At 35.8% G+C, this 576,716-nt stretch overlaps 2 protein-coding genes across 3 annotated transcripts; one reads left to right on the top strand and one right to left on the bottom strand.

The window, feature by feature from the left end:
- Positions 1–115,185: 115,185 nt before the first annotated feature.
- LUZP2 (leucine zipper protein 2) lies at positions 115,186–477,946 on the bottom strand. 2 transcript variants are annotated; one of them, XM_028515921.2, is made up of 12 exons: positions 477,502–477,946; positions 297,717–297,834; positions 294,129–294,199; positions 288,269–288,350; positions 275,084–275,146; positions 197,919–197,981; positions 191,960–192,022; positions 156,113–156,187; positions 148,399–148,563; positions 127,650–127,742; positions 119,964–120,050; positions 115,186–119,215 (listed from the first exon to the last, which is right to left on the bottom strand). In XM_028515921.2, the coding sequence occupies exons 1-12, from the start codon at positions 477,561–477,563 to the stop codon at positions 119,111–119,113; spliced, it is 1,047 nt and encodes a 348-aa protein (XP_028371722.1). In that variant the 5' UTR covers positions 477,564–477,946; the 3' UTR covers positions 115,186–119,110. The 2 variants fall into 2 exon arrangements, with proteins under 2 accessions (XP_028371722.1, XP_035885046.1); XM_036029153.1 differs by having other exon boundaries at positions 297,717–297,830.
- A 30,181-nt stretch (positions 477,947–508,127) lies between these two features.
- On the top strand, positions 508,128–519,100 carry LOC114498978 (U6 snRNA-associated Sm-like protein LSm5). The gene is made up of 2 exons (XM_036030000.1): positions 508,128–508,251; positions 518,732–519,100. The coding sequence occupies exons 1-2, from the start codon at positions 508,128–508,130 to the stop codon at positions 518,932–518,934; spliced, it is 327 nt and encodes a 108-aa protein (XP_035885893.1). The 3' UTR covers positions 518,935–519,100.
- Positions 519,101–576,716: the final 57,616 nt, after the last annotated feature.

The following is a 576,716-nucleotide window of genomic DNA, read 5'->3' as shown; positions in this document are numbered from 1 at the left end:
GAAAAAAAGTGATTGGAATACTACTTTCTGCATTGTGAGTTTCTAGCAAATAATTTTTTTAAAACTACATAGTTGTGCTTTTTTTAAAGATTTTATTTATTTATTTTTAGCAAGGGAAGGGAAGGGGGGAGAGAGAGAGAGAGAGAGAAAGAGAGAGAGAGATATCGATGTGCGGTTGCTGGGGGTCATGGCCTGCAACCTAGGCATGTGCCCTGACTGGGAATCAAACCTGCAATGCCTTGTTCGCAGCCCGCGCTCAATACACTGAGCTACGCCAGCCAGGGCTCTAGCAAATAACTTCAAATTAATATTTAACTATTATTATTAGTGGGTATTAAGAAAATGATAGATATATTTTATATGATACTACATGAGATACCTATGCATATAGCGCGACAGTGTTTTTTAAGAGATTGGGAAAAAAGCAAACATAAATAATAAGTGCTCAAGCAGTAAGAATTCAATTTCACACCTATATAGTTTAGTTCATAAATACTAAAAAAAAAATGCAGACTTCATCATATAAAACTGATGAAGAACCTCCGTCAGGTTATCAAAATGGCAAAGTAACACTTGCCGGACGATTAAATTTGGTGATTGAGGAGAAGCATTCTCTATGAAAATGAACTTGTAATGAACTTGTCTTGCTACACCTCTAATAAGTCCTAATTCTTCCAAGAAACCTTAAAACATTTCATATATTCTAAAACCTAGGGATGAGGTGGAGGCAGTTCCTGGAAGTAAAAACACGATAGACTGGGGCTTCCTGGGAGAGCCTTGAACTCTCAGGGTGATCTACGATCAGCTCCCAGCAGTTCTGAGTTGTGTGGAAGCGTTCCTACTGATGGCCGGCTTCAGCAGCTTCTGCTTCAGGTGAACTGACCTCTAGTACCTGCATTTGCCTGTCTCACCAGCTTTCAGTGTGGAGGTTTGTCCTGTGATCTCAACACTTTGGTGGATCTTTTAAAAAAGTCCTTGGGTTTTAGTTTGTTCAGCTATTTTTGTTGTTGTGAATCTGGGATGTCCAAACCCTTTACATGTGGGGTTAGAAACCTGACACCCTGACATCTTTTTGAAGTAAAGGTTTAGACTTCAGTATGTTTATCACATATTCATACAAATAATTTTCCCTTCTTCATGCTTGCTAAATAATGTTGTAGTAGCCTGGTAACAGCTAAGAGCTGTGTTCCCGGTGGGTTGCTGTCATAAGAAAAGCTTTATTTGGAGTGGAGGCCTTGGCTGACTGGCTGGTCCTCTTGCAGATAGAGTAGTCTTCTAACCCTAGAGAGCAAGAAATGTTCTTTGCAGATGCTGGTCTTTATTGTTCAATATGTAGCATAGTAATGGAAAAGCAGGCTGGGATGATTTGTCTTCTGATTTTGCACATATTTTTTTGCCCAGGGTGAAAACAGGTCTGTATTTTAAAGGTGTGTAGTGATGGTATTTTATTTTCTGAAACATGAAAAAGGAGCCTTTTAGCACCTGTTCTAAATCTGGCATGATGATTAGAACTCTATAAAAAAGCACAACTTAAAAAGTTTACATGGGTAAGTTCTGAATTAGATGATGAGGAAGAATAATACAAAAAACCTCTTACATTCTTCTCTTCTGTCCAGATCTCACTATTAAAAATAGTTACAATACTAATAAAATATAACCAAACATATAAATCTGAGCTCAAATGAAAGTGACGTCTAGACACCAAAATATTGAGGGACATAAAGAGACTAGGAAAAGAATACTTATGAGTTTAGGAGAAATTTGAATGATTAGTCAGCATCCATTTAGGGAAAGAAGCTGTGGCCTTGGGATAAGAGAGGCATAGAAGAGGATTTTATTTCCTGGGATTAAGTCCCTGTACAAATTAGAACAAAGGTTTGACCCCATTACTGCACCCACTGCATCAGTAAAACCATATGGCTACTGTATCTGCTTGGTAAAATAATGCATCAAGCCAATATAGCCCTGCTTAATATGTGCCAGGTATACACTTCTTAAAACACCCTCAATCATGTCCTTTTTACAAGTCCCCCATTTAAATGACCAGTTCTTGAGGTTGAAACCATGAGATAGGCCATTCTCAGACCCTGGTACTATGTTTTCAAATCATACTCGGCATATGAAAAAATATCTTTAAAAGCAGCTATAATAGAAGCAGCTACTGTGGCTACAATGCATGCATTAGAAATTGAACAGGCATGTCCTTGCTTCTTACTGATTTTGCCTTTCAAGTTGTCTAAGACAGTGTAAGCATCTGATAGAGGGGCAATGACACATGGTAAGGAGAATGCTGAGCAGAATTAAGTAGCACATATGAGTTGACTGTTTTTTTAAGTTAACCATCTTATGTTTGTCACTCCTATAATCATTAATATATTTTAATTTATAAACACATAAAGACAAACTTATTCACTTTGTCTATCTTGTTCAACATTGTACACAGGACTAACTGCATTATTTTCTCAATGAAAGATTTAACATACATAAAACATTATGGCAGTGAAAGAAAGTTATAAGCTATTTTCTGGCAAAGAAACAGAAAATAAAATAGATTGGATTACTGTTTCTATGGGAATCATTTTGGCCGGCCCTTCCTTTTCTCCCATGAGAAGCCAAAAATTCTCATAGTCCGTGTCCAGAGTAAAGTCAAACAGCTGGCACTGAGCAATTTAAACGTGCTCTCCTTTGTGTAATGCGGTGGGATAATGGGGATAGAGTCGGAGTGACAGGGCTCTGACTTGGGCAGCGACCAAAGCCTGAGTGGCTTTGAAATGAAGATGTTGAAAGTTGAGATCGCACAAGAAGCAACAAAGGTTATTATCTGGTTGTCCAAGGACCACATATTCTCTATTCAAGTCTTCGCTCTTCTTACCAAACCACTTACGAAGGTGGATCTGGATGGAACGGGAGAGCATTATGCTGAGTGAAGTAAGCCAAGTGGTGAAAGACAAATATCATATGATCTCATCTGTAGGTAGAAACTAATCAACAAAACAAATGAGCTAGCAAAATAGAACCGGAGACATGGAAATAAAGAACAAACTGACAGTAACTGGAGGGGCAGGAGGAGGGGATAATGGGAAAAAGGAGAATGGTCATCAAGGAACATGTGTAAAGGACACATGGACAAAGCCAAAGGTGGTAAGATTGAGGGTGGGAGTTGGGGATGGGTGGAGCAGGGAGGATTGGTGGAGAGAAATGGAGACAACTGTACTTGAACAACAACTAAAAAAAGGGAAGAAATTGGCTCTGAAACAGTCTTAAAGTATAGTTTGCTTCATTGATCTATATTAATTAATAACAAATTTTTTAAAAATAAGGTATCACTGCACTTCGATGCTGAAAAGTAGCAGCATGTTTTAATTAGGCTTGGCTTCCCAAGCCCCAGCAGGTGGATCCGAGCATTCACTGAACTACATAACTGTGTGGTCATCTTACACTGCTTGGTGTAATTGTTTGGAATCTCCAGGTCACTGGTCCCCTTGAGATTCATTAGAACCAAATTTCACCTGATGATAATATATGCTGTAAACTTGATAGGATATAATTGACCTTGAATCTTATAACACTTTCCAAAGGAGATCTTACATTTTGACCTGCCTGTATTTCCTTATAACCATCCAATAGTTCCTTCCAGCCAGCTTTGTACTTAATATTAAAATGAAGTGCAAATTGTCTGCATAAAAGATCTATATAATCAAACTCCAACACTTCCGTAATATTACCTCTTACTCACACACCATGTACAGACCATTTTATCTTATGTTTCCTTTTCCTCAAATACAACTACCTCATTTTCATCTCAAGGCCTTTGAGCTCCCTGCCTGCAACATTCTTCTTGTGTAATTCATACTCCACATCGTATTTATGTCTCAGAACACATATCATCATGATGATGATCCATGCCTGATCACCCTCGCTTGCTGCATGCCAGCCTATAGGACATTATCTATCATCATATTTCCTTAATTGTTGTCTTACTGAGCTCACCATTATTCTGCATTATCGAAAATATTTATTTACGTGTTTACCATCCAACTTCCTCCCTTAAGCTGTAATTTATTTCAGTGCAAGTACTTTTTTTGTCATGTTTTCTCTCCTTTCAACAATAACTGGCAGATAGAAGGCACTCAGTAAATTAAAAATAAATGTACTTATGTTGTTTTAAAACAGATGCTTATAATTTATCATGCCATTCTGTATTGTAAGTACTATAAACAAAAGTTTAATTTAAATTACAAGAAAAACTGCTGCAGAACAGGTTTGTAAGTTGATATAAATGTATAGTAAATATTATAATCAAATTCAAACTCACATTAAATTCCCTTGTGCTGCAGAGATGTGCATTTTAGAAGACATTAAGTGAAAAATACTTCAAGAACAACTTGTTAGCTAAAAGAGAAATTTTAAAATGGTAGTTTAGGGGAGATAACAGTTTATTTATATTTCGAGTCATGGTAGAAAAATACAATTTTTCTAGAGATAAAGTCAGCCATGACCCTAACTCTTAGTTTTCTAGCAAATGGAAATCAACACATGGCAGAGTGTATTTGTATCTTTAACTATTTACATGATAACAGAGAGTCCCTGCCATGATGTAGGTGCAAACTCAGCCACTGGCCATGGAATGATTGGGGGCAAAAGGCACCAGAAAAGTTGAACTTTACTCATTATTAAAGGAGTTGTGCAGACACTATGAAGTTATTTGACACGATGGCTCTCATTTTTATAAGATCGGTTTGGTCCTTTCCAAATTTAAACAGGACTAACATGTTTATTGCTGTCAATGTATTAGTTCCTGTGTCCTTTTATATATTCAATAATAAATAATTTGGTTCTAGCTGTTCTGTTAAGTAATGGCTGTTGCAGAAAGAGTTACAGTTTCAGAGCTCTCAGGTCCTGGGAGTCTATGTCAGTCACCTCACTTCTTTGTGTTTTAGGTTCATTAGCTCTGTGGCCATGGAGAGGAAAGTCACCTCATGTGAACCCCAAGGAGAAATGTGTCTACTGAAATGGATTCGAAATCCCTAGGGTTAATTGTGCCAACATTCAAAATTAGAGTCTAATGGCTGTTTACTGACAGGGGCCTTTTAAGTACTCTGTATGCCAGGAAGGAAGAACCACAAACTGAACTCTCAGTTTCCCACAGCCTGCACTGTGGTTTACACTGCCCAAATCAACCGCTGCAGGGAAGTTCCTTGTTCCCTCATCACCGTAATGTCACCCCACCAACAGACTGTGACCTGCCTCATCCAATCAGAACTATACCAAAAGGACCCTTATTTGCATTATACTGACAAATCCAAATGAGCAATTTCGAAACCTCATTTACCTGACTCAGACTGACGTGGGAAAGACAGATAGGAAGTTTTCTTAAAAAAACAGCCTGTCCTTTGTCTTTAAGTTTTTATTTCTTTGAATTTCATTTGGTTCATTTTAAATTTCATCAATTTGGACCTTGCAAAAAGTTTTCCTTTTCTTTCAGGGATAAATATAAAGTATTTAGAAGCATAGGTGTCTCAGAGCTGCATGCAATATCCAGCTTTTGTTTCTTTCTGACCAATGAATATAAACACAGGACATGTTTTACCAGACACAGCCCCTTTTTTCTTCTCTTTAACCACTGTTTAATTTAACCGTCTAATGAAGTGTAATGCACATGTAAAGGGCGCACATTACATAAATGAGAAGATTGAGACAGCACCCAGACTTGACACATGTATAATTAGCGCCTAAATTAAGAAAAGAACACTACCCACAAGCCAGAAAGTCTTTTCTCACTCCCTTCCAAATAATGAAGCAGAGACAGGCATAGAGAAGATTTTAATGGTGGAGAAAAAGGAGATTGCTGAGGGATTTAAATGACAGTTTAAAAGTCAGTGGCTTACTTAGTAAAGATCAGGAAGCTTTCCATGTTTTCTAATGTGAAAAGCCTTAAGATTGGATTTAAGATTTAAGAAATGCTGGATGTGAGGAGTTTTCATTGAGGAAACAGAGCAAAAGACAAGGAGTAAACATCTGGCAAAGTCATCCCAGTGCTAGAATGTATGAGGTTCAATAATGGATGAAAAATTGGTGTAAGTGAAGAGGTGCTTACGTGAGGGAGGTAGGCTTGGAAAATAATGGTCATTTCAGAGAATCGTGGAATCGAGACAATAGGCTTGGGCTGGAAACTCAGGGTGCGAGGCTTATATTCAAGTGTAGGTAGTCACATTTCACTTAGAAATAAATGCCTGGAATTCAAAAATAATGATGTGTTGTTAGATGGAAAGTTAATAAATGTGTTATGAAAAGCATAGCAGTTGCTATGTGTATGAATGCGGTCACCAGTGAAGGAGGCACAGGGGAAATCAGAGCAGAGAATATCGTAAAGTTGACAAGTTATACACAAGAGAGCACGTTGAGGAGCCAACGAATAAATAGGTGGACACATAAATGGATCATCAAGGGGGTAAGATATCCCAGGTGGTAAGGAACAGCTGTGTCCACAGTGTGATGGTCAGAAGAAAAGTCCAGGAGAAATATGTGAGAAGAAAATCCTTTCATTTGTCCTCCAAATTTATAATCTTTTATCTTTCTGCCCTTGTCTACATCTAATGTGTTTTTTAAATTGTCAATGTTCCCTGTCAAATTTTAGAAATGGAGCTAGACTTAGTTATGGTTTAAATGCCTAATGCTAACATAAAAAATGTGCTTTGTGAATGCTGTTATGTTATCAGAATAATTTACTAATTCCCTCATTCATCAAATGCTCACTCATTCCTTAATATATAACAATTACTTTTCTGTGCACCAGAGGTGCAATGATAAGGAAGACAATTCTCTTCCTTCACAGAGCTTATGTTACAGTTGAAGATATAAATAATCTGATGTAAATATCAAAAGATAATTTTAGATAACAGTAAGTGCTATGAACGAATAAAGTTGCAGCAGGGACTACGATAGGGAAGATTTAATGAGCATTTTTTCATCCCTCTCTGATGGGAGGCATTTTTTCATCCCTCCCTTTGTACATAATTAAGGATATTTTTTCCACCAAGAGGTAAAGTATATTTCCCCTCTTATTCTTCTTGAAATCAGCCATTTAACTAACACTGGCAAGTGAGATGTCAGCAGACAATGTAAGCAGGCACTTTTAAAGTGCTTATGTTTGGGATTTTGTATATCATTTCTGCATCATTATAAAAACACGTGCCTGAAGAACAAACAGAGGACACTTCCTAGTCAACTTCAAATTGTGATATAAATCTGCCATAAACAAGACAGCATTGGCATTGGTGCAGGTATAGACATATAGATCAATGTAATGGAATAGAGAACCCAGAAATGGGTCCACATAAATAGTCAGCTCATTGTTTAAAAAAGGTGCAACTCAAGACAGTGGAGAATGAATGATCCTCCATCAAATGATGCTGTAACAACTGGACATTCATAAACAGAAAATTCAATCTAGAAACACTCTTTACACCTCTCACATGTATTAATTCAATATAGATCATAGACCTAAATGAAAAATAAGAAATTATAAAACTTCTGGAAGAAAAAGTAGGATAGATTCTCTGTGGCCTTAGGTTTGATAATTAATTTTTGGCTAAAACAGCAAAAACATAATCCATAAAAGAAATTTAAGTTGCAATTTATTTTCATAGCCAGAGAGTAATGAAACACACACACACACACACACACGAATCAAAATGCATATTGCTTTGTGAAAGAAGCTAGTCTGAAGAGGTTACATATTCCATGATTTAGATTACATTAAATTCTGTAACAGACTGCACTACAGAGATGGTAAATAGATGAGTAACTCCTAAGGTTCCAGAGGGAGGGAGATAGAATTGAATAGCTGAGGCACAGAGGAATATTTAAGGAGGTAAAACTATTTGCATGAAATTGTAATGAGGAAATATATGACACTATCCCTTTGTCAAAACCCATAGAACTTTAAGCACAAGAGCGAAACTTAACGTATACAACTTTCTTGAAATTATTTATGACATCTAACAATAATGACATTAAATAAAGAATACAAAAATCAATCTGTGCATTGTAAATGCAAGAAAATTTGTCACTGAAGGAGTAGGAGTAAAAAAGTTTTCCATAAGTCTTTTTGGAAACACAAAATGAAGGATCTGTAAGACTTAAGGCACATAGAACTGTACAGAACCATTGTGCTCTATCTAGTTGACACAGTTGTTTCCCTCAGGGGCAATATTTAAGACTCAAAATACTAGGATTGAAAAATTAAGTACATGGATGGAAGATGGTGGAATGGAAGCCGGTTTCCTTATTTTGGGGGTGAGAATTTACAGATAATCAAGGTGTTTAGAATGATCCAGATAATAATGCACTAGAGTTGGAGACATCAGAATGGATTCATGTTTTGTTTAATATTGATGCATGGGTCACCGGCCAGCAGTGACCATGGAATGCTGTGGATGGCTTGTCGAAACACAAGAAAAACATGCACAGAGACAACCAGGTCCTGTGGGGGAATAGGAACAGCAGGGCCACTCCTCACGTGGGGAGCGCCTTGGCCACCCTCTCTCCTGGAGGGCGCCACTTGGCCACCCTCCCTGGTGGGGAGAGAGCCGTTCCCCCTCCAGAGAGGCTTTTTATTGGTTTCGTTTGAATAAGAATTCAGGTAAAAGCTCATTACCCATTGCTAGGGAGTAAGGATCAAACAATAGATAACAAGGAAGTCTGAGGGCCTATTTTGAGTCAGAGTCAAAGAGCTGTAAAACTTTGAGAAACAAACTTACTTATTCCTTGGACCCTTATCATTCACCTGAGAGCATTCTAAACAAAGCAGGTTTCACAGGATTTTACAAGTTCTTTCTTAGGCCTGATCACTCGGGGAACCCACCCTTTTCAGCACAGAGCTGCACCACCCTCTGTCATTGTTTCAGGCTTAGGTGGAGCAAGGGAACTAAGGCAACCAAGAGATAAGGAGATTTTCTCCCAGATGCTGAGGCCTCAGGCTATGTCAATGCCAAGGAGCAAGGGTCCATCACCCCATTTTTCTGTAGCCCCCAAAGTCCTTTCTTGGGGGCGCCCCACGTGATTGTGCCTGTCTTAGATCATTCCCCCTTGGGGAATCTTACCTGTCATTGGCTAACCAACCAAGCTTTGGGGTTCAGTTATGAATGAAGCAGCAGAAGCAGCGCTCCAGCCAGGGAGATAAGCTTTTGTCTCCTTGCTGGCTTATGGTCCAAGGCCACTCCCTCAGCCTTAGCCTTGGCAGGGGTTACAGCTTCTGATACCAGACAGGGCAGTTCCCAACATAATATATTTACAGATATCTACATAATATATATGTGTGTGGGTGTATCCATTATTAAACACAAATCTTTCCTTTGTTACCTGAGTGGGAATGATGACATCCCAAGAGAAATGACTACTCCTAGTGACTAAATATTAGTTTCTAAAGCCATCCCCTTGTAAGAGGATTAGGGCTACTTGGAGAATAGCTTTTTGATAGGAGTGGGGCAGGAAATATACAAGAGAATTTTACAATAGTCAAAAGTTAAAAAATGTTCCAAAATACCTTACAATAATTGGGGTACATCAAAGGACCAACAGAAACTGAGAATTTTCAATTGCCAAAGTTCAAACAATTTGGACAACAATAGCAAAAATAAATGCAATAGTTTTGCATTTTAACACAAAATATAAAACCAGTAGCCATAAATCCATAGTTATATAAAAATTGTAAGCAAAACTCCTGTGCAGGAAAATTCCAAATAATTTATGAAGATACCCTGTCTTGAAGGAGATAGAATATAACTCTTCACCCCTTAAGGGTCAGCTGCACTTTGCGACTTCTTTCCCAAAAGCACAGACAGAAGTGGGAACCATGTCACTTTATGGTAGACAAATCTCACAAGCACCCTCTGAGCAACGTGATTAAGTTCAATATCAACAGCGATGTCATTATTGACAGAATGTACCTTTGATATTATGAGATGAAAATGATTTTTCCTCTGTGGTCTTCCTCCCCCAAACAGGTAACTCCAGACTGATCATAAGAAAAACATCAGACAAACCCATCTGATATACATTCTAAAACATGCTTGACGAGAACTCCTCAAAACCATCCAGGTTATCAAAACAAAGATAATCTGAGAAACTCATAGGGGAAAACAAGCCTAAGGAGACATAATGACTAAATGTAATGAGGTATATTAGATAGGACACTGAAATAGAGAAAGTATATAAGTTAAAAAAAAGAAAAATGAGTCAAGTATGGGCTTTAATTAATAATAATGTACCAGTGTGTCCAAGGCAACATACTGATATAAAATGTTGATATTGGGAAAACTGGCTGCAGAGTATAGGTGGGAACTGACTCTTACATGTGGCTTCCTGTTGCGGAGATCCAGCCTTCTTGACCTTGTCCACAGTGAATACACAACACTACTTATCAGAATTAACTTGCTCCTCCTCTCTATCTATTAGCATGCTGATTCCTGTGATGGTCATTATTTCTGGGGAGACAGCTGCTGAGTTGTTTGGAGATGAACTTTGGAAAAAGAGAACTAGAGTACAAATACTAACTCTTACCACTTGAGCAATTTTGGCAACTTACTAACCTCTCTATGCCTGAAATCCATCTTTGTAAAATTAGGATAATGACAGAGACCTTTTCATATGATTGTTATGAGAATTAAATTAGTAAGCATTTGTAAAATTACTTAGAATGTTACCTGACCCACAGTAAGTTATACATATTTGATACATAAAACTGATTACAGTTTCTAGTTTTCTTTTACTACTGAGATACCATAAAAAGAGTCAAAATAAGCAATCTAAAAAAGCTTTTGATCTGACAGGGATAAGAAATTCTAACAGGAATAGCAAATGTATTTTTAAAGCTATAGGATCACCAGCTCCTAGGATTTTCACTATTTAAATTGTTCAGGGCCTTCTTGAACCTGGTATAAACCAGTTAATGGGTCTAGGGAGTTGAAATATTACAAAAAGAATTAATCAAGGTTATTACTGGAATTGTGGATAATTTCTCACGTTGTGTTTGATTTTATCTTATTCCAAAAAGAATCATCTGTTTGCATCTTACATTAAAGTCATAAAAACACACATTAAGAGAATGTGTTTCAGAGCCCTGGCTGGTGTAGCTCAGTGGATTGAGTGTGGGCCTGCAAACCAATAGGTTGTCCATTCAATTCCCAGTCAGGGCACATGCCTGTGTTTTGGGCCAGACCCCCAGCTGGGAGTGTGCAACTGGCAACCACAAACTGATGTTCCTCTCCCTCTCTTTCTCCTTCCTTTCCCCTCTCTCTAAAAAATAAATAATTAAAATCATTTTTAAAAAAACTAAAAAAAAGAGAGAGAGAGAACAAGTTTCAGAGTGTTAAACCAACAAAAGTCTCCTGAGGGCCAAGGGGCTTAATTAGTTATATTTGTTTTATTTGTTTAAATGAAGTTAACTGAAAATGCAAAATCTTAGTATGAATTTCTCTGATGTTTATAGATGATAGTATTATGCAACCTATATTATTTCATATGTAAAACTTCAAACACAAATAGAAATCTGGTATGTGAATAGTAGCATACCAGTTCCAGAGAAAACATCCACTATAATATAAAGTTGATCCAGGAGGGGGCAATAAGGATGCAGGTGGAGTGCAGCAGAAAATGACACCAATAATAAGGTGATACTATTCCACCTAGTTGTGTGGCTGTGTTGTACATTTAGTTCCAACCTTCCCTGAAGCATAGTGTGAAGTATAACACAGCCTGTTTTGCAATTATCATTATGAAGGAATAGAAATGACACCAGAAACACAGAAGGAGCGCCACTAGTCCAAGCAATAAGCTCTAAAATAAAATTCACACAAACTAAAGATATAATTCAATTCAAGAAAATTATTCCATGAACAAAGTTAATATAGTGAAAATTCATGGTTATTCTTTTTTTTTTTTTTTTAAAGATTTTATTTATTTATTTTATTTTTAGGGAGGGAGGGAGAGAGAGAGAGAGAAGAGAGAGAGAGAGAGAGAGAGGGAGGGAGAGAGAGAGAAACATCAATGTGAGGTTGCTGGGGGTTATGGCCTGCAACCTAGGAATGTACCCTGGCTGGGAATCGAACCTGGGACACTTTGGTTCCCAGCCCGCGCTCAATCCACTGAGCTACACCAGCCAGGGCGAAAATTCATGGTTATTCTTAAACCAAGGATAAAACTGCAACATTTTAATGATTTTCCTCCTAAAGTGATGTGAGCAGACAGAAACTCTTCTTTACTCCCATTGTATGCAGTCTGTTTCACTCATTCTCACTCAAAGTAGAGGGTACACTAAAACAGAAGCAAAGGAGAATCAATTCTTTACTCTTTAATATGAGAAACTAGAATATTTTCTTCACCACAGCACTCTTAACCACTAGCAGTGTCTGATACATAGTAGATATTTTCATATGAATAAACAATTTAAAATGATGGTTAAAAATTCAATCTTGAGCAAAATTGGGCTAAACTGAGGAGATGTGGGGGCAAGTATGGATCTTTGAAAGCAGTACTTCCTAACTGCTTACACAATTTAACCAATGATGAAATATGGTGGGGAAGTACGAAGCAAAAAAAGCTAAGTATCTGGATGTTCATACTCATATAGATAGCTTATGTCACTGCTTCCTGCTTGGAGAAACAATTTGGGATTATACAATTGCAGGCAAGATCCAGAAGTTCAAGTAGATTTGACTCTCCAAAGATGTAGTTGAAAACAAAAAAATCTTGGTTTACTACAAGCATGTGGATCTCTCCAAAGTCATAATGAAGATATATAAGATATTTCCAAAGTTTACGACTTTTGATGACATACCTATCAGCATCTTTGGTCATAGTATCTTAATTAAGAAACCTTGAAAGACAAAGCTGTGAGGAAAGAATGTGCAACAAATGGTGATTATTTTAAATATTATTAAAATATTTATAACTTCTCAGTGACTTTGGAGCCAATAACAATGTACAAATGTATTTCAAAGTAATGATTAGAACTGTGAGTGATGGGCAATGGCCTCAAAACTGGGTTGTAGTCACCCTGGAGAAACAAAAGATGTGACGTGAAAAAAATTGTTAGACCTCCTTCCTCTCTTCCTCCTCCTTTCTTCCTCCTGTTCTCTTTCTCCTCCTCCTTCTCTTCTTCTTCTTCTTCTTCTTCTTCTTCTTCTCTCTCTCTCTCTCTCTCTCTCATCTTTCTCATTTCTCCATACCCATATAATATACACATATACAGCTTGCCCACACACAGTAAAACACTAAGATTAACTTTGACCTTCAGGTTTTTTGTTGTTATATCTGATCCTATCAAAGATAATATCTTGTGATTAACATTGAAAGAATTGGCCTTGAATCACTAACATATGTGTAAGGAGCCAATTTAGTTCCTAAATTATGCAGAAATAACTTAGCAAAACATCTGGTTACTGCACTATTAAAAGTCAATTTCATTTTAACAAATTAAAGTTATATAATTTTCCTTTGGGAGAAAGAGCAAGCAAATTAAATAATAAAATGTAAGAATTATATGTAATCACTTTTTATTAAAGTGAGGTATAGATGTATGCGATTTTTTGGACATATAAAATATATGAAATCACTTTTTGTAAATGAAATCACTTTTATTAAAGTGAGGTATAGATGTATGCGATTTTTTGGACATATACAATATATAAAATAATGAGTATTTTACTACAATATCCTTTCTATTAATTTATTTCTATCAGTTTATTTCAAGAGAACATAGTTTTGTTTCTATTGGTATTCATTCATTGATTCATCCATTCATTTTTGGAATGTATTGTGGAGAAATGGAGGGATCTGCTCCACCTCTTTTCTCAGTGATGGATTATAGATGAGACTTCCTCATACATACAGTGGAGGCCTGTGATTTCTTAAACTTGTCAACCTCATCTTCTCTTGATAGTTCTCCAATTTTCTGTGGTATTTGTCACATAGTAGATCAATTTTAAATGCCTTGAGGATGAATAATTTGAGACACTGAAGACATCTTTCATGTCTCACCTCCCACTTTTTACTGGGTGGTAGGAGTCTACAGAAAGACTAAAATAAATATAATATAGTGTAAAGAAGGATGAATTTTTCTGTGGAGAGAATGTGTGGCTTTTGTGAGATTCTCAAAGGGACTGAGCATTAGAAAAATAAATAAATGTGATATTTAGGTCAATACTGGGTTTTTCAAAAAGTCATTCCATGAGTGATTCATTTTCTCCAAGTCAGAACTAAGTTGCTGCAGGGCCTAATACACTCACTGAGTATGTTTACTCATTTGTAAAAGGGGTATTTATGATAAGATTTACTTTTAGTGTCCTTTCTAGCTGCCAGAGTCCATGTGTGTTTGAATTCATTTCAAAGCAACAAAGATTTCAACTCTTCAGAAATAAATAAAGTACTCTCAGATGAGAATTTACCAAAACAATAGGCAACTTTGACTTATAAAGTTATTATTGGATACTTATTAATATTTTAATCATTGGTACATATTTAAGCCTTGTCCATGGAATGATGATAAGCAATTCTGTTTATTAACAGACTTTTGGTAAATCCTTGCTTGAATTTTAGCTCTTTTTAGGGAAATTATTCAACAAAAGGGACTGAGAAATGTGATCTCATACCATTCCTTTTAACCTAAAGTATATTCTCTCTTTGAAATAGTATGTATGTATGTATGTACAATAATATGTACATATACACATAATACTGGCAAAATTATGGTTAAATATTGAGAGCATTATTTTAAATGAAATAAGCATACACAAAAGCCTAAAAGTCTATTTCTTATATGATTTTATTTATATCAGCTGCTGGAAAAAGTAAAAACTACAGAGACAGAAGTAACATTAGTGGTTTCCAGGGTTTTAGTGTGGCAGAAGAGGACTAACTACAAAAAGATATAGGAAAATTTGGGGAGAAACAAAGAAACCCTGACCTTATATATTTAACAATAACATGTATTAGTTACTATGACTAGGTTTTTGTAGGTGTGCAATCTGATTTCCTGATGTGTTCACAATAGCTAAGGGAATTGTTCCCCAAACCTTACATACTATTTATTAATTAATTTGAATTTTTGTTTGTTTTTTCTCACAGAAAAGTTATTTCAAAAATATTCATTTTATATTATTAATATTATCCTTGACTATATATTTTAAACTTTTTTATTGTTATTTTATTGTTGTTGTCTAAATTTTCCCCCTTTGCCCTCCTCCACCTATCCAAATCCCCAATCCCACAGTCAATCCCCACACTGTTGTCTGTGGGTCATTACTACGTGCTTTTTGTCAATAATTGATTTGAATTATTAATGCTACACTGGCACATACAGTTATATTTCAGTCTTCCTTATCACAGTTTCTATTTGTCTCTCTACCTGTGTTATTGTTTATTGCTCATTTTTCTCACTAGACAATAAAAATGGCCACTGTTTTAACAACCATTTAAACTACAACAGCAAGAGATGACTAATAAGTAAGACTCTGATGCTGATGCTTGATACTCTAGTATATATTCTCCTACTAAGAAAAAATAAAGGTTCTGTACTGTCTTCCAAAGCTCCTAGAATTTTTGTTTCCAAACTTGTCTTTGTAAGTAGGGACACTCCACCTAGCTGAGAATGCTGGTCATTTGAATTCACTCTTTAACAGACCACTGAAGGCTTCTCTAGGAGGGAGCTATTATGGTTCACCACAGAATTGACCTGACAGGCAATGGTCATACTTCCTTCTACCAAACACAGTAATCAATGGCTCACTAATATTATGAACAACCATGCTGAGTGGCTAGGGATAAAATACATAACAAAATTGTGTAGGTGTCAGAATATGAAGGCAGTGGTAGATATTTTTATAGGTACTTCTATGTAGTTGAGTGTGATTGGATATAATAGTCCTCTCTATATGAGTAAATCCTTCTGGCATGTGAATCCTGGAAGAAGACAATTTTTGGAGCATACTAGTGATAAACTGTAATAGCCACATTGGGTATTTTTCCAAGAATCCCTTGAAAATGACTACTTGAAGCAAAACAATGGTCTCAGGAAAAGCCAGCAGGTAATTACTACGCCATATTAGCTTTTCAATTTCCTCACTATTCTAAAAGTATTTTATATTAATTCATTTTTGATAACTGTAAAGATTTTAAATACATTCTTCTGCCTTGTTGTTCAATGTAAATTATTTATATTGACTCTACAAATGGAGCCAATATATACAGGATCAAACAATCAAAACATAATGCAGAACCGATAAATTTGGATTTTCAAAGACAGTTCAGCTATAGAACATTGTCTTGTGATACACACATTCCTCCCTTCATCAAGCATATGTTAATCCCTTCTATGTTCCAAGCACTGGGACACAAGATAAAGGTAAAAATTCTTTCTACAGGATGTCATGATCTAGTGGAGGAGGCTGGCAGAAAAATCCTAAGCTCTGAGACATGGGCATAAGAGGTGCTTGATCATGAAACCAGTGGGTGCCTGAGCACAAAGTCTGGGTGTGTGAAGACATCAGCCAGATAAGAAGAAATGGACAAAGCAAAGTATGTTCAAAATTGTAAGAATTTTCCTGTGGGTATTACCAGGGGCTGGTGAGACTGTATATGCGGCATAGCAGGGGAGCTGTATAAGGCCCTATATTCAAGATAAAGGGAAATCTTATAAGTATTTACTGGAAATCACATCATTATATTTACACTTTAGAAAGTTCAGTACTCTGGATTCTAATTTATTTATATATCAAATATTATACTTCATGGGGTATCTGGCAGTTCATTTATGCACAGTGTTTATAGGTAGAGAAAAGAATTATTCTGCTTATATTTTGCTTCCTTTGGCCAGGTTCTACTACATTGATTGCAAATATATACCCAATTCCTTCTGTCTCAATATATATCCCTTTTAAAAGATTTCACAAAGCCTCCTAAGGAGAAGAGGAGTCAATTTCTTCACACCTCAAATATGAATTGGTCCTGTGATTTGATTTGGCTGGTAGTAAGGACTAGGAATAATTGTGTGCTATTTCTAAACCTAAGGGTTCATGTCTATTTTTACTCCTGAACTCCAGTACCCTCCCATCCAGGACCATCATCACTATGTGAACATGTACCAGCTAGCATACTGGAATGCTGATGATGAAACCACATTGAGGAGAACCAATTCATCCCAGGTAAAGGCATCTGAACAAGGCAACCCCTCCCAGACTTACCAGCTGATCACGCACTTATGAAGAAATCCAGCTGAGGTCAGTTTCATATAACACAGAAGAAAATATCTATTCATCAGATGCAAATACTTATGGAAATGTGTAAATGTTTATTGTTCTAAGCCCTTGAAGCTTGGTAGATGTAGAATATGTACTATTATAGCAATTGATAACTGAAACATAGGCACTGTGCAGTGTTTTAATATGTTACTTTATTTAATTTTCATATCTACTTTGCAAGGCAAATATTATTCTAGTCTACATTTTGTAGCTAATAAACCTAAGCCTCAGTGAATCTTCTTTCCCCATTGACACTCAGAGGTTAAGTTGCAAAGCTGAAGTTGAAGTTTTGGCTAACTACTGCTAAGGCCCAGGATTTTCTCTGTCAACTATGTGGTCTTTGCAGATTCCTCTCTCTGGAAAAAGGAATGATGTCAAGTCCTTCAGGACCACAGTGTAACTCATGGGTAAATGAGCTGAATCTCAATGAACTCACCTTATGTCCATTGACTTGATCAGTAATAAATGTTCATTCCAAGAAAGCTACAGTTTTCAGCAGATGATACAGTTCCTTGGGAACAGAATATAAGAACTTACACTTCAAAAAGCATCCTTGTTATTAGACAGGGAACCATGAAAAATAAACATGATGTGAAATCTTTATGAACAGTTAATAATTACATCAGAATTACTGTTGTGGATATTCTCACCTCAGTGTAGCAAATTTGGGAGCATAGTGAGGATGCTGTGCTTGAAAACAGATTTCTCTCCCCTCCACCTATGAGAAAAGCAAACTATGGTTTAAATGTGTTCAAGGGCTGAGGGCAATTTTTTTTACATTTCAGAAGTGGTCAATGGAACACTGCTGAATGGAATAAATGCCAACCAAAATTTTGCACAATTCTAAGTAGAGTACTTTGGAAACATCACAAGGAGGGAAGAAGTCTGCCTGCCACTGTCAGCTCATGTGTACCAGAATTGGCCACGCCCACAAGAGACATGTTTTCAAAGAGTATTTTCTGCCTCTTGTCTGCCTGCTGATATTCATGACCCAATGCAGCCTTAGAACCAGCTGTGTATCTTGGGACTCATGAAATCCCTGTATGAATTATCCAGGAGAATTTGGCGAGGCTGACCTTGTCCAGTCCCTCAATTTCAGAAGGAAAGTATTGTACTTTCAAAGTTGCTCACACTAAGATGTCTATTCTTTTGAACTTTCTCCCTTTCTGTCCTTTCCCAGAGCTCATTTCAGATATATGCAGAATTATTACTTTTAAAACATTCATCAATGCACTTACACATTATTTATTAAGCACCTAATATATACCAGACATTCTCCTAGGCACAGAGACTACACTTTTGAGAAGGCCAAATCATATTCCTGCTTAAAGGGAGCTCATATAACAAAATGAAAAATTTATTCAGATATCAGATGTGAATTTTTCTAAGGACTAGGTTATTATTTAGGATAAGCTTTAAAATGCTGATTTCACATACATAAAAGTTGAGGAGGACCCAAGCCTAGCAACAAACAAGAAACAAACAATGTATAATGGGAAAAATCTATTTTTTTTCTGTGATATTTTTATATTATCAAGAGCTTCTCAAATCTGTTTTTATATTACTTATGAGAAAGTACAGAAGTAGCATAGTAACAATAAAATGCTTGATGTTACCTTAAACTTCACATCAAAATTTTTATCATTAATAATTTAAATCACATGATTGCTTTATATCAAGACATTATACTTTTAGAAAGGTTATATTAAGAAATCTTTATATACCAGTATGAGTGTTGTGAAAACTATATCTTTGAAATCCTTTTCTTCTTTCTCAATGTCCTTTATTCTACCCTTAGTACAGCAATTAATTTTACAAAACAATCCTTTCTTCATACCTTTGCCAGCTACTCTAAAAATATTGCCACCAAGTAAGAGGATATCAAATATTTATTAGGTAAAGTCACTATAACTCTCCATAATGTTATTTTATTCACTTAAATATCAAGAGCAGAAATCTATTTTCAATATTCAGTGGAGTGGGAGTTAGGTCAGATCTATTGTTCAGGTATACACCAGTTACATTTTGCAATTTTCTCATCTTTTTTCCTGCTGCCCAAAGTAACCCTTTCATGTATCTTTACACTCTTTTACTTCCAGCAGTTCTACTAGAGAGGTATCTCAAGAGCAGAAGTCCCATTTACTCCATTTGTGTCTACTGGACTATGTGTGTGGATGTGTATTTATGTGTGCTATTTCCATTTGCTAGTTCACTGTGATTATCTCATTCTTAATTTTTGGATAAATAGCTAAAATAAAAAAAATTAGAATAAAAACTACTTTGGGGATGCAACATAAAAGGTTAAGTGCCCAGGAAACCAATGCAGTTCTAATAGCATGAAAATGTTCACTGGAGAATGGAGAAAAGACCCAGAGTCTAGGGAAAACATCTTAAATTTCAGAAAAAGAACAGTGAACTGACATCTGCAGAACATATATTTTGTCTCCTTCAACACCTAATGCAATGAAATATTTAATTGAAATACGGTCACCACCCACAAACAAACAAAACTAAAGGGTATTTGACTTTTGTTTATTAAAGTGCTGACATTAAGATAAGATAGAACAATTCATGTGAAGTTGCCCAGCAAAGCGTCACACACTCACCAGGGATTTGAAGCTGTGTGTTTCTTACTCCCAAAGGGGCTGACTTGCTTTCCCTTTCTACCTGAGTGACATAGGCAGTGGCAATACTTGATCTCTAAAAGTTCAAAATGAGGAAAATCTCTCTAGAAAGTTGGCTATAGGAAGGTTTCATTATATTTTGGTCAACTCACACCTGTAACACACTAAACCACAAGCACAAAATTTCATGCAATATAGTTGTGGTTTTAATTCGTTATGCTTCTGCTATTTTTTATTTTTAAATTATGTATTTATTTATTCTTAGTGAGAGGGGAAGGGAGGGAGAAAGAGAGAGAGAGAAACATCAATTTGTGGTTGCCTCTCACCTGCCCCATACTGGGGACATGACCCGCAACCCAGGTATGTGCCCTGACTGGGAATCAAACCAGCAACCTTTTGGTTTGAGGCTGGCACTCAATCCACTGAGCCATACCAGTCAGGGCTGCTTCTGGCATTTAAAAAAATAATAATAGCTAAAGTTTACTGAACAATTTATACATATATATACATATATGGTTTCTGGTATATAACAGTATAATGGCTCTTGGAATATGTAATGGTATATATTCCATATACTCTTATAGCAGTGTAAAGTTGTTCCTGTGTGTGTGTGTGTGTGTGTGTATCTTCAATCTCAATACATACAGCCCTTCAAGATGCAAGGTAGATATTATCTGTATTTGATACATGAGGGAACCAAGGCTTTGAGAAACTCTTATTCTGTCAAAGCTCCTTTCTAGTGTACTAGATATTTAAATAAGAAAATGAATAAACATTAGCTTTAATGTCTAACAGTTTTTGGTCTAAGTGGAGAAGAAAGTTACACTGTAAGATGAAAAGAACCTGGTTTGATAAATGTACCCAGTACTCTAAAAAAATACAAGGATCCACCCAAACCATAGACACAGAAATGCTAGGGAAAGAGGGGCCATATGAACTTGGATGAAATGTGAGAATTATTTAAAAAAATACTTAGAGAACTCCCAGGAGGTCAATAAAACTGGTTTGTTAACAGACAAGGGCGCAGTGAGAGGCAAGAGGCTAGTCAGGTGAGTGAATGTTCATTTATAAATGGATTTATAAGACAAAGTAATGAGCATATATTTTATTCAGAGAGTAGTGGTATTTAATTTTTTCAAAAATGGCATTGATGGAATAGCTGGAAATGAATTTTAAGAGAAGAGGAATGCTGAAAGGAAGATGATGTATAAAGGTGTTGCAGCAATTTCGCTGAGAAGCTGAAGGTACATGTACCCATTTGAGAGTAACCTCTTGTCTCTCTTAGACGTCATGTTTACGTCTTTAGCTATGTTCACAAAGTAAACATTCTCCAATATGTGTGGAGATCCACTGGGGAGCAGCTGGTGAGTATAAGTAGATAGATCATATTTGTTGATCTATCTAAAATGCTCTTTAGGGGAAAGTAATCACAATCATAAAAGAAACACTAACTTTTAAAAAAGTCATTGATATTATATCAGCTATAATGATTTACAGAATCATCACCATGGGGAGGAGGCAGTTACTACACATGTTAAAGTGAAACTTTATCAATATATTTGCAAACTGAGAAGAATAAATCATTGTCAAATGTCATTTTGTTATTTCATTTCAAAAACTTATATTGCTTTTCTTCCAGTTCCTTTCAAGATATCTTACATATTCTGAAAAAAACCTTGCAACTCTCTGGCAGAGTGATTTACAAAAGGAGAAGGAAACTAATAATTCCTAAGCATCTATCATGTAGAACAAACCACAGGCCCTACAAAACTGCTGTGCTCTGCCTATTTATCCCTTCCTTCCTCCTAACCCCTGGCAACCTCTGATCTTTTTACTGTGGTCATGTCTTCCTTTACCAGAATGACCCATACTCAGAATTATAATTTTTAGCACTTTCAGATTAGTTCCTTTCACTCTGGAATATGCATTAAAATAATTTCTTTTTGTGGTTTTTGTAGTTCTTTTTTTCTTGGGACTGAATAATATTCCACTGACTAGATATACCATCATTCACCTACTGAAAAACATTGGTTGCTCTCAAGTTTTGGTAATGATAAATAAAAGTGTTATAAACATCCATGTGCATGGTTTTGTGTGGACCTACGTTTTCAATTCATTTGGTTTAATGTCAAGGATCACATGGTAGTACCTTCCATTTTGCATTCCTACCAGCAATGAATGAGAGTTTCTATTGCTTCACATCCTTTGCTAACATTTAGTGTTGTTAGTGTTTTGAATTTTGGCCTTTCTAATAGGTATATGTAGTGGCATGTCATTGCTGGTTTAATTTTCAACCCCCTACTTACATATGAGGATAAGCATCTTTTTTCTATTACATGTTTCTCCATTTATTCAATTTATCATATCAACAATAACAAGAATAAGTAGGTTTTTATTTATTTATTTATTTATTTATTTTTAATTGTTGTTCAAGTACAGTTTCCTGTCTTTTACTCCCACCCCAGCCCACCCCTCCAGCCCTCCCCTCCTCGCTCCCATTTCCATTCCCCCAGTTTTTATCCATGTGTCCTTTATACTTGTTCCTGCAAACCTTTCCCTTTTTCCCCTGGAATAAGTGGATTTGTATATAACCTATCTTTATATTCTAGATAAAAACTTAAAATAGATGTATATCTCTTATGCACTTCCATTTATTTTTGCTCATGTATTTCCATTCTACATTCCATGTATTTATGTATGCCTTTTTATGTATAGCCTCCCCTAAAGAGGCTTTCATTTCTGAAGTTTTTAATTTTCTCTTACATTTTCCCAATTTGTAAAGAAATACACCTATTGTACCACTATTTATTTTTTCCAATCATGTATTTTAGATAAATTAAAATAAAAATAATGTTAAAAGTAAAGTACACATAACATATATGGAAATAATTAAAGATGTCTGTATTTTCAGATTAAATGATTGTCAAAATCTTAATCTATGAAATAATCACTAGAAATAGTAAGTAAATAAGATAATATTTAAGAATTTATTTTATTTGCTTATATTAAAATTCTAATTTACTATTAGAAAATAAATTTTCACAATTCACAATTACCATACTAATCAAAAAGTTGGAATTCATTGTAATAAGAACTTCATTAATGTCTAAGACACCTACATTAAAAACTTTGAAACATTACTGATAGAAATTAAACACATAACAAATGGATTAATGGAGTCATGTTTATGAATTGTAAGATTCAATATTTTAGAATGATAAGTAATCTAATAAATATATACACACATTCCACAATCTCACTTAAAACCAGCAAGTTTTTAAAAAGTAAACTAGTAAACTATTTCTAAAGTTTATATGGGAATATAAAAGAGGTGCCCTAAATTTTTAAATAAGTCATTAAGAAAACATTGGAGACTCACACTATCTGATTTTTAAACTATTCTAAAGTTTTAATTATGAAGAGTTTGTGATGTTTGCATTATGATGGGTAGATAAAAGAGTTCACAGAGCTCAGAATAGATGCATATTTTAAAAGGCCAATTGGTGTTTGACAATATGCCAAAGTAATTGAGTACTTGTCAAAATCCACCATTTAGAAAATGAACAAACAATCCATACACTAAGAATAAATATTCACAATTTGTATATATACATTTACACTTCAATATGTTATCACACACATGGCTGTTTATGTGTGTGTTGTGACTTAAGGGAAAGAAACTATCTAATGGAAATATGCTCAAAAAGATTGGACACTTCACAAAAGAAGTTAAATTATTAATAAGCATATTAAATTGTACTCAACATTGTTAATTATCAATGATATGCAAATTATAACACCAGTATTTGAATAGCTTAAGTTAAAAGGATTGACAACACCAAATAATAGTGTGAATGTGGTGCAACAAAAACTATCTTACACTGTTGGTGGGTAAGTGTGTAAATATTACAGTCACTTTAAAAAACTCTGATGGCTTCTTATAAAACTAAATATATAACTTATCAGTGACTCAAACTTGGAAAAATACATATATCCACAAAGAGAAATCCATAGGAATGTTCATAGCTGTTTATTCATGAGAACTGACAGTTTTACAACTCAAAAGTTCAACAAAAGGAGAATACAAAACAAAGCAAAACAAAAACCAACTGTGGTATATTCATAAAAGAAAATATTGCTCAGCAGTAAAATTAGAACAAACCACCAAGATGTGAAAAATTTATAATGTCAAAAAATTCTGCATAGTAAAATAAAACTTTAGAATATACTAAATTAATTTATGACTAAAATGTCATCAGAGTAGTTGTTATATCTCATTGGGGTTGAGAGAAGCATAAATTGACTGGGAAGGGACAGAAATGACTGTTCGGGATGATGGTAGTACTTAATATTTTGGTAGTTATAAATAGATTTGTCAAAATTCATCAAATGGCATGCTTAAGATTGGTGCATTTTACTAATTTTACTCCTACTAAATCAATCTTTTAATAAAAATTTTGGACTCTGGTTAATGATTCAGGCTGGAGAATCAAGAGGTAAAGTGCGCTATGTCTGTAACTAACAATTACATGTGTCCAAAATATGATGGATAGATGAACTGTATCCACAAATAAGACAGATTGAAGAATGGATAGAGAGATGGCTAGAAAGTAGATATATGTTAAAGCAAACATAGCAAGGTTTTTATTATAGATTGTATATGGCATTATTTAGTTCTTTCAAATCTTCTGTAAGGTTAAAGTTCAGTTACAATAAACATTGGTAGTCAGTAGCATGGTAAACTTAGGGTAACATATATATATATATTTCAGGTCCTCCAGCAACCCATAAATTTGGTTAATATACAGTTCTCCCAGAATAACTTTTTAAATAATACTATAAATATTTTAGTCATCAGAATTAGTTTGAACAGGATCTGAAAGAGAGATATAGGGTTTTTTGTATTAAGGAGCAACTCTCTGTGTCTGTTTTGGTAGAACAGTTTAGGATGAAGCTGGTTTTCAGAAAAAAACAGAAACACTTGATCCATTGCACAAGATCACAAGGCTTCTCTCATTTTTCATCTTTAAGCTGAAATGCCCCAAAATATTCAAGGACACGTGATATTTCCTATGCAGAACAGAAGCTACATTATGTGACACAAGAATATTTTTGGAATTATCTTTGCTTGACAATAACTCAATTATTTAAGATAAGATTTATTTTGCTGTCTTTAAGTTTAAACAATAGAAACCTTGAGGACACAGTTTTCTTATTCTAGGAAAAATCATTTCACACATTTAATCTGTGTTTCCAGGAGATTATTAAGTCCAACCTATAAAGATAAGATAAAACCAGCTTCATTCTCTGTTTAGAAATACATGAATATACAATATAAGATCCGGAATATTTTTCAATATCCTAGTTCATTGCTTTTCAAATTGTTTTCCTTGGTTCCTTATCATATATAAAGTGAAGTCCAAGTTTGACCAAGGGAATTGTGGTTCAATTTCAGTTAGAAAAACTTCCTTTTTTTGGGGTCATAGATTTGGGTTTTAAGAGTCTAGGTGAGAAACAAGTACTGGTGCAGAAAATATGCACATCTGAAAAACTATTTATATAATAACTTCATCATTTAGCAGAGTAGGAAATTAAGAATTAGAGAAGCTAGGTTAAAGGTCAAGAGGTAAACAATTAGTTAGTACCAGAACTAAAAATAAAATGCCCTTTTCCTGCTCTGTAATTCAGGGATCTATCTGTCTCCAATACTCATCAAACCCTTGTTATATTGTACTTTCCTTTGTTGGCTTTTTTTCCTAAATAGCATCATATTGTCTGATCACTGGGAGGGATTAAGCTTCTGCAGTGAAAATTTTAAAAAATTTACTTTTTAAGTAGCATCATTTCTATTAAAACAGTGCTGCAATTCTCAAGTCTGGCATGCATTATCATCAGCAAAAAGTTTTTGTTTAAATATAGAGGCCTGGGCTCCCACATTATGAGTTTCTGATGTAAACCAGATTGTTAAACTCGTTTTGTTTTTAGTATGCAGTTTAGTAAATGAGGTTCAGTTGTATGTTGAAGCTATTGATTTAAGAAATATGTTTCTGATGGTTTCATCATCATAAGATCTCACCTATAAGTGGGACCTAATCAATACAACAAACAAGCAAGCAAAATAAAAACAGAGACATTGAAATAAAGAACAAACTGACAGTGACCAGAGGGGAGAGGGAAGGGAGATAATGGGGGAAAGAAGAGGAAGGGCCATAAAAGAACGTGTACAAAGGATCCATGGACAAGGCCAAAGGCTGTAGGATTGAGGGTGGCAGTTGGGGGTGGGTAGGGTGGAGAAAAGTGTTGGCAGGAAAATGGAGACAACTGTACTTGAACAACAACAAAAATGAATAAATGAAAGAAAGAAAGGGAAGGAAGGAAGGAAGGAAGGAAGGAAGGAAGGAAGGAAGGAAGGAAGGAAGGAAAGTCCGGACATGAAGAAATAAGAAAGAAAGAAGAATAAAGAAATCAAGAAAGAAAGAAATAAAAGACAAAAGAAGACAAAACGAAGAAAAAGAAAGAAGAAAAGAAACGAACAGACAGGAGGAAGGAAGATTTTCTTTTCATGAATCTCTAAAATGTGCACAGGAAAATAAGTGAGCTATACATTTGTGATGTCAACTTCTTTGAGATTTCTAAAATTATAAGGGAATTTAGACATCAAACATCAATTTACTTGGATTGCATATATTTACTCTGTGAATGTGCAAAGACATTCTAAGATACCAACCAGATGATCTACAAAAGAGTGGCACTATGGAGGAAGAATCAAGTTTTTTGCATGTTTAAATTTGCTAACTTAATTTTGTAATATTTATGCCTAGTCTATGTAACTATCCATTTAAAACAAGACAGCTCCTGCCCCTCATAACAATATACAAGGTACATTTTATCTATTTTAGAATTAAAACTATCCCTACTAATATTTGGCATTCATAAACACTTTCACTTAAACTCAGTAGATTTTCTAAGTAAAGACAAATTATCTCCAGTCAGTGTGCTAAATCATTAATTTTTAGTGCAACATAGAAATAGGGACTGAAACCTAAATTTTAAGTCATGCCTTTGGAATATTATTTTTCCCTTCTTAACATTTCTATTTACAAAGACCACAAAAGTATTTTTATAAAGAACCATTCACTAACTTTTACCCTCAGAATAAATATCCCCAGAAATGCACATTGCTATATTTGTAGAGAATTTCCAATGATTCATGCTATATCAAAAGACAACAATATTCATAATTGAGGATGTATTTTAGAAAACTGTTTTCTAAAATAGAAATCTGTTAAGTTTTATTTATCATGACTGTGTCTAGTCTTATTTTTAGAGGGAAATTTTGAAAAAATAAAATGTCTTTATAGAATTTCATTGATTCAGCTAGCAAAAGGCATAACGGTGACCTAATTTATGCAAGTCTGCAGGAATATCATTGATAAAAAACATACACATGCTTATTTCTAACTGTGTTTATATTTCAATTATCCAAAATTACTTGAGGAAAGAACTATCATGTGTTGAAGTTTATGTAGCCCAGTCTTATATACAATTTTTATGGCAGTTAAGGATTTACAGAAATAATTCAATCCTAAAAATAGCGGGTAAAGGACGTATAAAAACTTGAGTTTTGATAGTGACAAAATTGAGACTCAGAGAAAATGAGTAAATTGTCCATAGCTACAAGTGAGAAATATTGGATGCAAATCAAGTTTTAAAAAAGGGACTCCAAGTTGTTAAGCCCAAAGGCATTCTTGATTGTGTGTTAAGAGTTGTAAGAAGACCAAGAGGTGAGGAAGAAAGTGTTGGTTAATTAAAAATTTTGACTGAGTGCAACTTTAACCTAGAATATCTTGTCTCAAAAAAATTATAGAATTTTTAGAAATATCTGAGAGCTTGTTTATGATTCAATAAAGTATAAAATATGTCAATGCAATGAATATAATGTTTATGTGATGAACAGTGAATTTACAGTGTTTTAAGTGATACTTTGAGACTAGCAACTCTAAATACTGGCGTGAGGAACCAACCACGGTATTTCTATTTAATTTTTTGTGTATGTATTTAGATTATGTAGAGGCAAACGAATCAACATGACCTTTTAAAAGACTGCCAGAAATGACTATGGGTAATTTTAACCATTTAAGCCAATTTTTATAATAGTTTTTTAGGTCTAATATCAAAAACAAGAAAGTGATGGGTAAAATTATGGTCTTACAGCATAGTGTTTAAAAGCATAGATTCTAGAGCCGGATTCTCTGAATTTTAATACAATCACATACTTAATAGCTACATACTTTTAGGCAACTTAATATTCCTCTCAAGTTCTCTGTCTGTAAAACAGGGTTACAATAGTACCCATCACTTTGTATTTTGGTGAGGGATAAGTAAATTAAATAAGGCTTTCTTTAGAAACATACCTAGGTTTTTTGGGGGGATTGGGAGGGAAGGGAGGGAAAAAGAGATGGAGAGAAACATCGATTGGTTGCCTCCCACATGCACCTGACTGTGGTCCAAACTCACAACTCAAGCATGTGCTCTGACCAGGAATCAAACTGGCGATCCTTCTTTGCTTTACAGAATGATGCCCAACCAACTGAACCACAATGGTCAAGGCATAGAAACATACCTAGGTTCTTATCACCAGTATGCAGACCCAGAGGAAGGTGGTTAATTCAGTTCTGTAACTCCAGGAAATCCCCTCAGTTCACTGACTCTGAGGCAGCTCTTCAAACTGTTTTATTTTATACCAGCCAGAACATAATACCTGGCCAAGCCATGCTTTGGTCTATTTAGAAAAGTCAATGAGTATAAGGACAACTCAGCATTATTTGAGACCTCATTTTTCTCTTTCTCTGTAAAACTGAATGCTTATTACTTAAGAAGTCTGGCCACAGTGACCCCTTGTGAAATATCTGTGCCAGAAGAGAAAATTCATTCCCTAAAAATGCCAGTGGAGGCTGTACAGTGTTATTGTAGGAAGCACAACAGATGTTATGCAGAAAGAAGCAGTGTTCATATCCAGGGAAATTTGTGGAAGACTGCATCAGGCAAATTCAAATAGGTTTCTTTGATAAAATGTTTGTCAGAACCTTTAACACATGCATAGGAATTCTAATACACAGTGTGCCCTGCAATTATGGGAATAGCAAACATCTCACAAATGTGGTCGCACTGTGGAAAATGATTACAGTAACAAGCCATTTGCCTTGTTGGAATCTGTACATTGTGGATTGAAGTTCTGCTTCTATACCTTGTAACCTTGAGCAAAACACTCTCAGCCTCTTCTTGCTCACCTACAAAAAAGAGACATGGAGATATATACCTTTGATGACACAGAACTCTGTGTCATCATTTTCTTTTATATCTCCAATGCAAGTGATTCATTGAGATATTGTTAACATTCAGAATAGACTTATAGAAGTCAGTTTATGAACTTTACTGAACAAATACTACAGCAGTATATGTAGCCTGAAATGAGCTTTTTAAAATTTAACCTAAGCCATCTCTACTGTCTACATTTCTTGATTTGACTCAATTTCTGGCAAAAAGTGATTTTTTTTTCATTTTCACTTCTCTCAGCTGACTCAGAAATTCACATCTAAAACTTTCTTGTGCTATAGGTCTAGTCTTGTATTTCTAGCAGCCTATTCCATATTTCTTCCTGGCATTCATCTAAATCTCTAAATCATTATAATATTTTTATTGAATACTTTACAACTTCCTGTATGTTGTAGTTATTTTCACTATATCATAGCTCCCTGATATTGATTTTTTAACAGTGATTATTTAGTCATTTAAAAAACTATCATAACTGGTATAAATTGCATTAAATAAACTAAAATGATATGAAACAAAATACATGTCCGTATTAAAAGCATAGCTGAATTCTGAAGACATAGAAAGGAATAAATTGATGTAAATAAATTATCATCAATTAGTATGCAAAAATAGTTATTAGTGGTTAATATTTATTAATATGTAATTTCATTAATTACGATTACAGTATTTATATATCCACAAGAATGCTAAAGAACATTGAACAAGGGGATTCTTGATCACAGACAACAATGGTGATTTTGAGGGGGAGGTGAGGAAGGATGGGGCAAAGGGTATGGGGGAAATAGTAATGGAAAATATAATAAACAAAAATGAAAAAAGAAAATTGAGTCTCAAAATTGCAGAAAACTGCTATTGTTACAGAACACACCAAGGGGGGCCTGGGACGATATACTATTATTGAAAGAAGGCCCCAGGTCCATTATGTCCGCCGCCCAAGGAAAGACGTTTCTCAACGCCAGAGATTTGTGAAAAGGAAAGGAAATGTTTATTTAATGCTATACAAACTTAAAGTAGTGACCTGATGTCTTTATCAAAAATCCTCAAGTCCTTAAAAACACCCACAAACACACACAGTCCTTCCTTCCTTCCCCTTTTGCCCAGCCCACAGTACCGTATCTCAGGAAAGGAAATAGAAGTCCATGGCTCAGGCAGTCCTCTGGTTCTTCCCAGTTAGTCCTCCATCTCAACTGGGAGACCTCCCTGGGTTCCCGGAACCCTCAGCTGAGTTGCCGGGATCTCTGCTAAAACCAGGTGGTGGTTCCTCTTCTAAAGCTGTGGGGGTCCCCACTCTGTCCAGGCCACATGGTTCTCCCTTTCTCAGGGCTGCGGGAGTTTTCACTCTGCTAAAGCTGTGTGGCTCTCTCTCCAATGGTCGTGATCCTCTCTGCACCTCCACAGCCACATGGTTCTGTCCTCTATGGCTGAGGTCCTTCCCACTCTGCTAAAGCCGCATGGTTCTCTCCTTCCTCAATGGCCGCCAAGTCTAGGTTTTTAAACCCCACGGCCAATCTTCCTCTGCAGACTCCTCCCACACTCAGCTTCACAAGCCAGAACTCGTATCCTTCCAGCTTTACTGGGCTGCCATCATGAGTCTGGGCAGGTGTGGCCCTATGTCCTGGAGTCAATCATCTCCAAGCTCCCACCCAGGTGCTGTAACTCGGGGGACCTGCCCCCCAGTTATGTCTTGGTGGGGAAGTTACTTCCATTCCCCTGGCCCAGAGCATAGCCACAGCTATTTAACATATCTAAGCAGCCAGCCAAAGGCTATAGATATGTTAAATGACCACGGCAGAGCTTAGCTGTAAGGCTGTTGCTATGCAAAACACCTCTCAATGGCCCTGCTCCATTTGTCCCTTCCCCCAACCCACACCCTGGGGTTGGGGGGAGAGACATCTTAAAATCTCCTGGACACCTTAAGTTCTGGGCCCCATTTCAAATGCCCATTTGGGGTCCCACCTCTTGGCTGCACCCTGTAACACTATGATAAAGGGAAAGTAACTTGGTGTTTGCTGTCCTAAGGTGTGCATTGTGATACTGAATTCATCATGTGAGAGGTATATAATTTTGAACAAGTCATTTCTGATCTCCAGTACTCCATGGTGTCTAACAGAATGATGATGATAGTCATATTTCTTTACTTTAGTCACAAAATTGTTGCTAGTCTAAAATTGTGTAGTGTATATAAAAATACCCTATCAACTATAATAAATTTTAACTATAATTCAAGAAAAAGGAAAGTAAAACATAAAGAAGCTGTGAATGGGCTGTGAATGGTTTAAAGAGCTGGGGTATGGTAATGTTTTTCCTGAAATAGGGGCTATGCATCCTCAGTTTTTACGTGCAGAATTTGGTATTGTGATTAAGAGGTTGTCTGGGTTTTGGAGGCTGACGGCCTGAATTTAAGCCTTAGTAACATCGTTTACATTTTGTGATGATAGGCAAACCAGTATCATCTGTAAAGAAGATTAATAATGATTCAGCACATAGGTTTATCATGTGGAACAAATAAAATATATGTAGAGCATTTAGCAAGACATCTAGGACATAGTAAATAGAAAATAAATGATAGATGTTGATGATAATGCTGAGAGATTTTTCTCCAAGTTCTATGGTAATCAAGTAGTATTTTTTTGTTCAGAGGGCACTATTTCTAACATTTATAAATTCATTAGCCATGTACAAATAATGCTCAGAATATAAAAATATTTCAATATTCTGCCAACTTTCCTCTGTGAATTATGCTCATTTACTTCATCAAGATATGCAAAGTATCTCATCACTGCTAAGCAAAATGCAAACCCCAAAGTTTCAGACTTACGGTCAAGACTAAATGCCTAGGGGCTCAATATGTTAGAATGCACTGTGGCTGACTTTCTAAAGAGATGTCTTATGTATTCATTAAGGAAGATTTTGTGTGTATTAAATCCAGATAGACTTATGTTATTTTGTTTTATTTTTAAATCACAAGGTCAATTTTCCTTCCTCCACGTCTTATTTGCCAGCAAAGTTAATCTAAACTCCCGTTTCCTAAGCAGTAGATTAAGGAAATTAAAATAATGCTAAAAGCATTCACCACATTTTGCACAGAAGTCAAACAAGTTTCAATTCATTAGTCAAATATAATTGGACCTGCCAGCATAGATTATTGTGTTTGAAAATAAATTTGAAATCCTAGAAAAACTGAGAGCCAGGATTAAAGAGATATTTGCTATGGGGATGTGGAAACCACAAGTGAAACAGTGCAGGCATAGAATGAATAAATGGAGGATTAGAGCTTCTCATAACATATTGAATAAATAACTTGAGATCATTCACAAAGACATTCCCTACAAAAGGGTTTTATTTCACAATATTTGTCAATATTAAACTTATTTCCCAAGGAAGCACAGAAAGATGTAGATATATATACCTGATACTGTTTGGTAAATGTACTAATATAAAAATTCTACCAGCAACTTTTACCTTAAGAGATTTTTGTTGTTTGTTTGTTCTGTTTCTTTTTTTAAAATTTTTGTTCTAATAGACTTCATTTTTTAGAGCAGTTTTAGGTTCACAGCAAAATTCAGCAGACAGGACGGAGATTTCTCCTTTTCCATGTACTTCCTGCTTCCCACCCCCACCATCTTCCATTACCAACCTCCTGAGCCAGAGTAATACGTATGTTACCATTGATGAACATACCTTGGTAAGTCATTACCACTCAAAGTCAATAGTTTACTTTAGGGTTCGCTCTTGGTGAAGTGCAAAATTACACACAACTTGCATTTTACCACATACACATGTGGATGCATAGCATGTGTATATATTCCATTCATAGCATAATATTGGAAATGACACAAAACTATCTCAACTTCTAAAACAATTATATTTTGACTTGTAAACATTTCACTTACATGTTCTATCTTCTGATTGCAGATAGGGAAGGAAGGACTGAAAGTAAAAAACAAATACAATGTGCCTAACTTACATTTTCTTCTTATGCTATAATTTTCTGTATAAGAGGTATGTCTTAGTCTGGGCTGTCACAACAAAAATAACGGAGACTATAGGTACACAGCCTGTGTATCAGACATAAGGGTTTATTTATTTTCTGTGCCCTGTGTAAACAATCTTTATTTAAGTTTCTGTGCCTTATATATCACATGTTGCTGCTTCTACTGAAAATTCCTTGTCATTTGTCTTAGAGAGAAAAATCAAGATAAAAGTATTTAAATAATAAATAAAACCTCAGGAACCTGTCAGACAATATCAAAAGTTCTAATATATCAGTAACTGGAATACCAGAAAGGGAAACATGGGAGTATGGGAAAAATATATATACATGTTTGACAACATTGCAGCTCAGAATATGCCCAATATGGAGAAAGAAGTACACTTACAAATGCTAGGAGAACAACAACAAATAAGAAGAATAAATGGAAGGAAACAATGCTTCCTTCATCACAGGAAGCATTGTTCTTTATAATCACAGTCAAACTGCTGAATAACAATGACAATAAGAAAATCTTGAAAGGTAGGCAAGACAAGTTAAAGGTATAAAAACAATTCAAATGAAAAACAATTCAAATGAGCGTGCACTTCTCATTAAAGGGGTCCAGATGACTGTAAAAGGATAACTTTAAAGTGCTTGAAATAACGTTAAACTCAGAATTCTCTACCAAGTAAAAATATCATTTAAAAACAAAGGCAAAATAAAGAAATTTGTGGATTACAATGAACAAATCAAAAAACAAGTGCTGGAGAGGCTGTGGAGAAAAGGGAACCCTGGCACACTGTTGGTGGGAATGCAGACTGGTGCAGCCACTGTGAAAAATATTATGGAATTTCCTCAGAAAACTAAAAATGGAACTGCCTTTTGACCCATCAATTCCACTGCTGGGATTATACCCTAAGAATCCTGAATCACCAATTCAAAAGAACCTATGCACCCCAATGTTCAGAGCAGTGTGATTTATAATAGCAAAGTGCTGGAAACAGCCTAAGTGCCCATCAGTAAATGAGTGGATCAAAAAACTGTGGTATATTTACACAATGAAATACTATGCAACAGAAAGAAAGAGGGAGCTCATACCCTTTGCAATAGCATGGATGGAACTGGAAAGCATTATGCTAAGTGAAAAAAGCCAGTCAGTGAAAGACAAATGCCATATGATCTCACCTATAAGTGGAATGCAATCACAAAACAAACAAGCAAGCAAAATATAACCAGAGACACGGAATAAAAAACAAACTGACAGTAATCAGAAGGGAGGGGGGAGTTGGATAACAAGGAAAAGAAGGGAAAGGGTCATCAAGTAACAAGTTAAAGGACACATGGACAAAGCCAAAGGTGGGTAGAATTGAGGGTGGGAGGGAGCGGTGAATGGGGGGAAAGTGGAGACAACTGTGCTTGAACAACAATAAAAATGCATAAAATTTAATGAAATTTGAAGATTAAATGATCAGTAAGAGAATATGTCAACAGCAAGTCTGCTCTACAAGAAATGATTAGGATAATTTTAAGGCTCAAGAAAAATGGCAAGAGATGAATATATATTTTTTCCTTAAGGAATTAAGAACACTGAAAATGACATGAATATCTGGGTAAATATAAAGTACTCTTTTTTCCTCTTAAACTCTTTAAAATACATACAAATTTCAAAGCAAAAATTTTACTGTTAACTTGTGAGTAATATAATGTCTTAGATATATCACACGAAAACTACAGAATAAAGTGATATGAGAGTAAATAAGCCTTTAGGCAGGCAAATTTTCTACATTTCATATGCAGTGATAGAATATTAACTCTAAGTATGGTGTGAATATTAAAGGATATATAATTTTTATTCACAACAGGAATTAGTAAATAATTTTGAGAAAAGGAAGAACTAAATAGCAAATAGAATAATTATAATTAAATTCTAAAAGTCTTTTAAATAATCTAAAACAATACTCAAAAGTAGAACTGAAGAACAATTTAAAAGGGGTAAACAAAATGAATCAATTAAAAATGGCAGAATTAAATCTAGCCACATAATATAATGGATCAATTTGTGGTCTCCAGAAAAACAGAACTAAAGAAGTTTTACCTGTATCTAATTATGGCTATGCCATTACCTATCTCTATATATTTATATTGATATTGACAATGATATAACTATAGATTAATTTTTTAAAACTGTACCAGGCATTGTTGGATCTTGAAATCCTAAATTTGTAGGGCAGAAATTGATTTGAGAGTTAATGCTGAGGAATATCAGCAGAATTGTTCTTCTATAGAAAACCTCAGCTTTTGTTCTTTTATTTTTATTTTTTGGCTTTTCCTCAGAATTTTTTAAAGGTTTTTCATTTATTTTTATTTTTAGAGAGAAAGGAAGGGAGGGAGAAAGAGAGGGAGCAAAACATCAATATGTGGTTGCCTTTCATGCACCACCTACTGAGGACCTGGCCCTCAACCGAGGCATGTATCTTGACTGGGAATTGAACCAGCGATCCTTTGGTTTGCAAACTGGCACTCAATCCACTGAGCCACACCAGCCAGTGCAGAAAGTTTCTTATCGTTAACATTATTACAGATGTCCCCCATTTTCCTTTTCTTTGCCTCCTGTCCAGCTCATGCTCCTCACCCCCGCCTTCATCACATTCCTGCCTATGTCCATGAGCTATGCCTATATGCATATATGTTCTTTGGCTTATATCTTTCAGTCCTCCCACCCCTATACTCTGAAATCTGTCAGTTTCTGCTTTTATTTTGTTTGTCAGTTTATTTTGTTCATTAGATTCCACATATGAGTAAGATTGTCAACAGCTTGGATAGCCATTCATGTTTTCCATGCCAACTCTTTCATTTAAAGTCAGCTGAATATTAATGTTAGCCACATCTGAAAATACCTCACTACAACATAAATTAGTGTTTGATTAACTGACTGGGTACTATAGGCGAGCCAAGTAGACACATTAAAATTAACTATCAAAAATAATTACAGTAAATGAGATTGGACAGAACATTCCAGTTAAAGGAAGAGATTGTCAATAAATTATTTTTAAAAAGAAAAATTCAACTGCCAATTTATCTAAAAGTTATATAAGAAAATGGTAATAATAGCAATCATTTCAAAATATATTGAAAACCATTTGAGAGTAGATGAAAAATAACACACAAGGAAATATAAATAATTGAAGACTAAAGTGGCACTTTTATGTCCAATGATATAGAACTTGGTGACATGTATTACCAGGTAAAAATACGGCTATTTTGTAATGTGACAATCAACTTATCATAAAAACCATGAAAGTATTTGTTTCTAATAGAAAAGTTTCAAAACACATGGAGCAAAAATATCAGACTTCACAGGGCAATACAACTTCCCAGTAATAGAGATTTTACATGTCTCTCTGCAACTGTTAAACTAGACAAAGGATCAGTAAAGACAACCACCTCAAACTACACGATAGTCATGCAGCTCTGTATTCACTTAACATAGCAGGGTACTCATATTTTCAAGTGTACTAGGTGTGTTCACCTATATACCACAGCTGGCTCACAAAATCAGTCTCATTAAATATAAGAACTTTGAAATCATACAGCGTTTATTTTCTTCTCTCAATAGGATTAAATAAGGAATTTTACATATGTAAAAAAAGAAAAAAACTGTAACTCATGATTTCTATGTACCAATGTGTTAATAACATTTGAATACTTAAGAGAGAGGTTTTTCTTCCTTTTTTTCCCAGAGCTTCCACTTTTGAAGGGCAATGAAGATTATATTGTGAAATCTTGGATAATCTAAGTTATTTTTCCTGTCTCAAAGTTAGCTGATTAGGAAGAAGCTTAATACCATCTGAAATCTTAATTTCTCTTTACTGTGTACATATGACATGTACGTACCATGACATATATACAGGTTTGGGGAATTAGGATGTTGGTGTATTTGAGGGGTCATTATTCTGCCTACCCAAAGTATGCTTGGAGGGACTGTGGGTCCTGAACATTTTTGCCCCAAATGAGACTCCTCTGCGGGCAGTGTTTATGCTAGAGCCCCCCACTGGGGTGGCTGACACTTCCTCTGAGCTGCACCGCATTGTGAGGACAGTGCGAACTGGCCTTTCTTCCTCCCTGATGTCTTGATGTCTTTCACAGCCCTCAGGTCTGCGCTGTTCTCAGAGATCTTCCTCTGCCTGCTCCTGCTTCCTTCTCTGTCTTTCATAGGTGTTACCTCCAAGAACTCTCTCGTATTTCTAAATCCACCTTGGTGTCTGCTTCAAAAAGATTTCAAACCAAGATGAAACCATTTGTTTCCAGTCTGAAAGGAGAATATTAGTTCTTGGCATAGATACTACTTAATAAATCTAATCTGAAGGTACTGACATTCAAAAAATCAGTCACATTAGAAACATAATGAGTTAATCTTGTTTGCACTAAAATATCGTAAAACTTGATTAGCCTTGGTCAATGTAAGGATTAAGTAGTGACTGGCAGATCATATTAAATAGCAAGCAGAATCATCTTGTCTCAAAGATCATTTTTATACATTGGTATAAAAATATACCTACTTTCTCTAAAATAAATCATCCTTACTACTAGAGGCAATATATTAACTATGTTATGCATCCTTATAGACAGTCAGACCTGGCAAATCTGTATTTTCTTTTCCACCTTTGGTTAAGGAAGCTCAGAAGTTAATAATTCACATATATGAGCAACTGTGACCTTCACTTAAAATAGCTACTGGCACACCTGCATATTTCAAGACACACTTTCTGATAGTATTTGAAGGTAATTGCAGTGCTTTTGGTGAACAGAACCGTATTTCTGCTTTCTCTGATTAACTAGCAAGCCATTTATGGTAAAGCAGCCCCCTGGATGAAATACCATTAAAATAGAAGGTGCATACACCTGCGAGTTCAGTGGCGGAGAAATGTAGGCATACCAGCCACAGCTAAAGGGTATTTTATTCCCTGGTGACTCAGTTCTTCTTTTCGAGTACGTAGAAGTCTGAATGTCAATAATGGGCAAGGTCAGGTAGGTTACAGGAAATTTTACAAACAGCAGCTATTTGAGGAGAATAGACTCCTGATCAATTCAATCGATGGAGTCTTTTTATTTTAGACCATAAAGAGGACCATGGCTCAATCTCATTTATTCCGAGGAGAACTGAAAAGCTATTTTCTTGCCATAGACACTTCACACCAGAACTTCAAAGTCAGCTTGTGACCTTGTCACAAGTCCAACCACTACACTATCAACTATGAAAAGAATTGACTGTTGGCAGGAAAATTGAAGTTATCCTCTGGTTAAAATAAAGCAGAGCAAAAGCTCTGTATATAAAATTAAATATTTTGGGGTTAATTGTTGAGAAGCTACTGATATAACTAGTTTCACTAATACTTTTACAATTCCTGCTACTAATAATCAACCACTTAAGTGTGACTAGTACCTTATAGTGTATCAATAATTTTTTAATCAATTAACTAACTGAACATTCACAATAATGTTTTGGAAACAGATGTTCTCATTGTACATTTAAAACTTTAACTTTTATTCAATGGTTTATCAGTTTATCAGTTTTGTTACTGTGCCTCAGTTTGTTAACTGCACTTCATTTATCTCTACAGAGCACATCCAAATTGGATCATCATGAAAGTTAAATAAGTTAGAACTATGGCTGGCACAAAATAATTGCTTAATATATATTACTATTTATTATTTTTCTATTATTTATGAATATAAGAAACAAGGACAAATAATTAGAAGGGATTTTTTTTTTAATTCAAGGAGCTCCATAGAGATGTATGAATCCAAAAAATATTTTACCACTTAGTTTAGAACTCAAAATAATGACAAATATTTCTAAACAGCATAAATTAAGCTGTAGCTAAGTAAATTGCCCACATTTTTCTAGGAACTTTTTTCTTTTTCAAAAGTGGTAATTAAGGATTTTTTATAATTAAACTGTTGAATGTTATGGAGAAAACCCTCAGATCATTAGCTAAGGAATGATTTACTAAATAGCTGTTTGCACTTTTAAACCTAAAGTTTACATATATTGGCATAGTCAGACAAAATATTCCTTCTCTGTATGTTTATTCAACAATTTATCTCCCAGAGAAAGATTTTTTACTACAACATCCAAAAATGCCAAAAATCACACAGCAATTGTTCCTGAAAATAATGAATTACTTACTAATCTTGAGTTACATGGTTTTGATTGAAAATAATTGAGAATGATTAATTTGTCTTTCTGTACACTTCTTTTCACAATCTGTGAGGAAGCTTTTGTGAGAGAAATATAAAACTATGTTTATTTCTTCACAGATATTTTTGCTGACGACTTTTATGCATTTCTGTATCTCTTCCTTAAGGACAATTTTCCATATGGGCATAAACTAAGATTCTTCTTGCCACCAAAGAGACCAATTAGGTTCAATGATATTTTTTACAATGTAGCAAAACTAAAGATAGAAAGATGCATGAAAGTGTTTGGGACCCAAATTAAATATTTTAAAAAATCATTCTAAGTTTGTGCTACAAATCACTAAAAATGATGCTCCTGGTGGCTTCAGTCCTGTTCTTTCCCCACATCTGTCCCACAGGACATGCAGGACCATCAGCCCCACACATTTCCCTGCAGCCGGCCCCTTCCTGTACCATCCCCCCATAGCGGCAGCTCACCACTGTTCAGACCCAAAACTCACTTTAATGTGAAATGTTCTTTATAGCAATTTGTATTTGCTGTGTTGTTTTCATGTCCTTGAGGAGAGAATGGAGCATATGAGCAAGTTTCCTTTCTGGTATAGAAAAGGTGTGGTTTTGGATTTTAGCAAGTCATGTTACATTGAACAGAAAGTTATATATTAAGATAAAAATGTAAGAATACCACTAATAAAATTAAAAATAGAGTATATAACTTTTCAAGAATTAAAGAGAAAATACAAAGTAAACTCAAAGACTCAAAGTGTATTAATCAGAGTTGTCAGGAGAAATAGAACCAATTGGTATATAAAGACACACACCTATATATAAATGCATACATGGTTACACATGTTTGTGTATATATGTATGTGCACACATATGTATATACGTATGTACACATGTATAACCCCCTTTGTATGCGTATGTATGCATATATATACATATATTCTCTTTGTGTGTTTGTGTCTAAATGTATGTACATATACAAAGAGCAAGAGTGGAAGAAAGAAAAAAGACAGAGAAATTGACTACAAGGGGTTGCTTCACATGGATATAGAGTCTGAGAGGTCCCAAGACCTTCAATCAGCACCCTGTAGACTCAGAAAAGATGGTAACATAGTTCCAGTCTGAGTTCAAAGGTCTAAGAACCAGGGGAGCTGATGGTGTAAGCTCTAGTCTGGGTGCAGCTTGAAGACTGTGAGGCCCAGAGGAGGGGGCAAATTCGCCCTTGCCCAGGGTTTGCCCAGGTGAGGCCCACCTGCACTGGGGAGGACTGTCGGCTTTAAACAGTCTACAAATTCAAAGTTCAATCCCACCCAGAAATGCCTTCACAGGCACACCCAGAATAATTTGTAATGAATATCTGGGCACCCTGTGGCCTAATCAAGTTGAAACATAAAATTAACCATCACACAAACAAATACATTGTGTCTTTATTTGGGTGGCAATTACATGATTGTATAGATACATTAAAAATCTACAGGCTATGCATTTAATACTAGTACACTCCACCTTACACATGATACCTTGCTTTTTAAATTAAAGCTGGAAAAGCGAACAGAAAGACTAATGAAAAAACAGAACAAATTAATGTAAATGAAGTAAGATGGTGGTAATAATTCCAAATATGACCCTTAATTTGAAATAGAACTCCCAATTAAAGATATCAATTTTAAATTGGATGAAATTAAAGTCAGCTGTATCTTACATGCAAGAGATACTTAAGACATAAGTTCATAAAGAAAGTTTGTGAACTGAAGAGTGAAAAGAAATGTTGTGTAACACTAACCTGAAGGAAGCTGGTGCTGTGGTTGAGAGCATGGACTTTGGAATCTGACTGTCTGGATTAGGATCTTTGCTGTTATAATTTTATCAAAGTAGTAAAGTTACTTACCTTTCTAATCTGTACTGGAGGGTTTTAACTATCGTGGTACCTACTAGCCAGTATATTGTGAAGATTAAAAAAACAATACATATTAAGAAAACAAAAATGTTTTTTACATAGTAGGTGTTCAAAAATTGTTGGCTATCATTGTGGTTAATATTATTATCAGCAAAATATAAAATAAACTTTGTGTCATCATTGTATATAAAGAGGATGTATATATAATAAATACATTTAAATTCACCAGGAAGATGTACAATTCCAAACAGGCATGGACCTCATATTGTAGTCTCAAAATATAAGAAGCAAACATAGACAGAATTAAACAGAACAATGTAAAAATATGTCTCTAAAGTAATTTCAATGTCCTTGACTTATTAGCTAATCAATAAAAAAACAAAAGAATAAGTGAGGTTATAGGATATTTGGGGAAATTTTATTAATAACTTGATTTAATGACACAGAGGTAACAAATCCAACACTAGAGAATTCATATATTTAATCAAAGCATTCATGGAAGAATTGTATGAATTGACCACCAATTAAGCTAAAGAAATTCTGTATCCACTGTAAAGCATTGTGATTATACAAAGACCATTTTCTGAATCTATACAAACAATAGAAAAAAATAAATAATAAAAAATAATTAGAGAAATAAACATATGCTTAAATCTTAAAGTATTCTAACAACTGAGATTTAAATAAATTATAAAGGAAATAAAAACTTGGTGATACTGAAGATGTTAAATAGTATTTATTAGTCTATGCTATTTCATTCTCTGAAATACAGAGAAAAACACTTATGGGATAATTGAGGAAAAAGTATAATGAGTGCTTGACTTAAGGGATGTGAAGTATTCTTCATCACCCGAGCCCACCTATGAATCACATGGTCCATTTCCCAGTCAGTGACAGTCCTATACCTTCTTTGTCATTTTCCAAGGTTATCATTTTGAAGCCAGCCCAGCTTTTTTACTTTTGGACACTCTCCTCACTTTTACCTCTCTACATCCTTATCTTCACGAGATGTGTTCTGGCACACCAGTTAAAATCACTAATAACTGATATTTGTGCAGTACTTTGAAGTTTATGTATGTAATGTTTATCATTTTGCATCTATTATTTAACTTGATCATATTTTGAATGAAATATGCACCCGATATTGCATAACACAATACTTCAATCAGAGATATTAATACACACACACAAAACTTGTCCGTATCAGAAAAGAAGGAGTCCTAGACTAAGAACATTTGGTTTTCTGCCACCAAACGTTTTGTTTTTGTTTACAAATACCAGTTACTCCAGCTATTTTTTCCATGGCAACTTTTATCCATGGCACAACAATTAGAATGCCCTGTTTTGTTTACTGTTGAGTCATTCTTATGTTAATGCGCTGGTATATCCTATAAACAGTATGAAAAAGCCATATGTTGTTTCCATCACAGTGGTAGAATTCATATAGCCTATTTCTTTTCAAGAGAGCTTTTTCATGGGCAGCATCAAGACTGTGATGGGAGTTTAGAAAAGATCAAGCTGGTGTGAAGAAATACTTAAAACCAAAGAGATTGAGCTGGAATTATATTCGAAAAGGATGAGGAGAAATTTTTGTCTTAATTCAGGAAGAATTAAGAAAGAATGGAAGAATTAGATGGAAGAATTAGAAATTATTTTTTGACAGGAAAGATTTTTTTAACTGATGATTAATGTTTAAAGAAGATATATAATGCCAGAATTTCCCTGATAATTAATCCAGATGAATCTAATTGTGGAGATGTCTCAGTGCCTACCAGAGAAGTTTAGAGATGCAAAGAGTTTGATTTGTACATTTTTATTCCTACTACATCAGGGATCATAGCTTCCTTCTGTTTGTTTACTGCATCTTTTCTGTTTCTTAAGAAAAAATTACTACTACACTCACTCATCTCTATAAAGACTAACCACATATAAGCCTCTTCCATCTTAAAAAAAAAACACAGCAAAAACCATAAACCCTTGACAGCCCCACTTGGATAACATGAAGCATCTTAGATTAAAAAAAAATCAATATTTGAATGCACCCTTCTACCTCATCTTCTTAAACCATTTCTCCTGTTCATTTTTTTCAGTCAGTTTTAGTAAAAAACAACCAGTTGTTCAAACTGGAAATTGAGCACCATGTTTGGACATTTTCTCTCTCCTCCTACTAGTAACCAAATTCTCTGTCTTTCATCTACCGAATATTCATGAAATCTGTCCACTTTTATCCATGTTCACTGCTAGCACATTTGTACAAGCTTCATCATTTCTTACCTGATGGCTGGTAAAATCTCTTGATATATTGCATGCATTTTTGCTTTCTCCTATATTTGCCATATTGCTAGTAGAGTGACATTTTAAAATGCAAACCTTAATTTGGCTTTACTCGTGGGTCCGTGATTCACCCATTTGTTCTTTCAGTGCTTGGAACACTAATTTGTATTTATTTATCTCACCAAGCTAACTCCTATTTATAATGCAGGACTCATTTCACATGTGACATATTCAAGAGAGCAAATTCTACATTTTTATCCTCACTAACAATAGTCATCACTTCTCAATAGCTCAACTTCAAAATCAACCTGGCTGTATGGCCATCCAGCTGCCAGCAAGCAGGAAGACCTGGATATCATTGCACACTTGTAATGTCTACCTGTCCTTCCTTTCCTATCAGCCTGTAAGCTACACAAGGGCAGTGACCTGTTGTATTTTATTCACTGCATGCCTGCATTCAGTGCAATGCATCATAATAGGTTAAACCATAAGCATATATATCTTAGACAAATAAAACAGTATAATATTGCAGTTAACAGAACTGACTCTTATTTCCAAACATAAGCCCATAACTTACCAACTGAGTATCCTTGACCAAATCAGTATGTTGTTGCCTCAGCTTTCATCTATAAAATGGAGAGAATATAGAACCTACTCATCAGGGCTTTCACAATGATACTGTGCTTAAACGAGTATCTGGACCATTATAAGTTTATGTGTGTTAGCCATTCTTATTATTCTTATTTTTAAGTAGAAGCAAAAATCAGTAGTGTGCAAATAAATATTCAAATGTAAACACATACAAATAACTAGTACCAATATTGTCATTGCTATTGGCCACTTTGAAATAATAAATTTACATAGACTATTAAAACTGCTGCAAGCCTAATGTCCTTTTTTAAATGTTGTTCAAGTACAGTTGTCTCCATTTTTACCCCACCATGCCCCCACCCCACCCATCCCCTCCTCCCACTCTCAACACTACCCCCTTTGGCTTTGTCCATGTGTCCTTTATATATGTTGCTTGATAGCCCTTCCCCTATTATCCCTTATCATCCCTCTCCCCCCACCCCTCTGGTTACTGTCAGTTTGTTCCGTATTTCAATGTCTCTGGTTCTATTTCACTCACTTGTTTGTTTTGTTGATTAGGTTCCACTTATAGGTGAGATCATACGGTATTTATCTTTCACTGCCTGCCTTATTTCACTTAGCATAATGCTCTCCAGTTTCATCCATGCTGTCCCAAAAGTAGGAGTTCCTTTCTTTCTGCTGCTTAGTATTCCATTGTGTAAATGTACCACAGTTTTTGATCCACTCATTTACTGATGGGCACTTAGGTCGCTTCCGGCACCTGGCTATTGTAAATTGTGCTGCTATGAATATTGGGGTGCATAGGTTCTTTTGAATTGGTGTTTCAGGATCCTTAGGGTATAATCCCAACAATGGAATTGCTGGAACCAAAGGCAGTTCCATTTTTGTTTTTTTGAGGAAATTCCATATTGTTTTCCACAGTGATACCAGTCTGCATTCCCACCAACAGTGCAGTAAGTTTCTCTTTTCTTCACAACCTCTCCAACCCTTGCTGTTTGTTGATTTGTTGTATATTAGGACACAAAAATCAAAAGAAGAGAATTGATATTCCAATATACCCTCAAGCTAGTAATAATGTGCAAACAAATATCTAAATCCCTTCTCTCTTATTCTGAGTCTTCTTTTTTGGTTAGTTTTGGTAAGTCAAAAATTTTTAAAAATTATCTCTTACTTTAGATTCAATAGCAGCTTAGTTGATATATTTTATCTGCAAATCCACAAATCTGAGCAATTTTAATGCAGAAATATTAAAATGACAAAGAAAAGTACTAAGTAAATTAATATGATTTTGATTTTCAAGTATAAATAAAACAATTTAGTCAATGATACAATGATATTAAAATTTAATTTATATTCAATTTTAACTTAAGCATTCATTTTATTTGTCTTTCCCCAGGAGCATTAAGATACATACAGACTTCTGGCCAAGATGGAGGTACAGGTAGACACATTGAGCCTCCTTGCACAACCAAAAGAAGGACAACAACAATTTAAAAATGAAAAACAACCAGAACAGACAGAAAATCAAAGTCTGACAATCAAGGAGCTAAAGAAGTCTGACAATCAAGGAGTTAAAGAAGACACACTCATCCAGACCTGTAGGAGGGCTGGAGACGGGAGTGTGGAGAGGACTCGCAGTAAGATGGTGGCTGGAGAACTGGGGCAGGCAACGCAGCAGCTGGCTGGCAAGGCTGGGCCAGCAGCTGGTGGAGTGGGCAGTCCCATATTCGTGTGCAGATAAACCAGGAGGAACAACTGGGGAGCGAGAAAGACCCTACCACCCAGGGCCCCAGCGCAAGGAAATAAAGCCTCAAACCACTGACTGAAAACACCTGTGGGGATTTGAGGCAGTGGGAGAAACTCCCAGCCTCACAGGAGAATTCAGTGGAGAGACCCACAGGGTCTTAGAACGTACACAAGCCAACCCACCCAGGAATTAGCACCAGAAGGGCCCAATTTGCTTGTGGGAAGTGGGGAAGTAACTGAAAGCTGGCAGAGAGTGGAGCAAGTGCCATTGTTCCCTCTTGGACCCCTTCCCCACATACAGCATCAGAAAGCAGCGACATAAGTTGCCCCACCTGGGTGAATACGTAAGGCTCCACCCCTCACTATGTAACAGACGAATCAAGACAAAAAAAAATGGCCCCCCAAAAAAGAACAGATCAAAGCTCCAGAAAAAAATATAACTAAGTGACGAAGAGGTAGTCAAACTATCAGATGCACAGGTCAAAATAGTGGTAATCAGGATGCTCACAGAATTGGTTGAATTTGGTCACAAATTAGATGATAAAATGAAGGCTATGCTAAGTGAGATAAAGGAAAATGTACAGGGAACCAATAGTGATGGGAAGGAAACTGGGACGCAAATCAATGGTGTGGACCAGAAAGAAGAAAGAAATATCCAACCAGAAAAGAATGAAGAAACAAGAATTCAAAAAAAAAAAATGAGGAGAGGCTTAGGAACTTCCAGGACATCTTTAAATGTTCCAACATCCAAATTATAGGGATATCAGATGGAGAAGAGGAAGAGCAATAAGAGGAAAAGATATTTGAACAAATAGTAAAGGAGAACTTCCCCAATCTGGCAAAGGAAATAGACTTCCAGGAAGTCCAGGAAGCTCAGAGAGTCCCAAAGAAGTTGGACCCAAGGAGAAACACACCAAGGCATAACATAATTACATTAGCCAGATTAAAATGAAGGAGAGAATCCTAGAAGCAGCAAAAGAAAAGGAGACAATTACCTACAAAGGAGTTCCCATCAGACTGTCAGCTGATTTCTCAAAAGAGACCTTACAGGCAAGAAGGGGCTGGAATGAAGTATTTAAAGTCATGAAAGACAAGAACCTCCATCCAAGATTGCTCTATTCAGCAAAGCTATCATTTAGAATGAAAGGGCAGATAAAGCGCTTCTTAGATAAGGTCAAGTTAAAGGAGTTTATCATCACCATGCCCTTATTTTATGAAATGTTAAGGGGATTTATCTAAGAAAAAGAAGATAAAAAATATGAACAGTAAAATGACAGCAAAATCACAGTTATTAACAACCACACTTAAAAACAAAAACAAACTAAGCAAACAACTAGAATAGGAACAGAACCACAGAAATGGAGATCATATGGAGGGTTATCAACAGGGGAGTGGGAGGGGGAGAGAGAGGGAAAAGGTACAGAGAATAAATAACATAGATGGTAGGTAGAAAATAGACAGGGGGAGGGTAAGAATAGTATGGGAAATGTAGAAGCCAAAGAACTTATATATACAACCCTTGGACATGAACTAAAGGGAAGGAATGTGGGTGGGAGGAGGTGAGCAGGGCGGAGGGGAGTGAATGGGGGAAAATGGGACAACTGTAATAGCATAATCAATAAAATATATTTAAAACACACACACACACACACACACACAGATACATAGAACCCTCTTGGAAATGCCAACTCTCCTAAAAATAGTTTTTAATGATGTTGTTTGTATTCTTTATGAAATTGTATTTTTAAGTTGATTTAGCAAAAAGAGTCACCTGGTGTCCCTTACTGAGCATGCCCTGACTTTAAATTGAACAAAACAAAAATGCTATCATCAACTATTGCTCTTCCTTAGGAGTTTTTTATATCTTACACAATAAAATGACACAGTAACTGTAACAGGGTGCAGCCAAGAGGGTAGCCTCAAATAGGGATCTGTAATAAGATCCAGAAGAGCCTGGAGATAATTGGCTCCACACCACAGGGCCACACCTGCCCGGAATCTGGCAGCTGTAGCCAATTGTGAGAGTGTAACAGGGTGCAGCCAAGAGGGTAGCCTCAAATAGGGATCTGTAATAAGATACAGAAGAGCCTGGAGATAATTGGCTCCACACCACAGGGCCACACCTGCCCAGAATCTGGCAGCTGTAGCCAATTGTGAGAGGAGCCAGAAATGGGGCTTCAGAGGAAGATTGGCGCCGGGATTTAAACCGAGATGCAGCAGCCATTGTGGGGGGAGAGGTATGCGCAGCCCTGCAAGAGAGAACCCCACAGCTTTGGCAGAGTGAAGACTTCCTTGGCCCTGAGAGGAGAAGGAGAAGCACGCGGACTTGACGGAGTGTAGACTCCTGCAGCCCTGAGAAGAGAACCACGCGGCCTGGCAGAATGGGGCCCCCACAGTTTTAGAAGGGGGAACCACCACCTGGTTTTAGCAGAGATCCCGGTGACTCAGCCGAGGGTGCCGGGAACCCAGGGAAGTCTCCCAGTCGAGAGGGAGTACTAACTGAGAAGAACCAGAGGACTACCTAAGCCATGGACCTCTATTTCCTTCCCTGAGATACGGTACTCTGGACTGGGCAAAGGGGGAAGGAAGGAAGGACTGTGTGTTTGTGGGTGTTTTAAGGGACTTTGGGATTTTGGTGAAGACATTTGGTCACTACTTTAAGTTTGTATATAGCATTAAATACACGTTTCCTTTTCACAAATCTCTGGCATTGAGAGACGTCTTTCCTCTGGCGGTGGACATAACGGACCCGGGGCCTTCTTTCAATAATAGTATATCATCCCAGGCCCCCCTTGTTGTGTGTTCTGTAACATAACTTCCAAGTTTTAAAATGGACAAAGCATACTAACAGACAAACAGCTCAGTGAGAATCATTCTGATTTCTTCCACGATGGGGTAATTTATATTCTTCAACTATCAGTGCCCCTCAAGAAGTTCAGCATATCCATACTTTTTACTAATCAGTAGTTATTTTAAAAAGAATACGCAACATTTTCATAATAATTTTCATTCTACTTTATGTTATATCAAATGGACAGCTCAGAATAAAAACACAAGTCATTATATAATTCAGAAGCTCAAACCAGTACTTCAAAAATTTATAACACATTAGAGTCATAGGGTAAGGCCTTAGTTTAACAACAAGAGGAAAAATAACTGGCCACACCTAATTTTCAGTTATGTCATCACATGTGCTTTGTTAATTTCTTAACCTCTTTGTTATATTTGAAAAGACATAAGATAAATTTTCATGGTAACATTCAAGCTGATCACATAAAAAAAGAACTTATAGGAAGTCTAATTTTACCTTTAGATTAGTACTAAAGACTTACCTTTCACCTAGTACTTTTAAATGTAAAAAAAAAAAAAAGCTTTATAAAGGAATAAAGATTAAAAGCACATGACAGCATCATTCCTGGAAGTGCAAGGTCTCCACTTAACTCCCAGTCAGCTCAGGGCACGTACCTGGGTTGTGGGTTTGGTCCCAGGTCAGGGCACATACAAGAGTCAACCAATCAATGTTTCTCTCTCACACTGATATTTCTCCCCTGTCTTTCTCTTTCCCTTCCCCTCTCTCTAAAAATAAATAAACTACTTTTAAAATAAAATAAAATAAAAAATAAAAGCACAAAACATAAATGGAATCAACATTAACTTTGATCGTTGATCTAAAATTATTGGGTGCATGTCATATTACTTGAATTTGCAACAACACAAAAACCTGATATAATTTTGTAATTGTTACTAACGTATTTGAGATTTTATTTTAAAACTGACATAAGTGAAAAGATATGTTAATGGAGCAAAATGTCCAAAATGATGTTTGTTTTATGATACTATCCAGAAGTCATAAAAGTCCACTGGATAAACCCTGAATGATAAAAATCCCTGATAGTTTTTGAGGAGATTTCCATGCAGGGGAAGTAGTGAATGCCAAGGCCTAAGGCAAGGCTGTTTGATATGTATTAGACAGGAAAAGCAGGCCAATGGGGCTGATCTCAGAAGGAGGTGTCAGGTGATGAGAGCTGACAGGTACGCAGGTATCCTATCAGCTAGGGTCTTGTAAACCAAAGTAAAAAATGAAAATGCATTTTAAGCGCAATTGGAAATCATTGTATGGTTTTTAAAAAATCACAGAACATGACAATTTTGATCATTCAGTCTGACATGTTAAAAAATGTGAATTCTAGAAACCTGAGTTGTGTTGTCATAGGCATTACAAACTATAAGAGAATAATTACATATTGCCCTAAACAAACATAACCATGTAAACATGATTTAGTATTACCAATCTGGTGATCAAAGTTATGTTCTTTGTCACAAATCAAAGTGTGTAATTAACCCTGTCCTTTCATCTCTGGCCAAGTTCTCATGACAATTAAACAGCCTGTTTCAGGAATAAGGAATGTTGATGGCATCAGTAATACCTCAGCGGTCCAGCTGAAATACATTGAAAGATGTCATTGGAGCAGAAAGAATGAGACTGAGCCAGAACTGCATGCCACCAGAAATTCCACAGTTCCCCGTTTTCCATGATTCCCCTATATGGTTTAGCTGAAGCGTCTGTGATGTCAAAGTGGGCTTTGGGAAAAGAGTCTACCATCTTCTCAGGTGGCTAACACTTGAATAAACTTCTTTCCTTCTCACAAGTACCTGTCTCTTGAGTTTGGCTTTTGTTATGACAAGCAGCCAAACTAAGGTTCGGTTTCATTCACACACCAGAAATTTTAAGAATAAATGTTAAAGAGACTTAAATCTATTTTACTCAAATTATATCTGTTGGTTTTATTTATGAGCCTAGCAGAATGCCTATTTCAAAATGGTACCAAATATCAACTACATAAAAAAATAAATGTATTTTTTAGAGAGAACGACATTCCCCATGTGTGACACCTGCAGCAGCAGAGATCCTAGTTAGAAACTGCACCTGTGTGGTCCCCTCCCCTCCCAGGGCAGGGGGCTCCAATCCTGCACAAGGTACCAGCAGACACTGGCCGGGAGTGACTTGGGAGGACATACAGAGTTGAGGAAATCCAGGCTACACACACACAGCAAGCAGCACATCCATAGCCATAGTGCCAAATGCCAACTGCGAGAGTGCCAGAGAAAGAGAGGGACTCTATTCTCCAAAGGATCAGGGGCTGCACCGGGATTAGGTTCTACTTATAGTTGAGATCATATGGTATTTGTCTTTCACTGCCTGGCCTATTTCACTTAGCATAAAGCTCTCCAGTTCCATCCATGCTGTTGAAAAGGGTATGAGCTCCTTCTTTCTTTTTGCTGCTTAGTATTCTATTGTGTAAATGTACCACAGTTTTTTGATCCACTCATTTACTGATGGGCACTTAGGTCACTTCCAGCACTTGGCTATTGTAAATTGTGCTGCTATGAACATTGGGCTGCATAGATTCTTTTGGATTGATGTTTCAGGGTTTTTAGGATATAACAACTTGTCCCTAGAACTGTGAGACAATAAATGTTTCTTATTTAAGCCGCCTAGTCTAAAGCATTTTGTTTTTCATGGCAACCTGAGTTGACTAATATAGTGGCCTTGGGAATTATGCTCTGGGCCTTGACATCTTTACATTATGCTTGAATTTGATTTTAGTTTCTAACAGTAAAATGCTAACAGTAAAGTATGGCTTGTTTTTGTGAGGATTAAATAAGAGTATATACTCCCCAGACCATGGTGTATGTTTAGTAGTTGTTAAATTTTTATCAGTCTGGTTATGAACAGTAACTAATGTGGTAGGTAGAAAGGAGACTGGGGCGAAAGTGAAAAATTGGTCCACACTTATGAGGCTAATTGGATGCTATATTTTTTCAGTGAAAAGATCTAGTCTTGCTAATATTTTATTTTCACACACAACCCAGTATGCAAATGTTCAATCAATGTCTTCTCAATGAAAAAATGTTTTGTTCTCCAATGTTAATACATTTTTTCCTATACATAATTTGTTCAATTTCATTAAGAGCAGGGCAAGAGATAAATACCATAATGCTAAGTGTGTTTCATCATTTCTAAGTCATATAAAACCCTCATCAATAATTCAACGTGCCTTTGTGTATTAGGTTTTGTCAGCATTATTAAAGGGTTCACATTTCCTGCCCTGGACTTTACTAGAAAATGCCATGCTGTTTTTGAGGGGGATGTCCAACATTTGTTTGGGGTAATAAGGGACTATAAATTTGTCACTCTAAAGGAATAAAATTAATCAAGTTGTGTCTTTAAAGCAACACTTCTCAAAATCTGTAATATGAAATTGTGCATTATGAATCTCTAAGGAGAAGATGCTGATCATAGCATTTTTCAAATATTTTGTTCACTGTTATCTGTTTAAAATATTCCCCCTTAATGTTGTAAACTGTGGATCACTATTGGTAAAATGCAGCAATAACAGAGGAAACCACTAGTAGAAAATTTAAGGGGGGAATGAATGACCCTAGTTGAAACCGAAATCCTCTAGCATGACTATTGGGTAACTCTTTTGTGAACTATTTAGTTATATTCTCAATATGATAAAGAATATCTGCTCCTCTGGATTGCCAGAAATTTGCCTGGATTTGACTCTCTGAATATACCTAGAATAGGTTTAATTCAAAGCTGCTATTTTAACATTGATCTGAAATATAAAAAGTGAATGTATGTAAAATTCACATTATCTAATGTCTTATCAACTATTACTAGACAGTTGAACAGATATAAATATATAACCATAGCCAGAATAAAAAATAAATTATCTCAGGAGTACAGATTTGCCAGAACTTCAGGCAAGGGCATTGAAATATGTAGGTAATAATAATCTCAACAATGTAACTAAAAGGTGGGAAAAGTAAGCGATAAATAAAACATCTATAAAAATACTACCCCAGAGCTAAACATTAGAATTCCTCTAGTGAAAAGGCAACAGCATGAGCTGATCAGTAGGACAGGCATTGCAGAAGAAATGGTCAGTGACATCACAAAACAGCATAGAAACTATTCAAATTTAAGCTTAAAAAGACTATGAATGAAAAAAGCCACCTGACCTGTGGAAAAATATTAACAACCTAATATACATCTTTTGGAATTTGAAAAAGAGAGGAAATATCACTGTGAATTACAATAATGTGACAAGTTAAATGAAGAAGAAAAATTATTGAGTGAAATTTCAAAACAATTCAAAGGAGAGATTGATATCTATTATAGACATTGAATTTATAATTTAAAACTTTTTCATAAAGCAAATTCTAGACCCAAGAGGCTTCAATGGTAAATTTATGAACTCTTTATAAGTAAAATATAGACTTCTTATAAAACTTCTCAGTAAATAAATTAGGTTGAGTTATCCCCGTGTCATTTCATGTGATTCTCATTACCTTGATACAAAAACTAGACAAAGGCATTAGAAGGAAAAAAAAACATGCAAGCTAATACTCCTCATGAATATAGGCCAATTTTTTTTAATTTTGGTAAATTAATTTATAAATATATAGAGAAAGTATTCTAGCAAGACCAGATCACATTTATCCCTGAAATGCAATGTTATTTTAATATTTGATAAATAACTATTGGAATTATAAAAATATTAACAATTTAGGGCAGACAAATAATATGATCATCTTGATGCAGTATATCAAAAGACAGATGTAAAAACAGTATTTGTTAAAATTTAACACAAATACATGAAAATAAATGTTTAGCAAACTATGTTTGAAAACAAACTTTTTCAACATGATAATGGATATTTATAAAATTATTAACCAAAATAAGATGAAGAACAAAACTAAATAGTTACTTCTTAAGACATTTTCTTAAATTATTTTATTGGAATTTCTAGCCAGTGCACTATAATTAGGAAAATAGATACAATACATTCAGATTGAAATAAAAATCAATCTAAAGATTGAAATTGCAGAGGACTTTCTCTTATTTGTAGAATATTCTAAGGAATACACAGAAAAGCTATTCATCCTACTACCTATATGTAGCAAAGTCATTGTAAACTAAATAATAAATAAATAGTTATAATTATAACATAAATCATAATTCTAAATGCTACCAATGATCAATTGGCAAATGGATGAAAACAGAAAATATAACTTAGTGTAAAATAGCTACATAAATGAAGAAATATATTATAGTCTTATATATGAAACAAATATTTTTAATAATATCAGTTCACTCTAAAATGAATGGTCATCAAGGAACATGTATAAAGGCCACATGGAGAAAGGGGTAGATTTGAGGATGGGAGTTGAGGACGGTTGAGGTGAGAGGCCAAGGTCAAGTGAAAATGGAGACAGCTGTACATGAATAATAATAAAAAATAAAATAAAATGAACTGTAGATTTAATGATTTTTCTACTCAAACCCAGCTATTGGACCAAGATTTATATGTCAACATAATAATCACGATTATTTGGAAATTTGAATTTGGTAATTTCACGTTTGCATCTGTGTGTATTATCTCTGTGCTTTTTTCCTTGTTTCTTATTTCTTGGCAATTCAGGAAATAATTTCATATTGATCTGAAGAGATACCTAAAAATAAAGCTACTCTTGTCTTCCCACTAAGTAGATTATTTGTGCTTTCTAACAAAAAGTTCAATTTAGGATTAATTACTTTAATGCAATATTAACATAAAGCTTTGTTCATGCTTGTTCCAATCTCTGAGAGATGTGGTCTCCAGGGAGACCCTTGGAAACCTGGTTCTCATTTATTCCTGGAATATAACTATCCCAGATCTTAAATGGAAGCCTGAAATATTTGCTATGGACTTTCTTTCTTCATAATACATAAACTCTAATTGTTATCGACTCAAGCTCAGAGACAATGCTTGGTTTCTACTACTTGAAACTTTCAGAGCTGCTTCCCAACCTCTTACATTCTAGTCACATACTGGAAAATTCCATTTGGGTAAAGTAATGCAGAATATTAGGCTTACTTCAGTGTGCTTCTCTTTCATTCAACACGTTTCTCTTTCAAGTACCAGTTAATTGGTTGTTCTGAATTCCAAATGCTATTTCCACCAACATTATGAAAGAACATGCTCTGCTAAGATTCCAATATGTTGGAATTATTTTGTCTTTCTCTTTTTTTTCACATTTTTAAATTTTTGTTCAAGTACAGTTGTCTCCATCCTCCCCTACCACCACTCCCCTCACCTGAGCTGTCCCCATTTCCAACCCTTGATCCTACCCCCTTTTGGTTTTGTCCATGTGTCCTTTATACATGTTCCTGAAAACCCTTCCTCCTTTTCCTCCATTATCCTCTCCCAGTTGTCTTTTTTCTGATTGATTTTGTAGGTTCTCAGCTCCATAGCATTTACAAATTAGCAAATGATTGGAGAAGAAAAGCCAAACAAAGTATTGATTTTACCTCAATGAATATTTTTCTTCTGTGCTCTAGCTTCCTATTAAACATGGCTCTCTTGGAAGCTCTCTGGTGCAAAAGCAACAGCAATCAAACAAGTTAGTTTTGTTTTGTTAATGTATTTTTCCAGCTTTGCCACTGGTCTTTGGAAAAAGCCTGCAGCAAGCTAATCCATGATTACTTATGAAAACAATACACACAATGGGTATTTAAAAATATGCTTCTAGTGGAAATATTTAAGTTAGCCAGTTTATCACAAGTTTTAAAGATACATAATAGAAAAGTTATTTATTTTGATGTGCCAGTCGTGTGAAACATTTACATTAGCTTTACAATTCATCTCCTAGGAAAAATATAACTTGTTTATCAATCCACCTCTGCATTTTTTAAATTACCATAAATGTTTTCTTAAATCAACAGTGTTCATTCAATGAAGGAGAAATGAGGATTTGGGTGTTTCTGAAAATGAGTTTTAATACCAAGCAATCAGCTATTGATGAGAAAGTCATTGGACTGTGCCATGATTTTATTTGAGAACAATTAAAAGCCTTCATGAAATATTACAAGGACTAAAGTAAAATAAAACAGTAGCTTTATACCAAGTTGGACAAAATTCCAAGGTTCCAACGGAGTATATTAAACTTTCAATTTTATCTTAGGAAGAGCCCTGGATTACTGAGTCAGACTTGAGGTTCTTTTTTTTTAACTTTATTTTAATCATTGTTCAAGTACAGTTTTCTCCCACTTACTCCCATTCCAGCCAGCCCACTCAACCCTCCCCTCTTCCCCCCTTTACCCCCACCCCTAGTTTTTGTCCATGTGTCCTCCAAATTTGCTCCTGTAAACCCTACCCATTCCCCCCCTGAAATTCCCTCTTCTCTCCCCTGTGGTCACTGTCAGTCTGTCCCCTATTTCAGTGTCTTTGGTTATATTCTGCTTGAGGTTCTTAAGGTTATAGAGAAGTAGGAAGTGCTCATACTCAAAATTTGCACATGATTTTTAAAATGAAATCCACCATGAAGGTATTCTTATTGCACATTTTGGTAGAGTTAATAAGATAGATGAAAGCCTATTAACAAAAACAAACAGTACCTTGATTAGATGGAAAAGACCCTTGGAAACCTACAGGCTGTGCTTCATGAAGAGCTGCTTACACTGACCTATGATGTATGATAATACATCGCTGCAGAAATAAAAGCATCATATGCCTGACTTCTGATTCAGAAATGAAATAAGGAACCTAGCAAGATGGAAATTGTGGGTACTTGGAAATCATTAAGATTTCACTATAACATATGTTTTCAAAATACCTAGCCTTCATTCATTAAAGACATATATATTGTCCACTATTTGCCAGGAGTGTCTCTAGGCATAGAGAAGACACTTTATTAAGGCACACATTCTAGCTTTATGGAGCGTGTACTCTGGTGAGGAAGATGGTCAGCGGATGAGTATAGAGTGAAATGGCAGTAGTGGTTACCTCTTTAAAGTAAAAGAAACCTGAGTAAGGAGACAGCATCTAAAATGGGGTCAGAGAAGATGTCACATGACGTATCTCCTGATCAGAGACTAGAAGGAAGTGAGCACATGAGCATTAGGAGAATAATTGTTCAAAGTCTATGGTGAAAGAATCTGCCAGAAATATATAAAGGTCCACAAGCCTGAGAGGATTAAGAAAGCAGAATATCATATTGGGCTGTTGTACATGAAAACTGAGCAAAAAAGGAAAAAGGACTCGTTGACATGGACAACAGTGTGGTGATTTCAGGGGGTGGGGGATAACGGTACTAAATGGTAATGAAAAAACACAATAAAATCATTTGAATAAAAGAGAGTAAAATTTGTATTTTTAATTTAGGCTTTTGTTGGGAAGGGAATTAGTTTGAGTAGGAAAATCACATAATCTGATTTATGTATTAAACTGCCGTTATGATTACTGTGTAAATACACTGTGCTGCTAAGAGGAGCTGCAGGGAGATGAATTAGCAGGTTAATGAAGTAGTGGAGGTGGGAGATAATGGCGCATTAGACGTGGTGTTAGCGATGGTTGTGGTGAGATGGATTTGATGATGAAGTATATTTTAAAACTGCAGTTGACAAATGTGCTAATGGAATCACTATGGGGTGTGAAAAAATAAAAAGCTCAAGGATGACTTCAGGTTTACAGCAGCTAACATTTTGAAATGTTTACTACGTGCCAAATCAGTAATTCTAAGAGGTGAGCGTAATGATGATTATCAACCCCATTCTAGAAATGTTTCCAGAGCCTATGCATTTCACCTCTATAGTAGATGGCCTTTCAGCAAAGATAACATTATGAGCTAGTAACTAACCCTCTTAAGAATAGTTGAAAATAGCAATAATTCAATTTGATTTTATCCAATACTTTTGTGTGACAACTAAGCTAAGAGAAAGCATGTTTAACTATATAATATGTTCTCTCCTGAAAAAATTACATTATTTACCTGGGTGAAAAGAAATTACTGAGTAATGTTTTACTTATATAGACTTTTTCTAATTAAAAATTTCAGGCAATTAAAATAAAGACTTTCTTGTAACTATTTATAATGATTTCAAAAATAGATGTATCTGCAATATATTATTAACATTTCTTCAATGACTGATAAGTTGTCCTTTCCTATTTATTGGCACATGATCTTAATAGTGATATTAGACACATCTTGGGCAACACTTTGGATGAAAAAATATCAAATACTAAGTGCACTTACAGAAAATACTCATCACAGTGAACTTCTCAGTTTTCCTTTTATTGATTCAAATTAGTTCAAATCAGCTAATGTAATTGTACTGTTTTACTTTTTTAAACATTGATGAATTTACTAGAACAGAAACACCTAAATAATTCTATTACTAAAATGTACTATAAATTATGCACCCAGTGATGCCATATACTAAATTAAGTCCTTGACATATGCTCTCATAATTTATTCTCATAAATCTACCAAAAGGACATTGTTTATACCAACTTCTCTGACTCTCCAGAATTCCAAAATCCATGCTCTTCATTTATAAGGTTTACTGATTCCACATACTCACCATAGCATTTGCAAGAAATTTATGAATAAATACAAAACTGTTGATTATTTCCTATACTTTCATATAAGTTGAATTCTGATTATCTTATTTAATAATATACCAACATATCTTATTAATATATATGCAAATACATTATATATACACACATACTATTGCATTTTGATATATCAAAATATTGTTCTTTTCTGAAGCTCAGGCTCTTGACACCTCAGACAAGGAGATTCCAGCACTGTGTTCCAGTATTCTGTGCTAGCTTGAACCAGTTTGGTAAATTCCATGGACTCCACTTGGCTCTCATTAAACTATTTTTTTCAAGACTAAACCTTAACTTTCTAAGTAGAAAGATAATATAGAACATAGGAGAATGTAACCAACCTTTTTGGTTGGTTAATTTATGAACAGAATGGCTAGTCCTCCACTTGGTTTCCAGTAAATCCAGACAAAAGCCATTGGAGTCCCATAGCAATGTCCTGAGCAAAGCAGCTCTGCCACACTATGGTATTTTCCACTGTACTGTTGACAATGAGCAATACAGTTGTGTTTCTAGTTCAAGAAATGACAGTTAAGCAGAACTTGAAAAGGGCTAGAACATCAGGGCCTTTGTAGAGCCTTTACCCTTCAGGATCATTCAAGCCATATCTGACTAATCGATCCACTGATCACCATAATAACCATATATATAGTGGCTTTTATCCTCATTTATCAGATGAGAGAAATGGTGTTCACAAGGAAAGATAAAAAACAGTGCATCAGAGTACCAACATCCTGGTTTCTGGGCTAAGGTTAAAAACTTGACCTCACTACTCCTTAGGGAGATCTCAAGATCTTTGCTCTTTGCTTCTCAATTTTCCCAGTGATGAAAGGAAGAGAATAATACTAGCAATCTGTGGAACTTCTGACCTGACTATCTAAGAATAAAATCACTTGGCTCATCACACTCCATTCTGTTTCACTGCTTTCTTTCTTTCATATTTATCACTCACTGAAGTATAATAGTTATTCATGTGTTGTCTTCATTTCCCTCCTTCCTCCACAAAAGATAAGCTTTGTGAATTCAAGAAATCTGTCTTGTTTACCTCTGATTTCCAGCAGTTAAGCTGGTGCCCAGCAATTTTAGACATTCAATGTTGTTATCATGGATAACTAGTTGTCTCTTCTTAGTTTGAAAGGCTTTAGAAACTTTAAGGCTGTTCTTCATTCTATGTTACTTTCATCAAGGCATTAAATCTTCCCTGAGCCTATTTTCTCTTCTGCAAAACCAGGAAAAATATGTCCTTTGATATCTGGGTTGATGCATGTGACAGTGAATGAATAAATGAATAACCAAAGTTTCACTTTATGTATTTCACCTTTCTCAATGCCCCCCTGAATACTATGGCCCTATAATTGAACCATAACATTCACAGCTCTGGAGATATTAACTAATTCACTTCTCTCAGTAACCAGGATATTCACTGTGAGCACCAAGCAATCTTTAGGGTAAGTGTTAATCTCATTAAAATTCAAAATTACATGTTAAAAGTGGTCATGTGCTTTGTTGTGAATGGAGTCCTGCTATTGCCTGCAGTTTGTCTCAACTCTGTCCTTATGTTTTTGCCTAGTTGATATTAAAGCAAATTGTTAGGAAACACGATTTTATTTCTCACAGTGAATAGCTGACTGTCTATTGTTATTAGACTATTTGATGATACAAAGATTACTAAATGAGAATCAAGGCTAAGTAAAAAAACTGCAGATTTAATCACCTGATGAGATTAATTATAATCTTGTCTTAAGCAACTATCATAATGATTGCACCGCTGTCTCCAAATAAACAGAACTGATTAAGAAATCCTGTAAAGTTAACCTTGTTTTATAATATATGCAATTTGTAATCAGTGAAACATAAAATGATAATTAATTAGAGTTAAGAAAGGAGCTATTTGTAGGGTAAAGGGCCAGGACTTTTTTGAGTTTATAAATCTAAGCTTGAATACTGGAGCCTCACTTACTAACCATGATAATGGTTACAGGGATATTGAAGATTATATGAGATAATACTATAAGAGAACCTATCACAAGTTTTTGTATAATAAGTACTAGCTATTATTTTACATTATTAAAACTGAATACAGTAAAACATTGCACTTAAAAACTGAAAGGCTATTTCTTAGATGATTTGATATTAATACACATACAATCTGCATATAAATATGTAGGTTGAAATAACCTCACTGCATATTTATTCTTTTTTTCATTTTTTTTAAATAAAAATGGTGATCTAATACCAGGAAAGATAAACACATGGAAAGACACATAATAAACATAGATTGTTCTTGATGGCATAAGTACTTGCCTATTCAATAATTGTTTGAAGATATGTTTATTGTTCTTATAAATAAAACCCAATATATAAGATATGTTTTCTAAAAAAATCCAAGGAATTTCCCTGGCCAGTGTGGCTCAGTGGACTGAGCACTCTGGCCTGTGAACCAAAGGGTCACTGGTTTGATTCCCAGTCAAGGCACATGCCTGGGTTGCAGGCCAAGTCCCTGGTAGGGGATGCGTAAGAGGCAACCACATATTGGTATTTCTCTCCCTCTCCCTCTCCCTCTCTTCTCCTCTCTCTAAAAATAAATAAATAAAATCTTTTTAAAAATTCAGAGAACTTACTGTGAAGGTTAAATTTATGTATCGACATGAATGGACCCAGAGGTAGCCAGATATTTGGTTTAACATTATTCTGTGTGTGTGTGGGGGTGCTGTTTTAAATAAGATTAACATTTCAATCTGTAGGCTGAGTAGATTAGATTGTCCTTCCTAAAATGGTGGGGCCTCAACCAATCCATTGAAGCCACTAGCAAAACATACAGGCTGACCATAACACCAGTAAGAGAGAATTCTTTTTTCCTGATGGTGTTCCAACTAGAACATTGGCTTTTTTCCTACTTTTGAAATATCAGCTCTCCTGATTTTAAGAATTTTAAACTCAGACTGAAATTAAACTATTGGCTACCTAGGTCTCCACCTTGCCAGTTACTTGGGTCTCCATCTTGCCACTTCACCCTGCAGATCTTGGGACTTGCTGCCTCCAAGAATTAATTCTCTAGTAAATTTCATATACATATAAAACCAGAAGGTATCCAGCTATGTAATATAAAAATAGAGACATTTATTGAAGAAGATGTACACTTCAGTCCCTTCAAAGTAGGCACCTTGGGACCTCACACAGTTCTCCCAATTGCCATCAGCTACCTGGTCATATCTTCCAGAATCTCATCAACAGTCTAAAATCTCTTCCCTTGAAAAGGTGATTTTAGTTTTGGAAAAAGCCAAAAGTCAAATAGGGGCTGTAGGGGGGCTGAGTCACCTGGGTGATGTGATATTTCTCCAAAAATCTCTGCACAAGACATAATGCATGAGTGGGTGCATTGTTGTGATAAAGCTGACAATCACCAATTGCCTACAGATGTGGCATTCTGAATCATCTGCATAGTTTCCACAGAGGGATGTTCAAGCTTAATGCAAAATTTGATGCAGGTTCATTGCTCTACGTATTCAGTTATTTTGAATGTGATGGCTACACAGTACACATGCTCACTCAATGGCATCTACTGCTCCCACTGACTAGAATGATGAAGTTGTCATTGTTACATATGCACACTGCAGTTGATTCTCCTTGGCTTCCAGGCTACATCAGTGTAGCACAATCCATTCTTATTACATTAATAATGGCTGGACTTTTTCTGGACAGGCAATATTTATATTTTATTGCATTTCATTTTATATAATTTAAATGTAGGCACTATTTATTAATTCATCTTTCTTTGGAATGAGGGTCTTACCAACCCTCTTTGTATTCACTTGTGGACTTCTGAGAATACAGGCATTTCTAACTTACTACACTGGCGTGAGCACTGAATTAGCCATTGTTCACCTTCTTTAGAAATATAACTACTATTAATATGGGCTGTACTACCACCATTCTTTATCTTGACTTTTGCTATATATTACATGATTTCCTTTGCCAAAAAATATTTTTGATGCTTATTTTCTATGCAACCACTACTTTATATCATGTGTTCTTATTTTACATTGCATACATCAAAATTGAGTGTTATTGCATTTTTGATTTAATAGAATAAAAAAGAGTAAAATAATGATTATCCATGATTTCTTCAATTGCTTCTGAGAAAGTCAGGATAAGAAATTACTGTCAAGTCTTCCATACATAAAAGCTGAGAGTATTATGCTCTTTTATCAAAAAGGCTTGACAATAGTTTCTTAGGTGAGTGGACAGAAATCAGTGCTTGCCAATTTCAGCTGTTTTTTACTTCCATTTTATTTTAATTCTCTATATTTATGTACATAAAATATCATTCTGAGATGCCTTATTGCCATTGGATACATTTATTATGATGAATAATAATCTATGATATTTACATACCACCTACCCTTTTCAAAGAAGTTTTACCATATTATCTCATATGATAATATGCATAGATTCAGCACACCATTATTGGGGTTTGTGGTTGTAATATGTCTGCCTTTCAGGATCTCAAGTTAGTAAGGAAGACAGAGAGGCTAAAAGGCAATCAAAATAGAGTCTGAGGAGTGCTGTTAACATACAATTATTCAACGGCGAACACAAGTGTCTTCTCATCCTGCCTAGAATAGGAAAAACATAGATTTCTTTGAAGAGACTACATTTAGATCAAAAATTGAAATGTGACTAGGTTTTACAGGGAAGGTTGCAGGGGAAATATCTCATGCAGGGAAAGGACCTTGGCAGAGACATGGATGTGAGATGTGCAGGATGGAAGAGCATTTAAGAATACAGACTCTGGAGCCAGAGCCAGGAGGCACAGTGCCTAGCCTTATGTTGGCTTCTTCCAATGTAAAACTTTGCTTAGGTTATATACCTCCCTGTGGTACACTTACTTTGTAAAATGGAGAAAGTAGTAGTATATATTCCCTAGGATTGTTGAAAGTATTTAGTGAATCAATGTGTGGGGAATGCTTAGAAATGAGCGAGAACACAGGGCTCAGTAAAAGTCATTATCATATCTAGAGGAAGAGGAAGAGTTACAGAAGTGGAGAAACATTCAACTCCCTGCAGGGCAGACTTTTTCTCTCTGTAAACATAAAGAAACTGTGGCAACAAAGTAAGTGATTTCTAATATTTAGGGAATCCTTTCTCTTTTTGATATATAGTATTACTTTTAGTGCTATTACAGGTTACTATTTTACTAAAACATAATTCAGTAAACATTTTTATACCTTAAACTTCTAAGAGGAAACCCCTAGTTAAATAATACTGTAGTTGCAAATAGTAAATGCCATGCATGTTTTCTGTCTACAGCTGTTTGGCAATGGGAAAAAAATAAGTTCAGTTTTTGTTCAAATCTTCTACTCTAGCAGTTAAAGGCAGGTGTGGGCAGATTTGATCATTATTAAAAACTGTTCACTAGTGGACACTCTGGACATTCAACCACTTAAACATGAGGCTTTCCAAATTAGGGCCTCGAGAGAGAGGGCTTGGCTTCATGAATAACATGTTTTCTTGCAAAAGTGGATGCTGTCTTTCATGTAGGATTCCAAAATGACCTAGAAATGTCCCCCCTTTGTTATGATTCTGTCACTGACAGAATATCACCTTTAAATCAGAATAGTTATTATATAATACTTTACCAAATTCTCTCATCTTGCTGTTTCCATGAATAAATATATAACTTTGTGATAAATCCCTCTCAGAATAATTGAAGTTGGATCTAATGTATTTTAATTTCAGATGTCCTAGTTTATCACAACAAAGTAAGTCTGAGAAAGAAGTCATTAATGCTACATTTTTTAGAATACCATGAAATGACCAGAACTGGGTTCCCTATAGTGAAGACAGTGAAGTACACCTACAGTTTAGTTGTAGTTTGTGAAGTTTGGGGGTTGTGATTGGGAAATATCTCTTACCTTTTCCCTTTTGTTGTTCAAAACAGACATGAGGATGTACGAATGTTTAAGACAGAAGTGCACAAGGAAGTTCTTCTGTCAGGACAGTTACACCAGCATGCAGGGCTGTTCTCCCAGTTAAGGTCCCCAGTATGTACTGTTATGTCAGCTCCATCCACAACTACTTGATTGTAACTCAATTACTGCATAGCATGCTTCAATGTTTTGGACTAAATCACTCAGTTATAATTATATTGAGTTATTATTAATGGAATCATTAATTTAATGGATGCATTTACCAACTGGACTAAATTCCGTGGGGTTAGAAATTACAGTGGTCAGATTATCTACCTACCCTTAGTGTTTAGTAAGTTCATGATTCATAATTAGACAATAAGCATCTATTGGAGGAATAGATAAATGAACAAATGAATTTACTTAACCTCCCTTAAATGTGTCTCAGTCCCCTATGCTTCAGAGCCTGGGTACATAACCACTGACTGAGTTTATTTGGTTCAGTTTCCATTATTGCTAACAAAGCACCTTACAAAATACCTGCAGACTTTTGCCATTCATATACTTACCCTAAATTTTTCTATATTTTTGTACATCTTTTTTGCTATTCTTTGTAAGCAGGCTTAAAGTGTGTAGAAGAAAGACAGATCAAAGAACTTGAGCACAATGTAATCTAGAAAGTTTTATATACATGAAATACTTCAGAAAGTCTTTATATGTTTTCACCAAGGGGTATGTTATTATTTGGAAAATTTCTTGTGATAGTTGCACTTCAGGGTTGCAACTCAAGGAATGGGTTTTGAATCATAAATATAATGATCCATATCTACCACAAGAGATTTATTCAGTTAAGGGGAGAATTATCTAATACTGCTGTGCAAAAAAAAAAAAAAAGTAAGTATATCCATCTCCTCACATTTGAATGGAGAACCGAATGAATCACTGAGCATTGTGTTGAACCCAAATGAATTCTTCATTGTTGATTAAAAACAAAGGGCACAGCTGTTTTAACTGCACAGACGGAATGAGATTTTGGAACATAAAGCTAAGAGGACAGAGTCATCACTCAAAAAACAATTGTAACAGATAACATCAAAGTTTAAAAATAGCTCTGCAAAATAAGATTTGTTGGCTAATGTAGGTAAGGGTCCCTGTTCCCCAGATTTTCTTCTGTGCTAAAAGCTGAGACATTTACGATTATCAAAGGTATTACCAATTGTCTTGTTAATAAATCTGCATTCTTCAGAGGGGAAACAATGCCATTAACATATGTGTGTATGTTAACATATGTGTGTGTGTAGAGAGAGAGAGCATAAAATATATTCCACATAGATAATTTCTGTGAGAATGAGAATGATATACTGCCATCTTATCATAACACAGGACATAAAGTTGCTATTTGTTCTCACTCCAAGATTAAAATCAAGCTAAATCATCCTGTGACTTATCCTACTTACTTATGTTAGAGAACACCTCATTTCTTATTTTTCTTTGGAAAGATATCCATACTTGACTTGCTACAATATTGAATTATTTTTCCCCCAATAAGGCCCTTATTCTTAATTCCCAACATCCAGCCTGCATTTTTTCACTCTGAGATCTAGATGAAAGTGATTATTGCCATTGAATAAACAGACTTGGGTTAGGAGTGGCTTGATCTTGCTTTTCCCTCTGAGAGGTCTATCTGGGCAGCCTCCTCCATTTTGTTGTTAATGGAAAAAGTCACAGAAATATTATTATATCTACTCTTTCTTGTTTTCACTGCTAATCTTTCACAAGCTTTTACTTAGCCTTTTTAAAATTTGTGGAAGAGAAATATTAACATACCTCTCCAAAATATTTTTGATGATTAACCCATATATTTATGCTGTTTGGTGCAGTACATTGGTTTGCAACCAGTATCACCCATTAGTATTTGCCAGTCATAGAAGGCATTTCCTCTAGAACCTCATTATGTAGTGTTCTGAGCTTCACCTTCTGGTACTAATTCTCTGTTTGATGTTTAAAACGCAATCAGAAGATAGATATTTCCTTTTCCATATTTTTTCAATTAGAAATAAAATAACACATATGTAAATGTTTAGAACACTTTAAATACTCTAAAATATTAGGGATTGCTCAATAAAAATAAAAAAAATAATTTTGCTTGAATTTTAAAAATGTGTGATATTATTGCAGGGCTTCTAATTCTTACTCTAAGAAAACAGGAAAAAAGGTCAGTGAAAGGTAGCCTATATATAATATACTCTGAGCTTTATTGGCACCTTGCCTGTCACCCAGTATTTATGCTCTGATAAAGGCCTGTTTCTTGACACAGAGAAGGATGAAAGGCAGTCAGTATAGGAGGCAAGTTATATGAAAGTGTTGGGGTTCAGAAGGTGGTCACGCAGAGTATGCTGGGCTCCACTGCCACACTGATGCATTGCGTGTGGGCACCCAAGCCTCTGTGGTGCAGGGGCTCCTTAGGCTGTTGGAGTTTCTACTTTCATGACATAACTTCAGGTTGCTGTAGTGCAAGCTCTGACAGCTCAGTGTTCTTCCACTATTTTTTTGTTTTGTTTTGTTTATTTAATGCAAGTGCCTGACAGTAAGTTTTGATTGCAGAGACATCCACTTCAAAGATGACTCTCTCAACAGACACATTGCCTGCTATGCAACTAAATAAAGAACCGGGCCAGATGCCCTCCACCCACCCCTGGCTCCTTTGCTTTAGAGATCTTGGGTGATTTTAATTATTACTGTCCATCTGGACTCTTTGTGTTTTTTTCTCTTTCTACACTTTACATTTCCACTCTTATGTTTTAAAGTCACCAGTGAAGAGCGAGTCCACAAAACCCTAGGCTTCCTACTTCCATCCCAAAAAAAGCAGAACCCTAGGCTCACACCCTCCTTGTCTCTACCTGTGATCACACACACACACACACACACACACGGATATTATTCCGACTTAAAAAATAAAGAATCTTGTCATTTGGGGAAATGTGGATGAAACCTGAGGGCATTATGCCACATGAAATAAATCAGACAGATAAAGACAAATATTGTATTTGAATTTAATTCAGGGAGACAATTTGGTTATATTGTATTTTGGTGGGTAATCTACTTGCACTTCTTTTTTCTAAATATAGAAAGTGTTTAACAATTGTATGACTATTATGCACAGGGAACGTAACCAACAATTTTTTGTATCATTATTTGGTTACTATGAATAGAAAAGACTCTGTTGTTGATGTTTTCTTTCTGACTATAATGATTCTCTTACTAACATGAAGAACTTGGAGTTTATTCATTTTGGGTTTCTTGGTGTCCATTTTTTAAATAATCATATTAAATCTGGTTTTCCAGTGGTTCAGTACAATCAAAGTTATCAGAGAACTGGTAACCCAGTAATCTAAGGAGTCTTGTGAGAAGAAGGAAAATAATTTTCCAGAGAAACAGAAAACAAAATTAAGTATATCATGTAGAATCTTGGGTAGAGAGATCATACAGCACTTGTGTGGAGTCTCCTCAAACTCATTTACTGTTTGGTTTCCTATAATTCCCAACAACATACCAGCGAAATAATTTTGGGGATAAAAATGATTTGTTTTGAAAGTCTATTCAGAAAAATCATTTTTTAAATGGCCTGGAAGCTAGCAGAATGTCATAGGAATGAAGGGAGCAATTGTAAACTGCATTCGTTAGGGTTGGCTTTAGCTGAACGCAGTAGCGCTCACACTCTAACTCGTAAAAGAACAAGACCCTGCCGTCTCACTGCACCTCTGCCTCACACACAGACAGGCTCCACCGGAGAAATCCCATCTCTGTTCTATGGGGGTGGGATAAAGGCCAAGAGGACTGCCAGCGGGTCTGTTCCAGTTGTTCAGGAAGGCTACATGTCCTGGAAACCCCATTTCATAGTCCGCACTACAGACTATATCTATTAGAAAGGATGGATAGAAAGTGTACACTTTCAGTTGAGCACAAAGCCATTCTATACAAAATTGGAGTTTTGCTAGAAAAAAGGCCTTATTTATATTTGCATGTGTATTGGTGTATGTGTATATATATATGTATGTTTATATACATGCTTTTCCATTTATATGCTTTTGTAAATATGTCAATATTTTATAATTAGAGTAACTAAAAATGTGATTACCTAAGAAGTGGCAAAACATTAAAAGCCTGAAAAGACCTTATAGATGCATCCCTTCCACCAGAAGAAGATAGATCAATACAAAGACAGACATAGATAAATAGATACACAGACAGATAGATGAATATTACATGTATATTATGTATTAGAACATAAGATATTTAAGTAAGTGTTTTGTATTTGTATTCTAGTGATGCTATAACAAAATACAATAAACTTAGTGACTAAGAAGTTTTTTTTAGAAAATGTATGTAATCTGACCTTTCTGTCTTTGTCTTAAAAAGACCCTTCTATCATATTGGATACACCCAGATAATTCAAGATAATCTCAGTTAATATCCTTAACTTAATCATGTGTTAAAGGCCCTTTTGGTAAGGCAGGTAATACTCATAGCTTTTGAGGATAGGATATGGATGTTACTCTGTCTACCACACTTTCCAAACCAACAGAGAATCATTTAACAGTGGTAAGAAGAACTTTGCAAACATTGTTACCTATAGAAAATAAATTAGTCACTACCTTATACCATACACCAAAATAACTTTTACAAAGATAAAGTAGTTTTGAATAAAATTTGAAGTCATAACTATGTGGAAGAAAATATCATCGGCAGCTCACCCCAAGTAGCCCAGAACTTTGCAACGAAAGTGATTACATTAAAAATGGTAGTGAAGGCCCTGGCTGACATAGCTCAGTGGATTGAGCGTGAGCGAACCAAAGTGTCACAGGTTCGATTCCCAGTCAGGGCACATGCCTGGGTTGCAGGCCACGGCCCCAGCAACCACACATTGATGTTTCTCTCTCTCTCTCTATCTCCCTCCCTTCCCTCTCTAAAAATAAATAAATAAAATCTAAAAAAATAAATAAAAATAGCACAATATTTTTAAAAAAGAAAAAAAATGGTAGTGAAAAACTAAAATCTGAACACGTACCATAATCTTTGCATAAATTAAGAAACAGCAATAAAAGTAAATAGTTTCAGCACATATGACTGCTGACTTGTAACTATGTTGGCAGTCAATAGCTATTTGAAAAACAGTGAGCACCTATGGTATGCTCAACACCTAGATCCCTTTTCTTGTCCACATGGAGCTTCTCTTCAACTGGGATGAGAGCTGTAAAACAAATAAACCCTCTGATGCAATAGAGAGCAATAGGTGAAGGTACCTTTAGAGAAAGTGGCTTAAGAAAGTGTATAGAAGTGATATTTAAGTTGAGCTGTGAAGGAAGACATCAAAATAAAAGTGAAATATCCAGACAAGAGCAAGTACAGGGATCCTGAGGCAAGAAATGCCTTGATTTGTTGAGAAGCCAAAGCAGTCCAGGGTGGCTGGAGAAGAGGCAGGAGTGTGGCTTGAGGTAAGGTTAGAGAGGTGAGCAGAAGACACATTGTACAACACCATGATTTATGTTTAAGGTTGTGCATGTTATTCTGAGAGCAGTCGAAATCCACTGAGGGATTAAAGCTAAAATGCTTCAAATATTGCTTATGCTTTATAAGTATTTCTGTGGCTGCTGCATTTAAAATATAATTCACTATAAGGCAATTTGTCAATGCCTACCCTTGTAATTTAACAAATTTCAATCTGTAGAGATAATAACGGTCCTTTATAAAATCTATCTTAAAGAAACACCAGAATTGCAACTTATTAAAGATTACTGCAGATAACTTCTTTCAAATTTTATTCATGAAATCAAAGTAATCAAAATGTCTTTCAATAAAGGAATTAAGAATTTGACATTCAAAAATGCAATATTCTGTAGCCATTAAAGGTCTTTTTCAGGAATACTTAAAAAAAGAAAAGTAACATTTTTCATAAATCAGTGTCACAAAAAGAAAATCAGATCATGGTACTATATGGGTATATGTTGGATTCATTTTCTGAGTATGTTTATGTGAAGGTATGCATGCATAAACATAAATATATATCTGTCAGTCTCTGCATTACATTACCTAGGTTTGACCTTCAGCAGACTGGCCCATTGTTAAGATTGTTTCTGAACTTTGTTAGAACCATTAACCAGCCTTCCAAATGTACATGTATTTGCATAGTTAATGTCTATTGGACATTTCTGCCATTATTCAGAAAACACAGAAGAAATGGTGAGAACAAATGACATATCTTGAGCACTAAATATAGGTCAGTGAAACTACCATCAGATAAAATATAAATAAAAGGAATGAAAATATTACACTTGAAGGGCTACAGTACTTTTTTCCCAGAGGCTAAGATTTTTTATCAGAAGGTTTCTGAAAGAGAACTCTTTTCTTAATCCTCCCAGTAATATCATGCAACATTTTATCTAAATTTTGCAGGTGGAAAGCAAAGGCCATCCAGAAGTATTAAGTTATCCATCAGGACCCACACCACCTGGGATGGTGGTAGATTTGGAATTTAAACTTGTCTAGATCATCTGGAAGGACAACTGAATTCTTACACATCAGTCTTCATTCTGCTTCAACAATGGACACATGCAAAAAACTCCAGAACACAGTCACTTATACTCAGAACTGTTTTTCCCAACTACACACACACACACACACACACACACAAAATGCATTGAAAGTGCTGTTTGGACAGGCCAAGGGACAGAAGAAACACCCTTATCTTGTTAGATGGATGGTAAAAATAGTACAAAGATAGATGCCCTGAGTCCTGAGTACCACAAATCAGCCTTGATGCAGGAAGCGGACTTCACAGGGATGTTTTATCAGCCAGAGCAGGCTGTATGACTCTGGGTGGATTTCCCACTGCTTCAGAACCTTTCTTCAGCACTTATCCATCACCTTCCATTATAAGCACAAGGGGGGGGAGGTGTTCAATTATGGCCAAATAAAAGTATACTGCAGACTACAGTCTGTTCCTGAGAACTCCTAGCCCACCAGGCATGCTATTTTTCAATGTTCATATAATGTTAATCATGTTAAACAACACAATTTAGAAAAACAATCGAAAAGTAAGAATGAATGGCTTCTAATTTCCTTACCAATTTAGAATCTCTCTTCATCATTCTCATGCCATAACTCTGTAATTCTGTTTCTTTTTGTGTGTCTTACCTTGTTGCTCTGGTCTCCTGATTTATGTCTTCCTGTAAACCGTGTAATCAATTATGCCTTAAAGACAATGTCCCTGCTATTTACATTATGTGGTTCAGAAGAATTATAGTCTGTTTTCAAAAACGTGGTTCCAAGGGATAGGTTACCTGTTCAGATCCTTGACATTGCCTTCCAAATGCTCATTCATCACACTTTTTTTCTCTGTAATTTTGTAATTTTGTTTTGCCTGTTAGCCATTTCAAATTCAGTCCGCCTTCGGCAGCTTTAGGAAAAGAGCATCTGGCATCACTGAAGCTGTAAACATGATCTAAGGACTTTTGTTCTCCAACTGTCCCAGCCATCTATTAGCTATCACTCACTATGGCACGATGTGTCATTCACCCTAATGGATGGAACAGTGCTGCAAATGGAAATGCCAAATGAAGCCTTTCTTTCCCCTCCTTAGACTTGCAAGCAATTTATAACTATCAAAAAAAGAAAATGCCTAAATGTAACCTTCCACATATGGGAGTGCAATTTTAAAAGTTACATAAGTGCAAAGAGAAAATTGACACACACGCACAAATAGGAAACATACACAGGGAAAGTTACTGTTGGGAATGATTAAAGAAATGCTTATTAAAATAACCCTCAGGTACTGTTTTTATACTAGCAAAATTATTAGCAAAATCAATTTAAACACACATGGCTAATGTGGTTTCAGTACAAGTGAAGCATAGCTCTTGCATTATTAGTACTCAAATTGGTATAAAGTTCTTAAAAGTACCAAGGTAAAAATTCATAATACTTCAACAGATGTACAGGTGTTAAGATCATGTGATCTGACCCAGGAATTTACTGAGGTTATAACTCAACAAACATAACACATTAAAAAAGGTGTTTATTAATAAATCATCTCTCATTTAAAAAGACCTGATACAAGTGAAATACAAATTCATATTTAAGTGGTATACTAACATCACTGATGTTTATTTGCCTATTAAATGTGTGTATATATATTCACATACATATATGAATTAAGGAGAAAAATGGAGAGATGAAGCTTTTGTGATGTTACATAAATCATAAAATATGATTATAATTGTATAATTATCACATGCACTTACATATATGTTTTCTCAAGGCAAACATATAGTGGGGGCACCTATAAAAAGATAAAAGAGATTTGTGAAAGAGTTTGGTTTTCTGTGTGTGTGCTTTAGAATTTGGGGAGGGAGCAGGATGGGGACTATGTCTGTCATCTGGGTTTTAAGCTCTTAAGTATAAGAGGCTGAGCCTTATTGCGTTAAGAATGCCAAGTGAGTTTAGCAATGTCCCAACTCAAAAGCATTTAGGTCTTCAACAGTTGTCTTATATGAATCTTTTACACATTTAACTCTTTCTCCATTTCTCTCTCCTAGGGTAACAATAACCCTAATTTGCCAGAAAATTGTTTTAGCATTGCAAGTCCCAGGAAAACCTTCAGTCCTAGGAAAACCAGGAAGAATTGATCACCCTAAACTGTTTTTTTCTCTCTTGTTGGAATTCTACTCCTTCTTCTTTGTGTTGCAGGATTCCTGAACCCTTCCTGAGTAGTATGTAACCAGATCCCTGACTCTATCTTCAAAGGGCTTAGTTTCCACCTTTCCCTCTATATATTGTTATGGAAGGTAGTTTGTATCTGTGCCCTGGACTCCTCAGATTTTAGTAGATGGCTGCTAGTAGAGCTGGTAGAGTTTTGGGGAAAAGGGTCAACTTTTAAAAAATTAATAAGGGTCCTTCACCTTCACCTGTTTTGTTTAAAACAATGTAGCTCTAATACTCCAATGATTTATTATTTTCTAGAGCCTTCTCTGAGCTCATATCAAGTACATAGAAGGAAATCACATCTACTTATTGGAGAAAGATTTGCTCTATTTTGACAAAGTCATGTGCTGACCTTATTCTTTCAAGAGATCATCTGCCTATAGAGGGGCTGAATTGTTTCACAAACCTTACCTTTGTTTGCAACTAGAAATAGGTTGAACTTGATCATCTAAGGTCATGGAGAGCTAACTGATTCTTGAAACTTTACGTCATAAAACTATTATCTTACCTTGTTAGATAGTCATGGCTATTTAAATTCTCGGCATATTTTAAGACATATAAACATTTCAAATATCCCAATTATGAATTCCTTGCTAACCACATGTATGGCATCCTTAAACTAATTTAGTATTTTTTCATCCCCTCCCCTTTGTTTCTTCTTTTGTTACATCTAAAACTTCACCTGACATTTCATGTTATACAATATATAAATCAGAGTAGGGGAATAAGTGTTGAAATATGAAAAATAATGATTTATGTTATTATTGAAGTAACACAGATATGATGAATTGCTTTTCCCCTTAAAGTGAACCATTTAAATATCAAACCATCTCAATCCCCTGTTCAGTGATTCAGGTTATGTTTTATGAATACACTCCATGAACACGGTTCTCTAATGCAAGGAACACAGCACTTTAAAAGAACATGCACTTACAATAACCCCCAGCCTTACAGACCAGTTCTGTCATGATGCCATTTATCAATACACAATTCCATCACACTTAATGTACAAGAGAGAAAAAAGTAAATCATGTTTCTTGTAGAACTCAGCATCATTTTTTTCCTTTTTCTTCCTTGGAATTGAAATTTTACTTTCTTCTTCCCAGGTAATAAATTTTGTACTACTTTTTTTAAAATGCCCACAAGCATTACAAACAAATAATTTAAAAGCATGAATATAGGCCTTGCAAATAAGTGTTGAATGATTCCTATTAAGTGTAGTTATTTAATGAATGGCTCATCTTCTAAAAAGTTCATGGATGCAAACTGTCTTCCCTCTTTTTATCTCTCCCGCCTTTTCTGTCCCATCTCTCTCTCTCTCAGCAAATGCAATATCTGAGTGCAGAATTCACATTTGCTCGTATTTGAAAAAACTCTGCCTCCACATATTCTCATGTCTCTATATATGTTTTATTGCAGTTCTAAGGGTTTGATCGAACTTCAAAGTTACAGCAGACTGACTTCAAATTATAGACATGTGTCATGACTAATTTTTTCGCTTTCCAACTGGCTTAATCAGCAGGTCATTAGCAATATTATGTAGGTTAATACTTAAGCCACTCATCACAATGCTCTATGGGACATGCTGATCTCCTTCCTCTGGGTAGCTCCCTTAGGGAAGGTACTTGGTAGCTATCATTCTGTCTCTGGATCCACTAGATGGCCGTTGGACAGGTGGGCAAGTCTTTAAGAGATTTGAATCAGAGATTCAGAAATATCCTGCAACTAAAACTGAGGGGATATAAACCAAGTGTTTTAAATATAGAGAAACAAAGAAGGTCTATCTGTAATGAACCACTGCATTAAAAGGTATCTCTCTGAGAAGTGCAGAGTAAAAAGAAGGCGACAACACTGCCAGTTCCCTGACCACCTTCCCATTTGAGATGTTAGTACTGAGGAAATCCAACTCTCCTCAGGCTCTGAAAGATATTGCTGTACCTGTCCAATAGATTTCTGCTTTTACTTAATTTGTTCAAGTAGGTTTCTGTAACTTTAACAGCATTAAACAGGGCAAATGCTGAGATATACTGGGTATTAATAAGTGTCACTAAAGCTACCATCTGACTCCACAAAAAGACTGTTTTCAAAAAAAATTGTTTTAAAATAAAAACTAATTTCATTACTATTTTTGAAATTGAGATCTGTGTGGAGCATGAAGAGGAGCTAGAACCCAATGAGAATCACTGAGATTGTTACTGCTTCTGACTGTGATATGCTTCCAATAGTGATAATCGCTATTTCCGTCTGCCTTCTTTATCTAACACACTAGTTGCATTTTTGCAGTTTATAATATGGAAATAAACATGGAAAGCAACCAGAGAATATGTAATCTCCAGCATAACAAGTTGATCTAACACTACCCAGAACATTTGTTTATTATAAATTAATGATGGGCAAAATCAATTTGACTAATAAGGTTAAAAAATCAGTCAGTTGGGGTTAAATATTTCTAGTCTAGGTTTACATAGTAATTTCTTTTTTTATTTTTAAAAATTATTTCATTGTTGTTCAATTACAGTTGTCTTCATTTATCCCCCACCACTCCCCCCCACCCCAGCCATCCACACCTTCCTCCCTTGCTTCTATCCCCTCTTGGTTTTATCCATGTGTCCTTTATAGATGTTCCCGAAAACCCTTCCCCCCTTCCCCCCTTCCCCCATTATCCCCTCCCACCTCCCCTCTGGTTATTACCAGTTTGTTCTTAATTTCAATGTCTTTGGTTATATTTTGCTTGCTTGTTAGTTTTGTAGGTTAGGTTCCAGTTAAAGGTGAGATCATATGGTATTTGTCCCTCACCACCTGGCTTATTTCACTTAGTATAATGTTCTCCAGTTCCATCCATGCTGTAGCAAAAGGTAGGAGCTCCTTCTTTTTTTTTGCATAGTATTCCATTGTGTAAATATATCATAGCTTTTTGATCCATTCATGTACTGATTGGCACTTAGTAATTTCTTTACTCAAGTTAACAGTGAGAGAAATTGCAAATGTAAATAGTACTTATTGAACACAACAGAACGTGAATAATTGTACTGGAAAATTTGCACATGTTGTCTCCTTAAAACATTCCCAAAACACATGCAATTAGTTATTGCAAACCCCTTTTTTGATATTTGAAAAGTGAGGCTCTCAGTGCAATGTCTTTCTTGTTCATGCACAGAAGTTAGTTTTGTATGTCTCATACCAAGATTACATAGTCAGGCGACACTTAAATATTTGAAATTTGTACCCTTAGATCTCTAAAACTTTCTTGTCCAAAAAACATTCAAAACAGTGAAATCGTTGCAAACACAACCTTTTATGAAACTCAATGATCTAACATAAACTAAGTTCATCATATAATTAACCACCAGGGACCAAGGACTTTCATTTTATGACAAAAAAAATATTCAGATTATAGAATCAGTCACATTTAAATTTGTAACTGGTTTCTGAAATACACAAGCTGTGTGACTTTGGATAAATTAACCTCTGTATTTTTTGTCTATAACATAGAGAAAATGAGTTTATATAGAATAGTTCACAAATTTATTGGGAGAATTAAAATGACAGTAATGATCTGACTGTGCTCAGCAAATAGTAAACATTAAACAAATACATTACAATTATAATTATAATGAGGAAGTTTTATTTATATAGCATATGCATGCACAACATGAAATATAAAATACGAGGTCTGTCCAAAATGTATCCATCTATGTACTATGAGAAATAAAGACATTTACTGAAGAAGATACCAGAAACCTTGTACTCAGGACAACCATGTTTCAGTCCCCTTCAAAGTAGACATCTTGGAACCTCATACAGTTCTCCCTATTGCCATCAGCTGCCACATTGTATTTTCCTGAATCTCATCGATGGTCTGAAATCTCTTCCCTTTCAAAGATGATTTTCGTTGGGAAAAGCCAGAAGTCGCAGTGCGCCAAACATAGGCTGTAGGGTGGCTGAGTCACCTGGGTGATTTGATTTTTTGCCACAAACTCTGCACAAGATGTGATGAATGAGCAGTTACATTTTTGTAATGAAGTTGCCAATCACCAGTTGTCCATAGCTGTGGCTGTTTTCATTGTATTGTATCTTTCAACTGACTTAGAACTTTGAGGTAGTAGTCCTTATTAATTGTTTGGCCTGGGGGGGGGGCATACTCCTGATTGGACAACACCTTCCCAATCAAAAAACACAGTTAACATGATCTTAATCTTGTTGTGACCTTGCCACACCTTCTTTGGGTGTGGAGAAACAGACAACTTCCATTGGGACAACTGGGCATTTGTTTCCAGATCATAGTCATAGACCCATGATTCATCTCCAATGATGACCTTCTTAAGGGAATCTAGTTAATCAGTAGCAGTTTGAATCAAGTGATCAGCAACTGCAACACGATGTTTCTTCTGTTCTGGTAGCAGAAGCCACAGCACAGATTTTGCCATGACATTTTTCATGCCAAGATTCTGTGTCAAAATCTCAGACACAGCAATTTTTGGAATCCCTAAATCAGCTTCCAGTTCTTGCACTGTCACTTTCCGATCTTTGCTGATTACAGCCTGTATATGTTAAGTATTCTCAGGAGTTCTGCTTGTTGCAGGCTTCTTAGAACATGGATCACTTTCAACAGATTTTTGACCATCTTTGAAGCCTTTGTGCCACAAGTTTATTTGCACTGCAGTCATTGTAGCTTCCCCAAAAGCTTTCTGAATCATCTGAATAGTTTTCATGGAGGAATGTTCAAGCTTAATGCAAAATTTGATGCAGGTTCATTGCTCTACTTGCTCAGTCATTTTGAATGCAACAACCACACAGTACACATGCTCGCTCAATGGTATCCACTGCCCCCACTCTGTGGTACAGTGAAGTCATCATTGTTCACGCATGAGCTTCCAGTTCACTCTCCTTGGCCGCCAGGTTACATCAATATTGTGCAAACTGTTCTCATTATATTAACAATGGCTGGATTTTTCCCAGACATATCTATGTATTTAATAAAATTATTATGTGTGTGTGCATATCCTTTATTTAGCCTAGAGTTAAAAAAGCTTCAGCCATACAGTTAATTCTCAAACACAGTAAACATATGGGCCTAGTTTTCAGAGATAACAACTCCCAAATATTCTCTGTGCATTTTGTTTAGTTTCCATGTTATAAGCCCTATTACCTATGCCTTTTTGTATGTTTTCCCATACTTTTTATTGGGAAGATTTTGTTTAAATTTTCAATAGAGAAACATTGTATGTGACATTTCCATTTCTTAGATAATTTGTAACTTTTACTAGTTGAAAATGTTACCTTAAAATCTAAGTGTTAGCTATCTCCAAAAGTCTGAATCACTCCAAATCCAATGAATTATTTTTCATAAAACTAAGAATAGTTTTCATAAGTCTCTCACTTAGCAGCTTTTAATAATATTTCATCTGTCTTTCTAGATGTCATCCAAGCAAACTGACCATATCATAATTTATACAATCCTGCCAAGAGTCTTTCTTTGAATAAGTTCAACTAAACCCCTAAGATACCCCTGATGATCTATAGTGATGGTGAAAGTTGTTTTTTATTAAACTTAATATCAGACAACATCTAGAAATATTGGTTTAATTCACTATAATCAAAAGCACATGTCTAAAGTTTTCTAGTAAATTGTGCAGAGACCCTTTGTCTTTTAGTGATACAAAAGGATGGAAAACATAGTCATAAAATTTCATGGTTGAGTTCCACAAAACCATTGTGTCTAATGGAGTATTGATTTGAAGCAAGTAGAAATATGGAGAAACAGTCAGAAATATTCCCAGGACATCAGAAAATCTAGATAACATTACATTTAAGAATTTAGCCAAATATGCAGGTAATTCTCTGAAGAGTTGCTGTCGCTTATTTCAAGCTATTCCTAGGGAATTAAAATGATGCCATAAATGTGTGAAAAGAGCACCTGGGAACAGCAGTTCCTCTTGGCTAGACAGAGTCAAGAGAGTACTAAATGGCACTTCGGACAATACTAGTCTTTTCATTTCCCTGCAATTCATGGATGAAATTATGAAATTACCTTTATACTTTCAATTCTTTCTTTGGCATATACACTAAACTGCTATTGTCTTTGATCATAAGCTTATAAACAGCTAATTTTTTTTCATGTCAAATGTGTTAACAAAGACTTCTGTATTACATTAAAATGCAATAGAACAAGAATTAATATGTAACAATACTTAGGTGCTAAGTAATTGATCACAGTTTTATTTAATTTGAATCATGTTAAAAAACTGAACTTGTTCAATAACAAGTACAATAGAGACAGACTTATAGATAAAGAGCAGGCTGACAGCTCTCGGGGGGGAATGCTGTGGTGGTTGAGGGATTGAGTAGAAAAGAAAAAGGACTCATGGACACAGACAGCAGTGTAGTGATTGAGTGGGGGAGGGGAGGGGTAGAGGTGGAAGAGGGTATAAGGAGGATAAATTGAACTAAAGGAGTTCATTGTTTCCAGATGCTATTTTATTTCTCTGTAATTAGTAGTGGAAAAATCAATGCACATAGCCATCAATTCTGCATGCTACACAGAAGATTGAGTTGAGATAGAAGACACCTGAGAAAAGTTTACTTTGTTCTGGAACAATATATTCTAGATCTACATTCACATATAGATACAGTAGCTTCCCCTCACCTCAGTATTTGACAAGCAAAGTGTCCAAAAGAAAGTCACTGAACACAGGGAAAGCTAATGAGCGGAAATATTATCAAAAGCGGTTGCCCTCATGTTTGCAGACCATTTCAAGGTTCATCATTCCTACAGGGCAGAGCTGGACATTGTTTCTCATCACTTCTCTATAATTAATGTATGAACCAAGAGGAAAAGTGAAAAGATGACTTACAGCAAAAACGGCCAGAAAAAAAGAATTTGAGCAGACATTATCTATATGTTAGAATAATTAAAAAAATATAACTATTGGCAATGGCACAAGTGAAAAAAAAACAAAAGATTACAGGTTTATATATTAATCTTCACAATTTGTTTACACTGGCTGTTGTGGACTGCAGAATGTTGATTTCATTGTCAGGGAGATATTGTAAGGGTAGCAGGAGTTAGGATCTACTAAAGGCAAGGAACTCTGTGCTGCTTTGAATTCTCACAGCCACTCTGCAAAGTAAAGTATTATTTTTCCCTCAGTCTGTGAATGAGCAAACGGAAGCTCAGATGAGGTTAGGGGAGAAAAAAAGTTATCCACTTATTCACTTGGCCTATTATAATTCTGAGTACTTACAGAGTGACATACATCATTCTAAGTTCTGGGGATAAAACTGTAAACAAAAACACAGGCATGTATTTGAGGGCATGTGAATGGTGGTGGTGGTGGTGGTGGTGGGAGTATAAATATATGAAATAAATAAAATTTAGTTTGATGTAATGTAAAGAGCAATGGAAAGTTAATGCATATAAAAATAAAATCAGGACGTGTCAGGGTGGCTAGGATAAGCATCTGTTAAAAGATGACAGAGTAAAGAAATGAAAGGGCATGAGAAATAGTAGTAAGAGGTGAAGATAAGAGATAATGGAGTCAGTTCATGTAGTGCCTCTTAGGTCACAATGCCATTATAATGGTCTTAGTCCTCAGTTAAAATTAGTTGATTATTAAGTAGAATGAAAATTATGCATTTAACAAAAACATAATTATTCTGATGAGCAAACAAAAATAATGGCAGGGAATAACTGGTAGGTGATAGACACATAGGTATAAGGATATAGACACTGGCATGAGAAAACTAAATTACAAACTTAATGTCTTAGAAAATTGAAGAAAATGAGAGCAGGAAATTGCACCTTTTATTAAAAGGCTTTAAATCAACGTGGCAAACTCGTAACATGGAAAGGCATGATTCAACTTGAGATGATATACTTTATCTAACGGGGTACATTTATGGGAAAATTCCTTCAGATAAGAATGCACAGCATTGCATGTAGAAATGCATGGTCAGCTTCTTTGCAACTCTCAGAGAGTTCCCTTTGGGGTCCAGAAATCAATTTAATATATAATGGATGTGAAAAAATGGGTAGAAAATAGAGACATGGCCTGGCACTACCACAGACTCACAGGTTAATGTAATGAATCTATGGTTAATGTAATGTCTTCACTCTTCCACATAAGGTCAACACAATCTTGGCCTGTGTTAACGGAGCAAGACTGTGCAGAATGGAGAAAGCAACACTTTCACTGAACTCCGCATTGACCAATGGAGGACAATATTTCAAATTGAGAAATCACAGCTCGGTTCCAAATCATCAAAGCCAAGTTTATATAGACCATCCAACATGGCTGGGGAAATAACTACTTTGTAATATGAGGACAGACTCAATGAACTGGAGAAGAAAAGAGTAAGAAAAATGAACAAGTGATAAATTTAAGTATCTGAAAGGCTAACCTGGATGAAGGAAAAAACTTTATCTTGATTGTCCCTAGAAGAATTTGAACTAATTTGGATGTAAGGAACAAAGAAGCAGATTTTTGCCTTAATATAAGGAAGATCTTCATAATAAGTGGGGTTCTCCAACAATCAAGTAGGATACCCAAGGTATTACTCAGTAACTATAGATACTCAACTTGGAGATGCATTTGGAAGAGGTATAGTTAAGCAGGGTTTCTCAGACTATGATGCACATGCATCAGTGGGTTATTTGTTTAAACAATGATTTTGAAAAAAAAAAAAACATGTGAGGAAGGGGTGTGCAGTATAACCTAAGTAATTCCCATGCTTCTCATTCATTGCTTACCCTTCAAGTAGCAGCTTTTAGAGCAAATAAATGTGTATCACTGTAGTTTGAAATACTTGTTCCAGATTTTATTTAACTCCTTTGATTTCATCCAACATAGTTGAGCATGCTGTGAACAAAACTGTTGTCTGCTTAGGAATTATCTCCTTTTCACTCTGACAGAAGGAGAAAATCTTTTAAGGAGTCTGCTAGGGAACATGAAGTGACTTGTCTAACAAGAAGGATATCCTGAAATTCACCATATCCTAACACATGTGATATATAATTTCTGCCTCCTGTACTGACGTTTATGACAAAAGAAAAGTTAATAGAGTCCTTTTTCCTTCAACATTTTAGTGGTGTTCTTTCATTTTGCATTAGTCCTTCACTGTCTTCCTTAATATTGTTGGAAGTAAAACCTTATTCTGAGATATTTGCATGAGATACACGCTAAATTGTTATATGGAATTTGGCAAATGGCAAGTGGCAGCTCAAATGCTCAATCATTATTGGTATCTGAAATGTTTACTTGTGATTTTTTCGTTGCTGCTGTTGTTTCCTTTTATGGCCCAACTATGATAATGAACAACTTTAGCTTCCCTGGCCTGGCTATGGATGGCAGCTGACTTGAATAAATTTTCTAAACAAGGCTGTCTGAGCACAGTATTTTCACCAAAACACAGAAGATTCTGAACATTAGTTTGCTCATAATTAAATCTTTAAGTTCTCTCAAAAAAGTGTTCGATTTTCCTCTATATGATTGACTTTAGTTGATTTTTTTACCTTCACATAATGAACACCAAGGGATAAAACAGTAGACACTTTAAAATAGTTTCTAAAACCTCATAAAATAGACATTACAATCAATTATTCTTGATTTTCTCTACCCTAAGCCTTCAAATAATAGTGTGTGGGGGGGTATTTCTATAGTATCATTTTTCAACAGCTCATGCTAGTTCAGACCAAGAACTCCAGTATTTTCAAAGAAAAGAAAAACTATACCACCATTTCAGAAAGCAAAAAGAAAATAAATAAAATTCAAGACAAAAGGTTCTAATTCTGACAAATATTTCCAGAGTATCTACTAATTAATAGAAAAATGATAAAGTACATTAATTGGCTTCCTCTCAATTACATACAAATCATGATAAATTGGAGCAAGAAAGTAAGCTTCAGGCTTTGTGATGAGAATAATGGAAGCCATTATACTCATTTTAGAATAATAAAAAGGTTATTTGACTTGGGAGAATTTAGGTGACAGTCAAACTTGATTCACCCGGTTAGTGGAAAATGAAACCATATTTCCTCTGGGTTCAGATGTCAATCAATGAAATACAATCCTGGTAAATAAATAGGGTTGCATTATCTCATCTATTCTTTTGCTTGATTCAGAAAGAGAGTATCGCCACACCATTGCAGAAGATCAATGTGGAGCAGGCTGTGAATCGAAAGCACATAATGGTCTTTCAAAATCAGATGCTGAATCAGAGAGATTTAAGCATTTAGAGCTGGGAAAATATTTCTTAACAGAAACAAGTAGAAAAGGTAGATATTTTTTAAAAATAAAACTAACTTTTCCACATAAATTTATGTATTTTATATTAAAATGTATAATTATGTATTTCTGTATTATTTTAAATATGGTATATAATCTTTATATTTATGTACATATACACATGTACATACATGCATGTATGTATACAGTATATATCCACATATCCACTTATATGTACACTTATGTGTGGCATGTTTTCACATCTAAATGTGTGTATATGTGTATATACTTATATATATACATATCATCTTATGTGTATATATACACATATATGTATACATATCATCTTATATGCATACATACACATATGGGTTTATGTAACTGCATAAAATGACAACAGAAATTTTAATTTGAAAATTTTAACTCAAATGTTTAAAAATCAGAAGACAGAATCAGGCAAACATCACTACCAGATACCACCAGAATCATTCATTGGTAGCACAAACCTTGCTTTAAATCATTTGTATTAGGATCCAAGATAACAATGCCACACTTAAACATGAGTTGTATTCTAAAAAGTCTTCACTTTACAAAAAAATATTACATATAAAATGTTTCACAATTAGCATTAACTTGTAATTAATTCACTTTACTGAAGATGACATCCTTTGTACAGTGTGACTAATCTCTATTTTCCGTTGATTCAGACCAACTAAAGAAGAAAAAGTGTTATTAAAAAGGTGACACTCAGGAGGCCGAATGGCTTGCTTGGAACTATCCCTAACACACAATGTGAAGAGCAAATGCTTCAGCCTTTTACTTGACTCGGCACTGGTGCCAAATACAAGTTAAAGGCCTTTACTGAAGATCTTTGGAAATATGATTTTTAGAATTTGCCATAGGATAAAAAATGTAGACTGATGGCAGTTTCAGGTGACTTTTTTTCTGTTAGTTTTTTTATTCTCCTCTTAAAAAGCACAGAGTTGTCACAAAAGGTCTTAATGGGGCCAGAGTGCAAGATGTGTTAACTGTATAAGCTTTTGTAACTTTTATGTTGTCAGCTCCATGTAGTTTTCTTTTATGAGGTTTGTGCCTCTCTTTTGGAATACCATCTTGTCTCAAGAATACACAATTATATGCATTATTTTCCAACAACGTTTTGATTTTGGATATTTGATTAATGCATAGGCATTTACATTTTATTTACACAAGGTAGTTTATTTCTAAATATATGTCACATAATTGTGTTATTCCAGTCAACTCTCATGCATTAATTTCAGGCACAGAGTTTAATTAAGCTCCTTTTTTCTGTTACACCTTTATTTTCACTCTTATGTTATTTGATACATTTGGATTTAATATTTAGATTATCTTCATATTATTAAGAGATGTATAATTTTTGTCCAGTCATCCTCTTGAATTGCCAGAAAAAAATTTCCAGCTCAACCAAGATAAAATGAACTTTTCCACACTGAGAAACATCCAGGGTCTGTGTGCTCCACTAAATTGCAAATGGAATCCAAGGCAGCACAATAGGTTCAGTGTCTTCCATTTCTTCCAAGCTCAAACCTTTCACTGGATATTTTGAGGGGTAATGATGAGACTATTGGATTTGAAGATATTCTTAATGACCCATCACAAAGTGAACTAATGGGAGAGCCACACCTGATGGTGGAACACAAATGGGGTTTGCTGTAATGCAGAATGCTGATCACGGAAATGGAGGGGCTACATTGTGTTTATATCGTTTTTTTTTACTACAATTGTATGTGCAGAATATTAAAAGTACTGATGCATGAGAAAAAAAGATGTATAATTTGAATTCATTTGCTCTAGGTAGAATTATGTTTGTTTTATTTCTTGGCCAGCATCCATTCACCTCTCTCTTTTAAGAGCATCTTTAGCACATTTATTTTCTTCTAAGTATCCCCCTTCGCCTTCCTAACCCACTAATGCTCTTGGTTTCATTTCCTCTCTCCATGTCTACATCCCTTAGAAATAGATGTGTGTTAGTCCACACAATCAGAATTCTTAACCTAGAAATTTGAATTTGAATTTTCAAGGGTGAAAATAGACTAAAAGCTGAAGGATAATCCCTCTCCACTTGTGGTACCTAGATGTTTTCATTAATTAATCAGGATTTCTGAACTTGTTCCAACATATCTCTCGGATGCCAGAATATTCCATTTTTCCTTTGATTGTCAGGTTGCTTTCATTTCATTTTCTTCCAAGATCCCCCCCTTCAGATAAATTAGTCTTCTTTTGTTGCAAGCAAATAATTCTCCTAAGTATATAACCATGTCTGCTCTTTGTGATTCGGTAATCATGTCTTTCATTCTTATTCTAATTCTTTTCCCAGTGAGGGTAAAGTATATTCCCCTTCATATCCTCACAACTGTTTACAATGCCTTTCTGAGCAATAGAAATCTGGATGTTTAACTAGTCATAAGGACTCAGATACGTAGTCATATGACTGAGTTATAGTTAATAGAATGTAAGTGTCATCAGTATGTGCAGTTATAGATAAGGTACCTTCAAGAGAAAGTATTACCAGCTGAATTGTATCCCTGCCTCCCAAATTTATATGTTGAAGTATTTACTTCAGGTATGTCAGGATGTATGCATATTTGGAAATAAGATATTTAAAGAAATAATTAAGGCAAAATGAGATTTTTAGGGTGAGCCTTAATCCAATATGACTAGTGTCATAAAAAGAGGACGTTAGGACATAGATGCAGAGGGAGGAACATCCATATGAAGACCAGGGAAGACAGCAGCATCTACAAGCCAAGGAGAGAGACCTCAGAAGGAAATCACCCCTGCCAATGCCCTGATTTTGGATTTCTAGCCTCCACTATCATGAGGAAATAAATTTCTCTTGTTGAAGTGAAGTCAACCAGTCTGTGGTACTTTGTTACGGCAAACCTAGCACAGAGGGTTATGTCCTCCTATGTGGCTCTCTCATTTCTATTTGCTGAAATGCAGAAACAATGGCTAGAGTTTGTGCAGGCTTCTTAAATCAAACAGTGGGAGCCACATGAAAAGAATCTATAGGAAAAGAAAATGATGGTATAGCAAACCTCTGTTTATCTATACTTTTTTCATGGTACTAAAATAAGATTAAATGTTGGAGATACTGTTATTTTCTTTTTCTACCCACTGTTGTGATTGACTTAACCTACTGTTAAGTTGAACTGAACATAAATTAATATATAGATACTCATTTCTTCATCTCTAACAGGGAGATAACATCAATCATAAAAATTATAACTTTATAATATGCCTTACACAAAATAGGTATCATTCATTAACCTAGCACTTGAGTAATAAATATTAATATTCTATTGTAATTCTCCTCAAATTCAACACTGTACTATTCTCCAAAGTGTTTATACTATCAGATGTTTCCAAACTACTTTATTGTCCCCAGAAAACACTGGGAAGTTGCAGTGATGATGAAGATGGTAGGAAAGAAGTGTTGAACTGAGGCAATCTCCAGCAAGGTCATTGCTGACTGTCTTTCCATGACTAATTTGTGATGAGAATCAATGCTCCTAAGGGCTCATCTGAGAGCACTCCTCTGTGCACAAGTGTCTGAGACCATGGATAGACTGACTCCGGCTTTCACTTTGAGCTTCTTCAGAAGTGAGACCAGTGGAGAACAAATGGATATCAACTATAGAAGCTTCTGTGTATTTCAAACAGAGCAGATGCTCAAATTTGCAACATGTGAGGGGAGAGAGGACGTTTCTTTTTCTATATTCAGAAATCAGGATTAAGCAGTGCTAAGCTCAGCTGTTTCAATGTTGATTTATCAGCAGCACAGACTCACCTGATAATTATCTTCATTTTATCTTTAAGAATATACAATCACAAATGAACAACTTTGGTTAGTTATTGAGAAGGTAGTGGCAACAGGTTACAGAATGGGAACTAGGAACTTGGGTCGGTCAGTTTTCTGATTCGTGGCAATTCAGATCCACGTTCCAGACTAGGTGTTCTTAACTTTAATGCAGTGCCTAACACCTCTTCCAGCCCTGGAAACTGATTTCAAATAAGATCTGTATCAGAGAGGAGTCCTGTGAAAGTGAACTCAGGAGGCGAAAATCACATCAGAGTTCCTGGAAGAGGAAACTTTTAAAAATACACAGTTCTCAGCTGACTTGCCCTCCCTTTAATTATCATCTCACGGCCTTTATCATACCTAGAGAGGAAAAGTTAAGTATTTAAATGGAGGTATTGGCAAAACCACAAGAAAGGTGTAGGGTTTATAGGTACACATGAAAAAATAGAACTATGGCAAACAAAGCACCCTCCCACTGAGTGTTTCAATCAGCATCAGAAATACATACAGACATACTGCTTACTTACACACTAGCTTATGGGCAAACTATATGAGAGAAAAGAAAAAAATGACTGCATACCATTGATTTTAGAAGCATCACAGACATCTAGGCTAGAGGAAAGTAAAAACAACTAATTATCAAGTCATCTAAGATATAATGCAGATATTATTTATGAACAACGTAAACAGGTAAGTATATTGTCATGGGTGATTTCTCTATTGGTCTGTATTTTCTGTCTGCATGTCTTTTAGATGCAGTATCCCAAAAGACTAGCTTTAGGCGGTCTTCTATCATCACTACTGTGAAATATTCTTTGAAATAAAATGTTCTCTTTCTTTCTCTTTGGGATGGCTGTTGATGATTCCATATTTCCATTCACTCTTCCTTACTTGGTCAAAAGATTCAAGTATCATATTGTGATTATATTAAAAAAAAACAAACTAAGAAAATTAGTTTGCCCAGTGAATAAATTGGAAAAGCCATTTTTTACCCTCTTGTTTCCAAAGACTTTTGTTTCAGCATAATTGGGACTCATATTCCAGGAGGGAATTTATGATTTTATCTTTGCTGTGAGATTACTGGCAGCCAGCACAAGTAATGTGGGAAGTAGCTTTTATTCAACTTGAGAAGTACCATCATCTCTCTGCAAAATAATGATCCTAATACACCATGCACATAAAGTTTTCTGACTAGGCTATTGTCTCAAAATGAGAGGAAATAACCTCATGTTGGAGATGTAGGCTAATAAAAAATTGATATTAGTAATATTATTCAACTTACATTAAATGTTTAATATGTTTTGTGGGTTATGTGTATTACCTCAAGTAATGATCACAACCCTATCAGGTAGGTACTATTAACAACCTCATTTTACATATAAGTGAGGGACAAAGGTAATTGGTGTAAGATTTCACAGCTTATAAGTAGAAAAACCAAAGTCATCTCACTCTATATAGGAGTTTGGACCAAAGTCATCTCACTCTATATAGAAGTTTGCTGTTTTAACCATTATATTATACTGACTCATTCACATAAAATGTTTAATCCTGCTGTTCTTTGTACACTTTTATCTATTTTCATGAAGATATAATACAGAGTAGAGTGGAAATATGTTGAGAAATGAGCACAAGATTATTTTCTGTGTTACATTGTTATTTGGAGGAATTAAAATATGGTAGCCATATTAGCTGGGACATTTTAAATAGAAACTACAGTAAAAACATCTGTACTCAGGAGTTCAACCAGCGTTATTAGAACTATATATCTCACCCCGTTATAGATGCAAGAAGTTTATATTTATCCAAATAAAACATGTTTCCCTTTGTTCACAATCTCGAAGAAATTGAAACTCTGATTTCTCTTCAAATCACGTGCCTGTGCTTTTCATATTTCCTTTCAGCCTTGCGTAGCTTGTCTAAATTACAATGGTGTAATGTCGGTTTTAGGCTGAGGAGTATGTGGAGACATAAAGAGCATGGAAATTTGTTGTTTTTATTGCAAAAACACACAATAGTCTGTGGCCACAGGGCAAGAAGGTGGAGAAGAGTCACTCGTGTAGTACACTCTAGACACTGTTTTGCAGGGTGTTGGATCTGTTCCTCCTCCCCAAACCAACCGCTCAAGAAGGCAGATACTGTATTTCTCTTCCCTGGACGCAGCTAGTTAATTGGGGTTCTTCCAGATCTCACCATCTTATATGACACCCTCAAACTAAAGCCAAGTGGGTTATGTACATTGCTTTAAACCTTTATCAAATGAAGTTAAAACATTTAAATGAATTCCCCTCTCAAAAAAGATGCCTGAAGACATAATTTCTATAAACCAGATATTCTTTAAATACAGTGTGGGGCAAAAGTAGGTTCACAGTCATCCCTATGGAAAATAATATAATCATTAAATGATAATGCAAGAATAAACTCTTTACTGCATACTCATAACTGTAAAGTACTTTGGCCCCACCCTGTATTCACAGACCAGTGTGTAGTTTTGGATTAGCAGGCATCATAACAGCCATATCCTTCTTCAATGCAGGGGCTATTTCATAGGAGAGAGCAGAGAGCTTTGTCATATCAATGTTATTTTAAAAAACAATCTAGTTTGTATTTTTAATATCATACACTAACTATCCCTCCTCAGGTTTTATCAACTACAATTAATTATTCATTAAAACTCTGAGACAGATATTGTTTGGGATATATCATTGGTAATCCAAGAAGTAATATTCAAATCAGAAACTGTGGTGGATTTTACTAATGTAAACTTGGTTAAGATGGAAATTGCACTTCTTAGTGCATACCCCATACCCCATACCCCATAGGTCCTCAGGTTGGTGTTGGCCAGAAGAGATGTTCCCATGAGATCTGTAAGATGCAAATTGAGCAGTGGTGTTTATTCCCAGGTTTTCGCATTCAGATAGGCAGGTGCAGAGGACCCAGAGGAAGGTCATAGCTTATTTTTCCTCTCCTCTGCTCAGATCCTCCTTATCTTCCCCAATGTTTGCCTTGTTGATAAATCATGGCCCTCATTCCATCATCAGACACTTGCCTGTAGCCCCACAGCTAACCAGTCAACAGCACCCTGTCGGCCAATCCACAGGTTGTCCTTCATTGCCCCATTTCTGTGGCTGAGTGTACTTGGCTCCTCAAACTCCCTGGCAACTTTCAATGTGTCCATACAAGCCAGTGCTTTCTCTTTTTCTAAATTTCCAACTTTCTTTTTCAGAACTTTTAAAGTAACTTTGCATGGTACAATTTCTATAAATAAATCCCTTATTACATAACGCTCATGGTGAAGTAAATCCTGCTACCTTGACTGATGCTTGACTAAAACAGTAATTAGCACCAGAAGTGGTTCCCTCAGAAACAGAATCTTAGCATAAGAAATATGGAAGTGGCTTCTTGATTTGACAAGATTAAGAGACATAACAGATTGTAAGGGTGCTAGATCAGGAAAAACATAACCTTAGATCAAGTGATATTACTCATATAAGTACACTAGTCAGAGAGCCTGACTTCAGTGTGTTTGCTCAAGAAGCTGGAGTTGGCTTGGTTGGTTGCCTGAAACATGGTCCCAAATGTAACTAATTCTTAATGAAGTTGAGATGCCAGAACTTCTTTGTTGTACTATAAAGTTGTGACTTCCAATATGACAACATTAGACTCATGGGTTATGAAATTAATATTACACCAAAATATTACAAGTGATCTTTGCATTAAAAATAAATAATTAGAAGTGAATAAATATCATGAAAACCTAAAGAAATAAAAATTGAATGATTATTTTAACAATTATGGCAGTAATTAAATTAAGGCATCAAAACAAACTGAGCTGAGATTCACACTTCATGTAGTTCTATCACAAACAAAAACTATAGGATTGTTTTAAGAAATAATATTCAGTTTGGTCTTTATTTCCATGAGTGGGGAAGACTAATAGGGAGCAAATGGAGACAACTGTAATTGAACAACAATAAAAAAGAAATAATATTCCATAAAAGTGTCCCCAATACAGATATATATATATATATATAAAGTATACATAGTATAAAATGTATTACTATATCAAGTTTATATTAAGAAGCAAAATTATTTAGTTTAATAATAAAATAAATGGTAAAAGAAAAAAGAAAATTGAGAATAATTAGAATTAAAGTCTGGTTTCATGGTTGTTTTAGTCACATTATAAATGTTCAATAGTCAAATGCAGCTAGTGGCTACTGTATTAGATCACACATCTAGACTATCCTCATCACTGTCAAAAGTTCTGTTAGACAGTCCTGCTACAGAAGAAAATATTAAAGACTGGAATGTTGAAGAGGATATATTATATGACATCAGCTTACCCAACCCTCAACTCTGCCTCTTTGAGGAGGATAATCTATTAACCATGGCTGGAAATGTGCATTGGCAGGTGGAACACCAGCATCCTTCATGAGTTTTGCTGGGGTAAGTTTCTACAGCCCAGGAGTGACAGGAAGAACTGTCATCACATCACTTCCCAGAATTTGATGGAGATGATACATGCTGGAGTTGTAGGAAGAATGTGGCTTATGTTTAACTGATAGGGACAAATCGTGTAATGCTTTCTGTAATGGCGAGCAGAATCAAAGAGACCTTTGATAACTGACTAATTTATCCCTGGGACTGAAATAGATGGTCAGCCTATTACATTTTTACTTGCAAGTCCAAAGTCTGGAGAACATTAATCCTTTTTCAAAAGATCAGGGTAGAGCTTCCTGGCTTGTCTATCATTTCTCAGGCTTGAACACATTTTCAAAGCCATAACCCATAGAAAGAAAGCGACGGTGAGTACCCTGGAGGAAGAAGTGCTGTCCTTCTCAGAAGGTGTTCTATAATCTTTGTTCCAGTCTTTCTCCAATGAATCTTCATTTTATGTCAGGGTGGTAGTTCATTAAGGAAAAACAAAACCAGCTTTCATAGGTTATTGAGCACTGACTTTGAACTAACATTAACTTTTGAAGTCAAAAAGTGCAACTGTGCTCCACTACTCAGCAGGGGGTGTAATGGAAGCCACGTGATTGAGGCCCACCTCATATGGATGCAGTGGGACCCCAGCCCCATGCTGCAGTTTCTCCATTCTGACATGCATAATTGAAACAGATACATGTATACCCACGAATTAGCAGAAACTTCACTTTGGTTAACTGACCTGTTGGGTAAGTACAATTATGGTAGAAAAGGACATATGGAAGCTCCTAGATTTGTCTCTAACTACCAAAATAGCGAACCGAAAGCAATGCTGTCTTCCTAAAGGAACTGAGAGACTAGTTTCATCATCACAGACTTGAATTATGCAGGGCTGGTGATTCCAATCACGTTCCAATCCCACTTGCTTATTTTCCTGTGCCAAAGACAAATGGATTTTAGAGAAAGAGTGGGTTATTGTAAACTTAATCGGGTGGTGACTTCAATTTCACCTGCTGCTCTAGATGTAATTTCTTTGCTGGAGCAAATCAACACATCATGGCACCTGATATTCAGGTATTGATCGGGTGAATGCATCTTTTTTTTTTCTCTGCCCGTTAGTAAGGACACCAGAAACAGTTTGCATACAGCGAGCAGATCCAATAATACAGCTTTATTTTCTTACCCCAAAGTAGTATCAGTTATGCCATAATCTAACCATGGGGGCATTGATCCCTTCTCTATTCCATAGACCATGCGTATCTACTGTATTGATGTCATGCACATTGCAGCTAATGAGCCAGATGTAATGACAAGACTAGGTACTTTGATAAGAAATATGTACTGAAGGGTAGGAAATAAATATAGAGAAATTCAATGGCCTTTCACATCTGTAATTCTCTCTCTATATATATATTTAAATACATTAATACATATAAATATGTATTTATTATATTATAGAAATATTTCTTCTAAGATGAATGGCAGCATAATACTTAGTGAACCACTTTGAATTTTGGAGGACTATACATCTTTTGGGGATGTGCTATTCTAAGCCCATTTACCAAATAACCTAAAAGGTTGCCACTTCTGAGAACAACTCAAAGCAAGAAAAGTCATATTAATGGGATTTGGCTTTTGGGTAAGCTACATGGGCCATATGTACTTTGGAGATGATGATTTTTCAAGTCTACATATTGAATAGGAATGCTGTATGGAGCCCTATGGGGTCACCATAGCACAGGGCTTTAGTATTTTAGAATAATGCTATCTTCTCTCTATATGTTATTCTATGGAATAGCAGTTTCTGATTTATATGGTCCCAGAAAAGATCAAAAGCTTTCCATATTCTAGTTATCATGTAACTTAAGACCTCCCTACCCAGATGGTGTCTGATCTACCAAGATATAATGTTGGGCATGCCCAGCAACACTTCATCCAGTGGAAGTGGTATATATAAGATTGGGTCAGGAGTCGCCCTGAAAGCATTAGCAACTGGCTCCATTTCTGATGCTGCTGTTCCTGTTACATTATATTCTCTTTTGTAATTGGTTCCTATAGTACCTGTATGTCTTCCCTGTTTTCAGCTGCAGCTATTGTTAGTTTAAACTAAGTTGCTAATCACATCTGCATAACTGTGAAGAACTCTTACACAGAGATTGAGAGAGAATTACAAAGGAAGTGAAAGGTACTTGCTTGGAATTTACAAAAGAACTATATATTACTAATTTAAAAGATTAGAGTATACAAATACCTATTTCTTTACACAGGACTGGTGTTTCAAAATAGTCAACATATTCTTAATGCTTTATTTTTCTTAAAACACTCACAAAAAAGTAGCCAGTCCTCTCTTCTTATAGTGTCTATCTTCCCCAGCAGCTTTCAAAATATTTTATGTCTATATTATCTAGTAAAGACTAGTATAATATGAGTCAAGCCTTATATCATATAAACACACACACACACACACACACACACACACCTATAGATACATGAAACAAATGTCCCAAGCATAATGGAGCTTGAAATGCAACATATGATAGATTATAGCAAATGATATATGACCTATCTGTCAAAACAAGATACTACTTCATCCATTCTGTGAAAATACAACATCTAACATACTCATTCAAGATGGATAATTCATGAGCAAAGATAAGCAGTGTGCACCATCTTGTGGATGAATTTCTCATTAACCCAGTAGGTTGCACCTCCCTCCCTGACATTCTGAGCCAAGGGTCAGGCTATTTCTACTGAGAAGTAGCCTATATCCTGGACCTTACCTGCCCTCTACCTCTCAGCCACTTATAAGCTCACAGGCCCCATTCCCTCAGAGTTCTCCTTTCTAGTCCAGATATAGTCAATATGCTACAGTTCTCTGGGATAGAGAAAGTGGCTCAAAAGTTTTCTTTAAAGCAATCACCGTGGGGTTACTAAGATACTGGGTACAACCCTGGCACCAAGAGCTTCAGATCCATGCTATAAAGTGAAACAATACAGGTATGGTTTTGACTAAAATTTTAGCTGAGAAATGCTAAGATCAGAGCCCACAGTAATGATGTGGTATCATAGGAGTATGAGGTCAAAAAAATTGGAAAAAGAATTGGAAGTCACATAAATCCCCCAAATACAGGGACTGTTATTAATATGAATACAGAAAGCTCAAATTATATGGAGTAGCTTAGAAACTCCAATTCTGCAGCTGTCAATGATATAAGGAAAATGCCTAGAATTATTACCATTCTGTATTTAATACTTTTTCCTCATAAAACTAACTCACTTCATCCAACATCAATCCTTTAATTTAGACACTATTTTCATTATCCCCATGATATCAGCATGGGGATTACGGCACAGAGAGCCCACCTAACCCACGCAGAGCACACACTCAATAAAGCCTGAGATCTGGATTCCAATGCAAAACGCCAGTTCCACAGCCTGTGCACTTAACCACTCTGTTCTTTCCTGTTTCACTGTATTTTAGTGATGTAAGTGGTAGAAGGCCAATAATACTTTTAGTTTTTCTAATAGATACGAAAAAACTGAGAGAAGATTCCTGGAAGATGAGAAGAGTAATACATGATAGAAAGTGGACAACTCAGGGGCAAACGAGGGCAGAGGATGACACGGAAGGGCTCCCACAGTTGTGACACAGTCACAAGTTAGTGGCTATGTGATTCGACCTTTTTCTCAACAGAGAAATATTACGATGCAACATAGACTTGGCCTCCTTATGGATCTAGACTGAAGTCATAAATACATTTAACTTCTTTAGCATTTTGGGCACCTGAAAATTCTTTTAAACAATTACTTTCATTGTGGCAAAATACACCGAACATAAACCTAGCAAGTCTTGAAAATTATCTTTCTTATTTGCCAAATAAGCACTTACCTTGCTTATTTAAAATAGGGTAAATTCAACTTCAATAAATGATAATTCCTTTTATATTTTCCAAGAATGTTCTAATTGAAATCACTATATAAACATGTCTAATAAGCCATCTCAACACGAGCTCATTTTTATTAACACTCTGAGAAGATGCTAATACAAACATCGAGAGACAAATACATAGAGATGTCACACATCTTTCTAAATTCCACTGTTTTGAAACAAGAACTGGGGATGAAGAGCGGTTTACTTGAACGTGGACTTGGACTGCAGAGAAACAGAGGCAATGAGCATTTTGACTTAGGCAATCAGAGGAAAATTATGGACCCAAACTCTCTATCTATACCAATGGCGATACTGAAGTTCTTCCAGGCCGAAGGAGTACCCAGTGTCTCACTGCTGGGTGGGGACAGAGGTAGGATTTGCACAGGAATCCCTAGGATGCACGTGATGGGAGTGTTTTACCTAAATACTCAGAGTATACACCAGGGGAAAACATCTGCAAAATAAAAACTGTAACAAAGAAAACTGAGAGCTAACAAATAAGCAAACACACAAAAGAGGACAAAAACCAAACCCAAATTTCTTCACAATAGAAGGGTATTTTGAGCGAAGAATTGATAATCTCTGTGGATAACTTTTGCTCCCTGGTACCACAAAATTAAGATCGATGTTATTGATGAATGCCCTACACATGGCTGATGCTTTTTCTATGACACACAATAATAACAACAATAAAATGGAATTATTATAAGAAAATTCACTAAATATGCTGATAAGCAAAGACAATATGCCTCCTTGCATTTATTCCATTTAGTCAGAGGAAGACAGAGAGAAAGGGGGAAGAGAGAGAGATAAAAGGAGAAGGAGAAAGGAAAATTATAAGTTTTACTGAATACTTGCAATTTCAAAAATATACCATCTGTCTCTTCCATCCAAGTACTAACCAGGCCTGACCCTGCTTAGCTTTCGAGGGCAGACAAGATCGGGCACATTCGGGGTGGTATGACCACAGACAAAAGATCGGGCACATTTGGGGTGGTATGACCACAGACAATCTGCTTCTTAACTAAGTCCTTGGTAAACATTATTTCCATTGCTCCTTACCTTTGATGGACTGGGTCTTCAGGAATGCCATATCCTTACTTGATCTATCACAGACACTTTAAAGTGACCTCCTCCAGGTAGGTTTCCCAATTCCTAATGCCTAAATAATCCCTGAAGTTCAGAAGCCTGTTCAATTAATTTTGTCTTCCTACAGCTACAAGCTGACACAGTGTCTAGAAGGCAGTAGGTACAAAAATCACTTTTAACTAAAAAGGACTTTATATAAGCTGAGCTGCATGCTATTAACAAAATCTGGTTAGGGTAAAAAATGGGTATGGATGATGATAATATTGAAGTGACTTTTTTATGTCTCTGAGAGTGCACAAATAATTTATTTGCCAAGTCAGACACACAGAATCAAAGATCTTAGTCAGTCACAATATTTACTCCAATTGCAGCAGCTACAGGTGAGGTAGAGACAGAGGGTAGAGGGTATTGCATTCATACTTTATTTCTTGGCCAATGAAGACATTCTCTGATGCTTATTTAGCAAAAGAAACCTCTGAGAGTCTGTGTGTGTATGCATGTGTGTGTATCTCACATGGAAAGGAAACTTGACCATGGATTAGTGAAATATGCCATTGTTATTCATATATTTAAACACAATGCATACCCCAGATTTCAGGGAATTTTGTTTTTGCTCTTGTTTGTTTGTCCTTACCGCTAGAGCAGTCCTGGCTGAATCGCACACAGCCTGCTAAAACCATCTATGTGGGCCCTTCTGATGGTCTTTACCATCTGTGTCTTTATCAGGAGGTCGGTCATTAGCATTTACAAGAAGAATTGACCAGGTTATTTTTCTTTCTTGAGCATTTTCCAATAATTGAAAGCAATCAATTGCGGGCTGCTAGTTCTTCCCCACCTGCTGTGCATAAAAACCTTAGAAAAATGTCTATATTAGTGTTGTCCTCAAGAACACATAGTGGAAAAACTTAAGACCTCTTTTAAACTGTGCGATAGCATTGAAGGTTTTAGGACAAGCTCTCAGGAGCACAGTCAGCGATCCGCACAGTAACCTTGTGTGAGAGGAGGCTTCGTCATTTTGCAGAAGAGGACTCTGACGCCCAGAGAGGTTAAACGAAGTATCCAAAGGAGGGATATCTTTGAAATGGTTCTTAAATTCACTTGACTGCAAATTCAATATTCTTTTCTTTATTCACACGGACTTCCTGCTGGTTTGCAAATCGAAAATTTGAACACTAGATAAAGAAATGTAAATGTAACATAGTGTATTTATTTGAAGGTTGATTTAGGTATATTTGAAATTAAACAATTACGTGCCTAGTTTTATTTTATTTTAATTGCTCTTTCAAGAGTCAAGAACCTGTGGCTTATTTGTGAACAAAAGAGCTTGCTCATGGCTATTTTTAACTTTCATGAAAACAATGATGAATTTAAAACACATTATGAAAAAGATAAGAAAATATAAAATGGAATTTCATACACTAAGCACTGCATTCTAATGTTTTATTAACCATGTAACTGCAAATTACCTGTGAAATATTTTTAAGTTTTCAACACATCTTCTGAAATTCTTACATAGTTTGTTTTTTTTTAAGAATAACCTCTATGTACCAGTCAATAAAATCCAAATTTACGGAGTTCCACAGTTTTATATATTTTCTCCAAGTGAAATCTTTAGACCAATATAACTGGCAGCAATTTTATGGAAGAAAGAGGACTGAGGCAGCCATCAGCAACTTCTGTGAAAGACAGATTTTCTGTGGTGGTTAGAGTTCTAACAAGAATGTAAAGGGTCAAGTGCTCCTGAAACCAGGTATCCCAGGGCCACGCAGGCAAGACTTCACTCAGCCTCACTGTTCTTGGTTAATGCAGCACACATAGATTTCAAACCAAGGGAGTCTCTTCACGTGAGATCCCCCTCCTCCTTCTTTGTAGGAAAACAGACTTCCTATGCCCTATGTTAGCACACATGTCATCTCCCTCGACACACACACACACACACACACACACTCCTTGCTTTCTAATCAGTCATGCTTGTAGAGAGAGAATGTCTCCCTTTACTATGCAAATAAGTTTTCATTTACAGGGTAAATTCTAAGACAATTTTTGTTTTGTGTTTCTTGGACTACGCTCCATTTATGCAGTAGCTGGACAATGCCTTCAGCTCTGTGCTTGAACCTGAAACTACTGGCAGTAGAAATGGACAAACTACTGGCCATTAGCATTTTCCACTTAATTATATTTTATCCTTTAAAAGAATAGTTGATAGCAAACTAAAATGGCCATAATTAATATAGTAATTACTCCAGAAACCAACAAAACAAGGAAAGAAAAGCAAGAACAAGCAAACTGAACACTCTATAACCACAAGCTGTCAATTAATCTTGAGTGTAAGGATTTTCTTATTTCTTGCTAAGAAATATTCCCATCATGGGGTTCAGAAAAATGCTGCCTCAAAATGTGACACCTTGGCATGTTGAGTATTTCAAGGTTAAGGAATTTGAGAAATGACATCTGCAGAAAGGACTTTCTAACCTTCCCTTGAGGCAATTCATAAAATCTAGAACTTTCTGACCCCCTGAAGCAGGTGGAAATACCCTCATAGGAGAGGTGCCCTCCTTATATTCAAAGGAAAGGAGTATACTTATCTCCAAAGGTAAAAGGACTCAGGGCAAAATCTGAATAATAAAGCCTCGTTAAGTAAATTTTCCCCAGTTTCCCCTTAGCACATATTCTTTGATTCATATCTCTCCACAGCTCTCCACTTTTCATCAAACTTAGCACAAAAGCTCTGAAGATTAAATGTGTCTTTTTATCTTTCTTTCCTTATGAAGGCCCCTGTATCATGTAAAATTTATATGGAATAAATCTGTATGCCTTTCTTTTGATAATCTTTCTTTTGCTACAGGGGTCTTCGTCAAGAACTTTAAAGTGGAAAAAAAACTCTCCTCTTAATCTGCATAGTTTTAGGAACCAGGTTGCTTGATTTAGTAATATTACTAGTCACCATTTATTCTAACCCTGCTTCCCACCCCTCTGCCTGCCTCAGAATTTATAAAAATGATTTATAAAAATTACTCTGAATCCCTTGAATTTAAAGTCTTTCTTTCTGTCTTACTCTTAAAATGAGCCATAGTGAAGGGAAGCAACAGGGCTGCATTGCAATGCCAGGAAACAGGAAGGCAAAGCAGTAAGAGGAGCCTCAGACTCCACACATGGTAGTGAACCATGAGGGTGTGACCGTGAGTCTAACAAACACGGACTTGACATACAAGCAGTCGCAGAGTTTGAGGTCTAGAAGCCACACAGTGCCAACTTCAATGCCAAATGCTCTGTCAGAGGAGCACAATCTACTTAATTTGTGTCTGATTTTTTTTTTAAATGTAGGGTATTTCAATTCATCAATGTGTTTATTTTAATAACTTGTTAGTTAACATCTATAAGGTGATATTTTCCCTTCCTCTACTTCCATAAAATTATAATTAGATTTATCTTCAAGCATTTCTTAATATTCAACCTGTTTCAGTTAATGCTTGGTTTCACATGTCTCATAAATAAACAAATAAATACCTTAATTTAAAACATTTTTGTTAAACAGTCATTTTTAGAATGGAGAAAGTCACAGGATGTTGGTTGTTACTCTGATGATCATCTACTCCTGAAAATAGCAGTAGAAAGCTTAAAAAATTACAGTGGTCGGATTAAGGTGATGTCAATGAGTGTGAAGGAAATGCAGACGAACATAAGATGTGGTTTGTAGGCAGATTTTTTGTGTGTGTTTTGATTCTGTTGCACTGGTCTCCCTTGTTACAGGAGAGCAATATTATTTAAATGCATAAATTATTTATACTTAAGGATGCTTATGCGAGAAAGGAGTTGGGATGGTTTGTGGTTCAAGAAAAACAATATCTGTGACAAAAATGTCACCCGTACACTTTTTTCTGCGCCACTAAAAGATCTTGTTTCTTCAGGGTACGCAGTTACTTGTTCTTGGAATGTGGATAAAGGTCTCACAAATTCTACACTGGCCATTTTTCTTTTTCTAAAACTCAGAAAGTTTATCTCCACTACGGGTCATGCCCCACCCATCCCACCACCTGGAACAGTGGTCTAGGACTACATCTCCCTAGGGTAACCACTTTGTAATCAGGAATCAACTTAAATATTATTTTCCAAGAGAGGCCTTTATCATGCAAAAGAATATTTTCAAAATATATATATTTTCAAAATACACATATTTTCTTTAGCCCATATATGTATGTGTGTGTGTATACACACTAAAAAGAGAAACCTAGTTAGAAACATAGGACTGTGTTAAGAAATACTGTTTTCCAGCTGCAAGACAAGTATACATTTATTAAAGAATTGAGCAGATGAAATATACCGTGGATAATGAGAGTCATGTTTCCAAGTGTTGGAGAAAAGAACTGCAGATAGGAAAAGAAGGAAAGACGGTGAACTCCTTGATGTTGCATTGAAATTGGGAAGGGAAATCATAAAATCAGCCTAGAACATATTCTGAGGCTAGAAATTAAAAAAAAATCAGTGAATATGTCAAAGCGACACAGTAATCAACTTGAAAGAACTTCAATGGCTTGTCTGCATTAAACTGAGCAACAAAATTAATAAAACACACCTCCATACTGTTTTGCAAGGACCCTTCCACTAACATATTCATCAGATATGGATGGGTTATTTCCAATTAATAAGAGTCATTTTACAATTATTTGTTAAGAAAAACATGCCGTTTTGTTAGAAATAGTAGTTCCTAACAAGAAGATTCTTTAGAAGTTTCAGTATTCTTCAAAAACAACTGACCTGATACATTTTTTTATGTAAAATAAATTAGTTGACACCCATGGTTATCTCTTAAAAAGAAATACAATTAATTTATAAAAAGTACTAGTGAAAGTATTTAATTATAAATTTTTTTTCTTTTCTAAAAGGAAGCTGAATGTGATTTTTGTAAGGAAAAATTATTAGACAACATGCAAGAATACAACCGTAAAATCTTTTCTAATAAACAAGATTTACTGGAAGACAGACTACTTGTTACCAGTCTTAAATTAGGTAGTCTTAAGAGTCACAGCACTGCAGAGCTGAAAGGAACTTTGTATGGCACTCCACCCAATGGCTTGGTTATGGAGACAAGAGAAAGCCTCAGGGAGCTTGACTAATTTGCCCAGCTAGACAGCAGAAACTTTGGACTGTCATGTCACATAAAATAATATCTCTAATTATAATGATGCTTCATAATAATGCTTTAATGTGCCCTTGTTCAACTTCTTTATTGGGTGTTTAATCTGCACAGCTTGGGTGAAAACTCATTTTACATGTTTTAAATGATTTTTATAAAAATGAGGTTTAAAATTAAAAGTGACAAATGTTAACTATGGGATTTTTATTTATGCAAGTAACAAAGGGACTAAAGCAGAAAGAGGTAAAATCTTTTTATTCATAAAGGACAACAGTGAGGTTATCTTTCGACATTGACCTTCTTAGATACTCCTCTATTTAAAGTATCTTGTGCTGTTACAGGAATGTGTTTGTAAATTTCAGTTGCTATTCTCTGCTTACACTACCTGAAATCTTTTAATCTGTCAGTCAATATCAAACATATTTTAAGCATCTACTTATGTGCCCAGAAATGTCCTAATTGCTGAAGTTATAACAGAAAGCAAATTAAACATTAGGGAATCAAGCCCTGGCTCGCATACCTCAGTGGACTGAGTGCAGGCTGAGAAACAAAGTATCGCAGGTTCGATTCCCATTCAGAGCACATGCCTGGGTTGCAGGCCACAGTCCCCAGCAACCGCACATTGATGTTTCCCTCTCTCTCTCTCTCTCTTTCTCCCTCCCTTCCCTCTCTAAAAATAAATAAATAAAATCTTAAAAAAAACATTAGGGAATCATAAAAAAACGGAAGACCATTACTACATAGTTTTATTTGCAAGCTGAAATGCAAAAATACATTGTTTAATGTAGCTGAATGGGTGAATGAAGGATGGTTTGATGAGTTAATGTGATAAAATGTTCTGTTATGTTCTGGTATGCTGAATAATTTGCAGATTTTGGCTACATTACATATTGGTATTTGAAATGAGTTAAAAATGAACAAAATAAGATTGGAATAAAAATTATTTTTAAAAAACTGAAAAGAGAAACTAATGATAGGAATAGATCATGCTGCAATCTTCTGATGACATTAGACCATTGATGCATATAATATCTTCTTGAAATGAGACCCATCTGGCTAGTTAATGCAAGAAAACTGACTTTTTGACCATTGATGCTTGCTGAACCCTACATTTAATGCCAGTAAAATTTTTAAAGAATTGAAATATTAATATCTGTCTTAAAATATATTGTGTTATTAAAAGATAATGTGAATGTATGTGTATTCTCTATTGTGTAATGATGATATATACATTTTTAATGTATGACCATTAAAATTGTGGCTTTTGTTGTATATCTCTAATACTTTATATTAAGAATAGGAAGCACTTTTGTACAGTTACATAACTTTTGGATCCAGGCACTATGGCTTTGAACTGAGTAATTGTAAGAATCAAATGAGATCTCTGTAGAATTGCAGATAAAAGTTTAATTCATATAAAAGAAAGGATAAATAGGTATGTAAAAGACAAAACAAGCCAGGAAATTAATTGTATGAAGGCTCTTGCAATACAGTAAGGCCCCTCTATCTGAAGACCAGAGTGCCTGGTGAGGGGGTTCACCTTATACTGAATAGGAAGGAGTACCTGGGTGGTTACAGGTAGAGTAATTTTTAAGAAAAACTTTAGTCTCAGTAAACTGGAGAGAAAATGCTTGCCATTGTGGCTGGTTTTAGGGCATTGACTAATTCAGCTAATCCTTCATGAGACAAAGAACAGGGAGTTGGAGGGTCTGTGCCTGGCCTGACCAACTGTATTGGGCAAAAGGTGAGAGATCTGTGTGTTACCTTGTCACAGGTACGTAGTGGAGCTGCGGCAGGATCTTATGGAAGTCACGAGACAGCATGGGCAGCTACTGTTAGAGGAGGTCATGGAGACATGTGACGGAGGCTGGGCCTGAGCAACTGAAGTTTCCCTGGTCCCTCTTCTGTCCTCAGAATGTTGGCTCTGCTTGCCTTCCCTGCTCTAGAAGCCAAAAAAAGCTTCTGAATAAGCTTATATATAAGTGTTTAAAACGCTGGCAAGCAGGTGTAGAGATCAACTCCCCTAAAGTGCTCACGACCAGTCTCCTCTGTAAGTTCCCTTGCTTATCAGACCTGCCACCTGCCCACTGGGAATGGTCTGCCTCTGTCTTCGGCCTCTCCTTGCAGTCCAGGGTCACTCAGACCTGGTTTTTAATTATGAAGTCATTTTTAAGAACTATAAATATTTTGAGGTTATGTATTTCCTCTTCATCAGCTTTCTAATCATGTTTCTTCTAAGACCCCAAATATCCAGACCATATGTCAGCTGCTACTCATGAATCAGTATACATCTAGAACTCTGGCAGTTTCTCTTTTGAAGTAAAATGAATAATCGCATGCCTTCTGCCTACTAGGAGAGTTTCTCTTCGAGACATTCCTTCAATAATGTCCCGGAAAATCTCAAGTGTGTGCCATGATCCCCCTACAGGGTTCTGTTAAAGGCTCCAAGCAGTACCTCCATCTGTCACTGACATTTCATGCTCCATTAAATCATCTAGACCACATGGCTCAGGGGACAGAGTAGTGGACCCGCTGCAGAGCTTCCCTTGGTTCTGGGTCTCATTCCAAAATAGCAGCTTTATGGATCACTTGTAAATGGCTAGAGTAAGCACGCCAAGATGAGGAATGTGTTCCCTCCAAAATAAAAAAATGCCCCACGAGTTGTGGCACTTTGTTTTTGATTTTCAAAACAACCAAATGAAACAACTTTTCCTTCACCTTATAAGGAATGTACAACACCACAGGATGCCTCGAAATTTCTCTAGAGTAGAAGGTCCCTGAATTTTTGTTGGATTTATTCCTCAGCCTTTGACATGCAAATGTCTTAACAATAAGTCTAGTGTACTTGCTACTGTTTGACCAGTAGGTAAAATAAACAAATAGCAATCAGTTTCATCAATGCAATGTTTCATATTGTGCAACCATCACCACCAAAACTTTTTCCATCTTGCAAAACTGAAACCAAATACCCATAAAAAATAAAACTCCATTCCTCCTGCTAGACACTTGTAACCTCTATTCAGTTTTCTGTCTCTAGGAAGTTGCCTATTTTATAAACCTTATACAAACAGAATCATGAAATTTGTCTTTTATATCTGCCTTATTACACTTAACATAGGCTTGCAAAGTGCATCCATGTTGGAGGATATCAGAATTCCCTTTATTTTTGAAGCTCAATAATAGTTTATTGTACATACATACCACAATTTGTTTATTTATGTATTTGTTAACATTTGGGTAGCATCTAGCTTTTTGTTATTGTGGATAATGTTGTGATGAACATGGGTGTACAAATATTTGTTTGAGATCCTACTTTCATATCTCTTGGCTATATACAAAGTAATACATTTCCTAAATCATATGAGTTATATATTTAACTTTTTGAGGAACCACCAAACTATTTTCCACAGCAGCTATACCATTTTATATTCCCACCAACAGTGAAAAAGATTCAATTTCTCCACATCTTTGTCAAAAGTTATTCTTTTTAATAACCATCTAAATGACTATGAGGTAATATCTCATTGTGGTTTTGATTTGTTCAATGATATTTTGAACTGCCTGTAATTCTCTTCATTTCTGTCTTTTTCTGTTCCATGCATTTTGGAGCTCTGATGTTAAGTAGAAACATGTTTATAATTATCATATTTTCCTGATGGATTTACTCTTATTCTAAAATGTCATTCCTATGTAGTTTTGGTTTGTTTTAGCATCTATTGTGGCTAATAGTCCAGCAATGTAGATTTCTACGGTTGCCATTTGCATGATATAATCTTTTTCATCCTTTTACTTTCAACCTATTGGTCGTTTAAATTAAAGTGCATCCCTAGTAGACAGCATATAGTTGAACCATGATTTACTTTATCCAGTCTTTTAATATCTCTTTTAGAGTGTTTAATCCATTTGCAGTTAATGTAATATTCATAATTACATTGTTATAATTTTTCTTTTTTCCATATTTCTTATTTTTTTGTTTCTCTGTTACTCCATTAGTGCCTCTTTCATGTTAAATAAATATTTTTAATGTGCCATCATAATTCTGGTTTTCTTTTATTATTTTTAAGTTATTTTTCTTAGTGGTTTACCTGGGGATTGCAGTTAACATTTTATTTTATAACAATCTGGATCAAATTAATACCAATTTAATTTCAATAATATACAAAAATCACATAGTTCCATTGTATCTTCCCTGCTTTGTAACATTACTGTATAAAAAAGTACATCTTTATCCATTATTTTCCTATCAACACAGATTTATAATTATTATCCCAGGAAATTGTATTTTAAATTGATAGGCAGGAATAAAGCATTACAAACAAAATGAACAAAAAATTCCATAATTTCTGTTAGTGATGTCTTAAGTTTCTCCAGTGGATTTGAACTACTGTCTACTGCCCTTTTATTTTAGTCTGTATGTCTTCTTGAAATTGCTTGTGGGGCAGGTTTTCTAGCAACAAGTCTCTCAGTTTTGCTTACATGTTAATATCTTAATTTCTCCTTTCATATCCACTTGTGCTGGATATAAAAATCATGGCTGACTGTCTCTTTCAATGCATTGAATATGTCACCAATGGACTTCCTGAATTCAATGATTTTGATGAAAAATAAGTTTTAATGCTACTGGAAATCCCTTAAAAGTGTGGTCACTTTTCTCTTGTTCTCTTTAGATAATCTCATCTTTGGTTTTCCACAGTTTGATTATGAAGTGTCTAGGTCAGAGTTTTAGTTTATTGCTTAGATGCTTACTTTTTTGATCATATTTATAAAGTCTTTATGCTATTCTTTATTCAAATGTTATTTCTTCCCTTTTATCCTCTTTTTGTCATCTGGAACTGCACCCATACCCATATTGATACCAATATATGCATCAATACGTGATACCATTATGTGTATCAATACGTGTAACATACGTGATGTTGTCCCACATGTCTTTAAGACTGTAGGTAGGGAGACTTCCTGGCAGGAAGATCTGCAAGCATCGAGGCTTCATCCAGAAGGAGCTGGAAGTAAACAAGAAGTAGCCAGGAGGACAGCAAATCTGGAGTTCAATGAGCAAAGGAGAGAATGATACAAGAACGGGGCCAGCATGATAGATGTGTTATCTTTGGAATGGAGGTCCCTGAATCTCAGGAGGACTCTAAACTTAGTTTGATGTTCTTCTGTCACTGTCCTAAATCAATAATAATTTTTGGACCTTGACTCCACATTTTCATTCTGCATTGGGTATGTTCTTTATTCTTCATTTTGCATGTGATGTAACTGGTATTATAGAAAAGGACATAGACAAGAGCCAGAACTCAACTCCTACACTGTTATTTATTTTAAGTTAGTTCATCAGACACTGACATGCATTAACCAAGGGAGAGCTGTGGTCTGATTTGTAGACTGGCACAGTGATTAAGAACATCAGCTCTGAAGTCAGACTGCCTGGTCTTAAGTCCAGCTCTGCTGACTAATAGGTACCTTGGATGATTTACTTAGATTCTTTGTGCTTCAGTGTGTCCTCAGGAAAAGAATGGGAAATTGATATTACTTGTTTCACTGACTGGTTGAAGTTTGTGTTAAAATATATGTGTGATGTTGTTAGACTAATTACTGGAACATTATAAGAACTGTACAAGTATTTGCTATTGTGACTAGTAGCGCTAGTAAAATATTCATACTAGGTTTTACAAATATGTTGCCAGCCACTTGCCAGAGAGCAGTGTGAGAAGCAGTGAGTGGCAGGAGATGTGGTTAAATAGAAAATAGCCAGAGGCCAGATCTTGTAGGGCTTTGAGTTACTCAGTGAGAAGTTTGGGCTTTAAGTTAGTGGAAAAATTTAGAATAAAGAGTGAAATGTTCTGATTTGCATTTTTATTATTTTAGTTTTCATCTCCTCATTAAAGACTTAGGCTAGTTTCTTTGCTCAAAGGTTATTCAGAAAATAATAGAGGTAAATTGTGCAATTCTTGCTGCTTCTTGAGGGAGACAAAATTGTAACTTCGCTGAATTCAATGCCAGTCGCTTTCCCTAGTGTTCTTTGAAGGCACGGAAAGGCCCGAGGCCAATACTATACTATATTCAAGAAATGGTCCAAGTTCAGGTTTCTTAATGACCTACCCCCCAGCAAATTTGTTGCAAATTGTCACATTACAATCCCTTGCATAATCATCAATAATGGCCAATTTGTTACAATTTGTTACTATCAATTTTCTGACATAGTTGAGGCAAATTTCTAGCTCCTATAACTTCTCTCTTTGTCTAATTTCCCCTTTCTTGATTATGGTCACAGTTTTTGTTTCTCTATTTTAAGACACCTGAAGGTCTCTGCAATACCTAAAACCCATTGCCAAGTCCCAAAAATAAATAAATAAATCTTATCCTGAGGGGGAAATAAATTCACAGTTGAAAACAGCTTACATAAAAGTAGTAAAGCCAGCAGCATCCAGAAGGGACTGTTGCCACAGAGATCCCATTGCAAACATCCTATGTGGCAGTTCCTTAGATCATTGCTGTTAAAATAATTATTAGTATTGTTGGTTGTCAGTAACCATGTTCAGTGTTTTAATACATCCAAGCAGAAAGAAGAAAGACACTCATCGCGTGCTTGCCCACTTGGTGACATTGTCTGGCAGGCTCATTATGTAAGAAGTAGAAATGGGGACACAAGCAACTTTGCTTCACTATTGGCCAAAAAGCTTTTGTGTCTGGAAGATGGTGGACACATTTTTGTTATGAAAAGCTTGCAAATGTACTGCAAGAAAAAAGCTTAGAACAGGGCAAATTTGTATAACTAAGTAGCTCTCATATAACAAGAAAATGGGAGTGCTCTGGGGTATATAGAATAATAATTATATACATGGCATGTCACACCTACCGCAGTGATTTAAAGATGTGTTTGTACAGGTGTATCTTGAGTGCAAATAGCTATCACTGTATGTATGGTGCCAGTTGCAGTACCGGGGATACCAAGGGGAACACTAGCAGGGGTGCTCAACTTCTCGGCATCTCTGGGCCACACTAGAAGAAGAAGAGTTGTCTTGAGCCACACATTAAATACACAAACACAAGCAAAAACCAATGAGGAAAAAGAAGGTTTTAAGTAAATTTGAGATTTAATGTTGGGCCGCATTCATAGCCATCCTGGGACATATGCAGACTGCGGGCCACGGGTTGGAAACTCCGGGAATTATAAAGTATGTGATTGTGTAACCACCTGAAACCAATACAAAATAAAGTTAAAAGGAAAAAAAAAATCAGAGGTCTCAGTTACAGTGTAAGAAAATCTGTTTCAGTAATTCTAAAGTTGGCCCAGATCTGTTTTTGTAATACTAAAGTACAGTTAGATGCAGGGAATGCACTAAATACTAGTGGATATAGCAACACTGACTACCAAACTTGGATCCCAAATCCGGTTTCGTGTGCTTTGGGAAAGTCAACTAAACTTTTCAATGATCACACTTAAAATCTGACAAGTTACTCTTTGTTCTATTATGAAAACTAAACTTTTGGTGTAGTTGTCTATCCTTGTTACAAATTGTTTTGTAATTCTATTTGGGAAAAGCTATGACTATTGCTTTTTATATCAGATTTAGAGTCAAACTGTTAATGTTTATTTTTTCAGTAAGTAGTTCTGTCAGAGATTTCAGAAAAATTTCAGTGGGGAAGAATAAGTGCCACTGCTCATAACTCCTGAAAATATAAATGATTAAACAACCCCTCTGTTCTTTTAAGTGACTTTCCTAACACCAGCAGACTGATTTTTCAAGTGACAGGGCTGGGACCTGCCTTGAGGGTATATATTTTTCAACTTTCAGAGTAGTCTCACCTCTGCAGTGACAGATGTATCGAAGCCAATGGAGAAAGTGCCTTTTTTCCATGTATTTATTCAACTGGTGTCCATTGGGCACCTCCTTGAGTCACCAGAGACTCTGGAGACAAGAAAATGAAGAAAATGAAAAAAAAGCCCTGCTCACCAAGGATTACATTTTAGAAATAGCAGACCAATGCAACATATTCTAAACATGTAAGTACATACGTAATGTAATGTCATAAGTGATGCATTTTATACAGAGAAGACAAGTAAATTTAGGGGCTATGAAAGGATGGCCACAGAGTGGTGAGCACAGTGGTGTCATTGCAGATAGGAGACCAAGGATAATCCTTCTTATGCCATAAACTTTGATTAGAGAATGAGCTAAATAAATATTTAGAGAATAACCACCCCAGCCTTAGACCAGTGGGTACTAAATACTGAGACAGAAGCTTCTCAGCAAGTTCAAGGCACAGCGAAGAGCCCAGTACAAAATGAGCCAGTGGGCCACGGGGAGAGTAGTGGGAAATGAGGCCAATAGGAGGCCCAGCACCATGAGGCCTAGTAGTCTATGATGGAAAATGTCGTTTTAATATAAATCTCACTGATAGGTGAGACCATTGGATCATTTTATTTTTTCTTGTTGTTTCATTTCAGTTGTCCCAATTTTATGCTGTTACTCTCCCCTGCTTCACCCCCACATCGATGAGAGAAATGTCATGATGTAACATTTCTTTTTTAATAGTCAGTATGAGTATTATGTGACAAATAGATTGTAGGGGAAAAGGCTATACAGAATGACAACTTAAAACACAGAGCAGGTCAGAAATGAGAAAAACCTTATATTTAATGGGTGTGTTGGTTATAAGAATTCCAAAGTTGTCAAGGGGATTTTAGATCTACAGAGGTCTTATCTTAGATCTTAGTTTTCCCTCAAAAGGAATTTCAAGGCACATCGGGAAGGAGTCTGTTCACATCCTTTCCTTTAATAAAAGGAAACATAGGGTAGAGAGGGGGATAAAGAAGTCTACTAGGCTTTGAAGCTTTGAAGTGGGAATGAAAAAAGATTGAAAAAATAAAGTGGATGCTTCTTTTCCCCAAATGAGAATAAGAATCTAGTTTCAAAAATAGTAATGAATGTGTATAGAATCATCTCTACTATGAAAAATGAACTGTGGCTTGGTTTTGATTAATGTTTTATTGGTGTTTTAAAGATCCCAGGAAAACTAGTACTCAGCCTATGAAACTTTAAAACTTAGAAAGCAAAAGAATCTCTTTTTGATTGTATTTGTTCTTTTACTATAAAAATATCATTGGAAATGTAAATATTTTATTCTTGTACCTCCTCACTTAATTTATGAAAAGAACTGTCTCATATTTCTTTGGATTATAGCCTATATTACATCTTCCTAAAAGTATTATGGTTGTAAGTTGGAGTAAATAAACTTTTCATTTTTTCCCAGGCACTATTAATTACCTATTAAGGCAAATAATTTTTAAAAATCTGGAAAATAATTCAAATCAGAAGGATAAAGGAAACAATTACATCCTTATAAAATTTTTATCAAATAAACAGAATCCCTTAATTAGTATTCTGACTCTCAAAAGGACAGAAAAATTATATAACTCCAGGAGAAAAATGTTTGATTATTGTGTTTAAAACACGGAGACGCTTGATGCCACCACCCAGTGGTTTTAAAAGGACGTTCATATCTCAACTCATTCATTTGAATAAATATTAATTCAACAGAGCATTATCTAGACAAATCCAGTCTTTTTCTTCAGATAATCAAAATTAGGAGAGTTTCTCTTTAGGCAAAACCAATCATACCTCCTTCTCACCACACACACACACACACACACACATACATACATACTACACAGAGAGAAAAAGAGAAATGTACTGTGCATGTGTCTGATTCTACATGCATAATAATTTACCTACTGGGGATTTTTGAGTGTATCTATGCATGTATAGATACCTTTATGTTTTGATGTATTTTTCCATTACCATTATTCCCTTTATATACCCTCTGCCTGACAATGTCCATCCTGTTGTCCATGTTTTAAAAAATCAGTGTTTTTAAATGTTTACAGTTTTTCCTATTTATACAATCTCATTTAACACTCAGAGGGAATAGCTATCATTATCATGAGGTATGCTGCCCTAATATGCCCAGGTTACCGGTGAGGACAATGGAACGCACAGAAGTTAGCTAATTGCCTGCAGAGCTGAACAAAGACTTTAACCTTTAACGTGAGCAGCCTGACTCCCAAGTCTTTGCATGTCATAACCATGTGTGACACTTCCAGTGTTATGTGTACACTCCTAAAGGTTTACTCGCGCATGTGTAATAAAGTAACTTTTGGTAAAGCTGACCTAGAAGTAGTGTATTTTGAGACACAAAATTGGGACTCAAGCTCGGGAAGGCTTCTGAGAATTGCCTTACAAATTCAGCACCATCCTGTACCTCCTTACTGCTTGGCCTATGCAAGGCACACAGGGCAACCTTCAGAAAAGAGACTCAGTGAGTTTGCATTGCTTTTTCAAATCTAAGGGAATAAAAAGAGACACTAAACTGTCTGATGTGTTAAAGAAAAATAATTACCTTACCAGGTCACCTGGTGAAGTGGGAGCTCCTAGAAACTGTGGTGTAGGTCGATCACAGAAAAATGTCTTTACATTATCTGAGCAAAGGAAATTATACAAAACACATCAGCTCTTAAATAAAAGCTAATTAACCTTGGCAATTGTACCATGGAGTAATTAGTATTTTACTCTAAAATGATAGTCATTCAATGTATTTTATTTCACCCAAATTTCAAATAAAACACAGAGAAAAGACAAAGTATAATGCATCATTTTATTTAAAAAGAAAAGGGGAAAGACAAAGCCTAAGTGAAGTATTTCCTCCTTAACCAGCCACCGGTTTTCAAAAGTGTAGTAATTGCAAAGTAATCTACATCTGGAACCTTCTTCAGCAAATTCCTGTATAATATCATTCATTCTCTCATTACCGTTTGAGATAAGTAAAATACATCTCCCTAATCTCATGAATTCAGTCTTCTTTCTCTAGCAGTATACCTGTGCTAGAGCAGTCAGAGTGAATCGTATAATTATTAGTGCTGTGTATTCATTGCATTGGACATTCACATATCTATACAGACACAGTTATCTACTGTGCTCATAATCCCTGTGTTAAAATAGCATGAAACGTGTGAATAGGAATGAAATCAGGGGAGAAAAATAAGCATTCAACTGGTATATGAATGTTTTGCTGAATTAATACCCATCAACACATGTATATAGGCATGTACATACAGATGTAAACATATGAGGGTAATCACCTACTAAACGTATGAATCTACAAATTAAAATGCTCATCAACATCAGAAAACACAAATGTGTACAGAAACAGCTAGAATAATGCCTACAATTTTTGAAGTCTGAACACCCATACCAAATAGTATGTATCCATTAATCTTAGTTTAATATTATTTTCTGAGTGAAGATCCTACAAGCCAAGTTGTCTTCACATTCCATCCGCCTCCCCTGCCCCCTGCACAGTATGTGGTAATATACTGTAAAGAGAACCACGGTCTTTCTTTGCAACAGTCATGCATTTATCTGTGTGATTCCTTTATTAATGTTGCCTTTTTTCTGAACTGTAAGCTCCATAAATGCAGGACTGTGGCCTCTGCAGGAGAGCCAGTGTGGTGAACTGGTAAAGCACACAGATTCCAGCAACTCATTTTTCAGATTTATACCCTTCCTTTTCCTCCTATTAGCTGTGTGATCTTGGCAATTCATTAATATTTTTCTAGCTCGATGTCCTCATCTGTGAAATAAGATAATTTCAATGTCTCAAGTAACCCTGAGAATATTTAACAAATATTTTTGTTGAATTTATTGGGGTGGCATTGGTTAATAAAATTCTATAGGTTTCAAGTGTACAATTCTAAAATATGTCATCTGTGTATTGTATCCTGTGTTCACCACCTGACGTCTAGTCTCCTTTGTCTCCATTTACCCCCCTTTACCCTATCCTACCTCCTGCCAACCTCCTTTCCCTCTCATAATCACCATACTGTTCTCTGTGTTAATGTGTTCTTTTTCTTTGCTTAATCTGTTCACCTTATCAAAAACAGTGACTGGCACATATTAAGTGCAATATTGCATATTGATATTCATAATTAATACTTTCAATTCCTTTTGTATCCTCAGTGGAAAAGTGGAATGGCTGGACAACTGGCCATTCATTTGAACAAATAAACAAATGGGGAGAAGGGATCATAGAAATCATCTTATTCAGTGACATTCAAATCACTTTGAAATTGAACTTTGGGCTGTCCTTTCCCATTGGAAGTATATGTGGAATGTGTAAGCCCAACAGATAGATTATAAAAAAGAACAGATACTCTAGAAGAGACTGACAGCTGTCAGAGGGGAGGGGTGGGGGGATGAAAAGTGAAAGGATTCAGCAGCATAAATTGGTAGTTTCAGGATAGCCACAGACATCTGGACTACAGTGTAGGGAATACAGTCAATAATACCAAGACAAATAAGTATGGGGCCAAGTGTGAACCTGAAGCAACAAGGTGACTGCTGGAAAGAACATGGTTTCTTAGCCACTCTGCAGTAGTGCCTCTGAAGCTGATACAAAAGATGATTGAATGTAAAACTGTAATTGACAAACACATTTAAAAGAAAATAATAGATACTCCCATTAAAGGTGAGTGTTTATGGAGGCCACCGCCCCATGCTGTACATGTTCATTCACATCCTCAACAGTCCTTAAGTTGTCTCTGCTAAAAATTCGGGGCTCAGGAGAACAGAGGGGAAAATCTCTGATTCAAGTCTAACTATATAAGGTCCAAGAACTTAGAAGCTAATAATAGAAGAAATTAAGTGACCTGTGGAAGTCCAGGTGAATATCAACTCTCGATTCCAATTAATGACACATACATGCCCTATGAATTAGGTCTGTTACATTGCGCTGTGTCCCCAAATTCTTCAAGCACTGTTATATGCACTCGGCTTTAAGTCACAGTTTCAGGTCCGTACATCGACCTTTCAGAGGAAAAGACAAAGGGGAAAAAAACTAAAAAAAAAAAAACACACACACACAAACAACCACAAAACCCTAAAAGATAGTATTTATGTATCTTCCCCACAGGGGCAGGGGAGAGCGCATACAGGGGAAAGGACCCTTCAACTGGCATTTGCAGTGCATAGGATTTGGGGGCAGAATTTTTAAATGGAGGGCATGTAGAAACTTGCCCCTTTTTCTCTCCCCTAGCTAGCGAGGTCTGGAGTCTGGGACAGGAGCATTCCTGGGCCAGGGGTCTCTGGAGACCATGTGGCCAGGTGATAAGCCCCATGCCTCTTCCTGTGAAAGAAAGGGCAGCAGCACTGTTGACTGGGACTGTGCTGAGTGGCCCTGCTCAGCCAGGCTTATGGAAGCACTGGCGACAGGGGAGCTACAGGGACAAGGCAAAAGCCCTGCCAGAGGACCGTGACCAGAGGAAAGGGCGAACACAATGAGAATGCAATGAATAGGACACCAGCGCACAGGGACTCCACAAGATGCCTGAAGCCCGACTGGGACTGGGAACCAGCTAAGCTGCTTGTGTATCCCAAAAGATGTTGTTTTTTGTTTGTTTGTTTGTTTGTTTTGTTTTGTTTCTAAATCGGAGAAGTGACCTTGAACTGATGTGGCAAAACCTGGAGGGGCTATTTTCCTTAGGGCATTTTAAAAAGAATTGGCTTTGAGGCAGAAACCTGTTATTCTTCCAAAATTATGTAGCTTTTAAATTAAAGACTCCTTTCTTTTTTCACCAAACATCTGCTTCCAGAATTTATGGGCAGCAGACACCACGTGGTTTTATGGGAACAGTTCTACTAAAGGAGACTCCCTTTCTGCTTCCTTTCCTTCTTCCCTTGCAGCTTCGGGTTCAATTAATTCGTTCAGCAAATATTTGAGTACTTTCTATGAGGCAGCTACTTCTAAGCATTTGAGATTCATTTGCAAAAAAAGAAAAAAGACAAAAACTTCTGCCATCATGGAACTCTATTTTTTTTTTAAAAAAAAACACTCCAAATAAAATAAAAGATTTTCAGGACGCTGGTAAAGAGAGATTGAAGAAACTTCCTGGATGACATCTTTAAAAAATTCTTACATCTCGATACCCAGAAGCAAGCACTATTTATAGTGTTAATGTTTGTTTTTTTTATTAGTTTATGTAGAGTAATATACATTGTAGTTTTGGTAGCGAATCTTTACTGAGGGAAAATAGGCCATCTTTCAGTATCCTTTACCCTTCATCACTCGGCCATAAATACTGTGCTACATGGTCCATAAGAACAAAGAGTCTGAGGACGTTTTGGACTGTGCACATGACAGAAAATGCCCCCTCGGTAAACAAGTGCAAGCTTGCATCACTCTCTAGGTCTGGCCAGCTCACCGAGCTCTAAAGAGTCAGTAATATTTCAGCCTCTGCCTCAATTAGTGCTAATTACAGTACCTAAGCTATAAAAGGAAAAGATCTCATTATTCAAAATTCACAGAAATCGTTTTAATCCAGCTGTCCACATTATCAATCTGAAACAGAAAAAGGCCCTTCACATGTTAACTGTCTTAGACTTGTAATCCAGTGTATGTTATGAAAGAGAATTATGTCCAAACTAGCAGTTCATCATTGCTAAATATATAATTAATGAATGAAAAAATAGTTAGCCACTTAATATATTCAGTGTTTAGAGATTTGAGATCACGCAGAAAATCACATCCTGACGAGTTACTGATTTTTTCACTTTTCATCTGAGAATGTTGGCATTGGATAGATACAGTCAGCATTCATTTAGGTCTTACACACTTGAGGCACTAGTTTAATTTACATAGTTAATAAATATAAGTGGAGACACAAAGTCCAAACAAATTGCTAACTTAGAATGAATACATAGCATGATTAGTATTTTTTAAAAAAACTAGAGAGAAATAAATTGATATCATTTGATAATCCCTATATTAAGTCATTCCATCAAAAAGTATGTTTCTCAATAGAAATCAATTTGTCTTCTGCAAAACAAGAAATCTTCCACTGCTTACCATTACAGGTACCTAATAGAACTATGTATCTAAATTCAACATTCAGGCTAATGTGTTCTTTCATGTGAGGGTAGTTAGGCTATGATTAACTCCTCAAAAACAACCATCTATTTATAGAACTATTAATTAAGAGATATAATAAGAAATGGCACCTCTCTGGTAGGCAAAAGCCACATGTGTAAGTAAAGCATTTTAAACCTCTCTGATACTATTGTAAAGCAATTAAAGGATTGAGAGAAATAAAATGAATCCATTAAAGTCATATGACATACTAAAAAAAGTATTACATAATTATTAAAAGGAGCTCTCAGAATATTTCTTTAAAAATATTTATAAAGCTCTTTTGCTACAAATTTTTTTTTTTGTTTTGAAACAATAATGCGATGAATACATCACAGTAAACTCTACAGGACACATAATGCTGTTCATATTTAAAGAAAAAGTATATACATTGTATTCATTTGGAGTAGACTTGAGGATGGCAATAATTAAGAAAAGCAACTTAATTTTATTATCAATACTAGGATAAGCATTTAGAGCATGGAAAAAATAAGCTGTTCAAATCTGATTAATGTTAAGCCAAATTCTCATTGTTCATCATGATGCACTATAAAAATTTTAGAAAATATCAGTCTGATTCTCTTTTTAGTAGTTCCAAAATGCCTTGTAAACGTACTATGCTAAAGTGAAATGGATGATTGAACTTTTTGTAAGATCCACAGAGTCTAGGAGTGAAGTTGGGGCACAGGGTGAGGGGAGGAATGTAAACCTAAATTAAAACAAGACTACCTACTTCCCTTTCAAAAACCTTTGGAGATGGTTAGGGTTTGTGGATATAGTGGGAATAATAGAAGGAAAAGGACTTGAGAAACTAACCAATTCCTTTTGATAGAATTAAATTTTTAGGGCAAGAAATCAGCAGAAACTTCGGACCTTGATCTTTTTTCTGTCGTGGTCACTTCATCTGAAAACTCTGTGGATCATCTATAAAATTAATACTCTTTTATTCTTAGGTAGCCTGTAATCTGAAAAAATGCTGATGACACTGAACGAATCTGTAAGTACAACAGCTACATGAATATATCACAATATTCCATTTAGAGTCAATGAGAATTTGCCATGTCCCCAAATCACTATACTTCTTTGAATATGTCTTTGTGATCAAAGGTGTGCCATCATATCCTAGAATTTAATTGTATCTACTAATCACAAATATATATAAATATATATTTAAATATATTTATATATAAAATTAAGTATTTGTAACACAGCCTGCCAGAATTCAGTGCCTGCCAGAATTCAATGCTGCTTTGCATATTCATTATACAAATTATGCAGTTTCATTAGCTTTCTGCAAATGATCTATATGTATTCAGTGCAGACAAACTATGATTGATCATTTAATCCATTAATTGGAGTCTGGAAGTTTGATGTTATAGTCATCCTATTTGTCAGACAATTACTCAAGTGTCAATTCCTCTTACTTGTGAGCTATGTTCAGATTATTCAGGAGTGAATTTATTTGATCAGTCATATTCCTATATAGAGCCCCAACTTCAAAGATTATCATAGCCATTGATTTGTTTTAATAATACATCTGTTTTCTAGAGGTACAAATCTGGGTTCATTGGCTCTACATGGCTGTTTTATTTTGATCCGATCCCCATTTTTAAAAAGGACATTATCTGCTTTCAAATTTGAATTTTGAAACCTCCTTTCTATCCCACATCCCTCTATCCAAATTTCATATCAAAAATCATGCCAAGCATTTCTAACAACTTGCTTTCTAACTTGGAGTGATTCCAGCAGACAACCATAGGGATGTGTGTATAGAATACAAAAAATATATATAATTGGTTAGATCAGAACTATAGTTGTTCATTTAGATATTTTGTCCATATTATACCATACACAGTTAATGAATAACATGAACTGACTAAATCCCTGACAGACTTGCCTTGCTACTGCTTAGCCATGGTTCAACATAATAAGAACAGCAATAGTCACTCTCAAAAAATATATTCAGCTTGGCACAGATTCCAGCCTTGAACAACGTGACTCCATTCAGCCAGTGTGGACCAAATTCTTCATGATATGATTGAAATTGGATTCTAAGACTGCTGAGGATACAAAATGTTTTATCCTCCAAATGATTTCAAATATAAGATCATAGAAGTACCAGACACCCAAATCAATCATCAGAATCAAATCTTATAATCAAATCTTATATTCCACTTAAGTTCAAAACAAACCAATTTATACTGGGCAATTTACTGATGACAATGACTTGCTGTGATTGTGGATATCCATTCTAATTAGGTTATTTCTTGAGGGTCATAATTGGCCTGAAACCTTTTGGAAAATTTGAAGACTATTTATAAAGAACATAAAATTGTGAAAAAGTTGCATGATTTAAAAATTCAGTATTTCCATTTTAAGCCTGTGGTCTAAAAAGGTTATGAAGACAATAGCAAATAGATGTTTAAACACAGTTTCTTGGTGTCTACAGTATTTTTTCTTCCTTCATTGCTCTTCCTTCAAAGCTGGTGAATTTTTTTTCCTGGGTTTTTTCCACCTCACATTTAGTACAAGGAGACATTTGCAACTTCTGTCAAACAATAAAGAAAGAAAATTAGGAAAGTCAAAACAAAATATACATATTTGGTAAACATTAAAATGCAATATTAATTTAAATGAATAGTAATTTAAATAAATATCTTACAGATAACTAATGCCCAACAAAAAAATAAGTGTAAATATGTCAATACCTCTACTTCATGAAAGTTCATAATATATTGTGTACACAGGGCAAGATATTTCAAAATATTTTGAGAAAACTTTGGCCAAACCTTTCAAATCTGATTAATCTAACCCAAAATTTGAAAAATGTGTTAAGTGAAATGAAAACTAACAATTGCTATGACATAATATTTTAGTCAAATGTAGAACAGTACAAATAGAATTTCGGAATTCACTTCCTGAGTTCTGTTTGTCTATTATGTGTTTCTGGGGGGATATGTACTTTTTGTACCTCCCCTGCTTCTCCAGGTCTTCTTTTTACCTTTTTTCCCCTAAAGAAAAAAAAATGCATGTTTTTCGTTCTCAGATTAGTTTTGTTTTGTTCCTCGGTCGTGGGGGAGGGGAAGGACAACTCCCTCACCCTTGTTTTTCCAAGGGCCTCAACAATAAAATTAAAAGCTTAGTGGCAGGCACAGTGGTCATGGAAATTTCAAAAAACACCATATGGAGGAGTATCTTTTACTCACCATACAACAGCCCTATCTCAGCTACAGCCAGAGAGAAAAATCACAAGAAGTGCTTACTAACATAATCAAAACCAACTAAAAAGTAAATACCTGTGGAGTAGCCTCTGGCTCTGCTGTGCTGTTGTTTGGTGGATTTTCTTTACGCTTCATAGAACATGCCTTGTCCTCCTGTGAAAGCTGCAATTAAAAATAAGTCAAAGAAAGTAAATTACATAATGGAAGGGGATAGAAAAACTCCCTTGAATTCTTTCCATTGAGACACTTCCTTCGCTTTGATACAATCTGAAAGCCCAAACTAGGGACAAAATCATCATGAGTGGGATCCCAAGGAGAGGGTAACCATTCATGGTGGGCTTGGGGGTCTCAGTGGTGCTTGTAGCCGCAGCTACTACAACACAGTTCAATTCCAATGCATGGTTCTTCTTTAATAATACTAAAGAATAATAATGAAAGAATTACAAAACTACTACAGTTGGGATGTGTCTAGCCTTTAGGATATCAGCATGCCAACGGTCTCTATGCCTGCAGGAACGTCAATCTTGCAAGTCAGGAAAAAACTTAAACAATATGATCATCAATCTGTCTAGCAAAAAATCTTCATTCAATCCTTAAAAGTATTACATTTCTGGTATAATATCCTATATTTTATTAACCAGGAAATCTAATCTTCCTTATTAGCCTCAATAGTTTAGAAGAAGTCAGATTGCTGGCAGTGTATCCCAACTGGGCTTCACTTCTATTTAAACCTAGATGAAAATACTGACTTTTCCTCCCTTCCCTTCTCTCCCTCTTCTTTCCCTTCCTACTCTTTTTTCTTTCCTTCTTTGTCTGCCTCTCTTCCATCTTTCTTTCCTTACTACCACTCACCTACCCTCCCCCTTTTTTTTTCTTCCTCTATATTTTGAACACATTTTTTTCTGACACCAGAAGAATTTATTTTTATTAATAAAGAATGACAAATAGAGTTTGGCAGTATGTATCTACTGTATGCATTTTTAAAGTAATGATAAAAAACCATTTAGTGTAATAATATGGGTTATTTTTTAATATTTAATTTCTTTTTATTTTCCACAATCCTTTCCATGTGTAAAACAGAGCTTTTGAGTTCAATAGTTCATGGACACCAGTTGGCTCTGGCCTTGAACAGGCCAGTTTGTTTCCTTGGGGGCAAAAAGGATACTTAAGCTAGTTTTGAACTCTCACATTCTGCAAATTCTACAAGTAGGAGATTTAACCTACTCCAATTCAGATTTTAGAGCAAAGTTATTTTATATGCTCCCCATTCTCGCACTATATTGCTCTTGCTTGACCAAACGCCGTGTCACTTTCTCTCTGTGCCTATGCCTATGGCATCTCCCCATAACAAAAATCTGTCTTCACTGTGACATTCTGAAAACTAGTTACTCTTCTCTCCCTGGAACATCACTGCTACTGCTAACAGACTCAGTAACACTTTCCTGTTCTGAAGGTACAATAAATATAAAAATTTCGGCACTTAACTTTGTTAAGAATGTATAAGCATGTATGACTCCTCAGTATGTAGCAAGTTCCCTAAAGCCAAAGACAACATTTATCGGACCTAAATGGCAACAAGATGTCTGCCAGATAGGAAGTGGCCAATATGTAATCTCTGAATAAATAATAAATGAATAAAACAGAAGTAGGCTATGAAATATTACAATTCCTAGAATTTTAATAAATGTCTGATTTTTTTCATAAGATGAAATTTAGGTATATCTGATGGAGGCTCTAACATGATTACACACAACCCTTTTTCTAAATAAGCATACAGTACAGTGGAAAAGTAGGTTGTAATTATAATAACAGCAACTGGTGGTCAAAACCTTGACTCTCTTATTCCCAAGAATTTTAGGCAGATGTGCAGTAGAACCTAATAGATAAATGTTCACTTTCATATCGCACAGGTTTGAGTTAGAAATCTAATCTAAAATTACTCTGGAAAAATTATTTGATTCTCATTGTGATAATATAATTGGTCTTTGTTTTTATTGTACTTGCATTCAGCCTTTTAAAGGTTAACTAAAGTAAGTATATGAAATCAAGCTCAAAAAACATGGTAAGTGCAGAAAGCAACCTGTATAGTGAAGGATATCCAAAATATATTTTTGAATAATGGAGTTCATAACTCCTATAAGTTTGGAGGAAAAGTTTACTTGAACATTAATCAGTTGTATTGAAAATAGTCCTCTGCACTTTCAACACACACTTTCTTAGAGTTTTGGTCTTGATTGATCTGCCCACATAATTGCTTAAGGTAGTTGTTTAAAAAATAATATCCAGTCCTGTAAATATGGGACTTGCATTTTTAAGCAGCACTCCAGCAATGCAAATGCACATTGGAAATTGAAATCCACTTCATAATGCATAAATGCCTTATAAACCTTTTAGAAAGATATATGATACAAACTATTTTCCAAATATATTTGACCTCAAAAGCGTGTGTGTGTGTGTGTTTGGAGCATCACTTTAGGTGACTGTCCAGGGGAAAATACTAAAGATTTTCAGTGGAGTATGTGCTTCCATTACTGCAAGCATCGCTGACCATTTGAGGCAAGCCTTTGATCATCTGCACAATGAAAACTTATTAAATTTTAACATTAAAGAAAACACTATATGGCTGGAAGACAGCTCAAATCTTTTTAGATGCTTTCATCTTATAATGAACAGCACCTTTAAATGTACTTTTTCTGTGCCTCACTGTGGAAACTTCATGAGATGGGGTTCAAAAAAGCCTTAGTGCTTCTCAGAGAAGCAACAGTTAAAGGGCAACAAAGTTATGGTGTGAGATATTGTGCCTTAAAAGGCATCTCATCAACTTTATAGTCAACTTATTGCAACATTGCTGTTGGTAGAAACTAGGTTCTTCCATGGTATGGCAAGGCAAGCATTCTAAGGGTCCACACATGGGAGATGGTGGGGGGGCAAGATGGTTTACTCATGTTGAAGCCTGTCCCTCAGTTTCCAGTGTCCCATCTTCCCCTGTCTCACCATGGAAAAAGTCCAACCTTGTCCTCAGCAAGGCCAAAGCGAAAGCAGTACCCAGAGTTTCATACTAAAGCTCAGTCCTTTGGAGCCCACAAGCAGCTGCTGAGTGGTCTCAGTCCCCATTCAAGCTGGTTAACTAGTTCTAGGCTACTCCAGTGAGAGTCTATTTGGCTGTTGGCCAGGTAGCTGTTAAGCCCACCTTGTCATGGAAAGGAAAGTCGCATGCACCATGTGAGTGTGTTACCAGGGAGGTGAGGGGAGAGAGAGAGAGAGAGAGAAGGGGAAAGAAATACGAGCCTTTTATTCTCCTGGGATTATATTAGCTTGGGTTTGGCACAGACTAGGTGCTTCTACAAAATGACCTATGAGCTTCCCAAGCTTTCACTGGCTTTGGATGGGTTTACCGCCCAACCAATTCTTTCTTTCCCCAGGCTAGACTAACAGGCCTGTTTGGTCAAGAACCTCCCTCTGCACCATTTCATTACTCTTGCACATGTGCCTGCCTTCCTCTGCTCCCACCTAGCAATCTGGTGTGGGGAGGGGTGGGGGAGAAGTGTTAGCTCCCTTGGCAGGGCAACGCCATGACCCCCTGAAGTGTAAAGCTTCCTAGCTAAGCAATCAGAGGCCTATTCCCACTTTATTAAGCTCAGTGTCTAGTCCCCTCGGTTCCCTTTCTATTAGCCAAATATCAATGGTAACATTTGTACAACCATTAATGGTCAATATCTTTATAACAGGTATTAGCATGCTTATTAGGCTTTTTTCATTTACCAAAATAACAAACATTATTCTTATGATTTCTATACTAATGCTGGTAAAAATATTAAATTTACATTTTTGCATGCTTCAAATTAAGATTTCCATGAGTAAACATGGAAATTTATATCTAATTTGAAAAACAATTCACATTTAAAAGTGTTAAAGACCTTAGGGAACTACCTACCACTCCTACATTATCTGGAGGGATGAATACTTCTTGTAAAATACCACAGTAGCACCATGAGAAATGCCTTGTATGAAGTCAGCCTCCTCAGATGGTCTGATGGAGCATAGTCTGAAATGACCATGGTAGGTGGTAGTCTCAGCCCAATTAAAACAGGGCATGACTTGCCTAGAAAAATTTTTAAACAAGCCTTTGCCAACAACTTATTAGGGCCATCAGATGTCACATAATGAATATTGGATGTAATAAGCAAACTAGAATTTCTTCAAACTGACAAAATTAGTTTCACATGACAAAGTTGGCATCATTTTCTCCTTCCAGCTCCAAGATTTATTTTCTGAACATTTTCTTCTCTCATTTTCCTAAGCAATACTTTTTGTTCTGTTGGATAAACTCCGTTTGGTCAGAAACTCGCAAGCAAATGTAATGGCAAGAAACTGAGCAAGTGCTCACAGTGCTAAACACTTTGTATTTTTGTAAAACATCGTGAGAAATTAAATGTTGCCTACGGCAGTCAGAAACATGGTAAGACAAATTAACACGGAGTAGTAAATCTTAATCTCTAAGTGGAAATTAAAATAAAATGCTCAACGTCTTTAATTTTGGATATGCTCTCAAACACTATGAGGCACATTTACAAACTGCACAAAAGTGGGATGAAGCAGTTACATCCTCTGTGTTCTCCATGTGACTCCAGTATTGTTATTTAAGCAAAGCTGCTTTCGAGTCATTTAAACATATCCCAAACTGATAGCCCCATATGCTGTTAAGCCTTTGGTGATTTCTCTGTCTAAATAAAACAAGAAACACAAAACAAGGGCCAAGGCCTCCAGAGGTCATTTTTCTGCATGACCTTGTCTTACCCGGACTGGGCAAGAAGTAGGAGGTGCATGACCTCCACTCCCATTTGGGACCTGGACCACAGAAGATATTGAGACTTTGCATAAAAACTGCAGAGTAGGTTTTTTAGAATGAATAAAGTAGGATTTAAGAAGGATATAATTGAATACTGTATATTTAATATCTAGTATATAATAATTATATGTAATGATGTTATATGTACTGTTTTATGTGTTTTATCTAAGTTTATAAATATAAATATATATTATATATAATTACAGTATATATCATTATCATGATAAACATGCAAGAAACCAATATAAAATTTCCCCCCAAATTTAATAGGAAATGCTGATAGAAGAAAATCTAGGTGAGTTTATTAAACAATATACATTCCTGGGCTGTCCCCGGAACTGCTGATTAATTTTCTGTGGGAGTGGAGCCTTACTCTAAGCAATTTCATAGGTTGACCTGGTGATCTACAGGTATGCGAAAGTTTAACAACTAATGCTATACATGTCACAGATAAGGGATATGAATGATAAAATAATTTGCTAAGGGGACATGTTAGGAAAGAGCCAATTTGTTCATTAAAACTAGGTTTTATGTAGTTTCCAGGTTTTCTTTTCTATGTTATCTTGTCTCAGGTGTGACCAACAGGAATGAAAATGCATCACCTTTGCTATTTATTCACTGAGATGTTGCCTGTGCTCCCGTCAGCTCAGTGAGGTTGCTGGTGGTCAAAGAGTACTGGTTTGAAAGCGATGCTGACATAACATAATACTTGTTTTCTTTCACTCCCATGTTTCATTCCCTAACTATAATCATAAAAATTGTTTTTCATTTTTCAATCAAATACTGTGTCCTCCAGTAGCTGAGTCTATTTTCATGTATTTTTCATTAAGGTTACTTTTTTATTTGACTGAAATATTCTCCTTATAGCTGTTGCCACAAGCTACATCATGTTCTGCCCTGAGAGTAGCAATTAATAAAACTGGACTCTGTTTAAAATTATAGCTTTTAAGGCTGTCTGTGTCATGTCTTAAGTTCTTTCCTTTGAGAAATTAAAGTATTTAATTCAAAAATATGTATTGAGGTTTCAAGTAACAGGAATAGCTTTGCATAAAGAAACAGAAAGTAATAATTACTGAGGGCTGGTTTTGTGCCAACAATATACCAGACACTAAGCTAGGCTGTGTCATTTGATTGTTGAACAAGCTGTATAAGGGAAGATACATTTATGTCTCTTTTTCAGAAGAGGAAAATGAGCCCTCAGAAGGGCTAAACATTCAGGGTCACACACTGGGTAACTGGCAAAAACCTAAATGAATCTAATCAACGTTACATTCCTGACTTTGCAGCCTTTCATTTCAAGCTGTAGTAGACACACTCCATTTGTCATTGTTGACCTTAGAAGTGCCATATCTAGAATGGATCATGCTTTGTCAGTCAAGACTCTTTAGCAAATTTTATAAAGGATTTATCTTCCTTATTCCGGATGTAGCATCTTAAATACTGGGCATCAACACTGGAATTTCATGTAGTTGTTTGGCCAATCTGATCATATTTTGACCCCAGAGCTCACAGTCACTTAAAACAATTTAATCTGATTCAAGATAAATGTAGAAAAGTTAGTTGCATTTCTATAGCTAGCAATAACAATCTGAAAATGAAATTAGGGAAACAATTCCTTTATAATTCAATTAGAAACATTAATGTACCTAGTAATAAAGAAAGTAAAAGAAGTGCAAGACTTCCTCACTGAATATCTATGAAACATTGCAGAAGGATATTATAAAAGATATAAATAAATGGAAAGGCAACCCATATTTATGGACTGGTTACATAAGTGATGAACTTTTCACTGAATTGAACACAAACATTGGAAAACCTTAACTATATTCCTAATTCAAACCAGGGTCCCTCCACTTAAGTCCCAAATTATCTTTTTGGATAACATATCTCACCTCTTTCTGCACTCCATTTTCTAACCATGTGAGTCTGCTTTCTTCTCCCTGCCCATGTGCTCACACTGTCAGAGACCTATCTGTCCTTCAAGTTGCAACAAAGTATTCCTCCCTACCCCAATATTTTTGATTTCTTCCTCCCTTGGGATTCAATTGCAGAGTATTTAATCTTTACTGCTCACTAATCTTATTAAGTTTGAAATTGTGTGGTTTTAGTACATGTTTAAATACACAAAGATAGGAATGCAACTTGTTGAGAAATTCATGTTTCTAAGTTCACTTTGGCAGCCAATAGAAGAAAAAGAAATGGACTTGGTTAACCTATTTTCTATTTGGACTTATTTTATTGCTATAGCTTGATTTCTTTTCAATCGTGAATAGCGTCAACAGATACTTTGCATTTTGTTACCTAGATTGAAGCCTACCTTGGAACTGACTCAACACAATTGTTGTCGCTTGCTGTTTCTCAACTCCAGACATGATAAATCTGTAACTGTGCCAAAGTTTCAAAGTTAAAATTTCATGACACTTACTATAATTGAAAATCCCGCAGAGTACAAGTTCCATCACTCCTATTGTCATGTGGAGGCTGTGACTATCCCTTCCCCTAATGGAATCTCTCTGTAATGCCAAGTTTATCTGCTTCATGGGGAAAGAACTATAAACACATCCTTTGGGATGGCATTTGTTTGTTTTTGTTTTTAATATTTTAACAGATTTCTTTCATGTGGTTGTCAAAGTAAGCACTCTGTTGAGTGCATGGTTACCTGCCTTACATCTGACAACTCAAGTTCACAGTAACTCCTACCAATCTGGCTATACTGATACTTCCTAATGGAAAACCTATCTGATTCACATCCAAAGAACACCTGCATTTTGAAGTTTTGAAGTGCAATGTTTAGATAGTGAATAGTATACATAAATAGAATGTTTCATGATGGCATGAACTAGGATTGTTAAGATGCTTATGTTCTTGTTTTCATGTTGAATACTCTTAAGACTCTTTTATGTTAACCTTACATTTTCAGGATTGCACTCAGGGACATTCGGATTTTCTTCCTTTGTTGTAACAACTTGTGTGTTCTCGCTGCTTCCAGGAGGGCTTTGTTCAGGCTGCAGACGGAAAGAGAGAACCATAAAAAGAGAAAGACAGAGACTCAGAGCAAGAAATAAGTTTAACAAATAGATTCATAGGACATTGTAAAATATAATACAATGGCAACATTGCAGTCAAAGATGAAGAATAACAGGCAAATTTGTATATATTAGAGATCTTAAAGTGTGTACATTAAAAATTCTTAACTTTAAAATTAAATAAAATAATTTCTACCCTATTTTATATTAGCGATGTCCAATGGGATTATTTTAAGAATCCAAGTTCCTCACAAAAAAATAAATCCTGTATTTTCTCTTTATTTTAACTTCTAGAATATCCGAGAACTATTAAGTACATACCTTATTTTTTCAGTAAGAAAGAAAATGTTTTATAACCTCACTGTAATTTGCTTCACTGCAATGTTAACTAATTAATGGCTGCTATATACCACTGGAAATCTAAAATATCATTCTGAAATTCATCTCTTTAAGAACACTAATTGACAAAATAAAATAAAAAGTCAGTTTTCCAGGTGCTGGCTGGGGAAGGGTATACCATAACTAATGTATATAAATATCTCTATAGGCTGGTCCAAGACTGTGTCCTCAAATGTGTGTTTCTTTCGCAAAGCTGATTCGAATATGCTGCTTTGCCCTTTAATCTGTGAGGGTACAGTTGTGGGATAGGCAAAAACTAAACTTGGTGAGCACTAACTTGCTTGGACCTAAACCTTTCATGTTTGTGGACCACAGGGGAGGAAGGAAAGAAGACGACAAAGACTGGAATGTGGCCTGGTCAGAGCACTGAACCCACTCAAGTTTCCCTGTGATGCACATTAAACAGCACTGGCCTGTTTTTACACAGGGAGTTATATTCTTTAGCAAGGGGATATTCTTACAGAAATAATAATTTTATAAAAATAAAAACAGCCCTGGCTGGTGTAGCTCAGTGAATTGAGCACGGGTTGTGAACCAAAGGGTTGCTGGTTCGATTCCCAGTCTAGGGCACATGCCTGGGTTACGGGCCGGGTCCCTAGTGGGGGCCACATGAGAGGCAACCACACATGTTTCTCTCCCTCTTCTCCCTCCCTTCCTCTCTCTCTTAAAAAAATGAATAAATAAAATCTTTAAAAATTTTAAAAAATAAAAACAAAATAGTCTTAATAAAATTAGTTGAGTACTAAACAAAAACAATAAATGAACTAGTAGCATATTAGATAAACAATAGAAAATAAAACATTTGTTGACAAATACAGTTTCTATATTAAGTCACCTAAATGCTGGGCTTTCTTTGTAATAATGAATAAATAAAGCAAATAAAATTGCTTTTTCTTTTTACTTAAAGAACTTTCACTAAATTTTGTGAGATCTAGAAGGCACCTCTGTCTTACTCCCTCTTTCTCTCCTGGTCTTTCTTATTTAAGTCTCTGTCTTAGAGCACCCCTCTGCGGCTTCCTAGGAATAAGGAAAACGCTTGAACAGGAGAACAAATGTTTTCAAATAAGCCAGCTCTGTGTTACAAGGGGAATATAAAGATGAGGAAGGTGTTGTTTTTGTCTTCATAGAACTTACATAATCTGATTTTAAATCACATAAATAGTTCTAATAGAAAGTAGACTAATAAAAGCAGGCACAAGCAGAGTTGTGTATATTTTGAAAGGAGAAATGTCAATGCCATTTGGGGTGATAAAAGAAGACATGATGAAAAGGGTAATCTTCAAAATGGGCCTTTGAATGCTTAAGGCAAGAATGAGGGGAAGATATTCCAGGTGACAGAAACTCTGCAAGAAAATATATGCAGGAAGAAGAGTCATGTTTTGGTCCTATAGAAGGTATCAATAAAGTAATTATGAGAAAAATGCTATGAGGTAAGGAGGAGAATCCCAAATTCAAACTATAAAGTGTGTGCTTCATTTAGTAGCCAGTGGGGTGTCCGTTGGATATTTCAAAGCAGAGCTATGAGATGGCTAAAGCCCCTGTCAAAATGAAATAGCAGCAGTGTTCAAGAAAAACGGAGCAGAAAAGAACAAGATGAGGAAAACAGGAAAGGAGCCACAAAAAATGACCAAAGAGCTGGTAACAAAGGAGGAACTGAAGCACTGACTTGGACAATCTGAAAGAGATTGGGCAGGGATCACAATGAGAGCAAAGAGTATAACCTACAAAATTGAAAATCTCTATAAAAGTGGAGAAACCTGCAGAAATGACAGATTTATAGAAAGAAGATAACTTTTGCATTATAATAGAGAATTTAAAACACTTGGGAATATTAAATATAAGGGGGGAGCCCCCCAAAACAGAATTCATTTATAAAAAGTTGTGTCTTTATTCTTACATATTCAAACTTCAGTCACTTTCAAAATATTCTCCACTTGATATAGTACATTTATAGAGACTTTTTTCACTGTTCAAAACAGTTCTTAAATGAGTCAATTTTTGTTGGGAACCGCCCTGACTGGTATCAGAAGCTGAAGCCCCCACCTAGGCTAAGGCTAAGGGAACGCCCTTGGAACCGTAAACCAGCAAGGAGACAAAAGCTTATCTCCCTGGCAGGAATGCTGCTTCTGCTGCTTTATTCATAACTGAACCCCCAAAAGCTTGGTCGGTTAGCCAAAGATGGGTAAGATTCCCCACGGGGGGAATGACCTAAGACAGGCACAATCACTTTGGGAGGCCCCCCAAAAGGACTTGGGGGTTGCAGCAAAAGGGGGTGATGGACCCTCGCTCCTCGGCTTTGACATAGCCTGAGTTCTCATCATCTGGGAGAAAATCTCCTTATTGCCTTAGTTCCCTTGCTCCACCTAAGCCTGAAACAATGACAGGGTAGTGCAGCTCTGTGCTGAAAAGGGCGGATTCCCTGGGTGATCAGGCCTAAGAAAGAATATGTAAATTACTGTGAAACCTTCTTTGTTTAGAATGCTCTCAGTTGAATGAGAGGGGTCCAAGGAGGAAGTTAGCTTGTTCCTCAAAGTCTTACAGCTCTTTGACCCTGACTCAATAGACCGGCAGAGTTCCTTGTTTTCTATAGTTCCTTACTTCCCCCTAATGAGTGCTGTACTTTACCTGAATTATTATGCAAAATGAGCACAATAAAAGCAGGTATGGATGGTAAATCAGGGAGCTCCCCACTAGGGGGGGTGGCCATTTCGTCCCTACTTCCCCACAGAAACTAGTTTGTCTCTGTGCATGTTTTTTCTCGCGTGTTTTTCGTCGAGCCATCCACAGCGTTCCATGGTCACTGCTGGCCGGTGACCCACGCCCATCAAATTTTGATGCCTTTTAGTGCTTCTGCTTTTTTGTTTGTTTGTTTGTTTGTTTTCCCTCCTCCACACCAGCAAAATGTTTCCCTCAGAGGACTTTTTTTTTCTAAATCAGGAGAACAAACAAAAGAAAGTTGCTTGGGGCAAGATTGGGTGAATAGGGAGGGTGGGGCATGGTAATCCTGCTGTTTTTGGTCAAAAACTGCCAACCGCTCACCACTGTATGGGCAGGTGCACTTGTAAGTCACCCATCATGAAATGGGCAAAGAGTCTTAAAAAAAAATTTACTGAAGTCATATACAGCCTGTCACAAAAAAGCCAGGTGGTACACTGATACAGATGGGTGCCTAGAACACTCACCAAGAGGGGAATTGTGTACTCCAAGGGGCCTGCCCTCCAGAAGATAATTTTGTTTTTGGAGGTCCCCCTTGTAAATAGGCACTATTGGATAACACTGTTAAAAAAAGACACTTCTCCAAGGGGGACAAAGAGAGGGTGCAGAAACTTATGGAGGTATGCTCAGCATCACTAGCCATCAGAGAGATGCAAATTAAAACCACAATGAGATACCACTTCACGCCAGTGAGAATGGCCATCATAAACAAATCAACAAACAGTAAGTGCTGGTGAGGTTGGGGAAAAAAGGGAAACCTAATGCACTGTTGGTGGGAAAGGAGACTGGTGCAGCCACTAGAAAATAGTACGGAATTTTCTCATAAAACTAAAAATGGAACTGCTTTTTGACCCAGCAATTTCATTGCTGGGATTATACCCTAGGAATCCTGAAACACCATTTCAAAAGAACTCATGCATCCCAATGTTCATAGCAGTGTAATTTACAATAGCCAAGGGCTGGAAGCAGCCTAAGGGCCCATCAGTAAATGAGTGAATCAGAAAGCTGTGGTACATTTACACAGTGGAATTCTATGCAGCAGAAAGAAAGAAGGAGCTCTTACCTTTCATGACAGCATGAATGGGACTGGAGAGCATTATGCTAAGTGAAATAAGCCAGGCTTTGAAAGACAAATCCCATAGGATCTCACCTATAAGTGAAACCTAATCAACAAAACAAACATGCAAGCAAAATAGAACCAGAGACATGGAAATAAAGAACAAACTGACAGTGATCAGAGGGGAGGAAGGGGTGGATAATGGGGCAAAGAAGGGGGAAAAGGTCAAGCCAAGGAACAAGTATAAAGGGCCCATAGACAAAGCCAAAGGAGGTTAGAATTGAATGTGGGAGGTGGGGGTTGGGTAGGCCTGTGGAGAGTAATGGGGGAAAAATGGGGACAACTGTAAGTGAACAAAAACAACAAAAAAAAATGTAAGAATCAAAACACACATTTATTCTTGCTAAAATCTGCTGAACATCAACCATTTTTCTTCTCATAACCTACAAGTTACAGATAGTTTGAGGCAATATGTTAAAAAAGAACAAGAGGAATAAACAATAGCAAAGGAGAGTCACCTTGGCATTCACAATAAGAACCACAACTATAAAAACATAAACAATGGAGTAAATCACATGAATAGGCAAGAAGAATTTTTAGTGTATTTTGTTTCTGTTAAAAAATTGAATTACTGAACAGTTGTCCCAATACACCCTTGTAAATTTAATTGAATGTATAACAACATTAAAGGAAATTGAAATATAAAACTCATCCAGCCCTGGTTGCTGTGGTTCAGTGGACTGAGTGCCAGCCTATGAACCAAAGGTTGCTGGTTTGATTCTCAGTCAGGGCATATGCGTAGGTTCCTGGTCAGGTTCCCTGTGGGGGCCACACAAGAGGCAACCACACATTGCTATTTCTCACCCTCTTTTTCTCCCTCTCTTCCCCTTTAGATAAAAATAAATAAATAAAATATTTTTTAAAAATAATATGAAATAAAACTCATCCATTATTCTAAATATAACTTTTTTCTCAATGTTATCTTCTAGTCCTTGTCCATAGTGACATACATTAATATTCTATGTAGTCACAAATTATAGTGCCTGTGTCATTTTTATTCTGTTTTTAGACATATGACAAATATACTTTATATACCTAAGGATAAATCTCAGGATATATCTATCCTTTAGAGGTTTAAACAATATTTCATAGAAAAAGTTTTCAAAAACTGTATATCGGAGTTTAAAGATTTGATGGCTTTGAACTTTAGGTTATATACATCATATTGTGGAAAACATATTCTTGGTGATATCCTGCACGGCCACTGATATCACACTCGCCATTGGTTTAAATGTCTGCCTCTCCACCAGGGCTGGGAACTCCTGCAGAAGAGGAATTGTGCCTCATCCATCATTGCATTCTTTGAAGCTAGTAAGTATTCGAATAAGTTTTGTTCATTTTTTCATCATTTATTTTAGATATATGTCTTAGGCTAGAAAGCATAAGAATTAAGGATCAGTACTGAAAGAAAAGGAATAGACACGTTTGTGGTCACATAAATCTTTCTAAAATGCGGATGTGAAAGACTTTCAGCAATACTAGTCAAATACTAAATACATAGTTCTTTATCTCAGAGAGCTCTGATTTGTTCTTTATTAACAGTTATTATTTCTTCTACCTTCCTTATTTTATTCTGAAGGGCTCTGTCTCTCTCACAGTATGTTATATCCTAAGTGTTGTTTTATGTATCACATTCCCTGATTTATCCAAAATATAGCATTTGACCCCTGTTAAGTCATTCAAATATCTATTCTTAAAATTTAATATCGACTAGATTAAGTAGGGGCTACAAGTAGACAGGCACTTTGATTCTAGTATGGTGCCCTGCCCAACTTGTTTCTAGAAGAAAGCCCTTGTTATGGTTTATGCTTCTGGGTCTGCTGTAGCAGCCTTTATTTCTGCTCACTCCCGGGCGTATTTCTTTTGTCTTCTCCTGGATATCATGAACTCCTTTTATTGTAACAAAAAAAAACCCTGTTTATTTAATTTACTAAAGGTCAGTGTTGGTTGCATGTAATCACATAAACTTGGATGAAACAAAGAGTCAAATCAATAAACTAAAACAGACAAAACAGCATTAAGGCAGAGATAGAGGTTTATCATGAAAACAGGCAGGAGGGAAACCTAACCAGCTGGGAAGCTCAAAAGAATAATACCAGGCTCATCAATGATTAGTTTTTAGTGTAGTTTTTTATATCTTCCTAAACATATAAATATGTAGCATATTGATAAATTTTAAAGCTTGGTTATTACATTTCTCAGGCAACTATTGTGCATTTATGTAAATGCTCCCTGATTTTGATGGTGAGGATGAGGCAAGGAATATGTCCAGAATAAAAGCTTTTGTATCTATCTGTCTGTCCATCTAAAAAGAGCTTCATTAACTATTATGTTCACAAATAGCATGGGGAAAGATTGACAATGCAGATTTCTGTCTCCGTGAGTTTGCCAGTGGTGACCCCTGTTCTCGTCTATTGAAGAACTCGAATGCCTGGTCTGCAAACTTCTACTGCAATACTGAAGTTATCTCAATTTTTCTGCTGGAAGAAATTTCGTATACTAATTACTTTTAACAACTAAAGAAATTATTCATCACTTCACCAGTATGAGCAATAAAGCATGAAAAGTTAAACTACTCTACATACAAAAATATGGTATTTAATTCAAGAAATGCTCACATTTAAACATAAATACATGTATCGCTCCTTCTGGCTAAGTTCAAGTGCAAACATAATCGTGTAATCCTTAACACAGGCCCTGACTTTTAGTGAGATGGCTCCTTGTGGAAAGAAGGCTTGTTGAGTCTGATGAATTAACACAGAATGGGAACAGACTTCAGAGAAAGATAATGTATTTTTGAGGTGAAGAAACAAGGATTCTGATTCTGGTTTAGTGCATAAAAAAATAAGGGCCTCAGACAATGAATACAATTTTGCAGGACCTCTGTTTTCTGCTGCCCTGATAACTTCAGTCAAGAACACTTAAACCGCAGTACAATCTTCAAAGCGGAGTTAGGGCCCTTTTAGTTTTGTGTTCCTAATTCTACTAAATCCTTGTGTTTTGCTTCAGCAGAAAATGAGCGCACCATTTTTCCTCAGTTACCTCTGGTTTCCACTCTGATGGCATTTACAGACTGACAGGTTTAACTTCAAAGCCCAGAGGCTCCTGGCATTCTGGTTTTCTCTAGTTCTTGGGTCTCGGATTGCTTGCCAAAGTTAGATGGTTGCTCAGAGGGAAAACAAACCTTCTCCTGGGTTCTACATAACAGAGTCATTTTTAAATTAGAAGTAACAAATTATTCCATAGAAATTACATAGCTGACTAGATTCTTAACATGAACAAATCTTAGATTTTGCTCAAATCTCCCTTTGGTCTAATGTGAGCAGAGATTGTGATAAGTAGTAAAAATAATCACTACTACAATGTTTTTTAAAATTGTTTAGGACTTCTCTTTTCAGTGGCCACAGAGAATTCAGTATTTTCTGAACAAGTAACACACTATCCTCTCTGTGGGCTGTTGTTCAATTTGCTCTTTCTATCCCAATTTGCTTTCTTCCCTGACTCAATAATGAGTCCTCCCGAGGCCACTGGGCTCAGCTCAATCACACCTCCCTTCAGAAATACTTCATGAAGATTGAGGCAGGTGTAAATAGTATGTTTGTAGTTCTAAGGGAGTGGAAAGAGATGCAGCAACATTTAACAGCATGTCCAAGAGGGGAGGTAAAGCTATATGCCAATTTTTATATATCTTCATGTCAGAAATGGTAAAATACGAAGAAGAAAACAGGTGTATTTGAGTCTTCATTTTTGCAGAAAACAAAATTGAAACTCAGTCGTGAAATTATTTGTCCAAAGCCATGTTACTAATACAGGTGCAATACCAATGTATTGGTTTCCTCCTGCTGCTGTAATAAATTACAACACACTTAGTGGCATAAAACGATGTAATTTATTATCTTAGAGTTATATTGTCAGATGTTCGACACACAGTCTCAATGGAGGAAAATCGAGGTTTTGCAGGACTATGTTCCTTTCTGGAAGCTCTAGAGAAGATATAATCCTTGGCTTTCCATCTGCTGGTGCCCACTCATTCACAATTCAGCTCACAATTTCTATCTTCAGACTCAGCAATGTTATATCTTTATGTGCCTTCCATAGTAACAATTCCCTTTATCTTTTCTAAGGTCTTTTGTCTTTACTATGGGCTCATTGATACAATCCTGGTTAAAGTCAACTTCTTGGCAACTTCATTTCTATCTGCAGCCTTAGTTCCCCTTTGCCATGTAACCAAATAAAACCCACAATATATTTCTAAACTAAAAATGCATTTATAAATAACTCATACATATAAGAGAAAATCATAATGCATTTTAGTTAAATTTATTGGGGTGGTATTTAGTTAATAAAACTCTATAGGTTTCAAGTGTCCAGGTCCATGATACATCAGCTGTATATGGCGTTGTGTACCCACCACCCAAAGTCACATGTTCTTTCATCACCATGTATTTGATCTCCTTTACCCTCTCCTTCCTCCTCACCCCCTCCTCTCCAGTAACCACCATACTATTGTTTGTTGAGCTTTCATTTGCTTATCTTATTTGTTCATTTGTTACTTTCAGTTTTATAGCTCACATTTAAGTGATATATGGTTATTGACCTTTTTATTTCACTTGCATAACATTCTCAAAATTCATCCATGCTACCATGAATGGCAGTGTTACATCTTTTCTTATGGCTGAGTAGTATTCCACCGCACATATGTACCACACCTTCTTTATCCAATCATGTGTCAAAGGACATTTCAGTTGCTTCCCATGTCTTGGCCAGCATGAATAATGAACAAATATCTGGGGAATATATATATCTATGGGAATGAATCTTTTCAGATTTTCTAGGTAGATATCCAGAGGAGGTGTTGTTGGGTTATATAGTAACTATTCTTAATTTTCTGATGAAACTCCATACTGTTTTCCATAGTGGCTGTTCCAGTTCACATTCCAACCAGAGGTGAATGAAGCTTCCTTTTTACACCACAACTTTTCCAACACTTTCTATTACTTGTCTTATTGATAATATCCATTCAAGTAAGTGTGGGGTGGTACCTCATTACAGTTTTATCTGCATTTCTCTAATAGCTAGTGAAGTTGGGCATTTTTTCATATGTATTATTGGTCATTTGTGTGTCTTCTTGGGAAAAGCTACTCAGGACTCTAGCCTTTTTTTTTTAATTGGATTGTTTGTTTGATGTTGAGTTATATGAGTTCTTTATGTATTTTGGATATTAACTCCTTGTTGGAGGTATTGCTTGCAAATGCTTCCTCCAATGTTTGGTTGCCTTTTTTATTGTTTGTTTTTTTTTTGTTTTTGTTTTTTGGGGTTTTTTTTGCTGTGCAGAAACTTTTTGTGTGATATAGTCCAGTTCATTTACTTTTGTTGTTATTTCCTTTGACTTTGGGGTCAAATTAATAAAATCCTCTGTAAGACCAAGGTCTATAAGTTTAGCATCTATGTTTTCTCCTGTGTAATTTATTGTTGAAGGTGTTATATTTAGGTCTTTGATCCATTTTGATTCAGTTATTTTATGTGGAGACAAACAGAAGTCTAGTTTAATTCTTTTGCATGCAGCTTTCCAATTTTCCCAGCACCATTTATTGAAGAAGTGTTCTTTTTTTCCATTGTATGTTTTTGGATCCTTCATCAAAAGTCATTGGCTGATATAGACATGGGCTTATTTCTGGCTCTCAGTTCTGTTCAATTAGCCTGTGTGTATGTTTCTATGCCGATACCATGCTGTTTTGATTATTGTCACTTTGTAGTATAATTTGAAGTCAGGGAAAGTGGTACCTCCAGGATTGTTCTTTTTTTCTCAGAGTTGTTTTGGTTATTCAAGGTCTCTTGTGGTTCCATACAAATCTGATATATTTTTAATTATTTTCAAATTGTATTTCTAATAAAAATGAAGCATTGGGTGATAGCAGATTCAATGTATTGGTATACATACCAACAACAGGAAAAAAGGAAGATGAAGTTAATAAAACTTAAAAGGATGCATAGTGCTGCAACAAAAATAATTCTTCAAATCAAGAAGAATGAAGTTTTGTTCTAAAAAACACACTCAACTTCAGAAAGTGGAGTCTAAAAATAGTCTGGGTATAGTTGTCTTTTCTGGAAGAAAAATGGTTAATTATAAGTGGGGAAACGAGTGATCATACTGTATGAGGTAATCACCAATGAAAGATTTTCCTTCTTGGATGTTTGATTTAAAAAATTCTCAGAATATGACTTTAAGTCATATTAGACAAAATATGTTGTATTAGACTAAGTAATTTTCCAAAAGTAGAGGTCTTTTGTTATTGTTTCTCATTTATTTTTGCCCAAGAGACTAAGGCTGCTGCAGAACCATTCCCACTTTCACACATAACACTTAGACTTCAGAAAACACAATGCATTTTCAGAAGGCTCTGAAACATTGATCTCATGCTTGCTGCAATTCACAGATGGTATTAACACAGGTGGGACCTATAAACGCGCCCCACCTCCAAATGTTATAAGACTTTAACTAATATTCTATAAAAGCACACTCCAGGATGTGAAACTACCAGATCATTTTTTAATAAAGTAAAGTAAGTGACACTAAATCAAAACAATAAGCCATTCTGCTCATATTTCTGTTTCTGATAGTGGGTGGCCTCAAGAAACCACAGAAGTCAAGCCTTCGTAATGTCAGCCTCAAAGATGGGCCTGACAGAACCTTAGGCATAAAACTCAGAGGGCGATCATTCATTAGGCGATTATTCATCACCCACTGCATCAGTGTAAGGCCCTGTTGAGTGCCGTTGAGTGAGAAAAGAAGGGGGCCACACACAGGAACTACCAGGACATAGCTTTCCAGATTGCATTATGGCAGCTGGTGGACCATGAGACAGATATTTATTTACATGTTACTTGACTGTTTTTTAAGGTGGAAAAATGAAAAATATTCAGAAATAAGGAAATACATGAATCGTTCACAGTATAAATTGATAAGGAAAAGATATATAAAAGAATTCAAATAAAATGTATTTGTTTCAATGAAATGCATTATACTAATCATAAAATATTAGCCAAGCATGTCATCTTTTGTGGATAACTTCATATCTCTGTGCTTCAATGTACTCATATGAATAATGAGGATAAATTCTCTGTTATGGAAGATGCATGTCATTGTACAGTTGTCAAAGCACACGAAATTTACAACACCAAGAGTGAACATCAATGTGAGCTATGAACTTTGGGTGAAATGATGGGTCAGTGCAGGTCATCAGTTGTAACAAATTCATCACTCTGGAAAGGGATGCAGGGAGTATATGAGAACTCTTTGTCCTTTCTGCTCGATTTTACTGTGAATCTAAAACTGCCCTGAAAAGTAAAATAGATTTAAAAGGGAAAATAAATAAATGATGATAGTATTAGATCATAACCTGAAGTCTAAAATATCCATAAGTTCATGCTGATATAAATAAAATATTAAATCAATCAATGAATGAATGAATGAGAGAGAAGAGACAAATATTTCTGACAGAAAAATTCTAAGTAATGTATGTAGACACTCCCTTTCATTAGGTAAAGTTCAAATGCCCTTCCATGGAATGTAGGTTAAACTTAGTGATTCATTTCTAAAGATTAAAGTATGGAAAGGGAAATCCAAAGTTTGTGGAGAAATCTGGCAGACATCATTTCAACCAAGTGATGAGGGTTTAATTAACATCACCAGTCATGTCATATATCCTTGAAATGATAAGAGCACCGCAATTCTGTGGTGTTATTTACAAGATTTACAACCCCAGTCTAAGCATAAAAACCCATCAGACAGACCTACCTTAGGGGATGTTCACAAAATATCTGACTATAACTCTTCAAAAGTGTCAAGGTCACGAAAAGGATAAAAAGATGCAAAACTGTCACAGGCCAGTGGAGACTAAAGAGACTTAATGACTAAATGCAATGTGGTAGCCTGAGGTTGATGCTGAAATGGGAAAAGGACATTAGTAGCAAAACTGGTAAAACCCAAATAAGCTCTATAGTTTGGAAGTAGAATCATACTAATGCTAATTTTTAGTTTTGATAAGTACACCATGGTTGTGTAAGATCTGAACACTAAAGGAAGCTGAGTGAAGGGTATAAAGGAACCCTCTTATTCTGTGTGTAAATATATATATGTGTGTATAGGTATATATAGATACGTGTATATATGTATATATATATATAGTTTAAAATTATTTCAAAAGAAATATTTTGTTTTTTAAAAATAAAGATAATATTTCTTCCTTCTAGAGTTTTGTGAGTTCATATGAGTGTAGTTCAACTCAATACACGCCAGTTAGCATTGCTATTGTTGCTATTAACATTAGTTTCTAAAATTGTTCATAACAAATAAGCATTAGTTTCATAATAAAAAGAACTAATACAATGTTATAGTAGTTAATGTTATAAATGGTCATTGTTATAAATGACCTTATATATAAGAGGATGTAAATATGACAAAGAAGTCACTGCATATATACATGTTTAAAAATATTCGTTTAATCTCAAAGCATTAACAAAGAGCTAAAACTGAAAAGAAAAAACAACTAGGAAATCAGGCATAGTATTATTAAATGTATTTTCACAATATTTTAAGGTTGAAAATTAAAACACTGTATCTATTTTGTGCTAATAAAATAGTAAGCATATAGAGAACACAGAGAAGGTCTATTTTTATGTGGGTCAAGTAAAGGTTGAATGAGGCCAAGGCCAAGCTCCCGACCATCTCAGCAGCAGTGTAATGCAATGTGGGACCTTACTGGGCCATTGCTGGGTCTTGACCAGCATCAGCAGGGTGGCTGAGGTGGAAGGGAGCACTGATACTTCAGGGATATAAGAATACCTTCCCCATTATAAAGACTGGCTGTATGTGGGAGGGGGGAGAAAGGAAGGGGTTTAAAATCAGTTAGATGAAACGCTATCATTATTTAGGTCAGGGACTCATAGGATTACAGGGAATAGGAGGATATTATCTTTTCCTAAGTAAGACACATGGAAAAAATCCATCAGGATTTCTTAAGTGCCCAGCAAAGAAGATTGACATTTATGGAAGGACCCTAAATATAATATTAATGGAAAATTAAATTTCTAATCCATGAAAATAATGCAAGTGCTGATTTTACAAATGTCAAATACATTGGAAGAAGCTAGGAAACTCTGCCTCTTGTCTCTTTGCATAAGCATCCAGGGAACCTCCCTGTTATCCATATCCTTTGATACCAAGGGACCACCAGTGGTGAGAGGGTCCTCCTATGGATGCTTCAGATCTATCAGGAGTGGGTCTGGAGTGGGCCAATGTGCAATGGAAAATTTAGCCATGAAGAAGGAGCAGTGGAGACATTTAAGGTTCTAGGTGACTGTAATCCTTAGTGCATTTTATTTACAAATTCAGATTTGCTTGAATATATATGAATTTACTAGCTTTCTTTTTAATTTATTTTTAATTTAGTTGGTATCACCTGTTAGTAGAATATGCACTTCTATTTTGCTACATTTCATTTGAAGCAATACGTCATTTCATTGGATGCCTTTGGAAGAAAGAAGCCAGCTGGTTAACCAAAACATTAAGGAAGATTCACCTGCAGAAAATAGAGAAACTAACATCCAGGTGAGCCCTGCCTCTGCAGAACAAGGCCAGAAAGAAGCCCTGTCTGATTAACACCACGGACCATCTCATGTTCATGGTCCTTCTCTGCCCTCCCCTCCACAACCCAGAGGGATATTTTTAGCAACTATCTTGTAAATACAAGTTTTTCAGTAGCTCAAGAAAAACTTTTAAAGAGGAAGAGAATCTCACCTCATACCAGATTTAGGTAAATGCTTTTTTTTTAAGAGGTTAACTCCTTTGTGGATTGTCGTTGTTACGATTGGAAAATAGTGGGCTAGTAAATATGGAAGTTTTTGTCTTGGGTGTCAGCTTAATGTTCCATAGGTGGGGAAGTAGTTTTTACGTCTTCAAACACACAGCATACAATGGTAATTTGGGGTCACAGTCATGCATTTAATATGTCTTAAATTTTGAATAACTTCGGCTCTCAAGCTTTTTGTTTAGTAGAATGATTTCTTAAAGGAAGGCACTGCTCGACCTGGCTCTCCTCTCAGAATCCCCTGCGGTCTGTGGCATCTGTGCTAGTGTGGTCCACTCTGCCCAGACACTGTGTCAATGTTCCGTGAAAGACTGGGAATTTGAGCATGTGGTGCGCCTGATATTAAATTGTAAATTAGTGGGTATTATGATATAACAATCTATCAGCTTATCAACATTTAAATACTTGATATTCTCTAAGAAAAATGTGCCTATAAATTTTTGGCTGGGAATTCACTAGAAAAACTATTTAAAAAAGAACCACAACTAAATATCTTTTAAATTTTCAGTATATATATTAAGAATTGTTTCCAAATTGAAAATATCTATGTATTAATCCTCAAAGCAATCAATAACATTTCGATTATATAAAAAAAACCTGGTGGGTATTATTTTATGAAATAAAGAAGATGTTTAATAGTGATGTTTTCTTGAATATCAGTATGAAATTTTAGACTTGTGCCAATAATATTTCCACCAAGAATGTTTTGTTCCTATGGTATTAATTTTAGAAGTTTAAATAAATTATATCCTCATGTTGCTAATAGATGCCTTTCAACGAAGTTCATAGAGATAGCCAACGAGTCAATTTCTATAAGTAATATTCTCTTTATATAGGTATCAAAGATAAAAGATAAAAAATAAATATAAGCTTATAAGGATTTGGTTTCAGACTGTTCCAAGGTATAAATCTTCAAACCAGTAATAAAAATAAAACACCAAAGTGTCTTGTTATTGTAGTTTTACATTTACCAGATTAAATATATATCTTATAATTTATAAGTTTACATTTATGTGTGTATATATGTATATTCATATATATTTTTTAACTTTATCACCAGGTATATATGCCATATCTACTGGGAAATAAACAAGCCATTATGACCTCCTGTGATAAAAAATTAAACTCAAATAAAATTCCTTAGATGTAATATTATATTGATATTTTATAAAAATGTTCAGATATATGCCTTCATTTTTATCCTCACAATAACTGTGGGCATATAAAGATATAAGACATATTTTTGTAGCATGGAAAGATATTATAGCTTAGCTAATGACAAACAACTGGTAGAAAAACAAATCTGTCTATAATTGATCACCTAGGGCCAGTGGAGAAATCTCTTCTAGAAGCAGAAAAGCAGGGGAGAAAGCAGGCTTATTTTTTAGACTCTTTTCCCATTTCTAGAGGAAGGATTTTAAGAGTTTTTAGCCTTGGCTACAAATTAGAATAATCTGGAAGATATGAATAATCAGTCCCCAAAGCCAGCCTGTGTTTCTGCTATATTGTGTCAGAATCGTGAGTGTTGACATTCAGGTGTAAGTGAAGCTCCCAATGGTTAAAAAATAGCCCAGGATGAGACTCTCTGGTCTAGGATGATTCCAGGTGCACTGTTCTGAGAATTCTTGGAAATTACTTTGTAATAGATTTTTGAAGAGAAGAAATACAAATCCATCTTGCTTCATAAACCTCCCGGCACCAAGCAGAATGCAAGTTTCACCTGAATGCCTTTTCCTCCTAAATAGGACCGCAGTTGCCTGCTGAACTTGAATGACTTTGGCATTTCTAACAAACTGGGAAAAAATTAACAAATCATTCTTGTCCAATTAAATACTTACTGCAGTTGTGACCCATATCAATGTAAACTGCAGCTAAGCCCAGGGCAATGAGTGGCATGAAAAGAAAAACAAAGACAGAAAAGGGTGACTGCCAGGGGTGGAGATGAAATGATGGGTTTTCATAACACAATTTCACCTTTTTTTAATCTTCATTGCTTATATGTTTCTCATTTCTGCTGTCTTTTGATTTTCTCCTTTCTTTATGGCATTTACTATTATGCTCACTGACATTAAGTTTATTGTGAGGATTCCTCCATACCTATTGGAAATAAACATAATTCTATGAAAAGTGGCTAACAATCGGTAGGCTGAAAAACAAACCATTTTGGAGGATCCCTTAAAAGTCCCTCTTGCCTTTCCCATCATAGTGAATGAATATAAGCCCTGAGAGTTTTCTTTATTTCCTCCCTTTATTCCTCCCCTTTAATCACTAGGTCATTGCACTTCAATGCCCCAATTGCATCTGGACCCCCTTTTCCTTTTCTGCATCACAAATCAGGCCACTTTCACCTCTGTCATGGGTCATGGAAATCGATTGTCACTAGTTTGCTTGTTTCTATCCTCATTAGTCATTTTATGCAAAAAAGCAAATCAGATCTCCTGGCTCAGGCCTTTGCTCATTACCTCTCTGCGGGAACAGTGTTTTGTATATAATTAATATATAATCTCATAACCAAGACATAAGAAAGATTTCATCTGGTGTGCATTTGGCTCCAACTATCTCCTTAGTCTTTATATTTAAACAAAGCTATCTGGAATATGGAATTCCAAATACAATTTTTTAAAAGTCCTCATTTACAACACGCCCCTTACATTTTTTTTCTTGTTTTCTCTGTACTGAGAATTAGGTGGCAATTCCCAAAAAGTCAGGGTTGTATCATTTTAAATTTACATCCCTGGTGATGAGCACAGATCTGGAATATGGATGGAAAAACAATCTATTTGAATACTAAGTACTTAATGAACACTCAACAATAAGATTTTTTTAACTTCTAAATAAGGAAAATGTCCAAGAAGGTAAGGGACGTAGCTGAGAATTGAATGTGTCCTCCAAAATGCTCATGCTGAAGCCCTATGAGGTTACCCAATGTGATGGTATTAGGAGACGGAAACTTCTGGAAGTAACTAGGTTTAGATTAAGTCCTGATAATGGGGCTTTCATAGTAGGATTAGTGTCCTTATGAAGAAGAAGTGTCCTTATAGAAGAGCCAGAGAGATCTCCATGCACGTACGCATAAGAAGACCATGTAAATACATAGCTACAGGGCATTTGGCTGTCTACTCTTCAGAAAGCGCTCCCTCATCAAACACGGAATCTGTCAGCACCTAGATCTTGGTCGGGCTTGCAACCTCCAGAACTATGAGCAATGAGTGTCTGTTAAGTATTCTTGTCTATGGTATTTGTTAGAGTAGCCCACGCTGACTAAAACAGAAATACAAGTGCCATTTCAAATGAATCCTCTAGATGTATTGCTCTGAACACTAATGTAGAGAAAATCGATGAGCTAAGTACAGTCATTTCCCTTAAGGAGGGAATACAGAGCCATCACTGTATTCAAGTTATGGCCAGGAGCCATGAGGAATAAATACTGTGCTTAGAGCACTGAAAATAGGAAAAGCGATTCTAACTGGGAGGGTAAGAAAACACTTACTTGAATCAGAGAGACTCGGGCATAACTACAGACAACACAGTGATGGAAAGGAGGCTGATAGGCCAGATGGGGAGTTCTCAGCAGTAACTTAACCTATGGTGCTAAATGGGCATGTAACCAGTCTGTTTCAGAATTTTTTTTTAAAGTCAGGGTTATTGACATATAAATTATTTTTTTAAGTTTTCACCAACATGTTGTCATACTAATGAACTCCCCATCTGATGAAGTCTGTGTCTTTTAAAATCCACAGTGGATTTCATATAAAATATTGGTGTGTATGCACATGTGTGTACATATAGATGCTTGTATACACATACATATGCACACTTGAGCCTGATGCAATAAAATCTTGACTGCATCATGCAACCTTCTGAAAGAAAAAAAAATAAATGGACATCTTGGGGTAGGCTGTTTTGCCTTTTCTAGAATGGGTTGAAATTTGCTTGCTTAGATACATGTCACAGATTTCAGGAATAAACAAATACCCTTCTTTTTTTGAAGAAATTTGAAGATTGAAAAACCAAGCAAAAACAGATAAGACCAGCCATATGTCATGGAAAATAAGAATTCTTTTTTCCAAGATCAGACGAGGTCAGGTGCCTTCAGCTCGGTTTCACTGTAGACAAGAATAAATTTTTAATGTTGATGTTACAACAACACTCTCAGATAAGCACTGAGGGAACTGAGGCATAAAGAGGTTAAGTGACGTGATTCCCTCACAGATCTCAGATGGGCACAGCAGATTACTGCATTCGTGATTAGCCAACTCTGAAGACATGCCAGTTAAATATCCTACTGTAAAAGTTACTTTTACTGTATGTAGAAAAAACATTCCATGACTAAAGAGTTTACACACACCTCATGTTACTTTCTATTATTCAGGATTTTGAAATTATCTCAGACATGCCTACATAGAGATAAGCCCAAAGTATATATAAAATGTATAATTTCCACCACTATTGAAAAGATAAAGAACATGGACCAACATAAACCCCAGAGAAGCTTTAAAAGCTAATCTGTAAAATGGAATGCTCGACAGTGCATCAGCTTAGATTTATTGAACTTTATCTTAAACGATTGGATTTTCTGTTATTAGTTTTTGAAAAATGAGAAATTACCAAAGCAGCCTCATCTAAATGCTTTCTATCTTTTTCTGTGATAGTCCAAGAGAAATAATAAATATTTATTATCAATTTCAATGACAGGATATACATTTATTGATGGTAAATCAGTTAAAGTAACAATCAGGGATTTCCTCCACACATTGAGTTATATCCAGACCCTAGTTGCAATAAGGAGCTTAAATATACATATTTGGGTTGGAGACAAGTGTGATGTGCCTATAAAATTACAAAGTGGCTTTGCCCAGAGTCATCAGACGTAAGGCTGAGCCTTTGTTCCCACCTTAAACTAAGTGGAGGCAGTAATGTTTTCCTGGTAGGTGAGTGAGATCATGCAGGTGACTGTGTACTTAACCAGTGACCAGATTCAGTAAATTTACCCAGGGTTTAAGAAATACACGATTATGCCACTTTCCCCTGGATTTGGTTATATAAATAAGCACTTCAGACCTATAGTTTTCAAAGAAAGGGCAGAAAAAAAATAAAAAAAATTCTAAATATTTTGACATACTTCAGTGCATAATACAGCCAAAGAAAATAATAGGATGAGATAGAAATATATATTGGTAAATGATTTTGATAGAGAAATTTGAGATTATACAGACTAAATTATGCAGCCCATAAATAGAGTTACGGATAAAAACTGTACGTTAGAATATGTATTTTGTTTCACTTGTTTTTGAGTTTCCATCCTGAAAAGAGTATTTCCCTAATCTACAATCTGTCCGTTTCCCCTTTAATCCAAAGCTAGGGAATCACAGAAATCAGCAGGAGGAAACAGGCCCCAGATGCACGCACCATTAGGTAACTGCAAAACCAGTTCTCAGTGTTCCTGGGCCCAGCCTGAGAGATTTGCATTGTAAGTGGATCTGGTGTCTATAACACTCCTTTTAACAGGGAGAGATCCTAAGGCAAGTGATAAGAGAGACGGCATTTTCAAATATATACTGTTTGAAACAAAACTCTTTTCTGCAATAACTATTTCAGATTGTCAGGATATATTTAAATGCACAGCCTGCAAATTGCAGGTTAAGACCGTTGAAACTAAAGCAGAAATGCCCTGTGCCCTGTCTGAGGTAGGAGGGTGGGGATTTGAAAGAAGATTTGATTGTCACTTGGTCTCAAAAATCTGGGAAGCTTTTAAAAAATACTAATGACTGGAGTCCAACTGCAAAGAATTTGATTTAATAAGTCTAGGATGAATCCTAAGGTCATGATTTTTTTAACAAGTATCCCAAGTGAGTCTAACATTCAGTCAGTGTTGAGAACTGTGGACTTAATTTCTTTAAAAAAAATGTATCTACTTTTGCCCTGGTTGGCATAGCTCAGTGGATTGTGAGCTGGCTTTGAACCAGGCATCGAGGGTTCGATTCCCAGTCAGGGCACATGCCTGGGTTGCAGGCCATGGCCCCCAGCAACTGCACATTGATGTTTCTCTCTCGCTCTCTTTTTCCTTCCCTTCCCTCTCTAAAAATAAATAAATAAAATCTTTAAAAAACGTATCTACTTTTGTAAAGTTGATAGTTATACCCTAGGAGAAAATATTTCCCATAATAAACTTCCATTTTATATTAGAATATAATATAAGGTATTTTCTCTTAATTAAATGTAAAATAATAATAATTATTTTAGAATAATTTTAGAATGTTATTTTTGAAAAAATAGTTGTTATAGTAATGATACTTATTATTATTATTTTATAATTAGATCATCCTGCTTAAGAATAAGTTGGCCTCTACCTGCTAAAGAATGTTCTCCCTGTGATTTTGGAGACTTTACAAATTGGGTTACTACCTTCCATTTACTTCCTGATCTTTTAATCACTGTTATATTTTATTTGAATCCACAACCATAATCACATAAAATTAGCTATAAAGACAGTACATTATTTGATTTTACTTTTCAAAGCATGAATAAAGCATACCTTGCTTTTTGTCCTTGTATCTAGCATCTTCATATCAACTGTACCAGGTGGAATTGACATCTGAGTGGGATTTGACCTGATTAGACTCAAAGGTGGTGATTGGTCACGGAAAACTGTTGACAGGCAGAGTTGTACAGTCTGTTTCATTGCTTTCAGTTGTGACTCCTAAGGAAAAAAGAGAGAGATCACAATTTATTCATGTAGTTCTGGTTATCAATGATCTGATTGTATTCTCCTTTTTATCCTAATCTACACTCATGCTCCACACAAGTACATATTAGTGTTCCAACATAACTGCCAAGTTTATAAGGCCCATTTTGATAACCTGTTTAAGGTACACTCAGTTAGATTTTAGTAGTTAATATGTCTTATGATATAGTTTGAACACTGAAATTCAGAGACATGTCTTACTTTTTTCCCTTGAATTGGCATGATTTCAATAATGATAGTTTGCAGAATATATTTGCTGAAAAAAAATGTACTCTGGCATCATTCTAAAGTGGCGAATGTCCTTCTTAGAAAGCTGCCATCTTTCTCATAGTATCAGCCTCCTTTATTAAGGATCCCTCCCCTGGCAATGAAGGCCCCTGTAGTCCCCAGATTAGCCTCCATTAGCAACTCAATTTCCCCACATATTGGGAAAAATACATTTGTTTCTGATAAAACTCTTATTTCCTCTGGGCCTTGTTAAGAAGTAGGAGTTAATTTACTTTGACTATAAATGATAATATTAATACCTTCACATATTAGCATAGGATATTACAATATTTCAAGCACTCTCACATGAAATAGTTTTATGCCCTCAAACATCTGTGAAACTGGTACTATTATTATGATTTCACTATGAAGAAAAGAAAGTTCAAAGTTTTCAGACTGATTTATTTTTGATGTACATTACTAGGCAGACTGAACTTTCGTGGACAGCCATCTCTACCTCCCACCTAATCCTCAGGTCCCACTCCTAAAAATATTTTTACATGCTGATCAGTTGAATATTAGTAAATATGTAAAGCTGAGCACAAATAAAAGAGAGACCCCCAGGTGCCAAAATGAAGAGAGACATCCAACCTTTAGGAAATCTCATCAGAGCTTAAGGGTAATTTGGGGCATGGTCACAGGCCCTGATAAGACAATGTCACATAAACAGTGAGTTCAGGACATGAGATAAGGCCTTTTGGCCAAAAGAGATGAAGAGAGAGACTAGTTACTGAGGCCACGATTCTGTGACAAGCTGACACACATGTGGAGTTTACCATTTTGGTGCATTTGTAGATCAATGAAGCAGCATAGTCTGTTTTCGCTGCCTGTCAAAGTCATATACACCCAACAAAACTGTTGCCTCTCGTACACTATGCCAGAAACACACCTTCATAGAGGTCTTGTCCTATTCTTGACTCCCATAAAGTCCTGATGATCAATCTCTTGAGAGTAACGACTATGATTTAAATTCTTCCCAGTGTCTGTCTCTTTGCTTTCTACTCATATGTGGCACATCATAATATTTGTCTCTCAGTTATATGTGAGTGTTAATTGCTAGACTAACAGTTTAAGAAATCTCTCCCTTTGGTCATGGCAAGAGATTTTTAAAAAGCAGCAGTAAGACCTAGAACAAACATGCATTTTCTTCTCATTAATCTTGCCCTATGAAGTTGTCTGAGACAAAATGAGAGTCTGACAAGGACTAGGATGGAGAGGCATTGTTGAGTGGACAGGAAGGGGCTCAGCTGAACAAGAGATCGATCACGGCGTTGAGAGCTGTGTCAGAAGTGAGATATGCCAGGCGACACTGAACAATTTAAATACGTGCACTGCGTTGTAGATTATAATGAGGCAATGGGAACAGAGTTAATGTGACAAGGTCAGACATGCCTTGCAGGGGACTCAAAGCTAACACGTATTTAAAATGTAGAATTTCGTTGCTTAGATCATGCAGGAAGTGATGATGGTTATTGTATTCACTGTGTTCATATCTAGGTTCCTCGTAACATTCTCTACATCTCAGCATTGGATCTGTAACAAAGTTATATGTTTCCATAATAGACAAATTCCAGAGTAGTGGCTGGCATTGGATGCTGAAAATTAATAACAAGCATCCACTTAATTGTTTTTAAACATCAATTTTCAATAAACATCATTTAAGCATGACAGATTTTCCAATAAAGCAGTGATAAATGGGGATGTGTATACATGCCATACTTTTAACTGTCTGAACGTTGATGAAACCCTCTCATCTGTGTCCACTCCTGCCACTGCCTGGGTCATCTCAGGTCAGAGAGGCCACATCACGTGGATGGAACCTCCAACTCTTCAGCATTCATAGCCACAGTGGTAAGCTCTCTTTCTATGTTTCAACCTACTCTTGACCTCTTAGCTTCATATTTTATTCCATTTTTGAGACATAAGCTGACAACTTTGGCCTTTATCTTAGATCTTAGATTCAAGTTCCAGGTTCCAGTCCTTCATTACATCATAGAATTTTATTTTTCTCCCTAGAGACAGCAGATTGCTTTGAGTAACCCTGCCCTAATCTAGTCACCTTTCTGTAAAAAATATATTAAAAAAGCAGCTTTCCATTTAGTCTGGTTAACAGAGCCTGTTGCCACCGACAAGCCTCGGGTTTGGCCTGACCCTGCTGACCCAGTTCCATAAGCAGGACCCAGACAAGGATTTTACACAGCATTATTACATTTTTACTCACACTGCTAGCTGTGGCCTATTTTGAAAGTGCAAGCTACTCTTCACTTTGAAGTTCACTGAAACAAAATGTCAACTAAAAATATGATGTGAATCACGTGATGTATACTTTGCTGTGGATCTTATAATCTATTCCTTCCTAAGTTCAGTCTTGTTTTCGCTCTGCCTTCTCCCCACACCAATTCTTTTTTCCATGCGCGAGTAAATTGCAGTTCCTTAATAAGGACCTACTTGTCACAATGTCCTTCATTTATAGCACATCAAACATTCAAAGATCATTTGCATCTTACAGCATTTATACTTGCTGTTTTCCTCTGCTTGCAGAACCCTTTTTCCAAATAACTGTGTAGGAAACTTCCAATTAAAAATTCATGTCTCTGCTTACACATTATCTTCTTAGAAACACAGTCCCTGATCAGCCTTTCAAGGAACACTCCTTATTTAAAATCCCTCACAGTTCTTAAATTATGTCCTATGTAGATCTGGTTACCATTGCAAATGATCTTATTGTTTATATGTTTATTGTTTTTCTACTTCTATTCTAATGTAAATTTTGAGGACCCATACCATTATTGCAGTGTCACCAGTTTCTAACTTAACAAATGTTTGTTACATGAATAAATAAAGTGAACCTTCCAGAGGATATAAGCAAGTACAATTTTACATGAGAAGATAATGAAATAATTTACACTTGACCATATATAGTATCAATATAAGTATAATTTCAGACATTAAAATATGAGTGCTTGTGCTGTATAATATGTAAAGCTTATAAGAAATTATTGTGTATACATAAGTGACCTTAAGATGATGAAAAATTTAAAAGGCAATTTTTTGTGTATCTATGTGTGAGTACCTTTCCCAGAAAGACAAATGAATTTTTTGCTAGAAACAGTTAAATATGCTTGCAAAGACAACTATTTCATCTCCGAACAAGTAAAAATTCATGTAATATTATTCACGCCTATCTTAATTGATTTACATGAAGTGTAAAGTCCTCAGAGAGAGATCTGGGTGCCATATCAGCTGCTGGCTTTGGAGAAAGATCGTGAGGGCCTGTGAATCCAAATGCTTTCCCTTTAACTCTCTTTCATGAAATCAACTCTATGAATCCTGGAAGGATAAGCAGAGTGCTTATTAATCTATAAAGTTAGATATCCATCTATCTGTCTAATCAATAACTACTTATCATGCTCCTGTTATGTGCTGACACACTGTGGCAAAATGGGTGCTTATTCTCTTACTCTCTAGTCCCTAGAGTCTGTGGGTCGCCTAACAGGAGTCATCTGGGATATGGATGGAATTATGCATGCTTTCCTGGGAGAAATTTTGTGATGACTGCATGTAATGGAAACTTTTCTGTTAATATGAAAGTTTGAGAGATAAATTTCCAAACCATAAAGCTGTTTTTGCATTCCAGTGTCTGAGGCTATGATTCTTAAGCTATTGCCAAATAAATAAGTGATTGAAAAACCAAGGCTGATTCTTAGACTTTGAGGTTATTATTGTTTATATGGAGGTAGTAAGCTGAGACTTCTTTCATTAAATATGTTATGAGAACTAAGTTGGAGTGTGAAATTTGTTTTCATGATCTTTATGAGGTATTGAAGGTTATTTGAAGTCCAGATAAAACATTCTTAGGAGCTGAATACCTTAAGAGAGTAAAAAAAAAATGCTCACATAAAGAGACCAAGATGATGGAGAGAGGTGAAGAGCAATTTCTTGAAACTGAAGTTTTTATTCATTTTGAAGTGAACTAGCATTTCTATCTGACTTTATAACTGCAATTTATGAGCCTCACACATATCTTACATAAAATTTGTTGAAATTAACCTCCAGTAGTAGGAAATGCTTTTCCAGTTCACTGCAGCAAAAGGAGTGACAAGAGGCTGAAGGTTAAAAGAGAAATTGTTATCACAGAGAGGCAGTATCTGTGGTCTCTTCACTCATAGCAATTACTATGCTTACTGAGTGTTTTCCAGGTGCCATAAATTCTTCTCTGTATGTTGCTTTTTTGAGGCATATAATTTTCTCATCACCCTCATAAAGTAAGTTTCATTATTATTTGATATCACAGTGAGGCATAAAGAGTTTGAGAGAATAAAACATGGTCATTCAATGGAAAAATTATGATATGAGCACAGGCTGTCACTGGAGACCTGAACTTAAACCCTGTAGCATGCAGCCTCTCGTCCTGAATGCAGACTGTGGCGTGGGGTGGGGCAGACACAGAGTGCTGGTGGCGGGGGCGGGCGGAAATGGGGAGGAGGGCAGTGTAGAATGAGTAAGGGGAAGAAGGAACAAATTCTACATTAAGCCCTAACTCTATAACTCGGGCCAAATTATAATTTTTTTATGCAGTATTATGTGACCACACCAGTCCATATAACCCATGTGTACTTAAAATATACATATCTAATTTTGGTGCTGTCACTACCTCACAGTTCTACATGCAATTATTTCCTACTTACTGATACCCAACAAAGTAGTGAGAGGTGTGGAACTCAAGACCAGGTATGGTGTTTTCTGTTTCCCATAGCACCTAATACTATGGAGGTCCCACAAAAAGCACTTAAACCTGTTTGGCATGGACTGGCTAAATGGATTACCTGAAGTCAAATCAGGGAAAAGATTTAATGTAAGAATAATCATTCCAGCAGTCAGAGATGTTGAAAACTCAGAGGAGGCCGAGCTGCCTGCCGCAGGGCCATGGGAAGTCGGCATGCGTTTCAGACCTCAGGCGCATTGTGGGGATCATGCCAGAGAAAGAATTGTTGTGAAAAAAAAAGGTTGTCTAGTTCAACTTTTAGGATTAGATGTTCCCCTGATTTTCTGATTTCACCAGTGAAGGCTCATTTCCCTTTTAAAAAGTAATTTTATGTAGCATGAGTTGGATATGGTCAGAGATTAGCATAAACTGGTATATACACTTATTTTTTCATGAATTAAAAAACTATAAATCTGGGACCTTGGTAAAATAAATTATATTTGACCTAGTCTATAGAATAGAAATTAGACTTCCCCAAAACTACTAAATGTCATATTAATTACCTGCATAAGCTAATTTAAAATATGAAAATCCCAAAGGAGTGAAGTTGTTAAAATATATATTCATTCAAAAGCCACATTTGTCCCAAAGAACAAAACCCTAAGAAGAGAAACTATTTGAATTTAACAAATGTCTTCACTAATTCCAGTACTACAACACTTTCCAGATATCCAGTTTGAAAAGTTATCTATGTCAGCTATGGAAAGGTGTTGGTCATAGGTCAGTGAAAAAAAATTGCCACTGTGAGACCCAAGTCCCCTGGAAGTAAGAAGGTAATACCACTAGAGCTTTAAAATGAATCAGCCGTGTTGCATCTCCTCTGTTCTGTACCAAAACACTCAAGTTCAAGTTGGTAGTTAGGTGGCAATCTCCTCTCTTTACAAAAATTGCTAAGCATATACAGTACACTATTGCAATATAAATCTATGAATGCAATCACCTTACTTGCTTATTTTTCTAAATAAAATTGTTGCTATGCTGTAATCAGAAAAATGGAAAGCTCTTGAGAGCAGACAAAACACTTTCCACTCTTTAAAAAATAACTTATTTTGGAAAATATAGGGGTATATAAAAAACAACATAAAATATAACGAATGTCAGATAAATGCCAGTCTGAAGTGAATGTTTAAAAGCAAAATTTTGATTATATAATATAATCAAATTTGTTATATATAATTAGTATTTTATAAAATAGATTGCATATGAAAATATATGCACATACTTATTTGTATTACACACCTATATATGCATTATATATATCTAATGTATAAAAACAATGCATATATTACATAATATATATAATGCATATGATATACGTGCGTGTGTATGAATTAAAGATTATCTATGGCTATACAACTATTAGAAGATAAACCATTTGGGACTCAATACAAGTATTTGAAAGTATCTTTAGTATTATTTCACTCCATCTTTCCCCAAGGCAATCGTGTCTATGAATTTAGGGTGTATCTTGCTACTTTATTTGACATATAGTGAAAACAAAATGTGTTTTGTGTATTTGAGCAATTGTTAAATACCACGCACACCTCTGATATCTTTCACTAAATAATATATGTTATAAATGTATCAACATTGATACAAATAACTTTATATTTGTTCATTAATATTAAATTTTGACAACTATTTTAAAATAGTGGTATATAGAAAATATATGATTTGTATATATTAATTCCATCAGTAAGCATTTACATGATTTTCATTTATTATTAATATAAATATTCCTGTATTGAACATTTCTATACATACTCCCAAATATATATGGATAAGTGCAAGTTCTAAGATACACACATTTAACAGCTGATTTAAATAAATACACTCCTATCACCAGTGTATCAGACTTTGATCTCATCAGGCTTTTTGATTTTTACCAATCTGAGGTTAAAAAAGGGCTGAGGGAAATCATTTGTAAATAATGGAGATGGTAGCACAACTTTGTGAACTTTAAAAGTGTGACTTTTATAGTACACAGATATTTCAATAAAGCTGTTACAAAGATGGACTCTCAGCCACCTTTACATTATCTTTACAAGAACTGATTTTATGGTTAAGAAAGCTAACTTCTTTTACGCCTCTACCTCCAGAACTCTGATTTAAGATTTCCAGAATGAAAAGTATCAATGACTACTTCCATTTGCTTTATAACTCATTCATCCAGAGTTAGTACATGTCATCATTCTTGGTGCTTTAAAGCATGTTTGTTTATGGTGTTATGGAGCCAATATACCAGTAAGGTGAAAAATAAAGCCATGAACTCAGAGCCTGAAACTTGAGTCAATTTACTCTAGCAGCAAAAACAAGGGAAAAATTGAGTTCCAAAGTGAATACCCGAGACTCGTAAATTCTACAACCTTCTTACATTAACAGCATTTGACATTGAAATCAAGGGGAGCAATGAACAGACCGACCTTCATCTGCTAAAACCAAAGTTGTGATGATTCATGGACATGAACTCACCCGGTCAAGAGCTGCTTTCTCCAGTGTGTTTCTTGCCACAGCTAATTTTTGTTCCAAATCAGTAAGCTGTTGTGCCTGTAAAATGAAATAATCTGATGAATTGATCATCAATAAATCAACAAACAACAAGTGCTGGCAAGGATGTGGAGGAAAGGGAACCATTTCACACTGTTGGTAAGGATGCAGACTGGTGCAGTCACTGTGGAAAGCAGAATGGAGGTATCTCAAAAAATTAAATATGGATCTGCCTTTTGATCCAGCAATCTTATTTCTGGGAATATATCCAAAGAAACCCAACACATTGATTCAAAAGAACATAAGCACCCCTATGTTCATTGCAGCACTATTTACAATCTCCAAGATATGGAACAAGCCTACGTGCCCACTAGTAGATGAATGAATTGAACAACTATGGGACATATACACAATGGAATACTACTCAGCCATAACCAAGAAGAAAATTTACCCTTTGTGACAGTATGTATAGACCTGGAAAACATTATACTGAGTGAAATAAGCCAGTTGAAAAAAGACAAATACCATATTATTTCACTCCTATGTGCAATCTAATGAACAAACTGAACTAACAAGCATAATAAAGACAGACTCAGAGAGAGCAGTGTTGAGAACTTCCCTGCCAGGTATCAGAAGCTGTAACCCCCTCCAAGGCTAAGGCTGAGGGAGTGACCTTGGACTGTAAGCCAGCAAGGAGACAAAAGCTTATCTCCCTGGCAGGAGCGCTGCTTCTGCTGCTTCATTCATAACTGACCCCCAATGTTTGGTCGGTTAGCCAATGACGGGTAAGATCCCCCCCAAGGGGGGAACGATCTAAGACAGGCACGATCACGTGGGAGGCCCCCAAGAAAGGACTTTGGGGGCTACAGCAAAAGGGGGTGATGGACCCTCACTCCTTGGCTGTGATATAGCCTGAGTTCTCACGTCTGGGAGGAAATCTCCTTATCTCTTGGTTGCCTCAGTTCTCTTGCTCCACCTAAGCCTGAAACAATGACAGGGTGGTGCAGCCCTGTGCTAAAAAGGGTGGGGTCCCGGGGCGCTCAGGCCTAAGAAAGAATATGTAAGATCCTGTGAAACCTGCTTTGTTTAGAATGCTCTCAGTTGAATGATAAAAGTCCAAGGAAGAAGTAAGTTTGGTCTTTAAAGTTTTACAGCTCTTCGATCCTGGCTCAAAATAGGCCCTCAGACTTCCTTACTATCTATTGTTTGAACCTTACTTCCCAGCAATGTTTAATGAGCTTTTACCTGAATCCCTATGCAAACAAAACCAATAAAAAGCCTCTCTGGAGGGGGAACGGGGCGCTCTCCCCACGTGAGGAGTGGCCCTGCTGTTCCTATTCCCTCACAGGACCTGGTTGTCTCTGTGTGTTTTTAGCATGTGTAGATGAACATCCGCAGCCGAGATGGATACTGTAGGCCGGTATCAATTACAGAGCAGGCTAACAGCTCTTGGTGGGTTAGGAGGTGGAGGGATTAAGCAAAAAGGAAGAAGGACTCATAGACATGGAACAGTGCGTGGTAACTGCAGGAGGAGGGGGGTATAAGGAGACTACATGGTAGTGGAAAAATACAATAACTATTTTTAAAAAACAATAAGAACAATCATAGGAGTTATATATTGTGACCCAAATTATTATAACCTGGTCCTAGTTTGGAAAGGATCAGCTACAGGATAAATTCATATGCAGTTACAAAATCATATAAAATAACCAGAGTTCTGCTGGTGTTAAATCATTAAAAGACTTATGACAGATGATGAGGACTTTACCAGAGAGTGAATTTTATTTGTCATTTGTTTGTTTTCCCAATTTAACTCTGGTGAAGTAAAGGATGGGGTTACTTAAGAGGAGCTCTTCATGCATCTAGAGTAGCTTTCATTTACGTTCAATCATTGAATAAATATCTACTCAGTGATTAAGTTTTCTGAGATCAGGTAGATCTAACAGGTTGAAAATGCACACTGAACAGAAATCATGTAAAGTGAAAGTCAGAGAACTAGAAAGAGGTTCCTCCGTGTGGCTTGAGAAGTCAGAGTATCTTCTTCTTAATCAAAGAAACACCAACAAAATTAATTTTCATACATACGCATTTTATTGTTTGGGCTTTATCGGTTGTTTAGCAGCTATAGTCCATATCATAATTCTTAATTTACTTTTCAGAAAAAATATGGAGCTACAGAGCTCCAAGTTTTTATAGTCCATGAAACACTGGTCTGGGTTAGGTCTAGCACTCAGTCTATTGTTTCTGGAGCTGTTCCTGGCAGTTTCTTGAGTTCATCTAAAATTACAAAGGATGACATCAGGGCTCTAAACTGTCCCTTTTTCTTTCCCTTAAGAAACAACACTGCATATCCATTAAGCAAATAAAACCTAAAGTTAGTTAAATTTTATCTCAAATTTCAAGGGGTCATTTTACAGAATTTTGGGAAGTGGCTAAATCGTCAAGGTTCTAATTCATTGTTCAAATATTACTTTGAGATGTAATATTTCTTGACACTTATTGACACAATTTATTTTAATCCTACCCTCACCCTTCTAAGTAATAATACCCAGCTATCTTCTTTATAATATTCCCTAACGCTTACAGAATATAGGAATATTTATTCCTTACCTCCGCTAAAAGGGATTTGAAGTAACTTTACCACCAAAAGTACTAAAATATTTAACATAAATGAAACACATGAGGCCTGTGGAAAATGTATGTCTTGGGAATGGGACTCGAAGGTAGGTGAAGGCAGTGATAACAGAAATTGGCCACATAGTTCTGTCCATTTTTCTCAGTTGAGCTGTAAATTTGTTCCAAGACTTCTGGCAGCCAGGTGCAAAAGGAAATGTTATTGGCTCCCACATTCTCATCATCAAAGATAGTAAACATACCAGAGACACAGATGGTGCAGGCTTGTTCCAAGCATAGGTTCTAATACAAAATTATAACAAACAGATTTTATAATTCAACTCAGAGTACCATTTTTAGGAGCCAAGAAAATAGAGTCCAAAGTCATGATTCATCTTAAATCAAGTATAGCTCCTAAGACACACTATGGTGTGTCTTTGCATGCACAGGTTTTCCCACCAAGACACAGAATGCAGTATGAGCTGGTCACACGATTTACCTTCCCCACAGGGCATGTACAATAATTCTACTCTTTTTTAACTGCCCTAGAAGATTGACTGACATACAAGTGCTGTAAGTAATAAATAGCTTAGACACCACAATATAAGAGACTAGAACTTTATTTGTGTCATCATTGTCTTACTTATAATGACTAAATTACATTGAAAAATTCCTCACTATATATACTAGGCTTAACTGAGAAAGTATAAGGACCAACACAATCTATTGAATTCTTATAAAATCTCAATGATTTCATCTTTTGATAAAGCGTAGGAAAAAAGAAGCACCATAGGGTATCAGCATAATAACCTCTAGCCAGACTCTTCTCTGGCATGGCCTTCTGCCTGGAAAGACTAGACTGGATATTGTCCCACCTACGATCAGGTTAGGAAACTGTGTATACAGACTCTAAATAGGAAATTCAGAACAGAGGCCCTCCTCCTAGTGTTTTGGCCAGTGCAGAGTTCTATATGATAAACAAACTCAGAAGACTACTGTGACTCATTTACTGGGGACAGGTCAGTAGAAAACTACAATGGCTGAGATTTTTAGGATCCTGGAATTAATAGCTGTCATTCCAGTAAGCTTTTGGGGAGCATCAGCAAAGTGTGGTCAGAAATTGTTAGAGGTTTTCTACCATAGCCTTACTACTTTATAATAAATAATATGGTTCTTACTCTGTTTTGGAACCCATAAAAATATGCAGCTGTGTCCCAGCAAATGCTGCAAAAATATAGATAGTGAGTATGAGACATTCCAGTGTAGTGTGGGAAGAAAATAGATAAATAGATGGTATTATAAAATATGTTTTATCCTTCATCTTTATTTAAAAATAAACCATGATTGTTCTATTATGACATATTAGAACTTACATTTACATTTTCTAAATTCATCATTGCTTTTCTTCCATTTTGCTTAATGGAGAATATACTGAATATGGCAGTAAAATAAATATGATAGTGATAACAACCTAAACTTGAATATATGCAACTATATCTAGTACCTAGTATTGTTTTCATCCTTTTAAAAATGAGACATAGATTCATTGAATATGTTACTCAAGGTGACTGCTGGGAAATAACAGACCTGAAATATGAGAGGCTAGGCAGTTTAGATCCACAGCTGGTTCTCTGAACCACTAAAGACATGATTATATATAATTTATAGTTAATAAATATATATACATTGGATGACATATGTTCAAAATTCACTTACAGCTGTATGGTTAAAATATTTGGAGACTACCTAGAAGATTGGAGTAATTTATTTTTTAAGTTTATTCATTCAGTAAGGATAATAAACTCATAAAAGATGTTCTCAAGTACTCAGTAGGGCGTACTTGGCAGTTGGTAAAAGGATAATGATAGGATTAAATATTTTATGCAAATTCAGTATCTCTATTAGTATAGATGAAGAACATATGCCCTGCTCAGCAGCATTAACCTAGAAGCTTGAATAAAACTCTAGAGATACAGCACAGACCACCACACCACCACCATCATTTCTACAGTCCAATTTACCATAAAGGGAAAGAGGCGGGAAGTCAAACATTCCCACCTGCCTCTACTCAGGCCCATAAAAGTAGAAAGCTGCAGCACCAAGATTATCTCTGGCCACTGTGTTCTTCAGAGCAGCACCTGCTCATTTCAACCTTATTAACTTGGGAGTTATCCTGGGAGACTTGGAATTAAATGACTAATGTATGTAGAACAACCAAATTTAGCTCCCAGATTGCACAGGAATGGCTTAGCATAACACCCGGTTTTAATGGCCATTAAAAGTAAATTTTAATATATTAATATCAATAAGCCTTCCCATTGGGAAATAAGAGCAGGCATATGTCATTTTCCTCAAATCTAAATTGTGTCATATTGCCATCATGTGCATATGCATGTAGCACTTATAGCCATTAAAAGAAAATCTGTTGTTGATACTTTCTTATTATGTGCTCGATGTTGATTCCCTTTATCCCAAAAACCCCTAGACTTTGGAGGAAACTGCCTCATCCCCTTTGTCTACCATCCATTTTAAGAGAGATATCAACAACCTCTTCCAGAAACAGGCCATTTCTTTATTTTTATTTTACTTTTTTAAAGTTGTTGTTCAAGTACAGTTAAAGCAATTCCTGTATCTCAACTCTCTGGTCAAACGATTGGGATTGGGTTTATGTTCTTATTACCTGCAGGCCAGAAATAAGGAGATATTTATTAGTAACTCCTAATGAAAGCTGCTCCTTTCTTCATCTGAATGACTAAAAATCATATGGTTTTTGTTCCCTTGCTAGTATAGTATGAGAATGTTTCAGTTTAAGCTCTAATAGGCATTATCTAGAAGGAAAAGAACAGTATGAGATTAAAACTGTCCTATAGAAGAAAGCTGTGCATTAAAAAAATAGCAAATAAATGTATAACAAAACCTGGTGACTTTGAAAACTTCTCAATAAAACCGTACCTGAAATCAAATGAACCTTGGAATTTTAGTTAATATGAGTAAATCAAATTCATTTTTATCAATTAAATCTTTGTGAGATGTTTATACATTTTGTTATTTAAAAATAAAAAATTCAAAACTTCTGCTCATAGACATGCCACAGTACCTGATATCAGACAAGTCCTCCTGCCCCGAAGAGCCCTGAGCTAATTACCCCAGGCTGTGAAACCTGAAATATGGAAAAGTCCTGTGGCGACACCCATGACTACATTAGCTTTCTACCATAGGACAGTTTCCTGACTGAGGTGCCCAGACTGTGTCCAAGGACTCACTGGAGTTGCTCTGAGCTGTGGAGGCAGAGACGAGAGTTTGGGTCAGATTAAATGGCTAAAGTACTGGTATACAGAGAAGGGCAGCAGAGAAGAGTGTGGTGATCGGGGCAAGTTTTCAATGAGTTTAGGAGAATGTTCTTGCAAGTCCTAGGGAGAATTGGGCTGTATATAAACAGGACAATATATTCCACAAGGGCAATCACAAAGTAACTGTTTTATGGCTGAGAGCAGGACAAAAATTCTAGAGGTGAAGAATTGCAGAATGATGTTGGTATTTTATAGGCATTCCTAAACCTTATTAACACCACAGGCACCCTTAGGTTAATAGCCATGCACTAAAGGAATTGGCAAACTACATCCAAAAGGACAAATGTGGCTAACTATGAGTTTTTTAAATAATATTTTTGGAATGCAGTTACCTTTTTAATGTATGTATGTATTCCTGTATGTATTGTCTGGTTGCTTTTGTGCAACCATGGTGTTTGAGTAGTTGCCAGAGAGACCATTTGTTTTGCAAAGATTAAATTATTTACTATGTGACCATTTGCTAGTACAAAGTCTACTTTGTATTCTTTAAGAAAGTCTAAATCAAAACCCAGGCAAGCTTTCAGAAAAGAAGATGAGATATTTTGACCCAAGTGCATTACATGATGTCTTGCTTGCCTTCCACATAGTGCACGGAAGAAGGCATTTTCTTATACACCTCTGAGTCTTCAGCTGTTCCTGTTCTTTATGCCTAGAATCATGAAAAATCCCATGCTACCCTGTTCTCTCTCCATTACTATATCCCTTTCAGATTCCAGTTGAAATGCTAATTCTAATAGACATCCGTTCTGAACTGCAAATAGAACTTCAGCATTCTTGTTACAATCTCTTATGAAATACTATATTTTCCTTTCTATTATTTTTACAAGGTATGGTAATCAAAACAGAAAGTAATTGGTATGGTATACACATCAACCAATAAAACCTGTCTCTTCCCTGAATGCTGAAACAGGGTCCTGGGAGTTCCTTGCTTGACAGGTGACAGGCAGTCAAGCACTCCCTAAGCAGCAGCATTGTGGCAGCTCCTGAGAAGGTTTGCCATACTCTCAAAAATTCAGCCAGGAAATAGACATGAGCCCCAATCAATTTGGACAGTTTGTTCTGCATGCTGAAAGCATAAGGAAGATCAGCCTGGTGTTGCCAGTCCATGTCTCTGGTATCAGTCACTAGATGACATCAAGCCAGGGATGTCATATGACAGACAATGCAAGTGGCATGTCTCTCTGCCATTGTGAACCCATCTCTAACTAGGGCAAAAATGGTTTTATAGCCTAGAGCTGGACCCGAAGAAGGGGGAGAGTTGTGATATGGAAAGTTCCACATCATTCAGGAAAACAGACAAGAATCTGCTCTATGGAACCTCCTGTGCAATAGGAAGATAGATGAGAAACAGTCTCATTAACACTTCTAACAAGACCGCTTCCCCATCTGTGCTCCCTGGAGGATGACAGGGCATTGCACTGAGACCTGAGTTTAACCACAGGTTGGCCTTGTCTACGTGGCCTGTGTGGAGATGTGCAAGGTTATCAGGCTGTGATAACAGAGACCTTTTGCAATGATAAAATGTTAACTCTTTATTGCTGAATGATGGCTAAGCGACAGGGAGAGAAGAAGGGTAGAGCAAAAGCACGAGGGTGAAGAAGGAAATGGTTAGGGTGAAGAAGGAAATGGTTATTTGCCAGTCAATATAGAAGTGCTTTACTATTTGAACAATTTGCATGCCCATGTTAATGCATACTGACTAAACTCAATCCCCACTGATTACAGCTGTCATCTATTCATTTACCTATTTGAGTTTTAATTTCTTGTTTTCTCATAGATAATAGGCTCACTCACAGTATGTATTGTTTCCACTTTGCTAACCATTGAATAGGTCATTGTTTGAACAGTGCCAGGTATCTGGTAGATGAATAATAAATATTGCATGAATAAATGAGTATGTTTGATGCTGATGCTGTATACTGTATACTAAGAAAACAGCATTCTTATCTTTCTCTGGAGCACTTATTTTTTCCCTCATTTGTGTCTGAAGAGCCTCTTGTTTACAAGAACTCTCTAGCTAGTTGAAAATCGAGGATTTTGAGTCCTCATTTTAACTGTCCAAAGAATGCTCCTCCAGGAGCCTTGTCAGTCTGTTATGTAAATCTCTTCCCTGGCAGTTAATTGACATGACAGGCAGTGACTGCACTTCCTTCCATCAGGCACAAGAATTGATGGTTTATTAACTTTACTGACAAGGGTGCTGAGGGACAATGAACACAAGCCAGCACAAAATTCTGTAGATGTCAGGATTAAGTCAGTGGTAAATATTTTGAATAGGTACTTTTTTTTCCCTATGCGAATCATCTTGAAAGTCATGATCCCTTCTATTTGTGCAAATCTCCCTGCCATTTGAATGCTGGATGAAGCCAATTGTTGTATTTTTTGTCACTGCCAAAGTACAGCAGCTGCTCTGGATGCTTTTCCCGAATATCTTTGCAAAAATTTTATTCCACTAAGTGAATTTTGTTGAAAACAGCAGGTATGGAAATATTTACATACCATCTTGTCAAATTTCCTACTACTCTAAATGTACATTTTTTCTAGTAAATTTATTTTAATGCATGTTAGTGGAGATTTAAAATATACCCCCATGGTCTATTTCCAAGACACTTATTTTGTTCTTTTCATTGTAATTTAAAACAAGAGGACATAAAATTTGGCAATAGCAAGAGGAAACAAAACTCTAGGGAAAATTTGAGCCCTGGAAATGTGAGGTTCACCCAGAGATGGGAGAAAGGGCTTTGCAACCCACGTCAGTATCTCATTTGTCTTGTAGTTGTACATAACATGAGCTACTGCTTTTTAGTACATCCTATTTTTAATCATATGTTAAATATTGCTTGGTATATGCAAATCAAGTTCTAAACCACTTACACATATATGGAATAGTCAAACAGCTGGGCACAGTAAGCCCATTTTTCTGTAATAAACTAGATATACAAACAGAACTTTGTGGAGGTCCAGAAAACTATATAGATAGAAGTAGAATTAAATACATTCAAACTCATGCCTGGATGATTCCAAAGCCCATTTATGTCTCTCAAATTCCCCACTTTTAATTCTTGGTCCTCGGGGCCTCTGTTTAAAGAATCCATTCCAGACTATTAATACTGCAAACTTTCTCACTTCCTACCTGGAATACCCAATCTTCTATTCCTCTCTAATTTTTGTCTTTTTCTCATAGCACCTAACTTTCTAATATAGATATGTCTTTCTGCTTATTAAATATTGCCAATCACACCTACTTGAATGTAAACTCTACCAAAGTAGAAAACTTTATTCACTGATAAATTATACAAATACTTGGAAAAGTAACTGGAGATATTAGTCTCTCAAAAATTATTGATTGAATGCATTAGCTTTATATTATAATATGACTTTGAATGACTTTGTGAGGATTAAAAGTACTTTTAAATGTGATTGTGGCACATAGTTGGTGCTCAACAAATGATAAATATAATAATTTAGCCCTGGCTGGTGTAGTGCTGGCCTGTAAACCAAAGGGTCACGGGTTCAATTCCCAATTAGGGCACATGTCTGGGTTGCAGACCAGGTCCCTAGTTGGGGGCACATGAGGGGAAACCACACACTGATTTTTCTCTCCCTTTCTTTCTCCTTCCCCTCCCCTCTATAAAAAATAAATAATAAAATATTTTTTAAAATATATAATAATTTATTTTATGATTAAAGGAAGATGTTCTCATATATTTTTACAAGGTTACTACCACATTCATTTAACATTAGTCATCTTATCTGCCAGATCTAGAATTTTCAGCAAACTCAGTTACCTGTACATCTGGTGAATTAACACATTGATAATTTCTATTTAAATTAATTCAGGTTGATTCCACAAATAGTTATCAGTTATCTGCCATGTGTCAATCAACATCCAAATGATAAGGGTTAGAAAGAAGCATAAGATACAGACTCTGCCCTTCAAGAACCTATACCTTAGTGGAGGATGTGATGCATAAGCTAAACATTTTTCTCTTTAAATGAGGTATATACTACAATAGAGGATGGTATAATGTTCTGGTGGGGATTTTCAATTTTGACTTGCTTTTATTATGTGTAGTATGGTATGAAGGATGTAAGACTTCTTCACATGCTACAGAAAACTAGTCCCCAGATTGTACTACTAGAGGGGCAAAGCTAATTAAAAACCTTCTGATATGTAATAGCACAAGTTTTGCTTTTCTAATGTTTAAATATATTTTACTTAAGCTAATTAGGGTAATGATTAAAGCCAACAGTAGGAATAAAATACAATTGGCTCCTAAGTACAAATCTACATGAATGAATAGGCATGTGAAATTCCTTTACTCAGTCTTTAGCATTAAGTGTTTGTAATTAGGGGTATTAGAAAGAGTCTTGAAATATAACTTAAGACACTTTTGTTTTTTTTTCTTTTGCTAATTTTAATATTGTCAACACCATCGTTATTTTCTCAAAGCTTCAGTTTTCTCGTCTGTGAGATGGTAATAATAGCACCAATGAAAATTTATGTATTACTTATCATATGCCAAGAACTGTGCTAATATTTACACAGGTTATTTTAAAAGCTTTACAAAGCTCTGTAAGTATTACTTGTTACCACTACTTAGCAAAGGAGGCAAGAAAAACTTGAAGAGGCAACATCTGTAGAGTCCAAATGTGCCTTACTAGAATTTGGCGGTTGGAACTCACGTCTGATTCCAAAGCCTTCGCCTAGTTATGACTATTGGTCCGAGTCTCTTGAAGATAATGAACATTTTGTCTCCAATTGTTAATGTTGTTTGAGGTTTTATTGCATCACAGATAACAGCAAACTGAAAGGGATGTGAAACATGCTTCCTCCCTCCATTTTTAAAAGAACAAAAATGTTGAAATACAAACTGGAGTTTCATGTGAAAAATATTTCAAAAAAAACAAAACAGATGACAAAGAAGAGAAAAAGAAATAAGAAAATTTCTCTTCTACGTGTTGATGAATCAAATTTTCCTGTGAAGGATGTCATCTTGAAAATCTAGGGCTGCAAAGAACCTTAGAAGTATCCCCTGGTGAGATTTCCTTTTTAATAAAATAGTATTAGAAAGCTTAGCTACTTCAAAGGGTTTTTCTCAGGCATAAATGAGGTAAAAATACAAAAAGAAAAGTTGATGCACAACTTTTTTGTTTTGTCTTTGGTATAATTACCAGGAATTTAGAGCTGTCCTTTTGTTTTCAGCAAAACTTGGTCCTTTTAAACCAATTTGTTAGCTATATTGCTTCTCTAAAAACAACAAAAGAACAGCTCAGTCTTTGTTGGCCTTCCTCCTATGTCACTGTTCTGTCCTTAGAGACAGCGTGGTCTCATGCCTTGTAACTGTGGCTGTCAAAGTAGGGGTCGGATGGTGATTTCACCTGTTTGGGAGCTTTCACTGTGCTTTATTTACTTAGCCTCTACAGTTCCTGTGTCAATGGTCATCCCATAATTCTAAGGAACTTGCAATTGGATAATTAATGAGTGAATATATATCTTCTAAAGGCACATTTTTACTGAACATGTAAAATATTTTTCTGGCTAATTTGGTAAATTACACATTGCAAGATGTTATAAGGTTTGCTGTTCCTCTTTGTCAATCATCTACTCTCCCATTTATTTACCCATTCACTCATCAATTCAGCTACTTAGCCAACTCATCCATTCCTCATTCATCCTTCCACTCACACACCCTGTATCCTATTATCTATGTATTCCTCTGCTTACCTACTCACATACACATCCACTTATCCATTTCCCATCATCTATGTCTCTGTCCATCTGCCCATCCATGTTGCAGCATCCATTCACCTCCTCAACCCAGTAATCTATCAAAAGAGCTCAGGATGAGTGAGATACAAAAAAACTGTTACATTAAGCTCATCTCAGATAAGAAAGGAAGAGAAGAGAGACTTGAATTTTTTCAGGTAGAGAATTCAAAAAATTTTTCAAATCCTTTCCAAAGATTCTGATCATTTCTCATGTGTGAAACTCTACACATCTCAGTCATAAGTTCTTTGATCAATGTCACTGTGTATAAAAATAACCATTCTCCTACTCAAGCAGAATCTCAAGTGGCTTGGCATGAGCTTTGGTGTTTTGAAATATCTGGAGATAAATGTTGATAGAAAGGAAGCATTGAGAATCACTGCCCCAGAAGACTCATGGAGTGAGGTTTTCAATGATGATCATAGTTTTCCCAGCATGCTTCAGTGGAACACGCACATCCTTATTTATATGCTTAACAAAGAGCATAAACCCGATGTATTTCAAAGAGAGCAGTAACTTCAACATATGTACATTCAAAATGTTTCACAAATGTAGGTGCTTAAATTAAGCCAGTACAACCATCAATGCTAGTGGATGAGAAATATATATTTTTAGAACTGCCTTACCTCCATGCTGGTTGATAGAAAGTAAACAAGATCCGTGTGAGTGTGAGTGTGTGTGTGTGTAGTTTCAGGAGAAAGCTTTCCCTTCACAACCTAAAATAGCTGTGCTACTTTTCAACTGGTTCAGACCTTAAAGGTGAAAAATATCATTTTAACAATACCTTCAGAGAAATGCCCAAGTCATACATATGTATGTGTATACACATAAGCGTATCTAAACTAAATATATATTCATATAAGCACATAAAACCATGGTGCTTCCTGAAATGTGAGATAACCAAATTGATCAGCTAAATTCCCTCCTCCATAATGTCAGTTCATTCTTCAACTGGAATTACTATGCAACTTTGGAAAAGGATAGTTTACTAACATTGGCTAGTAAGCCAAATTCCTGCCTAATCTTTGATATTGCCTTACTCTTCACCTACCGTATTCAGTACAAGGTTAAATCGTGCACGTATTTCCTTTTAAATAGCATTCAACTCTGGCTGCTTTTCTCCATGTACACCTTAGAAATTCAGTCCAGTTTACTCCCATGTCTATCTATACTGCTGTGATAGTCTCATATGTAGAAAACGGTTAAAATTCTGTACCAGGACTGAAAGTGCTATCCTTGTAAAGACCCACAGGCTAGGTTGGCCTTTAGCATCTGGGAAATTGGATTTTGGGAAGCTTTCACTGACAAGAGTGGCTCAGTGCTACTAAACTCTCTCTATAAACAATATGAATTATGCCCAAAAACCTGCTTGCTTTCTGGAAGTTTGCAGTGATGGAATATGCTAGGCAGAGGGTGCCTACATGTCTAATATACAATAAAAACCCTGAGCTCCTAGGCTCAGGCAAACTTCTTCAGTAGAAACATTTCACACATACTGTCAGTACACGTCCTTAAAGAAATTAAGCACATTGGACCAAGGAGTCTAGGAGTCCACATTTGAACATTTGACTTCACTGAGCAAGGACTCTTGGAAACCAGAGCTTTTTACCCTCTGAGCTTTGCTCCATGCCCCTTTCTCCTTTGCTGACTTGATTTTGTATCTTTTTGCTGTAATAAAATCATAGTTATGAATATGACTAGTTGCTGAATTCCTTAAGTCTTCCTAGCAAATCATGCAACCCATGCATGCAACACATGCAACTCATAACCATGCACCCCACGGGTCTAGGAGAACTCCTTACACACCTTCTAACTAGTATTCCTTCCTTCACATTGTTCTTCCTCCAAAAATAAAACATGACTATGTGATTATGCTCCTTTTAAATATTTTGACTAAGACATTTCAATACTTTCTATTACTACAGAACTAGAGTTGACAAAAAATATATATTTTTCTATAAAGGTCCAGATAGTTGTGTGGGCCATATGGTCTGTATCACAAGTACCTACCTCTGTCCCTGTAACACAAAGGCAAGCAGTGGCAGTATACAGACCAATGAGAGTGGCTGCATTCCAATGCTGGGGTTTTGTTGTTGTTGCTTTGTCACTGAAAGTGAATTTCAAATGATATTCACAGATCCTAAACTGTTATTCTTCTTTTGACTAAAGTATCATTTAAATAAAATTGTTAAAAAATCAAAATCCATTTTTAGCTGCAGGTCATACAAAAATAGGTAAGTAACAGGTAGGAATTGACTGTGGTTGGCTGAACACTTTCCTAGAATAAAACACCTTACTGGCCCCATAATATTAGAGTACTACCTTTCCTGCTAATTGTCTCTCTCTTTTATACTGGGTCTTCCAGCCACAGGAAACACTCAGACCCTAAATCTCTCTGCTCAGTCCGCACTGGGTGGTTGCTATGCATAACTCTCTGTTTTCAGCTCTTCCCCACTGCCCCTCTCTGCGTAAGCAGAATTTGCCATTTTATTTCATCTCAGTTGCCCCTTCCTCATCTCTTCCCTCCTCACACCTCTAACTATATCAGTTGACATTGTCACCTTTCTGAATATTATGTACAGATTCATTTCTGCACTTCTCACTTTTGTTGAACTATTTTATCAATACCTATTTTATCTACTAGGTCATTTGCTACATAAGGGCAGAGTATAACATATGTTACTTTAAACCTTTGTATCCCTAATACCTTGTGTGGTATTTGGCACATGATTTACTCTCAATATGTAGGCATTGAATCAACTCATGTGTTTTTACTATGTGTCTAGTGCTGCCCTAGATACTAGAGGCACAAAAAAAATGTAGTTGAGGAGTTTATAGACACTATTGAGGTGGAATGCAGATGTATTTTAACTGTAGTGTAGTCAGCACTAAAACAGAAATATACATAGTGTGCTCACAAAGTGTAGAAAAGTGCCCTTAGACTTGAAAGGAAAGAGAGAGGAAAGAATGCTAATGAGTATGGACCTTAACTGCATTTTAAAGGTTAAGTAAGCACTGATGAAATAGAAGGCTAGGGAAGAACTTTAGGAAATTAAAACTAGAGGAGAATAGGAAGGGAGAGAGGAAGTGGAAAATAGAGGAGAATAGAACCAGAGGAGACATAGAAAGACACTTTCAATACAATGTAGAAGGAGAGCATGACCCCATACCTCAACTCAGGGCGTCAGGAAAGGCTTCTGGGAAGAGACCACCCAATCTCTGGTTTTAAAACTGAGTAATAATTGGGTGCGTTTTTCAGAATAGCAGTGTAAGGAGATCAATGACATTTTTTTAGTATAACAATCATTTTGCTGGTGAGAATTAATTTTTAGAATGCCATTAAAAGTCACTGGAAATAGTCCTAAGGGCATATAGACTATACATAAATATTCATTTAAAAAAATCTTCTAAATTCGCCCTGGTTGGTGTGGCTCAGTGGACTGAGTGCCAGCCTGGAAACCGAAAGGTCACCAGTTCTATTCCCAGTCAGGGCACATGCCTGGGCTGCAGGCCAGGTCCCCAGTGGGCGATGCATGAGAGGCAACCACACATTGCTGTGTCTCTCCCTCTTTTTCTCCCTCCCTTACCCTCTGTCTAAAAATAAGTAAATACAATCTTTTAAATAATCTACTAAATCTGGTTAAGAAGATTAACTTCTTAACTATTAACTTATTAACTATTCTAATTAAGAATCATTAACCATGCCCTCCTAATCCTCCCCAGCTCTGTGTGATAGAAATTCTACACTGAAGTTTCTACTTTAAGAGAGTGAAGCCAAGAAGATAGGTTCCCTTCCCTTAAGCTCCCTGTCTTGTGGCTATGGTTTCACCCAGCCAGGGGCAGGCAAAGAGTTCTTATTTCATTTAGGAGTGTTCAGTGAAAGTTCTATTCTGTGTAAGACAAAGCAAGTATGTTGAGACCTGATCCCTGGCCCCCCACCACCTACTCCAGTCACTCATAAGGTGGAGGTTGCTAAGGGAGAGCCGAGCTAAGAAGACCAGATGCTACCACTGCCAGGCATGCTGACATAGAGCCATGGTGCCCTTCAAGAAGAAATATGCAGTTGTCCTCAGTGCCAGCCCAGGGGTAAGGCAATACAGGTTCTGCCCAAGGAGAGAGGCAGACCTCAAGCATGATGAGCTCTGCAGGTAATTAAAAATAGTATTAAGAATTAACCAAGTGAAGAGATGCCAGAAAGAAATGGTAGGGAAAGAAAACAAGAAAAACACAGATTTAAGTAATGGAAAACTATAAGAAGGCAAATCTTCAATGGCTCAGTATTCATTGTGGATGAGGTGGAAGGGATGAGCCTTGCAAGCCATATACTAAGGAGGTCAGACTTATTCCTACAGAGGGAATGGACAGGTATTGGTGGGCTCAGAGGTAGAATAACGGGCAAATGTATAACTTAAACAGGCAGTCCTCCTTTTGACAGTGAGGAAGATGCTTGGAGAAGGAGAGACTGAAGGCAGCAAGCCCTGCCAGTAATTCAGGAATGGAAAGCCTAAAGTGACACTGCAAATGTAAAGATGTAGAACAATATTTAGAAGAAATATTTTACAATCACTTTTTCTGTGGTTATAAATAAATGTGCAGTCATGTTGGAAACATTTTTCTGCCTCTTACTGTAGGCCTCTCTGAGTTCCAGAATAAGATAAGTAAGATCACCTGCTTCATTTCTTTCAGGCTTTCCCATTACGAAAACAGCAGGGAGGAGGAGAGAACCACGCAGAAAGAATGCATTTTGACATCCAATTATATTGCTAATCTCTGGAACTCGCAAATAGGAGTCTATTCAGGGAACTGTGCTTCTTGCCAGTGACATCTGACAATTAATGCTAAAACGTGGTTTCCAGCTTGCAAAGGACTTAGGATTTCAACTGCACAGATTTAAAGAGAAGAACTGGCACTCATTGCTTTCCACAGCAGTGCACTCAAAATCAAAACTTTGCTAAATGTAGATATGGGCATAATGTGTATTAATGGTGATCTATCCTTATAGCCTTAAATTAAATTCAGCACAGTAATAAATAGCAAAGTTCAAGTCCCAACCATGGAATAGTAGACACCCCAATATCTGACTTAGGCACATCTTGCCTTTCTGACCCCAGGTCTCAGTTGCAGCCAGGTCACTACTATCTCCCTTCACTCTTTGCCAAGTTCAACCCCCCCATGCTCTCTCATGCACTAGGCTGTCTGATGATGCTGTTCCATCTGCCTCCAAAAAAACCCAGAAACACCTCCAATGTTCACACTTGCATAAACTCACCAAAGTCAGTTGAAACCTCAGCTTTCCCTCAAAATCTGTCTTAAATGCTTCATCCATAACACCACACCCTCAGCCATGCCCAAAATTGATATTGGGTTTTCCAATATTCCTCCTCACTACTTTGTATCAGTTCTCACATACTGCAGTCTGTCCTTGTGTGTGTACATATACATATTTTACAAGTATGTTTATGCACCATATGTACATATTTAAAGTTTTTTTAATTTAATTGAAATTTGTATAAAATAATGTTTGGGTGCAGGGGCTCCTGAAGTCAGTGCCCTCATCTCACAGAGCTGTCTGCAGTCTGTGGTTGATACAAATAGAACTGTCCTTAAAGCAGTAATTCCCACATTTTTCTTTACATTGAAATTAAGTGAGAAGCTCCAAAAAGTACTTTATGTCTTTACTCCACCCCTGCATTTTTTTAAATAGGCTGAGGGCTATTAAAAATTTAAGAGCCTAATAGCTATTAAATGGCTAAATAATTTAATTTCTGGGCTTTAGAAATTTAAAAAGTCTCCACATGATACTAACGTGTACGTGAGTTTGAAATCATTGCCTTAAAAATTTGGTGTGAAGATTATGCGATCTCACATGTGTGAGTTAGTACCACATTGTCCACCAAATACTAGACATTTAAAATAATAGTTACTTCCCTGGGTGGGTTGAGCACTGGACTATGAACCAAAGGGTCACTGGTTCAATTCCCAGTCAGGGCACATGCCTGGGTTGCAGGCCAGGTCCCTAGTGGAGGGCACATGAGAAGCAACCACACATTGATGTTTACCTCCCTTTCTTTCTCCTTCCCTTCCCCTCTCTCTAAAAATAAATAAATAAAATATTTAAAAAATAATAAATAAATTAAAATTAAAAATAAAATAATAGTTGATAGTATGATTTGTAGACATTGTTGAATGGGAAAAACATGTCACTTATTTTTGTTCATGGCGCATATATAGGTGAGATACTTAAAACAGGGATGGCGGACATCACCATTTTGGATTAAATAAATTAAAACAAATTAATATTAGATGAACTTCTCTCCAAACAGGATTGTAGGATTCTGTTGGGCAAGGTGGTGCGGAAACAGGTAACCACCACAGGACGCAGAATGGGGCAGCTGAACGCAGAGCACTGTGAACAGTACGGAGGGGAATCGGGAGAATGAATTTTCTCTAACTGAAAAAAAGAAAATAATAAAAATGACAAAAGAGGAGGATAATACGAACTAATTTTTGTAATGCATTTGATTGTCCTCTAGGTATTGCACAAAACTATGAACGCTCTGATTTTACGCATTGAAGAAGTTAAAACCCTGCAGTTGAAAAATTTGCCCCAAATTACCCTAGTTGGTGACACATCCAAGATTGCTTTCTGGGTCATTTATACCCTAAATTCAGAGTATTTAACTGGCATGATGAACTGTAAAAACAAAGAATTGCTACACACTTCTCATCAAGAGAGATTTATATGAATTTCTTACACAGACATCCATGATTCAGTGGCATAAGGGATTGTACACTAACTACTTGGGGTATGTTTCCATACCCACTGGTTGGTCAGTTCTTACTGAATAAGTATTATGCTAAAAATAAATTACAATGAAATAAAAATGATTGTTTTCTCTTTCTCTATATTTGTACAATTATAGTCCATGATTAATATACTTTCCTCTCAATACAAAAACTAACCAGATAAAACTTCAAAATAAGAAATGAGCAAGAGCAAGTATAAAGGAATCATGGATAATAATAACAAGGGGCAGGGGATAGAATCAGGAGGGAGGTGGGAAGGGCTGCGGGGTGAGCTGGGATGGGGGTAAAAGGCAGAAAACTGTACTTGAACAACAATTAAAATACAAAAAATAAAAAGAAAGAAATGATATAATTTACTGTGCAAAATTTTGAATGAAAGTTCTATCACTGTTTTGGAAAATCCTATCAGAATTAAGAAAAGTAAAACCCAGTTATGGTACCAGGGAAAGCTTGGTAGAATTACGAAATATAATGCATTGCTAGTCAACACCTCAGGGTGCCACAGCACCTTCACATACGAGTGCTGGAAGGGAATGGACTTCCTATATTTTCCTCAAATAGTGCGAAGATTCATGTGCCCAGTGGGATATACCCTGTGGATTACATTGATGTCCCTCTTATCTAAACACAACAGTTCCTCTCAGTCCTCTCTCAGGCTTGCCTACAGCAACATGAAAAATGGGGATAAATTCATCCTTCCAGTTCTATTTGCATGTATTTCAAAAAACAATCCAGATGAGAAGATGAAGGCAACCAGCATTTGCCACGTGCCTACGAAGCTGCTGATTCACATTACCAATCTGTACACACATCATTTCTGTAGTGTAGTGATGACTTCCACTTTGTAGTTGGGAAAAGAGCTCAGAGCAATTATGCAATACCTACTTAAGAGTAAAAAGAGCCTGGGTTTTATCCCAGCTTCTTGTAGAACCACAAATACTTGGTTATCAATATTATGATCAAAGGAAAGTATTTTTTTGTTTCTGGAAAAATAATAGCTGATATTTGTGCTATTAATATGTGCCAGAATACTATAAGTTGATATTTTCCTTGTATCACATCATTAGATTCTCAAAAAAAACTATAATATAAAAGCTAACATTAATCTCATTTTATAGGTGAGAACAAAGACATGTTTACTCACTTCCAAATCTATAATGAAATTGACAGTATTAAATGGAAAGATCTGAATCCAGAGTCTCTGCTGTTAACTGCTGCTTCTTGTATGAGTTGGGGATGAAGACCGCAAGACCAGTTTTAAATAAAACACAGGCTCAATAAATATTTAAAACAGGTAAGACCAACCCAAGGGCTCCCACTTTTTTCTTTATTACTCAGAATATTCAAGTCTGCCTCTCCTTTCACAGCCTAAGAGATGACTTTAAATGAGAAAACTCTTATACCCCATTAAGCAGCAATACAGTTTCCAGTCTCATTAAACTGCTTATTAAAATGCATATGAAAATATTAGACTGTGATGTGTTTGGGGGAGATTTCTTCCCTGAGTATATTTCTACACATCGACCTCTTTTTCCCTCTCATTTTGTCCTTCATTTACTTTAAGGTCAAAAGAAATTTAAGTTGATAACTGCTAAAAAACAAAAATAGAAATAGAAATAAGTAAAACAGAACCAGAAACGGCAGGCTTCCTGGTCAGTCAAGAGGAGCCCGCGTAGTGTCAAATTGTTGCCGGTGTCTGCCTCACTGGCGAGAAAGATAACCCATTTGGGACCAATGGGAGGGGATCAAATTAGACAGGGAGGTTGATTTTCACATACAAGCCAGCAGGAACTCAAACCTTTCCCCATCAACACAGAGAAACACTATCCATAAAAAAATATTGATACTTTTCTCTAAAAATTGTTAACGACACCATCAATGTCTGTCACGATTTAGCACAAGTTGTCTTCCCCATCTCTTCTCTTGCTTCCTTCCACATGCACCACCATATGTTTCAGCACATTCGATGACAATTTGTAAAACAGCGATGCATGTTCAAACAACCCCACCTATGCCTAGCCTGTACTGTCTTGTCAGTAAAGACAGCATTTCTCACATACTCTTTGACGCTCCCCTTCCTTTCCACAAATATTTACAGAGTACCTAGCAAGTGCAGTCTTCGGTGCAATGCGTTCAGGATCTAATCCCATGTCACTCTTCATAAAGCTTGTCCCAAAGTTTACTGAGTTTTGAGTCTCCCCTCACTGACCCCTGCCCCAAGAGCGGGAGATGAAATGCTCATGAAACACTTGCCATGTGGTAATAAAATTAACTGTAAGCTGGCCTGTGTCCCTTCCTACCCAGAGGGCAGAGAAATTTGTCACACAGCTTTGTCTTTATTATGTGTGCTGCAAGATGTCAGCTGTAATGGGAGAAGAAGTTCATTAAATAATAAACGTAAATACTGTCTTTCAGAGGTCTGTATGCAAATGAAATGCTAGTAAGTTAAGTGAAAGGTCTGAAAGGGAACTCACATCACCTGATTTTAAATGCTGGTTCTTTCAACTACACCATGTCTACAGAATTTTAAGATTAAAAAAAAAAAACACCTTTCACATCAGATATTTTAAATACCTAGAAACATACAAGTTAAAGTGCGGCCCATAGGCCATCACAGCCAGTACTCTCTAGGGTAATGAGATACGCAGGAGCCCCCTACATGTGGTAAAATTACAAAACAGCAGCCAGAACACCTTTAGTAATCAGGGGGATTATTGTTAAAACAGCTAGAATTGAATAGAAAATGTCCAAGACTATAATTGATTTCTACAGGGCTCTTACAGACTAGTGTAACATTAAAATCCAAGCACCCTGCACATAAAAGGGCTCACATAACTGTAAACAGAACTATATAATCACCATTATCAACAATGTATCTGAAGTAAAAACAAATTCAATAAATGAAAAAAGGGGGAGTGATGTCATATTGAGTTAATATATCTCTTCTGTTTAATTTGAAACAAGAAGGGAGTTCAGATAGCTACTTTTAATATCACTTTTAAAAATTTTACAGATTTTAATGAATATATTATTATATTAGCTTATCAAGTTTGTTCAAGATAAAACCAAATTACTATAGCAAAGGCCTCTTATATGTCTGTTTAAGATTAGAGACAATTTTCATGTTATTTCCACAAACAACGTATTCAAGTCATTTGAAAAAAGAATGAAATCTTTCATGTCTCTGTCCCCAGACAATGGTCAACAGCAATTTTGTTAAGAAACAATTGAGTTCTTGGTCTCTATATCAATTTATTTTTTAATTAAAGTAACTGTATAAACATTTTATCAGAAATATATATATATCTCAACAGTTTCATTTCTGTAAAGCTATTATGGCCTTAGTCCTTGATCATCACAGAAGTACTAACAAAAATGAAATATTTTCTCTCCAAACTGTTCTTATTTTTCATTCATTTCCAAATTGGTAAAACAAATATATGTGCTTGAAATGAAGGGGATGCACTGTTCTTCCCCCTGGCTTCCCAGGAGGCTCTGTATTTTAAAGGAGGAAAAAAGACCTAGAGTATGATTTTACACAACCCTGTGACTGCGAAGTATGAGGAATGTGACTAAGAAAACAATTGTTTAGACTCTGAAAATGTGATTTGCTAAAACCTGGAGAAGTAAATTATCCTCTGCAAAAAAAATCAACTCACTGATAATGAAATGTGTGTAAAATATTCTGTAAAATTAATTTGCATATTGATCTCATTTGATCCTGCTGAATAACTCTGAAGCATGTGGGTTTATCTTATTCATAGTTTTCTGGCAGAGGGACTGATACCCAACAAGGCTAAGTGGCCCCTTTAGCTCAGTTTCCAGGTAAGTGAAAGAGTTAATAAAGACCCCCGAGGCCCTGACTGCAACTGTATGTCTTCTTACCATCTCAATGTACATCTACTAAGGAAGAAAAACTGGACAAAATAGTCAGTAGATGATGCTTAAGACTGATATAAGTAAGAATTTTTATACACAGATTAGTCCAAGTTGTAAAAGAGTCTTTTTTAGAAGTGTCTTGTTTTGTTTTCTTCTTCTTGCAGCAAACAGACAACCAGAGCCCACAGAAGGTGCTTCTTCACTGTGCTCCGTGGCTTCTCTAACTTGTGGCAAGAAGTACTGACTAAGCAAAAAGATTTTACCCAAAACATGTTCATTGAGTTTCCGCTCATCACTTACTGTACCCTGTATGGATATTTTCAGCCTCAGGAAACTTTGACATTTCTATTTCTGGTGGCAGAGTAGTGATGGTTAGAGGCAGGGTGGAAGGAGATGCTACTTGTGACTGATAAAAGGAGAGATTATGCAACTGGGGAGAAAATGGAAAAATGTGTGTGGCTGACTAAACGTTGGCTTCTGGCTAAGTAGCGTGAGTTCAGAGCACTGGAATATTTTTTATTACCTATTCAAATATTACACCTCGCTTCACCTCCCAGTTTATTTCACTGACAGTAATGAACTGAGTTCCACCCTTGGTTAAAGCCACAATGTTTCTAGGACTTAAAAATCAATTACATCATGAACTCCAATTTTCCTTTTGAAAGTTGTTAGAAAAGTGGACACAGAGAATAAAAAAGGCAAACAGAGTCCAACACCAGGGAAGGAACAACAACAGCAAAAAAAAAAAAAAAAAGACTGGGGAAATGCACTAGAGAGACGAGCCTGTGGGAATCAGGTTGGTATGTAAAAAAGTCACCCACAACTGGGAGTGAGAAGGGGATTCTTGAACAGTCAGAATGTTGTAAGGAGGGAAAAAACCCACATTGGAATATTGTGAACATTAGTCACTGAATATCTATAATCAGGGGTATAGCTGGCAGGAGGAATAGCCAAGACTGTGCAAGAGACAAGAATGAAAAGTGTTCCAGGACCTTTCTCATGTGAAGGTTCTGTGTTCCTGAAAATGCACATAATAACTTGACTGAACTTGTTTCTCACAAGGGATCTGTGCGGTCCAAATGACGATGGTGGAAACAGAGAATGCTGAAATCTTTCTCTAAGAGACCTACTAAGGGCAGTAATTGAAGTGGTAGTGTTGCCGCTGTGAAAGACTACCAGGAGGTACTACTCAGGGATTCTGTTCTCACCTTCACAAACTGCACATTCCTTTGTGTAAACTATGGAGAAATCTTCTTATTACAGTTTCTCTAAATTGTGTCTGTTTAAGCAGCTTTCTATGCAGTTACCTTTGGAAGTAATCGGCTTCTTCTCTTTTGCAGGCTTTCGTTAACAAACACCCTGGTAACTGAGTAACAACAATGATATGTGAACTGAAGTAAATTGAGTCAATTCATGAATATGCCTCAGAAACTTCTCGTGCCATGACAAAGGAGAGCATCTAAATATGTTACTAAAATGTGCAAAAGGAGGACAATACCTTACTGTTGTTTTCTGAAATTACAGTTGGCATCAACATTAAGGTGAAAAATATGGAAAACAAGGCATTTTTAAAACATAATTGTATAATGAGTAAAATTACTGTATATTTTCTTCACTCTTCTTTCATATTACCTTACATTAAAAATGTTTAGAATAGAGACACTAGTGTAATGGTTCTATTCTTTAATTAGAGATGGAAAGCTACTTGAGCATGCAGCTTGTTCCTGAGCAGTACTTCCAAGGAGCTCAAATTTGATTCTACAACAGGCCATGATGTCTAATCTACACTCTAAAATCTAAGGTGAGTTCTTAGAAACAAGTGTTGACCTTGCAGTATGCAGCACAGAAGAAACAGATACCCCACATTAAAAAAAAATAATGTGCCGAAAATAGAAGTATATAGGACCCAAGAAACCAGTGCATTACTTGGTATTTATTGTTCTTAGAACTGAATTGGTCATCTCCCAGGCAAGTCCTACATGGAGTGATTTCCCCAACAGTCTCACGATGGCACCACTGCTCTGTATATGCTCCAAGCAAGGAAATACGCAGAGTCAGCTGAGCCTAGTAAAGGCTGGGGGTTCCTCTCAGTGAGAGGACAGCTTGCTAATCCATGACATGCAAGCAACAAGATCAATAGGATAACTGGTTGGTAGGGAGGTCAACAGTTCAAGGCTCACCCTACCCTCTCAGACCCAAAGAGAAAAATTCTAGGGTTGGTCTAAAGTTAATTGTCTTTATTTTGATTTTCTGCACTAAGATAACCACCTGTGCTATATCCTCTTAATATTCCTTGGTTTATAGACTACATATTTACAATGTTTTTGCAGATAAATAACAATTATTACTTACTGGAACAGTAAGACAATAGTGAGCAAATCCTGCAAGAGTAGCTTTCAAGAGACTGAAGGATGGCTTCATATGTGTAGGCAAACTGTAGAAAGCTTGTTCAGGGATGGCAGATAGGTTTATATTGAGTACCAACTATGACGGACTTTGGGGAGCTGCTTCAGGATGTGGAATGGGAATAATTTTGAGGCTAGCTACAAGCTCAGCAGGAAAGAGTACCATGATCCATTAATTAGCAAGATGTGGAATAGGCACAGAATGGGAAATGGAACACACAAAGGTATTCACTTCTAAAAATGATGTTAAATTGTTTTGTTTTCCTATGTGATAGGCCACATCATTTTTCCAAATCTTGAATTATTGGTAAATTTAGTTAAAATGGTAAAATTTTAAGAATATTAAAATTATAAGTATTTTCAAAAAATTATTTCTAACATAGTCAATAGTGTGGCGATTAGAAAAGACACCTCAGTTTTCCACAAGTGAACAGAGTAAGAAATAAAAAGATGAACTTGGAATGATGAGCATAGTGTGACCAATACTAACCGGAGAAAACTCTGTTTACCGTTCCCTAAAAGACCTTAGAATAGTAGAAGGTTAAGGTCAATATTCAAAGCAATAGTTCACAGCAAAACTGTTAAATCTGGGTGCTTATGGACAATTTAATAATCTGATAATTTATACAAGACTCCTATTCAAAAAATTGCCATACACAAACTATAAAAAGTTTGAAAAAATTCCGAGTCAATATCTTCACGTAATGTGCCCTTTGAATTTAAATGAGGAATCAAGAATCTTGGTCAAATGGAAAAAACACTGCCCAATGCCTCACAGGAAATTCCTGCTCAGTCAATAATTTTCAACAGATGAGTGAAGTCAGGAAATGTGTATTGAATTCGCACAATCACAAATAAGTCACTTTAAGACTCTGGGTTTGGATGCTTTTTAAGTATTGTATTTTTAGTGATTTTCAGTATTTGGGACATTCCAATGTTTTTTTGAGAAAAAGTATTTACTAAACTTAAATATGTTAAGATTTCTGATAGGAAATATGCCTCCTTTAAAAATCCGTATATGTACTTTATTATCTGGTGAATATTTTTAAAAGTTAAAAATAAACGAGGCCAGTTGGCTTTTGTGTTTTTAGCGTGGAAGCAACAATGTTACCATAAACCAGTCAGTCAGAGTGCCAGAGTGCCACCTGACATCAGCCAAGGTGGTGGCAGGGGGAGTTTCTCACACTGACTGCATGAAAACCTAGCAGCCTACCCGAATAGAAAGGAAAGCCCTTCCCCCTACTCCCTCCGGTACCAGACTGGGGGTGGTACTGGGTGAAAGTAGGCACATGGGACATAGAAGTCAAAATGGCACAGGAGGAGGTTCTGGACCAAAGAAGCCTGTCAGTCTAGCCTAGCAGAAGGAAGGGATTGGTGGGAAGATGGACCTATTCAAAGCGTGCAAAAGTTTGGGAAGTTCATTGGTCATTTTGAGAAAGCACCTCTTATGCCCTAGATCTAAACTAATAGAATCCCAGGGGAACAAAGAAGATCTCTCTTTTTCTCGCGACGTGAACTCACATGGTGCACTCACCAGTTCTCTCCATGAGCTCCATGGCCCAAATAGTCACGTGGCCCAAGGTCTCCAGGATGGATCCTCGCTATCTCCTACCTACCTAGTGACTCACTAGCCCTGGCATTTGTGTGCCTTCTCACCCAGGAGCAGGTGACCATACAGTCGTGGCAACTGCTTGGCCCATGGCCATGCCTCCTCCACAGGCAGGCTATAGGAGAGAGCTGAAATGGACAGAGCTGGAAATAAGCAAAGCTACCTGAATGGGGACGGTGACCACTTAGCAGCTGCCTGTAGGCTCCAAAGTACTGTACTTTAAAATGGAGCAGAACTCTGGGCCTTGCTGAGGGCTGTTGAACTTCTTCCACGGCTGAAAGAGGAGATGGTCTTTGAGAAAGGAGTCCACCCTTCTCCCATGTCACAGAGCACCTGAATACAACCTCTTTCCTTTGGCACCAACATCTGCCTCACCAGTTTGGCTTTTGTGGTGATTGGCAGGCAAACCTCTATGTTTTTTTGTTGTTGTTGTTCTTGTTGTTGTTTGTTTGTTTAGTGACAACAAGGCTGAAAAGTTAGGTTGATTTAGACAATGTCAATTAGTTCTCTCCTGTTTTTTATCAGAGAGCATGCCCTTATCCAGTAGTTTTAAAAACTCTTAGAGTGGATCACTGACATATAGGGGAGCCAGAAAAGAAGTCTCTGTCCCAAACCAGTGCCAATTCAATACTGAAAGCATCTTATTTGTGAAACAAAAATTATGTTTTTAAGGAAATGTACCGAATTTAGTCGCCAACACATAGTATGTTGTTTAAGTCACTAAGGTATAGTCCCATCTATGCATTTTTGCCAGTCAGATCTTTGAGTGCATTAAAAATTATTTTTGAAAGTACAATATATAAATCATTCTAAGATACAAAACAGGACTATAACAAGGGCAAACGTGGTAGTGGAGTTACAGACTTAGGTTAGAATTAAACTCTGCATCTTTCTAATGCTGTAATTTCAGACAACCCTCTTAGTTTCTCTGAGTGCTATCTTCCCAATCCATGCTGAGGTAGCAGGATTACCTACCCTGATTAAACTCACCATTTATGTTGAGGTGCAATGGGATGTGTTTTGAAAACTTCAACATTTTTTGAATTATGTAAGAAAACACAATTACTAACCCCTTTAAGCAATTCTGCAAGGTACCTACACTTTTAGGGCCAAAGCTCATTTAATTGGAGATGAATTGACACATAGCAAATGGCACTGAAAATGCTTTGTTCATTAAAATGGTTTATCATGTAAATGAGAAAAATGTAAGTTAATGAGAGACAGATGTACAAAAATTATATATAATTTACACAAGGGTTTAAAATTAAGGGGCGACTGCTTCACATAATTGAAGTCATCAGAAATAATTTGACATTTGTTGGTGGCCATACATGGAAATCCACGCGGCGATGTTTCTGTTTGCAGGAGCAGACAGCTGCAGAGAGAGCACGTTGAGCACATGTGGTTTCTACAGGAAGTACCAAGGAAAACACATGTGATTTTGATGACTGGGTTTCAGGAAAAAAAAGGACACAGCTGGCGAATCACCAAATAGGCCAGAATTTTGATACAATGGTATAAATGAATCTAACAGAAACAGTTATCAAAGGAATAACTATACATCCCTGTCCAATAGGCTTGATCCATAATACTCCAGCAAGTCAGTTGCACTTGAAATAAACTGAATAGAATAGTGGTGGCTTCCATTTGTTAATAAATTTGCTTAGCGATTAAGTATTTTGGTGGCTTTGAGTGTCAAATATTTCAAGGCCTCAATTCACTCGCTATGTAGTGAATCCTACTGTTACAAGGTGCAGCCAAGAGGGGGGCCTCAAATACGGATTTGGAATGGGGTCCAGAACTCAAGGTATCCAGGAGATTTTAGGATGTCCTCACCCCCTGCCCCGCCCCCCAGGTGTGGATTGGGGGAGGGGACAAATGGAGCAGGGCCATTGAGAGCTGTTTCACATAGCAACAGCCTTGCAGCTAAGCTCTGGTGTGGTCATTTAACATATCTATAGCCTTTGGCTGGTCACTTAGATTTGTTAAATAGCTGTGGCCATGCTCTGAGCCAGGGGAATGGAAGTAACTTCCCCACCAAGAGGTAACTGGGGGGCAGGTCCCCAGAGTTACAGTGCCTACGTGGGAGCTTGAAAAAGATTGGCTCCATGACATGGGGCCACACCTGCCCAGACTCATGATGGCAGCCCAGTAAAGCTGGAAGGCTTTGAGAGTACTGGCAGGTGTGACTGATTATAGGAGGAGTCAGAAATGGGGCTGCAGAGGAAGATTGGCACGGGTATTAGAACCCAGACTCAGCAGCCATTGGAGAGAGAACCACGAGTCTTTAGCAGAGTGAGGACTCCCCCTGCCCTGAGAGAGAGAATCACCATGTGGCTTTAGCAGAGAATTGCCACTCGGCTTTGGCAGAGTGGCAACCCCCCTCCCTGCAGCTTTGTGGGGAGAGCCATGCGGTTTTGGCTGAGTGGGGACTCCCATGGCCCTAGGAGAGAGGACCACGCGGCTGGAGCAGAGATCTTGGCGACTCAGCTGAGGGTGCCGGGAACTGAGGGCGGCCTACCAGCCTAGCACAGCTGAGCCATGGACTTCTATTTCCTTTCCTGAGACATGGTACTTTGGACTGGGCAAAGGGGGAAGGAAGGACTGTGTCTGTTTGTGGGTGTTTTAATAGGCTTTAGGATTTTTGATGAAGACATTAGGTCACTACTTTAAGTTTGTATAGCATTAAATAAACATTTCCTTTCCTTTTCATGAATCTCTGGCATTGAGAGACATCTTTCCTATAGACGGCAGACAAAATGGACCTGGAGATTTCTTTCAGTAATAGTATACCGTCCCAGGCCCCCCTTGTTGTGCTCTGTAACACTACGACTTATCCTCACTTCTTGGGGACTAAAGTGAAGATTGGATGAAACAATGCGCTGGGTCAGTGTGAAATGCTAACATATGTGATATTGATTGCATGTAAATTAATAGCATAAGACATGATTTTATCATTAGACTAAAAACCTTCATATACGCACTAATTTAAGTATTTTTCTATTTTATTTCAAATAATGAAAGGCATTATGGTATTATTGAATTCATTTTGTTCAGTAAGTAAGAGCAACAATCACAAATCCAGCATCCTTCAGTGTAGGTCTGTCAGTTTTTTTTCCTGAAACAAATTGAAAAATCCAAATTGAATGTCTCAGAATGTTGGAAAGTAGGGAAAGAATGGATGTGGGGAACAAAACAAAAGCCCACCCACCTGAAGCCTAAGGAGAGGATAACAAGAAAGAGTTCATAAGTACAAGACAACAAAGCAAAATGGAATGCTCAATGTGGGTGGCAATGAGTAACCGATGTTTGACAAGGACACCAGGAACGCACAACGGGGAAAGGACAGTCTTTTCAGTAAGTGGTGTTGGCAGACCTGGACAGACATATGCTGAAGGGTAAAACTGGACCCCTCTCTTTGACCACTCACAAAAATGAACTCAGAATGGTTGAAAGACTTAAGTGTAAGACTTGCATCCATAAAACTTCTAGAATAAAACATAGGGAAAAAGGTTCTTGACATTTTCTTGGCAGTGATTTCTCTCATAAGAAACCAAAAGCACAGACAATGAAAGCTAAAATAAACCAGCAGGCATATATCAAACTAAAGAACTTCTGTACTTGGAAGGAAACAATCAGCAAATTGAAAAGTCAACTTACAAATGGAAAAAAAATATTTGCAAACCATGTACCTGCCCAAGGGTTAATATCTAATATATATATAGAGAACTCACACAACTCAATAGTAGATAAGCAAATAATACAATGCAAAAGTTAGCAAAAGACCTGAACAGATTTTTTTTTAAACAAGACATACAAATGGCTAACAGGAATATAAAAAAGGTACTCAACATTACTAATTACCAGAGAAATGCAAAGCAAAACCACAACGAGACATAATGTCATTCGTGTTATCAAAAAGAGAAGGGATAAGTGTTGGAGAGGGTGTGGAGAAAAGAGAACTCTTACACACTGTTAGTGGCAATGTAAATGGGTACAGCTATTATGGAAATTAGTATGTTAGTTTTTCAAAGAGTTAAAAATAGAAATACTGTATGATTGGGCATTCCCACTTCTGTATACATCTCTCAATGAGATATCTGTGTAGCCATATTCATTGTACTGTAATTCAGAATAATCAAGATATGAAATTAACCTATATGTCTTTCAGTGGATGAATGAATAAATAAGATGGGGTATATATACTCACTGGAATATTATGCAACCATTAAAAATAAAGAAATACTGCTATCTGCAACAACATGGTTGGATCTGGAGGTCGTTAGAATAAGGGAAATAAACCAAAGACAAATACTGCAGGGTATCACTTATACGTGGAAAGTATGGAACCTTAAAACATACATACACACAAATACTCCCCCCTTAAAAAAAACAAACACAAAGGAGATTTCATAGAAACAGAGAAGAAAATAGTGGCTGCCAGGGTCAGGAAGGAATGGGAAAGGGTTGATGGCCATCAAAGCATACACATTTGTGTTTATAAGAACAAGTTCTGAGGATCGAGTGTACAGCATGACTATAGCTAATAGTAGGATGTCATAGAATTCAAAGGTGGCTATTATCAAAAAGACAGAGATAACAAATTTTGGCAAGGGTATGAAGAAAAGGGAATACGTATACACTGTTGGTGGGAATGTAAATTGGTACAGCTTTTAATACAGAGCAGAACTAAATCATTCTCACCTCAGACACAAAAAATAAGAGTTAACTATGTGAGGTGATTGAGTATGTTAATTATGTTGACCTCGGTAATCATTCCACCATGTATGTGTACAGCAAATCACCATGTTGTACCCTTTAAATATGTACAGTAATGTCTGTCGATTGTTCCTCAATAAAGTTATAAAATATCCAAATTCAAAAAAGTAATGTGTACTAGGTACCCTTACTTAGCATTTAACAGTTTTCAATAACGATATTAAATTATTTTCATTAGATACATGTTCAATATAAAAGTATACTTCATTTCAATGTTTCTGGTTATATTTTGCTCCCTTGTTTTGTTGATTAGGCTCCACTTATAGGTGAGAACAAACATTGAAATTAAGAACAAACTGACAGTAACCAGAGGGGAGGTGGGAAGGGGTAATGGAAGGAAAAGGGAGAAGGGTTGTCAGGAACATGTATAAAGGACACTTGGACAAAGCCAAAGGGGGTAGGATTGAGGGTGGGAGGTGGGAATGGCTGGGGTGGGGAGTGGGAGAGAATGGAGACAAATGTACTTGAACAACAATTAAAAAAAAAAAAGAAAAGAACATCTAAAAACCACCAGAATGCACATTAAAAAAAAAACTATACTTCAAGTTAAATATAATAAATAAATTTTCTGTTTCTTTTCTGTTCATTTTTTTAAATTTTATTTGTATTGTTGATGCTATCAGAGTCATTCCCACTTTTCTCCCTTTTCCCACTTCCACCCATCCCAAGCCAATCCCCGTATGGTTGTCCATGTCCCTGGGTTGTGCATAGGCATTGTTTGGTTAATCTGCCCCTGCCTCCTTTTCATCATAGTGTAAACTGAAATCATATTACCCACCTATACATGTGAATTCTCACATATTGAAGCCACTTTGGCATGTAGATATCATGGAAAACTTTCATTTAAAGTTTTTTGAAACTCAATTATAATTAAAGGATTTTTTTATGTTTTAAAATTATGTGAAAAGTAGGACATATAATGTACAGTAGTAGATACATATGCGTGTATATATATATTAATCACAAAGCTTATTATATCTAAAGAAACTAGATTGAAATATTTCAAAACACTCTGTTTCTTCTTAGTGGTGGTATTTTAAATGTTATCTCTTCACTTCATACTTTTTTGACACTTTTGAAATCTGCCTACAGTGAAAAAATAATATTTCTGGAATAGAAAAGAAGTGTATATGCAAACATAAATAGAACAGCAAAGACAGAAAGCATGTATTCCAGAGACTATCAGCTCCAAGTGCAATCAAGAAGGATAAGAAGGAACCCCAGTCCTGGGCAGTTCACAGTCAGCAGGGCCTCGCTGATTTCTTTAGCAGAGAATGTTCACTACCGTTGGCAGCCTTCCCCCGTCAAAAACCAGCTCTCAAGCATTAATAAGGATACAATTTATCAACATGCCTTGCAGTTGTCAGCACATGACATTATTTTTAAAATAAAATTTAAGTGCTTCATCAATAGGCATTGCTCTTTTAAAGTCTGTCTTTACCAAAGCCATCAATTCTATTTAAAACTTAATTTGATTCTCAGGGAAACTATTGGACATAATATCTTCCTTTGTGGGCTCATTTTTAAAGGTTCATAGGTGAATTTCTGTGGTCACAAAATCGTTAGGGTTAAATATATGAGTTTCTACTATCTACTGCCCTGATACATCAACATATGTATGTATATATGTGCATATATATGTATGTATGTATGCATTCATTCACTTAAAATACATTTATGCAAGACCTAAAGGTACATTGTGGCTATAGCAGCAAGCAAATCAGATGAGTTTACCATTACTGCTATCAAGATGAGTGGATAATTACATTGTAGCAGAAACTGTTGCTTGGTGTTGGTAACCCCTTCCATTTTACCTTATGTAAAAAAGAAACAATCCTTCCCAACAAAAGCTGAAAACACTAAGGATTCACTTCTGCATGGATACATGACAAAGTCTGGAATGACTTCTTAAAATTTTTCTCTTCTTTTTAAAAATTGCAACACTAAACTCTGATTTTACACATAGCTGGAGGGGAGCAGCCTATAGATTTTTAGCCACTATCATAATACAAGGAGGAGTCAAATCCTAGAACAAGTTAGTAAATTGAGGATCATGTCATGGAAAGAAGAAAAACAAAAAAAATAAAAAAGAAAGAGAGAGAGAAAATGTAGGTTCTTGTTGACATTGCTTAGCTCCTGAACAAGCTATAAAATTCTCATGCTTCTAGATCTCTTGTTATTTTACTTATTAAAAATCTTTCTGTTAAACATAGTTTAATCAGAGTATAATCTGAGGATATTCTAATTTACACAACTTCATAGTCTAGCCATACCCAATTCACCTGATTTCATACACAAGTGTTCCTCCTAAAATTACATGAAATAGCAAGGCTTATATAAAATGTCTCATTTCCAAGTCAAAAAGATTTTCAACAAACCAACATTTTAGAAATTTCTGAAAGGTGGTAAATTACTAATCTATATTCAACAATTATAATTTCTTTGTAATTGGCATATTACAAAAAATAAATCACTGAACATTAGTATGCATACTCATTTTCTTTTCCCAACTTTGCTTTCTATAACTCTTCAATTTGAGAAATTAAATTCAAAAGATTTTAAAAGTCTCAAGCCCTGGCTGGTGTAGCTCAGTGGATTGAGCGTGGGCTGCAAACCAAAGTGTCGCTGGTTCGATTCCCAGTCAGGGTACATGCCTGGGTTGCAGGCCATGACCCCCAGCAACTGCACATTGATGTTTCTCTCTCTCTCTCTCTCTCTCTCTCTCTCTCTCTCTCTCTCTCTCTCTCCCTCCATCCCTCTCTAAAAATAAATAAATAAAATCTTAAAAAATATTTTAAAAGTTTCAAATGAATTTCTATCTTTACATAAATCTGGTTGTCTAATAGTTAAAATTTACCAGCTCTATTAAACTTGAATTTGTGCTATCACATTCCTGATACTAAGTTAAACTAACCCACAGACAATCAGAAAGTTCTTTGCAAACAAAAACACACACACATTTTCTATTGTAATTATTTACTGTGGATGACTGCAAAAAGCTAAAGCAAAGCTGAATGTATGGGTTAAGATAGCCTGATCTCAAGAGGCTCAGAATGAAAGATTAAAGTGAGAAAGGCAAATGTCCTGTGTCTCATACCTTTGTCTTATCTATTTATTTCATACAATGCGCAGAGTGCTGAGAAGGACAGATCGGTAAGCTCTAACGATAATTAATGAGCAGTGTCTTTGGTGTTCTGGGGAATGTCCTGTTACAACTAGGGTCAAAGGAATGGAATGGCAGGGAGTGTATTTATGGAAGAGCAAGCAGCATGATGCACCTTGCACAGAACGAGTATTTATTTCATGAGTATCGGCTGACATAAAAGGAATGGCTTCTCATGACTCTACACCAAAAGTGAAGGCGCCAAAGAAGAGAGATAAGTCATTTCCTACAGTTTCCACTTTTAAACAATTACAGGATTTTTCAACTCTTCTATAAAATGAAGCATTACACCTCTTTAAACCTGACACTTATAGATTGAGCTGATCATCATTGTGAAAACAGTTTTAAAAGCAATTACTGCACACAAAATAATTTGTACTTGTTATCTTTTTAAACAAATTATTGTTCTTACAACTAAGAGCCTAATATCTTATCATTCTACTGCATTTGACTATGCAAATGTATCATAACCATAACAGTTAAGGGCACCTGGCTCTTAGTTCCCATGCTCAAAGGAGATAAAAATAAATTATCTTTAGTTATTCTTTGCTGCTATAACAAACTATCATAAATGACATGGTTTAAAACAACACAAATTTATTCTATCATAGTTATGGAAGTCAGAAGTCTAAAATGAATTATATGGGATTAAAATTATTGTGTTGGCAGGGCTGGTTTTTTCTGGAGGCTCTAAGGGAGAAATCATTTGTCTTTCCTCCCCCATCTTCTGTGGTCACAGAACTTTTTTTCTTACTTAGGTCTTTTTGTCCCACTGTCATCAGGACTTGCGTGATGATGTTTAGGAACCACCTGGATAATTTGGGATCATCTTCCCATTTCAAAGGTTTTAACTTAGTCATATTTGCAAAGCCCCCTTTGCCATAAGAGATGACATTACCAGGTACCAGAGATTACCAAATGGATCTCTTTGGTGAGGGGGTATTATTTACTATCATATCCACAGTTGGCGGTAGATGTCTAACTATGCAGAGATCTTGACTTGATTGTCTTATAAAGAAAGAAAAGGATCAACAATCAAAATCAAATAACAATAATTAAATATGAAAACCCTTAATAATACTTATGAAGGATCTCTGGAAGTTAAGAATGTAGGTTACCAGTGAACCTCACCTCTGTACACTTACTGGATACATGCTCTCCTTAATGTAAATATTCCAAAAGATAATATCCCTCAATTGCTGAATTACAGTAATTGGAGGTTACAAAGGGACTTTAAATACTTTGTAATGATGCCTGCCTTTGATTAAGAATGTACCCAGGAAACCGTATCTGCATTTATCTTCATTAATTAAGTAGGTAATAAAATGAGAACATCTTAAATACAGTCACATACAACTCTAATTTGTGCGAACATCTGGAAATTTAAGCTAAATCATATTTTAAATAATTTACAAACCGGGCTAACAAGTTGGAGGGGGAGGGAGAAAGATGCTCACCTTAAATAATAAATCCTTCTTCCCATAACGAAGCTCCTTCAGCTGTGCTTGGATTTTTTTTGACTGCAAGAGCAGAAATATGGATTAGTGCTTTAATTTCATTTACATTTTCAAATTTGATGATTAAAATTCTTTCAAACTTCACAAAAATGAACTTTGCTGCTAAGTGAGAGAGTCCAATGATTTTGGAAATGAAACAGAAAAGCTTCATCTCCACTTTGGGAGTAGGACATCCAGTTATTCTAGGCAAAGAGAGAAAACCAAAGCCTGCTAAAAAACAGACAAACAAAACAAAAACATATTTTTAAAAGGTAATATTAAAAGAAAGTGACTTACTCTTTTTCCTCTCATGGAAAGAATTTGAGTCACCCAGGCCTGGCTAACACTAATTTTAATATGTTATTTTTGAGTTTTACAGAGAGGGGGAGTGAGGGAGAAAGAGGATGAGAAGCATTGATGGGCGAGAGAAACATCAGTTGGTTAACTTCCGTTCATGCCCGTGGGAACGGCCGGCAACACGGCCCTGTGCTCTGACCAGGAATCATACTGGTGACCTTTCATTCAGTTCCTGGGACAACACCCACCCAAGTGAGACACACCAACTGGGCTGGCCAACCCCAATTTAAATGCTAAATATATCTCTGCAATTGTATGCCTCGGTTTTCACTGCTCATTTGTATTCTTTATTAAGGGAAGATTAAGTACGGATAAGTTTAAATTGACCACCAATTTTGTATCTGACATGTGTTCAAGGAGAAGGCAGCAAGCAGAAGTGACAGGAGGTGAGGAAACGCTTAGAGGGCCAAGACGCTGAGGTGAAGGGTGCCTGCCCTTTAGAAGTATGAGCTTTTTAAGAGAGCCATTACTAATGCACAAATGCTTGTAAGAGGAATCTCTTTCAGCAGACGTGTTTGGCTACCACATTGAAATACATTCTGGTAAACCACAGTGGATGAGCGTGATTCCATTTTTCCAGAACAGATCCAAATTCGAACATTCGAACCTAAAAACCTCAGTCATTTGTCTCTCTGCATCAAGATTATTGGTTCCAATTTTTCAGTAGAAGAAATAGAACACAAACAGATAGGTTACCATAGTCACCTGAACACTGATGATTGAAAAAATTGTTGAGTGAGAACATAAAATAATGCAGTCACCTTGAGAAACAACTTGGCAACACAGTATAAGCATATACATACTGCATTATAGGGCAACCCTTTGTAGGTATCTACCCAAGAGAAAATACAATGTGTAGATGAGTGTTTAGAGCATCTCTTTTCATAACAGCCAAATACTGGAAAAAACTGCATGTCCATTAACTGGTGAATAATAAACAAATCATGGTACAGCCATGAAATGGAACACTAGAATACTATTGAGCAATTTTTAAAAAAGGATTAAGTACAGACACATATAACAATGTAGATGGATGTCAAATGCATTAAACCATGTGAAAGAATTTAGTCACTAGAAACTGTATTTTGTATAATATCATTCATATAATATCTTACAAAAATATAAATGAAAGAATAGAAAGAGCAATCAGGCTAGTAGTTTACATAGGCTAAGGATTGATGGTAGAGATTATAAAACAGCAAAAGGAAATTTTGGGGTAATGGTAATGTTAGATTTTATGTATTGTTTTTTAAGTACACTGTCTCCATTTCCCCTCTCCACACCTCCCACCACTGATCCAACTCATTAAAAATGTGTACTTAAATGGAATATACTGTATGTAAATTATATCTTAATAAAATTCAATTTTAAGAGTAGCTGGCCATAGTGTATAATAAACACAGTATCCTCCTGGTACTATTATATTCTCATAAACTCTGTTTTAACAAATAAAGTCCACTCTTATATTTGAAATATTATAATTCTCTCAGCATACACTCAGGGTATATGAGTCTTCCACTAAACCAGCTGCAAGTGTAGTGTGATTGTTTCCTAGTATATTCAGAACATTTCTAACCATGCAAGGTAGTCAAGTTTGCAAAATAGGAGATTATGGTGCTAATTTCCAAGTCATTATCCAATGTTGGAAGTACCACCAATTAAAGCATAAAATGGAAAGTGCTATAAATGATACACCACTGCAAGTTTCTAATATTAGAAACAGTTTTTCACCAACATCCTTATTGTGAGCCACCTGCATTTTGTGATCCTTTGAATAAGGAAGCTGATAAGAGAGAACAAACAGAAAATAAAATGGAATAAAAAGAAATGAGAAAAGGAGGAAGGAGAAAGGAGAGAAGGAGAGAAGGAGAGAAGGAGAGAGGGGAAAGGATGATGAGACAGAGGGACAGAGAGAAAGAGAGAAGGGAGCAGAAGGGAGAAGGAGAGTGGGGAAGAGAGTGTGGTAGGAAGCAAGGGAGGACGGGAGGGGGAGCTTGACATATTAACAGTCCAGAAGTATGCAATTAAACTGCACACCCAGAAGCAGCAAGGATTTGAGGTTTCTTACAAACTCGTAAAGTTTCATTTTCATAAAAACGCATCTTTTTTTTTTCTTGCTATGGTTAGTGAAAGCAAAATGCATGATATAATGCAGAGGAATACCAGGAGCCATTGTGATGTGCATACAGTTGCTACTGGCTCTTGAGAAGGAAACTCACACCTGAGCCCTCAGCACCTTGAATTTACACTTCTGCCTCCGAACTCTGTATTTCCCACAACTTTGCTCTGGCTCACACAAAGACTCCCAAGTGGCCCAAGGTATGATATTTCAGACACAGCATCTCTCCCTTGTTATATGAACTTTATTTCCAAAACATTTCCTGGTTTTCATGGCTGTCTTTAATGTTGCGCTACCGATTTCAGTAAAGGACTATTTCTGTTATCTTTCTCAACTTCAAATGCACAGTTGATTAGCTTGCTCTCCCTGCTGTTGCAATCTGCTGCCTAGGACCCATGTATAACCAAAACAGTGTCTTAGGAAAACATACTTTCAGTTTTTTTTCCAAACTAGTGTTGACCAATATTTATGAGGAATGAGAGATTCCCACTCCATCCGGTGTGCGTGATTTGACCAACTTCATTTTAAATCTCTCATACAATTGAAGTGCTATATTCAAGTGTGAGAAAAGACTCATTTAAACCATGTGGGTATTCATTTTTTAATGCATACTCATACCGAATGCACAGAATATAATTTAAACTTTTCTTCATAGCTTGGATTTATGATTAAAATATCAATTTTGCATCATGCATTAATTCATTCAGAAACTATAATAAAAACCTACAAGTCTTTTTTCCTGCACAAAGTGAACATAAACTGCTAGATTTCCTGAGCTTAGTTATAGTTATTTAAAAATAATTTGTTAGAAATTTTCATCACAGTCACTCATCACTTCTCTGCATCTGGTATTCCACTCTTCTAATATTCAGTGAGTTAAAAAGCAAAATCCTATCTAAATATTTAATAGGAATATGATCAGTGAGAATAAATGCATTTTGAGCGAGCACATCTCTACTTTGTGGTGCACATGGGTTTGAAACCCTGCTGACCCTGTTTTCTTTTAGCTTGTTGGCATCATTTTTAAAAATTAAGTTTTTCAGAGGGGTACTCTTCAAACAATTGAGATATTACTATATTGGGAATTTTAGTATTTTTCTTTTACATATGTTAATGATCTTAAACGTAATTCTAAATGTTGGTCCCTGTGAGTCATCAATCTTCTCAAATCCACAGCAAAACTAAACTTTGTGCTGATGATTCTGATGATGATGATTATAACTATAATGAAAAGAAGATAAAGGAGGTAAGAATGATAGAAGACGTTGTCTATGATGGACCATTTTAGCCAGGCTTGTTTTCCCTTTTAGAGACTATCATTCAGTTGGGAACTGTTCTTTCCTACAATTTAATATTCAAATGCCATTTCCTTCATGAAATAATAGTGATAACGATATGATGGTACATGATATTTGCAGTAGCTTCTATTGTTTTTAATATTTTCCTTGGCAGAATAAAATAATGACAATCCATTAGTTGTCAGTGGGACTTGAACATTTTATGCATCTACAGACAGCGAACATTTAGGATCACTGATCCAAAAAACAAGCTCCTTTTAGCTTCTAAGCCAATAGAAGTCATTATCTTTTGTTTTGGTGGTGGTGGTGGTGAAAGAAATAATAATAATTTTCACTTTTATTGAAGATAAATTATTAGGACAAAAATGTACGCCTCCCTCATAACCCAAATTTAAAGTCTCTATTTGATTCATAAATAAAGGGATAGGGTAAATGTGCAAATTATAATGAATATATTCAACTCATTTCAATGTTATGTAATGCTAATATACAAACTGTCTAGTACATCATAAAGAAGAATGAAAAATAATATATTCTTTAAGGAATTGAGATGAAGAAAAAATATGAGTCATTTCTGAAGCAAGAGGTTTAAAAATGCAGGTGGACCCAGGCTGTGTTTGTTTCTAAACACTACAGAACCCCTCTCCTGGGAGTCGTCTCCCTTCCGGGTACATGGACAGGCACAGATAACGCCCTTGACGTATTACAATATCTTTGATTACATGATCATAAGCACGTAATTCGGTAACATAGCAGTATCACACTATACGATATTTTAGGTAAAATGCTCAAATTAAACTATAAATGATTACACCCATATTATTACCCTACCAACCACACTCAAGCAGGCCGTACTCCTGCTGGCCCCGCCCGTGAGTATTATGGGGACCGCAGGATCATGGCAACCATCTCACAACATAGTTTTAGTCCACATATTTCTTACTCAAAACTGTTCTACATGCTTACCACCTAGAAAATAATACTAAGAAATTGTGCACTACGTATGTAATATTTCTAGATACTTAGAAAATACAAACACTGTAAGAGGTGATCTCTACCCAAATAGAAAACTATAGTGAAAGAAATACTACAACCCATTCAGTTTGATTTTTATCCTATGGGGCATTCCCAGGAGCAATGCCTGCAATTCCCAGGCATTGAAAATGTATATTCATTTCATATATAATATTATTGTATGGATGTTATAATGTGGCTTATTAAAGTTTATGTTAGACTTTAACTATAATGTTTATAATAATCACTTTTACGTGTTGTCCATCGAGGAGTATTCTCACCTTCTTTAACAAAAGAAATCCAAAATTCTGAATGGGCATATGACTACCAAACTAATGATATTTTCCATTTCCCTTCAACTTGGCCAGGCAAGGACCCTGGCTCTGGCATGCCACTGCTTCCTAGGAGTGCTTGTGAGTCACCAGGGAATCTTCCCTGTTTCTCCTGCTAGAAGGTGATAATAACAGGAAGAGGTTTTAGAAACAAAAGATGGTGGCATATTTAGGAAATGACTGAGGTGTTTCACCAGCTCTGTGCCTTATGTCTAGGCCGTTATGGGAGGGGGTCAACTTTCACCCTGTTTAAGTGCTGTTCTTGTTCCTCACACTGCTTTTCCTTCGCCCTTCCTTCACAGGCATCAGATCTGCATCACGGTATGAAGACTCTCAGGCCTATTCCTTATTATTCCCATCTTTGTTTGTGCTTCTCAGAGGAAACGACTAGCCCAATGACTCAAGTCTCCTCTCCTTGAGGTATAAAGAATCACTATGGAAGCTGTCACTACTATCTCATTACCACCACTAAGAATTACTTACTATGAGCTCCATTTCTACAACATTAAATCAGGGATCATAAAGTAAAAGTAGATTTGGGTAATCACGAGTACAGGAAATTGATTTTAGTTAAAACTGGATTAAGCAGAATAACTTTTCTTTTCCTCTAAGAAATGCATCAATCATTATTTTGGGGTATGCAGTATTGAAACATCCAAAGATAGCTAAAAGTTTTCTTTAGTTAATCCAATCTTTGTGTGTATGTTACAAGGGGAAAAGGTCACTATATATCTAGGTTAAAAAAATTGGCACTAATATTGTTTCTATCCAGCTGAGGCTAGAAGAGAAAATTGACTCACCTCTTCTGCATGGATGCCACACAGCTTGTTTCCTGACAAGAGTTTGTTTTTCAAGCTTTTATTCTGAGGGAAGAAACATTGTTTCATTACTAAGAATGACAAAATACTACGAATTCCTTTAAATATGTTAGTCACATTGCATTTATGCTGTGTTCATGAGCAAGTCCTTATGATAAGAAACACAATGAATTTAGATAAACTGAGTAGAATCTGTAATGTAAAAGACTTACTTCCGTTAGATTTTTGATGTATTAGCATTAACCCATTCATTAGAAAAAAGATGGAACTTTATTTGGCTTTATATTTAACTTCTGTCTTATATTTTTATATCTTATTTTATAAAATCATTTCATAATTTTAGTTTCAAATCTGCAATTGATGCTAATTTCTGAAAGCATCCCTAAAGACAGCAAGCATTTATTTGTACTACCACCTGGATGCAGGTCACCTTGGACACTACTATAATACAGCCACAGACACATCAGGGTCTGCTTTCTCTTTAAGGAGGTAGTTTCCGAGTCTTCTTATATTCCTGACACCAGTTAATTGCTTCCAAAGGGCTTCTTGATACTAAGAAACTATTTTGTCTTCCAGGCCTCGTAAGTATAGTCTCTCATGCTTGTCTGAATACAGACAGATCAGTTAACAAATTTCTCATAATTTTCCTAGATTCTTAGGTAAATGTTTGTTACTTCTAACATAAAAGCCACAGACTCTTAGCCATCTGAATCTAAGCCCTTAGAGCATTTAATTATACCTGTCTCATTACACTCAGGCTTTTAGTCTTTGCCCCAGTACCTTAGTACCCAGCCTCCTTTTAGAGAGGCGGCTACAGGAGAGCAGAGAACTTTGTAAAACCCCCAGGATTTCAACTTCATAATGTCTCTACAGGAGCACACAGAGTGACGGTAAAGTACATCTGCATAATGACTCTAAGAGAGTCAGTTTGATGAGCACCATGAGCAAATTGAACAAAATTTATGCAGAGTAAATGAATAACTGAATAAAAGGATGCATCAAATGTAAGAGTTCTTCACTCACAATTCTCACAGGATTTTGAACATCATTTCCTATTTTATTTTTCTGTCATGCAAAGAGGAAGTACAGCTGCCTCAGTTCAAAAGAATTTTTTTGTCTATTTTTCCACTTTAGCTATGAGTTGAAATTCTAAAATGCTCATTTGAATTTCAATACCATAATATGTTTTATATATATGAGGAGTTATCTTGATTCACTCAAGTAATGTCTTTTTGCAAATATTTGTATACATAACACAAGCAAAAGATTAGAGTTTTTAAAGAGACTTTAATATACATTATTTCTATATTTAATGTATTTTAACTACAATAATGGCATACATAGTGATGTTCTAACACTGTAGTGTTGCTCAGATTTTAGGTTAAAATATTCCCTAGTTTTCTTTCTGTTCTTGTCTATGATTTTTTGACATATGCATTCCTAAATATTTTTAAGTAGAATGGTCCCTTTTTTCCTTTTTTTATTGTTCCTATTGCTTTGTATGTAGAGCTATCTCTCTAGAGATTTGATATGCATCCATATTTTTCATCTTTTTCATTTTATTTTTTTAAGATTTTATTTATTTATTTTTAAAGAGGGAAGGGAGGGAGAAAGAGAGAGAGAGAGAAACATCAATATGCAGTTGCTGGGGGCCATGGCCTGCAACCCAGGCATGTGTCCTGACTGGGAATTGAACCTGGGATGCTTTGGTTCGCAGCCCACACTCAATCCACTGAGCTATGCCAGCCAGGGACATATTTTTCATCTTTTTATGGTTATATTGTTTTAGTGGAAGACTGTTGAAATTCAAATGAGGCCTATAGTTTGTTTAATAGTATTGTATTAATGTTAATTTATCAATTCAATAATTATCACTTTCTATGATGTTACATTAGAGGTTTTGGGTAAAGGTACATAATAACATTCTGTATTAATTTGCCATGCTCTTTTCTATGCAAAAAAATATTTATATAGATTGCAAAGTAAGAAGTTAAAATATCCAAAAATAAAATTTAAATACAAATAAATAAATAAAAATTGAACAAAGCACATCTGGTATGAAGATTTATGTACCAACAAAAAGCATTCACACCTGATTAACTTTTTTAGAAATGATAATAAAGTCCATATATTTAAAAATGGGTAAATATAGTCTATACCGCTTAATATTTGCATCTTCACTTAAACTTTTCTTTCTTTCCTTTTTGCCTTTGGTTCGTTCTGTTCAATTTTGAGGTGAGAGATAAAGCAGAGAATAAAACATCATATCACTGGAAATGTTTGCAATGGACTTGGACAATGCATTTCATTGGCACTGGGAAAGCTGCCACTCCCCGACATGGACACCATCCAAAAATAAGCAGTGATTACACTGTGTGTCCAGACTCAGCTCTGGCAGTAGGTAATTCTGGGCAACTGTGTAGAGCAATATGTTTCCATTAAGCTAAATGTCATTTCTAGAGCTTAAGAATTACAGCATTTCACTACTTTGAAACATATCCAGAACTGGGAATAATTAATTATAATCACCCACAATGGGGCTAATTATGGCACACGAGGGAGACTTGTCAAGGTCCATACTGAGATTATTCTTAGAAGGCATGTTCTTCAGGAGATGGATGGCACAGATTCCCAGACCACGCACTGATGTAACCTCTCCATTCGTGGTTAGTGATTGTACTTCTTTAATTACAGAAAAAATTATGGCTTGACAACATGTAGGCAGTGAAAACGTAGATTTTACTGTTTTGTGATCAGTATCATTACATTTTTGTGTCATTTCATCTACCTTCTATGTAAAGAATCTCATCTATATCAAATTTAACAGTATTTTTATAAGATCTAAAATGTAATTATGCCCAAAATGCCAGGATCCAATTATGACTATGCCTCACTTGAGGGGATGTAGATAAAAGTATATTTAAAGTCATGAAATGTTTAAATGTCTGTTCTTTCTGTCTGTCACTCTTCTACCATCCCTTCTTTTAATACCCACAATTTGGACTTTTCTAATGAGAAACATTTTCCATGCTGATTTCAGGGGGCTTGTGTGATACTTACTCTACCCACTATAGAAAGAGAAAAGAATGAGACTCAAGCTCAGCCTGTCAGAGTCTTTGTCCAGATTTGGTAAAGTAACAAAAACATTACTGATGAGACTCAAAAATAAGTATTGTATTTTTGAGAATTAGTGAGAAAAAGGCATTGAGGTTCATCGCTAAATCAGAAGTTATCTGAGAGTAGACCTAACATCGTGGAGGAAAAAACACACTTGAGTATATGGTCTGTACAGCAAGTATCCAGCTATGCAATATGAAAAATAGAGACATTTATTTAAGAAAATACAACCTCATTTAAGAAAATGACACCTCAGTCCCCTTCAAAGTAAGTACCTTGGAACCTCACACAGTTCTCCCAGGCATGATCAGTTGCCCCATTGTATTTTTCTGAATCTTATCAAGGCTCTGAAATCTCTTCCCTTTCAAAGGTATTTTAGTTTTGGGAAAAGCCAAAACTGCCTTTGCAAGGCACCAAATCTGGGCTTAGCAGGACTGAGTCACCTGGGTGATTTGATGTTTCACCAATAATCTCTGCATGAGATGACACATGAGTAGGCAAGTTGTTGTGATGAAGCTGCCAATCACCAGTGCCCCATAGTGTGGCCTTCTGAATCATCCCAGTTGTTTCCATGGAGCAGTGTTCAAGCTTTTTGCAAAATTTGATGCAGATTTGCTGCTCTACTTGCTCAGTCATTTTGAATGTGATGACCACACAGTATACAATCTCACTCAACAGTGCCTACCACCCTCACTGACTAGTACAGTGAAGTCATCATTGTTCACACATGTACATTCTAGTTCACACTCCTTGGCTGCCAGGTTACATCAATTTTATGCAAACCTTTCTCATTATATTAACCATGTTTGGACTTTTTCTGAAGAGGCCTTTTTACAGAAAAATACTAAATTCTGGTGATGTTGGAGCCCTCTCTTCTCTCCTTTATACGGCCTTGTCTGAAGCATGTATACTGGGTTTTTCGATTACATCTTTCTAGCGCCAGCCCTTCTATTCTCTTGAGGCCATGGTTAAGTCTTTTTTGCCCACCCTACACTCACATAATTCCTTCACTCTCTTACTATTCAGAGAAGCAAAGTTTATCCAAGGAACTACGATTTTATCTCATGCTAATGACATAGCTTATCAGGATGTGGGCAGAGAACATATTTATGTAATTTGCCCTTTCTAAATGTAAGGCAGATCTCACTTACCACCTACTTAATTAATTCCTCCCAATTAGGTGCTGTACACATTCAAGATGAGTTAAAATAAATGCCCCTACTATCTTCTTGAGAACCCAGTTTGTATATGCCTCAGCCCTGCCTAAAAATATAGTTTATTATTTCCCAATATCCAGGTGATAAAACTCAAACTCAAATCTGGCAGAACAGAAAATCGTTCTTAAATAAATAACATATCTGCTTAATCTGGTTTTGTTTTTTTGTCTGTGAACTTAAAACACCGTATTTTCAGTATATTTTGCATGGTGTCTCAAACCCAACAAACATTCTGGAATACAAAACAGAAAAAGATACAAACCTAGAATATTTCTATAACCTTGCTATGTGAAAATGTAAAAATTTCCAAATTACCATGAGTAATTTTACATAGCACTTTAAAATTAGGTGTTAATTGGGATTTTTGTTTGCAAACAATAGAAACCAATGATGGATAAAACAAGCAAAACATAAATTTATATTGTGAGGACTGCATGTAGAATAAAGAGAAAGCCTGGGGAATAAGGCTCAGAAAATATGCAGGAACCAAGGAGGAGGTGGTATCCATAATTACAAGACAGGAATAGAGCTATTGTGACAACTAAATAAGAAGCTGTAAGTCGCTGTACTTAATCACAAGGTGAAATGATGAGGTCTCAGTGCATTTTCATGGTGCAAGTCAGAACTTAGGACCTCTTAGGACTGCCAAATACAATAAATTATGCAAATGTGCTTATCACATTATTTTCTGGATTTAAATAAAATACACAGCTGCTGCTACACAGCTGAAAACATGAGCCAATGCTGCTAGAGCGCAATTAAATGTGAACCGAAAGTAAAAACACCTGCGGTGGTATTCAAACTAAAACCAGTCATTGCTGTCTCACTGTGAAAAGCATCTCCAATTTTAGAACTTTCTAAAACTGCTGTGCAAAAAACCACTGCACACGACTGCTTGAGATCCACACTTGTTTTCATTTAAATGTGTTTTTAAACTGCCTGGAAAATGGGCATGCCTTTTGAAATAGGCATCTTTGCAATTGAAAATCTTACGTGCTGTACTAAGGAAAAAAAAACAGAATTCAGGGGTAATATGAAATGCAAGTGCTTTGCTTCAAAAATACTGGCAAATGTTATGATGTTTTACAGTTGCCTTGGAGTCCTTTCCTGAGAACATCTCAGGGAAGGGATGCAGTTCAGGACTGAGATGGAAACCACGAGTATTTACTTCCTCAATTCTTATGTGCATTTTTTTCACTGTTTAATGTTTATGAAGTCAGGATATATTCTACAGTATTAGCTACTTCTTCTGTAGTATTTATGGTTTCCCCAACTCAAATAAAGTTCAATTAGAGTTTATTTTAAAATTGTCAAATGCTTAAATATAAAAATTGTTATTTCAAATTTCTTGTTTTTAAAATAAGAGGTAAAGAGGTCAACAAAGAGAAAAAAGTTTTCTTTCATTTAGAAAAGCTTACCTGTCAAGAAATGAGGGAAAAGAAGAAAGGTGTATATGGGCTTTTTATTTATTCTAAGCCACATGGAAGGAAAAAGTAGAATTTCAAAATGGACTGAGATAAATGGTTTACAAAATAGTTTCAAATTGATGATGGAGAAAAGACAGAAAGGAATCGGCCATTTATCGCTATCATAACCTAGATGCAGAGCTTTCAGCCGCCGACAGGAGCACTCAAAGGCTCTGGAGAGGCATCTGCTGAGGGAGTGATGCTGTGATGTCTTTCGGCATGTAAAGAAATTATTCCAAGTATTATAGGAAATCATTTCCTATTCTTTGGGTCAGCCAAAGAATAGGAAATGACAAGAGAAGGAAGAAGATATGCACCAGAAATTTAGACGTTCAATTAATTATGCATAAGATTCTGGTGAAAGAGTGGTACATTAGCTATGTGGGGCCCTGTATGCATTGAAGCCGCAACACTGAATGGTTAACATGACAATCACATGATCAGGCTTATTCTTTAGAAAGATACAGAAGAAAAAAATTGGATTTCAAATTCAGAAATCTATTTAATGTTTCCCCCCATATAGGTTTGAATAGCAGTTTAGGCAGTATTTTGTAGTCTAATAGATACATGAAAAAGTGCTCAACATTACTAATTATTAGGGAAATGAAAAGCAAAACTACGAGGAGGTATCATCTCACACCTGTTAGAATGGCTATTATTAAAAGACAAGAGGTAACCAGTGTCATGAGGATGTGAAGAAAAGGCAACCCTAGAACTCTGTTGGTGGGAATGTAAATTGGTGTAGCCACTGTGGAAAACAGAAAGAGGGTTTCTCAAAACAGTAGAAATAGCATAGCCTATCACCCAGCAATCCCATTCTGGGTATTTATCCAAAGGAAATAAAAGCAGAATGTTAAACTTTTTAAAAAATAATGTATTTTGTTTTTTACAAAGAGGGAAATGGAGGGAAAAGGAGAGGGAGAGAAACATTGATGTGTGAGAGAAATATAAATCAGTTGCCTCTTGCACACTTCCAACCAGGGGCCTGGCCTGCAACCCAGGCATGTGCCTGCACTGGAAATCGAACAAGCAACCTTTCAGTTTATGGGACACAGCCTAATCTACTGAGCCACACCAGTCAGGGTGAAACAGCATACTAAAAAGTTACTTGCACTCCCATGTTCATTGTAGCATTATCCACACGAGCCAATATGTGGAAACAACCTAGGTATCCATGGACAGGTGAATGGTTAAAGAAGATGTTAGCATAGACATGTTATTCAGCCACAAGATGTAAGGAAATACTGACATTACAACAACATGGATGGACCTTGAAGTCATTATGCTACGGAAGATAAGTCAGATAGAGAAAGGCAAAAACTGTGGGCTATCTCTCATGTTTGGAATCTAAAAAACTGAACTTGTAGAAACAGAGTGTACAATAGTGGTTTTTAGGGAGTGGGAAGTAGGGGAAATGAAGAGATACTGATCAAATGGTATTAACCTGCAGTTAGAAAAGGAGTAAGCTCTGGGGATCTAATATACAGCATAGTGATTAATGGACAATATTATAATTACTGGTGTACTTAACAATACTGTATTAAATACCAATAGTGTATTGATTACTTCGAAGTTGCTAAGAGAGTAGATCTTAAATGTTCTTGCCACAAAAAAAGATAATTTTACGATGTGGTAAAGGTGAGACACCTTTAAACCAGGACAATATTATCTGTCAATTATACATACCTGAACAAAACTGGAAAACAAATCATACGATGCTGAATGTATGTATGTATTTAAACTTGTATTTGTTAAATGCTTATCCTATGCTAGCTATTTTACAAAGTGCTTTACAAAAATTATTTCATTGAATCCTCACAGAATTTTAGCAATGACAAACCCAAGGCTTAATGATGTTATTTTATCTGCTTGTGTCCAAGCAACTACTAAGTGGCAGAGCTGGGACTAGTCCAGGTCTAGCGACTGCCAGAACCCATCATCTTCTCCATCGTGCTGCACAGTTTTTACTAATTCTCCTCTGCTTTCAAAAGACAGTGAAATAAATAGAAGGCCTGGATTTCTACTAACAAATGGACACTAACCAAAATGGACATAAACATGGAATTGGTCTTTGAATTTTAAATTCCAAATACACATATATTCTCCAGTCAACCTAACCCCACCAGGGAACACAATAAATTGTGGTTTATAAAATAACTTTTCCCCTTGTGCAGTAACTAGGCAAAGTAACTATGTTGTGAAAGTATTAGGAAAGATCAGTTAATTCATTCGTAGTTACTCCTTAGAAGATTCTCTTCCTGATCTGCCCAGTTAAGATGTGAATACCTGTCATCCTCTGTTTGCAATTCTGCTGAGAATTCCCAGTCCAATGCAGCTATTTTCTCCCCTGGGAACACACCTGAGTGACTAAAAAAATAGTGCTCTTTCTTCAACTTTGTGGGAGAATGGAATTCTTTTTTTCTTTTAACTTTTTTTTTTTACCATTTCATCCAGCTCAGGATAAAAAGGTGTTTGAACACATTTTCACAATCACTTACAAGTGGTACAATTGCATAAGACATATCAAAGCTATGTGATTTAAGGTTAAGGGCATTAACTTTAAAATTGTTTTGTTCAGTCTTTGCTAGTCACTTTCCATCCCATACAGGATGACTGCAGGTCATCAGTGCTTACTTAGCAGAATAAATCTGGCCCTGTCCTATTATTTATGATTTCACTGAAGCTTGCCTAATATACACTATTGTGAGCAATTCCTTTTTAAAGTAGTATGAGTGAGAATCTGATGCTGTAATTCAGGCCAGACAATGAAGTTTAGCTGTTATGCATTTCAAAGGGAGATGATTATGTAATACTTGAGGTTTCTTTTTTCCCCTCCAGCATCACTGGGAAATTCCTATGAGATGTGGCAGAAAGATAGGCTAATCTTTGGCTTTTTTTTCTTTTGGCTTCAAGCTTTCATAGTTAGGCCTATCTATGGTTTTATACATTGAATTGATTGGGACATTAATAGAATAAAGATTGTGTTTTAGTATTACCATATACCTGATTCCACGAATAACTGGATGTGCCTCATTAAAGTAGAAATGAGTCCAAATTTTCTTCATATGATCCCAATCTGAATTTGTTACACAATTCCATATGGAATTAATTTCCTCCAACCAAAGGGAAAAAAGTTCAAATTATGGCTTCAGGAATCAGAAAGAAAAATGTTTACAGGTAAAAAGCACAAGTATTCAGTATACTTATATTGGTGGAAATATTGACAATGGGAAGTTTTGCTCTACTTTCAAACATTAAGTAGATATGCCTATTTTATAGATATGTACAAAATAAAATAGAATTTGTACTCTCAGGGTCTATAGCTATAGTTTGGCGGAATCTGTACTGATTCAAATGCCTGTTCTTAGTAAACAGTTCAGTATGATTAATAACATTCACTTCACTAGGGTGCTCTTTTCATTACAGAGTAATCTGGATTCTACCTGACAATAGAACAAGTGGAGCTGTGCTAAGATGTTAGCGCTGGTTAGATAGTTTCTTCTGGATGTCTGCTCTAACCCTACTTGAGCTTGGTTAAAGCTGCTGGCAACAAGTAAAGAAACCACTTGGTGTTTATTATTAAATAAAGAAACTCAAATAGATCAACAGAGAAGTCTGAAGTAAAGTTGATGCTAAAATCAAACTGTCCTTTATTTAGGGTCAAACGCATCTGCTACTAACTACCTTTTCCTTAAGCAAAAGCTTGCTCAGTCCTGTGTGAAAGTTTGCTCATGTACCTTCACACATTAAGCATTCTTCCAGGATTATTTTTCTGCTTATTTAAAACTTAATAATCCTGCTACAGCAATTGTACTCCAAGTGACTGGCCATGCTGTGAGGAGATCAAGGACTGCTAGTTCTATGCAGACTTGCCCCTTTGAAAGGAAACCATATCAGCATTGTTTCTGGCCCGTGAATGATTAATTCGATCTTGGAGAAAACATCTGTGCCCAGAGTGCATTCTGAATGCAGTGGAGGAGGCAGCTGCTCATATGATGATGCCAAGAGAATTCATGGCAACGTTACCTCTCTCCATCTCAGTTTTGGCCTCTAATTCTGTCAGAATACTTACCATTAAAGTCAGAGTCCTAGTTGTGATTTGATTTATTTTATCACCTATTCATTCGTTCTTCAAATATTAAATCAGTACTCCAGTAACCCTTGTATGGTAGGTATAAACACATTGACATATATTATTGATTCCGCATTACATGTCATTAGGGAGTGCAAATTAAAACACTAATGAGATACCATTACACATCTATCAGAATAGCTAACGCTCAAATTGCTGACAACACTGAATTCTATGGAAGATAAGGAACAATGGGAGCTCTCATTCGCTGCTGGTGAGACTACAAAATGGCACAGCCACTCTGGAAAACAGTTTGCCACTTTCTTACAAACATGTATATGTTTTTACCATATGTTTCAGAAACCATATTCCTTGAGATTTACCCAAAGGAGTTAAAAATGCACATCCACAGAAAACCTGCACACTGGTACTTATAACAGCTTCATCCACAATTGCTAAAACTTGGAAGCAACCAAGATAATCTTCAGTAGCTGAATGAATGAATAAACCATGGAATATCCAGACAATGGAATCTTATTCAGTACTAAAGAGAAATGATCTATCAAGCCATGAAAAGACTTGGGGTAAATTTAAATGCACATTACTAAGTATAAAAATTATACTGAAAAGGCTACACACTGTAAGATTCTAGCTACATGATACTCTGGGTAAAAAAGTAAAATTATGGAGAGAGTAAACGGATCATTATTTGCTAGGCGTTTGAGAGGGGGAGAGATGAACAGGCAGATCACAGCATTTTTGGAACAGTGAAAACTATTTCCTAGGAGAAAACAGTTTCATAAAGGTGGATGTGTGTTACATATTTGTACAAACCTGTAGAATGTACATCATCATGAGTAAACCCTAATGTGAGGTATGGACTTTGGATGACAATGATGTGTCAAAGTTGGTTCATTCATTGTAACAAATGTGTCATCCTCATGGAAGATGATAGTTGAAGAGATTGTAGGAGTGTGGGAATATGGCTGTACTTTCAATCTATCTATGAACCTGAACCTACTTTAAAATGTAAAATATATTAAACACATTTAGTTTTATTAAAAGCAAAACATATTTGACTTTACAACCTATAAAACAATAGCCTGAAAATATTGGTATATTCACCTTTAAACCAGGTATATTGTATCTTTAATGTAAAATAGGTATTCCTTGAAAAATAATATTAGTATGATTGCATAAACAAATTACTATTAATAAAATATTTTTTAAAGTTTATGATAAAACTACCTTAATGTGGAGTAGCTTTACTCCACAAAGAGCTCTTTGAAAGTACCAAAAGTTACAGATTAATAATTAAAAAACTTAATATCCAATTACAATAATCAACTATATCACAGAGTTTCTAAATTAAACTATATATCCTTTTGGTACTTGCTAAAATAAAATAAAAGCAAAAAATAAGCTCACTAAATAAAGATAATGTTAAAATAAGCATATTAGATAAAGAGCAATAAGTAAATACACCAAATAAAGAGGATATTAATACTTTTTCAAATTGATACAGTTTTACAAATGTACGTTTTTAAAAAAAGTACACTCTGCACAATTGATTATGTTCATCTTTTTGGCCTTTATGAAATTTTCATAAAATCTGCTCACTAAAATTCCAATATGCTTCTAAAAGTATCTGACTCTATTGCAGCTGTCATTCATGTCAGCAAACACTTTCCATTTTAATTGATATTGACATTGGCATTTGAGTGATTATTTTCATTGTATGATTTAATATTTTGACTCCTGCTTCTAAAATTGTGATCCTATCAAGAAAGAATATGTATAGTGGGTGAGTATGATTTACCTTTACTGAATAGTTGAAGCACTTTGCTATTAAAATTAAGTTATGCTCAACTTCCTCTGGTTATTCTCCTTTTTTACCACAAATACACATAGGGAAGTGCTCCAGCTTTCTCTGTGAAGAACTCGTACAAAAGCACACGCTGTCAGCTCCCTGACACGCAACACACCCCTCCTACTCACCTTTCAGACACAGAGAAATGCTCAGATATACCTTGATCTCTGTTCCATGGCATGGGCCTCTCTTGTGAAGATTTGTTTTACATGTATAAATATATTTTTTGCAAATACTTAGCCCCTCCTTTTTATTGTTAAATATCTTTATCAAGGATGACTTTTATTTTTATTAGATTTATTGTGGTACCATTGGTTAATAGAATTATATAGGTTTCAGAGGTACAATTCCATAATACATCTTCTGTATATTTTATTGTGTGTTCACCACCGCAAGTCGAGTCTACTTGCGTCACCATTGATTCCCAAATTCTACCTCCTTCTTTTATTTCTTTTAAACTAGAACCAAAAATCTCTCAGGTAAATGAAAAGTAATAGAGTCAAACTTTAAATTTAACTCATCAAAGACTTGAAATAGCATCATAATGAAGAAACCCATGAAGCAGTGAGGTGAGGACACTCAGACTAAGTGAATCTCTTCAGCTCACAGCAAGTTTCTATGAGCCAGTGGGCCTCAAAATGTGTTTTCTGGAATAGCAGCATCTGCATCATTTGGGTACCTATTAGAAATACAAATTGATAGGCCCCAAATTGGCCCAAGCTTACTGAGTCAGAATCTCTGATAATGGGGCCTGGCTATCTGTATTTAATAAGACTTTCAGGGGATTCTGCTGCTCACTCACATTTGAGAAACATATGGCTGAAAGCACATATGAGAACTAGCCCCAAGTTTATACAGGGAGAATCCAATGGCATTCCATTTTGGGTTTTGTGCTCACAGCTAAATAAAACCTCTCTAGTTCATATCACTCATAAATATTTTAAGTTAACTACTCCCATCCTTTCAACTCCACCAGCCCACCTTGAGTGATTTTAAATATAACAAATTATCTCACTAGTGCATGGCTACCTTCATATGGTACTCCAGTGTCATTACCAAGCAGACCTCTCAAATACGGTAAAAGCACACCCATAAATCTCACTGACTGCAGGACCATGATGGGCTATTTCTCATGATGATGGAAATATAATTCAAACAGCCTTTAATATAAACCTTGCACTGTATACTCTTCATGAATAATAAATCAGCCATTCAAATAACCTTTCTATATCCACTTTTACAGACATTCCCTCAGTATTTGGTAAGGGGTTTGAAACCCAACATTGCCACTGTTTCCCTTGCAGTATAGTTCCCAAAAAGCTCATTAGGATTTTGATGCCAAATGGAGACTCAGCTAGTGTTTTCCACTCAGAGACTCCAGGTCTTTTGGCCTGGAGTTCACTCAAGCCTCACTTACAGCCTAGAGCTGGAGGTAGACTGTTTCCTAACCAACTTTAGCATAGTATCTTAATCATAGAGTCAATGGCGTATAGTTATAAATAATGACTTATAAATCACCCATTAGTAATAAAAATAAATACAAGACTGCTCACTTGTAAAGTACAGACATTTCATCACCAATTTGCATGCATATTTTTCTTTTATGGTTCTGCTAATAGCCTTATGAGGGAAGTGCTGGAACGCCCATTTTGCAAGTGAAACAACTGTCTGTCCATTTTACATCACAATATTGCATTTTTCTAACCCTGAGTGCTTATTTGATGCTTTTATTACTTACAAAAAAAAACCAACCAAAATGGTGCTCATCTCTGTGTGATAGAGACCCAGAATAGCAGAATCTTAAATAAAATAGAAGTTCCTTTCTCTGACTTTCTGACACAAAAGTCCAACTGCTGTGACTCTTAATGTTGTTGAAGGCCAGACTCTTTCTGACTTGACATGCTGCCGTTTCTCCAGGGTTGCCCTTGCCTGTCTGGTCCGTGACGTCCTCACCTCCATATCCACGTGCGTCCATCAAGGAAAGGGAAAAGAAAAGAAGAGCATGCGCTTTCTCCTTGATAGATACAACCTGGAAAGTGTCAACAGCTCTTCTGGTTACATGAACAGTGGCCAGAACTTAGGGATATGGCCCCAGACAGCAGCAGAAGAGGCTGAGAAATGTTTATTCCAGGTGTCATTTTTGCTCAGACAAAAGTGAAGTAGAACAGAGAGAACAGCTGTTGGATGGAAGCCATCGATCTTTGCCATATTGGGACACCCTTTTTCTCTCACCCCAATTCAGAACCTGGATTTTAAATCTTAAAAGAGGCAGTGTAAACAGGTAAATAAGAAGTCTTCAGTACTAAAGTTAGAATACATGAGAAGCACCTTTTTTTCAGCTGAACCTCAGTCTACTAGCCCACACTCTGTGAATCTGCAGAAGCCAATTAATTATAAAGCGTGGTCCTTGCTGCCAAGTCGCTTATCCACCTGGAGAGAAAGCATCCTAGATGAAGGGCTTAGTCAAGATTTCTCACGCTGGGGTCTTCAGATTACCTTCGGAATCACCTAGGGAATTTAATAATAAGTCAGAACCCTGGTTCCTGCCCAGACTGTGTGAATCACAATCTCTGGTTGTGTAGGTCAGGAGCCTACCTGTTACCACTACTCCCAGGAAAATCATATGCATGTTAAAAATATTGTAACATGACAGGAATAAATGTATAGATTTTAATTATTTTAGAAATTTTTTGTCTCAGCTTATGTCCTCCCATTACAATGCCCTCTATAGCAGGGGTCCCCAACCTTAGGGATGTGGACTGATACTGGTCCAGGCCTGTTAGGAACCGGGCTGCACAGCAGGAGATGTGCTTGAATGTAATGAAATTGAATCACCTCCCACCTCTGTCTGTGCAAAAATTGTCTTCCACGAAACTGGTCCCTTGTGCCAAAAAGACTGGGGACTACTGCTGTACAGTAGTATCTAAGGGATGGTCTTTCTATGCTTATTAATCACTAGCGGGTGTTAGATCTCAAATGTTACAGATGATATACAGAATCATCAAAAGTAGTCACACTTTCAGGTATTATCTTATATCAGCTTCTGAACAACCCCATGAGGTTCATAGCAAGACGCAGTGTCCTACTTAACAGACAAGTGAATTAAACTGACACTTGGAGAGGCCAAAAGACTTGCACAATGCCACACAGCTCTTAAGAGGCAAAGACGAGCTGAGGTCTTGATCAGACCACAGATCCCATGCTCTTCTTCACCTTCTTGAAACTATCTCCCAAATAATAAGAAGATTGAGAGTATAACCCCCAAAATAACCTAAATATGACTTCAGCTTTTCCAGCTCTGACCCATGAGGGTGTTGTGGTGTTGATACCTCTGTTCTCATGGCTTACAGTATATCCTAACTAGAAGGCCTACTTGGCATTTTTTTATGTTGAAAATAATACCTAAGGTCAAAGGGTTTTCCAGGGGGAAGTGATACTGAATGTCTGCTCCCATCACTAATCTAGGCTCTTCACAAAATACAGGTACAATAGCGCATACTCCCAAGCCCAAAGCTTTTGTCACTTCATTGTTCTGACTTATCTTATGCTGGGCTTGTAGTGTAAATGATCAATGATCCTGCATTTCCCTTTATTTCCTTCTAATTAAGTTCAACAACAAAAAGTGCACACTACCTAAGGAAGTTATTAATAGAGGTAGGACTTTGAAATCACTGAATGCCATTTCATTTTCACAATTTGGAAAGACCTATAGCGTGGACAAATCTGCGCCCACACTGGAATCTTCCCGTGATGTGCCTGCTGTGATGTGTGCTTTCAGACTAGCGCTGGGGTTTTAAAGCATTAGAGTCTGCGAATGAACTGTCATCACATCTGTCTTAATTGCATTTCCATCTGCTCATGCAGCATGCACCTGTACTTGGCTGATTAGATGAGAACAAGGGGCAAAGTCTTCCAATGCCATTCTTAAAACAAAGACTTCACTTTTTAATTGACAGAGTGTTAAAGAAAAAAAAAGAAAAACACGAAACAGAATCCACAAGACATATATTTCAGTCCTAGGTCTTCCATTTACAAGCTGTCACCATGGACATATCTGTTCTGTGACATTTCTAAACCTCCATGAATCTGTCTATAATTACGTCTGATTCTTCACTATGCTAGTCTGAGAATGAAAGGAAACAATAAATGTGAAAGTTCTTTGTAAATATAGAAAAATGTGATTTTTTCAAATGCCATATACTCAAGCGCATTGAGACAGAAGCATAAACTAAACCTTAGATTCAGGATTCTCTTAAAATATGAGGTTTACTGGTTGATTAAAAAATCCATCTGTGCTTCCACTGATTCTATTTGCTTAAATTACTCTCCATTTTCATGAGTATAAAATGGGGATCAAAATATGTGGGAAGAGAGGACTGTTGAGGAATTGATAGGTAATTACCATTTTAAATATGCTTTTTAATCCTCCAAAGTGTTTTAATCTCCTCAAATGGCTTAATAGATGCACTACTGGGCCACTACAGCCAGGGCAGGAAACGGTGCTTAGATTAGGGAGTGCGGCCGAGACTGCAGCAAACAGAGCAAGCAAATACAGAGTGAAATCATTCCAGATGGATGTAAGTACCCATAATTAGTAGCAAACATTGTGTAAAGCACATTAGAGGGAACAAGCCTCCTTCAGAATGCTACCGAATTAGACTAGTACTGGTATATAAGGTGAATTTTCACTAATCGTAACTAATGACTGAGGAAACTCTGCCAATGATAGTAATGACTGTGATAAAAGACATAGGCAACCAACCCAGTGCCGAGTGATGTGAAGAAAGACAGTGGCTGCACACACACACAAAAGGGGATCAGGACAACCTGGACACTTATTATAACGAGGAGGAAAGAGGAGGGAGGAGAAGCGGGGATCCAGGATAAGAAGGATAAGGAAGAGGAGGAGTAGGTCGAGGGGGGAGTAAGTCGGGAAGAGGAGAACAGAGAAAACAAGAATCAAATGTAACTGAGAGGAAGTCCAGGTTTCCATCACTTCCTTATTAAAGTATGATAGGGACCCATGCATCAGTATAGCTTGGAGACATTACTTCCCAATGTAACTTAATGGTGCATTGCACAGTAAAGCTCACCCCAAAATGTAGGTCAGTCATTCTCAAAGAAATGCTTGTATTGAACATTATAAAGTTCTGAATTAAAGAATGCTTGCACTCACATTGAAAAAAAAAACAGAAACAGAAAAAAATAATAATTTCTCCAGTCCTGCTTGGTGTGGCTCAGTGGATTAAGTGCCAGCCTGAGACCAAAAGGTTGCCAGTTCGATTCCCAGTCAGGGCATATGCCTGGGTTCCAGGCCAGGTCTCTAGTAGGCACAAGAGGCAACCACACATTGGTGTTTCTCTCCCTCTCTTTCTCCCCCACCTTCACCTCTCTAAAAATAAATAAATAAAATCTTTTAAAAGAAAAGAATTTCTCCAGATGCTATCAAACAGTTCTTAATGAGGGTTTTAAGAAATAATGGCTCTATAAAGTAAGAAAAGTCATAAAATCACAAACAACTCAGTAAATAAATTTGACAAACATTGCTCTTTGCTGAAGGACATCTCGGAATCTAATTTAAAGACAGCTTGATGAATCTTCAGGGGCATATTGAAGGTAGTGGTACTTCTGGTGCAACTCAAGCTGTCTTAAAACATTTCTGACAATTAAAATTAAGAATGAGGTGCCCAGAAGGGATAAATTCAGGTTGACAGCACAACTTACTGAATGGTGACCTCTGCAATCAACTATATTTGATGACTGGTTGATAGTAGCTGATTGATAGGACAGATGACAAAATTTCAAGAGACCAATTATAGTCAGATACAAAGTGATTTAAGGCCGTCAATCGACTATTTCCACAGAGAAAACAGTGGTAACAACCTCACTAGTAATCAACTCAATTCAAATTCATAAGAGATAACAGTTTTTTAATATATCAAGTTTGTTTTAAAAATTTAAAGAGAATATGAAGTACTTGGTAAGAGAGGGAAAGTGAAAGTATAATGAAAGGCTATTTTTAAACACTGCTAAAAAGATGATAAGTTTGTATCACTCTACTGGGAAAAAAATCTGACAATATATTAAGTATCTTATGAATATTATTACATTATAACTCAGTGTTATCATTTCTTAAGAACAAAACTAAAAATAGTATTGGGGGAGAAAGTACAGAGCAAAAAGCTATCACCCAATGTTTTATAATAACATAAAACATGGAAGCAACATAAATGTTTTCCAGAAGAGATTATTAACTAAATAAAGACATTCATCCCGTGGCCAATTTACCTTCTCACTTTTTCTCTTACATTTAAACTGTAATCTGGGAACCAGCAAAGAATAACAGCTATTGAATTTTCTACCAATAATGATCAGGAAATCATTGATCAAATGAATATTTGTTTTCAATAAAAGATGTTAACCAAGAGTCATCCCTTTCAGACTTTTATATAATTTATAGCCTATGACAGATTAAAATAGACCAAAGTTCTTGGGTAATTCTTGAGTGAACAGCCTCAAGCACACAGGGTGTCTAAAACCAGGGAACAGCATCTTTAAGAGACAGCCCTCTTGATTGAAAGTAACAGAAACAGATGTTTGTTAGGAGCCCACGGGAACTCAGGAGGCTGCACAGAGAAACAATAGCCAAGATAAAGCTGCAGCTACTGTTAACGAGTCCTCCAAAATATTCTCTAAGCCTTCAAAATCCTGGCAGAAAACGTATGTTCAGGATGTTTAGGCAATATAATTGTGCAAGAGAGCAAATAGAAGGGTCTGGCCACACTCAGCTCCTGTAAACAGAAACAGCAGAAGGAGGCAGAAGACTTCACCCAATGGAAATTTCTCCAGATGGGAGAACAAGATGCAAATAGGAAAAGAGGATAGATTGGATTTTCTAAACCCAAAAATTAATGGTTTGCTACAATTGCCTCCAGGGCCACTTTGTACTGCAGGACAATTGCAAAAACTGTAAAATAGTATAATCACAAAATCATGTTCTTTTTTAAAATATTTTTTAAGATTTTATTTATTTATTTTTAGAGAGGGAAGGGAGGGAGAGAGAGAGAGAGAGAGAGAGAGGGAGAGAGTGAGAGAGAGAGAGAGAGAGAGAGAGAGAGAGAGAGAAACATCAATGTGCGGTTGCTGGGGGTTATGGCCTGCAACCCATGCATGTACCCTGGCTGGGAATCGAACCTGGGACACTTTGGTTCCCAGACTGCGCTCAATCCACTGAGCTACGCCAGCCAGGGCACAAAATCATGTTCTTTATAATGATAATGTAAGCTTCCCTCCCCTATTAGGCACCCCTGGTCACTTTGCCACCCCAGATTAGTATCTACTGGATTATGTTTATATGACTTGCCGGATAATTCTATTTAGGCTGCTCTCGTATATCAGGTCTTACCTTCTCGTACTTAATTATCACCTTATTTATCATTTAGTTTATTATCTCTGGTTTTTGCTTAGCTGTCTTACTAGGGATGACAGTCACTGAGTCCAGGGTGGATATCCTTTAAGAAAAGACACAATTGTCTTATTTTCTTTACCTAATTCACTGGCAGGTTCTCAATGTTATTTTCTACGTAGGTAGGATACCCAATGTCTCCTCCTGTTACCAATGTCTGTTAATACTTCTGAAAATCTCTGTAAAGGAAGTTTCCCTAAAGAGGTGATGTATCTGGAATACCAAGATAGATGTGCATCAATCTGCCTTTAATCTTACCCAATTCTAGTAATGTTTCCTGAAACTCTGCTATATATCAGACTTTCTGATTGAAACTGGGATATGAAGATGAATGAGGCCTGCCACCTGGCTTCAGTAAACCATACATTGTGAAATATAGACCCAGACTAAAGAAGCTATACGATTCATATGGTAAATGCTAGTTATTGATATCAGCTAGGTTTTATGTAACCCAGAGGAGGGGAAAGTTGGCATTTCTGGGAGGCTGGAGACACTTCTTAGCAAAATTAATGTTTCTATTTTACTTTGAAATTTGCAGCAAGAACTCTCTCTCCCTCCACCCTCCTCTTTTGCCAGTAGGTGTGGGACAGAGTATTTTTAATTCTACATCTGCCTAATTTACCTAGCTAGCTACCTCTTAAAACTCTGAAGTAAAGACTCTCTTTCATACATACACACACACACAGGCACAGGCCTGAACCTTTAACTCATTCTAGCCCTGAAGAGAGAGGAAAATTCAGAAAAAAGTTTTTTACAGTATCAACAAGAGTAGCTTAGGAAGTTATCTGAAATGTGAAGATTGACTAGGAAGTAGAATGTGAGGTAACAATAGAAGAAGAGAACAGCCTTTTATAAATATATAATGACAAATAGCCTTGTGCAAGTGTGAATGGGGATGTTTACATGTGTCAGGTTAGCATGGGGGAACCAGTAGGGGTGGGACTACACTTAGATCAGACAAGGTTAAAACACACAGGGTGAAAATGTTTTCTTAAAATAAGAAAAGAAGAAACTTTAATTTCACATAGCAGATCAATGAAGTACACACTCTTCTTAAAAAAAACTCATTTATTTGCTTTGATTTAACACTAATACCATTTTACTCTCTGCAATCTCCTCCCCCCCTTTTGCCAGTAGGTGTGAGACAGAGTATACTTATTTCTATATCTACATAATTTACTTAGCTATCTACCTTTTAAAACTCCGAAATAAAGACTCTGTCATAGGGTGGAAAATGTCTCCCATTTGGGGGATAGATTACCAAAGGTGGCTTGGGAAAGGTTCCAAATATGTCTGACAAAGATGCAAAAAACTCATGGCCATATCAATGATATCTGTTATGTGAACAAATTGTTGGGTTGCTACTTGCTTTTCCATTACCCCGATCACAAACAATTCAATTAAAAAAATAGGCAAAGGTCCTGAACAAACACTTCTCCAGGGAGAACATACAGAGGGCCCATAGACACAGGAAACAATGTTTAATATCACTAGCCATTAGAGAGATGTAAATTAAAAGCACAATGAGATACCACTTCACACCAATCACAATGGCCATCATAAACAAATCAACAAACAAGTGTTGGAGAGGATATGGAGAAAAGGGAACCCGAGTGTATTATTGGTGAGAATGCAGACCGGTGCAGTCATTGTGGAAAACAGTGCGGAATTTCTTCAAAAAATTAAAACTGGAACTGCCTTTTGACCTTGCAATTCCACTGCTGGGATTTATACCCAAAGAACCCTGAAACACCAGTTCAAGAGAACCTATGCACCCCAATGTTTATAGCAGCACAATTTACAATAGCTATGTGCTGGAAGCAACCTAAATGCCCATCAGTAAATGAGTGGATCAAAAAACTGTGGTACATTTACACAAGGGAATACTATGCAGCAGAAAAAAAGGAGTTCCTACCCTTTCCGACAGCATGGATGGAACTGGAGAGCATTATGCTAAGTGAAATAAGCCAAGTGGTGGTGAAACACAAATACCATATGATCTCACCTATAAGAGGAATCTAATGAACAAAAGAAACACAGGAGCAAAACAGAAGCAGAGGTGTGGAAATAAGGAACAAACTGACAGGGATCAAAGAGGAGAGGGATAAGGAAGAAAAGAAGGGGAAGGACGTAGTTAAAGAATAAATACAAATGACCCATGGACATGGACAACAGGGTGAGGATTGACGGTGGGATGAGGGTTGGGGGTGCTGGGAGCAGCATGGGAGAGTGATGGGGGATGATTGGGACAACTCTAATAAAACAATTAAAAAAATTAAAAATGTTATGATGATGGTCCCAAGTAGAAGCCACTTTTTCATGAATTGGCTGGACAAGTTTTAATGAGAATTTTTGGGATCCTGGTCATGCATTTAGATCAAGAAGATTTAGATTCTACATATGTAAATATGTGCATTTGTAAAAGGGTGATATTATCTTTGAATGAATCACCTAAGGTTCTTATTTATACTAATATTCAACTAGTTCCCCACATCTGAACTAGTTGTAATATTGGGAAATATGGAACCAAATTTACATTTTAAAAAACACACCAAGGGGATTCATGGTTCCATGGTTCGACAACTACTGACATAAATAAGTGGAGGGTAAGATGATGGCTTTTCTTTTCTGTGTGTGTCTGTGTGGAAGGAACTTCCGAGGTAAGAAAACATCTGATATTCTGGAATCTTCCCATCCCGAGAAACCACCCCACACTCCTTAACAAACACACAGCACGAGAATTAGAACAGGAAGACTATTACAGAAATAACGAGCATTTCAAGTCACCATGAGAGGGAGGCAATCCTATTAAAGGAAATCCAAGGGGATTGCAATATGCAGCCACACCTAATATTAGCCCAAACCTCAGTAGTAAGAGCAGGTGTACTGTTACAGTTTCTATTCAAGAAGGCTAAGGGCTAAAGAGAGAACACCAAAACTTGAATGGCTGATGGAGAGAAAGAAAGAGACTGACAGAGAAGCAGCTTCAGAGAAATATACAGGTGTGGGCAAAAGTAGGTTTGCAGTTGTGAGTACATGGACACACATTATTCTTGAATTATTATAATTAAAACCTGCAAATCTTTTTCCCTATGAAACACTATAAAGCTCCCTTTGCTCACCTCTATTTATACTAAACTCAGTGATCCTTTGAAATGTTATCAAAGGAAAGAATGTGGAAAATCCTAAGAGGAGCTATTAACCTAGCCAGACCATCACAGAAGTAAAAATTATACATGGTACATCCCCGGGGACTTCAAATCCTAGCTCTCCTACTCTCTGGAGTCTTCTTTGATTATGAGAATGCAAGTGGTTCCTATAGGCTCATAAAAGAAATCCTTCCTCCTTCCTTTGGTGGAAATGTGCTCTTTTATTAATTTATCCCCTTAAAGAAAAAGAAGACTTATGGTTCATAATTTATACTCGGCCACTTAATTGGGTTGCCTAGTAACTCTTCAAAAGACTTTTTGAAGCCAAGATGCAGTCCTCAGCTTCTGTTGGTGTGCTGCTTTCCTGGGGAATCAGTTTTAAGGCTGCATTTGGTACCATTTGCAGCACCTGCACACCTTAGCATGGCCTCTGTGTATCCCCAGACTCATCTCCCACCAAACTCCTGAGAGTTTGGACAATCACATTTTCTAATTAAACTGAGCATTTCCCAAGCACTGTGGTTGCACTCCTGCCATTTTCTCACATTCTACATTTCTGTGTGGATTGAAATCCTATGTAATCTACCAAAACCTAGCAAACTACAGCCATTTCTATGAGGACTTCCCAGATTTCCAAAGAACCCCAAACAACGTCCTCAATTTTATCATTACCTGTTATTCTGATAGATGCATCTCACTATATACATCAACCCAGGGTAGTAGCTTCCTTTTGCTCTATCCCTCTCTGCATGCAGTGCAGCGCTTTGCACTTAGTACTGTTTTTAAGCATTATCTACCACATCTCCTCTTTCAAATAGATTTGCTACTTTATAAAAAACAATGCGGTTATATGCTGGCTACTAAGTAGATCATTAAATCTGGCAGATGTCACTTTGCTCCTAAAAGAAACTCTTATTAAACAGTTTTTCCTTAGAACATCTTATTCTAGCCTGGTTGTCATGGCCAACAGAATAATAAGATAGTCACCATGGGATTCAACAAGAAATATGTCTAATTTCCTTTCTTTCTGGGGTGGTGATACAGTAAACTGTGCCATGAGATCATTTGGTTCTTTCTAGGAGCCAGGTATTGTCTGCAGGCACTTTATTAGGTACAGTCTTATGAGGAAGTCATGGGAGAAAAGAGGACTAAGAACTGTTAGTGACAAATCGTGGAGAAGAATAAAAGACAAAAAAATCTAAAATCTATATCATTCTGTAGAGTCAAGAGTATTGCTGTAAAATAATGGTAAAGACATTTAGTGTGAATGAGGGGGAAACTTTAAAAGACTCGCATAAAGAGGAAATAAAAGGGATCTGGAGGCATTGGGGAGTAGGTATTGATAATCCCAGAGACAGAGTGTTGAACCATGCTAAACCATGCTGCACAAACTGTGCTGGATGGACCGAACAGAGCCATTTAAAGGGGCTAGGGAAAAAGAAGCCAAAGATTTGGACTCTTCACATTTGAACATTTAAAACCATTGCTTATTAAATATTTACCATGGGCAAATTGACCAGACCAAGGATGTTATTTATATTATTACAAAAACTTCTCAACAAATATTTAAGGCAGAGTAAATGATTCTATTTTATAAATGAGAAAAATATTTAAGTATTAACAAAAAACCAAAACAGTTGTCAACATTTACTAAAAACTTTTCAAGTTCTGGAAATGTTGCTAAGCATCGAACATTCATTTTCAGATGAGATTACCTCAGAGGGGCTAACCCACACTTTTGAAGTCACAAAAAAGTATGTGGCAAAGTTCTGCACACTCAACTTTTTCCAACTTCAAAAACCTTGCTTGTTACTATCATTCCAAAATCTTAGTGTGAACCTTGCCACAGCACTCTTCATTACTGTCTCAACACTTCACACCTCTAATGCATAATGTGGAGTAAGAGGAAATTGCCAACTCATGGAGTGAATGTGCTGCATTCAAGTTCATGTCCACTAGTATCCAGCTGTGGGATTCTGAATACATCTACAATTCTCTGACATCCTCTTTGTAAATGGAGGACAGTGACCACTTTTTTGTTCCTTTGTCCCACATGCATGCCCCCAACTTTCTTGTGCAAACACCTCTGAGGTTGATGGTGGCTCTACATCTTGATGACTTTTCTTCTCCTCATCTAGAGGAATGGAATTTGTGAACCACTATAAACCAGTTCACAGGCCTCATTGCCTTGGGTAGAATGATAGATGTAAAAGCAAACTGAGTCCATTGGTGTCATTGCCCAATGTCCAGGCTTGTACTCAACACATTTGCTCTTTTCCACTAATGTTGAATGTAGAATAATTGATTGCCTGTGTTGCTGGCCAACACCTTGCACCCAGGAAGACAAACTATGCTTTTTCTTGCTTTGCATAGGACCATCCTTCCATCCTAAGGATGACACTGTTCACAGGCTTATTATCATTCAAAGGACAAGGACATAGGGATATCTCATTTTCTAGCTTTACATGGATCATTAAAGTTCTCTGTATTTGGCAACTGCTCTCTTATTTTTCCAAATGCTCCTGGTGAGACCATCAACATAGGTAGATATACAGCGCAATGTGACATTATTTTACATCCCATTTTCTCTAGGGGTGATAATAGCAACTGCTTAGAAACTTTCTCCCCCAGTGAGGAAGGTGAATCACTTTGTCCTAGTAAGTTACTTGAGTTGCCTTGGAAACCATGGTGCTGTCGGAAAGGAATAAAGTTTTATCTTTGAAGAGAGCATCTCTCAGCATAGCAGTTATAATTTTTCAGGAAAAAGAAATAAGGCAGAAAAATAATTATGTTTTTCATTCTGAGGTGGAAATAAGGCTTGGATGATAAAAGTCAGTTTCAGAAAGACAGGAAAAGGATGCCTCTCTAAAGACAAGGTCCTAAAAGTGTGCAATTGCCACTAAAGAAGAGGATTTACTGAAACCAATTTCCTACAGCATGTGTGGAAGGTTGTGCTTCCTTATGAGAACAATTCTAGACACTGCCTGGCAGAGACACTGCAGTGAATGTGATGAAAGCTGGGGGTTCTTTCTCCAGTAGGAAAGCACAATTACACTTGCATGTAAGAATATGTATATCATTTTAAGGGTCTGGAAACATAGTCTGAATCCCATGCATGAATCCAGGATTAAAAATACTTAAATAGGATATAGCCCAATGAAGGCAACTGTAAATTTTCTGTGTCTAAATTAGGTTATAGGTAGACCTGATGAATATACCAGAGATTATAGCTTTAAAAAGATAAGATTTATAGTGAAAGGGTATAATGGGGTGGGAGGCAATGGCTGGAAGCATGCTCAATTATGTTACATTAAAAATGGATTATTTCAGCCCTGGCTGGCGTAGTTCAGTGGATTGCGCTCGGGCTGTGAACCAAAGTGTCCCAGGTTTGATTCCCAGTCAGGGTACATGCCTGGGTTGCAGGCCATGACCCCCAGCAACCGCACATTGATGTTTCTCTCTCTCTCTTATTCTCTCCCTTCCCTCTTTAAAAATAAATAAATAAAATCTTTTAAAAATGGATTATTTCATGGCATTGACACCTGCTCACCCTTAAATGAAGCTCAAGATGGTTAAATAATTATAGTTTACATTTATCAAGTGCTTATATTGTACCAGATGCCATTCTAAGTGCTTTACATATATTAACATTGTTTTACATTCACAATAATTCTAAGAAGTTCAGTGTGATAAGACACAGAAAAAAATGTTATTCAAGAATTTGTATCTGGAAAGGGGCGATGCCAGGATTCAACCAAGAGAATTGCTTGAAGAGACCAAGGCGGCACCCTCTTCTGCTGTACAGCCTCACTACCAAAATGTGCGGGAACAAGATTTTCACACAATATATAGATGTCTTTGATTATAATTAAGCTGTCTCATCATAATTTTCTTTTCAAAACTGTCATGCTTTTATAATAATTTTATGCTAAAATTGTAGAGAAGAAGTCACTTAATATATTCTGAATAATTGTATAAGATTAAGAAACTTTGTTCTAATACGTTTTGGAAAAACTTACTTCTTAAATCAAATATACCTGTTTATATAGGCCTGGTTTTGTTTTGTTTTCTTTTTTGCTTTGGGGAAAATTCTGACAACTTTTTGGTTTCTTTAATGGTTATGTCAATCGCAGTATTTTTTGAGTCAGTTTTGGTAATTACACATATCTACATATTTGTGTGTTCATAAAGTTTGTTTTCAGAGCATTCTCCTGTTTTATATTTTAATATATTTTGGTATTTGTAGTAACAGTCTTCTTTTAATTTATAACATTGCTTATTATAGTCATCTTCTGACCAATAGCTTTGAAATCTATTTCTTTAGGTTTTAAAATTTGTTTTTATTTTTCTTATTTTTTCACTAATGTCTTCTTGTTGTCTATTATTTCTTTGCTTGGGTTTCACTTACTTTTCTTACTTTTTAAGTTGGATGCTTGGCTTATTAATATTTTAGCTAATCTTCTTAATATAAGATTTTAAATGCTCCTTTCCCTTGAAATATTTTATGGCCCAATCTTATCAAAATTAATGTTGCATTTTCATTATTTTTCAGTTCAAATATTTAAATTTTTTCATTATTGTTTCTTCTCTGATCAGTGAGCTATTTAGAAGGTTTTTTTATAAACCACAAAAAGTACCTTTTTGTTATTAATTAGTAGCTTGAAGGTCAGAGATTATGGTTGGCAGGTTACCAATTTTATTTTGAAGTTGAAAGGAGTGTGTATTCCCTAATTGTCAGGTAAAGAGTTCAACATTTGCTTCCTGAATTAACCTTGTTGATTGTGTTTATACAATAGCATACTTTTTAATTGACTTTTTGCTCTAATTGACCTATTGGATACCTAGACACATGTGCTTTATATATCCTAAGGTCTCATACATGTTCTACTTTATGATTTACAAAAAATATTTTATTAGATTCATACATGTTTAGAATTATTACATCATCTTTGGAATTGAATATATTCATATTAAAGATTCCTTCTGCCAATAATGATTTTGTCTTTAATGTAATTTGGTCTGACATTAATTTAATATAACTTTATTCTAGTTAGTGTTTCCCTGGTGTACTGATATTTTTCTGTCTTTTTACTTTCAATTTCTTAGCTTTATTCAAAGGCTTAAGGTTAGCAGTTGGGCCCCAGGCCTGAAACATCTTATGTGCCAGTTAATCTTAGATATGGCTTTTGCCTCTAAGACACTACTTGACTTCAAGTTCATTGGACAATTTTGTTTCAATTGCTTATTTGCACTTCAGAATTGATGGCCTCTTGATAGTTTGAATAGCATTTAAAAAACATGTGCTATCTAAATGTGTTGAGCAAAAGGATTTTACTGAATATGAAATTTGTCCTATTATCAGAAGTAGAATTTAACATGCTACTACTTCACTTTGAATTCTTCTTAGCCACCATATCTGCCCTATACAAAGACCCTTCCCAATGCAAAGTCATTACCCTTCTGCACGCTACATTGTTCTCTTAGAAATTAGGAAACACAATGTCATATTAAATTCAATTAAAACATTTGCAATAAGTAACTTACCTAAAGTTACTTATTTTCTTGTTTTCAACCTGCAGAAATATTGAAACTTTTGGCTAGTGTCACACTAATTTTGTTTAGCAAATCTATGGGTCTTGGTAGATAGAAAAATGTCCATAATTCAATTTATTAAAAGGACATAAAGTGAGATCTGACCTACATATCTGGTCCTTGAAGATATGCTTTCTCTTTTGTCATTTATTTAATACATTTGTAGACTTGGAAAAATCTCTTAGCCCTGTGGTCTTGACCTTGACTATACATTTGAATCCCTGGCAGATCTTCAAAATAATAATTCTTAAAACCAGCATCCAAATATTTTGAGTAAATTTTTCAGGAGTAGGCCCAGAAACAGAATATTTAAGGGAGAAGTTTGAGTGCAGATAATTTTCACAAGCTTCCTAGATCACTATGTGTCAGACAGGACTGAGGGCTGATGTAAGCAATTTATCTAGGACTTTCCCATGTGAGGACTTCGATAATTAAGATCCCTTCCTATGCTTTTATATTGTGATTTTTCCCGATCCTTACAGAGCTTTATAATTTAAACAAAGCTCAGAATAAGAGATAATTTGGTATAAGAGATAATTTGGTATAAGAGAACCATTGCATCTCTTTCAAACTTTTCTTACATGAAGCTATTCCTTTTTCATACTGTGCTTCTATTATAGAGCCTGAACTGGGGAAATGCCTTACTCTGTTTTAAGCCCAAAGGTGGGAGGTATAGACATTATAAAAAAAGAAGCTTGAGAAAAATTGGAATAAAAGGTATTGATTAAATTAAAAAAAATGGACCAGCAGTTTATAAATCTGAGGCTATTAGTCTTTGCTTATTTTTTATATTAAAATGATTACTATTTAAATACAATCAGAAAACAAAAATCATGCCTTTGGTTCCTATGCACACATTCAAGTAGCTGCTACATAAAAGTAAGAAATATCTGTGATTCCCATGAATTTACTAGCATTATTAAAGAGGAGCAGTGAATCCCCTTTGTTCTCTCCATGGCAAGATGACAGGGGCTTGATGCCATGATGATCTTTGAGCCAACACCAGCACAGAGATTTATGGCATGAGTCATGTCCAGAAATGTTCTAATTACACTTTTACTAGGCTATGCTATCGGTATCAAGGATAAGAGTCAAGTGTTATCTCATTTATATTTTAACTCACTATCATTTGATTCCCACTTCTGGATCACAAAGGATCAGACAAGAACAAACTGAGACAGTGATAATTTGACTGTCACACCAATGTACCCCTAGAGTGTACAGTATCTTCAATTTTTGTTAGTTTCATGGGAACTCATATTCTTTGAAAGAAATTGTGTTTTAACAGTAAGATGCCTATGAGTAGATAAGTCATCAAGCTGTCTTCAGGAACATTTGCAATTATCATTTAGCAGTGATAAAGAATTCCATAAAGATAAAAGCCTGAAGATTTTTCTCCTCATCAATTCTGAATTGTGTTGTAGTACCAAATTCAGCAGCACACGCAATTTGGGATATTAATGATTCAGAACTTGACTTGACTATATTTAGCACCATTTTTCAAAACATTTCATTCTCTGTAGCCTAGAAGATTTAGCTTCTCTAAAAATGGATGGCTTCTTAACAAAAAAATTGATTAAAAATATTACAAAGATATTTAATCCATTCACATGGGTCTCATTCCAGAAAATAGTACACTATCAATTTAACTTAATTAATGATCAAAAACCAGGTTTGCAATAAAGGAGATATTTTTCCAAGGTTATAGAGATGCACAAAGTGAACTTCCTATGGGGTAATTTGTAGACTAGTTGGAGTGAATCTGTTAATAAACTATTTTGAATAATACATTCAGAAAAAAATGACAGACACATCTAAGGTGAAATCAGATAGGATCATTTTGGAAAATCTGCCACTTGATCCCCTTATATACAAAATCAGAATCATAATTGTAATTACATCATATAGCTGTTATTAGTATAAAATGAAATATCAAGTCTAAGGCATTTAGAACAATGCCTGGAACATAAATTCTAACATTCATTAGCAGCAGTGGTGATAGGAATATGAAAGGAAAGTGGTTCTTAATTGGGGATTCGAGCATGGGCTTCATGAAAACATCCAAATTGCTAAAATTGTGCATGACCTTTTTTGAATATATAATTTTTCTTCAGGGAGAAAGTTCAAATCCTTTCTCATTCTCTAAATGGCAATTGTCCCAAAATTCTAAAAATAACCAAATCCTTGATGTACTGAAAATCTCCAGATGCTATTATGAATACAGTTTAAGGTAGAAAATAAATAATACTTTTTAAAATTTTATTTATTGATTTGAGAGAGAGGAAGAGGAAGAGAGACATGGAGAGAAACATCAATTTGCTCTTCCACTTACTTATGCATTCATTGGTTGTTTCTTGCATGTGCCCAGACTGAAATCAAACCTGCAGCCTTAGTGTATTGGGATGATGCTCTAACCAGCTGAGATGCTTGGCCGGGGCTAAATAATGATTTCAGTTGCTTAATTTAATAGCTTGGGTGAAAACTACTTACAAAAACTCTGAATGGTCATATAAAATCCAAAATATCAGTCACAAAGGTGAATTGAGATGTTTTTAGCTTGTTTCTAAGGATAATAATAGCCAGATTCTCTGCTACTACTCCCACATCCCACAATATGTAAAGTCTTGGTAAGACAGATATTAGTAGCCAAACCATGCAGCAGTAACAGGGCATGGGAAAGAGCCCCATGTTTAGTCAGGAGGCCCAAACTATGGCACAGCTAATCTACAGTCCTGGACAAGTGATTTAACTTAAAAGAATCTCAATTTATTTCTAAGAAACAAAAATAGTGCAATCTGAACCACATCTTTTTCACAAGGTTGAAAGAATACAAAAGGTTAGAATGTATACGAACATTGTATTAAAATATTAATACTACACAATAGGGATCATTGTTATGAATGCTAATGGAAAAATATACCTATTTCTCCCCAGCAAGGCCAGTAGAGTACAACAATTCCTTAAATTGTGGGTATCAGATGTAGTTTTATCTTGTGCTGCTATGTATCTGCAATGGGGTCTTGGGAAGATTCCCTAAACTTTCTTCTAAGCTTTAGTTAGATCACATGTTAAATGGAGAACATAATAACATATAATAAATAGAGTTGTGGTATATAAGTGAATTGCTGCAGTGCCTCATATGTATTTGCTTAATATGTAAGTTTTCAATAACTTATTCCCCTTATAATCATGCAACTGTAGCTAAAGTCTAGTTTCTTCATCTGGAAGAAATGAGATTACTACTCAGAGGTTGTGGTGAAGATGGAACACAAACACTCTGATAACAAGGAAGAGTGATAGGAAGATGGGGAGCAGTGGGGGGAATCACTGTATGCTGAGCACATATGATGGAAATTCCCAGTAGACTATTCCACACTCCAAGTCATTTAGCTCTGAAACAGCCCGCCAGTTATACCCATTTTACAGATAAAGAAAATCAGATGGTGATAATTAAATGATTGGGCACACCTGGAGTTCAAAATTTTATCTCTCTGCCCTCAAGAACTGAATCCGTTTACTGTGAAATAAACCACTGTGTGTTTCTAAGAACACCGGTTTTCCTGTTTGCTATTTTATTTTTCTACAAGTCATTTTTACAATGTAGAGCAGCTGTCATCCTGATACATTTTATCTATAGGTCTGATTGTAATAACATTCTACTTTTGCCCTCATTCCATGTCTTTGGTTCAAAATGGCTTCCATTCACCAGCTTTTCAGGCCTCAGACAGTACATGAATGTTAATTTGAAGGTGCATTTTCTATTCTATCTGTTCAGAAGCCTTACCCAACATCTCTTCATCCTGTGTAACACCTCTTGTCTAACTAAAACTGAAAGCTTCCTGTTTCGTGTTTTCAGACACAAATCTCTTCATATAGCTTAGTAAGTCTATTAGCTAGCATTTTATATGTTTGTGCCTGTAAAGAAAGCACAAAAATGATACATATGATTCATAATTACAAGAGATTCTCTTGTAATTCTATATGTCAGAAAGGACAGGGGACCAGAGAGGAAGGTAGGACACACAGATAAACTACATGGGGTAAACAGTGAAGAACTTAAATTCTGGCCACCATTCTTACTTAGTTCAAAGCTTCAATAGCTGGTGTTTGAGTTATTGTTAATGTTATCATTATTTTTATCATTTTATATTGAAAGACTCTGAAGGTAACAAAAATTGTAAGTAGAGTTAAAGCAAAGTTGATTTTTCTTGAACAGTTTGAGAGTTAGTTGCCAATATAATCCCTATAGATATATAGTATACATTTTCTAATATAAAGGATTACTCAAATAACCCTAATACAAGAATCAATTTAAAAAACAGCATTGATACATTGTTACCATCTAACCTTAATTTCCATTCCACTTTTTTTTTTTTGTCTCAATAACATCCTTTACTATAAAACTTTCCAGTCCAGAAGTCCATATTGCCTTGGGTTGTCAGGTCTTAGCCTCCTCCAATCATCATGAGTCTTTTTTTGTGACTTTCATAACCTCCATATTTTTGGATATTACAAACCAGTTTATTTTATAGCATGTCCCTTATGTTGGGCTACTCTGACATTTTCTGTTTAGAAGATGAAAGCTATGCAATGTTGGGAGAAATATCATAGAGATAATGCTTTGTTTTTCTCATTGCATCTTACAAAATGTCCCGTAAATTTGATTTACTCTTTTCCTAGTGACATTAGTTTTAATTTAGATGGTATCTTCCAGGTGTCTCTGCTGTATAATTACTCATTTTTCTTCAGTAATTAATATGCATTTGCAAGGGGAGAGTCGTATTTCAAGATTATGTAAGCATCCTAATCCTCCGTATTCCTACTTTTTCTTTCCTTTCTTCCTTGTCTTTTTTTCTTATATGATAAGCATAGCATTTTTCTAATTGCATAAATAATTTAAGCTTATTGTAGAAAATATAGACAATATTAAAAATAAGAAAATAAATTAACCTGAAGTTCTACTATTACATAACCACCATGACTGTGTTGGTAAGCATCCTTTTGCTGATACAATAACTTAAGCAGTCCTTCCAGATTGAATTCTTGGCCTTTTGCATCTTCTTGCTTTCCCTCCCTCTCTCCTTCCCTCCCTCTGTCTCTTCCTTACTTCTTTTCACATCAGTGTGGTTGCATGGCTTCCTATTATTTTAGTAAAGTATTATTCATTATTATCGTTATTTATTTTGTTGCTTGATTTGTCTCAAATTTGGCCAATTTGCCTGTTTATACTTACTTCTGTGTCCTTTCCCATGCTCCAGTTATTAATTGGGCAACTTCCTATTTTCTGGTACAATGAGCTTTCCTAGGATCAACTTGCACTTCCTATACTCCAGCACTGAAATTAGTTATTTCTCTGAATAGTCTTAGTTCTTACAGTGTAAAATGCCTCTATTAATGTCACTAGTTGGAAATTGATTTTTTTTAATACTACGTTTTCAATCTGTTTAATATTCCTTTAAATATTATTTGGCATAAATACACTTTAAGACTTAATAATTGTTGATAGCATTAACAACAGTGAACACTTCATGAGTGCTTACTTTATACTTGGCAATGGGCTAAAACCTTGTTCTACATTTTCTTTCTTTTTTTTAAAGATCTTATTTATTTATTTTTTAGACAAAAAGGAAGGGAGAGAAAAAGAGAGGGAGAGAAACATCAATGTGTGGTTGCTGGGATTTATGGCCTGCAACCCAGGCATGTGCCCTAATTGTAAATCAAACCAGTGACCCTTTGGTTCACAGGCCAGTCCTCAATCCACTGAGCCACACCAGCCAGGGCTTGCTCTACAGTTTATAAGTGAGTCCTTACCAATGCTCAAATCAGATATCGTGGTCATTATCAACATCACCATCTCATCATTGTCCATATGCCTATGAGGAAAGTCACACCAAGTACCTGACACATGATCACTAGCTTTGAAAGTTGAATAGCCAGAATTTGAAACCAACTTTGCTTGACTGCAAAGCCCCTGTGATTACAGACTGCAACACCGAGTGCCATATGACATCTGCATTTCCATCTGGAGGGCAATAGACCTGATTAAGATTTCTTTTTATATAGCCCTGGCTGGTGTAGCTCAGTGGATTGAGCACAGGCTAGGAACCAAAGTGTCCCAGGTTCGATTCCCAGCTAAGGTACATGCCTGGGTTGCAGGCCATAAATCCCAGCAACCACACATTGATGTTTCTCTCTCTCTCTCTATCTCCCTCCCTTCCCTCTCTAAAAATAAATAAATAAAATCTAAAAAAAAATGTACATAAAATTTACCATTTAAAAAAAGATTTCTTTTTATCTTTTTTCTTTCAGAATTTCAGAGTGAATTTATTATGAATAGCTTCCTGATTGACAACTCATAAAAGTGTTTGACAAACATAAAGAAAATGGTAAGCTTAATAATAGGTTAATATTCACTTAGAAAATTAATACACATTAATAAAATGTACATTACTTTGGCAACAAATAGGAATAAATTTATTCTATATTAAGAAATTTAAGACACCGATGTTGCTAATGCCAAACTTCCTAATGAACATAACATTTCTTAAGCTATGGCTGACAACTTAAAATTTCAGGGGGCAACAGGGTTTAATGTGTAATGAAGTGGACATCAGGAGACTTGGGTCCTGATTTACCTCTGCCAAATATGGGCTATTTTACTGTACACAAACCATTTTCACTCACTAAACTTCAATTTTAGTATATGTAAACTGAAAGATTTAATTTAGATTTATGAAAGTATAGTGTAGTTTTAAAAATCTAACATTTAATATAATGTAAAATTTTACTAAGCATCAAAGAGGTGGCACTTTTAAGAACCACAAATGCATGTCATTAACATAAATAATTTGCTTTCCTTTCTTATGGGATAGTAACCCAGGCCTTTCCTTATGTGTCTCTCTAGAAGAAAAATGTTGAGATAGATCACAATAGCTGTCTCCACCTGTGGAGGACTTTTAAGAAACACTGATGTCAGAGCCCCATCATTCAGAAATTCGGATTCAGTTGGTCTGAAATGAAGCCCAGGAATGAGCTATTTTTAATTCCCTTCCTCCCTCCCTCCTTCCCTCCCTCCCTCCCTCCCTCCCTTCCTCCCTTCCTCCCTTCCCTTCTCTTTCTTTTTTTAAGTAAAATTACCACAAATGATTCTGATTGACAGCCACAGTTGAGTATCACTGGGTTAGACTGAATCTCTGCTAATGGCTGTCTGCCTGGGAAACCAGGTTATGAGTCTCTGCCTTTGTAGAGCTCTTGCAGTGATGCACAGCCTTAATAATGAAAACACATAAAGATTTTCTCAACAAGCTAAATAACCCTTATTGAAAACCAATTTTACTCAGCAAAATTAATAGTGGTGGTAGTTTAATTTTAGCAATTTTCATTGGTTTCATGAATATTATCTTTCAGCATACTCTCTTGTTCTACCATTACTGAGTTTCTCCCAGTTCTGCAATTTGCAAATTTGATATGAAGGGGAGTGAGGGTCATTTACAACAAAATTTTCAGTTATCATTCCAAGACACCTTTATAAGACTATTTTTCAAAACATATGCATTGCTTCTCTATGCCATTGCATTCATTCCTTCATTCCTTTCTTGCTAACTATGAAAGACCATAGCATATTGCTATCAGTCAGGGATCCTTGGTTCAACTACTTTTTTTACATCTAGGGTCACTGAAGTCCAAGGAGGTGAAGTAATTAGTTCTAAAATCACCTAACAAATTGGTCAAAACTAAATATAGGATAGATATGCAGATCTCTGGCTTCCAAGTTGAACATTCTTTTCATTCAACCATGGATATTACAAAAGGAACTAAAGTATAATGAACTTGCTTTATTGTATTTATGTACATTTAATAAAAATTATGGTAATATATAAATCCAATTAAATATTGTCCTCTTTCAACTCTGACATTATTGTAAACATTTTTGAAACTTCTTTTAGAGCTCATGGTAAGATACTTTATAAGATGCAAACATACTCATTACTTTCTAATTATATATAGGATTTTGCTCTAGCCAAAGTATTTCTGAATCCTCAGTTGCCATGGATACTAATGAGCTTGCATAATTTGCCATTTATATATATATTTTAAGTAGTATTCTACTGTTTCTGAATGGAAAAAAATGAATCACTAACAAATATATTATGAAAAGCTAGATTGTAGTGTGTAGAGCTCTATTTTGTATTTCCAAAGTGATTTTCTGAAATGGAAAACACCTACTTGGAAAAATAAGTGCTGTTAGATTTATTATAAAGTCTGTTTCATCACCTTAAAGATGCATTAATTTCCTATAAGTAGGCAAGATAACTTGTTATTTATTATTGCATTTTTTTTGTCTAGGGGTCAGGGCTATTATAGATCATTATGACCATTTAATACATCAATGCCAAGTCAAATGAGCATATCAATTTATTCTAATGTGAAAACTCCCCTTGCATTTTGTCTCTTCAGTCTTCAAGGTCCATTTTCTCAATAAAGGCTTTCATTACCCCATAAGTAGATGTTAGTTGTCTTCTATTACATACAGTGTACTCTGCTGTATTATATGAATTCTACTGAAGTAAAGATCCCTATAGGATGGATATGTTCATATTTTACTCATGCATTGATTTAGTAATTCAACACATACTTGTTTGATACCTAATATATATCTTCCACCATCCTAGGCACTATAAATATATCAATAAATATGCTGACACAGTTGTTAGTGAGCCTATGTTCTTGGACAACTATTGGTCTCTTCTTGGGATTCTATATGCCAGCATGCACAAACTACCTACACTGTTCATTATACTGGAGATTTGTGCATTACAGGCACTTATTTACCAGGCAGGAAAATATTATTTTACTTTGGCCTCCTTTACAATTTTAAAGACTTTCTTTTCTCACTACAACTGATTAATTGTATTTGTTTAAAAGTCAATAGGTGCACAGAATAAAAATGCATTCATTTATTCATTAAATTACATGTTCATAGTAATAAAGACTGTGCTTGATTCTTTTCCCCAAATTCTTCTATATGTCTGATCTTAAGAGATAGTCAGTTACTAATTTTACAAGTTTCTAGCATAGGTAAAATCACCCAGAGTGTAATTAAGATACTTTCATTTTAAGGATATGAACTCTATTACATGTCTCTTTCAGAAGCATCGAGCTCTGATTTTCTAAAGTAAGATTCTGAGGTTTTTCTCAATTTCCTTCTTCAAAGATGTTAGTCTCATTTAAAATCCTAATTATGCTCACAAACACCACTTACAGAAGTGACGCCACACTGGTTCCATGAATTCACTGTACTTGTCCATACCAACCCTCTGTAGACAAAGTTTACAGTTACTCCACTGTTTGAGTTAAAGAGCTCAAACCGTGAGCCAGACATTATGCCATAAAGAAACAAGAAAAACAAATGGTATTTGCCCTTGAGAAGTTTCTACCACTAGAGATTTTATATATATATATTCACTGTATAAAATTATCTTTATCTTTCTCCAATAATTTTGAAAACTGATCATCTATTACTACAAATTAAGTATGTTCAAAATACTGACTTTCAAAGGTAAAGCACTTTGTTCAAAAAAAAGAGAGTTGTGCTTTCTCCTACCTGCTACTCTTTATGATTTCTTTTTTTCCTACTTTGGAGTTTTCCATTTACTTCACTTCCCGGTTTTGTGATATTTCATGATTATGTGGTGATCCTTACCAACTCTAAAACCTCTTTATTTTTGCTCAGATCTTGCTAAGCACTCTGTCCCTGCTTCATCTTATTAGAATCCCCCATCTGCTTTGTTGTCCCTGCATTTAATTTTGTTTGTTTCCCGAAGCAGTTCACTCGGGTACATCTACCTACCCCTGCTTCTGTTTTCACAGGGAATAAAATAGCAGTGGAGCTTCTCTCTCTCAGCAGTCAGCTCTTTCTTCAAGAAGGAAGCCAACAGGATTTCATCATGCCAGGGCCTCCCTTTCACAAAGACACAGGAGGACATTCAGCATCCTTGTTCTCTCCCTTGATTGGACATTGGAACCCAGGGCTGCTCAATGTCTGCCTCCTACCTACAGTAATCCCAGAGTTCCATTTTTCTTCTATTTGTTTTTTATAAATCCTAAGTTTTAAAAGTTGTGCCATGTTGTATGTCTGAAACTAATATGATATTTTATGTCAAGAGTGCTTTAATGTTTAAAAAGACCAAAAACTCTGTACCCATTTGCAGTCACTCCTCATCCCTCCACTCTCCCCTTCCTATCTGACCCCTAGGTTTCTATTTTATTTTTTAAATTTTTTTGTTTATTGTTATTTTTTCATTGTTGTTTAAGTACAGTTGTCTCCATTTTCCCACCACCACTTTCCCCCACCCCAGTCACCCCCACCACCCACCCTCATTTCTTCCCCCCTTTGGTTTTGTCCATGGGTCCCCTACACATGTTCCTTGATGTCCCTTCCCATTATTTCTCGTTATCCCCCTCCCTTCTCCCCTCTGGTTACTATCAATTGTTCTCTATCTCAATGTCTCTGGTTATATTTAGTTTGTTTGTTTGTTTGTTTGTTTGTTTTGTTGATTAGGTTCCACTTATAGGTGAGATCATATGGTATTTGTCTTTCATTACCTGGATTATCTCACCTAGCATAATGCTCTCCAGTTCCATCCATGCTGTCTCAAAGGGTAGCACTTCCTTCTTTCTTTCTGCTGCATAGTATTCATTGTGTAAATGTGCCATAGTTTTTTGATCCACTCATTTACTGAGAGGCATTTAGATTGCTTCCAGCACTTGGCTATTAAAAATTGTGCTGCTATGAACGTTGGAATACATAGGTTCTTTTGAATTCGTGTTTCAGGATTCTTAAGGTATAATCCCAGCAGTGGAATTGCTGGGTCAAAAGGCAGTTCCATTTTTAGTTTTCTGAGGAAATTCCATACTATTTTCACAGTGGCTGCACCAGTCTGCATTCCCACCAACAGGGCACTAAGGTTCCCTTTTCCCACAACCTCCTCAGCACGTATTGTTTGTTGATTTGTTTATGATGGCCATTCTGACTGGTGTGAAGTAGTATCTCATTGTGGTTTTAATTTGCGTCTCTCTGATGGCGAATGATGCCGAACATCCTTTCATATGTCTCTGGGTGGTGGGTGATAGGAATGTTCTAAAATTAGATTGCAATAATGGTTGCACAACTTTGTAAATTTACCAAAAGTCATTGAATTACACACTTAAGGCATTTGTATTGTACCACAATAAAGTTGTTAAGTAAAAAAAAAAAAAAAAAAAAAAAAGATAAAAAAGAAAAAAATTAAAGGAAAAAATAAAACAAACAGGTAAAAATATATAAAAACTATCTAATTTATTTGTTATAAGGTTAATGAAAAATTTTTTGAGATACCATTTTCTACCTATCAGGTTGGTAAAAATAAAAACATAAGAAATCTAGTATCCAGTGTCATCGAACATGTGAAGTAATGTTTATTCTCATTAATGGCTGTTAGGATTGTAAACTAAAACAATTATTAGACTTTCCACACAGTTAAGAAATTTTGTGATTTTCTTGAAACTGGAATTGTTAAATTACAGGGTATGAACTTAATGATTTGAGAAATTTATCTACTGAGAAACAACTTATATCACTGCATACTTATGTGCAAATATGTATATTTTATTATTTTGTAATGATAAAATGGAAAACAGTTTTACAAAAAAATAATATAAAAAGCCTAAAAAAAGAAAAGAAAGTTGCTTACCTAGGGTTATGCAGATAATTAGTTCTAGACTCAAAATTTTAATCCATGTCTTGTGAGTGGCTGTAAAAATCAACCCCTTCGATCTAGATGTTGGTGCATCTCTCCAGAGCAGCCCTAGTATGGCCTGTGCTGGTTGCACAAGGCAGTTTCCACTGCTCTGTTCCTTGCTGAAGCACCTCATATATATGGCTCTTTTACAAGGTGTCTATTAGTTAATCTACAGATGTTTACACTAGGTCTTTGTCCTCTTAAATGCTATCTGGTAATAATTTGGGATTATGGAGTGCATAGAACTTTCTATCTTGCTCTAAAAAGATACTTCAGTGCTTTATTGTTGCACTTGAAAGAATAGTTAAAAATATAGAGATTCATATAAAACACCCATATGTCCACCATCTTTGCTTACTACTACTACTACTAATGCTGCTGCTACTACTACTGCTAGTAACCTGCACACAGTAAACTGCAAAGAAGCTAAAAGTGAATTGGCATTTCTGTATGGCCCTCTGGATCCTGATACGCATCTATGATTTTTCCAGCCGAGCTCTTATGTCTCTGGACAGCTGCCTTTCTTCCACCTCTGGCTTATGGAAAATAAATGTTGGGCTGACACAGTTTTGAATTTTGCTTTTTTTTTCATCTGTGCTGCGTTATGACATCACTTAGAGGCTGATAAAAATACATCAACCCACTAAGAAAAACAGGTAATATTTGGAGATACATGTTTCTGCCACAAGGATGGTGGTTGTAAAAATTACCTGTAGGGTGCGGTATCAATAACTAGGACATCAATAGTTGTTTTTTTTCCCAATTACTCAAAATCACAATACATTTCTCCCATTATAAATCTTTCCGAATATGGGTTTTTATGTGTTCAGTTATGTGGTAAACTTAGTGAAGTTTTTATAAAGATAATTTGAAAAATACTTTAAAGTACCTGCAACAAGCTCTAAGCTGCATGAGACCTTGAACACTGAAAAAAATCATTCCAGACTACTTATGTATTTCACCCAAATATCCTATCATTGTGGGATATTAAGAACAAATGTGACCCGTAATAAAAGCAGAAGTAATGTAGTCATTATTTAGATCTGGCCTTGGGATAAAGCATGATCTCCTTTGCCTTCTCCAAAATAAGTCATTAGTGTAGCATCCTATTTTTTTCTCATCTTTATTTCTTATCTATCTATTGTCTATCTACCCTTCTATTTCTCTGAACAAAACCTATAAGTTGCAGATGACAAAATACTGTTGTTGAGCTTGGTCTAGTATAATACACAGAGCTCCACAAAAATTTCCTGTGAAGTGTGGACATTCATTTTTATCCTTCTCAGACTGTAACTTACAGTCACTGTGTGCCCTCTGTATGACTTTGGACAACACATAAATACCATAATCTCACAATTTACTGAGAATCAATTTATTTTTCCCCTTACTATAAGAAATCCCTGAGTCTCAAAGGGACACAACTACTATACTATATTCAAGATCCATAAGACTATAATTCTATAATTATAGAGTACCAGTCTTGAAAGTTTAGATATACAAGCCAAGATGAGATAAGGCAGATCAAAAATTCCTAAATTATTCTCTAAGCCCACTATTACTGTTATTTAAAAAAAATACTTTACTTATAATGGAGCTTAAAACTTTTTCTAACAAATAATAAGAATGAAATTCACTCCAAAATCCTTAAGAATCTTCCATAATATTGATCACATTCAATAAGAAAAAATATTTGAGACTATCCTGTGGGGATAGTGGAATATTTAGGTGAGGGAATGTTATAATTTTTAATTCCACGAGCATGGAAACTATTCTCACCCAAAGAAAATTCTATTTTTTTTCAAATATTTTCTTCATTCTTTGAGAAAATAAAAGACTCTACCTATTTTGCTTGCAGATCCTACTTATGCTTTTTTGAAATTGGTTAGATGTCTGCTGTTTCACTACTATGAACAGTGTCACTTCCAATGCCTCTTAAAAGGAGAGTTGTGCATAGGGACACTGAGACCAGGCTGACATAGCTCTCTGATTGAGCACATGAGAAAATAGAAGTGAAGTGACTCAGGAGGAGAGACGAAGAGAGAGAAAAATTAAGTACAAAGTAATTGGGCCTTCAGTTGTGAAGAGTTGATGCAGATATGGGGTGATCTTGAGAAAACTATGCTACCATCCAAGTTGCCCTTAATGGGATGAGGATAGAGTGGGGATATCAACTTCTCTCATATCTTGACTTATTTAATAAAAATGTTTCATAGAAATATTTCAGTATACATTTTTTTAAAAAAACGAGAGTCTTTAGACTTAAAGTCTAAATTAGAATTAAATAGATAAAAATAATATTTTAGACTTGATATGTTAGAGAAAACATCCTGCCTGGAACTCTGTGTTTGTGCGTGTGCAGTTTTTCACATGAATCTTCCTGTATGTGTCTGTGTGTCTTCCAAGTGTCAAATTTAACATTGTTTCCCTGGACATAATTGATGTGAAATATAGAGCCTATATTTTCATTAACAAAAAGATAATATCTAATAAGCCTGACTTTCATTTTGGCATGAAAAGACCTTTCATTTAAGACCTGCTTATATTTTTCTCATATTCCATGTTATACTTAGTACAAGTCAAAATATGTAATTTTCTATGCCCTCTAAAGTCTGGTATAATGCAAATCTTTCCCACCTCTCTGAATTTATCTCCTGATAATCTTTTCGTTCACTACTCTCCAGTTATTAAGGTCTTTGTAAAATTCACCAAGACCATCTTGCAATCTCAGTACCCTAGAACTTGCTTTCAGTTCTTCCTGAAACACTCATGACCCACTCAAATTACTATATGACTTCCTCCTCTTTGTTATTTAAGATTCAGCTAAAATGTTGCCACGTGTTAGAGAAACCAACTTTGACAACTGTTCCCACTGATTGCCCTATATTATGAAACCTGGCTGTATTAACTTTATCATTTATGTCCATCTGAATTTGTTATTCCAACAAAAGCACCAAGAGGACAAGGATATTGTCTGGTTAGTTCTCAACTGAATGCCCAGCTCTAGAAGTTCATAATATGTAATAGAGAGATATAAAAATATTTTCTGAATAAATGAATGAGCTGTAAATAATACCAATAAATAATACAACCAATAAATAACATTTAATTTCTAATATCCTTCACATAAGTGAAGTAAGGGAAAAATAAAGATTTTTATGAAATAAATTTTAAAGCTATCCTACAGGCAAATAATAATGAAGTACATAACAACAATCATTAAAGCTACTGAAAACCTCATTCATCTAAATATGGGGATTTATTTTTTAAATTATGTTTCCATATTTATTTCTCAAAATGAGTATGAAGCAATATTAAAAAAGCACTGCCTTAGATTTGAACCAATAATTAGATAATAATGGGTCAGGGAGGTGGACATGATGAGACAGACTCTTGACCAAAAGTGTCATTCATTGAATAACACTCATTAGTGAATAGAAAACACCACTGAGGTATTAGGCATTTTGTGGGACTCAGGGTTCCAAAAGAATGTTAAGCAACACAAAGAATGAGATATACATAAAGAGATATGTTGGCAATAATACCTAAATCTAACACTCATGAATAAGTGTCATTGAAAGAAAGCTTTTCACTTTTATGTAGTTCTACTTTATTTTTGTTCTTATTGCTAGTGCCTTTGATGTCACACTGAAGAAATCACTGTCAAGGACAATGTCAAGAAGCTTTTCCCTATGATATTTTTCTAGGAGTTTGACAGTTTAATGTGTAACATTTAAGCCTTTATCCATTTTGAATTTATTTTTGTGTGTGGCGTTGAATAGGGGTACACTTTCATTCTTTTACTTGTGGATATAATTTTTCCCAATGCCATTTGTTAAAGAGACTGTCCTTTTCCCATCATCTATTCTTGGCTCCCCTGTTGACCATCAGTTGATTGTAGATATGTGGCTTTAAAATTTGGCTATTCTCTTCCTTGTTCTTTATGTCAGTCTTTATACCAATACCTACCATACTGCTTTAATTACTGTAACTTCTGCACAGCAAAGAAAAAAATTAGTAGAATAAAAATACAACTTAATAAATAAAATAAAATGTTTGCAAACCATACATCTGATAAGAGGTTAATATTCAAAATATATTTACAAACTCATATTATTAATAGCAGAAAAACAAATAACCCAATTCAAAATTTGGCAAAGGATGTGGATACATATTTTTTACACAAGATATACAAATGACCCTCAGATATGCAGGTATATGGAAAGTTGCTCAAAACCACTAATCATCAGGGAAATGCAAATGAAGTCCACAATGAGAAGACATATATATATGGAGATATATATATATATATTCTACATATACGGAGAATTTAGACCTCTTCTTCACTATCGATAGAAATTGAAAATGGTGTGGCTGCTGTGAAAAACAGTATGGATGTCTTACAAAAAATTAAATTACTATGTGATCTGAGAATCCCACATATATTCAAAAGAATTTAAAATTATGATCTCAATGTGATAGCTACATTTCCATGTTTTGTATGGAAGAAATGTATGAAGAAGAAAGAAAGGAAGGAAGGACAAAAAGGAAGAAAGTAAAGAAAAAGAAACCTTACTGACTTTAGACTTCTGTAGTAGAGGAAATAATCTGTCAATAGAAAAATAATCTATGAATTGTCTGCTCCATTCCATACTGTGAGACACACTGGACAATTATTTTGGGTTTCATCCTCATAACAACCCCTAACCACCCTGTAAAGGACATGCCCTATCTCAAGGATTCAGAGAAAAACACCTGGGATATATTAAGAAACTTGTCAATGAACATACAGAAAATTTAGTTTGGCTAGGATATGTGCAGAAGTTAGTGTGACTCCCAAATTTATATTCTGTTTCTTTTAATATTAAGCCAAAACCAAAAAATGTATTTGCATATATGCAAAATCCGTGGACACAGACAACAATGTGGTGAAGGCTGGGACTGTGGAGCAGAAGACAAGGGCTTGGGGGAAGGTGGTAGGGGGTGAATGAGGGATATCTGTAATAGTGTCAACAATAAAAACAATAAAATAGTATGCCTCAAGTATTCAAATATATTTAGTGACATTGCTGGCATGTAATTTTAATAAATACCATGCAGTAAAAAAATATTTGGAAAGATTGTAGTCTGCTACATGTCTATGCACTTTACCTATAGTTCCATGATTTTTTATCTATTCTTATATTATGGCACATTTAATTAACCTAAAAATATGCTCTTGTGTAAAGGATAGTAGTAGCTAAAAGGCAGCAACCAGCTAGGTTCAGATGAAAAAAATGACATAAATTCATGTTTACTAACACAAATCCTGCGTAGTGGCAAAATTTAGGGTCGAGAGTAAGTGTGAGAACAGGGTGATAAGAAGGTAAGTTTCAGGCTTACTATCAGCTGAAATAATCATGAACTCAATGAAATAGTAAACAGAAGTACAGTTTGAATTGAGTTGGTGTTTCTAACTCAAAATTCTATTAATATAATGGTCTGAAGATAGCATCTGGAGAATGGGATTAATTCACTCTTTTGCATACACTCATTTATTCTACAAATAGTTGATGAAAAAGCACTGTGTTCTGAGTACATGGTATGTAGCCATTTCACAGTAGATATTTGTTGAGTGAACAAGGAAATGACAAAGTAAAACTTTTCTTCAATTTTCTATATAATTTTTACAAACTTCAGTAACATTTAAGGGTTCAGGATTTGTCTCATAAAAATAAAAATATATTTAACACAAATAATTTAGAGTAGAATCCCGTAATGTTTATGGCCCGACCTGGGTTCCACCTCCCACCTCTAGATACTGGTGTACAGCCAGAATAATATTCGATATGGTGTGTTGCCGGCACTATGCCAATTTCTATAAGACCATTTTTCATCTCTGGTATATAAATAAAATATGCCCAGTATTTTTCAAGTTGGCTGATAAATTAATCATTATAATAAAAACAACGAAATATGTTCTATCTGAATTTTCCTAAAGAATGCAATCACTTTTGTTGTCTGCCTTCTTGACACGAAGAACCTGATTACCACCCACCTGCAAGATGTATCATTCATCCACATGAGTTTTTTTCCACTGACAGCTAACTCTATTTTGCCAATGTATGTAGAAGGATGGAACTAAAGTTGTTTTTAAAAAACCAAGTTGCTGCCACTCAAAAATCTTGGGGAATTTTCTAGCCTAATATATTTACTTGAGCATAATGTGGCCCATGCTGGACATTTCTCTAAAGCACTTATTCTGTAAGCATTTGTAATATGCCAGTAGGGACAAAAAAGACAGTAATAAATCTTATTATCTATGCATTTGCAAAAATGAGTTGAGAAATAAGTCTATAAGACATGGACATACTACACAGTATATGACAGACTTCTATCTGGAACAGGAAAAAATAAGTGGTGTAAGAAATTGTGATGTACTTGATAATTCCATTCTCTGAACAATGATTTTCTAAAACTCCATTTCACTCTGCAGTTGGACAAAGCTGTCAATTCTTGTCTTTGCGAAAGACAGAGATCTGCACCCTCCACTGTGGTATTAAAAAATCTCAGTCCTTCGCTTCACAGCCTTATTCAGCAAGGAAGATTCTCACAGAATATTCAGCAATTTGAATTAACGTTGTTGATCAAAATCTTGTATTCCTGATCTTTTTAGCTTCATTGGAGAGTATGTGAGCCTTGAAGACAGAAAGATATTTTGAAATTTGGATTTTAGAATCCAACTCTGCTTATTAGTTCTAAAATTATTTGGTCAATTTAACCTTTCTAAGAGTTGTCCTTATTTTTAAACTAGACAAATTGTATTCATATGATACTCTTAATTATCTGGCTACAAGTGGCAGTTAGAATCTAAAATCGTTTTTTAAAAAATTGTATTTTAGTTATTATATTTTGTTGTATCTCTATATAAAGTTTAATATTGTTAATAACATTTATTGCTCACAAAAGTATGTAAAATTGAAATATTATTCTCATTTTACAGGTGATGAAGATGATTATCAATGACATAGGGTTATTTACCAAAATACCAAATAATAGAATATGAATCCAAATACCTGACTTTATAGCACATAACCAATGTGTTACATAGTTTTCAAATCATTCTGTAAAAATATATCTTTCTAAATTTTATCTTAGAGATCAGGAATTAAAGCATGTGATAGCATATTAATAATTAACCCTTTCTTTCTAAGTCATAGTTAAAATATTTACACAACTATTGTAAATTACTAAAAATACTTTTAAACTTTCTACACCTTAAGAAAAGCAAACTTCACGAACAGAAAGTGCATCATGTACTTGTCCTGTATGACACCTATCATCTGCGAAGTGGAGATAATGGTAGTACCTACCTCAGTAGCTATCACGAGAATTAGGGAGACAATTGATGTTTGTAAAGCACTTAACACAGCCATTATCAAATTACTGAGTAATGGAGCAAATTCTGAGTCTATATGTTTGATTGTAGAGCATCAGTTTTTTAATAAAAATCAGCTTTGGGTAGGGGAAAGATATTTGGTATATTGCCATATTTTGTGGAACTATTTTAATAAAATATGTGTATATGTTATATGTAATACATATATGCATATATAATTTATTAGTATTATTCAATTAGACCAAAATATTTTCCAATATAAATAAATAAAAATACATTAAGTGCCCTGGAGTTGTTCTGTTTCACATCACAATTTTTTCCCCAAATCTTTTAAATCATGCTCTAAGAAGCCTAAAACCACTTATTTCCACTTAGTCTCACCATTCATTGTTAGAATTTAAATGTTTACCTTATCTGAATGTCATTGTCAGAGGGATACAGAATATTCAAGTTTAATTAAAAAATAAATCTAACATGGTTCAATCATTGTATGTCTAAACAGAGCTAACATGGTATAATCATACTCCTAATTAGAGCTATCAGCCTCAAAAAATCACTAATTTATTTGTTAAAAAGAAAAGATAAGAGACAGATATGTTACAACAAACCAATTTCATTCTTGAGTAGAGCCCTCTTAGTATTCCCACTTGACACTAATCCATTATACTGTATTTACATATTAAAAATTTAGTTCCTATCTACTATACTCTATTACACTCCTGTTACTATACTCCACTATACCCATGTAGGGAAGAGGTATCTCAGGTAATCAGTATTCAAAAGCCAGAAATGCAAAACAGCATTAAGTAATTCAGCACTTATGGGACAAATGCTCTATCTGGGGAGCGGTAGGCATTGGATCGAATGAAAGAAACAGGGACCAAATAAGGACTGTGTATGCAATGCATGCTGAGGATGAAACAGGGTAACATAAGGCTGTGGGCCAGGAGATCAGAGACGAGACGACCACATCAGTAAACATAAGATGATAGTGGCAATCTGCAATAAAAGTTTCAGTGCAGTAATAGGTATTTAGCAAGATGCTGAGGATAAAGAATGGACAAGATTTGAGAATGAAAGAAAAGGATTAGAATGACCCCCAGGCATGTTACCTAAATAGCACAAACCACGACAGAAAGATAAAAGTTGTTTTCCAAAACACCAGGTCCTCAGGTTTACTACAATTAAGTATTTCATGTGTATGTTTAATGTAGGCCTATGTCTAGTGAAAGCATCTGTAGTTACCAGCAATTTCTGAGAATGCATGTCACTTTTCTTCATCCCTCATCCATGCAAATGCAAAGGAAGAATCTAATTTCACCTTTTTTAATATGAGACATTCAAATAGCTTTGCAAATATTACCTCACCAATATTCACATCATCTCTATGAGGTATGCCAGAAATAATTTATCCCTATCTTTGTATGGTAAAGAGAGGTTAAGTGACTCATTTGGGGAGTAGAAATAGAAGCTTAGTCTCCTCAGTTGGCTCATTTCAGTATAATAGCAACTGTCAAATAGTTACTGATAGTTCATATTGCCTGAGTTGTACAGTTTTTATTTACTAGTAAACAATGAGCTCAGGAGCAAGAGAATTGAAGATTGCTTTTTCAATACAGGCTTCTTTTTCCTTAGTTCTGTGTAAACTTTTCCACTGACCTGTAGTCTAAATAAATAAGGATCTCATGGTGATGTTGAACATCAATTGATATAGCCATAGAAATGTGGAGAGAATGTTCACTGTATAAAATTTGATTTTTACGTGAAACATCATCCTGCAATCCATCCTAATAAAATAACATGAAGTACATATTTTGAAAATTTCTACCACTGAGTAATGCTAAATGGATGGGTCTGCGATACATTCTTTATTATACTTGGTGAGCAACTGTGAGGAAGCACCTCAGCGCCCATTCTCAATAATGTAGTTCATCTGTCCTGGGGACAAATAGCAAATGATCATCTTCTTTCTTTGAATCACCGGTTTGTTGTCCCAAGGGGATTTTTAGTTTCCCCTGCTTACTTGAATTTCTTTCCACTCCTGTGGCTCTTCCTATACGGTGTCCTTCACTGATCTCTCAATTGCCTAACCTCAAAATACTGAAATACCCCTGGGGGCCCTACTGTCTTTTAACTGCACTCACTCTCTGTGGATGATCTTGACTAATCCAGGTAGGACATGATGGTGGCATGGGCCACAATGGAGTGCCAAAGAAATAAAAAATAAAAAGCTCATGTACTGGCTCTGTGTTAAAGGTAGAGCTTCCAGCATTTCCAGAATGATAAACTATAAGGGGCACATAAAAGACAACCATCAAAGGTGACTCTGTGCTTTTTGATTGAACAATAAAAAGGATAAAGTTGCCATTAATTGTGCTGGATAAGACTGTGAAGGTAACAAGTATGTGCTAGAACACACCAGGAACTCAGTTGTGGATGTGGTACATTTGAGAGGATTATAAGATATCAGAGGTGGATTAGTGTCCTAATTAGGATTCAAAAAAGTAAACAAAACCAGTACAAAATCATATGGAACATGGAATTTATATTAGCGACTAAACCTTCCACAATTATGAGAGCCGGTAAGGTAGTGCTTGGAAGGCTGTCGGGTGTGAGTCTGGTGGTGGACCTAGAATCACCACAGGACAAGAATGGGAGTGGAAGTCAGTAAGAAAGCCGCTAGGGAAACAAGGTGAACAAGCAGAACCTATAAGAACAAATTAAAACCTGCAAAAGCAAACCAGAACAAATGTCAATGAATGGAGACCCGTATCTACTGTTCACTGTCTCTGACTTCAACAATGCATGTGACCTTCAGAAAAAGCTGCTGTTTGACGTGAGCTCCTGCTTCAGGACTCAGGCAAGTTGAAAGATGAGACTCCGTGGAATCTGTCAGAACTGCAAACCAGGCATGCGATCCACATCAACAAGGGAGTGGCAGATCAGCGACACTGAGCACGTGTTGCAGTGACACTTGGTGTCCTACACTGACCTTCAGAGCATAGTGGCTACTGTTTTACAGTAAACACTCACGTCTTGTCCTTCACTTCTGTCAGGACATCATTCTTCTCCTGAGGCCTCCCAGACCACCATTTTCAATTGTGATCCCACTCTCTCACCCACCAGCTTCATCCCTGCTTTATTTGTGTGCTTGCCACTTTTTATTTTACAACAGAGTGTGCATCCATTCCATGTTTGTGTCTTAAATTTTCTCTCACCCACTAGATTGTAAGCTTTATGAAAATAGGTTTATTGCCTACTCACTGTTCTGTTAAACAGTGTTTCCCAGGTCTGACACATGATAGGTACTAAATAAGGTACATTAAACCAAAGGAAGAAGTCTTTGTTTAAAAATTAAATAAAACAGCCTAAAATTTTACAAATTATATTAGTCTCTTTCTATGGCATTCCATTCAGAGAGAATGGCTTTATGTTTAAGATCCTTGAAAACAGCTGTTGTATTTCATTGATTAGTTTGAACCACATGAGATGGCTATTTTGAAATTCTTTTTAACCCACCAAAGTGGAAATTTCATACAGCTCAACTAAATGCTAAATAGAACTCAAGGAAAAAAGCAACAGTGTTCTCCCAACTCTGTAAATGAAATTGATCTGTGTTGTGTGTTTTGTGCGCTGTGTATGTGCTGATTAATTTTCTCCTTTGATTTTCTCCTCATTTCAAGAAAACTAATTCTCATACATTCCTCCTCCATTATTCATTTTCTATCAATCTTAAGAATTGACTGTATTATTCTTATACATTCTATTTATTCCAAATAGTAAAGTAAGATCAAATTAAGGAAAATTTGACTTCTACATATAGTTAAGTCTGAGAAGGAGGAAAACATGTCCTTGGAATTGGGTGAGCCACATTCAGGTGAGATGCTGCAATGGGAATGGGAACAGGATGAGGAAAGAGTGAACAGTTAAAAAAGGAAACTAACTCATTGATTACCTGTGACATGTCAGCAAATTGCTAGTTTGCTTCCTCAGCAGTTCTGCAAAGTCAGATCTCTGCATTTGAATGACTTGAGGTTAATAAAATTATCCAAGTTAATATGCACTTTATTTATTCACCTATTTATATATGTGTCTGTACTTTGTATTTTGGCAAAAATGATTTTAAACAGCTTTATAAGAATACATTTAATAAGTCATAGCTCACAATGAAACACAGCTCTCTCTTTGATATCAAATAGTTTGCTTTGCCAGCTAAATTATGCTATCCTTTCTCAATGTAGAAACACACTAATGACCAGGTAATATATTAAGGATTTGTATTTTCTCTTTCCAAAAGGGCTGACTTCACCTGTTTAGCAAAATGAAATAAAATGATGATAAACTGTTTCAAAATTTTTTTGTTATTTCTAATTTAAGCCATAGTCATTGCAAATTGACATAGTATCTCTAGGAAAACTTATATTTTCTAGGAAAAATAAGCTGTTCAGTAAAATCACCTTCTAGTGCTATAGTCCATGGGCAGTTTGTTCAGTGGTCATTTCCATAACAGAATGTCAGGGTTTATTTTATTTCTTTAATTTCATTGATGAAAATTTCTAGCCAGATGGGTTCTGCATATATATTTAATTTATTCTCGTGTTTTCCAAACCTATGGGGGGACTCATGATTTTGGGGGGAAGGAGAACCCATGTTAAAACATTCATTTTTCTGTCAATCTTTCTCAATGTGTTTTTCATGTAGACAGTATTTGTTCAAATAGAGGTAGATGTAAAAAGTGACACTGAGCATTAATTGAGCAGGCATATATGCTCTTATGTGTTAAAGTCATTTGAAGAGTAGTCTATAACATAGTGTTGTTATTTTATATAATTAATTACCCTATATTGAAATATGTATATATGGAATTTAAAATGAAATACATATTTTTCTTAATATTAGAATTGATGGTTGGGATGTTATATTTGACTGTTAAGTACATTGGCATTAAGGTTTGTAGATATTCAACCTCACTTTCAGTAATGCCAAAGGTGGAGAACAACATACAGAGTAAACACTCTTAAATTTTTCTTCCATTAGTGCGTGAAGCAGACAGGTTTAGCACAGCAATGTACACTACAAAGTAATCCTATATAAAAACTTTAATTAAATCAATATATTAGATTTTTAGATGTACATCCTAAAGTTTATCTACACTGGAAAATGTGAGATTGGGCTTTGGGGTTAGAAGTTGGATTTGAAAATTGTTTCTTCCACTCTACAGATTGGCAGAGAAATAATTAAATTTGCTAAGCCATGTTTTATCAGATAATATCTACAGTAAAGGTTTGGTGGATATTGGAATTTGCCAACCTTCAGAACTGCGCACACTGCAAATCCAGTCAGGAGCTTAAATAAATACAAGATAACATATTAAGGGTCTTCACAGAGATGCAAGCCAAACATTATTAGAATTTACACTGTGTAAATTCAAAAATTTTCTTGAATGTGTTGGACATAACAAGACCATCAGACCTATGTTGGCATCATCTGTTTCCATGGTGAACTTGTTATTTACAATTGGAAATGATCATGCCAATGACATGCTTCATAAACTCTGAAAGACTTTAAAATATCTATTATGATTTTATTTATATTGCTATTATTGTAAGCTCCATTTCACAAGAAGTTAAACTTTCAATGTTATTACCTTCTGAAAATTAAAAACAAGTGGGAAAGTGTGGAGACCAATGTATTGAAAGTAAGACAAAGGAAAGAGAAAGTTGTCAGAATCCTTCAATAGGAATTTAAAATTTCAAATCTGGACTCCTGGCTCGCTTTATTCCCAATGATGTCTAGGATTATTTAGTTAATTAGTTAAATTCACTCAGCTCTTATATTAAAATTCTTATTTACTGTAATAATCAATTAGCAAAATATGCTTACTGCCTGAAATCAGAGAATATTAAATTTGCTTAACTCCTGATTTAATACTACTACTACTACTACTACTAATAATAATGTATTACTTTTGTAAACTAACAGTAATCCCTAATGCCAGGAATCACAATAACTTGCCCATAATTTATTTAATATCCACAGCACTATTAGGAGATAGCTATTGTTATATATCCTATTTCATGAATAGGAAGCTGAGACTCAAGATATTGCATAAGCTTACCATAGTCATAAAGTTAGTATATAGCAGAGCTAATACTTGAACCCACTTTTACTAGATTTGAGACTTAAGGACTACCTTCTCTCCAGGGAAGTGATGTAAAGTCCCTCAAAATTGATAGCTTGTACAAGTTTCTTCCTCCTTGTGTCCCTCAATTTCTTCTCCATATAAAGGTAGAAAGAATTTCTAACTCATAGAAATGTTGTAATAATTGAGTGAGCTCAAGTAAATAAAGCACTTAGAATACTGCCTGCCACCTTGAAAGAGCCCAGTAGGCGTTACTTATTTTTAGAATGATGATAACCACAAGAACAATGATAATGATGGAAGAGGAACAATAAGAGAAAAAGATCATGCAGTCTTTGCCATGATAAAACAGCTTTCTAGTGGTTTAAGCTTCTACTACTGTAATAATATTTAGCTTACAAATTTCTTCTCCCTCAGAATTCCTTTTCCCTTAGAAGTAATGCTAAGCACAGGAAGGAAAGCTTACCCAGACAAAATAAGTCTAAGTATTCTATCCACTTTTTGTACCAGCGGTACTGCTTAAACCACTCTGCTTACTATTTACATTACTTTACAAGAAATGCATCTGGGGTGCATACTGAGGCTAGACATGCAGCTGAGTCTTCCCCTTACTTCTTTCTCCCCACGCTCTAGGAAATTCTTTCCCCTCACCTAGTGGTATGCAGGTGAAAAAAGGATGCTCAACAGGCAGGATAGATAGGCTGCTATGGTTTGTAAGGCCAGTCCGCAGAAAGAAGTCTGCCCTTTCCGTCTGAACTCCCTAGACTGAATATCCCTTGTGCATTGTAATTTGATGTTGCCCACAAGGCAGATAAAAACTTATGGAACCCTTCCCTAGTTGTGGTAAAAATTAACTGCAATTTTCTCAATTCAAAGTAACATAAAATATAAGATACCCGTGGCTTCAAGGGAACAACCTAATTATGTTTCAATTTTTAAAATAAGAAAACATACGAAAAAACAAAGCACCTGTATATTTCACAGAACATCATATCAAAAAATAAAAACAACCTTTAATCCACAAAACAAAAGAAAATCAGAGCAAAATTGCTCCTAGTATTTTAAGTTACCCTCTTTGGAAAACTGGTCCTGCTCTTAGATGCTCTCTTTATGTTTTTCTTAATGATGTTGTGTCACACATATACCCTCATTGTTTCACTCACAAATAACAAAGGCTTTAAAATGCCCTGAAAGCAATAAATGGGGAAAAGTACAATTTGGTAAGTTGTACTCAACTTTTTGCCAATAACTCTCTACTAGTGTCTGGTCATCAGATTTCTAAGAGAACTTTGTCAGTAAATAGCAATTCTAATATAAGTCAGTTGAATTACAGACTTTCAGGGAAGAATCCTAAAAGTTCTTATCTGACCAGTTTAGGATTAAGGTGCTAATGACAAAATGTGTTTCCCTTAAATTATGATCCATGATTGGATGGGAAGCATCTTTATTATAGATGGGCTGGTTTATCAGTAAGAGAAGGAGCTTGCAGCACTGACTCCTGTCCTTTGCTTTGTGGCATTGAATAAGATTCTTTAACCTCCAAGCTCCAATTTCTTCATGTATAAGGGCAAAATAAGGAGATATCTTTCAAAATTGATTTTAGGATTAAATGAGATGATTCACATAAAAGTGAATCCATCACCACCAAACCAGTATTACAAAAGATGTTAAAGGATCTTCTTTAAAAAGAAGAAGAAAAGATAAAAAAATATTAATAACAAAATGGCAATTTATCTATGAATAATCACTTTAAATGCAAATGGATTAAATTAAATGCTCGAATTAAAAGACATATGAAGGTTGAATGCATAACAAAACAAGACCATTACATATGCTGTGTACAAGAGACACGCACAAACTGAAAGTAAAGGGATGGAAAAAATATTTCATAAAAATGGAAACAAAGAAACAAATCTGGGGTAGTAATACCTACTCCAGACAAAATAGATCTAAAAACCAAAATAAACTAACAAACAGAACAGAAACTGACTCATAGATACAGAAAACTTTTTTTTTTATGTATTGATTGAGAGAGGGGGCGGGAAGGGAAAGAGAGACAAAGAAGCATGGATGTGTTGTTTCACTTATTGATGCATTCAGTGGTTGATTCTTATGACCTGACCGGAGATCAAATCCCCAACCTTGGTGATGCTCTAACCAACTGAGACACCCAGAACATTTTTAATGATTGTCAGATGGGAGGGGGGTTGAGGGAAGGGAAAAAAAGTTGAAGGGATTAAGAAGTACAAATCGACTGTTACAGAGTAGTCTAGGGGATGCAAAGTACAGCATATGGAATATAGCCAATAATATTGTAATAACAATACATGGTGTTAAATGGGTACTGGATTTATCAGAGGGGTCACTTAGTAAGTTATATGATGTCCAATCACTGGGTTGTACACCTAAAACTAATATAATGCTGCATGGCAACTCTAATTAAAAATTTAAAAAATTCTTTAAAGTCAAAAACAAAGAAGCAGCAGAATGTGATGGTTAATTTTATGTGTCAGTTTGACTGGTCTTCAGTGCCCAGACATTTGGTTTAGCATTATTCTGGATGTTTTTATAGGGGAGTTTTATGATGAGGTTTACATTTAAATTGGTGGGTTTTGAGTAAAGCAGATCATCCTCCATAATTTGGACGGGCCTCATCCAGGCAGTTGAAGAAGGAATCGAACAAAGCATTGCCCTCCCCCAAGCAAAATGCAATTCTGCAAGCAGACAGCCTTCACGGTTTGACTGCAACATTGACTCTTCTCTGGGTCTTCAGCCTCCAAACGGACTCTACAGATTCTGTGCTTACCAGCCTCCATGATTGTGTGAGCCAATTGTTTAGAATAAATATCCATGTATCCATGTAAAATCTTATATATATATAAGATTATATATATATCACACACTTCCTATTGGTTGTGCTGTTTCTTTGGATCCAAAGAATATGGATATGCAGGGATACCAACTGATAGTGTGGGTTGAGGGGGAGGAGACTGAAGTTTGAGGAGAGTGAAGAACATATAAAATAGGGCTCTATCCTAATGGGAGAAGCAATGATGTGTGCAATGAATGAGATTATAGGACTGCTTAGCAATAGTAAGGACCCAATTGAGACAAATGATCAAAAATTCAAAAATGATGTCATTCATCATACTTATTTGATTTTTATCTGCCATAGTCTCCTACATTGGGGCAGGCATAAAGAAAGTTAGATTTAAATAAGTTTGGGATTTAAGAGAGATGAGTGAGTATTTTAGGGAGCGATTATTAGGATGGGTAGTGAAATCTAGGCTGAAAAAAAGAAGAGGCGCAAGAACATGAAGAATTAAAGAACAGTGAAAGATATGAGCTCAATGGGTGTTTTGTCTGGAGATCAAGGCTAAACTAATGTACAAACCCCAAACCAAATGCTTCTTTGTACCACATCTCTCATTAAATAAGAAATAAAAACCTATTGACGATCAGTAAAATAATTGCTGTGTCTTGGTATATGCTGTTGAAAGACATCTACTTAGCTGTTTATAGAAGAAATGCCAAGTGGTGGAATAGGCAGTGTTTTCTATAAATGATTCCCTACATGAACATGTTGTGAAGAGAACAAGTAAATGGTAATTTTTTAAGAAATTGAAATGTTAACAATATAAAGGTTTTTCAATGACACTTAGAAAAATAAGATGTTTCCATTGGCCAGAGGAACGTAGGGATAAAGTCTGGGAACCTAAGTTTCCCGCACACACGTATGTATCTATGGGGTACATATAAATATGTATTTAGACAAATACATATGTATGAAACAATATATATAGGAGTAGAAAAATTGCCAAAGATGTGAAATAGAGTTGGAGATGGAGCTAGATATGTTTCATACATAAATTTACTTTCTGCTTTTCATCTCTTATTTTTTCCTATACTGTGATGCTTTGAACTGTTGTGAAAACATAATCAAATTTTCCTTCAGTCGTCCTCTTTGTCCATTCCCAATTTTCCTAACTTGTTTTTAAGGTTTCTATGTAATTGTCAGAACTAGCATTTACCAAGGGGAGTAAATAGATAAAAGGTTTTTCCACTCAAGTGGTGTCCCAGTGCCCAGCTCTTGCAGGGTTCCCAGCTCTTTACAGGGACCAGGGCTTTGCACAGCTGGTGTCAGTAATTACACAGTTTTGATAATAGTGATTATGTAAATTTTCAGGGACACCACAATCAAGTGTGTCACATTGGGAGCCTAGTTCTGTTACAGTAAGGACAATTATTGAATATCCATCTGACTTTCCCTTCTGTATTTAACAAACTGCAAAGAAAATAAATATGAGAGAAGGGAGGATCGTGAAAAGAAAATAAATAGGGATGGGTGTTAGAGAAAGAATCAAGTAAACTGTGACTAAACAGAAAAAAATGAATTATATCATTCGAGAGCTTTCATCCACAGTCTTATCACTGCTCACACTGACATGTTTACAAAAAAGAAATCTACAAAGTTGCATGTTGCATTAAGGGTCACAAGGCAAATATTAATTGTGAAATATTTTGTAAGCTATTTTTAATTTTTATATAGTAAAATTACCTGTATATAAATTTTAAAAATCAAGTATAATAGTTAAGATAAATTTCCATATTATGCATTTTTCTGTAGAAAAATATATTTTTCTATTTCTATGCATTTCTTCAAAGAGAAAGAGCTAGATGTATTTATAGGTAATATATTGCTAAGTAAATCAATCAAGTGGCAAGCACTAAAAAATAAATTAAATAAATATAAACAAAAATCAATTGAGAATATAACATTTTATCTATTTTACTATTAATTTGCAATTAAATACTAATTATGGTTATTATAGCTAGCATTAATGAGATGTTACCTATAAGCCAGTTGCTATTCTCTTTATATATTTAAATTTTCACGATAAATATATGAGTTAGGTATATGATTCTCTATTTTATAGTTAAAAAGAGTAAGAATGAGACCCCAAATGGCTGAACTTATAACCAATACACATTTCAACTCAATTTCTTTTAACTTCAACTTCCTGAGTCATGGAAAAACACAACTGCTATTTAAATGTTGAGCTTGAGGCTCTGGAAGAGACAAAATAATCAAAGCAGCTTAACTTTATAAGAACTTCATTGGCTGGAGATTAAGAAAGATGCCCAGTGATAGCTGTGGAAATAATAAGATCTTTTAAAAAATCATTTCAGGGAATCAAAGGGCATCTGCTAGAGCTTGTATAACCTGAGTTAATAGAAACCTTCAATTTATCTCTCATTCCTCAGCCATTAATTTGATGTTTACCAAAAATATTCAGTACCATGAAAAAAATTGTATAGGTACTGATTTAAAAGTAAAACATAATATTTTTCTTCTACAGAGGGGTCAGGTCTATATTTGTTAGTATGCTCGTATATTCTAATTTTTCCCATTATAAGATGACAAAATAATTTTATATTATTTTCTTTGTTATCATTTTTTGTTTCTATATTGAACACACATGCATACAATTATAACTGAGAAATAATTGGACCTCCTTAAAATTTTCACTACATACATAAATGTCTATTAAATACATACATATATATTTTATACATTTATTCATTAAATCATAAAATACATAATAAGCTTCCTGTTTTTCACTTTCCCTGAGACACACATTACAATCTCTTCACAATCCTGAGGAGTTTTGACAACTCAAATAAAAAATGTAATCATTTACCAAGTGCCAGGAGGGGACAAAATTCCCCCTCCCTTGGGGGAGAAGGAAACATAAGTTAATACAATGGTGTGTGCTGTGCCATGACCCTGGATTCTATCTGAAGGGCTAAAACTTACAAAGTGTATAAGCACAAACTCAAGTCATTGCATTTGGAGAATGCTTGCAGGAAGTTATTTCTAGAGTTTCCGTGACTTATAACCACTGCCAGTTTGAAATAAACCAATTACACAAAAAAAAAAATCAGCCTAGCCATTTAAAGCCACCAGCTTATCTACACAGAGAGAATGATGGGCTCCACATGGACTGAGGTCTCTGGCTTTAATGGTGTATATAGTATTACTTATGTAGAATCCCAGCCAGAGTTTGATTGTCAGATAAAATGATCTTAACTGAGTTTTTTCTTCATTCTAACCATGTTATGATAATACATCAGGACTGAATTCATCATCAGGATCATCTTGTCAAGCTCATTATACTTCCCAGTAAAATGCCAGATCCTTCCACAGATACATCATTAATACTCCCAAGTAAATAGCAGTGTTTTTATAGGGCGCAGGCTATTAAAACAACTCAATTAATATTTCAAAGCAAGATTATTATTTATTTAATAATTCACATATTGACACACAAAGTTGGCACATTTTCAACACAACTTTAATCATAAATTCTCCTACCCATTTATTTATTAAACTCCTTCCTCTCTTCTTTCTTGCCCTGCAGCCTTCCTCGGAGTTTAGCAAATAAGACAGACACATTAATAGAAACTAGTCAGCAAGAGTGATGGAAGCCACGATGGAGAAATATGTACCCCATGTGATGGGAACAGAGGAGGAAGTCAATCAATGTACATGAGAGGCTCTGAAATAAAATCATAGAGGTGTGTTTCAAAGAGGAATTGGCCTGACTGGGGTCTGATGGCAGGGGGGAAAGTGTATGAGAGGCATGGAGCCTACAGACATATGGGATGTGATCCACACTTTCACAAAGCTGTGAAATTTGTATGTAAATCAGTTTATTTAGTTTAAAAAAAACTGATCCCAGCCCTGTCTGGCGTAGCTCAGTGGATTGAGCGCGGGCTGGGAACCAAAGTGTCCCAGGTTCGATTCCCAGCCAGGGTACATGTCTGGGTTGTAGGCTATAACCCCCAGCAACCGCACATTGATGTCTCTCTCTCTCTCTCTCTCTCTCTCTATCTCCGTCCCTTCCCTCTCTAAAAATAAATAAATAAAATATTAAAAAAAAAAAACAAAACTGATCCCAAGTGAGTTCTATCTAATATCTGGATACTCACATGTAAATGCATATACATGTATATATTTATGTATATGCATTTGTTGTCTAGCCATATGCATGTTTTAAAGTGACAATATGTTGAAAATAAGGATAATACAAAATTGAACTTTTGTGTAGATTCTACCTTTCTGTAATCAGGAGAATGTAACATAACAAACTACTTCCATAGAGTCACTAATTTACTATTGTTCTGTCCAGACAGTGGACTCAGACACTCTGAATGAATATTAATTTCATAAGTCCAGAGTGCTTGACCACATGGCTTTAGAGAAAGAGCGTGCTCTTTTGACAAAACTGACAAATTAGAGAGTCTGATTCACTATTGCTAGACAATGAATTCGACTTACTTTTGAAAGGAAACAGATAAGTTACCTTTTTTTTTTTTGGCATGAAAAGCAACTCCCAAAGAATTGAAGGAAAAACTGTTTGCAAGATATCCAACCAAACCAACACTACTAAGCAAATATACTAATGATAATAGATCCTTAGAATTTATTATGTCACCATTTTTCTAAGGAAATCTTCAAAGATTTTTAATTAAAAAGTAAAAAGTCTTGGTACATATTTTTAATATTAATCATTGTAAAAATGATAAGGGTTCTAAACTTATGTGATAAATAAAATGAAAAAATGCAATAAAGGCAAGATAGAATTTATACCCAGTTAAGGGAACTTAATTAAGAAGCTTGTCTCTGACGTTATTGAAAAAAGAAAGTTCCATTTTTATAAAGGTTGTGTTGTGTTCTCTTCTGTTGATTCACAAAACTTTGAAAATGAAATGATTCACAATAGATTCAAGGTCCATGTCTGGGAGTGTGTTTAATTGTGCAACACAAGAAAGGCCTTAGAGCTACACAGATGGCAGTATTTTCAATAAAAATCCCAAGTAGTTTAAGAACTCTCCTTCCTACCAAAGTAAGTTTCGCCCTTCACCTCCCAGAATATTGATCGAGTAGAGAAAAATAATCTCTCTCACTCACACACAAAAGATATCTATCTAGAGGATTCGGATTAGATACACACTAGGCAGTTATTAAAAACTTGCTATGTCTCATGTACTGCATTAGAAACTGGGAATAAATAGAGAACTGATAGGAACTTGCCCTTCCCCACTCTGGACAAGCATGATGCTGTGTGGTGACTTCTGAGATCTGAGAAGTGTGGGGTAATGCCCAAACACACAGAGGGGTGCAGATCTAGCTTTGATAAAGGTGAAGCAAAATCTTTCACAGAAGTTAAAGATCCTGATAAGAAAACAACACCTTGCCTTATTTGAGCAAGAACATAAAAAAAACAAAAAACAAAGATAATATGTGAAGTCCTCTCTGTAAGATATGAACCAGATCTTAGAAGAAAAAGACAGTTTTCAACATAAAAATAATTTCCAGACTGAAAAAGAATTTATCATTTAATCACAGTGAATAAAGGTGTACGTCAGGCAATTAATGAAAAGGAAGTAACTATATCAAGAAGCAATTACACTTTTCTCTTTTATTTATAACTGTGAACTCAGAAGTTCCTTTATACAGCTATTGCCCAAAACATAGTCATGTGGCCCTGACTCACTACAAAAGATGCTGGGAGGCTGGTAAATGTAGCTAGATGAGTAGGTATAAATTTCTAGCTAAAACTCATTTTTTAAATTACCAAATGCAAGACTGAGAAAATGGACATTAAGTGAACATATGGTTGTTTTGACCACACTACCTAATTTTAAATTAAACCAGTGATCATGGGAGGCAGTGAGTATCATAGGACAGTGACTTATAGATAGATGCTGGCTAGATAGAGATAGATATGCATTCAATACATAGAGAGAAATATATCATACAAATTATAAATGTTGTGTTCTTAAATCTAACAAATATATTAAGTGTATGGACCTTTAAGATTGTCTATAAGAACTAGTTTCAGATATATAGCTTAAAAAATAAAATTTCTGTTAGCAAACTGTCTCAGTGGTCAAATGCCCAATAATTTCTGAATAAGAGGGCTATTTTTTTTACATCAAAATCATTTAAAATGCCTACTAGCACAGTTGTTTTGGTAAGAAACCTTTTTTCTTAAACTTGGAAAATACTAGAATTTAAATTGGAAATATATCAATTGATAAATGAGATTTTTAATCTTTTAATCCTTTTTATCTCTTAAAAATTACTATAGGTTTGCTTTTGAAAATTATATCTAGCAACTATATTTACTAGGTATATTTGAATTGTGAGAGAAGTGATAAAATTCTGTTAGTTTTATTTAGAAAATAGAAGGGTAAGTATGATTTTATTGAAAACCCAGAATAGCAATTCTCCACTGTATCAACAAAGGCATAATTTTATCTGGAGGAGAAGAAATCAATGGGATTATGAGTGGTAAAATCCAACAGGACAAAAACAGCTTAAGAAGAATGAAAAAAAAAGTTTTATTTTCTCACAGCTCCGCCAGCAGAGTGAGTTTAGACAATGAACACATGTGTGTGATATTTAGAAAGATTAAAAGAGGCAGTTATTTAGGTGGTCAGTTTTACATATATGTCAAAGTCTATTGTCATGAGAGTAGAATGAGAAAAGCACCTTGAAAGGACAGGGAAAACTGAGTACCTAGTTTCCTCGCCACTTTCTGCTGGTTCTGTGAAATTAAGTGACTAGGAATATCTGTAAGATTTAGTTTTCCTTACCTCCCTCTTCCATTCTGAATGTACTCTGCTTGACATCTGGATTGTTCAGATTAAGTGAAATCATGCATAGAAAGGGCTTGCCACCCAGAAATGCAATTACACATGTAACCTGCAAGCAAGCCACAGGAGTAGCGACGAGAGCAGGGGGCAAGTCGGGTACATTCAATCTACTTCAGCCATGGTAAAATTGTGTTGGTGAAGACTGCAAAAAAATTTTCTTCTGCACTCATGTTTCACTCCAATGATTTTAACTACAACAATGTGAATAGACCATTCACAGGAGGGAGAAGGAGGAAAGAATGGGAAAGGGCAAAGTGTTTCAGTTGGTGGTTGAAGTTACTCTTAAAAGAGGTAGAAAGTTTTTCAAACCTCAGTCATGTTTAATGCAAAAAAAGGATAAAAAATTCAACTCAGTAACTGGAATTCATAATATAAGTTTTATTTAAGAGCAGACAGTATTATTAGCTCTTGTTTCAGAAAGCCCTCATTCAAACCCAAGCTGCTTGATTGACTCTGTAACTCTTACTTCTGTAACCCTCAATCCCCTCATTTAAAAATCATGAGTGATGATACCAAAGGGATTTGTGGCAAGATCTAGCTCACATGTTGGTTGGTGTCTTTACTAGTGTTTATTAAAAATAACTAAAAAACTAAATAACTGTGCAGAACCAATTTCACACGATGAAGTTTTCCAGGAACCATAGAACCACAGATCATGACTGGTTCCGTTCTGTGCACCAGAGGTCATTACACTAAACAAACAAAAAAATTAAACAAATAAAATAGTTGTCTAAAGTGAATGGGATGTAAACTACCTATGGTAATACACAGGCTGGCCCTGGCTGATAGTATACACAAAACAAATACTAGTAAAGCTGTCATCATCATCATCATCATCACCACCACTGTCATTGTTGTGTATCTCAGTGCTAGCAAATTTCCCATTCAATGATTTTTTTTATGGAGTAAATGAGTAAAAAAGCTTCATCCCTAGTGCAGACATTACTACTGTGTCAATTTATTATGTGTTTTGAGAAGTCCTTCCCACACAAGACTATGATTTACAATAAGGCATAGGATTCATTGATCTTATTTCCTCCATGTTTGATTAGCACAACGCCTAGCTAGGACCTAGGAGTGTAATAAATAATAATTGAAGATGATACAGATGAGTATTTCCCATTATCTATAAATTGTATAACATTTCAGTTTAACTTTAAAATTAATACGAGAAAATAAAATCTTCCATTATACAATATACACTTAAGTAATTACGGCTAGCCTGGGTTCATGCCCATCTAGACCCTACCATGTTAGTTTTAGAGGCCACTGTAAGAAATTACCACAACTTGGGTGGCTTAAAACAAGAGAAACGCACTGTTTGTCTAATAACTGTGGAGCCAAAAGTCAGAAGTCCCCAGGCTGTAATCATGGTGCCAGCCTCTTCCAGTCTCATTGCTGCAGGCACTCACTGATTTTGTGGCTGTATCTTTCCTGACTCTATGTGCATGTCACTAAGGACACTTGTGACTGTATTTAGGGTCCACCGGAATACCACCGGTAAGTAATGATAATCTCACTATCGCAAGACTCTTAACTGAATCACATGGTCAATGACCCCCTTTTCCTGTAAGGTACCATGTACAGTTTCCAGCATTTAGAGCCTGTTTCTTTGGGCTATTTTTCAGACTTAGATGTATTTTCCATATATGAACTAATTAAAGAATACAACAGGAGTAGAAATGTTTCACTTGCGAACAGTCACATGTTAACAGATAACATTTACTGGAAAGAACAAGGAAGGACATAATGAATAGTTATGAGAACAAGTTGTTCTCATGACTATTATTTCATCTGATCCTCATAACAACGGTGAGGATGGAGTTGGTGTCTCTAATTATATTTAAGAACCACAAATAGTAAGTGTCAAAGATGTAATCTGAAGCTGGTGTGTATATATTTATACACACACTCTGTATTTTAACCCTGCCAACTTTCTTACTACCCATGACACCTACTTTTGCTTTTCTAAACACTGATACATTTTCTATAATTCAAAGAGTAAAGAGTTTATAATTGTCTAATAATTGTTTCAAATATTTCTAACATTCTATGAATTTGTACATTCACTAGAAATAAACCCCAAAATAATGTTTTCAATTTTACTTAAAATTAACATTTAGCATCACAAATATAAATTGAATGGTGAGACCCTTTAAAAATAATTTTGAATGGTAACCCGATTACTGGGCATGTTACACTTATTTAGGACATGTACTAGAGAACAGCCAACTTTACTACTCAGTATTTTTCCACACTCCCAGAATATTCTGAAAAGCATTCAGCAAATCTAAACACAATTTAAGGCCATTCAGGGATTTGCTTGAAATACTAATGGCTATCCACTTGAAATTTATTCTCAGTTTAGTACTCAGGAATTATTAACTCACAGCTTAGGTGCCGTTGTTTCTCCAGACTCAGAATTTATGAACTTTGAATGTGAAGCTGAAATTTAAGGAATCATGGGAATCACTTCATCCAAACTCTTTATTTACCAATCACACTGTAAAAGTATTATTTATTCAAGATGATATAGTGAGTAAGTCTTAGTAAGTCTTAGATGCTGGTAAAAACGTCACTTGGCTCTCACTTATGTGTACCCTCTCCCATTATCCAAGACCCCACCAGAGAGGTATGTTTGTTTCAACTGATGAACCTACAATAACACACCATTATCACCCAAAATCCGTAGTTTACATTAGGGGTCACTTTTGATGTTGTACATTCTGAGTTTGGGCAAATTTATAATGTTGTATACCTATCAAGATAGCATAACAGTGTAGTATAATAGTATACTATAGTAAATATACTATACTATATATAGTATAGTATAATATACTATATTATATTATAGTATACGATAGTATAATAGTATAACACAAAGTATTTTCATTGCTTAAAAATTTTCTTTGTTCTACCTATACATCTCTTTCTTCCTCTTATCGCCTGACAACATTTTTACTATTTTTTTTTACTGTCTAAATAGTTTTGCCTTTTCTAGAACGCCATGTAGTTGGAATCATGAAGTAGGCGACCTTTTCAAAGTAGCTCCTTTTATTTAGTAATATGTATTTAAGTTTTCTCTACATCTTTTATGGCTCGATAGCTCATTTCTTCCATAGTCTGGATTTTCACAGTTTATTTACCTATTAACCTACTGAAGAAAGGTTGCTATAGGATTTTGGAAATTATGAGCAAAGCTACTATAAACACCTGTGTGCTGGTTTTATGTGGATATAAATTTTCAACTCCTTTGAATAAATACCAACTAGCATGATTGCTGAATGGGATGGTAAGAGTATGTTTAATGTTGTGAGAATCTGCCAAACTGTTTTCCAACGTGCATTTTGCATTCCAACCACATTACATGTTTTTTAACCACAATTTTAAAAAAGCCGTAGATAAGAATGAAAATGGACAATTAATGAATTATATAATATAATTTCAAGAAGTTTTAACTGCTATGAAGAAAAAGAAAGCAAGATGTGGCATCAGATTTTTCTGTTAATCATTGGTTTTATAATAAGACTATAATTATCTTAAATTGAGGCATCATATGTTTGTAGTTTGTTATAGTACAAAAAAGTTGGCCACTTTGCCACTGAAACAGTTATTTATTTTGGATACACTATAACTTCCTGGAATGAGACCACATAAAGATAAATTCAGAAAATAGTCATTTACCATGCCAATTTTTCCCAAGGAATAAATGCTATAAAATTAATATGTGTGCATTTAATCTATTAAAGGAATAAAAATCCCAACTTCAGTGACTTAAAAAATACAAATTAACTTTTTTGATTCTGTAAAGTTTTCATAGACAAAGAGCTCCCTTATTTCATAATTCTAAAAATAAAATTTATTCAAAACCCACAAGCTTGTGTCTTCTGGATTTTCATTATGGATCAAATGGAAGGTTATAAGTTTATTTTCATAAGTAATTCATACATTATTTGGATCTATTAGTTTTCCTGCCCATGATGAAAGCAGCTCTCACCCTATCCTCTCAAACCTGCTGAAATAACCCCCACTCTTTCAATTTCCTTCTCTTATACATTTAACTAGTTGTAGCTCCTTTACCTTTCCATACTCAGTCTGTTTTCTGTTTTTTTTAGCAGAAAGAATGTAGCATTTGTTTTATTTTATTTATTTATCTTTATTGTTGTTCAAGTACAGTTCTCTGCCATTTCCCCCGAACCCTCCCCACCACCCCAGTAAAGACTACTTAAGGGACAATGGTTTCATGGAGGAGATGAAACCCATTTCAAGTTGGGACATGAAGGGTGGTTGACCACATAGGCTCCTGTAGCAACGTGGGATCAGTGATGTGGGATCAGTGGGACCAAAGGAGGGTACAGTGAAGTGAAGGAGGGCCTTATCAGCAAATACAACAGAATAATGAATATCTGATGGCTGAAAACAAAGCAGTTCTTTCATTTCCTTTCAGCCACAGAAATGGAGCATTTATCTAAAGTTACATTACTAAAGCTTCCTTTGTGCCATTTTTATTGAGAATTTGAATGTAACATGTAAATATTAAATGAGAAAAGTAAAGACCCTTAATATGTTTGGAATGGGTTTGAATTATATACCAGGGAGCTTTGCTAACAAGGATATGGTGATGCAGATGCATTGTGCACCACTTGGGCCCTGAAGTGATTAAAATATTTCTTACATGATCTGATCTGAGGTATAGTAAGAAAACTGGTGAAAATGACAGGAATGTGTTTAATGCTTTTTGGGGGTACATTTTATTGTTTCAGTCCAATATCTAGTAACCTTTGCAATGAACCCTCTTTTCCTGTGGTAAATCTACCTGTTTGGAGTAAGGCTGTCTAACAGAGAAAATGCCCCATTCATCTGGCCATGCTAATTGGTTCATGCATGCAAAGAATTTAAGATTTTTCCTGGGATTTTTTTTTTTTTTTTTTTTGCTGGTGCTATCTGAAATGACTCTCTGCATTGACTAATTTTTCTCAGCTGGTAGGATGTGAACCAGATGTCTTGTTTGCCAGGTAGAGAGGGACACTATGAAAGATGGAGCTATACTGTTCAGTAGTTAAGGAGTTAGAGTCCTGTCTTGCCTTGGTATTTATATTTAAGTGAAGTCTGGAGTTTCTTATGTATTTCTTAATTGCTTAGAATCATTTCCTAAGCAAATTTGTACATAGCATTGCTTATTGATGTCCTAATTTTACCTCAGAAGGCCATGACAATAATGATGATGAGGATGATGACAATAGTTTCCACTTTTTAAGAGCTAAATGTCTAAATATGTGATAAATGGCCCTGGCCAGTGTGACTCAGTTGTTTGGAGTGTTGTCCCATGACCAAAAAAAGTCACAGGTTCAATTCCCAGTCAGGGAATATACCTAGGTTGCTAGTTTGGTCCCATGTCAGGGTGTTTGTGAGAGGGAACTAATCATTTTTCTCTTCCTTATTCCCTCCCTTTCCCTCTCTCTAAAATCAGTAAGCATGTCTTCAGGTAAGGTTAAAATAAATAAGTAAATATATGCTAAATGTCTTGCATGCATTGTATTTTCATTCACAAAATTAACAGTATTCTGAAGTACATAAAATATATTCAATAATTTTTATAAAATTCATAAAATAAGAAATGAAAACTGCCCCTTTACTTGAAGCATGGCAGAGAACACCATATATTCTTCTATCAGAGAATAGAAACAGTGACCCGGATGCAGGCAGGGGCATTAAGTTACACAATTTCAACAGACTCATCCCTAAAATTGTTTACAGTGTTGGCATCTAGCCAACATTCTGAAGCAGGAAATTACAACTTGGCAGAATTAATTGACTGCAATAGTAAATAAAACGAAATTTAAGAGAGACCCTTATCTCCAATAAAACAGCAGCCCTGGCTTACTTCTGAAATGTTGAGTAAGAATCCTGTGTCTTTGCAAAGTAGAAAGTTTAGAGATGTTGCATCTGATAGTGGAAATTTTCAGATTTATTTTTCTGTGTTTTATGCTTTGGCTGTATCGATCAGGTTGGCAGCTCCAACACCGTCGTATGACACATATTTACAGCATTGACTTGCACGAAAGCTAGACTGAAATTGGTTTCAGCTACAATCAAAATTAATTGCTTTCTTCACAACAATAAACAACTAGCAAATTTTCACACACATGGGAACTTTTGAAATATCAACCTTTTTTATATTTGCTGTCTGATCATGAATGAAGAGCTATAAATTCTAACCCTTGCAAAAGCCACCAAATCAGTGGAGAATTCAGCAAACACCACACCTCACAGGTATTGCCTTCATCTGCCCTTTTACAATATTTTATTGTAAAATGCAAATTTCAATGTGTTTTATTGTAGTTATTTTGCATAATTTTTATAATTATTATTGTATAATTATATATTATATGGAAAGTATTATCTATTATGTAATATTAAGTACACATGTAATATAATGTAATATAACATGTGATGTGATGTAATGTTATATAATATAATATTAATGTAATATTCTTTACATTCTTCATAGTCAGAGTTTGTTTTGTATAACTGAAATTTTATAATATTTCTGTCCCTCAGGAATATAGCACAATGTTGGAACAAGTCTGGGAATTAAATAATATGTCCATTCTAAAAATGAATATATAGACAAATAAATATGACATACGCAACTAAATAAGTAATATTAGAGCACTTATATAGACAGTTATACTTAATGAAATATTTCCTCCTTGCCTGTTTAAAAAAATCCTTAAGCAGTTTACTTGGAATGTATAAAATGCCATAGATGATGAACTGGTTTGATTAGTATCACCCCAAAATTAAGTATCACATTCTGGATCCTCAGAATGTGACTTTATTTGGCAATAGGATCTTCCCATATGTAATTAAGTAACAACCAGGTTACACTGGATTAGGGTATCTGTTTAAGGCAAGGGGAGAACACACAAGGGCAGAAACACACAGAGAAGGCCATGGGAAGCTGGAAGCAGAGGTTCTTGACAAGCCAAAGAAAAGCAATCATTGCTAGAAGAGACCAGAAAGTAGGAAGATTCAAAAAAAAGATTATTCCCTAGAGCAGGGGTATCAAACTCATTTTTCCCAGGGGCCACATCAGCCTGGAGGTTGCCTTCAAAGGGCTGAATGTAGACCTCCTTGCCCCTAGTTAAGGAGTAGTTACTCTGATACACTCCTAAAATTACATTCAGCCTTTTGAAGGCAACCACAAGGCTGATGTGGCCCCCGGTAAAAATGAGTTTGACACCCCTGCCCTAGAGTATTGAGAGGGAGTGTGGCTCTGACAACACTGATTTAAACTTTTAGCTTTCAGAACTGAGAGTACCTGTCTGCTGTCTTAAGCTGCCCAGTTTGCGATACTATTATAGTAGCCCTAGCACCTAATACAGATGGGTTATAGTAAACTTTAAATACTGGATACACAATTAACCAGAATACCAGCTTGACCAAAACTTCTCAAAATAATCACTTAAAAAGGCAATTTGGGGAAAATAAAGTGAAAAGGTAGTAAAGAACTCATTTGAATACAACCTGGGCAAAGTCCTGGACTCAGTGTACATCTGAGTCAAACTCTTATGCCTATTCATCTGCAGGCAGATATGAGAATCCCCTTGCAGAACAATGACCCTGAGCACACTATTACATTACACAATACCCCATCATCATCCACACTTGAAGTAAGATGGAATAATTTATTTAGAGAGTTTTATACCTACAAGAATTGAACCAGAATGGGCTTTCTACTTAAAATTTAGTAGAGTTTTCTCTAGACTGGAGGTTATTGATCTTTATTAATTTTGTTTCTTTGTTTTAGTCATAAACTCTCCCTGAGAATCTAGACCCTCTCATTTAAAAAAAATATATGCACCCATACTTTCTTCTGTTATTGTATAATTTCAGGGTGGTCAGAGATAATCTGATATCAATCTTTTTATCCTGCAGGGTCTCCTAGCTACCCTATTGTAGAGAAAATCACAAAATCAGGTAAATCAGCTTCAAAGTCTAAATTTGGAGGAAGTGTCCTATTCAATCCATTAATTCATTGGTACTAAAAACAGACTTAAGTGTGGTATTAATTTATTCTCACTGTACACAGAGTCCTGGCCCTGAGATTGTTGAAATTATAATATGAATTATAATATGGAGATGAATTATAATATTCTAGAGAAGATAAGATTCTAACTTCAAAGATTCACCATCAGTTGAGAGAATAATTCACACCAATGCATAATTAAAAATTACATGATAATTATAGACAAGATGCCAGATATACACACGCGACATTGTAACATGCATGCAGTTGAATGCTCTATCAGTGGTGCTTGCAGCATGTTTATTAAGTACTGAAAACCCATCAATGATGACCTGTCATATACTAAATCTAGTTACCATGGACTCTAACTTTTTTTTAAAGTGTTGTTAATACATAAAATACAAATTTTTGGAAATTGTTTTCACAATGTGAATGTTTTTTAGTGCTAATCCCATCTTTCTAAGGAAAAATGAAGGCAAACAAATTAGAAATAAAACAGATATATCCCCCATATTCCTGACGTTTCATTGTAACACTTGCATAGACATGATGTAGGCTTGCTAATCAGATGTGATCCCTGCAGTACGTAGGTACAGAGACTGGTGATCTAGGTGTTATTCATTGTCTTCTGCACAAGGATCAGGACTGTGGGAAAACAGATAGGATTATCAAGCTGGCTCACAGCTTTGTGATCTTGGCAGAGGTAGCTCTGCTTCAAGACAACCAACTCTAGGTTTTTTTATGAGTTGTTCCTAAAGCTCTGCCTACAAGCTGTTTATTCAGCTCTCCTAACACCTTTGTGAAATTCCTATATGGCTTACATAAATCCTTTTCTTATCAGAGGATTTCTTCTTTTCACAACTGAGACCAGTAACTGATACACTGCTCCTAAAAACCCACGTTCTATTCTTCATATGCCTGGATATGTGCCAGTGACCATTAGAACTATTTGGAAATCCACAGATTGGGTAGCGATTTGACCTGCGAGAAGCCTTTTCTCCCAGCCACTTACAACAATAGCAATAAAACAAAGCTTAAAAAAAAAAAACTGTATGAGGCATGTGAGAACTGAGAGACAAGAAAGGAAAATTGAGCCATGAAACAGAGAGAGGGAAAGCCTGTCACTGGGAGGGAGTAGCTTTGACAAATTACTGATTTCCATCACTGGGCAGCATGGTGCCCACTGGTTCCTAACTTTATTATCATTACCATTATTTAGTATGATTCCTTATTTTACCCCTACCTTACACTATCTTGAATGAGTCTCAGGAAAAGGACTAATCATGAGAATCTATACTAAAGCAGAACACCATAGAAGAGAATGGGAAAGAGGGGACTACTGTCCCCAACTTCTTTTCCTTCCTTCCTTCCTTCCTTCCTTCCTTCCTTCCTTCCTTCCTTCCTTCCATTGATCCTTCTACCTTTTTCCACCTCTTCCTTCTCTTTGATCTCTATGCACTCACTAATTCACAGAATTAGTATTAGTACTAATTACTAACATTAGTAATTACTAATTACTTAGTTTACTAGTAATTAGTATTAGTACTAATTATTAGTATAATGCTAATATTATAATATAGTGATAACTATTAGTACTGATACTAATAAGTACTACTACTGTGTTAGTATTAGTATTAATTACTAGCCTTAGTAATTACAGTATTAGTATTTTAATACTAGTCTAAATCATGTGTAGTCAACTATGTAGTCCTTTATAAAATCCTAAACATTATCACACACATTGCATTGAGTTTAAAACTAATCAAAATACTTGAACCAGTATCTAATCTGTCTAATATTTCATTACTTATATATTATCATATGTATCACTTAACATTTTTTAATATCAAGGACCAATGTAGACAAACTTATTTTACCCTGGGTGGGGGAGATTTAAAAAATTAAAGAAAATTGAAAATAACAATTGAAAGAAGGTGTTTTGGAAGGCCAAAGTCAAAGAGAATTCTAAGCTTTGGAGTCTCTGAGATTGACTATATCACATAATGATACAATTAGTGCACAAGGTCTGTCAAGAAGGTATTCAGCTATATAATAAGAAAAATGAGACATTTATGAAGAGGATACAAAATACAAGAAACATTGTACATAGGACAATGATGACTCAGTCCCTCTCAAAGCTAGCACCTTGGGACCTCACACAGTTCCAATTACCATCAGCTGCCTGGTTGTATTTTCCTGAATCTCATCAAGGGTCTAAAATCTCCTCCCTTTCAAAGGTGATTTTAGTTTTGGGAAAAGCCAGAAGTCACAAGGCACCAAATCTGGGCTGTAGGGGGCTGGGTCACCAGGGTGATTTGATATTTCACCAAAAAACTCTGCATGAGAATTGAGGCACGAGAGGTTGTATTGTCACGATGAAGCTGCCAATCACCAGTGGCCCAAAGCTGCGGCTTTCTGAATCATCCAAATAGTTTCCGTCGAGGAATGTGTAAGCTTCATGCAAAACTTGATGCAGATTTATTGCTCTACTCGCTCAGTCATTTTGAATGTGATGGCCACAGAGTACACATACATGCTCCCTCTATGGCATCTACCTTCCCCACTGACTAATACAGTTAAGTTGTCATTGTTCACGCATGTGCATTACAATCCACTGTCCTTGGCTGCCAGATTACACCAATATTGCACAAACCATACATTATATTAGCCATGGTTGGACATTTTCTGGAGATATCTCCTACTTAAATAAGTCAGGGTAGAAAGCTGATTTTCTGGTTTATTTATTTCTTTGTTTTATTTTATGGTGCAAAATATTATGTATATTGTAACTGTATAATATCTAAATACAAAATAAGCAACTGAATGTGCAAGGATGGATTACCTGAGGCATCAAAACTAGAGACAGATTAGGAAGTTGCTAAAGAACTGGTGATATATTTACAATAAATCAATTTTTGCATTGTGAGAAACCTCACAGTCTATAAATTTGTACACAAAAATACAAGTGTATTGAAAAAATACAACTGAAAAATGCCACTCACAATGTAACTTTGTAATCATAATATTAACAGAATAATAGTAATACTACTAAAATACCATCACAATTTAATATTTTCTGATATTTATTCCAAGAATCATAGTCAACCCTTTGCACTTTACATTTAGAATTTAGTGTTTTATTTTTTCCCTTGAGATGTAGATCTTAAAGGGAATTGACTTTTAATAAAATGTGTTATCATCAACATTGAAATCTGATGCATATTTTTCTAGTCTTTTTTTTAAGGCAGGAAACATCTTAATGGTCTTCTATACTCACATCTGAGCCAGATATCTTGGTGCAGTCAAAAACATTTTTTAAAACTGTTTGAAGTTACTAAATGTCCACTACAAGCACTAAAGCACAATATATGGTCTGTATATTTTCTTATGTTGTTGTATTGCTAAAATTTCTGTAAAATATGAGAAGGCTTTCTCCTGGTTGCTTCAAATCTTAACATGCTGGGAAAAATCACACAGAAAAGAACACAATTTTTAAACACTTACTGATATCACTTCACCATTTATTAATAACATATTGTGGACACAGACTCGAAGTGATGCTCACGTGTAGAGAGAGATGAAATAAAAAAATCTTGCAATGCTCTCACTAACTCATCATGTACACTCTTTCCACTCCCACTTTCTATTTTCTTTGTAAATTAAAAATTATTTCTTTACCTCTTTCCTCTTCACTTTTCTCTCTATATTTTCCAGTGTTCTTTTCCAGTTAAGATTTTAGGCTCTGAAAGGTTGTGCGTCACAATATTTGAGTCACAAGCTCCTATGTAGCCTGTTTCAGGTATATTTGCCCAGATGGAAAAATCAAAATGCTTTCTGCCCCACATAGCATTTGACTGAAAAAAAAAATGTGTAAATATTTTTCCTCTTCCAAGGGACATTAAAGTTAAAACCTAAATCCTAGGTGCTAATATGAAAGTGTCATTTTTTTTAAAGATTTTATTTATTTATTTTTAGAGAGGGAAAGGAGGGAGAAAGAGAGAGAGAGAGAAACATCAATGTGCAGTTGCTGGGGGCCATGGCCTGCAACCCAGGTATGTGGCCTGACTGGGAATCGAACCTGTGACACTTTGGCTTGCAGCCCGTGCTCAATCCACTGAGCTACGCCAGCCAGTCCAAAAGTGTCTTTTAATAGTTACTTTCACATAATGGAAAAATGCTGATTATGTAAAAATAATGTTTCAAAAGTCCTTTTCTACAGGGACTTCCCCAATAACCTCACTCAGAAGTATTCTTCATACTTGTATCACTACCCTCGCTTTTTGTAATTTTTTTAATCAGTTTCTCCTTTTTATTTTCTTTACTTACTCCTGGACTACATTGTTCTAGGCAGTGTCTGCACAGTTTTACTGGACATTTACTTTGTTCAATTTCTACACAGTAATCATTTGTCAAAATAATAAATCTGAAAATTCAAGGAATTAATACAAATTAAATTAAAAGTTGATAATATATGTTCACCATTCAGTTGGTGATACATGCTCACCATTAGCTTTTTCTTGTTTTTTTAAGGAAACAAAAACTTCCTGGTTATCAATTTTCATCTTGCCAATTTTCAATGCTATGAATGAAAGCAGTGGTAAATTTAATTACAAAACTTACATTTAGCAGATATTACTTCTGCAAAATTGCATTTATCTTAGAATTATTCTGGACTACATATTTAAAAATTAATATTATATTGTAAAATATTACCTAGAAATAAAATAATTTGTCTGTCCTCATATGTATTGGTTATTAATAAATTATAGTGTCATTTTGAAAGTGCTTCCTCCTTAGTTAAATGCTAGATTTTTAAAAATTATCCAAGATTAAAAGTTAGCTGGTGAGACACATAGAGATTTAGATTAACCCACAATCCTCTCATTAGCATACAACCCTGTTCATGTTTTGTGAGAGTATATGTGTGTATGTGCAAATGGACTTTCTTTCCTATTTTAATACTGTCTTTGATATTGTTTTAAATGTTTCTTTTGTCTTAAACGATCTGTGGAAATTGTATGACTAAAGCAACCTAGACCTTTCACTGAGCTGTCACTCAACCTCAGTGAACAAGAAATTATCCAGTACACCAGGTATTCTGGAAACTCTGATGTGACATTTTCCACTCTGAACAGGAAATCCACAAAGTTTAGGTTTTAGGGAAAACATTATCAATCCTCCTCCATCACTCTTTCTTGAGAAGACTGAGAGGAAAAATCATTAGAAAGACATTAAAATACAATTAAATCATCAGATAACCATTTAAAATTGTCTTCCTTTCCCTTCACCCTTGCAGTCCTTGCAGATCTGAAAAAGCATTTTAACATCACAGTCAGAGTGCCCGTGTGACTGTTGACATCAAGGCATTTGTAAAGTCTATTGCTCGACCTTGACACCAGGTGAAAATCATTTAGGAATAATGTACTTAAAGGATGAAGAAAATAAAAGAAAGTGAGGAAGAAGAGAAGGAAGGAAAGAAAGGGAAACTCGTAAAAGCTAACGTGATTGATTTTTGAATAAAAAATAAATCATAATTAGTGGGATTGATCAACGAAGATGTATCAGTAATTGGTCATGGTTTAATAGTCCTAAGTAACAAATTGCATTTAAGAAAAAAGTAAGTGAAGAGGTGGAAATAAGAACATGATGAAGGAATTTTTTAAAAAATAAAGTATCGAAAGTTGTACAGGAAGATAGAACAAGAATCAAAAGGAAGAAAAGTGTATAATATTATATAGGTTCCTACATTTTAAAGGCTATAATGAAAGGTGTTACAGTTTATTTTATTCAAACCTACATTAGTCTAGAATTCTTACATAAATTTTTTATTCTAGATTGGTTCTTCCTAGCATGAAATCAATTTCTAGCTAGTTTTCTTCTTCAGTGTCTGTGATGTTAATTGGTAGACAAATTTATGAAATGCAAATACATTTTTAACATTTCCCAAGCAAAATATAATCAGAAGGGAAAGTGAGCTAGAGATACAAGAACTGATAACATTACCAAATAAATGTAGAATTAGGGATTAGCACATAACTAAAGACCAAACGTGCATGTGATCATTACTCCAAAGCTTTTGGCAAATCAATGTGTTTGTGCATATTCTTTGATTTATATAAAATTTGCATGAAATATACGCCTTACCTCATTCTGAAGATCTCGGATCATTTTGCTCTTCCTTTCCACTTCAGTCTTTAAAAAATTAATCTGGAAATGAATAGAAAATTATCTATACACATTTCTCATTTATTTTTGTGGGTTTTATAAATTTATTTTCATAATTTTGGAGGTGTAATATAATCATATTTTATAACATTAAAAAAGGATTAAAATGTTCATTAACTGAACTCGTATTGCTCAATTCATACATAGATCTATTGAGTATATACAAATAGCCTTTTCTCATATAATAAAATATTTATTTTAAAAAATTCAGAATCCATGCACACTATGAATGTTATCCTATTATCTGTTTAAATGTCAAATTTTAAAAAAATGTGGCTCTAAATTTTTTTAAATTAGAATCTAGGGTTGGGCTTAGGAAAATATTCCTAAAACACTCTCCAGGTCATTTTGACCTATGGCTAAGTTTGAAAGTAGTTCCATAGTGATATTCATGAATTTAAAAGTACAGAATGTTATAAATACTGTACCAAAGAAATCATGATATTTCCTGCTGAATTTGATACTGTTGGGAACAGTAAATTTAGACAAGTAATTCAAACTCCATTTGCATAAGCATAGCACATTATCTGTTTGAATACTTTGAAAAAAAGTAAAGCATAGTAGCTAAGATTTGAAACTTTATTGTCACTGAGGTTTACTGTAAGAAAAGCTAACTGTATGACAGTGAATGAAACATTTAATTTCTCCAATTTTCTAGTTTTGGTAGTTACATTTAAAAAAGTGAAAGGATATAGGAGAAATTAATTTCACTAATATATTTTATTGAATGCAATATATTCAAAATATTATCATTTTGACACATAATAGACTATTAATGCATTTTTTGCCACATACCTTCAAAATCCACTGCATGTTTTACACTTACAGCACATCTCAGTTTGGACTAGCCATTTTTAATGCTCAATAGCCTCATGCATCTATTGGTTATGCATCTAACAACTTAGTCTTTAAAAAATTCCTAGAATTCTACAGAAGAGATTGGCAATGTGAATCATGTCCAGGGATAAATTCAATCAATAGAAATCAGATAAAGAGTAAAGTTAATTTCCACCATATAGACAGAATTTAAGTTAGGTCAGAAACATTTCAAACATAAAGAAGGGGACAAGAATTAATATAAGTCCAATAAAATATTTCTGGGCCAAATCCTAATGATAAATATGCAAAAATGGTTTTTCCAGTTTTATTGGACAAAATAAACCTTGTAAAGAAAGCATTGTACAAACTCTTAAAGCCCCACCTATTTTTAGTTCCATCTTCCCAAAGGTAGTGATTGCCCTGAAGTTCATGTGTATTCATCTTGTGCATGTTTTCCTGCATTTTACTTATTGTGTATTGCATAAAGCCTGACAACACATGTTAATACCCCCTCTTTCTGGTTGTACAGGTGTTCATTGCTGTTGTTGGAAATCAGGTTCTTCCACAGGATGGAGAGGAGAGCCTTCCAAGGACCTAGCATGGGATACCATGGTATGCCAAGGTTTATTTGAGTGGAAATTGAAGCTGCCCCCTGCATTTCCAATAACCCATCTCTTCTGTCCCACCGTGAAAAGAGTCCAGTCATGTCCTCATCAAGACCAAACAAAAGCCAGTGTCCAGAGTTTCTGCTGCATTTTAAAACTTAGCCTTTTGGAGCCCATGTGGCCACATTTTCCTGGGCAAGACAGCTCATAAATAAATGGAGCAAGTATGAGTCACAATCAAGAGAAAAAGAGAGAATGAGCTTCTTTGTTGCCATAGGATTATATTAAATTGGGTTTGGTATGGACCAGATGCTTTTTCAAAATAACTAACAAATGTCCCATGCTTTCACAGGCTTTTTGATGGCTCCACCACCTAGGTAATCCATTGTTCCCCCAGTCTAGCCTGACAGCCCTCTGTGGTCAAGCACCTCTCCCTGTACCATCTGGACTTCCACTGTGAATGTGTTTGTCTCTCTCTGCTGCCCTTGCTCTCCCATAATCTTTTTTTTTAAGATTTTATTTATTTATTTTTTAGAGAGGGAAGGGAGGGAGAAAGAGAGAGAGAGAGAAACATCAATGTGCGGTTGCTGGGGGTCATGGCCTGCAACCCAGGTATGTACCCTGACTGGGAATCGAACCTGCGACACTTTGGTTCGCAGCCCACCCTCAATCCACTGAGCTATGCCAGCCAGGACTGCTCTCCCATAATCTTGTACCAAAGAGAGGAAGAGAGAACTGTCAATCCTGGGCAATGGTGTGATCCCCTGGGGTGTAGAGCTATAGCTTCCTGGTGAAGCAAACAGGCTCACACTCCCCAGTTTACTAAGGTCATTATCCCCTGTGCTCCCTTTTCTTATTAATAATTAATTAATCAGCTATGGTAATTAAATGCTACCCTCAAATGGTAATGGAAATCTAAACCAAACCATTTCTGATGGTCAAACCACATATAAAACAGAAGCAGAAGCCTGAGAACTATTATGTCTATCGTTTGGCATAATAATATTCAAGATACATTTAAACTATGAAGATATTGACAGCAACCTCAAAACAGGAGTCACATTCATTGTCCGTTTAGGATCATAAAGTTTTATTTGGTTGATGAAATGAAGGTATCACTGAAGGGACTTGATGTCATTCAAAATTAGATATGTATACAGAGCGATAGTGTGTGCCCTAAAAAACAGCTTTTATACTCATTTCTATTATTTTGTGCAGGTCTTAGATTATTGAAAGTGACTGCACTGCCCTTTTTGGTTTTATTATGATTTGTAAGGAACTCTCAGCAATAACCATCTGGAAACTTTGAATAAAAAAGTTTATAAATTTTAAGTCTTGAACTTACGGCTCACCTGGAGCCATACAGTGAGTGGGGGAGAAAGGGGGAGCAAAGGGGGAAAGGGAGCATAAAGAAGCTAGGACTGAGGTTCTGGCTTTCTTGAGGTTGGGTTCAAGGGCTCACTCTTTATTGGTGAATCTTAATCATGATGGAAACTTAAATTGTAGGAAGAGAAAAAAAGTGGCCCAAATAGTCAGTTGTTGGTCAGTTATGGAGGTCGACCAGGATCTCTAAAACAAAGGAGCAGTGTAAGGGGGAGAAGGAGGGAAAGGGAAGAGATACCTGGGCTTCTGTGGCTGGCCGTGTGTTTTTTGAGATAGCCATCTTTGAAGCTATGTCTCTTTGCACTGGACACCTCTGCAATCAAAGCTTAAGTCATTTGCTTAAGTTACTGGTGGAAGTGGAGTTCTTGCGCTGTCACCAGGAAAAGAATTTCCTGAGACCATATGTGAGAATGGGGTTCCATGGTAAACTTCATTGATAATATAAAATTAAGGGAGTCCCCTCCGGACTTCCCAATGTCCCATCTCCATCCATCTCACCATGGAAAACCAGGGCTAGAAATAAAGTCAACGTCCAAAGATCCTGGACCATATTAAAGTTCAGCCCAGTCAAGCATCCAGCTAGCTTAGCATGTGTTTCCAGCTGCAGCCCATTGCTGCGCTGCAGTATTCAGGCTCCCTCCTGGAGCCTGCCAATGGGGTCAGCACATGGGCCACGCAGCTGCTAGGATCATGTGGCCTTGGAGAGAACAAGCTCGTGCACCATGAAAGTGTGGGTCATTGGGTGAGAAAAAGAGAGAGTTTCTTTGTTCCCTGGGGATTATATTAGCTTGGGCTTGAAAAAGACCAGAAGCTTTTTCAATTTGGCCAATGAGTTTCCCAAGTTTTGCAGGCTTTTGATAAGGCTACCCCCAGGTTAAACTGAGATGCCTCTTTGTTAAGCTCCTCCTCCTGAGCCTCCAACAATCCAGCAATCCAATATTAGAGGCAGGGAGAAGAAAGCAATCTCCTTGGAAGAGAAATACCATAAGCCCCTGGAATGTGAAGCTGCAGCTTCCTGTCTAAGCAAGCAGGCACATGCTCCTCATTTTGTTAAGCTCTATGTGTAGTTCCCTTTGATACTTTTTCTTATCAATAATTAGCTAAATACCAATGGTAACACTTGCAATACAAAAAAGAAAAACTAATGGTCAAGGCTTACACTACATCTACCCAACCACTTTGTGAGCACTGAAAATTTTTGATATGTTACCAATATGTCTTCACTTTAAGTCATGAAACTATTCAAAGCCATCGTGCTTATATTAAAATCTTGCTTTTCCACTGATACCATTATTTTCCTCAAATCCTTACACGTTGATACTATTCAGTATGTTATCCATAATTAACAATTTACTTTAATTCAAATTACAGTAAAATATATTGCAATGCCAACAATATAATTGTTTAAATGTTAAAATGAGACATAAAAGAACTTGAGAATATTCAAATATTCAGGACCTAGAAATATATTCAGAATATTTAAAAGTACTAACATTTTGAAACCATTCCTATGGCATTGCATCAAGTTTCAACATCCTTGGAAAAATAAACATTCCTAGCAGGTAGTAATAAATTCATTCTTAGAGACAAAAATACCATTTACTTATTTATTTGAAAAAGAATGTAAGAACATAGCAATACTTTATTCTTAATGAGTGGCAAAGTTTGAAGCTAATTATTACCTTTAGATTAATTATGCCTCACTTGGGGTAAGTGAAGCCATGAAAATTAACGAGAGTAGTGAAATGCCTCCAATGAGCATTAACGTCTTCAATTACTCTGGTTATACCGGAGAGCTCATTCTTCCTTGCTATTAAGTATTTCATGGGGTACACAGATGTGACAGATTTGCCCCTTTGTTATTTGCTTGTGCATAAAAACAAATGTTCACATGATCCTAAAAAGTTTTCAACAGAATTACTGTATTTTTTTCAGACTGTAAGACACACTTTTTACCACATTATTTGCTTCAAATTTTTTTTTCTATTTTCCTCCTCTAAAACCTAGGTGAATTGATGCACCTAGGTTTTAGAGGAGGAAAATAGGGGGGAAAGTTTTGAAGCAAAAAATGTGGTAAAACAGTACTTCTTATAGTCCCAAAAATACGGTAAATCAAGACAGCTTTATTTCTTTTCAACCTAATTTTTCAAAAGATTATCTCCTTTTCTATCTCATAATTAAAAGCATTATTACCATTAAGTTTCAGGCATCTTACTTTGAATGTGCCAAATGTTGTGATATTTGCAACATCTTTGGCATAAAACATACAATTTTTTGTTTTTATGGAAAAAGTTGAAGTAATGAGATATGTAATGAAGGACAACACATCTTTTACCTGCTCTAAACTAAAATTGCACAACATTTACAGAATCAATCCAAATGTTTTTACTTTGAGAGTAAGCAGTTACAATTTTCTTAACCTCCCTTTCTTACACAGTCTTCAATTATGCCAACTTTAGTTTCCTTGGCAGACAAAAATAATTATTTAATTATTTGCAATGGTAAAAATCTATATTAATTAAATCATGTAGTTAACCTAAAATCTTCAAATAGGGAGGAAAAGCATAAACTGAGTCTTTATCAAAATTTGAATGTGTCATGACTCTCAGTAATATGAAACATGTCTTCTCTTAGATTCCAGCAAATAAACATTAAAATATAATGTAAATGTATTCATGTAATTTTATATTATAGAGTTATATTCATTATACATAATAGTTATATAAATGTATATTTACATATGTACATAAATGTTGATATATAATATTTATGTGATATATATTTAATAACTATATAAAGTAGTTTTAATAAATGTATGTTTTTCTCATATTTGTTAAGGTTTCTGTCACCTCTTTCTGGATCCTGACTTAGAAAACAGTCATTCAATTGAAAACATAGAACAAATTCTCCCACAGATATAAGCATATTTGTTGCAGGTGTTTGCATTTATTGTTCATGAAGATATATGTGTTAATATACTCTTGAATATGTTTACATAGGATTTTTGCATCTATATGCATTAGTGAAAAATATCTATTAGTTTATGCATATTGTCAATAATTGATTTGAAAACATAAATGCACATGCTTACAAAGATGAAAATTTTAGCACTTTATTAATTTTCCAGAAAAGTATTTGCTGGAGGATTTGCCTAGGAATTAACTGATTTTTAAAATTAGGTAGAAGTCTACGTTAAAACCTTCTGGCCGTGGAATTTTGAGGAAAAGATATGTTTTAGTCCAATAAAATCCCACCCATATTAAACTATTCAAGTAATAAATTTCTTCTCACAGACATTTTGGCATTTTATATTTATTTATCTAAGAAGTTACATATAAATTTTACAATTTATAAGTGAACGTTGCTTATTTATAATGTTTTTATTTTTTTTAATCTCTACTGTGGATATGGCTATTTGCTTTTTTTTTATTTCTTGCACTAAAATTTGAGTTTGTCTTTTTATACTTATGCAATGTCTCCAAAATTATATTTATTATAATATTCTCAAAAAAATAAATTTATTTTTTGTTTTTTATTTTATTTTTTTTAAATTTTTTTAAATGTCGACTTTGAATGTTTTTTTTTTTTAAGATTTTATTTATTTACTTTTAGAGAGGGAAGGGAGGGAAAGAGAGAGAGAAAGAGAGAGAGAAACATCAATGTGCGGTTGCTGGGGGTTATGGCCTGCAACCCAGGAATGTACCCTGGCTGGGAATCGAACCTGGGACACTTTGGTTCCCAGCCTGCGCTCAATCCACTGAGCTACGCCAGCCAGGGCTGTTTTTTATTTTATTAAATTTTACTAGTCTTTACAATTCTCTCTTTCCTTTTATACTGAGTTAGAAAATTAGTATTAAAACATATTTTTAATGTTTCTTTTCTGCTTTCCTTATGCTGCTGCTTTATGTAAATTTTATCATTACTACTACTTATTACCTTATTTGAGGAACTTATACAGTCTAGTATGTTTTTTATTTTAGCTATTGGGTATTATGTACAATTAATATTTCCAGCTAGCTCCTTTTTATGGCTTCCTGTTCTTTCTGTGTATTGTTAATATCCCTTATCTCCTTGGGTGTATTTAAGATATTTAGCTTAAATTCTTAGTTCCTCTATTTCAATAATTCTGCTTTAGTGTACAATTATGGTCCAATGCACTTTTTTTTTTCTTTTTAGTATCTCTATGTCTCATGGTTCAGATATCATGTCATTTTAGCTTCTTAGTTTATTTACTCTTTGGGTTATTAGCTACTCTGGGTGGCAATGTGTATAGGACAAGAGCCACCAAAAAAATAATGAAGCTGTCCTGGTGAGAGAAGGAAGGGTCTGGGGCAGGAAATCTTAGAGCCCCAGAATCCTGCTGAGAGTGGAAGTGTTAACTAGGGACAGCACGATTCTGACCCCAGCAACTGCTCAGGTCAGCAGGGCTATAGGCTGGCTGCACTAGTGTTACGGTGATGACAGAGAGGCCTGAGTTGGTCCTACTGACTTCCAGAGTGAAGGAGAAGGAGGTGATTCTCCAAAGGAAGATTAGAGAAAAGTGGAAGAGCGGAATTTACAGATGTTCTTCAGCTACCTTCTCATGCGTCCCACAGCTGCCCTCTGCGCCAGCCACCAGCAACCAGACCTCCTTAGCACACACGCAGTCATTCCTGTGAGACCTCTATATTCCCAGAAAACAAGCATGATTTTATTTTATTTTTTACTTTTGGACTGGTTTCTGTCCATTCCTTGGTCCATATTCTCCCCTAACTTCTACAGTTTCTCTAGGGTTGATTTTGGGGGAAGGCATTAGGAATGTCTTCAGTTTGTTCCCTGGAGAATAATTCAACAATCTTGCATTTCATAAGTGTTCCTGATGCTGATGGGCTAAAACAAGGAGAAAAGGAGGTGGTTTATTCTAAAATTTCTAGTTCTTACTAAGGGACTAATAAATATTTATTAAATGGATATATAAGCAATAAGCTTTTGATAAAATCAAGGGGAAAAAACCCTGGAGACTTTCCATACATTTTGAATATAAAAATATAGGAAGTGAAGGACACCATTAAAGAAATAGATTACAGTAGAAATTACAAGAGCATATCACACATAAGAAGGGTGCTTGTGGCTTGCTTAACCTTTTCTTCATGATAAAAGATAAACAAATAGATAGAAACATTAATTTACTTATATTTGTGTATGTGCATATGCATTGAATGTGATTAAAATACATTTCTATAATACACTGTTCTAGTAGGTATGGAAGACAGGTAGAGAGAAGAAAAATCTGAGGGATATTTTCAGCTCTTACTCATAAAAAAAAGTTCTCCCAGGTATTATTTAAAAAATAAACTCTGTTTTTCAGAACTGAATATGTAATGTATTCAGGGAGTTTTCCAGAGGAGTGACTCCAAAGTGAACCTGTTTAATATTTTGTTTTGGTTTTTGTTTTCAGAATACATTATTGCAAGCTATCAACATGTGAAATATTTGTAGAGCATTGTCAACGATGATTGCTTTCTTGTTTATTTATCATCAGTTTGTGTGTGTGTGTGTGTTATGAAGATAGACTACTGTCAAAAACCTTGCTTTTAATAGCAGATTTATGAAACTGTATCTTTTTTTTCTTTCCTTTCCCTACTGGAATACATAAAGGGGTGATTATATTGCAGGTGACATGGCGATAGCAGGTATACATAGGTTATTGTAATAGCATATACTAGGGCCCCACACGTAAGGCCACTAAGTCTATGGAAGTCAGGAAGGGATCTCAAGAGATGAGTTCTCTGCTCTGTGAAGTGTTTCAGAAATTCATTAAGCTGTCCAATATTAGGTGAAAGTGGACATTTATCTATGTAAGAAGGGGAGACCAGTCTATTTCCTAGTTCTGATCTTTAATTCCCTGGGGTATAAATAAAAGTCTAGAGTGTTCTTCTCATAGATAGTGTAAAGTTTTTATCAGCCTCTGTCCCAGAATGTCACCAGTAGATAATTCTCTTAAGGGGAACACAACCACATAAGAGGCTCCCATTGGAGAAACAAACCTCCTGACTTTAAAGCTATCTGAAATGTACTCTCTTCGGCTCTTCCTTTTCCATCTTCTTGTCTCCTTTTATAAATTCTGGCAAAGACCAAAGACCAAGATAGTAACTTCTCACTTACACATTAGGCCAGCTCCGGTAGAACTTCCTTTGAAGTCATTTGGAAATTTTGTCCCGACAGTGAACTGTCAGAATAATAATGCATAGACTCTCTGACTTCGTCACCAGATGGTGGCATGGGTGTAAGCATTTGTTAGCTTTAAGAGAGGAGTGAGATATTCCTCTGGCATTACTTCCCATTACCTAGTTATAGCTAGATCTTAATTTCTAATTGAAGGTTTACACATCATCTGACAATTTTTATTTTTCAGTGTTTATTTAATAAAAGATATAATAAATAAAATGGAATCCTGTCCTGAAATATATTCTGATTCTCTCTCCCCCATTTCTGTCTCTGTCTTTCCATGTATACATACTCACACAAACAAATGAACCCATATATATGGACGCATATAGCTTTATATACCTGCATAAACCTTTACATACATATGTAGTTTATATAGGTATATGAAAACAAAGCTGACACCAATAGCAAATAAAACAAAGAACAGCAAGACTGCAGTTAAGAAAATGCAAACCAATGGTAAAATGCCATCTGAATCATTTAGTAGTTGGTGGTGAAAATGAAGTCATTAGTGAAGAGTGAAGAGTCATAATGAGTCGAGTCATTAGTGAAAATGACTCTTGGTCGCTAGTAGGTAAAGTGTCTGATACCCATAAAGAAAATGTCCCTAAGTTTCTGGGAACTCCAGGTCCATCTCAAACAATTTAAAATCAGCTTCTCAGAACAGATACTAGCAACTCACATAACAAAACTATTTTGAACATCAATATAAGCAGAGATGAGGAAAGATTTTTCTAAATTATAAACACAATGAGATACACATTATTTTAATCTTCCTTTTCTTCAGGTACTTATTCTTCTCTCATCTCTGTTCATCTTACTGTGATATTAATAGATAGTAAAGGATTTAAATGGGTATAAAGAAGAAATAGTAATAGTAATGATTATGATGGTAGTAACTCATGGTGATACTGTGATTTGTAATAAGAAATCGACATATTCTGTTTGTCTGTAGTTCTTGGTTCACAGCTCCTAATACCCTTGGAATTTCCTCAGTGCTTTTGAGTGGCACCTTAGGATGGGGGCCTGTTTACAGTTAATTCAACCTGCAGCCTCTCTCCATTCCACAGAGGTCAGGGGAAGGGGACTACAGTTGGAGGATTGGAGCTTTAGTCTCTTTTCCCTAATCTCTAGGGATGGGAGAGAGATTGAATTAACTGTGGGTAGCCAATAACTTAATCAAGCATTCCTAAGTAATAAAGCCTCCATATACATGCAAAGGACAGGGCTCAGGAAGCTTCTGACGTGAACACATGGAGACTTGTGGAGAGTGGTGCACTAGGAGAGCATAGAAGCTCCATGCCCTTTCCCTACTCCCTGCCTTTTGCATCACTTCCATCTGCTGTCCCTGAGTTATATCCTTTTATAATAAGCCAGTGACCTGGTATATAAAATGCTTGAGTTCTCTGAGCCTCTCCAGCAAATTAATCAAAGGAAGGTTTAATTAGAACTTCCAATCTGTAACAGGTAGGTCAGATGCATAGACAAGTGCTTGAACCCCAAAGTAGAGAACAGTCTTGTAAGATTTTGATACAATTTTGAAGTTGCTTATGATTGATTATACACTCTGTTAAACCCTTTGCATGCATCAGATCATATAATAACCAAATAAATGGTTATATAAGTAGCACCGACACACTTTTGACAATAAAAGAGCCTGAGAGATAAAATAAATTTCTTATATTTACTTAGGTAAAAAGTGGTGCAGATGAAATAGAAAAAAAAAGGAGAATGTTATGTATTTAATGCTTACTATCTCTTATATGCCTGATATAATTTTAGGGAAATTATATATGTTATTTTCATTTGAACCACCCACCAAATTCTGAAAATAAGGGAACTTGGAGAAGTTAAAGAGCTTGTTCAAATTCACATAGATGGCCCACTAGGAATTTAATACCAGAATAATCTTATTCTGGAGCAAATGCTAGGTTATAAATCCACTTAGGAAGTTTTTGGTTTAGTAGAGCATTTCGGGGTAGGAAGGGTAGCCCCTCCCACAGGATTCAATGTTGAGCCGTGAGAAAGGCACTATAAGTGTGCTCAGATGAGGGCAAGGTGACTGGGCCAGCCCTGCCTCCTTTCTCTGGCCAGCAATGCATCCATTGTTCATGACATTTCTCATATTCTAACTTTGGATGTGCTCTTTTAAAAGTTATAACCCTCTTCTTTTTAGAGGTTAGGAACAGTTTGCATAACATATTGGAATAATCATGGGTTCATGCCTTGGCACTGTGTGAATACAAGCAAGACAGTTGCCTTTTCTGTGTTATTTTTAGTAAAAAATAATAAATGGGTAGTTGTATTGTTAGGATCTGAGATAATTGTATGTCTCAGCACTTCTGTTTTGCTCTGTCATATCTGCAACCAGGCTATAAATAAATCTAGATTAAATGTGACAGATTAGGACAGAAATGGGGTTGAGATGATGACCTACTAGTAGGTTGGGTCAAGGGCTGAGGCCAGAGATCCATAGGCTGATACTGAAAGTTTGCATGCTCTTTATGTAACCCCTGATGTCTGGCAGCCAGGCATTAGGATACATTGCAGGTGAGCAGTGAGCTGCCATGGCATAGCAGAGAAGAACCAAAATGCTTGCCCTTTCAAGTGGGCAGAGCAGATAACAGTGGGCCCATTAATGAGAAACAAGCCTGTACCTGGCAAAGTCAACAGTCATTATTAGATTGACTGCCTTCAGGAAGCAGAGGACCCTGAAGAGACAAGGCTGAGTTTCAGAAGCAAAACTCCACACCTAGATCCAAATTATTCATGGAAGTCTTGCAAATGAAAGGCAACCTAATAGTCCTTAGAGGGCTGGGATCCCCGGTCATTGACTTGGATGGAGACTGTATTAATCATGTTTGTAACTTCTATACATTTGTTGTGTTAGCATCTACCCTACACATATATGAAAACAAGCTTAGTATGAACAACCCAATAATGTTGGAGTCATCCTACCTTAACCTCCTTCTTCCTCATTGCTGCTCCCTCCTTAACCCCACAAAAGTATCTTCCTTCTGATGGTAGGCTTTTCAAATATTGACTAAGCAGTACAGAACCCACAAGCCCGACCCCCCATTGTAATTGGTTCTCACACTCCATTCTACAGGCACCCACCCTAATCAGGTCAGGGCCAGGTTACCAGATAAGCTGGGATCGTCTTTGTGCCCCAGAGACCAAGGAAATCACTTAAACTAGTCACTCTTAAGACCCCTTACCCTGCCTCACCCATTCCTCTCCACAGAAACCACAGAGAAAACCGTTGTCCACAGTCCCCCTGCCTCCTTCCACCTTGTGACCAGGTCAACGTTTCCCTGTGGTCCCGGTCACTGCAAGAAATAATCTGTCTTTTCAATGGCAGTCATTTCCTGTTCGTCTTACAATACCTCAAATTTTCTATCAATAGACTATACTTTTAAACAGGTTCTTGTGTTCAGGTTCTGGACACAAGATAAAAGGCCCATTCCCCATAAACGGTGCATAAGGTGTCGGAGATAAGGCAGAAGTCTGATTTTTAGCACTGCTTTCATGAGCACCATCACTCCTCCCTACAGTGGATATTAGTCATGAGAACTAAAATGTCAGGGTCAAAAGAACATTATTTGAAAATGAAAATCTGGAGGGAATTTTGATTCTTAAACTTTGGGATGTATCAGAATCAGCTGTGGAGTTGACTAAATAGGCAGATGGTATGTCCTCACTTGATAGATTCCTATTTGGTAGATGCTACATGTGGCTTAGGGATCTGCACAGCTTTACTTAGTCCAAGGTCAGTTAGCCTCCATAACTCAGGAGACGATGCATTGATGTTGGGCCTGACACCCGCACTCTTGACCCCCCTCCTTGCCCTCAATTTCTCATCCATAAGTGAGGGTTGGAAATTAGAAGCCCCCTAAGAATCAAATACAACAAAAATAGCTATGGGAATGAACGCTGATCAAGCATTGTTATGACTTGTATTCATGACTGTATTTTCTTTATTGTAGATTCACTTTCATTTCTTACACATATATTTGTTCCGTGGTGATTTAAAAAAAATTTAACAATTTCCCAGTGCCAAATCAAAGGACACAAAAAAAAACACACTCACAGTGGCCTGTTGTTTCTCTGCCTTCTCAGATGTCTCTTTCAGTTGATTTTGCAGGGCCTCCTGGAGAGACTTCATTTGTTCTCTAGTTCAGTAGGAAATAGAGCACAAGAGAGACATAATATAATTCTGTTATTTCCTGTGTACATTATGAAAGGAGGTTTTGCTGGCTGTGTACATTTGGGAAACAGATAACAAGAACTGAATAGAGACATCGTTAAGCACTCAGGGTATAATCCAGGATTCTAGCAATAAAGGGTTTTTTCTCCCATGCAAGTATCAAAAGCAAGCTATATTTCAAGGAAATTGCCTTGCTATTGTGTCTTATAAGAATCCCACTGTGTGAATTACCTGTGAGCTGCACAATGTGTTGAATTAAATCAATAGAATAATTAGTGTTGAAAAGCTAATTTTAGTGACAGCATGCCAAGATGTGAACATGTTAGTTGGGGAAAATGTTACAATAGACTGCAAATAAGGTAAAATTACTGTTCCTTTCTGATGCTTCTAATTGATTAATTCTAAAGCATTGTGCTTTAGACATCCATTATAAAGCCTGAGACTTTTTGTAAGAACATAGAGAAAAAAGACACTTCTAACTTGAGGGTTCCCTTCATTTATTGGGGATAATAAAATAAATACTTGTCTGCATATATAAAAATATTATTGCTCAAACTCACAAATACATATTGACCCTCTCACTTGTTAAAGATATAAATATTTCCATAAATATCCATTCTTCTGAAGGGTTTAGACTTTAACAATTTATGACAAATTGTGTTATCTTTTTAAATTTTTATTTTTCAATTATATTTACATTGAATATTATTTTATATTAGTTTCGGGCATACAGCACAGTGGTGAAAGAGGTGAAGGGATTAAGAAGTATAAATTGGCCCTGGCTGGTGTGGCTCAATGGACTGAGTGCCAGCCTACAAACCAAAGGGTCATTGGTTTGATTCCCAGTCAGGACACATGCCTGGTTGTGGGCCAGGTCCCCAGCAAGGGGCACATGAGAGGCAACCAATCATTGATGTTTCTCTCCCTCTCTTTCTCCTTCCCTTCCTCTCTCTAAAAATAAATAAATAAAATATTTTTTAAAAAGTATAAATCGGTAGTTAGAGAATAGTCACAGATATTTAAAGTACAACAAAGGGAATATAGCCAATAATATTTTAATAATTATGTATGTTGACAGGTGGGTACCAGGAATATTGGTGAAAATAGTTTGTAAAGTGTATGATTGTCATATTATCTTTCAGTGACTTAGTTTTATCACCTAAGCTATTGTATCAAAAAGTTCAGGTAAAGGTTGGTATGCCAGTTAGTGAGCGTGTGTGTGTTAATTTTGGCTCGAGGAATAAACTCTTTTTCAAACAGAAACCTTTCTAGTCTCACAACAACAAAATTAATTTAAAATTCCCAGTCTAGTTCCCAAAGACTACATCTGGAACCTTGGTGGGTAACCACAATACAGACCCTAGGGGCTAGGAGGGTACCCTCTCAGAGTAACTTTTTAAATCTACATAGTGAGCACAATAATAGAACTACCTCATAAGTTTGTAGCAAGATTGAAATGACATAATACAAGCCAAATGCTTAGTATAAAGCCTGGAAAATAATCATCACTTAAAAAATTTGAGATCATTGTCACAACCACAGGCACTGCTCTGGGTCCCTAAGTTCATTCTTTGACCACCACATCCTGCACGACCACAAACTGCACTCTCACCCAATGTGCTTAAACTGCAGAGAATCATTATATTAACGAGAGAGAGAGAGAGAGAGAGAGAGAGAGAAGTATTTACATATTATCCCTAACACTCAAGTCTTCAACAAGCATTGAATTAAAATACAAACCATTATATTCCCAACTGATTAAAAATTATAATGAAATGTTATGATTATCATTTTAATATTAATTTTAGATTTTATTTTTTATTTTTAAATGTGATAGTTTAATTCAATTATAAAATATATTTTTATAAAAATGAAAGCATGCATATCTTTAAAAATTCCAACATACTGACATCAATAGGCAATGTATGGAGAAAGACAAAAATAGCTATAAAAGCTATAAGCAGCAACTAAAAAAGTTAGAGAAGTCTGCACATTTTCACAGCAAGGAAAGCTATCAGATAATGTCAAAGTGGGTCTTTCAAATCTTTTGAATCTGCCTCCTCCTCTGCCTTCTAGGATTATTTCTGCACATTCTCACGGCTCTGAGGCTGTGGGTGGCCCCGTATTTCTGTCTCTCAGAGTTGCTCATTTATACACCTCCAAAAGATGATTCCTGACTTGTTCATGCAATGGAATGGTTACAAGGAATTTTAAAGGACAGCTGTTTCATACATCTGCCATCCCAAATTATAAACAAACACACACACATACCCCCAATCACTCCACAGGAAGGCATTTTTAGAGTGGTTACAGCTTGTATTATAAAAACACCACAGATGGAGAACTCGCTACTACCCCAGGCATTCTTTCCACCTTCAGAGAATGTGGTACTGGAAAATCCTTGAGTACACAGAGTCCACCACTGCCTGCTAGGAATCTCCACCCACCAACCACTAGAGACAGTAAAAGCTTTTATATTAACTTGTTTCTCAGCAGTCTTTCAGAATCTTTAGGGGACTGCCCCCTCGAGTCTCTGTTATGTGGTTATACACACTCACTTATCACACAGTACGGTTTAAGATCTCTTTATCAACCTGCAGACTCTTCTGCCAATATTACCCAGGCTGTCTAAACATTTCTTAAAAGGTAACACTCGAGAGTTGAGGCAAACTCTCTCTCCCCACCCTCTTTCCCTCATACACACATATAAAAACAAGCACATATAAACACACACTCCTTTCTCTATCTCTCTTGCCAGAAACGTACTCTTTGCCCTCTCCACACGATCGTGTATGGCCACCACACACCCTCTGAGTTTAGTCTAGTTTCAGCTACACAGAGATACTGATGAGTTGCCTCTTGGTTATAATTCCAAAAGAGGAAGTTCTAACAGATTCAGTTTAGATGTCAGATCTCAGATTCAAATGTCAGTCACGTAAAAAAAAACATGACGTCTAAGGACTACTTTCCCAGAAAAGGGCCAGGTGGCAAGGCTACCAGAGGGCCAGGACCATTGATAGTTGGGCATATAGCTAAGTGAATCTACAACACATTGTATTTTTTCTGACTCATAAAATTTCTACATTTTCAATCAATTAATATCTTTTATATTCTAAGATCATAATTTTCTTTTACTCTTTATTAATATTTCTTATTTGGGAATGAGAGACATAGTCATCTTCACATTGAGATAACTATGATTGCTACTCATTTCTAAGTAAACAACATAAATTAACATGTAAAATGTCATATCCTTTTGAGAAACTACTTATTGTTAGAATTTATTAAATTTTCCATTCTAATTTTGTGTACATTATACAAGGTATTCATTTTGAACAAGTTTTTTTTTTAAATTTTGGGAAAACAACTTTGAAATTGAAATAATAAAATATCTGCTCCATTTAATTCTTTCGTTGAAAGAGTTGGCCCATCATCTGGTAGTGTCTAAAATGTACAAAATATCTAGATGTTGATTAAGAAATACTTAATAAACCTAACCACATTTTTTCCTGGTTTGCCTGCATACTTCGTGTGTCATATAGAAACAGCCAAAGATAATTTATGACGATGTTAGCAAACTGAAGGAATGGGCTCTTTGTTATCCCCATCGCGCATCAGCCTGGCTCCTCTCGGCCTCTCCTGCAGTGAGGAAAAGCAGGCGTTACTACCTCCTCACTCCAGGGCCCTCCCTGTTGAAATCTCCCTGTCCTCTTCTCTCAGCCACCCCTCCTCCACCTGGCCTATGTCTCTTTCCTCTTACCCTGCACAATACAGAATAACCCCCCTCGAATACTTTTTAGATTTGTATCATTTTCTTATGGAGCTACCTAACATGGGTTCCTTCCAATCTTTACGTTTTTGTTCCTGTCTCGGTATCCAGTTTTATTTTCTGATTTTCTCTGACGGACTCTGTTCTTTAGTCACTGTGATAGGGGACTCAGGATGTGGAAAATTTTAGCTTAAGGTAAAAAGCTGTAAATCTAGCAAGTAATGTGTATGTTAAGCTTTTTGTTTCAGAAACTATAGATAAGGCCCATCCTGGCTCCTGGGAAAAGTAGCCGACCTCCTGGGGCACTGATAGAAAATCACTTCCTGGGGACATCTGTACCTTTGTTCCAGGAAGAGCAGACGACCACCCCTACCCCTTGGGATCAGCTAACTGCCCAGGACAGGAATATTGCAGCTTCTGAATCTCAAAGCCCTCATCACATCTTGTTTGTCCTCCCCCACCCCCTTGTAAAAGATCTGGCCAGGAAAGAGAAGGGAAGATGGTTTGTTAGGGTATGAACTCGCCACCTTCTCGGATCACCAGCCATCTGAATAAAGCACCCATAAAATATTGAATTGCTATTGCTTATTGGATTTGGTAGTGACAGGCAGCCTGAACACTGGTGTCTTTTCTGGTTACAACTGCAACCCTGTCTGCGGTGCTGTGTATGCATGGGGCAAAAGTCACTTCCATTTAAATATTTTTGTTTTATCCTCTCCCACTGTGGAATGCTGAACAAAAAGTAATCATTTTCAGTGACTTTTGGTCTATTTTGACTAGTTATTTCTACTTCAAGTGCTGCCTATAATTCTTCAACACTAACTCAATGAGCCTCAAGTAGTTGTATAATATTAAGCATTGGTATGCTAAGTGGGTAGTTAAATTCAAACCAATAGAATAATTTTAAATTATATACTTTTGGAAACATGTTCACATCAGTATTTATAAGCTCTGTTTAATATTTAATTTGAAAAAATTAATGTTCAATCAATAATTATTTTAATAATAAAAATAATCAATATAGGGCAATAGCTTTGAGTTTAACATGTCATCAGCTCAATCCAAATATAGGCAGATGAGAGGTTTCTGAGTCCAGAGGCAAGGAGAGTGGAGAAAACACAAAAAGGTGAGAAGGGACTGACTACAAAGTGTACTGTGTGTAAACTGTTAACTGCTTTTTGCTGTGTGATCAGCGAACTAAAGTGAAAGGGTAGGCTATTGTCTAAGAACACAGCAGAGCAAATTCCAATTAACACAGCTCTCAGCAATCCATTTAAGCACTTCAAGCAGCAATTTCCTAGTATAATACCTGCTTTAGAAGGTAATTGTAAGGGTGAAACAAGAAAAGGTACATACAGCATCTAGCAAAGCACCAAGGAAACGTATAATAAATGCTGGTTTGTTTCTACCTTAAAATACCTTTTTCTTTCAGAGCAATTTCATATCATATAGTTTTAATACTGCATAGAAATCTATCTCATATCCTTCCTTCAAAAATAAACAAACCAACACTAATTATATTGTATTAATTCTATTTATATTGTTAGTAAGATTACCCCATTCCTCACCACCCCCATCATTATCACCACAATATTATTAAAGATTGTTGGCATTATTAAAAATTGACCCACCGAGGTTGGTGTTATTGGATCTGTTTATTGATGGGCAGACTTATCAGGGACCATCTCAGGTAATTCAGGAAAGTGCTACAGATCTTTAAGCACTAGAATTGTGGCCTGCAAGCAGCATTAGTATCACCATCACAATGAAATTTGTTAGAAATGCAAAATCTCAAACCCCACCATAATTTTGCTATATAAGTATCTGCATTTAAACAAGGTTCTCATGCATTCAACTGTAAGAAGTTAAGTACATTAACACAGTTAGAATGAACTGATTTTTATGAAGTTTCTCAATAAAGTTAAACACTATGGAAAAAAGATCTGAGAAAATGAAAGGAAAGCACAGTATTACCTTTGTTTCTGACCTATTTCCAGAAGCTTCTGAACATCAGTTTTGGCAGATTTCTCTTCATTTTTCAAAGACTAAGAAGAAAAAGAAGGAAAGGAAGTCTTATTCAAGTGATAAATTGAGGTTCACTTTACTTTTGTCTGCATAGCAAAAGGTGTGACAGCACTTATGCCAGGGGACAAGAACGTGCAAATAGAGCCATGACATTGGCCTTCCTGGTTCTCAGGATGCACACAGGAATTCAGGACTCCAAGTGGTGCAAGTGGGTGATGGGAATGAACTGGGTTTGAATCTTCAGAGGTTCAATGGGGATGCGTAGGTCTTAATAAGTGAATATAAAAAACATCTTCTGCTCTTTATCTGAAGCTTTACTGTGTCCTTTCTGGGCATGTTAAACCAGTTCTGGTATAGTTTCCAGAAATATAAGGGGCCTTAAAAGGCCTCCCTGAATGAGTTAATAATAATACAATTCAAGATCAAAGCAGCCAAAAAGCATTCACCTGTTTGCAACTGTCTATTTATTATATATGAGCAATGTCTGAGAATACAAAGAATGAGGGTCATGTAAAATTAACTGGTCTGAGCAAATAGGGTAGTAAGAATAAAAAATACCCCCTCAGTCATTACAGTTTATTTACTCTGGCAAATTCAGCACTCACAGACTATGAATTAAATCAGAAAAGCCCACTGAGCTCTCTTATTAGAGACTCTGCCCCAGTAAGCCTTCCCTAAGAACCTTCTTATTTCTACTCAGTAAATTATTTAATAGGGTAACCTATTTTTCTTGATTTTAAGAATTGAAACTGACAGACAATAATATTGTTTGTAGAAAGAGAGGCTGTGACAGATAGGAAATTGACAATAGCAAGAATGGCAAATACTTTCTTTACTTAAAATTTTATTTAACAAATATCTATCTTGAATTATTCAAAGCGAGGTATAAAGGCATGGCGTCTGCCTTCATAAATTTTCTAATCGAATGCTAAAAACAGACAATACTCATGGAGTAAGATAAACATTCTGGTGGGGATGCGGTAGTCTGAATTTCACATGAGGAAGTTCCCTAACATGCCAGCTTTTATCTGCAAGCAACCAGTAAAAGACGCTCTGCTTATTTGGGAAGAGTAGCTTCACATAAAATACCAAGAAAGTATGATGAGGAAGTACAGTGTGGGGAAAAGTCACCAATCCTGAGATTTAAAGTTCAAAGTACATCATGGTCATACGGCTGAGCAGATCATAAAAAGATGCTTTTTGAATTCCTTATGCAAAAAACAGGGATGAGAGTTTTGAAGAGCCTACTTTAGACAGCTAAGGGAAACTCAAAAGGGATAATGGATGTGTGAAAGCACTTGGTGAAAAGTGCAATAAAAATACACTTATTAATTTATTGACTAGCTGCTATACTCTGGACATTTTGAAGGCAACTAAGATTTAAAAGGTAGGGTACTGTCTTCAAGAAACTTAAGATTCAATAAAAATGAAACATGAGATGCAGAAATGGAAGTAGAAACTCAGATGTGTGTCAGCACAGCTAATCTAATTAGAAGATCTGGAGTGTACTTGCCTGTTATTTCCTCAGCAATAACCAAAGAAATGGATTATACTTCTTGGAAAATATTCGTGGCTCATTAAAGGACAATGAAGGTTGATGGACCTACTATAGAATCAAAATAATGTTTCTCAATTGACCTATATTACTGCCCCATTCTGATGTGATGACTACAGAGGTAAACAAGACTTTCCATGAAGGTCTCCATGTCTTCATGTCTCCATGAAATCCCATTGCGGGGAAAATACATACAGTAGTTTATAGAGTTACTATGATTTTGAAACCTGGAATCACCACCTATTAGATATGTGACTTTGGGCATTTCTTATGGTTTACATGAGTCTTGTTTCCTGACTGTACAAAGAGTATAATATTACCTTAATTTTATAGAGAGGTTGTTAAGAAAGGTTAATAAGATAATAAATAAAAACCACCTTACATAATAATTGGCAAAAACTAAAATAAAGGTGTCTTTAAAATCGGAACTATATTTTTAGGGACAGGATTTTTACCCTTTCAAAAATGTAACTCCATGATATACATTTTTATCAACCAGTTTTCTAAATTGCAATTAGATGTCTTAACTTAGGCTACTGGTATGTAGAGACTGAGTGTCTTGGGAATATTGTGAACAGTGACCACCCATACGCATTTCACCATATGCTTGAAATATTCTCCAAGTGCCAGGCATTACATTCTTTGAGGAGGTGCAGGTGCCTTGACTACTCTTGTAGCCTCATATAACTAGTGAATTTCTATCTGATGATAAGGTGTAGCTCTGGCACCAGATTCCTATGAAAATCAATTACCCCCCTTTCATCCTCACCAGTGCTCCCTTACTGCTCTGCGAATACTTCTACCACAGCACTGTTTGTTACTCCTGCAGTTATCCGGGTGCCTGACTCTGTCCTACTGGAGAGGTGGTGTTTTTTTCCTCTCATTTTAATGTTCTCAAGATATAATAGCTTCTGGAACAAGGGCTTTGGCACTGAGTTCAAATACTAGTTCTGCCAACTAACATCTCTGTGCTCTTGACATCTTATTAACCACTCAGTTTTTTCACCTTCAAAATGAAACTACTAATAAACAGCATAGTTGTCAGGTGAAAATTAATTAAAAACTGTAGAAAGAGTGCCTAATATAAGACCTTGACCATGTTCCATAAGCTATAGTCATTACTGACACCATCATCACCATCATCACTATCATCAGGGGACCAAAAAGCTATGGACAATGGTGACTCCATGTGGTTTTGCAACATGGTTCATTGTAATAACTAATACACAGACTCTGGAGCCGAATTGCTTGGATTTCATCTCTGGCTTCCATTGTGACATTCACAAATAAATGATCTTCTCAAAACATGATTCTGCATGTATAACAAGAAAAATCACATAAACAGTATCTATCTCATAAATATATTATGAAAATTAAATTTCATAAAATGGCCAAAGCTTTTAGTACACATTATATGTTCAATAAATATAATGTTTAAGCTAAATATTAAAATATCATGTGGTTTAGAAAATTTTTCTTATCCTATAGAGATCTTGTTTTTTTTATTGAGATTTCACTGAGTAGGCTAATACATTTTATAATGACACTTTCCTTTCAAGGCATTTACCCACTTTAGTAATAAAGTTTATTAAAGAATCTTCAGAGTTAATCTTTATGGAATTTAAAAATCTTTTCTAGGGAACATGCCTATATTTATTCAACTCTTGATAATTACTTTTCATCATTTCATAATATAAAAGACACAGGGGTCAAATTGATCTTAGAAGCAGTGAGAAATTGATGGCTTTGTCAAGCACACAATTGCATTATTCCTGTATTTGCAAACCACAGTTTCCAAGACTGAATTTCAATGGACATTTCCTTTGAAAGCTGATATAATAATAAATAATCACTTTCATGGTGAAGCCCAGAAACATATTCAAAACTGGTAAAAAAAATGCAGGTGTCCACACTTTAATCTACTGAAACTAACCGAGAGACTTCTCATCCTTTGCTGCTGGGAAAACTAGTTTTCATCTCACCTGAAGGTTGACTTTAATGCCATCAAGTTCTCTCGATGTCTTTGTCAGCTGACGTAGGATGGTGCTTCGCTCCTTAAAGACTTCTTTCAGTTGCTTTTGTAGCTCTTCATAGTCCTGTCTAACACAGAAAGAACGGGTGTGAGACCCCCCAATGCTTCCACAGTAGTCATCATCACCAGCCCTTGCATTTAAAGCAGAATCTAAAGTGACTGAAACCTTAATTACTAGACTGTTTTGTTCCTATTCTTTCATCGAAAGGGGGAAAATGGAAAAAACCAAGCAGGTTTACAACAAAGATTTTATTTCGCATGCAAGGCTTTCCAGGCTATAGAGAGTTTCCAGAAGAATATTGTACATTTTCTACATGTATAACATATTTTCTCAGGTTCCTCTCAGGAAAAAGACATTTTCATGACGTCAACACACTTTTTTTCAAATATTCTTAAAGTTTTACAGCAACAACTATGATTTGTGCCAATGTATCTCGAAGACAGAGACAGGTTCTGACCATGGGTGTGGGGGCAAACTTGGCAGTAGAGCCGGAACAAAGCGTGGGGGCCTTGATTCATCGCTGGTTTGTAGGGAAAGAAGCACATTGAAAAGGCATCCTTGCTGAACATGTCTAAGAGTCTCTATTGCTATTAAAGAGCTACTGGGAAAAAGACCAAAACATCTATGAAGATCAGTCAATAAATATAGTGAAATTTGAACAGACTTGTTAATAATTACCATTAAAATTATTTATCTCAGTATCATACATATATACATACATAATTTTCCATTTTTCTCTTGTGATCTTCACAAGAAGATAAGACAGATTGCAATTCTCAGAAAAAAAAAAAGAAGTGAGTTCAGAGAAGTTATGTTACTACCCTAAGATTCTATTTAAGGAGTGAGGAGTAAGGAGACAGATAATTGTCAGTGCAACTCAGAATTGTAACTCATTATAGAAGGTTAAAATGATTCATTGGAGCACATAGGAGACTTGGTTATCCAGGGAAAACCTCCTGGAGAAAGTAATATAAAATACATGAGGTGGTCCTTGAAAGATAAGTAGAAATTAGCTACATTAAGTGGGAAAGCAGGGGTAAATACTAATGAAAATAAGCTTACTGAATTAAAAATAAAGTGTATAAGTGTCCGATGGTTTGGAGTCCTAATTAGGCAGTGGAGAAGTTTGTCTTTGAAATGAGGATGTGAAAAGCATAAACAAAATTATGCAATGGTTAGGAGTTTGTGCATTGGTTTGAAAACAGAGGGAAGTAATTGAAAGGTTTTGCAGGGAGTGACATTGTCTGGTCTACTTCTGCTTGGGCAATATTTTCCTGGTTAAACCTAGGGAGTGAATTGGAGGAGGGGAAAACCTGGAAAAGGGAAGTTACCCTGGCAATAATCCAGGGGAAAAAAATTGAGGCTGCCTGAAGTAGGTTAGAAGCAGTAGAGACAGGGAAGCTTAGATTGATTTCAGCAAAACATGCAAAATTGAATCAATAATATATAATTTTAAAAATATTTTGTCTGTGTGTAGGGGGAGGGCTGTATTCATTAATGCTTGTTTCTGGCTTAGGCAACCCTTGGACACCACCCTTTGCTAAGAGAGATCATAGGATCAACAGTTTTTCAATGGCAGTTGCATTAACAAGTTTAAATTTAAGCCTTGGGGGAAAACAGCCTCAAACTCTCTCATCTTCAGTTTCTTTATCAGTAAAAGGCAATACTAACACTGACCTTCCTCAGATCATTATGTGTTAAATGAAGCAATTTATGCAAAGCTTTGAACCTATAGTAGGTAATTTAAAAAATATAATATAAAATTTCTATTTCTGATAAATCTGATAAATTTTCAGCCTTATAAAGAACCTGGATCTATTAATGGCCTTAGTAATGATAAATGTGTCATCTACAATAGGTTTCTATTACAACTCTTTGTTATTGTTTAAATTTTGAAATATAGGTCTTGAGCAGTCTTCACATTCTTCTTGTTCAAAGGAAATTGGAATGCCCCACTGTTAAGGGCTTTAATATTTCTCCCTGGCCTGGATATTTTCACTAACGAGTAGTAATCAGCCAGTAATCAGATAGCTATTAATGCCCCAGGTTTCCTCTCATCTTACTAACACAGTCAAATAAAGAACGGTCAGGCTTATTTTCATCTAATTCTAACCATTCAACTTTACTTTATGCCCCAATTTGTGTTTCCTGAATGTGACAATAAACACATATCCAGAATTACCTTAAGTGACCATAATAAATCACAATGTTAGATAACATGCATTGACAATGTTTTGCATGCAAGATGGTGTTACATATTTCCGTATCTAATCTTTAGAACAACTCCATGAGATAAGCACTAGTATTAACCCTCTTTTACAGTTGAAGATATTGAGTCACAGGGATAGTAACTTCCAAGAACGAATTTCTCTTTTGGAAGTGATATATCAGCCAACCCTTGGGGTCCAATGTCTTAGCCAGTATGCTGTAAGAACGTACTTACTGGTTAGGAGTTTATTGCAATTAAATGTCAACCATACCCATCACAGAATTTATTGTGTATTACTTCTTCCTTCACTATACTTACATATATTTTGCGGTGGATTTGTCCTTTATTTGTCTCCATTCAATACAAGTATGAGTAGTTTTGCCTTTCTTATTATTTATAACCACCTTTTAATTCCATGACCATATTTGGCCTTCAAATGACTTCATGAGGAAAAGTGAACAGTTTAAATCCCTCTATTTTCTGGTAAATGTGCTGAAAACCACGAAGAAGATATAATTTACCAGGAAAATAGAAGTGTTGATAGCACCACCCTAGGTCAGTCATTCAAGGTCTTCATAAAAGGGGGCAACTTTGGTCACCAGTGAAACGTTGGTTAGCATTTATCAGATTTTCTTGCATTTACAAATGAGTGCATGTTTATAATAGAATTCATTTTATATTTTCCCATAACATAAAATAAAAAATGTGGTCCTTTACATTTTTGTTGTGCAACTACCTTGTACTTCTGGGAGTTTTTTTTTTCCACATCCATACATATTAAAATCCATTGTGCACATACTTTAATATATTTTACCACAGCATTGAGGGTGTTTCCAATTTTTCTTTCTTTCTTAAAAAGCACCTAATTCCACATATGTGGGCCCACATATTTTTTTCTGAAAATTTTATGACTTATCTTCCTAAAAGTGGGAACATTTCACTCCAAATTTGACATGTTAATGTGCAAAGGTGCTAGTAAATCACCATCTGTAAGCTACTCTAGTCTATACTTCTATTACAAGTATATTTTTATGTTCTTCTCGACACATTCACCTGAGCTGGGAGTTGTCTCCCTTCTTTGTTTAATGTTTGTAAATGGCATGAATGGAAAATGATACCTTCTTCCTGACACAATGTGCAGTCATCTCATTAGAAAGATGGATTATATTTGCATAACTTTATCACTACCTGTATTTCTTCCTTCATGAATTATCTATGCCTTTTTCCCATTTATATATTGGGTTAGTTGCTGTATTACTTTCCTGGGGTTTCTGTAACAACATAACCACAGAATGAGTGGCTCAAACAACATAAAAATTTTCTCTCACAATTCTAGAGGCTAGAAATCCAAAATCAAGTTGTTGGTAGAGTTGGTTCATTAAGAGGCCCGCAGAGGAATGATCAGATCTGGGACTTTCTCCTTGGCTTGTAGATGTCTGTCTTCTCCCATGTCTCTTCACAGTCTCTTCTATGTGTGACTGTGCCCAATATTCCCCTGTTATAGAAACACCAGTCTTACTGGTTTAGAACCCACTCTAACGACCCTATTTAAACTTGACGACTTCTGTAAACACCCATCTCTAAATGATGTTACAGCTCAGGTACCCGGGGTTAGGATTACAGTGTAAGAATTTTAAGGAGGATGCAATTCAACCTATAAGAGTTATTTAATGCATTGATGTATAGAAGCTCCTGTCAAGTATGATTTTTAGTTCATTGTCATTATATAGAAAATATTTCACAAATCTGTTATTAATATTTAAATTTACCTGACTCCAATTTCTTTCAAATATGTACATAGATACATTTTTTTCTTTATGGTATTTGGATTGCTCTTGCACAGGTAGATTGTCCCCACCCCAATATTTTTCTTTAAAAGTTTCTGTGTGTTTGTGAAAATATATCTATTGTTAGTTGCTGCTAAGCTACCAACATAATTTTGGAATGTATTATTTTCTATATTTAGTAAAAGGTAGAAATATGATTCAGATAATGACAACTAGTCGTTCTAGCAACACTGCAACAACTCTTTCCCCACTTGTTTTGGAATGACACTTTTCTGATGTGCCAGGTTAATTTGACTGTATGTTTTGAATCTTCCGTTCTCTGATGAATTTGTTGCAGTGCTGTATCACGGTTTAATTATTAAAACTGCATACTACATTTTGATATTTCCTAGACTTGCCCCCTATTGTTTTTGTTTCTAGTTTTATGGATACATTTTCTGTATTTGTTTCTCCTCAGTAAATTTTAGAATCAGGTTGTCAATTTCATAAAAACTCCTACAGGGAATTTAATTGAAACCAATGTGTATACATATGTATATATATGTATATATCTGTATATATATATACACACACACACAGACAACAATACACACACACACACACACACACACACACACACACATTTATAGAGAGAGAAAGATGACAATAGGGCATCTTCTAATTCCAAACACGGAGTGTCTCAGTTATTGTTCAAGTGTCTTCATAGCATTTAGGAAATCTCTGCAGTTACTTCACAGAGTTCTTACTCATTTCTTGTTAGATGTATTTTTGTTGCTGTGGATGGATTGTTTTCCCTTCAATTATCTACATGGATATCACAGGGGTTTTTTTTTAAAGCTATTTACTAAGCTGTCTTGATTCCAGATATCATATTAAACAAACTTATTAGTCACTATAGGTACTCAGTTGATTTGTTTTATTTTTTAAAGTGGTACACTGAAATTTATCTTTGAGTATTTCTGTTTTCTTTTAATAATATCAACCATCTTTTTTTCCTAATAGTTAGAACTTCTTTTTCTTTTTTTTTTCTTTACTAATTGTGCTGGCTAAGAACACCCAAACAATGTTGAGTAGGAAAAATGAGGGTACAACTTCTGTCCTGTCTGTGGTTTTAAGATAACAAATTATCAGTATGTTTCATCACTGAGCAAAACATTTATAAATGTTTGCTGTAATTTTCAGGTGATACCATTTTTCTTCAGGCCACTATTTTAATAAAAATTTTATTGAGTGATAACACTCATTCCAAAAAAATGCACAATCCTGAGGGTACCGTTCATAAACGGTCACAAAGTAAATATACACAACTTTTACAAATAGAAAAGGCATTTTAGAAGCTTTTCTTTGACCTCATCCATTTATTACCTCCACTTTCCTCCCCAAATATAACCAATAGTCTGACAAATACTGCTTCAAAATCATTTGCCTCTGTTTGAAAGAGATCACTAATTATGTCTTCTTTTATGTTGGATTTGTTTTAACAACATGACATTTGTGAAACTATTTCACACTGTGTAGAGAAAAAACTTGTTAATTATGATCACTGCTTAATATAGAAGTGAATAATTATACTTCAATGCATCTAGTGTTGATATCCATGATTATTTTATACATGTATGTCTACACTGGAATTGATGTCCATTTCCTTCAAGGGATTTGTGTGTCCTGTGAAATATTATATAAAATGTTGTCTTTTCATAAGCGTGTGGAAATTTTTCTAGGGAGACTGTTCATAAGAGTATCAAAAACGCTGATAACTCAGAAAAGTATAAGAATCACTGCTTGTGAGCAAAATTCAGGTAAAGTTACCTGTAAAGTTTCCTGACTACCCATAAAGATAGTATCCTTCTATCAATTAGTCATATAAATATATACATATATATTTATATATATGTGTGTATATATAAGTATACATATATTCACACACATGACTAATAAATATATATTGTTTTCTTTCATTTCAGCTTTGGAAAATATTACTGTCTCTTTGGAGGAGCACCAGATGAACTCTGGTGTTCTGAACATTTAGAACTATGTGGTCATTCAGAAGGAGGGAGGTTGTTTCTTTAAAAAAAAATCACATCCAAGGTGGGGACAGGATGAAGAGAATAAAAATCATGTCAAATATATGGTGATAGAAGGATTGTATGTTACCATACAATAGAGTATACAGACGTTGTATTATAAAGTTTTATACCTGAAATTTACATAATATTATTAACTATTGTGATCTCAATAAATATAATTTTTAAAATTCATAGGGAAAAAAATAACATTTATCTTGGTATAATACCTCTTAGCTCACACTTCCTCCAAAGCATATGCTCCTAAATGGCAGGTACAATTATTACTATGAGACAAAGTTTTGCTCTGATAGTGCTACATTAAAAACCACTTCAGAACCCTCATGGCTCACAATGACAAATGCTATTTTTCAAACTCAGGTTAAAGAGTCATTGGGGTGTTTCTGCTTCAGAGTATGAATCGAATTCACATTTGTTCTACATATATTATTTCTGAATAAGCCTAAAGTTACCAAGGTTATTTGAGCGAATTTCTTCACATAGGCATTAACAGGAGAAGAAGAGAAAAAGCAAAAGGAGATAAGCAACATTTAAAGTTTTTGATGTGTCATATCCTGTATGGTGTGGAGATTTCTATTCTGCTTGCATTTGCAACACAAAATGGTATAAGAATCACCTAAGAATCAATAATAAGCAGTAGGCAAATCAATGGAAAAAGTCAAGAGATATAAATAGGTGTTGTAAAAGATAATGTGCAGATATTATCTTTTCTACAGTGCTCACCTTATTGTCACCAGTGAAATGCAAATTACATCTAAAATGAGACACTATTACGTGACTACTAGGGTGACTAAATTTTTTTTAAAACTTACAGTACAAATGGTGATAAGAATGTGAAACTGCAATTCTTCCCTCTCCTAATGTACAGCTGAATTGGAAAATACTTTAGCAGTATTTACTAAAGTTGAACAAAAGCTTGTCTTATAATGGAACATGCACTTTCTTGAATGTATAACCGCCCTACATGTGCTTACATGTTAAAAACAAGACATGTGAGGTCTGTCTGGAAAAAGTCCAACCATTATTAATAAGAAGTCTATATAGAAAGTATTCAGCCATGTACTATGACAAATAGAGACATTTACTGAAGAAGATACAAGATAGAAGAAACATTGTGCATAGGACAATGATGCCTCAGTCCCCTTCAAAGTAGACACCTTGGGACCTTGCACAGTTCTCCCAATCACTATCATCTATCCCATCATATTTTCCTGAATCTCATTGACTGTCTGAAATCTCTTCCCTTTCAAAGGTGATTTTAGTTTTGGGAAATGCCAGAAGTCACAGGGCACCAAATCTGGGCTTAGGGGAGCTGAGTCATCTGGGTGATTTGATGTTTTGCCAAAAAAACCTGCATGAGAATTGATGCACAAGAGGTTGTATTGTCATGATGATGCTGCCAATCACCAGTTGCCCATAGCCACAGCCTCCTGAATCATCTGAATAGTTTCTGCAGAGGAATCTTCAAGCTTAACACAAAATTTGATACATATTCATTGCTCTACTCACTCAGTCATTTTGAATGTGATGGTCACACAGTACACATGCTCACTCAAGGGTGTCTACTGCCCCCACTGACTAGTACAGTGAAGTCATCATTGTTCACACATGCACGTTCCAGTCCATTCTCCTTGGCTGCCAGGTTACACAGATGTCGCGCAAATTGTTCTCATCATATTAACAATGGCTGGACCTTTTCCAAACAGACCTGATAGTCCCTGCCTTCATGGAGCCCTTAGTCTAAAAATGGTAGGTACAAATGCATAGTTGCAATAAAATGTGATAAATTTATGCTAAAGACATGATTAAGTTCAGTGGTATTGAGAGAGTGGGTTTATTTTAATGGATAATTCAAGTAATAGAAATTCTTTCTGATTAAAGAAATCCAAACCAGAAAAAAATAATGGCTTGCCTCCTTTATATAGTAGTAGAAATTTCAGAAGGGCATTCTCCAGTATTGGGACAGAATATGAGACTGTTAATCACAGAGAAAAATAGTTTTGCCAATAAATTATGAATGTGTTTTTATTAACATTATGTATATATACAGAAATACATTTCACTAGAGAGGACTCCATGGCTTTGCATTCTGTTTCATACATGAAATAAATCAGTGTTTATTTATTTCAGTGTTTCTGACTGATAGGAATTATATTGATTCTTCAAGCCTCTTAGTTTGAGACATTTCAGATCCTGCCATCCTGAAAATTGCTTGTAATCAGATCCGCTAAGGCTGGGGGTGGGGTGTGTGCAGTGGGGCAGGGAGTGGATCTATAAGACCTGCATGATATTTCTGATTCTGTGATGGGAAATCTCCAAGGCACTTCAAAATAATAAAGTCACCTTTTATTTACACTAATCCTTTCCTTCAGGACTTCACAGTGGTTCAGATATCTCACTCCCCGGATTCCCATTCTTACTCTGGAAGACACAGGCAGGGGCCTATTGAAATGTTAAACGGGTCTGATCCCAGCAAATGATAATCATAATTAACTTGGGGGCACTAGAAAATCCTCTTACCAAAAGGAGTATTTATTTTACTTCCCCAGGTGGGAACTTATAACAAAAGGATTGTGCCCTAATTCATGTTCATGTAAACATTTCATGTTCCAAGGAGATGATAAACCAGCAACTGAGCGAGGCAGGCACTAGGCAGCTGTTGAACACACAAGCTCTTCTCCATATTACTCACAACAGAGTCACAGAGCTGGTCAACAGAGAGAACAACTAAATTCTGCCCCTCAATTCCTATTCCTCCGATTGCTCCTGAGGCCCACAAATATCAGTATGACTATGCTTGCACAAAGAATGAAGGTGCAATGGAAAGCTGTGTGCAATCTTATTTATTAGTAATCAGCTGTAATATTAATAATTAGTAATATTAGATAACCTAAAAATATCCAAATATTTAGAATATAGTGGGTACGCATCAGCACAGGAGGCTTCTATCTTGAAAGAATTGTTGAGCGATTACTGGAACATTTGAAATATAATTCTTCAATCACAATTTGAGATAAAGCATAAGTTTGTACTAAGTATGAATAGGTGTATCGTAAGTAAAAAAAAAATGTAGATCCAGTTGCAAAAAAAGAACCTTTGCTTCTCTCTTTAGCTTTATCTTCCTGATAGTTTGCTTCATGTATTCTATATTCTAGTTACAGTGTATCTTGTTCCATTTCCTGAATATTCTGTACTCATAACTCTATTCTTTGTATATGTATTCTCTTCTCCTGGAATGATGATGAGACCCATTCTAACCAGATAAACTCTTCTGTCCTTTAAGAATGTGATAGATAGAATTGGTTGCCTGACCATTAGCTATTGCCTTCTCTCTTCTCTTGTGGGCAGAACCTGACCACTGACAGTTCTCTCTCTGAATATGTGCAAGTGTGGTGCAGACCATTTCTTATCCTCCATTGCAACAAGACAGCCCTGTCATGCGATAGATCTGGACAATGACAGATAGGGTCTCCTGGTCTTCAGGAACTTATTTTTCTGTAATGAATTGATATAGGATATATTTTGCAACGTTAACAATTTTTTGCTTCCTACTTCTAAAGACGTGAAAGTAATTTTGGAAATGTAACACCCCATTGTCAATGGTAGATGAGAAGCTAGTTTGCTAGAGATGGTTAATTTTAAAGTATAAAAACAGTGTTGGTACTTAATGACATATCTGGGCTGCAGTGCCAGCTCTAGAAGCTCCAACATGCAGACTCTTGGTTACGTGATGTTATTAACTGTATTTTATTTTTAGGTCTCTGTCAGGCTTCCAGGGAACTGCATCTGAATTCAACCTAATTATTACAAAGAACATATTCTAGAGCAGGGCCATTCATCATCTGTCCTGAGTTCCAGAAGTATCAGCATGGTCTGGGGATTTAACAGCAAGGCATGTTATTGAAACCCATTCAGAGTTTCTGAATCAGAATCTCGCATGAAGAGGTTGAACTCAGACATTTGTTTCAACAAGCTGAATGGGTTTGTTTTAAAAAGGTGATTCTTACAGGTCTGTAAGAAGGAACATTACAGATTTTCAAGAATTAGTACCGCTTTTTAACAATGGCTTTAAGTGAATCCTGGCGACTATCTCATTATGTCAATTGCCTGAGTGTTTCTGAGTGCCTGGCTTGTAACCAGATTTGTATTAGGGTAGTGAAGGTTTTCAAAGCTGGAATGCACAAAGGTGAAATAAAGGACTGAGTATTTTAGTGAAGGTAATGTTCACTTGACTATTTCTCATAACTGTTTTCTCACCTCTATCTCATCATTTTCTACCTGCTTCATGGCAGAAACTCAGTTTCTCCTCCTTATTGTATCTTCTAATACTACTGTGGCAGGAAAAGAAAACTCCAAAAGTTTCTTATGCTCTGTAACTGTAACACTTGCAAAATTTCACACAGGACTGTAAAAGCAGACAAGTCGTAACCAAAGCAACCGCCAGTTACTCAAGGTCGTACACAGACTCCCATGATAAGCTCCTGTGCTCTGTAACTTCTGCAAATTCCTCCTGCGTTTTCCCTTTGTCTCCCATATAAGGTAGCTGGACCTAACTTCCGCATTCAGCTTCTGTAACCTTGCTTCGCCACGTAGGTAGGGAGCCCGGGACTATTTAAACCCCGGGAGAGTGAGGATCGGTGCTCAGAGGATTTGGATGTTAACCACCCCCTCTGGGCCCCCGGGTAATAAAGTTTGTGCTTCGTTATCTCCCCGCGTGTGGGTGGATTTTCCACAACACTACTAGCTTTCTGAGACACTCTTTTTTTAAATTTATTCACTTTTAGAGAGGGAAAGGAGGGAGGGAGGGGGTGAGAGAGAGAGAGAAGGAGAGAGGGAAGGGAGAGAGAGAGACAAAGAAACATCAATGTGCGGTTGCTGGGCGTTATGGCCTGCAACCCAAGCATGTACCTTGGCTGGGAATCGAACCTGCGACACTTTGGTTTGCAGCCCACGCTCAATCCACTGAGCTACGCCAGCCAGGGCTGAGACACTCATTTGATTATGACTCCCCTTAAAGAAATGTGCTATCACCATTTAGGACCCTGCAAAACCTGACTCCAAACTTCTTTTCTGGCTTGTCTATGCCAATTTGTATTAGCAATTATAATTGTTATTACAAAAATATGCACTTTAACTTCTCATTGCTTGAATTTTTATTCTCATTCTGCAATATTCTTGTCTTCTATAAGTTTGTATATAAATGCCAACTCCTTGTAAAACATCACTGGCCTCTTGCCAACTCAGGTAAATCTAATTTATTGTTAATATTCTCATACAATATTGCACATATCTCCATACAGTACTTATCACATTGAAGCATAATTGTTTACGCAGAGTTGGCTTCTGATTATAAATACAATGCACACTTATTTTAGAGAGAAATTATTCAGCAAATGTTAGGAAACTGGGAACTAACAAAAAGAAACTTGACATATGGAAAATACCTAGTAGTAGGGTGAGACAGAAAGTTTCAAAAATAAGGCTAGTTTAAAATTTTAAATATTACATTGCTTTCTAGCTGTGTCTGGTGCTTCACTCTATCACTCCCTCCAATTTTCAAGATCCATTTCATGTTAGTTGTACTTTGGGAGGCATTACATGAGATTGGTGCTGCTCTGTCTAGGGTCACTACACACGAGAGATTAAAGAACTGAGAAAGCAACAAACAAAAGAGAGAGAGAGCACCATACAGTGTTCAGTGGAAACAAAGAATCTTAGCAACATTCTTAAAAGAGTTGAGAGACCTCAAGTTGAGAGACCTGGTATTACTAAAGAGGATGAGAGACACTCGGTTTCCATCTCCCCATGGGATGGAATGGAGACACAGCTTTTAAAATTACTTATGAAAAAGAATATCAGATGTCTTGGCAACCCCCAAGTCACTGAAATTTGTTATAACAAACTAAGTAACATGCTCTCAACATTCAGTAAATGTTATGCTAGCATTTTATTCCCCAAACCCTTGACTGGCCAGACTATTGGGAAAGTGGTTATCATCATCATCATCTCCATGAAAGTTTATTACAAAAGAGGACGTTCAAATGCAGGGACTTTTCTATGCCTTACAATATGACTAGTCCTTTCTCCATCTGGGGAAGAAGTGTCAAGTGCAGTCACACTGTTCACAGGGAACATGGTCCCATTGTCCTAGGAGCAGTCTCATGTTGGGACTTACAGACCTAAATTTAAGCTATCACTCGGCAATTTCCATAAAGGCAAGAAGGAGCTTTAGGACACTTTTCTATATTTCAGCATTATGAGCACATAGTTCACATTTTACATTGCTGGAATCTTGAGCTAGTAGTTTGTCATATTTCCACAATTTGCATATATCATTTTTATTTGAAATTATGGGCATATTCATCACAGGTTATAAATCTATGTTATATAGATTAAATTAATAACCAAGATAAAAAATGTAAGATGTCACTTTTTAATGATCCAGGTGCTATATAACATGCTTATTAATCAACGTGAACAGCAATGTCAAACAGCACCAATCTGCCCTGGCTGGTGTGGCTCAGTGGACTGAGTGCCAGCCTGTGAACCAAAAGGTCTCCAGTTTGATTCCCAGTCAGGGCAAATTGCCTGGGTTACAGGCCCGGTCCCTAGTAGGGGGCACATGAAAGGCAAGCACACATTGATGGTACTCTCCCTCTCTTTCTCCCTCCCTTCCCCTCTCTAAAAATAAATAAATAAAATCTTAAAACAAAAAACAGCAACAATCCAACTGGTGATCATTTGCAGCATTGTAACTGCAACTGTTCATTCAGCTCCTGTCCCCAACTTTCCCGTTTGGAAGCTGGGGTAATTCATGTTTCATCTTGTCAGCAACTTGTTACTGCAAACACTTGTCAACTGGCACAGCTGTTTCTTTATTATCAATATGTCTCAATAGATATACACGGGAAAGTTTAATTTCAGTAGATATTCAAACCAAGTATTTAAATCCCTCAGTCTCAGATCTTAGAACACACTACTGATTCTGTGTTCATTAATTTTATAACTTGTCTCATAGAGTACATATACAGATTAGTTTTTTTAACTATTTTATTTATTCATTTTTAGAGGGGGGAAGAGAGGGAAAAGTAGAGGGAGAGAAATATCAATGTGTGGTTGCCTCTTATATGCCCCCTACGAAGGACCTGGCCTGCAACCCAAGCATGTGCCCTGAGTGGGAATCAAACTGGTGACCCTTTCGCTCACAGGCTGGTGCTCAATCCACTGAGCCATACCATGCAGGTGAATTAGGTTTTTTTTTCCACAAAATAATAAACAAAGTTGGAAAGAATTAAAGGAAAATGAATCATGACTTTGAAATGCTCTGCCACACACCCTCTTTTCTATTTCTCATTTGTTTCTTTTCATGTGTCCTCCTAATTCATGCTTTTATAAAAGAGCAAGGAAAACCTATCCCAAATTCAAAAATCTAAAATAAAAAAACATAAATAGTTGTAGGAAGGTAAGGTTTTAAAATGTTCACTTTTCTTGGCTTTGGAGATCAACTGAGTGATTTCATTTTATGTTTTATTTTATTTTCATGGAGAAAATGAATGGTCAAGACAAATGTCCTGGATGCACAAGAACGTTCATAATCAAGCAAACACAAGTATATATGTGTTTGTGTGTGTGCACATGTGGATGTGTACACAGACGGACATGGCTGTTCCTTTTAAAAGTGTGTGAGCCCAAGGCTCACTATTTGGTAATCAAATTACACAGGTAATAAATTTTCTGCTCCTAGGTTCCTTCAGAGGTTCCTATAGAGATTCTGTGATTACAGATTAGTCACATTTGTACTATATGTAATTCTTCATGATCACCTGTAATATGATTTTTTTCATGGAAAAGTTTTGACATTACAATTAGACGATCCTTTGTGTTTTCCATTCATTTCAAACAAAACAATAAGGACTAAAATTTTGCATAATAATCTTGAAATTTAGTTGTTTGAAATATCAATATGTATGTAATTTGAAGGTATGGTTTTGTATCAAGCATTATAGTAATACCACAGAACATTTAGTTTAAACTCCCTAACATATAATCATCCAACTCACTGACAGATACTCCTGACTCCAATGATGGGAATATAAGTTTCAGCTAATTAATGCCACAGCTAAAAAAAATTAAAATGTAAAAATGTAAAAAATTAAAATGATCTTTTTTTCCTTCTACATAGTGTTCGTAAGAACACTTTCAAAATATATGTGGAAATAATAATTTGGACTATGTTTTTAATCACATGAGAGAAAAACTAGAGTCTAGGATAGAAATCCTGTTAATTTGTAGAAAAGAGGAAATGGATTACTATGGCTTTGACCTTGCTCAGTGTTCATGACACATGGGGGACAGCACCAATGCTCTAGAGGGCACTTGTGACAAACCCAAAAGATGTAAAGATTTTCCTCCTTTCATAAAAAGAATATCATTTGAAGGAGGCAGTGGAGACCAATTCAGAGGAAATCACACTAAACAATATCTTTAAAGAAAGGAAAAAAGGAAAGATGTTTTGCATGGAATCACACTTGAAACTGCTTAGTGGGCTGAATGAGGAGCTAGGCTTAAGCTCCACCTGTCCCAAGAGAGAGAAAAGCTGTTCCCTCAGTTCAATTAATTTATCTCACAAAGAATCCAGAGTGGACCCTAAGCATCCAGCCTATGGAATGTGCCAAGATTTGGCCACTGTTCATGGGTGTGCTGTGAGGTCCTAGGGGGCAAACTGCCACAGGACCATTTTGACTTGGGAGAGGCAAGTGTTGCTCACGTTCAGGAGAGGAGTGAGTGTTATTAAACATCATTACATCAGCATGGATCTTTCTAAGGATAACAGTTCAACATCTCATTTCATAACTCACATATATATGTCTATGTATAGAATATATATGCTATTTATCCAATATATGTGCTATTTCTTACAATGCATGAGTTAAACATGAGAACAACCCTTCGTATCTTTTCCTAAAATGATGATGTTGTGGTTTATATGCTATTCCTTTTTCCTGTTATCAAGACTCTACAGCATAAAGGTTTCCTTGTAACCTAGTGCCCACATGTTTCTCTGCTGGCAAATGTGTGAGCATGTTTGTGGAGGCATGATTAAATTTTATATTTCTATATATTGGTTCTAAAATGTCAATTACTTCAGAAAATGAAATCACTCTTTTTCTACAACTCTAATTACCAAAGCCTGACTGAGCCCGAGGAAATTAGCTGCACAGTTAGAGATATTAAAATTCCCTGTGAATGAGTGTGCTGAAGCCTGAAAACTCGACTCCTGGGCCCGTTTCAGCAGCATTTCTTATCATTGTTGTGAATGAAGCTTTCTCAAACCAGTCTGTGCAGATTTAAAGTTTCACAAAATGAATAATTGAAGATCTGTGTCACTTCTGTATTAAATGGCTGTATCGCTGAGTATAATTTTCAGGAATGAGAGTCCACCAAACCACCTATCACATATGCACAAGTATTTAAGATATACACAGTTACCGTTGATGGCTTTGTCCGGTTAACCTCAGGCACATGAGATTTACTGCAAGCCTGTGAGCTGGTATAGAACCCAAATAGGGTAATCTCAGAAATCTGATATCGGTGATGAAGAGATCGCCATCTGAGGGATTTGTTTTTTTAAAAAGGAAACACCTTCAGAATGTCTACATGAAAATCATATATTCTGTTATAATTCCCTGACCTTATAGTAGTGATTCATAATTCTTGACCTTCATCAACTTTTCTATTTTTTCCAAGCTCCTTCTGTTTTCACTTGCTTGTCCAGCATAGGTTCCACATTTTGCCATCAGAATTATTTGTAATGTATATGTAGTATATATTATAACCCTCTCTGTTCCATTTACCTATCTGGTTGAACACAGACATTACCTTCTCTTTGTACCTAGGCAGCACAAAGTAATTGGTGATGTTGACATAAGAAAGTGGTTCTTCCCATTTAAAGTCCAAAATGACAAAATGCACGAAAGAAATTCACACTACTTGTGCATCACACCACCTTCCCCCTTTAAATATCATCTTCTGCAATGACTAGTAAATTCGGTTTATTTCTTCTTTCCCCCCAAAATCTTATTCTTGCTTCACTTGCACCAGGTTGAAGAGTTCATTAAAAACAAATAAATAAGCAAACAAACAAAGACATGGAGAAACAGCCTCAACTTCCTCAAGTCAAATTAATGCCCCTGAGTTCATCTGTGTATATCTTCTCTTCTTTTCAATGGAGATATTTCATTATTCCTGCCAAAGCTAGCACCTCTACTGGTTTTAATAACAGAATTACCCCAAACAGCTGGTCACATACAGTCTCCATTTCCCCAACTCCTATTCATTCTTAAAACCATTTCATTCTTGCATCAATATCCACTAGTTCAATAGAACTTTTCTATTCAATTCCACAAATCATTGAACATAAATTATTATTTCCATTTAATTTCATAATAATTTACATTTAAGTACACAAATTATTGGACACTGACAATGCACCCTACATTGTTTTAAATTCTGGAGATAATGGTAGTTTTTGAAATAAAACAAAATCCTTGCTTTCTTGGGTTATTTTATAAAGAGAAGGGACATAGTATAAACAACTGAGTAAATTACATAATATGTTAGATTTTGTAAGTGCTAGAAAAAAATAAAGCAGAAAAAAAGTGTAGGGAGTATCAATATTGATGTGGTCAATTTTAAATTAGGTGACCTGGGAAAACATCACTGAGATGGTGATACTTGAAGAAAGACCAGAGGGGTGAAGGAATAGCCATACAACAACCTGGAGAAGAACTGTTAGGGAGAAGAAATGGCAACTACAAACTCAGGAATAGAACTGTGTGACAAGTTCTTACTCTCTCACTGGTTCTTCCTACCATCCTTGTTTTTGTTGTTGGCTTCAACTCCAACAAAATGCTGTGTCGAAGTTCCTCAGTGCTCGAAATTCTAACTCTCTCTTTAGATACTCTCTCCCTTAGTGGCATTGTTCGTTCCATGAGTTTATTATCTGCATTCTGACTCCCAAATATACATCTCTAGTCAAGGCTACTCTTCGACCTCCATATCTATGTAGTTATCTGCCCTCACATTTCCATCTGTGTATTAGACTTACCATGTCCTGGATAAAACTCTTGTATGCTTCCTTCATTACAGTTAATAGTAAAACAACCTTCCCAATTCTCAACCAAAACACGATTTGTCATGTTTGATATCTCCATTTTTCTGCCTTTAGTATTCAATCCATCAGTGATCTCTGCAGGTTTTACTTCCATAATTTATTTCATGCCTCTTCTAGCTTGCCTGCTCACATTTTTATTCACCTAACATATGGCCATAACCCCCACACTTGTTCCTCTGCTTACACAGATGACGTCTCCTTCAATCAATTTTTCAGTTACCCAGAATAACTTTTCCAAAAAATAAATCTGGAAGCTTTCTCCTTGATTAATGTTTTTATCCTTTCCATGATCTAAACAGACTTTTATTATCTCCTATTTTATCCATACACTTCTCCTAGCTCACAAAATTCCAGCCACATGAATCTTCAAATGACTCAAGGTAACTCAGCTCCTTCTGTGCCACAAGGCATTTCCCCTACTGCTTCTATATCCCAATTTGCTTATGTAATTACAGTGACTCCTATTTTTATGACCTGTGAATTCCCATTCTAGAGTGTGTGAAAATGTATAAAAGGGCAAAAACAAAATAAACAAATCTTTTTTTAGTGATTTCGGTGTAATAGGTCATGTCTATCTGTGCTGGGACTCATCCTCATCAGAAGCGCCGCCCCCTCCCCGCCCCCCAGCCACCCCATCAGGAGATCTGTGGCAGTCTAATTGCATCCAGCTGGGGTAGGGTAAGGTGAATTATTCTTACAACCTTGTTTGCCCAACAAGGTACTTCTGATTTTCTTTAAATACTGTTTTTAACAAGATATTTTCTTATTAAATAAAGCCACCCCCACCATTGCTTCCCAATCATACAAACTAAAAATACCCCATTCTAACCTGATATTCAAAGTCTTTTACAACTGTCACTCACACATTTTTCCCAAGATCTGAGCAATTAAGTCATAAAAGAAGCTTCTACTCATATTGAAATTGTATAACTGGAATATTCCTAGTAACCCTAGTAAATTCTACCGCTGACAGTGTACTCCAATGTAAACTTCTACCTCAAATGCCCTACTTTTCTATTCTTTCTCTATCTCACAGTCTTTGCTTTTTAAAGTGCATGTATATTTTAAGCTTCTATTCAAATGCTATCTCATCCCAAAGAGATTTGGCATTCTTCTGAACTTGTCAAATCACTTTTTATTTTTACTTTAGAAACACACACACATACGCACATCATTATATTCTTGCTAAAAATAACTCAACAATGCGTACATTCTTCTTCACATGTACTTTCCCTTCCTGCCACACTTCTTTTCCCAAATGTTATGACAGTTACTAGTTTGGAATACACCTTTAGAGAGCTCTTCTTTGGTAACACAGAAGTTTAAAGGTAGATGCTTCCCCCCCTCCACACAATTGGGTCATACCTTACAGATTCTAAAACTTGCTTTAGTCACTTAAAGATATGTTTTGATATCATTCCATGTGATGATGTATAAATCTTCCACAATAATTTGAATATTGTATAATATTTCCTAGAATGGATATAACTATGATTTGTACTGATGGACATTTAGGGTAACTCTAGATTTTTTTTAATACTAACCAATGCAAAAATAGGGAATGCTTTTTTGAACATAATGCTTTGTTAATTCAGTAAGTATGTATTAAGGTGTGTTTTAAGTACTTGGGATAAATGATTTTATAAAAAGGAGGCTGACACTGTGCAGAGGAAAAGGATAGAGGATGACACACAGTGTTGAGTGAGATGGCCAAGGTAAGCCTCTCTGAAACTGTAAGATTTGGGCCGAGGTCAAGCAAGCAAAGAAATTAACTAAATAGATAGATGGGGAAGAACATTATAGACATAGAAATCAGAACAAATCCTCAAGCTAAAACCACAACTAACATGTTGGAAGAGCATCAAAGAGACCCATGAGGCTAAAGTAGTGAAGTAGGGACAACTATGAGGGGAAAAAGGCCAGAGAGTCCAAAAAGTATATAGATTCTATAAAAATTACATTATATAGATTTTATTTTTAAAAACTTTCCTCTTGCCCTGGCTGGCATAGCTCAGTGGATTGAGTGTGGGCTGCAAACCAAAGCCTCGCAGGTTCGACTTCCAGTGAGGGCACATGCCTGGGTTGCAGGCCATGGCCCCCAGCAACGCACATTGATGTTTCTCTCTCTCTCTTTCACCCTCCCTTCCCTCTCTAAAAAATAAATAAATAAAATCTTTTAAAAAAAGAAAATCTTTCCTCTTTACTGTGAGTAGATGTAGTTACCTTATAAAACCTTCACCTTTGTACTGGGAGTTAAATCTGAACCATTGCAAGAATCTGAATGAAAACAAAAATAATTTAAATTTCTCTATCATATGGTTTGCTGCTTTAAGTTTTCCTAAATGGCTCTCTCTAGATTTTGCATCATCATACATTTCCACCAATAATGTATATGAAAATTTTTCTTCTATCTCATCCTAAATATATATGGGTTATTATCAATACTTCATTTTTTTCTAATGTGATGAATTTATACTGCATTTTCCCCATAACTAGGGAGGATAGATATGATTTTATACATTTATTGGCCATTGTTATATCTTTTCAATCTGAATCACTTATTTTATATTAATAATATTTGCCTTTTAGCATGTATTCATTTATTAACCCCACACACATTTTTAGAGACGTGAAGTACACTGATTTTGTTCTTTCTCTTTGCTTTCCTCTGATAAATTCTAGACCCCACTAATGTCCACCTAGCTTATATGCGTTATAGAACAAAAGGAGTCTTCATTCAAGTAAACAGTGGATGAAATACATTGTCATCCCTAGGTATCTGGAGGGGTTGATTCCAGGACCCTAAGCAGATACCAGAATTCACGGATGCTCATGTATCCTAGATCAGTACACCTTATCTTTCCGATTTTAAAGCATTCTTGTCTATCAGTTTTGAAGATTTATTGCTTAGATTCTCCTATGGAAGAAAAATCAACTACCTTTATGAACTATTATGTTAAAATTCACATAAAATATTGTCATTCTGGTGGTATGATAGCCCAATAAATTACCCAGTGCTGGAAAAGAGCATGCTGTTTTTTAAAAAAACAAAAGATATTGATCAAGCATAAAGAGTGCAAGGATACAAAAGAATGAATAAAATTAGAAAATAAAGCAAAACTGTAAAATTAAAGCAATATACTCAATAGAAGAAAGCTGAGACTATTAATTCTTACTTGGTTATTTTAATGGTAACTGGTATACTTTCAAAAACAGATTTTTACTCACTTTTAGTATAAAACATATCATTTAGCCTTGTTTTGTAAAATCCAGAAAAAACATAAAAATAACTGTCAATCAAAAGTGTGTTAATGTCAAAGAAAAATGGATTAGCAGCTGTAAAAATCCAAACGAGTCCTACATTTAGCTGTTTGCAGGGGAAAAACCAAATGATTTTAGCCTTAAGTGTATTTTCCTTATTATATGGATTAGAAAGTAGTGGTTTAATATTTTCCTAAATGTGAAGCGAAGGATAATACTTAGTGTAAGTTTTGTTGACTTTGTATTTATTTATGTCATTTAATTTTTTGAGAATATGCAGCCAGATTGTATGATATGCGCTTAATAAAAATTGTTGGTTTTTCAACTACATACTTTTATAATAAAGGAATTGTGCTAAATGTGAAGTAATGATATAAATATTTGTAGAGACTAGGATATCAAGTTGTTTTCTAATTATTTTGGCCATGTATATGCATATATATATGTATAATGCATATATATACACACACACGCACATGCACACATATATAGTTACAATGAACATAAAAACAACATTTTGGCTATAGTTCTTGCTTATTGAAATGATATGGAAATCTCTCACTTGAAAAACTTAAGTTTATGCTAGAAAGAACCTCGTATTCCTGGCACAGATTTTACTACTTTTCTTATTTGCAATTTTACTGTCTGATTGTGATGGTTAATTTTATGTGTTAACATGAGTGGGCCATGGGTGCCCAGATATTTGGTTACACGCTATTCTGGAAAAGCTCCTTGACAACGATTTTTTAGATGATGCCAAAAGCACAGGCAACAACATAAAAACATAGACAAATATAAGTGGTTAAATCAAATGAAAAAGTTTCTATGTAGCAAAAGAAACAAATGCCAAAAAAGGCAACCTACAGAATGGGATAAAAAATTGCAAATCATGTATCTAATGAATTAATAAATCAAGTATATGAGAAACTCCTACAACTCAACAGCAAAATATAAACAAACAAAAATCACAAAAGCGGGCAAAGGGCCTGAAATTGATCTTTTGAAGAAGACATACAAAGCCAACAGGTGCGTGAAAAGTGCTCAACCTCACCAATACCAGATAAATGAAAACCTAAACAATGAGAACCTAAATGGTGAGCTATCACCTCACCCACGTTAAAAAAGCTATCATCAAAAAGACAAAAGATAATAGTGTTAGTGAGGATTTGGAGAAAAGAAAGTCTTTGTACACTGTTGATGGGAATGTAATTTGTTGTAACCACTATGAAAAAACAGTATGCATGTTCCTCAAAACATTAAAAATAGCACTACTATATGATCCAGCAACCCCATTTCTGGTTGTTTAAGCCAAATAAATTGAAATCAGCTTTCTGAAGAGACATCTGACTCCTCTTTTCATTATGAAATAAGACAGGAAAACAATTTAAGCATCCATTAACAAATGAATGCATAAAGAAAAAAATATATGTTTGTGTCTATTACCCAGTCATAAACTGAAGGAGATCCTACTGTTCATGACAACTTGGATGAATCTGGAAGACACCATGTGAAGTCAAAGAAGACAGACACAGAAAGGCTTATACTGTGTGAAACCCAGAGAAGTTCTACTCATAGAATCTAGAGAGCAGATTAGGGGCTGCCAGATGCTGGGGATGCAGAAATGGGGAGATGCTGGTCAAATGATACAAACTTTCTGTTACAAGACATACAAATTCTGAATACCTAATGTACATCATGATGACTATAGTTAATGTTAGTAGATTGTATGCGTGAAATTTGCTGAGAGTGATCGTAATTGTTCTCATATACACACACAAAAACAGAAACTATGTGACATGATAGATGTATTACTTTACTTGATTGTGGTAATCATTTCACAATGTATACATATATTATATCAACATGCTGTACAATTTAATATATAATTTTTGTCAATCATAATTTAATAACACTGGAAAAAAATTAAATAAAAAATTAAAACAAAGCAGAACCTTCTTGGTGTGTCTGTGAGGTTCTTTCTGGATGACATTAACATTTCAGTCTCGGAACTAAAGCAAATTGCCATCCCCAGAGCCGGTGGGCTCCATCCAACTCTTTGAAGCCTTGAAAAATGAAAAGGTGGAATAAGAGAGAATTCTTCCTCTCTCTGCCTGTCTTTGAGCTGAGACACTGGTCTGTTCTTACTTTCAAACTCAAACTTGGACCTTCCAGGATGTTTCCCATAGCCTTCTGACTGGCTTCCCAATCAACACTTCCCTTCTATGGAGTTGTCCCCTTGATTACTCACCTGATCTTTCAGAAAGTTAGTTTTGTTTACATATTTTTACTGCTCAAAAGTGTTTTTTGCTGCTAATTATCTATGGGGGTGGAGGGGAACTTCTTAAACTAGATTCCTAGATTATCCTTTCTCAATCCCATCTCATCAGGATTTCACTCCCTTTAGACTCCAGGACTGATCTGCATATTGTCCCCGATTTCCCCTGAACTTTCCATCTATATGACTCCACTTATCTGTGAGATATAAAATGAAAGCAACAAATGCACAAACAAGACAAACAAAACAAAACTCATAGTCACAGATGCTAGTATGGTGGTAATCAGGAAGGAAGGGGGAAGGGACATTAGTAAAGGGTAACGGGGACCAAATACGTGGTGATAAAAGATTTGAGTTTGGGTGGTAAACACACAATGCAACAGGCAGATGATGTATTATAGAATTGTACACTTGAAACCTACATGATTTTATTAAGCAATGTCACCCCAATGTGTTTAATAATAAAAAAATAAAGCATCCTTGAGAGAAGTCTTGAGGATTTGATTTGGGAAAGATGGAGGAGAAAGTGAGACGAGAGGAAGAAAGAAGGGATATTATAGAGGCATTCTGTCTATGACTGGCCTAGTGTTTTGATGTAAATCTTAAGGCAAACAAACAAAGAAACAAACAAAAAAAAGATGGTTCTGTGGGGCTTTCTCCCCCCTGAAATTAAAAACTCAGGACAAGAGACTGCATGCTGAATGTAGGTAACAGTAAAGGGATAGTGAGTTCTAGTTCTGATCATGTTAGACTTATTAAAGGAAATGGGATGAGTTTAGGATGGTGATAGGTATAAGAGGCACTGCTGGCAGGTAGGCAATGTGGGGTTGCCGCTGAAGGGAAATAAACAAGATGTATAAAAGAACAGATAAACCAATGTCCCCAGTTAAAGGCAAGGGACCATGTGAAGCAGTGCTGAGAGATGAGGTAAGATTCCTTGGCAATGTTAATGGTGTACGGCATCAGAATGTTAGACCTTGGTCGATGAGTTTGGCTGAGAAAAGAATTCAGAGCCAATAACTCAAATATTTTACTTACTCTGCCTACATAGGTAAAGTAAATCATGATAGAAGTGATCCAGTTGGGCTGTGTGGGTTTAGAAATCAAGTTACAGAGGCAAAAGCGGAGCCCTTGGAGCTTAGGGAAAAGAAAACATAGATGTGCACCTTGGGGGAAGAAGACAGGTGGAGAAAGGATTGGATAGGCTTGAAAGAGAGACAGAGACAGAGACAGAGACAGAGACAGAAAGAAATGGCTGGTCCTGAGTCCTTTGTCCTGAAGTCTTTTATCTGCTTCCCAAAGGCTGGGACCTTATGAGAGATCCAAGGGGAGGATCTTATTACAATATTCATCAGCTTTCCAGATGTGACTTTCAGGGTCGTGGTCACCACCTATTGGTCAGTGCCAAGGAGGGGGTTCATTAAGCCATTGCAGCTAGTCCTGATGTCAGCTTCACTGCTTTGCTGGGCATGAGCTGAAACACATCTGAGGGCTAGCTGTTATCTCTAGTTTGATCAGAACTCTGGCTCTGTGGTCAACATGTTACAGAACACAACAAGCGGGGGGGCCTGGGATGATATACTATTATTGAAAGAAGGCCCCGGGTCCGTTATGTCCGCCGCCTGAGGAAAGACGTCTCTCAATGCCAGAGATTCGTGAAAAGGAAAGGAAATGTTTATTTAATGCTATACAAACTTAAAGTAGTGACCTAATGTCTTTATCAAAAATCCTAAAGTCCCTAAAAACACCCACAAACACACACAGTCCTTCCTTCCTTCCCCCTTTGCCCAGTCCAGGGTACCATATCTCAGGAAAGGAAATAGAAGTCCATGGCTCAGGCAGTCCTCTGGTTCTTCCCAGTTAGTACTCCATCTCGACTGGGAGACCTCCCTGGGTTCCTGGCACCCTCAGCTGACTCGCCAGGATCTCTGCTAAAACCAGGTGGTGGTTCCCCCTTCTAAAGCTGCAGGGGTCCCCACTCTGGCAAAGGCACGTGGTCCTCTCTCCCAGGGCCACAGGAGTCTCCACTCTGTCAAGGCCACGTGGTTCTCTCCCTCTCAGGGCTGCACCTGGTTCTCCTTCTCAGGGCTGCGCATGGTTCTCCTCTCGATGGCTGCCTTGTCTCGGTTTAAATCCCTCGAGCCCGTCTTCTTCTGCAGCCCCATTTCCGACTCCTCCCACACTCAGCTTCACATGCCAGAACTCATATCCTTCCAGCTTTACTGGACTGCCATCATGAGTCTGGGCAGGTGTGGCCCCATGTCCTGGAGCCAATCTTCTCCAAGCTCCCACGCAGGCGCTGTAGCTTGGGGGGACCTGCCCCTAGTCACATCTTGGTGGGGAGTTACTTCCATTCCCCTGGCTCAGAGCATGGCCACAGCTATTTAATATATCCAAGCAACCAGCCAAAGGCTATAGATATGTTAAATGACTACCCCAGAGCTTAGCTGCAAGGCTGTTGCTATGCAAAACAGCTCTCAATGGCCCTGCTCCATTTGTCCCTTCCCCCAACCCCCACACTTGGGGAGTGGGAGTGAGGACATCCAAAAATCCCCTGGACACCTTGAGTTCTGGACCCCATTCCAAATGCCCATTTGGGGTCCCCCCTCTTGGCTGCACCCTGTAACAAACAGACCCAAGGAGGTTTTGTTTTTAAGATTATTAATTGATGTGGTCAGAACCACATTGTTCTGAGTGCTGAATACTAAAATGGGAGCCTTAGAAATCTACTTTTGCTACCCCCTTCTTCCTCCTAAAAGGGGGTCTACCACATGATTAATGACATGCCAAAGAGGAAAGGTCAGGGGTAGGTCCAAACTGCATGACCAGTGATATAAAAGGCCAGGGAGTCTAAATTTCATGACCAGTGATATGCTATGGGAGGAAATGTTACCCTGGGTGGGGGGTGAGGACCCACCCCAGTTTTTCCCATTGCAAGATACCTGGGGCTTTCCACTCTGGTGACGTTCTGTCCCTGGTCTATCTTTCCTACTCTGCTCATGTCTGGCTGACTGCCTACATATCAAAAATACACTGCCCATCTACAAAGAGATACTGACAGGAGTCTGACAAGGGTGATTAACGTTTCCATTTGTTGAATACCTGGGTACCACTGGGACGTACAAACATTAGATCATCAGTGATTACTGCTTGGCTGGTACTAGGGAAGCAATAAGAAAGGGAGGAAACGGTAATAAAAAAAGGAGGGGTGGGGAGAGAAGAAAAAGATAAAGAGAGAAAAAAAAAAACACTGTCCAGAGTACATTCCCCCCTCCAGGCAGGCAAAAGAGAGGGCATAGAGTTGTAAATGCCCTTTTTGCAAAAGAGCAACAAGGCTCATTATTTTTAAACTTTCTAAAATTGCTCCCAGCTTCCCTCTGCTTCCTCTGTAGCAGCACTAGACTTGCTTAGATGGCAAACGTGTCAGAGGTTTTTAAATCCTTTCTAAAAATTGCCCTAGGGTTCTCCTTTGCCAGCAGGATTAACAACAGTGCCCTGAAAGCGCTTCCTTGGTGGGAATGCCACTCCAGTGCAAGCCAGACTTCTCAGTGCCCTGGCTTCTCAGCACCAAGCCAGGTGCTTCTGTAACCATTTCCTTTCCTCCAAGGGAAGAGAGGTCGTCAGTGGATGAAAAGAAAGGAAATGTCCTGAGGTTGGGCCAAGAGTGAGATGGTCTTCATCTTCTTTATTTTGAGGATTTGAATTGGAGGAAAGAGTCTTCATCCTTTTTCTCTATTTTCTACCTGCAGGCTTACTGGACTAGATTTCTAAATTATTCCTTGAAACCATTAGCTGGAAAAGTTTTGTTGTGGGATTCTGCTCAACATGATCATAATGATTGGCCAGGAACTTTATACACCTGGTCTCCAATTATATTCACAAAATTCATCTTGATAATGGAAAAAGTACAATAAAATAAGTATTGCTAAGAGTCACTCAAGACAGAACAGAGAGACTAATACTGTCATGAGACTTATGTTCATCCTCTGCCTCAGTTTCAGAGCTGCTGTTAAGTTAGTCACTACCCTATTGATAAGTTCTGCTCAAAGATAAGCTGTAAACATCTTTGAACAACTGCTGGTGTGCATATGTGAACTTCACTTTTTTTCCTTGTGGTTTTCACCTCCCTCGTTTGCATATTGGAGCTAACCAACCCCTGTCAACCTAGCCAGCAATCCTTCATTTGCATAGAATAATTACACTTGTGCTTATTGCCTTTATAAACCCTGCTTTTCTTTGTTCTCTTGAAGTTGCTACCTGGATCTGTGTCTACCAAGTAACAACTGTTTTTGCTCAGTGAAATGCTTTTTGTTCTTTATTATAGCCTAAAACCTCTTCTTTGATTAGCAATATAAAATACATGATACTGTCTACACTTTATAGATAAGGAAACTGAGGCTCAGAATCTAAATGCAGTTACCTTGCCCAGGGTCACAAAGCTAAGGTATAGCATAAATAGCATAAAGTGTGCTTGAACCCACCTTTCCAAACTCCAAAGTCTATGCTCCTTCCAACACCCAGACCTATTTCCCCAGCTTTGGACCACAGGTTGTAACACTAACAATCATGCAAAACCAAGGAAGTTGAACTTAACAAAACACTCAGGATATGTCTGTGGTTTCCTTAGTTTCTCTAAAAGATACTTTTTCTTAGAATCTGTGATCTTGTGAGTCTTCTCAAACATTTATTCAGAGAGATTCTAAGACATTTTATTTTCTTAGAAAGTAGAAAAACTTAGGAGGTTAATACTTTGTGAGTTAAGAACTAAGAAAGGTATTTTTGAGCTTCCCAGTTCTTGAAGAATCTCACTCTGTTATGGCCACTATACCTTCTATTTATAATGTCCCTACCTTTATTATTTCATGTACAAGAGATGATAGTAGAAACACAATAGATATTAGGTTCTCAGTATACCTTGGTGAATTATCTAGCTTATGCAGTCTAATTGTACTCTTAAATATGTTTTGAATCCATCATGTGTTTTCTTCATCAGATACAGGCGAGCCATGTAGAAGAATTACCTTCATTTTCAACACACCTTGTATTAATAGACTGGATACATGCAATGTTTATATTAATATAAAATGTAATATAATTTACCCTTTACTTTGCTCTTCAAAATTCATAGTCTGTTTCAGTTTATCAGTACTGCACACTATTTGCATTAGTTCACTAGATATTACAAAGCTAACTGGATGGCATTTTTCCAAGAAGAAATTGCATTATTGAAAGAAAAAAAACATCACTCTAAACTAATGGTTACTTTGGTTAATATGCAAAATACCTAAATGCATGTAAGAAATTTTGTAACTTTTTAGCCAGCAAGAATAATTTTTGTAAACACCACAAATTTTTCCATTGATTTCCATTATCTAAATGGAATTTTAAAAAATCTACTTCAGAATAAGCAGACAGTTGAGTTGCTCAGATTAGAAAATATTTCTAAGATATCCTATATTCATCAGCATTTACTGTTAATGTAGTGAAGACAATAGGAATAATACATTATATGATAAAAGAGAAAATGTAAATTTAATAAAGTTCACTCTATATTTATATATTTTTATCTAAATTAAGGAAGGTACATTATAATTACATAAAATGCAGCAATTTTCGAGAAGCCAAGCATACACTCTCATTTAACAACATATCAGCTCAACTATTTAAGAGGTCATGTATTTAAAAAGATTTATCTACACTTTCAGTTTTCTTCATTTGGTCTGTAATCAATATTTACACAATTGTTTTTACTTATTAGAAGACAGTCTAGCAGGCTATGCACAGAGACACACAAAAAGTGCTGAAAATCATATTGTTTCATTTCAGTACAATTTCTTTTTTTTTTTTTTTTAAAGAATTAGTATTTATTTTTTTTTATTTTTATTTATTTTTAGAGAGGGAAGAGAGAGAGAGAGAGAGATTCAATGTGTGGTTGCTGGGGGTTCTGGCATGCAACCCAGGAATGTACCCTGGCTGGGAATCGAACCTGGGACACTTTGGTTCCCAGCCCACGCTCAATCCACTGAGCTACACCAGCCAGGGCTGCCATTTCAGTACAATTTCTAGTCAGATTTCTAAACTTCTTGAGCAGAGACTAAATTAAAGACTGTGAGTATTTAAAGGATTAGTTTGGAGTTGAATTAATCATATTATCCCCGTCAAACACCAGCAGGTAGTACAGAGGGTCAGCTTTATTGATTTAAGGGGCTTGTTTATTTGAGACTTTTGATTTCCTAAAAGTCCCTTGATAATCTGACAATTTACTAAAAACATGTTAAACTGATTACACTTTACTTTTCAACATTCATCTCTACTCATTTTTAATGAAAATAATTTTAAAACATCACTAATATGGATCCTTGAATTTACATTTCATTTTCTTTTCTTTTCTTACATCAGTGTTTCAAAATTAGGTGGTAAATTTCCAGCAAGTGTGTGTAATCACACATACTTCACATGACACATGTAGCCACGGTAAAATCTCATGTATGCATCAATTAATTTATTCTGCAGTACACAGTGGGTGCATATAATGTATATATAATAGAAATAAGACAGACACAATTATTATTACAGTGAGGAGTTTATATTTCCGTAAAGGAGACACAAAACGAGTGATTGTAATATTGGTAAGTAAGAGTTAGAGGAAGTAATTACAGGTTACCACCTGCACAAATTATAGAAACACTTATCTGTTACCTCTGTTTCCCATGATTCTCCTTTTAAAGTTTGAGGGACAATGTCAATAATTATAACACTTAAAAAAATAAGAATGATAAAACTGGGAAACACATCATTAATCCAATTATAACTTTTAAAAATAAAATGCTTTAAAATTAGATTTAAAAAATTAAAATGGAAAACAGGCCCTGGCTGGCATAGCTCAGTGGATTGAACACGGGCGGTGAACCAAAGTGTCGCAGGTTCGATTCCCAGTCAGGGCACATGCCTGGGTTGCAGGCCATGACCCCCAGCAACCGCACATTGATGTTCCTTTCTCTCTCTTTCTCTCTCTCTCCCTTCCCTCTCTAAAAATAAATAAATAAAATCTAAACAAAAGTTAAAATGGAAAACAACAGGAAGTATAACTCCATTAGAGAAGATACTATTGTGGTTTTATGCAACAATTCATACCCAGCTCAGTGCTTAGTGCCTGTCACCTAGTAAGGGCTAGTTAATATTTTTAAACTATAAGATGAATGGATAAAAAATGCTAGTGATGTATACTGATAGTTCTCTACTTGCATGTCTCAGTTCTATAGTATTTTATAAAATGTAACTTTTTTACATTATTATTGTTGATTCAAGTTACCACGTGTTGAATACCTAACATGTCATTCAAATTGTAGTATGAGTAAACAGGGCCTAACAGTAGTTAAACAACTTGCCAAATGGCACATATGTAATAAAGGTCAGAGCTGAGCTAGAGACTCTCATACGTTAGGCTCACCTCATCTCACATGACCTACTGTCTTTCATGACATAAAGTTTCTTCAGCTAAGGCAATAATTGAATTCTTTCCACCCATATGATATTTCATGACCAGTGAAAATAAACCTGCTTAGCAGTGGCTGTCTCTGTATAAGCTTTTGAAAATGTTACTACCATCGGGAATCAGAAATTAAAAACACTTTCACAACTCATTTCCTGACTAGAGGACATAACACTTAGTTGAAATGTCAAGGATTATTCTCTTGCAGAGCAAACTGAGTGCCTGGATGAAGCACTATATCTTATTTTGCAGAAAACAACTTTCAAAGGATGACTAAATGCTTCTCAATGATGATATGTGCTCTGTTACAAATAAATTCAGTCCTCATTTGTCAAACTTAAGTTAACATTGGGAGATATGCTGTGCTTTCCAGAGGGACTGAAAGTCCTGCCTTTGAGATAATCTATTCCCTTCTGAGACAGTTCCAAGTTCATTTGTATTTACCAAAATAAATATGTACCTAGGGACCTATATTATGTTAGATGCTTTGAATGTTCTTTTCTGAAAAGAAAATAATATGTAAGACTTGGAGCTTACTATTGAGCTATAGAAGTATTTGGAGCTATAATACATAGGTCACCATGTTTAATAAATATTTGATTTTAGGCTAATTATACTAAACACACTGGGAATACCTGCAAAAAGAGAAATGAATCAAAAGCTGTACATTGGGTATGGACATCCTGCTTTAGCTTGGGGGCCCAACCTTACGTGGTAGAAAAAGTTTTGTACTAAAATTCCTAACAAATGGTTCACAACCACCTACCAAAGGTAAGCTCAGATAGGTACCTCTTCTTTTCATTCATTAATCCATGGATTATTCAAAAATTTGTTGAATACTTACTATGGGCTATGCATTATCCTAGGCACTGGACATAATGTGGTGAATGAAATATGTATGTTCTTTGCCTTTATGGTCAAATAAACAAGTCAAAAAACAACAATCTACTTGTCTATCTACTAAATGCCTTCAATCCCTTCCCCTCTTCTTCTCTCCCTCAGTAGAGATAGATAGATAGATAATAGATAGATAGATATAAATAGATAGATGACAGTTAGATATACACACACGTGTGTACATGTATATATGTATAAAATGTACATATTTTATATTTATATTTATAAATTGTAATTAACAACTTACAGAAAATAAACAAGGGACAGTGAGAAATGAAATATAGATAGCTTTACCTAGATAGAGTGGTCAGGGAAAACGTTCCTGAAAAGTGACCTGAGAAGTTTTGAAGAATGTGAGAATGCCTGCCGCGCAAAGAGAAGGGCTTCAGACTCCCAGCTCAGAGGGAGAGCACAGGTGAAGGCTCTGAGATCAGCGCCATCTCGGGGTATGCAGAGACCTGAGAAAGTCCACTGCAGCTGGACAAGGGAGAAGGTACTCTACGACTGAATGAATACAAAGCCATACAAGGACAAGGTCATACATTTATAAGATTCCGAAATGTATTGGTATATTAATCTAAATGCAAAGAGATTGATTTTAAAGAACAACTTACGATTTTAAAGATCTTGATGGGTTGTAAGGGGAGAAGAGATTGTGGGGAGTTTGGAGTGGATACAAGAGGGAGGCACTTAGAATAGTACCCAGCAGCCAAAGGTGGAGGTTAAATTAAGAGAGAGTGGAAATCAAATACAGTTAATATACGTTCAGAGGCAGCAACAGAATGAATTACTTGATCAGTCTGTTGCTTGTATTGTCCATAATTTTTTTCAATTAAATTATTTATAATATTCCCTTAGAGTCATACATATTAAAACTGTAAATGATTTTATTAAGGAATCTTAGCAAATCAGGTGTCCCTAAGAAATTTTAGTGAGACTTTTGTATCAAACAGAATTTATCTGATTCTAATGAGGTCAGTCAGTTTAAAAAAAAATTCTTTACCTGTTTATTGGAGTTAATAAGTATTTTCCCCAAGTTCCAAGTTTCTTAATTTTATTCCCAACATTTAGCATGGTGTGTCAACTGTGCTATGTATTAAGTATTTTGAATTTGTTATGTTCCAATCCCAGAATCATGTACATATCTTGCATTAAAGGTGTTTGGAGTATATTCTAAGTAATGCTTTGGGATATGGAGAAGAAGTTTTAAATATATCCACTTAATAAAGACTGATCATCAACAGACAATCCATAATTATTTATGTGGTTTTTCAGACATGGCATCATGAATATCGGACCATATGGGGAAGTTTTCCACCTATAAAAACTACCTTTTCTTAAAAGTTCTTTCATAATCAAATATTATTTCACCGATTTCTGATTTTCTCTTCAAATTCAGTCATATAAGATAAGGAAGAGTCAAATCTGTCAATAGTACTGTGTTGGTTTTTTTATACTTTGAGAAATAAGAAAGAAATGAGGAATTCTGTAGGACAAAAATATGAATAATAATTTTAAATGACCAATCAGATATTTTTTGAAATTATCTTTCAAATAATTATAAAAATTCTGTTCTGTTATTATAGCCATTCATAGTCATCATTTACTTTTAAAAAATAATTAAGACACCATTATTACATCAGTTTGTATTCAAATGTAGAGCTCATTTAATAGAAGTGGGTAAAAGGATAATATTCTATTTTCTACTATAATTGTTCCAGTTTAAAAATCCTCTATGGGGGAATAATTTTCCCTTGAACAACTAAACATTTATAGCACTCCACACACAATGTTCAAATTCTATAATCTAACAAATGAGCTAAAATTTGACCCTGTGGACATTGCTTTATAATTTACAATAATAACCCAATTTTATAGTCCCTAAAATTGCCATAAAAATTCTCAGGAAAATTGAAGTGTTTTTCATTCCCTTGATAGAAAACATATTTTGAAAGTCTCACATTACAAAGTTCAGAAAAGCCAAACATTTGTTTTCCATAAGTTTGTTAGAAAATATAAGGTCTATTTTTTTAACAGAAGTGTTTGTTGGTGGCATAAGATTAGATAATGGGGGAAAGAAGGAGAAGGGTCACCAAGGAACGTGTACAAAGGCCCCATGGACAAAGCCAAAGGTGAAAGATTGAGGGTGGGAGGTGGGGGTAGGTGGGATGGGGGAGAGTGGTGGGGGGGATATGGAGACAACTGTACTTGAACAACAATAATAAAAATATATGCCAAAAATTATTGTTCAGATAATCTAACCCCATGGTACAGAGTTTTTTTAAATTCACCTTGTACCTAAACTATAGCATAATTTTCTTAAAGTGATAATAAGACAAAAAATAAACATTAAGGTCATGTCCACTGTGAAGCTAGGACTTTATCACAGTTTCTAACAATGAGGAGGTAGGTTTCAAAAGCTTAGTTTCCCAGAATTAGTTAAAAATTAAGTCAGGACATAATATACATCGCACATAAAAATATTTCTAGGTAAAATTTTTAGTTTAGGTTTTTAAGTTATAATTGTAACTTTATCTTTCACTTGCTAAATGGAGAACAGGTACAACTCTAATATTTGTCTTGCTTCTTAACCAATCCCATCTTAGGGCAGTGCCCTAAGGAAAAACGTCATTAGATTTTGCATTTGGGACTGTTATATGGAACAGAGTGGAGGGAAAGGAGAGGAGGGAGAGTCAGAGACAGACATGGAAAATCCAACTGATATTTTTTTGTTCTGGATACGTTCAGGAGAAGTAGCACTTGTTTAGGAACACAGGAAAATAAAGTTTGGAACGGTAAGTGAGTGTGACCATGCAAATTCATTTAAAGATTCTAAATAAAACAATAGAAGTTGCCTAAATGTAACTTTGCATGTGTTAAATTGAAAAAAAAAAACCCGTCATGGCATTTACTCTTCATATACTTTGCATATTACATTTGAAATAAAGACCAGAAATACAAAACATGAACATTAATAGGAACTCCATTTGAAAGAAAGGATCCATTCAGGTCATTTTCCCTTGTGGAAGGAAGAAACTCAAGAAAAACAACTTTACTGAGAGACAGTTTGTGAGAACACACAGCAGCTGCCACATGCAATCCATTTTTTAGCCACAGCCAGACAGAAGTAGAATGGACTCTCATTTACTGTCTCTGAAGGAATTACAGATTGCAGAGTGCATCCCACCATGTTTACAGCTCTGGGGACTGGGGTTCTTCCACACATTTTCATTTGTTTCATTGTGTTTTTGCGCTGTTGTCCTCCTCATGATGCCTAGCGAAACTGACAAAATGAATAGGGCTGGGACACCTGTGACACTCCTATGTGGAAGCATTAAAGAAGGAACAGATGAGGTAACTGTTTCATTTTGCAACCAAAGCAGACAGAGAAGCAACTAAAGAAGGAAAAAGCTCTTGCTAGTTACATAGCTAGCAAGAGAATAAAGGTCACTAGCTGACTTTCCTGGGAAAGTGGCAAAAAGTAAAAAAAGAAAAACCAGTCCGGACCCATGACAAGTCCTTGCAACTGAGAGAAATCCAAGCGGGGTGGAAGAGAACTAGGGTCAACAGTGCTATGGGTGTCTAATAACCCCTACTCTATAGTTATTGTGAGGCACAACCACAATGTAGAAAAATGTCCAGTACAGTGATTAATACATATTAAATTAATAATATAAGGTAATAAGTATCCCTTCACATAATTTTTTAAAACTGTGCCTGTATATGAAGTAATTTCATTCAGTGGATAATGATCAGCAATGTCAAATATTTTAGAATTCAAAAGAAAGAGAGAGCATTCACATGATTTAGCCATTGCAAGTTTAATGCCGTGTTAATGAGGAACTTCATTATCAAATAGTTTTAGAGAGAAATTGCCGTAGATTGAGGAATGAATGCATGGTAGGGATACCAGAGCAGTAAAATAATTCTGAAACTGTAAAACATCTAGAGGAAAAAGGAGAAAGCATATTGACATTGGCATTGGCAAGGATTTCTTGGATATGACACCAGAAGCAGAAGCACGGAATCACAAGCAGACAAAGGAGACTACATCAAGCTAAGAAGCCTCAGCACAGCAAAGGCAATTGTGAAAGGCAACCAAGTATGCAATGGGAGAAAATATTTTCATTTATGTATCCAGTAAAAGGTTAATATCCAAAATATGTTTTATTTTCTTTTTTATTGTTGTTCAACTAAAGTTTTCCCCATTTCCTCCCATTACTCTCCCCTACCCTATCCACCCTCACCTCCCACATTCAATCTGTCCCCCACTGTTGTCTTTGTCCATGGGTTCTTTATACATGTTCCTTTTTTTTTTAAAGATTTTATTTATTTATTTTTAGAGAAGGAAGGGAAGGAAAAAGAGAGCAAGAGAGAGACATCAATGTGCGGTAGCTGGTGGGGCTGTGGCCTGCAACCCAGGCATGTGCGCTGGCTGGGAATCGAACCTGAGACACTTTGGTTCGCAGCCCACGCTCAATCCACTGAGCTACGCCAGCCAGGGCCTTTATGCATGTTCCTTGATGACCCTTTCTCTTCTTTCCCCCAGTTATCCCTCTCCCTCTCTCCTCTGGTTACTGTCAGTTTGCTCTTTATTTCAATGTCTCTGTTTATATTTTGCTCACTTGTTTGTTTTGTTGATTTAGGTTCCACTTTTAGGTGAGATCATATGGCATTTGATTACCTGGTTTTCACCTGGTGATCAAATACATCACCTGGTTTGTTTCACTTAGCATAATGCTCTCCAGATCCATTCAACAATGTCTACAGACATTTTAGGAGATACACCTGGAAGTGTGTGCATCACATCTGCTAAACATCTTAAAATGCACTGGACAGGATTTTATAACAAAGAATTATCTGGCCCAAATTGTCAGCATTGCCAACTCTGGAAATCCTGAGCTAAAAGGTTCAAGAGAAAGTTTGTTAATTTTGGATTTTTAAAAAACAGGCATTTGTTTTAATGAAATCTATGTGAGAGATAATGTCTAACTGAAGAAACAAGAGCTCTCTCATAAGACAGAATTTGTAAGTCAAAACAGAGTTCTCTTCCCACCCATTCCAGACCCTATGCCCTGCTAGGGACACTCAGGACCCCTCTAGAACCAGGCAGAAAGACTAAAGCTGGTGTAGAGACTGAACATGGGATAGCTCCTCTGGCCACACCAGTCTTCCTGGAAACAACAGAATGTTCTCGTGAGTAGAGAACAAAGATTTTTAAAAATGGCATCTGGTAAGGTTTCAACATAATCATAGAGATCTTTTCCTTGGGAAGTAGGGTTCAGGAATGTAGTCTTCAATTAAGACTACCACTCAAAAAGTTAATGAAAGAAATATTTGATTGATTTTAAAATTGAGAGGGATGTTTTCCATTGGATAAGACATTTATACTATGGGCCATCAGTGTATTACTTGGTAAGGATTTATCTTCTTTGTTTATTAAGTAATAACTGATGAGGTGGCAAGCCAGGGATTTTGAAAAGAGCGGCCTGAGACTTAATCATAACTCCTTTAATTGCTAGCTATGTAATCTTAGACAACTCACTTAATCTTCAGGGACCTAATCAGAAACTGCTATTTTGAGCTATTGGCTTAATCCAATGAGATGCAACACATTAAATACAATAGGATATGCTAATGTATATAGCTATTGGATAACCAATATATATTCTTTTTACCAGAAGATAAATATTAATAAAGTCATTGCAGCTGCCCCAAAGTAATAGCAAATAAATTGAACAAACAAAAATTATACTTTAACTCTATTTTCATATTAGCACATTATTCTGCTCAGGGAGACTAATTTTGCCGTGCTGGTGAATTTGCAATTACTTCTAAAGGAACTAAAGACTCGAGTAGAATATTTGTCTCTGTGAGCAAGAAAGAGTGGGGTTTATTGCACAACTCAGGATATGTAATATAATTCTTTTCCATAATTGTGTAAATTGGGTCAATATTTGCAAAACTAAATTGTACAATATTTAATAAATTACACACTATGAGATACATCTCTCAATTTAAAAATGCATTGTTTCAGAATATAGTTTGCTGAAACACCCATGCCCTCACATCTGCTGTCTGTCTGTCTGTAAGCTCTATGTGTGCCAAATATACTGTGCTCTCTTTCCCTGCTGAAAGTAGGAAAAAGAGATAAATAAATTAAAAAACAAATATCCTTACCTATTGCCTTGAAAACTAAATTAAATCCTCCCACCTCACCTATTGGGCCATGCAATTCCACGTCAGTTACTTTTGTATCTTACATTCATTAATAAATCCTAGCATTCTGGAAAGTTTCACACACATATTTTAACCCACTTAGTGTGACGTTCAGAGAATGGAGCTCATCTTTGATTCTCACTCATAAAATTCCATCAGTCCATGGAACACTTAAAGGGTGTTGGGCTGCAAGCCTTTCTTTACAAATGAGTAGTACCCAATAAACATAAGGGAATAATAGAATTAGGGAGTCCCTATAGAACAAATATTCACATAGTCTCAGAGTATCATCCCACATATTAAAAATTACTAAGAGCAAAAATGTCTTTATGGTGGAGAAATCCATCAATACATACTGCCATAACCAATAATCACACTTTGTCATTTCCAGTTATGGGACAAGTTGACATTATGAATAAGAAGAAGTATACAATGTCATGTATGAGGTATGGTTGACAAAAATGTTTAATCTTGGCCTAATCACAAAGACAATCCCAGAGAAATCCAGATTCTGTGGCATCCTAAAAAACAGCTTGCATTTCAAAAAATATTAGTGAAAGACCAAAAATAAAAAAAGGTACAAGGCAAAGATGTTTAATTATGGAGAATAAAGAAACAGGGCAACCAATAAAAACATCATCTTTCCAGTGTGTCCATTCAAGTCACCCCACATTGGAAACAATACCTGCAAGCAACATTAGAGTCTTTGTGTAGGGGGTACGGAAGAGCTTACATTTGCTTAGAAAGTTTGTGTGTGTGTGATAATTAGATGAAAATTTACTTTGGTCAAGAAAGAAAAATCCATAACACTTTAGCAACTAGTATTTTGTTATACCTGTCTCAATACCTATAATTTACAAATCAAATTTTCATATGCAAGTATGTTTATAGCAATGTTATTTATCAGAACAAACACTAGAAGTCAGCTAATTCATTAATAAAATGACAACTCTGTGAATTAAGAGAGTTGTATAAGGAAAATATCTGCAGTCCAAGGAGAAAAATCTTAGATGTAATTTATAAGCATACTAAAACTACTAGGAATATGCTAAGTAATAAATAGACAAGAAATATAAGAAAATACTAAAAATCTACACTGATATAGAAGAGGACTTGAATGATTCAAAGGCATAATTCTGTCTTCTTAGAATGGAAAATTCAAAGTAGTAAATATGTCAATTATATCAATTACTCTACATTAATAATATTAATTGAATCAATATTAATTACTACATAAATAGAATTTTACAAAATATTTCTTTAATTACTCTAAAATTGTTTAGCATAAAAGTCTACAAAAATATGCTGGGTATCTATGTGAAGGAAGAATAATGAGGGAAAACTAGCTTTAATAGAAAATGGGGACTTCCCATCAAGATGGAGGTATAGGTGAACACAGTTCACCTCCTCATACAACCACAGAAAAAATTATAACTACTCTACAAAACAACTATCACCCAGAATTTCAGTGATATGGAGACATGGGATAGGTTGGCCCACATTGATGTGTGGTGCATTAAAAATGGGAGGGATACTTTGGGAGTGAGGGATCCCAACCCCACCCCAGACCAAGAAGCCCCAGGTTCCAGTGCCAGGAAGGTAAGTCCCCATAACTTCTGGTTGTAAAAACCAGTGGGGGGTTGGGGTTGTGAAAGAAGCTATGGAATTCTCAGGTGTCTCATCTTAAATGGCCCACCATAGACTTTGGACTTATGGAGACTCATACCCTCTGAGCTCTAGCACCAGGGCAGCAGCTGAAAAGGTACTAGTGGCATACGGGGAGAAACTGAAGGATCTGGCATCAAGGTGAGTGCTGGGGGACATCTTCCTCCTGAACAAAACTCCAGAGGCCAGGCAATAGCATTGACCCCTTTCTGAGTCCTCCCACACAGAGACAGAGAACATCAACATCATATTGGAGACTCCATCAATGACTTGCCCTACCCTGGTGATCACCTAAGGCTCTACTCCATCCAACTTACCTATGTGCTTTTCTAGATTAGGCCCTGTTACTAAGATGGGGAGTCAAAGCAGCTCTACCTAATACACAGAAACAAACACAGGAAGGCTGCCAAAATGAGGAGACAAAGAAATATGGCCCAAATGAAAGAATAGAACAAGACTCCAGAAAAAATCTAAATAAAATGGTGATAAGCAATCTATCAGATGCAGAACTCAAAACACTGGTTATTAGGATACTTGAGGAACTCATTGGGTATTTCAGCAGCATAAAAAAAGTAAAGAAAACTTTACAGGGAATGAACAGTGGAGTGGAAAATTCAAGAGTCAAATCAATGATTTGGAACATAAGGAAAATAAATAAATAAAACATTGGATCAGCCCAGCAAGAAGAAAAAAGAATACAAAAGAAACAAGATGGGCTGAGGATCCTCTGGGACAATGTCAAACATGCCAACATTCACATCATAGTGGTCCCAGAAGGAGAAGAGAAAGAACAAGAAATTGAGAAATTATTTGAAAAAATAATGAGAGAAAACTTTCTTAATTTGGTGAAGGAAATAGACATATAAGTCCTGGAAGCACAGAGCCTCCAAAACAAGATGGACACAAAGAGAACCACACCAAGATACATCATAATTAAAATGTCAAAGGTTAAAGATAAAGACACTCGAAAGCAGTAAGAGAAAAGCAGATAGTTACCTACAAAGGAGTTCTTATAAGACTGTCAGTTGATTTCTCAAAATAAACTTTGCATGCTAGAAGGGACTGTCAAGAAGGATTCAAAGTTATGAAAGGCAAGGACTACAACCTAGACTATTCTGTCCATCTAAGTTATAATTTTGAATTGAAGGGCAGATAAAATGCTTCCCAGAAAAGGTAAAGCTGGAGAACTTCATAACTACCAAGCCATTATTTTATGAAGTGTTAAAGGGACTTATTTAAGAAAAAGATGATCAAAACTATGAGAATTGAAGAGACAATAAATGTATAACTGTCAGCTATTGAATCTAAAAGACAAACTACACAAACCAGCAGAACAGAAATAGTAACATAGACATGGCAATCATTTGCAGGGTTATCATTTGGGAGGGGCAGGGGTAGAATGGGGAAAAAGGTGCAGGAATTAAGAAATACAAATTGGTAGGTACAAAATAGACAGGGGGATGTTAAGTATAGGAAACAAAGTAGCCAAAGAACTTGTATGCACGACCTATGGACATGAACTAAGCAGGGAGAGGGATTACTGGAGGGAATGGGGGTGTTGGGTAGAGAGGGACAATGAGAAAAAACTAGGACAACTGTAATAGCATAATCAATAAATATATTACAAAATTAAAAAAAAGAAAATGGAAATGCAGTATAAAAATATACTACTGCAGATTGGCACTGGCTCAATTACATTTGGGCTACTTACACAGGCATTAGAATATTCAAAATCAGTATGGGAAGATGGATTATTTAATCAGGGGTTGTACCTTACTTAGCTTTTCTGAGAAAAATACATACATTAAGTACTGATTTCACATAAGCTAAAGTGAATAATTGGTTAAATTATTTTTACCATGAAGTAAAAATGTAAACTTGTTGAAGACATTTTTTAAACTAATTTCTAAATAAATGGCAGTTTCTATAAATTAATTAAAAACCCCAGAAGTCATAACAGGTTTGCAAATTTGTCAATAGAGAAAGAAAAATATCAACCCCGAATAAATGTGTGTGCATTTGTGTTTGCATGTGTGTGTGTGTGCACGCGCGTTTTCAGAAGACAGCAAACTAGGAGGAGCTCCAGGGTGGCATCTGGAATTTGGGCAGTGGTCTACACTGTGCTGGAAGGATGGACATTTAATGTGGAAAATAAGATGAATTCAGGGCTTACACGCTGGAGTCAGCTGGGCCTGGGTTCAACTAGCTGTTATGACTGATCTGAAATATTTAACTGTTTGAAGCTTCGGATCATCTGACAATTGGCAATGACAACATCATAGAGTTAACGTAGTGTGTCTGTGAAAGTTACAGAGACCATAATAATCTTCACATAAGAGAAGGCAATAATATAAGAACTATTTTTAAAAAAAATGCACTGAAGGTTAAGAGCAATGATACTCTGTGACATGGTACCAGATATTAGTACTACTAGAGTTGCAACCTCCATGCAGTGTTTTCGAGTCCAGACAGAGTGCTATTTGTATGAACACTGTATTTTTAACCATAAAATGAAAAATGTGAGATCATCACAAGAAGCTTCTCTAAGAAATATAAACTACATTATATTTTATTATTTTGATTTATATTTATAGCATTGTTTGTAACTAGTTATTTATTGAAAATAAATGGCTACAGTGATATATATTTTTTAGTATTTTATTATTTTTTTTCAGAATACAGCCAAGTGAACATACAATTGATTGCTGTCTCTGTATGCTTGGTATCCTACCATTAGGTATTTAAAGTGAAAAGCTCAGTCAAAAGTAGTTAAAGGAGATCTTGTTTCTCCTCCCTTTTATTTAAGGTAAGATTTTTCAAGATTCACAACCTAAGCAAAAAAAAAAATCTGCTTTTTTAAAGTTTAGGAAGAGACCAGATGCCTACTTGGTACAGCACCAGCAAAACATGATTATTCCTCATATATGAACATTAACAATAAAACCAGTGAAGTGAAGCTATTGTCAGTTACTACAAAATGCACCTGCTTAAAATAAACCAAAACACAGTATCCTCCCATCCAAAAACCTAAGCACGTTTGCATGTCTGTGGGTGGTCATTTTCACAATGCAAAAGACTAGGATTAAAAAGAAAAAAACAGAAAGGATTCATTGACAGTTTCCTCTAATGGTTTCAAACAATTGTAGCATTAATTGTAATCCCCAAAGGTTACCTCTATAAAACTGCACAGCTCATTGGAAAGCAAATCATTAATGCCAATCAGGAAAGTATTAAGCGAGTCCAGACAGAATGCATATTTTTTTTCATTCCAGGGCCAGGATTGCATAGTACTGGGTGATAAGCTAAGCGTGAGTAAAACTGAAAACAACTGGGCACAAGAATAATGACTAATTATGTAGGGGAGCTACTTGATGGAGTGGGAGAGAGGACAAACTGCTCATTTTGTTTCTGAAGAAACCTGTTTGCCCTAAGTCTTTCATTCCACTGAAGACAAAGCTGAAGTCAAAATGAACATTTTTCCAAGGTCACAAGGCAGCTACTATTGGAGATCTTGAACTCAGTGTTTCTAATTCCCCTTTCTAGTGTTGAACCTTGCTGCCTGCTAGGGGCGGGTTGATGGGGATTTATTTCAACTAAGCACTTAAACCCAAACTTCCTGCTCAAAGAGAAAAGAGTTTAATAAAAAAAATTCAAGTTTGACTACCATTTCTGAAGCACATTTTGAAATGAATGGTTGGAAAATGGAGCACGATAAACATTTAACTATCCAAGAAAATACAATGTATCACTCAAGTTCCAATTGTGCAAAGTCATACTTTAATCCCTGCCTCCCCTTTCTTCTCATCTGCTTTTTTGTGCCTGTCATTTATCATGATGAAACTTGAGTTTCAGGGTTAAGCTATTTATTAAAATAGAGGGCAAGGGATGTGCACTACAATAGACATTTGGTGTTTTGCTCCTCCACATCTCTTCTCCCTCCCAGCAAAAGCAAATTATTTAGGTAGGGGAGCCACTCTTGTACGGCTTTATGTTACCTGGAAAGAGATCAACTGGAGTATTCCATACTTTTGGCTACAGTACTTCTTCCAGTAATGGATATATAGGCCCAATCTATTCAGAGTGTATCCTGAAGTATTGTAAGAAATGGTGTAGAAAAGAACATTCTCTTCCTTCAGATATTACCAATTTGTGTAGATATGACCTTACAGCATGTCATTTTTCTCCATATGGGGAGAGACAACTTGAGAGTAAAACTGCAAGAGCAAAGACAAGAGACAAAATAAATGAATGCAATAAACAGCCAGCCCAGGCTGGTGTGGCTCAGTGGACTGAGTGCCAGCCTTGGAACCAAATGGTTGCTGGTTTGATTCCCAGACTGGGGCACATACCTGGGTTGTAGGCCAGGTTCCCAGCAGGGGGCGTATGAGGGGCAACCACACATTGATGGGCCCCTCCCTCTCTTTTTCTGTCTCTTCTTCTTTCTAAAAATGAATAAATCAAATCTTTAAAAATTAAAACAAACAAACAAACAAAAGACACCCAATCCTAAGGACATTCTTTTGGAGTTCCAGCTTTCAGCCACTTGTGAAGCCTGGTAGATTTACTCTGCACTCTTCAGTGAGACCGATAAATTCCCTTTAACTGCTAAGTGTTGGAGATGAGTTTCTATTACTTTTAAGCAAAAATGTCCCGATGAATTCCAGCAATAAAACTAACGATTTAAGAGGTGGGGAATCTGCAGTGGTCTCCTATAATGATGTGATAAACCTTGCCTGGTGAACTCTTTGATGGCAGAATGCATTTGCCCCCTACTGTGCTTGCCCTCCTGACACTGACAGTAGTTATGGCAGGTTTTGATGCTTTTAGAGTTCTCATTGCTCTAAAAGGTAGCTAATACATTCTTAGAGAAAAGTATTCATCCATCCCAAAATTTTTCGTTATTGTTTGAGCTTTTGCCCTGGCAAATTACTTCCCTGACAGGAATCAGAAGACTTTTAGGGCATGTGGATTGGTAAGAAGCCAATTCTGCAAACCCAATACAAACAGCTGCCTTCTCAAGGCCATTGTTGAATCTCAAGAATCCATCTTTCTGCTCAGATGGTATATTTTATGTTTTTGACTCAGCCTATTTATCACTTGCTATGCTTGCTCAAGTCCTCGGGTTGCTGGAGTTAAGCGATCTTTAAAATCTGTACTGCAAGTCAGAAATCTTAGGAATGAAAGTCAGTTCTTGAATGTGCAAATCCTGTGTCCTCTCTGCCCTGATCCACAAGCTATAGAATGCGTGGTGCAATTCCCTTAACACTGTGTGCATTCAAATTGCATGTTTACATTTATGTACTCAAGAACACACCACATAACTTGGGAAGCTGAAATACTGCGTATCTTGAATATGTGCATGAGTAGTTAGGAGAGTCTCATGAGCACTATTAACAAAGTCAATTAACATGGTTATAGCACTTTGCTATTATTATTAAAGAATGTTTCTATATATTATCTCTTTGTATTCTCATGAAAAAGAATTGCACAAGAAAACTGATGACTATGTTGAAAAGGATCAGTGACTTTCTACAAACGAGCAAGTGAATAATGGAGTGAAGACTAAACAAAAAAGAGAAGTACAAGTCAGTTCTTGTATTCTCTCTGTCATGTATTTCTCCTTCTCCAAGTTGTTCAGCAAGATGTTGGTTTTCATTTAGTTTTGCTCATTTTTAGGTAAAATAATCCATCACCTATATAGTGGTAATAACACTGGAAAAAAGTCATGACTTCCAAAATTTGAGGACAAGACCTTTTTTAAATGGGTCATTTTGTGGGTACTGCTCTTTCCATAATTCAAAACTGCATCTGTCTCCCGGTGAAGCTTCTCTTCCAGGGTGAAGATCAAGGTTTAATTATATAATTTCCAGCTTTCATATATGGTGCTAGAAAACTAAATCATTCCAGAACAGTGCCATCATTCGTTTTAATTTAATGTTCGAATCTTAACATAGAAACTGTTTTCTTTTTTTGACTTCCTATATTCTTTTTTATTTTTTATTTTATTTTTTTTTATTGTTGTTCAATTACAGTTGCCCCCATTTTCCTGCTAGCATGAACTGTTTTCAATGGAGGTCTCGTATATTCATCTCTTTCCTTCTCCTCCAAAGTGGCAGAGGGTTCTTCAGAAACTTTCATCTCTTTGATGTAAAGGTTTTGATATCATTTTCTATGTGAACTTTGCCTATGTTTTCAGTTCCTTTCCACAAAGTGCTTCTGTATAAAATAATAACCTCGGAGCTGGGGAGGATGAAGTTGTATACGTGCATGAAGTTGCATGCAGGTGCTGTTTCTGTGGGTTACTACGAGAAAGATTCTCTTTCCCTGCCATCCTCCATCTCCATCTGTGGGTCCCAGCTTTTAATAGAATCCATTGATTCATTCTTGCCTTCTTAAATCCCACCCCCTGAATCCACCTTAAATCTCATTTTTTTTTAATGGGACCCTGCCACTTAATCCTCAGATCTTCTTGTTCAGAAAATGGGAAGCCTTCACACTTATTTTGAATGCAATTAATAAAATTCTTCTAAGAAATACATTTTTGAGTTTCACAAATATCTGCAAAGGGATCAGACTGTCTGCAACATTGCACTCAGAAATCCACCCCCTTCCAAAAAAAAAACCCTAAAACCTAAAATATACAGAAAAACTTATGTATAAAAATGATCATCACATCCTGTGATACTTTTTAAAAAGCAGAAAATAACATACAATAGCAGTATCTATGAATCACTGCATAGCTATTCAATAGAATAAGACTCAGATGTTTAAAAAAAGATATTTGTAAAGCACTTTTACTATGTGAATAATTATAACAGTAAGGAAAAATGATACTACAAAATTATCTACAAAATGTAATGATCAATCTTCTAATTACATGTAGAGGCCAAAGACTGTACTGAATATATCAAAAGGTGAAAAGTGATTACCTTTGAAATGCAAGATTGAAAGTATATTGTTTATATTTACTTTGAACATTTTTATCTTCCCTGTTTTTTTCAAATACTTTAGTTATTTTTAATGAATTTCTCATTTATTTAAAATCTTCATTGTTCCTTCCTAGTGTATCCTGATTTGTCTGTAGGATTTTAAATCAAAAGCAGTTTTTATTTGCTCCTCTGGATATACTACACCATTGTCTTCTGCCAAGACACTGCCATTTTGATAAATTATTTTAATCTAATTCTTCTCAAGACAGAGTTTGTTGTTTCTTTTTTGTCCCCCAGAAATTTTAAAGATTTCATATAATTTTATTTTTCTCAAAGTTTACAAAGTGAATCTCAGCAGTGTACAGACTCTTAGGAAGATTTGGATCTCTCATTATAATTAAAATATTTTTAAAATAACATTTATTTGAGTATTTTATTTCCTCAAGAATCTCAGTTTTTCTCTAGTAAAGTTTAGAATGATATATTGAGATTTCATTTTCCTTTCTGCTGATTGCTGGTAGAAATTTTAATATGGATATTTTACTTTATAAATTTATACTGTATCTTAATTCCTTCTGGCATTTAGGAATATCTTTAACAATGTATCTTTTCTATTTTTAAATCTAGATAATTAAATATATGTTTTTTTAAATATCTGTTTATGAACTTTTTAAAAAGAATTCTCTCAGAAATATCTGAAATTGTAGAAAAGATCTACAATTGGTGATTTTTCATGGCAAACTTTTGTTTTATGTATTTGTTTACCCATGTTTCTGAAGCTAAAATCTTTTATTTATTTATTTATTTATTTATTTTTAGAGAGGGAAGGGAGGGAGGGAGGGAGGGGGAGAGAGAGACAGACAGACAGACAGACATCAATGTGCGGTTGCTGGGGGTTATGGCCTGCAACCCAGGAATGTACCCTGGCTGGGAATCGAACCAGGGACACTGTGGTTCCCAGCCCGCGCTCAATCCACTGAGCTACGCCAGCCAGGGCTAAAATCTTTACTTAATTAAAAGTCTCATATTTACCTTATTAGTTCCTTGGGTTCTTTGGTCTGACTTTGTTTTGATTTTAGCATTTCACAGCACTGATTTTTTTTTACAGAATTTTTGGCGATAATCAACTTTATGCTAACTGTAGCATTTGAAGTTCCCTGTATGGTGTTGGTTGGCATTGTTTCGGTTTTCCATAAAGTGCATCTGCTGGTTGTGAGGGAAGTGTTGATGCTGTTGTGGAGCATGGGGCAGGAGGATTCCATGGGGTGAGGTGTTCCCTCAGGGGCAGAGGTCTCCTCTGCTCTTTCGGCTGCATGTGTCCTTCAGTCAGGCTTCTGTGTTTGAGCATTGTTATTATTTTTCAGTTTTCAGTCAAGTCCAAAATAGTTAAAAGAATAGGCTCACAAATGGCTAATATTCCCCCATAGTCATAAAAACATTGTTTTAAAATATGGTAGCTAAGTAAATTTAGGAAAATGTGAAACTATGGTTCATCAGCACAAGGAATAGAAGTTTATGGATACCTATAATAAGATGGAATTTCGATGCAAAGGACAGCTGAGCCCTGCTGAGAGCAGTTCTGCTGGTTGGGCATTATACTGCAAAGTGAAAGACTGAGGGTTCCATTCCTAGTCAGGGCACATGCCTGGACTGCAGGCCTTGTCCTCAGTGGGGGACCTGCGGGAGGCACCAATGGATGTTTGATGTTTCTCACTTTGATGTTTCTCTCCCTCTGTTTCTCCTTCCCTTCCTCTCCCTCTAAATGAATGATACAATCTTTTTTTAAAAAAGGGACAAATGAGCTCAGTGATTCTAGCTATGCTCAAATCCAGTGGACTGAAACGTGGACTGGAGGAAGCTACTACAGCGGAGGGGTTCTTAATAACAAATTCTGCTTGGCGTGAAGTACTTAACATTTCCAACCCCCTTAAAATATACATTTTTATAAAGTGAAAACCATAATAAATGTTTTTAATATTAAAAAAAACCTCTGCTGACAAGAAGACAAGACTGAAGCCAGAGGTATGTGCAGCCTCAGCAGCCCCAGCTGTGCAGGAGTGACATCTGATTCAAGCATCTGTCTGCAGCCCATTGAACAGGCTCTACAGCAACCAAGACAGGAATTGTTTCCAAAAGGCACCAGGTGTTAAGAGTGTTTCTAAATTGGCACAGTCCTCACGAAGGGTCATTCCACATTATATGCCAACATCAGATTTTTCTTCCAATTAGCAAGCCCTTGTGAAGCAAAGAAGCTCAAGCTGCAATTCTATTGTGAGTTAGTATTTTATGTTGCTTGCACATCAGGGAGGGCATAAAAACAAAGTAAAAATATTGTATTATTAGAGTAATAGTGCATTAAATTACAAAAATATGAAAAGAAATGTGTTGGATATTTCTGTTTAAAACACACTTCTTCATGTAACTTGGTGGATAAAATCAATGTTGTCTCAAATTAATTTTCTCCTCTCAAGGGTATAGCTTGAATGTTTTTGCACAGAGTTAAATTACTGAGCAGTGTGTGACTGTCTTCCATGCAGAAAATGTACTTTTTTTACTTTAGTATAAAAGAATAGAGATTTTAGGTGTTTGTATTTCTGATAAAACCATCTCTCTCCCATCTCCTGAACATATCAATTTGCAGTTTAGGTCTTTATTAAAGCAGAGTTACTTTATGTCTTTTATTAAAAGATAATCAAATGTTTTTAAAGCAGTCTAATTAAAAAGAATATAGTTTAGAAATACCACCAAACTATTCTTCTACTTGCTTGCATCCAGTAACGTAATAAAACATGGTAACTGAAAGGATACCTTGCTTAACTGAATGTTTCTGGGTAATTGAAGGTTACTTTGAATGCTTTTTTTTCTGTTTCAATATTGATAGTTTGTACCATGTCCCTAAAAAGAATCGGTGCACATTCTTAACTTAGAAAGAAACTTTATGAGCAGGGATTTCCCACCTGAGTCCATAACCTCTCCTCAAGCAATCCAGAGAGATTTGAAAGTATTTGTAAACTTGATTGAAGAAAAATTATACCTTTTTTCACTAGCCTATAGCAATCATTTAGTATTTCCTTCCATTACGAATACTAACAAGAAAGCATATTGAATTGACAGTTTCTCTGTCACAAGTAGAAAACACAGACATTTTCATATCACATCATGGTAATGGCAGGTAATCTAGTTATGCAGTTTATGTTCATCAGTACTTTGAAATCACTTATCAGAAGTGATCAGACCTATTGCTAGGCGCTGTAATGCATGCTTATTTTCTGTTGCTGCATAACAAATTGACCACAAATTTAGTTTTTAAAACTACATGTGTCAGGGGCCCAGGCACAGCTTAACTGCATTCTCTGTAGAGTTTCACAAGCCTGCAATTAAGCTGAGTTTGTGGTCTCATTTGAGGCCTACCGTCTTCTTTCAAGCTCTCTTGGTTGTTGCCAGAATTGATTTTCTTGCAGCTGTAGAATGCATGGCGGCTTGCTTCTTCAAGGTTAACAGAAGGAACGTCTCTCCTGCTTCTAGTCTCTGACCTTAGAAGGTCAGGCCCATCCAGGTTAATATTCCTTTTGATTACTCAAAGTGAACTGATTATGGGCCTAATTACATCTGCAAAAATCTCTTCACCTGTGCCACACAATATAACTAATCACAGGAACATTCTTCATTATATCCAGACATCCTGTTCATGCTGAAGGAGAAGGGGTTATATACTTCAGGGGCAGGAATCTGGAGATCATTTAAAAATCCTTTCTACCAATTATATAATGCACTAGTGATGAAGCACACATATTGCGGTATTACTAATATTTTTTGTATATCTTTGATGAGTATGTTTCAATGATGAGTATTTATTGGTTTTCTTTTAACCTATGCATTTTCTTTTATATATTTAAAAACATTCTGAGAAAAATTCCATAGACTTCACTAGATTGCCAAAATGATTTATGGACCAAAAACAAAGAAAAAAAAGATTGAAAATCTTATTTCTAAAAGTACCCCATTTACTCAATAGCTCAGTCCAAAATTTAAAATTCTTCTTGCTTCTACTCATGCTAATAATTCATATTTAACACATCAGTTTGTCCTGTCAGCATTCCATCAACATATATCTCAAATTCTACCACTTCTATCATTTCCACCATCCCCACAAATTATGCCTTCATTATCTCTCACTTTTACTATTATAATAGCCTTCTAAGTTGCTTTTTTCCATTCTTTTGTCCTCCATTTATCATTTTTATTTTTGGAGAATGTAAATCAGATCAAGTCCTACTTCTGCATAGAAGCCTCCACAGCTTACCAATTCATTAGGAAAAAAAATCAATAGTGTTTTACACCCTGCCCTGTACTGTGGCAAGGATCCCATGCCCTAACCCCCAGAACCTTGGATAATTACACGGCAAAATGGACTTTGCAGGTGTATGTAAGGTTATAGGCATTAAAATGCCGAGGGGCACTCAATCTGGTCACACGAGCCCTTAAGAGCAGAAAATGTCCTCTGGCTGCAAGCAGAGGAAAAATGACACAGAAACACAGAAGAAAGATCAGAGAGACACTAAGAGCAAGGAGGACCTGGCCTGCTATTGGTGGCTTTGCACTGGGAAAAAGAATCTGCAGACATAGGAACAGAGGAGGTCTCTGAAGTGATGACCAGACACACCGTGAAAGACAATCATCCCAAGAGCCAGAATGAGCTTGGAAGTAGAATCTTCTTCAGAGTCTTCGTGAAGGAACAAAGCCCTGTTACCACCTTGATTTCACTCCTGTGACACGTGTCAGACTTCTGACCCACAGAATTGTCAGATAGTACATTTGTGTTGTTTTAAGACACTAAGTTTCTGGTAGTTTGTTAATGAAGCAATGAAAAACCACCCCAATGTGCCATGTGGGTCTGGATAACCAGATCCCTGCTTACCTCTCTAAATTAGTTACCAACTCCTTTATTATTTACTCACTCTGTTTAGCTACCTGGGCCTTTTTCCTAATTAAGCCTCTAAATTTGAGGTCATTTATTGCAAAGCAATAAAAATTAGTGCAATGGGGATATTGCTTTTGAAGCCATCTAGTTGGCAACCGGAAGTCACAATGCATTTTTCCCAGAAAGTTATTGCACTCTTGATCAATGTTTGGAATCTGATATCAATAGGAGTGTCTTCCTCATTTTGAATTTCACGTATTTTGATTTGAAAGAATAATAGAAACTTCCAAATAATTATAACTAGTTCTTGGAGATTTGCCTTTATTTATTGAGAAATGAACAAGGACTTTGAGGCCCAACAGAACTTTGTACAAATCTCATTAATTTGGCATAGTGGGCAAACCTTTTGAGATTCCAGAGTGCAACTGTACTAATTGGTAAAACTTGGGTAATCTTTAACTAGGGAAGCAGTTACAGGAAAGTCGAGTCACACTAAAAGCTCACTTAGCACAGTGCCCAATGTCCACAATGAACTAAACAAGTCTTAGCTTTCTGATCTTGTTCCAGACATCTGTAAGAAACACAGAAAACACCTTTTTAAAAAGTCACAGAGGGGAATATCACTAAGAGCAAACTCCAGTGGACAGACGGGTCAGCCACGACAGTCCGAACACTGACGCTCTCTTCTAGCATTTCAGATCACACGTTTGTTTCCTCGTGGGAGTTCCCACATAGCATAGAGCCTGAGCAGTAGTGTATGGCTGCGCTCTGCGTACATCTTTACGATCTCAGAAGGACAATAGTTACCTAATATTTGATCAGATAGCATGCTAATGTCTTTTCATTAAATACTTTATTTATTTTTAGAGAAAGGAGAAGGGAGGGAGAGGGAGAGAAACATCGATGCACAAGAGAAACAACAATCAGTTGCCTCTTGCACGCCCCTTACCAGTGACCTGGCTCACAACCCTGCAATGCTATTATTACCTTTATAATACCATCTTAAATACTTATAATCTAAAGAAATGATTATTTCTAGGCCTTGAATGTTTAACATCACCAGGCAACCCTTCACTTATAGTTTGTTTTCCAGATCATAATCCAAAACATTCTTTGTACCTCTAGTTATTCAAAAACCTGCAAAACAGAAAAGCCACAACAGTGATATCATTGTGTCAGCATGTACATAGACAGCTGTTTTCCAAATCCCTTTTCAGTTTTCTAAGGAGTTTAAAGCAATGGAATCATGCATAATTATAATTTTAACCACACGAATATATTTAACCAGAGACCAAATTTTTTCTTAACCACTGATAAAAGTCCCTGTTGGCACAACTTAGCTCAAGGTCTTAATTATACCAGTGTGAAATCTGAAACAGCAACAAGTAAAATACCTTCGTATTCTATGGTTAATTGCCACTTCACAATGAAACAACTGCTGTTCTAACGAATTATGAAGCTCACTTTTTTTCTGCAGCACACTAGTCTTCGTTTTCAATACAATGCAATCATGTAAAAGTTGTTTTTTGCTTATTTAAGCCTATTGAATGTCCATTGTAGAAAACTCAGTCTAAGTAACCACCCAATATGTGAAAAAAATTAAAAAAAACACAATACACCTTTACTATTCTGAGAACTTCCTATGAAGTTTTCAATTCATATTCTCAATTCAAATGACATTTAAGAAGTTAAGGAATGTATTTGTTTATCAAAGTAAAACCAATTTTTTACTTCTAAGAAATTAGTAAGGGTCAAAATAAAGATTTCACCTATAAAGATGTTCAACAGAACATTTTTAAATAGCACTATATATAAAATTAAATAAATAAATATTAGATGCATATTATTGAATATTAATTGCAGGGATTTTCATATGGCCTTAAGAATTGGTTTGCTACATTTATAACATCTTCCTTCCAGTCCCTGTATGTGAACTGTCTGGCCTCAGATTTTGGGCCCACTTCTTTACATATCTGCCTCCTCTTCTCCACCATTTGTTCAAAGACTCAGTAATAGAGCTAAGATTACACCCGGAAAATTGCTAAAATTGTTTATATATTTTTACTTAAACTCATGTTAAAATAGTCAAATTTCAAAATAAATCAGTAAATACATTAGTACCTGACACTCTTTCCTTTCCTCGTGGACATCACTTCAGTAAATTATCCTTTCATTTTTTTCTTCCATATCACAATTTGTCATGAAATACCAACACCCCAAAATACATGTCTTAAAAGGCCATCTTAGGAAAACAAACACTCTTACAGACAATCATCCAGTTATTGTCTAGTATCTCTGATTCATTTTCTTCAACTCAGTTTCTTGAAAGCATTATCTATACTCCAATACCTTTTTCCTTACTTTCCCTAGCCTCATATCACTTGTGCTTTCCTCCCTAATGTTCTTTTAAAATAGATTTTATTAAAGTTACTAGTGACCTTCAGATTACTAAAACCAATAGTTGCTTCTCAATTCATATCTTACTGTGACTCACCGGCAGTGTGCCTTTCCCCCCAACTTTACTAGGGACTGATTGACAAATATCCTCGTACGTGTTTGAAGTGCGCAGCATGACGATTTGGTATACATATACTTTGTGAAATGCTCACCACAGTCTAGACAACTAACACATCCATCACCTCACATAGTCAACTTTGTGTGGTAAGAATGCTTAATATTTCCTCTCAACAATTTCAAATACATAGTACTATAGTATCTTTTTCTGAAAAACTCTCTTCACTCAGTTTCCAGGAGCTAATCACTTTTGTTTCTCTGCCTGTCTCAATGTGCACTACTTGTCAGCCTCTGCTATAATAGTTTCTTCTCACATGCACACACCCAGGGAAGGAGGGCACCGTGAATGTCTGAGGTAGCAATTAGAGTACCCCTTTTCTCCTGCTTACTCTTTCTTTCTAGATAAGCTCAGCTAATGTCATGAATATCATGACTATAAATGCCTTAGCTGACCTGAAAAGTTCCAAATTAATACGTGATCAATAAGTTAATCTGAAAAACTTAAATAATAGCATAAGCCATATACACAGTGTTTTTTTCCTGTGTGAGCAATTTACAATTAGTAAAATGTTTAGTATATAATTATACTTTACTTTATTTCACCAAGTTACAAACAATCTACTTTTTCATGAGAGAAAATAATTTCCAGAACTTCTCTGGAATTGCCACCTATTGCCCAGGCATATGATCTTTGGAAAAAATGCTATAAGACTTCCATAAGTTTTTCTTCAGTAGGAAATTTATTTTTTGTTGTTCATTTAATTACTGGCTATACTCTGAGAACTCATTATTTTATTTTCCTATGAATTTAATTAATCTAGTTCACCAATAATAATTTAAAAACTCAGTGACTCAGTGCAGAAAAATAAAGTTATGTGTTTAAATTAAGCAGGTGCTAAATTAACTAAGTAACCTAGGGGTGACAGAGAACTCAGACTGAAGGATGAACTGCACTTGCCATTGAGGGTGAGTTTGGCATATTTGAAAAATACAAAGTCACAGGCAGCACAGGTGGAGGATGGCATGAAATGACATGGGGGACAATTCCTCAAATGGCATTTGGCCCATCTACCATTTATTTTTTGAGGTAAAAATACCTCACACCTCCTAAAAATCCCAACTGCAGAATAAGTAACTTTTTACTAATAGAGCTGAATTAAAACATCAAAATCATGAGTTATAAGAAGTAAATGATGCCACCTCTTCATATGTAATTCAATGTGAAATAATAAACTATAATATGAGTGTATGAAGTCTAACCAAATAACTGCATTTTCCATGTTGACTGTTTCAGCATCCACTAACAGAGTTCATCTGATGCTCATTCCTCCACTTTTTTCCTGCTCACACAGTCATGATAACATGTTAGGAGCACCGTCCCCCATGAAATACTTGCTCTCTTAGCCGCCTGTACCTTTGAGAAACCTTCCAACACAGAAACGGCCAAAGAGACATGCATGAAAACCTTGTAAAGGGCTGTGGGAAATGATTCTTCTTCCTGAGGAAAGAGGAACAGAAGTGATTGGTACCCTATACAGTCAACCCCTCTTCTTTCCTTGAACATGGATGTGGTGATTTCAGCAGAAGCTGTCATCTGGCAGGCACCAGATTATGAAGTAGAAGAGCAGGAGTCCAAATACTAACATGGTGAAGCGTAAAGATGGAAAGCCCAGATGGCATCACTGACCAGCTGAACTGAGACCAGTAGTAATACACCTCTTGTCTGCTTGTTTAGTCAGGAAATTTTAAACCCAATATCCTCAAACCTTCTGGGTTGTGATTTCCATTATGTAAAATTTGAAAACACACTAACGTGTATTTTAAAACACTCATATGAATTGTTGTATTTGACTTTTTTCTTTTTCATTTGGAAATCAAGTATCAAATATCCAGTTCTGCTTTCTCATTTTTTAAAGGCACACAGTGCTTGTGTTCAGTCTAGTTACTCTGAGCTCAATGAAAATAAGCATAGGGAACAGCGTTCATTGAGCTCTTATGAAAACTAGGCTCAACCATTAAAGCTGGATAGATAAAACCACTCCAATGGCACTGTGAGACTGGTGCTGCTACAATTCACGTTTTACAGATAAAGAACTGGAGGATGAAGCATAAGCAGTGCAAAGCCACACCACTCTCGAGTGACAAGTTAGGTTTGAATCCAGGTCTGTCTTCCTAAAGGGAGCCTCCATCTAATCACTGTTCAATGAACGAGCTGTTTGATTAGACAAGGTTTAGTGGACCAAGTTAGTGAGATTTTGTGTACATTTTATTTTTATGGAAAAAGAGTAAAAGAGAATGTCTCTAAAGATACACACACAGTCACATGAACACACGATGCAAATGTTCAAGTTAAGCGGTCTTTCTTGCTATTTGTAGTTCTTGATGGCATTATCACTTAATACTCTCAAGAAATAACGATAACGGCATAATAAAGTACCAAATTTTAGCCACCTTTAAATTAAAGACAACCACGTTATATCTATGTTCCAGTATCTGTGAAAGCTATTTGAAGGTAAAAAATAATGACAGGTTTTTCATAGACCAAACCAGCAAGTATTCTGCTAATTAGATAAATTGGACACAGTGTGCTTCCCTTTTCCTGGAACCTGAAATTTGTGGAAATGCTTGATAAAGCTTCCTCTGTTGCTATGGCTTAGTTCCAGTGGGCTGTGTGGCCAAGAAACCCCTGACAACCTACATCTTAAAGGAGCATGAGTGGCAATAGTCCCACATGTTCAATACCATACAATTATGCAAAGAATTAATTTGATAGAAAGTGGGCCCTTAAACAAATGATATAATCGAGTGGCCATACAGTCAAGAATTTTTTTTTCTTACCAATAGAAAGGAAGGTAGAGATTGTTGATATCTGACTGTATCACTCTCTGTGGCATCTCTATTTGAAAACATATTTTCTTTATCTCTCAAACTTGCAAAAGGCAGAAAGAGTCTGAAAGTAAGCTGAGAATGAAAGTAATTTTGGGCACAATGCCAGCAGGCTACACATATCAAATATTATACATAAACAGGACTGAAATTTAGACACAAAAAATTTAAATTAGAGTTGGCAAATAAAATGACACAGGCAAGGAAAGAACAAAATGGGTATTATCATCAAGGTTCTATGTGAAGTGATTTCTATTAAACAATTGCTACCCCTGAATCTTTAGGCCAATAAAAATAAGCTTGTTGTACTGTATTCTCTTTCTAAAATGCTTTTCCAGCAACTCTGGATTTTACTTTTGATCTTATTTGTACTTGATTCTAGAAAGATTTCACTGAAGTGTCAGAAATATATAAAATGAGGGACCCAAACCAAACTAATAAAAATAACAATCAGGAAGTTTATGTGCTGACATAGCCACCAAATCCACCTGCCTTTCTTTGTGATTTAGCTTCCTGCAATCTCGTCCTTGTTGGCTTGGCTGATTTGAACACTGACCTCAATATTGATGTATTTTCTATCCCTCCTTGAATCCTCCATTAGGCGGCTCTTTCATTTGCTTTGTGATCTGTGTGTAGGGTGAAAATGAGCATAAAACAAGTGAGCCACTGCAAATCAATGTATCATTTTGACCATCCACTCAAGCTGCACCCATATGGTTTGGGTAGTTGAGCAAAAACAGGAGGCATTGGAAAAGGGGAGAGCATGTGTAGCATTCTACTTTATGCAGCATGAGCTGGAGAAGGTCGGCAGATGAAGACTCACACTTCATTGCACAACTGTAAACAGCATCTGAGTGGGTTGTACAGAAGTTCCCAGGAAAGGCAGACTACGAAGGATTAATCCTCATGCTGTTCTTACAGTTCTTATCTGAAAGTTGCACTTGGTAGTGTGTCATCAGGCTTAGCTGCCTGCAATGGACATTATAGGAACACCAGAAAGAGCCAAATATTTCTTCCACCCAAACAAGACAATAGGAGCATTGGCTGGAAATTGCAAATCTAGGGTTGTACACACTTTGAAAGAAAGAGAGCAGGAGGTGGAATTATTTCTCCTATAATACTCAGTCCTGGGATAGAAGTTCCTGAATCTATTGAAGTGATTACTAGTCGTGGAGGGTAAGTGTGAAATGTGCCTGAATATTGGGAAATGCTGCTATATTGAAGAAGAAATGTAATTTGTTTTATGTAGCCCTGGAGTTTAGGCTGATCTGATACCAGTTGTATAACTGGGGAAAAATTACACTATGAATGTATTATAGTAAGAATACTGTATTGGTTACAATTATCCCAGAATGAAATATACAACAAAGGGAAACATAGTTTTCTATCACTGTAACTCATTCAACAAGATTGTCCAACAAACTTATGGTATAGATTGCCCTGTTTTAAATATACTGCTTCCAAAAATTAGTGACTACTTTGTTTGTTAAATATAAATTAAGGACAACACAACTAATCCAACTGCTGCCATCTGCCTCACAAAGCAAGCGCCCAAGGGTTGTTCAGGATCATTCAATGATCTACCTAGTTATTCATTATTCACTGGTTCTTAAGGCCAGTGAGTAAAACCCATGTAGCTGGCATGAGGTAAGGACATTTTTTGAGGGGAGCCAATTGCATTGTGCAATTGCAGGAAAATTATCACTTCCCTTATATTAGTTCCCTTATATGGGGCAAGTATCTTTGTTTTGTGGTCCAGTGGAAATTGGATCCTAGTGCTGATTCTACCAATTCTTCTTGTACTTATGGAGTACTTATTGTTCTTTTTTCAGTGTCAGCTAGCCATCTAGTCACCCGGCTTTTAAATTTAAAGCATTTCTGAATTACCCCACATCTTTAATCTCTTTTCAACCTGTATTTTCAATTCCAATAATTTAGGTTATCATCACATTTTTTCTAGACTTCAGCCGATCAGAATTCTCTCTACCTCTCCACTGTACAAGTGAAATATTTAAATACAAATATGAACACAATATCCTCTCACATAGAATTATTTGCATGACTGTCTTCTTGCGCAGTTACAAGATTGCACATTTGTGCACTAGGCCACTATGACATTCTTCTGAGTTAATAAATCTATGGTAACTGTCACACCTTGCATATCCATACAAACAACTGTAACCCTACTTTTGCCAACCCCTGTATACACTGCTTTTTTTTCTATACACACATACCTATCATAAGGTTCAATTTATAAGTTAGGCACAGTAAGAGATTAAGAACAATAACTAATAACAAAATAGAATAATTACAATCACATACTGGAATAAAAGGTACATGAATGTGGTCTCTCTCTGTGATAACTAATTTGATAACCAGCTTGCTATGAAGTGATAACTTGAAGCATAGAAAATGAAGCAATTTATTTAATTAATCAAGATCATGCTTCTGGGAAGTTATGTCTCTAGAGTCCTTGCTTTTAACTTCTTTGATTTAACAATGAAACTAGTATACACTTTATCGGCTTTTAACAGCAAAGAGAAAAGCAGGGTTTGCCATCCCAAATTCTTGGAGATACTATTTTAAGATAGTTATTTTTAAGACCCAAAAGTTCAAAAAAAAAAAAAAAAACCTTTGGCAGTCCAGTGAACTGCCTCAAGAAATTAAGATAGAAGGTCTGTTCCCGGAAGGAACTATTACCATAGATAACTATACTATAGGTCAATCTGAAGTAAACGTGGCAAACAGGGAGAAACCCAGCAAGGGGGATTTGAGCAAAGTCCTCTCTGTGACCCATTGTTTCAGGATGGTGCAGCAAACGTTTGTTTACAAAACATTACCTCATCTCCTCCTTGTGAATTGCCTTGCTTCCCTTTGAAGTCCCAGACTCCTACCTCCTCTTTAGTACCAAATGACACCTTATTTTGCCTTGCTATTTTTGGAATTTGCATGCTTATGTGAATGCCCCTTGTGTACTACTAAAAATTTATTCCCTTCTGTCCATCTTTCTATGTTATTTTAAGACCCAAAGGGAAAGGGAGGGCAGATTTTCCCCTCCCCCACAATAGACAGAAAAATATTTTACCTGTTAAAAATCCATTTTCATGCTTCAAGAGCATGCTGACAGCTTTAGGGGTGTGAGTGGGGGTTGGAAGGATCACGCATAAAAGAAAAAAGACTTGTGATGGACAACAGTGCGTTGATTACAGAAGGATAAATGGTAATAAAAACATGCTATTAAAAAGAAACTATTAACATAAATAAATACATTTTTATACTTCCATTTTCAAAATCTGAAAGCTGCCAAAAGTGATGGTTCTAAATTGATTGATGGTAATTATTATATATGTTATTTAGAAAAAAGGTAACTTCATTTTATGAGAAAATAAAATCCATATGCTTACTACATAATTGTATAAATACTGGTAGCCATGTTTTAAGACATGTATTAATTCCTTTTGGAAAAAGTGTGATGCTTAAATATGTGAAATAGGTCAAATTTTACAATAAATTTTTTATGTAAGATTTTTTATAAAGGCAAATTGAGAGTGTATGACAGCAAAATTCACGACTTCAGAATGTGCCTCTATAGAAAGAGGCTTCACTTAAGTGGATTATTTTTAAGAAACAGAATTAAAAGAATTTAGAGAAAAAGCCTGATCTAGGAATAGAGCTCTTGAATTTTCTCCTGTTTATCTGTGACATGTCAATTTAATGATTAGAATAGCCAGATGAACCTAGAAGGGGAAAGTAAAATTTATTCCTCCCCAACATAATTTTAATATATATTTTGATTTAAATTGTATTTTTTCATAAATGTTTTAATTCATGGCCATTTGCACTTCCTTTTAAGAAGATGTACTACAACTTAGAAAAAATACATAGATTTTACCACCATTTTTCCCTCTCAGTTATCTTCCACTTTTTAGGATCTGAGTGATTGATGTTTTCACTGGGGTGACCATGTGACTAAAATGGAAACTTGACTTCTCAGAAAATTACTTTTAAAATTTTGAATGGCAGAACTTATGAATGGCTAAGAATAATACAGTGACACCTAAGTCAACCTTAATATATTTGGGTTTGGTTTGAGGTGACCTACATAGTCTAGTTTTATTCTGAAACATTTGAAAGCATTTTGGGAACTCTATTTTATTGTTTTTGGATAGGATGTTTTTATGTGTTCTATTCCTGAATGGAAACATCGATGTGAGAAAGAAACATCAAGCAGTTGCCTCCCATATGCACCCCAACTGGGATTGAATTTGCAAGACAGGTGTGTGCCCTGACCCGGGATCAAACCCACGTCCTGGAGTGTACAGGATGACAGTCCAACCAACTGAGCCACCCAGCCAGAGCCTGAGTGCTTTTGAAAGTGAGCTCAAGACAAATCTAAATAAATCTGCAAGAATGCCACAAACACATAAAGGTAATTGTACATGTGGCTAGCATGAAGGACATAAGGTAGTTACTAGGTCTGAAAAAGATAATTCATATAAAAACAAGATAAAATTTCACTCTTGATTGCTCAGATTTTCTTTGGAATCCTATCATCTTAAGGTTTCACCTTTTCTTTCCAAACAAGAGTCCAGCAATCTTTTAATCCTTTAATATTTATTGTGTAGTCCATGTCATTCTTTAATATGCCACTTTATTGAAAGAGTTTAAAACTGTGTTCTCTCAAACAAGTTGGATAATCCCAATATCCCCATAATCTCTGAAAGGTAAATATATCTGAGTACCTCAGTCTGTCTATATTCTCAAGTCATTTTGCACTTCCTTATATGTTGGAGAGTTTGTCTCCTTTTGCGATGAAGTTTAGTGAATTGTATAATAATTGTTTACCTTCTCCACATAGGCTAGGCAGGATTTGTGAGATGCTGGGAGTACACCTGTTTTTTTTTTTTTTTATATATATATGGAGGTTGTTTGTTGGTGATAATATTAGGACTGCCCTGATGAGCAGACAGGGCTGTTTTCAGGTGCTGATTCTGAGAGACCAGAGAGTCATACAAGGAGTATTCTGCGATTCCTAGAGAAGATTCCTGCAGAATCAAAAGGCATACGTGCTCTACCTACCTTATTGAACAGAGAACATCAGTCATAATGGCCTAGGTGATGCAAGCCAAATGTTAACCATCATTTGTGTGCACACACTATGAGGTTTAAATTGCTTCCTTTTCTGGAAAACATTTAGCCCAGATTTATTTAAAACTGTTTGTGTAAAAAATACTTGTTGGACCAGAAAATGGCAAGCTCTTTCACAACACTACCAGATGACTAATCTTTCTTATGTTCTTCACAATGCCCGAATATGCATGTGTGGATAATAATTCTATTTTGATTTTACTTTATAGCTTCTCGATACCAATATAAGTTCCTCTATTATGTTTTCTGACAATTCAATAGCAAAATATCTCACAGGATTTTACTGAATTTGTAGGTATTGACATATCCTCAGATGTCAACCCACTTTACTCACTACTCTGAAAACTAATATAAAATACCAATGTCTATAAATAACTCAGTTCTATAACAATCAAAAAAGCCTATTTCCATTTTGGATCACTTCCAATGCCAGAAATAGGCAGCTGCAGCAAACGAGCTGCTAGTTGGGTGGGCTTAGCGATTGGTGCATTACATTCTTCTTTCCTATATTCATTGATATTCTCAACTGAGAAGATAAATCTGTTCCAAAAAGCTTTGCATTCCTTACAGAATTTAGCCCATTGATTTGTGCATATGTAATATATATTACATATAATCTGTTGTATTAACTCTTTTACTTAGCACATTGCTTTTTGTGTATATACATATATACCCAAAATATGTAAATGTTGTATATGTATATAAATATGAGTTCATATATGCATGTACAATCACACATATATTCTCTTGTTTTTAGTTTTCTACATGCAAGACCAAACCACCATGAAATAATTACTTAAATAATGTTTTTATACTAAATAAATAAGAGCTCAGTTACACCTAATTCGAAAAAAGAAAGAAGTACCTCAAAAACTATTCCAAAATCTTGAATGTATAAGTGGGTGTCTGTGAAATAGCAGGGGAGAGACCCTTGCTCACTCTCATTTCCATGGAAATCCATGGTACATTACTAAATAGACTGCAGTGCTTTAAGCAAGGCAGAAAAGCACAAATGACCAAAGAACAATTTTTTTAAAGGTAAGATTTTCTTATTTATTTATTTACTTATTTTTAGAGAGAGGGTAAGGGAGAGAGAAAGAGAGGGAGAGAGACATCAATGTGCAGTTGCATTTTATGTGCCCCCAACCGGGGACCTGACCTGCAACCCAGGCTTGTGCCCTGACTGGGAAACGAACCAGCAACTCTTTGCTTCACAAGGCCTGTACTCAATCCATTGAGCGACACCAGCCAGGGCAAGATTAGCAATTTTTTTAAAGATAAACATAAACTATAAGCATAAATCAGGCATATTCCCAGATGTATGTCTGATTATTTTACAAGAATTATCTTTATGATCGAAAATTTAAAAGCATGGAGGTAACAATAGTGTTCCAACTACCCCTGCTACATATTCCAGAGTATAATTTACTTTATAGTATCTTTGATGTGGGTGAACTATCAGTAGCTCAGCAAAGTGCCAAAAACTGAACACTCCCCAGACAGTAAATATTCCAGGGTCCAATTTTATTGACCAACTCTGATTATGTTTAGCCTACTTAGAATATATTATAAAGATTAATAAAATGCAGTTAAACATACACACATATTGAGGGAAAGGGCTGTCTGTAGTCTCCCACACTACATTCAGAAAAGACTGAATCATAGAATGTCTAAGAGGAATCACTGGTGGTTTCACAGCATAAGGCTTCCTTAGTCCAGGGTCTGGCTCTGACCTCTACAGGGTCAAATACTGAATTACCAGTGCTTCAAAGAGGTTACATTCTGCAGGGAAGATTGAAGTTAAGCTATCGCTCAAAGATGGGTGTTTGAACCAGAACACTACAGAAGACTATCTACCAACTACAAGGGAACTTCTCACTTCTGTGTCCTGCCTCTACGTGGTAAAGCAAATTGCCATCAGAGTGTTCTTGGAAAGCCTGGCATCAGAGCAAGCTAAGTCAGTTATAACAGTCACATATCTGACTATAGTAAAAACAAAATGGATTTATATCGAAATGCCTGCTGTAGTGATATACTTGCCACGCAAAGGAGATAGCCTAGTACAAAGGAAAAGCCCTGTGTTCCCTGACAGTGCCTGAATGAGTACTGTCAATTCTGGAAGTCAAGAATTCTCTTTGCAAAGATGAAAGATTCCTTTCACAGGCATATTTTCCTGATATTCAGGCACCTGAAGGTGGTCTAATCCTCCTGTCTTAAGAGCCATTAATATGACTTTGCCTGTGTCTCCTAAGGTATTAAATATTGATTGAAAATTTTAATTCTCAAAAAATGACATTTCACACTTCTTCCTATACTGTAGGAGCAGCTTTTTAATATCTGTGTGCTCATATCTTTATTTAAAAGAGTTTTAAACATCCTGTTTTGTTTTTGTCTTTCCACTCAACCAAAAGTATTAATTTATTCTTTATGTTAGCTAAATAGCAACAAGGTCAAAGTGCCCCAAAGTCTACGTAATTCAGGCTGTATGATTAAGGCATACTTTGGGAATCGTTTTCCCCAGCAGTATAGTAGACTCCATCTAACCTAAAAAGCGGGAGCTGTATTTTCTTCCAAAATGAAATTTTAGTGTTGAGGTGAAATAAAACTCTCAGTGGTATGTCTAAGATGTAAAACATAGAACTTGTTATGTTAATATTCATGGAATAAAAAATTATGTATCACCTATGTTGATCTGTAAATAAATTCTTGCCTTAATGAAGTGGTAGAAATAAGGATAACTGAATATCCCTCAAAGTTACCTTATTATGGACAGCAGGAACTGAAATATTTGTTTCTTTAAAGTAAATATTTTAGGCTTTAGGAGCCATATGATCTCTGACATAACGACTCAATTCAGCATGCAATTAGCCAGAGAAAATATGCAAACAAATGTGTGTGGCCACATTCCAATACAATTTTATGTAGAGAAATAAGCAGCAGGGAAGACGCAGCCTGTGGGCTGGGGTTTGCAGATTCCTATCATAAACTAAAACATACCCTTCTTTTCTACGTGACCCACGAAATAACATGGTACTTCTCTCTCTCTTTTTTTGTTCTTGTTTATACTATAATGAATGCCTCCCATTTTCCCTTCTCTTTGCACCTCCACCCAGTCCCCATCCCCTTAACATAATACTTCTTACAATTTTTTTCACATACCATCTTAGTTTTGTGAACTGAGTTGTGTGAACTACACACCCACTTTCGTGATGTCTATGAATTAATTTAATGGCAATAGGAGTGCTGCAACAAGATGCCGTCTTCTCTGCATTGATTTCAACAGTAATTTTGATACTGACCAGCCTTCATCGTGTTAGCCTATAGAGTTGATTCACAACAGTCATTTCATTATAAATAATTGGCTGGAGTTCAGTAAAGTTTAGATGGATATTATCAAACTGGCTGTGGCATTTACAAAGTCAGTGTGATTCATTGATTGCAGTCTCCCTCGTCACCTTTATAAATGGTTGAAAGGTTACCTTCTCACTGATGAAAGTCTACCAAGAGAGAAGGCAGTAGGAGCTATCGATGGAATGTCTAAAGGGGGGAAAGGCAATTATAATTCAATGTGCAATTCCACTTGGGAGTGTATTTTATAACTTCACAGTTGCGAAGTAGCTTAATTTGTTTTCTCCTGCTTGAAAGTCAGTGTTTTGAATCCTGCTGACCACTGGAGGTTGCTGAATTTATGTATAGATGATAGGATGGCAAAATTTAGAGAATGCAGGCTCTTCTTTGATATGCCTTATCTTAGCCGAACCTGATTTTCTTCCAGGACCACTCTCACGCCCAGCCTTTCTCAGTGGAGAAGGATAATGGAGATAGCAGCTATTTGTTGAGGAATCGCCAGTAGCTGCTCCTCTTCTCAGCATTTCATAGACATTGCCTTATTTATAATGAATAGCTGTGCAAAGTTGCCACTCTACAGTAGAAGAATCTGAGACTTTGAAGACCCAGTGTAAATTATTCAGGGTTACAAAGCTAGAATATGGCAACCTTTGAATTCCCAAACTCTGGCTTTTAACTACCTCTTTTCCCCACTCCCCATGTATCCTAAGGCTGGGGGTTTGAAAATATTGGCATTCTCCAAGATATGTTCACTGCTTGCTGCTCACTGCATCTCCATTCTCTTGTACAAGTTTGTTCTTCAAACCTCCTGCCACCCAGCTAATCTATTCCCCATACCTCTTCGTCAACATTATTTATAGGTCTGGTTATCCCCCTTCTTAAATCAAGGTCTCTCCATGGACTTAGGAAATTTTAATATCTATGTGGAGTGCTACAACTTATTTCTAAACTTAATATTTTTTCCAAGGACTTTCACCTTTACTTTAGCAAATGCAGGATAACTTTGGACTTTGTCATCACCTTCAAATGTTCCACATGCGACATTGTGACCTTTAACATCTCATGCTCATCATTGGTATCCATTGCCCCTTCCCTCTCACCTTTTTGCTCATTAATCTCACTCACCTTCTCCTGTTCACCGATACTTTTATTTTATCACAATCTATTATCCTATTTATCTATTTCACTCCTTAAATATAGCTTAATAATGATAGCACTGCTATCATTTTGAAAAACTGTGAACTTTTTATTATTCTATCTGGGGATCAGAGAAATGAAGCAAACCATCCGTGACTAGACAGGTAACCAGGACATAATTAGGATGAGAGAGCAGGTCTGCTTTTCCTGGTCAAAGGTCCACACTTTTTTTTTGTAACTATACATTGTCACTTCTATGACTTAGACCTTCTGATCCATTCCTTTAATAAAATATCAACATAACCATGAGCTCTCTTCTCTCCTTGTCCTTCAGGGAAAGCATGCCTGGAAAATTCAATCTTTAAAATTGTGACTTTATACATGGTTTATTCTTTCATCTTCATTTTAATAAGCTATTGAAATAGTGGGCATTAGAAATATCTTTAACTTTCTATCTTTTACTAGGAGTTTTGTTCCATTACATTGCTATCATTTATGTACTGTTCTGTCTCTGCCTCTGAAATATGAGTTTTTGAAGAAAAATAAAATTACTCTTTTCATTTTCAGCACCAAGTACACACTGGGTTCCTTATTAAATATTACTCACTGTGTTAATCAATAGGTGACTACACTATGACTGACCAGGCTATCTATCTACTCTGAAATTCTGACCTTGAGAGAAATATGAGGCATACCACTTGAGTAATGCTAGAACATTCCTTTTACTTATATAGGTCTCAGTTTTCCTCTCTGTATATTAGAAACAATGTTTAGCCTGTCAATATTTTTAAAAGTAAATATATTTTAAAAACATTGATAAGATGAAATCAAACCCTGAATATAAACATACTAAGTATAAATATTTATTGTTAGCAGTTAATATTAGGCAAATTTGTCTCTCCCTAAGCATTATAGAGAGGCAATGACACCTTGGTGAATTGAAGACAATGAATATTCAATAATTAATTATTGAACACTTAGTAAGCATTAGGCAATGTTCTATGTGGTAAGAAAATAGCCATGACCGAACAGGTGCATTTCCAGCTCACATAGGATGTGTCCTCCAATGGGCAGATGCAAAGTAAGTCCTTTAGCTCCTTTCATTAAAGATTAGCAAGTTCCCTTCTGTGTTTCTATATGAATCTGTGTTGTACCAAACAAATGACAAAAAAAATATGAATATAAAACTCATTTTTCTATTAGTAGTTAACATAATGACAGACCCTTCCACAAGTAATTTCGATTTCATTATTTTAAGCCACTATCAGCTTACTTAGATTTATGTAACCCTTTTGAAGTCTTTTATTCATATGTTTAATTTTTCCCTTTGTCTAGCTGCACAGTGCCTCTGCATGGAAGTCTTACTAACAACTTACACAGACCTGAGTGGCGCTCCTGTGTGTTCTCAGAGCTCCATTCACGTATCCCTCTGTAGAATATGTCCCTCTACATGTACTGAGTTTCTAACCTGTCTCTTCCTCTAAACTTCATGTTCCTCAGGTGAACTCTATGCCCTCAAGAGCTTTTTATGTAATGTCAGGAATGAACGCCTAAGTAACACAATGTATGGAAGTTTAGCTTATGACGGGCCTTGTGCTAGATTTTTTAAAAATTTATCCTGGTTAATTACTATTTTAAAAACACAAGAAAACTGAGATTCAGGAAAAAAACCCACTAACCTGTTCAAGGTTAGTAACATAGCAACATTGTCTGGATTTGAACTAGAGTCTCTTGACTTTGAAGCCCTATTCTTGTAGTGATACCATATTGCATTTGTAAAGACAGGTAAATCTGTTCTTTCCATTAAGCTTCCATAGGATGAATAGAAATCACTCAGGAAAACACTGCAGACCATGGAATATATATAGCATCAAGCAAACTGCAGTTGTCCCGTGGAGTCAGTTTGTGGACATAAATGTTGAAGCTGAGTGATATGGAGACCAAATGAGAGATAAATTTCAAAGTTCAGCCCATTTCAATTTCTTTCTTCAAGAAAAACAAGTAAGTTGCAGGCTGACTGAAATCAAATCCAACCTCTCACTCTGTGTCTTCAGAAAGAATTGAAAAAGTGTGGGCATCAAACAGTTAAAGCACTTACCAGTCGAGTCGTTAGTTGTTTTAGCACGGAGCAGAATCATGGAAACCCCGCTGATACATGCCTTAACCGTTGGTAGGTCCTAAGCATCTGAGTTACAGGGAAATGGACAACGTGAATAGCTTATTTCCCACTGGTATAAACATTTTTCAATACATTGTGCTCACTGAAAATCACTGAATTTCGGTAAAATTTCTGGTAAATTATGTCATGTCTTATTGATTTTGCCTCAAACTACTTTGTAGTGACTTAATATCCCCACTCCGATTGTGTGTTTGCATGTACGTGTGTATGTTTGTGCATGTGTTCCGTGCAGAAGTAAACTGCAGCTCTCCATAAAGGGGTCAAAGCTCAAGCAATGTACTTTATATGACGGATTAACTGTTCAAGCATTTGGTGATTCTGGTACCATATTTTGGCACCATATCAGCCTAAAATGTAAATCTCTTCAGAGACAATAACATACTTTAAGTTTTTGACATTTCAAATTATGTTTACATTACTCAATTTACACAAATACATGGAAAAGTAGGCAGTGCAGGTATTCAATAACTGACAAATTATCTTTAAGTGAGTTTCTTTAGGTGCAATATTACCACTGAGCATAAGGGATAGATATTATCATCACCATTTTAAATAGGCAAAATTTGGAAACGAGGGGAATTTAATACCTGTTGCAACTAAAATAAGAGCCAATGCTCCAGTATTGGAAAATGCGCATCATCAACTGATCTGAAAATAGAATTTTAAAATTAAAGACCTTCACACATTGAATTAAAAAGGGCTAAAAATGCACACTCCAATTTTTATGGGAAAGGTCTGAAAATTACTATTTCTAATGTTAAAGCACACAAATGACAAAATAAAATTCTTATTCTAAATGCTTTTATTTCAGTTGACTATTTTCTGTGGCATTACAGATAATTAGATTTTGGCGTTATACTCACTAGCTGAAATGTGTCTATTTAATTAAGCCTGAAACTAGAATCCACAAACTACTTCTGACATTAGAAGAAAAGAAAACAATGTCAAGCTTTCCAAATGAAAAACAAAGGAGAATATACATAGAAAGAATGTTTATTTTAGTAAATATAGCTCTAAAATACTCATAGTATTTGTAAGAATTACTGATTTTGAAAAATCCTAGCTATAGTTTTTAATACTATAATTTATCATAAATACGATATTGAAATCCCAACATTTTACACATATGATGAAATGTCAGCAAGTAAAAATAACTCTTTTCTCCAGAAAAACATACAAGTGTCTTCCATGTATAGGGCACCAAGCTGTGTACTTGGTGTATAAGTAAAATGTTCATATACTACAAAACAGCTTTGAAAAGTGCAGAGGCTAAGGTAGACTGACCAGTGAACCAGTGGCAAATGAAGTGTTGCTGGTGGGTTTTGTTTTTTTCTTGTTTTATGTAACTCAGACATGGACCTGAATAAGTCACAACTCAGAAAGTCCAAATGTACAGACAAAATAAAAGTCATAACAAAAGCTTGCTGTCTCTAGTGATGAGATATGAAAGGGGATGGATTATCAATTCAAAACTCATAAACAATAACCTCCTTACTCCAGTAAAACATAGCAGAAATAAACATGTGACCCCACTCTAATTCATGCTCATAAAGGCTTAGTGAGTATCCTTAGCTCCCACTTCAACAGGCTGTAAATAAGTAGCCCAACCCCTTCAACACTGTGGTGTTAGGGAGAACTGGTATCCACAGTGGGCCATGGCAATCTCTCCCCAAAGTGTTACAGCAGATTTGTGTGGAGCCTGAACTGACAGCTCACTGAGCAGCAGTGAGATGCTTCTCCCACTCTCACTGTGGTTCTGTCACCTGTGGCCTCTTAGATAATCAAGACTTTCACTGCTGCCCGGAGTGATGTCAATGCAGGCTGCATAGAGAGTGAAAACTCCCACAACAGTCCAGCAGTGATGAGAAGCCCCCTTGGCCCACGGGGCGTCAGAGGAGGTCTGGGAGAGAACTAGCACTGGTTTCACTTCCTGAGAGTAACAAGACTTTGTCCTCTCACCTTGCCAGACTGGGGTAAGAAGAAGCCAGCTAAAGCAGGTAATTTAAGTAAGACCTAGAGTCTCATAACATAATGCCTGAAATGTCTGGTTTTCAATTAAAAAACAATTCGAGTGGGGATTATGAAAACCTCATCTTAAATGAGACAGAGTGAAAACCAATATTGAGATAACAGAATTGTTAGAATTGTCTGCCAATAATTTTAAGAAGCCGTCATTAAAATACAACACACTTGAAATAAATGAAAAGATAGAAAGCCTCAACAAAGAAAAAGAAAAAAAAAAGATATTATGGAGAAGAAATAAATGGAGACTGTGTAGCTAAAAAATACAAAAACTTAGCTTAAAAAAATAATCACAGTGGATGAGCTCAAATAGAGAATATTGAAAACACAGGGGGGAAAATTAGCAAACCTTAAGATAGAATGAAAGAAATTGCCCAATCTTAATAACAGTTAAAAGAGACTGGAAAGGTATCATTAGAGCTTCATGAACTTTTGAAACTGTGACCAAACATCCAGTATCCCTGACTCAACAACTGCTAGAATTACTCCCCAGAACATCTGCAAGGACACAGATGCACTCACACCATCAACCAACGGGATATGATCAGCATTTATGCAGCACTCTACTCAACAATAGCAGAACACTCATTCTTCTCAGGTACTTGTAAAACTTTACTAAGATATAGCACGTTGTTTGCCATACGATGAACCTCATCCATTTTAAAAGAATAGAAATCATGCACAGTGTGTTCTTGTATCACAAGGGAATCAAACAGAATGAATAAGAGGGATAACAGATAAATATCTAAACTTAGAAACTAAACAACACACCTGTGAATAACACAAGTTAGACAAGCAAAATCATCAATTTCATTGATTTGTATAAAAATCAATTTACTATATAGCATAGCTAAGGCAGTGCTGAGAGGAAATTTTAGAGAACAAAATGCTTACATGAGAAAAGAGAAACAGTATCCCATTAACAATTTAAGCTTTTACCAACAGAATCTAGAAAAAGAACAAAATATGCCCAAAATAGGAAGAAAAAAGGAAACAATAAATATAAGAGAAGACTCAGTTAAACTGAAGACAAATAATTATACAGAAAATCATTGAAAACAAAGACTGTTTCTCTAAAATAATACATAAAATTGACAGACCTCCAGCAAGAATGCAGAGGAGAGAGGGTACATATTATCAATATCAGAAATGCAAAAAGAAATGTCAGCACAGACCCAACAGATATCAAGATAGAATACTGGAAACAACTCTGTATATGTGATTTGACAATTTGGATGAACTGTACCTACTCTTAAAAAGTAAAAACTACCTCATTTAGTATGAAATAAATTATTTAAAGAGTTCTACAAAAAAGCCAGAAATTGTTTATAATTTATCATTTTAAAACTAGAAAAGAAATTGCCATCCCCAGAAGGTGTCGCTACAGAATTCTACCAAATGTTTGAAGAATTAACAGAAATTCTATATAGTTAGAGAAAACAGAAGAGAATGGTATACTTTTCAACTCATTTTGTGGAGGTAGTATTACCCTGATTGTGAAACCAGACAATATAATTATTTTTAAAAATCATAAAAAATAGTACTGATCAATATGTCTCCCCAAAAGAGACCAAGAAGTTTCACAAATTATTAACAAATAGAATTCAGCAATATGTAAGAGGAACCATACACCATTATAAAATGGTGTTTATTCCTAGGCAGGTTAAACATTGGAAATTAATTATTGTAATCCAACATATTAACAGAGTAAAGAAGAAACATCATATAATCATACCAATTTATGCAGAAAAATTCTTTGAAAAAATCCAATTTCCATTCGTGGTAAAACTCTCAGAAAACTAGGTATAGAAGAGAATCTCCTCAATGTGATAGTACATATCTATTAACAAAACTTGCAATTACTACTACAATTAATGGTGAAAGACTGAATTCTTTCCTCCTAAGATTGGAAACAATTCAAAGATATCTGCTCTCACCACTGTTATTTAACATAGCACTGGAAGTCCTCACCAGTGCAATGTGGCAAGAAAAGGAAATAAAAGACATACAGATGAGAAAGAAAGAAATCAGATTATAATTATTTGCAAATAACATGATTATGTACATAAAAAACATCCCAAGAAATAAAAAAACAAGCCAAGTCCCAGAACTAATAAATAAATTCAACAGACAGTATAAGAGATAAATATATTAAAAATAAATTGTATTTCTATGTGCCAGGATGGAACACATTACATTAAAATACAATATCATTTACAAATGGCAGAAAAAGAAATACTTAGGTGATAATCTAACAAAGGATGTACAGGGCTTATATGCTCAAAAATTTAAAACCTGATGAAAAATAATACTCTAAATAAATGAAACGATGTTTTTCATCAACTGAAAGACAACACAATGAAGGAGGTATCTCTTCAAATTGATACACAGATCTAACACAAGTCTTATCAAAATGCTACCAACATATTTAATAGAATAGATTTAATGTACATAGAATAGATAAACCAATTTGGAAAAAAGAATAAAGTAAGAGGAATCAGTCTACCAAATTTCAAGACTTATTATGTATCTGTTATAATCAAGAATGTATGGTATTGATGTAGAGCTAGACATAGAGATCAGCAAAACAGTATAGAGGACTCAGAAATACACCCAAACAAACATACATAACAGAACTTTGACAGAGGAGCAAAAAGATTTCAGTGGTGGAAACATTAACTTTTAAACCAATGTTACTAGAGCAATTAGAAACTCAAGGACAAAACAAAAACAAAAACAGAACTCTCAATCTTAAATTCCATATTTATTCAAAATTTAACTCACAATAAATCATGAATTTAAGTGTAAAATGTATAAAACTTGGAAACAGCTAAAAATATAGAGGGAAAAATGTAGGAAAAATCTTCTGAATCTAAGGCTAGGCAAAGACTTGACACCAAATCTATGATATATAAAATGAAAAATTTATTAATTGTTTCATAAATATGAAAAAATTACCTTTATATAACTCTATGAACATGCTAAAAGCTACTGATATGTATACTTTAAAAGGGTGAGTTTTACAGTATATGAATTTAACCCAGTAGAGTTATCAAAAAAATTTTACCTCTATGTAAAACCTAATAATGGAGTAAAAACACAAGCTATAAACTGGGAGAAAATGTTTGCTCATCATGTGTACCAAAAAGGATTAATCTCTATAATATATGAAGAACTCTCAAAACTCCACAATAAAACCAAAATAAAACAAAAACAATAACAACAATCTAAGCAGAAAATGCACAGAAACCCTAAAGAGATATTTTACCAGTGAGGATATATAGATGGTATTTAAACACATGAAAAAAATTTTTGTTAGTCATTAAGGAAATGAAAATTAAAAGCATAATGATACATCACCTGAAAAAAAGAAATAAACATAGCCACTTTTAAGTGGAGTCATTGTTCCCATTTCCAAGAAAATACTTGGCATGTCTTGCTCCTTGAGCCTTTGGAATGTTTGAACTGGGTAAAATAACATTAGACAGGGCCATCAACACTGTCTTCTAAACAACTGCTTGAAAAGCTAATGGGAAAACAGAGATCCTGACTGTGAAGACTAAAAATTAAAGACATTCTTCAGAATTAGCACCACCACGTATAACTAAAGAATAGTGCAGCTGATTAGCACTAATAGAAATTCTTGCCTTTTGTTCCTGTCACTCTCCCCTCCTTTTCTTATAAAGTCCCTTGCCTTCATTTTGCATCAATGCTTACCAAATTGCTATTTTTAAGATCTCGAATAAATGTGTGTTGCCTCTAACTTTGGCTTTTTATTTTAAGATTAATAAACCACACACTTATTGCAATGACTAAAATGAAAAACTGGATTGCTAGTATACTGTTGGTGGTAAGGTAACATGATACATTTGCTCTGCAAAACTGTTTGGCAGTTCTGCTGTAGACTAAACATACTACTACCCAACAACCCAAAATTGCAGTCCTGGGCATCTATCCCAAGAAATGAAAACATGGTAACATAAAACCTGTTCACAAATGTTCATAGCATGTGTATTGGTAATAGCCCCTAAATTGGAAGAAAACATGGATATCTTTTAACAGATGAATAGTTAAACAAACTGTGATACATTGAGATTTCCAGGAAAAAAAAGAATAAACTATGAATCCAAGCATAATTTGGAAAAATCTCTAAAGAATTATGCTGAGCAGAAAAAAAATCAAAGCTCAAAAGTTTACCTATTGTGTCATTTTATTTGGAAGAAGAGATGAGAAGTTTGCCAGAAACTGAGGACTGGAGTGTACAGATGAGGTGAGTTGACTATAAAAGAGAACCACAAGAAATTATTGTGATAATGGAAAAGTTCTGTATTTTGATGTTCTCTGTGTCAAAATATTCCTCCTGATATTGTATAATAGTTTTCTGAGATGCTTCCATTGGAAAAACTAGGTAAAGGTGCATAGAATTCCTTTTTTTAAAATCTCTGTATAAGTCTACAATTATCTCAAAGGAAAAATGTTTAAGTAAATAAATTTATAAAACATATTTTCAAACCAATAATAAAATTAACTATGATTCCAAAATTAAAATTTCAAGACCATCTCTTAGTAACAAGCTTTAAGCCTTATGTATTGAACTTAAAGGAGGACTTGATGATCTGTTCATTAAGTTAATTTTATATTCAACACATAATTCTTGAGTATTGTTATTACATGCTAGGCACCGTTCTGTATTCTTGCAAAAGAAATATGTACAGAGCAGATAAAGTCAGTGATGCCAAGAAATTACACTTACATTGGGAGGAGAGTTGGAAAGAAGTAATCATATCTACAAGGAGATTTTATATGATAATGAATACAAGAATAAAACAAAGTAAAAATAGGGAGATTGTATCACAGTAATGGGTAGGGACAATCAAGAGAGGTGACTTTTAGGTAAGTAATCGGCTAGTGTTTCTCTGAAAACACAAAGGAGTGAGTGGAAGAGTTTTTCCAGGAAAGGAAAAATACAGCACAAAGTCCTAAATCAGTAACCGTTTTTTTTCTGCATTTGAGGAATACAAAAATCACTGTGACTAGAGTGGAGCGAATAAAGAAGAAACTGGCAGAAGATGAGATCTGAGAAACACGCCAGGGCTAGATCATGTGGCATACTATTTTCAAGACTAAGAAATTTTAGTTTTATTACTAGTGATGATGAAAAGTTTTTCTTGGAGAAGGGCTATGGTAGGAAATAATATAACTTGTTGTGAATATTGCAAAGTGTATAATAGCTTATGGGTGGGCCAAGAGTGGGAAGTAGGAAGATCAGTTAAAATATATTGAAGAAGCTCAAGTAAGAGATGATAATTATTTGGGTTATGGTGGTAGAGACAGTGGAGATGAAAAGAAGTTGATTAAAGTCATGTTTTCTAGAATAGAAATGATTTACAGATTTTGAAAGATGGGATGGACTGGGGGAGAAAGAGGAATAAAAGATAATTCCTTGTTGTTTTTTTAAATTTAGACAACTGATAACCTAGTTATTTCTAAATAAACTAGAATTCAAAGATAAAATTAGTTCATGCATTTACACAACAAACACTTATTATCAATTAGGCCCATATGACAAGTTTAATGCAGCAAGGGAATGGGGCAGATGGCAACATGTACAACAGAGGTAAATAGAACACATATGCTGAGGATACAATTGTTTGTGCCTGGGAGATTATGAATGACCACTAGATTTACTAGAAAAGTGTTTTCATGGGTTACTTAGGATTCATAGAGGTGGCATTTTTGGAAGAGGAGCATACTTAGAAGTTTCTACAAACAGTAAGAAAACAAAAGGCCAAACCAAAGGTTTGTGAAACAGCTAGTGACTGAGTCAAAATTAGAAATATCTTTTCAACTGTACAGAGTCTTGAGATTTTTCAGCATAATTTTCTTTATAATTTCTCTTTTCTTCCCTGATTTTTCTAATTAAAAAAATTCTAATCACTTTATTGTTCTCTTTTTCTCAGGTCCTTCAAGTCAGAAATAGTCATTGTTCACAATTCTATACTTGGATTCATTTTTCGAAATAATGTAGATTCAGCTAATTCTAGACTTTTGTCGCTTCCTCTCCCACATGCATTTCAAAGTCAACATGCCCAGGTTTGATTTCTTCCAGAGGAATGTGAACTGGGACTCATTGACAACAACATTTTCCTCATTCTAAGCTTGAATCCTGAGAAAAGGTAAATGCAGTGAGTTTTAAAATTGGACTACACACTTTCATTCTTTTTTCTGTCATATATTTTTACTTTATTATTTTCAAGTTACCCTTTCAGTAGTTTTTTTAAGACAGTACAGAAAAATGGAGGGAGTGAAGTGTGTGTGTTTGTGTGTGTCTTTGTGTTTTCATATCCTTTCCTGGACAATTACGAAATTTTCACCTCTATGTCACTGAAATGACCTTTTTCATTTGTTTTCGGAATCCAAAGTCAGGGAAACACTACTGACAATGCAAACAGAATTGCGATCCAAGTGGCCCTCACAGTGTTGGAAGGGAGAGACAGGACTGTGAAGGAGAGCTTTTCTGTTCATGTTCATCACGTGGTCCTGGAGTAGAAATGGCAAAAACACTGGTTCCTGTGGATCCTCTGAAAAGATGCTTCAACTGCTTGTTTAACAAGTATTGGTGTGATGAGATTTCTCTAATTTATTAGGAAGCAAAGATCAAATTAAAGACTTTAAAAATTGGGTAGATTACTACTAGAGAAAGGGGCAGATGTACCTCACTGAAGAAAATTAATAAGCCCAATTCTATCTTTAAAAGAATATGAACAAAATGTGCTTGATAATATGTTTTTACAGTAGAAATTAAATGTAACTAATTATGAAAGAAAAATGGATTAGATGATAAAGAATATTCTTGCTCAATTTTAATGTTTTAATTCAGAAAGAAAGATAGAAATTAAAAATCCACCTATTTATAGATGTATTGCCAACCATCAATTCTCTTTGAAAGGACAATGAAGCTAGCTAGCTACCTTCACAAAATTGCAGCAGTGTGTAGAAGTTGTAATATAAACTAAACTCTACTTCCAAAGATGATACTAGCACTCATAGATCATCTTCAATGTAAACATAACTACAATACAAACTAAGAATACATTACATTTAATGGAAATATAGCATAGCAAAATAATCTCTACTTACAGATAATATATATTTGTAAGGTCATAATAATTTTATTTTTTTACTTAGAAAAAATCTTAGGTAGCTCTAGAATTTTATTTGTTCTTATATCTATCACTTCTCAGCCTTTTGGCTAAGATCAAGTGTTTTTCTTCTGATACCTCAAAAATTTTAAATACAGTATGTTCAAAACTAAAATAATCAAATTCCATCAAACTCGTTCCTTGTCCCCGTCTCTGATAATGACCCCATTCCTGCATCAATTCATCCAGGTGTGAAACTATGTAATGAACAGTAATTTCCCCCTTTCTTCTAACCCCTTGACATCCAAGTGATCACATTTGTCAATTCTATGCTAAATTTAATTTGTTTCTGTCACCAAAACTATTCCCTGTTTTAACTTTTGTCTTTCTTGACTTAGAATTTCATCATTTCCTCCTAATTAGTCTCTCTGTTGCGCACATTTTACACTGCATAACCTTTTGAAAGAACACCTAATAGAGTAATCCTTCAGAAAGACATCAGACATATTTTGAAGTTCAAACTTCTACTTTTGTATCCTTTATCCTCCGTGATCATCTTAATATTCAACCATATGAGAGAATTTGCCACTCCCAGATATGCCATGCTCCTATGAGAGCCAGACACATAATAACAGGTATGTCTCTGTGCACTTACTTTCACATTTGTAAAATGTGACAGCTATGTCTTGGCTTGTGAGGATTAAGAGTTAGCCCTTATCTAGCACTGGGAATAAGCATGCAATACAATGAGTGCTCAGCAAATACTAGATATAATGATGATGATGACTAATCAGATGAAGAACACCATACTGTATTCATACTTTTGTAAATGTTATATGTATTTTCCAGTAACAGCCTTCGTTCCTAGCATAGTCCTCAATTTGGCCAATGCTGACTCAGTGTTTATTTGACACAATCTAGAAAGCATTGCCTGGGCATACCCACAAGGATCAGAGCACAGATCACACTGCAACATCGATGTCTACATTTCCACTAGTAAACAGAACATTCTACATCTGTCTGCATTCATCTGTGTTTGGGGTGAAATAGAACTTACCTCGCTCTATTGCATGAAGAGTAAATGGTTTAGATATGTTAACCTCCTTGAAGAGTGGACTATACAAGTGTTGGTTTTTGCTATTATAGTTCCCCCATGATCTGCAAGTTCCATGAAAGTGAAGATTGACATTATCACATCATCAGCAGCTGTAGCACAACCTTGGTGCATAGTAAGGGTTGGCAATTTTCAAACGAATGATCCAAGTATTATAATTTCACAAGATTTAGAAATGTAAGTAAGAACACATGCATTTTATTTCATATAGCCAAAAATTGTGTCAATTAAGGGATATTGTAAAAATATAATCATCACATAACTCCAATGTATCCATATTAGAAAAATAGGCCATTATTTCTAAATCCCAATAATCTTATCAAAAGTTAGTTTATTATGCTGGGGTTATTTTTAGCTACCCTAAAATATTTAATTGTGAAAACTACTACGAATGCAGAAAAGAGGTTAGCGCCTAACTGGAACCAACTCATAGAACATAATTAGTATCATTGGATTCTCTGGGAATTTATGACCCTAAGTATCTTTTTTGAGCCACCATAAATGCATGTCTTCTTGCATGGAAAGAATGCCTGAATGGATAGATTCATTAGTTTATTCATTCACTCATCAACAAATGTTTACTTATTCACCAATGTTATCTAGTCAAAGTTTCCTCAGATATAACAAATTTTGACCAGGTAAAAAGGAGATGCGAAATTTCACTTTATTGAGTATTACCATCAAAGAGGTTGTTTCCAAAAGTTGACATTCATAAATAGAAGAAATAAGAAATTACTTACCTATAATATACTGAATAATATGATGTTTTTGTAAGACACTTATAAAATATAAATATACACAATTCTTTCCCATAGGAATTTTAAGGCTACTGGAGAGACAGATAAAAAACAGTCACAGTAAATACACGGTTATGAATTATGGTAGTGATATGAAGAAGTACAGAGTGAAATGAGAGATTACAAAAGTATGAATGAATTTAGATTTCTGCCTTTGGAAAAGCTTCTCTGGGATTTTATATTTGAATTAAGATCCCCGAGTTAAGTAATAGCTAAATAATAGACTCTGGACCAGAGACATGGGCACAGAGTGGCGGAGAGTGCAGGAAGACTAAGAAGATCAGCATGGCTGGATCTGAGTGAATGCAGAGAAGGTGATAGGAGGGAAGGATCCAGAAAAAGTTAGTGACAAGTTCCTGAAGGAAGTTAGAGGCCATAGTCGGGACTCTACCACTTCTCTTAAGTGCTCTTGAAGTCAATGGGAAGATTAAATGGGAAAGTGATTTGTTTATAGGTCTCAATCTTCTACTCAGCAGTGAACCATAGAGAGGAAGGGAAGTATCTTGTCCTTTCAATGGGAGTATATAATTTTGGTAAAAAAAAAAAATGTGCAGCCAGGCAGAATTGATCTCAAGTCCAGACACTATCATTAATGAGCTATGTGACTTTGACAAACTTCATGGCATTCTCATATGTAAAGTGGGAATATAAACATACTTACCTCACTTGTATGCATGGATCACATAAGACAACGTGATAAAGGTACTCTTTAAATATTCATTATTATTGTTAATATTAAATCTCCATCCCCTAGGACATTGACTAGCCCACGACTACTGTTCTGTAAATGGTTACAGAATTGGGCTGAATTCTATACATAGCAAATAGCAGCCACAGAATTTTTATGAACATGAGATATTTTACCCCAGAGTAGCTTTTATCTCCAACAAGCTTTTTAAAGATAGATACTGACAAAACAAGATTTTTTAAGCATAAGTGAGGATGTGAGTACCTCATATGCACTCCTTCTCTAGTCCATAATTCCTTACGTGCTTCTATCTGCCTTTTATCATCAGATTTAGTTGCTCCCTGTTTTATAATTTATTCCAATTCTATTTATCACAGTTCGGAACCTTCACCAGAAAGCCATGCAGTCAGCATTCTAAGATGCCCTAAAGTTCCCGGAAATGGATGCGTTAAACACCTTATTGCTGCTGGTACAGCAAAATTCTTCATGACTTCTCACTGGCCTTAGAGCAACAGACCAGGACTAAAAATGAATTTTTATCTCTCCACAGACTAGAAGTCAAACAATACCTCTCTGGATAGCATGTCACTTCATGCAGAGGCACAACATTCAATCAGCCAAAGTCACTCTTTGCTGTCTTGTAGTGACTCGACTTGAATTTCCCATGTCAGCTTCCTAGTAACAGATGGCAAATGCTGCAGAGTGTTTTCCTGCATGGACTGATGGCCTGTATGCAGTGAAACACCTCATCACTCAAACTGGCCAAGCTGAATTCCCAGTGCTCAAAAAGACTGTGTCCCTCTTAAGAATGCAGACACTATGGTGGATAGGCAACAGCCAGTTGCATCACCTTTAATGATTCAGTGGTTCTGGCTGTCTTATGTAGTACACAGACAACTTTGTGGACACTGTCTGCACAGAAAGGAGGCAAGACTCCCCTTAACACACACCTGGGGCTCACCAGAGATGCTCATTGCACAGAACCCAGCCATGCATGCAGAAAACCAAATGGCTGCTGCTCCCTGGAGTCCGGAAGTCTGCCCACAATTCCAGTTCCCAAAATGAATTATTTCATCCTCATCACACTATTCACATTCCCTCTTATTTGGATGTCTAGAAAATAATTATTAAAGTATCATAACACGGGTTATCTATCAGATTTTGGGGAATGATTTCACTGAGGTTCTAAAATGGTACTATGGCTGCCAAGTAATAAACAAAGCCGCCTATTTTTGGTTATGTTGGGGTAAATTGTCTTTTATTGTTTGCTTTTACAACTTGTTCCTAAATCCTTCATATTTTTAGTCTTTGATGTTCTCCACCCCTTTATCTTTTGTTCCTGTGTCCAGCCCTCACAATCTTTTTGATTTGAGAGCAGTGTTGATCACTGTGTAACTAACTGCCTAGGATACGAGTTGCATTTACTCCGGCTCGCTTTAGGCAGTTTCGTCAGACCCAGATTGAATTTCCTGTGCTCCGTGTTCTCATATAGGAGAGGGACCCAAAAATAATTATCTACTAATTATCCAAAAGATAATTGGAGGGCTGGCCCTTGTAGTACAGGTGCCCTCCACTTGGTGAGTATTGTTCTAGGAATTCATCTGTACCAGTGTGTTAGCTGGTGTGGTTATGAGAGGGTGTGTTCTGCTTGAGTGAATTTTTTAAAACTTTTTTTCATTGTTCAAGTACAGTTGTCTCTATTTTCCCCTCACCATTCCCTTCTACCCCAGCCATGCCCGGTTCCCACCCTTGATCCTACCCCTCTTTGGTTTTGTCCACATGTCCTTTATAGATGTTCCTTCCCCCCCATTATCCCCTCCTACCTCCCCTCTGTTACTGTCAGTTTGTTCTTAATTTCAATGTCTCTGGTTATACTTTGCTTGCTTGTTTGTTTTGTTGATTCTACCCTTTACCACCTCAGTGAATTTTTTTTTAACACTCTTTCACATGTTTGCTCATTTCATGATAGGTGATTGATGAGTGCCCCCGTCCACACCATGCTGAGTGTTGAGCAGTTTTTGACCAAAAAATGACCTGACCTGCATGCCCCACCCTCCTTATTCACAAGATCTGGCCCCCAGCAACTTTTTTTGTGTATGTCCCAGATGAAAAAAAAAGTCCTCAAAGGGAAACATCTTCCCAATGTGGAAGAGGTGAAACAAAAAAAGTTAGAAGCACTAAAAGTCATCAAAACTGACACATTCAAAAACTGTTTTGAGGTGTGGAAAAAAAGTCTCGATGGGTGTATTGCATCAAATGGAAAGTACTTTGAAGGTGGCTAAAATTTAAACATGTGAGAATAAATACACATTTTTTAATAAATAAATTCCATTATTTGGGGGGTTCCCCCACACATCTGCAGACTTGCCTCCAGGAGCAGGTGATGAACCATGGAAAGTGAAGGATGGGATGACAATTCAGCAGACATCCATTCATACCAGCCAGTGAATAAAATCAGATTAGAAAGCCAAATTCATTTGTTCAGAGAGTTGTCACATATACGTTTCTTCGGAATCCTCCCAACAATTCCAAGATATTTAAGATATTTGTATAGGCTTATTTTACAGAAGAAAAAGCATTAAAAGAATTTAGATGATGACATGTTTTACACAAATAATAACTAGCTGAGATTATATTGAAACTCAGGCTTTATTTTTATGCTGATGTTAATCTAGATATTACTGAAGTATAATGCAATGTAAATTAGTCTTCATCACAATAACTATATGCTTTCACAGAATTCCAAAACACATCTCTCATAATGATTTAAACATCTTTATACGTAATTTTCATTCTTCATACATATGTGTACATATGTGTGTGTGTGTGTATATACACAGAGATACACAGAATATAGTGATAATATATTTATCTTAAATTTGTGTCAGGTATTACCTTGAAGAAGAGTCAGAACCAGCACTTCTTGGAGATTTAGTTCAATCTGTCTTCTTGTGGGAAGCAAATGAGTTTCAGAACAGTGAAGTCATTTTCGAAGTTTATTCAACTACTTAAGAGTCAAAACTGTGACTTTAAGCCAGGAATCTTTAACTTAATTTCCCTTTCAAATACACAGAATACCGTGATTTTAATTGATCTTAGGATAACCTTACAAATGGTTTCATCAAGGTAACAGCAACATTTTACATGCAGGAAAATAGGCCAAGGATGGGAATATAATTCTATCCTTGCCACTAACTATAGGATCATATGGATAAACACCACCAAGAAAAAGGCCGAAACTTAGATTTCCTGTCTCTGTATCCAGCATTTTTTCCTCCTGTACCGTACTAGCACATGGCACTGTCTTTATACTAAGAAGAAAATTATTACTTTAAATTTTTAGAACAGAAAACAAAATTAGTTAAAAAACAGAATGTTGTACCTTTTCATCACCTGATTTAAAAACAAATAGACGAATAAAAAGACCCATTGGTATTGCACAACTTAATTAAACAGAAAACCTAATTAAAAGAAAACATACTTTTATGACATTAAATTATTTCATTTTTTTAATTCAAATTGTTGTAAAGTATGAAAGTAAATATTTTTACTCACCACATAGCAGCCACTTTAATTAAATAAGAGAATTATGAGTCTATGCTCCTGTTGATATATGACCTTCCTAACACTTTTTTATGTGATATATTTATGTTATATATCTTCAATGACATCTAAAGCAAGATGTCATCTAAAGAGAGTGGGATTTATCACGTATGATTAAGCCAGCAATCTCTCTGAAGCACAGCATTTACTCCCGAGGCCCTGACTGTATCAGTGAAGATAATTGCCAGATTGATGAGTCTTCACTGAGGTCATGGTACAGTTACTATAACACTTAACACAGGAGGCGTGATTCCCACCTTGTAATTGAAAAGTCCAAGGAGGGAATTTGCTTTGAGCAGCAACAGTGTTTCACGCAAAGGGCAAATGTCATTTTAGTGGGGCTCAATTTCAAGAATATATCCATATGTGCATAAAATATGACTTTAATCAAGGGCATCAGGGGTGTCAAAAGGGAAGGAAAGGAGGATCAACAAAACGCCTGCTGGATTTCAGGCTTTCTATTAGGCATCCAATGAATTATTTTATTCAACACTCATAATGATAGTGGGAGAAAAGTGCTGTTATTTACATTTTGCGAAAGCAGTGAATAAAGGTTAAGTGAATTCACCCAAGTATCTACAGCTGGTTTTCAATGGCGGTGGAATTTGAGCTCCACTTGATTTCATGATCCCATGTATTACATTTCCTAAAAGTCAATCTTATGGGCCCCTGAAACCTCTCAAAAGGTAAACTCAAGCCTACAAATACCAGTCTTTTATTTTCTCTCCGATATAATCTTTAGTGCTTTCTTTTTTGCTTCTTGACCGGGTCAAAGACAGTACTTTGGAAAGAATGCCTCAGAGTAGGAGACACATCAGAGCCTTTTGTTCGATACACAAGGCAAGTGGCAAACCTACTCAAAGCATGTGCATAAGGCTGGTTAGACACAGGGACAACAAGGGACATCAGGCTGACATTGCCACTCCCAAACACACTCTCACCCTGGCACAGGGCAGACATCAAAACCCATGTCTGAGTTTCTACTAAAACCTATACTTCCCTGTGGTTTTGGACATCGCCAATTATTGTGTATCTACAGATAGCTCTCTAACTGACTAGTTTAATACTTGTTCAAACATTAGATTTTTAGTTTTAATAGCTACCAGTTTCCTTCAGCATCCCAAAAGGATCAGTATCCAACAGACCAAACACAGTCTGCAGAAAACCAAAACGTATCAAGTGAAAGCTTTTTCTAACACCTCAGCATGTTATTTACATGAATCCAACCTATAGGAGATATATTTTAATAAAAAGAGTTCTTTATTTCTTAAAAATATGTACAGTGCCCATCTGAATACTAAGATGTTATTATGCCCTGTCAATGAGTAAACAAATAATCCTTTAAGATCTTAGTTATCGGAACATTTAGAGATAATGATGTTGCTGAAAACTCTTGCCCTTCCTTATACTCACCTAGAGGGGAAATAAGCCAGAGAACAGACGAGAGAACTAAAAATTTTAAAATGGAAAAGCAATGGCAAGGGGCCAACATCTTATTCCTTTTCCTTACTGGGTAAATGTAGGCAAAGTTTCATTAGCCGCTTTTGAGCCTTTATTCCTCTTTCTGTAAAATTGGGACCATACCTCTTTCATTGTCTCCTTTATTAATGTCTCTATTGAGTTAGCTGTTTCAGTGGTTACACCCAGTTATAAGCCCTGGCTAATTGCCAGATGTCTGGTCTATTGTTTTAATTATTTTCTGGGGCATAAATTACTCTCTCCAATTAAATGTGGGCCCCTTTGGACAGGCAATCCTTGATGTCAATCTTAAAATTGTGATCTCAGGAGGGATTTTTTCCCTTGCTATTTCCCCAGGTTTCTTTGGCAAGTGGACAGTTTTGCTTGTTGCCCTCACGGCTCTACCATTCTCCTCTTAGTTGTTAGAATCTGAATTGTTTTCCAGAGCATATTTAGCCTTGACTTTCCTCTCCACACTGTTCCAAATAAAAGCAGATTACCTATGAAACGCTTCAGAGTTCTCTGTTCTTAGAGTCTGCAAATTTGGCAAACTCTGCACCACTGCGACAGAGCTAGGATCAGGTGACCACTTCTCTCACCGTGACACCCTCTTCAAAACAGGCCCTGGGCTGGGGCAGTCTGACAGTAGGCTCTTTTTTTTTAAGCTTGCTTCTTAACGTGGAACTTTGGCCCTTGGAGGTAGGTGAGGGAAGGGTGATTGGTGCTCACTCAGTTAAGCCTGCCCACACCTGGTGTAAATCTTTGATCCTCCAAGTTTGGGTTGGGGAGAAGAAGAGAGCCCTAGGCCTCTCATCATTCTGTTGCCTGCATTAGAGCCTCCACAGTGTCAATCAAGCCGCCTTCTGCTCTGGAGTGGATTGCAGCCCTTGACTGTGATCTGAGCAGAGAGAACAGTGTTCTTGTCTGCAGCCACCCCAAGTGGTTCTTCTATCACACTGAGCTGGGAGCGAGAAAACAGACTGCAGCTCAATTGTCATAAGCTTTCACTGTTCTCAGTGAGATTTAGTAGATATTTCTAAATCAAAGGCTCTTTATGTTCTGTACGCCCTTAAAACAGTTTCCAAAAATTTGCAAACATTTTCATCATTTCCATCAGTTACGTTTGCTTAATTATGTAGTGGGTATCTAGGGCTTCTCACAGGACCATTCCAGAAGTCATCTCTATCTTGTATTTCTAAAAATATTCTACTCAGTTTCCTATGATAGTCTCCTCCTTATAGCAGCAAATACTACAGTATATCTTAAATCAAGGTGTTTGGTTGGAAAACGTAATTTAGAAAAATGTTTTACCACCTCCTTTAAAAAGCTTGTTATTCCTTACCTAATTACTTATAAGATAACTGTATCATACTGAAACGCTTCTTTGTGTTGTCTATACTTTTTATTATTACTTCTATTATTATATTTGTTGATTAAGTTTAACAAAAATTGATGCTTCTCTTCCTCTCTCTTCCCCTTCCCCTCCCTCTAAAAATAAATAAACTCTTTTAAAAAAACTCTATTTCTGTTATAAACTATAATAGTATCAATGTTTTCTTTTTATTCTTCTTATGTATTTCTGAATATTTTCACAAAATTTTACTAAATGCAGTGATATATTGTTTCTGTTGCTTTCCTACTTTACTAGGAGAAATAATACATTGAACCTAAAATACTTTGCTAAGTTAGTTCTTTAAGCATCACAGATGTTATGAATTTATATTAAACTACTCAATTTCTACACTGCATAATTCTGTAGAGCCTGGAGATATTCTGCTTTCATACAGTGAAGCTACACTCCCATTATGCTAAATTGGCAATTAATACTGTGAATTCAGCAAGTGGGGGCAGAGGAGACAGAGGCTGTCAATCTTCTGACTTGTTATTTTGTACCCTGAAAAGTTGATGACTCCAGACCAATGTCTAGAGATGATAGGAATAATAATTGATAGATGAATATATAGATATATCCTGAGGAATTGGACAGATATATGTTTATTAAATCTATGAGAAAACTATCCGATATCCTTTTGATGTAATAGTTATATCTACTCCACACTCTAATTCTTAAAAGATATTTCAAAATATAAGAGGATATCAATTTATTAAATTCATTGATTTATACATACCAATGAAAAACATTTTTTTAAAATGTAAAACTTTAATTTTGCTTTCAAGTTTAAGGCCCTACGATATACCGAACACTAAATCCACAAAAGTTTGCTCTATTAAATTTAACATTTTCAGAAATAATTATGAATCTTTGTTTTTATTTACTCTCTAGAGATAAATTAGAAATTATAGAAAGGGGTTTCTTGCTTTGGAATGGTTCAGATTATCATCTAAATCATAAACCTTTAAGAGCTACTACGGTCCTTTCAGGTTGATGCCGCTCTACATGACAAATCATTTCAAGGTCTGTTGTCAATCAATGTGAGAATTCCTTAAAGAAACAAGGCCTCATTTCTGTTTTGTATCAATGTTACCTTTTTAGGCTTGTCTCTGAGATGATAACAATATATTTTTCTAGCACTCTTTTAGCCGATATCTTCACCTGAATCAGAATGCACTTTTAGTTAACACAATCAACAAAGATAAAGCCACACAGATACCTTTGCATTAAAAAAAAACCCTTTAATAAAATAACGCTCTTAAATATTGAGTGTATCACCATCAAACCAGGGACTGCCTCCATCAAATCATAGTGAGTAACTGGAGAAATATCTAAAGTTTAGTGCATGGTCTTAAAGAAAAAAAAAAGTAAGTGAGCATGTTCAAGACTGATAATCTGAGATTTATACAAAGTTATCATCTGTCTACATTAATTTCATTACTTTAGGAAAGCTAAATGACTATGAGTTAAATACGTGGCCAAAATAGGAAAAAAATGGTAAATATCTGAGCTAAACTTAGATCTCAGTTGTCAATTTCAAAGGAACTATGCTGTTTCCTCTGTATTAAAATCTATGCCACAGCTTTATTTCTAATTTCTGCATTTTCTTGGTAGAATATTATATAATTCGTATTTCCATAGTTCTGTAAGAGACAAAAATGTGTACTGGAAGAGAAAGCTAAGTGGAATTTAATGTTATTTTTAGTTTACTTTTTGCTTATAGTTTGAAACTCTAAACACAGGAATAATAGGCACCAATTCTACATTGCTTTATATTATATTTTTAGCATATATCACAACCTGGGTAACATTCCATTTCAAAAATTGTCTGTTGACTGAATTAATTTATCCACCAGATAGTCATGTGAGAGCTATGTGCAAGATATATACGCAATTTTCGCAATACGCAATACAGGGTAATAAATGAATAAAATAAGTTATGCCTTCAAGGACTTCACATTTTACTGGTAAAAGTAAGGGCAATGCCGTGAGGATATGGTGAAAAAGTGCTAAGTGCCGTGGGCCATACAGCATGGTGGCAAAGGTCTGAAGGTGGAATGACACCCGTCACTTTATTTAACACTGGGCTGGAAAAAAGCTAAATATTTTTATTGCATTGTAATTTACACAGAAAGATCTCAAAATTCATCCCTACAATTAAACATGTTATAGATAATGTCCTTTAAATCTCACCTCACTAATGGTGAAACTCAGGCTTAGAGAGAGGTTATATAATATACTAATGCGCCTACTATCACAAACTTAAATGGTAAACACATAACATGAAAACAGATCCTTTGACTGATTACACACCCTGCATTTCTGTATTTTTTCTCTCCTTACTGTCTTCTGGGAAGATTTTATGGAAAATATAAAAGAGGAACATAAGTTCATCGGTTGGTTAATTGAGGCAAATAAATATCCACATCTATTTATAAGAGAGTATTTTGAAAATCAGATTATATCTTCATTTATTAGAATAATGTAGGTACAGAAAAATAATCATATTTACATACAGGGTTATATGCTTATAAATGTATGTATCTATACATATACAGATATTTAAATCTTCCCTTTCTCTTACTACACATTTTCAAAAATATTCCTTTGGAGGAGCAGTATGGTTATGAGAAGAAGAAGCATGTCCTATATTTCTAGATGCATACATTTTCTCTGAATTCACAATGCTACAGTTTCTGTGACATATTTCTGGCTCTCACTTGGATGGTACTCAAACAGCCCAAAAGAACATTAACATCTGTAAGGCTGAGATAAAGATTCCTCTGAAACATAAGTTAATGAACTAAATCTTCTCCTAGAAAATCATCTTCCCTTTTCAAAATGAGAGTTAAACTGAGGCTTTTTGGGCCGCTCAGAGATAACTTTGGATCGCACATTGGGGGACTGGATGTAAAAGCAGGACAGGAAGACCACACCTCCTGAAAGCCTGCCAGCCTCTCTACTCCATGAGGGGACTGTATTTTGGGAAGCGCACATGCTTGCACTGTCCTAAAGGAGCTTACTACTCACATCACTGGAACCATATATACAGCCTGCTGTAGAACATTTGGAACTGAATGTGCTGTAACCACATTGAAGAGGCACAAAATAGATAATAAGTAAAATGTACTTTAGAAATTTGGAAATCAGAGTAATATGTAATCATTATGACATCTAGGTATGCTACTGGTGCTGTGAATTTTAAAACAAACACCTTTACATGGTTCTACCTTTGATAGTAATCTATCATAAAGTAGTAATCTTTATCCTATGTGAAATAATAATAAGAAATGTCTACCTTCTCTTAGTCTTACTTTACTTCTTTCAGCAAGAAAGAAGAGTGGTTTATCTGTGAGAGCGGTTTATCATATCAGTGGGCAAGTTTGGCATTTGGGGAAATATGACACAGCTCAAGTATGACTATATATCCAAAGCACCTTTCCAGTTCCACATCTTCAGTAATAAAGCTGATATTTTCATTTCTTGCCTGTGTTTTTCAATTTATTTTAGGTCAGGGGGAACTTGAGGGTGATAAGTACCTGTAACCCTCAAATTTCAAAGCAAAAAATCTAAAATGAAGCAAGAAAAGCAAAATCTCCTTTCTGAATTTTAAATATGAATCTTCTAATAAGAAAACTGTCCCACATAGCATTTTAACATATTTAGATTTAAGTCTATTTTTTATTGTATAGTTATTTTAATGTCCAAAGTTTATAATACAGAAGCCAGAGCTTCCTCCCAGGTTGAAGCTTATAAATTATCAGTTGGCTTGTGAGGTCAGTGGAGATACTTCTTGTTTAATTTGGTTTCTGGGAAGACTTCATTCAAATCCTCAAAGGTCATCTGATCACATGGAATTATATTCTTATCCTCTCCAGCTCTTTCTCATATTGCGTAATCCTGACCTTTGAGAGAGATAAAAACTCAACACAACTTTTTATCTTTCTCCCTCTCTCTCTATATATATATACAGACACACACACACTATTGGCAATACACACTATTGTATACTATACAATATAGTATAGATATACTACATGCACATATAGTATATACAGTATACTTAGTATACTATGTATACATTATACATAGTATATATAGTATACATATAATGTGTACAATATATGTACACATATATTATACATAGTGTATATAGTATACATATAATATATGCACACACATTATATGTATTCTATATATACTACGTATAATGTATACATAGTATATATAATCAATGTATACAAAATATATAGTATGTGTGATATATACAATATACAATATGTGTTATATATCACACATACTATATATTGTGTCTATATTCTACATAGTGTGTATATATACTATATAGTGTGTGCATGTGTATATACACACATTATTGACAACTGGATTGAGGTCTATTTTTAATTTTATAAAAAATTCTATGTGTCAGTAGTGCCTATATCTCCTTTTTCTCACACACACACACACACACACACACACACATATAGAGAGAGAAATAGTTACTTGTGTTCATTTGTGAGTATTACATCTGAACAGTCCTGTAATGCTCTCATGGTCAAGGACTGGAGTATCTTGCTAAGTCACAAGAATTTGCAGAGATTTCAAGTTGTTGTGTCTTTATCACTGTAATTGCTGTCAATAATGGAGCTCATTTCATTCTTGCTCATATTATACACTAAAACATAAATTATCCTTTTTATGGTGCCATAAAAATTTTTCGGTTGGAGAAAATTGAAAACAATTTGAATTGACTACCTGATAAAGTAATATATGGCTTCTCATATTCAACTTTCTTATAAATGTGTTTGTTTAAATCAAAACAAATTTGGCGTAATATTTTAAGGGAGCTAGTAAAGAGAAACCGATGCAGGAGTTAATGAAACAAGGAGGCCATTAGACTGATGTGATCCTAATACTGTGAAGGGCTGTGTAAGCAAAGAGAAATCTAACCCTATTGAATCAAAACACCTAGAGTGACCAATCACGAAAAGTCATCTGGGCTTTAAGCTATAGTTAGTTAAATAATTTCCTTTCTTTGCTACCACACTTTCTTTGTGTATGTCTTTCCCCTGGCTCCTGCCTATGGGGTGCTCCTAACCCATTCCTAGTTTGGCACTGCCTGATTTGAAGCAATTTTTGTTCAAATGGAAATCTTAAATTTTTTAATATGCTTCAGTTTATTTTTTAACACATGCAGTGAATATTGTTATCTTTATCCTAATTTGACATAGCTGTAGGCATTTGTTCCCTGTTTCCACCTAGCAAATTACCACTAATTTAGTGGCTTAAAATAGCCCTCATTTATTATCACAATTCTATTGATCAGAAATTTAGTACCACATAGCTGGAATTTCTGGCCAGGGTCTCACAAGACATAAACAAAGGTATTAGTAGTGTTTTGTTTCCTTCTGGACTAGCTGGTGAAGACTGTTTCAAAGGTCGTTCCAGTAGGCAGAATTTAATTTCTGGAGTGTGTAGGACTCCATCTCATTGATACATGCACCTCTCCATCTTCAAGTCAGCAATCTCTAACGTTTCAAATCTCTTCAATTTCCCTTTCTGCATTCAACTGGGGAGAGAGAATTCCATTTTCAAAGGCTCAGGTGATGACATTGGGCCCCGCCAGATAATCCAGGATAATCTCCATGTTTTAAGATCAACTGATTAACTAAGCTAATTACATTAGTGGAGTCCCTTTGGCCATGTAAGATGATATAGGAGGCTGCCGACCACCCTTGGTGCTTCTTAGCTTGCAGCTGTGTAACTCTAATCTTTGCTTGTGTTGTCACATGACAATCTTCCCACAGTGTGTCTCACGTGATGAACTCCCATCCACTGTGTGTCTTTAAGGTGTTTCTTATCCTCTTATAAAAATGCCAGTCATCTAATTAAGGTCCCACCTTACTTCAGTGTAACCTCATCTTAACTCACATTAAGACCTTATTTTTAAATAAGGTCAAATTAACAAGTATAAAGGATTAGGACTTCAAGGTATTTGGGGGAGGGGGGAGATACCATGCAGCTCTTATCTTTATAACAGGAATTTACTTAAAAAATGAGGACAGCACTGAAATTTGGGTCCTGTACACCATGACAATGTATTTCATATTCAGGTGTGAACGTGAGTGGCAAAGGATTCTGACTTATGGAAAAATATAACTTTACACAAATAATACAAAGATAAAGAAGTCTTCATTTCCTTGTGTGCTTCTCAAATTTAACATTGTCATCAAAATACTGAGAACAAAATTGAGGACAAATACACTAGTATATCTCAGCTATAATGATGCTAAGATGATTCGCATTTTAAGAGGAACATAGAAAAACTATAGAATATAATCACTGAGGAGGTAGAAAAAACAACAAAAAAGAAAACATATTAGAGTGTGGTAAAAATAATAATAGCTGTTTAGTTTGGACAGATGAAGGCTAATTGCTCATGCTTGCTCTGAACAATGATAAGACAGTACATGTAACTGAGAAAGTTAGGTTCAAGAGATGACAATTACAAGCAGAGTAAGAAAGGGTACTCTGACAATAAAAATGGCCAAAGGTGAAAGGATTTTATATAAGTTGGGAAGAAGCTATCAAGAGAAGTCAGGTGACTTCCGGAAGGTAATGGTGTAGTGGAGATTCTCTCATAAACTTAGGGCTGGAGTAATGATGCACCCCACACCTGAACGTCTATACTATAGCATGGTGGGTCATGTTCCTGGCTCTACTCTGGAACAGCCATTTTCCTTTGGAATCTACGTGTTGGTACTATTCAAGTTTCTCAAGACCTAAGGGGTGACTATCCTTTCATGCTCATTGCTTTGGTGATGGGGAAACATTTTATAGCTAAAAGGAAAGCTCAGCATTTGACACCTAATAACCTGTGGATAATCCAATTAGTACCCCAGAGAAACTTTGCCATCTGTTATCTACCTAGATTACTGATTTACAAAAAGATTCCACACTGTACTGAATGGCTTGGAGAAAGAAAAACAACTATTGGCCATTTAAAGAGAACCAAAGATGTCACTATAATTGCTATACCAACCCCTCATTTGCCCTGACTTTCTGGTATCAGCAGGCTTACAGCTCTGGCAAAAAGCCCACCTTTGAAATTGTTTCTTGGAGGCAAAGATGTCCCACTGTGCTATCAACAGCTGCAGACTTCCATCTACCAAAGGGTTTACTTTTGATAGACATAAAACCAGATTGATTTCTGACTATTGCAAGGCTCTGTCTTTGAAAATGTCAGCATAATCTGCCTTGAAGCCATATTTTTTTATAATATCCTTTTTCTCTGGAAATAATCAGCTTGTTCTCAGGAACAATAAAAAAATATATATTTTTGGTTTTCTCAGAACACAGTGAGATATCGATATTTGCATGTTAGTTTCTCCCCATCCTCACTTTCATCCAACCTACCAATGTACTTACATTTTTCATCAGAAGTCAAGAATTGCTTACAATTTTAAATCATAAAGCTATGGGAAGTCATCTATGATAATGTTCACCTTTTCCATCCCAGTTTTAGGAAACTCCTACATTAAGGCAAATAAAAGTTTTAAGCAAAATGAGGATCCATTTTTTGTCTATTTGCTTAGTGTGCAAAAACCTTGTATGAATTGTTCCTATGCCTTATCTTTTAGTAATGGCAGTTATTTGTTTACTTGTCTTCTATAAGACTACTTCTGGGAGGAAGAAACTTATCTCTTTTCTGCATCATCAGGGCCTGACCTAACAATTCTATATCCATATGGCACAAAGTAGATGCTTATAAATATCTGTTACCTGAATAAATATCTTTCCTTATAGTTTAAACTGATTTCTAATGTAATATTATATAAGATGGGGAGGCCAGAAGGTGACAGGAATTTAACTAAAAGGGAATTGCAAGAAAAGTGCAGTTTTATCACTTTGTGTATCATTGAACTTCCAGCCATGGAAGGGCATTTCTAACACTTTAATGTAGAGTCTAGTGCTGTGCTAACTTTGTCACAGAATAACTAATTATCTTCCTTTGGAGGTTTATCATGTCCACTTTCCCTTTTAGTCTGATTACATTTGCACATTTAAATCTACCTTAATTTAGAGATCTTTAAAACTATATAGTCCTCAATATACTATGGGAAGCACTGAACATATGGTCAGAAGTCTGACAACTCTAAGTACATAGGCTATCTGCTGAGTAAAAGGATTGGCATTAACAAAAATAAAGTACGTTTCCTCTCATGTGAACCTACTTTTTAGGAAACTTTACTGTAGTAAAAATGGTTATTATTATGCAATAGATTTCCTTACGGAATGAGTAACAATGTAAGCATAATATGATGGTATTTATATGTATATATGAAAGTAGGTATATAAAATTTGAAGAACATTCTGATAACTTAGAAATCAAGTGATGGAAGTAGACATGCAAGTTCAGGAAGCTCAGAGAGTCCCAAAGAAGTTGGACCCAAGGAGTAACACACCAAGGCACATCATAATTGTATTACCCAAGATTAAAGATAAGGAGAGAATCTTAAAAGCAGCAAGAGAAAAGGAGACAGTTACTTACAAAGGTGTTCCCACAAGACTATCAGCTGATTTCTGATAGGCAAGCAAGGGCTGGAAAGAAGTACGCTAAATCATGAAAAACAAGGGCCTACATTCAAGATTACTCTATTCGGCATAGCAATCATTTAGTATGGGAGGGCAGATAAAGTGCTTCCCAGATAAAGTAAAGTAAAGGAATTCCTCATCACCAAGCCCTTATTACATGAAATGTTGAAGGGACTTACCTAAGAAAAAGAGAAAGAACAAAACTATGAATGTTAAAATTACAACAAACTCACAACTATCAACAACTGAACTTAAAAAATAAAAACAAAAACAAACTAAACAAACAATTAGAACACGAACAGAATCACAGAAATGGAGATCATATGATGGGTTATCAGTGGGGAGAAGAAGGGGATAAAGGTAAAGGGAATAAGAAGCATAATTGATAGGTACAAAATAGACAGGGGGAGGTTAAGAATAGTATAAGAAGTGGAGATGCCAAAGAACTTATATGTATGACCCATGGACATGAACTAATTGGGGGGAGATGGTGGGGGGAAATGCTAAAGGGAGGGATGGTGCAAGATGGAGGGGGATAAAGGGGAGAAAAAATGGGACAACTGTAATAACATAATCAATAAAATATACTTAAAGAAAAGAAAGTAAATCTTAAAAGTTCTTATCACAAGGAAAATATTGTCACTGTGAGGTGATGGATGTTAACTAATCTTGTGGTGATAATTTTTCAGTATATACATATATCAAATCATTATGTTGTATATTTTACTCCTTTTTAAATTATAGTTAATGTACAATATTATATTAATTTTAGGTGCATTATGTTGTACACCTTAAATTTATACAATGTTATATGTCAATAAAACAAAAAAGTTGAAAAAATTTAAATCTATCTATTTATATATCCACAAATATACAGTATGCATATTGAATATTTAAAATTCATTTTATGTCTGCATAATAACTCCTTGGAAATGCATTTTTATTATTTTTGACTGAACCCATTTCCTCTTTCTAATAGCACTTGCAATAACAGTATTATATTGCAATTGCCACTTCACCACTGAAACTGGATATAAATGGTGATCTTTTCTCCTCAACCATAACACAACATAATGACATTGACCAAGTATGGATATATCCTCTTCAGGTTTTGACATTTTAGATAAAATATAATGATTAAACATTGTTGGGGTTCTATTTTTTATCAGGGGTATCTTATATGTTGTTCCAGATTATAACAACAGAAGATCATTCTTGATGTTATTGTTCTTGCAGTGTGAGTTTCTCATTTTAATCCCTGGAAGTCACCTAGTTTTCAATGATCCCTGAGCTGAGGATTTTAGTCTTTGAGAAATAGCAGTCATTCCAAAACGATTCATTTTTGATCAACATAGACAGAGTTGGAGTCTTGCTAATAGCCACTGTCTATGGGATCCTGAGTAAATTTTTTTATGTCATTTTCATTACTCTATAATAAGACATCAGGATACTTTGGCCAATGCTCAGCTAACTTGTTAATAAACAACTTGTTCCCCCCAAATAAATATCATATCCTGTCATCACTGACTATAGTGCTACTGTTCCCTAACTTGAATATATCATCTCTAGATACAATCTTTACCAATCTCTCCTAGGCCCGCTCAAAAACAACACTTTCCACGAATCTTATCTAATCTCCCAGGCGACTTAATCTCTTCCTCTCTTAAGATACCCACTACATTTGAAAACTGACTTTAGAACTTATTATACCTATATATGGTTATTTGCAGACACATAGGAAATTGTTAAAGAAGTAATGCATCATCAGGTAGATACAGGAAAAGTGAAGTGCAGGATAGATATGAGGTTATTGAACTGATGTCTCAAGAAACACAAAGCTGATGATGCATTGGGATTATATTTTTGTTGTTGAGGCATATAGAACCAAAATGGATAAAAATAAAGGAATGTCAGGTTTCTTGTGATATTCTGCTGTCAGAGTTCATGAATTCTCCAGAACAGAGATAGAACTAAGCTATGTTGGCGTGTAGAAGAGGTGGTATGAGTACTATCCCAACACACACATACAGTTTCTTGTCTTAGGAAAACTGTAGTAAGTATTTTGCTAAAAAATTCTCCAAATTTTTAATAATCAAAATGATTAAATGAATTCACTGTCTGTGGAGCCAAAAGTTTCAGGAACAGGGGCACTGGCATGAGGGCTTGTCCTATACTGTGAGCTTCTTGAAAACGAAGGTGATAAATGTCAGCTCTTTTAGATTCCATCGCCAACCTCACTCACCATCTCTTCATTAAAATAAAGTAATAATCTCTTTTACAGTCTCAGATTCTCTCTGTGAAGGTCTCTGGAATGATTCTACCCTGTCTAAAAAATAGCCACAGTCTTATCTTTTGTAACTGGCTTTTGTGAAGCATGGACTCATTTTGTAAAATGCAATATTTAAATATTGAAGTTGTATATCTAAAAGATGAATAAGCCCTAATACCAGCAAAGTTTACAGCTATACATTGGTTTTGAGGTACATGCACCACCCAGCAGAAAAGGACAACATTCAGGGTTGATTTCCCATAAAGTACTTGCCATCGAAGAGAATAAATTTGAGTTACTACTGACCTAAGCCTCATGTAAATCAGTGACCTAGAAAAGCTTCATGTCCCAATACCAATTAGTTCTCACTGCCTGTGTTGCCTCTCTCTGGCTTGGAGCAACTGACATTTTGATGCAATTAGAGGGCACCCAGATCTAAAATGCACTCTGTGTGGGTATTCAACAGAGCTGAACTTCTGTGCTCCAGCCCATGCAATGAAAGCCATCAGAGCAGCCCACAAACTGTGACCGCCCCTCTTTGGGGGATCTAATAGAATTGACCCTGTATATTGACAAAGATTGAACTGCTTCTTTGCTAGAATTTAAGAAGCACACCATTCTCCATTCCTGAAGCTAATCTTTTATGGATCTATAAGAGTATTCAAAACCTCTATAGTCAGTGACAAGTTTCTGTGTTAACTTATCAAGGCCAATGTATAGGTACAGATCCTTGACTAAGCCCAGATTAACACATGATATAATTGTAAATCATTGACAAGCATGATTTTATTTATAATTGAGCCTAAGATTTATCATATTCCATTTGGAAGGAAAAAATAAGATCTAATACAGTTCTTAAACAAGTTATAGAAAGTAGGGCTATTTGTCTATAGAGATGACATGTCTTGCCAGGACACCAAAATCTAAATTTTTGCTTAACTTGAGAGTATATTTTTCCTTGGGGCACCAAAAGTGAAAATGCAAATGCTAAAGTAGAAATGAGAGGGTTTTTTTGTGTTGTTTTGTTGTGTTTTGAGTTTACTTTTTTAAACTCCTATCATTGTAGATGCATATGATAATGCATGAATTTCTCAACAGTTGTATTACTTCATGCCTTTGTCACACTACCTGTGGCTTTATTAAAATACTGCCCAAGGTTTGAAATCATTAACAGACTCTTGACAGTGCTCAGCATTGATCTTGGCATAATAAGCATAAATTTTCTCAAGTACATTATTTTGTTCTTATTGCTGATCGGCATTTTTCACTTTTAAATCCATAAATTAGGAAAAATCTAAACAGCTAAATGTAATTTTAATTCAAGTCAGAATTAATAACAAATTTGGGTAAAATATATTCCTCCCTTTTTTCTTTTTAAAGCATTTGTCAAGTGCCTACCAAGCTACCCTGGGGGAGCTACACAGAGACAACACAACAGTGAATTGAACATTTCCCTTGGAAAGACTAGGGAACACATTGTTTGGCAGATTATTCACCCTCCAAAGATGGCAACAGCAACATTCCCTCTCTCATTATGTCTCCTGCAATGTAACTTTGCCACTGCTTCAAGGTGGGGTTTAATTTCTCATCCATTAAATTGGTGCTAGCCTTAATGACTTGCTTGACTAAAAAAATCAGCAGAAGTGATGATCTGTGATGTCTGAAGTTAATTTATAAAATACCTGGAGCTTCTACAAAAATCTCTTGGAACACCCCATGTTAGATGTCGGCCCTAGGAACCCAGCCTTGAGTTGTGAGAAGCCTTAGCTTAGAAGGTGACTAAACATCTCGCTTTGTCCAACACTGTGTGGGCCCCAACATGTGGGACTTTCAATGTGAATACTGAGAATGTCCTGGACAAACCAGGACAAGTTGGCCACCCTAAAAGAAAAGCCAGTGGCAGCTCTGAAGACGGTGGACTCAGCTGAGTTCCTAGCCGACAGCTAGCGTCAGCCAGCAGTGATGCCAATGAGTTATCTTGGACAGATTGAGTTGACATGTGACTACCACCTCATGAGACACTTCAAGGAAGAACTACTCAGCTGAATGCAATCAGCACAAAAATCCTGAGAAGTAGTTATAAGTTATTTGGCAGCAGCGGTGGCGGGGGGGGGCAGTTTGTTGATTAAAGATAATAGAAACAATGGTACACAATGCCAAAAACCTGTGATTGTAAATTACATTTATAATGCAAGTCACTTACAATATAAGGTAAAGGTAAAATGCCATATGAAAGATTGAAGTATCATGTTGTATGAACAGAGAAACATTGATTTTCACTGAAGGGACAAAAGTGATCAGTCTAAGCATTTAGAGGGAAGTAGCATTCACATACACTTGAACATGCAGAAATGGAGACGGGACAATGAAAGTAAAGCATTGTGGATACAGTGCACATGAAAGAAAAAGGATACAACTGAGAAAATAAACAAGAACACAGAAAAATAAGGTAATATACACAGACACAGAAACAGTCATAGACACAGAAAACAGACTGTTGGTTGCCAGAGGGAAGGCACTGGGGGTGCTCAGTGAAAAGGGTGAAGGGGTTAAGTACTACAAATTGGCAGTAATAGAATAGTTGTGGGGATATAAAGTACAGCATAGGAAATACAGTCGATAACATTGTAATAACTGTATAGGGCGCCAGGTGGAGTACTGGAAATGTCAGGGGATCACTTCGTAAAATATACAGGTCATCTAACCACTCTGCCGTACATATGAAACTAATATGAAATAATATGAAATGTAAACTGTAATTAAAAGATAAAATTTAAAACACTAAACACACATAGTGAAAGGGAATAGTATAAATTAATGTGGAACTCAAATGTCAGAAGACTTTCATTGCGCTTATTTAGAAAGTGATTGAATGGCAGGCAAGTCTTAAATAGATTAATTAATCTAGCAGTGCTGTCAGGACTGGATGGGATCCAAGGGAGGAGCTGAGAGTCCCACTGGGAGAGCATTGCCACCAGCACCCTGAGACTTAGTAATGTGAACTATCATTTAACAGTCAAAACAGGCCAAGCATTCCAAATAGGAATTCCCATTTTTCCCACTACCACTTTCGTTAAATTTTGAAACTAAGAGGAACAGCCTCTAAAGACAAAGTTTCGTATGCAAAATTGTTCAAATCTTGTAGGAAAAAAGTGAAAGTCCATTTCAAACAGCAGGAAACTAAAACATGAGTATTATTTAACTTGCGTGCATCACTAATAGATGGGGTAACAGATTCTATTCTTAAAGGTATGGAGCATTCTATTGAAAGACTGGCCTCTTTTCTGTGTAATTTTTGTCCTCTTTGCCTTTTCCTATTATTATATGGCTCTGACTTTTCAAAGCAATATTTTACTACCTCTTGTCACACTAAGTAAAACCTTCACAGCCAGTATATTTAGAAGGTCATTTCTATTATGCTGTCTTTCAATCCAGAGAGTGACACCCAGAAGAAGGTTTTCTGCCAGCACATTCCCACAGCTTCAGTTGAATTCAGGCCGTGCTGCAAATGTGCCCTGTCCAGGTTTAGCATTCAGAGGACCATGTCCAGGGCACTCAGTAAGGCTGGGTAAGCCTTCCAGATATACATCAGGTCATTTATAAGGTTGACAGCCATGTTGAGATGATGAGAACTGAGGAAAATATAAACCTAGAGAAATACCGTAAAACATACAACCTCTCTTAATCAGCCTGTCATATGCTTTTGCTCATATCATTTGGGTTCTGTGTCTCAAATAAGCAATTGCATTTTAAAATAGTATAATGCTGATAGTACTTGGGCTAGAAGGTTGTTGAAAATCAACCTCTGAAATCAAATATAAAATGTTCCACAAATTCTAATTACCAAGATTCATGAAAACAGTAGATCTGATTGAATGGGACACCAAGAGATATACGACATGTTGTAACTGGAATGAATGTTGTCAGGAAAATTAGAGGTGCCAGAACAACATCCCACTTAAAGGTAGTTAAAGTTTGCTTAGGATAAAACCAATAAAGTTCAGAGTGAGGGGAGCTTACAGCTGGAAGGCAACCACACACAGAGTATGCCCTGGTGGGTTTTCCATTTCCAGTCAGCACCATCTCTACAGTTTATTTTTCCCAGTGGCTCCTTGTTAATCTGCACAAGATGCAATAAATATATTACGGAACAGTCACCATTGGCTGAAAAAGACTCTAGTGAAAACTAGTAGGCATTTGTTTTTAATTAAAAGATAATATATCTTGGACAACAATTAAGTATTTTTAGTAGCTATCTTAGAAGTAAATGTCTTTAGAAGTTATTTTTGCTTTTTATTTCATTAAAAGCCACAACTGTCTCCTACTAAGTGCAGCCTGATTTGAGAAGGTGATTGCATTCAGCTGCACAGAATGGCGTTCAGGTGTTATCTATCATTATCACAATTTTTCACACGGAGAAACAGAACTGCTGGTAAGTTACATGGCTTATTCAAGGTCATACGACCGATCCCAAGCTGAAGACATGCTATAGGTTTCCCAGATTCCACTTCTTATCCAGCTTCGTGGAGTAAATTCAAAGACAACATTTGAACAAACTCTGTTAAGTTCACTCTTACTGCAGTTTCCCACTTCCGCGGTTTATCTGTCCAAAGGAATGCAGAAGAACAGCAATTGTGAGTAAGATATCTAGACTCCAGAAGTTAATTATACTAGCTGGTATCCAAAACAATTAATACATTAAAACCAGAAAGGCTGCGGTAGTCGATATGAAGAGTTGAGCTTTGTACTTGGGCTGACCCGGATCTGAAGCATGATTCTGCCCTTCATGTGTCTTTTCTCCGTTTCCGTTTCCCCATATGAATACAGGGCAATAATATCTATTTTGAAGAATTAAAGCTATGTAAATCTTTTTCTAAGAGATATTATAAGTGTTCTGAAATAGTGGCTATTAATTCTTATGTTTCAAATCTGTAAGAAGCCAAAAAGAAATGTTACTGGAAATCTTTCTATATGTAACTCATGTTAAATAGGGCATGGTAACACCTAAGACATTCAAGGGGAGAAAGCATATATTTTAGAAAACATGGGAATGGCTAATGTATTTCTTATTCTGAAGTATCTATGTTTTTGATAATGCTAATTTAATGATATCTATGTTTATTAATTATGCTTTTAATAATTAATGATATTCAATAAAATATTATCACATGATGAAGAAGTATAGAAGTTTGTATGTGCTGTGGCCATAGCAACATGTTAAGAATGACAAGGCATACATTATATACTTTCATATACTGCTACAGCTGTACACTTTTATTGATTTTGAAGAGTGAGCAAATAATTCCACTATACTAATATTCTATAAATCCATCTTATTTCTTCATGGAAAGTTGAATGCCAAGTACACATACCAGGAAGATAAGTTTTAATTTTTGTGAGTGAAAGGAAAAAATGAAACAATTTTAAATGCACATAAACCAAAATAAAATATTCCAAGTATTGAAGCCCTAGCCAGAATATCAAACTTTAGGGAAAAAAGTAATTCAACCTTTTTTTCAAACCTCAATCACTTCAGTTATGATACAGTTGATGTCATTTCATACCTAAAATTCTGTGTTTGAATTGAAAATGTTTAGTGTGGGATCAGATGAGCTGAAAAGGCCCTTAGTCAGCATTCAATTACAAGCCAGTTTGAAAATAAATGAGGTAAAAGGTCAAGGTCAGACTGAGCAAGAACTTCTCCATTGTATATAATTTAAGCAGTGGTTTGACTTTTAAATGCTAACTTGTAATCATGTACATGCTTCACATGATTTGAAGAAAATGGGAAGCCCTCTTTACAAAAAGTGTATCTGAGCACCAGTGTGAGAACCAGACAATATAAAGAGTCTTTTGAATTCCTTTGAGTGTATTCAATCCCCCTTCAGTTTATGCAATGCCTACTAGAGCCTGACTCAGCAATAAACTAAGGTATTTGAAGTCTGATGTCAAAGTACCTTACACTTAAATAGCAAGTTAATAAATCACAGATAATAGAATCACTAAGCCTGAGAACTTCAGAGAGTATCTAGTCCAATCCGCTGTGTTTTATTGAGAAGAAAAATTAAGGTGGTAAGTGTTTAAAAGCCCCTTTCACAACTATCATCTGACTTATTCTCACAGTAGCTTTGTGAGGTAGGGACAAGGTAACTAGAGAAACAAAGCTGAACACATTTTACTGGGTCACTGGAGGCAGCCAAAGACCTGGGGGACACTGGGGAGATCTGAAAGAGAGACAGAACACTCAAAAGTGTCTGTAGTAGTGAAGGACAGATTCAGTAATAGCTACAATCTGCAGAAGACTCCCAGAAGAAGACAATCAGGTATTATGTCCAACAGCTATGACATTATGAGCTCTGGCATTTGTGGGGCAGAAGTTTCTTTACATGAAGTGGAAGAGCAGAATGATGTAGACTCATGGCCAAATTAATAACCAAAGTCTGAGATGGTCCAGAAATATACCCCACCAGTTAAAAAAAAAAAAGCAGGGACATTTGCCTTTCAAGGGCAGCTGAGGCCCAAGGTAGCTAGGAAATACATTATAGATATTTAGAGTTAAGTAAAACATGAATATGAGGCTAGAATCATTATTCTATTAGTTGATGACTTTGGAAAAATTAGTATTCTCTCTGGGCCTCCGCTTTTTGTTTATAATAATAGCTTCATCACAGAATTGTGAGAATAAAATGAGAAAAGTAATGTCAATTGTCTGAATAAGGACTTGGGAGTACATAAATCATGAACACAAAGAAACAAATATTAATATTAGTATCTTTATAATATAATCTTTTCTTGAAAAAAAGGAATCATTTATTTGTTTGTTTTCAAGTGAGCCCAAACCTGAGATATGGAGATAAGTAATAAGCTGGGGATTTTTCTGGTGACTTAAGTGTCTTTACCTGAGGTCATTAAAGACAAACTAGAAAGCCAGGTTCTTTCCTCCAAAGCTATATATACTTAATATATATTATATAATCTAATACTATATGTTATATATTGTATGTATAATATATAGGATTTCCTTTTGCTGTGTACATCTCCTTCAACCACTTTTTTAAATTTGAATAAAATCCAATTGTCTTGATATCCTCAAATGATCGGTTAAATGAAGTCACAAGTTACCACTCAGATACACTACTGTTGATCTCAGTTTCAGGGAAACTGTCATTGGTTGTGCTAAAATTTCTTATTCACTGACAAAAGGAGGCTCTGGCATTTACCCTCTTAATACCTCACCTTCTGGTGGCTAGGCAAATTAAGGGATAAATGCTGAGTCACCTTGAACTCATCACTCTGGACATCTTCCCCCTTCCTAAAAAGAATATTTAGGTGAACATATAATGCTCAGAATCCATGGGACACTTGGAGAAACTTTTCTGATACTGCTATATGGTGTGTGCTGTTTACTCCCTTCTGCTCCCTTAGAGTTTTTTGTATCAGTCATATGTATTCACTTATTTAACAACAACAACAAAGCTGACTAGTCTGAAAATTCCTTGACGGCAGAGACTGTCCCATTTATGTCCCTGCCTTCAGCAATATGAGGAGTGACAGGTACCTACTAGTTATTCAAGAAATAGAAGTAGTTATTGTATGTTCAGTTATTATAAGATGCTTTTCATTTCCAAAACATTCTAAATATTTTTCTATAACCTTCATACTATTGTATTCCACAACTGGTTTTTATGAAATATAGAGGGAGTATCACATGCAGCGCCAGATATTGTAGATAGGACGACCAGGGAAAACCTGCAACCGTAGTGTTTGGGACAAAACTTTAACCAACTGAGCTACCAGGTTAGGGCTACAAGGAAAGAATTTTATGTACACTATTAAAGATAGGCACATGAAGAAATACATTTAAACCTGAGCAGAACATCTAAATAGCTCCACATTCACACTAATTGGATTATAAGACAAAAATGAAAGAATAATAACATATTTGTGCTTATTTATCTAACCCTCTGCAAGGAAAACAGTCATAAAACATTTTTTTAGACAAATGACATAGGAAAATTCCCTTGACTAAGTTTTTAAAGGATTATTTGGGATAGTCAGTGAAACTATGTGGTTATTTCTAATGTTTACTACCTAAGAGTAGACGCTCTTGTTAGTTCAAATAAAAAGTTGGCTATAAATCAATACAATGAATTAAAACTAGTTAAAAGGAATCTGCTATGCATTAATAACATTCCAGAAAAAAAATACAAAAATCATAGGTCCTAAAGAATATTTGCAATTGGATCTTCCTATGTAAGTAATACAGGATCAGATTTCCTAGTGAGGATTAATGAATTATCCCCTATAAATTTCTGACATTGGAATTTTAACACTAACAGCATTCATGCTTGGTCCATTCATAGTTTTCTAATGTAAAATATAAAACTGAAGCATAATAATCACCCAAGATCACTTACCTTTTATTAAAAATGAAAACGGCACTCACAGATAGCAGGCTGACAGCCCTGTGGGGGTTGAAGGGTGGAGGGGTCCCATGAGACAGGAAAAGGACTTCTGGGCCTGGACAATGATGTGGTGATTGTTGCTGAGTGTGGCAGGGAGGAAGGTGGGAGACAGTATAATGGGGATAAGTGGTAATGGAATGAAAAGACTACAATAAAAAAAAAACCTTGACTCCTCTCTGATATTAATTACGTGGGTATTGTTCACCCTTTGCACCTCCACAAAAGTTATTTGAAAAAGAAATAAAGGATGATAGCAGCTAAATTTGTTGAGCGCAGTGAAAAGATGCGTAGAAGGAAGTTTAGAATAAATAGCAAAGGGCATAAGTCAATAACAAAATGTATTTTAAAGTTTCCTGTGGTTCATTTCCCACTAAGCATGGATAATTATAAATTAGCTTACTTTTTATTAATCATCTAGTGTAAGTGTTAGAAAGAGTATTCTAAAATCATATTACAGTGAGTCAGTCCCTTGTGAAACTGTAACAAAACAGTGAACAAAATACATTTGTCTGAGAGCATCTTCTATTAAAGACCCCTATTTCACTTAATCCCTTCACCTATTTCACTCAGCCACCTACTCCCTGCACCCCCGCCCCCACTGACAGCTGTCAGTCTGTTCTCTGTCTGTGGGCCTCTTTCTGTTTTCTTTGTTAGTTTCTTTTATCCATTAGATTCCACATATGAACTCACATGTTATTTTTTTTCTCTGCCTGGCTTAATTCACTTAGAATAATACCCTCTAAGTACAACTGTGATATCACATTGGGCAAGATATCCTTCTTTTTTATGTCTGAACACAGACAACAGCCCAGTGATTACCAGAGGGAAAGGGGAGCGGGGGATGTAGAGGAAGGGGGGATAAATGGTGACAGGAGGAGACTAGACTTTAAGTGGTGAACACACAGTACAATATACAGATGATGTATCACAGACTTGTACACTTGAAACCTATGTAACTTTATTAACCAATGTCACCCCAGTAAAATCAATAAAAATATACATAAAAGAAAGCCTAGGTCAGTCACATTTACAACTTTGTTTTCCCCTTACTTGTATGTCACTGCTAGGTTCAATAACCTAAAAAGGATTCCCAGGGACTCCCAGATAATACTATTTTCAGCCGAGTCCAGGGAACAAAAGAACAGAAGTATTTGAATATTCTCAATTTAAAAAAGAGAAGAGTATATACCACTTACTTGAAAGGATTATAACAAAACAGCTATGAAGTACACAGATAAGAGTAAACGAGATGAAAAGGCTAAGCTGGAAAAAATCCTTTCTGTTGGTTTCAGCAATGCAGTGAGACATATGATGACTCAAGAAACCAACAGCAATAAAATTCAATTTGGACCTGACACTGCCTATTGATTCACAGACAAGCCTCATTCCTGAATCCTGGCTGACAGCAGCTGGACAAGCCCTGTCAAATACAGTTTTCACTGAATGTACATGGAAAACTTTTTCTTTAGAAACAGCAACACTGAGGTCTTCTTACCAAGATTCAAAGTACATAAGTCAATTGAATAAGCACTGAATGCAGCATGAGGGAATGAAAGAGTCTGTTTTCTCTATTTTTTACTGAATGTGCTCATGTTTATTCTGTCCATACAGATTTTTACAATCAGGTCACACAAAGAGAGCATCTAAGGGTTCCATGTAGGTACTGATCAAAGGAGGCAGGACTCACCATCTTTTAACCCAGGTCCTGCTTCTTCCTGGTTAGACCTCGAGAAAAATAAGTCCTTATCAATAAAATAGGCAGAATAGCATCTCCTTCTTAGAGCTCACGGGAGAACAAAACTCGATCGTATAGGTGGCTTCAGTTTTCTTAAAACAGCAGCTAATTTTTTAGATACAAACCCTAAATGTGGTTTTGAGGTTATTGACCATGTAGGATCAATTGTTCGTGTCATTTCTTTGTCTTCTCAACTATAGTCTCAAGTCCTCAGCTTTCTTCAGAGGTCGAGTTTGTTTATTTTTAAGCCACTTTTACCTTTTTGGTTTCCATCTAGAATAAATAACAACCTCTACTATTTACTATTTACTATAACAACCGTATACTATTAAGAAATTTAGAAGGACAGAGGTCCCTGACTAATGGTATTGTTAGTGTTAAATACAAGAGCAAGATGACACAGACTCTGCAAGAAGTTAAAAACTACTCTAAAAACTGTATGATGGGTATAAGATTAAATGTAGAGTCATGCATTTATCAAACTGAAAAGCTAACAGTAATTATATATCACTTAAATGAGAAATTGTCATTTTTTATGAAATATGGAATATAAGTATTGGAAGTTCAAGGAGTCACTGTACACCACTATACTCTTTAAAAAAAAAAAAACAAGTTAAAAATGACAAGCCAATGATATAGGACAGTTAGCTAAACAACAAACAAAATAACTGAAACTTCTAAAAGCTGTGCTAGCATTTACACAGATTCAGCCTAAGATAAATTAAGATGATCTTCAGAAAATGTGTTAGTAAAGGTGTACATAGAAGGAGGAAAACAAAGAGGCTCTATGGTCATGCAGGTTTGAGAAACGTTTAGTTAATTGAAGTTAAATGAGTCTGACTTTTTTACTTCCTTCTGTGTGCTCCTACTCACACCAAATTTCTAACATGGGACTATAAAATATATAGTATTTTCAAAGCTGTTTGACCATGGAATCCTGTTTCGACAGATACTTAGTGGAAATAGGATTCTGAATAATACACTGTAGAAATAAGTCTGGCCTCATTTCAATAATCCGTCTTCATTTTCAATACTCTGATGACCACAATGTCTTTAGCAAACCCCTGTAAAATCCTAAGATTCCTTTTATACAAGAGGAAAGCCTCATCCTTCCAAGACAACATGCTTCATTGCGTTCTTATTTCATGAAATTTAGCAAGAAATAAAAACATCTGTTTAGCCAGAAGTGACCAGAAACACTCAAGAATTATGGAGATAAGGGTATTTAGTAGAATATCCAACCGAAACCGGCTTTGACTCTTAGCTAAACCTCAGAGGTAGTGAGGTATTCCACAGTGGCATAGTCTTCACGTGTTCCTTGAATAAACACCATATAAAACCACAGGTCACTCGTGCTGCAATCATACCACACAGTTTTATGTTATATGATTATCATGTTGATTTTGTGGTTAAAGTGGAATGTGTGTGTATATTTCATAATCTCTGATTAAAATAAAGTTTGTATTAACAAGGGAAAGGATCATCTGTAATCACCAACGCAGTTCCAGGCCTCTACCTGCACCTATAACCAAAACAGAGGCTTAAATGAATGACTTCTGAGTTAAGTCTTCTAGCCTGTCTACATCAGGACCTAATTTCCACTTTTGCAGTATGCCTATGGCACACCACATAATTTGCAAAAAAGTTATTAAGGAAAACTATATGTAGGCAGTAGAGTAGGTGCTACAGATACTTCCATCACTACAGGCTCTATCATCAAGGAGTTCCTGCTAATCCCACCCCCCACAGATCAGAATGCATGTTAATTACTAATATGAAGATAATTGGAATTTAGTAACTTCTCTTAGGAGATCAAAACAACTGTGAAAAGCCATCATAATAGAGGACAGGCTGACAGCGCCCACAGGGGAGAGTAGAGGGAATCTCAGGGGACATTGGGAAGGGTTCACAGGAACAAACTTAAAGGACACATGGTCAAAAACTAAGGGGAGGGTGGTAATGGGAGGGAAGTGGGGAGGGGGGCAGGATTGGGAGTAAAAAGGAGAAAACTGTATTTGAACAATGATTAAAATTTTTAAAAAAGCCATTATTGCAACAGAACATTACTGAGGACTCTGATCATGAGAAGTTGAATCCTTTATCTATAGTTAACCACTCAGGGAGGAATTGGTCAGATGAGTACAAAATGCAAAGTGTCCCTCTGTTTTCTTCTCTGGTGAACAGAAAAACAATGCTTGTCAAATTCAGCACAAGAGTTGTTAGTTAAATATACAGAACAACTTTCTAACATATCAAATACTGGAGGGTAAGTGGATATCATGCCATAATTTAGGCCACTAAAGTGGGCAGAGGTGGAGTGGAGGTGAGGTTGAAGATAAGACAGTAGGGCTTATGAGATTTATGGGCAGGGGTGGGACAGATTACAAAAAGATGGCAGGTTTCATTTGATCTTTCCAGACAAGTCCAGAATTTGGTATCCAGATGGTGGAAGCTTATTTTGCTCACTGACTTATCTCCAATATTTATAGAGTTTAGTACATGATAGGCACTCAACATATATGTATTTGACTTAATGAGAGAACAAAATAACAAGTAAAAATAATTTAAACACAGGGCACACTTGGACTTTTACTGGTCATTCCTCCTAAAATTACAACATGCTTTATTTTCTTTCTAAAGAAATCTAATCATGAGAAAGATGAAGAATGCCTGCTTTTCCCCTACTAGGGAAATAAAATCTAGAATTAGAGTTTGGATATGTTTGGTGTAAGGTGCCAAATAATCTGCTCCTTGGTTATTTGTAATACTAAAAGTTAAAATGAGAAATTCCATAGGAACAAATGATACTATATTTCCTGATTGGTTTCTTACACAATCTAGCCACGTCCCAGTGTTCCTGTTCTTAAGAAATATACTCTTAGGCCTATCTTGAAATAGGCCTTCTATTTGGGGTCTAGATCACTGTATACAAAGAAAAGAACCTGTTGATAGGGTAGAGAATAAAGGGAAAGCTAGTTCCTGGTAACTAGCTAAGAAATTCCATTTTTGTGCTTGTTTTTAACCCTGATACGAGTTAAAATAGCACTAGGCAATTTATATGTATATATGTGTGCATGTGTATATATTCTAGAATAATGATATAACTCTGAAGAAGTCAAGACAATAAGGTTAAGAGTTGGCCACAGAAAAATCCATGGGACCTCTTGTTAGTTTTCTTCATGCCATTGCCATTGCCAACCATAGTCAAATCTGAAAAAACGGCTGTGTGGAGTTGGTCTTATGAAATGTCCTCTTTTCTAGAACCCTGACCCAAATGTAACTATCCTAGCGACTATTCTAGTTTTACATATCCCCTTTCATTCTCTCACTTACTAACTTATAAGATGACTTTTCATATAAGATAAGAAAAATATCAGAAAAGATAAATAAATCAAACTTCACAATTACTAACCTGGATTAAAAAAAAAAAAACCTGTTGGAATTAAGCATCCATTTTTCTAGAGCAATGTGCTGAATGATAGTTTCAAATTTAACAGAGAATCACAGTCGTGATGGTACACACTTCCCCTGGACATCTTTGGAATGTGTCAAGTAGGGGCAGGAGGAAATCCATATCTATGGAGCTCCCATTAAGTGCAAGGACTTGAGGTACATTCTTAAGAGTTACTTATTCTTGTTTTACATGAAACAGCAAATTGAAAGTAGAAGAGGTTTGGATTAGTGTAACTCATTTTAGAAAATCCTAAGTCTAAATTTTACAGTAAAATGTCAGACACATCTCCCACCTCCTGTGATTTTAATAAGTTTCTATTTCCATCCACCTCTAGATTCCATCTTTTGGCAGAAAAATATCTAGGGATTACAGTGAGCTAAAATACTACTTTAAAAAATAATATGGGTATTGCCTGTCTGAGACACACTTGAAAAAGATACATGGAAAAATATTACATACAAATAAACTATAGTTAGATGATCTGTTAATGACTAGCATTGTTACAATTAGAATAAATCAGAACTTGCTTATTTCTTTTAAGAACCAATTTATTAACATTATGTGATAGAAGAGCACAAAGCTTATATCCCCCCCAGTGAAATCTTTCAAAAGAGAATAATGGCTGAAGCTCAGTAGGAAATATGTCCAGCATGGTTTAAAGAGAACATGGTAGTTACCAGTACTAGTGTGGGCTATCGAATCAGCATGAATAGGGCTTGGATACCTACTGCACCAGTGACCTGCTGACTGTCAGGTAAGTTGAATCAACTTTCTGTGCCTCAGTTTTCTCATAATGAAACAGTACATTAGCATCTAACCTCTAACGTGACTTGTTGTGAGGATCAGATGAGAAATGTATGGAAGCACTTAAGGTACAGGCAGGTATATAGCAAATACGCAACACAGGTTAGCATACATTTGCATGTGCCTGTGACTTTCAGAATATGGTGCATCTGCTGCACTTTAAGTGCAATGCAGTATTTAAAAACGCACAAACTAGGATTATTGGTGCACTTTGTTATTTTTATTTTAATGACAGCACTTTCTTTATCATTAAATAAATTTAAATTGTTATTTGTCAGTGAAAAAGTATAGATCCAAGGATTAAGAAATGCTTTATTTACTTTTTAAGAAATACCGTGATGCTGGCTTTGTGTATACAGGGTTCCAACTGGCTAGAGCTTTGCAATACGCTGCTCGAGACGAAGGCGAACTAAAATGGCCTCAGGTTCTTTGAGAAATAGATGTATAATTAGGTTTTATGGGATTTTTCAACATATGACATCTAGGAAAAACTAAAATCATTAAAACAAAAATGAGTAGATTTCCATATAAATTTTGCTCATAATTTATATGGCAGTAAAATGAATAATAGTGATTGAACTACTTTTACTAGTGGAAAGACTTACAGTACTAGAACAAAATTCCCTACAAAATTAAAACAAAATTCTTATTAACAATATATATAGTACATTGATGAATGCATTTTGCTAATGAACACTTTTCAATTCATAAACATGGAATAAAATTTGTAATTTTTATGGAAGTCAAATTAGACAGGCTTATTAAATGTGTAGGACCAACACCAAATGTTGAATAATTCATCAGCTGTTTAACACATTTGCTATAAAAAATGCAAATTGCTTTTATTACTGAACTCATTCTAATTTTTTTGTTGTTTTGTGAAAGGAGTATATTTTTTCAATGTAAGACTCAAGAAGTGTAATTCCAAAGTGATTAACCTGGAGCTTTTGCTAATTAAATGAGGAGAAGGAGATTTAGTCTGACACCGTTAGATGCTGAAATTAAGGGACTGTCCTATTGCATTAAATAAAATGCATTTATCACAAATAAACTCTCAGCCTCTTTATTTGATATGGCAGTCAATATAGAAAAAAAAATGAATCTTTCCAATATTGTAGGCAGCAAGATACACAGCTGTTTTACTTTTAATTGCCTAATCTACAACTTTTGAAATGATTAGAAAGGATTTAAACAATGTTGTCCTTAAGCAACACCAGAATGAAATAAAATACAATGTAAGTTCCTTCTCAGTAAGTTCATTGGTTTCCCAAAATTGAATAAAGGAAAAGAATTTGCAGATGTATGCAGAAACATCTGTGAGTTATATTCAAATATCATTAAACATCAGGAAATCTTAAATCTTCCTAAACAGAAAATAACAACTAGACTATCTAATTCTTCTTTTAAGAATCATAAACAAAACTGGATTTTAATAGTCTTTCACCAGTAACTTTTAATAAATTTTATTTACTAATTTATTCATAAATATTGTATACCCTATTTCATGGCAGCCAGTAAACTGTATACCATGAACGTGGGTATAATAGGCACAGTTCTTGGCCTGCAACGCCCTTATACCTAATGCCGTAAGCTAATTTTGAGATAGGTATAGTCTTTATCACATTAATAGGCTATTGTCTAGTATAAAATATGTACTCAAGTAGCATTTATGAATAAATTAACAACATACCTAGTAATTTCTAATATGGATTTTATAATTTTAACCTGAATAAAGAAGTTTTCTATTTATTAATATTGGCATAATAGTTTCTTAATACTTTCTAAAGGGATAAAAATACATTAATTTTCTCCAGCTAATATTCCTAACAAATGATTTTCTTTTTGATGTATTTATCTTTGTATTCTGTGGAGGTTTCCAACTCATTTCCAAGTAACCTTTAGCGGCTGCTACTCAGTCTACTAATGAATATTTCAGCTGAACTACCTAACTTCTAAACAGGCAAAAAATTTAAAAATCATACAAGCATACAATTGTTTTATTTCTATAGTGATAGAAAGTTCAGTAGTTGACTAAATGGGTTTGTCATGTACGAATTTATAAAGCAAAAAATTAAAAGTTAAAAACAGAAGCACTTTGAGCATTTACAATAACTTTGCCTTGTGCAATTCTGCAGAGACAGGGTTTTTGGCTCTACAGAAACAGAATGGAGATTATAAAGTACCTAAATTGCCATGGTAGTCTTAACACAGTTTAACACCTATAGACAATGTGTCATATCTACAAAGTGAACTTCTCCCATCCTAAAACTTTCAAAATGGTCATCTGATATTTAAATTTTAATCCACTCAGGAAGGGTTAATCTGTCAAACTGCATACAATTTATGGGTTCTAGTTATAAAATGATATAAAAATAAAAAGTTAAAATAATCATATATGCATTGTGTGCCAACATATTTTTATAACTTTCAAAGATTCTTTCATTTCTTATTAATTCAATAAATCTGCCATAATTTTCAAACTCACATAATCAAAAATTTAATACAGAATGAATATAGCCTTTGACTATGTTATATCTAACTTTAAAATAAGAATTTATGACAGGAAAATATAAGAATATTTTATTAAAAAGAGATTAAGAGACCTACATTTGGAATTAGAAAGATCTGGCTTCAAATCCGGCTTCAAATCCTAGCTCTGCCTCTTAATGATTAGAAATGAGATTTCTGGTTAACCAAAATACATGTTATCTCTTTCCTTATTACAAGTATCCTGAGATTGTAGTGATAGCAAAGTGTGAAGACAAAAAGCTGTATTATGACCCACATCACATATTTCTGAACAATGAGATCTAACTAGAAGTTGTTGCCTGGAGTTTCTGAGAAAGCTTCTTAAAATAAAGAATTGAAATAACAGCATTTGTTTTGACATTGTTCCTTTCCTTTCTTCCTTGAGAAAACACAATCTGGTAGTTTTTACTATGAGGAAAAAAGTACATGCTGGAGATGGCTGAGCTGTTGGAAAGAAGTCCAGAACCCTTACGGCACCATGGAGCTGACATCCCAGGCCTGGAACGATAATGACTTCCTCCACACTTGCCAAGATATGAGGAAAATAAAAATTCTTACTAAATCCACTATATTCTTGAAACTGAATGTAATTTCTAACTGACAAACTAACTGCATCATTACATGATTATGAATCAAAATGCCTGTGAATTTCAGTTTTTCTATTAATAAGGAAAGCATAATAGCAATAATTATTTCATAATTATTGGGAGGGATAAAATTAAATATAAAAATCATTTAATTAAACTACTGACTATACTGCATATCACAAAATTTATATTATGGCATATCTATAAAAAAGTTTTTCTTTTTACTCTGTGCTTTTTTAATTTTATATCTGATGAATCAAGGTAGACATTCAGATACTCGATCAATTAATTACAAAATAGGGTTATTCTTGTATTGTTACAGTTCTTTCCTTCTCTTTTTTTTTATTTTTAACTCTACCAGTATAGCTAAGCATTAAATACAAAATTTAAAAGACATACTATGCCTCTGGTACATTGGAAGGCATGCATAATGAATTTCCTGAAAAGGGTTGTTCTTTTTCCCCCCAAAACTTGCACTAATTCTACAGCCTTGCAAAGTCCACTGGGTGAAAATTCTTGTTCACCTCAAAATATGGAAAAGAATGTTTGTGTCAAAGCCACGTGCACTAAAGTTTTCAAGAAGGCATAACTTAAATAGATTATAAGCTTCATATGAGAATTCATACCTTACAAACAAATAGTGTTAGAATATTTATTTTTAAAAGGAATTAAAAGACAGACCTGGTATCACTTTAGGAAGCAGCTGATTTTTTAAAGATAAATTATTATAACATTTATCATAGCAATGTTGCTAATGATTTAAGGGACAATTTTAAACAAAATCTATCAAGTTATATATAGTAATGCCAAAAGCATGGATTTAATTGTTATGTGAAGAAATGTATCATTTATCCATTGCATAAAGGCTGTTTTTTTTCTGTAAACAGAGCCATCAATTTCTTATTTATTTATGAAAATGTTTTTTAAATTAATTATACTCATGATCATTATATTTCTAATAACCATGTAAATTAATGGTAGGTTTTTAAAAATATTTATAGTTACTGTGCCAAATTATCTGTCTGTATAAATACCTACATTAACTTGGTAGTTAAGTACATTTACCACAGTTTTCTCTCATTTCAACTGTTGATTACTTCTTTCTTTCCTTCCTTCTTTCCTTCTTTCTTTCTTTCTTTCTTTCTTTCTTTCTTTCTTTCTTTCTTTCTTCTGTCTTTCTTTCTTTCCAGGTAGACTGAAATATTTCTATGATTTGTTGGAAAAGAAAATTGTTATCTTAGGGTTTTTTTGATGGCTTATTTCTATTTGCAATTTGGGTAATTTTTGATTTTCATTTTGTCAATTACTTCCAAAGCAGCAATTTTTGATATTTTCAATTAGGCATAATATGTTCACACGTGCTTATTTTTAACAAATCTCTACGATAACCTCAACCCTGATGATGACTTTTCCCTATCACCCTTAAAAATATAATATTCATTTAAAGTAAATAGATTATAGAAAAAAATAGTCCTAAGTGAAAGCTGATTGAGAGAGATTAGCCAGTATGTTTAACCAGAAAAATGGGATGGGGAAATTAAACTCTCTTTAGGTTAAGTAGAGTTGCATGTATGTCATTTATTGATTCAGTTAGAATTATTGAGTAGGTATTAAACTATAAATACAGCATTTTTATTAAAATATAGATTGATAATTTCTTGAGTGTAGGGACCCTATTCAACTCAATTTTAAGTCTCCAGCCCATAGCATATTATAGGAAGAGTAAAAAAGTGACCAAGAAAAGACTGTAGAAAAAGCGAAGGGGAATAAATAGAGACGGAGGCAGCCAGTGCTGCAAGGAAAGGAGAAAGGTGAAGAGAATGGCAGGTGTCGAAGTAGTGACCTGTGGTGGTTTGAAATACCGCACATAGCTGAAGATAAACCTCATCTTTCCTACAGGCTCTTATCTTAACAGATTTTGTGATCTTTCTCTCTCAATATCTCACAGTGGATAATAGAATTTACTTAATTGTGTACTTTGTGGACTATCAAGCCAAATACGGATTATTAAGCCAAAGTGCTTAATATAGTGTCTGGTAAAAACAACTCATACATGGCAATTAGTAATATGTGGAAGAATATAGTATACAAATCATAAGTCTTGACACGAATTATATCCTAAATCTGTATTATAAAGAGATATCAAGACCAAGTCAACAAAATATGACAATGATGTCAAGTTAAATAGAATAATAAATACCAAGTTATTTTACTCAAAATATGAAGCTCCAATATAAATTCCAATAAAGCAATCAACCATGCAAACACAGGAAAAGGAATAAATTACCAAATATATTTCGAGGAAAATATGTAGGGTCATGATGGGCCTTAAGAAAAGTGGAATTAGAAAGTGCCATGATAAATTCCCTGAAAGTTGACCCTTCCATCTTTCCTTCCTTCCTTCCTTCCTTCCTTCCTTCCTTCCTTCCTTCCTTCCTTCCTTCCTTCCTTCCTTCCTTTTTCTTTTTTATTGGCCCCTCTCCAATAGGACCTGAGTTTCTCTTTGGTCTTCTATATTTAAAAAGGCAGGTCTTTGAGAAAGACATTCCTGGATAGTAAAATTGAGGAGGCAGGGAGAATATTTACATCTAAAAGGGGCAGAGAAAGAGTTTACAATGGCAAATTTGTAAAACAAATGCCCTAAGAAAAGACATGTTAGGGGCATATAGCAAAACATGAAGGAATGAAGAAGTATAAATTGGTAGTTACATAATAGTCATGGGGATGTAAAATAAGGCATAAGGAATATAGTCAATAACATGGTAATAACTATGTATGGGACTAGGTCAGTACTTGAAATATCCGGGGGACCACTCTGAAGATTGCATGATTGTCTAACCACTGTGCTGTACACCTGAAGCTGATACAGAATAATATTAAATGTGCACTGTACTTGAAAAATAATTTTTAAAAAAGATGAAGTGAAACTAAAAATAGTCTAAACTTCTGAAGATGAGAGATAATTATGAAAAGTTCATGAGGAAATGACAGAAATACTTTAACTTAGGAAAGAATTATCTAGGAGGTAATCACCTAGACCACAGGTGGCAAACACAAGGCTCATGGGCCGAATCTGGCCCTCCACCTTGTATAATCCAGCCAGGCACCTTGTTTCTGCCCTGTGGCAGCGCCGAGCTCTTGCTTAACTGTTGAGGAGTAGTTCCATTTGTACAGTCCTAAAATTACATTCAGCCCTTTGAAGGCAACCATGCCACTGATGTGGCTCCTGGTAAAAATGAGTTTGACACCCGTAATCTAGAGAAACTGAACGTTCTTAACCTGACTAAACTTTTGACAACTTTCTTCCTGACTATATGCCCCTAACATGTCTTTCCTTAGGGCATTTATTTTACAAATTTGCCACTGTAAACTCTTTCTCTGCCCCTTTAAGATGTAAACCTTCTCCCTGCCTCCTCAGTTTTACTATCCAGGAATGTTTGTCTCAAAGACCTGAGCATAACCTCTGTGAAATGTAATCATCAGGGAAGACAGCAGTGCTATTTTCTGCTTGCTGTGGGAAGGTAGGAGTATAAACGTGTTAAGGACCCATCAGCAAATGTAGATGACCTAATCACGTTGACCAGTCTCCTAACAATCTAGATCACCCCAGTGTATAAAACCTCTCCTGCTTTTTGCTTCTTTAATTAAATTTATTAGGGTGACAATAGGTAATAAATTCATATAGGTTTCAAGTGTGCAGTTCTATGATACATCATATGTATATTGCATTGTGTGCCCACCACCCAAAGTCAAATCTTCTTCCATCACCATATATTTTACCCCCTGTACCCTTTACCTGCCCCCATCCTCCTCTCTTCTGGTAATTGTTGTTTGCATCTATGAGTTGTTGTTTGTTTGTTTTCTTTGTTCATTTGTTGCTCTCAGTTGTATATCCCTTTCATTTCAATGGAGTTGCGTTCTATCACTCCTATTGCTAAGGAAGTTTTTGACTATTTAACTTATCCAGTGCAATTTTTCTTTTACTGTAATTTCATTGGTTCCCAAGAATATTAAAATTATTTATTTTTCTGAATAGCAAAGAAAAGCTTAATTTCTGTTTCCCTTTGTTTCATTAATATAAATCATGCAGAGAGAGAGAGTGCTAATGAAAAATAGGGGGTAGGAAAAAATGGGGAAGATCAAAAAAAGAAAGGAAGGAAGGAAAAAAGGAAGGAAAGAAGGAGGAAAGAAAAAAGGAAGAGAGGAATGAAAGGAGGGAGGAAGGGACAAAGAGGAAGAGAGGAACAAAAGAAAACAAGCAAGTTCAGAAACAAATTAAGAAAAGAACAACATGGCTGGACCTAAAGGTTGTTATGCTAAGTAAATTAAGTGAGACCAAGAAAGACAAATGCTATATGACTTCACTTATGTATGGAAATTAAATAAACAAAAAAATAATTAAAAAACTCACAGAAACAGATATCAAACTGAGGGCTGCCGAAGGAGGAAGCAGGGTAGGGAAAATGAGTAAAAAAGGTGAAGGCGATAAGTCAGTAATATCATGAAGACTTTGCAAGACAGTATGCTGAGTACACCATAAGGTATATAAATGCAAAATTACTATATTGTACAACTAAAAATAATATAATATTGTATACCAACTATGCTTAGAAAATAATGCAATTAGATTTAACAAAAATTCTCTTGTGTAATAAAATATCGAAATGAAATCAGCTTTTTCTACAGTTTCTAGTCCTAATGTGTACATCCTTGGGGATATTCATAAGGAAGCAAAATATTTTGTCCTTGATGACTTACATCATAGAAAATGAGGACATGGGCTACTTTATGTGCTGGATATTTTAATGAAAACTCCCAACTAATCCTAACTAGCTAGCAATATATTGACTATGTAAATTAATGAAATATAACAACACTAAGTGTGAAGTCAAAATAGAATTCCTAATTATCATGCTAACATATAAATGCCAGATAATTAATAATAATAATAATAGTAAGTAATACCTACATTTTCATTGCTATGATAGAAGTCTTGCACATGCACCTTTAAAAAATCACAAAATCTTTGGGAAGCCCTGATTATTACTATCAGTCTACAAGTTTTAAATAGAAGTTTAGACAAGAACAAAGAATTAGTCATTTCCAAAGCTGAAATGTAAATCCAAGTAAGTATGATATCCAAATTCTGAGTTAGGACAACAGTTTTGAGACTTTTAGATGCTAGAGGAGTTTATGGAAATGAGCATTTGCAAAATATGAGGTACTTATATTTAGTACTCTTTTTATTCTTATGTATCAACATTTCTTTTTTTAAGATTTTATTTATTTTTAGAGAGAGGGGTAGAGTGGGAGAGGGAGAGAAACATCAATGTGTGGTTGCCTCTCGTGAGCCCCCTACTGGCATATGCCCTACTGGAAATTGAACCCAGCAATCCTTGGTTTACAAGCCTGCACTCAAATCCACTGAGCCACACCAGCCAGGGCTGTATCAATGTTTCTTTTTTGGACATCCTTCTACTTTAAAATAATACACTTAAAATATTTTATTTTAAAATTTTTACTTATTGATTTTAAAGAGGGAGAGGTAGAGAAAGAGACAGACAGAGACAGAGAGACATCCACTCACTGTTCCACTTACTTATGCATTCATTGATTCTTTTATGTGCCCTGACCAGTTTTCCAACCTGCAACCTCAGAATATCAGGGTGGCACTCTAACCAACTAAGCTCCGCTGCCAGGGCATTTTATTTTTATTTATAATAATTTTACTTTTTATACATCTATTTATTACCTACTTATCATGACTTAATGTTATTTTTTATTGCTTACGTATTAGCCTGAAACCAACTAAAGGATGTTATAGCTTCTCTTAGCCTTTTCAGTACCAGTAAAATTTGCGTCTGCAGAAAGACAAATACTGTGTGATCTCACCTATAAGTGGAATCTACTACAGTGAAACTCACAGAAGCAGAGGGTAGAATGGTGGTTGCCAGGGCCTGAGGGGAAGGTGAATGAGAAGGTAATGGACAAAAGGGTGAAAGTTCCAGTTAAGCAAGATAAATAAATTTTGGAGATCCGCACAGCACAGTGCCTATAGTTAATAATACCTCCCTCCTCTTGGCATCCAGGAGGAATTGGTTCTAGGACTCCCACTGCAGACACCGAAATCCTCAGATACTCTTTCCATAAAATGGCATAGCATTTGCATATAATCTTGCACATCCTCTCGTTAATTTAAATCATCTCTACATTGCTTATAGTACTTAATACAATGTAAATGCTGTGTAAATAGTTGTTATACTGTATTGTTTAGAGAATAATCACTAGGAAAACAAGTCTGTATATGTTCAGTATAGACACAACCATCATGGGCCTAACTACATGGCACATAAAAGCAACAATGTAACATTTAAAAAGACATTTCCCCATCAGCAGTTGGTTGAATCTCCCCATGGGGAACCCCCAGATGTGGAGGGGTCAACTACACTTATTTCAGATTTAAAATTTGCCAAGAGGGTAGATCTTCTATTAAGTGTTACCATGCACATACATGTGCACACACAATAATAGTAGTAAAAGGAAAGGAAGAAACTTTGGGAAGTGATAGGCATGTTTATGACCCTAATTGTTGTGATGGGTTGATGGATGTGTACTTATCCTCAACATGGAGTTATATACATTAAATGTGTGTAGCTTTTTACATGTCCATCATGCCTCAATAAAAAGGTTTAAAAGTGAGTCTCATATCTAAGGTGAATCTTCTTAATTCCAATATATCTCTGTGCTTAAGAAAGAAAGGAAATAACATTTTTCTGTACAAATTTTAGAAAAACAGAAAATATTGTGTGTCTTTTGCTAATGGGAAACAACCCAATCTAAATTGTGAATGATTTCATCTAAGATCTCTGATGCAGAAGAGATATCAAGTTGCCTGACAGATTATGGACTTCACCCTTCAATTTTGACTTTAGCTTTTGTATGTCACCATCCATGCACACAGAGGAGTTACAGAATGATAAACTGTGAAGAGAAAATTGGCTGTCCATGGTTTGAGCATTGTCAGATTTGGAAATAGACTTTGCCCTTTCCATTCTACATTAAGCAGTTTTGTATTTACACAAAGAATAGTGAATCTACCCTGGCCAGGTAATCAGTGGCTAAAGTGTCATCCAGCCATGCCAAGTTTACAGGTTCAATCCTTGGTCAAGGCAAATATAAGATTCAATCAAATAATGCATAAATAAGTGGAACAATAAATCAGTGTCTCTCTCTGTAAAGAAAATTAATTAATTATAAAAGAATAATATGCTCAATATTTATGGAAGGCAAAGCAGGACTGGAATGAGTCTTCAGAGTAAAATTTCTTCTGTTTTATAGAAAAAAGGATATAAACTGAATGGTATATGATCTGTATTGCTATAAGTTTACATAATACAATAAAATGATTGTATTATGTACAATAAGATTGGTAAAAACATAGATTATATTTTTAAGAATTTACAATGTTCCAAAAATTGAAAGGATTTAGTTCATGGAAGACAGTTTTATACTGTAAACCTCCTTATATGTTTATTTTATGCAGAGTATACATGCTAACCTGACATCATTACAGTGTTACTACTGCATTCTCGTGCCATGGATCTACCATAAGTCATTGTTCTTATATGTTTTCTCCACTGGTTATTTTGTGTACATGTGTTCATCATTCTCCAGGATCCAAAGATTAAAAATTTACATAATTTCCTCACTTATTAACATGGAAATAGAAGACAACTGTATACAGTATCATAGAGAGCAGTATAGAATGACTTGAAAAACTGGATAACCATTGCTCTCTTCGAAAAGAGATAATGAAATTGTACATGGGCGTTTCTACATTGAGATCGTTTTCCTGGAAGTGGCTTCTTAGAGAAAGTTTAGAGAAAATGGAAGCATATCATTCTGACAGGAAAGTTTGTGGCTAATGGTCTTAACAATCACATCTTGTGGTTTCCCAAGCTCAGAAAATGGATAAAGCTTTCAAAAGCCTGATAAAATCAGTAGAAGTTACAGAGAGACTCCACAGTTCCTACTTCAGTAATTATAGCTAAATACTAAAAACAAATATATGCCTAAGGCAATTTTATGTTTTTGTAAATATAGTATTAAATTATACATCCATGTTGATTTCCCAGGCATCAAATTACCTATTAACTTGTTTATTGATTTACACAAGGGACATATAATACCCGACTTAAAGGATTTCACTCCCCACTTTGAACCCAACTATATGCCAGAATTACTGAGTGGACAACCCTTGAGGCAGCCACTAACTCTAATTTGGAGCCAGCATTTGAGCTTAATTTATTTATTGTGATAAACACAAGATTCGGGCAGGGAAAATATAAAGATACATATGTCTGTGGTACATACATATATGCATGCCTTTCCAGGATAAGGGGCATCCACCAGAGGAAAACCCTGAAAGGCTGTCTGGATAATCACCAAGACACTTTCAATTTTGCCTTTAGTCAAACCTTCACTAGCTCAGAAACACCAACTAAAGGAGGTCACATTCTTATATATAATAAATCACAAAGCTCTTGGAGTTGACATGTGCCTTTCAAGATGCAATATCAAACCTTTGATCAGATGCGTCTCTCCTCCATACCACCACCAAGAGAGGAATTCCAGTTCTTCCTAAATATCTCAGTAGCTGGGGAAATCAGTGTTCCTTGTGGCAGCCCATCTAAACTTTAAGCAGCTTATGTTGGTAGTTTTTGTTTGTTTTCTTTATTTTCTCCTTTGGATAGAATAGCAATCTATTCCTCTGTGACTTTCATCTCCCATCCACTGATCCTATTTCTCTCCAATGCACCTCCATAGAATGACTTCTATTTCTTTCACATGCCAGCTTTTTCAATATTTGAGTGTAAATTTTTACCTTCTGTATCACACTTCATGTCTCCTTTAGCTTTTATGATTTCAGGTAAACCCATTCCTATCTAGCCTTCAGTTGCCTAATCTATAAAAGATGTATAAAACCACTGAGTAGCAGAATGCTTTATAAATGAAAGTGAGTGGGAAGTGTAGAGTCTATTGGCTTCCCCACGGGCTGTCTTAGAAATCCCTCAGGCAAGTGTATCTGTGGAAGTCGAAGGCTCCTTAGGAAAGGCCTTGAGAAACAGCAAGACATATGGATGATAAACTTTTGTTTAGCTGTAGATTTCTATACTATTTTGAAGTGAAACATCTATTTATTTTGGTCATGGCTGAAGAAAGCTTTAATCTGCTGGTTCTCTTCTGAATATGGATGATGAATCTTCAATACATTTGTTGAAATGAAGGATGTCTTCAATAAATTCCTCGTTTTAAAAATCAGTCAACTTCAAAACTGCATGTAATATGTGCAAAATTGTTTTACCATGAAGGCTCTTTTCCTGCCTTTGTTAAGGAAAAAAAAATTGAATTTACCAGAAATAGTCAACCCTTTAATAATACAGTTAAACATTACATGTTCAATGGCCTGAACCATGGCTGATGCAAATGTCAGGTGCTGAACTCATTCAAAAATCCATTCTTGCATATAAAAATGGCTTTTTAAGAAAGGCACTTTCTTCCTCAAACCTCTGACAAGTCTATGAAATATCGATATGTTTCTTTATAGACCCTCCCATGTTATTGAATGAAGCAAGTACTGTCAACATTTTCAGTCTGTGATTCAATGGGCAAAATACTACAGCCAAGGAATGTTGCCTATTTATTTGCTTCCAGTCTAATGTGATTTAAATTTCAGAATAGTTATTTGTATACAAAAATTCATGTTCTACTCACTCTTAAGGCCATTGTCTCAAATAGATATGTATCAGAATGGTGATTGTGATTATGTTTTAGCAATTTCTCAGTATGTAAATGATGATAAAATTTTGAAATACAGAGTGAATAATTGTATAAAATACACTATTTTTAGATGAGATAAAACTATTCTTTTGATTGATTTTATAAACAAAATCATTACTAGCACAGTTTAAATTAAGAGAAAACAAACTTTAAAAAGTATTGACTTCCTATACTAAACCATTTTTCCTTCTCCAAGAGCAGTAATTATACCAGCAATTTATGTACTCATGCAAGACCTGTTGGTTCTTTATAAATTGCTAATATTTTCAGCAGCTGTTTATAATTAACATTTCAGAGGTGGAATGTGAAATTATAATAAGAAATTAAACATATCTGGGGTCAGCATTACAATAAGAACATAGCTCCTATTTTCTTCTGTAATATTTCTTATTACTGTCATATGCCTTATTACATACTTTCCTAGGTTTAGTGAAATGTAGAGAACTGAGTTATCTGATGGGAGAGGGAACTGTGTGTGATATATATCTGAGATCGTTACTATTCAATGTGTAGTCTCAGAGCGGCATCAACATTACTAGGGAGCTTGTTAGAAACATAGGATCTCAGGCCCTATCCTAGACCCTCTGAATTCGAGTCTGCATTTCATAAAAGTTTCCAATAGATATGATCAATCACTTGCTATATCAATCAATAATATATCAATGGATACAGATATAGATATATACACTTTCTTTGTACATTTAACCTATCTGAATCATGTTTTATCAGTCTCCATTTTTCTTTAAAAATATAGTTGATATCAATAATTTTAACACAGTTCAGACATTTAATAGGACATTTTAATGATTTTATTTCTATTATTATAGTTTATGTTATTTCTGCTGTTATGTTTATAGTTTTCTGGAATTTTGACTTCTACTTTGTTTTACTGTTTTTGATTGTCTAATTGCTAAGCGTTATGTTTGGTTTCATTTATTTTTCCCTAAAAACATTTACCTTACTTTTTTTATTGTTGTTCAATTACAATTGTCTCCATTTTCATGCCACCATGGCCCCCCACCCCACCCAGTCCCACCTTCCACCCTCGATCCTACCCCCTTTGGCTCTGTCCATATTTCCTTTATACATGTTCCTCGATGGACCTTCTCTTATTTCCCCCCATTATCCCTCTTCACCCTCCCCTCTGGTTACTGTCAGTTTGTTCTTTATTTCCATGTCTCTGGTTCTACTTTCCTTGCTTGTTTGTTGTATTGATTAGGTTCCACTCATAGGTGAGATCATATGGTGTTTGTCTTTTAATGCCTGACTTACTTCACTGTAATGCCCTCCAGTTCCATTCACACTATTGCAAAGGGTAGGAGGTCCTTCTTTCTTCCTGCTGTGTAGTATTCCATTGTGTAAATGTACCATAGTTTTTTGATCTGTTCATTTACTGATGAGCCCTTAGGTTGCTTCCAGCACTTGGCTGCTATAAATTGTGCTGCTATGAACATTGGGTGCATAGGTTCTTTTGGGTTGGTGTTTCAGGGTTCTTAGGATATAATCCCAGCAGTGGAATTGCTGGGTCAAAAGGCAGTTCCAGTTTTAGTTTTCTGAGGCAACTCCATACTGTTTTCCATAGTGGCTACACCAGTCTGCATTCCCACCAACAGGGCACTAGAGTTCCCTTTTCTCCACAACCTCTCCAACATTTGTTTGTTGATTTGGTTATGATGGCCATTCTGACCTGTGTGAAAAGGTATCTCATTGTGGTTTTACTTTGCATCTCACTGATGACTAGTGAAGCTGAACATCTTTTCATATGTCTCTGGGCCCTCTGTATGTCCTCCTTGGAAAAATGTCTGTTCAAGTCTTTTGTCCATTTTTTAATTGTTTTTTTTTCCATCTTCCTAGAGGAGAGTTATGTGAGTTCTTTATATATTCTGGAGATCAAACTCTTGTCCAAGGTATCATTGGCAAATATATTTTCCCATACAGTTGATTCCCTTTTCATTTTGCTGATTTTTTTTTTTTACCTGTGCAGAAGCTTTGTAATTTGATAAAATCCCACTTGTTTATTCTTTTCTTTATGTGCCTTGTGTTAGGGAACTGACTAACTGTATATTTTAAGTTATTTTCTTATAATGCATACTACATCTAAGGTTTATGATATATATCTTTGTAATCTACTTCAGATTCATATTAATTTAATTATAGTAAAGGATAAAAACTACCCCTGAATGGTTTCATTCTCTCTTCCACTTTGTGGTGTGGTATTATTATAGAAAATGTCTATATATGTTATAACATCAAAATGACAGCTATAATAAATTATTGCTTTGTATAATTTCATGCCTTTTAAAGAAGCTGAGAAGAGAAGAACACAAATATATTTACACAATTTTGCAAACTTTCTTATATGCTATCTGTGGTTCTCCTCATTTCTACATGTGGATTCAATTTATCACTTAGTTTCACTCACTTACTCCAACATAGCTTTATTCCCACCTCTCTCATTAGTGTTCTGATTGTCAAGGCTGTGACATTTCCATACGTCCTGTGCATCAAAATATAATTATATAGACCTTGTTTTGTGCAATTTCTTTTTAAGTCAGTTAGTTAAAGGAAGATGATATATGTAATTATTCAGGTTTTTATATTTACCTTCTTCTTAATTTTTTTGTACTCAAGTCAGAAGTTTTGAAATAGCCCAAACTGGAAATAATTCAACTATCCATGAACAGATGAGTGAATAAAGAGTTTATTCGATCTTTATAGTATTTCCTCCCTCTCTTTAATGCATGTGTGGATTAGAATTCCTGGTTAGTGTCACTTTCTTATGAATTCCCTTTAGTGTTTCTTTTAAGGCAGGTCTTCTAGCAATGCATTTTCAGTTTGCATCTACCTGGAATGAGCTTATTTCATCTTCATTTTGGAAAGAATTTTGCTGTATATAGGATTGTTGTTTGATAGTTTTTTTTCTTTCTTTTACCTATTTGCATATGTTGTAACAAAGCCTTCTAGCCTCTATTGCTTCTGATAATAAAATTTATAGTTTTATTGGGGTCACCTTGTTGGGTTTTTCTCTTACTGTTTTGGGGATCTTTTCCTTATCTTTGGCTTTCAGCTTTTTGACTATGACATTACTAGGTGTGGATCTATTTCTATTTATCCTACTTTAAATTTGTTAAGCTTAGTAGATGTGCATGTCGATGTTTTTATCATATTCAAAAAGTTTTCAGTTACTATTTCTTTAAAAATATTTCTCATTTCTTTATCTTCTCTTTTTTCTGGCACTTCTATTATAGGTATGTTGAAAGTGCTTACTGGTGTTCCAAATATCTCTGAGTCTGTCTATTTCTGTCCATGCTTTTCTTTCTCTCTGTAATTAACATTGCATGGTCTCTATTTACCAAGATTTACGTTTACTAATTATTTTTTAAATCTACAGTTGAGCCTCTCTGGTGAATTTTTGTCATTTAGATACTTTTCAACCCCAGAACTTCCATTATTCTTTTTGAAATAATTTTCATCTTTATTATTATTCACTCTTTGATAAGTCACTGTCAGTGTACCATTTTTTAATTCTTAAATATATTACTTTTGATTCTTTGACTAAATTTAAAACAGTTGCTTTGAAATTTTTGTCTTCTATGCTCAACATCTAAGTATACTCAAAGGCAGTTTCTACTGTCTGCTGTGTTTTTCTTTGGATGGGCTATACTTTTTCTATATTGCTATGCTTTGTAATTTTTTAAGTTGTTGTGGAAACTGGATGTTGCAGATAATTTATGTAGCAATTCTTCTGTATTTTATTAATGGATCTTATAGCTCCTGATAAAATGAATTATTCCTTTATTCAAATATAATTGATGAATTTCACTAGCTAAAGAACTATTGCTTAATAAAATTTTAGCATTTCCAACAATAATTTATGAATTTATAACTTCAATTTTGAAGTTATAGAAAAAATCTAATATTAGACTCACACTTCTTCACTTAGACTATTAAAGTGTTTTCTTCTTCTGTTGGTTTTTGTTTAGAGATAAAGTACTTGTCAGTGTTGTTTTACTGTTCGCATTTTTCCTGCATACATGTTTGTAATACTTCATATAATTGAATTTAGAACTTTTCTTCCAGCTAGATGATCAGTTTTGACCTTTAAAAATATTGATATGGCAATTAGTGGGAACTTCAGAAATGTGGTCTCAGTAATTTTCCACTATGTAACTGATAATACTTTCTATTCCCTTTCTGTTAGTACATTATTCAAAAATATGTGATCAAAATAGACACTTTTTTCTTGATTTTCATACATTTTTATATAATAATTTATTTTATTATTTACCCTCCAAATAGTTACCTTGGAGTTTCATATGTGCTTAAGAAGGGTAAGTAGAAATTCTGCAGTTCCCTTCATTGTCTGCATGGTTTACTTTGAATCTCTTTGGGATCTTAAGCATCAAGGGCAGTTCTAAAATAGTTACTGCTTTCAAGTCTTTTCTTTTTTTGGTGAATCTGCTGTTCCAGGTCCTGGCATATGCAGCAAGTTTTCTCATCAGCCAGGCCTGTACACAAAGTGCAGAGGATGATACCTGGTCTTCTCCATTGTCATCTGTCTTGCCTGTCAGTGACAAAACTGGTTGTGTGGCAGGGCTATTTTTTTTTTTAATTTTCTTACCATGCTCTGTAAGAGCAGAGGTACACCGAAATAAAAAATATTTTGTGGATTCAATGGTCTCACTGACTTCTCTATGCCTGTTCCACCTCCTGATTTGGATCACTAACTTAGGTATCTTAGTAGGACTTTTCCAGGATTCTTCGAAAAACCAATTCCATTAGGATTACTAGACCTAATTTATCTTAAATACACATATTTACAAAATCATAAAAATCAATTAACAAATTTTATCTTTCATAATCTAAATGAGAAAATACCCCCTGATTACTCAATCTACAGAGGACATTATTAACTAAAAATATTTGCCAATATTATTCAAATAACTGTGAAAACACACTTCTGGTTACAAATTTGATTACTGATCTCCTTCTTAACGGAAAGCAAAGGACTGATTACCCCTAACATGCTCTACCAGAACTGTAGTTTCTAGCTACAGTTCTGACCAGCTAGGAATAATCCTCCTATTTTGCTCAGACTTCTGGCATGAGGCATGCAACTATGTTGTTCTTTCTAAAGGCTTATACAGAACCAGAGTGAAATATTTAATACAACAATGTGCCTGAGAATTGTCAACTTAAAGAAAAGTTATTTGCATGACCTGTTATTTTGCATTCTTTTAACAGTCCAAACAGAATGTGATATTTTTATGATAGTAATTTAATGTCTTCTTTTTATAACCGTAAATCCTAACTTCAGGGATATTAAAAACAAACTTCACCTGTTTGTGATGCAGTTTGGGCTAATATCCTAGAATCAGGTGGCTAGATGTCCCATAGTACTGGTTTTATTCTTTGAATGAGGAAGAGGAAAACTTCAGAGCTTAAATGTTTTTGTTTTACAGACTCCAAAGTGCATTGAAAGAGTTCACAGATAGAATGCAAAGTTGTGGGAAAATTATATATTCAAACCTCAAGCCCTAAATACTTTCAAATCTTGAAGCAAAACTAAGGGGAGGCAGTCAAGTAAAGAAGCTCTAGCTCAGTGGATTTAAGATCAAGTTAACTATTTGCATTTAACTTGAATCTGAACTTGAGCAGCTAATTTACCTCTCTTCAGGTTTCATTTCCTCTTAAAAATGTGGTTTATTACCAGTCAGGGCACATGCCTGGGTTGCAGGCCAGGGCCCCCAGCAACCGCACATTGATATCTCTCTCTCTCTCTTTCTCCCTCCCTTCCCTCTCCAAAAAAATAAATAAATAAAATCTTTTTAAAAAATGTGGTTTATTTTAGAGACTAAGATATATTCCAAATAATCATTATCCTGCTTTAAAAATAACTCCTCCTATAGAGTGTAGTTATAAAGTGCACAATTTATAAAATAAAAAAATGAAATGAAATATGTAAAATAAGTAAAATAAATATAGGGTAAAATTATAAAAGAGGAACTATCCACCTTTATGGATATAAACTTTTTACAATTTCTATGTTTGCCATCCATTTGTTTCCTCACCATCTTCTACTTTACTATGCTAACAAAGAGTTGGTTTCCCTGAAATAGAGGTTAATGTCAAATAACTACCAGAATAATCCACATTGTCATATGATTATGTCGATAATAAGACAACTAGCAAAAACTATGAAATATGGGAGGCACGAAGTGACTGAAATTACATGGAATTTGACAGAGCCCTACTTAATCTTTCCAACAACATAGCAAAATCATCCCTGACTTACAATAGAAGAACTTGAGGCACACTAACATGGGAGATCCATGAGATTAGAATCTTTTTAAGTTCACTTTGTATCTCCAAAATTAAAAGAACCCTTGTGATTAGAAGATGCTCAATAAATGAGTTTAATAAATTAATTTTCCACAAAATTTCTTCAGTGTCATGGAGCATAAGTGTTCACTTTGTCCTATTCCATGGAAAGAAACTCATTTTTTAATATGAAGTATATTTTAAGAATTATGTTTTGATGTTCTTTTACATTCTTCACTTGCTCCTCTGACTTATAAATTATTCTTCCCAATTTCAAATGGTAAGAAGAAACGGTCAGACCCATCCTTGTGCCTAGCTTCCACATGCCTTGTCCTGTACGTGGATGGAGCATCTTAGTTTACATATGCAGTTTCATCTCATTTCACTTTTCCAAAGACAAAGTGTTTGATCAAAAGGTGATTAATCAGCTCCAGTAGTACATGGATCTTATGTTGAAGCCATCTTTGTAACTAATTTGCATGAATACAGCACTTTAGTTTTAATTACTTCTCACCTTCCTCCTAGGCTCTGTAACACATCTCTTCATCATTTCTTATCCTGTGACCCGGTTATCAATTACAGCCTTTCTTCACCAGTCACTGTTGATGGATTCTTGCCTAGGTTCACCTACTGCTATCTCAAAGCTCTCCTATACCTGGGTTTCTTATTTTCTCTTTCCAGGACTCATTTGTAAAATTAAAGCCTCACCCTTGGGAAAAAAAGGAAATTGAAGTGCAATGCATCTCTCAGGCCCCATGCCTTATTAAACAGGTGATATTTTCTTTTGGAAATGATCAGTGAGTTAATAACCCAGACTCGTGACACATCAAACAAGAGTTATGGTATCAGTTTTGAGCTCTTTACCATCTCCCATGTTATGCTGTAAATTGTACGCTCCCCATTTAATTAATACACAATGGCAATGTTTTTCAGTATTTCCAACACTTCCTACAAAACACTTATTTTTCATATTTTAATTCTTTACATGACTCACTCTGCAAATCTGTGCTTTAAAATCTCAATCGAATTTTTCAGTTCAAAAAATCAGAACAAAGCAAATTTACACAACCCACATAAAGTCACATTCTTCTCCACATTTTACTTTCCAACTGCATGTGATTTCAGCTCTTTCACTTGAAAACAAATGTAGTATTTCACAGGCTTTCCCATCCTTCTAGGCTGCCTTCCCTGTCTGTCTGTGGCAAACTGCATATCTTCTAAGACCCAATTAAGACACATACAATTTTAAGGCTGTCATCTGTGTCAAGTTGTTCCAGCTGCATCGGTCTCAAGGACAGTCAAGAGGAACAGGATTTGGATCCTATTACTGCTGCTGCGGTGCTGGAACTCAGATTCATTATATGGAAAATGGGATGGGGCTACAGTACTCATTCTTAAATGTACCAAGAGTTAAGTCTGACTTACTACATTGCTGGTTTTTCCTGTTCCTGGTAATCTAGTTTACACACCTTCGGCGAGTTTTCTACAATGTAAATCTGACCTTGTATCAACCCATATTCTTTTTGATGAGGTCCCTTTACTCTCAGAATAAATCGCGCAACATTCAAGTATTCAGACTTTGCTTAAAGTTCATTTACATTTACTTTGTAAAGTTATTTATATTATATTATATATTTATATTTAATTTATTAAAATATAAATATTATATATTTATATTTTATTATAAATATAGATTAAGTATCCTTAAATTATATATCTTCAGAGATATATAATTAATGTTCTAATTATCAAAAATTATAATACATTATATTGTTATACATTTTGATGTGAAGTTTTGTCAAATACAACCTTCTGGAATTTGCCTGATACTTTTATTCTCAGCCTGCTGTTTACAATGCTATAGTTGTATTACTTGTTCTGAAGCCTACCATTATATTTGTTCTTTCAAAAATTATTATCTAGATATGCAACTAATTTTATCATTTGCAAGACTGTCTTAATTTTTTGTTTGTGTTTCAATATATGAGTAAATGTGTCTGATTTAATACCATCTATAAATGTTACAAGCAGGATTTCTTTCACAAATGTTAAAAACTATTTAAATATTCAATAGAAAAGAATTTTCTTTCAGCAACAACCCATTTATTTAGAATTTTACTTACCAATATGAGACATCAGCCATTAATCAACTTGATGTATATCAAATAAAATAAAATGAAGTTACAATCTTATCTTTTACAGGTTCTGATTTTGATATTTTTTATTCTCAAGATTTATGAAAAATAACTATTTCTTCCATTTTTATTACTTCTTAACTTTTTATACATGTGCTTGCTTCCATTGGACTGAAATGCAAGAGAGACTCTCATCCAGCCACTGCGTTCTAATGGTAGTCATAACCCAAAAAGTGCTTGAAATGCATGTCACTTTGCTCATAGCCATAATCATGCCATTCTCATGGCACAGGACTTGAAAAAGACATATTTACATTAACTCAGAATTTGGTGATACTGACATTTCCATTACATATTCACTTATCCATTTACTAAGTCCTAAGTGCTAAGGACTAAGTGCTAAGTCCTGAAAGCAAGAGATATAGGACTCCTGTTGGCATAACACCTACAGTCCGATTAAGAACAAAGATAAGTGAATAATTACAATACAGTGGAATAAACCCTTCAGTAAGGAGATCCAGGATAGAATGAAAGGCCAGAGAAAATTCATTAGATGAGCCATCAGGAAAGATATTTTGAGAAATATGGTAGCTAAGATAAGACTTGAAATAATATGAGAAAATTAACAAGAAAAAGGAGGAGCGCAGGAGCTGGATGAAAACATCAAACATTATAGAGAGAGATGTTAGCAAATGCAAAGGTTAGACAGAGCTTGGAAGATTTGGGAAAGTGAAATTTGTACCAAATGGCCAGGAGTGTGTGTGTGTGTGTGTTCACAATTGAGTGTTTCTGGATATATTTGTTTTGAGGAGGGAAGAAAGGAAGAAAGCGACAAAAGATAGGGTTGGAACAAAGCCTCATAGGGCCTCATAAACCATGGTTAAGATAGAGATAAATATGACTTAAATCAATACTGGAGTATGATAATTGTCAATATGCTATTAGTTTTCTAGGCAAACTAATATCTTATTCTGTAGCATGGGTTGGATATGATTTGCTATTATCATATTATCTTCTACTTTTCTGGGATGCTCTTTTCTATCTCTTACTTAATCCCACACATTCCTTGTTGTTTTCTTCATATGCCACATCCCTCGTGACATCATTCTTTTCATTCACTAAGTAAATTTATTTTCTCCTCTCTGAATCTGCATAACATCTTTACCTCTAATATTCTACGTCAAAATCTTTCTTGAGATAGAGGTATTTGTAAACTTAGCTCCTCCTACTAGACTACATCCTTGAGAGAAAGTACTGTATAATTATTTTAGCATCTCCCTTACAACACAGTTTCATAAATTGTTAAATTAACAAGTATTATATGTCACAGTGGAAAGTTAAGAAAATATTTTTCAGAAAATTTTCACACCATAATAACAGGCAGATACACAATGAGACATTATTTTCCAAGCTTTGAACCCTATGTGGTGTGGCAAGGGCAGAAATGCATCCATTGTCTTTCTTATTAACTTTAAATGATTAGTGTTAGTTTAGTTGATGCTACTGAAAATGTGAGTAAGCTATTTTTCAGATGAAAAGGCACCATCAACCATCATATAGAGAATACACTAACTTGCAGGGAAATCAACCATGAACATAGACTAAAAGGACAGTCATGATAACCAATTTTGGATAGCATGTCTTTCTCAGGGCACTGAGGTTGGCCACTTATTTGAATGACTCTCTTTGAAATGAGTACACTGGAATTTTATAGGGTGTTTAAAATGGACTCTCTGACCTTGATTTTTAGATCAATTAGATGCCAAGGACTCAACTAGTCTATGAAGATAAACAGAGGTAGCAGAGAGAGATTCAGTTCCATTCTCTAGAATTTCTTATTGTTATTTCTGCTACAGATGGCTGATTGGACTTGAAAATTTTGCCATTTGGGGATTTTATTTTTATACAAAGCTAAGTACCTATAAAATTATAACAACAACAATTTATTTTGGATTTACTAAATAACATTTTTAATTAATGTTTTCTTTTTTATTATTTTTTCTCTTTTTTATTGTTGTTCCAATACAGGGTTCTCCATTTTCCCCCCACCACTCTCCCCTGCCCACACACCCCCACTTTGGAGTAAATAACATTTTATTATAACTTTCCTTTTCATAGAAATGTCCTGAGTTCTGTATCTTGATGGTTTCCCTTCTGCAGATGAGAAAAACCTTCTTTTACATAATATGTTCCAATACTTGGTACTGTCTGATATATCTCTTTTAAATCTTCTATAAGCTAGGATAAGTACTTTCAGTTTCTTCAGCTATTTCTAGAGATAATATGTTTAAAATGCCTGATTAAGTTGAATGGCCTCAGTTTTGGGTGCATAATTCTTAAAATCCAGCAACCAAATCCACACAGCACACCAAAGAAAGTTTTTTCAACCGAAGAAGAGCCTTCTTTATCTTACTCTGAACGCACACAGGGTGCTCCATCTCAAAATAACTTAACAGTTTTCTGAGAAACAAATTTACACTGTCTTACTACACTTATGGCTAAGATTATAAAGTGGTTTTTCTAACCTGCTGCACACAAAACTGTATCTCCCAGTTTTATAATTGGACTACCATTATTTATTATCCCAGTAAATATTATTTACTATCCCAACTGCAGAGCCTGAATGAGATGAATTTTAGAGACAACTTTAGGATTGGTCTATTTTCAATATCACTTCAACAGTGGTTAGATTCTTAACTCAGCAGTCCTTATCTGAAAATCTTTAAACAGCAAGATTCTAGTGCTTTATACCACAAAACCACAGACTTTCTGTATTGATTATACAGTGTCTGACAGAAGTAACACCTGCTTGAGTGTGGTTGGTGAGGTAATAATGTGGGTGTAATGATTTATAGTTGTAATTTGAACATTTCACCTAAAATGTCATATGGTCGTGTTTAGTGTGATATTGTTATGTTACAGAATTACATGTTTATGATTTTGTAATAAAAGATTATTTAGTAAAACAGGGATGTTAATGTGCCAGGCCCTGTTTATAAGCAAACTTCAATAATTATTCATTAATACATTATTTTAACAAAAATTCTAGGAATTTTCTCAGTAGTTAAAAAGATCTAGAGATTCAATTTTATTTTCAAAAGACATTAGTGTAGGCTGCATTAAAAATACTTAGAAGGAAACAATTTTCTTATGTTTTAAAAATCAAATTGGAGTTTTAAAATTATAAGCAAATCTTACAGGGTAACACTTCAGAAAATTATTTTTAACATGTATAAATATATTTGAGGGTAACTAAGATTTTATTGCATTAAATTTAATGAGTATTTTATAAAATTACTTATTTCATTATAAGCACATAAGTTAATACATTTTTCAGTTTTGCACCATACTCCACAGGATACATTTAGAACCATATCAATCATATGTTCATAAAACAATGAAGAAAAGCAGTAGCTTATAAGATAATAGGACTGTTTCTCCTTATATAATTTCTGTTGTCTGCAATTGCAGTTTTCAAACTCTGGTTTTCACATCATCTCTCTTGGCACCTTAGACTGGATATAGGAGTTAAAACTCAGCCATCGACTTTAGTGTCACATTTAGGAAGAAAAGCAAACATCAAGACCCCAGTCCTCTGTGCAGTAAAGAGCAAATGTGCCAGGGAGAAATACAGTTCCCTCACACGGCCTGCACCAGGCTTGCTTTCTGAGAACTGTAGGGACAGAAATGCTTCCATGTCCTCTCTAGCCCTAAAGGAGAAAGAGGGCACTCGTGAAAATTGCACTTTTATTTATCTTTTCTCAAAAAGAGAGAAAATGCCACTAAGGAGAATGACCTGTCCAAGTAAAGCATATATGAAACGGAATGTTTATAACTAATTTATTTTTATTAACACTTCATTTAGCCTTCACTGATGTGGTTCTGTGGACTGACTACGTGTTGGCCTATGAACTGGAAGGTCAGTGTCAATTTCCCATCAGGGCACATGCCTGGGTTGTGGGCCAGATACCCAGCTACAGGTGGGGGAGAGGCAACAGATCAATGCTTCTCTCACACATGTTTCTTTCTCTTTCTCCCTCTCTTCTCCCCTCTCCAAAAATAAGTAAATCAAATCTTTAAAAAAAAAAGACTTTAAAGGGAGCAGTTTTAGGTTCACAGCAAAAGTAGAGGGGAAGCCACAGAGATTTCCCACATATCCTTAGCCCCATACATGCATAGCCTCCCCCATCGTGCCCCACAGAGTGGTATTATCGTTACAATTGATGAATCTGCAATGACACAACCTTACCATCCAAAGTCCATAGTTGACATTACGGTTCATTCTTGGTGTTGTACCTTCTGTGGGTTTGGATAATAGATACATACCCATCCATCGTCAAGGTATCAAACAGAATATTCTCATTGCCTTAAATAAAATACTCTCTTATGTTCTGCCTAATCAGCATCCTCCCTCCTCTGGCTCCCTGGAAACCACTGATATTTTTACCACCTCCAGAGTTGTCCTGGAACATAATGCAATATACTTGGAATTATACAGTGTGGCCTTTTCAAATTGGCTTCTTTCACTTAATAGTATGCATTTAATATTTCTCCATGTCTTTTTCTGAGTTGATAGTTCACTTCTTTTTAGGACTCAATAAAATTTGAATGTCTGGATATACCACAGTTTATTTATCCATTCAACTACTAAAGAACATCTTGGTTGCTTAAAAGTTTTAGCAATCATGCACAAAGCTGCTATAAACATCTGTTTGCAAGTGTTTTGTGTGGACATAAGTTTTCATTAAGGAGTGCAATTGCTGGATTGTATGAGAAGTATGTTTAGTTTTGTAGGAAGCCACTGAATGACAGTATTCCCACCAGCAAAAAATAAGACTTTTTGTTGCTCAAAATCCTCCCCAGCATTGGTTGTATTCACCAAACACAGTTCTAACAGGTGTGTAGTGGTATCCTGTTGTTTTAATTTGTATTCCCCTAGTGATATAGGATGTGGAACATCAATTGATATGTTTATTGGCCACCTGTATATCTTCTTTGATTAAATGTCTATTAGGTCTTTTGCCTATTTTTGTATTCTTTATTTTCTTACCAAGTTTTAAAAGTATTTTATACTGAGAGTCTTCATCATGATAGGGAATTGGATCAAAATCAAATGTGTTTTTCTAAATCTACTGATGGAATTATGTGATTTTTCTTTTATAGCCTGTTAAATTGGTTTTTCAAAGCTGAACTAGACTTGCATACCTGAGAAAAATCCACTTAATCACAGTGTATAATTCTTTTTATACATAGTTATATTTTATTTGCCAATATTCTGTTTGGGATTTTTACAGCTATGTTTATGGAAGACATTGGTCTAGTTTTTCTTTTCTTGTATTATCTTTGGTATTTGTATTTGAGAAATGATGTTATCATAGAATGAGTTATCATATATTTCCTCTACTTCTATTCTATAAAAGGGGCTATTGAGAATTGGTATAATTTTTTCTTTTAATAGTTGGTAGAATTCATTGGTGAATCTATTAGGGTCTGGTACTTTCCATTCTGAAAGGTTATGAATTATTAATTAACAGTTCATAAATTATAATTTGATGTCTTTAGTAAATATAGGTCCATTTAGTTTGTCCATTTCTTCTTTGTGAGTTTTGGCAAATTGTATCTTTTGCAAAATTGATCTATTTTATCTAGGCTACTCAATTGCCAGACAGAGAGATGTTCATAGTACACTTTTATTATCCTTTAATGTCCATAAACTCTCTAGTGATATCTCCTCTTTCATTTCTGATATTAATTTTAAGAAAATGTCCTCTCTCTTTTTTCCTAGTTAGTCTGCATAAAGGTATGCAGGTACCTTTATGCAGACTATGCAGGTAAGATATTCATTATTTTTTTTCAAAAACACATTTTAGTTTCATTGATTTTCTCTCTTGATCACCAGTTTTCAATTTCATCCATTTCTGCTGTAAGCTTTTAATGTTTCTTTTCCTCTGCTTACTTTAGATTAAATTTGTTTTTTCTTTTATAGTTTCCTTAGCTGAAAGAAATAAATTTCTAGTTATAACCCTTTAAGGAGAAACATATACCAAAGATGATGTTGTCACAGACATGCTGTGGCCCAGCTCAGAACTGTAATTGTGCTCTTGCTGTGTCTCTGGGCTATGACACAACTCACTTCAAGTGAAAACTAAACCACGAGAAGAAAGAAGAGAGAGGGGCTTGTTTAAAACATCATAATATTATTTAAGAAGAGACTTTACAATGAAAAAGTCTTACTCACTTCCTGTAGGAAGTCCTTCCTTATAGATCTCATCTGATTTGCTCATGTGTAACCAATATGCACACTTCTATTCTAGGTATAGATTTCTTATTGCTTTTAAATATTATAAATATCTCCTACCACTCTGTCAAGTGTTTAATGCAGATGTGTTAAAGCTGATATCATCCTATTCATTATTTCTTTTCTTCGGATTAAAAAATACTTTATGTTCTACCATAACAATAGATTCTTCTATATTTTCTTGAATTTATAGCTTGAATTTATCTATTAGATTTTTAACCATCCAGACTCTAAATTATTACTCTGTATTAGAAAGGGATTTAACTTTCTTTTTCTTCATGTAAAATGTCAGTTTTTCCCTAAAGATTCTTAATGCATTTTTACATTGTTTTATAATTTACATTATAAATAAAGCTATATATAGCTATATATTTTCTATTACATAATATTTTGACTGATTAAAATTTTAATTTATCAAATTTTGACAAATTATATTTTGTCATTATGTTTGTTCAGTTTTCATTAACATATTTCTTGAGATATATTTCAGATTTCATAATATTCACTGATTTCATGTATACTGTTTGCTGTTTTTTAATATATAAACAGGGTTGTTCAATTATCACTAACATCTAAATGTAAAACACTTTCAACATCCTGAAAGAAACACAAAAGTCATTATCAGTCTTACCCCATTCTCCTTTCCAAACCCAAGTCACAGTCCCTAGGAACCGATCATCTAATTTATATTGTGTGGAGTTGGCCATTTCACACATTTGCATAACTAGAATCATACCATATACGGTGTTGTAAGACTGGCTTGTCTCACTTGGCACAATGTTTTCAAGGTCCATCCACCTAACATGTATCAGTACTTCATTCTTTAAATTGCCAAGATATCCTAGAGCATATACCATCATATGTGTTTAGTTTTAAAATTTTTCTGTTTATGATTTATCTTTCAACCAATTATTTAACATTATAGTTTGTAGTACCTAAATATATTATTCTAAAAATAACATATCTTTTTCAATAAATTTAATTATATTTCACAATACATGAATATTACGAGTTGAATAACTCCTTGGGTTATGCCAGTTAATATCCTATGGTACCTGTTTTAATCTTGAGTAACAACAAAACTGATCTTGAATCATGAAATAGTCTCATAAAAATTATAGTCAAAATTTCAAAAAGAAATTGTAATAGCCTTCCTCAAATTGTTTATTGTTTCATTTGGGTGAACCTAAAAGTGTTTTTATTTAGGTTTAAAAGGTTAAAAACCATGATGCATTTTTTTTGGCTTCAATGTAGAAGTAGACCCAGTAAGGAAAAAAAATGTATTATTCTTCAAATTATGCCTTAGATTTATGTTTTAAATATATTAATGTAGGCAGTTTCTATTTTAAAATATTTCCAGAACACTGTCATCTCTAGCAATTAGTCTCAGAAAAGTTAGCACATCTGAGTCATTGTAAAGAGATTGACATGTTACTCTCTAACTGTAAAATATATTCATAAATGTTTTCAAATCCCCAGCCATTTAAAGATTTTACATAATAGTATGAATATTTTTTAAAGTTGTCACACAGGGTACACTTTTAGAAGTCAGACATTTCATGACAGGTCTGGTTTTCTCACTCTATGTTTACCCCATAGGGTTTTTTTTTTAGCTCAGAGCACCTCCATTCTAAATCACAGTAATTTTATTTCTTTATATTTTTCTGCATTTTCCAAAGTATCATAAACAACAAGATGAACACTCAGGTTGCTTTAGTTAAAGTTGTATTTAGAGTCATATAATTTGTCTCATTCAAAAGCACCTACTTCAACAACATCTGATTTTTAGCTATCCAGCAATATTGCACTTAACATTGGCTACATCTGTGTTTGCAGCCATTTTCCAAATGAATCATTGAGAAGCCTTTCATTTTCTTTGGAAACACCAAATAGCTCCATGATAGTGCACAAAGTCTGGGACATCTTTTACCAGTGTTATGGTCACACAAATATAATCATATGAAGGTATATTTAGGTTTTTTATGAGTGGCACAGTACATTTGAAAGTGCCCTACAATTTGCATTTGTTCTCCCATAAAAATGACAGCAGGCTTGCTAAGGTAGCTAAAGTCAATGTATCCCTTTCATAAATTAACTCCTCATTTTTTAAATATATCAAATCCATTTTCTGGTTCTTCCTAAAGTATCCACTTTTTATATAAAAATTTAAACCATCTACTATGATTATCTCATTTGTAATTAAATGTATGTGCATTTAAAATATGTAAATAAGCCAACTCTCTCCTCTCAACAGATTTTTGGATACAATTTTCCAACAGTTACAATGTCCGCATATAGTATATTTAATGTAATGCCCTATCTTCCCAGGGTCATGGATAAATAGGTAACAAAGATTCCCTCTTTTACTCAAAACCAAGAAACCCCAGGATGCTGGGCAACTCTAGTTGGGGATATATGACTTCAAGTTTCACTCCTGAAGAAACGCGCTCTTTCGCATTGGCCTTCCCCAGCAATCTGTGAGTGACAACTGAATTGTTAAAAGCAACACAACCACTCAAAAAAATGAAGGATCATCTATTTCTATGAATAAAAGTGATTATCATTTATTATTAAACAAGCAAATTAGCATATTGCCAAAATCTGTTTCATAGAATTACAGTTAATACTCAGATAAGGGATTTTTCCCACTGTTTACCTACAATAGCTTCTTCATTGACTATGAAATTTGAAGACCTATCCTTGTTGCCTCTATTCATACTCTTCATAATAGCTGTAACAAGTATTTTTTTGGCATAGGAATACTATTCAAATTGCTATTTAACATTAGTAATAATATAACTATCAATTTGGGAACTGCCATATGAAAACCAACTATATTCCCGTAAGCATGCTTCTCCCCTCTCTTGTATCTGAAGGGGTAATAATGTTAACAGTTGGTTATGGGCATCATCTCATGACTTTCAAAAGGCAACATTTTTTTAAACTTTTTCTTTTTTCTTATTTTATTGTTCAAAGACAATTGTCTGCCCCTCCCTCCTCTCCCTGCCACCCCAGCCACCTCCCTCCCCTGATTCCACTCCCCCCCCTTGGTTTTGTCCATGTGTCCTTTACAGTTGTTCCTGAAAACACCTCACCCTTTCTCCCCCATTGTCCCTTTCCACTTCCCCTCTGGGTACTGTCCTTTTGTTCTTAATTTCAATATCTCTGGTTATATTTTGCTTGCTTGTTTGTTTTGCTGATTAGGTATCTGTTCTTTTTCATTGCTATTTGCTGGAATCTTCCATAATTCTGAAATTTAACTCAGCCTTTTACTTCTAGCAAGAAGAGACGATAAGTATTGGGTGCTGGAGAGAGGTAAGAGATGGCAATACTGTAATTTTTTGTTATTACCATCTTTAATTTTCCTGCCATCATTCTTTTCCTCTCTATCATTTAACTCCTGGTCACATTATCCCTGGCTGCCTGGGGTCTCTCTCACTTTCCAGTATGTGTGTTGGGGAGGTTACTATACTGACATGTGCCTTTGTAATTTTTGTGGGTTTAAACTCAATTGGAATAAACCTCTTTGACACACCATTTTTCTCTGAAATATAAATCTATTGTGTTCCTCAGGAATGAGATTACCAATAACAGAAACCCCCATTACGGTGACTTAAGCATGTGCTTCCTTTCATAAATAGAAGTCTAAAAGTAGTTACACTATGGATAGTAAAGGTGCTTAATGATCATTTTAGAATTTTATGCTGTATTGATCTTTATGTTCCTCTTTGTTTAAAAATACAAGTCTTTTTTGTTTGTTTGTTTGCTAATAAAATATAACCAGAGTCATTGAAATTAAGAACAATCTAACAATAGCCAGAGGGGAGAGAGGAGGGGACAGTGGGAAGAAGGGTTTTCAGGAATTGAAACATGGACACATGGACTGAACCAAGGGAGAGGGTGGAAGCAAGGGAAGGAGGTGGGTTTGGAGCAGGTGGGGAGAAAATATGGACAACTGTAATTGAACAACAATAAAATAGTTTAAATTTAAAAAATAACACTTTAAAGTATTAGAATAAACAAGATAAATTAAAAAAATAAGAAAATACAAGTCTTTATCATTATGCTTGTCACTTGACCATCAGGGATTAATAACATGACATGTACAAGATCATATGGCATAGACAGGATGTGAACACAGATCTGTTTTGCTTAATGTGGTTTCCCTCTCTCTCTCTCTCTCTCTCTCTCTCTCTCTCTCTATATATATATATATATATATATATATATATATATCAAATTTAATCAAACTGAGTTAAGGAAGACTTTGTTAGAAAACGTTAAACTGAAAATAAATACATGATAAAATATGAGAAATTATTACTTTGTAATCCCAGCACAGAAGAATGTTTTCTTCAGTGGGTCTACATGAGGCTTTATAATAGAATAGAGAACTAACAGGTCCCCATTTAACTGTCAAAGACATTTTGACAAAGTATAACAAGGTATACCTTATTTAACATTGTTTCTTTAAGAAGCCAGTAGTGAGTTGATTTTAATTATCTGGACTGAGAATCTGTAGATGGATGCTGTCACCTGGATACTTAGAGTCTCACATTGGCCTCTTAGGAATGGCTAATATGCAATTATTTAAGCAATGTTTCATTGGTTGCTTTTCAGTGCTTCCTGCTTTGTTTTATTTGAGGGTATGATTCCTTCATAACCCTATCATAACTACATCCATTTAAAACACCAGCATTCCATAACTATCAACATATCAAAGATATTGATGAACAATTTCAGTCTTCATATCCATCCTCTCTCATCCTTTGTCCCTGCAGAGTTAACTTAGCAGTAGCAAGATAGCAATTACTCAGAAATTCTTGCCAAGAACAATTAGGGTGCTGCCTCTGGTCTTCTTATATATCTAAACAGTCATGATAAAAAAGACATGGTTACGTAGTTTTGAGCTTTGATATTCTCTCCTATTTTCTTAAAAATATGAAAATCCAAAATGGTGTAGTTGAAGATTGTAAATTTCATATGGTAATAAAACTTGTAGGTTTATGGTAGATTTCCATTGACTTTAAAATATATATATATATATCATCTTAACTTAAGAATTGTCAAACAATTCATGTAAAAATAGTATATACTCACACATATATATTATATTGATGATTATGATGATAATTAAGATGATACAATGAAAAAATTACAACAGAGCTAGTATTTACCAAGTGATTTAATATATGCCAGAGCAAGTTCTTAGAATATTTATATGGATTAATCTAAACCATACAATTTTCAGAAGTTGGTTAGTTTCTAAACTTGTAGGCACAGGCCTGCTGACTGAGATGATCATTTCTTACCCAAATTGGTGCTCTAAGTCACCTTGGGCAAGTAAATATATCAATTTGCTCTCCATATGCCTAGTGGTTATTTAATTTTACTGGTGATGTCTATGCACAGTGTAATTAACATTGAACAAATCTATGAGCATAATATAGGGATACTTACTCAAAGCGCAATATTTTCAGGAAAACTGTTATGGGAAGAGGCAGGGCTATTACAAACATTGTTTTGTGCATATGATTTAAGACTGTCTTAACTAATCTAATTTAGGGAAGGTCAGGCAGAATATTTCATCTTAAGAAAAGTCAGATAGGTTTTTCTTATTAAGTTAAATAAAATATGCAACAGAAGTGAGCCAGGAAAAAATTTATGTTCACATATTTTATATCAGAAGACCAAAATATTTAAAATTCCAGACATATCCTTTTGAAAATTTATCAGAGGAAAAAGGAAGACAGTTTAAAAGGCAAATAAAATGATTTAGGACCTTGGAGGTTTTATTTTCAGTAAGACTAAGGATGAACCAACTAGGCAGGTTTTATTTTGGCAAATAAATAAATGAATATGAAAATATCAATCTCAAAGGAATATAAAGAGAGTTGAATCAATAGCACATAACAAAGACATAAAAAGATTAATTGCTTTTGGAATGGTTGACCAGTGCCCAAGAAGATAAAAAGATAAATGGAGACTCCTACATGCAGCATAGCAACCTGGTGAAGACACAGGGAAAGATCCTGTTTTGATTGTGTGTGAGGGAGAGACTGGGTAACAGAATTCCATATGCAGGAGAAAATTACTTAGTACACATTTTCAGCACACACACATTCAATGTGAACTCAGGAACTTAAAATATATATACACACACACACTATCATTTTAAGATGGTATTATTAATGTCCAGAAACTGGAGGACTAGTTGACTAGACTAGGAACATCCAGTCAATGAAACACAATAAAATCATAAAATAAAGTACAGATTCTTCCTTTTAGGAGTGTTTCGTAGAGAGTTGTGAATAGCCATTTGTGAATGACAATAGCTAGATAGGAATGTAAAATCAAAGGAGAGTACACTAAGTCTTTACTAAATGCCAGTAATGGGCTCTGAAAGATAAAATAACATGTAATGAAACCAATTTTACCATAAACCAGTTGATATAAGCAAGAGTTAAGTTTCTATGGCATCTCTTCTATGTTATAATGAAACAATGTTAGATGATTTAACAGTATTCAAGAATCTGCTATACTTATTATTATTATAGAAATCTTTAAAATTATATTATGCTCATGTAGGTGTTTATACCCATATGTGAGGGGAGACCCATAAAATGGAATTGTCCTCTGAGGGTGGGCTCCTTATAGTACAATGCATGTTCTAGGAACCCATCTTTATCAGTGGATCAGAGGTCATTGTTGTGAGAGGCTGTGTTAGACTTCAGTGAATTGTTTTGAAGACTCTTTCATTTTATGATGGGTGACTTACGAATGCACCTGCCCACACCAGTCTGAGTGTTCAGCAGGTTTTGACCAAAAACATATTGACCCACATGCCCCACCCCCCCTATTCACCTGATCTTGCTACAAAGAATTTCTTTTTGCTTCTCCAGATGAAAAAGATCCTCACAGGGAAATGTTTGGCTGATATGGAAGAATTGAAATGAAAAAAAAAAAATGGCAAAAGCGCTAAAAAGCATCAAAATCTATGAGATCAAAACTGTTTTGAGCATTGGAGAAAAACATCTCAATAGTTGTATTGCATCAAATAGAGAGTACTTTTAAGGTGACTGAAGTTTAAACTTGTAAGGATAAACACACAATTTTTAATAAATAGACTTTATTTTTGTCCCCCTGTATATATGTGTGAGCAAGCTGATGCTTGGCACTTGAATGATATTTTAATCAAAAATCAAATTGCAGACCTAATAACTGTTACAGATGTCAAGTAGAAAACTTTGCAGGTCAAATATATTAATTCTAAAGTTATGAATTTAACTTGTCCTGATTCCCCAAAGTAATGAGAATAATGTAAATTTTCTCAATGAATTCATAATCATGTGAACTGCATTTGAAAATTTTTGATGCCTTAGTACTAGAATCAGGATACTATTCATTAAATTAAAAGAAGAAAGGTACATTAAAATTTGCAGCAAGAAATGAACAGGAGAAAAAGAACCCAAATTAAAATATGTTAATGGCCAAGATTTGTAGTACATTTCAATCCAAACTTCCACAAGGAAAAAAATCTAAGGTACAAAGTTTTGACATATTTTTCTTTCCTTTCCTTTAAAAAAAGAAATTTTAAATTTGCTTCTTTACCCAATATGGTTAAGGGATCATTAATATTTTTAAGATAAATAGAAATATTTATCAGTATACAAATGTTAATTTTCAAAAAGAAATTACATTTTCACAATTTGAAACTATTTTATAGGTTTATTTATATAACTCAACAAGCTATATTTAATGATTGACATCTAATTTTGTATTATAGACTGAGTTGTAGAATGATCATAATCACTTGCACTATTAAATGAGGTTAATGTCACCATGTGTGGATAACTCCTCAGGTACTACCAGTGATTTCAAACAAAATAATAATTTTTTATTTATTGATCATTAGATTCAGATAATTAACAGCCATATAGCTATTGATTCTCAACTGTGAACAAGTATATATGACCTTTTGTTTGAAGAGGAAAATTATTGGTAGAATAGTGTCTATTTTTAATGATGAATACTAATTATGTAGGTTTATATTCTAGTCTGATTCTCAAAAACCATTACTGGTTGTTTTTAATTCTCAGAATTTATTGCATATATCTTAGGAGAAATACAGTTAGCAGTCATGGATTAACACTTTGCTTTCAACCTTAGAAAATTAATAAATAAAGGATTTTTGATACAGGGTCCAACTCAGAAATTTGATCTCTAGCTGAGCACTTAGATAAAGACAAAGCATGCATACATTCATTTATTTATATATTCATTCTAATTAATGAATAGCTATGTTGCACCTCTTTGTAGGCTAGGTCTTGTGTATGCTAAAAGCAGACATAGTCTCTGGTGGTCTCAGATGGCACCTCTGTCTTTTGGGACTTTATATTGATAGCAATGCAAATTACTGAGCTTTTTAGCAACTAAAGTAGCATAACCAGAAAAGCCATGTAGGTCATTTCTTTGGCAGTATTTGGGATTTGAATAGGTGGATTTTGTCTTCACTATATTACAGTTTGTCTTTACAAAAATAGCATCTCCAAGCTGTTTCATGGTCACTCTATACAAAATGGATCAGGCGGTGGGAGCAAAAAAGTATTTTGTTGGCAATTAATAAGGAGTTAAACTTTCCCTAAGATGGGTTACTACCTGTCTCCAAAAAGTAATTGTTTCTTTAGATTAGAATCATCCTTATAAATGCCATCAGCAGCTGTAACAGCATTTCTTAAAACATGTTTCAAAGTACACTGTTCTTCCATGAAATGTTCTTTGGTGGGTAAATTAATTTGGCGATTTCTGCATATTTATCCACTCCTTAGAGATTCATGTGTATATTAGCATATCAAAGAATGTGAAAACTCCAGCAGTAAAGAAACTTGTTTAACTTTTTAAACCAGTGTTTCCCTCAAGGGGATTATTTTGTCATTTGATGCCTTTTAATGTCTAGAAAAACTCTGTCCCTTGAAACATGCTGAGAAATAGGATTTTGACTCTAAATTATTATTTACCTCCTTTAGTATTATCAATTAGCCATCAAATTTTCATGAAAGAAAAAACACTTATACTCCCTCAACAAGAGCAAAATGTTCATGCCTATTATGAGCAGAGGATGGAGCCCTATTTTCACTCACAGTCACTTGAGAGAACTCTGTAAAGACATAGAACAAGGAACGGAAGTCCAGCCCTGTGAATTTGCAATTTTCTTCTTGGGATGCTGATTTCTGGTTACAGACCCAAATTCTCTAGCACCACCAATTATGAATTGCCTTCTATTCAGTTCACAAACCCAGAAGCAAACTGTGGAGTGACCTAATTTGCAAGAAAAGAAGAGTACGCTGGGTATAAGGTCTGTCTGATTTTCTCAGGGCTGGATTAAGAAGGCATTGTGTGTGGGAGGGGAGGGTGGAAACTGAAGAATAAAGGCATGGGAAGAACAAAAAGTCATTTCCAAAAGATGCCAACAAACTACAAATTGTGTGAGTGTGCATGTGTATGAGAGAGAGAGAGGAGAGTGGCAGGGGATGGGGAGATGGGTCAGGGATGAAGACACTGAATTAGGTTTGAAGTAGAAAGTTATTTCACTTCAAAGCATTCATGAAGTATTGCATTTAGTCAATATTACCTTTTCTTAAGATTCTGATAGCCAGTCTAACTCTCAAATTTTTTGCACCTCGGGGATTGAAGATACTTGGCTATAGGACATGGTAGGATGGTTCCAGTTAAACATAATGCTCAGTATCACTATAAATGAAAAAAAAATGAGTGCCATAAAATGTTCAGTTATTTTCTTTCTTTTTTTGAATACTGATTCCTCACTACCTAATAGAAAGCTTGACACATAGTAGGCATTTGTTAAATATTTGGTGACTAAATGAATAGACACTTCTGATACCCATGAGTATAACTGCAACCATTGCTATCAGCTTCTCAAAATAGTAGAAATAGGAAAATTTATATCCAAATGCTATATCATCCAAATCTTTGATTTGATTCTCTATTTCATCTGCTCCACTGTCGATTTCTTGTAATGTATTAATCATTTCAGTTAATGTATTCTTCATTTCTGACTGGTTCTTTTAATGTTTTTTTTTTATCTCCTTTTTTATGTTTCTGATCTCTTTGGTGAAGTTCTTACTAAGTTCATGTACTCATTAAGTTCATGTACTCTTCCCCTAAGTTTATTGAAAATCCCTTTTATATTGTTGTTCAATTACAGTTATCCTCATTTTCCCCTCATTTCTCTCCCCTGCCCTATCTACTTCTCACCTCCCACATTCAATTCTCTCCCCCTCGTTGTCATGCCTATGGGTCCTTCATACACTTGTCTATGTGTACACTTGTCTATGTACACTTGTCTTGTCTATGGTTCCTTGACTTGACCCTTAAAACCAGTGTCTTGAGTTCTGCTTCTGACAGATTCCTTGTCTTCATTACATTTAGTTCTTTTTCTCAAGTTTTCTTCATTTTTTTTTCATTTGAGCCATGTTTCTTTGTCTCCCCATCTTATCTGCATCCCTTTGTTTCTACGTATCAGGTGGAGCTGCTATGTCACTGCATTTGGTAGAGTGGCCTTATGTGGTGAGTGTTCTGTAGGGCCCACTGGCACAGCCTCCTCAGTCACCTGAGTTAGCACTCCAGCTTTGCCCCCTTTTCGGCTGTGTGCACCCTGCTGTTCTAGTTGAGCCCTGATTACTGCTGGCACCTCAATGGGAGGAATTTTGCTCGGGCTGATTTGCTGTGACCACTGTGGAGGATCAGCTGTGGAGGGTCAGCCGTGCAGGGACCGGTCCTGTACAGTAAGACTCACTTCAGCAGGGCTCTGATACCAGCTAAGTCCATCCCTTGGGTGTGATGCTTGTGGAAGTGGCTGGGTGGTGATTCAAAGTGGTCTGAAGGTGTTTACTGCATTGTATACTACTATCTCTGGGAAGAAATATCAGGCACTCTGATATTAGGTACAAGAAATCAGGTACCCCGGTCTTAGTGACAGGTAAAAGTGTGCCTTTCCGTAAACATGAATATACTTAAATTTATATAGTAACTGTGAATTATATAATTTTAACATATTTCTCTCTGTGAATGTGTGTGTGCATGTATTCTGTCTACCAAACATTCAGTACCAATTTTATGGCTAACTTCTATGAAGCCTTATAGTTTAAATATATATTTTTCCATATTCTTGCATATTTTGTCCATATTTTTCTGTAGTCCTCATTTACTCATAAGTTTAATTGTAGAATTTTTAAAATTTATTTTGAGTTGTCTTGTTAATTTTAGTCATATGTACATATCTTTTTCTGCACACACATAACACATCTATATCTATATACATTTGAGCCAACTTAAGTCATTAATAGAAGTAAAATAAAAATAAAAGTAGTTGTTGATTTATTGAAAAGACAGTGAGAGTATGATTGAAGTACACTTATTTATCATTAGGGTTCATTCAAATTCTGTATTTACATAATTCTGAAAATGACATCACAACAGCATGTTGAATCAGAGGAAATGTTCTTTGGCGAGGCTTGTCTCAGTTCCTCTACAAGAGAGGTTATTATTCCTTGAAGGCCTCAAATAAAAATATCAAAACCTAAAAGAAGGAAAGTTTAGCAAAGACAAAGAGAGAAGACTGAAGTCTTTTCAAGGACGCATTCCTTGTACCTCTTTCATGACCCCACACTTACTCATAAGCCTTGTAGATTGTAGACGATTTAAAGTCAAATGTTTGTGACTCAGTGATTTTGAAACCATGGTATGGAAACCTCGGAAAAGGATGACATGTAATTTTGTCTGATCCTCTAAATTGATAGAGAACTGATTAAGATGCCATGATATTGAAGGCCAGAGCTTTCCTATTCTCCTCACTGACCTAGCATACTGCCCACATTCATTTTACTTTATTTTCAAAAATGCTATCCATAGAAAGAGAGCAGGCTGACAGCTCTGGGGGTGGGGGTGAGGGTTGAGGGGTAAGGGGATTGAGCCAAAAGGCAAAAGATCTCATGGACACGGACAAGTGTGAGGACTGTGGGGGGAAGGAAGGGTGAGATGGAAGAGGGCATGGGGGATAAATGGTAATGGAAAAATATAACAATGAAATGAACTATAAAAACTAACTAAAGTAAAATGAAACACAAAGTAAAGATATTTTTACATATATGCATAACACAGACATGGACAGCACTGTGGTGATAGCCAGAGGGGACGGGGTGGGGGCTAGGTGGAGGTGGGCAGAAAGGGGAGAAATGGGGACATCTGCATTAGTGTCAACAATAAAAATAATTAAAAACTAGTCAATTGAACATGCAAAAAGTGTTATTCAATGTTCCTGGTTGACTCTGCTTACTTTGTGGTAACTATATTCTTAGTTGCTTTCTACAGATACTATGCCAAGGAATTTGAAATATTGACTGACATATAAACAGCACTGCTTTTGCTCAGCAGAAATAACATTGCTATGATTTACAGTGGATTTCACAGAAAGGTTGATTACAATGACCTAAACTCTATCTAAGAGAGGAGAGCTCTGAATTCGAAAGAAAAAAAGTAACTTTTCAACTAGATGTGTCAGAAGTCGATAGAATGGAATCTTTCTCAAGGAAAAGCTCTTGTCTGCACAAGAAAACTCTTGCTATCAGCATGTTTCAACAAAGTATAAATACCCATGAGGACACATCATCCCTATAATCAGTCCGCAAACTTTTACTATTGGTCACAATATATCACCCTGAGTGACCAGCATAAGAGACCAGGAGTTGTGGCTTGAAGTGTAATAATGTACAGGCTCTAAAACTAAATTAATTTAAAACATATTTTAAGGAGGTGGGGAGGGCTGGGGAGGTGGGCTGAGCTGGGGGTAAAAGGCAGAAAACTGTGCTTGAACAACAATTAAAATAAAAAACAATATTTTAATACTGGTGTATTATTTTTGTAATGAAATGTAGCATTTAACATCTGTAACACTTGGCAGAAGATGATGGAACTGGCCGGCCTGATTTCTGAAACACTTCCAATACCCAAGAAAATTAATTTGAGAACTAGACTCTTATCCTGTGTCAGCCTCTGTCCAGCACTGTTGTTTTGGGTAAATTAAATTCTGACTCATTCATGAGATAAATGAGTGGATTTCAGTTTAACCTTTCATAACCCTTGTGCCTCGCTTGACCTCTGTTTTTTAAGGATGCTTGACACAGAAGAATATATTAAAATATTTTTATTTTTCATTGCATAATAATATAAATAACTTCTATTTTTACCTAGTGTTTTATGCCCTAGTGCCTCTAAGGCCTAAGATTAAAGATATTTCATTAGAGGCAGATTTAATATAACATGAAGTAATGATGCAGGCTTGTAATAAAAGCCAAGTCCATTGAGTATTTACCTTCCCAGAGAGATTAGGTAGGACCTCAATTAAAGTAATATTGTTATTGCCTATGGCTCATTTACTTGTAGATACTGGTTAGCAGGATCCTGATTTAGAGCTAAGTAGGCAATCTAAATACTTTAACCTGACAAAATGAGACTCATTACCACTCTCGGAAGTGTAATAGATTACTATTTGTAAATTAACACTTTTGAAATTAGTTTTTAATAAATCAAAACTTAATATTTTAAATCATTAACATGTACCAATGTATTCACTAAACAATTAAACTTATAATACACTATGCCTGGCATATGAAGAATTTATATAAAATGTGTGCTTTTTCTTTATTTTCCATAGTTCATAATGCTATGAAAATAAAATGTATTTTGAAATTAAATATTGCTTTAACTAAAAATGAACTATTTATTTAAGCCCAAACTTGTGGAGGGTCACATTAAGTATAATCTACTGAGACATAAAACATGGAGAAGACTTAGATTTCTTAAACCAAAAGGCAATTATAAGGCCAGACCAGTTGATGCCAGAGGGATTTCACTGTCTAGCCAGATGCTGATTGAGCACAGGTCAGGGAAGGTTTATCACATAATAACTGTAAAGGACTATGTCTTAGAGACAATTCAATGACATGATTGTAGAAATATCAAGTATGGAATGGTGGGGAGAAATTTGAGGGAAGATCTTCAGGTGGGAATTATGTGAGTGACAAAAAAACAAGTCGGACACAAAGTGTGTTGCACACTGTGTGTGTGTGCATCAGAAAAGTTTTGAGTGTAGAAATTGGGAATAGAAAGAGTATGTTTCAAAGTGCCCTTACTGAGTTCTCCAAAACATAAATAGAATGCCTTTACTATGTAAATCTTATTTTAAACTCTCATAACCATTCTCAGCAGCATCAAAGCCAGAAATTCAACACAAAGAACTAACTGTTAAAAGGATGATTGTGCAGCCCTATTTACTCTCACATCTTTTCCTATTTGATTATATAAAAGCAAACATAAAACACTTTAGGACTGGGGAAATGATTAAAATGTTGCCTCAAATACAGACAACCTGACTCTTATGCAGCACGTGGGTCAAGCTTTTGACAAGGAGTTATGCCAGACAAAAGAACTCTATGACTGAGATTTTGCCCTCAGAGGACTTTCAGGCTGACCCAGGAGCCTCTGCCTTGCTCACATATCCAGGATTTGCTCACAGAGGCACTCAATAGGCACCATAGCTATACTGGTATCTTTGCATTGTACAGTTAGATGATGGAAACTTGTTTTAATTATTTCAGAAAAATTATAGTATAATACACACACATATAGGAATATGAGTGAAAGACTTGATAAAGAGTCAGTTTCTAGAATTAGGTTAGTAACAGCATATGAATATTTATGCTAGTTTCTTCTGACACAAAGTGTTATATGTTCTGTTCTGAGTTGAAAGGCATAGCTATTAACGGGTTCATGCTTCATCGTGAAAGCGTCATGAATAAGTTGGTTCTGTAGCTTCCTTTCACAGCACTTTTCAAATGTTCTCCCCTCTTAATAAATTAGCTATGTCTATCTATTAAAAAAAAACAACTCTGAGTCAGTTATTGCCAAGTATTAAACTACTCAAAAAAGATTCTCCTGCAGCACCTAATTTCTCCCACTTCTGTAAAAATAATAGTTTTCCTTATTTCTTTTGGTAACAGTTACAAATCACTGGTCAAAAGAAACATGTACACAAACCATGTCATTTCCAACACCATTCCTCCAGAATGTGTTTCATGACCTAGATGGCTTGAAATCACAGGTTTACTGAGATTTGATGAATGCATTATTTCCAAAAGGGAAAACTGAATTGAAAAAGAAAGGCACCATCTGTTTTGAATTGCAAAGCAGCTGCTCCCTCATTGTGATCTGTTTCACTGACACTAGAGTTATTAAATTTATAATTCCAAATATATTTTCTCTTAATTAAACTAAGTGTGGGGATTACTATGAAAATTGTTTCATTATTTATTGACAAGTAAGATGGGCAATGACAAATTGATTCATAAAGTAGCTATTCTGTAAATCTACAAAGTTCACAACCAAGTTTTCCTTCTTTAATCTTTGCTTCCCTACCCCCCACTCCTATACCCCAGGAAACATTGTCATAAAGACTATCAGTTGAACTTTTTATTCTTCTGATGTAGACAACTATAATTGTATGGCTATGGAACAGCCTAGTTTTTTAAATGACTACATCAAAAAGCAGTCCCTGCCCTGGCTGAGGTGGCTCAGTGAATTGAGCACCAGCCTGTGAACCAAAGGATTACCAGATTGATTGCCAATTAGGGCACATGCCTGGGTTTCAGGCCAGGTCCTCAGTAGAGGGCACTTGAGAGGCAACCACACACCTTTATCTCCCTCTCTTAGAAAAAAAGGGAAAAAAAGCAGTTTCCATTCAAAGAGATATTGGAGAATAGAAACACACCTAGGGAATTAAAAACATATGTCTACCTTCAACACTGTCCCTCTTGCCTGCAGGAATGACCATGGAGGCTGACCGTGGTGTAGGCTGTGCTGTGTCTCCACCCTCTTGACTTGACTGTAATCCTGGAAAACCCTTGGTACAGTGTTCGCCATAACACCCAGGATTCAGTACCTGAACTTTAGCAATCCATGAGGAAAATATACTCAATGATATAACAGGACTTTAGAAACAAATGTTTAGATACGCAGCTCAAGGGATTAGTCTTGATCACATTTTTAATAGACCTTTCTCCTTACCACAGCAGAATGTAAGCTCTACCTCCTTGTTACTTCTATCACACACTAAATGCAAATTGTGTAGGATATTCTATCACTTATTATCTATAAAGGAACTTTACAGAAAAAATAAATAAAACATCTCTCTTTTGGACTGTATGTTCTTTGAATGCAGGGTCTCTAGCCAATTCATCTAACCTGCAGTATTGACCAGCACATTGATTTTTATTCTTTCAACCAAAAATATTTTTTCAATATCATCTGTGTGCCAAAGACTTTTCTCATAATGGAAAAGTAGTATGACCCACAAGCTCTTAAGAGAAAAATTAGGAAGTGAGAAAAAGCAATTTATAGAATGCTACTTATTAAATCACTACTTCTGCCATGAAGATCTAAGATCCAGAATAACAATAAAGAAGCTTGTTTGATATTGCTAACTCAATGTTTTCCAAATTTATTTTACAACATATTTCAGTTTTTCAGACTTTAGGCCTTTATGGATTATTTCAATTTGCAGTTTCTATAAATCCTTATCTTAATAAGTTTGTGTTTTTCATATGCATCATTAAGACTCAAAGGATTCTTGTTTTGGTCTAAGGGAAAGAGTTGTGTTATGGAGGTGGGCCCGCTTGTGTCTGGGATTTAAATATTGCCACCATGACTAGTACTTTCCCCTTCGGAGAACTGCCAGTAAAATGTACCTACGTTACTTGGTAAACATAAGGATATTAAGCCATTTTTCCTAGTCAATTCAAGCAGAAGTAGATGTACATATTATTGATCTATCAATAAGTTTTATTTGAAATACAGTATCAACTTTTAAAGAAAAAGGTCATTATATTGGGCTGCAGTCTTAACCATTAAAAACACAGCTAGATGAGTATTATTTTGGTGCAGTTCAGGTTGACAAAAATATATTTTAAGAGAGGGTCATGAATAGACTAAGTGCTGGTCATATATTCTGAAGAAATAATTGCATACTACTAAAGACAAATTTACCATTTCTCAAGTTAGGCCAGGTTAAATTCTCTCTCCTTAAGCACAACTCCTTAAGCTTATTTAGTGTAAATTATTTATGTTAAACAAGGCCTCAAAAGTTACCTGGACAAATCACTCTCACTCAAAATTTGAGTCCAACAGATGATGTTAGGCTTCTGATGACACGAGCCACCCTGAACCAGCTATGGAGAATAGCACATCATGAAAAAGAGAAAAACAGGATCATTTAGAGATATCCTGGTGAAGCCTACTCATGATGAAAAAAAGTAGTTATTCTAGGCAATATGTGAATGCATAAGCATGTGGGGTATATACAACTCTCCTTCAAAGTGATCTAAATGTAATGTCAGGGAGGCCAAATATATTTATGACTGTAACTAAGAAGACATAGGAAGTTCTAATGTCCAGACAAAGGCCAGAAAATGGAAATATTTCTTACATTACTGGTTGGTAACATGACTAACCAGCCATTATTTAGATGTTCTTTACATAAACAAAGAGTGGGCAGTTAAGGGTGTCTTGAGTGACTCATTACTTAAGATTGCCCACTACTTCCAATTAAAGCTCACCTGGGTTGTGGTAAAAAGCCCAAACTCTTAACATATCTGCCAAAAGACAGATGTATATAAATGTTACTTGTGGCATTGACCAACTGTGATGTTTGCACACATTCTTAACTTCCCCAGGCTTTAGTATCTTCTTTGTCATCCTAAAATGACAACGATTGTTTTAAAAAGCCTACACTATGAAGTTATAAGAAAAAAGGATAATATACATAAAGAGCTTTGCACAGTACTAAAACCCATTTTTTTTCAATAAAAGATAGAAACAGCTGCTACTATTGTCATTATTATTAAGATCTGATCTTACATGGCTACCTATGACTATTTTCCTATAGAGAGAGGTAAAGCAATGAATGAAAAAGAGTATATTTTTAATCATTTTAAACCATAGGTTTTCTTTTTTAAGACTTTATTTATTTATTTTTAGAGGGGAAGGGGGGACAAAGAAAGGGAGAGAAACATCAATGTATGGTTGCCTCTCATGTGCCCCCTACCTGGGACGTTGTCTGCAACCTAAGCATGTGCCCTGACTGGGAATCAAACTGGTGACCCTTTGGTTTTCAGGCTGGCATTCAATCCACTGAGCCACACCAGCCAGGTCTATTTTTAATTTTGTTAATGGTTTCCTTTGCTGTTCAAAACGTTTCAGTTTTATGTAGTCCCATTTGTTTATTTATTTTTTCTTTTGTTTTCCTTGCCTGAGGAGATATATCAGGAAAAAATACTGGTAAGAAAACTGTCTGAGATTTTACTCCCTATGTTTTCTTCTAGAAGTTTTATTGTTTCAAGTCTTACCTTTAAGTCTTTAATCTATTTTGAATTTATCCTTGTATATGGCATAAAAAGGGTGTCTAGTTCCATCACAAATTAACAGAGAAATGCAAATCAAAAACACAGTGAGATAACACTTCACGCCTATCAGAATGTTTATCATCAATAAATCAATAAACAAGGGTTGGCCAAGGTGTTGAAAAAAGTGAACCTTAATGCACTGTTGGTGGGATTGCCAATTGGTGCAACTACTGTGGAAAATAGTTGAAAGTTCCTCAAAAAATTAAAAACAAAACTGTCTTATGACCCAGTGATTCCACTTCTGGGAATATATCCAGAGAAATCCAAAACACTAATTTGAAAGAATATGCACCCCTATGTTCATTGTAGCATTATCTACAATAGCCCGAGATATGAAGGCAACTCAAGTGCCCAAAAAACAGATGAGTGCATAGAAAAAGCTGTGCTACATATCCACAATAGAATACTACTCAGCCATAAAAAAAAAAAGAAATGAAAAGAAATCCTGCCTTTTTCAACACCAGGGATGGACTTAGAAAGTATTATGAAAGTCAGACAAAGACAAATACCATATAATTTTACTTACATGTAAAATCTAAAGAATAAAATAAACAAACAAAAAAGAAACAGACTCATAGATACAGAGAACAGACTGACAGTGTTCAGAGCACAGGGGTGTTGGAGTATTAAGACATACAAATTGGTAGTTAAAGAATAGTCACAGGGATGTGGCTTGCAGCATTGGGGATATACTCAGCAGTCAAGTGAGGGCTGTGTGTGTCAGGCCAGGCATGTGCTTGAAATATGGGGACCACACTGTCAGATGCATGATTTTTGGCCACTGTGCTGTGCATCTGAATCTAATACAGAATGGTGTTGAATGTCACTTGTAATTGAAAAATAAAAATAATAATGACAACAATAAAAAACAATATCACTATTGACTTTTATTCTCTGCAGTGACAATACTGGCAGAGAATAATAGTTTATAATTCAACCACTTTTAGATTCAACTAATTATGAATTACCTTCTTTGCTGACTTGATTTACTTGGAGGTCTGCTGACAAAACTTAAGTTTCTGACCCTTCAATAGTATGACTATTGTCTATCTAACTATACCGTTCAGGTTTCCTAAATCTAATCTTGCCCAGGTTTCAGTTCTTGTTTAAGAGAAATTGATGTTGACCCATACTTCACTATATACTTTCCTCCCTTCCACACAGGATAACTGAACACAGAAAAATGAAGGAGAGCAAGAAGACCACACTTCCCAATCCCCTTTCCATCAGTAAAAAATTCTTTATTACTCAGTGACGTATTCCATTTTAAATTTGCACACAACAATTATTCTGAGCAAGCACAGTAATCTTGCAGTCCTTTTTTTTCAAATTACATGCATGTTTCCCCTGGTCAGAAATACACTGAAGTCATACCTGATTTCTATGGCAGAGAGTTTCAAAGTGATGTTCGAATGCAGTCACAGACACAAATATTCATTTCACTCAATTTTCAATTCTCCCTTCCCTTCATGTTGATAGTGATTCTATTTGCAAACATCCTTTTTGGTCATACACTAGTGATTTTGGAGTAGATAGCAACTTTTTGTACAGTTTGTGTCATTTAATTCTATTGGTAGTAACTCCATTGCATTTTGACAGCTGTTTTTCTACCAGATTATCCCTTGTGAGAGTATAATCTCTAAAATCCCAAATCTTCCATTAAAATTCTCCAAAATTAAAGATCCTAGATATTAGGGACTTTATGAATCATTTCACTACTTTAAAGTCGTACAACTATGAAGTTTCTGAAACCAGGTAATAAGTGAAGGTAACTAATGAAACTAAAGAAATGGCATAATGAAAGTAAAGCATTTATAACTGCCTGACACCAGTGGTTGCTGCTGTTGCTCCATTGAGTTAGTAGAGAAGAGTGAAAACATTTTCCAAGCCCATGCTGTCAATATGTTCATGTCTGACACTTAGCTGAAATGAAAACCCCCTGATAACTGTGTTCACACACAAGTTTTAAAAATATTTTTCTTGAAAAAAAATGGAGCTTTTTGTTTTTATTCTTATGTAGAAAATGCATATTGTTATAAAATAACTATATTGAGATAGCAATCCTTTACTAAACTCTAAAGTAAAACTCCTCATATAACAAAAAATAAATAAATGAAATCTACCCCCCCCAAAAAAAAAGACATGAGAAGACAAGTTCCAGTCCATGTGCACAGCTACCTCCTGAAACTGTATCTGAGGTGGATCAAACCCCTCTCCTAAGGTCTTTTCAAAGAGAAAGTTTTAGAGGGAGAATAGGTCTGTTCTTCTAATATGTTTATAATCCAGTCCTAATTCTAGAAATCTCAAGCCTTCTTTCTTTAATTGTGTGTTTAATTGACTTAAACACAGAGTGCTTTTAAATATATAAAAACAATAAAACCTTGAAAAAAAGAATCTTTAATTCAAATCTTTGTCTTTCTTCCTAAAGTTACATTAATTTCCCAGATTCTCCTGGGTGTCAGATCACATTCTTCTATGAAGCACAAGACTCTCTGAAACTCCAGACTCATTCATAATAATTATGTGTTAGAGTGGTTTAGCGGTGATATTAACAGTTTTGAGGAACAATCACCTGAAGAACAATTACAGTTAAAATACGAAGCAAGACCTCAGAAAAGATAATATGACTATGACAGCAGACTAGTTTATGAAGCCATTCTCTGTTTTCTGGCTAGCTTTAAAATAGAGAAATAAATACCTGTAAGACCAAGAAAGGAACGACTCAATAGGTTTACATTAAGATCCACTCTCATCTTCTGCCATTTCAATCTTCAACCTAATATTCTCATGACTATATTAGGGACACCCAGAAAACATTTCTTCAATAACTTTTAGCCATTTCTCATAGATTCGTTTCAAGGAGCAAGAGACTGGATACTGCTCTTTCCCAGGCTCTGGCACTTCCTCACACTTTCTGGAGGTAAAATATATCTTGCTTAGGAAACTATAACCTTCTACTCCTACAATACACCCTGACTTATTCTAAACAACTAAAGCTAAGAACCTATTTGCCTACTCAAATTCTCATTCAATTATATTAGGTACTGGGTGGAGCTCCCTTTGACAGAGCTGGAAACCACGAGAGAAAAAGGATGGAGAGAGAGAGTGGGAAAAAGAAATAGAGAGAACAGGAAGTGGACAGAGACAGGGGTTTAAAGCCCACACTAAAATCAAGTGAGGAAAGATTTCTCCCTAAAGATTTATGGAAAGGATAATGTACCTTCAAATACCTTCTTATTTTGCATTAGGCCAAAGTGTAAATAGGGAATATTATAGGGAATAAATAGGTATATCAAATTTGTTTTCAAAATAATCAAAGTACTTTAATAGTTATGGCTAACGTGATGAAGAAACTAGACTTTAGGATCACACTCTTGGGCTTTGAATTCAGTTTCCACCACTAACTAGTTGACTAACTGAAGTAAATCTTTTATGTAAGCATTAGTGTAAGCATCTATATATCATATGTGTTTAATGAACTTAGGCAAAAATAGATTAAATGAGGAATTTTCTAACAACATAAGCACTGTCTAATTATTCCTATTATTATTATTATTTAATTCATTAATAAAATATGATGAATTAAAGGCTTGTTAATCCCTTTATCTCAAAGAATTGTTTGTTCTTTAAGATTATCATTTTACTTTTCAAGTCAGTAGAACCTTAATGGATAAAAAGTGTTAATTAGCCCACATTTCAAAAACAATTCCTGGAATGTGTCATTTAAAAAAAAAAGTGATGACTAAAATTGGTAATTTATGAGAGAAAAATTATTTCCTCAGCACTAAAAAAACGGGACTTTGATATAATTATAAGGAGCCTATGATACAGCATGTATGTTAGACATACAAAAATTTTTTTCTCCAGATACAACATAAAAATAACCTTGAGCAGCAACATAAAGTCATTTTCAATAAGTCAAGATTCAATTTTCTTTTAGCTATATTAATGTATATGATAAATCCAACTTTCTTAACTGGATGTTTTAAAGCAAAAAAATAAAGAAACTGTCTTAAATAATTAAATTTATTTGCAAGTGATGTGATTGATGCCCTCATTGAAATGGCTGATGTTTTTTGAATTCTTGTTACGACATGCAAGAATAAACAAGTATGAAATTGAAGAAATAGTAGAAACCTTTTACATAAAAGATGATATTTATGTATACACTTCTTAACCTTTAGCAGTAATTCCTCGGACAGGGAGCTGCCTTTTTCAAATAAGATTTCATTTCTATGTTTTAACTGAGAACACAGAAAACATAATTTTAAAAAATGCTTTGTATTTTGCATAGGAAGAATTATGAGAGAGAAGTAATATCGATTGCAACATGAAATTCGCAAACCTGAAAAAGGAGAAGCGATACGGAGAGATTGGAGCAGGGATTGCACCACAGTGCCCGTTCCACCTTCAAGTGGTCACAGACCTCATTTCCTCACGAGACCTACTCCAATTTCACAGAAATAGCTTTAGGTTTTGCATTCATTCATACGATTGAACGGTAAAGAAAGTAGCATATTAAACTTGTGTAAGTATCGGGTATTTTAAATCTGTAATCGGTTGGTCTTCACAACAGGACTTTGAGATCAGGTATTTTCCCAGTTCAAATGAAACTAAGTAGCATATTTTTTTTTCAAAGGCTCACCCAAAATCACACTAGTAATGTGGAAGACTGGAATTCAAGCCCAGGGGGCCTCTGTCATAGGTCAGTTTCCCTAGAAGTGAAGCTTAAGGGGGCCTCCTTTGGAAGTTACCTGCATAAGGGAGGCCTTTCAAAAGAAGGTGAGAATAAAATCACAGGTCAAAAAGGTTCAGTGAGGAATTGGTCACAGCAGAAGACTAGCTTCCTCTGGTCCCTAGGGAAGCTCTGGAGCACAAATTGCACCACAGAGGTGGGACCACACCGAGCTGGGAGGCCTTCTGAATTTATTTGTGTGTCAATCAGACACATGGTTGACTATAGGGGTAGGGTACAGAGCACCGGGGAGTTGGGGGTCAGAGGGACAATGGAGAGAGGTGGCGTATAATACTCAGGGAGCAGGGGAACCCTAATAAAGCAGAGGGTAGGTGAACGAGAAGAAGGAAAAATACACTAATACCCTGGGGCAGGGAGAGGAATCCTATTAGGGGAAGTAGTGATGAGAGAAATTGTTGCTGAAGAGAGGATGAATACAACCCAGGGTTAGGGAAGACTCTCAGTATGCTCAAGGCCATCTTTCTGGAGATAGGCATTTGTTAGGCATTGCTGATGGGGGCAGACCTAGAGAAGAGAATCTGGACCAGGCACCGAGATCAACTATAACCTCTAAAATCCATTATATTATGTAATTTCTTCATATGACTATTCCACAGGATGGGATGTTGAATAGTTGACTGAATTATTATCTGTCAACTCCCTGGAACATCAATTCCCTATACTATTTCCCCTGCTTACTGCATTCTCTCTAATTCTATCCTTCTCTTATGCAGGTGGGAACTTAACCTTGAGGACATTTTGGCCTGCCTATATCCTGAGAGATCAGGATTCCCCACCTTGATACAGGCAAGACTAGACAGTCATTACACTATAGCAAGGCTGCAAATGTAATGTGAGTGTGAGTGTGTGGATGTGTAGTGCCTGCTCCAAAGCAGACCTGTCTCTCTTAATTGTTAACACAATGAGGTGTCTTACTTATGTTTGGAAATTATAAAAAAGTGTTTGTAGATAATGACAACACATTAGCTATAATATGTTAGTCATGTACAAACTCAATGTAGAATTTTCTTGGCTCCTCAAGTAATACAAAAGTCATTTACGTGACATACTTTAATCCAAAGCCTTATAACCATAAGAAGGGGAATTTTTAAGTACAGAAAATGGGTAAATTGTGCATCTGTTTTTCACACTTTACTGATAAGCCATGATTTTCAACTTTATTGCTGTTATTATTGCTACTGTTATTATTTAATCTTTGTTCTGTTATACACTGATGTTCTCTTCCAGAAATTTGTTTTCCCAAGCATAAGTTTTGCCTGAATACTTCTAAGTGTTGAAACCCATAGAAAAGTCACTTACTTCTATGACATCTCCTACATATCCCTCCTATTCTCAGAGGTGAAGACCTTGACTCTTCTGTTTGGACATTTGGTGTTACTCTCATGCTCCCAAGGGTCTCTCTTGCAAGCACCTAACATTATTTCCTGGCATACTCCTACATTCGCTTATTAGTAAATAGTAATAAATCAATTATTATTTATTAAATAAAAATTAAACCAAATTCACATATTCTCCTTTGCTATTAAGCTAACAAATTACCAAGGTACTACTCTTGTTAGTTGCCAAAAGTGTCATTTATTGTTTGGAGGTCCTTGGGTTCAGGAGATTAAACTTCTCCAGGGAGACAATAAGTTACGGAAGATGTGGTCTCCCTAGCATAACTACCCACCTCCCTCCTCTTACCTAGCACATCCTGGGCTACTGGGCATAGTATATGATTCCCTACTTCACTCCAGGGTGAATGTACCACACCTAAAACAAAGGCCCTGGGTTAACTGGGTCAATGTCCAAGAATTTATGACAGGCTTCCTAGCTCTAGTCTCTATCCACAAATCTGGGAAACAGCAGAAAACCGACCTCCCAGCAACCTTTACTTGCTCTTCAGAGCTCCAATCAGAAGAAAGTCTTACTGACAGTCATTGTTCACTTTACCTTTTGGTCTTATTAACAGTTCATTTACTCTCCTTTTGGAGATTTCAGATGCCGAGTCTGAAAGACAGAAAACCTCAGATTTTATGTTCAACCCTAAATGGCTTTAGCAGGCCCCACCCATTTCTTGGTATTGTGAATTTGGATTTCCTTGACCTACATACTCCAACAGAACTGTTCTCATCTGAGGGGCTTATTCTAGAAGTATTGCTTTCTCCAACACTAGAGGGGAGAGTCTTTTTTTTATTGCTCACCCCTTAAAAACTGTCCCAGTAACTAGTTTTATGTAATACTGCTGTTTTGTCATACACTCACCTCAGCCTCCTTAACAGTATCCAACAACAGCAAGAAAAGAATGAAAACCCAACTACAGAATTATATTTATAATTTTCTTTATATAAACAGCAACAATTCAGTTGGTTCTATAAAGAGGTGTCATCATACCAACCCCCGCAAAATGAAATACATAACCATCCAGTTGCAAATTGAGCTCTAGGGAGGCAGAGACATGCTCTTATTATTTGTTTTCCCTTAATGCTGTAGCAGGCCTTCCCCATTCCATGCTTCAGTCTCTTAGGTCTATCCTCTTCTCAATTCCCCTAAGACATAGAGGCTGTTTATTTGTTCAAGGTCACTCAGCATTAAGGCAGGGTCACTCAGCTGTAAGGCAGGGTCACTTTAATCCATTCTTCTCACATTACTATATCTCAGCTTCACTAACAATGAGGAATAAGGGACCCATTCTCTCCAACTATTTATCTCCTCCTTCTGCTAGTTTGTCTTATATGTTCTTTTTACTGCCAGAAAAAAAAATATATATATATATAAAACAACAGAAAACAGTCGCTGTCTGCATTCAGTGGGAGACTTCTCTTTCACCAGTCCAAACTCTTCCAAAAGCTGTAGCTCAATGCCAGTTATACACCACAGGCATCTGTTTGCGGGCACTGTGCTCACCACTTATCCTTCAAATATTCTATTTTTCAAAGGTCTGTTTTGTTTGCTTTTTCCTCTGCTGTGCTTCTTATTAGAAAACACAGCCAGAAAATCCTGACGATACTTGCATAATGTCCAGTACCTGCATATGTCACAACACTAAATCAGCTTCATTCTCACTTGGTCCTCCACTTAGCATTCTGCCTAGAGATGCGTCTTCTCCCAGCCTGTCGCCTGTTCATCACTTCCTTCACATAAACACTCTCTACACTCAGCATCTGAAAGGTTACAGGTAGGCAAAAGCTGGTGTTTTCCTGAAAGAGAAATTTACTGTTTTTTTAATTTTACTAGAATTTAACCTTTGCTTGATACTAATTAGAGACATCCACTAAATTCCATGGTGCAACCTAGACTTTGGAATCAGAGTCTAGGGTTCAAATCCTGGCCCTGAAACTTATTATAGCTATCAGAGATGATGGACAGAGAGGAGGCAAAAACAAAACTATATAGGTTGTATTATACATGTCCTGAGCATATTAAAAAATTGTCTTTATACTTTTAATTATTTAAAGAGACAGCCACAATAGAAGCATGATTTAGGAGTGGCTATTGATAAGTTTATGTTTTCCTAATATCTGAAAGTGCTGTAAGACAGCATTGGCCCAGAACAAATCTCTACATTGCTATAATAATTATAAAAATCAAATGTAACAAAATTTTACCAGTGATGCTATAAAATCATAACTAACAATCCTATGATTCTGAAGGTTTTCTTTCATGTATAGATACATGTTTCCAGCTCAGACATGATCAAGTCTTTTTTGAATTCAAAAGTAGTCAAAAGTGACTTCATTTCTTATTTAGCACAGAAGCAATTACAATTTTTATTTATTTCTTTTTCAGAGAAATTTGTGATTTTTCACAAATTTCAGAGACATTTTTTTACCTGAATATATTACCCAGATAAAAAAGACTACAAGTCTCAGCTTCCCTATCATCTGGGTACAGCTATGTCCTTCTAACAAATAAGAAGCATTTGTAAAGGAAAGACGGTATGTCTTCCTCCCAAGCTGCTGTTCGAAAGGATGATCTGAGCTTCAGCAGCCCCCTTGGGCTGAGATGGTCAGGGCCTGAGCAGAGCAGAGAGCTGGAAAGAGCCTGGGTCTCTGCTGACACACACAGTAGGCACAGGGCCTCGGGTCCATAATATGTGTAGGGGCTCACAAATTAAATTTAAAAATAAACTTTTAGGTTAAATAAATATATTAATATATTAAGCGATAACACATAGTGTTTATATTAATATATAACATAGTCACAAACTGTAATTATGTAAGTACTTAAAAGGAGGAAGAAGTTGAGGGAGATAAAAGTGTCCCAGGCCCATGAAAGATATAACACAGCCCTGCTTGCTGACCATGGAGAATGAACCAGCCCTGCATTTCCTACTTCATGTGAGAAAGAGGCAAACTCTTATCTTGTTTAAGGCACTATAATCTGGTGTTTCACAACACATCCAAGACACTTAATCTTTAAGATCCAAACCATGTATGACAAATCATGTCAAAGGCTGCATATGTATCACCTCCTTTCATCCTGCCAGCCTGGTAGCCTTGCTTCATCTTCCAAAAATGAGCACAAGCAGCATCACAATCTAAAACCAGTCACTCTTGCCCTGACTGGGTGCTCAGTTGGTTGGAGCATCTCCCAGTGTACCAAAAGACTTCAGGTTTGATCCCGGTCAGGAACAGAGCTAGGCTGCAGGTTCAATCCTCAGTCCAGGAGCATAAGAAAGGTAGGGGAGGCAACTGACTGATGTTTCGCTCTCGTATCTCTCCCTCCCTCTCTCTCTCTCTCTCTCTCTCTCTCCCCTTTTTCTTTGCAATAAACAATATCCTTGGGTGAGGATATAAAACATAAAAAAAAAAAATAAAAACAAAACCAGGTGTCTCTTACTCACCAGACTCAACCCTTCCCTTAAGACACAGGAGCTAGCCTAAAGCATGTTACAGACTGCATTTTTATGTTTCCCAGAAATGTATATGTTGAAACCCTAACCCTCACTGGGATAAAGCTAGGAGGTGGGGCCTTGAAAGTGGAGCTCTCATGAGAAGATTAATGCCCTTATAAAAAAGAGACCCTGAAGTGTGCTTCCTCTGTTGGCATTTCATCACACAATGATGCAATGAGAAAACAGCAGTCTGAAAACCAGGAAGTTCTCTCAGTTAACAATGCATTTGCAGCACCTTGCCCTTGGACATCCCAAGCTCCAGAACTGTGAGAAATAAATGTTTGTTGTTTAAGCCACCCAATCTATGTGGCTTTGTTATAGCAGCCCAAGCAGACTAAGACAAGGCAGATGTGCATCCTTTAGACTCCAATGTGATGTCCCAAAAGAGCATTTATACTCTGGGAAAGTGGAGCTCAGAGCCCTGGGTCTGGGCCACCTAGTTGCCATTACTATCTGTTTATAGATAAAAGGGGTTATTACTAATTTCTATGTGGGGTGATAAAAAATGTATGAGCATGTTTAAAAATTTAAATGTAAATCTTATAAAATGTCAGATATTATGTCCTTATCACATGATGCCTAATCAGAATTCCTTTGATATGTTGTCAATGCAGTTAAAGAACACATGGGAAAAATAGGTTTATCATTAAATGTTCAGGACTAATTCCTCTTATGGAGGAAAGTGAACATACGTGAATCACTGTAATGATGAGTGGAACCAAACTAGCTGTAGTGTGTTACCAAACAAAACCTATTTTCATGGATAAGTTATCAGAATACTGTAAAATATCTGTGTAATATGATTTTTTAAAATAGTATATATTATAATATGCACCATGTATACTATGTAGTAATATATACACACGTACATATGCATAAATATACATACATGTATCTATATGTGTTCATTATTGTGACATGAAGTCAAGCCATTTTTTAAGATCCCAACTTTGAGATGAATGTGTCAGTGCACAAATAGGTTAAATCTTGAACAGAGTCTGACTGTACTGTAAGTACTTCGAACTTCACGGGACCATCTGCTGACCACCACTGGAAGTACAATCTCAGTAAAAGCATTTCAACTTCTTGATGAAAACCTCTGGCTTTCATTATTATTAATTGTTATTATTATTATTATTATTATTTCAGTCTTCTAAATAGATTGAGTTCAAAGGGTTTGTGTCTCTTGGTCTTCAGATCTGTAAAACAAAGGTGACACTATTTGTGACATGGGGTGTTGTGAGGGTTTCCATATGAAAGGGGCATAAAGTACACGTGTGCTGGACTCCATGGCTCACTCAGCCATGTTCGTATATGACACCAGATCCCTCTTTACACTAGTCTGCATGTGGTGCTCAATAGCTCCTTCGTTTCTGAGTTACTGCCCAAATGCCTGATGCCAAAATATTTTGGTGTTAACTTTTATTGTCTAAGGATCCTCACCTGGATGCTTACACCTTTAAATCACAGGATCAGATTCCACCTCTACATTTTAGTAATCTCATTATCTTAGATAGATTAACTTCTTTAATCTACAAAGTACCTTCACAAGTATGGAAAAACATTAAATAAGGTAACCCTAGAGAACTGTGTACAAAAAGAAAACAAACAGTAATCTTCAACTACTGTTATACATTTTAAAAATTAAATTACGAGTCCAGGCAGTCAAGCTGGCTACCTGGTATCAGAAAGGTAGAAGGTGCTGAGGTGTAACTAGCATGCAGGTCAGTCTGATCCCTACCGCAGTTCAAATGTGGGTGCCATGTGGAGCCAGGCAGCAGAACACTGTCATTCATTGGTGTGGCACTGGCAAACAGCATTCATAAATAAACACAATATTATACAAATATGAGTACTTTCTTGCACAATAAAAACTAGAAAAAATAAACATCATTTTAGTTAGAACTTTAAAAAGAGAACCTTCTGTCATCTTTGGTTGTGAACTTAGAGGATACTGACAAGAAGTTACATCTTCCTTTCCTTCTCCTTCTGAACAAATCAAACTCACAAATAAAGAAAGCTGCCACAGTCTGACAATAACGCATCCCAGTGCATTATATCACACACTAGGAGGTGCTGTGGTGTAGTGAGTTTAAATTCACTATAGCACTTGAATTTAAAATCTACTACCTACCAGTTTATACCTGTGGGCAAGTACTCTAACCCCTATGTGCCTTATTTCCCCAACATATAAAATGGAGGCAACATTGGTATATCCACCTCAGAAGTTCATTAGGACAACTTCAGTGAGATATTCGGTGAGGAGAACTAACTGCTATGGTGAGAGGGGAAAAGAACTAAAACAATATGGCCGGCACAGTTGCACATTCTGTTTAATACAAAAAAAAATATATTGAGTGAATTTGTTTTCTTAATCATGCAAAATCAACCACTGCTAATGGGAATGATTGGGGGACAGGAAATCAAAATGTTATTTTTACAGGGCTTAAATATTACTTCTCCTTGGTCCAAAAACTCAGATTCCCTTTCCCAAGAAGAAAACAACAAGCATTTATACAGCTTCATGTTCAGGTCTTGGTTTTCGTTGCCTCTTTATCATACTACTTGAAGTGATGAATGTGAGGTGGGAGGGAGAGTTAGGTTTCATTTTTTTCAGTGTATTCATAGACTTCACCTTGATGTCAACTGCTTTCTAAATAGAGCATGTCCCTGATATATCCGTGTAATATAGCTTTATATCATTTAGTTTATTTGAGTATACTAGGCAGAGAATTACTTTTGTGTAACTTGACTGAAAATGCAGACTGATACATGGCAAGATACTCCTTTATTAAATTTATTTATATACTTGTGAAAATAGCTGTAATTTTTGCCAAAACGTCACCATCATTCCAAACTCCTGACTTCAGCTGCAGTTTTCATACTGAGTAAATGCCAAAAAGATCAAGGTGTTCTAGACTTTGTAGCTCTTAATACTGAAGCAGTGGTTTCCCAGCTTTATGTACTTCAGAAGTATTTGAATTCTGCATTAAATGAAAATTGTTCAGCTCCTTTCTCAAATAACCTAATTGAATATATTTAGGATAGGAACCAGGAAGTTGTCTTTTTAACAATCATTTTGGGAGACTCTCATTTAGGCACATGAAGAATATATTTTCAGAGACATTGATCTGAGGAGGCATATGTTTTCTATAGAGAAACATTGAACTTAGCTGGCAAACTTTTGTATTGTATTTATAACAAAGGTGTCAATTGGGCTGGCCTTAAAAATAATGATTATTTTGCCTAATTTATTTTAAGAATACATTTGTGTAGGCATAAAAATATAATTATTTGCCAGCATGGTTTAGTTTCAGCATTGTTATTTGTGTTATACATGATCATTTTTCTTCCGTGTGCATTTGTACAGAGATTAGTTGCTATAGGCAGTGCTACAGTTGCATTCAGAAAGCAATTCTCAGAAATGAGCTAGGCTCTGACCACTTTCCAGCTGGGAGAATGTAGGCTAATCATTTCATATGTTCAAAAATGCCATCTCTTAGTGATAAAACATATATAATGCATTCTAAGAGAGCAAGGGATAAATGACAAAGAGTAGTGATCTAGCATCCTTCCAAAAGAGTTAGTCCTCACACATATTGGCTGAATCTATAACTTACATGTTGTATCAAAAAGGCCAAGTGAAATAGTGACATATATAAAATGTACAAAAGGGATTCAATATTTTTCAATATATTTCTAACTTGTATCAGGAAAAAAAACCAGTCTGCCCCCATTTTTATGTGAATTTCTTGATTGTAGAATGACCTCACATTTCACTTTGTGGCATCTGAAGGAAAAAGTTACATGCTCTTCACAATATAAAGCTTCCTCAGCCATATCTGCTTCTTCCCAACATGTTACTTCAATTTTTCATGCATTTTTTGTTTCTTTTTGGCTTTCCTCTCTTTCCCACCCAATACTTAGGGTTTAGTTTACTGCAAAAGTCAACCATTGGTGACTGCGAGCATTAGAAAAAAAGAAAATTAAAAATAAAACCCAACAAAAATAGGAAATCGAGTCTTGGGGAATTTTCCTCTCTACACCTACCATTTCTGCCCAATCACACAGCATTGAGAAAGCCCTCTGCCATCCCAGCCCCTTCTTCTCTGCCATTCTGTGGAGATCAAGAGCAACCTCACACCATTCATTATAGGACCAGTTAATTATAAAACTCCAGAACCCTCAACTTGTCAGAAGGCTTGTTGGTATATGATCTCCAAGTTTAAGATATATTTCTTAGGTCCTGACATCTTTAGGTAAACAAAAAAAAATAACCTCCTTTAAAAGCATTAATGTGATATTGTAGCAATATAAATTGATAACTATACTTAATGCTTAACCATATTAAGCAACCTAATTCAGAGCTTTCAGGTTTAAAATGGAAGCTAGGTCAGGTTATACAGATTTGTCTTATTTTTCTTGGCAGTGTTACAGGTGTTCGCATCAGCGCTTCTAACTGGGATTGGTTAGGAGGGTCCAGAATTGGCTTTCACGTTGGCCTCAAATTGTCTGCATGAGCTTGGAGAAAAAAAAATATTAGGTTTTATTCCTTTGTGCTAGACATTATTCTTTATATACACTAGTTTATTCAATCCTCTTGAAAAATCTTTGAAAGAGGCACTTAGCTCTTCTTTATTGATGAGAAAAATGTAGCTAAGAAATGTTAATTGACATTTCCAGGTCATGTAGCCAGTAAGGCTGATTCAAAGGCTGCTTGACTCCATATTCTTTGGATTTAACCCATACGACAAGGCCAACATCCCCTGCAACCTCTGCCCCATTAACCAGCTACTCACTGAGTAAATGCTTCTAAATGCTAAAGAGTTCTGTTTTGAATCAGTCCGCAGGGAAATAAATTAGAAACCCTTATAACCCTCCTGAGGATAGGCAGAAGAAAGTCACAAAAAACTCACATTCTCTATAGGGTTATGAGATGAAGCCTGGCCCAGAATCTGCACTAGCTTTTGCCAATACTGTAGCTCACCTGCAAGGACTACTCAGAAAGGCAGCAAGTCCTTGTATGTTGTCTGTTGCATTTTTTTTCCTAAGGATCATTCACTGGGCTCAATTCCCTCCTCATCTTGTCTCCAGAAGAAACTTATCAGAAAATATACAATGGGTTTATTATTTTGGCTGTAGTAGGGAAGCACTTTATAATTCATTTAATTTAATTTTTAATAAAATTATTAAATTAAATTTTGATTGCTTAGATGTCCAATACAAAAGCAACCCACTAAGTTGTAATCTTTATGTGAAGTAATAGCTAGTAAGTCTGGGATATCCTGAGGGATACAAGCACAGTTATGTGCTTGCACTAAGATAGAACTTAAACACATTTTTGAACACGAAATGTTGGATATGATTGCTTTCCCATTTATAGATAAGAAATGTAAGTCTCAGAGTGGTTTGGAAACCTATTCAAAGGCAAAGAACTTGTGATATGTACATGTAAGATGAAATCTATGACCACATAACCCTAAAAATTTTATATACCTAAATTACTCATAAGCCATAATGAAAATGAAAAGGAAATGAAAAGTAATGTCACCCTACATTAAAGCTATAAGTGAACATATTTAGTATCTCATCTCTGTAAGAGAGTTAAGTATGCTGCCCATTGAACAATACCACACAGCTACAAAATAGACTTAATAGGTAAGAAATATATAAGCACATGTCTAACTAAGAAATACATTTACAAGAAATAGTTTCAATGAAAAACACCTCAAAGACACCAAAAATGTCATCTTACAATACAGCTGAGAGATCAACAGGAACCACTGAGAGGTAAACTGTGTGCAAATGTGAGAACTCATAAACGTTTCTGCTTTGGGTTTTGAAAATGACCTAGCATCTTTTCTTAAACCAGCTCACTCTTCAGCCAACAACTGAACACAGGTGAACAAATGGTGTTCAACACCTGATTCCATTTGACAATAGCCTGTTATTCTACGTTAATTACCTGCGGTCAGAGAATTATTTTAAAATTGCTTTATACTTCACAGTAATTATAATAGCTATGAATATACTGTAGACACCAACTATACACATGTAGCTTGACTATAGAAGAGATGTATGATGGCTAGCAGTCAGATGATAGCACACAAATCAGACTGGGGCATGTTCTAGGTCATTGTTTCCGTTGCCTTCTGTGTACTGAGATGTCTCAGCTGCTCTGGACCTGTTTTTTCACCTCCGAAATGAAGGTCTTTGGACTAGTGCACAACCACGTATGTACACTCCAAGAAATTAAAAAACTCGAAAGCAACACCGAAAAGGTCAGACATAATTGTAAAGCAATAACAAGCTATCGTGTAACAATGTTTCCTAGTGTTTATAAAATCATTCTCAGAGCACAGTTCAATTGGTCGACCTTCAGTTTGTATCTGAATGGAATGGTTTGCTTTTGATATTTCTTTGCCTCCTATAATCAGGAAGCAAAGTTCTTAGATGTCTCAGCAAACACGTGTCCTTCATCTGATGCAAACTTAATATGATCTATGCCTTTTATTTCCCCTAAGCAGCAAATTATACTTTGTGCTGTGATCCACTAGATTGACAAATGTCAACACAGTCACATACACAGTAATTTATGGCAAAAAATATATATTTTTTGATTTGGTAATTAGAATTTCATGACACAGTTGTACATAGTGTGTGATAAAGTAGGTGAGATTAGATGATCTCTAAAGTATCTTTCAAAACTGAGTTAGTATAAAATCCTTTTTATGTGATCATTCTGAAGCCATATAACAAACAGAATGGCTTCTTCTGTGAGAAGAAGCCATATCAGTGGTTTTCATATTATTCTCAATAGTAGGAAGAAAATCTCAATGTTACCTTTTCTTCCCTTGAGTTTTCAAAGTGTCTGTACCTTTCATGGACTGCTAATACCTGATGAAAGCCATGAACAAACAGAAAATAAAGTTGCAGAAACTTTTCCACCAACCCTGCCTATGTAGTTTGAAAGGATCAATTTTTATTCATTGACACCTGTGCATAGGGCTTTGAATTGATATGATTCATGAGCTGTAAATGCAATTACATTTAAATCAGACAGACAAGTAGCTAAACATATACTTTTGTGATAAATCACATTCCATGTGATTAAGTTAAATTTTGCAGTTTTTCAAAGTGTTCACCAAAGTACATAGCACCTTCCATCCCGGCATTTGCCAGCAAAATGCTTTAGACACAGCCAGCCCAGTGATCAGGAAATGCTCACTGCCTCTCCAGCTGCCTCTCCTCTTTGCTAACACTTTCTTTCTTTTGGGTGGTGATGAGTCTTGTTAAATTTGTGTCATCCAATTGATTTTGTATCCAAGTTTTCACTCATTCTGCTATTCCCAGATCAATCACAGACACAAAGATTTCATGAAAATAGAAATAGCAATATAGTAATAGCTGCCCATTCTCACTCTGTTGAGCACTCACTGTGTTCCAGGGAATATGGTAAAGTTTTTTTTCTAGATGAACTCATTCAGTCTTTACCACACTCTCTCAAGCAGTTTATGCAAGTAGCTTTATTTTCCATGTAAGAAAAATAGAGAGAGTAAGCAGTTTTCCTAATATTATACTACCAACAAGTGTTGGACAATATTAAAGTCAATTATAAAATATTATTTCTCTCCTTGTTCTTGGAAAACAGAAGTTACTTCCTATACTCCTTAACTGGCATCATATACTTTCCTCTATTCATACTTGGAAATTTGTTTAAAATATTTCTTGTTACTTGTCCAATTTCATATTATACATGATTATTTCTGTGCATGACTAGATTATAAGGATTTGTATTTATAACTAATATATTGTTATATTGCCCTGATGCCATATGCAATAACTGATTCATTGCAGATACACTTTTAACACATGATAAGGAAAACATCAAAGACCTCTCCAAAGGTTATAACAGAAAATTAAAATGGATTTTTTTGGATTTTCCAAAGAAAATTTTGTATTGAACATTATCTATATAATCAGATTATTTAATTACTTGGCACCATTTCTTAAAGGGGTTTTCTTCTAGAAGTCAGTCAAAAGCAGGCACACCCACACACCACACACACCCAAACACAAGCACTCCCATAACACACATGAAAAAATATCATTCCATTAGAACCACATACCTCTCTGCAATTTTGGTAAATTTTGCTTCCTCCTTGGTAGGTGATAGGTCAAGTTCTTTCTTTCAATTGCATAGAAAGTGGTCTAGGACTACTGCACACTCAACCCATAAATGGTTGAGGTTTACCTTTCATTAGTCATAAGGAGAATTTACTCTACAAAGATAATGCCCAAATAAGTCATTTTAAAAGCTGCTCTTGGACATTGGCAACTAAGGACCAAAACTGAAATTTGCCAAGTCAGAAAAGTTGCTTGTTAGTATCTGCTTAACTTAGAAAGACATTTTCTAACTCTATTACACAGAATGTTAATTCTTATCACAAAAGAACATGTGTGGGGTCAGATTAAATGTGTGTGTGTGGCAAGACACACTACATACAGGGTCAGGAAAATAATTTCAGGTTACCACAGATCAAGTTGGGGAACGCTTCCTATATCAAATGTGTATGCTTTAAAATTACAAAAAAATACTTTGGGGCTTATTATATCCTTATTGTGATGCTTGCCTTTCCTTTATCCTATAAATCAAATCGATTCTCAGGACAGATAAAAGCACAATGCCAATAGGAGACTGGGGTATCTTTATACATAGTATCCTTTTACAATAGGTTCCAGCGTAAACATGTGGTGTGACTGCTGATCAGAGTGCCCAGCAGAGACCTATGAGGTGACTCCTATTGGGAGGACTATAAGCAGCCATCTGCTGAAAGTTCTTGCTCGAAGGAAAACCATCAGAAGTCAGTAGACCTTCACTCCTCCCCTGCCATGCTCCTCTCCCCATTAAGTCACTTAAAACTCAATAAACCAAGGGCATCAAGAGTAGAATCACAGCATAAAGGAACAGAGGTTCAGCAATCTAAAGCACAAGGCTTCTCCAGCACGCCATGGGTCCCTTTTCACCAGGAACTTCTAAAGATTTTTTTTACCCTACTATTCCTTTCAGTACCTATAGTACTTCTTTCTGAAGTGAATTGCTGGCAGCATTGGAATTGCAATTTAATACTTCTACAGAATGAAGCTATTTAAAAAGTACAGTCATTCTACTCTGATGCTATTAAACCAACACATTTGTTTTCTTTGACCACGTTTATTTGTACACAGGTTAAATGTTTCTTTATTAACTACATTAATTATAACATTACTTGAACTTTCTCAATGTATGTGTATTTTCTAAACAGAAGAGACAATGTACCAGAAAATTAAACTATTCTTTTTAATTCTCTGGGGTTTACCAGTAAACCAATTAATTCTTGGCTATTGTGGAAGCTAAATTTTTAGTTCTCTTTCAGAACATTGATATTGTTCACTATGGTAAAAAATTATGGAATTTTTATGCTTCAACATCTTCAGTTGCTATAAAAAGGTGAAAATGAGGAGCAAATGCAAACTGAAAGGTATTCAAAAACTCATATTTAAAAGGCATAATTGTTCTAGAGTTTTCATCCCTGTGGAAGAATACTGCTTATAGTAACTCTCTAATTGCTTCATTTGTTTTAGCGAACACAATCCTGTATTTTAAAACAGAACTGAAACTTTAAACCTATTGGAAAGATAATAGCAAGTATTAAAGAGGTAGGCCCAGAGAAAGAGATGTTGAAACAGATACATTTTCCCATCAAGAGTCTCAGATCTACTCTTCTCACACTTTGAAAAGAACTTGACAATTGCAGACAAGTAATAAAGACTACAGAAAAACCTAGCAAGGGCCACACTCTGCTAATGCATTCAACATGGTCTTAGTATGTGAAATGCCATTTACTTCACATATAAGACCACTGACTAAGACACTAAGTCTATAAAAGTCTTTGGCTAGAAAATGCACTGTCACAGGTGGCCATGGCTGAGCTACACCATTTTTCTCAGCAGGACAATAAACTCACCTTTACTAATGCAACTGTTCTCGCAAACCTGTATAGCTTAGGTTCTAACTTGCACATTAACCATATGTCTACACAACTCTTAAATGTTGCTAAGAGAATGGCCTTCTGTTAGAGTCCATTAAAACATAATCTCTTCTTGCAAAATGACATACTGATAATACCATATTCATTTTTTAATTTGTTCACTGTCACAAAGTAATCTGGATATCCAGTTAAAATGAATTGCTATGGAGTAATTGCAATAACAAGACGTGCCACTGGTTACAAAAAGGCTTACTTTTTAAAGCCCACCATGTTCTTTTTGTTGAGAAAGTAAAAAGGAGAATTGAAAGACCTGTCACAATTTTCATATACAACCAACACTGAAGAAGTTTCATATCTAAAGTAATCTAGGATTGACTAATTCTAATACATGTTGTAGTAAAGGCGTTGACTATTTTAAAAATTATTCTTGAAAATTACAGCTTTCATAAAAGGGAAGATGATGGTTCTTTGTCTTTGTACTATATAACCACATTAAAACTTTGGAAGCTAGAGACTTTAGAGCTCTCCAAACTACTTAAAGTGCAACATCCTTAAATATGAATGTACTCTTGAAACACTAGAGATTTCCTTGTCTTTAAAAATCACTTTGGTCTATATTTTGTTTAAATATTCATTATTTTATGTATATGTTGAGAGGCATCTACTTTAGCATCAAACTTTGAGAACTTCCTTTTTCTAGAAGACTTCACCAATAATTATTAAACCGTAAGACAAAAGTTCAGAGTAAATGGCAAGACACTTCAAAGAATAATTGTAATGCACAATTTGCATTGAGTTGTTTACAGCTAACCACAAATATTAAAATGAACTTTGTGATGGGAGCAAATTATTATAATACTGAGTAGCAACATGGTTTTAAAATCACCTACAATTTTTTTTAACTGAAGTGACCAGCAACCCACAGAGAAATTAGAGAATACAACTCATTTTACTTTAGTCTGGGAAAATCACCTGGGCTTTGTTTGCAGAGAAAGACTAAGTTCATCAACTATTGGGGCTAACCCAATCCTCACACTAAAACGGAAAGTTTGGTCATAAGAGACTTAAAGCAGATATGCAGATTTGGAATGGACTCACAAATGGCACTGCCTTGATTTTTCATATATAAAGAGTTTTTTCTCATACATTTAATTTCTGAATTAAATACAGCCCTTTCATTTTTCATCAGATACACAATCAGATAATGTTTCCATTCACATAGATTTGAAAAGATTCTCATCCTGTGTGGGTTATTTTATTTTATAGTAGCCAAAGGGAAGAGGTTGCTGCCAATAGGATGCTAAGTGCATACAGAATAGAGGCTCAGTCCTGGGCAATGAAACAGTTCACCCTTGTGCTGCTCTTGTGGAAGAGAAATACAAGCCCATCACCAACTTCGGGACTTGATGAACAGTGGGGAGTCACAAAACTCTTTTCAATCACTGTATTTTAAAACTCCACTTAAAATAGCTCCTCTGTGCTGGGGCTTGAAGCCTGGTCTACCGTCAGAGATGAAGTACAGTGTGTAACTGTTTCTGACTAGGGTCTCCACATCAGCACTGAGAGTGTCTTCCAACTTTTAATCACCTTGTGTGCTCCTTAATTACATCTTCTCACACGACAACCAAATGGAAATGCCTCCCACTAAGTCTACACAAGATGTAAAAACAGGTACTTTACCAGTCCAGGAACTTTTGCGCAGGGCTTACCATCTTCTGGGATTACCTATTTTTCTCTGGTTCTCCAAGCCTTAAAATCACACACACTTGAGGGAGAAGAAAGCTTTGTGACTATTGAGACAGCTCCAATGTAAAGATACTGCCTGGTGACAGGTCCCCCCTTGTCTCGCTGTGCCCTTTATTGTGGTTGGTAACTGCGTGTCATCCTTTACTATTACTAGAGCTGGAGGGAACATGTCGTTGGAAGGGAAAGCTCCTGGTCCCCTCGCTGGGAGCAATACTGAGACTTTAAGGACTGGGATAACTAGAAAAGGGCTCTGCCCTCTTGAAAGGATTTCAAAAGCCTAAAAATAGAGGAACCCTCTAACTTAAGTGGGGCATGCAAATAGCTTAAGTGACTGTCCTTGGCCCCCACAGGTGATCTGCAGTAGAACCAACCGACCAGCAGCGCCCCTTGCTAAAGGTCCCTCACGCTCCTGGACTCACCTGGTGCTGAGGACCAGCGCAGGCAGGAGAGGCAGCAAGTAGTGCGCTGGGCTGAATTTCATTCTGTCGCCTGCCAGGGTCCTCCTTCCCTTGTTGCCTTTGCTCTCCGTCGTCCTCCAGGTCCTGTCTCTCCTTGGTGCCTGACTCTGCTCCCGGCCGGGCAATAAGCTCTCTCCAGCAGCAGACGTAAATGGACAAACGGACAGATGCCTTGCGAAGGCAGGCACTGAGAAGGGGGGAGTATCTTTGGGAGTGATGTCACCAGCAGCGAGTCATTCCCTGCCCGGGATCGTTCGCGCGGCACTCCTGCTCCCGAGCCCCAGCCCGAGCCCGGAGGACGCGTTGTCACTCGCGCTGGAGGCGGCGCGGGGATTGGGAGGAGGTGCCCAGCAATGGCCCCTCGCGCTCCGGTCAACCGGCTGCGCTCACGGGTCTGCACACCCGCTCTGGGCTCATCATTTATTCCCGCTTGCCCAGAGGATGGGGAGGGACGGGGCGGGGTCGAGGATAAGTCTAATTTGCCAGTAATTGCACCAGCGTACTCCGCAGGAGGCACTGGGAAAGACCATCAGATGCTTAGATTACAGGCACATGTCTCTCACCTGCTGAAACAGTGTTTGGAAGAACGTCACTCTGGAGAGAGTTTTAAAATATTATTCTCATTAGCAATATATAAGGGCTCGCCTGATGAGAATGGGAAGACAGCAGGAGTAAGCAGCCTCCAGAAATGTACACCAAGCTCATAATGCCTTGGCAAGCTTCTTAGTCTGCAAACGTGGACTCTAAGGAGGTTTCAGAACGTTAAGACGTCTGCTGCTTCTGGGTTTTGAAGATTTCTGACCTTCCTCTGATTTCAGTGTTTCCGCTGGTACTAGCAGCTGGCAGTGGTGTTGGAGCCGGTGGCCCAACTTCACTCACCTGAAGGGTTTTTTTTTTTTCTTGAGGTGAAGAGACTATAACTGAGAAATTCACCAAAATGTTAACAGTAATTAACTCAGAGTGGGGCATTAAGAGGCAGAAAAATTTGTGTCATTTTGTTTTCTATATTTTCCAAATTTTCTAGACTGGACAGCTTATGTTTAATAATCTTACTTTGAAAAATTAATTAGTAAAATGAAATAACACAAAAGTCAAATGCAAAACAGCATTTGGCAAAATCCTGGCAAACAGAGCCAACTTCATCTACTGAGATGTTCGGTTCTAGGATCCTTACCACATGGTGCGTTTTTGATATTCCAGCAGGATATCTTGGTTAAATAAATGTTTGTAAAACATTTCCTCATATATTATTTCATTTGATCTTACACCTGTTACAAGATGAGGAAACTGAAAACCATCAAGATCTGAGCTGCACTATTATTATTATTTTTTAACACAGAATGGGTTCTTCTAAATGTTAAACTGTTGCCTGGAACATCACACCCAGCACAACTAGTTCAGTGGTTAACACAGAGTTGATGTTCAATAAAGGTGGAAATGCATGAAAGGCCTACCAGGCAAAGGCCTATGGTCTTCAGGAATTCCTATCCAGAAGGTTCAGCTCATATCCCATTACTCAGGGGCAAGCCATGCAGACTAAAATTTGGGTTAAGCATCTCCTTTAACCTTATTTTTTTAAAGACAGTATTCATAGGAAAAGTACTTGTGTTATAAAGCTTTATTTTAAAGAGGGTAAAATTTTAAAGAATTAACCACCTAATTTGCAGATTTTTTTTTCGTTTAAGGAGATTGAAGTTTAAAACATTCACAGATAACAGATATTGCTTTCAAACCCCAGGCCACTAAGATGGATAAGTAATATCTTTTGCAAACTGGATACCAGCCCCTTGGGTAATAGTAAGATCCACAACACACGTAACTAGGCATACAAGTATACAAATCAACTTCCTTGTGAATAGCATACTATTTAAATGCAAAGATTGCTCTACACTTTGCTAAAACAGAACTCTGACTCCAAAGGAAAACATATATTTCAGTTTGTTCTTGCTAGAGTTGTGTAATAATAGATTCCCTGATCAGTTTGGAAAGTGACCACTGAGTTGCGTACTCAACAAAGACATATGGCAGTACTTCGTAATAAAAACATGTGTATACTAGGAAATGACACTCATATTTATAGAACACATTTTTGTTTACATAACAAGATGGATTTCATTATTTGTGCCCTAATTGTAGGACCCAAGTATGATACTCATTTTCATCATTCTCCTCTTTTGCAGTTGAGGTGACAGATTCAAAGTGGTTAAGTCAATCCTCATTGTCACTCAGTAACCTATATAGTGGAGATGGAATTCCAATTTGCTCTGCATCATTTCAAAACATTTGTTTTCTTCAGGAAAAGATTTTGTTAAATACATCTGTGTAATAAAAGACTTTCCTCACCCTAAATTGTGTTATTTACAACATGTACAACATAAAACAACAAACCACTATAAATTGTCAACCAAGAAAGGGAAGTATTGGAATGAATTTTTCTTAGCCCGCCTTATGGTTATGTTGTACTTCTGTATTGAATGCCAATGAAGAGCCACAGCATCAATTGGCCTTTATGCATCTCTGCAAGCAGACAAAGGAGACATCTCACTTAGAAGGGCATGAGAGTATCAGGGAAGCATATCTTGGAAGGTGAAGCTGAATGAGATCTCAGAGACTCCTGCAGATTGACAGGACTGAAGTATTGTATTCTGAATTCTAGTAGAGAGCTGCCTCTCAGCAGAAGTCTTTTCTTCTTGGGTAATTACAAGACCATGAGTCTCTATCACTCATGACATTCTGTCCACACAGTCACAAGAAAACTCAAACCCAGAATTAACTTCATGGCTTCAGAGATTTGGTATATAAATTATAAAGATGCATCAGCACAGACAGGAGGTTCACTTAGCTGAAACCACTTGACCTGAGCTGAGTCCCAACATGGAGCTCAGCAAAAGTCGTTTACAGTAACTACACTCAAGTCTGGATAAAGACATCAAGAAAGCGTGTGTGGTTACACTGAAAGGCTAGTCTCCATAAAATGCAAGGACTGGAGACACTGAGAATTTTAAAAAGAAAAATGAAAAGAGCTTTATTAAGATGTAATTCAGGTACCCAAAATTTCAGCATTATAAAGTGTATAATTCAGTGTTTTTCAAATAATATCACAAGGTTATAAAACTATTACCATTATCTAATTCCAGAACATTTTCCTCACCCCCATATCCACTAGCAATCACCTCTTTCCTGCAAGGTTTGTTTTGAGAAATCAGCTGAGAGTCTTATGGGAACTCCTTTGTAGGTAACTGTTTCCTTTTCTCTTGCTACTTTAAGATTCTCTCCTTCTCTTTCATTTTGGGTAATGTAATTATGATGTGCTTTGGTGTGTGCTTCTTCGGGTCCAACTTCTTTGGGACTCTCTGAGCTTCCTGGACTTCCTGGAAGTCTATTTCCTTAGAGGAAGAGCAAGAAATTGTGTTATTATTTTTTAATTATTGTATTGTTTTCCATATAAACAACTTTAAACTTACTTTTGCCCCACCCTACAAATGCATGTGTCCCATACAAAAAAAAAAAAAAAAAAAGAAAAAGAAAGAAAAAAGTTATAAAAGACCAAACCCTATAACTTCTAGATCTTTGGAGTCAAGTTTTATGCATTGAATGACTTTGACTCACTGAATTTCCCTGTCCTCTTGATGTCATCCTGCTAGTTTATATGAATGGTTGAGAAGTCTATGCAAGAGCCCTGAAGTGGGACTTCTCCAAGAAGGAAAAGGAACTGAGGAATCTACTAACCCATGCTCGTTGCCCTGGAAACAATCTTGTGTCCTCCTCTTTGCTGGCATCATTATATACTTGAGTTATCCTGAGACTACATCTATTCACTTGAAGTAAGAAATAGATAAACACGGCAATAAAAAATAGTTGTTTTGCTTCCTTTTATCCAAAGGCAAGAGATACATTGTAATCAGCTTTTGGCAAACAATTATATTGGGAATCCACCAAAGTACTGAGACTTCAATAAATTCTTTTGTAAAATAAAGAAGTCTTTTGCAATGAACACAGTTATGCTTTAATCTATAATTCTTTAAGCTTCTTTTTGTTTTTAGTATTTTCATATTTTGCAGTATATCTACAAAGGCATATGGTCTGCCCAACCAATCCATTACCTGGATTAGTTAATTTCCACCTACCTTTCTAGCTCAATGGCATTTCTTATTTTTGGGATTATATGTGTACTTCCTTTTGTCACACACATTTGTATATCTCAGTGAATTTCTTAACACAGATAAACTTCTCTCTTTTATTACCATACTCATTATAAAATCACTGCTAAACCAAGATTTCTAAAGCATAGCTTTTCTTGCTCACTGTATGTAATGTTGGACATATGGTTTTCAAAGATCCTCTCATTCAACATGATACTTCACTCAAAATATAATTAGTGATGAGAATTCTGCTTCCCAGAATAAAGGAATAATTGGTACCAGACTTTTTCTCTTACTATAAAGAAATATAAAATTTGAAAAAAAATTAGGACATGACTATTTTCAAGCATTGAGAAACAGGAGGAGTTGGATCATAACAAGAAAGCCCATGTTCACACCAGCTTTCTCAACAGGAGTGTTTTAGCTACTACAGTACAGGGAGATGGAATACAAGGGAAACAATAGTCCTACTGAGATGAGGAGGAAAAATCAAAGTTTTCATCGCTAAAGTGTCTAGGATCTGTGGAAAAATAGTAGCAGAGAAAGAAAAGCTTTGCATAAAACTTCAAAAATAATGAGCAGGGCTTCACCATGGGTCCCTGGCCAAGGGCTTGGCTGCACAACCACAGACCAGACTCTGAAAGGCCCAGCTGTGCTAACCTACAGTTACTTACACTGAGGCTGGGATAGTGATACCAGTAGTAATTCTTTATCTACTGTGAATAGTGGAATTTTCATCCAGCCAGAGTAGAAAACACCAAGAGTACTTTACAAACACACCAAGCATTTAGCTGAGATTCTAGAAATGCCAGGGTTGACAAGAAAAACAGACCCAAAATGGAGTTACTTGCGTTAAGCCCTTTGTCTGCCAAGGAAGAACTAATTGTATTTTCAGCCTCTCGCAGGAATGTGACTTTTCACCAGTCAATCTGGAATTTCCTCATTAGCACTAGTGAGGTAATTGGCCTAATAAGACTTTCTTAAGAGAAGATGACCTTGCTTGAAAGAATCTACTCTTTTGACTTCCTTGCCCCACCATTCTTCAGCCTATAAAAGCCTTCCAATTTGTACAGCTCCTCAGAGTTCCATCCTGTTTGCTAGATCAGATACTGCCAGATTCATAAATCCTTTAATAAAACAAACAAGATCTTCAAATTCACCTGGCTGAATTTTTAACATCAGGCTTTTGGAGTAAGAACCATGCCTTACTATCAGAGAGGTATCTTAAAACAAAGGAAAAAACTATATAGATTCACTTTAAAAAGAATTTTTATAAGCCCTGTGATATTGCAAACAGCTACCAGTAATTTAACTGTCTACAGTGGAAAATGCAATGCACATTAAAGAAAGATGATATTATCTAGATCTCCACAGTGTATCTATCACAATGCCAAGCATACAATCAAATTGGGAGATGCATGAATAAGCATAGAAATATACTCATAATCAATAAAAGCAATCAACAGAAATAGAAACCAAAGCAACACATTTTGAAATTAATTAAGACTACACAGAAATTTAAACTATAAAAAGAAACAAATGAAAATTCTGAAAATGACAATATAATATATGAAATAAAAATGCACAAGTGTGAATATTAAAGAACAAAGTGTTATATAGGGGAAGGGCCATCAAGGAACATGTATAGAGGGCCCATGGACAAAGCCAAAGGGGATAGGTTTGAGGGTGGGAGGCAGGGATGGGTGGGTTGGGGGGCTGTGGTGGGAGGAAAATGGAGACAATTATACTTGAGTGACAATAAAAAAAGACAATACATTGAAAAAAAGAACAAAGTGTTAGTAAACTTGAAGACACAAAAATAATTCTATCTGAAAAAAGAAAATAATTGAAGAAATATATGAACAAGAATTTAGGAAACCGTGTTATCATATCAAGTTGTCCAATCTAGTAAACATATATTTGGAGTTCCAAAGGGATAAGACAAAAAGGTTAGGACACATAAGTTATATTTTTCAAAAAGACAAAATGCCCAATATGTTTAGAAAGCTATTTACATTTTTGAGAAGTTCTACCAAATTTAAGCTGGATAAATACAAAAAGATGCACACTTAGGTATATGATAGTCAAAATGTTAATAAGAAAATTAAAAGAGAAAGTCTTAAATAGGAACATCATATACAAAGAAATTTCAATAATCGTGACAGGTTATCAACAGAAACATGTAAAGTAAGGAAGACACTGGAACAATATCTTTAAAATGTTGCAAAACTCTCATTCCAGAATTTTATATTCAGTAAAAAAATATCCTTTGCAAATGAGGGCAATATAAAAATATTCTCATATAAATAAAACATGAAAGAATTCTTTATTTTTTATGTTTTAAGTATATTTTGTTGATTATACTATTACAGTTGTCCTATTTTTTCTCCCCTTTATCCCCCCTGCCCTGCACCATCCCTCCCACCAGCATTCCCCCCCTTAGTTCATGTCCATGGATCATACATATAAGTTCTTTGGCTTCTCCATGTCCTATACTATTCTTAACTGCCCCCTGTCTATTTTTTCCTCCCAGTCTATTTTGTGTCTACCATTTATGCTTTTTATTCCCTGTACCGTTTACCCCATTCCCCCTCTCCCTTACCACTGATAACCTTTAATGTGATGTATACTTTTGTGATTCTGTTCCTGTTCTAGTTGCTTGTTTGGTTTGTTATTTTTTGTTTGTTTTTTTAAGTCAGGTTTAGGTTTTTAATAGCCCTACTAAAGCAATTTAATTCATGATTTAAAGTTTACCCAAAAGAAAAATTGCAGATAACTTTATTGATGAATTCTATTAATTATAGAAGGATGAATATGAATCTTATTTCTCAGAAGTTTGAGGAAGATGATCATGCTTTCATCATTTTATGATCTTTATATGATTAATATTTCTCTGGTAATACAGTCAAAATTATGAGATGTAAATAAAATTATAGGCAATTTCTCTTATGAGCATGTAATACAAAATTCTTTAGAAAATATTACAACATTGAATCAAGCAGTATATAAAAAAGAGAAAACAGCATCACCAGTAAAAATTTTTTAGAAATATAATATTAGCTTTACATTCAAATTAAAAAAAAATATTTTTCATAAGTTTAAAAGAGCATATGACTAAAAGTATATAATTCAATTCTCATTCATAAATAAAAATCTTATCAAAATGAGAAAAAAGGGAAATCATCAACCTGATAAAGGGTATTTTAAGAAGTCTTCATTATATTCAACTGTGAAGAAACTGTTTTCTTGTAAGGCTGAGAATAAAACAAGGATGTCTTAAGACTATTTTAAACTTTTGGAAGAAAAAATGAAAGAAACATTTTATGACTTATGTTAGGCAAAAATCCTATAAGGCACAAAAGTACAAAACCTAAGATAAATTCATTGATAAACTGTACTTCAATAAATGAAACACTCCTAATTTTGGAAGAGGTCACTAAGAAAATAAATAGAGAAGGCAGAGGTTGAAAGAAAAAGAGGCAACATTATTCTGACAATGATTTGTACTTAGAATATGCAATTGACACTTAATATCAATAATCAAAAGGCAAAAAACACAATAAAAATCTTGGCCAAAAAACCTGAATAAGCACTTCACATAAGAGAAAATTAGGATGTCAAGGTAAACATAAAAAAGGTGAGAAATTACTACTAGAATGGCTAAAATGAAAGTCTAGTGTCATGAAATATTGGAAAGAATATTGTGAAATTTGAACTCTTTTTACATTCTGTTTAGATTAGGAAGTGACACAATCACTTTAGATTGACTGCTTCTTATAAACATCTGCATACATTGTGACTCGGCAGTCCTAACAGCGTGCATCCACAAAAGGACTTGTATGACAAAGATTTATAGCAGTTTTGTTCATACTAGCCAGTATTTATGAACAATTTTAATATCAACAACAAAAAGGTGCAAATGAAGGTCTATTCATACATTTTTTTCAAAAATGAATCACTGTTGAAACCAAAGAAGCCAGACATAAGGAATTGCATACTAATTAATTCATTTTACATGAAGTTCAGTTTAAGCAAAACTAATCTATAGTAATAAAAATCAGAACAGTTGTTGTCAATAAGGGATGTTTATTAAATGAAATTGAGTATAAGGAGATTTTATTGGTCAATCAAAATGTTTTATATCCTAATTAGAGTATTGATTCAAAGGTGTTGAAATTTGCCATAACTCATCAAATTTTTAGAGCCTAATTTTACCATTTGATCAGCTCTATTGAGACATAATCATAAACATTTATACAAGATGTGTATTTTGTTTTACATAAATTTTACTTATAAAAGATGATTTCATATGATAGACATTATTATTCCTAATAAAAAACTGACAGGGAAATCATCCACTCATCCATCCATCAATCTATCCACCATCTATCCATCTATTTAGCACCCTAATCTATTTTACTAGTCAATCACTGATCATATGAGTATATCAGTGGAGTTGTAATTTATATAAACATGAAATTTAAAAGTAATTGCACATATTTTCTGAAAGAGTAATCAAAACTTACTATTCAAAGGCTTTAAGTAAGTTTTGGAATCATGGAACCCCAAAGAAAATAATACCTATATAAATCACGAAGGACAAGAAGGGCTTTACTAGGAAAAAAAAAAAGAAGAAGAAAAACAAAAGACAAAAAAGGGAGATTGAGTTGATCCAAGAGCATAATAAGTTCAGGTTAAAAGTAAGTAACCTGATTCTCTAAATTAATCATACCTGTATCGTATTACTACTGTTCTTAGGGGAGTGCTAAGACTACCTTGAAGTTTAGGGATTCATCAGGACTCACAGAGTTCTAGATTGGATAACATTCATGGCTAAGATTTTCATTTAGAGCAAAGGACACAAAGTGAAAGGATCAGGGTAAAAATTTCATTGGAAAAAGTCAAGAGAATTGAGATGGAAGCTTCTGATTCCTTCCCTCCCACAGGACCCACTTTTTATCAAAGAACAACAGGGACACATTTGAGAAATCTCTGCCTGTCAAAACTTACTGAGTCTCAAAGGTTAAACCTTAATGGAAGACTGGTCATACAGGCACATTCCTGTTACGTGACCAACCATGATAACTGAAACTCAGGACCCAGCCTCGATACCAAATGTACATTATAAATCTTGCTAAGCAATCCTGACAAGCATGCACATCATGTCTTAGTGTTCTCCAAGCATTCAATAAGACATCATCAATCACTAACCTATAGAACACTGAGGACCACACTACCAGACATTGGACAAGTATAAATGCTGGTTCCAGGCTCTCCTAGAAGCATGCGTGGATTGCATAACCAAGCTTGCTGAGTTTGCTCTTTCTTCACCTTGAGACTGAGAACTAAAATGATTCTCTGGGAGGTTATAATACCTTGTATCAAAGGGTTATTGTGAGGATTAAATATGTCTATTAAAACGATATAGAGAGTGTTGAATAAATATCAGTTACAAATATAATATAATAATTACATCTTTAATAGTAAAGATACCACTTAATACCACCATTATTAACGAACTATAAATATTTTATGCTCTCAAATGAAGAACACTGAAATATTTAGAAGGGAGTGTTTAAGTAGGTAACAGAGTATCTTAAGGGGCCTCAATTATCATTGTAAAGAACATGAACTTTATCCTAAAGATGACAGATAATTGGAAGATTTAAAATAAAAATGTTATGATAGACTATAGGACAGTCCCCAGTAATTCTACTTTTTGGCTGTTCACACAGTAATGAGTTTCCTCCCACATAGATTCTGTGTACATTGAAGACCAGCAGAACTTAAAGAAAGTGCAAGTCACTTCTGTTGTCTCTGTCTCTTGTCTCTCTCCCTCTCCTTCTCCCCTTCCTTCCCTCCCTCTCTCCCATCTCCCTGTCTCTGTCTTTGGTTGCCTACTCTTGGGGAAGCCAGTGAAATGCCATGCTGTCCCATGGAATCCTTTAGCCCAGTTAAGCCTTGAAATGGTTGCACTCTGGCTGAAAACGTAAATGCAAACTCATGAGACACCCTAAGCCAGAGCTATTCAACTAAACTTCTCCTAGATTACCTACCAACAGAAAGTGAAATAATAAATTTATTTGTTCTTTTACACCACTACACTTCACAATAATTTTTACGCTCTAATAGACTATCCAGTAGATAATATCAGTCTCTGATATGGCCAGATGTATGCTTAAAACTTCTATAACTTTGGATACCAATTTTTATGTACCACTTGTTCACCCAGTACTGATTTTTTTTTAGCATTTTAGAACTATAAAACACTTTGAAGATCATTTGTTAATTTTTTTCAAGGACACATTATATTCTTTACCAAGAAATGCCAGCTTCCATGTAGTTTTTTACACAGAGCTTTTTAAGTAGAATTTAATTTTGAGTTCATTTAGTCCTCACTATAACTCTATACAGTACATAAGTTCGAAACTCTTCCTTTAGTGTATGGACATGAAAGCTGAGCTCATGACCATACAGCTAACAAGAATCAGGACCTGGATTTGAATTCGATTTTTCTATTTTAGAAAGAGGAAAATTGAAAGCCTACAATTGGCCCCAAGCCGATACACATCACTGATAGCCATGGAGGCACGAGCACTGGTTTTCTTACTTCCAATCAGATTCTCTTCTGTTTTTACTTAAAAATAATTTCCTTTACATAACTCTTTCATCAGAAGAAATTAGTTTATTCTATTTTATCTGAACGTGAATAAAAATATAGCATTATATAAACCAAGTAAACATTTTGAGATCTACACTCATTTTTAATTTTTCTTAGATTAATATCACCCAAACACATTAATTGCCAAATAATAGAGCCATAATACCTGTTATAAACAACTAATATATAAGTTTTCTAACTTACTTAACCTTTTCTGCATTTAAATTTTATAGAGGAAGATATTCATACAGTATCTTCCCCACTTTCTCTGTGGCTACAACTGCCTATTTCTCAGTTTTATTAATATGTACTAATTTGGTTTTACTTAAGTACAATCTCTTTAGAGGAAAAATATAGTAATAAAAAAATCCCCAGCATTAAAACAGTACTGAGGAAACTACTGATACATGTTACTTTATTTTTCCATTTCTGGGAAGATTTATATACTTTCCTTAGTCTTTCTGTTTCTTTTCAACAAAACCCCCAAAGTAAGCTATGCACTTTGGTAATGATTATGACATTAATTCCAAAGAGCCACACCAAGAAATGGAATCATTTTTTGTCACATGGGCAAAGTCTTACATCTCATCAAATTAAATTTCAAGCATGCCTCTATAAATGTTACTGGAATCAAAGCTGAAAATTTCATGTTGAACTCAACAGATGGTGACCTTGTGTAAAAATCATGACCATCAAATATTTGTTGTTCCATTACTTTCTCCAATTAGGAAATAAGTAAATGAAGATATTATACTTAAACACATAATATATATACTAAACATATACATAATTCACATTATATAAGATAAAAATATAATTCATAATATATATGTATGTATAAATTCAGATGCCAAGCTTGGGACAGTGGTCAGCCTTATTGGACATTTGCTGTTTTGCCTGCTTGCTCTACCCTCATTGCCTTGCTTCTGCAAATAAGAATTGAGTTTTCTTTGAAGAAACACCTCTGACTTTCCTCAGTTGTGACTTGAATAAGGCTTATACAATATCCCACTTTCAGAAGTAGGTATACACCTCAGGCTGACTAGTCAGCATGTTCTATACTCTTGGTCACACATTGGTTTAAAGATGGGCTGTTGTGAGTATAACAGAACTGTGCATGCAACTCCTTACCACATCAACTCATCTCAAAAATAATCATTCTGTGAAGGCATCCCAGACCACATTTGAACTTCCATTTTACTGGATTTTTGTGGCTTCTGTGATCTTCAAAATCGAGCTTTATTGGCAATTCCATTTTGGTTTCCCTCCACTGTTAGCAACTGGTTATGATCCCTTGTTCATGACAGATATTATTCACATTCACTTAAACCATTCCCAAAATTTATTTCCCATGCTGTCTTCCTCAACATCCAGTTTGTCTTCTTAATTTTTGTTTTGTAATGAAAAATATTGAGATTTCCATTATTTTCATGCATTGCTTCATTGGAACTATCGCAGGCACATTTCCCTTCACTGTATTTTAGCACTTCAGCATCTGAGTGCAAAACTAAATATAAAATCCACATAATATTTAAGTATGCACTTAGTTCAGGTATCTCTTTTTCAGCGGCTAATTTTTCTTAAGTTTACATCACAATATTCTATTTTCATGATATCTATGGAAATCAGGCTGCCCACTGAACAACAACATGGATTTATGCTGAGACTTCAGCCATTCACAGCAAAATCAATCAGATTCAAATAGAAAATGCACCTGTTTGAAAGAAACTCATTGCACATGTTTTTATAGGTTAAACTGCATAAAAATGCAATTGGATAATAAAACTTGGTCTTTACAGTACTCTGAAACTCTCAAAGTATGTAAAAATAAAAACAAGTAATACTATTGAAGTAGAAAAATGAAGCACAAAGAGGTAAGGACATCTAAGGTCACACTGGATGTTGATAAAGTATCTGGGATTTTGAAATAGAATAAAGACTATTAGTTTACTATTCTAATTGCCATTATTACTCTACAATCATTATTAATTGAGTACTACCTATGCTGTAGGTGCTCTAGGCATTGTTCTAGGTGCTGTAGGGATTGTAGCATCTCACATCTGTGATGATACTTGGAATTTCTTGCTATATTTTTCTTCCTTGATTTTCACATGTACTGAGTGACATAAAAATTTAACTCATGCTTCTTTAGTCTACAGGTTTTTCCTCATCCTCAACTTCTATTTATGAAATATTGGGTCCCTTTTAGCCATAGACTTCAGAATCTTATGATCATGACATAAAAATTATTTCCTCAAGATGACAATGAAAGTTTGTGATTCAAAAGAGGCAGTGATGAAAGAATCAAGGCAGGATTCCCTGCACAGACAGGGCACAATAATCTCAGTGTTGTCCTGTATGGCGAGGATAAGGGAGGAGAGACACTTATTTCTGCCCTCCAGTACTTTCCTGAATTATCTCTCAGGTAGAAGAGGTGATTTGCTAGTTTCAGGCAACAGTAAGTATACAATAAGTCATTCTTTTGATAGAATATAACTGCTTTTATGTAGTTTGGTTTGGAGGTCTTTATTTCCTATCATTCTGAGGGAAGTGCTATGTCCTAAGTAGTCACAATGAAAACAAATCACTCTGTGATAGATGGATATGCAAATGAACTACCATTTGCTGAATACATTCTTTATTGAATAATAATATGAAAAATGCTTTATGCTTGTGTTGTAGTTGGTAACAGTTGAAACAGTTCTACATTTTTTTAAAATCTCACTTAACTTCATTTAATCTGCCCAAAGGCCAATTTTGAAATAAGAACATATCTTTGAAATTTCAGAGAAATTAAGTCACTTTTAAAACTTGGCTCACCTTGGAATAAATATTTGAATATAGGGAGGCAGTGCACAATGAAAGTAAAGTTGAAAAGGTGGCTCATGTGTACTCTTGAGCAAATATTCTCAATTTCATCAACAGCAAGTGAGAAAAATAATAGCATTTACCTCTTAACATTCTAAAGCTTGAATGAGATCATGCATATCAAGTTCTTAGCACAGCACTGGACATAGGTATATGATTAATGAGTATTGGTCATTGCAAGGGACACCGGGTACTTTTCTCAGAACCCTTCTTTGAGACCCACATATCTACCTCCTGTGCCAGAAATATCTGTTGTCGATGGCCCACAACTATTTTCTTCAAGGACAACTGGACTTTGTTGTAGAGAGCTGCCTTGCCCAAAGTTATTTCCCATCCAGGGTTGTCTTTCGGCCAATAACAGGTTCATGTGTAGACAGAAATGCTCAACTTTTTTGCTCAATTTACTCTGAAGAGTCATCTCTCAAAAACAGAGCTTCTCCAAAGATGTGCTGACACTTCAGTTGTTTTGGGGGTCACCTTCTTCTCTTGTCTAATCTACTGTCTTTACTTTCTTTCAGGTAAATCTCCTGACAGTTATTCCCAATAAACCTGCATACAATACTTTATCTAAATCTGCCTCCAGAGGTCCAAATCTAAAATACTGGCAATGATGATAACATTGAAGAATGTGTGTGTGATATATAGTGATAATATCTATCCCCTGCAGCACAGAGGACAAATGGGCAGTATTAGAAAATATGGCTTGTTGTAATAGCAATAAGCTATTTAACTTATTTGAGTAACTGTTTCTAGTTTCTTCACCTGTAGAAATAAGGATACTTTCAGTACCTAACATATGGAGATTTCTTTTCTTAGAAAAGGGATACAGCTTTCAAAATATTCTGCATATAGTAAACAATTAAGTTTGTAATCATTATTCTAAGTTTCAGTACTTTAATTTGAAAGGTGAGGATAATTATACTTACTCTATCTTCCTCCTAGAGTATCTGGGAGATCAAATGATATATGAGAAGTGACCAAACTATTATCAACTGGCACATAAATATAAAGCATTTTTTTTCTACTATTACTGTACCAAAGAGGAAGATACCAACTTAGTTAGAACCTAAAATCTAAATTTTTTCCCTTAGGACCTATCAAAATAAGGGTGAAACTTTGCTTTAAGACTATAATTAAGGAAGGACCTTGGCTGATATATAATAATGTCCCAAGAGAACTGAAAATTAATTAACCCACATATTTTTGCTCTATCGTTTGTGATGGGTTGGGTCTGTGACCTTGGATAAGTCCTGTAATACATCTGAGCTTCAATTACTTGCAACCTATTTCACAGGCAGATTGTAGGATAAAGAGAGGGTGAGATCATTAATGAGATAACATGTAGAGAATCCTTTAGAATTCTTAGATGAAGATGTCTCATGAACAAAATGCATGATCTCACTGTTCTGTAGTGGGAGAAAACAGCATAAAGTGCATTTTGAGGCATAACACCTAACTGTGTGAAATAAAACCTAAGCATTGTATTGATTCCCCAGACTTTATAGTCAGGAAACAAAATTTCTGAATTTTTCTAGTAGTGTCAAAGGGCAAACTTGACTAAGCAGCTGTGTAAGCTCTAAGTATATAAATAAAGACAAACTATAATGATAATAAAGGCTTTGTATTTGTAGATTATAATATAAAAATAAATGTAAAGTTGAGATTAAAATCCCAGAATTCTATGCTAACTACTCTGGAACCCTGGCTCTCATGTATCAGTGTTAGCTGTGTAACCTTGAGTAAATTCCTCACCCTCTTCACTTTGCCTCAGTTGTTTTATTTGTAAAATGTGAATAACAAAAGTCCTTCCTTCATAGAGTTGTGGGAATTAAGTGAGTAAAAAGTACAGTATGTCTTTGAATAATGTAATTTTGTTCAATGTCACTTTGTTATAAAGTTGATTAAGGGAAAAATAGGTTTTCCTGGCCGGGGTCATTGTCTATGTGGAGTTTACACAATCTTTCCACGTCTTCTTGACTTTTCCCCAGTGGTTCCAGTTTCCTCTCCCATGGCAAAGATGTGAAATGAGGTGAATTGGCATGTCTACATTGTCCCAGTCTGAGTAAGTATACGGTTGTGGGTGAGAGTGTGCCCTGTGATGGAAGGGTGTCCTGTCCAGGCTGGGTTCCTGCCTTGATCCCAGAGCAGCCAGCACAGAATCCAACCCCCAATGACCTTGAACTGGAATAAGTGAGCTAGAAAGTATTATTTTACTTGTTTTTATTGCTCTTTCTTAAATGCATACATAGTTTACACTTATGTCAATGTTTGCTATTAGAAGTGTTTTGGTTCTTTATTTAGAAGTTTAGAGGTGTTTTTGTGATTTGCATTATGCCTTAGGAATTTCACTCTTGTTTATATCAATAACCTATGATGAAATTGATTTTGTTATATGCCATTTTGCTTAAAGTACAGTTTCTAAAGTCCTAACAATGTTAAGTGAGGACTTGCTATAATTAAAACATAATCACATGAGTCATTTATTATAGGTTATATTGTTATTATATATAGCTGAAAGATATCTCAAATTTGACAAAAGTCAAGCAACATCTTGAGATAAATGAAACAATATTTTCATGATACAAGAAGTTTGCACAAAATGCAACAGAGTCAAGAAACAGAATTTTGAAAGCCGGTACCAGTTTCTGTCATGATGAGCCTGCATGAGTTAGATCTAGAAGTCAAAGGAGAAGACCATGATTCTAATCCAAAGATGCAGTCAGATGATTGGAGAAGTATAGTGGTTTAGAAGAAAACCTTTCCCATCACCTGAAGCTGTCATTTTTCCTTTCACCCGGAGCTGTGTTTAATGTCCTTAATGCATTTATGGGGAGTTCTGGATAGTTAATAGATATTAACTATCTATTTTGAAAAAACGTATATACAAATTCCACATAGAAAATTATATTAAAAATTATTATCATAGCCCTGGCTGGCATAGCTCAGTGGACTGAGTGCGGGCTGCGAACCAAAGTGTCAGAGGTTTGATTTCCAGTCAGGGTACATACCTGGGTTGCAGGCCATGACCCCCAGCAACTGAACATTGATGTTTCTCTCTCTATCTATCTCCCTCCCTTCCCTCTCTAAAAATAAATAAGTAAAAAAAAAAAAAAAGAATTATGATCATGCCAGAAACAAAAGGAAACTACCTCCTAAATTATTTGGCAAGTTAAGTTTTCTTTCTGAAAAAGCTATACCAGTGAGTTATCTTAAGCCTCATTATTATCCTATTTTAGTTTAAATCACTCAGTCACACATATTAAAATATTAACATTGGAATACACTAATAGAAAATAAGAGTTTACTTATGTAGCATTGCATCTAAGAGCTAAGTATAATGTCATTAAGTTAGTTCACCATGGTATAAGAGAAAACACCAGTCTATGATATATCAATATTTCTTTGATGCTTTTGATAATAGAAATATTTAAGAAAACTAATGGGTTCCCACCCAGAAGAGTATTAGGGTAGGTCGACCCTAATCTCACTTTAGATTATTGGTGACATTTCTCAATAAAGTAATTATTTCTGGCTTTCCTTCAGTAATCACTTAAAGTGATTTATTATTTTCTAGTTTTTAAACTTCCTAAATTCAGAGATTGTGATTTAGATGAGGTACATGCTAAGCTATGGTAATAAAATGACCACCAAACACAGTGGTTATGCATAACAATTTTTTTTCTCTCACATTATTTACAGAAGTGAGTAATCCAGGGGTAGACATCTATTCTCAACACATAGATTCCAATGTTTCTCCACTTACTATGATTTTCTAAAGAGCAAAAGTCAAATGAAGAAAAAAATCTCCACCAATGTGATCCTGAAATAGAAACTTATCATTTATATTATGACCCCTGCCTGGACTGTCCTTACAAAGCAAGGAGAGTTGTAAAATGAAATCTCTTGCTGAGCAATCGTGTAACCAGTTAAAACCTGAATGTGTAGTAATTTACATTACTGCAAGGTAAAATTGCATCCAATTTGTTGTTTCTTAAATATAGAGGTACAAATTGTAGCTAAAGAAAGAAGACAATGTGGATAGAAATAGGCTATTAATCCAGAGGCCAATTGTTATCCTTTACTTGTTTCCCTATAAGCCACATTTGTACAAAATAATTATTTTCTCTTAATGCCAGTTTTACCTGACTTCTGTAATACCAGTCTTGGGTCACATCTGACCTTATTGGCCAACTTGTCTCAAATTATTTGTTAATTTGTCCTCATATCCCAAACAGAAAAATATTAGCATGTCCATGAACTTATTCTCTAGCCTTTTCTGTATTTGCCCTTGACCCCTAGGTGATATTAACCAATCTCATAAACTACACACTGTCTTCATATCTATAAGCCCATAGCTGGGGAAAAAAAACTCTAGCTTGGACTGCTCCTCTAAACATAATATATCCTCCTGGATTGGTAGTGCCTCCTGGATGGACATCTTCATTTGAATTTCTAATAAGCGTAACATAACTAATATATTTAAAACTGAACTTCTAATTACTCCCCACTTCAAAACTGCATCTCTCATTGGCTTCCCCAACAGAGTTTCTCCATCCTTCCAGCACAAAGAATGATCAAGATAAAAAGCTTTGGCATCATTTTTCATTTCTCTCTTTTTTCACCTAGTGCCCCTACATTCATCAGTGAACTCTGCTAGTTTTTCCTTCCATCCTTACCCAAGCCATCTCCATTTCTCACACTAGATTAGTTTATCTTCTAGTTCTCTTAATGACCACCCACAGTCATTTGTCAAAACAGCAGCTAAAGTGATTCTTTTAAAATTAATTAAGATCACATCATTCCACTGATCAGACCCTGTAGTCAATTCTCATCTCACTCAAAGTAAAAGTCTGTCCCTGGCCATGATCTGGTTTATCTTTCTGAACTCACCTCCTATATCCCCTCTGGCACCACTGACCTCCTTGTTCTTCATCAAAGTTACCAATATGAACCATCTTTAAGTTCTTTGAAATTGTTTCCTCTGTCTGAATTCCTTTTCCTGCAGAGCATATCTCAATTCATTTAGACCTCTGATGAAATCCCACAACATCAAGAATTTGTGTTAGTTTTTTGTTTACTGCCTCTTAACTCCACACCTATACTTGGAATTTTAGAAAATTACTAGGATAGTAGTTTGGAAAACAGATTGGTACAGAGTTAAACTGTTCGCAGGAGCCAACTATGGAGTCTGTTTCACTAGTCCAGAGAAAACATCATGGTTTTATAAAATAGAGTAGTAACAGGTAGAATTCAGAGAGGTGGACAAGTAAATAATCTATGCAAGATACCAAGGTTTTAGTTGTATATTCTGTATCTGTATATCTGGAAATAAGCATAAACAGCTGATGCTTCTGTTTAAGTTTTACTATGAATAAAGATAAAAAGTCAACTTTGCTCATTAAATACCACTTATATTTTTATATTTTTACTAATTATTTAGAACTAAAATATACTTCAATAATTAAAATATAGAGAGAAATTATAGAAAAAATATAAAGACATCTTCAGGAGGGCCTAATTTATTCCATAAATAGAGAGTAGGCAGACGCTTGGAGGACAGGGTAAGGGGCGGGGGAGAGTTTGGACACTGAGGGATGGAGAGATCGAGCAAACAAAGAACTCAGTAACAGAAAACAGTGTGGTGACTGAGAGGAGGAGAGGGCAGTGGAGGTGAAAGAGGGTGTAAGTGGATAAATGATGATGAAAAAAATAAAATAAAAATAACTAAATAAATAAAATATAAATTCTCCAAAAAGCCCTATATGCCAAATATTGTGCTAATACATGAGGAAAAGAAGTAAGAAGTAGAGGAGGGGACTTCTGGCCAAGATGGAGGCATAGGTGGACTCACCGTACCTCCACTCACAACCAACATCGGAACAACAACAATTTAGAGGCAGAATAACACCCAGAACTGACAGAAAATTTATCTGAATGAAAGTCGGACAGCCAAGGAGTTGAAATAGACCTGTTCATCCAGACCGGTAGGAGGAGTGGAGATGAGCAACCAGGCATGGGCTACGGAGTGTAGAATGGGGAGAGTTGGGCGCATAGAGCAACCAGGAGCACATAAGGCATCTGGGGCGCGCAGGATCACAGCGGGCGGACCCTGAGTGTACAGGCAGCAGCTGGCAGACCCAGTGAGGTGGTGACTGTGGATCCGGGCAGAACTCGCAACCCAGGATCCCAGAGAAGGGACTGAGGTCCCACAGAGAACGGAGCAACCGCCATTGTTCCCTCTCAACCCTGCCCCCATATACAATGTCACAATCTAGTGACTGGGGTGCCCAGCCCTGGTGAACACCTAAGGCTCCACCCCTCACCATAACAGGAGCAACCAGAACAAAAAAAGAGAGAGAGAGAGAGAGAGAGAAAGAGAGAGAGAGAGATGGCTCAAACAGAAGAACAAATCAGTGCCCCAGAACTTATCCTTTTGAGCAACCAAGAAATAGCTAACCTATCAGATGCACAGTTCAAAACACTGGTGATCAGGAAGCTCACAGAATTGGTTGATTTTGGGTGCAAATTAGATGAAACAATGCAGGTTACCATAAAAGAAATGAAGGAAAATGCACAGGGAACCAATAGTGATGGGAAGGAAACTGGGACTCAAAACAATAGAGTGGACCAGAAGGAAGAAAGAAACAACCAAACAGGAAAGAACGGAGAAATCAGAATTCAAAAAAACAAGGACAAGCTTAGGAACCTCCAGGACATCTTAAAACATTCCAACATCTGAATTATAGGGGTACCAGAAGGGGAAGAGGTAGAGCAACAGATTGAAAACGTATTTGAACAAATAATAAAGGAGAACTTCCCCATTCTGGCAAAGGAAATAGACTTCCAGGAAATTCAGGAAGCTCAGAGAGTCCCAAAGAAGTTGGACACAAGACGAAACACACCAAGGCACATCATAATTACATTAGCCAAGGTTAAAATGAAGGAGAGAATCCTACAAGCAGCAAGAGATAAGGGGACAGTCACCTACAAAGGAGTTCCCATCAGACTGTCAGCTGATTTCTCAAAAGAGACCTTGCAGGCAAGAAGGGGCTGGAAAGAAGTATTCCAAGTCATGAAAGACAAGGACCTATATCCCAGATTACTCTATCCAGCAAAGCTTTCATTTAGAATGGAAGGGCAGATAAAGTGCTTCTCAGATAAGGTCAAGTTAAAGGAGTTCATCATCACTAAGCCCTTATTATATGAAATGTTAAAGGGACTTATCTAAGAAAAGAAGATTAAAAAAAAACATGTGTAGTAAAAGGTCAGCAAACTCACAATTATTAACAACCACACGTAAAGCAAAACCAAAAGAAACTAAGCAAACAACTAGAACAGGAACAGAACCACAGAAATGGAGATCACATGGAGGGTTAGCAACAGGGGAGTGGGAGGAAGAGAGAGGGGGGGAAAAGGTACAGAGAATAAGTAGCATAGACGGTAGGTAGAAAATAGGCAGGGGGAGGGTAAGAATAGTATGAGAAATGTAGAAGCTAAAGAACTTATAAGTATGACACATGGACATGAACTAAAGGGGGGGATATGGGTAGGAGAGGGTGTACAGGGTGGAGGGGAGTGAAGGGGGGAAATGGGACAACTGTAATAGCATAATCAATAAAATATACTTTAAAAAAGAAAGAAGTAAAGGAGGGAAAGAGAGAGAATAAAACTTAAAATCTTTCAGAAAACATATATTATATCAATAACAAGTTCACCTTGAAGAGAAGCTATGATTGGACAGAGGTGGGAGCAGGGCTTGTTCCAGGAAGAAGGATGCCCAAATGCAGCAGAACTAAGAGTGAACATGCTGCGTTGAAGAAATCAAATAAGTTCATCTTGGTCAGATCAGAGAGAATTAGAGAATATAATGGAGAATGAGGAAATACATGATTTAAAAATGAAACAAAGCCAGATTGTGGAAGTCTGTAGAAGTACTCTTCTATCTTATCTTAATGGATGCCACTGATAGATGTTAAATAAAAATATAATCAAATTTGAAGTTTGAAAAATTATTAGGACAACAGGGTGTAGAACATTTGATGCAGAATTAAACTGTTTGAAGAATCAAATTTGGAGTCCATCTTACTAGGCCAGGGAAAACATCATAGTTTTATGAGGCCTGGTGTTCACAGGTGGGCTTTAGAAAAGTGGAGAGGTTAAAAATTAATTTAAAACACCAAATGCAAGGCATTGCAATTGAATAGATGTGTGAATAAAGAAAAGATAAAATCAGTCCTGATTTGGAGAGACAGGCATATCAATCAGGGCTCATCAACAACTGAATGTCATAACTAGAAGATAAGTAAACCAAAACCAGGCCACATATTAAGTAAAAAGCCAAAAATAAAAGTGGAGCCTGGAGCTATATGATAAAGAACAAAAGAGTTATTCATTCATTAATTCAATATTCATCAAATACTGTTTTGGTGCTTCAGTATAGCACTAGTGTGTGATCATTGTATTATGGAAGGAGTATAAACACTAATTGTCCACCATCTTCAGAATTACTACAGATATTTCTTTTTTAAAAGATTTTATTTATTTTTAGACAGAGGAGAAGGGAGAAAGACAGGGAAACATGAATGTGTGGTTGCCTCTCACACGTCCCCTAATGGGGCCCTGGACCACAACCCAGGCATGTGCCCTGACTGGGAATTGAACTGGCAACCCTTTGATTTGCAGTCCGGTGCCATCCACTGAGCCACCCCAGCCTGGGTTACAAATATTTCTTAATAAGATGTATCACTTGTGACAAATATTTCTTAATAAGATGTATCACTTGTGATAAGACCCAACCAGTTAGGTCTTTATAACGGGTGTTTGATATTTTCTATCTCTCCTTCAAAGCCATGGTTCATCCTTCTTCATCATGCTGTGATCAACAGAAGGCTGTTGTTATATCAACAAGTTTCTTTGCTCATTTGCCTCCCACTGGGTTCAGTTAATGGAGAAAGCAGTCATATATCCCAAAAGAGAAGTAGAATATATGGAACTTTTTTGTCTTGGGTCTCACATTATAGCGGCATCCAAGGATTGACTGTGTCCCTCAACCAAAGGGCATAGATCTGTCAAAACTCTTGTTACCCATTATTCTCTCTGGCTTTTATAATCACTTTCTAGTCCATCTCTTCATACCTGAGTTTTTAAAAGACAGTGATGTCTCTGTATCTAAAAAATCTAAATATGAGATCACCACTGTTTCTGTGTAGTGTAAGATACAGATTTTTCATCCTGTGAACTGATTATACAGCAATAGGATTGTCATATCAACATTACAAATTTGTCACTGGATAGTTGATATAAGTAATTATAAAAGTTGAGTAAAGTTAAAATCAGTATTGGAAACAGATATTTGGTTCTGGAATTAAATTGAATTTAGTGGAAGAAAAAGAACCAAGTCACAAAAGATAAAATATAGAAAGTAAAATTTCACATCCCTTGTTTGGTACTGGCTAGCATACTCTGAGGTGGAAGTCAGCGTGCAGGAGACAGATTAAAGAAAGTGTTCAGAATGAACATTTGTGAAAGGAAAGGGAAATAAGGAGGGCTCAGCAGAAGTAGACTTGGAAATGTATGATATGTGTTGGTTTTATTAGTGTATACTGCAGTTCAATGGGACCCTATGGGGAATTCTGAAGTAAGTATGGCCCTTCAAATCTTTTCAGAACTTTTTCAGTATTGTGCTAAGGTTTTTGGGCTGACACTTCAGCCAGTCTTTGGATGCAGAAGACCTCACATAGGGAGCTCAACCTTAGACAAGGAGTCTCACTTCAGACTTAGAGTCAGTCCTCAAAAAAGTTGACAGCAAAGTGATGTCAGCCAGTGGAAGAACCAACTGCTTGCATAATGTCTTCATTCTGGAAGGTTGATCTTGGCAATATATCCTACAACCCATCATGTCTTATGTTCTACTTTCAACATTTAGTCTTTAATAGTTGTATATTTTATTCCAAATGCTATCTTGTCTGTGGTTTTACTTTTTGAATCATATACTTGAACCTTTGGAAGTCTACCTCAAAAACATACCCTTCTCTTTTCCCTTTCATCCCCCTAGTGCTTTATCATTTCAGTACCCTACCTGTCCTCAGAGCTTGAAATTTAAAGTTAGAATGCAGACTCAACCCAGGCTGGTGTAGCTCAGTGGATTGAGTGCAGGCTGCTAACCAAAGTGTCGCAGTTTCGATTCCCAGTCAGGGCACATGCCTGGGTTGCAGGCCATGGCCCCCAGCAATCGTACATTGATGTTTCTCTCTCTCTCTCTCTTTCTCCCTCCCTTCCCTCTCTAAAAATAAATAAATAAAAAATCTTAAAAAAAAAGAATGCAGACTCACACATTAGATGCTTCAAGCTATTAACCCTGTCCATGTCCTTTGCTTCACAGCCTATGACTTCACAGGATGCCCTTCCTCTTATGCTCACAGACCTATTTCAGATCATCAAATGCATGCTAATCTTACTTTTCTGTCTTTAACATTCAGGTTCTTCAGACTGATCACCCTTCCCCCTTTCTGTACCTAATTAAATCTTACATGTATTTTAAGATAATGCTCATATAGTACATAATCCATTATGCCACTGCTAGTCACCACACTCTTGCCTCCCAATTATTTTATATATACCTTCATGTTGTTTATATGATGCTATGTGATGATTGGCTTACTTGTTTGGCCCCTTCTCTGGACAATGAGTTCTTTGTAGAAAAGGACTGTATTATCTCTTTGTTTCAAACACATAACAACACATCAGACCCCGTGCAGATCTGTAGATATACAATCAATGCGTGTTGGGTGAATGTTCGACCATATCCATAATAATAGTACAAGCCTTAAAACAACAAAGATACAGGCTTTCTATAATTAGTGATTTTTTTTCACTTGATATAGTGCTCAGTAAATGTGTGAATGGTTAACATTATTGAAAATGATTGGCTTGAGGATGTTATAGTCCCCACTGGCTCTAAAATTTGATAATTTAATGCTTTTATATGTCAGAGTTATAGAGAAAAGCCAATGGAAAGCTAGAAAACATTGACTTGCCCCTCTTTCCAATTTAGTTGAATTCTTCTCCACAGAGCAACTCTGAAACTGGTATACAATCCTAATGTCAGTGAGCATGGGACACTGAGAGGAAAGGATCTGACAGTGCCTTCCTTGTTTGCTCCTCATTATTTTTTGTTGTATGTGTAGGTCAGCATACATTCTCACTTCTTGTTACTCTCTGTAATAATTTTGATAACAAATGTAACCATAACAAAAATAGAAAGCATCCTTTCATTTAGCAAACACATATACATATATAAATATGTATATGAATATATAAATAGTATATAAATATATATATTCACATATATATTTAGAATCTACTTTGTTCTTTATACTATCACAAATGCTGGAACTATGTCAATGAAAAAGACATATCCATGTTCCTGGAAACTTAGTGGAAGAAACAGACAATACACAAGTCAATAAATATGTATTTGATATATATTTAGATTTTCCCTTCAAAAGTTATAATAATAAAAAGTGAAACATTGCAAGATTATTGAGAATGATGAGGGAAGGACAGCAACTTGACTGATTATTAAAACAGTAAGGAACTCATGTGCAACAAAGCAAAAAAGATATCTTATTTTACCACCAGACCTTTCAGTAAGGCAGCAGAAAAAGAGAAAGATTAAAGAAAAATTGTGTTAAAAAAAACTTAGCAGTAGTTTTTCATTTACATTTTTAAATACTTTTGCCAGGAAAAATAAGAAAATGCTTTGGACCTGTTTTAGGAAACAGATTTACAAACCACGTTCTTTTTTCCCCGTGATATATTTAAATAGAGAGCAACAAATGTAACAGATGCTCAAATGTTGTTCTGGTTTTCTGAAAGTCAACAGCAAAGCACTAAACATATCTAAACCTGCCCACAACTGCTTTGCATTTATATAGCACTGAATATTTTTAAAAAGCATATTTTTACCATCACTGAAGCAAGCCACCCCTGCAAACTTTCTCATTTTACACATGAATAAAAAATGCTACACAAAGGAGTGAGTATCACTGACTTTTAGATGAAGAAGAGACTTATGGGTTTATCTAGCTCAATTTTCTTATTTTATGGCTGAGACAAATGGGTCCCTAAGTGGACAGTTGATTTGCTCAAGGTCACAGCACCATTCAATGGCAGAATTTAGCCTAAAAGCAGTGCTTTTTTTATTTCTAGTCTAGAGCTCTTGTAGCTACCACTACCATTATACAAATGTAGTACATACTTTACACATCTATTGAATTACAGATGCTCAAAGGCCTGCAAATAAGATACACTTAAAAAATTACTGAATAAAAGCTTTCAATCTGTTCTTTCTTACCTCTATAATTTCTTTCTAAGTATGTCCATGGCTTCAGAAGGGGCAGGCTTATAATCTCCACCAATATATTTTGTCCTTCATAGTGGATTGCAATGGAGTAAACCCCAATTGAAGAGGGTCTTCACAATGTCTAGTGAAAATTTTAACACGGAGAGATGATATTTTTCTTAGTCATGGCTGAGTAATAATGAACAAAAAGTTAGACTAGACCAGCTTCATTTGGCACTTGGGAGGTAGAATAAAGATGGTAACTATAAGAAAGGTTAAAATGATGAAGAGATAATATTTAATTAGGGACTTCTCATTCAAGTTAAACTAGTATTAGCTATTGGATTTTTCTGTTCAATAAAATTTTCATGCAGAAAACAGGGAAGAAAACTGCTGTTGAATCCAATAAATCACTGGGGACATGGAAGACGGTTGAGTTTTCATGAATGGTGAGCAGAAGAAGGCCAGGTATCTCAGACAGAGGAAATATTGGAGGACACCTTTCTAGACACATCTTTTCCTTTATCATGTAGCCATTGAAAGATAGTTGTCCAAGGTCTCAGAAAACAAAGCCCAAGACATGAGAAAATATCCTGAGTTTCCTTCCAAGTGCTCGCATCTTTCTGGGTAGAGGCTCCTGTGTAACTCCCTTAATGGGGATGATGTTTCCAAATTTTAATAGGTGGGTGGGGCTGATGCCTCCCCATTTCAGGCTCTATTGATTAGTTGGCTTCTCTAACAGGAGCTCTTTGATAAGAATAAAAAGATAAACTGCCTCTGAATTCTCCTCTAGAAAACCCAGCATCATTTTTTGCTCATTTGTGGGTAACAGATGAGCCATGGTCCTGACCCCTGTCACATTATTTGTAAAGTAGAAGTAGGCAATGGAAAGCAATGAGACTGAAACCTTCATGCAAATACCATTTGCCATTTGCAAGTAGATTAGAGCTCTCATTAAGGGGGATTTCAGAGGTGAAAGTACAGGAAAAGCCTTTGGCTAGAATGAAAGTAAGAACAATTCCATGCGAGTTGCATACTGTAAGAGGCCATCTGTTCTCTTTGGGAAAGAGACCATGGCTGCAAAGACTCCAAATTACTATTATAATATTTATTATAGCCTAGTTTGCAATAATTTTATTTGGCCTGTAGAAACAAAGTTATCGACATTTATGCCCAACCATCAGTAAAAACTTAATGAGAACAAAATTGGTCTCATCATTTCCCTGTCACTACCAAGATTGCTGTCCCCGAAATATGCTCTTTACTCAAATTCCATGTTCTGGTTAGGCCCGTCGTGATGTCTGTTTTGCTTGTAGTCTCTATCTAAGATAAACTGCCTAGCCATATCCTTTAGCGAGACAGCAGCGTAGGCAGGTCTCTAGCTGGTTTAACTCTTCCATCAACTACAGCAGCTTGAACCACTGCTGATCATTAAACCAAGGACAGTCAAGCTACGAGTATTATGATATGGGGCCAGAGATCACCATTTGTCTCCCAATATCCATCACCTTCCTCCCTTCTTAGTAAACAGACCAACATTTAACTGGGAACATGGCTGCCCAGTTAAGTGATTACATTTCTTTTTCAGCTTAGCATTGTGACTAAGTTTTGGCCAATGTGATGAATGAACAAGACATGCACCGAATTTCTTCTGCGTATGAAGTTTCCCTTTGCTTGTTCCTCCTGATGTGCAGAATGTAAACACATGGCAGAAGCTACATGAAGGAGGATATACTTCCTTGACCCAGATCCCAGGGTGTTTTATTTCCAAATTTCTTTAACATAAAAGAAATAGATTACTTTAAGTCATTGTTTTGGGGATTTACTATTGTCAGTTAAAAACAATGGTAACAGACATCACTGGCCTATGAGACAGGAGTGACAGCAAGCATGAAGGAATGCAAAATAAGCCCTTTATATCCCATCCTTTAGCATTCAGGGTACACATTTGCAGAGAGGATAATTGGTTAGCAATGAGAAGTGCCACAAAACCTGCACCAATACCTGCTATCACAAAGTGCCTGTGCGATGATAATGCAGAGTCCTAATAAAATATCAACAAACTCCTGATGCAGTGTAGGGACCACAAGACATCTTAACCTCTAGCACAGCCCTGGATCATGAACCATCCAGTCTTTGTGAAGCCTGGAATTATTATAACTATTCCTGGCATTCTATTTAGATCCCAAATTCCTTTACTACCATGTATGTTATTGCAATAAATCTCTAATTTTAGGAACAAAGAATAAAGAATAAAAAGAGCTTCATACACTTGTTTTCTTTTCATGGTCTTCTGAGAGTGCTCATGAATGCATGTGTTTTCTCTCTTCCTACTGCATACTCATTTGCTGAAACCTAAAGCCCTAACTTCATAGCATCTCCAGAACATATCTTTTCCTTTCTGTTTCTGTTAAACATTTAGGCAGATATCAATTTTCTGTTGCCTAGGCAATTGCCACTGGCTCATTCTGATTCTGCTGTTCCTCCTAATTCAACATCAAGTGATGTACTTTACGGGTTAGGGAATGTTCCATTATTTCAGCTTGGTTTAACTGTCTTGGACAAGTGACTATTTGCTCCTTTAATGTTGAATCACCCTATCTTCAAATAAAACAAAAAGAAATAATACCAAAGAGTTCCTCAAGATATCCCATAAAATTATATGTAAAAGCTTTAGTCTGACATTCAACATGACTTTACACCTTGACCACCTGCTTTAGAATTATTGTGTGCAATGCTTCATTTTGTAGCCTCTCCTATATTTACATCTTTCCTCTGGGTTTACCCCAATTCTAAGAGCATCCTATTATTCTGATGGACCTTCTCACTATAGCCATATTCACAACCATCTTATAAGTCTTTCAACTGTGTCCTCTCTGGCGCTTCTCACTCAATCTTTCTCTCAGAGGTGGTCTTTCTCCCATTTAAAATCAGATACTTGTGGTTTTTTTTTTTTTAATTTGTAATACTTGGAATGATAATATGCCATTCCAATAGACTATGCATTTTTTTTCTTCTGGGGAATAAGGCCCAGATCTTGTTCTTTTCTGGGCTATACTTATATTGTTTGCAAACTTAATATGTTTTCAATTACATTATATGTGATCTTGCTGCTTTATTAAAAGTCTATCCCTGGAGCCAGGTGGTGAAATCTATGCTGTTACAATTCCAATCAACAGGACTAATTTATTACAACATCTTGCATAGCCCACATTAGTCAGGTCTATTTCTTCCTAAGGACGTTTTTTAACTTGTTTCCAAACATACTGCCAGTCTTAATGTACACTAAAATATAAGTAATTTCCAGAACTAAACCAAATCACAGTAACCAATATGTTGGAAGTATAATGAGGTCATATCATTTATATATGATTCCATTAAACAGTAAAAAGACTTTTCTAAGCATACTTGGAAAGTAGCTCTATGTAATGAATGCTCCTATTGAAGAAAACACCCTAGATTCACATTTAAGAAGATCCTAGATCTTACCTAAGACTCCCGGGATTTTTTATTGATACTTCCAACAAATCTTGTGTCAAAAGAGAAGCAATTCCCTACCAGTTCATGAATCATCGTGCTTACAGGAAAAGGCACCCTTCCTTCTAACTTTCGGTAAACACCTTTAACATCTCTCCTCCAAATGAAGTAAATAATGACAAACTCCAAATGTCAGAAGCTCCTCAAGACATAGATGGAGCAGCTATTTAAAATTATGAGTCAGAGGCTTTTCTTTATAAATATTTCATAGCTCTAAAGTGTCTATAATGCTACCACACTAATAATAAGGAGGCATTTAGATACATATTGTCAAACTGAATGAACGTCAATCCTCCACTGCTTTCAAGTAATAGATGTTTTTTAATGTATTGTAATTTGCTAGTCCTTTCCATATGTAAAAAAGATTTTATGAGTATTATGAATTTGGGTAGCCTTGCAGATGGGAGGTGTGGGGGCAAGAAACAAAAATATTCTCCTAGTGCTTAACCTGAAATGCTGTGACTTTTCTACTATTAACACAGACTAAGAGAAAATCAGGTAAAAAGGAAAAGAAAATAAATGAAAGTGGAAGTGGAAGCATTTATGAAATATACTTCTGCAGATTTAAAAATGTACATCCAATACACTTAAACAATTCAATTGACAATTATTATTTTTTGTCATGACAAATAGAAGAAACCAAATTTAGTTGTACTGGTAACAGGATGGAGTAAGAGATGTAAAAAATTAGGCAGAAACGGTGCCTGCTGTAGGAAGGATTAGGAATGAGAAATCTAAACACAGCATGCAACCTAGACAGTGTCCTGTCTCGTGTTTCACTCTGATCTTGTTCTGTGCATTGAATTTCTTCCCCCCGCTAGAGATTACCCTCCTCATCCTACATAGAAGACTACCACTACTCTCAGTTCTAAAGATATTTTTTATTACATGAGGAGATGGAAACAATCTTGTTATATTTCTTAATCCTTCTATGGCCATCTTTGCACTCACCCTATCCTCACATACCTCTTGCCTTTTATTTAAATCTCCCAGGCATGGAGCTTCACATGGCCCAGATTGAGTCAGAAGTCTACTCATGGCCGGAAGAACAGTATCTGGCAGTAAATTCGTGGCTTCAGAGGACCACCTTGGTGCTGACAGGCACCATGTGGCAAGGATAGGTCAAACCAGTAGCATCTCTGCCACTACCCTGAGCTCAGGTAATGTGATGTAACTGCCAAGCTATAAAACATTATATCAGTTCTCAAAGACCTAAGACCTACCTGGGAGAGAGATTAGATGCATAAGAAACAACATTGAAAAGTCCTAGAAAAACAGACAAGACACATTTTTCCTGTTCTTCCCACCAAGGACAACTAAAACCCTGGACATTTCATGTAAAACGAACATAAGAAGACTGTTAAAAAGTGGAGACACAAAGGCAGACTGGCTAGAGGCATTGCAATCTAAGGAATAAGAGGTTGGTGAATCCGTTAAATTTTCTTTTTGCCTCAAATATCCTCCACTCGCAGCCCCAAAACCTGGCAACCCTGAAATGTCAACAGTCAAATAAGAAAGGAAACCCAAGAAAGGAAGTCTGCTCTCTCTAGCCATCGCTGAGAAAAGGGAAGACTAGCAAACGTGAACATGTTTGGCAATGGCTGCTCTAATCCAGTCAAATTTCACAGTAACAGTAGTGACCCACCTCCAGCCATGCCAGCAAAGTGTGAGGGGGCAACCTAGTAGGAGGGGCCCCGAACACCTGCCAGTATGGTGTCACAGAATCCCAAATAGGAAGCCAGGCTATTTCTCCCCACTAGGAGCTTTAGAAGGTTTCCCTTAAATGTAAATGGAATTAAATGCAAAACATAATTGATAAAACATTTGGAAAAAATAGAAGAAAATCTTCAAGTTTTTGGGAGAGGGAAGAGTTCTCAGACAATACCAATAGTATGGTACATAAAAGGAAAAAATTGATAAATTGGACTGTATACAAATATTTAAAAAAACTATATATAAAATTTTAAAAAACAACTATATCTATGCTAAGAGAATGAAAAGACAAGCTACACACTAAGAAAATATTTTCAAACCATATATACCACAAAAAACTAGTATCTAGAACATTGAGAAGGCTCTCAAACCTCAACAATAAAAAAAAATCAGCCAGAAAATGGACAAAAGATAGGAGAGACACATCACCCACAATTTCAGATAAGAAATAAGTACGTAAAAAAGTTCAACACCATTAGCTATTATGAAAACCCAAATAAAAAACAATGAGATACCACTATCAGAATTATTAAAAACTTGTTTGATTGACAATAATCTATTGTTAACAGAATGTAGATAAACTGAATCATACCCACATTGCTAGTATAAATGTAAAAATGGTACATAGCCACTTTGGAAAACAGTTTCCAATTTTCTGCTAAGGAAAAAAAAAACATGGAAATAACACATGACCCAGCAATTGCATTCCTGAGTATTTATCCCTAGATAAATAAAATAGATAAAGACATGTTTTCATGAAAGCCCGTGCATAATTGTTTAAAAACCCCAAACTGGCAACAATCCAGATATTCTTCAATAGATGAATAGTAAAATGAATTGGATTAGACCTACACCATGGAATACTTCTCAGTAATAACAAGAAAAAAAATACTCACACATACAACTTTCACGACTCTCCAAAAAATTATGTGGAGTGAAACAAACAAATCCTCAAAGGTTACATATTACATTATTTCATTTAGATAACCTTCCTGAAATGACAATATTATAAGAATAGTAAACAGATTGGCGGTTGCTGGGGATGAAGCAGTGGGTAGACATGGAAGGACAGTGGGTGTGGCTATCCAAGGGCAAGAGGAGGGGTTTTTGTAATGATAACAATATTGTAAATCATGACTGTATCAATGTTTTAGTCTTGATTTTATGCTAGTTTTTCAGATTATTACTTTTGGGAAAACTGGGTAAATGGTACACAGGATCTTTCTGTATTACTTTAACTGCATGTGAACCTACAATTATTTAAACATAATAACAATTAATTCAAAAACAAACACCATTTAAAGCATCATGACCACATAACAACAAAGAAAATCACCAAGTAAATGCAAAAGAAGTGCAACAGATGAATCTGTGACCCACTATACACAAACATTCTATCTTTGGGTGACCCCCAGAGAGCGGAAACTTGCACAGCCTTGAAAAACAAGTCAGTTCAAAAAAGAAACGGAATAAATGCAGCCCTAGCAGAGTAACACAGTGAGCAAAAACGTGGAAACAGTGATGCACATGGCATGTGGGGCATGTGGGGTCAGTGATCATGGACAACTGACTACAGAGTACATGATAAAATCAAATCATTCAGAATAAAGCAGACAGCTTATTTTTCTGCCAGGTCTTACCAAATCAGGCCACTGCACCACACATCACCTTCAAAAGTCTCCCTGCTCATCAAATTCATTTTCCAGAAAATTCTCAAAACCCCAGATATTCTCTGACAGTCTCACTTAAAAACACTTTATTACAACATATTGTCTTGATCTCTTTACCTTAAGAATAATACAGACCCTGGAAATACTACTTTTTGTGGGTATAATAGGAACTTCCTTCTGACAAGAAGAAATCTCGCTTTCTCACCTACCCCCGGTACTATTTAATTAATTCACTCCTTGAACCTCACCATGGTGGCAACCAGGCTCTTTTTATGCCAAAGTTGGTTTTTTTAGCTTAATAAGTAAGTAATAGATTTTCAAAACTGCACGTACAAGATTTCAATAAGAAAGATGTTAAGAAACTATCATGTAAATAGAACTTTGAAATAGAAGAAGTGCTTTGACTAGATTTGAAAGCCTGCTAACACTTAGTTTCAGGAGACAGATTTTCCAGAGTCTAGCAAAAGTAGCATTGTGAGCTTTTTCTAAGATATTCTAGTCATTTTTTATTTTTCACCAAATAGCTTTAGTTATAAGAAGCACTTATCTATACAAAATCAATCATTTATAGAATAACATTGGAATCTGTTGCTAATCTCAGTGATAGCCAGATAGTATCAAGTTATATAACATTTTAATGTATTTTTTTAGTTTATTGTTTCCAATTGGTGGCTGAGTTATTGTTAGCTTTTTAAAAATATGAAATGGTGGAAAATTTTTGCATCTATTATAATAACCCCTTATGTCCAAATAGTAAATGCAACTTCCCACTGTGCTAGAACACTATTTCATTTCACTTCCAAACAGGTTTGATCAGGAAGGAATTAGTTATTACATTAGACAACCGAGTGATGGATGGGAACCCTGAGACAGAGAGAAATTTAGTGAGTTTCTCAGGTCTCATGGCTAATGTCAGACTTAGTGTGAAAACTACAACTTTGCACGGAAGACGGAGGAGTGAACCAGTATCCGTTGGCTGTCTACGCTGGGCTGAGCATGACGAAGACACTATAACCAAATTTTATCTTCTTTTACCAGGGTAACAACCCAATGAGCTAGTTTTGTCATTTACACTATGCATAATTTGAGAATCAGAGGGACAAATTAATTTACTAGAAATTGCTTTCCTAATATGAAAGCTGAGAATAAACTTTATGTTTTCTGAATGCCAATGCAGAATGCTTTCACCCCTAACTGTAAACAATAGTAATATTATGTAATATGTATTAAACATTTATATGTGAAAAACATTGTTTTTAGTAATTTTCAATGACTATTGTTTTGTTTTCTGCAAAGAATGCTTTCCCTAAGATAATAGGGATGAACCTCTCCATTTCAATCAGAATTCTTCTCCAGCCTCTTTTTTTTTTTTAACTGGAAGTAGGAGAGAAAAGTCTTTTACTTCTCTGATCATGCAGCTATAAGGCTATGAGCCTGGGATTAGGCAGCCAGCTCTCTTATTTCATGGCCAATTTCGTATAATAGAACAAAGGCAACATTCAGAGAAAACAGATTTAGAAGCAGCATTTTTGTTTTAAAAGCTGTGTTTCCAAAAATCCCTATAGTTCTTCAGAAAGATTTATTGCTATCTAAGTAGCAGTTTTGATGTTAACCAATCATAATGCTTTTCATTTTTTGGTTTTGCCTTGTTTTAGCAATGTGTAGGGTTTCTTTCTCTTGAAAATAACTTTACCAATAGAAGATAGTTTCACACACATTAATTCAAACTTAAAGCTAAACATAAGATAGTTCATCCATTCATTCAATATTATTGAGAGCTCATGCAAATGCTACTGTTCTCAGTGCTAAAGATACCGCAGTGCAAGAAATCAGGCCACATACCCTGTCTTGTCATAAGGTGAAGGAATTGAGGGACTGGGAACATAAGTGTTTTAACGAAACTTTCAGCTTTAGTAAGTTGAAAAGGAACTTGATCTGACTTTCAGAGTTTAAGTTCTTACTGTTTGATAATGATCCTAATGAGAGTCTGTTTCTCACTTCCATTCAATCTCCAGAGCAACACAAATTTAAGTATAAAATTTGATTCATGGTTGCTTAAGACATGAGTATTACATGACTTAGGAAATGTATGGAGTCATAAAACTCCTATTAATTGAATATTGTATCCTTTGTTTAGTTAACTTAAGCTTTGCCAAGTCTAAAATGGATAGGGTTAAGAGAAAAACAGATCTTTGGAGAAGTTACTCTGAGGACGTTTTTCCATATTAAACTTTCGACTTATAGGAATTCATTATTTGACAGTGATGTATGTTTAAAGCATCCTATTTCAGATACTTTGTCTCAAACTTAGAAACTCGTAAAACAGTAAATGGTTAAGAACCTTACTAAGAGAGATCTAAGTATGCTTAGATTTGCAGTCAAACATCTAGATCTTTCATGAATTTATTTAATAAAAAATAAAATGTCTGTGAATTGAATTTACGAGCACCTAGAACTCAGAGTGATGGAAAAAAAAAACAGATCTGGAGGCAGTGGTCATAGATTTTCCATGAGTTTGTGGATCTTTCTAAGGATTTTTCGTGAGTGTCTCAACTCACAAATCCCTTTCTTAATTATCTCTTAATTTAACTCATCTAAAAAGAAAATCTTATTGACCAAGCTAAAGTCAGGTGTCCTTGTTTTATCTAGTAAACAGAGGCCAGGGAAAAAAAGCTCACAAGACACAAACATAACTAACAGAAATCCAGAAGTTCCCTATAAAGGTGTTTACAAAAATAACTTGGATTGATGTGACTCAGTGTCGAATGTATCTGGAAAAATTATTGTCTCTCATAAATATGTGGATGCACCCTACATTAACTTCCATAAGGGACAATGTTATTTCAATAGTATCAAGGATGGCCTTGTAGTAGTGACTACAAGGACCAAGGGTGAAAAAAAAGATTCATTTTGGAGTCAAATTTATGAGAGTTTAAGTAAACCATTCATCAAACACTTACTTTATATTAAGAGTTGGTTTAAAATTATGCAGTGCCAACTTCTGAGTTGGTTCTTTCACATGCTGTCACCTTAGATTCACAACAACCATGTCAAGTAAATGTAATTTTTCTCTCTCCTCTCTCCAGTATTTTTTAAATAACACATGAGGAAACAGATTCAAGCAAGTTAAACAACAGCAGTTTGTGCACCTGAAAAGTAGTTCAGATATACAAACAACAATAGTCAACAAGTCACACACACAAAACAAAAAAATTAAAGACTGTTTGTTCTGAAGCCAATCTAGTTGGTCAAAATGAGGCTGGAAAAATCCCTAACATTATTTATTTAGCAAAGATTCTGAACATTTTAGCATTTGAAGACTTTGTTATGGAAACTGTCATTTTTATCAGAGATCATGTACCACCTTGTTTACACTCTGTGTCCCATGGGATAAAGTGTTATATCTACATCATGCTGCTCAAAGCCAAATAAAGTTTCAATCTCATCTACCATTCTGTGTCACTTCCCTGTACCAACAGCGTGCACACTAAACTAGAGGGTGTTTTTACACCACACACAAAAATACACTCAAACTGCAGCTTGAAAAGTTTTAAAAGAAAACATGGATACCAAAATCTTGGACAGTGCTCATGGAAATATTTTATCTGATATATCTCCCCAGGCAAGAAAAACAAAAATAAATAAATAAACAAATAGGACTACATCATTCTAAAAAGTTTTTGCACAGTAAAGAAAACCATCAGCAAAATAAAAAGACAACCAACAGAATGGGAGAACATATTCACTGATACATCTGATAAGGGGTTAATATCCAAAGTTTATGAAGAATTCATACAACTGAATACCAGAAAAAAAAACAAACAGTCCAATTAAAAAATGGACAGAGGATCTGAACAGATACATCTTTAAAAAGAGGACATACAGATGGCCAATAGACATATGAAAAGATGGTCTATATCACTAATCATTAAAAGAATGCAAATTGTAACCACAATGAGACATCATCTCATTATTGATGATAGCCTGTCAGAGGCCTGTCAATAAATCAACAAACAACAAGTGCTGGCAAAGCTGTGGAGAATAGGGAATGCTTTTGCACTGTTCGTGGGAATGCACACTGGTGCAGCCACTGTAGAAAGCAGTTTGGAGATTCCTCAAAAAATTAAAAATGGATCTGCCTTTTAACCCAGCAATTCCACTTCTGTAAATATAACCGAAGGAACCCAAAACACTGAAAAGGACATACTCACCCCAATATTCATTGCAGCACTATTTACAATTGCCAAGATACGGAAGCAGCCCAAGTGTCCATCGATAGATGAATGGATAAAACAACTATGGGACATTTGCATAAAGGACATAAAGGAATGCTACTAGGCAGAGAAGAAAACATTACTGATTGTGACAGTAGAGATGTACCTGGAGAACATTATGCTAAGTGAAGTAAGCCAGTCAGAGAAAGACAAATGCCATATGATTTCATTCACTGTGGAATATAATGAACAAACTGAACTAACAAGCAAAATGACAGACTCATAATAGTGAGCAGGATGAGAGTTAGGGGTGGAGGTTACAGGATAGAGTGATTGAGCAAAAAGGAAAAAGGACTCATGGACATGGACAACAGTGTAGTGATTATGGGTGGAGGGGTATCGGGGGACTACATGGTAAAAAAAAAATTTAAGAAAAAAAGAAACAAAAAATATGGCAAGATAATTTTTTTATTGCTAAACAATGTTCCATTATATATATATATATATATATATATATATATATATATATACTCTATCTGGAAAAAGTCTTACCGCTGTTAAAATAATGAGAATGCTTTGTGCAACATTGATGTAACATGGCAGCCAAGGAGAATGGACTGGAATGCACATGCATGAACAGTGATGACTTCACTGTACTAGTCAGTGGCAGCGGTAGACACCATTGAATGAGCATTGCACCGTGTGTTCATTGCATTCAAAATGATTGAGTGAGTAGAGCAATGAATCTGCATCAAATTTTGCATTACACTTGAACATTCCTCTGTGGAAACTATTCGGATGACTCAGAAGGCCACAGCCATGGGCAACTGGGGATTGGCAGCTTCACTAAACAAGGTACCCACTTATGCATCACATCTCATGCAGTTTTTGGTGAAACATCAAATCACCCAGGTGACTCAGTCCCCCCACAGATTTGGCACCCTGCAGCTTCTGGTTTTTCCCAAAACCCAAAACAAAAATCACCTTTGAAAGGGAAGAGATTTCAGACCATCAATGAGATTCAGGAAAATAAGACGGGGCAGCTGATGGCAATTGAGAAAACTGTGTGAGGTCCCAAGGTGCCTACATTGAAGGGGACTGAGTCATCGTTGTCCTATGTACAATCTTTCTTGTACATGCATCTTCCTCAATAAATGTCTCTATTTTTCATAGTACATGGATGGATACTTTCTAGACAGTGTGTATGTGTACGTGTGTGTGTGCGTGTGTGCACACATGTGTGTATTCACATGATATTGTCTTTCTAAGGTTCATTTTCCCTCTCTGTGTTCTCACATGAAGAGAAAAAATTATGAAGACGAAAATTTTGTATTTCCCCTTTTTAGTGCATAACTCAAATATTGTACTTAAGCTCCCCTAAAAATAAAATAAAATAATAAAATACAATACAATAAACATAAAAATTTGTTGTTGCCTGAATGTTCCTCAGGCTCTTGTGTCACTGTGCCTTTTGTGTTATTTCTCTTCCTGAGACTCCCCCTCTCCTTCTGTCTTTTCAATGTATTTTTCCTTGTACCACTTCTCACACTTCCCTCCTCCCCACTGCCAGCTCACAGTTTCAGCTAAAGAACTCCTTTACAATTATTTGCAGCCCAACTCAACGTCTACCTCTGTAAAGCATTCTCTATTAATTCTCCCTCTTCTACCCCAATTTAAGTGAAAATACACTCTCTCCTCATTATTATTCCAAAGACACTTTATGCACATATTTAATGCCCTACATTGTGTCACCAATAGTCTCTTTAATGCTTATAATTTTAGCTCTGTAAAGATAGAACTAGATTTTCTTATTTTCTCTTAACTTCCTAATTTATTGCTTTGTGACTGTTATAATTTAGTACAGCCCTGGCTGGTGTGACTCAGTGGATTGAGTGTGGACCTGAAAACCAAAGGGTTGCCAGCTCGATTTCCCAGTCATGGCAAATATCTGGGTTTCTGGCCAGGTCCCCAGTAGGGGGTGTGCAAGAGGCAACCACACATTGATGTTTCTAACCCTCTTTTTCTCCCTTCTTTCCCCTCTGTCTAAAAATAAGTAAATAAAATCTTTAAAAAGAAAGAATTCAGTACATATTGATAAATTAAAATTATTTTGCCAAGTGGTGACAAAATAGTTAATACATTATTGTTAGAAAGATATGTATAAACTAGATTGATAGCTAAAATTCATAGACTTCTATAACGGAAAATATATTAATAGCATTCATCAGAATTACTCTTATAAGGGAACAAAGCTTGGTAAAAAAGACAACTGGAAATGTTCTGTGAATACAAGATGGGATAACAAAAGCTTGATTATCAGCCAATTTCAGAAAGTGTGAGACCAGCAAAAGAGTTAGGTGCATCACCTAAGGTAGAAGAATTAATAGAAGAGGGAGGTAATCTTGGGAAGATGGATGGATGGAATTGGTCAGTGAAATTACTACCCAAGAGGTGGCCAAAAGCTGATTAAGAGCACTCTACTGAGTACTCCAATTGTGGCTTAGTGCATGTCTGCACAATAAATCTCTCCTCAAAGACTTCCATTTCTAAAAGCAAGGCAGAGTGATTACCCTGTTACACCTGTTAAAACAAGAATGCTAAAAATTCAGGATAATACATAGTAAATATATTTCTAAGTTTATAGTTGTATTTTCAAGAAAGCAAGGAAACCCCCAGAGGTTAAAATCAAAGCAGAGGATAGAACACAGGTCAAGAGCACATTGGGTGACCTAAACCAATGTGGCAGCCTCCAGTGATCAAATGGATTCAGTTTTAATGACTACATAGAGATATGAGTCATGACCTTGGACTTAAAATGGATTTGGAAGGGGCATCCCCTCACACAGCTTCATTGTTGAAAGTCTCAAAAAAGAAAAAAGGGTGAACTAACACAGTACAACTCAAAAAGGGAGAAAAAGATGATTTGTCTGAGTCTTGAAGTTCAGTACGGAAAAAGACAATGTTTCAGCTGAGACATAGTAAACAACTCTCTTAAGTGATGAATTTATATCCATGCAAGTATCATAATATTGCTGCCACAGTTTTAAAATACGCATACAAATTATTGGGTGCTCCTTTCTTCAGAGAGTGGAGTTCATACCCCTGCCTTGTGTAGGGGCTGGATTTACTGAGTTATTCATAACACATAGAATATGGCCGAAGTGGTGTGGGTGACTTCTGAGACCATCATTAAATGCAATGCTGCTCCCCCCTTGTTCTCTCTTGAATTACTCACTGCGGGGGGAATCTTGTGCAGTGTTGTGCAGATATATTAACCAGTTTAATAGAGAGACTTGCATGGAAACAAACTCAAACATCTTGCCAGCCACAAACAAGAATTTGAGGCTTTCTGCCAACAGTTGTGCAAGTGAGCCTCTAGAAAGTCAATCCTTCAGCCCCACTCAAGTCTTTGGATAACTAAGACTTTACCAGTGCTTGTAACTGTGACTTCATGAGCCATCCTGGGCTAGAACCAACAGGCTGTACCACTCTAGAATTTCTGAATCATAACAAAGAACAGCTATGTCAAAATTTATAAATATCGTGATAATAAATTATAATAAGTGTTTTTGTTTAAAGCTTCTAATATTGAATGTATTTGTTGCAGAGAGGAAGATATAAAATGCAATCTTTTTTAAAAAATTTTATTTATCCATTTTTTTAGAGAGGGAAGGGAGGGAGAAAGAGAGAGAGAGAGAGAGAGAGAAAGAAACATCAATGTGCAGTCACTGGGGGCTGTGGCCTGCAACCCAGGCATGTGCCCTGACTGGGAATTGAACCTGCGACACTTTGGTTCACATCCCACACTCAATCAACAGAGCTTCGCCAGCCAGAGCTAGAAAATGCAACCTTATATAAAAAATTTTAACTTAAAATCTGAAGCCAGGTTGATAGTATCCCTCTGGGGTCTGGTAGAAGCCAGCCAGAAGGAAGCCTGTGTAAGAGACAGATGCTCAGGACAGACTTTACATTTACAAAATTCCCAACTAAGGCCACGATGAAAAATTCACAAATCAAACTTTAAAATGAAAATATCTGAGAAGGTAAAAACAACCTGCAGAATAACAAAAAGGAAATTGTTGGCACACTTCTAGGACGTGATGACTTTGTCAATATGGTGCTGGAAGATGTCACTGAGTATGAAATCGCAGCAGAAGGGAGAATGATTACTAAATTAAACCAGATGTTGCTCAATGGAAATAATATAACAATGCTGGTTCCTGGAGGGGGAGGACCTGAAGTATGAATCCATTCCCTTGACTGATGCCAGATTCTGTGTCGGCTCATAATGACAACAATATGTAATTTTTTTAGGCCTTTCAATGTCTGGATTCTGTGAAGCTAAGGTTCCCATTAGAGGGAAATGCTTTGAACAGGCATTGTAAATGCCATTTTTATAAGTTAATCATGTTTATCTAAAGAGAGTCTGTTCTTAGAAGACTACAGTAAAAGTGTTTTGGTTAAAAAAAGATATAAAAGATTTAAATAATGATTATTTGCAAAGTTGATCTGGATATACATATATGTAAAATTATATCCCAAATTTAAAGTATATATTGTTCTCAAGAATCCAAAGAATATTTTTAACAATGTACACAGTGTTAGATCAAAAGCAAATTTCAATAAACTTCAAAGGATTTTTACTCTTTAGGTCATATATCTTTAACCATGTCTTAATTACATCAAAAAAAAAATATTAGCCCTGGGTGGTGTAGCTCAGTGGATTGAGTGCAGGTTGTGAACCAAAGGGTCACCGGATTGATTCCCATTCAGGGCACATGCCTGGGTTGTGGGCCAGGTCCCCAGTGGGGGCCACCTGAGAGGCAACCACACATTGATGTTTCTCTAACTCTCTTTCTCTCTCCTTTCCCCTCTGTCTAAAAGTAAATAAATAAAACCTTAAAAAAATATATTAATATCATGCCTAAAATATTTACATATTTGTGAAATTAAAAATCACTTTTCTAAATATCTCATGAGTCAAAAAATTTACAATAGATATTAAAATATATATTAAAATATTTAACTCTGCAAATAATTTAAATATCCATTTTATACTTTGGGGAATGCCTAAAATGATCATAGTTAAATTTTTAAATATGAATATACTTGAAACAAAGAAAGACTGAAAATTGACAAACTAAACTTTTAAGTTAAACAAATAAAAAGAATATAGGAGAATTAAAGTAATGAAGAGATTTTATTAAAAATTAATACTAATCAAAATTGGTTTATAAAGGTAGGGAAGAAAACCCATCTACTCTTCAACACATTTATATAAATAATTTCGTTAAATTCAATATGCAATATCCATTTAAATGAAGGATGATAATCAGCCCAGTAACAACTAGAGAAATTAATTATAACACAAGACTTCGATTTGAAAGGATCAGAGAGATGGTGAAACATTAAGTAGGAATAGTAAAAGCTAAGATTTCAGAGACAAACATACGAAAGACAGTTCAGCTTTCCTTCTGAGGCCAACTTTCCCCTGCGAGTATTTGTTGATTCTGGGTTTGAAGAGGAATTTGAGAATCCAGTTTTTACCTGGGCAAAGGGAAGGTGGTGAAGGGCAATTTAGCAGATATTTGGTGAAAATATTAGCTAATCAATAGTCTTCTCACCTGCACAGTTATAACATTTGCTTAATTCTCATACTTTCTGGGAGAAAAGACCTATGAAATTAAGCTAAAATCTTCTTGAAATCAGAGCAGGATTTTCAATTGTGCACAGAAAAGTTATTGAAATCAATAAGTGAATAAAGAAAAGGTATGCATTTTATGTTTCAACAACAAATACAAAATACAGTTGGAAAAAAGATACAATTCAAAATAGTATCCTGAAGTGTCAAAGAGCTATGAATAAATCTTACAAAAACATACATTGGATAAAATTATTGAACAAATACATAGAAAAATTTCAATATGTTAATAAATATTTACAAAGATGTCAGTATGCTCCCAAATTTAATGCAACCCAAATAAAAATCCTATTAATTTGGGAGACGTGTCAAAGTCATCCTGATATTTTCTAATCATTTTAAAGACCACGATGGCCCTGGCGGTGTGGCTCAGTGGATTGAATGCCAAACTGGGAAACAAAGGGTCACCAGTTCAATTCCCAGTCAGAACTCATGCCTGGGTTGCAGGCCAGGTCTCCAGTAAGAGGAGCTCAAGTGGCAACCACACATTGATGTTTCTCTTCCTCTCTTTCTTCCTCCCTTCCCCTCTCTAAAAATAAATAAATAAAATCTTTAAAAAAGTAAAAAAATAAAAGACCAAGATAAGCCCAGGCAATCTTGAAGTAAAATAATTTAGCTGCAGAACTACCATACATCAATAGTTACTAAAAAGAGAAGAAGTTAAGAAAACATGGTGTTAACATGGAGAACAGACAGATGGAAGAGAAAGGGTTCAGAAAAAGAACCAAATGTCTGACTTTTGATACTGCCATGCAGTACATGTTTAATAGGTGATATTGGGTTGATTCACTACTATCACAGGAAAAACATGAAACCTAAACTCTAATCTGTACCTATGAGAGGCAGATAATGTTTCTCCAAAGATGTCCACATCCTAATCCCAGGAAACTGCGAATGTAGTACCTGATTTGGCAAAGGCAAAAGTTGCTAGTCATCTGACCTCAATAGAGATCCTGCTGTAGTATTTGAGTGAACCCACTGTAGTCACAAAGGCCTGTGAAAGTGAAAGAAGACAGAGGACAGTTCAGAGTGATGTAATACGGGGAGGACTCAAATTGCCTTGGCTGGCTTTGCATGGAGGAGGTGGTCATGAGCCAATGAATGAGGGTAGGTTTTCGAAGCTGGAAAAGGCAAAGAAATATATATCTGGAGATACATATTTCTATATCTCCAGAAAGAAATACTGCCCTGCTGACACCTTGTTTTTAGTCCAGTGAGACCGGAGTCAGACTTCTGATCTATAGAACTGGAAGAGCATAACTTTGTATATATTAAGCCACTAAATTTATGACAATCTATTTTATCAATCACAGAATTAAATGTCATAGACAAAAATCAATAGTAGAGAAATTATATATCTAAACCTAAACTTCAAAGGTAATTATGGAAATAAAACTTCTTTAACACATAATAAAAATACTTCAAAATTAGGGCGTAGACAAAAATTTCTTAAGTAAGACTTAAAAAACACTAACTAATGAAAGAGAAACAAAATAAAATGGGTTATATAAATATTACGTTCATTTTTCAATTGCCATTAAAATATAAAAGGCAAGCCATAGATTGAATAGAGGTAATTTATAATATATTGACTGCATATATATTGTATTCAAAGGACTTGACATAAGATATATAATGATCAACATCAATTATAAAGAGGCAGACAGCCCAATAGAAAAATGGTTAAAATATTTAACTTTTTAATTGAGGTGTCATTGACATACGAAAAGATGTACATATTTAATACACGTACTTTGATGAGTTTGGAGATAAGTACATACCCATGCAACAGTCATCATACACAGTCCATAACCTTATTACCACCTTGAGAGGTTTTCTCCTTTCCTCTTTTAAATAAAAATTTTTAACATAAAATCTGTTCTCTTATAAAAATTTTAAATATTTAATACAATGTTATTAACTATATGTATTATGCTGTACAGTAGATCTCTAGGGAGCACTAATCTTACATAAATGAAAATATGTACCCTTTGATCAGAGCCTTCCTGATTCCCCTTTCTTCTAGCCCCTGGTAACCGCCAATCTTCTCTTCGTTTCTATGAGTCCAACAATTTTAGACTCCTACCTAAGTGGGGAAGTATTGTATTTGTTCCATGTCTGGTTTATTTCATGTATCATAATGTCTTTCAAGGAATCATTCAAATTGTAGTTCATTCATATTGAGGCTGATTAATATTCTGTTGTGTTTATATACCACATTTTCTTTATCCATTCATCTGTTAATATAGACTCTTTCCATGTCTTCACTAATGTAAATAATGCCACAATGAACATGGGAGTGCACACACATGTATTTCTTCAAGATTTTGGTTGTGATTATTTTGGTAACAACCAGATGTGGGGGTACAGGATTATATTTTTGTATTTAATTTTTAAGTTTTGAGGAAACTTGACACCCATTCCAGAGTTGCTGCACCTGTTTATATTTGAAGGCACTTTACAAATGATGACATAAATGGGTCATTAGCAATTAGTCATTAGAGAAGTGCAAATTAAAACCACAATTTGAGACTACTACACACTCAGCAAGATGGCTAAGCTGAAAAAAATGACACATTGATTGATAGGTACATATATACATACATATATAACACAGTCACTTACTTTTGTAAAAATACAGTAATTGTAACTTTCTTTCACAGATGTTGGGTGTGTAAGTTGGTCCAATCACTTTGGGAAACGATTTGGCAATACCTCCTAAAGCTGAAAATATCCACAATTTATATTTTAACAATTCTGTGTTTAAGTGTAGGTGGATACTTGTGTTCTCCACAATACCTGTGTACAAGTATTCAGAGCCATGCTATTTATAATATGCAAAAATGGAAAAACATAAGTGTCCATCAGCACTGGAATGCATACATATGTAGCATTCAAAACATTGAATATTGTTCATCAGTAGCATTAACAGAACTACAACTGCACAAAACCAAAAGAATGTCATTCATATCTTTGAGCAAAAGATGCTTAAAACTAAAGAGTACTGCTGGCATATTTCCCTTATATAAAGTTTAAAAATATTATAAACTTTTAAATCAGTTATGACTAATCTATGATTTTAGAAAATGATAGTAATTATCTTTTTGGGTGGGATGGGGTAAGGAAGAAAAAGTGGCAAAAGTATTGTACAAAGAGGTTTTTGTGGATGCTGTTAATGTTCTGTTTCTTGACAGGTGATAATTATATGAATGTGGTCATGTTTTTGCATGCATTTTGTGATCTAGTAAAAAAATTCTGAAAGTAAACACATAAGCAATTTTAAATCAATTCAATTTCATGGTAAAAATTCTTAGAAGATACAAAGAAACTACTTTAGCTTGTTAAAATTACTTAACAAAAACTATCAAAACTCCAAAGCCAAAAGTCTGAAATTAGGAGTATAAAGACAAAGCCCAATATCACCAATCCTACATAACATTGGGCCAAAGATAAAACAAAGGCAGTAATATAGAAGAACAAAAATATCTAAAAGTTTGTAAGAAAGTAAACTGTCGACATTTTGAGAATTTATTATGATAGTCTACATAAGAAAACTAAGAAAATAAATAGAAAAAATATTAAAGTTAATCATTTTTGCAAGTTGCTAGATTTGACATCAACTACATTATTTATACAAGTAAAAAATAACATTTTAAAAAACAATATAAAATGTGGTTTATAACAATAGAAAACATAAGATCTTTGAACATATATCTAAAATATGGCTATTCATAGAAATATACAAACTATCAGTTAGTGAGTGACATTACAGAAGACCTAATTATTGATTTTCCAGGTTCTTGGGGAAAAAATCTCAGTGATTTTTTATGTCAATTGTTCTCCAATAACTGTTTAATTTCAATTTCAATTATAATTACAGGTAGTTTTTCTATAGAAATTTAACAAACAGAAACTAAAAGTTATATGGAGAGGTGATGATCTATTAATATTTAAAATAGTTTTGAAAAAAGATAAATAGCTTATGTTTCCATATATCAAATATTACGCTAAAGCTATGTGGATAGAGAACATAATACTTTCTCTGGGCTAGATGGATAAACAAATGCAACAGGGAGTCCAGAAAAATACTCACATACATCAGGGTGTAGCATGGGGGTGTTATAGATCACAGGAAAAATATATATATTATTTGAAAATAGATGTTCATTAAAGCTTATTTAATAAATAGTCTGAGAAAATTAGTTATCCATATTGTAAAAGTAATGTTATCATGTTATCTGTATAGGTACCAAGCACAACAAACAATCAGATGGATTAACCACATACACATGGATATACAAGAGAAAATTAGGATTACTGTTATGAGTACAGGAAACACAGAATTTATTCTTGTACTATTATTATTTAATTATTGCATTATTTTCCATGCAAACAACTGTAAACCTACTTTTGCCCCACCCTGTATTGTATCAACATAGTCTGTCTCAGAAAATATTTGAGAAAATAAAAGACTGCAAAAATACATGTCATATAACAGTTCATATTTTTAAAGATTTTATTTATTTTTAGTGAAAGGGGAAGGGAAGAAGAGAGGAAGAGAAATATCAATGTGTGGTTGCCACTTGAGCTCCCCCTACTGGAGACCTGGCCTGCAACACAGGCATGTGTCCTGACTGGGAACTGAACTGGCGACCCTTTGGTTCCCAGGTCAGCACTCAATCCATTGAGTCACACCAGCCAAGGCATAATATTCCATTTATATAAAACTTGATACATGCAAAATAATTGTATATTCTACATACAGATGCATATATACACAGCAAAAGTATAAAAATGAGACATAGGAAAGAAAGATTTGTGGTTTCGGAGTGAAGCTAAATTAGTCTTAATTGCTTAATCTGCCATCATCAGATGTAGAAATTAGATTATTACTGGACATGTATATTTGAAAACACTGATGAATTTAGGGAAACGCTATATTTTAATGTTGTTTATAGAGTTCTATATTACCCTAATCCAGTTATTTAATAGTTCTAAGATGTGAATATTATAATAAAGAAGTCTTAGCTCTTAATAGCTTTTAAAATGTGTTTCCCTGACACCGTTGATTGTTTATCCAGTAATCATCTTATTTTCTTACAAAACATTTTTTTACTTTAAAATTTACTCTCTCCTTATGGAATTCAGGAGTAAATCTTCATTGTGCTAAACCAGTCAAGAGATTATGATTCATCCTTCTAGGTTCCAATTAGGAAGGAGCATATGATGAAATTCTAAGCAATGAACATAAGCGGATCTGTCCTAGAAGCTGATTAAGACATTCTTTTTTTATCTGACATACATTGTTGTCATTGTGAGAATATTGAGTTTTAATTGTTACTGTGAGGAGGATTTAGCCAGCGTGAGGGGCATACCAGAGTAGGTTACTGGAAATAAACAGTCTTCAGTGACATCCTTAAGCTGCTCAGTTAACCGACCTTGGAAGCACATTGCCTTAGAACTTCTGGTTATATGAACTAATAAAATGCCCTTATTAATTAAGCCACTTTGACATGAACTTTCTATTACTTTCACCATAAATGATACATTGTCACAGTAAATATAACACACTGGATGGTCACCAAGATGGCTTCTTTAGGCTGACATGGGAGATATTCTTTGAAATGTAATCATCAAAAAGATAGCACCACTCTCTCCCAGTCTCTGTAGGAGGCAGTTAGCAAATACAGATGGTCTGACCACACTCAGCAAAATGCTCACGAATATTCTACTTTTACACTTGCTCTATTCAGTGCTTAAAAACTATCCTGCCATTTGTTTCGAGGGCAGAGTCGGGTCCAGGCTCTCTTGTCTATTGCAGTAGTCATGAACAGTGTCTTTCCTGCCTATTTAACTTGTCTGGTAGTGTTTCCTGCTACGCAATATAGTAGGAAAAAAAATGCTGCACTGCCTCAAGAGTCAGAAGCTAGGGATCTGATTTTTAAAATAGCTGTAAATTTAAAATCTCCAAAATGTGGCCCTGGATGGTGTGGCTCAGTGGATTGAGTGCTGGCCTGCAAACAAAAAAGGTCACCGGTTCAATTCCCAGACAGGGCACATGCCTGGGTTGCAGGACCAGGTCCCCCAGGTGGGGAGGCATTCAATTGATATTTCTCTCCCTTTACTTCTCCCTGCCTTTCTTTTTCTCTAAAAATAAATAATAAAATCTAAACAAACTTTAAAAATAAAATCTTCAAAATGTATTTATTTATTGTTTCAAACAGCAAATCCTCTATTGGGTATAATAGAGAATATCCAAAATAAATAAAATAAATGCCTGCCCTTGAGGAATTTACAGCCTAAGGAGGGTGGAAAAAAGAGTTAACACAAGTCAACAATTAATAATATTAGTATTGTTGTCTTAGACCCTGAAGGTTAAAGAGCAAAGGGTTGTGAGGACATAGAAAAAGGAAAGATCATATCCTACTCATTATACAGGGGTGTCCATCTCTCAGCCCCTGGACCACATTTGGCCCAGGATGGCTATGAATGTGGCCTAGCACAAAACAATAAATTTACTTAAAACCGTTTTTTGCTCATAATTTTTTGTTAGTGTTTATGTGTTTAATGTGTGGCCCACGACAGCTCTTCCTTCAGTGTGGCCCAGAAATGCCAAAAGGTTGGACACTTCAAAAGGGTGGTATGAAAATTTTTCTTTAAAAAGACATTTGAAATGCTCTACAGTACAAAGCAATGGGGGATATGCACTGCACAGGAAAGTCCTAGAGGGAATTAAAGCACCTATGCGGTGAGGGAACAGGATACTGTGAGCAGCCCCTTTCTATCTCTAAGCTAGTTTCTGTTTTTGTAAAGTAAGAGATTTAGGCTGGACAATTATAAAGCTATCTTTCAGTTTAAAAAAAAATTATGTTATGCTTCATGCATAGTCCAAATAAGAAGTTATGCAACATTGTTGATACTTGCTTTAACCTTGAACTATTAAATAATTTACAAACGTGTATTTACCAAATAGGAAAAGGAGGACAGCTTTTGAAAGAGACTAAAAAAAGAAAGACAGACACATTTTGTAATCTAGTAGCAAAGTGGCACCACATTTGGCTTCATGGCTCATTGGGTCTAAATAGCTTAAGATATTTTCACTCCTTCTAGCCTAGCCAATTCTTCATTGTTAAAAGTCACTAAAGTGGTATCCCTTGGTATTGGAGTTGGAGCCAAATGTTTCCTCTTATTTGTAAATTTTGCAAAAGAAACACTTTGTGCTGCTAGAAAGGGAGAATAATTCTTCTAATAGGCACTTATTAAAATAGCAATAATGTCGTTTCCAGTATAGTAGGTCCTAGGAGAACGTGATGAGCATACATTATCAGCTTTCTCCTTTGTGTATGATAATATAATTATATTTGCTGAGTATTAATGGGTGCAATTAACCAATTAGGGTCTATGGTACTTGTCCCCTAAATGGAGCCTGCAAACAGCCCTTGCAATTTGGCATCTGAAAATGATTGTAGGTGGGAAAAGAGTCCTAGTAAAGGCAATATTTGTTTGCCAAATGTTGTTGAAACTCAACTTTTAAAGTCAAGCCAAGTGAATGGATTTTACTGTCACTGTTTTAACTCTTTTATTTTAATTCCCACACTAGAAATGCATTCTTCAAAAAATCCTTGCATCCTCACATAATGAACTCACTGTTTAACCACAAATTAGTGCACTGAAATTTCCAAGAAAAGACAGCTTTTGCTTTTTTATAACTTACTAAATTTATACTGTCTAAGGAAAATAATTTCAGCATCAAAAAATAAACTATGGCACATCACATTAAATATGAATTTGTATCTATTAACTTTCAATAAATACAATGCCGTGTTCTGGAATGAGTCTTGAGAAGTGAAGGTATTCAAATATAAAGCTTAATCTTATCTGATGTATCTTCACTATTCTTTCAGCTTCTCTTATTGCACAGAGGAAATATTCATGATGGAACTGTCAGAAAGAGGAAGAATTTTCTCAGTTGATGTTTGCCTATAAATTCAGCTAAGCACCTTGCTTTCATACCCTTGGGGAAAAGCTCCATAATAACAATGCCGATCGCTGTGAACTCAGAAGAACGCCTGCTAACAGGTCAAATAATTCAGCCTTTCACTAAATGGTACCTCTGTAAACCTCTAGGGGTCTCACTTCTTTATCTGTAAAAATGGAACCAAAAAATCGAAATTAGAATAATTCACACAGGGCACCATACTATCTCTAAAAAATATCGAGAGCACAAATGCTTATATTTTTCAATTTTTATTAAGATTTTTTTCTTTCAATCTGTGCAACTTGGTGCCTGAGCAAACTTTCTTGTTCTATATGGTAGAAAATATTTTGTGAGCTCTGTGAAAATCTTGTTTGGTTAAACTAATATTATGGCAATGACCCTGAACTAAAATGAAGGCCAACTTACTTAGGAAGGAGAGTGTTACCATAAAAGATGACATCAGTTATTCCTGCTCTCAGTCATCTGTAAAAGAGGCTGTATTTTCTCACTTAAAAACAAAATTAAAAAGAAAAACCCAAGCTTAGAAACAAAACAGGATGGAAAGAGGAACATGTGCCATGGGCGAGTGTGTTTCTCTGGAGTCCCGGTGGAATGGGATGAGGTCAGTGACCAAAGCAAGGCGGACAAGGGTCGCAAACCTGCCCTCAGTGTGTTAGCGAGAATGGACTTACTTGTGTTACTTGTGGTATGTGTCCTTTGGTATCTTGCCCAAGATTTCTGACCGAGCTGGACTAACACAGGTGCATCTTCTGTGTCCCACAGACCCATAAATTAACAAAAGGAAAATAAATAAAAGGCCATGGCTGGCATAGCTCAGTGGATTGATCGCGGGCTTCGAACCAAAGTGTCGCAGGTTTGATTCCCAGTCAGGGCACATGCCTGGGTTGCAGGCCATGGCCCCCAGCAACCTCACATTGATGTTTCTCTCTCTCTCTTTCTCCCTCCCTTCCCTCTCTAAAAAATTAAAAAAAAAAAACCTTTAAAAAAAAGAAAATGGATAAAAGAAGACTTCAAGGAAAATATGCTTAATATGCTTAGTGGTTTATACATGGGGCCACTAGAAGATCTTTAGTGGCAATTTGTGTGTTTGTGCATGTGTGTGGACAATTGAGTGTTTGTGGGTTTGTTTATTAAGAGAATTGCAATGTGTGTACTCTTGAGCAAGTCATTTTTCTAATTTAGGCACCATTTACTTTTTAAATTTGTGAATGAAATAAATGAACTACCCAGGTAATTCTAAACCTTTACTTTTATTGGGTAGGATAGACAGCAAACCAAGGCAGGTTGGAGGGAGACATGTCTCACCTGCTGACCCAGCAGTCCTAAGCCCAAAGTCCCCAAAGATTTGGGTTCCTATTACTTGAAGGGGGAAATGATAGGTGACAGCTAGGAATGAGTAGCTAGAGGGGAAGTGATGGCAGGGCCCTCACCATTACAATCTAACAAAGGTCTTACTTACTACAGGGAGCAAAGGAAGACATGTCTCACCCATTTACCCAGCAGTCCTGAGCCTGGTTCAGTAAGACTGCCACACATTCTGAACAACAAGCACAACTATGATAGCACAGGGTGTGCTGGGGGAGCCCTTGAAAGTCCATGTGTATCCACTCCACTAGCTGCAAAAAGGAAAACCTTGAGACTGTATTTTTCCCAGGCCTTAGAAGGGGAAGGTGCCCAAAGAAAAAGCCCATAGGACAACTTTGGTTAACCGCCTGCATCCTGTCATGTAAACAAATTGCATGAATAGAGCCTGGAGCAAGATAAAGATTGGGGCTAACGTAGGGCTAACACATACCCACATTTGGGCAGTCACATCTCCCTGGGAGAAACTTGGCACTGCCTTTACCCATCAATCAAGATGCAACTCCCTCATCCCCACCCCACCAACTATGTAAGTCCTCAGAACAAAGGACTTGCTCCCTTTGCTCTCTTGTCACATGGGGAACCACTGGCCAGCAGGCCTCTGGCCACCCAGGGGCTGGTCACCCAGCCTCTGAGCACTAGTAAACTTTGCCTGGATGCTAACAGCCTTTTGATCTGTAATTTTTTTACTATGTCAGCAAGAAGAACCAAGTTTCTCCCTTAACATTTTCAACATCATTACAACATCACTAAAACTTCTTAAAGTTAAACCACACCCAGAATTCCAAAATAGAAAATAGATAGAAATCATGGACGAGAAGCATGAATCCTGACTTACGTATTAAAGAAACAAGCCGTAACAATCTTAAGGCAAGTGCTAACACATATTCAAAAACATATAATCCTTATTATATATTCACAAAATAAGCAGAAGGAAAATTCCTAAAAGTATTTTATAAAACCAGTACAACATTAATATCAAAACCATAGAAAGAGAATATGAGAAAGGATTATTATAGACAAATATTTTGAACAGAACTCTGAATATCCTAAATAAAATGTCATCAAATATATCACTATCTTAATATATGTATATATGTGTTTTATATATACCTATCCATGCCACATACATATGCATGAAACATGAATTGTCTCAAGATTAAAAAAAGTGATAAATACTTTGTCAGTGACATTGAGAGTGAGGAAAACAGGCTTTCTCCAACATACTGGTGGTACTGTAAACTGGTACAATTTCTATGGAGAGAACTGTCAATATATGCTGCATCGTAGCTCTAAATGCATGACACTAATTTAGCATTTTTCTTTATTCCTATAAATAATTATACATATTTGAATTATACATAAGCATATCATTGCAGTATTATTTGTAAAATTAGAAGACTGAACAAACTAAATGTCCTTCTGCAAAAAAAAATGGTCAGCTAACTCATATCAATAGAATGAAATTCTGTAGAACTGGTAAATCAAAGAAAAATTAAATGTACTAGTATGAAAAAGATGTCCTGTACATAGTGGTAATTAAAAGCAAACTGCATTACAGTAGAGGGTACAATATGCACTTCTTTGGGCAAAAGATGCAAAATTACATATATTTGAAAATACATAGATTGGCTCTGAACATAAAATTATTAATACCATTTGCTCCCTGGAAGGGACCTGTGTGGTTAGAGAAAAGACACAGAGATTTAATCCTGCTTTTTTATTTTCTGTATTTCTGATTCTTCGACATTTGGAGCCTTGCAAACTGGAGAGATTGCCCTTTCCAGGGCTAGCCAATTCCTGGAGATAGTAAAAGACTCACCAGTGAGCAGCCCTTTCATATGCAAACCAAGCACTGCAGAGCCGAATTCAACTACCTACTTTATCAGACCTTTAGACTGGGCACTGTTTACCAGCTCTGAGAACAAAGTACAAGGCAACCAAGGACAAACCCTGTGCCCCAGAGCCCTGGACATTCAATGCAGCCAACCCTAAGTCTGTTTACCCTGTCTCTTCCAAACCTTCCTGTTGAAAAGATGGGTCTCGTCCATCTTTTACCCTGACTCCTTTTTTGCCTCCTGGCCAATTCTAGGTGCTTGAGACTACTCTGTGAAGTCCATGGTTTTCTGGCTACTTTACTGTACATCTGCAACTGGTGCAGAATGGTGCTAAATGTAAACTATTTAAAAATGATTTGGTGTAGGCACAAGGACAGACAAACTAAATGATGAAACTGAAAAGGGAGCCCAGAGAAAGGCCTTCTGTGTAAGGAAACATGCATATAAAGTACACGTCAGCAGGAAAGGACGCATTCTACTAAATGATACTAGTAAAACTAGTACAACATTAAATATAAAGTAAAATTAGATGTCTCACATCATTCATAGATATATTCTGAGGTTTATATAAGTAAATATAATAAATACAAACTTTAAACTTTTGGAAGTATTGGTGAAAATATTAATGACACTGGGGTGGCACAAATAGTAAACTACAAAGTAGTAATAATAATAATTATTATAATAATAAATTCTGGCATATTGGGTCACCCTCCATATAATCCAAAGTAACCTTCTGCAGAGTTCTTAAAGCTCAAAAGACCACAATCAATGAACTAAAAGACCTTACTTTAATATAAAGACTCATTTGATTTCTATAAAACTTTCATGAAGAAAACAGGGAAATAAAAGTATATAATATCAATCTTATTCATATTAATCTCCCAGAAGGAGATTAATATTTGTCCAAAGCCATACATAGCTGAGAGTAAAGGAAATAAAAGATTTAGTAATCATAAATCTTTGAAATTCATTTCAAGTTAAAATGTAGAAAATATGTAAACCTTCCTATATTCTGGTAATGAACAGCACTGTTACAGGGTGCAGCCAAGGGGGCGGGGCCAAATAGGCATTTGAAATGGGGTCCAGAACTTAAGGTGTCCAGGAGGTTTTGGGATGTCTCCATCCCCCGCCCCAGGGTGTGGGTTGGGGGAAGGGACAAATGGAGCAGGGCCATTGAGAGCTGTTTAGCATAGCAACAGCCTTGCAGCTAAGCTCTGACATGGTCGTTTGGCATATCTATAACCTTTGACTGGTTGCATAGATATGTTAAGTAGCTGTGATCAGCTCTAAGCCAGGGGAATGGAAGTAACTTCCCCACCCAGATGTAACTGGGGGGGCGGGTCCCCTGAGTTACAGCACCTGGGTGGGAGCTCAGAGAGGATTGGCTCCAGGACACGGGGCCACGCCTGCCCAGACTCATGATGGCAGCCCAGTAAAGCTGGAAGGATACGAGTTCTGACATGTGAAGCCGAGTGTGGGAGGAGTCAGAAATGAAGCTGCAGAGGAAGATTGGCCGCGGGGATTTAAAAACCCAGACTTGGCGGCCATTGAGAGGAGGAGAGCCATGCGCGGCCCTGAGAGGAGCCATGTGCAGCCCTGAGGAGGAGAGCCATGCGCAGCCCTGAGAAGGAGAACCTTGTGCAGCTCTGAGGAGGAGAACCTTGTGCAGCCCTGAGGAGAGAACCACGTGGCCTGGCAGAGTGGGGACCCCCACAGCTTTAGAAGGGGGAACCACCACCTGGTTTTAGCAGAGATCCCAGCGACTCAGCTGAGGGTGCCAGGAACCCAGGGAGGTCTCCCAGTAGAGAGGGAGTACTAAGTGGGAAGAACAAGAAGACTACCTAAGCCATGGACTTCTATTTCCTTTCCTGAGATACGGTACTCTGGACTGGGCAAAGGGGGAAGGAAGGAAGGACTGTGTGTTTGTGGGTGTTTTAAGGGGCTTTGGGATTTTGGTGAAGACATTAGGTCACTACTTTAAGTTTGTATAGCATTAAATAAGCGTTTCCTTTCCTTTTCACAAATCTCTGGTATTGAGAGACGTCTCTCCTCTGGCGGCGGACATAACGGACCCGGGGGCTTCTTTCAGTAATAGTATATCGTCCCAGGCCCTGCTTGTTTGTTCTGTAACAGCACTACAATTATAACCTAGCTTTTTGAGAGACAGCTGATTTTATTTTAAAACACATACTTATCTTAAAATTATAATACTTAACTTCTGAAAAAATCAACATGTTATGTTTATGGACCTTATTAGGAGCACTGTAACTTCACTGAACATCATACAGCAATCTGAAATTCACGTTAGCACCAGCAGAAGATGCCTCATAACATTCTTAAAAGCTGCATCTCTACATGGAGAAATTTCAAAGCACAATTAGCTCTAATAATTTATTATAATATAAAAGAGACTTGAATTGTGCCTGGATTCACCAAACTTATAACTCCTTTTCTGTGTTTTGTCATTTTCCCCCTGTTGGATAAGATATGCAGTCAAAGGTACCAAACAAACAAACAAAAACAAACAAAGAAACAAAAACACACCCCCCAAAACTCATTAAAGCATAAGAGGACTGAAACTTTTATATCTTTTTAGGACCCTTCTATATTGATTTCTCCCGTAAATCAAACAGATGTAAATATTCAGTATGGTGTGTTTCAGTCACAAATATTCACCAACTGCCTGGTTAAGGTTTATAAAAAGCATTTTCATATCAAATAGTTTAGTCAAAAGTAATCTTTCCTAATCTGATACCTTGAGACAGTGAAGTCTTGAATTAGAGTATTATGTTTAAAAGAAAATTCTAGCTTAGAGACTATGAGGTCCTTGAAGGAAGAGGTTCATTTTCTTACCACACTTCAAATCTCCTGTAACTGCTCAGAATCCAGATGCACAGAGAAATTCAAAACATGCAGAACTGGCTTTTCATATACTAAAGAAAATTACTTTGGGATATAGATATCCCAAGGTTTTTCTCTTTTGTCTTCTTTTAAAAGAAAATTCTGACCATTTAGCAAAACAATACTGTTACTTGTAGTTTTTTAAAAATAAATATAATATAAAGCTTTACTATTTATGTAAGCACTTATAATATTCCAGGCCCAAATAGGAGATTGTTTATATGTGTTATGCCATATAATTTTTGTGAGAACCCAACAGGTTACAATTTTTCATTTTCATGCAAGAGAACAGAAATGTACTCCATTGAGTAGGAAACTGTCCAATTCAAAGTAGCAGGAGATAAAGCTGGAGTTCACATGTTTTCTTTATGATTCAATGGCTTAATCATCCTTAATCATTGTGCCTGATAGAAGGCTCTCAGTCAGTAATGAAGTTACGCATTCTTTATTATATAACTGATATTTAAAGCACTTTTTGTTTAAAAGGCTATTGGGGACCGCCCTGCCTGGTATCAGAAGCTGTAACCCCCACCTAGGCTAAGGCTGAGGGAGTGGCCTTGGACCCTAAGCCAGCAAGGAGACAAAAGCTTATCTCCCTGACAGGAGCGCTGCTTCTGCTGCTTCATTCATAACTGAACCCCAATGCTTGGTCAGTTAGCCAATGACAGGTAAAATTCCCCAAGGGGGGAATGATCTAAGACAGGCACGATCATGTGGGAGGCCTCCAAGGAAGGATTTTGGGGACTACAGCAAAAGGGGGTGATGGACCCTGGCTCCTCGGCTTTGACGTAGCCTGAGTCCTCATCATCTGGGAGAAAATCTCCTTATCTCTTGGTTGCCTTAGTTCCCTTGTTCCACCTAAGCCTGAAACAATGACAGGGTGGTGCAGCCCTGTGCTAAAAAGGGTGGGTTCCCCGGTGATCAGGCCTAAGAAAGAATATGTAAGATCCTGTGAAACCTGTTTTGTTTAGAATGCTCTCAGCTGAATGATAAGGGTCCAAAGAAGAAGTAAGTTTGTTCCTCAAAGTTTTACAGCTCTTTGACCCTGACTCAAAATACACCCTCAGACTTCCTTGTTATCTATTGTTTGATCCTTACTTCCTAGCAATGAGTAATGAGCTTTACCTGAACTCTTATGCAAAGGAAACCAATAAAAAGCCTCTCCGGAGGGGGAACGAGGCGCTCTCCCCACCGGAGAGAGTGGCCATTCTGTTCCTACTTCCCCACAGGACTTGGTTGTCTCTGTGTATGTCTTTCTTGCATTTCGATGAGCCATCCACAGTGTTCCGTGGTTACTGCTGGCCGGTGATCGTAACAAAAGGCAAAAATATTGATTTCCCAAACTATGAGCTTCTACATATATGTCATCTTAAGCTTCATGCATTGTTGTTTCCTCTACTATTAAAGCTTGTTTTCTTGTTTTATTTAGTGGCTTCAAGAATTTCAGACATCATAAGCCAAAGAAAAAAAACCCTGCCCTATTCTCCGGCTAATCAAGCTCTCTCATTGTTCCAGGAACTGCTGGCTCTCATCAAGTTTACTGTCAGTTATTGGTAACCAGTGTTATTGTGAAAGTAAAGTTAGGATTCTAATTACAAGAAATATAAGTGAGCATGCTTTTAAATATTGTATATTCAATATATTCTTGTTAGTTCGTTTGTATTTGGCTTTACAAAAATCTACCTTGGATAAGCAAGCTAATAACTTGTCTATTTGTCCTAAAATATCAAGATTCATGATTCATATGCACCTCACATTTATTCTTGTTTTTTGAAATAAATTCTAAAAATGCAAATGAATTAAAAGATAATTCTTACAAGATAAAATAACAGGACTGTTTACTTGGTGAAGATGAGATTGATTATTTTAACTCATATGTATGCAGTATATGTGAGGTAAATCTCATCTCATCTATTTTTGGTGAATGACTCTTCAGTTGAAGATAAATTGATTAAACAAAAGGTAAATTTTTCATTGTTTATGCAATTACAGTTGTTCCTGTTTTTCTCCCTTTCCCCACCTCCACCCAGCCCCCCACTCTCCTCTCCCTAATTCAATCTCCACACCATTGTCCGTGTCCATGGGTTGTGCAGAAATATTCTTTGGTTAACCCCTTCACCATCTTTCATCCACCCCACGCAGACACTGTCAGTCTGTTCTGTGTATCTATGCTGTTGTTTCTATTTTGTTCTTTAAATATATTCATTAGATTCCACGTATGGGTGAAATCATATGGTATTTGTCTTTCACTGACTGGTTTATTTTGCTTAGTATTATATTCTCCAGATCCATCCATGCTGTCAAAAAAGGTAAGAGTTTCTTCTTTTTTACTGATTTATAGCATTCCATTGTGTAAATGTGCCACAGCTTATCCACTCATTTACTGATGGACACTTCAGCTGTTTCCAAATCTTGGCTATTGTAAATAGTGCTGCTATAAACATAGGACTACGTATATATTTTTATACTGATATTTCAGTATTCTTAGGATACATCCTTAGAAGTGGAATCACTGGGTCAAAACAGAGTTCTATTTTTAATGTTTGAGGATATTCCATACTGTTTTCCACAGTTGGCTGCACTAGACTGGATTCCCACCAACAGTGCATGAGGGTTCCCTTTTCTCCACATCCTCACCAGCACTTCTTATTTGTTGATGTATTAATGATGGTCATTCTGATAGGTGTAAAGTGATAATGTGGTTTTAATTTGCATCTCTCTGTTGGTCCGTTTCTATGTCCATACTACTCAAAGCAATCTATACATTCAATGCAATTCCTGTTAAAATGCCAATGGCATATTTCAAAGAACTAGAACAAATATTCCAACATTTTATAAGGAATCTAAAAACACTCCAAATATCCGCAGCAATCTTGTGAAAGAAGAACAAAGCTGGAGGTATCAAAGCTCCTGATATCAATTTATACTATAAGGCTTGTGTAATAAAAATAGCTTGGTACTGGCATAAGAACAGACATATAGATCAATGGAACAGAACAGAGAGCCCAGGAATAAACCCACACTTTTATGATCAATTGATATATGACAAAGGAGGCAAGAGCATACAATAGAGCAAAGATAGTTTCTTCAATAAGTGGTAGTGGAAAAACTGTACTGGTACATGCAAAAAAATGAAACTAGATCACCAACTTAACACCATAATGAGAATAAACTCAAAATGGATAAAACACTTAAATATAAATCTCAAAGCCATAAAAATCCTAGAAGAAAACACAAACAGTAAAATCTCAGATATGTCACATCACAATATTTTTGCTGATATATATCCTAGGAGGGGTATCCAATCTTTTGATGTCCCTGGGCCACACTGGAAAAAGAGTTGTCCTGGGCCACACATTAAACACATTGTGACACATTTTCACACAAAAAAATCTCATAATGTTTGAAGTAAATTTACAATTTTCCGTTGGGCCACATTCACAGCCATCCTAGGCTGTATGTGGCCCATGGGTCTCAGGTTGGACACCATTCTTAGGACATTTGAAACAAAGGCCAAAATAAACAAATGGGAATACATTAAATTAAAAAGCTTCTGCACACCTAAAGACACCATCAGCAAGACAAATAGGGACCCAGCTCTTTGGGAGAACATTTTTGCCAATGATACATCTGATAGGGATTTAATCTTCAGCATATACAAAGAACTAATACAACTCAACACCAGGAAGACAAACAACCCAATTAAGAAATGGGAAAAGGACTACTAAAAAAGAAAAAGAGTAATTTATGACAATGATTTGCCTGTATTTTAAGATAATCTTTCCAGGATTTCCCCCCAAATTTTGGTCAAGATCTGGAATTTAGAAATTAAAGAAAAGTTAGCCCTTTCACCTCCACCCCCAAAAAAGACATAATGGAACACTTAAAACAAAGAGTGGACTCATTTTATACAAGTTTCTATAAATATGTTCTTCTGAAGCAATTATCTATTTCATCACATGTGCTTCTTGACAATTATTTATTTCTAATCAACAATGCAGTTCTTGCCACAAAGATAATATTTTTTGAATTTTTGGTGTACTCTGAACGTAGGGAGAAAGTTTCCTCTCAAAAATTTTTATATGTTTTGTACTAATTCAATATACTGACTTTTAAGTGCTTAGCTTTACAAGTTCTGTCATTAAAACGTAAGATTATCTGATATGGGAATGTTTAAATTTTAACAAAATTTAAAGCTTTACTCCACTGAAAATTATTTCACAGAATGGGGTCAGGATACTTTAAAAAATTATTTCAAAAATATCTTACTTCCTTGGGTAAAGAAGTTTTATGTGCATTACCTTTTCCAATTCTCATAGTAACTGTATAAGGAAGTGACTATGTTCATTGTAGAGATGAGGACTTTCCGCTGTACAATAAAGTGTTTGCCTAACACACTACCAATGGCAAGCCTAGAATGCCCTTTAATTTAGTCAATTAATTCATTAATTCAACCAAAAAGAATTTGCCCACCACTTACCAAACGTGAATATGGTGAACTTCCGCTCATCTGCCCTCCTTCATTTTATAGCAAATGTGATTGGTGGGGGCTGAACATACTTCTAGCTACAGGGATTGAAACTTGGTGGGCTCTTCCAATCAACAAAGTCCCATCTCCTCTGCTAGTGTTAGTGTTTCAAGTTGGTATTTATAACCTTAGCTCATGTCAATCAATGCCCATAATGATTGGCTCAGGTGTAGCCACCCAGACTTTTCAATAAAGGTAGAAGTCATGGATTTTTAAGTAGTATTTGAGGAAGAGATTCTTGCAATCTCTCTGAATCTAAAACATTTCAAAGTCTCTAATCTAAAGTTTCTAATTAAAAACATGAATCTTTGTTTCATGTTTTGTTTCACTTTGTTTTGTTTTCCTGGGGCAGGTATTCCTTGTCGATGGAAACAGAAGGAACTGATACTTGAAGAAAACAGCACGAAGCAAAAGAATGATGCAGAGCCCTTGAATGCCACAAGTTGAAAGTGCTGGATCAGACTGATACTGATGGTCACGGTACTTCCAAATTTGCAAGGCATTTGGGCTACTTAATTCCATTCATTGTTTAAGCCATTTTCTTTTGGATTTTTCCTCACCTGCAACTTAAAGTCGTGCACAAATTCTAAAATTGGTGTTTTCTAAAATTGGTATTATTTCCTCAGCTTAAAAATGTCATTTCTTCTTGTAAACAAAGTCAAGTAAAAGCATTGTCTAATTTATAGATAGATACAGGATTTTTAATTCATAAAGATGGAATGTTTGGTGTTTTATTGACTTAAACAGTATATCTTGTTACTGATTTTTTTTCTGGACTCTTTGCAATACAAGACATGCTAAGCAGCAGTTTCTGTCAAATGAGATTGTAGATGAAGAAAAAATTCCCAAATGCCCTTTCTGCTATGGTTAAGGAGTAGAGATATGCAGAAACTTAGTTTCTGCCAGCACTCCCAGGGATCACAGTCGAGAGCATCTTTGTTTCAAGATAGTTGCCAGCTAAAAATTAGCACCCAAAGCTGAGGACACTTGTTTGTGTTAATGACAGAATAACTGATTGAGGCTGGTTTGATGCATCCATGCCTCATATTTAGATGGTCCATGAGTGAGCTTTGCTGGGCTGAATAATGAGTAATAATAATGTGAACTAGACAGCTGAGGTACAACCCAGCAGGATAAAGGTAGCCAAATAAAGGCAGAGGTAACTTGCGTTTGGAATGGAGCCCTGAAACCTGTCAATGTAAACTCAGTGGGACGCAGAGACCTCAGAATGTCTGATTACAGGGCAGAAATTTGCATCTTTAAATTAAAATGGAATAGGTTTTCATGAATCGAGTAAACAGATGTCATACATATTTCACCAGTGACATACACATGTCAACATGCAATTTCAATATAAAGAAGGCAGAATAAGCTGAAGAGGTGAATTTTGAGAAATCTCGGATGATACATCTGCAAGCCCAGAAAACAATGTCATTGAAGGACTTCAGTCTCACCCTTCCCACTAAGTTTCTTGTGGCCAATTTTTATATATGGTCCTATTTTTTTGTATATCTGATAACCAGGTCCTGTCATTCCCTTCCTTTATCATCTTTAACAAGAATCTATGAAGTGAAGCAGGCATTCCCCTCAATGTGTTAAGCTTTAAGTTGTGTTTGCACTGGACCAGATGAGGAAAGAAACTAGTGAATGACTATGGGCTGGGGGTGGTACAGCAATAAACAGGAATAGAGTATGGGTGAAGCACAACATGTGAAGTATTGAGGGCCAGGCTATGATTTCAGACAGGTGGTAAGAACTACTTTTTGAAAAGTTTTCCCTAACAGCTAAAAAATTTTCAATGATGTCTTTAAAAAGCATTTAACAAATGTAATCCAGAGAGTGACAATCAAATTTTTATGTGAGAGAGAACAGGTTTGCAGTGGAGTTAAGGGTATGCAAGAATAGCTACCCCCTCTAGCCTCGTTATTCAAACACCATTTACCTAGGGTATGTGGACTGTGGAGTCAAACCAATTATATCTCTCTGGTGCAACATATGCATATAAACAAGGAAATATAAATTCATAATATTCTTGGAGCTCAAAATTGTTCAAGGTTTCTTTGGTATTTTATCTAGAGTGCTTTGCCAATTTGCAGTTTTACATTACTTTGCACATTTGAAATGTAAATTTAAGCTCATAAAATTCATATGGCATATAGTGTGATTCTATCCATTGATCTGATTCATATTACCTTCCTGGAACTAAATTTTCCCTTCACATATTTATCACAGAGATTTTTAAATAACATCTCACACCTGAGTGTAAGCACTTTTAAGAACTTGCTTGTAAGTAAGTGACAGGATAATCTAAAGTTAAGTTTTATTATTGTTTAAAACAGGTATTTCTATAATACAACACTCCCCCAAAATAAATATTTTTACTCGAGTGCACAAATAAAAAATAAGAAAAGGATATTGTATTTACAAAATTAGAGCATGTGCTTGTTGCTTTTTATAGTAGCTGTTAAATTAAAAGTATTCCCACTTTTAATCACCTGGAGAGAATGTCTAGTTGAAGGAAGCATGGCATCTTGTTGTGAGAATGTAGTTCTCTCATGTGACAGTTATTATCAGGAATGCCTTCTTTTAAGTATCGTACAGTCACAGCAAAGAAAAGTACATTGTTTATATCATAAGAGTCTAAAGGAAAAGAAAATCATTGCTATTGCTATGACAATAAATGAGTACACAGATTGCCACAAAGCCACTTAGTGTAGAAAAAGGTAGCACCTATGCCAGGCTGCCTGGCCTTAGGCATGAATGAGAAGTCATCAAACAGAGCCACAAAAAAAATATATCAGTGGAGATATGGAGATGGGAAATGAATGTGAGATAAAGAGAAGCACAAACTGTGGCTACGTCAGATTGGGGGAAGGGAGGCCTGTATTTTGAAGGATCACAGGAAAGTGCCAAAAGATGAGACTATGATGTTAAGTTAGACCCAGGTCTGTCTGAAGGATCTTGGATGCCTTGCCTCAAAATAATTCTCAAAAGATGGATTGAGCATTCAGGAGGTAGAGAAAGAACAAGGCTTAAGATAAATGTTGATGATAGATTATTTTTTAATGTTGAGGTTATTGGAAGGGTAGAAGTAAAATAACAGAGTTGTGGTCAAACCCAAATAGCTAAATTGATGGTAATGCTAAAACTCAAGACCTCAGGAAACCCATTTCCCAGAGAAGATGAGATAGGATAATAGGAAGAAAATCCTTAGAGATCACCAAGACTCACAGAGCTTTATCAAGATTGCTTAGTCCATTCTATAAACAAAAGACCAATTGAAGTTGAATAAGTAGTGATGACATCAGTGCATAGACTGAGCCTGGAAATGGCCAATCAGATTTAAATTTTACTTTTGGAATAAATGAAGAACTTCTAAACCAGTAAATCAGAGGCGGAGGAACTTTGGTGAGTCTTATGGATATTGTTATAGGACAAATGACTGAAAAAAATTAGCAGACATAAGTCATAATTTCCCCTCAGAATTAAGAAAATCCACAAAGAAAGTACAACATTAATACAGACCATTTGGTGATCACTGTATTTTCAAATTGTAGAGAAAAATTAAATGTTATCTGTTTGGACGGTTTGATAAATCTATTATACTAATTAGCACTCTGTCTGACATGTGACATTTGTAACTGCAATTGTTTCCAGTGTTGTAAAAGTGTATAGTAGATGCTGAATAAATATTTGCAAGTTGAATGAATGCATGATTGAATGGGCTCATTTGCCTAGATGGTTTCTGCAAACTGTAGTAAATTCAAAATACTCTGAGATCTAGAAACAGAATATCTTTTAAAACAACCTGCACTTCTATTACCTAGTTTTACACCATGGTCTTTTCAGTTGATATTGATGTTATAATTAATTAAAGAACATAAGAGTGCTTTTAAAAAGTTCTGTTTAATGTTATACTTCCTGGAGGCTGAACTCAGCTACAAACAAGGAGGGTTCAAGAATTATTGTGGTCAACGTGCTGATGGCGAGACTGATACCCTCTCAGTGAATCTAGCCTTCTCTAATGTGGTTACAACCTAATGGATCTCAAAGAGGGCATACATTCACTTCCAGGAATAAAATCCACCGAGATGGTGTGACTGTGAATAGATATAAGTGCTGGTGGCAAATCTCTAACACTTGGAGGACTGGGTTTATTCTAATAAGATAAAACTCTTCAATTGTTAGGACATTTGACATCACGATATGTACAACCTGATAACCCTAAACTAATAGGCTGTGAAATGTGAAATATAGTAGACAGAAGATAAAAGAAAATATAATATTTGGCTACTAGAAACCTGAGGTTGCTTTTATCCTGGCTCTGCCACTTACAATATTATCATTCAAGATATTCTTTTGCTCATGCCATCAATAAATATTTCCTGAGTGCCAGTTATGTGCCAAGCACTTCTCTAGTCTCCGCACATGCAGCAACAAAAACATATTCTGTTCCTTCAAAAAAACTGGCATTGTTATGAAAAAAATAGACAATGAACAGTTTAGCAAACAATTTCATAAAGTGGCAACGGCCATGAATAAAAATACTGATAGACATTCATGCACATGGTGGAGGGAAGGTGGTGACAAGAAACTTGACAAGCAGCAATACAATTGTATCTGCACAACAATGGCTCTTTTTTGAGCCTAAGTAGGTACTATTTGAGATAAAACTGGAATGATGCAAAGTCAATTACATGAAGTAAACAACCTGATTGTGTTTCTTTTCCTGTAAAAGTTGAAATTATTGTATTTACTTTTAAATACACTTAGCAGATTATAAAAAATAGAATAGGAGGTGAGTATTGTGTTGGTTGGCATATATCAAGACCTTAAAAATGGCATCATCTTACGGTGATATTTGCAACAGTGCTTGATGATGGCAGGACTATTTAGTAGTTAGCATTCTAAAATATATCTTGAAGTATTATTACTTGGAGAAGTAGGTCAGGGCAGAAGCTTATTTGGAATCCTTTTTTGGATCTGCAGTCCTCTTTTTCAGAGTTTCTCTAGTATCTGGGATCTCATAAACACTTGCTGGCCTCACAACGGAAACTATCTTCTTTATCATGTTCTCATACTCTGAGCTGACCTGATTGGTCATAAAGGTGATGGCTTCATCTTGTTAAACCCTGTATTGATCTAGCCCTGGGAAGAAGATTTATGTTATAGAATTACCCTTATTATTGGGTCCTAAATGATTAGCCCTCCAACCATTCACAGGCCTTTTATGGGCAAACTTTCAATACTGCAGTTCATTTTTATCCACAGTTCATTTGTTTTGTGGTCAGTAGCACATTTTTTTAAATGCAGAGGGCAGTCTATGGTGGTAGAGAGAGCACATGTTTAAGATGACTTGAATGTTCAATAAAAGGGGAAGAGCTACGAAAATTATAAGAACTCTGGACAGGAAACTACAAGGTAAAAGCAGAATTCAGTCATTCAAAACTGCATGTGCTTGCTCTGCACAGTACTCTTAACAATAATGAAGTCATATTTAAACAAGGTGTATAAAAGCTTTAATAGATTTAGGAAAATCAAAAGAGGGCCATTGTGGCTAATTGTAACATTTTAAAATTAGTTGTCAGTATTCAATTTTGGAGTCTGAACTGAATTATTCAGGACAAGAGAAGAGTGGCTGTAGTTCTACCAGCAGCAGTTTTCCATCGTTGTAGAACATGCTCTTGTGTCCCCAACAAAGGAAACTCTTTGCTTATAAACTATATATTCAAGAATATAATTTCAATGAATGGCAAATTAATAGTTTGCCTGCCATGCTGATGTTCCAGGGCTGAAGACCTAACTCTAGAGCATTCTCTTTTTATTTTTAGGTAAACTAAGGGTAAAAATGTCTAATCCCAGTGAAACCCAGATAAAGCAGTATCTGCTTAGTTTTGGACAAAGCCAGACTTTTGACAAAGCCAAAGTCATTTTTGACTTTGACAAAGTCAGTAAATGACCCTCTCTGTCTTCTTCATTTTTTCTTATTCCCTGATTTAAGAACAATGTCAGGCACCTAAAAGGCAATCATAATATTGAGGGTTTTTTTAATGGAGTAGTTAGGAGTAAATAGGAGTGGAATTCAGTTAGTGTAGCATTATGCAAAAAAAAAAAAAAAAAACCCCGAATAATTTAGTTACTATGCAAAATGAGAACAATTTACAAAATATCAGTGTAAGTTGGCAGGCAAGGAGAGTGGACTGAAATGTGCATTCATGAACAATGAAGACTTCACTGTACTAGTCAGTGGGGGTGGTAGACCCCATTGAGTGAGCATATGTATTGTGTGGCCATCGCATTCAAAATGACTGAATAAGTAGAGCAACAAATCTGCATCAAATTTTGCATTAAGCTTGAACATTCCTCCATAAAAACGATTTGGATGATTCAGAAGGCCAAAGCTGTGGGCAACTGGTGATTGGCAGCTTTATCACAACAATGTGCCTGCTCATGCATCATCTCTCATACAGAGTTTTTTGGCAAAACATCAGATCATCCAGGTGACTCAGACCCCCTAAAGCTCAGATTTAGCCCCCTGCAACTTCTGGCTTTTCCAAAAACCCAAAACGAAAATCACCTTTGAAAGAGAAGACATTTCAGATCATTGATGAGATTCAGGAAAATATGATGGGGCAGCTGATGGCAATTTGGAGAACTGTGTGAAGTCCCAAGGTGCCTACTGTGAAGGGGACTGAGGTCATTATCTTACGATGTTTCTTGTATCTTGTATCTTCTTTAATAAACATCTCTTTTTCATATTACATGGCTGGACACCTTCTAGACAGACTGTGAGAATATATACATTCTAAAACATATATATATGTGTATATATATATTTCTAATATATATATGTATGGTTTAGAAAAGCTCTTTTGAATCAATTCACTTAGAAATTGTCCCAATTCAATATGCACACGATACAATAAAATTATTCTGAAATTTGAAAGAAATCAAATTACTGACTGAAATTACAGAAACTAAATATAGCATCATAATTTGGATGGTATCTTTAAAATCCTCTGACTAGAACCTATCCCTCCCTGCCTCCCACACATCCATGCCATTTCACTTCAAGTTCAAATTCCCTAATTTTATTTGTTTTGCTCTTAGGTCATAGTCATAATTACTCTTCAAAATACCTGGGAGGTAAATTATGACATTACAGTTGGGTCTGAGAAAAAAGAGATGTTATCTTTGGAATCAAAATTAATAATTATGATTATGAATTTTAGGCTACAAAATAGATCAAGAACAGAGAAAGTAGCCATCAAAAAATAAATGTTTTAATACACCTTTATTTAGCTTAGCTTGAAAAATATCATTTATATATATCTTTTAAAGCGAGCAAATATAGTATGAGAGTTACTGTGGCCAGCTTCCGTTTGATTAGCACACAGCACACACATGAGGAGTAACCTTAACATATTGTTAGATAATGTTGAATAAGCAATATGAGGCATAGATAAATATACTATGTAAAACCATTTCTAAAAGATGTAAAAACAAGTAAAATTAAACAATAATCTGTTTCATTGACATATATTAGCAATAAATCTATTTTAAATTTGGCTATAAAATGATAAAAATTTAAAAAACAACCCTGGCTGGTGTGGCTCAGTGGATTGAGTTCCAGCCTGCAAATCAAAGGGTCACTGGTTTGATTTCCAGTCAGGGCACATGCCTGGTTGTGGGCCAGGTTCTCAGGAGTGGGCATGTGAGAGGCAACCACACATTGATGTTGTTTTCCCTCTTTCTCCCTCCATTCCCCTCTCTCTAAAAATAAATCTTTTTTAAAAAATTTAAAAAGCAAAGTTCAAGATAATGGCCACTTCATAAATCAGAGAAACAAGAGGATGAGACAGAATCGAGAGGGATATTGGAAAAATAGTATTTCTTAAGACAGAAATGTTATGATTCAAGATGGTGATGTAAGAGGATCCTAAACTCACCTTCTCCCAAGAACACACAGAACCTACAGTTGCATATGGAACAACGTCCTCTGGAAAATCCTGGAACTGTCTGAGCAATGCCTACACTTCTTGCAAAAGAGAGAAGGCTTGAGCGGAAGCAGGTAGGAGAGGCTGAGACACATTTTCACCATAATGACCCTCCCCACCCCATCCCCAGGTGATTCTTCCTGAGGAAATCTCAAAAGCCAGAGCTCCTCCCTGAGAAGCAAAAGGATTGAACCCCACAGCAGGCATCTCCAACTTTTAAAACCCCCACCCAAGAAACAATCTCCCAAAACATCTAGCTTTAAAAACCACCCAGGGTTGTGTGGAGGAGATCCACAGAATAAGAAAAAAATTCTCAAAGAGCTCAGGGGCTAGGAATCATTCACCCCAGGACCCAGAGCAAGGGGCATTCCAGATGTTCCATGTCTTGTGTGGGAGAAGCTCGCTTGTTTACTTGGTGTGTTGGTCTGAGAGTAGGCATCTCATTCGACATATATATGGGTGACGATGGGGGTACTATCTGGGACAGAGAGGGGCAGGAACCACCTTTGTGCCTTCTCCCCATCTCTGACAGCTTCTGATCACCTCTCTCTGACCAAAAAGAGCTTTTAGAAGTGTTTTACTCTGCTGCTCTGTTTTTTGCAAACTGCACACATCCCCATCCCCTGGCACTGGTGGCTACAGGGGCTTAGACTTGTGGTCCCATAGGACTGTATGCATATATTTGTGTACTTTAAATCTGCTGCCTGTGGGTCTGGCTTCCAATAAGCCTCAATCTGCATGCTGAATGAGATCTTCCCTTCTGTGGCACAGTTGAGGGTTATGGAACACCCTCACCTACTGGGAGCCCTTAAAAATAAAACAGGCAGGTCTGATGATCACAAAGGATTGACACGCAACCAAGAGTTACCTCCTACATAAGGCCTCTCTTTCAAACCTAGGAGAAGTGGCTGTTTTATCCAATGCACAGAAACCAAAACAGGGATGAAAGCAAAATGAAGAAAAGAAGGCATATGTATCCAAGATAAAACTGCAAGAAAAAAAAACAACTTAAAGTTAGATAATGTTCTCACAAGTGTTTATGTTATCATACATATCAGTTATGTATAACTTACTTTATATATTTAAGTTACTTTACATATCCAAGTGACATATATGTAATGTATTTTATATGTGTTAAATGTATTACTTTTTATAGTTCAAATATCTTAATTTAATTAAAAAAATAATTATTATTTAATATAAATAAATTTATATTATTTAATATAATTTAATTAATATAGCAAGCCATATATGTAAAATTAATACTTGATTTTTAAAATGTACCTAGGCACATTAAAATAATTTAAAATGATTTTAATGATACATAGCTTAGTTCAACAAGTTTCTAATCTGGGGACTCAAAAATATAAATGAGCCCTGGCTGGCATAGCTCAGTGGATTGAGCACTGGCTGGGAACCACAGTGTCCCAGGTTCGATTCCCAGCCAGGGTACATTCCTGGGTTGCAGGCCATAACCCCCAGCAACCGCACATTGATTTCTCTCTCTCTCTCTCTCTCTCTCTCTCTCCCTTCCCTCCCTAAAAAAATAAATAAAATCTTTAAAAAATATATAAGTGAAATTTAGCCTTTTCTTTATCATATACCAACATTAATGTCATAAGATAAGAGAGGAGTTCATTTCTTAAATGTAGGAGATTTTTCTCTGTGTAATGACAAAAGACCATATGGAAAAGCACAATAATGTTAACTTATTTAATAATAGCCATACTTTATGTTTATACTTTTCTAACACATGTACTCTCCAAAAAATTATTTTCAAAATTTTTCTAAGTCTTAAACTGTGATTTTGTCATTAATAATTAATGAAAAGAAAAGTAAGTCCTCTTTCTGATAACAATTTGACCTCAATTCTTTGGATTTCAATCACTGCCTCTTAAAAAGGAGGAGCTTAGTCTAGGAGAGCTCATCCATCTCTAAAGTTTTGTAATCTAAGCTGAAAAACCCCAAGTTTTATAGTCTCTCACCTTCTCTTCATTCTCATATGGTGCTCCAAGAAACATTTGTCAGAATTTGAGTCTTGCTTTCCAGGATGAACCAAAAGTTATGAAAAGCATACCCATCATTATATAGCTTTGGAGGACATAGCGTTCTTCAGTCACGTCTCATATCAACACAAATGTCTTCATACGTGTGAAGACACTTCTGGAGACATAGCTGGAGAAATGGAACAGTCAGAATGTGTACAGCAAAGGTCAGGCTCACGATTCATGTCTGTTTGCTCCCTTCACCTTTCTAGTCTGGTATTTTCAACAACTTCTTTTATATGCCTATTAGTTATTCCTGTACAAAGCAGTGTATTTCAAGTGTATTTTGCCTTCTGGATAACTTGAGACACCTTTAAATGAGAGCAAGAAATGATTGTAGTCTCCTCTAACAATGGTAACTTCATAATGTAGAATCGAATGCCATGGTTCACAAGAAGGGCACATGTGTGTGTCAGCTGCACTGATGCACATGGGAGAGAGACAAAATTTTATTTCACATCACATTAGCAATTTATATACCCAAGTAAAGGATATAAGTCATACAAAATATAACAAGCAGTCTCATAAAACCAGAATGATGAGCTGTTCTCTTGTGTTCTCCTGTGTTCTCCTGAGCTTTTAATCTAAGGAAATTATCCTTACTAAGAGCACATTCCTCTCAGATGCTGCTTGACACGTTCACAATGCCATCACAATTAATCTTTACAAATGTAAAAACCAATTGACATTATTGCCAGGAGAATAGGATTAGACTCTGCAGTTCAAGTAGCTTTCTCAAGGTCAAAGGTCATATTGACAAAGCAGTATTTTTAAGGTAGGTCTAGGTCAAAAGTACCTGCTTTCCCACTGATTCTGAGTTTGTCTGAACAAGAGTCTTTTCATTTTTTTGCTTATTACCTATGTGGAATTTGGATATTTAGAAGTTTACTGTAAATACATTAAGAGGAATAACTTTCATTAGCAATATTTTCTTAATTTATTAGTTATTTTATTCTTAACTTATTATAGTTATTTTATTTTATTTCTAATGTCCATGAATTGTATTTTCAACAAGTTGTTACTAATCTCAAAATTTTGTTAATATTCCTACTTTTGCTTGGAAATTTTTTTCATGAAAAGAAAATATTCTCGGAGTTACAGAGCTCTCTTTCATCTGTCTATCAGATGAAAGGATGACTTAATCCAGCTTTAATAAATACAATAGCCATGGAATTGGCACTGAACTAGTAGTGAAAAAATGTAATGCTTTCATAGCAGACATTCTGTGTTCCTGCTCCCCACAACAGACTGTGAGCCCCTTGGGGACAGAGACTATGTCATTTCTCTTTGTGGACCCAGTGCTTGGCATTTTGCATGGCATGTATGAAATCTTTAGAAAACAAATGATTCGCTTAATACTACCGAAAATGCTTGTGTATATCATCTTGATTGAGGCACAGTGATACTATTGTATGTAATTGTTAAGTATTGACATTGGGAAGGTTCCCAACATTAAGATTTAGTAGCAATAGAAAATACTAGGCAATACTTTCACATTTCTCTTTATACTTTTTCCAGTGTTCTGTGTGGCGTTTTTTAGCTGCCACTTCCCTGCTTTGATGGGTAATCTTATTTGTAAACTTGAGTAGGCCATGGTACCCAAGTACCAAATTTTGGGTGAAACACTAGTCTTGGTGTTGCTATACGGGCATTTTTAGATATGATTAACATTTAAATCAGTAGACTTTGAGTAGATTACTCTCCATCCTGTGGGTCTCATCCAATCAGATAAAGGCCTTTAGAAAAAAAGCCCTTTAGAAAAAAAGCCCTGAAAGTCCCTGAAGAAGAAGAAATTCTGCCTCCAGACTCCCTTTAAACTCCAGGTACAACATCGACTCCTCCTTGGTCATCCAGCCTCCCCTGCAGATTTCAAACTTGCCAGCCCCTGTGATGGTAGAAGCCAGTTCTTTAAAATAAATATATATTTATTTAATTACGGAGCTATATTATCTCCAATAGGTTCTGTTTGATTTTTGTTTTGTTTTGTTTTTTCCCCATTGGAGAATTCAGACTTGTATACCTGCTCTGAAGGTGGCATTTGATCAGCCTCAGGCCCACTCCTTTCCGTGCCCTTCATCCGGGACAGGAGCTGTGGCTCTTTGTAGTCACTGCTGTAGTAGTGTAGTCTCTCCCATTCTTCTCTCTTACGCTTGGCACCCCGAGAAGCAAATCTCTGTCTGTTACTGTCCCAAAGTGTAATGGGGATTGTGGGACACAAGGGTTCCTCTAAAGCAACCTATTAGAATTAAGGCAGGCCTAGGATTGGAGGACAAGCTTCATTTCTCCCTCGCTGCCTAGCCCTGAGTAGATGAACCTGGTTTAGCTATTCTGGAGACAGGGTTTGTATAACCATTAAGAAAACACACCAGAGGTAAGGTCCTTAGCACAAGGTTAAAAAGAAATAATCAATATTATTATTAGCTATTTCATCCAGTCAGGAGAATTAAATGCCAGAATATAGAAGCTTTTTATATTTAATTGCTACTGCTATTTTTATCCTCCCCAAAATCGATTGCTACTGACATTGCTGTCATTTTATATAGACATTTTTCTAATGCATTTATGAAGGATAAAAATAAGGTTATGATTCAAGTTAAGGACTCTTTTCTGGAACAGATAATATGATGAAAGAGTGAAAAATCAGAGAAGATTCTTCTAGTGTGTGGGGATTGTTTTGGTCAAACCTACCACATTGACACAGGTAATTAATTACAACCTAGGTTATAAAGCGGATATCGACTGAGGACTTCCTGCCTTGTTATAAATTATGTTTTAAATATCTATCCTAACTCCTTCTATTTTAGAGGATATGCCAACAAATCAACAGTGTTTCCTTTGGTGCAGTCAAAATGGTTTTCAACTCAATCCCTCTTCCTTCCTCTCTAACATTTATCACCATGGGCCAGGTCTCCACAGGCTCTGTAGGGCAGAATGGCTCATACAAACCAAGGTTTAATGCTGCCTTTGGCTCATCTGTCTCCACATGCAGTCATCATCCTTTACCTGCCGTGATCCAAAATCCTGCAGAAAAATGCACTGGTGTGACTCGTCTCCTTTATGCGGGTATTTCAGCCACACCGCTGCTGCAGTCACCCCTGTGGTATATCATGCCTCACATGTGATGACAAGAAACAGGAGCAAGGACATTCATCACAGATACTAAAGGGATCCACTTCAGGACTGAGCGCTATAGTTTATGCATTAGTCACAATAAATCTAACCTGTTTACTGACATCTGAATTATGGTTCTAAACTTCTGATTTTAAATCTGAGACTTTGTGGGAAGAAGCTCCTTCTCTCAACCTTGATGAAAACTGAGGTCTGACACCTGTTGTTGGCTCCCCATCTGTCCAAAAGGGAATAACACTTTCTTTCTTACTAAATGAATACAGGTTTTGTTTGGATGATAAGTAGTGATCTACACCAGGGTATTCACTACTTACTGTTCTGGATGGGAAGGGGCACCCAGTGAGATGAAGGGGGATCTTCTTAGGAGACTCTTAGGAAGTGTCCCTTCTTGGTAAAAGTGGAGAGCCATACAAAGAGAAGCCGATTTAACCCCTGCCCCCTTCCTTCCTATTTGGGATAGTGTCCTGTGAGAAGGTAATGCCTGGAGATAAGTCTGAAATATCAGGACTATGAAGAGAAACACTGCAAATCTCCTTCCTGCGTTGTGAAAGCATGTGATGTCACTTGGCCATTCATGTTACAGTTAAGTGACTGTGCCAAGACCGAAACTTTCTAGTACACATTTCTTATTGAGTGACATAGTGTCTATTTTTTCAGGCCTGTCTTAGAGACTGTTTCTTGCTGCTGAAAGCTTGTCACTGATGGACACGGACTCTGGTTCTCTCCTTGTACCCTTTAGGGATAGGACATTAGTTGGTGGATTAATGCCAGAAAATAGCTTAGCTAGACAGAGCTGGTCAGGAGGAGAAAGTCTGAAGTCCCAAAGGAAAAGAAAGTGCCTGAGGCTGTGTCATGTAAAATCATAAATCACATCGTTTTAAGCAAAAGAAAACAACGTTTTATATAATGTCCAAGAAGTATACTTGAGTCTTGGAATGGGAGGCAAACCAAGAAATCTCAGAGAGTCTCCAGAAAAAAAGCAAATATCAGAATAAAGGTCAAGTAAGAAGTTAAATAAATTTAATGGGAAGACTTTGGTGCCAAAGACTGGCTGTTATTGGATTTTTTTCTACCACCAAAGGAGTTAGTAAATGTGCCTTGAAAGCACCAGGTAAGAGACATGGTGGATTCTTGTTTCTAAAATCCCAGTACCCTTTAAATTCCCTTTGACCAAATCTGTTATTGCACACTCCTCTCCTGTTCATTGTCATCAGAGAGTTCCAAATATATGACTTCCTGGTTTCTTTTCTAAGGTCATCAAAAATATCAGCCTTCTTGTTTAGCAAGTGAGATATTCCAAGAATATACATAGGATATTACCTTCTGATAGGCTTTATAGAGTCAAGTCAAAAAGGTTTCCTGAGAGTCTTCTACAAACTGGGCCCTAGATCTGTTAGTGTCTTTCAGGAATAACACTGCCATATGGTGTGGGGAATTTCGTATTGTACAGTCTACACAAACATGAAGCAAAAGACACTCTTTCTCTCAAGCGAACTTATTTCTTCAAAAGTGATATTGTACATTCAGATTCAGTTGTTATCACTCTAATGCAATGTAAAATAAATGCCTGTCATTTTTCCTCCTGAGAGCCGTCATCAATTAGATTTGGCTGACTCTTGTGAAGTACAGAAATCTTTGCTTAGAAATAAATTATTATTTATCTCCACGTCATTCGTCAAGGCTCCTTGGGATATCTGAACATACAATCAACCGTTGCATCAATCAGGGCTGTTAGTCCAAGGAACAGAAAACTGCTCCAGCTAACACAAACAGGAAATGCATTCAAGGGTCATCAGGCTGCCCTCAGACTCTCTAGGAGAGGCTTAGAACTAAGACAAACACCTATGCAGCAGAGGAGCAATGCTAAAACTTATGGTGCCATGACACCCTGGAACAGACACTACTGTTCCCCTGGGAATGGACACCGGAGCTTACTCCTTTGACATTGGACAATGGCCCTGCCATTGGAATGGTCACCCCCATGCTTCTGCAGCCTGGAACAGCTGGGCCTGCTGATGCCAGTCTCTGCAGAAAGGATTCTGTACTGTCCAATTCTTTGCTTCAATGTCATATTAGCTCAAATTCCTGGGTGAGTGCATGTGATGCATCAATTAACCTTAGTGCTAGAGAGGTCAGGAGAGTATCTAACATTTTGTATTTTGATAGAAGACTTTGTGTCATAAGAAGGAGATTTCCTAAATGTAGCAAAGGGACTCAGATTCTAAATTGCCTGAGAATCACAAATGTTCATATAGCAGCCAATTACCTTTTTCCTTTTATTATTGCTCATTTGTTTCAGTTACAATTTTTCTTGTTTTTTTTTTTGAGAAAAAAACATATGAATGTGATATAACTGACCCATTATTAATGGGGAAACTGATTCAGAGGGTGATTAATCTTGATTTTAACCCACGGGAGATCCTAAAACTCATGCTATTTCCAAGATTGACTTCTTTGATCAAGGGCACACACTGAAGATTTGGGGTTGTGATTATGAATAAAGTCCTAATAGAATGCACAACAAATGCGCAATGAACCTATGTGCTGGTTTTTGTTGACTTCACCCTGGTTCTGGGTGAGCTAAATGGCTCTGAACCCTGCTCTCTGGATAACTTCACAGCACCTTTTCAGAGGAACTCAAACCATTGCTCTGCATGAAACTGATAGGAACAGTCTGGATCCCAGAACAGCCTATGGTTGTAAAGTAACCATTGTTTTTCTAGACCTGGGATTGAGAAGCAAGGGCAGGCATGAAGGGTTATCCCTTCAGTAAGATATGGAAATCTTTGAGGCTCATTGATGTCACTAAGAAGTAGAGCAGGCTGTGTGGCAGATGGGAGTACCAGGTTTCAAAATCCATATCTAGCAGCCAGATATTTCCTAAACCAGCCAAGTAATGAGAAGCTGTCTCAGAAGTGTTTCTGGTTATGGACAGCACCTCCTCTCTTTACTGATATGGAGGAAAAACCCTCTTACTTCTCTTCCCTTTACATTTTACATTAACTCTGTGCAGGTGTGTCCAACCTGTGGCCCATGAGCTGCTTGCATCCCAGGATGGCTATGAATGTGGCCCAACACAACTCTTCTTCCTCCAGTGTGTCCCAGAGATGCCAAAAGGTCGGACACCCCTGCTACAAGGGTGTACCCAACAGGGTTGGATACATAAGTTTCAGGGTCTGGTGCAAAATAAACGTGAAAGGTGCCTCGTCACAAAGCAGGAAAAATGTGCTGTTAATGGTACTAAAATATGAAATGTGCTTCTTTCTTCAATACACACTCTCTCTATTTATCATAGTGGTTTTTTAAATTCCAATTCAGTAGTATTCTAAGTAAAGAAAAAACAGACCTTAAGATTATTGGCATGAATTTTACCATTAACCTTTACTTTGTGCAATGTTAGGTTTAAATGCTTTATATTTGTATATTTGTTTAAACTTGCTCATATTTTTGTTTACTTTTGTAAATGCCTAAAATAGAATTTTTAATCTTTTCATGTTAAACAAATTTTTTTAAAGATTTTATTTATTTTTAGAGAGGGAAGGGAGGGAGATAGAGAGAAACACCAATGTGCTATTGCTGGGGGTCATGGCCTGCAACCCAGGCATGTACCCTGACTGGGAATCGAACCTGCAATACTTTGGTTTGCAGCCCGCACTCAATCCACTGAGCTGCGCCAGCCAGGGCTATGTTAAATAAATTTTAAGGGATGGTTTTCAGGGGTAAGATGGGAAGAAAAGATAAAGGGAAATATAGTCATTAACATTGTAATAACTTTGCAAAGTGACAGATAATTATTGAACTAGAATTAGTAGGGTGATCACATGGTAAAGTAAAAGATGTCAGACCACTCTATTGTATACCTGAAACTAATATAACTAATATACAATTACATATCAACGCTACCTTAACTTTTAAAAAATAATTTTAAGGGCTAGTTTTAAGTAGAAACTTTTAACTTGTATGCAGAATCACTAAAATCACACTCATCTTTTGTAACTCCTGCATGCACATGTGATTTGTTCTTACTAGAACAATGGAAATGTACTAACCTCAGTCAGCTCTTCCAACTTCTCTTGATATAGCACATCCCACCCTTACTCTCTGCCTTTAGCTGTCAAATGAGTAAAGAGCTTAAAGAAAAGTGAACTGCAGGTTGCCCTATCTTACCCTTTTCTTTATATGGCATGATTTCCACATTGGTGTTTGGTTAATACAGGAATAAAGGATGAGTAAGAATGGATAAGATAGGGTTACTTGTTATTTGTGTTTCTTAGAACACCTCTGATTTCTTTCTGGATTTGAAGCAAGTTTCTCTACCCTGACTTAAGTAGTTGACATAGCATAGTTATTTTGTACCAACTTTGTGTGTCACTGAACTCACGGGTCTCCTGTAATTCTTGGCTCACAGAACATCATGAATGACAGAAAAAAATGTGACACAAGGAAGTGAAGGCAGTGATCACACATAATGTACATTATCTCTTCTGTCATTATAATGTTCCATTGTTCCATCAGACTCAGGCAGAAAACTGATGTTCAAAGATAAATTTATAATATTTAGAATTTCAAAGCAGACTATGACGCTGTCTCTGACTTCTCTGTAGGAGACTCCCAAGGCAGTTTTTGGTGTGATTATGTTGTTGTACTGAAACATAAGAGTTATTTGTCTTCCTCTCTCTCCCTCTTTCTGTCTTTCCTCACTCATTTTCTTTTGCTGGAACACCACCACATGGAACCAAGTTCTCAGATGGAGAAAGTGGGGAAATTGAAAACAGAAAGTACCAGAAGATGATTAAAACAATGCATACTCTTGAATGCTCTAAAAGCGCATTCTTTCCTCACATCATTGCCGGTTTTGTCCACAGCTTGTATGAGGTATATGACCAAAAACTTTTCTTATTTTTGAATACCTCCTTAGTATCTCTCACCAAGACTGGTGAGAGGAATTAACTGGCCATGATTCTATATACTTGACATGTTACAAATCTGTAAAAGATGGAGTTCTATTCAGTCTGGTTCTCACTCCACCCCAGGTCCACAGCCACCATGTATACATGTGTACAATGGCAAAGTACCCCGTGTATACAGTTCACACAGCTGGACGTTGTCAGTCAGATTTCACTTATCTCACAGACACAGTTTCCATCACTGTAAACAAAAAAATTCTTCTGAAGCATAAAATATTCAGATATCATAATAATAACTTTAATATACAGATCTATAAATATATGAACTTAGACATTTTGAAAAGACATGTAGCTATACCATGCTTCACATGATGTGTGTTTCTACAAAGTTCCATACAAATAAAACTTGTACAAATCAGGTTTTAAGTGAATTCCAGGAATATAACATCTAAATAAATCCTCTCATGAATTCATGTGTAAAGAGAAAAGAGTCATTCCCTAATACTTTTGTGGACATTTACATATTTTCATTTATTGAGATTTTTCTGTACATATTTTTTAGGATAAGCAAAAATTTTAATTCATACCATTTCTATTTTTTACTCTACATTGAGTAATAAAGCTACAAAGTACAATTAGTGGAGCTCTTAACAACTGTCAGACACAATATCTGGCATAGATTATGTATTAAATATTTCAAAAGGCCATGTGGTGAATAGTGTTATCCCTTTTTAGATATATATATTAAAAATAAGACTTAAATGGTTTAAGTAATTTGTCCAAAGTCAGGCAAATTTTATGCCAACCTTAAAGCCTCATGTTATACTATATGGATTTATTATTGCATTTCTGTAAATAGGTCGAATGCATTTTGCATCTGTTTATGTATATTGAATGAATTATCCTGATAGAGTGCTGGGCACCATTCATGAGCATTTTCAACTTCACACAGTGTGGCTGTGACAGCACTAAATGAGACCCTGTAAAGGAGGATGCACATTGTCAAGGAAATGAACAGTCCATTGTAAAGAAAAATGCTTCTACTGACAAAATGTTGTTTTTTCTGGTTGACACCATGGTTTAAAAAATATGCAGATAAATTCTGGGCATCGACTTCAGATAATCATTGTGCATTTCTAAAACTGTGTATATTTAAAAGTGGATATTTAAACCATACAGAAGGCTTCAGTTAGCAGAGCTTAGAACTGCCTGATTAAAAGCTGGTTCAGATGCCAACCTTTGCTCATGAATGACGGCATTCGTCAGACAGCATCATTTAATTTTGGTCACTTCCTAAGCAAATGTAGGAGTTTGGGTAAAACTGTGTCTTTCTTTCCCTTTTCAATGTAACCAAATATACTGATACTTTTTTCATTCTCAGTTCTGAAGTTAAAATTTCCAGGTTCAACTTTAAAACTTCACACATCATTCTTATTTGTGTCATGAAAGAGACATTCTTTCAAAAGAATACAATAACAGATTTTATACTTTATTAACATTTTAATACTTTAGGTTGACATTTATGGGTGTTTTGCTGAGATGTATTTTCATATTATTATTTACAAATACTTGAGTACTATTCTATGCTTATCAATATTTCTTTGAGGCTGCTTGGCTCCTAGAGTTGAGGAACAAGCATCTTTCCCATTAAAACCCTTTAAGACCTAAAATCATAAATCGTGATGGTGATGGTGGTGGTGGTAGTGTCATTGGTGGCATGGGTGAGTATAGTAAGTGTGTTTGTGAGTGTGTGTTTTTATAGAAGTTAGTGTCTACATTTTCCATTCTCAAGCTTTCTCCCATTAGATCTATAACATTAAATTATTCAACCAGACCACTACACAAGCCCTAATACTGCACTGTAGTTAGTTACTAACTTTCCTGGGTTTTATTCTTGGGGGGTGGGGGCTTTGCCTGCAGAATGGATAAGAATAAATCTACCAATACATGATCTGCTTGGGGAGGAGAGGTGGCCAGTCTCTCAGAGGACGAGGGCCAGGAGCCTGTTCCTCAGTGGATTTTATTGGGTTCATTTGCACAGGATTACAGGTGAAGCTCATCGGACATTTTCAGGAAGTAATGATCAAATGATAGATAACACTCAAAGAACTCTGAGGGCTTATTCTGAGTCAGGCTCAGATAGCTAAAGGGCTATAAAACTTTAGGAAACAAACTTGTTTTATGCTTGGTCCCATGTCAGAAAATTGTAGGCCTTCTTAGCAAAGCAGGTTTTGCAGGATTTTATGCATTCTTTCTTAGGCCTGATTGCCCCAGAAACTTGCCCTTTCCAGCATAGGGCTACACCAGCCTCTGTCATTGTTTCAGGTTTAAGTCAGGCAAGGGAAATAAGGCAGCCAAGAGATTAAGAGACATCTCGCAGACAGAACGAGGACTCAGGCTATATCAAAGCTGAGGGGTGAGGGTCCATCACCCCCTTTTTATAGCCCCCAAGTACTTCCCTGATGGCCCCATCATGACCATGCCTGTCTTAGGTCATCCCTCCCTTGAGGAATCTTACTCGTCATTGGCTAACCAGTCATCTGCCCAGGGCCAAGCAGTGTGAAGTAAAAGGGGGCAGAGGTGGCACCCCTGCCAGGAAGATAAGCTTTGTCTCCTTAGTGACTTATGGTCCCAAAGTCTCTTTACTCAGCCTTAGCCATGGGGAGTTATAACATCTGAAACCAGGAAGGGTGGTCCCCAGCATATTCTGAAATGCCAGTGACTGAAAATACAGCATTGGTTTATTGGCATGTTTTACTTTCAGAAAACAACAAACATTATTATACTGAAAATCATCTACATTTTAGAAACAGTCAAATGTGGGAAAAGGAAGTTATCTCTATATCAAAGAAAAACATATGTGTTTATCTTCTCAATTATACGATGAGCTCCTTAGGGCAGGAATTGATCATTGTAATTTCTTTTCATTATTTTCAGCTAGTGAGAAAATAGGCAACTTATTACCAATGGGAGATATATGTCCTATTTTTCTTAAGCAAGTAGTTCTGTTTTGTAATGGCTTTCAATTTTGTTTTTGAAGAATGAATATTTTTGGACCATGTGATTGTGGAGGGGGAAAGTCATTGAGTGCCTCTGAAGAGCTGCTCACTCCGCTGCTGCACATCTGTGGTTGAGCACAGCAGTGAGGGGTGATATGTTCTCACCTTGTTCCTCAGAAAACCACTGGAGGCTGGAATGGACACCTGTATCAGCAGCAGTGGCAGGTCTCAGGGCACAGGAGTCAGTTATAGCCACATACGTGAGCCATGTCTGCAGCAGTAAGAAGAGGACCCCTTGGGATGTCTTGGTGTCAGCTCTATCAGCCTTTGCCTTGGACACCAGCAAGGATCCCTGTCACTCAGTGGCTTCTTCTGGAGCAACCAACGTCAGGTGGCAGGAGTGGTTTTAAAATTCTGCAGAGACAAAGGGTATTGTTGAGTTCTGAATTCTTACCGGTCCTTTAGCAGGAGCAAACACTTATTTCTGGATTTATTTGGGGAATGATGCATTTTCTTGAGGGTTTGACATGAGGATGTTTGTATGGGCTCAGGTGTTACATTCCAGATCCTTAAAGGGAGGATGCTTATCCACACCCTGGACTATAAATCAGGATGTTCTAGTCTTCATATAATAATATACTTAATTATCACAAAAATATTAAAAGAGATATACAATGCTATTATTACACTTTATGTATGAGGAAACTTTGCATTAGAGAAGTTGTCCAATGTTATATACTACAGTGGTTGCTTTGAACTCAAGTTCATCTGACTCTAACTTCTGGCCTTTTAAGCATTTTGTGTTACTGTGTACAAAAATCATCATTTTCCTTCCTAAGGGAGATGGAGGGGATGAGTTAAAACTGAGTGTCATTTCTATTGTGTTTTAACACCTGTATTTGGGGAGCATTGACTTCCACACATTTACCTTGCATTACCACAAGGGGGCATTCTTAGAACTCTGAGGAAGGATCTAATAGAATTAATACTCAGCGGGAGGAAATCCTTGATTTTTCCTTCGGGACCAGGTTCTCAAAGTATATCCCCAAAACCAGAAGCAATAACATCACCTAAAAGATTGCTTAAAATGCAAATACTTGGGTTTCTCACCATGTCTACTGCATCAAATCTCTAAGGGTGCAGTCTAGTAATCTGTGTATTAACAAGAATTCCAGGTGGTTTTGATACATGGCAAAGTTTTAGAACCAGTAAGTATAAATTTTTATTGATGATTATGAAATGATTTGTGTTCAATTCCACCACACTTTGAGAGCTACTACTCTAGAATAGACTATTATTGTCAAATGATGGTTATAAACTATTCATGAATCATGAATTCATTTTAGTGGGTCTGCAGAAGAAATATAAAAGAGAAAACCAGAGTACATTACTTAGTAAGAAAAATTTCCTTTGTGAAAGTCTGTTTTTAGATGAGTCATGATGTAAAATGCATATTTTACTGTGGGCCAAAGTAAAAAAAAAAAAAAAAGCCACCAAATGGTTTTAAGCTACTGTGACAAAGACTCTCAACAACATAGCATCACCATGGCATTGCCTGAGCTGCAAAGGACCAGGTGAATGTAAGGGGAGTGTTTGCCTTAGAAAGAGAGAGTACAGAGGAGGAAGGTTGTCATGGAATCCAGTCCTGTGCCAAGGAGGTCCACTGCCTGGGGGGGGGGGGGGGCAGGGACAAATATATGTGTTACAGAACACAACAAGGGGGGCCTGGGATGATATACTATTATTGAAAGAGGGCTCCGGGCTCGCTATGTCCACCGCCAGAGGAAAGGCGTCTCTCAATGCCAGAGATTCGTGAAAAGGAAAGGAAATGTTTATTTAATGTTATACTAACTTAAAGTAGTGATCTAATGTCTTTACCAAAATCCCAAAGTCCCTAAAAACACCCACAGACAGTCCTTCCTTCCTTCCCCCTTTGCTCAGTCCAGAGTACCATATCTCAGGGAAGGAAATAGAAGTCCATGGCTTAGGCAGTCCTCTGGTTCTTCTCAGTTAGTACTCCATCTCGACTGGGAGACCTCCCTGGATTCCCGGCACCCTCAGCTGAGTCGCCGGGATCTCTGCTAAAACCAGGTGGTGGTTCCCCCTTCTAAAGCTGTGGGGGTCCCCACTCTGCCAGGCTGTGTGGTTCTCTCCTCCAGGGCTGTCGCGTAGTTTCCTCTCTCTGGGATGCGGGAGTCTCCACTCTGTCAAGTCCGCGTGGTTCTCCTCCCTAAAGCAGCATGGTTCTCTTCCTCAGGGTTGCCCATGGCAGAACTTGTATCCTTCCAGCTTTACTGGACTGCCATTATGAGTCTGGGCCAGCGTGGCCCCATGTCCTGGAGCCAATCCTCTCTGAGCTCCCACGCAGGCACAGTAACTCAGGGGACCCGCCCCCCCAGTTACATCTAGGTGGGGAAGTTACTTCTGGGTGGGGAAGTTACTTCCATTCCCCTGGCTTAGAGCTGATCACAGCTACTTAACCTATCTACGCAACCAGCCAAAGGCTATAGATATGTTAAATGACCAACCCAGAGGTTAGCTGCAAGGCTGTTGCTATGCAAAACAGCTCTCAATGGCCCTGCTCCATTTGTCCCTTCCCCCAACCCACACCCTGGGGGGGGGGGGGGATGGAGACATCCCAAAATCTCCTGGACACCTTAAGTTCTGGACCCCATTTCAAATGCCTATTTGGGGCCCCCCTCTTGGCTGCACCCTGTAACATATGTACAGGCAAAAAGCCCTGAGCACTCTGTAGCCTAAAGAGAAATTATCTGTAACTGTCTAGTTCATGTTGGCCTACAGGAATATAATTTCCAATGTATTATAATTTGGAGTCACCGAGGATACCTCTGATGAAACGTCTGCCTACACAGTGTTTTCCTCCTGGGAGGGAGGGCATGTCCTACATCAGGGCCTCAGACACTCCCATCATTAGGAGGAGCTACTCCCCCTGAGAAATACCAACAAGTGGAGTCCTGGTTAGTTGTCTCTCTAAACTGAGTTTAGTTTGGGGAAAGCTCTGTTCCATATTCTGTTTTGGTCTTCTTCTTTGACAATTTTTTAACACGTGAAAAGATTCCTTGTTATCACATGGGCCATTAAAAAAAAAAAACAACAATCAGGCATGGGCTACGTTTAACCCAGGGGCTGCAGTTTGCTCACCCCAATCAAACAGCATTAAACAGCATTTTTTGGTGACTAAATTGTGTTCAATCACTCATCTTACACTCGGTGTCTGATTCACTATTGTTACATTTTGAAACAGTGTTTCATGAGAGAATGCTTCAAAGATGCCCTAGGGCACCACTTGTATGGGTTCTGCTTTTTGTTTATTTTCCGCAGAACTGGCATAGAGTTCTCAGGAATAGCTAATTAAGTTTCAAATGATCCAGCAAGATTTTTAAGCCCATGTTCTTGACAGTCAGTCACAGCTAGGGCAAGATAAGGTTAAATTTCTGCTTGCTCCAGCTCCCATCCTTGAGTTTGCTGCCTCTACATCACTTTTAGCACTCATCCGTGTCCTGCAAAGATTAACACCACTAGACTGGTATTTCGGTGATTATTTTAGTGTTGTACTTATTGTCCCATTTTATTTGCCACAGCTCAAGCCTAACTGGCCCATGTGAAAAGCAAAAAGCAATATTATAAGGGCATGTGTGTGCGTGATGTTTGAGCAAATGTAAGGGAGAGAGGGAAGGAGGGAGGGAGGGAGAGAGAGATCAAAGTTTTTATTCCTGCAGGAGAGATTGTGTTGCCCCACTCATATCTCTCTGTTGAAATTCTCACTATGTCCCTTACTGCCTGTCATACCTATTCCCCAGTTACAGTCAGCTTCCGTGGCCCACAGTTGGGTTCCTTTTCCCGAAAATTGCCCTTCACTGTCTGGTGCTCTTTTTAACCCTGCAAGTTAGATTGGCTCCCATTCCCTGAATAACCCAGAGCCAAAGATTGATTGCCACTGGGAAAAAAATAAAGCATACACCATGCCTTCAAAAGAGAGCAAATTGCTGATCCATTTATTCTCAGAAAACTCCTCCGATGAATTAGGCCAAAGCCAAGAATTTCCTGAGATTGTATTGTTTCTCACCTTTCCATCTGTCTTGTCCTGCTTCGCTCTCGTGCAAGATTTTCTGTTGCTGTTTTTGTTTTGTTTTATTTTTCTTTTCCTAGAGATCTCTATCAATAAAGGACTTTCAAAAGAGACTCTATCTTCACCTGCATGTCTAGGTCATTGAATCTATGAGAGTTGGTGGCACATGTGGCCTTAGGAAGCCAACTCTAAGGATAGGATTCTGGAAATGAATCATTCATCCACCAGTGGTAATAAGGACCCTATCACTTGTAGTAAATAGAGTTTTGATAGCCTCCAGAAGGTCATACTAGTGTATTTGCCTAGATGTTTACCTATAGTGAACTTGGACGAGATACAAGATGAAGAAAATGCTACCTGATCAAAATCAACAGTTTCTGAGAAGCATGGGAGAATGAAAAACCAGTCTGGAACTCAGTGTCTGTTGCAAAATGCCATTTATTTATTGAAGAGAAAAATGAGAATTTCAGATCGATTAATCCACAATTTAAAGCAAAAAAGGTAGAATTGGAGTGCCTCTTCTGCAATACTTAAAGACACACTCACCTCTTATCATTTTAGGATGGATAGACATGAACATCAGGCATACAACCTAATTTTAACACTGCATAGGTGTTAAGGAAAAATAGGTTATCAATTGAAGCAAATCCAATAAGCCAAAATCAGGAAACTAAGAGGGAAGTTGTGAGACCTAGAAACTGGGTTGGTGAATGTGCATGGATGAACTCGAGAATCCTGAACACTCAGATACTTCTAAACTCTCTGGGATATGTAGTTATAATTCATGCAATTTTCGGCAAAATCAGAATGACCTTCAGGCACAGGGCTTTTTGAAAATCATTAATAAAACATGGTGGGTTTGGGGACAAGACAGGTGGACAGTCAAGAAAGACATTGCTTCTGCCTGATACTGTCTTCTGGTGGAGATGTAGTGCATGATCCAAACTTCAGGTGATGATGTAGCCTCAGCAGGTCCTCATGTGCTGGGTTGTGTCAGACCACCAAGTCCTAAATTCCCATGAACCCAGCTACAATGGATTGTAAAAGGAAATTGGCACATATGGAACTGGGCTTGAACAGATCCACAAGGCATGTCACATGAACAAATTACTCTGTTCTTATGTTCTTGTCACTATTGTGTCCATTCTTCCCTCTCAGCTCACACATGTTCTCTAATGATGTTTTTCAAAGCAGTCTTTCAGAAAAATAAACCCTAAGCTTGATTGAGAGGTAAATTATCTCCCAGGTGTGGGTGCAAACCACAAATGAACTGCCACGCTGAGAAAGAGGCACGTGGACGGATCTACGCGAGTGAGCACAGAGAGTGTGCATCTTCGGGTCATAACTATATGCCTAACACGGGCTCACACTCTTATTCCTCAAGTCTTTAAAATTATAAGTAAAACCTATATTTTGAAAGATCTACGGAAGGAAATAGTAAATTCACAGGGTTGGATTAATTTTTAAACTCTCTTGTACTATGATACTAAAATGACATTCATTTGCCACCATTTTGAATATTTTAATACTATAAAAGTGAGAGTAAAGTAAAATGCATACCCCGGCCCCCATATATATCTTACAAAGAGAATGAAGAATAACTGTTTCATAATATATAAACCCTTTCACCCACTTCTAGGATGTGAATGGATGAAGAGAGTAGAGAAGCACACAGTGAAGAAAAAGTAAGATTACAGTTGTTCACATGGAAAATAATACAATGATTAATGAATAATAATACAAGAATAAACTTTACTTTGCATACACATAACTACAACCCCCCATTAGCCCCACCCTGTATTGGGAGAAAGACTTATTTAAAGAGCTATTTCAGTGCTAGAAGTCCTTATTTATATAGAGAAATAAAGGGGTTCTCTTCTGTCCCCTTGTTTAGTGAGAAGGTTTCAAGTGTTCACGTGATTAGGATTGAAATGTGTTGCCTGTCATGATAAATTATAAAGAAGTGATAACTGACACACACCTAAAAAATTAAAAAAAAATTATCTCAACTGAGCCTCCAGTCCCGAGAAACCTAAATGGCAAGATTTTGTGATAGTTTTTACAAAGTAAGGTGGGATGGGGAGTACCCACACTGCCAGTGTTAGGGGAGGTGGAGTCTGTCCGATTCAAGAGTTAATGCTCTAAATGCCATTCTACCCCGTCTGTTTGAAGTATTCAGTGTGAAACAACTTTGGATCATGGAGCGTTTAAGATATGAAAATAAGTAAATTTCTATTCAAAATAATATCTTCTGTCTATGAAACCGCAGCAACATATTTGTAACAATTTTAGTAGCAAGGAGCAGTTTGGGGGGAAATCAGATATACTTATGAAGAAGTATATTGAACTACCAAGTCTAGAGATTATCCAAAATGGGTGTTTTGCAAGACCTTTATAACTGAGAAATTTTGTGATAGTTTCCATTTTTTTAGGATCTCTTCTTACCTGTCCAAAATTAAATATCCCAATGATATACTCATAAAAGTTTGATATTCTTAAATTTGACATTGCTTAATAAGCAGACACAGCTTTCATCTATCATGAGATTTACTATGAATTAAACAGGACACAAAATCCTTCACATTTGGCTGCTGGGCATTTAGTTAGGCCCCTCATTGCTGAGGGACCCATGTCTTCCATCATCATTGCAGAGCATATGTTTAAGCTCATCAAAAGTATAAATGGCTATATACAAAGAGCAACAGCTTATGATTCAAATTGTGTTCCTGGATATTGTTCCTTTAGCCTAGAATAACTTTTGCTTCCAACACAAACTTTTTCCTATGTAACTGTTGTGTTGTGAAGGGTCACTATACTAGAAAATGTTTCAAGACCCCTCTTGATTTTTTATATGGCCCTCTTTTGTGACCCCAAGACTGTCTCTACACACATTCATTAGAACTTATTAAAGTTAAACTAAAACTGTTGGTTAATTTTGCTGCCCCACCATTAGATAATAAGTTTTGTGATGAGAGATTATGGGGTGTTTGGTAGGTTGTGGCATTACACCTATTTTAAATATGCCTGGAAATGAATAGGTATTCAATAAGTAGTTGTTGAATAAAGAAATTAATGAACCAATTAATTAATCCAAGGAGGTACTGATTACTTCTAAAATAAGAACCCATCTGTACAAAAGAGAATAATTATACTCCCTACATCATATAGTTATTTTAAGAATATAATGGGTTAATTTATGTAAAATGCTAAGAGCAAAGTATGATATAGTGCAAACATTTGGAAATGCTGTTTTGGCAATTATTATTAAAATCAATAACACAGGGTATTGAGGATCATTGAGATTTGATAACCCTAGGACTATGATTGGTAAAGATGTCAGAGGATGTCATTTGGTGAATTAGAAACATAAAAAATATGAATGAAACATGCTTTTCACTTCTGCAACCTCTATGTTAATATTGCACCAACCCCAAAGCAGTGGTTGAGCTGCTCATTTGGTACACTGATATGCTAAACTATGATAAAATTGTTAACTGTATTGAATGTGATAATACAGAGTTCTTGAAATCACTGTGTCCAGGCAAGAGATGACTCTCTAACCTAAATGCAGAACTTTTCCTGTACAACATAACCCATATGATTTAATGCTAATATCCTGTATCCTGCATGCATTTATATATCAAAATATGGCCATTAACAAAGCATAAATTGTATTACGCATTACAAAAGCATAAATTGTATTATGCAAAGGGAAGGAGCTATGTTCTACTTACTGTTTTATTCTCAACCACCAGTACTGTAGATTCTCATACACATTTGATCCTATGTATAATCTGCACCCAAATTATCTTCCCATGGAATATTTACTCCTCTATCTTTGTTGAATGTTCCAGATATGTGTAATACATTAATATTCATCAATATACTATCATTAACATAAATTAGCCTAATACCAAAGATAGGTTAAATAATTTCAGCAAAGTAAAAATATTTGCAAACTCTTGAAATGTGCCGCTTTGCATATCCCTTTATGATTTTTTTTTCATTTCTGTGCAGGGTAGAACAAGGGGGTGGAGAGAGGAAGTTAATTAAATAATTGTATTCAACAAATCAAACATTTGTTGAAATATGTCACTTTTTAAATATTTCTGGCATTATGTAATCACAGCTTACACCATAATACAATACAAATATGAAAGGTTTCTGAAATATATGCTCAAATTCAACAACCATCTGTTTTCCTAAGTGTTTCTTTGAGTAACAGAATGAAGTTTTCTAGAGAACCACAAATGTGGTTGTATTTTGTCTTTCGCCAGTGTTTACGTGATATGCAACTGAAAAGTCCGTATCACCTTGCATTTTTAAAATATGCCCATTCTGGGAACTGCATGGGCAAGCCATGGGATGATAAGCTATATTTCTCCTTCCCCACGGAGCATTGTTGTATAGCCAGTTTGTTAATTATATCCTTCTTTTTGTTTTTAGAGCCAATGTTAAGAGACAGGAAGTGGTTTCAAGAAGCTCTACTATAAATTAAATATCTCCTGACCTACCCCAAAAAGATGAGATGTAAAGACTGAAATTTAGAAAGATAGGTGCCCTTCCAGAACAGTGCTGTGGTCTCTAACTAGACAGTTGGAGTGAACTATGCCATCATTGCATGCTGAGAAAGCAGAATTTCAGGGTAGAAAAAGTTGAAATCTTATTAAGCATTTCAGTTCAACCTTTGTCTATAGAATTGGGGATATTTTAAAGAGACCTAGCTAGCTACATATGACAAGTACTTCCATTTCACCCTCATAAAATCATGATTTTCTAATAAAAGAACTATTCAAAACGGTCACATAGAACATTTTTTTTAGTGGAATATGAAAAGTTTCTGGACTTTTTATATAGTAGATTTTTTTCCCAAAGGATATAACATTCCTCTACTGGTTGACTGTACAGTATAGTGCATTGATGATACTCATATATGACTATGATTTTCAGAGCTCAATTTTCAAAATGAAAGTATTTTAATGATTAATTAAAATTATTATATTTTGAATTGGGAGTTCCTCTTTGGATAGGAAATTTTGAACTTTGATGATTGTTTCTCTTTCCTTATTTTTTTCTGCCTAGTTTTAAATACATTTACTTTAAATCTTCATATATTCTTACTAATGTCAAAGCTAATAAAACATTAATTTTTTACAATTATTTTAGTTTGAAATTAGAAGAGTTTTGAATAAAATGATACGTTATTCACTGTGAGACGCCACATGGTGGTTAGCTAACCTGATGCAATACCTCAGGAAGGGAAAAAACCCTTTTGCTTCCTTTATATAAAATATAGTGAAGACAAAATGTATGAAGAGTATTTCAGCAGCAAAAATTGTACAATCTATACTTAAAATTGTGGTTCCTTATGTTTGACAAAAGGTTTGAGAAAATTCTAGTAGCTGGAGAAAGGCTGGGAAACCTAAGGTTGACTACATTTTAGTGTACTGTTTTTAGATGAACTACTAGCTAAGTGATTTAAGGATTGCTTTATTATTCTTTATATCATGACATCACATCTCAGTTCTCAGCTTTTGGATACTCCTACATATCCCTAATTTATAAGAGACCTGTCAAGTAAAAGATTGATAAAGTTAAGTTGGAGGGAGAAGAAGCAATTTCTTTACTGTGTTAAATAATAAGGTTGTGTGTTCTACTATCTTATCTATACACTTAGTGCTAGATTGTTAGGAATATAGTATTATAAAGAATATGAATGTATTTTTCAGGAAAGAATGAGTCCCAACATTTCCAAGGCACCAGACAAGAACATAAAATAAAGAAAGCACTTTGTTTCCTTCATGTATCTGCATAATGGTGGATGTCTGGATTTAAAATTGGTGCAAACTTTGAGGTTCTCCCTAGGAATATGGTGGCCCAGGGAGAGCTGGCTGTAAACTCCTAGACAATGGTTCATTCTCTTCTTCTCAACTCCCTGTCCCATCCTGTACCAAGGATGGCATCAAGAGCAAACTTTTAGCTTCCTCAGCCTGCTTGTCCCATCTCAGTTCGTACTTCTTCAAAAGCTACCCTGGGCAATTCCTTGAGCCAGAGGTTGCACAACTGGATGTGTGGTCAACTTCAGGAGAATGGAGCTGGAGAAGAGGCTTTAGCAGGCTATGTAAGCAGCCATGAGTTTCCTGTGCCAGGCAAGCTCAAGTACCAGTATGGGAACTAGGAGAGGGTTGGAGAAGGCTCCTAGGTTCTCCCGCCCACTATGTGTACTCCTTTCTCCATGGAAAGGGGCACAGCAGAAGGGTGGTCAGTAGAGGGTTTCCTGAATTTAGGAACCAGGGCAGGAACTCTTTCCTGGGTATAAGGAAAGTTGTATATTTAGGTAGACCTAGATTAATATCTCTTTCTTATCAATTATTAGCTGTTTGCTCTTAGATAGATGTCTTCACCACTCTACTTTCTAGTTTAAAGACAGAGTGAGTAGATTTGGACTTCTATTCCACCACTTAATTGCTGTGCAAGTGTGGGCAAATTATTTAATCTCTCTTTGCCTCAGCTTTCATCTGTAAGTGTGAGCAATAATGGTACCAGCTTAGAAGGAGGTAGCAAAAGTTGAGTTCACAGTTATGAAGTGTTTAAATAGTGCTTGGCATATGATAAGCATCATATATATTGTTTCATATATATGCATATATATATATGAAAACGCACACATATATGAAACGATACATGTGATGTTGAAATATATACACATATATGTATATATACACATATATGTATTGTTTCATACATATTGTTTCATATATGTATACGAAACATCATACACATATATGTATATATACATATATATGACTGAACATATTCTTATATCTATCATGAGATGGTTTCAAAAATTAAAGAAGATAATGCATGCAGTTCTTAGCCAAGTGCTTGGCTTATAATAGTGTGCCAAAGTATGACTAATAATGTAAGATAAGAATAAATAAAACATTGTGCCCCAAATATACATTGTAAGATTTAATATTATAGGGTTTTCTCTCACATTTTTTACTATTATGTAACATAAGTATACATTGTGCTTCTACTTTGGTAACAAAAGATATTGCATTTACCCTGATTTTGCTTGTATGTTCCAATATATACTTTCCCTTGTGTTTCATTTCCATTTTCATCATGAACAATACATGGGTAACAGGAAAGTTCACACTACTCTTGCCATTGGGAACCAGTCCATTAACATCAAGCATGAGCATTTGCTACATGTCCAAATTGGTGCAAAGGCACAAGAAGCATAAGAGAACATCAGTCAAATACATGAGGCTGATTTTTTTCTATGAAGCAATATTCTTCCCAGAGCGACAAATACTAATGAATCAATTTGATCTTCACAAAATAGGTGTAAGTCATGCTACAATGATATATTAAAGTACCTGTTCCTTGTATCCTTCTAAAAGTTACTTTAGATTTGAATTTTAGAACTAATAACTTTCTTGTCTTTGATATTCATTTCTTGTATTCAAAATAAAGAGAAATGACTTAATTTAATATAACAGAAGATGGCAATTTGTCACCTTAAAGTTTCAGTATTTCAGCATTCACTTTAAATAAAGGTTCATAAGATAAGTTACAAAGCTATGTGTAATTTTGGAAATATCTATTGAAAAAACTTAGATTAAAACATAATTTATATTTAATATGATAGACAGAGATATTATACCCTCATTTAAAAGCTATATTTTTGAGAAAAACATAACCATGAAAATAAATTACTCATGTGCAATGGTTGCTGATTGTGTTTAAATGATTGAACACTGTAAATTATTACTAAGGTTGTCTTAAATTATTTATTGGACATTTATATAGATATGAACATGTTTTGATAATTAAAATGCCTCTAACTATTCAGTCTTGCTGCTTACTGCTTCCTTAAGACCATTATGTCTGTTTCTCACTTAGAAAATGTATACAGAGGTCCTAAGGAACTCTGACTTTCTTTGAAAGTCATTGGTCGCAGGGACCATGGACAGCACTTTGAAGTAGAATGGTCTCTGAAGGGACAAAGATAAGTGAGACAAGACCCATTTCTGACAACTAAAAACTGATTTGAACCTCAATCTAGTACCGTATTTTTCAGACTATAACACGCCCTTTCCCCCCAAATTTGGGAGGAAATGGGGGTGTGTCTTATAGTCCAAATGTAGCTTTACATTTACATTGGTAAAATATTATGTTATTAAACATTTTACCACATGTTTTGCTTCACAACTTTTTTTCCTATTTTCCTCTAAAACCTAGGTGCGTCATATGGTCTAAAAATATGGTGCTTTATGAAAATATACTTACAAAGATTCATAAAAATATTTAAAATTCTGTATTACAAACTTTTAGACACCTCAAGACTTGATGTCCAGTTCCAGACTTTATAGTATTCCTAAATATAATTAATAAAATGTGACATTACCCTAGTAAGAAAAATGTTAAGTAACATATATGATTTGCAAAATTATGTACAATATTTCAAAAATTGTAATAATAAAATACAATAGTTTAAAATGTCCAAACATAACATTGTGTTTGATTTTTTTAAAAAATGCCTTCCACTTCTTTCATCTTGTACCCTTCCTTTTCTAGGACAACCACATTTTCTCAATATTTAAATGCTTGTATGCTGGTTTCTCTCCCTCTGTTCTTTTTGCTGAAATAATTTATTAAATTGCACATAATATATGATATAGAAAATATATATGATACGTATATATGATGTACATATCATACATATGACAGATACATGATATATGATTCAGGTACATGCTTGCGTATACATACACACATACTATATATTCATGTGTATGAAATTAAAATAGTAATCCAAATAAAACCTTGATAAATATATAACTTGGAACCTACCATTGCTTAAGAAATGTCTGTTTTCAAGGCAAGGTACTTGCTTTATATTCTACTTTAAATCAATGATTGTCTATTAGTTAAGACAATGCCTGTGAAAACATGCCCCAAATGTGCAATGGCTCAAATATAAGTGATTTGTGATTTTTGCTCACAAAATTGAGAGGTTGTTCTTTAATTAGTTGGTGATTGTCAATCATTTCTAATATCACCACTTAAAGCGGCCTATACTTGTTCAGTACTATACTTATGTAATACTTGAGCATTACAATGTGGGAAGTCTTGGCCAACCAAGGCTGGAAATGACTCAGACAATTCTGTCATATTCCGTTGGTTAGCAGTCAGTCACATGGCCACACCCATCTTACAAAGCAGTCTAGAAAACAATATAGCTGCATGCTCAGGGATAAGAAGAAACTGGTTGAGTTTTACCTGAAGTGAAAGGAAGATATAAGAAATCTCATAAGATTTTTAAAGAAGAAACTCATGTTAAATGAAAATTCTTCTTTATCAGTAAGCTACCTGTCCATGACCTAATTGTTTTCCTGAGTTAAAGTAGAAAACTTTACAAAAATAAAAAGTGAAAAACATACGTTGTGTTGAAATTTAGAATAAGCTATTTGAAAATTGATTAAATTGTGATAATGGAAAAGTGGACTTTAACAGTGGAGGGAACATTAACAGTGCATGTGAACATTAACACTGGAGGGAAAACTCCATTTAGAAGACAATAATGTCAGGAACAAGAACTGCTCTACAGGGAAAACTACCATTTTCAAAAATACAAGTAGATAAGTGGGTTGATTATAACATATTCCTACAAAAACAAACTTAAAAAAAGGGTCACATACAGTATAGTTACAAAAACAGGCAGAATAGCCTCAAATGGTTGTGAGTTTTGCACATCACACAAGGACATATGACAAAGTGCAAATGAGGCCTGAAATTTTAACTAATCTGTGGTGGCTAACACTTGTGTTCAGGGAAAGAGTAAGTCAGCTGGGAGGAAGGGAAGGGAGCATTTTCTTCATAAAAGTACCCCTTGTGTTTGGAACCACTGGAATGGTGGCAACTTTTCTAATTTATCTGCCTAAACCAGGCCTCTCTTTCCAATTTACAGAAAAGCCAATGTAGGCTAGTAAAGACCTTAAATAGAATGGAGAAGGAGGATCAAAGAAAAGTCTAAAAAATTTCTAAGTGGATGTGGTGTTCCAGGGGAAGGTCAAGAAATATGCAGAGATTTGGATATTTTTGCTACCTATTTATCTATACAAATATACATGCACACATATATACATATATGTGTGTACACATACCATATATTTATTATATTTCTGTCGAGAAAGTACATAGCCATGTAATATGAAAAATAGAGACATTTAATGAAGAAGATACAAAAACCATTGTATATAAGACAGTGATGCCTCAGTCCCCTTCAAAATAGGTACCTTGGGACCTCACACAGCTCTAATCTCTAGCTGCTGCCCTGTCATATTTTCCTGAATTTCATCTACAATCTGAAATCTCTTCCCTTCCAAAGGTGATTTTAGTTTTGGGAAAAGCTGGAAATCCCAGGGCACCAAATGTGGGCTGTAGCGGGGCTAAGTCACCTATGATACAATGTTTGACCAAAACACGCTGCACAAAACGTGATACATGAGCAGGCTCATTGTCGTGATGAAGCAACCACTGGTTGCACATAGCTGTGGCTGTTTTCATTGTATCGCATCTCACAACCACTGACAAAGTACACTGAGGTAGTACTACTTATTAATTGTTTAGCCTGGAGGCATGTACTCATGATGGACAATACCTTCCCAATCAAAAAACACAGTTAACATGATCGTGATCTTGCTGCGACTTTGCCACACCTCTTTGGGTGTGGATAAACAGACAACTTCCACTGAGCCTTGGTTTCCCTATCATAACTGTAGACCCATGATTCATCTGCATTTATGACCTATTGGAGAAAAATTCTGGCTCATTGATAGTGGTTTGAATCAAGTCATTAGAAACTGTAGCATGATATTCCTTCTGTTTTTGGTAGCAGAAGCCACAGAATGAATTCTCCAGAACACATTTCATGCCAAGATCCTGCATCAAACATAGTAGTTTTTGGAATCCCCAGATCAGCTTCTAGTTCCTGCACTGTCAGTCACCAATCTTTGTCCACTGCAGTCCAGAAATGTTCAACATTCTCATGTCTTCTGCTTGTTGCAGGGTTTCCAAAATGTGGATCACTTGCCACACATTCTTGACCATCTTTGAAGCGTTTGTGCCACACTTTCATTTGCACTGCAGTCATTGGAATGTCCCCGAAAGCCTTCTGAGTCATCTGAATAGTTTCCATGGAGGAATGTTCAAGCTTAATGCAAAATTTGATGCAGATTTGTTGCTCTACTAACTCAGTCATTTTGAATGCAACAACCACACAGTATACATGCACACTCAACAGTGTCTACTGCTCCCACTGACTAGTACAGTTGCATTGTTCACACATGTGCATTCCAGTCCACTCTCCTTGGCCAAGTTACATCAATGTCACACAAACCATTCTCATTATATCAAAAATGGCTGCACTTTTTCTGGACAGACTATATATATATAGTCTGAAAATAGTCCAGAAAAAGATATATATATAAAATATGTAAATATGTATATATATATTTATAAACACACACACACATCCATCTCAGGCACATGCCTAAAGAATGAGAATATACTAAGTGCTCAATAATACATGTGGTTGGTTATTCTTAGATTTTAATGCAGGAAACTTTTTAGGGCAAGGGAGACATGCTTAGGTAGTAGTGACAAGATTTTAAAGGGCTAATTCTCTATTAATTCTAAGAGCTAAATCTTTAATGACAGCTGTTTCTATTTCTTCACAAGTTCCTTTTTCATTAACCAGAACATTTTTATCTGCAAGCAGGTGCTCATTGGTACAGAGTAGATACTTGTGCATATAATTAACTGATTTTGAAGGCACCAATGGGACCCTGACTTTATAAATGCTTCTGAATGTGTTTGGTTTTGCTCAACTCTATTTTGTTTAAGTCCTGATTTTGATACTGTGAACTAAGAGGTTAATAATACTTCCATAGTCTTCTTGAGTGTCCTGCACCTGTGACCTATTTGATTAAGTGGGGCCTGGATCATTCAGAGATTCCTGGACGTGTGCACATTATGTCTCTCAGACACAGCTTTTGTCTCCCTGGTTAAAAAAAAAGAATAAATTCATAGCCAGAACAAATATTTATCTGCAAGTGTGACCTGGTATGCTAGTTTGCTTAAGGAAGAGAATATGATCATGAGAGGAATACATGCAAAAAAAACAGAAAACATGACTCTTAGGTTTTAGGGTCTTTTACCTTACCTGACTCCACAAAGGCAACCCAGTCTCTTAACCATTTAATTTGATGGCAGTTTTAATCTTTCAATGTGTTTTCAAAGTATTCCAAAAACATTTTAAATATCACAAAATTATAAACTAACAACTTTACAATACTAAAATATGGAATTTTATAGGAAGATCTCTGAAACATGGCTGAATTTTGTAAGCATATAGTAGTAATTAATTTGGCATAAGCCTTTCTGCCTCATTGAAGCACACAATAATAGCATGTGTTACAGCTGACAGTGACCCAGTTTCAATAAAATATATATAGCA

Source organism: Phyllostomus discolor, chromosome 6 (assembly GCF_004126475.2).
Source record: "Phyllostomus discolor isolate MPI-MPIP mPhyDis1 chromosome 6, mPhyDis1.pri.v3, whole genome shotgun sequence".
Classification (NCBI taxonomy): domain Eukaryota; kingdom Metazoa; phylum Chordata; class Mammalia; order Chiroptera; family Phyllostomidae; genus Phyllostomus; species Phyllostomus discolor.
This window is presented reverse-complemented; position numbering and strand designations above follow the sequence as displayed.

Excerpts from the sequence above, each read along its gene's own strand:
- LUZP2 (XM_028515921.2), bottom strand. The coding sequence starts at position 477,563 with ATGAAATTCAGCCCAGCGCACTACTTGCTGCCTCTCCTGCCTGCGCTG. Across the intron at positions 275,147-288,268 it reads CAGAGAAACAACAGGCCACT|ATTAATTTTTTAAAGACTGA; the intron begins GTGAGTGTGTTT and ends ATTCATTTCCAG. Across the intron at positions 127,743-148,398 it reads ATACAAGGACAAAAAGCAAG|CCTGAACAAAGCCCTCCTGG; the intron begins GTATGCTTTATT and ends TTCCGTCTGCAG.
- LOC114498978 (XM_036030000.1), top strand. The coding sequence starts at position 508,128 with ATGGCCGGAAGAACAGTATCTGGCAGTAAATTCGTGGCTTCAGAGGAC. Across the intron at positions 508,252-518,731 it reads TGCCACTACCCTGAGCTCAG|GTAAAAACAACCTGCAGAAT; the intron begins GTAATGTGATGT and ends ATATCTGAGAAG.